Below are 576716 nucleotides of genomic sequence, written 5' to 3' on the forward strand. Positions count from 1 at the left end.
ATTTAACGCTGCTAAATTCGAATTAAACTCAGTGTAGACCAGGCCTCAGAGTCCAGCACTGACGGGAGTTTATACTGAAACCTTTTTATAGGTGCCACTTCTGAGTTTGCTTCTGTGGGGCACACAACCTGTATTGGGACTATACAGGATACCTATACTATACGACACCTCCAGCAGCTGCCACTAAGGCAGTGCACCCCCGCAATCCCCACCCTAATGCTGCTGTGGCTGCAAAAGCCACACTCCTCTCCTTTAATTGCCACCCTTGTGTTTAAGTCCTAGGCCCTTTGAGGCTTTCTTCAGCTTCATTTGACCTTAAAATTATTTTAAATTTGTATTTCGTGTTTATTCGTACGATGTGTAAAGATTTCTAAGATAGGAAAAAGTGAGTTGTTATGATTTTATTTTGGCATCCCTTTTAACCAGTTTAATTTCCTGTAGTCAGTCACTCTGACATTTGATCCCTAACCAGATCCCTCAGTCTGTGTATTAACATGGGAAACCACGGCACTCCAAGTTTCAGTGCTGACATTTAAGAATTTGTTGTGTCTAGTTCTTGATTGTGCAGTCTAAAAGAGATCCTTAGATGGCAATATTGATAAATCTTCAAGTTCTGGCTTTGAAAAGTTATAATTATGCAAAACTACTAAAGGAGAGAGTTCCACAAACTGCCATGAACATCATAATCCCATTTGCATTGACAATAATTATCAAGATACATTTTACAAAGGAAAATCCAATGTCTGGAGCCAACAAGTTACCAAAAAAGAGCATCCTGCTTCAATAGTTAATTAAATCAGCTATTCCAAAAGATTTGTATCTGACATACATTCTTAGGGTTATCTCATGTATGAATCTCTGTAGGTATCTTGTTTTATTCTCCTGATGGGCTCCAAACATCTGATGGGGGAAGACCTTAAAAGTTTGTGTTCTTTATTCACTGGTACTTTTATCAGAACATTACATGAAGATTAGAACACAGATAGATTACTGAGGATAAAGAAATAGAATGTCCATCACAGAGGGATTTAATGACTCTGGGGACTGGTACTATGATATAGGTACAGCCTTTTGCCATTAGGTAATTGGTTAGAATCCAGCCCATGTTGCTAGTGACTGGAAGTCATTACTAGATGATGTATTTTTAGTGGCCTATGTGAAATGAGTTGGTGATCTCAGTCCAGTTCCTAGCTAGGCAGTAGTCTGTATCACACAAATAACCCTTTCCTGCTTTTTGCAGACCCTTTCCTACTTTTAACATCCCTATTTTACAGATGGAAAAAATGAGGCACAGAAAGGTTAGCAAGTTAGTGCAGAGACCAAGAATATGACCCATAAGTGCTGGCTCACAATTCCTTCCTCCAGAAACCACACCCTCAAATTTTCCCTTTTCCTTTCTCCAAAACATGTCTGTCCATTAACCATGCCCCCTCCATCACCAGATCAAGAGTGTAATTCCCGCAGCTGATCACATAAAAGCTCTTCAAATGTGTTATTCTGAAATGAATGAAGGATGCTACCTGTCTTGAAAATTGGAGATGGTCCTGATTTTGGAACATTTTGCACTCTTTTCGTAAAAGGGAAGTTCCAATAAATAATGGAATGGAATGGAAGGTGGGGGTGGAGGGAAGGCAAATATTTAGATTTCATCTCCTAGCATTTAAAATCTTGTTTGTCTGATCCTCAGCTGGTGTAAATAAATACAGCTCTTTTGAGGACAATGGATCGATTTATGCCAGATAACTATCTAGCTCCTGAATAGGTGGGTGGACTACGCTCTCCTTTTCACCTCAAGTTCTCGTAAGCCCTTTTGTAACGAGTAATCTTTTTATTTTTGCTGTATGTTTTCAAAAGGATGACAACTAATATGCTTGAATCAGTAACTTTAAAATAGAGGCTGAAAATGAATATTTTAATGTGTCTTTCACACTTTGAGCCAATTCATAATGTGCATGATGTCTTGGAATACTTTGATAAGCATGTGTCTGATTATAAAAAAACCTATGTCTGATTTGTGAAGCATAGTAATCCATCAGACAGCCACCCACTCCATAATTTCCTATAGAAATATGTACAAGTGCACTACTTATGTATGGGACACAGTCATAGATTTGTCATGGGTTGATTAGTAAATACAGAGTGACAGTGCTAAAGCACATATTCCATCAGCATGGAACTGTGGAAAGAAGAATTATTTATTATTATTCTAAGATGTTATTTGTGCCTGGCACAACCAGTGATAGACTTGTTCCCTTTTTTCTCTTATGATTATCAGTCAATAAAAGAAAAACAAGCCTGCTTGTTCTGTATTAACTGGCAAATCTATCATGACACTTTAAGTATACCATGACATGTCCATATTGGGGCATTCAGTTGCCTTGCCATATAATTAAATACACAAATGAAACTGTCCTGTAATTTTTAAATCCTAGAAATTAAGCATTCCCCGAGGGGAGAATTGGGTGTGCTACTAGAATTCTAATCTATTCTGTTTTCATTACACCATATAAGTAGGCATATAAATTGAATTATGATGGGTTGAAGACTGGTAAGTATTTCTAAGGAGCCAATGGCTCTGAGTGTATCAAATAATTTTAGAAGACAGAAAAAATATTGCACTTTTCTATTAAATATTCAACAGGTGGTCCAAAATGCTGCTAGTAGGGTGAATGCTAAACGATTCACCCCATGCAGGGTGTTATCAGCTTGTTATATTGCCCTCATTTTAAAGATGGGTACACTGAGGCAGAGAAGTGACTTGTAAGTAGCTACACAGTGAGCCACCAGTGAAGACTTGAGCAGTACTGACAGGGTCCTAAGCCTCGCTCCCATCCTTATTCCTTTAGGTTGTACTGTCTCTCAAGCAGATATACTGTCTAGCAGACAGCGGAAGAGAAGAGCAGCACTGAGAAGAGAATCTCTGAGGACAGGAATGTTGGCAGCAGGCCCAGTTACTCAATGTGCACTCAGTGCACTTGCACAAGGCCCCATCTTGGGCCAGGAAAGGGGCGGGGCATCATAGGGGGCGAGGGGCAGAGGAGGGCTCCTTCTGCCTCGTGTGGCAAAGCCCACAGGCTGGAGCAGGGAACCAGACCAGACCTATGGGACAGGAGCCTGTGGGTGATTGCAGCCAGGCAGGCTCACTTTCCAACACCTCAGGGGCCCCCACCCTGTGGGGCAGGACCTTACTGTCTCCCATCCCCCCAGGGGCAAGGAAGGTGTGCAGAGGCCCAATTTCCATTGTGCATAGGGCCCCAAAATTCTTTAATCTGGGCGCTGGCTGGCAGGAGGCCTGTGGAAAGAAGGGCCGATGGAAGGGTGGAGTTACTGTGATGCAGTGATGGTAAGCTTAAAGCACAGGATACAGTAGATGTCCAAAAGCATCTAGATTGGTTATAGAATCAAAAGGAAAACAAATAGACATAACTAATTTGAAAACAGCAGGCTCTGTAAAACTCATAAGATCGGGATTCCTGGTCCTCTACAAGACAGGAATTCAATCATCTTTCCTAAGAGCTACTTCCTATGGGATTCCTTAATCACTTTTGAACTCCCCAGTGTGGGGCCAAACTGCAATAGGAACCTCTCCCAGCATGCTTTCCAGGTAGCTGGCCCTTTAAATTTGGGAGCAACAAGCAGCTGTAGTCCTAAAATGACCATTATATGTTTGACTGCTGAAGGCGAACACCTCTTTTCCTTCCGGAGGTAAGTATCTTTTTTTTTTTCTCCTTTTCTAATTCTTGAAGAGATGGTTTGTCCCCAGAGTTACCTGCCACCACCTTGTTAGCAACTAGGTTTTAAACCTTAGACATCAGTTAATCAAAGTTTCCCCTCCCCCTGAATTCAGAAGAAAGGTACAACTTCATTGCTCTAAGGTCTAACAGCTGTTCTGAGTTTTTCCATGCTTTATTTTTCAAGGAATTTATTTCAGAATTAGAAATAACTGGTGATATTAGTAGGGAGGCTGCAGAAAACAAAGCAGAAGAAAGGCCATGCTACATCATCCCCTCTGTTGATGCAGAGGCTGGTGGATCTCACATATAAGCTCAAATTTCCAGGGGGAACACAAAGGGAGAGAGAGACTAGACTGGGGATTAAAGTGAATCTTAATTCAGGAGCATCACTGAAGGTTAAAACCCAGGGAGCTCTTTTTCAGCCAGCAGGTTGTTGAATCTGAAATTGAAAATAAAAATCTCCTTTTTTCCCCCTTTTGAACTTTGGTTTAAAAAACATCAGAACACCTTTTTTTTCCATTGATTGTTTCTGTCCACAGCCCAGTGACTCCAGGCTCCCAAACTTGGGTTTTCTCTCACCCCATTAAAACAAGTGTGTCCTGAGCCCCTCAACTTCAACAACCTAAGCAAAATGGAAGGCTTTAAGGATTTCATCCAGAGACGTTTCTAGGGTGCTTTTCTCAAATTTAAATCTATGAAATCTCACCCACCCATGTGGAAAAGACCCATAGCCTCTGAAATTATATAAAACAAGGTAAGTATTGAGTAGAGTAGGCCAGAAAATGATTTTTTTCTCAATGGAAAATTTGGAATTTTTGGTGAAAATTTAAAAATAAAAGAGTGCCTTATGGGTACCCATGCTTCATGCTCTCCTTTGGCTCTATAGGCTGGGATTCCTGGTCACACTACATCTCCCATGATGCACCATAGTCTCCCTCTTGGTGAGGGGTACATCATGGAAAGTCATATGGCTGCAGTGCATTATGGGAGATGAAGTCTGGCACAGGAGCCTGATCCATAGAGAAGAATGGGAGCATGAAGCAACTGAACCGCAACTCCTGTGAGGCACTGCAGTGGCATATCAGGAAAAAAAATATTTCCGGTTCTGGGTATTCATTTCTTTGACAACAAATAAAAATTTTCTGTGGCCACTTTTTGTGAAAACTTTGTTTAGTTACAAACCTTACCTTCCATCAAAAACCTGTTTTGATAGAAAATTTACATGAGCCCTATTCTGTGTCTTCAACATGACTTGTGTGCCATTGCACTCCAATGGATGCAAATGTATTCCTGGTTTTGGATGTCTCAAAGGACTACCTGTTGCCCAAACCATTATGCATTAGCCCAGGCTAACGTCAGGGTTATCAAAATGGAATTTTATCTGTCCATGCCCCAACATAGTAGATCTAAGTCATGTCTTTCATATGACATATGGTGGGGATGGGATGGGGTGCTTGTGGATCACATGAGAAAGCGAATAGATTCCACTTTGGGTTTACCTCATGATTCAATGTAATTAATACCTCTGGCCTCAAACATTTTTTCTCTGTATTTGTCAGCTTTTATGATGGACTTCATGTTACTTTAATGGTGGTGAATGTAGCTGGCTGAACACCCCTTGAGACTGAAGCCCCCACTTTGCTACCAGGACACTTACAGCTCAGGTAATGGCAGTGTAAACTCCCTTCCTGATGCCATAGAAAATGAATGTACCTCAAACCAGTATTGGAGAATCCAACTATTTATTTACCTACAGGAATAGCCCCAGTAATGGACTAGTTGGAATTGTAAGAAAGCAGTTCTGGCTCGATGCTCCCTTAGTCCTTCAGGTTCTGGTAAGATTGCCGACCGGATGTGTTGTAACAGATCGCTTTCAAGGGTATAGAAAAGAAAAACGTTGTTATGGAAGGGCTTTGTCTAGGATGCTTTGCCATGAAGCTAGAAGGTCGGAAATTGCTGTTGAAACTCCTTTCAGCGGATCCCCACAGCAGGAATTTTGACTCTGGCCCATCTCTAATTGAGAACCCATGTAAAACACATACCTTGTACTTTCCACAGAGCAGATGGTGCAACAGGCTTTACTGACTGCAGTCAGTAAAATAACAGATTGTCTAGAAAAGTTTGTTCACTCTTGGCAGACAATTGAATCTAGAGTGCAGCATGTTGCTTAAGCTTATTATACATTTCAGCAAAAGTGGGCAGCCAGTGAAATTTTTGTCATTGGCTTTACTGAAAGCTCCTTAAACTAAAAGAGAGAGAGGTGTTGGAAGTTGATTCATGTTAAATGATTTGGCCACCTGTTGGGTATATATGTGTGTACCCCCTTTGGAGAAGACTTGTGGTATTGTGAGTAGAAAAGACATTTTTGTATGTTTGGGTTTAATTTACTTGCCAGACTTTTTTTTTTTAAAGTATACTGGAAACCTCTTACGCCTAGTGTGTCATATTTCAAAAGTTTTTAAAACCATGCTTTGTTTCCAATATTGCATACGAGAAAACTGAGCTTTTAAATGTATTAAAAGTTGGGTCATGTATATTAATTCTCTGTCACAATAGCAATTTTGATTCTTGGAAGGATAGCTAGTTAAGTACAATTAAGTCTTTAGCCATGTCTATGCTGGCATGTTTAGCTTTTTAAAAGCTTTCTGTAAAGATCTACAATGGCAAGAAGCGAGTTGCTGTGCGCAACAAGTTGTATTGATCCTACATAACCTAGGAAGTGTGCTAATACTCTTGAGCACCATCTACTGTCACATTATCTGTTAAGTAACTCTTATGGAGGCACTTGGGAAAGAGAGTGAGCCTGGTAGTTTGGTCTCCCTAATTCTAGGTGAATGCCCTAAGTTCAAGACCCTGCTGCAGTGACTATGTATTTATATATAAAAAGTGGAAAAGCTTCAACAGGAGAGACTGAGAGAGCCCCACGCCAGAATACTCCCTAGTCCGGTAGCTAACCAACTCTCTTGCAATGTAGGTGATTGTAGCCAGCCGGGGCACTCACCACCGCAGTGCCTCCTGCTGATCAGTCTGGGAATTAGCTCATCCACCTCAGGAATGCCCTCCTCTGGCCGGTTCCTCCCCTGCCCTTACCTGTCCCTCTGCAGTCCTTTTATCTCCACCAGTTCAGGCCCTGCTGCATCCCTCCCAGACCACAGTGCCCGTTATGTTGGGGTGCTTGTCCCCCACACTCTGGGTCTCCCCTCCCAAGGGAACCCCAACCCCCTATATCCACCTTGCCTCAGTGGCTACTGCCAGTCGTCATCGAGCCCCTTCTCTCAGGGGCAAACTGCAGTCTGAAATGGCCACTCATCACTGGCAAGGGGGTTGGACCTGCTGCCTTTTCTTGCCCTCACTGCCTCCCTGCAGCCCTAGTACCTCCTCAAGCCTTCACTCAGGTGGCGCTGCAAATAGTCAATCAGCCTAGGCTCTGGTTCAGAGCAGGGTGTGAAACAAAGTCTCTCAGTTCCAACCTGCACTCAGGTGGGGCTGCAAACAAATTCAGTTAACTCAGGCTTTCCTTCAGCTAGCCTGAGGGAGGGGGAGACTGCCACCCACCACTTGGGTGACAGGGGGGATGCAGGCCCTCCCACTCAACTGCGTCCTAGCCCAGGGCCCTAAGGGTGGCGGAGGGGTCTGCCACCACGTCAGCGGGTTTCCAAGCCGCAACACGCTGACTCACCCACTGCCAGCCTTGCAGCCAGACAGTGGTCTACTACCCCATGGCCACTTGCACTCACCCTGCTCAAGGGTACCTGCTGGTCCGGTGAGGTAAGGTGATCGGCAGGGGCCTCAGTTGCCAGCAGAAGCTCTGCCGGGGTTGGGCCAGCCGGTGATCCAGGCCAGTCGTCTGTCTCCTGCGGGGTCGGGTCATCTGGGTGGTCCGGGCCAGTTATCTGCTTCCTGTGGGGTCAGGTCATCCAGGAGTCTGGGTGGTCCGGGCCACTCGTCTGCTTCCCCCGGGGTCAGGTCAGTCCAGGGTCCATGTGGTCTGAGCCAGTCATCTGCACTCTGCGGGCCCGCTGCCACCTCCCAGCACGAGTGCTCAGGGGACGTGTCTGTCCCATCCAGTAGCTGGGCCCCTACTGAGCTTCCAGGTCCCACCTTTATACTTCTGGCCCCACCCCTTGGCTTCTGGGGGCAGAGGTAGGAGGTAAGGCTCCACCCACGAGGGTGTGGAGCCACCCTCTTCCTCTGTGTTTGGGGAGGGTCAGTCCACCTCACTACAGTAACCCATGTTCAAATTCCTTCTCACATAAAGAGCAGGGGGGAACTGAACACTGGTTTCCTAAGACCGTAACCATGGAGCTAAAGATTATAAGGAAGGGCCTTCTCCTCCTCTAGTCATTCTTTACTTCTATCAAAGTGCCTGAAAGTTTAGACTTGACTTTTTTTGACTTTTCCATTTGCCAAAAAATATTTAAAAAAATCTAAATTTAAAAAATTGTTTTTGGTTCAACCCAAAGTAAAAATTGTTTACAATTTTTTTGGACTTGCTGGCAAACCAAAAAAGCCATTATTAGCAAAGCTTGAGTCGACTCCCTGGTTAAAGTTGTGTCAGAAGTTTTCAGATTAATAGGAACTTTAAACCTTTATTTTGTAAAAATTTCATTGAAATGACAAAAACCAAAACACAGAATACAAACTTTGAGCGTGACTTGAATTTTCATTGTGGGCTGATGAAAAATGAATTGATAGAGTGAGAATAATGTGAGTTAAAAAATTTGATGACAAATCTGCAGTGAGGCAAACACCATTAGGAAAGAAAATGGAGAGTGATTGACTGACCCCCTCCCCCAACTCTATAGCCTAGGGGGAAGTTACCTGAGCTGGGAAAGAGGGGACTAGGACTTCACATCTTAACTCTTCTCATTGCTGTCTACATTTCCATGCAATTTACCACCCTTATTTTTGACTGAGGCCATGAACCTCAAGCTAGAAGACGGTCAGGAAAGAGCTGCCGAAAACTTCCCTCTACCATCCTCCATTTTTAATGTAAATTAGCAGAGAGCTTATGCAAAGTCACTTCCATCACCGAACTCAGGTCTCTAAAATGACAAACTCCAATCTTATCCACCGCACCCCACTGCCATTTTGAGACACCTGTTGAAAAACAAAAATTACAGGTGCATTCAGGAGGCTTGTTTTTTTTTGTTTGTTAAAGATAGCACAAGGAGAAAGGGTTAGGCTAGAGCACATATTGAAATGCAGTTCGAACAAAGTTTTGTCCTTTCTGTACCGGGTAAGCAAGCCATATTAGAAACCTTTCTTGATCTGGAAGCATAATGAAATAAAATCTAAATATGGTGCTGTGGCAGAGGTTCCTGATCAAGTGTATTATCACTTGTATGGCAGTAGTGCCTAGAAACCCCAGTCAGGGGCCAGGACCCCATTGCTCTCTAGGCACTGTATAAACACTGAACAAAAAATGGTCCCTGGCCCCCAGAGCCTTAGCTGTCTGGACTATTGAGGCTGCTACAGCTCGTTGCAGGAACAACTAGCCTGAGCACCTGGAGATCCAAATTCTAGTCCCATCGCAGGTTTCGCCATGTAAACAGATTTGTTTCTAAGCAGGAATGTTTGTTTATGGAGGAGTGTGATTAATCTGTGTTGGGTCTGCTTGTATAGAAAATGTCACACTCATCCCAGCATGTTGTGACATCTTCCTACACCAGAGGAATATGTAAACTGTTTCATAGTTAAAAGTTAAAATAAAAGTTTACAAGCTCAGTTGAAACAATATTTTTTTAAAAATTGGTTCAAAGGACTTTCAAAGAAATTTGCATGTTCACAGTTTATCTGATCTCCCCCCACTCAACCCATTGAACACTGAGCGCTATAAGGACACTCGTTTAGAGTCATCCCTCCCCTGCTCTCTTTCTGGCTACCACAGGTTTAGTTTCTTGGACACAACTGCTGGGGTGCGACAAATAGCCTTATTTATAAATAGCCGGTTTCTGACATATATTTTGTGGGTGCTCAGATTCGGAGATAATCTGGGCTATATAAGTACTTTAAATAGCTAGAGGTGCTCTCTGCAGGACTCACATGCATATCTTTATGCTTGCTGAGAAGCCCGTTAAAGTAGGTTAAACTGCTTTAATGCACAGGGCCTGATCTCTTGATAGCCCCTAGGCTATTCAGTCAGACAGTCATAGGACTTTTCATATCATATCCGACCAGTGGTTTCTACAGTCTTGTACCCTGCCGCCAACAGTGGCTTAATACTAGATAATTTAGAGGATAGTGCAAGAAACCCTACAGTAGGCATTTATGGGATAACTGCCCCCAGAGAAAATTCCCTCCTAACCCCCAACAATTACAGGTTGGCTTGTGCCCTGAAGCTTGAGGGTTGCTATGTAGCTTTCAAAACTCTTGTTCATTTTTAATATATTATTTTAACTCTGGATATTCTTGTTATCCATATAAATGTCTATTTTTAAAAATTCTGCTGAGATCGTAGCCTCATTTAGTGGCAGTGAGTTCCACAGGCTAATTGTGCATTTTGTCATCTGAGACCAGGCTTCTTTTCAGTCATGTCAGTTTGGAAAGTAGAAGCTATCTAAGTGCCTTTTATGTCTTAAGTAACTTTGTGTTATAAGTTCTTTGCTGCCACTTCTTCATAGCCTATTATCATCAGTCTGTACCGTTCAGTCCCCCGATTTCCTAAGGCGGTATTGGACAAACCATGGATAACTTTTCAAAGTCCTGCAGGAAGCTACACCGATGTATGCTTCTATTGTTTGTCTGTTAGAGATGAACTCAAAGAGAAAGCCCCTTGATAAGAACTTTACAAAACTTAGCTGAACTTTGCAGCTGGACCTCAGCTCTGCTGAATATGCTAATACTAATGAGCATTCCCATCCCTGGATTCAATCAAACTGCATATAAAAATGACCTAAGTTGCCTGTAAACAAGAAATTAGAATGATCCAGCTTCATGTAATGAAGACAAATGGGAAGTTCTGCAGCCTGCTGAGATAAATGTTCTGAACCTGGGTGGATTCATAAGGTGGAAACATTATGAAGTCTAAACAAGCTGATTGATATAGTCAAGATATTATTAGGATTTTTTTTAAAGGTACAGTGAGCACACGTCCCAATTTTGTTTTGTTTTCAAAGATTCCAGTGTTTTGAGATATATTCTCTACACTCAAAATAGGGAATACCACTGGAACTGGTATCATCTGTAGAAAAACCGAAGAAAGATTTGAAATGATAGTGACTATAAAACTAAAACTTTTTTAGGATTGCCTAAGTATATAAGAAAAATATCAGATATAGGTCTAGGAAAATAGCAGCAGCAGCAAATTATTCCTAGTTATTCCTAAGAGAAATTTCCAGGTTCATTATGCGTCAAATATTATTTTAATTGATTTTAGTACCTTTGTAAAAAAAAAAAACAATCTGGAGTGCTGTTGAAAAATTACATACCCTCAAAAAATGATGTTGGCAGTGCCTTTTTCTTTGCTTTTCTTCATTTTTTGCTCCAAGTTGTGTATCTCTTCTAAATCGCAGATACTAGTCTTGGATTTTATTTGGTTTTACCTGAATCTGGTCTTTGCCTATTCATCCAGTGCTGTCTCAGCTGGTTCCTTCCACTTGAAGAGAAGAGGAAGCTCTGTCTGCCCACTGGCCCTCACAACCCTTTCAGGCTTGTAACTTGACCTCAGATGGACCAAAAAATCAAAAGGAACAATGGCCTAGTGGTTAGGGCACTATGGAGACCTGAAGTCAAGGCCCTGCTCTGCTACAGACTTCATGTATGACCTTGGAAAAGTCACTTAGATTCTCTGTGCCTCAGTGTCCCCATTTGTAAAATGTGGATAATAGCACTTCCTTAGAGGTGAATTGTGAGGATAAATACACTAAACATTGTGAGGTGCTCAGATACTATAGTAATATGGGGTCATATAAGTGCCTGAGATAGGGACTCTTTGCCCAAGGAAAGGATCCACTGGTACATAACTTCAGTCTGAAGCTGACAACATTTATCTTGAATATGTCAACAGGCAATAGAATGGAGTGCCTCTTCTTTTTCCTCCCCTGCTCCCTTTCTCTTTGTTCTATCAGTGTTTGGTTGAGAAATTGACTTGATAATACAGAAGGCTTTATAAATAATCTAAGAACATTTTAATCTTTGCACAGTTAACATTTCAGTCACTTAAGAAAAGGGTTAAATGAAAAGATGGCTTTGTAATTGGCCATTTTTCTCTGAACACCTAGATAAAGGGCAGAAGGTCAACATTGTGTGTAGTTATTGAGAAGTTAAGCCTTAGACTGTGAAATAGAATGCCAAGTCATAGCTCTGGCTTTGGGGAGCAAAGTAACATAAAAATAATTCTTAAACCATGACACATACCAAGGAGTGTTTAGTTAGTTCTTTGTAAGCTAACAGCCCAGCTTGATATATTCAATGAAATGGACACCTGCTAGGTTTTACTTTGGTACCGAGTCTCCGCGTAGTAATTCAAAGTTTCCAGTAACACAGGACACCACAGAGTGCTACAGATGGCGGAGTGGGGATAAGAAGTGACCTGCAAAAGGTGAGAAAAAACTATCTGGGATTTTCTGATTTGAAAATAAAGTGACACTCCTCAACTTACACTACATAAAAGAATGTGATGGCACCAACTGAGTGGTAGTGATATCTGTGCTAGACAAAGTATGCAGTCTCAGGCTCTTAATGTGGGCCTGAGCCATCCACACCTCTTGGGCTGCTGCTGCCCTGTTCCCTTAGAGAGATACTTTCATAGTATATCATCCAGGATGCGGATCTTGTGACTGTCATCCGTCACCATGGAGGAATGTAACATACTTTATCTGGGGGTTATGTCTTAAATTAATCTGGAAATGGAAGTTAGTGCAGAATGGGCCAGCCCGTGTGTTAAGCAAAGGGTCTCTCCATTAGCACGGTGCTCTGTAATGGCTGCTTGTGGGCTAAATTGGTAGAATTTAAAATATTGGTACTAGCCCTAAATGCCCTAGGACCTTCGTATATAAGGATATGTCTACACTTCCAGTTGTGCCATATTTTGGAGCAAATTCCCATCAGAAAGGGTAGGTATGTATTTGGGAAGTTAACTCCTCCTGCTGCTCACTCTGCCACACTGTTTTTAGTGCGCTAGTTTGTTCAGTGCTAGTGTGGGTATGTTCTACCCATGCTGGAAATTACACCTTCAGCTTGAAGTGTTAGACGTACCCTAAAAAGTTTCTTTCATCCGCTTCCATGCTGCATGGTTGTGGTCAGCAGAGATGCTAGAACTGGAGTCCCATTAATATAAAAGAGGGGACTACTGGCAGGGTGTCTTCATATAGGGCCCATTCCCAGCCTTTGGAATTTGCTCCCGTGATGGTCCAAAATAATTTGTGTTTTCTGACCAATAGAGAACACCCAGCTCTTCCACTTTGGCTTCGAGGGAGGAGGGAGATTTGTGGGATTTATGAGGGGGTCTGTTGGAAAGGGTTTAATCTTCATGTTATCCAAAGTGTTATTGAGAGGGTGTGTTAACTTAATGGGGATGTTCTCTATTTAAAGGTTTCACACTTCAACCTCCCTGGACACTCAATTACAGACCTAAAAGTCACAATTCTTCAACAAAAAAATGTCAAAAACAGACTACAACGAGAAACTGTAGAGCTGGAATTAATTTGCAAACTTTTGAATAAAGACTGGGAGTGGATGGGTCATTACACAAACTAAAAACTATTTCCCCAGGCTAATTTTTCCCCCTTCTTGTCAACTGTTTGAAATGGGCCATCCTGATTATCACTACAAAAGTTTTTTTTTCTCCTACTAATAATAGCCCACCTTAACTGATTTGTCTCGTTAGAGTAGGTATGGCAACCCCCATCTTTTCATGTTCTGTATGTATGTGTGTGTGTGTGTGTGTGTGTGTGTATATCTATCTATCTATCTATCTTATTTTTATATATATATATATATATATATATATATATATATATATATATATATATATATATATCTTCCTACTGTATTTTGCACTCCATGAATCTGATGAAGTGGGTTATAGCCTACAAAAGCTCATGCCCAAATAAATTTGTTAGTCTCTGAGGTGCCACAAGTACTCCTGTTCTTTTCTCTATTTAAAGATTGTCAGAGGTACCCAGAGCCTTGGGAAGTGGGACACACTTTTCAATAGCTCTTTTGAAACAAACAATAAAATGTATACATTTCTTTAAAAATGGAACTTCCCATGTTAGCTAATTATTGTGAAAGCATTATGCCTCTAGGGACTTGAAGTCAATGGGAGTCTTTCCATTGATATCAATGGAAATTAAACTAAGCCCTTAGAGCATGCCTTGTGAGTACTTCCCAGCCTGTCATTTCTCCTGGCCTCTTCAATCTTTGCAAATAAGTGAGAATGCTCAACGGAAATGTGATATCCCACTCCTGTCTTCTTCAAAAAGTCCTTTTCATCACAGGAATGACATTCACAATATTGACACCCCCCAAAATACCAATCAACCGACAAAAAAAAATAAATCTTGAAACTCATCAACCTTAACAAAATAAAGTCCTGAAAAGGGAGAAGTGCCAAAGACTCCAGGAAGTCCACTAAGAGCTTTGCTATTGACTTTATATGAAGGATGCTCAGATACTATAGCGATTGGTAGCAGAATAAAAACCCTGAGAGAGACAGATGAATGAATAAACAGATGATTCTGGCTTCACTGCAGAATCAACCATGAGGAAATGCTGAAGACTCTTAGAGAGAGAGAGAGAGACACTTCAGTATACACACTTCAACAGTGACAAAAAGAATATGGAAAGATACTGGTTAAGTATATGCATAAATGTTCTGGTTTTTTTTCCAGATTTGCTCACTTATGAAAGCTCTCGCCCTCCTTCCCCTCGTTAAAAGGATTACAGGTCTGTCTCTTCTTACGCGGGGGTTCTGTTCCACAGTTAGCGCGTAAAGCGAAAACCGCGTATAGCCAAAACCCCATTGAATTCAATGGCGGGCGAAATCACCCGCACTACAGGTATAGTATTAAAACTGTTGTTTTTCTCTTTTTTTGTTTGTTTTTTGTTTTTGCCGACCGCGTAAAGTTGAAATCGCGCATATTAAATGCGCATAAGATGCGACAGACCTGTATGTGGTTTCTATACAGTAGATTTCAGAGTAGCTGGCCTCAAGACAATTAATCAGTAGAATTTTTATTATCAAGGTTGTTTACACATAAAGGAGCCAACACATCTGTATCTGCAGATGGTCCATAGATAGTTCCCTAGTGGAGAATATCTCATAATTGTGCCAAAATATCATTCTTGAGATTGAGCTGAGGTTTCTGAATTATAAAATGAATGCTTTGCTGGGGGGTTGGGGTAGAAGTGAATGTATCAGGGAAAAAAAGGAAGTTGCTATGTCAGTTAGTAATTTGAAAATTCTGGATGTGTGGACCTAAAATGCCTCTCTCATTGGCTCTAGATGGTACTGAAGAACAGTTTTGTTTTGGATTAGCGATAAAGGGGCTATCCATCCAGTGATTCTGATTGCATGTTAAACAGTTCTTGCAAGTCATGTTTTCAGTCCACTCTGTGTTACTTTTCCCTCAAATTGCACAAAAATGCCCTCTAAGTCAGAAATGTTTCAGCTACAAAAACTGAAAGGCTTAACCAACTTAGTTGAACATAACAAATTAAACTGTCATCACAAATAAAAAAAGGGGCCACAAATTATTACAAAAGTGGAAACAATATTTGTATACAGAGGTGTGTCACAAAGAGGATCCCCAAAGGGCCATTTTGAAGATGGAAACTGGGTATGGCTGGGGCATTGGTGCTGTGCCCTCATCCATGATAAGGAAATAAAGTACAGCAGCAGCCATTTTCTAGAAGACTCTATGCTCCTGATTGACAAGGGATATACTGTAGCTAGTTCTTCATCTTCACCTGCACTCGATGGAGGGTAGCTCCACACTCTCTCTCCTACTAATGACTCTCTTACTACCTGATCCCCATGTGAGACTGATCTTATCCTGAAACTCAGAGCCACCTCCTGATCTCTATTGCACCGGTTTTTCATTATTGTAGCTCTATGGCTTTCAGTGGAGTTACGCTTGATTTACACTAGTGTGACAGCTGTATCAAGCCCGCAGTGTCAGAAACATTGAATCTGTGTGTATATAGCAGCCAGGGAAGTGTATGAGATCTGCTTAAGACCTGCTGTATTACAAGGTAAATAATCTTTGTCTGGAAATGATAATTCTTACCTGCAATACTTTTATTTTTTATTTATTTTTATTAAAGCCTAACTTTAAGGTGCAGAATAGCTTGAGGGAATTTGCTTTTATTAGCAAGGGATACAAGTGAACTACCAGAAAAACATGAACCTCACAGAAAAATGTTAAAATTGGAGTAGTGGCCCACTTGTTGTTTCAAAGCAAGAGGCTGGTGCAGGGAATAATTAATCAGGGCAGTCCACACCGGACAAAAATGCCATAACAAAAATTGGCAGCTGCTCAACTTAGGCTGAGGATGGTGGTTGACATGGACTAGAGTGATAGCTTTATGTAAACAAGGTGATAGTGCAGTCCAAGAAAGTGTAGGCTGACTTCTGATATCTCTGTTTATTTGCATTAGCTTCTCCCATGTTTGCTTAGTTTAGTGCCTTAAAGTGCAGCAGAAAATTCAAATTGAAACTGGGTCCTGAACTGATAATCACACTGCAAATCCACTTGAGATTGCAAGTGGCTCATTAATTTGCAGAAAATAAAGAGCAAGGGAGGGTAAGTGATCCCCACCAGAAAATAACATAACCAGTTCTGCTTGTTTTTTAAAAAAAAGATGCTGTGGGTATACTTAACTTCCTGAGGGGCTGCTGAACCGGAGCAGCCCATCCCTACTGGACCTTCACTCCTCTCCCACCTGGAAAGTGGGGAGGTATCTCCCACCTGCATGGCATCATCTTTCCTCTTTCTGGACCCAGCAGAGAGCTTTCTGCAAGTCCAAGGGTGGTGCACATTATCGTCCCTGCACCCAATGCAGAGTTCCCCATGGAAACTTAATACAGCCTAGGGTGAGACACATAACACTCCCATGAGTCAAGACGGGCTTTAGGAACTTCAGTGGTCACAATTAACCCCAACCCACCACACTTGTGCAGTTTGTCCGGCCTGGGGGTGGGGGAGGCACTCAGCCCAGGAGCCATGGCATTCTGAAACAAGCAGAACTAGAGCCCACCTGATAAACTGCTTGAGAGTACTGCCAGCCTGAGCCCTTTGAGGAAGGAAGATGGACCAGTTTTGTTTTTTGTTGAAAGACCCAAGACTAACTCTTGGCCTTCAACCAAGCAGAAGGGTGGGAAGCAAGACTTCCTGCAGAGCCTGAAAGACTGCCTCCCCTGCTTTGTGTGAGGAAGGGGACCTGGCTCCTCCTGGGCCTTGGGGCTATTTTCCTTTTGGTTTGAACTCTATTACCTGTGTGTGTGCATGCACACCCGCTGCCCCTGAAAGGCATGGAGTTGCTAAGAAGTATAGCCACAGTGTTATATCTCATAGCCCAAGACCAGACCACAGGACAGAGGTCACCCAGGAATGATGTATGTGGTAAGCAAGGCACCTACCTTCACTCCAAGATATAACCGTCAACACAGTCATACTATATGTTATCCTTCTGCCCACATGATGGAAATTGACAGCTGCAAAGCCCTGTGGCATTTTGCTTTAATGAGCTGCTTGTTTGCATATACATTTTCCTCTTCTGTTTCAAGTGTGCTCATTTACCTCCTTTTTTGATTCTTGTTCTTGGTACCCAGTCTATTAACAGGGAATATTTGAACTCAGAGGATTCCTTAGCATGGCTAACCAGTGCCCAGCTCTATATTTTCATCCATACTTGTTCAGTAGTTCTCAAATACAAATATTATAAATGACAAAACATGTCCTGTGAGGATCCCAAAGTACTTTACAAACATGAATTAACTGAGCTTCACAGCTCCCCTGTGAGGAAGTAAGTAGTATTATATCCATCGCTCATATGAGTAACCTGCACATAAGGAAGTGACTTAAATGCTATAGATTTGTTTACCTCAGCTTCTGCCCTCTCATGTACATGCACTACTTAATTTCACTTACCACTTACACCCACCCTTCATTTTTTGACCAACTTACACAAATTGTAGTTTTTTCCATTGCTTGTCACTTCTCACGTTGGCCTATTTAAAAGGCTGACCTGATGAGGGTTTTGCACCCTCATTACAAAATTTTTCCCTTTGTAGCACCTCGTTCTAAATGTCTCAAGCAGCTTGACTTCTGCAGCATCCCTTGGGAAGGGTATTCTGCTATCAAATACATTTTAAACCTGATATTTAGGCAAATTTTCCTTTGCTCAATTTCATCCCATTACCCCAAGTTATAGTCCCCTTGGACAAATACCATAAGCAATTTCTCTCCTTGATGCTTAGATACTTCTTGTGCACAGCTACCACATTCCCCTCTGGTCATCCTTTAACCAAGCTTAACATATTTAGCTCTTTTAATCTTTCCTCATAAATCAGTCCCTCCAGGCTCTTCATCATTTTTTGTTGCTCTTCTCTGAATTCCCTCCAACTTGACTTATTAAACTTGGGCCATTTGGTTGCCTCATTTTCATTCCAACTTAGTTCAGTGAGATTTTCAAGCAACAAGAAGATATCAAATTTGTACCTTGAGAATATCCTGATAATGAAGGATAGATGGAAATTCTAAATTACAGCCAACAAGAATAGCTAGAATTAGCAGATAGGGAAAGTCCTCTGTAGCTTATTGCCATGTAGGTCTGATGGAGCTGTAAGTTACTTTACTGATATTCATGGGTAATGCCCACTGATGCTCAGGAGAGTGATGCAGGTGAGTAATGACGAGAGAACAGACCCCTTAGTACACAAGCTGATAGGTAAGTAGGCTCTGTATGCTGAGATGACGCTGTGTGAAATATCCAGCTGGAAAGAAATTAGATTTCCCCCATGTGCTACCACCACCTGCCTACCAGTTGAGAAGTGCTAGTGATGTAAAATACAGCTCTAGAAAGCTACTGAAGTTATGCTGGACAAACATGGGAAATGTTTAAGAAAATGAAATAGCCTAGGAGTGTTAAAAGGAGAGAAAGTGTTTCACTTTAATGCAATTCTGCGATGGAATATTTAATGACCAAATTAGAGTCTATTTTTTCTGAAAGCCTGAGTTCGGAGTGAGTTGCTATAAATATTACCCTTTTGAAGCATCGTGAAAGAGAGAGAGTGAGAGAGCAGGCCTCAAAATGGCTGAACCCTTTAATCACATCTTCCAACATTTGTTTAAAATTCACTGTTTTCACAAACGTTCCTAGACTAAAGTATTCACAGACAGGGAACATAAAAAGAGCCCAAATACAGACAAAGCCAATTCATTTAGGAATCTGACCATACATTCAATTCTCTCTCCCCGGAATATTTGCCCCATTCTGTTAAGAAGATGTAATGTAAAACCTGGTCCAAAGCCCACTGAAGTTAATAGGGTCCTTCCATTGACTTAATCAGACATTAGATCCGACCAAGGTCTGAGTTGTTCCTAGATTTGTTGCTAAATTGCTGTAAAAGTCTCAACCCCTCATTTATCTCAGTTTGCCCTTCTGTGAAATGAATGTACGAACACCTTCTTCACACTGGTTTTGAGAGGCTTACTTTACTTAATGTTTGTAAATTTCTTTGCGGCCCTGGGGGTAACAGTGCAAATTATTTACAATAGGACTGTGCTCTTGCATCTCACTGATCTTCCCAGCCCATAATTTGTGCATATCCGAACAGCGTTTTTTTCCAGCACTCTAGCCAAGATTGAATGGCGTCATAGGTGCTCAACAAATACTGAATAAAAATAATAATCTTCAGCATTTTTATTTCTCCTTTTTGTGTATATTTAGATAAGAACATATACAACAAAAGCAAAACTTTGCATATCGAATTTTCAAACATTTCCATCCGATATTATAAGAACATTTTCAACAAGTTTGCATTTACTTAATTATAGTCCAGGGAAATCACTTCAGCAGCAAAAGGCAAATTTTCAACTTGATGCCCTGTATCATGCCTTAATGAGGGCTAGCCTTAGAATGTTTTCGGAATATGTTGTCTTGTGAAATTAAGTATTTATAAACTCTCAGTAGTAATAATGCTGCAGCTCAACTCTCTATTCCAAGCTCAATTTTTTTGTACAAATGGCTTGAAAGGAATAGCTGGTGTAACATTTTCAAAGCTGTGAAAAAACTATGGATAGATAGAACCTTGACAACTTTAGGCTGAAGGACCCCCTAGAACCACCAGCAGGAGCTGATGTTTAAAGAGCTGCCACTGCCCCAGACAGGGCCAGCTCCAGGCACCAGCCGACCAAACACATGCTTGGGCGACTCCTTAGAAGGGGCAGCCAATGTTGAGGTGGCGGGGGGCGCTTGCGGTGGTTGTTTTTTGTTTTTTGTTTTTGTTCGGCAGGGCAGTGCGGGGGGTGTTTCGGCGCTGGGGGGAGCAGGGGATTCGGTGGCGCAGCCCGGCGCCCCGGGGGTTTGGCCGGTCCGGCGAGGCGCTTGCGGGGGGGGAGGCGCGAGTTGCGGCGCTCGGGGGTTTGGGCAGCCTGGCGAGGTGCTTGGGGGGAGGGGGGCGGGGGTTTTGGCAGCCCGGCGTGGTGTGGCACTGGGGGGGGGGGGGTTCGACGGCCCGGTGCAGCACTGTGCTCGGGTGGGGGTGTTACGGCAGGGTGGCACTCTTCTTTTTTTGCCTGGAGCGGCAAAAAAGTTAGAGTCGGCCCTGGCCCCAGAGCTCTTAGTTGGCCTCCCCCCGTTCAATCTTGACTGCATCTGGGGGACGGGTTAGCCCCTTTATAAAGGACCTTTTGGCACCAGCAACAACAGTACCATCGCTATCAGGAGCCATGGCCAGGAAGCACAGGCATGGGATTCAGGAGACGTGGGTTCTATTGTCAGTTCTACCACTGGGTTGCTGTGTGACCCTGGGCATGTCATTTCACTGTTCCCGTGCCTCAGTTTCCCCATTTGTAAAATGGAGATGAACCTTACCTGTCTTCATAAAGCGCTTTGAGATCTGCAGATGAAAAGTGCTATATAGGAGCTACGTAGTAGTATTATGGTGTGGCTTGCCCCCCTCTAGCTTTGTGTACAGTGTGGATTCCACCCATCGTCTCCCAGCTCCCTTTTCTATAAAGGGGAGACTCTCCTGGGATTGGGCAAAATTAAGACTGGGTTTTTCTTACACTCTTATTTGGGTTGGACTCACCTTTCCAACCTGAGTGGCATAACTGGGTTTGACACCTACCTTATGTATGGGAATGAAAGACTGATACTTGAAGGAAGGGGGTGAGTACTTTGTGGTACATTATTATTCTGTATAATTTCTATTACTGTGGTGCAAAGGAGCCCTAGTTATGGACCAGAACCCCCTTGTACTAGGTGGGATGTGCTGGAGGTCTCTGGCAAAGCCCTCTGTGTGGGCAATCTTTTTACCGTTCGTCTGCAGGTGAGATGAGGGTGAAATATGGGTCATGCTCAGATTCCCAGACTCAGAGGCCAGGAAGTGGAAAAAGTTGGTTGGGTTGTTGTTCAGTGGTTTCTTCCTGTTCTGCTTTGGGGTGAGAAACTCGATTGTGTGAATGGGGGTTGGAGGGAGAGGGAGAACTGCCCTTCTGTTTTAGTTTTTGTTATATTTTTAGTGGGAGTGGTTAATGTGGCCGAGGTGGGGCAATGCTATTGCATGCTGGGTATATGGATACCGGAAGGGGATTTGGCTGTGAGAATTTGAGACTCTCAATTCCTGTAGTATTGAGCAAAACAGGAAAAAGTTTGGTGTAAACTAAAATGAAGAGGTTTAGTATGGTATCCATTGGTTTTGCATTGTTACCCATAACCTTTAAAGAGCTATCAGTGGATAAGGATCCCAGTCATTGGTTCATGCTATGTAATACAAAACTGGTGATTAGCAAATTATCAATGATTGATATTTAACAAAGCATAAGGATCCTGACTTTGCATTCCTAACAGTTGGCTGGATGATGCTTCAGGGAGTATTTTTACCTTATTGGTTTTGGTAGGGCATTGAATACAACATGAACCTAAGTGGAATTGTAGAAGAGGAGGAATGTCTGTGCTATTCATCCAACCTGAAACAGAGGCGGTCAATACTCAATACAGTGTATCCTTGTACCTGTGTCCTGGGATGGAATTAAATATGGAACTAGTGCTGGTGTACAGATCACCCACTTCTCCGCACAGTGTAAGGGACAGGGGCGTAGGTGGTGTGGTCTAGTGGTCACAGCTGGGCTGATGTCTATACGTTGAGGTAGTAGTCAATGAACAGGGATCAGAGTAATCACTATGCCATGATCATTAGACAAGAGTCAGGCCAGGGTTGGAGACTGGAGAAAGATGACGTCTGGAGTCACAGCAAGCCAGAAGTCTGTGTGGTTGCTCAGACAATATCTTGGGGGCACCCTCCAGGTTTAAATAGTGCACTTGGCCAATCAGAGGGTTACAGGACGCTGTTGCTCTGAACCCTTCAGGTGGTTCTTCCTGTGGCATCTAATCTCCACAGTGCTTCTTAGATGTGGTTCTGCATGGCCTCCTGGTGGCAATGTGGGAACATCAGCTGTCCCAGGCGCCTGGGTTCTAGTTCCATGGGGCCTTACACAAAGACGGCATGGGTTGTTGGGGTTCCTCAGTGTGGGGTGGCCTTGACAACACCAAGGCAAAGAGTGCTCAGTGACTGTAATAATCAAGTCACTGACAGTGTAGTGTCAATGACCATGCTTTTGGGCAGTTCATGGGTACCACATTACTATCCTACATGGTTTCTGGCTCAGCTTGTACAGCTTGGCTACATTGTTGAGCTAGTTTTTGGGAGGTTGGACAATCGGAAATTTACCCATATCATGGACGTATGAGATTTGAAGTTGGGGCACACCTCTCTTGTTCAGAAGGTCCATCCTCAAAAGTTAATTGGAACAGAGTGTTGCTGTGGGGCTCAGAGGGAGAATATTCTTTCTCTTGCAAATCATGCTAACTATGCTTTGATACACATTTATTAGGGTCTTTTGTCCTTTTAATAGGTTTCAGAGTAGCAGCCGTGTTAGTCTGTATCCGCAAAAAGAACAGGAGTACTTGTGGCACCTTAGAGACTAACAAATTTATTAGAGCATAAGCTTTCGTGGTTGGGCTGTAGTCCACGAAAGCTTATGCTCTAAGAAATTTGTTAGTCTCTAAGGTGCCACAAGTACTCCTGTTCTTTTTGTCCTTCTAATAGTTACCCTTACATGCCCTCTTCCCTGGCTTTATCCATTGCCTTCTGAATGACCATCTTCAGTTGAAACAGGAGGAAGGATGGCTAAAAACTGGAATTGGAATTCTGTGCTGAAACTGGCAGAGACAAAGATATGTTGCATTCTTATGCCACAGGAAGCAAAGAATGATTTATTTTACCTCCACCGTAGAGTCAGCTAAGTCTCAAGACTTCAAGAGGTAAATTTTAACCTATAAATAGAGCTGGGCAGGAAATCATTTTCCTGATCCCCAAACATTTTTGAGATTTCAATTTTTTTTCCTATCCTGAATCAGGACTCTTCCCCCCCCCCCCACGCCCCCAAAAAGTTAAAAAACCACAAAAATTTTTGCAAACTAAAAATTTGGAAAAAAAATCAGTTCAGTTCAATCAAAACTTTTTGTTTGTATAATTTCAAAATGTTTCATTTTGATTTTGACAATTTTTAATTTTATATTTTTTTTACTATAATTAGCTTGAATTTTTAAACAGAATAGTTTCAACTGGAAAACCAGAATTGTTTGTTTTGGAAATGTCAAAATATTTAATTTCAACTATTTCAAATCTTTTTTCTCAAAAATTTTTTTTTTAGTTGAGAAATTTATCTTAAACGACCCTTCGCTCTAAAAAGCTTTGGTTTCAACAAATCAGCATTTTCTGACCTCCCCCCCCAAAAAAGTTAGGACAGTTTCTCCAGCTTTACCTAAAAAATCCTAAATGACTTGGGACTGCCCTACTTGAAAAGCTACCTTTTCCCCCATGCCTTCCTACCACAGGTATGGTCTGCAGAAGTGCTTGCTTTGGAGCCCTCTCAATTTAAGAGAGATGTTAGTGCCAGAGCATTCCCCAGGGGAAATGTATTTTTCCTCTCTCTTGGTCCAAAATAACTTAAATTTGTTGCCCTTAGGGGATGCTGCAGAGTCCATCTCTTCCCCCAGGCTTTTAGGAGGCAGGGGTGCACTGAGAGCTGGTCTTTGTAGGTAGGGTTGGTATTTTGTTTTTTTCATACCAGCTGGTAATTTTCTGGTGGTGTGAAATCGGTTGGATTTCACTCTTGTTGGTATCAGAATGAATGTGATTGTATGTTTAAAGGCCTCTGTTGATCTGTATAGGCACTTTTTAATGTATTATATGACCCAGAATTAGAGCTAATTGGGAAATGTTTTTTTGTGTTGAAAAAGTTCAACCATTTTTTTTTTCATTTTTGTTGACATTTGTTTACTATTTTTGGAGGGATTTAATCAAAACACAGAGTATTTTCAAAAAGTGTTTGGTTTTCTGCAGCTAGTCGGTTGGACTGCAAAATTTCTGCAAAATCGCACCTCACTGACTGAAATGTTTCAGTTTTTCATTTAATCCTACCCCCCCAAAATTTGTTGGCTAAAGACAGTTTTCATTGAAAATACATTTCAAAAGAGAGGTTTCTACCAGCTATGCATTAAATAGATTTTAAAAATAAGCAATTGACATTAATGACTTGACCTGTCTTACTGAATTTTGCAGATTAGTAAATAAGAGAATAGTCATCATTTAAAACCCCACAAGGATAATGCAACACTTCGTTCTTCTACTTGATCAGTTGAATTTTAATTATTTATAGAACTACTTCTATTGCATTCTAGTAAATATTCGGAGATTTTGGGAGACCACGGAAGTCTTAGTAAAAACTGTCACGTGGTAATATATGTGACAGATGTTAGTCACATGGCTTAATGCACTACTGGAAAGTGCTTAGGCCTTGTCTACACTGGCTAGTTTCTGCGCAGTAAAGCAGCTTTCTGTGCTGTAACTCTCAAGGTGTACACACTGCCAAGCCGCTTAGTGCACAGAAATTGCGCAGTTGCAAAAAACCCCACCCTGATGAGAGGCATACAGCTTTCTGCGCCGGGGCTACAGCTCCGTGGTGCCAGTGAAGACGCCATGGTCAATTACAGAACTGCGATTGGCCTCTGGGAGGTGTCCCAGAATGCCTGTTCTCACCTCTCTGGTCATCGGTTTGAACTCTACTGCCCTGCCCTCAGGTGACCAGCCATGAGCCCCACCCCTTAAATTCCTTGGGAATTTTGAAAGTTCCCTTCCTGTTTGCTCAGTGACACGTGCAGTGGTCTCAGCACATCTTTCAAGGTGACCAGGCCTGCTCCATGCACCAGGCAATCCCCTGCTTGGAGCAACGCCGAGCTGCTGGAGCTCACTGGCATTTGGGGAGAGGAAACTGTCCAGTCCCAGCTACACTCTAGCCATAGGAATTATGATACCTACAGACAGATTTCACAATGCGTGATAGAAAGGGGCCATGACCGGGGGACACTGCAGTGCAGGGTCAAAGTGAAGGAGCTGTGGAACACCTACCACAAGGCACGGGAGGCAAGCCGCAGCTCTAGTGCTGTGCCACGAGCTGCCGGTTCTACAAAGAGCTGGACGCAATTCTCGGTAGCAACTCCACCTCCACTGCGAAAGCCACTGTGGATACTTCAGTGGAAGCGTGCCAGTCAAGAGTGGACCGAGCGAGGAGGAAGAAATCTTGGACAAGGATGTGGAGGGGGACCCAGAGGCAGAGGACGACTTAGAGGCCAGAAATGCATGCAGCCAGGAGCTCTTCTCTATCCCAGAGGAGGCTAGCCAGTCACAGCTGTCGGAGCTTGGCAAAGCGCAAACAGGAGAGGAGGCCCCTGGTAAGTGGCTTTGATTTTGGGAATCGCTAAAGCAAGTTGTTGGGGGCAGGAGGATGGCAGAAAGAAGGTTTGTCTGTGTGATGTGCGTACCACCACATGACTAGGCTGAGCGGCGGAACAGAGTGTGATTGACTCCCTCATTTCACAGGAATCTGCCTCAGAGATCTCCACGAAACTCTTATGGAGATACTGGGCAATCCACTGCCACAGGTTCTTTGGCAGAGCTCTTTGTTTCTTGCCCCATTAAGGGTAACTTTCCCACGCCACTCTGCTGTCACTGGGGTGGGGACCATTGCTGCACACAGGCGAGCCGCATAAAGGCCAGGGCAGAAGCCGCAGTCTTGGAGAAGACCCTCCCTTGATTCCCTGCTCACCTTCAGCAGCGAGAGATCTTCCACAGTAATGATTATTAGCCCCCCCCCACAGTGTTGGCTCTCCCCAAGAGCCACATGCCCAGTGTACAGTACAGTCCTGGAACACTGATTTCCCCTACCCCTGTGGTTACTCCCCATTTTGTGGGTCTTGTGGCTCATGTGTGCTTGCCTGGGGTCAGCCAGTTAGTGACAGGTATGTGAATAGTGGCTGTGTTTAAATCACTGAATCAGTGGTCTGTGTATTGTAAACAATGTTGCTTCTGTAAAATGTTGCATTCACAGATATGACTTTGGGAGCCCAGCCTCCCTCTTTGTTATCGCCGGCTGAATGGCTGAGCAGAATTAGAAAACAACCACGAAGAACTAAAGAGGACTTTCTGTGTGATGTCATGATGTACTCCGGGGTTGAAAAACAGGAATTGAAGGAGTGGCGGGACAGTGAGAAGAGGGACCGAAAGGAGGCGGTGGGGTGCCAGAACAAAGCCATGGAGCGGCTCTTAAACATTATGGAGCGCAAATCGGACACGCTCCAGGCGATACTAGCACTGCAAACCGAGCAGCTCCACGTCCGCCCTCCCCTGCAGCCGCTGTTGCAAAACTCTTTCCCATGTGCCCCCCAGACACTGCCAACACACTCTTATCAACCTCCTGGCTCCAGTCTGTACCCGCTGCATTCCACTCCTGCCCCGTCACAGTCCAGCCCTGCAGACTCCCAGTACCATCTGCTCTCAACACCCGTCCCTCTGCTGTTTAGCCCTGCTGAAGTACAGTACCTGCTGCACTGTACTCCAAAGGACAAGGTTGCATATGATACCTGGACATACACAAATCTTTAACCATCCTGTGACCCCACCTCCTCCTGGGATCCCACATCCCCCACAGTGCTGATGTGGTTTTTTTTGTTTGTCTCTCTCCTACGGTTGATGTTTTTTTTAATAAAATAATTCTTTTGGTTTGAAAGCAATCTTTATTCCATTAATTGAAAGCAAACAGAGTGCTGCAAAGCCACAGGTAATTTTCTTAAACCTTCACAGTGCATCGTCTGCACCAATCACAATCACCTCCTAGCATTACAAGCAGGAATATGTGTCCCATCTATTTATTGTTCCTCCGCAGTTAGGGAAGCCCATTTGTGCAAAGCCACCCACAAAGTCATGCACGTTACCCAGAGTCATGGTCTTTTGGAGCAGGATGCGATTAATGGCCCTGCACTCTTCCATCAACAGAAGTCCAACGGTCAACTTTCCCACTCTGAACTGGTTAGCGATCGATCGGTAGCAATCTGGAGTAACCAGCTTCCATAGTGTGATCGCCACGCGCTTCTCAAATAGCAGGGCAGCTCTCATTCTCGTTGGGCTGGGGCGAGCTCATCACACAGTCCCATGAATGTGGCTTTCCTCATCCAAAAGTTTTGCAGCCACTGCTCGTCATCCCAGACATGGATGACAATGTGATCCCACCACTCAGTGCTTGTTTCCCAAGCCCAAAAGCTACGTTCCACTGTCACGGAGGTGCTGACCAATGCCACGAGCAATCAATGTCGCACTCCTCTTGCCTTTGTAGTTTAAGGAATAACTCCACTGCCACTCCTGACATGATAGTGAGAGCGAGCAGCATATTGGTTAGCAGTGTGGGATCCATTCCTGCAGACCAAAAAGGCAGAATGCGCAGTACACAAACCATTGAAAGATGGGCGCCAAATGCAGACAGAAGCACAGGGATTGCTGGGATGCAAAGCAATGCATCACAGGGCTTTGGGACAGGCCCCAGGATGCCCCGCAATCCCCTCTGCCTTCCCACAACTCTTAGCGGCAGAAGAGGAAGAGATGCTCTGTGGGATAGCTGTTGAGAGTGCACCGTTCCGAATACCGATGCAAGTGTGAACACGCTATTGCGCAGTCAGCTAACAGTGGGAACACACAACAGCAGTTTCCCTTCAGCACTCTCTGAGCGGCGATGTAATTGCCAGTGATCTAACTCTGCCAGTGTAGACATACCCTTAGGTACAACAGTGTTGAGGACAATATAAGAATCTATATCAAATAGAATAGAATTAATGAAATGAGAACACTCTACCACACTCTGCTATTCAATCTTTGCTGTGACGTGGGGAGAGACATCTGTTTTTGTGTATTTGAATTATAGGGCATGAAGATTAGTGATGTGCAAATGAGCAAGGTTCTACTATAAATAATTTTTACTTTCATCTGCTGCTATCATCTTATAATGCCAACATTCATTTACATTTATAATGTTCAAATGGTGTATTAAAAATAAGTTAGAAATTAACTCATCTAAGTTTATTTGCTAAAATGCATGTCCTACTTGTAATACTGAGAATGATTTTACTTTGGAGAGCTCAGATGCCACTTCTTCAGCAGTTTCCATCAGATAATATTCACCGTCTATGGCTTTATTTAAATTATAGTGATTAATGCATATCCATGCTTTGTTTGGCTTTTCAGTTAGAGCCACAGAACTATTAAGTCTCTTTGTAAATTGTTCCACCTATTCTCAGCTTTAACTTATTATCAGTTTCATCTTTTGCTTCATTGCTTAAGTCAAATGTTTTTTTTCCTGGTGAATGGATCATCAGTAAGGCTGCGAGTCTGTCATGGAGGTCATGGAAGTCGCGGATTCTGGGACTTTCTGGGACTTCCATGACTTCTGCAGCGGCTGGTGCAGCTGGCCCGGAGGCTGCCCGAGCAGCTTGGACAGTCCCTGGGCCAGATGCACCGGCCGCTGCTGGGGCAGTTTCAGGGTGCCCCCCCAGCAGCAGTGGGGGTCCCGGGCCACCACCCCCTCACTTCCCCAACAGCAGGGGAGGTCCTGGCCTGTCCCCCCACATCCCAGCAGCAGTGGGGTTCCGGGCCACTCACCGCCCTCCCCCCTTCCCCCCAGAGCTCCCAAGATTTAGTGAGGGGTATATAGTACAAGTCATGGACAGGTCACAGGCTGTGAATATTTTTTAACTGCCCGTGACCTGTCCATGACTTTTACTAAAAATACCCATGACTGAAACGTAGCCTTAATCATCAGGGTTATTGCTTTGTCCATCAGAATATGGTCTTTTCCTAGCAAGCATCTTTGATCTTGGAACATTTCTGATAATTGCCCCCAGTATTCTCTCTGTATGTATGCTCTCTCCTTCTCCCTCTTGCCATGATGGTGTTATTTATAGCAAACATCTTTTTCACTAATTTCTTTGCTAGGTAAGTTTCTAATCCTAACACAAATAGTATGTCTGCATTTAGTAACTGGAAAATTATTAAGAGCCAGATTCTACTACCATTAATCAAGTTGAGTAGTACCTTACTCCTTGTGTAGTCCCATTAAAACCGGTGATACTATTCATTGGAGTAAAATGCTACTCAACGTAAGAGTGGCAACATGTGGCCCTTAATAATTATTAGTTTTTAAACATATAATAAAGTTGGCATTATACTATTTTTTATACCCAAACTATGAAACAAGTTATACTTTAGCTTTCTGTAGCCTTTCCTTAGCTATACTATTTTCTTTGAATTCCAATGCATTGTACTCTGGTAACTAGTTTAAAGGAAACAATTTTAACACAAACATTTTTTGATATCTTCCATTTGAAATCAGTTTGTTTCTTTAGTCCTTGTACTTCCAAGGAGCTCCGCCTCACTGCTTTGCTGTTCTGTTTGATCCCTCTTTGGGTTAACAACTCTTGGATGGGTGGTAGGGGCAGAGGGGCACGGATCAGAGTTAATGTTTCACTCTCTGTCAGTACTTGGCCCGGGCTAGGGAAGCTAATGATCCAACCAGCAGACCAAATGTGGTGATGAATCCTGGTCACATGCCACCTGAGGCATGTTGCTCATAGGCTAAGAAGAAGAAACAACTTTCATGATATTTATCATGAGTCTCACAGTATTTTGTGTTTCTCTTTACAGCTGGGCAAATAGTTGATCAGTTTGGCCAGAAAACTGACAAATCAGACAGAAAAAAAAAGCTTTGTTTCTGAAAATGTTTGGATTTTTTTGAGCAAATTGGAAAAGCCTAATCCATTCCAGAAAACCATGTGTATTCATCAATCCTCTTGGAGCCCAGTGGTTAGGGCACTTGCCTGGGATGTAGGGGACCCCACTCTAGAGCAGAGACTTGAGCTCAGATCTTCTGCCTCTGAGGTGGGTTGCTCTCAATAGCTTTTACTGAAGTTGTGCTACTTCTTTTCATAATTACTTAACTATTCATTGGAGGAGGAGCTAGAACCCAGGTGTCCCCTCTGCCAAGTGAGTGCTCTAACCCCCAGGCTATTGGCACTACTGCTCTGGGCCTGCATCTCTCCTGTTGAAGCTGTTCCACTTTTTATAACTATATAAATATTCATTTGGCCAAGGAGAATTAGAACAATTTGTTAGGCTGGTGACTGAGGCTTTCATTTGGGGAGTAGGAGATGTGGATTAAAATCACTCCTTTGAATCAGGCAGAGAGAAGATTTCAATCCACATCTCCTACCAGCCAGGTGAGGAACTTAATCAGCATGCTACAGAGTTATGCGCTCTCTCTCTCTCTCTCTCTCTCTCTCTCTCTCTCTGTGTTTACAACATGGAACAGCTTCAGCAGAAGCACCTGAGAGAAGACTAATCTATAGCCTGGTGGCTAGGCCCCCTTACCTAATAAACAGACAATTTGAGTTTAAGTCCTTGCTCCAGAGTGGGGATTCAAACATGAGTTTCCTACATCCCAGCCAAAAAACTTCTTCCCAGCCAAAACTAATGGGATCAAATTCGGGAATACTTTCAGGTTGACTGAAATGGCTCTTTCAATGAATAAACTATTCAGCCAAAAATTTCTCCCAGCTCTATTTTTCTTAGCTGCTCAGCTTCTGGAGCCATGTGATTACATGAGAATCTCAGTTCTCATTTAAAAGTAGTAGAAAGTTCCTAGCCCTGATTGTGGTGAAGAAAAGCATGAAAAAGTAAACTGTAAAGGATCAGAAACTAGAAGGCCAATAAAAGAACCCAACACTTATTAATTACATAACTCTCATGTTTTTGGGGGGCTAACTCATGATTCCCCCCCCAAATACTTGAGATTGGCAATAACATGCTTCATAATATCGAGGAATTCTGGGAGAGGGAATGTCAAAATGGAAGCTTTAAGGCAGCGGTTTAAAATGTGCTTCCTTTAGTGTTTGAGTGATTTGATGTTAGCTTTTAAATGATCCCAACTAAGCTTGAAGGTCACATTTCATTGAAACAAATAGGGAGAAGAAGAGGTGTGTTTCTTGCTACTGCTATTCATTAGAGGCAGGTTTTTCTACAAGGCTATTTTTAAAAGGTAGCCGTGTGATAGCTTACATTTTGAAGGCTATTCTTGCAATGGAAAAAAAAACTAGAAACACAATTATGTGAAACACCATTAAAAAGCTAATTTAGGAATTTCAGATTGTACACAACTTACCTGGGAGGAACAACTCGTGACTGTGTGCTAATGCTCATTTTTCAAAGCCCTGCCTGGTCCAAATTAATCCCCGTTGTTAACTCTGTTGAAGCCAATGGGTTCCACTAGAGATAAATTTGTCCCAATTTTAACACTGATATTCTTGGTATAGAGACAGTTCTCTAGCAGGATGTTAGCAAATGACCTGATGAAAAATTAAACAAGTTTGCCTGTCGCCACAGGAAATGTTGCTGCCAGGAATTTAAAACAATAAGCCATGGCATATGCCTTCCTACACCCGTGCCCTCGTATGGCAGTTCGGTCAATTTGTAATTTTAAAACTAAATAACTAGGGTCATGCCTGGACTAGGAAAAGAGATCATGTTTTAAATTGTGTTAGCTAACACATTGTAACAGGATTCTAAACAGGATTTTGCACCTAGTCTATACAGGCCAAATCACAGTTTAAAATGCATTAGCTAGATGGATCACAACAAGGTAAAATATTTTTAAATATGCCTTGTCTTGTCTTGTTTGATACCATGTTAGTTTCAATGCGTTAGCTTACATGTTTTAAACCGAGTCTATATATCCCCAATCTAGACGTGACCTAAATGGCCACAGAATATGCTACTGGTGTTGTTACAACATGATAAATAGGTTTGGGATGATGGCTAAAAATGTAGAATTCTTTTTATGTTCTCAGAAATTCAGGAATGAAGGGTGCCACATCTTTAAATTATCTGCAGAAAATTAATTAAAAATAACAACTGGCAAACTCCTTGTAATCCAGTGAAGCATGTTTTACTGGACAAGTTGCTAATTTGTTTTCTTTTGGGTTTCCCCTCCTCTGCATTTTGACAACTAACCATTAACATATTGCGTATTAATCTCAAAATAGGCAACAGCCGGCTGAAAACCAAGAGAGACAAAATTAAATTGTTATCCAATTTAGTTTCTGCTGTGTCTTCGAGTTTAAACTGGCATCAGTTGAAAAATTCCTTTTTTTTTTTTTTAAAGAAAAAGGCACATTTCTAATTAACTAATCTACACCCTTGGTGTTTTCAGATCTACATCTGTTTGGTAGTGGCAAAAATAAATTCTTGCAACTTTTTATTCCTGTGAGCCCCGTAGAGCCAAGCTGGTAAGAGGGAGCAAGTTGTGTGCCAGATTACTTTGAATGTATACATAATTCATATTTGATATAGGGTAGAATTAATTCTAAGAATTATATCATCTTTAAAAGCAGACTGACCAAGCTTTAGGTTGTCACTTCCAGCCAAAAGTATTAACAAGTAAAATCATGATTATTGATTAAGAATAAAGAGCAGATAGCATTTGGTGTTGGGGAGGTTTATCTGGATGATAAAACCCATAGGTGGATATTTAAACATGACCTATTTTTCTAGTCCAGGCACTACCATAGTTATTTAGTCTTTAAAATTACAAAATCGATGAGCTGCCGTATGAGGGACATGAGCATAGGCAAGCATATGCCATGGCTTATTGTTTTTAATTCCCGGCAGCAAAATTTCCTGTGGCGACTGGCAGACTTGTTTAATTTTTCATTAGGTCATTTGCTGACATCCTGCTAGAGAGCTGTGGATTGTGTTGATCTGCCTTTACAATAACTTTCAAAACTGTGTAGAAAAAAAGAGAAACAAAATGGTTTGTCCAAAGCAAGAAATAAATCCAAATTGGCAATAGAAATGGCAATAACCTCCATAGACAGGACACCTGTGTAAATTCCCATGTGGGCGATGCATGGTATTGTAAGGGGCAGGCTAACACCTGTCAGATCCAAAGGATCTATAACTGAGAGAACACAAACCCCTGAAGAAAGAGGGAGGACACCTGAGAAGCCAAATGGGTCAGAGTGGAGAAAGGTGTATACTTGAGATTTCTTTGCTATTATTATATGAATTAACTTTTGCTGATTGTGGCTCTGAGCAAGCTCCCATTGAAATCAGTGTGTGTGTGGGGGGGTATTTCTATAAGACTACAGTGGCAATTGGATCTGGCCCTATAATACATGATAGATATATTATGGAGACTGTTTATTTTGTTTTATTCTGGTTTTTCTCTTCATAATCAATCTTGTTTTTAATGAGGCCATTTAAGGCTTGACTTGTGTTGAGGTAAAGACCCTGCAATAAGTCCTTGAATGGGTTACAACCTTCTGACCCCTTAAGGCAGCGAGGGAGAAAACAGCCTGGAGGAATTAACTGAAGCAACTCCCTAAGTAGTGCCGCCCTTAGTACCATGCCTAATACTGGCTGCAATAAGTAAGGGTCAAGTGACCACAAGCACTGGCAGGAGCTCAGTTTTACCAGCTGTGCAATCCCAATGAAGAAGATTGCACTGATTTAACTGGGGTTCACTATATGCAGATTTTGAATGGTGATTGCACAGGTGAATAAGAAGATATAATTCAGTCTATAGAACCTCTATTTTAAGTGGTGATGTACAAGAAGGAAAGAGCTTAGATTGAATTTCAGGATCTAGGTTGAATCTGCAGGGATGGCCATTAGAAGAGGACATGTTTCTCTTGGCAAAATGAACACATTTTGATCTGGATGGCACTGTAAGAGAATAAAAATGGAACCTTACAATGCCATTTTCAAAGGGTCACTGTTCAGAGTAGAACCACACTTGAAGGATTAACTGCTTCTTTTAAACTCTTGATGCGTAGCAGCAGGGAGCCCTTTGCTTCTATATCAGATGCATTTTTGCATTGACATTTAACACTGGGAAATCTGACTCAAGATTTCAGACTGAAGGAGGTTAATAATAGGTCTCAGGATCAGTGTCCTTGTACACCACATTTACTTACTGCATAGTGACATTGTAATATGGATGTATTTAAAAATCACTCACATAAGCAGATTCCAACTTGCACCATTTCTTTCATGCAAACAGCACTTTCACCTCACACTAATTAGCACTAATTAATGTATCCAAAGTAATGCAGCATATATTCAGCCAATGCACAGGATAAAGCAGCCAAACACAAATACTGTAGTTTTAAATCCTTCATATCATTATGAGTGTCAAAATATTACCAGGAGAAAACCGATTCCTAAATTGTAACATATGTTTTTCTAAATGATGTCAAGGGTGCAGTTGCTTTGCTCTGAGTACTCCCACAATCCTGCAGGAATTCTGTTTCATGAAATTGTCTCTCTGAAATGCCCATGTAAATTTAATTGACAGCCAGCTCAGAAAAGACTTTTATCACATGATTCCTTTCTTCCCCGCTTTTAGTGGGTTCACAAGGTTGCAGACCTGTATGTGGTGTCTTCCTGCTTAGAGAGGTGTCTACAGGCACTGTGCAGCCAATCAGCTTGAAGCTGTGGTTCTGCCTACCAGGGAAAGGTAAGAGAGTGTATATTAGTGCTTTCCAGTAATAAATAATAGTTAGCATTTATAAAGCACTTTATGGAACCAAACTGTAAGGTAAATTGGTTGGTGAGATTTTATTAACTGCATGAGCATCCTTCTCAGGCTGATTCAAATTGAGTGGCACCAGTTTAAGCCTTTGCTGAATTAGACCTCAAAACACTCTACAAACATTATATTTTAAGATTAGAAAAAAGTGAAATGTCTCAGATATATGATAAGCCTTCTAGATGGGCTTCCTATTGCATACACTCATGGCATCTCAGATGGAGGGGTGCTTGGATGTCTGGACCATCCTAAGGTAAAATTATGAGAAGATGGCAGGCAGGATTTACCATGAGTTTGGGATAGACTTGTGGAGTGATTTGCGTGGGAGATGAAGGCATTCAGAGCTCTTCAAAGGGGCTCTGATCCGCTCAGGATCAGACCTCCTATATAATTTAAAGCTGAAGGCTGATGCTGAGAGGTGGATGGGTTGGAGCTAACAGGGATGGGGGAATGAGGTAAAAGACAGAGACAAGTAGTTTAATGAACTTTAATAATCTGACAATAGAGAGAAAAAGGAGTGAATCTCTCCTTACACAAACTTTTAAAAACACAGCTACTGAATGTCTCCTTGAGGGAAAACGGGGACTGTTTCACAAGCAGGGAGAAAAACACTTTCCCCTCCTACCTGGTGCAATCAATAAGCATTCTGAGGAACATGGTTTTATATATATATAAATGAGCTATAGTTACAAACAGCATGCATCAATTCACGTAGACAGAAAACTAAGCTGGGACATCAGATCTATGAATCTGATGTCCCAGCTTAGTTTTCTGACTGCATGAACTGATACATGCTGTTTGTAACTATAGCACTAAACCAACCTGCATGGTTAACACTATTGTATAGCTGAACCTGCTGTCTGAAGGCTACTCTTTTTTCATGTAACAAGCCCTCAGTCTCATTTGACATCTAGGAAGAAGTCTTATGATATTTTAGTTTTCTCAGAGTAAGTAATTTCTTTCAGGGTCATTTGGCAGACCCTTTTAAAACTGAATACCCTTTTATTTATTTCTTGCAGTGTAAACACTGCAACTATTTGAAGGAGTGGACCCAGTGTACATTGGTCCTAAAAGTGTTACTTCAAAATTGCAAATAAATCTTCCTTTTTTTTGCATGCTAGAGATAGTGAAACATCTGTAAACACTGACCATATGCGTCAATTTGTTTTACAAATCAGTAGGATTACATGTCATATAACTTAAAATACAGTAGTACTAGTTATAGTCGGATATATTGGAATTTGGTACAGAGGGCAGTTAATACTTTTATACAGTATGTGTACAATAAGGACTTTGCTAGGCCTTAAAATGTTAGAACCAGATAAGAGAAGAACCAATATGCAGCTAATAAAATAGGGCTCAATGCTGTGAGGTGTGCTGACCCCTCACCTCTTATTCACTTCAGAACTGCTGCCTGTCAGCCTCTTGCAGAAACAAGTCCTTAGTTGTCATAAGTGCATTGTACAGAAAGCGTGTGTTAGAAGTGCAGAGCCTTTTGCTGATGTCCTTAAGAGCAGGTGCAGCTGTAGGATACTATTTTGTGACTAATGCATGTGTGTTGCGCTGTTAAAATGTCTTGTATTAATGCAGTAAAACATACTTACCAATGGAATCTGTTTAAGATGTCCTTTAAAAACAAACAAACAAACAAAACTCCACATATATGTATATATGTCTTGCTGGTGAGAGATGCTATATTGACAGCTGTGGAAATTGAACTTTTCTATTTCCCCACAGAACAGGGACAGCACAGGTCGTAGTAGTGCAAACTTTCCCTGTTCCCCACATTGCCTCACTTCTGTGCTGGTGTCTTACTCAAGTTCATCCTTCGCCCCCCCGTTCTCTCCCCCATTCAATCTTTGACCTCTCTGATGAGACTTCCAAATTATGGTGGTGGCAACTTGACTGTTAGCTGAAGGTGTCAGTCCTCTTCCTAATGTCACAAAGACCGATGAACAGGCTGGTGTCACACCTGACCTCATTTAAATAAATGAGGCCTAGAAATGAAAGGGTCCTTACATTCTCCCGTCATCAATCCTGTACTACCATAGTTTTTTGCACAGTCTGTTTCTTTTATTCTAAACTATGTAAATTTAAGAGTTGGTAGCTCTGCCTATATTTAAATTTGCCATTATAAGACTGTTTTCAGTTGCTTATAACTTTGCCACACTGCAACCATTTGGGCTGAAATTTCTGACGCCAGGTATGTGCCTCATGAGGAACTTGTTTTTGAAACTTTCAGCAAAAACATGTCAAGCATTTCTGAAAATGAGGTTAGGGAAAATACTGTTTATTCCATGTTTAATTTTTTTTTTTTTTTTTACAATTGTTTAGTTGAGAAGATCTAGCACTTCCATGTTTTGGAACTGGGACTTGACCTTTGGCTGGGGAATTGCCTTGGTGCCTTTTGCTGTTTCTTGGTAAAACCACCCACATTTGACCAAGTTGTAAGCCTCTAAAAATTGCAGGTCACACATGCTTGTTAGAGTTTGGCAGCTAAATTCTCAGATTCTTCAGTGAATTCAAATCAGTGAACCTCTCTGCTTCCACCTTAAAATGACTGATTGACTTCAATATTGATGTTCCTCAATGGAACTATTTGTATGAGTTACTGATTGCCATTGTGAATAAGGGGTCCATAATCCAGCCCTTCGAGTTTAGCAATCTCAGCCCAATTAATGTGCATCTCCAGAGGGCATGTCTGGGGTGTCAGGCTATCTGCATACCATCCCTTGTCTTTCCTGTGCCAGGTTGCAATTTGTCTTTGAGTAGACAAAATCATCTATGCAATGATCTATGCGTTGTTTACCTCTAAAATTTCTGTGTTATTCACAGTGGCTAGTCCAAAACCTGCTCCATTTTTAAAACAAATTGACAGCCTGATAGCTTTCCCTGAAACATTGAGAACTGAATCCCCCGCAGCCTAGAATTAGTATGTAGCCTCTGGATGGCCTATGGCTCTAAAGAGATACTTGCTGTATACAATGCATGAATTCACTAATATTCTTTTAGTGTTAATTTTTTTATAGATATGAACCTAAACTGAATCTTTGCTATACTTGAGCTTTCATTTATGGTGCCTTAGAAGTTACAGAGGGAATTGAGGTGACCACGGCATTTTGATTGTGGAAGCTGTCTGTATTCTTTTGGTGATAATTTACTACACCATGCAGAGTGTGACGATGCGTATTTTCAAGCAAAGAAGTTTGAAACAAGTGGTTTCTCTATAAAAAAGAGGACAACGAATGTTGACTTTTTTAATACCACCCTGTCATCATTGCCTCTTTTAGTCATCTATTGTGTCTTTGAAGTGTTATCTCCTGAAACTGTTACTTCTGCCCGCGAGGACAAGAAAAGTGCAAATAAATAAGGTTCAAACAGATTTTGTTTTTAAAGGCACAGTTTGGAAAACTTGGATTATTAAGCTAAATTTTATTTATATATATAAAAGAAAGAGTGAGGTGTTTTTGAAAATGGTCAGATTGTAAATATGGCCCAAAGCCTGCAGGTCACACGCATGCTATTCAGCGACACCAGCTCAGACCATGCACAATTATCGTAGACCACCACTAGCTAACACTAGATCTGTTCCATCCGTGACTGTCTGTCTGATCTAGTTGGAGAGAGACAGAAAAGACCTATGAAGTCTTCTTGCCCAAGACCCTCTCTCAGGGAAGGGTTGTGTTGTTTTGTTCACTCACTATATCATGAAAATAAGAAACTAACATTGGGATTGAGGGCACCTATATACAAAAATCTAATACAAAATTTGGAAACAAGAAGGCCAGGTACCTATCTTTCCTCAATCAATTCACCTGCAAATTGCGTCCCTTTCCACCTACTTCTGTTTGTCCTTTGTACTTTTAAGTCCTGATGCTGTCAATGGGGCGCTGCAAGCACCTCTGCTGTTATCTTTCTTTGTAATAATAGACTGCATTGGCAGCTCAGTTGGAGAAGCTAGCCCCTGGGCAGGCTCCAATAGTGGCCAGGAAAAAGATCAAATCATGCCTAGTGCAGTCAATGGAAGCCCCAGTAGCCCCTCCCATCTTCATTTGCTTCAAATTGGTTCAAAAATCACAAATTTTATAGTCCTCTCTTTGGAGACCTGAAAGTAAAATCTCTGTGGAATCAAGGAGCATATGTGTTAGCTGGCTGGGAAATGGGGTGTTGGACAGCTACGAATGTGAGAGGGGTTCAGGGCTCCCTGGAAACAGGAGGTTTAGGAATGAAGAAATCAGGTAAATAGCTAATTGGGATTAATTGTCTGGGTGACTGATTAGCACAAATAATCTAGCCCTGTAATTACCCCAGTGGGTGGTCAAGCAAACAGTTGATATTATTGGCTATATAGGTACTATAGAAAGAATAAATCTCTTGAGAGCGAGGCTAATTATAAGTAAGGATACGATTTAGTCATGGAGGTCAGGGAAGAAACGGATTTGTCCTTCTTCCCCTCCTCCCCCCCCCAATGGCTGGGGCTGGAGCAGTGCGCCCCCTCCCCTGCCCAGTGGCTTCGGCTGGGGCAGGTAGCCTGTAGCTTTGGCCAGGGTGGGGGTTGTGCATTCCTCCTGCCCATAGCTTAGGCTGGGGCTGTGCGACCCCCACCCCCATGGCTGTAGTCAGGGCAGGAGCTGTGTGGACCCCACCCCCAGCCCTTCGTCTGGGGCTGGAGCTGGGGCTGTGTGATGCTGGGGCTGGGGTTAGAGCCAGGGCTACATGCCCTTCTGGCTGTGGGGGCTGTGCACCCTGCCCCCTGCTGCTTTGGCCGGGGGTGGGGCTTTGGCTGGAGCTGGAGCTGTGCCCCGTTCCATGGCAGTGAGGCTCTGGCTGACCGCAGTGGGGCGCCAGCTGTCACCCCCCCGCTCCCCTTTTATTTTCAGTAAAAGTCACAGACAGGTCACAGGCTGCCGTGAATTTCTGTTTATTGCCTCCGAATTGTCTGTGACTTTTACTAAAAATAACCGACAAAATCTCACCCTTTTATATAAGCAACGAAGTGCGCAAAAGCCTCTGAGTGCTCAGAATACCTGAGAACCTGAGTCTGTTGTAATAGATCTAGTTGAGCTCTCCTGACTTCTGTGAGGGCATCCAAATGCTGCCTCTTGCGTGCCCTTAGCTTGCTGGGACGGCGCAGAGTTTAGGCACTGACCCTGGGTTTGGGACCTCGTGTCTGACATCCCTCTTGGCAATGGGGATGTCGTGATCCAACTGCCTAGGCCCTAAAACTAGTGCTGTCCCCCTCAAGCCTCCTCAGCAGCTCTTGTATGTTTCCTAGCATCTCACTGAATGTGTGGGCCTTCTGCTTTACTGTTTACCTCTTCAGGTGTATGCGATAGTGAAGACAAATAGATACCCAGACTTTGCATAGGTTTCTAAAATGCAATTTACTATTCATTTAGCATGAGAAATGCACAGATTTAGACAAAATAATAACACAATTCTATGCACTTTCCCTGCCTCAGTTTCCTCCCAACTCTGGACAATTCTTTGGGCATAGGACAAAGTCCTCTAAGAAGTCCAGGGTCCTTCCTCTGTCCAGGATTCTTCCTCTGCCCTCCTACACATGACTTCTCCATCCAGCAGAACTGGAACCTTTAGATCCACAGAACAATTGGCTGCAACTTGAGCTAAGAGAGGAAATGAAAGCGAAGGTAGGTAGTCACCCAGCTAGTGAGTGGGCCAGCTAGTACAGGAGGATGAGCGTACACTGCCAGGGGGTTTACAGATATTTGCTGAGAGCAGAGGGATGTTAAGACTCAGGAATCCTGGTAGTGAGGGTAGTGTTCTCTACCTTCTGCCCCCAGCCCCTTCAGCCTGTCCGTGTCCTGGTCTACTCCCTCCACAATCTTCTCATCCCAATCCCTGCATCTTGATTACATGTCCAGGACCCCACTGGCTCCTCATCCAAATCCCCGTTTCCCCCTCCACCCCCTTCAGCGCCATGTCCCACTCTCCTCCCCTCAGCCAGCTCACCCATCCCTCACCTCCTCATCCCAATCTCCCCAAGTGTCCTTTAAGTTCTGCATCCCCGTTTTCCCACCCAGTCTCCCCAGTCAGCACCCCTCTGGGCTTGACTACTCACTCCTACATTCCAGCCAGGCTGCTGCCTCTTTCCTTCTCCATGCTGTCTGGGCCCCCAGCAGCAGGAGCATTGAGAGCACATAAGAGATGGTCTTGCTGCTGTCGGCTCCAGTGACCGGCACCACAGCAGCCCCTGGCTGTCAGAAGCAGCAGTTGCTGGGAAAGTGCGACTCACAGCCCTGCAGTCCCAGAATGGCGCATGCCGAGTGTAGACAGAATCTTTGAAGAATTTAGCAGTGAAACCCTAACAAGTCTTTGCTGAGCATGTACAAACTGAGATTTTCAGAGGCTTATAACTTGGCCAGATTTCCCACCAGGATGGCAAAAGGCCCATCTCCATCCCTGATTCCAAGCTGACCCCCACCAATTTTCAAGTCCCTGCTCCAGAGCATGGAGGCTCTAGACCTTCTCAACAACATGATTGTGAAGAATTTTTTAACATGGGCAAAACAACATCCTTTCCCTTTGAAGCATTCTGAGAAATGGTTGAACTGTTTTGGCTAACATTTTCCAAAAACATTTTGCCTGAGGCAAACTCCCAGTGTGGGTAATTTCAGTCCAAATGCATAAAGTTTGGCAAATTTATAAGTAAATGGGTCTTATAATGGAAAGTGTTGGGCAACTGTAAGTAAAGGTGTCATCACCTGTGCCACCTATAATATGAAGTAAAATTTTGGTTAAGAATTCATTTAAAATCGAAGACGCTGATTCAGCTAGCTAGGCCCGTTAAGAAAATCATTTAAGCATGTGCTTAACTTTAGACACATTTTCAGGTATCAATGACTTCAGTGGAATGCAAGCACAAGGTAAATCATGCACTTCTAAAGGCTTTGCTGTTTAGGGATGGATTTAAGAACATAAATGCTTTACTGAATTCAAGATCAAAAGATTAAGCTTTCATCAGCTAAATGTATGTAATAATAAATATTATACATTGGTATGAGCCCGAGTGAATTAGTAAATTTGAAGAGTGTTGAATATTATCTAAGCTGCAGGAAAAGAAATATAAAGAAATATAAAGTCAGACTTTTGAGAAATCTGATCAGTTATTATTTCTTATATGTTATTTATTTCTCATAACATAGCATCATATGCAGAGGTTATTGCAATGTATGGGCCCAAGCTTGCAGTGTTTACTTCTGTGAGTAAGAGCAAATAGAGAAAATGATCTTGAGGTTAAGGCATTAGCTGGGCATTTAGGAAAATGGGTTCAATTTCTGTCTCCTCCAGTGACTTTCTGTGTGATATTGGGCTATCTCTAGTAGAAAACAGAATCTTCAAAAAAAGAAGAACAGGAGTACTTGTGTCTTCGGAAGTGGGCTGTAGTCCACGAAAGCTTATGCTCTAATAAATTTGTTAGTCTCTAAGGTGCCACAAGTATTCCTGTTCTTCTTTTTGCGGATACAGACTAACACGGCTGCTACTCTGAAAAGAATCTTCAAAGAAAGATTTTGTTGAAAACATAGAAAGTTTCAACCGGCTGTAGGCCTGACACTGAATTGGTCAGTGTCCCGATTTCTCTTCTGTAAAATAAGATTCTTCCTCCTCCTTTTTTGTCTAGTTAGGCTGTAGATTCTTCAGGGCAGAGACTATCTTTGTGCCTGTACAGTGCCAAAGCGAGGCCCAGACCTTGGTGGGGATTTCTGGGTGCTACAGTAGTACAATACCTAATAATAAAAAATTAATAATGTCATATGTTGAACAATAATGCATTATGATCACATGTTAAAGGGAGCAATAATATAGAATTCTCATGCTGTCAGCATGGAAAGTAAATTGTTTTCTCAGAAAGGAAACTGATATGTGCAAGACCTTGAAGGCTTCAACCTAATGCCTTTTTAACAGACAGCATGTTGAAGGTGATGTACAATCACTACAAACACAGAGCTTAGTCCATCATTATTAATTCTTCTACATGCTGTTACCTAAAATTTGCCTTTCAGTACTCCCTCATTTCAATATTGGAATAGCTTGTTTAATACAGAGGCTTCCCCTGAAGGATTTAATATCTGACTATGCTTTTAAAACTGATTGCAACTAAAGTAGAAATAGAAAAATAATGAGACTGATCCCCCAGAGTCTCTGAACCATAGAGGCCAGATCTAAAATCATAGTAATTAATAAAGACAGAAGAGAGCCAAATATCCATTAATCCCTTGAGTATTAGTTCAGCAGTTGCGTATTGTTTGCCCTACCCTATATATTTACCTAACTGCCTTTCAAAACTTAAACTAGCTGCTTCCACTGCAGCAAACTGTTCTACACAGTAGGGAAAAAAATGAGGAGTACTTGTGGGCACCTTAGAGACTAACACATTTATTTGGGCATAAGCTTTCGTGGGCTAAAAGCTTATGCCCAAATAAATTTGTTAGACTCTAAGGTGCCACAAGTACTCCTGTTCTTTTTGCTGATATAGACTAACACAACTACCACTCTGAAATCTGCACAGTAGGTCAACTGATCTATGTAGAAAGCAATTCTGCTTAAATTCCTTTAAGGTCTGACCCTTGTTTCAGTTCATGTCTCCTGCTTCCCCTATTTGACACAAGTTCAAATAGCCAATAGACCAGACATGGCTAGCAAACGCTAAGATGTTAATGAAGAAGGGAATCACTCCCTCACCTGTGGCTGAATGGCTGGTTAGCAGCAGCTGGGATAAAAAGCTGCAAGGCAGGCAGAGCAGGTTTGCTACTGGAGAAGCTGAGAACCATTGTAAAAGAGCTCTATAGCATTGGACTGAGAAAAGCTCCTGAGAGAGAGAGAGACAGACAATTTCTTGGTAGAAGGGTTCAGGGAAGGCTACTATACAGCAGATGCCTGCAAAGGACACAGGTAGGAAGCAGCCCAAAGTGGGCAGCAGGAGACTTAATCACCCAGTCTTTGACTGCCAATCAGAGGGCACTGGGGCTGGGAACCAGGTGGGGCTGGGTCCCCCTACCAGCACCCATCCCAAAGTGGGGGAAGAGACTGCTGAAGCCCAGATTTGGGGGGGTGGTCCTAGCATTTTTCTGACCTTGCACAAAAACACATTGGACTTTATTTTTGTCCGTGTTTTGACTTACGTTTGTTCCTTCCCTGGTGAAGACGGGAGAAGGAGAGTTTGGGCCCTGTAACTAGCTACTGGAGGCCATCACAGGGCTCTTAGCACCTTAGGGTGGGACCCCTTTACTACTCCGAAAGGGCACAAACTCAAATGACTCATCCAAAGGGCTGGAGCTGTAAAGAGATTCCAAGCTCCACAGGCCATGCTTCTGAACTGGGACAAAAAGGGAAACCGAGGTGAGGCTATTGTTATCAAGGGCTTGGCCACGAGGGGGCACACTGAAGGGCGAGAGGCTTGACCACATGGATCTGTGGGTTTAAACTAGGCTAGAGTGCGCCCAAGTGCAGTTCAGGCTCCAATTGAGAAGACCAGGTGCAGAGTTGATCCAAAAAAGGGTTTTGTTTTTGTTCCCCTCCCCTCTCCTGGTGAAAAACTTTAAGTTTCTGGCAAATAATAGAAAACAGAAGTAATTCTGCCCCAAACCAAAATACTCTAAATAAGACATGCTGCTGCATTGTCTTATGGGAGATGAAGCCTGGGTGCCTCATGCACCCACTCTCCTCTGTAGGCCGAGCTCCATGGTCAGACTATCTCTCCCTTAATACAGCACATTCTCCCCTCTTGGTGAGGGGAGGTGGTACATCGTGGCAGTCACATGGTGCATAATGGAAGATGAAGTCCAAGTGGGGAGCCCAGCACATAGAAGAGAATGGATGCCTTATGCTCCCAATCTATAATTGCATGAGGCACTGTGGCAGTATTTCAGAATCAAAATATTTAAGTTGTTTGCTGAAATAATCCAGTTTGCAATCTAAAACCAAAACCTTCAGTTTTCAGATGTTCAGCTTTTTTCAATTTGAAATATTGAGGGTTTTTTGGCAGAAAGCGTAGTTTTTGCTTAAAATTTTGTTTAGTTGAAAATCCAATTTCCTGATTAAAATAGTTTTGATGGACAATTTGCTATCAGCTCTAATAGATAGCATTCTACCTGTTTGCACCATAGATCATGCAGAATTAGCCCCATTATTTTGCTTGTGATGTACACATCACGTGCAGCAGATATACTGCCATGATCAAATCAAAATTTGTGAGTGCCATCTCCATTTGATAGTCATTTTACTCTGTGTTCAATACCTCTCTCTTTATATTCTAATATTTTGTTTGCTTTTTTTTTTTTTTTGGTGCTTCTAAGTATTGTTCCAAAAAGAGTCTGAATTTTGTCCCACACTGATCCTTCTCTTGATTTGTTTTTAAGTATCTGATTTGATAGACTTATCAATCATCCTTCTGCTTCAAAAGCAGATGCTTCTGCTATTTGAACTAAAGAATAATCTACTAAGTTAAAGTTAAAGGTGGACAAATACTGCAAGTCAGAGCTGGTTTAAAGTTTTCAAAATTTGATAATATTGCAGAATGAAAAACTGAGTAAAATGTTGACAAAATGTTTGGGTTTTTCCCCCACCTTCCCTCCCCCCCCCCAAGCTGCCTCAACTGCAAATAATCTGTTTATAATCACATGATTTAAAATGAATTTGTTTTGCCATGTTTGCATGCATTTTGTGTCCTCCTTTCCTTGAATATCCAGTGAACAAGATTACTGGCAGGAATGGTAACAAAAACAGCAATTTTTAAACAAATATTGGAAAATATTTGCAGACAGTGAATATTGAATTCCCTAAATGTGACTAGTATTTACACTGGAAATATGGTTCTAATGGCCATGCACATCCAGTTAGGGAAGACAAACATACTGTGTTATCTTTGTGTCCAATCAAAACTAACTAATACACCTAGAATACTCACTATGAACTGCTCATGCAAAATCTCTTGAACAAGAAGTAGGGTTACCATATTTTGTGCCTCCGAAAGGAGGACACTCCACGGGGCCCCCGCACCGGCCCCGGCCAAAGAGGCCCCGGCCGAGCCCTCCCTCCCTCCCGATTTTCCCGGACATGCCCGGCTTTTGGGGATTTCCCCCCGGACGGGGATTTGAGCCCCCAAAAGCCGGACATGTCCGGGAAAATCCAGACGTATGGTAACCCTAACAAGAAGTAATCAGTGAATTAATTTTGAATAACACATAAATTAAAGCAAACTTATAATGTCTTATGGGACAGTTCAGAAAGGTTTAAATCAATTATGAGTAAATTACATGCTCCACATTATTTGCTTTGCTCTAGGTATTGCACACACTCAAGCAGGCCTGACATTCCATCCAGCAGAGAGTAGTTAATACACATACACATTAGCCTCTACATTACAAAGCTAACATCTGTCAGGGCTCCTAGTCTGCCCATGCTATTCTGAATTTGATTTCCCTTTTCTATTATGCAGTGCTGATTGTCTAATATATCTCACTGTCTGTACAGCACAATATGTCCTTTTGTAGGATCTACAGCCTTTGTCCCTTATTGCATGTTTTTTTTCGTGGTCACTGACCCATGAAATGACCTCTCTATTAGATGTACTAATGTTTATAGTCACACTCTTCTTGTTACCTTTTAAGTGTTTCCCCTAATGCTATTCAGTTTATTCCTCCAGGACATTTAATTGGCCACCAAATCCCTATTTCATTTCTGCTGACCTTTTGCATTTTATCATTTGTGTGGGATATCCTATTGAGGTCTTTCTTAACATAGAGGTAAATTAGGTAATTATTATTGGTATTCCAATAGGATGCTAGACACTACTGTGTGTGACACTTCCTGTCCCAAGGAGGTTACAGTCTAAATAGATAAAACAAGCCAAAGGGTGGGAGGGAAGTTGGAGTCTTCAGCAAGGTGAAGTGACTTGCCTAAGGTCACATAGCAGGTCAGGGGCCAAACTGGGAAGAGAACCCAGATTTCCTGGTTCCTAGTTCAGTGCACTATGTATTAAACTACACATCTCAAATTCTCTTGGCTACTCTCTGTATTGTTGCCTCAGAAATTCTATCTGCTTTATTGTGACGTGATTTTGATTTGACGTGTTCCAGTCGGGTATATCTAGTCTCTCTAATCAATATTTTCCTTTCTGATGGAGTCAGCCTTTCCGATCTGTATTTCCTTAGTAGTCCCTGGATCCTTCTGTCTGTTCTGTATGACTTTATTATATACATAGTGTGACGTTGCACTCTATATGTTTATGGAAATATGCTTATAAGTGTAAATATAACACAACTGGAATATGGTTTATGCTAAATATGCCATGTGACATATCTTTGTAAAGGTTATAATCTACTAAATACATGCATACAAATAGGATGAATATATCATTTTTATATCTGAAGTTATGAGCATTGGCTCTATACTTATATTTGAAGTGTTTGCTGTAGGAAACACATAAGGGAGGTTTGGCCAATATATTGTGAAGGGGCTATTCAAGTAAATTGGGAGTACTTAACTAACAATGGACTTTGGGAGATGCAAGTTCACATCTGAGCTTTCCTGGGAACATTCAAACTAACATGTAAACCATGGCATTGGCCTACAAAAAGCTGAATCATTCATCGAGATGTGACTTGCTCAGGTGGCTACAGACTCCATCTTATTCTTCCGTGCAAAATCACAGCAGCAAAGGGGTTTCTGCCCACAAGAGAGAATATAAAAGGCCCTGGAAGCCCCTCCATTTTGTCTTCAGCTGGCTCAAGAGATGGCCTCTCCACCCCAAAGAGATGCCCAAAAGAAACTGCAACAAAGGACTGTAACTGCAGGGGTGGGAGTGATTGCTGGACCCAGGCCATAAACTACAACATTGGTCTGAAAAGGATTGTACCTGAGATAACATCTAGGGTGAGAAGTTAGTATTTGTAACTAGATCCTTAGTGTATTAAGTTAGCCGTGCCTATTTTGATTTATTTTACTTAGTAACTTACCTTGGTCTGTCTGTTATTACTTGAAACCACTTAAATCCTACTTTTTATACTTAATAAAATCACTTTTGTTTATTAATTAACCCAGAGTAAGTGATTAATACCTGGGGGAACAAACAGCTGTGCATATCTCTCTATCAGTGTTGTTAGAGGGTGGACAATTTATGGATTTGCCCTGTATAAGCTGTATACAGAGTAAAACGGATTTATTTGGGGTTTGGATCCCATTGGGAGCTGGGTGTCTGGGTGCTGGGGACAGGAGCACTTCTTAAGCTGTTTTCAGTTAAGTCTCCAGCTTTGGGGGTGTAGTTCAGACCCTGGGTCTGTGTTGCAGCCGGCTTGCATGTCTGCCTCAATAAAGCAAGGTTCTGGAGTCCCAAACTGGCAGAGAAAATGGGCTCAGAGGTAGTCTATGCACATCAGGTGACAGTCCTAAGGGGGTCTCTGTGACCCAGCCCATCAGAGTATATATTTTGAGTTCTCAGATTATTCCCCAGATATAAATACCTCCATCCCAGCCTCTACGAATTTGTGCTGAAGTTTGAATAGCCCTGATGTCTTCAGTAATTCTGACTTTGTTACCGGTTCTGGCTTATCCTATTTCCGTCAAGCCTTTCTTTAAAAAAATAAAAAATTAAAAAAAAAAATCCTTCTGTTTCGTGGCATCAATCCCCTCCTCCCATGTGACCACTGAAGCAAGAAATTCATTTACATTTTCTGTTATCTCTGCCTCTGCTGTCACTGAATTGCCTTTATCTCTGAGCCCTTACTGACTCTTTCAGTTGACCTCTTTCATCTTCTATACTTGAAATAACATCTTATTATCCCTCATTGTGCACAGTGCAGTCTTCGTTCTGTTCTTTGCTTTAGCTCTATCTGTATTGCATTCACCTTCACTTCTCTGTAAATGTTCCCATCCACCTCCTACAAGGTACCCTGGCATTTTTTTCCTTGCGGAGGGCTTTTTTTTTTTTTTTTTTGCCCTTAACGTTGATTCATTTTTGCATTTCCTTGTTCCTCCAATTTGGCAGTTTTCTACTGCTGACTGAATTCATTACAAAGTTAACAGTAGAAAAGCAGATGGCAGACACAATGCCATGAAATATATGTTTGAACACTTTGCATTTTCTTATCGCTTCTATCAGATCCTTTCCAGAGGTTCTGTCATTCTTTCAAAATGTATTCTGTTAAAAATTCAAAGTCCTTTCTGAATAAAGGCCTCTTTTGGTATAGAGCAGCTACTCATTACAAACCTAATTAGGCCAGGCTCACTATTTGTTAGATGCTCACTTTCACATCTAGTCACATCAGCTGTATTGCAGAGAAGAACCAAGCTGAATACTTCCTTTTTCCATACTGTGTAAGGAAGCAACCTCCAACCAGAACTATACAACTGTTGCTCTACATATATAATAAAAAATTTCTTTCTCCTCCAGTTTCAGTATCATCTGCAAATGTGGCTATATCGTGCTTGGAGTGTCACTGCTAGATAGTGATCGTATGTAGTATGCCTGGAATTTTCAAAGGCTGGCACCCAAATCCCATTGATTTTCAACATGGGTGCCTTAATCCTTGTGACCCCTTTGAAAATCTGAGCCTATATGTGTAATAGTTCACAATATATTAGTGCCAGGGAACTTTAAAGCCCTCTTCTGTTTGTGGCCCATTCATAGCTATCTTTCTACTATGAAATATTTCCATCTAAACTGTGGTTAACTTGAAGCATAGTGGGAAAATTATAATCAGTGGGAACTAAATCAATGGATTACAGACCGTTTATAAAATCCATCAAAGCTGAAGAGCAGGTAGATAATTTTTTTACAGAGTCACAAAGGATATAGAAATAGAGATGGGGAACTACCTCCACATTTGCAGATGGTTCTAAAAATGTAGAAAAATAATCAAATATTTAATATCAGGAAAACCTATTCTGACAGTGAGATGTTTTTGTGTGTGGAATAGGCTGCCAATGGAAGTGGTGGAAATACCATCACCTGTGAAACTAGTCTAGACAGAAAGCTAGTAAACACATAATAGGGAAGAGTCCTATACTGGCATGAAGCTGGACTAGTTGATCTAAAGGGCCCCCTTGTTATCATGTTCATCACCTTCACTTCTTACGTCTATTTTGATGGAAATAATGCTCCTTGATTTTATTTATATTTCTTCTTTCCATCTCTTCCACCTGCCCTTTTTTCTATAGAATCAGAAACCCCCACATCTATCCCTAGTGGAGTGCCATTAATTTCAACCAATGAAATTTGGAGACCTCTGGGAAGAAGGGAGTATTCTGCATAACTGCCCTACTTTTAAACCAATGGCTGTTAGTAACTTTTAGAAACCTTCTTCTCTTAAAGAAATACATTTGGAAAACATGTCAAAGTATTAGCCAATCAATGCCAGTGATGTAAAAATGGGTTGTTCTTCCTCATCCTTGGTTTACGCAGGCAGGTTAGAAATTAAGGGGTATTTTGAGAATACACTCGAAGGTTGGGCTGCTCTCAATAGCAGTCGTAAACAGTAGCATGTAAATACATGTGAGATGGTCTCTTGTGTAATATACTGTACCTTTCAGATGCAAATAAAGAGAGACTATATACTTCATTGTGTTTTTTTTTTATTCTAGGATGGTAAGCCTTTTATCTGAAAATCCCGCTGTCCTCAGCTGCTTGTTATAATTCTGTTGAAACATAAAAGAAGTTTTTTGTTTTTATTTTTGTTTTTTTAGTCATCATGGCTGGGATTTTTGCTGCTTTAAACTACTTGGTGGACTCTAATCTCATCAGAAAATAAGAGAGTCTTAAACAGATTGTGAATATTGGCTTTCTAGTTAATTTTTTTTTTTAAACCAGAGATTTGTTTTTTTGGCAAACCTTCTCTTCTGTTTTATGATGATTACACAGGGCTTCTGTAGTTCCGCTACATCAGATAGAGGCTTTTGTGTTATTGTTGAAGCTAAACCTTTCCCTGTTGGCCAGACCCAGACTCCCCCTTCCAGTTCCTTTAGGGATTTTAGGCTATTACCTTGGCTCCTGGGTAAATCTAGTCTTTTGGGGAGAGATTCATTAAGTGGAAAGACTTTCCCCCCTCAAGTTCTTCAAGGGCTATTGAAACATCAAGATTGATACCCCCCTTCTCACTGTCCACCCTGCTTCTGATTGTGCTGCAGCCTCATCAGCTTGTTCACAGTGGAGTGTGAGGTTTGTTTGTTTTTATCAGCAGCCGAACAGCTGCTTTTCTTTGATTTTTATTTATTTATTAGAGGTGGATTTAGTGCTGGTGAAAGATAGTCTTGTAATTAAGGCCCTCGGTAGCGCTGGGTTCAGTTCCCAACTGTGCCACAGATTGCCTGGAGGAATTTGGGCAAACACCCTATCTCTCTGTGCCTCACTTTTCCCATCTGTAAAATGAGGATGTTGTTACTTCCTTTCTCCCACCATTTTTGCATGTCTGTTTGCCAGCTGTTCAGACGCAAACAGTTCAGCACAAGGGAGATCCGATCTTAGCTGGTCTCTGTATGTCCTGCTGCAATAAAAACTATACTGTAGACTGCAACAGAGAGTTCTGTGGCACCTTATAGACTAACAGATGTATTGGAGCATAAGCTTTTGTGGGTGAATACCCACTTTGTCAGACGCATGTCATGCATCTGACGAAGTGGGTATTCACCCACGAAAGCTTATGCTCCAATACATCTGTTAGTCTATAAGGTGCCACAGAACTCTGTTGCTTTTTACAGATTCAGACTAACACGGCTACCCAGTAGTCTACTATACTGTAGACTGGAATCTTGCTTTCCAAAACAGCAAGGTTAGCAGGGGTAGCGGCAATGCAAACTTCCACACAATGTGCCGTATATTTTCTTTTTGAAGGGGTGAGAATCTGGTTCAGTTTCCGTATCCATTCGTTCGTTGACATCCTCCCAGGGTGAGGACTGGCAATTTCAAGGGAGGTGGGTCCACCTTCAGCCATGTCCCACTTAGCTCTCCTCCCCAGGTGGAGAAAATGAAGAATATCACACAGCAGGTAAATTAAGTGGCTAAAATCAGTCCTTCTGGGGTATAGATAAAATAGAAGCTGGTGGAGAGTCAAAGGGGACAGGGCAGACTCCATGTAGGAAGCCCTTGGAGTTGCTGCTTGGTAGAGAGCAAAAAACTCAAAGGGGCAGGAGAGCTGAATGAGCTGCTCTACATGTGGGGGGGGGGGCTCTCCCTAGTTCCCAGGCAGAGAGCCTGGGGATTGCAAGCCTGCAGGAAGCAGGAGCCAGCTAGGAAGGCTGGAGAGAGAGGGGGGGGAAGTCTAAGCAGGTAATGGGACTAAGAGCATGAAAGGTTGAGAGCCAGCTAGGAAGGCTGGGTGGGAGTTCTTGTTTCCTTTGAAACTTCGTTAATAAATCCAGACCCCATGGAGGAGTGTTACTTGTCCCACAAAAGCCTATGTTGAAGCTATTGGAGGGCCAAACAGGAGGAAATTGCGGCAGTGGCTAGTGAAAGCCAGAGAAGGTAGGTGGTGCTGTGACAGGCTTCAGTGCTGAGGGTGCCAACAAAGATGGTGGGTTGTGGTGACTTTTATGATGTAAACCTCTATCTTCTCTTATGTACTTCTGTGACACCCAATATTGTAGTATCTGAGCAAATCATAATCTTTACTGTGTTTATCCTCCCAACACATGTGTGTGATAGGGCAGTGTTGTTATCCCCATTTTACAGATGGGGAACTGAGGTAGAGAGAGACTAAGGGCTTGTCTACATGAATAATTAGTTGATGGCAAGCAGAGGGGTGAATCTGCCAAGGAATAACTATCCACATGGACTCTTCTGAGGAACATTAGCTGTTTAATTCACTTTGATCTAGTCCTCTTTGAAATGGGACTAGATCAAAATGCAATAATGAACTGCTAATGTGCCTCAGCAGAGTCCACACAAACAGTTTGGTCTGCTTCAGGCCAGTATGGAGTAGATTCAAACCCCGTCTTGCCACGAACTCACTGTTTGTGTAGACGGGCTTTGTGACCTGCCCATGGTAACACAGGAAGTCTGTGTTGCAGCAGAAAATTGAACTTGGGGTCTCCTAAGTACTAGACCCTACCATTGGCTTTGTCTCCAATCTCTTCCTGGAGGAACTGAATTGGGACTGACTAACTGCTTTTGAAAGAAAATGAAAAAGTGGCATTTTGTAAATTAATTAGTGATACCTATCCCAAATATCTATAATCTTAATCCAGCATTGTGTAAAATGCAGTTTGATGGATTGCAAGCAGAATTTAATCTTTAATGAGTTTCTTCTCTGTGTTCATGGAGCACAATGAAATGTAATTATTTTTTATTATCATTGGTTAAGACAGAATAAAATGTCCCCCCCCCCCCAAAAGGTGCTGGGGGCAGAGGGGGCGGGGGAGAGGAATCATTTGTGGACAGGTAGTTGAAAAGGAAAAATGAGGAATAATAGTGAGTCTTATCACGTTGATTATTTTACATCTAAAAGAATTTAAACGAACACATCCACCAAAAATGGTAAAGGGGAAAAAACAGTTAGTGAAGAATTAGTTTTACTGCATTCATCTCTGCCCATTTTCTCTCTGACCATCCAGTTGACTTTTAACATCTAAAATGCTTGTCATAGTTATAAATAGTGTTAATAGCTGTAACAATGCATTATTATTCCAAGAAGTGTGAAGGTGCAATGAGCTATTGGATTTGGAAATACACTTTGCTTTGACTAAAATTTTCCTCTGCTTTCCCCTAATGCCACAGGCAGAGGCAGAGTAATCCATCCTTCTAGATGAGCGTGTTGATGTCTTTCATGGGTCACCTACAGACAAGACATTTGCTAGAGGCATTTCCAGTCCCAGCTTCTGGGATTGACCATGATTCCTGTGCACCACTCTAGTTCCATGCCGTCCTGATGGACAGAGAATGGATCTTGCCACTAGAACTGGACAAATATTACAAAAATGTATAACCGAGTCCTGTTTGTTTACGACCCCCTTATGCTTTTGCCTCAGAACTTCCATTCACTTTTTGTGAATATTTGTGCCAGGGGAGATTTTGTTTGTAAGAAGGTTTGCAGGAAGCGTGTGTGTGACCCTCACTTGTGCAAAAATATATTCACAGGCAGATATTTGTGCAAATAATTATTTTGAAGGGTATTCACACCAGAAGTGCTCGCTAAGCCATTTTGAAAGCTCTGTGTGGATTTGGGAGCAAAAATAATGCCTAGTGACTTAGGCGAGCAGCCATACAGCACGAATTGTGAATGATGCATAGAGATGACTCAGTATAAGCATCATGGTGAATAGTTCACGAACCAGTCCATAGGCTGAAATGTTTGCCATTTTCAAAAGCTTTTGAATAGCAAATGTATTTGTAAAAGTCTAAGGCTGTTTTAGAATAACATGAACAGGAAGAAAGGCTAAATTTATTGAATTTCACTGCAATTTTCAGCTCTCCTGAGCATCCAAACTCTGCAGTTCCCACATAACAGCACATTGCTGTGCCATTAAAGGGAATTGGGGATTGTGGGGAAGGATAAGCATATGCCCTTCCAATTTTGAAGTTCCAGTGGAATTTGGTTCAGATTTATAAAGGTATTTAGGCAGCTAAAGATGCTGATAGGTGTTTTGAAAATCATACTAGGCACGTAGGTGCCACATCGGATTCGAGTTAGGTGCCTAAATACCTTTACAAATCTGGCCCTGTGTTACTTTTCACAACCAAGGGAGAAACTGTAGCACACTATTTCCTTTTGGGCTCCAAAGACAAAAACCCAAATTCAGAACTGGTGTAAGCATGTGCAACTCACTTGATGTCAATGGTGGGGTAGCCTCTTACACCAGATCCAGATATAGCCCATAATGACTCAGGCTGTATCTATGCTATGCTTGATAGACTAACATGCAGCTTAATATCAGAGGGGTAGCTGTGTTAGTCTGGATCTGTAAAAAGCAACAAAGAGTCCTGTGGCACCTTATAGACTAACAGATGTATTGGAGCACCAGCTTTCGTTGGTGAACACCCACTTTGTCAGAACCATGCAGCTTAATGGTGCAATTGTATGTGGAAAGACTTCTTCACGACTGACAAGAAGATATAGAAAAAATTGTTTGCAACGTGTCCAGTGATTTATACTGTGCATCCAGCTGAAGGGAAAGGAAGGCAGATAGAATCTGGTCCTCTCCATAAGGATACCTGCTACAAGTCTGTTCTGTTACTAAAATCCTCAGTGGATCAAAAATGTGTGTGTGGGGGGGGGACGGGGAGGGAGAGACTAACACACTTTCACTAATAAGTTTAACAATTAAATTTCCCTTTATCCCTGGCTCTGGGATTCAGGGATTTTGCTGAAATATTTTTTCATGCATTAAACATTACTAGAAGCACTGAATATTCTTGAGAATGTTCTCTCCCTCCCTCTGCTTTCTGGATTACAGTATTGCTAAAAGAGGAAGTAAAATTCGATGTCTATTTCTCTGCCTTTTGCATCTAATGGGTGTAGAATCCTTTCTTTTCTTTAACAGCTAATAGCAATTTGGCTGTTTTGTTGCTGATATGACAAGCAACATGCCAGCGATTTGATTGTTGATGTCAAGTTAAGGCCTTTTTACTACCCACACTTGACTGACTTCAGTCCAGATCTCCTGACGCAATCTATCAGTCTGATGCTAAATTGGATGCTAATGAAGAGGGTTGGTGTCAGTGCATAGTTTTCAGTCACTTTCACCACTTACTAATCTGATGTTTTATAGCTAGAGTTGTTTAAGAAAAAATGAAAAGAATGAGCAGCTAAAGGAATGTTGCTGAAGTGAAAGGAATACTTGAGAGAATGTGTTAAGAAAAAGTGACAGGTTTCAGAGTAGCAGCCGTGTTAGTCTGTATCCGCAAAAAGAAGAACAGGAGTACTTGTGGCACCTTAGAGACTAACAAATTTATTAGAGCATAAGCTTTCATGGACTACAGCCCACTTCTTCGGATATATGCATCCGAAGAAGTGGGCTGTAGTCCACGAAAGCTTATGCTCTAATAAATTTGTTAGTCTCTAAGGTGCCACAAGTACTCCTGTTCTTCTTTTTGTTAAGAAAAAGAAAATTGATCTTGTAGCTAAAGATTCTCCAATTCCCATCTCATCTTTATTAAAGCAGCTGGCATGTAGCAGGTTGTGAAGATGGATCAGCAATCTCTCTCTCTCTCTCTCTCTCTCTCTCTCTCTCTCTCATATATATATATAATGCTGATCCATCAGCATATATATGGTGTGTGACTGTTTGGGTGTCAATTTATCAGATTAATTTTCTTTGGTTTTGTATGGGTAATCAGAAGACCAACTGTTTCATTCGTATTTGTTCTGCTTTGCTCCCAGTCACCAGGCGACAGTGTTCTGAGGCCTCAAGGCACTACTGTCCATCCTCCGAACAGCACAGGATGTGTTTGAAATAGAGCCCCCAAAGTGTGTGGATCACAGAACTGTCCATGCTAGGCAAGTTGCATATTAAAAACCAACAACTTGGCACTTAGATATCACTTTCCATCCAAGAACCTTGCAGTGTTTCACAAAGCCGGGTGAGTATCTTCAGCCCCCATTTGACATACGGGGAGAAGCGAGGCACAGAAACACTGACTTGCCCAAGGAGGTACAGTGAGTCCATGTCAGAGCTGGGAAAAGAGCCCAGTTTGCATCGTATGTCACTTATATTTCTTAAAGAGCATTTTCTAGCTGACGTGCTTGGTGTTATCAAAGTGGGCGCTGAGGGGCCTCTCTACCTCTCAAAAATGGCTGGTGGTACAAATACAAGCATGCAGAGACATCTTTAAAAAGCCTCTGTGTGGGCAGTTTGGGATGTGTGAAACCTATGACTAAAACTGGAATGTTTCTGAACTTGTCTGAGGTACAACAGGAATACTTCTGATCACTCATATTAGCTATTAGATTGTTAGAAGAAAGAGCCCTTATAAATTTCAGGATTCATGTTGTGTACATTTATATTTCAAATGTTCTACAAAGTTCATATTGTTTTCTGGCTAAGATTTGTAATGTCAACATGCATGGAACCACATGCTACCTGTAACGGCAAAAACACATTGCGTGTAACCTGCTAAACAGTAGGCGCTCTCTGCTTGTATGAATTTGCTGCCATGACTGGGTCCTGAGGATCCCCCTCACTGGTTTACTGCTATAGGGGACCTGGGGGCCTCATTTAAAAACCCTGCCCACAGGTCCTATGCAGCACTCATACAGCCTAAGACACTTGAGAGGCACCCCCTTCTACATCTTGCCTGTATCGCATTAAATTCAGCCTGCAGTGGAAAGCGCTATCGCAGAGTGCAGAACTTTCCTTCCCTTGCTGGCTCAGTCCATTAGAACCATTGTACTTCAAGGCTTATAATGAGATTTAATAATAATTCCGTGTTAGCAGCCTGAGCCAGCCATTGGGTTTCCACTACATATTCATAGACTCTAATAGATGCTTCAAATGAACTGACCTATAAAAGTCACTAATAGTTTTAGATACACTTACCACTAGTGATAATGACCATGTAAGTGTTAAAAAAAAACCTCCTACACAATAGCCCTGCTGTTAATAAAGTGACAACGTATATTTAAAAATGCTCAGCATTGCACTAGAAAGCAATCCAGCTCCTATTAAGTTGGCACAGAAAGAATAGTGCTGTTAAGTGTCTGCAGAGCACATGATGAAGATGGATAGGACAGCATCGTAGCAAAGATGCTGCTTTTAAGAACCATCTGTGTTTTTATTGATTAGAGTGAAATTCAAGTAATGAAAATGTTGCTGATAAATGTTGTGCGTACGTGGGCAATTGCATGAAGTCATTAGATTTTTTTTTTATATAGTAACTCATGGGAATAGAGAGAGGAAAATCCTACAGTAAGCATCTGCCTTATTTTGATTACACAAATATTTTATTACTTTTAAATCCATATTTGAGGGAAAGCTGCTGAAATGATGTCCTAATTTTTTGCCAATAAAAGGTGACAAATCTGAGGAACTGTCCCTGATTGAGGTGTATTTAGAGGAAGTTTTGGAATAAATTGATAAACTAAAGAGTAATAAGTCACCAGGACCAGATGGTATTCACCCAAGAGTTCTGAAGGAACTCAAATGTGAAATTGCAGAACAACTAACTGTAGTCTGTAACCTATCATTTAAATCCATTTCTGTATCAAATGACTGGAGGATAGCTAATGTGATACCAATTCTTAAAAAGGGCTCCAGAGGTGATCCCGGAAATTACAGGCAGGTAAGCCTGACTTCAGTACCGGGCAAACTGGTTGGAACGATAGTAAAGAACAAAAATTGTCAGACACATAGGTGAACATAATTTGTTGGGGAAGAGTCAACATGTTTTTTTGTAAAGGGAAATCGTCTAACCAATCTACTTAGAATTCTTTGAGAGGGTCAACAAGCATGTGGACCGAGGGATCCAGTGGATATAGTGTATTTAGATTTTCAGAAAGCCTTTGACAAGGTCCCTCACCAAAAGGTTCTTAAGCAAAGTAAGCTGTCATGGGATAAAAGGGAAGGTCCTCTTATGGCAGGGGAGGGCAAACTACAGCCCGTGGGCCACATCCAGCCCATGGGACTGTCCTGCCTGGCCCCCGAGCTCCTGGCCCGGAAGGCTAACCCCCAGCCCCTCCCCTGCTGTCCCCCCTTCCCTGCAGCCTCAGCTCGCCCCACCGCTGGCGCAATGCTCTGGGTGTCAGGGCTATGAGCTCATGGGGCAGCGCAGCTGCAGAGTGCGGCCTTACCCGGTGCTCTGTGCTGCGTGGTGGTGGCGGCAGCAGTGTGGCCTGGCTCCAGCCGGGCGGCGCAGCTGTAGCGCTGTCAGCCACTGGTGCGCCAGGCAGCACAGTAAGGGGGCAGGGAGCAGGGGGGGTTGGATAGAGAGCAGGGGAGTTCGGGGTGGTGGTCAGGGGACGGGGATGTGGATGGTGATGGGGGAAACAGGGTTGAATGGGGGCAAGGGTTTTGGGGGGCAGTCAGGAAGGAGGGGGGGGTGGATGGGGCATCAGGGGACAGTCAGAGGCAGGGGTTCCAGGGGCATCAGGGGACAGGGAGAAGGGGTGGTTGGATGGGGCCGTCAGGAATGAGAGGAGGCGTTGGATGGTCGGCAGAGGTCCGGGGGCAGTTAGGGGACAGGGAACAGGGGGGGTTGGGGTGGCAGATAGGAGGTGGGGGCTGGGCCACAACCCCCTCCCCTAACTGGCCCTCCGTACAAGTTACGAAACCCGATGCGGCACTCAGGCCAAAAAGTTTGCCCGCCTCTGTCTTATGGACTGGTAACTGGTTAAAAGATAGGAAACAAAGAGTAGGAATAAATGGTCAGTTTTCAGAATGGGAAGAGGTAAAATCATGACTGGTGTGGAGAAAATAAATAAGAAAGTGTTATTTACTCCTTTGCATAACACAAGAACTAGGGGTCACCAAATGAAATTAATAGGCAGCAGATTTAAAACCAAAAAAAGGAAGTATTTTTTTTTCACACAACGCACAATCAACCTGTGAACTCCTTGCCAGAGGATGTTGTGAAGGCCAAGACTATAACAGGGTTCAGAAAAGAACTAGATAAATTCATGGAGGATAGGTCCATCAATGGCTATTAGCCAGGATGGACAGGGATAGTGTTCCTAGCCTTTGTTTGCCAGAAGCTGGGAATGGGCGATGGGATGGATCACTTGATGGTTATTGTTCTGTTCATTCCCTCTGGGGCACCTGGCATTGGCCACTATCGAAAGACAGGATACTGGGCAAGATGGACCTTTTGTCTGACCCAGTATGGCTGTTCTTATGCTCTTATGAGGGAAAGCTGCTGAAATGATGTTCTAACTTTTTGCCAATAAATGCATATTGGGTGTGTGTGGATAGGAAGAAAGGAATAGATCCCTTACCTGAAGTCAATGGAGATATGCCAATTTAAACCAGTTAAATATCTCTTCCAAAAAATACAGTGACTTGAACTTTTTACATTGCTGCTTAATAGAGCTGGTCAATTTTTTTCCCAACAGAGAGAGAGAGTGTGTGTGTGTGTTTATGTGTGTGTATATATGTATGTATTTTTTGTCAAAGATTTCAACAGGACATCACTGAAACATTTTGTTTGGTTTTGACCTTATAAAAATGTTTTTTCAATGTTATAATTTCAACTATTTTATCATAGCATACCATAGTTGAATATTCTACATAAAAGTTGAAGCAAAAATCAAAATCAGATGTTTTGATCTTTATCAAAATAAAATATTTTGTTTTGCAAAAATTCTGACATTGACTTTTTATTCCAATTTGGAACAAAACCAGATTTCCAAATGTTGGAATTTCCCATGGGACAAATTCCATTTTTCAACCAACTATATTACTTAATATGTTTATAATGCTCTGGTCAGGAACTTTACACCACTTCTTGGTTTCCCCTTTGGGAGCATCTCCAGGTTTGTGGGTGGGTGTTATAAATTAGAAATTGTTTTAGTAAGTGCTATAAATCCCAGGAAAGTGCTGTTTTTACTGACATACCAAGATGTTTTAAAAAATACCCTATAATTTTCCTCTACTAAGATTATCAATAAATAATATTTTAAACTGTTCTAGCACATCTCACCTAAGGAGCTCAAAGCAATTTGTATAGTTAATTAAACCTGAGAGCAATCCTATGAAGTTCAACTGTGGCCACTTCAGTGGCCACACTTTTTTATTTTTCTTGATTAGATAAAACTTACCTAGATGACTGTGCAGGAGTCTTTAGAATCTTTTTGTGAAAGATTAGTCATCTCATGATACTGCTACTTAGTGATCCCATTACAGTTATTGGGCCAAATTACAATTTTTGAGGAATTGGAATTTATCTTAATGAGAGATCCACATAACCTTTATATCCTCACTAGGAGGTGAGGACACATCTGGAGAGTAGAGAAAAAAACCTGAATGTAGTTATGGCCCATTTGAGCCTCATGCTCTGCCAGTCTCTTTCTTGCTATTAAAATTCACTTGTTGTAACTAGCAACAAAGAGTCCTGTGGCACCTTATAGACTAACAGATGTATTGGAGCATAAGCTTTCATGGGTGAATACCCACAAAGTGAATACCCTTCAAAGTGGTTTTTCACCCACAAAAGCTCATGCTCCAATACATCTGTTAGTCTGTAAGGTGCCACAGGACTCTTTGTTGCTTTTTACAGATCCAGACTAACATGGCTACCTCTCTGATACTTGTAGTAACTGTTACTAGTGTCTGCCATGTGCTGATGTAGTCCGTCACAGACCTTTTGGGGGGGGGAATGTATGTTTTATTTTGTCCTCTTCCTTTATTCTCAGTAATGGGGGGAATTGATGTGAAAACATATCAATGTTAACACTTTTTTTTTTTTTGAAAGTTCGTGTACTGTAATAGGGACTTAACTACCTCATCTCTAAAATCCCGCAGTTCAGGGTAATACTTTACATAGCTGTGGGTAAACACAGTTACCTCAAAAGATTGATAAATTACAAATCATTTTGTAGTCTTACATTTGCAGCAAGATTAAAATGTATTGTTAAAGATGTAAGGTCATTCTTGTTTCAAAAATTTTAAATTGCTGCTTTGCACCTATGCCCTTGCAGAGTCCAGGAGTTATCTTGCTACTGAGTTACAGCCCAGACTATATTTTCTGGGACTGGGTGTGGCTGGAACGTGTCTCTGTAGGGATATTCCACGCAGAAGGCAGTCAGTCAGAAAGGGCAGCTTGGGATTTATCTTCAATTATATAATAATTTCAGCACACTTATTAGCTGAATTATTCTACAAGAAAAATTAGACTTCTATTGCCTATGGTATGAAGTGCTATTTACAAATTGGATTTATGCACTTACGTCAATTCAGCTTATGTCAATTCAGCTAGTTATGTGGTAGACACCTGTAGAGCTAACTTTTTTACAGAGAGCTTTCTCAGAACTTGATTTAATTAAAACAGCAAATACACGTCTAGCATCAATTTTATTACTTTTCTCTCTACTGAGCATTCAGAATGGAGGCTGCCCACTCACAGGTTTTCACTGTATTCTTTAGTCCTACACACACACTCACTCTCTCTCTCTCTCTCTCTCTCTCTCTCTCTCGGTAACCTAGGCTTTTGTAACCAATACTCAGGCTCCCCATACTTTACCCTACTGTTGAATCCCTGTATTAGGCCCCAGTGAATTGCTGGTGACTGCTTGCCAGTATTGTGAACATTATCAACTATCATGGTCCGAGGGCTGCTCCAGACCCCATATTGAAAGATCAGCCTATGCTACCAGTGTGTGTTAGAATATGTACAGCTGAATGGCAGGGAGCATGTGCTAACTGATGAGTACTCCAGGACTTAGGGCCCACTCCAGTGAAGTGCTGTCTCCTGGGGGTGATACAGAGCACTTTTGCTTTCCATTTACTCTAATGGGAACTGAGGGTGTTCAACATCTCTTAGGCAATTAGGGCAGTTGACCAAAAGCTCTAGGTGACCCAGTGATAATTCATTACATATCTGTCCAATTCCTCAGGACTGTCTTTCTAATGCGTTTTGTCTTTGTTCACATAAATAATTGCATCATTGTTGGTGAAGGCCTGAATTTCAGTTAGAAATGTAGTGTTCTTGGTAATTCATTATCGTTGTTGGTTTTCGCACTCTAGTAATACTGTTGTAGAAGGGTTTTATAGATTGACATAGAAGTTTTATAAAACGGCAAGGATAGAGCAAATTACCTGTATAGGATTTTGTCATGAAAATATGATTCATTAGGATGTAGACTTCATTACTAAACAATTACCAACAACTCTTTTATGTATTTACAAAGGGTTAAATTTTCTGCTTGTATAACTTGGCAAAGCTCTATTGAAGTCAATGGAGCATGGAAACATTGCACAGTAGAAACTGGCCCAAAGACACTAGATTTAAAGCAAGAGAATGAAGAATAGGAGTGGGAAAATGTAGAACTGTAGTGTGAGACCACAGCAATGTGTAATAGAGTTCTTTGTACGTTTCTGCAATTGTAGAGATGAATTACTAAGCACAAAACCAATTGTATTGGCTCATTATTGCTTCATTATGATACATATAGCAAGCATTACCTTTTTCAAAAAAAGAGCTTGTATGTTTACACTAGATATAATGCAGGACAGATCCTCATCTAGTGTAAATTGTTATAACATCACTGAAGTCAATGATAATGGAACCCTGACAATTTATGCCAGCTGAGGATCTAATACATCTATTAGTCTATAAGGTGTCACAGGACTCTTTGTTGCTTTTCACAAATTGCACTGTTTTCTTAACAGACTGAAACCCAGAGTTTAACTTGCTATGATAATCTTATAGGGTTTTTTTTAGTACCTTTCTTCAAATGTTAGGATCTTTTGGATCCTTAGGGAACAAATTGTATAAAGATCTTTTCATGCACTATTGAACAGACAGGCTATGTGGCCACTCTTGAGAAGCACAAACAGCTATGCAACATAAAATTTGGAACAGAGAGCAAAGCGGGGGGGGGTTTGGGTAGGCAGAAGAGATGAGAACTATTCAAATGAGAATTTAGCCAGGATGCTGGACACTGCTACCTTTACAACAATTCTCCTGGGATCTTTAATGACCACAAGTGGTCAGGATCTTGGTTTTCTGTCTCTTAAAAACCACACCTCTAGCACCAGTGCCCTTTAGCACCACAGGGATTATTTTCTTTATGATCATTGATCCAAGACCAGTTCTTGGAAATGTTGGCTGTTTTTGAAAGCCTGTGTACTGGTCTGTCAACTCTAAGCAGCTTTGCATCACTCATACATGTAGCCACCTGATTTTTTTTTTAGCATTGACTGCTGGAGCTGGAGATTAATCCTGTACACTGCTTGAAAACTGGCACTCCATTTGTTTTCACATGATATAAAGGCATTAATTTTCTAGGTTTAGGAATTCTCAAAACAGTGGCTGCTACAATCATGTCAGGTTTGAAAAGCAGGTGCGGAAAATCATGGGGATAATCAGAATGACACGTTATTAAGGTCTAATATGTCTGTCTGACAGTTATGGAAGAATTCTTTGTACCATTGGGGAAGGTTGGTGGTTCAATTTTGCAGTAAACCTTTTCTTTCCCCAGTGCTGATGTTTCATCAAACATCAGACCTTAAAACTGTCACTGGTTGCTCAGTCTAATAGTGTTATTCTTGACATTGATTTAGGACTGAATATACAATATCCCAGAATTTGGACAAGTCCAAATTTCAGTCCCTTTACCGAGAGATGTTGATTCATCGCTGACTCAGAGGGAAGAATATCACATGTTCATTAACACTAGAGTTGGGCAAAACTTTTGTGGTGTGTAGTTTTTTGCCAAAAAATGCAATGTTGGCAAACCTTCATCTCAAAACTGTTTGCAAATTTGTGAATGAATGACTGTGAATGGTCCCTGGGCTAGGGAAAGAGTGAGAATGACTTCACCTTGTAGCTAGGACACTCACTTAGGATGTGAGAGACCCAAGTTCAGGTCCCTTTTCTAATGCCTATTTAATGATTTATGCAAACTTGAACAGCTTCAGCAGAAGAGATTGAGAGCAACCCATAACCTATTCTATTCCATAGCCCAGGGCTATGGCACTGGCCTGCTGTGTGTGAGATGCTAGTTCAAATCGCCGAGTGGGGAATTGAACCTGTCTCTCACCTGCCAGGTTAGTACCCTAACCACTGGGCTAAAAGTTATAAGGGAGTTCCTGCCCTTCCCCTCGGTTCTGTGAATCTAGTCCTCCTTAGCGTTTGTTAAAATGCCTGAAATTGAAACAAAAATTCAAGTCTTGGCAAACAAAACGATTCACTTGACCTCACTAAAAAGGTTTTCCAGCTTTTCAATTTGCCAAATATTTTGAAAAATTCCATTTTAGGCTCAGTCTGAAATGACTTTAATTGCCAGTGAACTGAAAAGCCCAGTGCTTGTCCAGCTATAAATAACATCCCTGTTTTTGTAGCATCTGGGGATTCTTTGAAAGTCTCCCATCCCAGGGCCAAGATCACAGCAAAAGATGATTTCTACTTACTGGCAGAAATCTGGCGTGCAGTAACTCAGGAATCCAGTGAAACCATTTGTTGAAATATAGGTGTGAGAAAATATATTGCTTTTCTGGGCAAAGTCATCCGCTTTTAAAGTCAATCACGTTTAATGCATACAGCACTGCACTGAAGAGGAAACTATTAATTGCTGAACATTATGGGCCCGACGCTCAGCTGGTGTAGACTGGGCTGCTTCACATATATTGCCAGCTGAGGATATGCCCATAATATAGTTCCACAATAGACCTTCATAGTGCTGCTTAAAAAGTCTGACCTCTATGCTTAAAATTTGCCCTTTGGATTCCAAGGCCTGTTCATGAAAATGGTAATTAAAAAAAATATCCGGTAGAGACATTTTTTTCTGTCAGCAATTCTGTCCTCTGCCAGATAACTGCACCATTTGTCTTCCCAATCATAGCCAGCCCTTCTTCACGGGCGACAACTGCTATTGTCTCGGTGGAGTTGCATCCCTCAGTTTGACAGCGTCTATAGCAGCGGCACTTCTTTTCTGCATTCTATTTTTGGTCCCAGGATGCAAAGTCATTTCACCCAAGTCATCTCCTGTCATAACTAGTTCACTAGAAAGTCATGCTCAGAAATGTATTTGCCCCTCCAGAATGACTCTGTCTTTAAGATTTTCATTCAAAGCCAACCCAGTGGCCTTGGCAATTGTTGATGTTGTTTTTCAGTGTTTCCTGAAAATTTTTACACCTGACACTAACCAGCAGTGTAGTCACAGCCACAGACTCAGCTGAACTACCATATGAATGATGATGCATTCACTCATGCTCATGGTGAACCATTTGCAGATATTTTCCCAAATGAACATTAGCAGCATGACACTGCTTTTTCCTCTACAAAAGTAATGTAAGTTATGCTGGTGTGTTCTAAATCACTGAAGTAAAATCTATCCCTGTCTTGTTTCACCTTGACCAAGTCATTGAACTGCTCTGTGCCTCAGTTTCCCCATCTTTAATACAGGGAAAGTCATACTTACCTCTGTCCCTCACAGGAGAGTTGTGAAACTTAATTAACATTTCTAAAGTGGTCGGACTCCCTTGTGTGTGTTGTAGTCATTATCAATTCTTGCCACATTCATACCTAGATGCCCCGCTCAGACCCCATTGTGCTGTGCACACACACACATAAGAAGAAGACGGTCCCTGTCACAAAGAGTTTACAATCTGAGTATGAGATGGTATAAAACTGTGTTTTTGTTTTTCATATCCTCCTATCCCATCCACTTCTGCATCTGTAAATGTATTCATTTTAGCCAAATAAGTAAAGGAAAATAGTTCTGAAAAATGACCATGTTGCATATACTGTACCTGCTTTGATGATGGTGCCAATAATGAAAACCCCAAGTATTAAAACATCATGAATCAGACTGCCAAAAAATCATGACATTAAAAAAAAAATTGAGGTTCTATTTATTAAGCTGATTTTTTTTTTAACCTTTAGGGTGCACTTTGGGTCATAATCTCAAACTTTTCTCTGCAACCATGTGGGCTAGAAACGTACTTTTAAAAAAAAAGTTGAATTCTCACATGACTCCTGGAGCAGGGGCTTTAAGAAATGCACCAAATGTCATGAAATTTATAGTTAATATCATGAGTGGGCAGCACACATTAGAAATGCTGACAGACCGATCAATTGCATGGGCAGAGAGAAGCCCGTGTGCTCTCCTCCCTCCCTCCCTTTGACTCTTCTGGGAAACCTTTGGTTCACTTGTTATATTTAGTCATCTTGTTTTCCTTCCTTCTATATAGACTACCCCCAATCACGTTTCTACTTAGTATTAGTCAGATGGGGGAGGGGCACCTCTACCTAAGACATTCCTGGCCCTCGCTTGCCTTTCCCATATGGGGTTGGGAGGCCAGTGGGTCCTTGATGGGCGTGGTAGAGGTTCTTGTAGGGGGTGTGTGTGTGTTTTAACTATATTTGTATTACACGAGTGCCTAGAGGCCACAAGCAATATTGGGAAGGCCCATTGTGTTGTACAGGCCGTTAGGGCAAGATTTTTCAAAAGTGCTCAGCAGCTCCTCTTGTTCCCAGTGGGAGCTGGTGGGTGAAAATCTGGCTACTTCAGTGAGGCCCTGGATGGGTTTTAGAAACACCATACAGCTGGAGATCAAGGGAAGAGTTCAATTCAGGTCAAGAGGAGCCAGGAAATGAGCCAGCTGAGGCTAACTATTGACCCCCTTATAAAGAGGCTTGTTTGCAGAGAGCACCCATTCAAAGCGGGGCAAGAAGGGAATTCTTCCTGAGAGCCTCAATGAAAGGGTGAAGACTACCAAGCCACAGGATGTGGAAAGAGGTAATGCCTGAAGCTGGAGGAGCTAGTTTAGCCTAGTTTACAGGCAATTTGTTTGGTTTCTTAGCAGGGGGGCTGGCTGGAGGAAGCCACCCTCTTCCATTCTTTAGTTTGCTGTCTCTGGACTGGGCTGCAGAAAGCCCCACTGTACTTTATTCCACGGGGTTCTTGGAGGGGGAAAGACTTTTCCAGTTTGACCAGAAGGCCAAGTTACCATATTTGCTATGTTGGAGAAACATTGAGGCTGCACCTAACATAGAGGTAAAGAGCACTTACCCACGGGTGTTTACATGGGAGATGTTCTTGAAAATCTGACCACTTAAGTGCCTAAATGGGAGCTGTTGGGTTTTGAGCTCTTTTGAAAATCTAGCCTACAGTAAAAGGCAGGCTCTGCTCCACTGAGTCTACAGTCTTCCAAACCAGGCAGGAGAGATGGGGGTTTTCCACTTTCTGCTCCTCTTTAGAGAGAGAACATGAATCCTTGCAGGTGCAAGAACCAAGGGAGTTCATTGATCAGTTATGAAGTATAGATTCTAACATCATTGTGGTCTAGGGATGTAGAGGTGCTGGCAGGATTTGCTTGTTACCTAACCTTCTGCTAAGTAATTTCCCCCCCGTCTCCAAAGGGGAATTTGTCCCCACCCAGCAAAGCGCTGGTAATAAATTTAGATAAAGTCCCAAGGGCAACATAACCAAGAATCTGCTGCCCCTCCTGGGCTCAGCTCTGTTCTTTCCCACTCTCTTGCAGAGCGCTGCCTCTCAGGGCTTTTCCCCTTTAGGAGTCTCCCTTCTTCAAAGGCCAGTTATATAAGCCAGCCTTCCTCCTGCAGCCCTTCCCATACCACCTGGCTGGGAATTACCCTCCTCCAGAGCCAACTGCCCTTCTGCAACTCCCCTCCCTCAACTGCACTCTGAGTCATTTGCAGGCACTCCCTTACCCCTTCCAAGTTGGGTCTAATAATTAAACAGGGACATCTGCTCCTTAGGTGATCAAGATCAGCTGGGGAGGAAGGTAGAGCTGATCTGTTGCAGGAGAGGCTGAGCCTGCCTCCCCTTGATGGCACAACCAGCCTCTGACATGGCATTTGCTAACTCCTAGGTGTTTGACTTTGCAATCTTTATGTTGTTTTAACAAAGTTTTTTAATGTAATTGTATGTGTAAAGTTTCTCCTGCTTTAAAACCGACCCTTGCTTTTGAATTCACTCGCTGTTGTATCTGCAACAACCATCTGCTGAAGTGGCACTCGGGTGACTTCTCCTCACAGGGGATAGGACAAAATGATGACTAGAGGCTGGATCACATGATAAAATGCTCTGAGAATTGACAAGCCAAGTCTGTAATTAAATAGCACTTTCATTGACATTAATGTCCTAAGTTTGCTGGCGTATAGCGAGAATTTTTTAAAAAATTCATTAATATGGTAGAACTGTAGGACTAGGAGATGGAAAAGACCTTGTCAAGTCATCCATTCCATCTCCATGCCAATGTGTGACTCTGTTCCCTTCGGCACATTTTACTAGTGCTTTGTCCTCTGCACATCTGCCTGGTACTTGAACACCTGAAGTTATTTTACTAAAATTACCTGTATACATTGCATAAATGTGTGTGTTTTTTTTTTTTTGTACATGGCTATGTGATGTTAGTGTTTAGTTCTGTTTCCAGGAGCTATTTTACTCTTCCTCTTTTCCCTCCCACCCAAATGTCTGGCTCTAGTGCTTAGATCATTAGAATCCAGGAGACCTGGATACTCACAGCCTATTTAAGGTCCGCTGCTGTCCTGATGTGTGAATGTAGGCATGATACTTCCAGAGACTTTGAATGTAACCATAGGACTGCGAAGGTTCCTTATAACTTGGGAGAGCCTGAACTCCTTTGGAAAGCCGTGTCTTCCTTTTAGATACAGCCCAGTACTGAGGATGCAGTCAGTGACCAGCAACAACCAGACAATAATAATGTGCTCAAGTAAAAGGAGGATGTTTCTAATTGTGAGCCTTGCAAACTCCCCCTGAAAACTAAGCTGTCGATGCTATGAATCAGAGCATCAGCAGAGTGTAATACAAATTCATCCTAGGCTACCTCTTGGCGTACACATTGTCTAGAAATTCTGCTGTTTTGTAGCACCTGTGTAGTCCTGTTCTAAAATGGCTAGCGATGGGCAGCCTCTAAGCACGTACAACAGATCGGGCCCTGCTTGCAACTTAGGCAGGTGAACATCTATCTCCCCTGGTTTGTGAATCGTGGTGTAGCTTCAGTGCCTAAAGGATGGCAGCATTGCATGTGTTTGGAGGCAGAAAGTTGGTCATTAAGGGTATGTCTATACTGCAATTAGACCCCTGTGACTGGCCCATGCCACCTGTCTCAGGCTCGTGGGGCTCAGGGTAAAAGGCTGTTTAACTGCAGGGTAGACACTCTGGCTCTAGGACCGGCAAGGTGGAAGGGTCCCAGAGGTCTGGCTGCCTGAATGTCTACACTGCAATCAGGGCCGGCATCAGCCCAGCAAGCAGGTGCTTGGGGCGGCCAAGGGGAAGGGGCGGCACGTCGGGCTCTTCGGGGGTGGGTCCCTCTCGGAGGGAAGGACCTACCGCCGAATTGCCGCCGAAGAAGAAAGCGGCGCAGTGGAGCTGCCGCCGATCACGGCTTTTTTTTTTTTTTTTTTTTTTCCCCTGCCGCTTGGGGCAGCAAAAACTCTGGAGCCAGCCCTGACTGCAGTTAAACAGTCCCTTAGCCTGAGCTCCACAAGCCCAAGTCAGCTGGCACTGGCAAGCCCTGGGTGCCTAATTGCTGTGCAGACGTACCCTCTGAGAAACTTTTATCCTGAAAACTTGGGTGTCTAAACTCACTTAATGCCTACAGGGTTCAGTGGGAGTTTTGTGGATTGCAATGGAGCCTAAAACTGGGATTTAGGTACTTGTCTGTGGTTTAGGTGCTGAAGACCTTTGTGGATCTGGGTCTTCGCCTCTTTGTGTTTTCAGTTCCCCATTTGTAAATGGGGAGTAATAATAGTACTTCCCTACCTCACAGGGGTGTTGTGAGGATAAGCACACTAAAGAGTGTAAGTACCATAGCTAAATGGACTAGCTACCTTGATCTAAAAGTGCTTTATAAACTGTGAGCAATGACGTTCACATTGCACTTGTGAGGTATTTTACAGATGGTTAAAGAGAGGCACAGAGAGATGAAATGACTTAATCAAGGTCAAAGAGCAAATCACTTGCAAAACTGACTAGGACTTAGAAGTTTTGATTCCTTAGTTCTGTGCCTGAACCACTAAACAATACATCAGGAAGACAAGGACATCTGATAAACTACTGCTGTTTAACTAGGTATCTATGAACACTCACATGATTATACTATCTGGATGCTCACAGCATCAATAAAGTTGAAAATTGCTCTTCAAAACATCCATGCTAAGTAGTAGCTGTAGTAGCAGGCAAATGCTAGGAGTGACTCAAATCTTTGGTTGGTTAATATTAATCATATATTTCTTCTTTTCTGGGGGCACTGATGTAATAGTGGTTAAAATGCAATTTAAGCTTTTCCCTTATGGGAAACTTCATTGTTGCTATGACTTTAAGCCAACGTTTAGACTATCAACACACTTAATTATGGATTATAATCAAGCCTTTTGCTTTTCTGCCACATCAGTGCAATTTTTCCATATCTATACCAATTTTTTTCCAGTGAGGGAATTTACACACTTATGCCCGTGCTCTCTGTCATAAAGCAGAAATAATTGCTTTTACTGCAGAGGTGGCAGCTTCATATTTAAACAAAGCGGTATTGTCATTTAATGAACTAGTCTCATTACTGTGATTTCACCTATCTCTGGACATCTAATATTTGTGAGTAAACTAGTCTTCTCATTTGCAAATATTTTTCATTAGGTTCTCAGAATTCTCCTTCCCATCATTTGGCATGGTCACTTTAAATTTCTGCAGGAGAAAATGAAACAGTAGAATAAATGGGAGTGCAAATTTATAGAGACAATGTTATATGATCCTGTTAACTCTCTGCTACTGAGTTAGTGCTATCTTGTATTTTCAACCCATAGATTTGGCATTCCTTTCTGGAAGACTCTGTGGCTGAGTGCATAAGACCTGGGTCTCCTATATTAGAGGCTTGGGTTCTATTCCCAGCTTTCTACAATATGACCTTATTATGCAACTTCTCAATCAACATATTTGTAAAATGGGAAACGTTTTGTCTGCCTTCTAGGGTTGAGATACAAAGCCTTGCTCAATAGTAAGGGCTTTAAAGGGTACAGGTGAAACTAGAACTTCTGATGTACTGATTCCTAGGTCAGTGCAGTTTCCCTAGGCTTTCAGGGTAATTCTTTCCCCTTCTGCCTTCCTATGCAGAACAATGCCCTGGCTTCACATTGCCGCAGAACAGGCAGTTGGGGTCCGATGAGAATCTGGCAAAACAGAGACACTTAATCTCTGTTGTTGCCATGTGACACTCTTCAATGAGTGGCATTTTCTTTCTAGTATCAGATGTCATGAATATGTAATCCAGTTTTCTCTTTAAGAGTATTAGGTAGAGAAACAAACGCTAACCATGTTAGTTAAATAAAGGTGATCTATTGATGCTAAGAAACATTCAGCTTGGATTCTCTCATAGTAAAAACATATTTTGTTTGCAAAACAGATACTCTGGCTCGGGGTAAAGGTCTGTTCTGATATAAGATGCTCTGCCCATGTTGCTTTTTACATGAATCTTTTTTCTTACGGAAAAGTTACTAATGCAGCTTTGTCTATTTTTTAAATCATATTTATAATTCATTTGCCTTTTAATAATGTTCTTTCCCTCTTCAATTGAGATGCTAAGGTTAGAAAGCATACATTTCAAAAAATTGGTGTTCCTTACCTCCGTTGCTAATAACGCTTTTGATTATTATTATTGTGACAGATTGAGAATATGTCTGTGCCAATTGTGAATTCCTTTTTTGCTAGGTGACCCCTGTTTTGTTTCAGGGACTCTGCTCTGTATTGTAACCTTCATTTTTGAGTGTCCCCTTGCTAGGGAGTTGCAACCTTCTTTGTGGATTTGATCATCCATGTTGGAATTGAGACTTGAGAACTAGCGGAGAGACTGTGTTGAGAAGTTCTGGCAGAGCCATCAGTGTTGAATGACTCTTCCCAATGATACAGCAGGGTTTTCTGCTGGCAGGTCTTTGACTTTGAATGTCTGTCTCTCTGAAAGCCAACCGGGTGTGGGGCATGTGTAAGGAAATACCCCCTCCCGTGCCCCCCCTCCACCCAGCTGCAGGAGATGGACAGAAAAGGTGACAGTCTGTCTTTTAAAAGTGGAGTGCTTCTCTGAGCATGAGGCCTATCTATTGCCACATGCCAGAAGAACAGGTTGCCAAAGGATGATGATCATACCTGGTAGTTGCAGGAGGAGTGAGATCAGACTGAGGGGGTGGGTGTTCAGGATTTTGTTGTTGTTCAAAGAGCTGTAACTCGGTAGCGCTAGTGTCTGTGGTTAAGAAATTCCTTAGCTATGCCTGTATTCCTTGCTTGCCTGCCACGTTGTTCCTGAAGGGTTTAATCAAGAAACTAGAACTCCTGTAGCCAGGGGAATTCCTGGGGAATGTGTCTAAGCAAGGGGCGGGAGAGGGGACTTGGGAGGTCTGAGGCACCTGTTCTGAGATCTGGGTGGCTGGACTGTGAGGTCCCACTGACCAAGAAGGGCATCAGACATAAGGTCTGCACCTGGGAGACTGCCTGAGAGACCCAGAGCTCTAGAAACCGTGACCAGTCGCTACCTGGACCTAGGGAGCTTACAGGCACAGTTGCCAACTTTCACGCGATAAATAAGCACTGTGACTTTTACAATAAGCCAAAAATCAAGCTAATCTCATTTCAAAACAAGGCCAAAACAAATCCCTAAGAACCCTAACACTCTGACTAGATCCACCCTCCTCCTCTTCCCCCCCCCCCCCCAGCAGTCTGGGACTGCGCGCTGTGGTGGGCCCGCTGTGCACCCCGACTCACTTTCCCCCACACCCGCTTGCCCCTGCTTGCCAGGAGCTGATCCAAAAAAAAAAAAAAAAGCTACAAGCCAAAAACTAGCCAGCAAGCAACTCTCAAGCCAAAAACAAGCCCAATTTCTGCGTTCTCCCCCCCCCCCCCCCCCCGTGGGTTTGGCATGTCTGCTTACAGGCACACAGGGCCTAGGATTTGAGTTCGTGTACTACAGACTGCTATCTATCCAGATGAAAGGACAGTGCCAAGCTGTGACAACTGAATTCTTGGCAACATGAATATTGAAGTTTAGTTTATACTAATCTTTTAGACACAGCATTGCATGATAACCTTTTTGTTTTTATGCTTATTTACTTGTATGTAACTTAAAATGATAAAGCTTTGAATCATACCTGTTGGTGATCCTGACAGATCTGTAAAACTTCTGGCAAAGTGTAGAAATACAAACTGTATTGAAATTGAGAAGCTTATTAAAAGTCCAGTGTTCTAGATACGGGGAGTGGCGGGAATCTAACTTACTCTTTTACCATTTATGCCATAGGTGCCGACTTCCCCTCTTTCCCACCGGTGCTCGACCCTTCCTTTGCCCCCAGCCCCGCCCCCACTCCACCCCTTCCATGAGGCCCAGCCCCGCCCCAACTCTGCCCCCTCCCTGCCAATATTCCAACTCCTTCCCAAAATCTCCTCTCCAGCCCCACCTCCTCCCCTGAGCGCGCCACGTTTCCGCTCCTCCCCCATCTCCCAGAGCGTGCTAACGCTACCAAACAGCTGTTTGGCGGTGGCCGGGCGGGAAGCGCTGGGAGGTCGGTGGAGGAGAAGGGATGCGGCGTGCTCAGGTGGGGAGGAGGAGATGGGGGGGGGGGGGGGGGGAGGGGAGCTTGGCTAATTTTTCCCTGTGGGTGCTCCAGCCCCGGAGCACCCACGGAGTCGGCGCCTATGATTTATGCTGCTTATTTACTACATATGTTTCACACCTGGGGCAATGAAACTAAATTGTCTCTTGTTTAGAGTTGCTGTCTCTTTCTGATTCTCATGCAGAATGCTGCAATGCTTGGGTTCCAAATAAAGCAAGGAATAGTGAAATACAAACCAAACCTTGTGTTTCTGGATTTTTTTTTTTTTGTTCAAAATTCATGAAACATTTTTACTAACAGGTTTCTGCAACCATATATATATATATATATATATATATATATATATATATATATATATATATATATATATATATATATATATATATATATATATATTTTTAAGAGGAGACTTAATCCTGGGCCAGTGCTATATGACAGCATTGCTTTTAAATAACACTCTGACAAATGTAAGTCTCGTTCATCCTAGGTACAGCTGGATGGAAAACGGGGGTTTGGAAATCTTAGCAAAAACTATCATCACAGTTTCTTTCCCCCCCTTTCCATTGAAATGTTTAGGCAGAAATTTTCCCACCAGCTCTAAACTCAGGATCTCTAATTTCTTTATAAACATTAAACAAACCTCAAAGCAGTCCTGTGGTTTAGAAACCAGGAGGGTCCCTATTACTTGGGGGCGGGGGGAAATCACATGTATCCCAAAAGCTGGTTCTGATTGGTTAACCGAGGACACCCTGGGCCAGATCCTTAGCTGGTGTAAATCAGTGTAGCTCTATTGATTTCAATGAATTGACACCTCTTTACAGCAGCCTGGCCCAGTATTTTGTTCAACTGTGCATTAGAACGTAAAAAATATTCAACACTGCACAAATGCATCCTCGCCAAGCTGTCAGTGGAACCGTGCCCATGGTATCCAAGCTGCAGAGCTTTGTGGTTTGCTGCTCCTGTTCAGTTTGTCCCAGCAGACATGGTCTTTGCATACAGACCTAGTGGAGAAGATGCTTGAGAGAAGGGATCACTGCTCAGACCATGCTGACAGGAGAATTATTGTAGTTAATGAAAGCACAAGCCCCCTGTGTTTTTCCTTGACCACAGCTGATGGATAATTAGCAAATCTTCCTGCTGGTCCATCTGTTGACTGTGTTTCTTGATAATTTACTTCCAAAACACATCGCTCAAGCATTTTGCACTCCAGCCCTAAAATCAGCAGGAGTGGCAGAGAATATCTCCTCACCTCCCTTTATAAATTCTCTCTCCTGGGGATGTGAACAGTGCGTGACCATATGAAATCTCTGTGCATTCCCGTGCCTGGGAACAGACACTGTAACAAATTGACAAGATCCCTTTCTGGTCTCTAGCACGCAGTTGCCACAGGTCTTTGGGCTTCTCCAGTCTGAAGAATCCGTTCCCAGAGGCTTCCTGGAATAAAGGGTGTTTTAAAATAATATGTTGACTGTCTCTTACCTTCCTAAAGCAGAAACAGGGTGGGGTAGGGGTGGGGTCCCTGCTCACTTTCTGAATCACTTGTTTCCCTAATTTTAACTTTATTCCCTCCCTTTCTCTAGTTTGCTGTAGTTGTGCTCACAATCACAGCATGCTCCTTAAAGTTGCTCTCAGTATTCCTTACTATACTTGCTTGGATGCTGAGTCACCTCTGTACTTCTGTCCTCGAGACCTTGGTTTTCTTGTGTGGTGGAATGGATCGTTTCTACATATGAGGTTCTATATGTGCTGGGAGTAGACTTGTCAAGGTACTGTCAGAAGTTGTCCAGTTAGCTTAATATGACGGAGCTGTTTCCTCCTAGAGTTAAGATTGTGTTCTGTTTGGCACTTAAAGCAGCCTGACTGCTTTATAACACAAACACACCATACCTGTCCCAGGTTTTCAGCACATAATCTCTGAATAGGGCTTGAATTTTCTGGGGAGTTTGAAGAAAAAAAAAACAGTTTAACAAGTTCCAATCAATTAAAGATTGCCCCCCCCCCCCCCAAAAAAAAACCTTATTCACCCAGACCTGAGTAAGCTTGGCTGTCCAGAACTGTGCAAAATGGACTGTAGGGGGAAAGTTTGGTCTGCTTATGGATGGGGAATTTGGGAAAGAGGGTGCTGGAAGGCTTCCCTATGTGGCGGAGTTTATGTTGTGTGTTATTCAGTGATACGGTGGGTGTGCATGTCTGTCTGTCTCTCTAACTGGATGAGTAGAGGGTATGTACCATTAGATGTCTTAACGCAAAACTAAGGAAGTGAAAAAGTTACATAGATAACATACCTAACTTAACTCTCACAACATAGTTTGTTTATTGATAAAGATAAAGCTGTCCGTGTCTATGCAGTACATATAACTTGTTCCTCAATCCAAGAACAGTATCCTTGAGTTGAAATATGTTGTGTCCCTTTACTGATCTCTGATACGGGTAAAGGCTCCCAAGTTTAGCTTCACAATATTGAGAATTTGTATTGGAGAAAGACCAAAACCCTGGATGCAGGTGGCCTCAAACTAAGGGAGCTCAGATTTGATCTGAATGCTGCAGATGGCCCTTCTCTGTAATGGCCAAACTAAATCCCTGGCACGGGACACGCCCAGTCTTTGTGAAAATTCACATCTGGATCTGTAGTTTGGAATATGCACTCATCTCTAATTTTAGATTGTTGATCTTGTAGCTTTTAAAAGAACTTGAATTCCAGGTAACTGCATATACTTGAAGGTGACTAATTTTTTTGAACTGACTGTAGAATGGATTAGTTCATAAATGAATTTCTTTGTGATTATAAAATTGACATAAAAGGACCCCCTCTAAAATAACCTCCAGATGAGGGTGACGTTCCCTGCTTTAGGATAGTCCGCAAGCTGAGTTAATGCAGGCCAGTATTTAGTCTGATGCTGTGAGGTGAGAAGCTACAAGGCGGGGTGTGTGTTTGAATGTGATCCTGAACAAAGAATCCCTCTGATGCTTACAATACCTGAGTCTTCTCTCTTCTCTATGGTGAGGGACAGTTGATTTCCAAAAAGAGGTTTATGGCTAGACTGAATAACAGACTCCAGTGCAGAGAGGGGTTGTGGAAGGGACAAAGCACAGCTTCTGTGGAAGGCCAGCACATTAAGGGCACAGTCTGGACTGTGACAGGATTTTCAAGCTGTTGCCAATATCCAGAACAATACTAATTAGCTATTCATGACTTCTGTATCTAGGGAGTAAAGAGGTGACTGTATTCTACACTCAGAAGAAGAAATTAGCTATGCATCCCATGGGCATCACCAGAAAGTTAGCTGAATTTGGAAAGCTAATCCTGTAGTTCTAGTCAAGCTGTGCGAATGCTTTGAGTGTTTTAATAAATGTAAATTAAATTAATGTTAAATCACCTCGCATCTCTCTGGCTGTGGAAAAATGTGCAGTAAATATAAATAATCAAACGGGGGAAACAGTAACACTAGAGCAATTTAGCTGTGGGATCATGTGTATGAATTCCCCCCTCAAACTCTCCTCTTGAAATTGGGAGCATTACAACAGCTCAATTGTACTTGAAGAAAATTAGTTTAAAAAAAATGCAAGCATTTAATAAATGTAAAATAGCAACATTATCAGGCTTCTCTTTCTGCTTTGTCTCACAACATTCAGGCTCTTAACATTTCGGTAGCTTGACCATAAAAAGCTTCATAAATTAGTTTTCTAAAAATAACCCAAACAGTACCCTGCATTTTTATCTGGACATACTGGGCCATACATGGGCCCAAACTGCTAATGCTGTGAAAAGCAAATATTGTTCCTTCCTGTAATGTTGCATTATTAATAGGGGTTGGGGCTTTTTTTTTAAGTGCAGGAAGTTCTGATGGGTTCAGCTTTGCAACAAGGGTTTTAATCTCAGCCCCCCAAGCTCTTAGTGCATCATGCAAGTAGACATAAAACAGATGAATTATGAATTGACTGTACTTATGCCTCCAAAGCCTGGGAGAACAGAAATGGTGGTAGTATTTAACGATATTGATCTTGATTCCCTAGAGCCTGGTGTCTGGGTAGAGGATGCTTTCTGGACACTGTTGATGATCTATGCTCTATCAAAGGCAGAAAGCTGTTAGCTTTTTATCAGGGCTGGTCCTTGCTTTCAGGTCTCTTTTACAAAGCAGGACAGAAGATGCATAAAATGATTCTTCTTTCTCTTTAGTGAAATGGCATCTAGATGCCCTAATAGGAATGACACTCATTTGCTTTGTTGAATGAGGTGCAAAATTTAAGACCAAACTCGCTAGAGGGAATTTTTCAAAGAAAGTACAGTATTCCTATGTTCTGCTTTTGTTAGGGGAGGGAATTACTGGGGTGTGTAAATGCTATTGCAGCTCAAGGGCAGCAGTAATTGAGGCAATGGCATTGAAAAACCGCTTCATTGAGGAGATTTATTGTAGGTAGTTCTTGCTCTGAGGTTTAAAGAAAAAAAATTCTGAAAGGGGAAAAAGCCTGGGATGGAAATTGCTTGAGTCACTGCTCAGGATTGATTTTTTTTTTTTTTTTTTTTTTTTAGTGCAAAGTGGTAAAAGGATACATCCGGTGAAGTATCTATTCACATTACTCAAGGGGAAGGAGTATTGTCTAGAAATTGGAGAACAGAACTGGAAGCTGGTAGTCTTGGTTTGTATTCCTAGCTCTGCTAATGATTTGCGTGTAATCTTGAATCAAATTGTTTAGGGCCCAGTTTTACAATCAATAGAAACAGGATTGGGCCCTTGACCCGTGTATACTTCTGTTTTACTATCTGAAAATTACTATCCTTCTTTTCCTCAGAGGGATGTTGTTGAGACCTAATTAACGAATGCTGCCAAAGCACTTTGAAATATTCACATGGAAGGAGGTACAGTAGAGGGTTTGACTGGCCTATATGGCTTCATGGAAACTTTTCAGGAGGCCCCAGGATTTGGCAGCTTTGCAACCCCAATCTTGACACTGGAAGATAAACCACAGGTTTCACTGAACTGTTAATCTGAGTCCTATGCTAGCAAGAGGTTCCTGGCTAACAGAGACACTGGAGAAGAGTGTGGTCAGGAGGAAAACTAGGGGTGGTCCTTGTTGCTTTTTTAAATGTTGTTTACTATGATATTATACATTACAAAGTGGAATTTCAGCTGGTGGGCCTGATCTGGTTACACCAGTGTACATTATTTTTGTTGGCACCCCCTGCTGTTTGCATCCCCCCCCGGCTGCCCTTTTCAATTGAAGTCTGGGAAAGCTCATATCCCTTCTTAAAAATAACCCACGTGGCATTCCATGTGGATTTCCCAAATTGTGCCAAATCTGCCAAAAGAATAACTCTCTAGTTAACTTCATGCTCCTTTTGAAAGGAGCTGGAAATATTCCTTTGGGATTGTCTGGGTACCTGTGAAAGTTACAACTCTTTAGACCGATCATAGAACCTTTCTGAATCATTTCAAAGGACGAGAGACAAAATGCAATTATGGGCTCTATTGTCTCTCTAAATCTAGCCTCAGGGGCAGCCTAGGAGCGCACATGCACTTCCCTGTTCTCCCTTTGCTCCTGGTGGGGGAAGTATTCTGCTACAAGTCCTGACCTGTGAGTTCTCCCACATTGGTTCCGTGGTGCTGGTTGGGGACAGAGACAAGTTCCTACCTCCTCCCTCTACAGGGGAAATATGAGCCATACAGCCCCTGTTTTCCTCCCCATGCCTGCAGTGGAGATTAGGGGAATTTTGTGCAGGGGGTCTGTGGTACAAATATTAATGAATAGACTACAAAAGAAGCAAGGAAAATAGATCATGAAATGCACTTTAGTCATGAATTTGGCAAATACAATTCAATCTTAATTATTCAAACGCCCAATTCGGCCACTGTCATGTGGAGTAAGGTAATCTTGGGTGTAAGTAAGGAATCTAGGACTGAGTTAGTGCTTTGTAGCACCGTGGTACAAATAATGGTCTGGTGGGTACTTGCTCTTACAATATGTTGTTGTGTGGATACGTGCTATGACACTGGTGTTAAATTGTTACTGAAAAGTGTGAGTGGTAGCCATGTGAATTAGTGTGGGGTGTGCTAAGTAAAAATGTAGTAGTTATAAAACTGGGTAGCTACAATAGACCACTTTGTGCTAACAGTGAATAGAGCACTGGAGTGAGACTCAGAAGACCTGGGTTCTAACCCCAGTTCTGCTACTAGCCTGCTGGGTGACTTTGGGAAGTAGTCCCCTCTCTGTGCCTCAGTTTCCTTATCTGATGATGGGGAATAATGACACTGACCTTCTTTGTAGATCACTGTGAGATTTACTGATGAAATCGCTGTGTAAGACCTAGGAGGAGGAAGAGTTGTTAATACAGAGCAATGATCTCAGATTGAGGCCTGCAGGCAGTATTGCAATGGAAATAATTAAAACGATCCCACTTCCATCAGGCAGTCAGGAGAGAAAACTATGGTGATATCCTCTCAAATGTTGGTTACATAGATTTTAGCAATTCTAGATGGGTCTGCTGCTGATTTCCATGGGCTTCGGCTTGGGCTCTGTGTGACTAATACACAAACACTATTGGTGTCCTGTGCCAGTTTATGCAGAACAATGGCTATAAAGGCAAATGAATGAAATCATCGCCTCATCGGACAGTTCTGACCCCTCAGCTCTTAGGCACGCAGCCTGAGAAAAGCTGGAATGGGCAAACCCACATTCACAGACAGCTGCTTTTGTCATAAACTCTTAAAATGCTTCCCAGCTAACTCACTCAGAAAATCTACTGCCAGCCAGCTGTCAAATCCAGAATAGACCCAGTTCAAATCCAAACACCCCCACCCCTTCTTTTTCCAAACTGCTGTCCTGAGTCACATTTCAGGATTATGCAAATTCTGCTCTCCTCACTTCCTATTCTCTCTCTGCTGCTACAAATACACATAATTATTCTCCTGTGTAGCAGCATATGTCTGTGTGTTTCCCCCCTAGTACAGTAGCAGTAATGTGCCCATTTATCAGGCCAGGCAGCCATTTATTGTTTCGTGTATTACTCATCAGTTGAACAATATTGGATTTGAAAAGCTTCACAGATTCAATGAAAATATTTTAAAATGTTTATTATTTGTATTACCGTAGCCCCTAGAATCCACAGCTGAGATCAGGGTCCCATTGTGCTAGGCTCTGTACAATCACACAGTAAGAGATAATGGTCCCAGCTCCAAAGTGCTTGCAGTGTAAAGGTTAGGAGAGGAGAGAGGCAAAGGGTATGTCCACTCTGCAAAGAAAACCCCAAGGCACCAAGTCTCAGGGGATGTCTACACAGGGATTAAAAAACCCATGGCTGGCGTGGATCAGCTGACTTTGGCTCACGGGGCTTGGACTGCAGGGCTGAAAAATCATTGTGTAGACATTTGGGCTTGGGCAGGAGCCCAAGCTCTGGAACCCTGTGAGGGTGAAAAGTACCAGAGCTTTTTTTTTTTAGCCCAACAGCCCAAGCCCCATGAGCCTGAGTCAATTGACCCAGGTTCTGAGACTCGGTGCTGCAGGTTTTCCTGTGCAGTGTAGACATACCCAAAGGGATTTGCTGAAGGTCATGCACCCATAAAGCTGGTAGAAAAATTTCTGACTGAACGGTTTGTCCTGGAAAAAATGTCGTCGTTTAGACTAAACTGCAATATTTCACTTGAATGCACTGATTTTGACACAACTTTCAAAGGAAATGTACTGAAATGAATTGTTTTGACTATCATTTTTTGTTTAGTTTTGACTTGTATTATTATAATGTTTTGACATTATCAAAATGAAACCTTTTGATGTTTCCAAATCAAAACGTTTTGGGATTTCTGTTCTGTGAGAATTTTTTGTTTTTGACTTTTGTTCTTAATTGGAACATACAGAACTTTTGAAGTGTTGGAATTTCCCGTGGGGTGGAAATTCTGTTTTCCGACCAGCTCTACACACCAGTTCATTGGTAGGCCTAGGAATAAGAACCCATGTCTTTTGCATCCCGGACCACTGCCCTGTCTACTGGATCACACTGTCTTTAAGATTTAGATTTAAAACAATTCTGTTTTCTTACTACCTCTGACTTGCTGCTGTGTCAGTCGCTGTATTTTGGGGGCCAGACTATGATCACAGGTGTGCAAAAGGGGGCACAATAGTTCAAGGACCCACTGCCTTTCAGTCCTCAGTGCAGTGGATCAGCACAATGGAATTCCTTGTGCTTAGGGAGGGCAAAGATTCTGTATGGCTAGTGCTGCTGATAGAAGTTACTAAGGGGTGAGGAGAGTTGGGGCAGGTGGTTAGTGTGGAGCAGAGAGGAGCACTTTACCTACCTCACGGGTGTTGCAGCAGCCCTGTTCCACTAGCACTCTGTAGTGCGCCGTGTGGCATGGTACCTGGAGCTCCTACTGTGGTGGTGCATCCTCTCACCTCCTCAAATGCCAGGCTGTGCCTTGGTCACGGTCAAGCCCTGAGTGTTTTATTTGTATAGCGCTGTGATACCCACAGAAGGTTTGGGATGGTTATTATTAATAGGCACTGCAGTTGAGATTTTTAAAGTAACTAGAGGATTTAAACACATGATTCCCATTGAAATTAATGGGGGTAATGTGGCTAAATGCTAGCCAGCTTTGAAAATCTCAACCTATCTGCTACACTGTATTTACCATGACAGAGAAAACTGTGTGGAGATTTTCCAGGTTCCAGAGTTCATAGAATCCACTCCATGTGACTGGCAATGTAACTTTGTTCCCCGCAGAGCCAACATTGCTATGGCAGAGTGAGCTGCCAGCAACAGCACTAGCAGCTATGTTGTGACTGCAGATTCACTGCTGCTGTTGAGGAAAGGGATGAGGCAAGCTTGATTTTTTTTCAGATCCCAGGTTGATTTCTGTACTGCTGACAACTAGAGAACCATCTCTTAACCTGAACGCTGCGGTGGAAGCTAATGAGGCAGCACTGGTGCCATATGTTCAATGACACACTGGCCGCCTTTTGGCTCTTGGTCGGGGACCATCCCAGCTTACCGCTGCAGTTGTGCTCATTGGAGGCATTCGAGCTTATTCTGTTTATATGAGTGGGAGCTGCTGGGAGGGTTTTCTCCTTGAGGGCCCCATGATTTTGGAATTCACTTTTCATCCCAGACTGAAATACTGCTGCTGGGGATCCGGAGTTTTGAAGGTCTCGTTTTGTAATTCTTTGCTTGCTGATCGAGTGGTGAGGGAGTTGCTGCTGGTTTGGTTTATTATGAATTACATATTGCGTGAATGGCAAGGGGCCTAGAGTCTGGAATAGGCTGGATGTTTAAATTGAATAAAATAAATATTGGGCCCCACTATGACATATTTTTTTTCAGCCTAAGTATAACCACACTTTAAAGGATTGTGTGACATGAGGGCAAGTAGAAAATTTCCCCTTTCAGAAAATGGGACAGTACTTTTCTGTCTATTTATATTTTTTGTACAGGTTGGGGCCAGATACGTTCCTTTGATCATGAATTGCAGCTCGTCTGTTACCAGCACTATTTCATACTTCATCTTCTTTTTTCCTTTTGATCTTTCTCTGTTACTCTTACAACTTGTGCTACGTGAGGGGAATAAGTAAATTTGAGACCTGCATTGGCACTAGAAAGGTAGATCTCTCCAGTTAGTAAATTACTTTAGTTGGATGTCTTGGAAGCTTGTCCAGGTCCCAGAGTTTAGTGGTTCTGCTGGATAGTAAAACTAAAAAGTTTGTCTGGCATGAATCTGACACCATCTGCATAGAATTTCTGTTGCACTTGGCTTGCCATGATTTGGTGTGTTATAGAGCAAGTCAGTCTCACTAACATTCAGTTTCTAGGCCTTCAGGAGTAAACCGTAGAGATTATTGGAAAATTCAATGATTTTTCATTCTGATCTCCAGGACTTTAGTGTTCCAATTTATAGTTGATTATAGTCTAAATTTCAGCCCATAAGGGCTAAATGTTCCCCTCCTCCCCAATGGAAAAAACCCACAGGAGAGGGAAAATATATAGGACAACCTAAAGAAATCACCTGTGCAGAGAAATCAACTAAATTTCTTCTGAAGGCAGAAGAGCTTGCAGCTGCCCGGAGGGGGAAGGAGTTCTGTCCTAGAAATCCCACACTGTTTGCTAATCCGTAGGCACATTGGGACCCAACATCATGGATCACAAGATACCCATGCAGTGTCCCTGCCACATCAGAGATTTTTTTTTTTCTAGGCTTCCCCTCTTATTGGCAGCATGGCTTACCCAAGAGTAGAGCTGGTCAGGAATTCTCCAACAAAACCCTGTTTTATTGGAAAATGCAGATTTCTCAAACTGAGATGTTTTGCAAAAATATATCTGGTTTGACGAGCTGCAGGCAGGGTTCCAACAGAAACCTGCCTGGTTTGCTCCTAGCTCAGCTGGTGGGCTGCTGGGGACCCCTGGGGGTCTGCTCTGCGGCAGGGAGTCTGGAAGCCTTGAGAACTCTAGGAGCAGGGAGCCCTGGCTCCCAAGGCTCCTGGCTCAGCCGTGGCCCCCACAGCTTTTAGGCTTCCAGCGTCACAATTTTTGGAGCCTGTTAGCTAGTGCTGTCCTCTCCTCCACATCACCCAATTGGGACATGGCAGGAATTTGTTGAGGGTGCGGGGGGACATGTTCAGATTCAGTAGGGCCCTATAGGTCGATTTAGCTAAATCTAACTCGGCAAGCAAACCAACCATATATTTTAACAAGTCTGAGACCCTCACATATATAGATTAGCGATGCCAACTCTTACGATTTTATCACAAGTCTTGCAATATTTGGAGTTTCTATTGAAGCTCCAATTCCTGAAATCATATGATGTGAGAATCTCCGCTTTCATTTTTTTAAAGGAAACTTTCTAACCCTCATGGTTACAGAGGAAAAGCTTGAAAATGTGACCAAGTTCATGTCAAAGGCTCAAACTAGAAAGTGTTTTTTATTTTTATAATATATATATATATATATACAAATTTGAAGCCAATCTCCTGATTTTTGGGGACTGACTTATTTGTGAGAATATGAGATTGGCAGTACTGAAACGATGTATGAGACTGTGCCCTGTCTTGACTTGGGAAAAGCATCCCATTAGAAAATGTGTTAACCACCATGTTATAACTAGCGTCATGTTAAATGCAATTTTGTTCTGAGTGTAGATGTGCTAGTTGATTGTGGTTAAAGCCAACTGCAACCAGCTAGCAGGGTTTTAAGCTCCCTGTTAACCCTGGGTTCTAAATTGAGTTTAGCATTGTATGAGTTAGAAAATGTGTCAATTAACACATTTTCGAATATGATGTAGACATGGCCCTTGATTAGAGCAGGATGACTGGATAGCTCAGGGAGTTAATAATAGGATGCTCAGCATCTCATCTTTAAGACCCTGCATCAACTTTGACCCCAGGTGAGTAGTGAACAAAAGTCATTACAATCTGTCATCTGCTTGCTGGCTTATATTAAACAAAATGGTGGGATGTGAGTGCCATTTTTTGTTTTTGTTTTACTGATGAAACAAGTCAGTGGCTGAGCCAGGGAGACCTCTTAGGTCTCCTTATTCCCAGTCTTGCACTTTGGTCACAAGATTAAACTTCCCCTTGAATTTTCATCTATATTGTTTATTTCTAGAACTGTTTACAAATCGCTCTTAAATTAAGGTGTATGTGGACTGTAAATTATGATTTTACATTATTTATATAGTAGCTTCAACATTTTGTACCATCTTAAACTGATTACAAGTACCTAGGTGGAGGGATTTCGTACAACTCCGTTTCTATCAATGGGGGTCGGGTCATTGTGCAAGCATGTACCAGCTTCATCTGTCTGAAGCAGCACTAAGGTACACCCCTGGCTTGAACTGGTTTCCATCATATACAGGGTTTAAGAACATAAGAATGGCTCTACTGGGTCAGATCAAAGGTCCATCTAGCCCAGTATCCTGTCTACTGGCAGTGGCCAGTGCAAGATGCCCCAGAAGGAATGAACAGAACAGCTAATCATCAAGTGATCCATCCCATGTTGCTCATTCCCAGCTTCTGGCAAACAGAGGCTAGAGACACCATTCCTGCCCATAGGCGCCAACTCTGGGGTGGAGCACCCATGGGGAAAAATTGGTGGGTGCTTAGCACCCACCGGCAGCTCCCCCAGCTCGCCTCCGCTCTGCCTCCTCCCCTGGGCGCACCACCGCATCCTGCTTCTCTCTCCCCTCCACCCCCCCCAGCGCTTGTGCCGTGAAATAGCTGATTCGCACAGCAAGCGCTGGGAGGGGGAATGCGGCGTTCTTGGGGAAGAGGCTGAGGCGGGGATTTGGGGAAGGGGTCCAATAGGGGCAGGGAGGGGGTGGAGTTGGGGCGGGGACTTTGGGAAAGGGGTTGGAATGGGGGCGGGGCAGAGGCGGGGAAAGGGTGGAGTCGGGCGGGGCAGGGGCGGGGGTGAGCGAGCACCCACTGGTGGCGGGGAAAGTTGGGGCCTATGTTCCTGCCCATCCTGGCTAATAGCCATTGATGGACCTATCCTCCATGAATTTATCTAGTTCTTTTTTGAACCTTGGTATGGTCCTGGCCTTCACAACATCCTCTGGCAAGGAGTTCCACAGGTTGACTGTGCGCTGTGTGAAGAAATACTTTTATTTGCTTTAAATCTGCTGCCTATTAATTTTCACTTGGTGACCCCTAGTTCTTGTGTTATGAGAAGTAGTAAACAACATTTCCTTATCTACTTTCTCTATACCAGTCATGATTTTATAGACCTCAATCATATCTCCCCTTAGCAGTCTCTTTTCCAATTATTCATTTTATGCCTTGTGTAACCCAGTTTGGTTCAATGGCTCTGAGCAGCCCCACTATAAAAATTGTTCTTCTTAGAGTGCTTGCTCATAGCTATTCCAGTTAGGTGTGTGCATGCTGCGTGCACGGCCATCGGAAAGCTGTTCCCTAGCAGCATCTGTTGGGTTGGCTGTGGAGCCCTCTGGAGTGGTACCTGCATGGCGCTCAATATATACCCCTGCTGAGCTGGCGCCCTCTCAGTTCCTTCTTACTGCCTGTGAGAGTTGTTGGAACTGTGGCGTCTTGCTCTGCAAGTTCTCCACGTTCCCTAGTTCTATAGATAGTTGTTGTTAGTTTGGTTTGTAGTTCTTGTTTTGGGTTTTAGTTAGTGTTAGTCGTGGTGGGGGGTTATCCTCCACCCTGACTTTTCTTCTCAGGGGCTCCATGCCCAAGTCCCCAGGATTCAAGGCCTGCAGGTCCTACTCTAAGCCCATGCCAACGGGTGACCCCCATGACTCTTGCCTAAAGTTTCTGGGGGAGGCTCATCAAGCCGAAAAGTGCAGGATCTGCAAGGGGTTTAGTCCTCTGACTAAAAAGGAGCAGGACTTTCGCTTGAAGCAGCTCCTTATGGAGGTGGCACTTAGTCCCCAGCCTCCTTCGGTGCGGCAGGACCCGGCAATGAGCTCTTCGTTACTGGTGTTCCTGGCCCAGGTACCGAGCCAAGAAATCTGCAGAGCGGCGACTTGGTCCTTGGTGCATACCTTCGCCTTGCACTATGCCATCGTCCAGCACGCCAGGGACGACGCAGCCTTCGGTAGAGTGGTACTGCAGTCAGCACTTCTTCACTCCGACCCCACCGCCTAGGTAAGGCTTGGGAATCCCCTAATGGGAATCGATATGAGCGAGCACTCGAAGAAAAAAAAAAAGGTTACTCACCTTTGTAACTGTTCTTCGAGATGTGTTGCTCATTCCAAACCGGCCCCCCTTCCCCTCTGTTGGAGTAGCTGGCAAGAAGGAACTGAGGGGGCGCTGGGTCGGCAGGGGCAGGGCCGGCACAACCCATTAGGTGACCTAGGCGGTCGCCTAGGGCGCTACAATTTAGGGGGCAGCAACCGCGGCGGTATTTCGGCGGCTCCACAGCTGACCCAACGGCTGCCACTAGGGGTTGAACTTGCCATCTCTTTATCACCCATGCTTCTGCACCACACAGCATTGTGGGTTGCACCATAGTCTATACTGTCTCAGTGGCATCCACTTGTCACAGGCTACCTCTGAGAGACTGTTCCACACCCTTCCAAACACTCCACAATCTGGACTGTATCTCATGTTCAAGCTCACTGTCCTAGAATCATAGACTTTAAGGTCAGAAGGGACCATTATGATCATCTAGTCTGACCTCCTGCACAACGCAGGGGACTGAATCTCACCCACCCACTCCTGTATCAAACCTGTGTCTGAGCCATTGAAGTCTTCAAATCATGGTTTAAAGACTTCAAGATGCAGAGAATCTTCCAGCAAGTGACCCATGCCCCATGCTGCAGAGGAAGGCGAAAAACCCCAAGGGTCTCTGCCAATCTGCCTTGGAGGAAAATTTCCTTCCTGACCCCAAATACGGTGATCAGCTAAACCCTGAGCATGTGAGCAAGACTCACCAGCCAGACACCCAGGAAAGAATTCTCTGTAGTAACTCAGATCCCACCCCATCTAACATCCCATCACAGGCCATTGGGCATATTTACCGCTAATAGTCAAAGACCAATTAATTGCCAAAATTAGGCTATCCCATCATACCATCCCCTCCATAAACTTATCAAGCTTAGTCTTGAAGGGAGAGGGATACCTCAGTGATTTGAGCATTGGCCTGCTAAACCCAGGGTTGTGAGTTCAGTCCTTGAGGGGGCCATTTAGGGATCTGGCACAAAAATCTGTCTGGGGATTGGTCCTGCTTTGAGCAGGGGGTTGGACAAGATGACCTCCTGAAGTCCCTTTCAACCCTGATAGTCTATGATTCTATGTCTTTTTTTTTCCCCCACTACCCCCCCTGGAAGGCTGTTCTAGAACTTCACTCTTCTGATAGTTAGAAACCTTCATCTAATTTCAAGTCTAAACTTCCTGATGGCCAGTTTATATCCATTTGTTCTTGTATCCACATTGGTACTGAGCTTAAATAATTCCTCTCCCTCCCTGGTATTTATTCCTCTGATGTATTTGTAGCGTGCAATCATCTCTCCCTTCAGCTTTCTTTTGGTTAGGCTAAACAAGCCAAGCTCTTTGAGTCTCCTTTCATAAGACAGGTTTTTCATTCCTTGGATCATCCTAGTAGCCCTTCTCTGTACCTGTTCCAGTTTGAATTCATCCTTCTTAAACATGGGAGACCAGAACTGAACACAGTATTCCAGATGAGGTCTCACCAGTGCCTTGTATAATGTATAATAACACCTCCTTATCTCTACTGGAAACACCTCGCCTGATGCATCCCAAGACCGCATTAGCTTTTTTCACGGCCATATCACATTTGCGGCTCATAGTCCTCCTGTGATCAACCAATACTCCGAGGTCCTTCTCCTCCTCTGTTACTTCCAACTGATGCGTCCCCAGCTTATGACAATAATTCTTGTTATTAATACCTAAATGCATGACCTTGCACTTTTTACTACTATTAAATTTCATCCTAGTATGATATCCCGGTCCTTCTCTGTATTGGCAATACCTCCCAGCTTTGTATCATCCACAAACTTTATTAGCACATTCCCACTTTTTGTGCCAAGGTCAGTAATGCCGTGACCCAACTGCCAACGTACTTGAACAGGTCCGTCTGGTTTAGTCTCACTCCATTAATCTGTGCAATTTCCCTATAGCACCTCTACTGATCCCCAAAATGTCAGTCTTAGTCATGCACATTTTCATCCCATGCCAGCTTAGCTGGTCATACCATTGGTTTACAATTTCCTCTAGGGCTTCTTTTGAGGATGCCCTTATTGTTATGTCATCTGCTTATAGCTGCTGCTTACCTTTTCCCATTAGGACCTTCCTGCTGACATGGCACATCAATATAATAAACAGCAGTGAATTTAGGGCTCACCCCTGGTGCAGTCCAACTTTCACTTCAAAAGGACTTACCATTCCCAAACATGTTTGGAGCACTGATTAGGTGAGCTGTACAGAGCATTCACCGTAGTCATTAAATCCTCAAATATGTCATTTCCTCAGCACTGATGTGAACATCTTGTTGTTGTTTGTTGTATGCCTTTTCTAGGTCTATAAATGCCCAGAAGCTATCCTGCTAGTACTCTTAGATCACTGTCAGACTTCATTTTACCACTGATAGGCTCACTGTTGCATAGAACACTTATCAAGCCATTTGTTTAATGTGGCTGTTAAGAGGATGCAATGCTCCCCAGGGGAATCCAGGGTGGTGTGGCACATCACCACCATCTGCCCTTAGCGTTAAGCAGTCTCAGCTGTGTCTGTGGTGGATCAGCTCCCTGAAACCACCAGCCCCTGGCAGTACAAGCACTGCCTTCCAGCCCCCGAATACTCAGCGCATTCCCTGCAGTGTCCAGCTCCTATCCATGGAACACTCTCACAGAATTATCAGGCCTGCTGTTCCCAGAGCACGAGATATATTTTATAATGAAAGAAGAAAAAGTAAATTATCAAAGAAAAAAGATTCAAGTGATCGTAAGAATATTACAAAACAAATGGTTACATACACAACAAAATCATAATACACTTTCTAGAGACTAAACTGGACTAACAGGTTAACCTGTCTAAAGAAATTTTATCTCATCCAAAGTTGTTCTCCAGCATTTTCTGCCAAGCTTGGTTGAGAGCTCACTGTCATGAACCACATTTGCTGTCCCTTTACTGCCCAGGAGAGGTAGAGCAATCCTCTGAATTGCAACTGAATATAAGGTTCTCTCCTCTCACTATTTTTCTCTTGGTTAGTTTCTTTCTGAAGTTCTTATCCTTCATTTACGTTCAATTCATACTGGTGATAGGAGAACCCTTGTGAGTGAGACAATACTCAATTGACATGTAAACTGATATGTCTGACCGAAAACTTGTTTTTCACTTTGCTGGTGACCAACCCCCAGACACAGACTTTCAGAATATATTTTTATATATATAGGAGTTCTATATAACTCTTTACACAACATTGATACATGCATTGCACAATGATATTGATGGCCAGTGCAACACCAGCTTCTGTCTGAGACCTCACATGACATTCTTTGGTGAACCAGAATGTACATACCAGACCCCAGAAATTTCTGTAACCTCTAAGCACAGGGCAATGCTAGCATAATTATTTTTTTGGGGAGGGGGCAAAGGGATGGCAAAGACCATTATTGGGACAGCAAGGATTTTGCGATACATACTTTATAGAATGGGGATAAATAATGTTGGTAACAATTTATTTACCTTCTTGAAACTGGCTACGTCTGCTTTTGTGAGCAGCAGCAAGTCTGTCAACACTGTCTTCAGATCAAGACTCTGACCACTTCTTATTTTTTTATTCCAATAGCCATGTGAGCCAATTCTCTTAGTTTGTCACTTGTCATATAGTTCCTCACTCAGGTAATCTTTCACCTATTGAGGACATGAGAATGTTCTTTCACAGTTTGAAAGCACTTTTTGGAGGAATACACACACCAATCACACAACGTATGCAGTTTGTGGGAGGCATGTTTGTATTTTAAACCCCCCCCCCCTAAAAAAAAAAGGCAGCTGCAGCAAACTCTCAGTCTTGGACTTCTGCTCTTCTTCATACCATTCAATTACTTTTGGCAAGTGTTTTACCTCAGTCTCCACTCAGTCTATATCGCATCCGTAGTGTTCTGCAAGTGGTTTTAATTTTAGAAAGTTATGAAAGTTCTCATACTTTGGGTTAAGGGAATTGACACCAGCAAGAAGAGATTTATTTTCAGAAAATCTTTTTCAAAGTTCTCCAGTTATTTGATCAAGCACTAGAAAAAGCGTGTTTCCTGAAGTCTCCTTTATCTCAAAGGGGCTGTTCTTCAATTGACACTTCAGTCAAAATGTATTCCTTTTTAGGAAACTTTTGTACACAACTATGTGATCAACAGATTTCAGTTGGCTTTAAATCTCTTTGGAAGCTATGGTAATGACTTTACTCCTTATTTTATCAAACGCCTCTTCCAAATCACTCATGTTCAGAAATTCACTGATTAGGGCATTCACAGATAAGCATGCCCGAGACAAGCATTACTCAGCTGCTTGTAAGCAGTCAGATATAACTTTAAGCAGTTGAAGAATTTTTGTGACTTCTTTGCATGTTCAAAGTCTAATACTCCACTAAGATCTCGTCCATCCATTGCCCTATCAACTCTTGACATATCTCGAGATGGAACAACGAGTGTCACAAGAATGGATAAAATTGTCTTTTTCACAGAATTTCAAGCAGAAACTTGGCATGGCCATCAAATGTCAGAGCTGCTTCAATTTCAAGACCATTTTTTTTAATGACTATGAATTTAGTGTGTATAGCTGATCCAGAGGGAAGTGTACAATTTCTGCAGGATAGTGAAAAAATTCAGTGCCCGTTTCTTTCCTTTTGCATACATCAGTAATAACTTATGTTTGAGCCTGTGACTGAAACAATGAATGGACAATGCTTGAGGTACTTCTTTCAGTAAAGAGCTTGCACGCCATTATGATTTTCCTTCATAACATTGGCACCATCATAGTTTTGGGCAATACAGTTCTGTATATCAGTAACACACTGTGACAATGTGTTCTTCACATACTGAAGGAGAGACTTTTTTGCATCAAGCAACTCGGCGGGATGGAAACCAAGAAAGCTTTTGTATATAGTGCTATTCAAATATTGCAACACAACTGACACTTGTTCTACCTTGCTAATGTGCTTAGTTTTATCAACCATTATAGAGAAAACATTAGCCGTTTTGACTTCTTGGCTTGTGCATTCAAGTGCCATTTCTGACTTAATGTGAATGATTTCATTTTGTATTGACGAATGGGTGTATTTTGCATTGCATGGTCCACATTCAGTTTTCTTTCACCATGTTGTTGTATTTGGCTATTAGAGTCAGGAGCTCCAGGAAGTTGCCCTTGTCACTGCTTGCATTCTCTTCTTTTTCATCTTTGAGCAATCCTCCAAACTGCAGCAAGTTGCAGGACATCTGTCACAACTTCAATATACATGTGGTTCTCTTTCACTAAAGCAAAATATGCATCAGTAATGTGCCACTGCCATGAAAGACTGTCACCCTTTGAATATCCTCGAATGACACCCACGCTACTTGAGACCTCTTGTGTTTCTGTTTTCATGCTGTCAGAATTCTGCATCCTTGGCCATAGCTTTTTCCCCCCAGTTTGTTGAAGCCATTATCAAATAGACAGACAGATTTTTCTACAGCGATGGATGCGGAAAAAAATCTGCATCGGAAGCTGTAAGCTGCATTCATTATTTCACTATATTCAACCCATGGATAGAAACCAAACCACTCTCTTTTGAAACTTTTCTGCAGTCATTCCTGTATTTTGTTTGAGGACAAGACCTTAGCTGTGGTGGTTTTGCGCCGTCAGATACAATTTGCACGATATCACTTAGTCGCGGTGGAATCTTACTCCCTGGGCTTATTTTATTATACTGTATTGTCCAGTCACTTCCTACCATCTCTTCATCTGATGCTGAATGTTCAACTTCTGATTCTTCTATGATACAATCATCTTTGTCTAAGGTACAAAGCTCAGGTGAGGCCCCTCTTGCAGGCCACTGTTTTCAAGTAGTCTAGGCCAGACGTCCCAGGCTACCTTCCCCTTCCTGGCCAAGTTCATGCAACAGGAAAGTGTGTGTTGGAGCAGGGGTGCGGGAGAGCGCCAGCCCATAGTCAAAGCCTGCAGGGGGAAATTGTCTGGAAGAGGAAAAGAGAGATGCCCTACACCCCGCTGCATATGAACTTGCCCAACCTCATCCCTGGCTGGGAAGTTAGGGGGTTTGGCCTGGCTGACAGCAGTCTACCTCCCAGCTACCTTTGCTGGGAGGGAGACAGATAAGTCTGAGGTGATGCTGTTGTGTTGGGGATGTATTGAAAAGATATGCCACAAATTCAATCCTGATGGAATGTGTCTGCCTTTTGTTTAGCATTCAGACTGGGAGTCTTGTTAGATCCTGCTTTTAGCTGCTTTTAAATGATCAGTTAGCAGCTGTAAGCAAGGCTACTTTTCCCAGCTGCACTCAGTCAGAAGGCTGAGATCCTTCCCTTTGATTCCATCCATCAGAGTGCAGTTATAAATATACAGGCTAACCCAGGGATTCTCAAACTCTTTGAACTGTTTACCACACTTCAGTACAGAGGTTGTTCTGTGTATTGGTTACCTTCAGGTTTTCAGTCCTGCAGGCTACCTTCCCTTTCTTTTATGATTGTGTAATATCACTGTGGTGATGGTGGCAGCAGCAATTGCCTACCTATAAAAGTAATATTAGGGACGTGTTTAATGGATTTGGAGTTGCAATTTAAAAGTTTTATAAACAAGAGAGAGAAACCAGCACCACATGATCAGTCAACTCTGGACTGAAAACAAGTGCACAGCAGACCACCTCTTGTCCTAAAACACACAGTCTGGGAAACTCTGTGCTATCCAGGTCATTGCAATACTTAGCACTTTAGATTCTATTTTCATCTTCCAAAGGCTGTGAATACATTAAATCATATCTTCCAGATTACTTATTCTAGACTTTCTGTGCCTTTAAAGATAATGAGTCATAACTTGCCCTTTCTTCTATGTCTTTCCACTTCACAGCTGTCTTATTTTGCTGTAATAATAATTTGCAAAAAACATTTCTTGCCCTTTAATGATTATTGATATGTAGAATGCCAGGTCTCTGCAGTGTAATAAGGACATGACGAACAGATAGTTCACCAAAAGAGCAGGCGCTCAGGTCTAGCAGGGTAGCAAGAAGAACACCTGCCATCTGTGAAGATGAATTGGATTTCTGAAAATAGTACAGCAGTCGAATTGAGAGCCTTGTCTAATGTGAATTTATATTCCTGGAAAAGCCACACAATATTACATTCGCTGGCTGTTCAATTGATTTAGCTGAACTTTTGCAAGTGTTATCAGTCTGGGCCTCTTAGAGGAAATCTTTTGTGCAGACTGAACTTTTCATTTATGTTTAGAGACAAGCTGATAAACATCACCAGACAATTTTTGTTCTGTTTGTGCAACCAGGGGGATTAAAGCAAATAAGTGGCTAACAAAGATCATACTTGGCAGAATTTTACTTCTAGGAAGCAGACTTTTAGCTGGTGGATCTAAAGTATATTTAAATTACATTTAACAAAAACATGTAAAGAAACAAAACCAGTGTATGAAGGCCATTCTTTGTCTCTTCGATTCCTAGTTAAGCTACTGTATCATGATCTTGGGTAGAAGTGACATAACATGGGATCACAGAGTTGCAATGAGAGGCAGATTGGAAGACGGGGGTTGCATAGGTGTAAGTGATGGAAGAATATGAGGATAGTGGATGCACAGGTATCATCCAGGGCCAAATTTTCTTGGCAGAGTCATTATGACTGATGGTAAAGCGTGAAGCAGAAAGAACCCAGCTTTCCTTTCAATTTGCAGTCTGAGTTTTGTAGGGCCGGCAGGCTAAAAACAAACCAAAAAACATTGTTATTGTAAACCTGAGCTCTGAAAATAGAGGCAATAAAAAGCAAACCTTTTATTGCCCTTTTTAGGCACTTTTCAGAGCTGAACCATGCTTCCAAGTCCAACAATAAAACAAGGCAAATTATGAAACTGTCTGAAAGAAGCAGGTCCCTAAGTAATACTTGCCAGGTTGAATCAAATAAAGACCAACTGCTGTTAGATTTATACCTTTACCTATTTGCAGTGGTGGATATCTTGTCACTTCACCTGTAACAAACTATAATATAAGCCTCCCAATGCAATCACCTTCTATTTAGTTTCAGAGCTTTTGTTTGTTTCATTCCAGGAGACCAGTTGATTTTATTTGCTTCCTGTTTGTTTTAGATTGTATGTTGGGATTTAATATCCGATATCAAAAAAGCAATGATTTAAGATGGAGGCTATAGAAGGAATAAATGAAGAGCTATTTGAGAGGCATGCTGTCCTCAGAATATACCTTGAATTCATACTATGTACATCAAAAATCCTGAAAAATTGCCTTTTTTTTTCTTCCTTTTCTTTCCACATTCTAATGGCATGTAATGAATGGCCCTTGGCTATCACTGAGCTTTAACATTAGAGAGGTTCATGATGATGTAGCTGGTATTCATGTTAAGATAATCTATGCATGTACAATAGATGAAGCAGGAACTCCAGATAAGACTCCTGTGTTTTCTGACTTATTTGGATGCAAAGTTGTTAGCATTTAATCATGTTACACTGCAAACTGAACTGGGGAAATAAGTCACCATAGGGTGTATGTAATTAGTGCCTAATGCTAATGGAGAACAAAACCATTCTTTTTAGGTGAGCTTTTAGAAATGGGTGCTTGTACCTGTTTTGTGCACACTCATTACCCTTCTGCAGTGATACTTAAGCAACGTATAATTAGCCTAATGCTTTGATTCCTGTTAAAAATTTCAATTGACTTTTTAAAAAGTTGTGGAATATTGATGGAGTTACAACCTAGTACTGTAACTGAAAGAGTCAGAACATACTTTGTTGCACTGGTCGTTTCCTCATACTTCCATCTCAGCTTTATTTTCGTGAATGTCTGAAACTCCATCTTAAAATCAACGGTGCTGAATATTCCTTGCAATATGATTTTTGGCATGCGGGATATAATGTTAAATGTAGAAACCCACTAACCAAACAAAGAATGTGATGCAGACTTAAAAGTGAATAACATAATGTGATGTATATTTTTACTAATATAATCTAATAAAATAAACAGACATACTTTTTAAAAGTAAAAGAGAATGTCTGCCTGCTAACTAGGACTGGCCAAAACAAGGAAGATATTTCACAAGCGTATCCTTGAAAATGTCTTCTGTGCATGTGTTGTTTTGGTAGCTTCAACCACTCTACTGTTAACTTGTGTGGATCAGCCTGTAGGATTAGGACCCAAGTGGCTCCTTGCCCCTGCATCTTCACCCAGGGCTCCATCTGCATGGATCAGCAGGTCCCTCGTATGTAAATATCGTGCAGGAAGTTTTCAAAGGTGGGTCCATCAATTTAGGCATCTCGTGGTTTGGCTTTTCAGAGGTGCTGAGCACCTCCAGGTCCTATTGACCTCAGTACAAATTGCAGATGCTCAGTGCCTGAAAACTGGGTCATTTTATTTAGATGCCTACATACGTTTTGAGGTACCTAACTTTAGGCAGCCACGTTAGTAAATTTTGGCCCATATAAACACACTCTGGTGAAGGTTTAAGTATATATAACCATGACTTCAAATATTTATAGTTAGTGCCTTTTCTCTAGGAAAAAAATGGACCATCAGGTTGCATTGCAGATTGCTCTTGAAGGCAGAGACTGTTTTCCTTTGTGTTTGTACAGTGGCTGCACACTGGAGCCTTGGTCTTGAGTGGGGCTTTATTATTATTTATTTGGGTGTCTTTAGGGGCTAACACAAAACAAACAAGAATCCGTGCTAACTTGGTCTAGGTGAAGTCTGTATATATGCATAATGAAAAGATTGTCCTTGCCTCAAAGAGATTCCATCTAAGGGTACATCTATACTTACTTCCTGGTCCGGATGTAAGTGATTGATCTTCTGGGATCGATTTATCGCGTCTTGTCTAGACGCGATAAATTGATCCCGGATCGATCCCGGAAGTGCTTGCCGTCGACGCCGGTACTCCAGCTCAGCGAGAGGAGTACGCGGCATCGATGGGGGAGCCTGCCTGCCGCGTCTGGACCCGCGGTAAGTTCGGACTAAGGTACTTTGAATTCAGCTACGTTATTAACGTAGCTGAATTTGCGTACCTTAGTCCGAAGTGGGGGGTTAGTGTGGACCAGGCCTAAGATCCCAGTCCTGCAGAGATGTATGCATGTGCTTAACATCGCACATGTGAAGAGCTTAATTGAAGTCAACGGGACTGTTCATCTGCATAATGCCTAGGCAGAAGCCTACATTTCTGCAGCACTGGGACCTGTGTAAGCTTTTTGGGTTCAACCACTATATAAACAAATAACCTGCATCTCCATCCACCACTGAATAGTAGCTTCCTTTCTGGGGTAGACGGCAGAACAATGATAGTGTGGAGAATGAAGCATTGTGGCTGGGCCTAAAGATGAGACCGACGCTCCTTGCTGCAAGACTTGATGCTTGGTTAGATCACACAGATTGCCTTTGCATACCATGTAAATTAGGGAGTAATTTCATGAAAGTCACTGGAGTTACATGGCAGTAAAACTAATGTGAGAGGAGAGTCAGGCCTATAGTCTTGCGGTCAGACACCTTTGGTAGCCTGCTTTGTAGATGAAATACCAGGCATATTTGTGTTCCAACTACTATCTATTCCTATCTGCTGCCTATTAACCGGTACAATCAATAATAGATTATGGTTGCTCCTAAGCATGTACAGTACTACTAGTACATACAAGCATATTCTGAAGCCCTTTCTTTCCCATGACATTCATAGAACTTCTAGTTTAAAAGCCAGGTCTGTACCTATAGTATAGTTTGAAAGCATGACATGTTTGCAGTTTGTCTGAAGATTTTTGGTGTTATAATTGGGTTTTCTTTTTTAAATTTTAGAAACTGGCATTTTCTAAAAGTGAGGCTTTACATTTATTGTCTCTCATTAGTGCTATTATATTAGTGCTGTTGCAGCTTCAAGTATCAAGAAAGCTGCCTTTGAATGACTGATTTTGGTTGACAATTAGTAGGGCCATCAGGAAAGGGGGAAGAGAATATTTGGAGGCTACTCATTTTACTCATTTCCTTCTCCTGCACCCCACATCAAAGCAAGAGACAGGGCTTAACACTTGGTCTGTGGGGAGGGAGTGTAGAAAGGGGAGCAGCGGTGAGACACATCCTGAAGGAGTCTTCAGTTGATGGGTGAGTATTAACTGTTAGCCATATGGACTAAGCTTGTCACTGCTTCCCCAGTAGGAGGGAACTTATATTGTGCAAAACTCTATCTGCATGAACCTGGAGACTTCATCCTGCTCTATCCCTGAGAGGGTTGGCTGGCACAGAGTGAATGGGGAAGATGAAGAAGCAACAGAAGTTGGTGAGCAAAGAGCAAGGTTGGGGAAGACCAGAGAATAAGTAAGGAAAATGGTGTGGTAGCAGGAGAGTTCTATGATTGGGGAAGAGAATGAGTGAATGGGAGGGGGCAGGTAAATGGGGAAGGAGGTAGGGGAACAGAATACTATTGAGTGAGTGGGATTGAAGGGGATGGAGAAGAAGAGGCAGTGGAGGAGGGAAAAATTAGGGGTTAGGGAATAAACCAGAGGGATCAGATTGAGAGGTGTGAGAGAGATCATGCGGCGGGAGGGAGTGAACACAGGTAAATAAACTGAAGAAACGGAGAGAGCAGGAAAACTGGACAGAAAATAGTGAAGGGTAAAACAGAAGAAACGAGAAACTGAAGACAGACCGTGAGAAAAGGATAAAAGGTAAAATTTTTAAAATCACCTAAAACCCCTTAGTGACGTAGGGGCATGAGTCCTGTTTTCAAAAGTGATTTAGGCACTTAAGTCTGTTTTATGGAAAGTCAATGGGGTTTAGGCTCCTAAGTGCCTGTGTTACTTTTGAAAATGGGGCTTGTTTTCAAAAGCACCTAAGGGCTGGTCTACATTTTTCAGAGCTGCAGGGGCACAGCTGCATCGGTGCACTGCTCTAGCATTTAGAGAAGGCGCTACCTACAGCCGAAGGGAGAGCTTCTCCAGTCAGTATAGGTACTCTCCTCTCAGATAGGTGAAATTCTGTCTATGCCAGGAGTTAGACTGGTATAACTGCATGGCTCAGGGGTGGATTTTCCAGGGCTGAGTGATTTAGGAGTCTTTTATCTCAAGTGCCTTTAAGAGAAAGAAGAATGATTTGATCCCAGATTAAAAAGTGGACTTAAATATGGTAACATATTAGAGAAAAATGAGACAAAGGGTTTGTCTTCACTGTGCCACAGTGTGAACTACAGGGATGTGAATTGTTGCCCACTAACTGTCCTGTTTGGATGGTGCTGGTGCAAACGTAAAGGTACCTAGTTCATGCTAACGTAGTCCTATTGGAAAGAGACTACTTCAATGTGCAAAAAGTACCTTATGGGCTACGTCTACACTACCCCCCTGAATCGGCAGGTAGAAATCGATCTCTCGGGGATCGAATTATCGCGTCTCGTCGGGATGCCACATTCGATCCCCAAATTGACGCTTGTACTCCACCAGGGGAGGTAGGAGTAAGCGCCGTCGACGGGGAGTGTGGAGGTCGATTTGCCACCGTCCTCACAGCGGGGTAAGTTGGCTCCGATACGTTGAATTCAGCTACGCTACTGGCGTAGCTGAATTTGCGTATCTTAAATCCCTCCCCCACCCTGTAGTGAGGACGTAGCCTTAGTTCATGCCAGCAGCATCCACATGGGCAGTTAGCATGCAGCACTTTGGTGTGCTCTGCAGTTTACAGCACTGTCCCCACCCACTCCCCAAAACAACTTCCTTACCCTCTATGGGCCACTCCTTCAACCTGGTTATTCCACAAATATAGTAAGTGACAGGGTGAGAATTTTAGGGGAATATCTATCAATTAATGGGAGCGCAGGACTGAACATCAGAGCATACCTACTGGGCTAACTGTTTCATGAATATACAGGAGTGTGAAGTTGTTTGTTCATCAAGATAACAGGGTAAAACAGTGGCAAAGTCTGGATTTTGGCACCCTGACTCCCATTTCCCTACTTCACAATACTGCTTTTCATAGATAGAATGTGGAAAAACAAAGCCGGTGAAATCCTGTACAAGACATTTGGGAATAGTAGGATTGCTGGGGTGGGACATTTTAGCATAGTCTCTACCATTTTAGATTAAGGAAGTTTTGAAAGATGTGAGACTGTTGAAAATGCTTCATGGGGACAAAATCTGTTGTACTGTGTAGGAGCTCTGAGAACTGCGTTGGTGGTTTGTTAGTCTCTGAAGTCGGGAGCAATATTGTGAGGAAGGTTGAAAGAGTTGAATCTTTAATGCACCAAAGTGCTAGAATAGAGATCTATATGGGCTATTCTTTGGCTTTAATGAAAAGATGTCAAGGCTTTGCCAACGTGAAAAGAACAGCCACACGCTGTGGAGATTACTTTCTCTGTGTTGTATCCTCCTCCTCTAAAATGTGTTTCTCTGGCCAAAGGAACATTTCCCCCCCTGCTCCAAGTGAGTGTGGCAGAGACTTTTACTGCGCAAAGAAAGCAGAAGGCATAACTGGAATCTGAGATTCATTAATTTAGGGATGATGTGATTATATCATTTGTTCTGACATATTTTTCTTTAATAATCCACTGTAATCTCATTGTTTACCATTTCTAGCTTTGCTGTCTTGCCCTTTAGTCCAGGCAGCCACTCTTTTTAATTAATAAGTCTTTCTGCTTTTGTAACCTTTAAGGCGCATGTGTTATCACTTAGGTATATTGTGGTTAATAGCCTGTTTCCAAATGAAGTGTATAAATACACTGATGCATGGGAAATACATTTCCTTCTGAAGCTTTTTAAAATCATTCCCTCTGCAGATGATTGCTTGGATGGGGTTAGAAGTGCACCCTGACTTCACCGTTTAGGAACACACAATCAAATTGCCAAGTCTATTTATGTTTTTAAAGGTCCTCTGATAATTTATTTTTTTAACATATGGTGTGGGAATTAATTCCATAGCTCCTGTGATATTTGAATTTCCCATCCCCTGTCAGCACTTAAACCTCTCAAAAATAATTTTTGACCATCCTGAAGATCTTTATTGGGGATTTTGACATTTAAAATGATATTTTCCACTTTAATTTTCTATATGAATTAATAAATACACACACACACACACCATGTTGTGTGTGTCAGTTAAGGCTGGCCTATACACAGACCCACACAAGCAAGGAAATGAAAAGTTAAGGCATCCTAATGTGACTGCTTCCATCTTGACCAACACACTGGAAATTGAACTGGAGACCTCCAAAACTACAAGCATAAGCTGCTCTAGTTTGAGCTGAAGAGTGAAGACTCTAGCTGGGGCTGCCACACTTATACCCTCTGTGGATTGACTAGAGAAGGAGACCTGTCACATCCACTCAATGGTGGGTTACATGAACAGTACATAGCCTCTACCCAGCTACCCACCGCGCTACTAGAACTACTACTACACATAGACAATGCACCAGTGCCTTAACCCTGCTCTGATCAACCGGCCAGCCTTCCAGCGCTCCCTCCCGTAAACTCCCCACTATCACCACACAGAAAAGACATAACCCCTATTCTCAGCTTTTCTGGAAAGCTGCACTCACTCGTGTTTGTATTCGCTCCCAAACTGTTGGAAAAAGCTTCCATATTATGCCAGAGAAGAGAAGTATCTGATATAAACTCTGTTCTCTGCTGGCTAACCACAGTGCCTAACTACAGATTATGATGAATCATGGGGTTTCTTTTTGTTAATTACCAAAATATGCATGGAAAGGCCTCAACGCTCTCCCCGAGCAAGTACCTTTACTATTTTAAAAGAGGGGGTGACATTTACGATTACAATTTTCTACATTTATAATCTTAAAGAAATGCATGTATCTTTTGGTTTCATTTTCCTTTCACTTTGCTTAGCTTGATACTACAAACCATATTAAGAAACTATAAACAAAGCTAGATGTTATCAAATGACGGTAAAGTGTCTAGTTTTGTGATGAACAAATCCAGACAGGTTGTACATAAACAATTGTAACTTTTAATTTTGGGAAAATTATGATCTTTAGGAGAAATGATAAGAATCTCCAAGGAAGTGTATGGGGAACCTATGGAACAGATCCGAATATACCCAGTAGGCTCTGGTCAGGGTTGTCCTTTATTTTATTTTTTTCAGCAGTCATCTTAAGTTTATTTATTTTTAATCCCCCCAAATCTGTTTTTCTGTGTATCACCTAAAGTTTATCTGACAAAAGCGAGCTGCTGCTACTCCACCCCTTTCTTTATACTTTCTTTGTTTTACCTTTTATAAAGTCCTATTTTAATCTGAGTTTAAGGAAACTAAAATACGCTTCCTTCTTTATGGTAGATCTCTCTTGCTTCTGGCAGGTCGGAGTGCAGATCCTTAGTTTTTGTTTTGTTTGTGGCTATCAGTCTGCCAGCTGAATTTCCCCTTTCATCTTGCCCTCTCATTGGGATGTGATAGTTTTTTCTGCCACATGTAGCAGTTGTGAGTGTTAAGGCACAGAACTGAGAGCAAGATGATTTGAGTTCTTCTCCTGACTTTGCCACTGAGTTGCCGTGTGAGTTTGGGCAAGTTAGTTCATTTCTCTCCTCTTGAATGACTGAATCCCCTTCTATTTAGTAGGTAAAATATTATTATAGATGTAATGATTGTAAAGTACTTTGAGATCCTGGGATAGAAGACCGTATGGAAATGGAGAGTTGTTCTTGTTCTCCTTATGTGGTGGTTTTTTTGTTTTTGTTTTGATTGTTCACATACAAAATTTTCAGTTGAAGTTATTGCACCAAGGCTATAGGATTTGAGCTTCTCCTTCGTGTTACAAGAGGACTTCTAGTTTGCTAGGAGCTGCTCCCACCTCTCAGGAATTGATTGGCTTATATAGAATACGGTGAATTATATAGAATACGGCTATATTCAGACCTGGTGTAAGCAGGTTCTGTAACTAGTGACATGCTTACATCAGATGTCAGTTTAGCCTATTACCTCAGCCTTGCATTCCAGGATTTCTGTGGCTGCCTGTATTCTGAGTGCCTCCAGACTGACAGGTTTTTTTTCTCCCCTCCTCTCCCTCTCCTGAGACACACTTTCTCCTCCCCGCATGTATGGTCTCCATTATGGCATGCAGTCTGGGTGTGCCACAGGTCTGGATCAAAAATAAGGCTATTCTTGTTTCTGCATGTTAGGCATTTTCAGATCCTTAGACACAATCAGGAATCTAGCACAAAATATATTCTCCAACAGCTTTATTGTTCTTATGAGTGTAGCTGCTTCTCTCTATCACTTTTGATGGCAGAGCAGGGCTTCCTTGACATATCGTGCTCTGAGTCCTGCCTGGTACCAACCCACCATGCAAAGGGTATGTTGAAGAGCCAGTAGAGTTGTTGGAGGGGGAGGAAAAAAAAAACAACCCTAGAGGAAAAGTGAGGAGCACTAAGGTCTATTGGCCTAAAACCTACAGGGAACATTGAACTCTAATTTTGGTTCTACTACAGATGCCTGTGGGCTTGCCAATATGGTGATCTAGTGTGTGGCAAGCTGGGATGTAACTCTACAGTGTACTAGCCTGCTGTGCACTAAATGACTACGTGGGCCCTGCTACCGTTCACTGAACTTCCTGTAGTGCATGGTAGCAGGTCCATAGAGCCAGTTAATGTATGGCAAATTTACACCCCAGCTTGCAGCACAATAAATCGCCATATAGAAAAGCCCAGGGTGTGGCCTTTGGCAGTCAATTTATTCAGCCGCCATGTTGACTCCATTTCTTTCCCTGTAAAAGAAGGATGGCAATGCTTACCTTATAGCTGTGAAAACAGGCCAGGGCTACACTATAAACTCACATCGGTATAACTACATTGCTCAGGGGTGTGAAAAATCTGCTCTGCAGTTATCCTGATCTAACCCTCTGTGTAGACAAAGCTATGTCGATGGAAGAGGGGGGTTAACTACTACACTGATGGGAGAAGCTCTCCTAACGGCATAGTAACATCTTCACTGCAGCGCTACAGTGGGGCAGATGTGCCGCTGCAGCATTTTAGGTGTACTGCCATCAGTAGTTTGTTTGTAAAACACTTTGAAGATCTTAAATGCTCTCTAACATTTGTACTGTATTAACGCTTAGAAGCCCCCCAGGTCAGAGTCAAATTGTGCTAGATTTTGTACAAATATATAGTAAATGACAATCCCTGCCTCAGAGTTTACAGTTTAAGTGCTAAAATATTAAAACCCTAATTTAATAAACCTAATTACATCCCCGGTAGAGTAATAAATTTCAGGCAGGAAAGAAAAATGTCCAAAGCTGTAGATAGGGGAAGAGACTTATTCTGTGTAGCTAGATCCTACAGAATAGAATAATTTCTAGCTATCTTAATCCTTTCAGAAGGAGGTGGATTTAAAAATGGTGATAAGATGTTCTTTCCAAGTGTCCCACATCCATGGTTAAATTCAGACTTGCTAAAATAAATCTCCACATCCACAAGACATCTGAATTACTTGAATGAAGGATGAGCACATTGTGCAATTTTCTGGGCAGCATGTCAGTATAAAGGACATTCTGAAATGAAAAAGTCTTCAAAATTTCAATGACAATTCTTTCAACAAAAAGGTTAACATAGATTTATTAATTTTTTTTTATTATCCCTTTATGGGAAGGACAGCTAGTAGGGAATGAGGGAAATTGTTTTAGAATTTAGCCAAATGAATAGGATATGGAACAACTTAGCCCTGGAGTATTAGGGGGAAGGGAAGAGGAAAGAAAACACCTGTACAGAGCTGAGTAAATAATTCACTGTATGAACTAAGCCTCTCTCTCTCTCTCTCTTCACAAACTGTCTGTGGGAAGCTTATGCTTTTCTTAAATATGTTCTGAAATTAATTTGCCAGTTGTTCTTGGTTTCTAGAGTATGTGTCAATTGAGCTGTGGTAGTTAGTTTTAACTGTTGGGCACATGGTATTATCTCCATTCCCTGACTGGACTCAGTGTCACTTAGGGTGACCAGATGTCCCGATTTTATAGGGACAGTCCTGATTTTTGGGTCTTTTTCTTATATAGGCTCCTATTACCCCCCCCACCCATCCCGATTTTTCACACTTGCTGTCTGGTCACTCTAGTGTCACTCTTAGAATCAGACTTGGCTGCTGAATACTTCCAGGGGCGCTGGAACAATGTTTATAGTGGGGGTGCTGAGATCCATCGAACCAAACTGTAAATCCTGTGTATAGAATGGAAACCACTTCAAGCCAGGGGGTGCTGCAGCACCCCTAGTTCCAGCACCTATGAGTACTTGCCAATAAACGACCAAAAATTGCCTTCTGCAACTATTTTCCGATGTGGGAGCTCTCTTGGGCAGGGCTTGTCTTCCTGTTTATGGATACAATACTGAGTGCAATGGGGCCCTGATTTTTGATTGGGATCCTTAAGTGCTACCACATTACAAATAAGAAAAATAATTTTAACCTAAAACTTGCTCTTTTCATGAACATCCCTGCCATTAAACTTCTTCAGTAGACTACTCATGGGAAGCCTACATAAAGGATTGAACATGCCTATAAAAAATTCAGTGTTTTTATTCAAATAAATACATGCAGAAGTGTTGTTGTTGGTTTTTTTTTTTAAGGTACAGTACTAGAGCATTTCTGTTCAGTTACCTTTGTACCCTTCCATCAGACTTCCTTTTGGAGCACTGGAATAGGGAATTATTGTATACATTTTATTGACATATATTCATTGAAATATTCATGTTCCTAGGATACTTTCAGCCTTTCTATCCTCTGAGCCGTAGTAAAGATTTTGTAGTTTGTGTCCTTGCAGGATTATTTTAGGGGAGCTGAATGGGTTCCAGATTCCACAGGGAGCTAGTAATATGAGGTTAATTTGGCACTTGATGCTTGTGGCACAATAGGCATACTACTAAGCATGGGGTATCTGGATTTTGTTTGCTATAATGGGGCATACCTGCTACACTCCTGTACTGCAGAACATGTTAATGGCACCAGTGTTGCCACTGCTGTGAGAAAGGTTGGTCTGCTGGGATGCGTGAGAACAGAGGCCTGGTTCTGCCACAGATATCCTGTGAGACTTTGGGCAAATCAGTAATCCCTGTACCTCAGTTCTTCATCTGTAGAATGGGGGTAACGATCCTTCCTTAGTCTATTTAGACTGTAAAGTCGTTGGTAGAGGGACTGCTTCTTACTGTGTGTTTGTACAGCACCTAGCACAATAGGGTATTGATTTTTAGTTGGAGGCGTTTAGGTGCTACTGTAATACAAATAATAAAAATTATATTTACTACGTCTGCCTCTCCTTCTGTAACTCTAGCATGTCATTAGACTTTTGGTACTCAATAAAATTCTGGTTTGACAATATGATAGCTGTGACCTTTGCAAGCGAAGTCTGCTCTCTTTGCCTTTGATCTTTATCCTACCACATGTATTCCTGCAAGTACTATAAACTGTCAAAAACAGCTGTACTTTCATTTTGATTGTTTCCAGCTCCCTTTCACATTTAGTGACTTTTGTATTCTGGTTAACTTCCAGAAGAGATCATCCCAAAGGTGGCTGTAACTCAGAGCAATTCAATCTGTCTAGGGAAGGCGGTTTTCAAGTGTCCACTCATGACATTGCACACTGTAACAGATAAAATGCAAACGAATCATGTCACATAGTGCTTTAATGATTCATTACCTGTATAGTGTATTTTTGCAATGATTTTGATGAATGCAACACTTGAAATGTGAATGCAGCAGTATGTCTTGAGGGAGCTCCAAAGTAGAAAGGAAACTGGCACTTGTAGAGGGCATATTATTTACAGTGAGAATGTAATTACTCAACTTTATAAAGTGCTGGGGGAAAATATACAGTATTCTAAGTCTGTAAAAGAGGCCTGGACAAAATGCACTCAGATCCCTAAAATTATGGCTATTTGAGGAATACACTACTCCCTTCACATGGACTCTATCTACTTCTATGGCCCCCATCATAATTGTGTCTGCATGCCTCAAACATTTGTGAAGTTCCCTCAGAACACCCCTCTGAGGTAGGGAAGTGTTCTTATCCCCATTTTATAGATGGGGAACTGAGGCACAGAAACACTAAGTGACTTGCCCAAAATCACACAGGAGTCTGTTGTACAAAAATAGATTTCCTGAATCTCATGCAGTGTCTTAGCAGCAAAACATCCTTCCTCGAGACTGTAGAGGAATTTTGGAAAAATGGCACAGAAGAGGTTTGAATGATTTTTAGATGAATGCATTATCACAACCTATTTTACAGGAATACGTGTTAAAAATAATAAAATGCGACTGTGCTGTATTTTTACTCTTGCAGTAGTAAACTGTAAAAACAAACAGCAGGTGACAATTGACCATTTCCCCCCCCCCCTTCATTTTCTCTCTATTGTATAAAATCAACTCTCTGTGTTAAAGGTTTTGATGAAAAAACAGTGCAACTTAATTTTAGTTGAATCTATTGTATTTTTGATCTTGCTAAATGCTGACAATTATTCCTCACCTTGTGGCTGAAGATGCATTTCTCCACCTCCCTGTTACAAGCTGCTAGGATAATTATTGCTGTGGATTGGTGTGGGGGAGAATAGGGGGAAATGTTCCTTCACTTGACAGATGGCTTATGAAATTCTGGGAGGTCTTAACCATGAAAAACATTTTGTGGTAAGACAGGTTGATGTGACAGATATCTGAACACATGGCTACATTTCATCACCTACAGTGAAACTAGAAGCTGGATTTGCAAGCCAGCACTCTACAAGAACTTTTCTCCTTATCTTAAGAACTCCCACTTGAATGGGGGAACTGTGTCTCAATGCTACTGCAAGGTAATGCTACTGCATTGGACATAAGCTCCTTGACACCAAGCTACTCTCTAATCCCTCATCCTGGCTCCTGGCTCAGAGAACTTTCTGATGTGGCCTCTTCATAATATTTCACAGACAAACTTCAGTCCCACAATCCTGCTGGGGCCAGATGTTCTTGAGCTCCTTAATTTTAGCTGCACTTTTTGAATTGGAAACAATCAATCAGTAAGCAAAGGCAGTGTAAACTTATTTAATTCTACAGCTGAAAAATGAGATGGTGACATCAAGTCTTGCCCACTGGTTATTTATTATCATAATAAGAAATGGTTTGAGCTCCAAAGAGATTTTTTTTTTTAAAGATAAGCTTCTTTCTGTTCTATCACAAGCTCTTAATGAAATTTCAGCTTTAATTTCACAGTATGCCTTTATCTCTTGTTTGTGCATTTCAGTTTGGAGGAAAAAATCTTTCCAATAGGTTTTATTATTTCCTGAGGTTTATTAATGGGGAGAACATTCTTCATTAATCACCAGAAAGAAAAGCAAGTCGTGTTGTTGTTGCTCTTGCATCTGATATTACTCTCTCTACTTTGTAAGATGCCTTGATGATTCTAACCAGATAGCTTTTTGTGATATCAGTAATTTTCCATTTTGCTTATTAAAACTGAAGCCCTCATAATTGAGTATTGCTTTGAGAATGAATTAATGTCCCATTTATTGAGCTCTTGTGTTTGGTAATAAAGGAGAACTTTCACAGTGGACATTGAGATACAATAATATTTAATTGGGAGCTCTGCTGTGGGCCTTGACTCTGCAGTTCTGATGCAGGCATAACTTGATTTGAAGTCAATGGGGAAATTCCCTGTATAAAGACAGCAGAACTAAGGCCTAGGTAGGAATGCAGCAGTTAGACCTGAAAGGTCAGGACAGAGTTCCCCATTAGAGGATGTACTGAATAGTAATATGATGCTCTTAATCTCCACCCATGTACTTCCTCCTCCCTATAATTCATATTTGGAGCAGAGTAAGCCAAGTATTATTATTTTTTTTTAAATCTATCATACAAATTGCAGCACTGTATTTTGATGTATTGAATCTAATTTTTGCAAACTATACTTTTTTTTTTTTTTTTTTTGCAAATTTCATTAAATTTCTCTGCTAAACTTCACTTTTTTTTTGCCAGCTTTTGTCATGGATCTCTAGAGCAGGATTCTTCTTTGAAATCTATAATGAGTTGGGTTTTAAAATCAGTGACCCAGTAGAATACATAGGTACATTTTGCTGGTGAAAAATTTGGATATTTGCTTGAAATGTAAATCCTAGAATAGTTCAGGCAGAAAATTTGCCTTTGTTTTATTTTAAAAAAGGAAAACACAAACCCCAAGCCCTTTGCAACTCATCAATTTTTACTATATGTTCAGATGTTCGATATGTATTTGATTTTCATAAATCTCAGTTGCTAACCATTGCTAAAGCTCCCTTTTCCACAGCAATTCTAGATATTTGCCATATAACCTACATACGTTTTGTTAGAAAACCAGACCTGGCATATGAAATGGAGAAACCTAAATTGTTATACAGGCTCATTGAATTAAAGAGTTAATCACCATGGTCTTGATTCAAAGCTACAGATACTGTCACTGACCTCAACGAGCTTTGGATCTGCTCCCAAGGGCCCCAGTGCTGATTTCGGTGGTGGCAGAATGGCTCATCAGAGGTGGAACCCTTACCATGTTCTTGCAGAATGCCTAACACAGCAGGGACAGGGGTCTTAGGTGAGACATCTACATGCACATGTACTACAAATAAATAGTAGTAGTAATTGCAGTAAGGAGGTTGGTTTTCATGGCACTCCAAAGGTGTCTCTTGGGTTTCACAGTCCTGGGCACCCAAGCAATTTGGCCACATTTAAGGAAGGCTTTCCTCGTTTTTATCTGCTGTTCTCTGTAGTTTAGCTGCAATATGAAAAGTATTAAATATTAAAAAAAATTATCCACCCATTTCTGTAATCGCATAAAGTCAAAGCGGACCCCCTTGATGCCAATTGAATGGCAAGCAGTGAAGTCGGAGAGCATGTTCTATTGTTTAGCTTTGAAATGGGGACATGACGTGGCTTGGCTGACAGCAGATACTTTCTGTGCTAAGTGTCTGAGATTTTAATAGTTACCTTGCATTAGTGCCTGGAGGCCTCAACCCGGTCAAGTTCTCATTCTGCTAGGTGCTGTACAAACAAAGTCTACAGCATTGTTGAGCCCAAGCAGTCAAACACCAGGTTCCAAAGGATCATGATGTCTTTAAAATATATATATGTTGGGGTTTTCTTTGAGGATTTTTGTTTTCTGGCTTTTGAGCCTTTAGTGTTCACATTTCCAATTTCAGAGTAGCAGCCGTGTTAGTCTGTATCCGCAAAAAGAACAGGAGTACTTGTGGCACCTTAGAGACTAACAAATTTATTAGAGCATAAGCTTTTGTGGACTACAGCCCACTTCTTGGGCTTATGCTCTAATAAATTTGTTAGTCTCAAGGTGCCACAAGTACTCCTGTTCTTTTTGCACATTTCCAATCTTTTCTTCAAAATCATGAGGGATAGAAACTTACTGTTTCTTTAAAATGAAAATTGAGATTCTTATGTATTCTCATTGTTTCAGGAGCTGGGGCTCGAAGAAAAGACACTAAATAGTGGGAGACATGATTAAATCACAAGAGTTGCAGTAATGGGTCTGTAATCTACAAATCTGTCTATAGAATCTAGCCCTAGGCGTGCATCACAGAAGTGTCTGAGTTAAGGGAAAGTTGCTGTGTTTAGGTCAGAATAACCCCATGCGCCAATGTCATGAGCCTGGTGCAGCTTATGCATTGGTGTCCCCCATTAAGGTACAGTCCATGATATTGGTCAGACTTGGGCTCTTTGTTGCCAGTGGTTAGAAATGCAGCATGGGTTAGAAACCTGTGCAGTGAGCATTTTATGTTGGTTAGAGAGAGAGGTGAATAGCGAGGGGGGTGGGGGAAAATTGTTGATCCAGCAGCCACATTGGTACCAGCTTTTATTTGCCTTTTCTGTAAACATCCATGTAGCCAGTTTTGTTTACATGAACATTTGGAGTGGCGGTTACTCTTATTCCTGCATGAATGTGTAAATTCCTGTGAGATTGAGTATATTCATGCTGGAAGCTTTCACCCACCCATCCTAAATATTCTGGCTTTTTGTGTTTTTGGGGCGAGGGTGTCAGGAAGCAGGAGGAGAATAGGAGTGTGAGGAATCCAGTGACTTTCCAAGAAACCAAATAAGTACAACAGAGAGATCAATTGGTGTGAGCAGCTGTGAAGAGGGCAGGGGGCGATGCTCAGGTAACCCAAATGTTTCTTGTCTGGAGATATTTAGAACAAGTTTCAGCCCCACAACATGGACAAAAGTGTCTCCACTGTGACAGATATTGAGGCTGGGTGTTTGGCTGGACTGCCTGATGGAATATCCATTATGCATGGCACGTGAACATACAGTCCTGTTAACATATTGGTGCTAACCAGCAGGAGGCTGAGGTTCCCAGGCTGGGAGAAATAGGGAACAAGCAAGCACAACTGCAAATGCAGGAGGAAGAGGGCTTGTGGCAGCAGCAAGGTGGACATGGACTGATCATTGAGGATGTTCACGTATTTGACTGGTAGGTGATTAAAGGCAGGGATGTACTTGCCAGGAGCAGGCCACGAATGGGAGAAAGCAGAAACGCGTAGGGGGTGAGCAACTCCTGCAGAGGGGTGGAAAGGTGCTGGCAGTGGGTTTTAGGCAACCTATAGCTAAATGCCAGCAGCAGGTGGAGGAAAATACAGAGTATCTATAGGAATAGTGAATAACAACTCAAACTCAGCCCCAGAAAACCCAAAATCCCCTGGCCAGAGCCCGAGAACTCAGGGAATTAAATGAGCCAACTAAAGGCTTGGTTTACATTTCATACTCCCAAGCAACATAATTATACCAACATAAGTTAGTAAAGTTCGCACTCCTGAGCAACAAAGTTATACCAACCTCACCCCCCTGTGTAGACAGTGCTATGTCAATGGGAGGGCTTCTCTTGTTGACATAGCTGCTGCCTCTTGTTGATATTGAATACCTATGCTGACCAGAGAAGCTCTCCTGTTGGGAGCCCACCAGTTTTTAAATCTGGGGGTGTTCACGTGGTTCTCCAAAAAAGGAAAGGAGAAGACTTAATTGTCCTTCATAATAGTCATGCTGTGCCTCTTTGGAGGAACTATTTAAAAGGTTATCCAATCAGGGAAGAGAAACCACACCATGTGACTTGAGTGACACTCAATTACACAGCTCACATAGCAAATTCGAAGTACTGAAGACTCAAAGCCCTGCTTGAGGTTATGGAATAGGCAATTTGCAAAAAATGGGACATAGTTAGTTTGCCATGAGGAGTTTGACAAGCTGTAATGTAAATCATTAGTGACCACTGTGGCCAATTAATGAGCACCATTGACAACCTCTGAAAGAAGTCTCTTCTAGTTTTCCCCTACCAAAGAAAGGCATTATAATGTAGGCTAGAGGCCTTAAGGGACTAGGGGGTCAGAAGCTGATAAGTACTCTCTTGAGGATCAAACACAACCCCCAACCTAGAGGGAAATACAGTTTTGAAGGTGTTTATGCTGGTTTTAGATTTTTTACATGGAAAAAAGACCTACTTTGCTTTATAGTTACTGTTCAAAAGAAATCTACAGTAAAGTATACAAAACAAAAGCTAATCAGAAAAAGAGCTGGATGAGAGGCTGCAAATTCAATTGGGTAATAAGCAAGGGTATGTCTACACTATGAGAGTAGTTCGATTTTACTTAAATCGAATATGTGGAATCGATATTACAAAGTTGAACGTGTGTATCCACGCTAAGGACAGTAATTCGACTTTGTGAGCCCACACTAACGGGGCAAGCGTCGACATTGGAAGCAGTGCACTGTGGGCAGCTATCACACAGTTCCCGCAGTCCCTGCTGCCCATTGGAATTCTGGGTCGAGCCCCTAATGCCTGCTGGGGAAAAAAATGTGTCGAGGGTGGTTTTGGGTAACTGTCGTCATCCAACCGTCACTCCCGCCCTCCCTCCTTGAAAGCGCTGGCGGGCAATCAGTTCATGCACTTTTCTGGTGAGTGACAGCGCGGACGCCACAGCACCGCGAGCATGGAGCCCGCTGCGATCATCGCTGCAGTTATGGCCGTTGTCAACACCTCAAACCTTATCATCCACCTTTTCCAGAGGCAGATGCTGAGAAATCGGGCGAGGAGGCTACGGCAGTGCGGTGAGGACATGAAGTCTGAGAGTGGCACAGATCTGTCACAAAGCACGGGACCCCGCGCCGTGAACATCATGGTGGCAATGGGTCATGTTGATGCTGTGGAATGGTGATTCTGGGCCCAGGAAACAAGCACGGACTGGTGGGACCGCATAGTGCTGCAGGTCTGGGATGAATCACAGTGGCTGCGAAACTTTCAGATGCGGAAGGGAACTTTCCTGGAACTTTGTGAGTTGCTGTCCCCTGCCCTGAAGCACAAGGACACCCGGATGCAAGCAGCCCTGACTGTCCAGAAGCAAGTGGCCATAGCCCTCTGGAAGCTTGCAACGCCAGACAGCTACCAGTCAGTCGCGAACCACTTTGGTGTCGGCAAATCTACCGTGGGGGTTGCTGTGATGCAAGTAGCCAACGCAATCGTTGAGCTACTGCTGTCAAAGGTAGTGACCCTGGGAAACGTGCAGGTCATCATAGATGGCTTCGCCGCGATGGGATTCCCAAACTGCGGTGGGGCTATAGATGGAACTCACATCCCTATCCTGGGACCGGCCCACCAGGCCAGCCAGTACATTAACCGAAAGGGCTACTTTTCAATGGTGCTGCAAGCACTGGTGGACCATAGGGGACGTTTTACAAACATCAACGTCGGATGGCCGGGCAAGGTTCATGACGCTCGTGTTTTCAGGAACTCTGGTCTGTTTAGATGGCTGCAGGAAGGTATTTACTTCCCGGACCAGAAAATAACTGTCGGGGATGTAGAGATGCCTATAGTGATCCTCGGGGACCCAGCCTACCCGCTAATGCCCTGGCTCATGAAGCCCTATACAGGCGCCCTGGACACTGAAAAAGAACTCTTCAACTACCGTCTGAGCAAGTGCAGAATGGTGGTGGACATCTCAATGGGAGATGGAGAAGCTTACTGACTCACTCTGATCTCCGCGAAACCAATATCCCCATTGTTATTGCAGCTTGCTGTGTGCTCCACAATCTCTGTGAGAGCAAGGGGGAGACCTTTATGGCGGGGTAGGAGGTTGAGGCGAATAGCCTGGCTGCTGATTACACCCAGCCAGACAGCCGTGTGATTAGAAGAGCCCAGCGGGACGCGCTGTGCATCCGGGAGGCTTTGAAAGCTAGGTTCCTCAGTGAGCAGGGTAACCTGTGACTATTAAGTTTGTTTAAAGAGAAGCTGAACCTGCCCCCGTTTCTTTACCCACTTAATGTTGACTATCCTCTCCAGCTACATACCCTGTTCACCCCGTCCCCCCTTCCAACACAGGTTTAAAAATAAAGTAAATGGAACTTTGTTAATGAACACCGTTTTCTTTATTACGGATTTCGCGGTAAAGTGTTGAAACTGGGACGCAGACTGTGGTGGGGAGCGGGCGTAGTGATGGAAAGAACGCTTCTAAACTCGAGGAATGACAGGCTCCTGCTCCTAGAGCGGTCCGCAGTGGTGGATTGGTTGTTTCAAGGGAGCCTGCCACCCCTCCTTTTCGGGACTCTGTGTGTGGGGGCTATGTGACTTTGTGGCGGGGGAGGACGGTTACAGATCCCCTGCTGCGTGGCTCTGTGATCGAGGATAAGGACTGCTGCATAAGATCTCTAAACGCCCTCCCCTGCCACAAAGTCACATAGCCCCCCCCCCCCCCCCGCCACAGAACATGAAAACCACCTCCCAGACTGACCAGGGTGCCTAGTGACTGCAATGTGTGTGTGACCTTCTGCTGAATCTGTCCCCGTGTCTGTACCCTGGTAAAGGTGACTGTCCTCTCCAATTACCAACCCCCTTCCCCCCCTTCAAACACACTCTCTCCTAAAAGAACATGATGGAAACAGTAATTAACAGAAACAATCTTTTATTAGCAACTACACAGTTAGGGGATGAAACTGGGATGGGGGCTTGGGTGAGGTGGGAAGGAAAGGACTTATCAAATTTTTGGGAATGAGAGCCTTCTGGTATTTGAGCAGTCTGCAGGGGTGGAGTGACAGTTTTCACGGCCCCTGCCGCCCCTCCTTCTTGGGACTTTGGGTGAGGGGACTATGGGACTTTGTGGCGGGAGAGGGCGGTTAGAGAGAGACTGCAGCGGGGCTCTGTCCTCCTGCCTCCGGTCCTGAAGAACATCCACAAGGCGCCGGAGCGTGTCCATTTGCTCCCTCATTAGTCCAAGCAGCGTTTGAGTCGCCTGCTGGTCTTCCTGCCACCACCTCTCCTCTCGTTCGCTGTGTGCTCGCTGGTATTGCGACATGTTCTCCCTCCACTGGGTCTGCTGGGCCGCCTCGGCTCGGGAGCAACCCATAAGTTCTGAGAACATGTCGTCCCGTGTCCTTTTCTTTCTCCGTCTAATCTGCGCCAGCCTCTGGGAGGGGGATGCCAGGGTAGGTCGGGAGACAGTCACAGCTGTGGGATGGGAAAAAGGGAGTGAATTCCTCACAAAGATGATTTTTTGTGAACAATGAACATAGTATTTCTCTGTGAACAAGACCATGAACAGCACCTATCACATGTGCACTCAGGACAAGGTCGAATTTTCGGCCTTCGCATTCAGTGCCTGGGGTCTTTCAGTGGAGATCAGACAAGCGGGGCAGGACAGCGGAATTCGGGTAGCAGGCTGACATGGTAAGCCATAGACTTTTGGCTGCTTAAAATTTAAATTCTAGCAGTGCCCTCCTTTCACGTTCAAAGCAATGCTCCTAGCGTTGGCCAGTTCCTGCTGCCGGCAATCCGGCAAGCATGAACTCTGCCCCTGTCCCACCCCCTCGCGGCTGTCCCCGGGAAAGATCCCTGTATGCTGCCCCTCTCCTGCCTCCACCGCGTGGCTGTAAATCGCCGGTGACAGTTCTGTAAAGGAACAGGCAAGCAGTCCCAATAATAACATTCCCCTAATTCTAAGCAGGTCACCATGAGCGACATCACTCTGCTGAGGATTACTGAGACCGAGAAAGAATGCATGCTGCGTGAAAGCCAGCAAAAACCAGGGCCGTATGCTGCCATGCTCTGCAAGGCAATGATCCCAGGGTACTTGATGATAGCCTGGCGCGGAAAAGTTTCCTACCATGGAGGACACAATAAGGCCGCTCTCCCCAGGAACCTCATGCAAAGGCTTTCCAATTACCTCCAGGAGAGCTTCGTGGAGATGTCCCATGAGGATTTCAGCTCTATCCCCGGACATCTAGACCTTATTTTCCAGTAGCTGCACTGCCAAGGACTAAAAAGTAGAGTGCCTAGGGCAAACTAATCATGATAAAGCGGACATTGTTAGATTCTTTTGCAGTAGTTGTACTGCCAAGGACTAAAACGTTAAGCGCCTAGGGCAAACTAATCATGGAAAAACCCATTGTTAATATTCCTGTTCTGTTCAAAATAAATGTTTACATGTTTAAAACACTTACCGACTGATCCTTCCCCTGATTCAGGGTCCGGGTTAACGCCAGGGGATGGTTGGTAGGGGATCTCTGTGAGGGTGATGAAGAGATCCTGGCTGTTGGGGAAATCAGCGTTGTAAGCGCTGTCAACTGCCTCGTCCTCCTCATCACCTTCCTCATCTTCCCCATCCGCTAACATCTCCGAGGAAGCGGCCGTTGACAATATCCCATCCTCAGAGCCCACGGTCAGTGGTGGGGTAGTAGTGGCGGCCGCACCTAGAATGGAATGCAGTGCCTCGTAGAAACGGCATGTCTGGGGCTGGGATCCGGAGTGTCCATTTAACTCTTTGGTCTTCTGGTACACTTGTCTCGCTCCTTGATTTTCACGCGGCACTGCGTTGCATCCCGGCTGTATTCTCTCTCTGTCATGGCTTTTGAGATCTTCTCGTAGATCTTTGCATTCTGTCTTTTCGATCGCAGCTCCGAAAGCACGGACTCATTGCCCCACACAGCGATCAGATCCAAGACTTCCCGATCAGTCCATGCTGGGGCCCTCTTTCTATTCTGAGATCGCATGGTCACCTCTTCTGGAGAACTCTGCATCGTTGCCAGTGCTGCTGATCTCGCCACGATGTCCAAAAAGGAAATGAGATTCAAACTGCCCAGATAGGAAAAGGAATTCAAATTTTCCCGGGGCTTTTCCTGTGTGGCTGGTCAGAGCATCTGAGCTCGGATTGCTGTCCAGAGCGTCAACAGAGTGGTGCACTGTGGGATAGCTCCCGGAGCTATTAGCATTGATTTCCATCCACACCTACCCTAATTCAACATGGCCATGTCGAATTTAGCGCTACTTCCCTCGTTGAGGAGGAGAACAGAAATCGAATTTCAGAGACCTCTATGTCGAACTAAATAGCTTCGTTGTGTGGACGGGTGCAGGGTTAATTCGATTTAACGCTGCTAAATTCGACATAACCTCCTAGGGTAGACCATGCCCAAGTATTCCTATACATTACCCAGATCAGTCTTATACAGTTGCTCTCAAAATCTGGAGCATAGACCTGAGCAATTCCTGGTGGTTCTCAGAGCTGCTGCTTCTCTCTGTGTTCAAACATTGTCACTGCCTGCTTGTTCATAACCTAGTCTGAGTCTCTCCACAGTCCTAGACACAAACTCCTCTCTGAGGACAGTGTGGCTGTTTTGTGTCTGCTTTTGTTGGATGTTTCTTTGAACTGTGAACAAATTTGTGGAGGAATAGCAAACATGAGTACGATAGAATCAAACTGTAATGTGATGAGATTAGAACAGTGCAGACTGGAAAACTAAGATTTTAGGTAAAAGTCTATGTTTGGAGAATGAGAGAGAAATAAATTTGTAGTATGGGGGAGGTAACTAAACAGTCACACCTATCCTATTAAGGCGAGTTTGTCATCTTAACAGAGCCCTCTTACTTTTTTATGTAATCAAGCCAAAGGGGAAGGATAGAATCCTCATTGGGAAGCTGGGAGGACAAGTCCCTGAGAAGATCTATGTTTTGAAAAGTGTGCCACCATATTGCTATCTCTAATACAATATAGTAATGAACCCTAGTGAGTTTCCAGTATTGCATCTTAGCTTGTTTTGAAAAAGGTTTTTTTTTAAAAATGGACTCCATCTGCCTGACAGTAAAAGGTTATGGTAAGGTTCTTGGAAAATAGATTATTTTTCCCTCTCTTAGTTTTCAGTTTTTGCAGTTTACTACCAAAACTACATTACATATAAACACTAATGATGAAGAGATTGCACATGATTAATGTTAAATGCCACCTTTGTTTCATATAGCATAAAACTGTTGATTTATCAAAACACGGAGTTAAAATTTTGGTCCTGAGACTTAAGAATGACTATTTTATTTTCTTGGAAGTGGATCTGAAAGCTGAAATTCCTTTCATCTCTCTGTCCTGCAGTATCTTTCCTTTCTAGTGGAAATAAAAGGAACTCTCAATTAAAATGCCCAACTTTGATGCTTTTGTTTATTTATGATTTTAGGGATAATGACTTGGTAGAGGCAGTTAGGCTTTACCAGTATAATTAATTTGTAAATCAGTAGCACTACACTGTTTTCAGCAGGATACTTTAAGAAGCATTGTAAGACATTTCACTTGCTCTACAAATACAGTATTTATTTAAAATCCCTAATGTTGACCATATCATATTGAATGTAAATATTCCTTGATTTTTGCACTATCCTGAAAACACTGGGGTTTGGGAAATAAAGCCACAACACACACATGTGTCTGACAAAGTGGGTATTCACCCACGAAAGCTTATGCTCCAATACATCTGTTAGCCTATAAGGTGCCACAGGACTCTCTGTTGCTTTTAACACACACAATGACTCTAATGAATTATCAGTAGCAATGCTCCCTCATTGTCCTGGCCACACAAAAAGACAGATATGGTGCTATGTGCGTGGTTTAATTAGGCCACAGATTTACTAACTTACTTGGGAATACCCAGCAATAAAGCATACAGAGCAGGCCATCAGTCTTTCCTTAATTGTTTCCACCAATGTGGGAGGATTGCAGTCAGACCTGGGCCTTCCCAACTTGGTCCCAGCCAGCCTGTTGCTGGGATCCCGCCACCCTCCCTTCATGTGCGGTGAAGGAGGCTGGAAGAAGGCGGCGGGGGGGGGGGGGGGGTCTTCCCCACTATACCAGACATTAGGGGTGCCAACCAGCTTCCTCAGGAGATGCCTTCCTTTAAGTAGCTGTACAGCTCTGCGTTTTCAGGGAACCGGATCCCTTATGGAACAAGTATCTACACAGGACACCTGCCACAAAGAGGTACCAGCTCCTAGTCAGTGGTCAAAGAAGATTAAGTCTGGAGCGTATAAACATGTACACGTGTTGTGCCTGGTATGTCAATGTTCCCACCTGAGCAGGGCTTCTGGTTCCCTCTTGCTCCGCTCTGGGTTTGCACCCTTGTGCCTTCCCCTCAGAACCCAGGGCAGCAGGGTCCCTTAAAGGGACAACAACCCCTTTTGTTCTTGCCACCCAGACAAAGACACACTGCATCCAGTTGTGGTGAGCAAATTCTGTTTTTAAATTCTTTAGTGTAATAAACATTTTATCAGTTCCCATTTAAAGCCATTTCACACATTTTGAAATCATTAATGTTGGCCACATCATTTCGAATCTAAATATTGTGTCATTTTGCACTATGCTGAAAACACTGGGGTTCAGTTAATAGTAAGGCCACATACAATAATGACTTTGTTGAATTATCAGTAACAATGCTCTATCATTTGGCTTTTAAATTCTTCAGCTTTCATAAATGCAAATACACTTGTACTACAGAACCTAAGATAAAGGGAATAGGGACTGCTTTATCTTCCTAACACTTACCACAGGGGTCGGCAGCCTTTCAGAAGTGATGTGCCAAGTCTTCATTTATTCACTCTAATTTAAGATTTCGCTTGCCAGTAATACATTTTAACATTTTTAGAAGGTCTCTTTCTATAAGTCTATAATATATAACTAAACTATTGTTGTATGTAAATAAGGTTTTTAAAATGTTTAAGAAGCTTCATTTAAAATAAAATGCAGAGCCCCCCAGACCGGTGGCCAAGACCCGGGCAGTGTGGGTGCCACTGAAAATCAGCTCGCGTGCCGCCTTTTGCACGCGTGACATAGGTTGCCTACCCCGATAACATAATGGAATCTGGCTGGAGCATCTAGCTGCTACTGAAATACAAATAATAAACTAAGAAGTAAATGTAAAATATTAACAAATTAAAATTGATCCTTTTATTTTTGAGATGTTGTATACAGGTAGGAAAGCTATAGGAAGGATCAGTGTTATCGGAAGGAACACATAATTGCAATAACTCCTCGTATTCTCTTTAAAATATAGCTTTCAGCTTTTACTACAGCATGTTGCCTGGTAGGTCGTATTGCTGCAACATAGCACATAGCTCATTGTGTTAGTATTTATTTTATACTGTATTCTACCTATTCTAAAGCATTTATATAGCATTGTAAATTTCTGATGCTTTATGGAGAGAAGGCACATTCCATACCGCCAGGAGTGTGCAAGCTACATTAGACAAGAGACACCAGGTAGGCCAATGGTGTGGGAGAGGCAGGGGAGAAAAAGGGAAGAGGAACAGTTTCCATTTGGCATATGTGGTGTTGAAAGGCATGAAACCCACTGTAGATCTCCCCATGTTAGAATCCAGTATTACAGTCAAGTCTTAGTCAAGCATTTGATAAAGTAGTAAATACATTTTGTTAGGAGCGGTCTTTTTGGGATGAGGTGTTGGATTTGTTTTGGTGGGGCGGTGTATGCGGGACGTAGAGTTTTTTGGGGTGGAGGTTTGTTTTTGAAGAGATGGATCTGTTTCCTGGCCACAGCTGCATGCTATGGGTCAGTTGCAGATGGTTAACATCCCCATTTTATGACAGCAGTCAGTGTCCACTGACTTTTACTAAATATTGTTAAATCTTTCCTTTTGGGGGAGGAACAGGAAATTTAAATAAACCAAACCTATTAACTGAAAATAACAATCATTAACAAATTCAGCCAATTAACAAAACTTGCCCAGATACTTATTACTGACAGCATCCAACGTCCCCTCCACCCTAGATATCTAGGGTGGAGGGGACGTTGGACGCTGTCAGTAATAAGTATCTCTGACCCTCGATGGCTTTCTGAGCACATGGCTTCTTTCTTATCTTCAAAATGGTTCTGCCTGCAGTCTGCTGAGGTGGATCTGCCTGTGCTTGTTGCTCTTGGTGGCGTGTTTCATTATCAGGGACTGGATGCGTGGGCATGTGTTACTTTTATCCGCACAGGGACACTATCTGTAACATTCTGGATGCTGTCAAGAAATGGAGCCAGTGTCCCCTGATGGTTTAATTTCAGTGTCTTCCTCTTGTGATGCAGAGCTTATCCACATTCAGTCTGGTTTAGGGTGACCAGATGAGAGATGTGAAATATCTGGGTGGGGGGAGGGGAGGAAGCTGTCGGCAGAGCAAAATAAAAACAAAAAACTCCAAGAGCTGGCAGTGGAGGGGGAAAAAAAAAAGAAAGAAAAGCCGGAGCATAGGAAAAATTGGTGGGGGCTCAGCACCCACCGGCAGCTCCACGCCCCGCCCCCCCGCCCACACCAGCTCATCTCCGCTCCGCCTCCATCTCCCCTGAGTTGTCTGCTGCATCCTGCTTCTCCCCCCTCCTCCAGCACTTGCACCGCCATACAGCTGACTAGCGCAAGTCTGGGGGGGGGGGGGTGAGGAGGAGGAATGCGGCGTGCTTGGGGAAGAGGCAGGGCCAGGGCGGGGATTTGGGAAGGGATCCAATGGGGGAGGAAGGGGACGGAGTTAGGGTGGGGGTGGGCGTGAACCCCCTCTGACTGTGGGGCGGAGCACAAAATATCAGGACAATTCGTGTTTCAACCGAACATCGGTTGGGACGCGGGACAAACAAGTAAATATCGGGACAGTCCCGATAAAATTGGGACGTCTGGTCACCCTAGTCTGGTTGACTGAATGGTCATGTCCTTAGGCTTGGTTAGAGACTTTGAATTGGTTCCCCATGACTTCACCTTTGTGGCCATTAAAAACACAGCACTGACGTGGCGTGGTAACTGGAAACCCCAATATTTCTGGTCTCCGGGACAGATTGTCCTTTTGTCCTTTCGTTGGTGCAGTTTTGGGGGGTGGGGGTGGGGGTGGAGAGCAGGCAGGGGTACAGATCGTCTCACTCTGATCCTATACATGCTGTGTACAGGATCGAGACCACTCTAGTCACTGTCTTCCCAGGAGCGCAGGGACTGCTCCTTCTCTTCATCCCTTGGTGTGCACATCACCCCCAAACTGGTGGGAAGGGCCCAAGTCCTTAGTACCTCCCTCATCCTTGGTGCAATGATGAATTTGGGGTTGTGTATATTTTCAGTGGCCCCTACTAAAGGCTCTGCTTGGTAGATGCTAGCGAATACATAAGAACTATAATACTGTAGTGTGTGTTAGTCTAAGGAGGGTAAATGGTGAGCTTCAAATGGTGCCCACTACCTGAGATATAGGGCTTTCCTATGAGTAAGTGAGGCCATGTGAGGGCGTCCGTGAATTTTGTGAGTATGTGCAAGCCTGCTGAAGACCGTATTGGCTACAATGTTATAGTGAAATCCTGAGTTTTCATATCTGAGGTGACTCCTGTGTTTTGAGGAGTTTGTGTTGTGATGTGAAAATCTGTTCTCATGTGAGACTGTTGAGAGGCTTTCTTCTCCGTTTGGGAATGGTGCTCCTAATTCCCCTGGGTGGGCTGAAACCCACCATTTCTGCACAGCTCACATGGCTCATTCAAGCCCCGAGTGCCTATTACAGCAGTGTGGAGAATGGCAGTTTTGTTTTGTGGCAACTTTTCAAGGTTTCGAAATTTTGTTTTCATTCCAGTGCAGATGTTTTTGCAAAATGGAATCTGTCAAATGTCTGTTTTCAGACCAAAACCTCATCCTTCCTGAGTTGAAACACTTTTTTAGATCATGTTCATCTGTCTGTCTCACTCTCACTGTGTGGCTAGTGGGTAGAGCACTGGCCAGGGATGTGGGAAACAACCCAGGTTCCAATCCCTGCTCTGCCTGATCCAGAGCGATCTGGGATAAAAAACTCTGCTCTGGATCAGGCAGATCAGAGACTGGAACCTGGGCCGTTTCCCGCCTCCCAGGCAGGATAAGTTTCTGCAAAATGTTGAGGGTTTGAGATTTCATCAAAAATGTTCATACTAGTTCTGTCTGCAGTGTACTTGTAGCTGTGTTTGTCCCAGGATATTAGAGAGACAAGGTGGATGGTGATATATTGGACCAACTTCTGTTGGTGAGAGAGACAAGATTTTGAGTCACATGTAGCTTTTCTTCCCCTAGCACCACCAGAAAAAGTTTTGTTGAAAAACTCAAATCCGCTCTAGTACTGTCTAGTTGGACCACTGGTCTGATCCAGTGCGGCAGTGCCCATGTCTCTGAGGGTGGAAGAGCGGCTTTAAAGCAGCCTTACGTTTGAATTTCCTTTTCTTTTCGCTTATTTTCATACAAATTACAGATGAATGGTGTACATCGGATTTGACTACCCATGGGAAAGGAAGATGACTTTTTTTTAATCTGCAGACTGGGATGGAAATAAAAACCTTCCAAGCTACTGTAGCCTGTTGGAAACATTAAAGCAAATTTTATTACAGGGATTATTTTACATTACACTCACTTATTGAACCCTAAAGACATCTTTTTAAAAACTACTGTATATAAAGACAAAAGCAGCGTGAAATATTTTTTGTTTTTTTTGGTCTTCCTGGCTATCATTTCAGAAAGACCACATGATTCATTATATGAAGTCAGAATATTTAGCAAACAATAAGACAGGAGTAAATCCAAACCTAGATAAATAAATTATAGGACACTCGCACATATTGAATTTAAACATCAATTGGCATGTTAGTGATTTTTCAGTGTATTAACAAAAATGAGAAAAACACTGTAACCCTAGAATTGTAATTAGAGAACCTAAAATTTGACTGTAGATTATTCAAATATGTTATTTTATTGTCTATTTACTAGTGTTTTGTATTGTACTATTTATGAATGAAAAGTATTGGAGATTTATACAATAGTGTTTGCAAGGCTTATGAAGGAGTTACTCCATGTTAATTGTGTTTTGAGTTACTCTAACTTTCATGTACCAGCTTGGTGGTTAAATAGAATTGAATAATTGGCTTCAAAATCTGTTTGAAGTGTACTTTAATATGCCACTTACTAACCTCACAATTTTCTTTATGTGGAGACACCTCAAAAATTACAGCCATAATAAAAACTTAATTATTTAGAACAGCCACTCCAATAAGCTTAAGTACACTTTGAGATCAACAGGCCAAGCTGTTGGACTCCTGTTTCTTTAGTGCAATCAGTACCAAGTATAAAGGATGAATAAATGTGACACAGGGCCTGCACTTTTTACTAATTTCTTTTGTCCTATTTTATACAATAGTATTTAATTACTAGAAGTCAGACACACATCATTTTAATGAAACATTAAATGATAGAGAATTTGTAAAATAAGTTAGAGACAAGGAATAAAGACTCCAGAGTATGAACAACATAATACACATTTAAGAAGGGCAGAAGTCCATTTTCAAAAGGATAGGATGGGATTAGTCACTTCCATACTAAAGTGATTTTGTGCCCCATGTTATTACATAGGAAAGGGCATAAACAAAAGCCCCCCCCTTTCCCCCCCTTTCTTTTTTGAACCAAAGCTGACATGTTGTGGACCTGATCCTTAGAAGTGCTTAGGGTTGCCAACTTTCCAATCACACAAAACCGAACACCCTAGCCCTGCCCCTTCCCTGAGGCCCTGCCCCCCACTCACTACATTCTCCCTCCCTCGGTTGCTCACTCTCCTCCCTTCCTTGCTCCCTCACTTGGGTTGGGGTGGGGTGAGAGCTCTAATTGGGGGGGTGTGGGCTCTGGGTTGGGGCCAGAAATGAGGGGTTCAGGGTCTGGGGCAGGAGGGGTCTGGGGCAGGGGATTGGTCTGTGGGAAGGAATGCGGGCTCTGGAGTGGGACCACGGATGGGGATTTGGGGTGCAGGAGGGGGCTCCAGGCTGGGGGGTGGGGCAGAGGGGTTGAAGGTGTGGGAGGGGGCTCTGGGCTGGGGCAGGGGGTTGGGGTGCAGCAGGGGTGAGGGCTCCATCTGTGGGTGCAGGGTTTGGAGTGGGGCTGAGGATGAGGGCATTGGGGTGCAGAAGTGGGCTCCGGGTTTGGGAGGGGGCTCAGGGATGGGGCAGGGGGTTGGGGTGCAGGCTTACCTCTGGTGGCTCCCGATCTGCGGTGCAGCGCGGGGGGGCTAAGGCAGGCTTCCTGCGTGTCCTGAGTCCACGCTGCACCCCAGAAGTGGCCAGCACTGCAGGTTCGGATCCTCAGTGGAGGCGTGGCAGGTAGCTCTGCGCACTGCTCTGTCCCGCGGGCACAGCCGCTGCAGCTGCCATTGGCTGCGGTTCCTGGCCAATGGGAGTGTGGAGCTGGTGCTCGGGGTGTGGGTAGCGCATGGAGCCCCCGTGGCCCCCTGCCTAGGAGCCGGACCTGCTGGCCGCTTCTGGGGTGCAGCACAGAGCCAGGACAGGTAGAGACAAGCCTGCCTTAGCTCTACAGAACTGCCGACCAGCGGTGCTGACCAGAGCCGCCAGGTTCCCTTTTCGACTGGATGTTCTGGTCAAAAAACAGACATCTGGTCACCCTAGAAGAGCTGAGTGAATCAGGCTCTTAAGGTAAAAGTAAATGTAGAATTTGGTGTAATTTATTTAGTTTTTGCTGTAATCATTTTACACAAGCTAAACGTAGAGAACTGTTGGAGCACAGCCTTATTTGATGGCTGATATATTACAGATATTGTTTACCTAGTCATTGCTTTTCGAAAACTTCAGAATACAAAAGATAGGGACTGTGTGTGGGGGTGGGGGGGAGGGAATTTACCTGTGTGTTTTGTTTTAGATTAAGGCTGAACTAATATTCGTTTTAGTCAAGATCCAATATTCAAGTACAATATATAGGCTATACGCTGTTTGTTTGTTTTTTTTACTGACGATAGATGAACTATTGTTCCTCTGTTATGATATGGATTTATCCACATGTGTAAATTTGTAGGCAATATGAAAACTTCAGCCAGTGAGTATCTACCTAATATCAATCTGTTCTGTACAGAGATTTAAAAAAAAAAGCACATCAATTACAATGTGTACACATACCAGAAATAAAGCATAAAACTGCTCATTAATAACACAATTCCCAAAGGGAAAAAACCCTTACAAAATACAGTAAGTCACACAAACCAGTATCTAATACAAATTCCTTCATGAACATAAGCTTTTTACAAAGATCTCTATGGTGGCAATAACCTCACAATAAAAGTAGGTAGTTTTTAAAAAAAAACACTTAGGAAGAGTTTGCTTTTCTTGTTTTGAAGGAGATTGTTTGAATGACTATGTACAGGAAACAATTCTGTTGATTGTAAAGTTGCCGAGTTGCAGAAAATATTCATTTATTTTAATGGAGAATATCCTCTGTGGGCCTGATTTTCTGTGTTGTAAGTCCGGAGTTACTCCACTGAAGTGAATGGAGTTACACTGGTGTAAAATAGTGCTCAAGATCAGAATCTAGCCCAGAGAATTCATTTTATGTTATGCAAGGTTAAAATCAATCAGCTGAAGTTTGGAAACAGCTATTGGTATCTAACGCATTGTTTCAGTATTATTGAAGTTGAGACCTGAATGGACAAAACTCAAGACTTGTAAAGGGACACCAACAATGTGAAAACTATTAATTTAAGAAAAGTGAGTTCTAAGGCTCACTCACTCCTGAGTCCCTTTGCCAGCTTTTGTGATTTTTACGATCACATTCTTCTGTTCTCTAACTGTCTCACTCTCATTGCTGCATGATAGATCCACACAAATGAATGGGGAAATTGACTCCACAGGAGAAACCGAGAAACTGACTACGTACAAAGGCCTGGCCTACCCTAAAAAGTTAGGTTGACCTAGCTAAGTCGCTCAGGGGTCTGAAAAATCTGCATCCTTGAGCAATGTAGTTAAGCCGACCTAACCCACAATGTAGACAGTGCTAGGTCGACGGAATAATTCTTCCATCAACCTAGCTACTGCCTCTCAGGAAGGCGGATTAACTATTGCGGACAGGAGATCTCCTCCCGTCGGTGCCGGTAGTGTCTACTCTGAAGCACTACAGGGGCACAGCTGCAGCGCCGCAGTAGTATTTCAAGTTTAGAGAAGCCCAAAGTGCAGTCAACTCTAAAGTAAACAAACTGGAAAAAATAGTGAAATAATTTTTCTCTCGTCTTTCATTGATAGTAAGCACAAATGCTTCTTGTAGTAATATAGTAGTTAAAATATTACGGAGAAGTTTGATTTCTAAGTTGACTTTAAAGTCTGACATTCCAACCTTAATTCAGCCTGTTGTGCTGAGTTAGACATCACACAGTGAACGATGAATAACAGAGTGTGCTGGTCTAAGAACCCTGCATTCTCAGGGGAGCAGCAGGCCTGATCCTTGGAAGTGCTAAGTGCCTCTATTACTATTCCTGTTTGTAACAAATGGTTCCCAAACTTCTGTAGACTTGATCCTGTGGTACCTTACGTATGTGTGTCAGGTCCATGGACCTGCGATGCTGTGATGGTGGGGGAAAGGAATAAGTAGCAAAAAAACTTGTGCAAGGAGACTCTGTGTATTGTAGATATAACCTCGGGGGGGGGGGGGGAGAAAGGGTGTCTTTGCAAGGGAAGGCAGCTAGGGAAAAAAAGGAGGTACATTGCCCATGGAGGCATGGCCAGAATCAGTGTTACTTTTGGCTATATGATTTTTCTGGCCCTTACTAGCAAGTTGGGAAAGAGGGTTCCATCTCACAGCTCCACTGTGTGTGTTCTCCCTTCCATGCAAGCTCAGCCCCTTTGCTCAGGCTAAGTACTATTTTTGCAAAAACCAATGCTGTATTTGTACCAGTATCTGAAAACGCTCTCTAATACCTCTTTGATGGAGCTCTTATTGTCCCAACTTCAACTAAAGTGCTTTGAATGCTGCTGCTACGGTATAATGAAACGCTATTTTTAGAAAACTAAAAGCTCCCTGGTTTAAAGTGAATTGAGAATTTAAAAAATATTGACTCCCTTTACTTGGAGTGCTACATTTCCCACCATGTGCAATACCACAGTACGACTTTAAAGGCTCTAGTATGGCTCTACAAACTGAATCACGTGCAGGGAAAAGGGGGGCATCTGAATACCGTTCACAGACGGGATGCTGCAGGCATTCTGCGGGGAGCAGGAGCAAGTCCAATGCCTGCAAGGGTGCTGAAGGGGAAGCATGCTTACCTGTGGCACTTGCTACACCTTTTCATTAGGTATAGTATGCCCTTCCCCCAGTGATGTTTTGTATTGACTGGTTGGCGTGCAATGAGGTGGGACATAGAGATGTCCCTGTCCTACTCAGGCAGGCCTCCTCTGAGAACTGGACTGCTGCAGGCAAGATTGGCTGGCTTATGCTCTCCAGCACTGATGCCTCTCTGTGCTTTTCCCTATCTAATGCACTTCTGCAAGGCAGCCATAATTTGGCCCAAAGTGTCCAGTAATAATGTATCCCTTAGCTGTTCAGTAGAAAAAAGAAAAATGCACTCAATACAAAGAAGTTTTAACAGAAGACTTCATGTTACTCAGTAGACATGGAAAGTGTTCCTGCTATTGATGATGCTCTCAAATATGTGTGACTAAGTCATAGTCAGATCATTTGGTGTTGGTCGAAATAATATTAGCTCTGCTGAATTAGTTTGGCACTAATGTGGCTGCGTTGAGTACTATGATTCCAGAGGAATTCCTCTGTTTGGTTGTAGTCACCAGGTGCTCTGTATAAAATGAAGTCTTGCTGCATGACTTCATTTCACAGGAACGGTTGATATAAAACAGGGGTGACCAAACTGTGGTTCGCGGGCCACATGTGACTCTTTTACAGTTAAAATGCAGTTCACGGAGCCCTCCTTCCCCTGTTCTCCACCTACCAGACCGGGGGGAGGGGAGGGGAGGGGAGGGGAGTGGAGCTCAGGGCTTCTGCCCTGAGGCAAGGTGGTAAGGCTAGGGGCTTCTGCCCTGTGGAGAGGGGGGATCCTCGGGGCTCCAGCCCCATGGGAAGCATCTGCTGGGGCTCAAGGCTTCAGCCTTGCTCCTGCTGAAGCCCCAAGCCGCAGCAGGTGCGCCCGGCTCTCGAACTTCTGAAGGTTATTGTATGTGGCTCGGAGGGTTAGTAAATGTGGCCACCCCTGATATAAAATGTACTGTATGTCTTCAAGTTAAATCCCTACCATAAAATATAGTCAGGCTATTGCAACACGCGGCGACTCGGTATCCCATTGCTGTTCTGGCTTGCAAAGCAATCCTCCCATTCCTGAGGGGGATAAATTATGATACCAATCAATTGCTGAATAACTATCAGCCTGAGGGAATTGGATTATTGCCTTGTAAAACAGAGGGGTAGTGGTGTTATTGCTATTGTAATCGGAGGGATTTTTTTTTCGTTTCCAATCAGGTTCAGGAAGGGGAGAGGTTGTCCTTTTTTTTTAAATTGTTTTTAAATGTTTGTACCCTCCTCTGGAGGGCAAGTACAGGAGGCCACTTGTTGTGCTCAGGAATTTGATGATATCATGCCAGTCTCATTGCTGTGAATAAAATGACCAGAATCAGGGACTGAAATGACTACTACCCTGCACTCTAATTGGATGAGGGGTCCCTTTGTATTGTGAAGTGTGATGTTGTGGGAACAGTGACTGAGAATGTCAGCATCTACCCTATTGTGACATAATGTTCACCAGAGAACTTTGGAATAACTCACATTCAGTATTCTGACACAGATTAGGCTCAAATGGCAATTGATGGATGGGGAGGCAAAGAAAGTTGATCTGCCAAAGGTTTGTCTTGTTGTCCTTGTCTACCTTGGCTTGGATCTTGCAAGAGCAACTTGCATTTCGCTGTATTGAGCTTTCCATCAAATACGATGTCTCCTTTCAAAATAATAATCTTGACCTAGAATTAAAATATTGCTTACAGACGGTTTTCTGAACTCTTTCAACATTGTTTTTGTAAGTTGATAGGAGGTGATTGTCAGATGTCTTGACCAAACTCCATCTGGCGGTGTCATCTTTGTTTGTTTGTTTGTCTGTCATTCACTTGGATAGTTCGCTCTTGAAAGCTGCTCGCTGCATTCTAAACTTACCTCTCCCATCTTGAGGCACATCATTATAATTTTCTGAAAAATATAAAAATGTTTGCCTGTAAGTGTCAAGAAGACAGTGTAATGGGAAATAGCTTAACTGTAAACCTATATTGTCTCATTGTTTATTTTAAAACAATCCCTTCTAAGTAGAGCTGAACAAATAATTGATATTTTTAGTTTGGTGGTTGAACCAAAAAATCTGGGGGAGAGAGAGTTTGTTTTGAACCAAAACTGAAATGAAAAACTGGAGGGGGGGGAAATGTTGAGGTTGATTTCAAAATGACATTTTCAAAACTATTTGATTAGTTCAGGTACCATAGAAATGAACTTTTCAGTCAATTTACTGTTTGCCCTTTTTTTTTTTTTTTTTTGCACAGCTCTTCTAAGGACCCTGATCTTGCAAATACTTTAGCACATGCTTAACTTATTCATTTAAGTAGTCCTATTGATGAGTTTGACTTATTAGCTGTGTAAGAGCTTGCTTGGTTGGAGTCTAAAACAGACACTAAAATTCGTTTCCTTCCCAAATTTCTCCTCCTTTATTGTGGATGCCAATTGTCAATACTGATTGTCTTGTTGCCCAAGAACATGGCAAGGGACAGTATCCTTTTGTTGTTGCTGAAGAGCATGACATATTTGTCTTGAAACGCGAAGGAAAAAACACATGTAGAGTGAATTAATAGCAAGTTGAATAAAAAAAATCACTTTTTAAATAAAATTGGATTTTCTTTATACATTACACTTTCTTAATTTTGTAGAAAGTTTAGCCCTTAACACATGTCAATCTATGAAATAATTTTAAATTAAATACCCGAAATAATATTAAGTGGTAAAATTTGGTAGTAAATTTTAAACAACGTCAAATCACAGAACTGGAGGAAGCTACTGACTAAGCATCTGGAACCAGAGGTTGACAGCTAAACCAGCTTTTGACAGCAGTATCCTCTTCTGTAGGTGCAGAGAGAATTTCAGTTTATTAAACTAGTTCAGTTCAAAGACTACTTCATTCAAAATTAAGAAACCAGGTGGGAGTTGCAAAAGCAGGAAAGCTTGTTCTCCTCTTCCAGTGTATGAATAAAAGTTTAGGTGTGAAAGGATGAGATCTAAAATCTTGAAGGCGATAGTGACCATAAATAATTTACTAACTAAGAATAGTAAATTATTGGTTTAATAAATCAGTTAATTTTAAATGCAAAACACGTTGTGATAAACTTTTTCTTTTCTATCCAGAACACTTAAGGTAGCTTTATTGAATTTTAAAAAAGTAAAATGCTGCTTTTTGCATTCTTAATTGAACTTAAATGTCAATCCAAACACAGCCTGACACACATCATAAGTAAAAGATTAGCCATCTAGTAAATAGAAAATGCTGAATGATGCATTTCTTAATATAATAAAAATGTAAAATTAAGAATCTGAATGAATGTAAGTCAAGCTGTATAATTGATTAAATACATGTGTATAGATGCACTGTTTCCTCCTGGTTAGCAAAAAGAAGCACCAAACCAGTGTAAAGGTTACATTTAATTGCAAGTCCATGTTTTAATAGTTACTAACCAATGAGGATCAACTTTGTTTAGGAAAATAATTAAAAAGTACAAATGCAATTCATAATTAAAATGGCTTATTTAAATAACTCTTCCTGCTTGCTGATTTTAAATCATGATGAAAATCAGTGATTTAAACCATTTTGATTTAAATCAATCCACCTTGGCTACTACAGTTGATCTAGTAAGTATTAATGCTTGTAGAAAATACAAAGTACTATGCACTTGTTCCTCCTGTGAGTTAACATCACTCATTGCTATTAGGGGGCAGGGATAGCTCAGTGGTTTGAGCATTGACCTGCTAAACCCAGGGCTGTGAATTCAATCCTTGAGGGGGCCATTTAGGGAACTGGGGTAAAAATCTGTCTGGGGATTGGTCCTGCTTTGAGCAGGGGGTTGGACTAGATGACCTCCTGAGGTCCCTTCCAACCCTGATAGTCTATGATTCTATGATTGGAGCCACTGGGATTATATAAGTGCTAAATAAATCTTATTCTTATTGATGTTGTTAATACCTTATGCATAGGGCACTGAATAGGAAACTAGTGTCCAATCCAGATACTCTGACACTGACTCATTTTGTGACCTTGAGAAATCACTTCATATTTCTAAACAGCTATTAGGATAGTTTACATAAGCACTGAGAGGGTTATTCAGTCTGACAATAACAAATGCTATAAATGTGCTAGGTCAGTGGGTCTCAAACTTTTCTACTGGTGACCCCTTTCACTGGCTGCAAACCGGGGTTTGGGGTGGAGGCTGACAGCTCATGACCCGCCCCAGTAATGACCTTGCAACCCCCTGAGGGGTCCTGACTCCCAGTTTGAGAACCCCTGTTCTAGGTGTTATCAAGTATACAGCCTTTGCAAATGACTATGGGCCTGATCCTGAGAGGTGCTGAGCATTTGCAAGTCAATGTTGTTGATTATTTACTACAGACATAAAGTAAGAGGAACAGTCTGCCCCAAAGAGCTAAATGGATAAAGAATAAAAAAAGGTAGAGGAGAAAGAGGTGAAGTGACTTGATCCAGGTCATACAATACATCAGTAGCAGAGCTTGGAGAAGAACCTGGACCTCCTGATTCCCAGCCCAGGGCCCTAGCTATTAGTCCATGCTGCCTAGGGGTTGTGAGTGATCAGTTCCTCTTAGGATGTGGCCAATGTCAAACATTGCTCAGAACAATGACATAGTATAACTATCTAGTCTAGATCAATACATAGGAAAATAATGTAGGTTGCATTTTGGGATAGCCCAAGCTTAAAAATCTTCCAAGGAGCAAAATACACTTTATGGTAGTTTGCCATAGTGTATGTAGGCTGAGGCACAATATACATTGTTCTAACCGTAATAATACTCATTTACTTAATAACATAAGAATGGCCATACTGGGTCACACCAATGGTCGAGCTAGCCTAGGATCCTGTCTTCTGACAGTGGCCGGTGCCAGATGCTTTCGAGGGAATGAACAGAACAGGGCAATTATTGAATGGTCCCAGTTTCTGGCGGTCAGATGTTTAGGGATACCCAGAGCAAGTGGTTGCATCCCTGACCATTCCAGCTAATAGCCATCGATGAACCTATCCTCCGTGGACTTATCTAATTCTTTTTATGAACCCAACTATATTTTTTGGCCTTCATAACATCCCCTGGCAATGGGTTCCACAGGTTGACTGTGTTCTGTGAAGAAGTACTTCCTTATGGTTGTTTTAAACTTACTGACTGTTAATTTCATTGAGTGACCACTGGTTATTGTGGTGTTCACTTTCTCTACACCATTCATGAATTTATAGACTTTTATCATATCATCTCTTAGTCGTCTCTCTTCTAAAATGAACAGTCCTAGTCTTCTTAATGACAGGTTTTAGAGTAGCAGCCGTGTTAGTCTGTATCCGCAAAAAGAACAGGAGTACTTGTGGCACCTTAGAGACTAACAAATTTATTAGAGCATAAGCTTTCGTGGACTACAGCCCACTTCTTCGGTCTTCTTAATCTCTCCTCATATAGAAACTGTTCCATACCCCATAATAATTTTTGTTGCCATTCTCTGTACTTTTTCTTCTTTGAGATGGGGCAACCAGAACTGTGCGCAGTATCCAAGGTGTGGGCGCACCATGGATTTATATAGTGGCATTATTATATTGTCTGTCTTATTATCTATCCCTTTCCTAATGGTTCCTAATGTTCTTTAGATTTTTGGACTTCTGCTGCACTTGGAGCGGATGTTTTCAGAGAATTATCCACGATGACGCCCAACATCTTTCTTGAGTGGTAACAGCTAATTTAGACCCTTTATTTTGTATATATAGTTGGGATTATGTTTTCTAATGTGCATCACTTTGCATTTATCAACATTGAATTTCACTGCCCCTTTTATTGCCCAGTCACCCAGTTTTGTGAAATCCCTTTGTAACTCAGGCAAATCCAAAGCAGAGTGCAATAGCTTGAGTAGCTTTGTATCCTCTGCAAACTTTTCCACCTCACTGTTTTCCCCTTTTCCCAGATGATTTATGAATATATTGAACAGCACTGGTCCCAGTACAGATTTTTGGGGACCCTGCTATTTACCTCTCTCCACTGTGAAAACTGATCATTTATTTTTACCCTTTGTTTCCTGTCTTTTAACCAGTCACTGATCTATGAGAAAACCTTTCCTCTTATCCCATGACTGCTTATTTTGTTTGAGCCTTCAGTGAGGCACCTTGTCAAAGGCTTTATGAAAGTCCACATACACTATACCCGGAGGATCACCCTTCTCAACATGCTTGTTGACATGCAACCTCAAAAATTGGAATAGATCGGTGAAGCATAATTTCTTTTTACAAAATCTGTGTTGATTCTTCTCCAACAAAGTGTTCATCTACGTGTGTTATAATTCTGTTCTTTACTATAGTTTCAACCAATCTCCCTGGTACTGAAGTTAGGTTTACCAGTCTGTATTTACCAGGATAGCCTCTGGAGTGTTTTTTAAAAAAAATTGGCATCACACCAGTTATTTGTATTTGGTACAGAGGCTGATTTAAGTGATAGGATACATACCACAGTTAGTAGTGCTGTAATTTCATATTCCATCAGAGCTCTTGGGTGACCACAATCTGGTCCTAGTATCTTATTTCTGTTTAATTTATCAATTTGTTCACAAACCTCCTCTATTGACGCCTTATCTGGGACAGTTCCTCAGATTTGTCACCTAAAAAGAATGGCACAGATGTGGGAATCTCCTTCCCATCCTCTGCAGTGAAAACTGATGTAGAGTTTAGCTTCTCCACAATAACCTTGTGTTCCTTGAGTGCTCCTGTAGCACCTCGATCATCCAATGGCCACAGTTGCCAACTTTCACACGGTAAATAAGCATCCCAACGTTCACAAAAAGCTAAAAATCAAGCTAATCTTATTTCAAAACAAGCCAATCCCTAAGAACCCCAACACTCTGTGACTAGATCCTCCTGGCGTGCAGTCTGGGACTGTGGTGGGCCCGCTGTGCACCCTGACTCTCTTCTCACCCCCCCCTTGCCCCTGCTTGCTGGGAGCTGATAAAAAAAAAAAACAAGCTACAAGCCCCGAAAGCTACAATCCCAAAACTAACCAACAACTCACAAGCCAAGTAAGCCAAAACCAAGCCCAATTTCTGCATGTTTATTTTTTTCTTTTCCCCGTGGGTTTGGCATTTCTGCCAGTGGCCCCCACTGATGGTTTGGCGTGCTTCCTGCTTTTGATGTACTTAAAAAAAAATGTTGTTAGTTTTAGTGTCTTTTGCTAGCTGCTCTTTAAATTGTTTTGGCCTGACTGATTACACTTTTACATTTGACCTGCTAGAGTTTATGCTCCTTTCTATTTTCCTCAGGAGGATTTGACTTCCGATTTTTAAAGGATGTCTTTTTTTTACTCTGCCTCTTTTACTCTGTTTAGCCATGGTTGGTCATCTTACTGTTTTTGGTTTTTTTTTGTTGGTTTTGGGGGGTATACATTTAGTCTGAGCCTCTATTATGGTATTTTAAAATAGTTACTCTGCAGCTTGGAGGCATTTCACTCTTGTTACTAAACCTTTTAATTTCCATTTAACTAGCTTCCTCGTCTTTGTGTAGTTCCCCTTTTTGAAGATAAATGCTACCCTGGTGGAATTCTCTGGTATTTTCCCCCCTTACAAGGAGGTTAAATTTAATTACATTATGGTCACTATTACTGAGTGGTTCAGGTATATTCACCCCTTGGACTAGATCCTGTGTGCCCCTTAGGCAATCCCACCAGTCAGTGCTTGTTTCTCAGGCCCAGAACCAGCACTCCACCATCAGCAGCTGCTCCGTGAATGCCAACAATCACCTTGAAAAGAATTGTTTCTTTCTATGTTCCATAGCAAGCTACCATTCCCCACTGCTCCTTTGGCAGCTCTGCAACTACTGCAGGATCAGGCACATTGTGCTTGCAGCGCTCATCATTATAACACAAAGTTGGGCAGGATCCATGCTTCTTGCAGAGATAGTGGACGTGCGGGTTTGTGGGGCTTTTGAAAAGAGGCATGAAACATTATGGGGTGCAGATAACATTATGAGATGGAGAAAACTGCATCATGGGACACTGAAATCATGTTCCCAGTCACCCCTGCATGCACAGGTGCCGGCTGTTGAGGATCTGGCCCTCTGTATAGTTTAATCACTTATGGTTGGCTCTTAATGGGTCTGGTCATGTTTGTTAACTCCTACGGTTAAAAATAGCTTTTGTATGAAGAATATTTTGTATCTGTATCAGCAGCTTCTACTTATTATGAGATCAATTGTTACTTTGTCACAAGCCCAGTGTAGGGGCAGTGCAGCCATAGACTAGGCTAGGAAACAGATTATGACTTGGTCACAACTTGCCTGTCCCCTATCTCCTGCTTGGAAAGGGGATGTACCCTGCACCAGCCCTGTAGCTGCCACAGCTTATTTCCCTGGTGCAGCCACACTGGTTGGCATATTTGGGAGTGCAGGGCAGGTGTGTGCAGGGTAGCTGGCAGAGGGAAGTAAACTAACCCCCCCACATAGGCATGCAGGGAGGTCACTGATCTGGTCCTACGTGGCTCATAATATTTGGCTCCTAAATAAATTGCGTTTACTTCAAGCTCCCATGCTAATAGCTTGAGTAACACATTGACTTCTTCATTAGGAGGTAATTAGATTATGTTAGTACTTCCTTATGCTGCATAATTGAATCTATTGAGTCTACTGCAAGTGCTTTTTTAATATGCAGAAGATTCACGGAATCCAAATGAACTATGTAAAGCATTTGTTTACAGTAGGTAATACTTAAAGCTCTGGTCATCTCTGAACATATGCATATATAACACCCTTTACTATTAATGGAAATTACGGACGCACATGAAGGGAGCGGCTAATTCCCTTCAGTCACTAAATTTGACTGGGAGAATAGACAGCTTTTTACATTGATATTTCATTGTGTTTTTAAATGTGGAGAGCTGATCCTGCAGTCCTCCATGTGCAGGAAACTCCCACTGGTAACAGCATGAGTTGCACAGCATAACGGGTACATCTTTAATATGGTAGACCACATTTTGTCCTGGCGTTGGCTAAGGATAAGTCAATTGTAAAAGAGAAAATAGGTTGCCTGTAGTTTTGGAAATGGCTATATCTGCACCAATTAAATACATTCCAGGTCTCTCTGCTGGGAAAAAAATGAAACCACACAGAATGCAGTTTTCTATATTTACTTAATGAAAGGGCAAATTTTGCAGCCTTGTCATTCAATTAGTAGCAGTGAGAAGTCAATGGGACTACCAGCATGAATAGGTTACTCATAGTGAATGTGGGTTGCAAAATTGGGTCCTAAATTTTTGAAAGGCAAGTAGCTATAAATTAATTTTAACTGGTATTCATCTGATAGTCCCTCATCTGGTTTGCAGCTGAGAGTTTTAGAAAGGAAATATATGCAAGTTCAGACTTCCCTTTCAGAACTTCTGAGACTTTTTAAAGAAATGTGAAGTATGCAAACTTTAACAGAGATGTATTGAACAGGGAAACAGATGAAGGAGACTTACGGACATGAAAGATAATGCTGGAGTATTTTGCTGAAAAACCTAAAAATCGTGTGTGTGTGTGTGTGTGTTGGCTCACTGAGTATATATTATCAGTTTTTTAATGACCAGAAATTCTCCTCCTTCCCCCATTAAAGTATATTATCAAGGGGGGGAAAAGTTTTAAAAATATTTCGGTTGAGATTTTTGAATCACATTTTCACATTTGGATGGATCTGGATTAGAAATTTAATAGGAACTGGACACCCAAATCTCTTAGATGGCTTTGAAAATCACATCCTTAAAGTGCTGCCCAAAGCAAGGAAATTCATTTAGGCTGAAACATCTGTCCTTAATTCATCCAGCTGTGTATGTCGAGAAATCATCATGCATTTTAATGTATAGTGGTCATAAAATAACTAACATGGCCATTTAATTCACAGGGGTCACAAGGAAAACTGGCTTGATCAGGTGGGGACATTTGAATGTATAGTTCTGACAACCTTAATTTAACGTGGTTGGTTTGTCAAACCTTGACAGAACTAGTATGCCGAACTGAATAGAGATAATATGTAATGAAGCCAGACCTCTTGCTCAGCTAAAGAAGGTTGTAGTTAATGTTTCATGTCTTCACAAAAAAGTCTTGATACAAGGGAATTATCAAAGTCAGAATTGGGCTATTTTAAATTATTCATATTTCTGAAATGTAGTGAGATGACTCTCTGTAGGGTAGTTGAGTGGATCATTGTAATATGTATGGGACTTGGAGCGTGTTTTTTTTTTTTTTTTTCCCTCCTCTGGGTCTTTAGTGTCTGGATCAGACAAGTTGTTCTGGAACTGAGCCAGAGGTGGTCTGGAATTTAAACTGCACAGGGCATCAAAACTACTTACAAACTATCAAAGTGATCAAAATCTACAAGCACCATAATAAGAAAAGAGGAGATTTTGGTGGATGAATCAAGGAAAAACTCTCTTCAGTAATTGAATGCCCTCACCTGCAGCTAGCACTAGAAAGAAGAGATTAAGGTGGTTGGATTGCACAGTTTCTTATCTCAGCTCCAAACAGTCAGGATTACTTGTGCAGTCCCAAAGGGGAACAGCTTTTCTATCAAATTCCTGAAGTTTAGTGGCACTAGAAGACGCCTCTCACAAGTATGAATATCGAGAGGCCATTTCAAAGAACTACTATGCCTGAGGCAGTGTGGTCTGCTAGGTAGGGCACTAGACTGAGACTCGGACTTGGTTTCCATTCTTGACTGCCACCAAATTGTTGTGTAAACTGAGTCAGGCCACTTCACCTCTATTTTCCCTCCCACTGTTTCTTAGCTATTTAGATTAAGCTCATCAGGTCAGGGATTGTGGCCCAGAGTCTCAAAGCTATTTAGGTACCTAACTTCCCACTGGTTTCAAAGCACCCTTGAGGATACGTGTCTCTCTTATGCGTTTGCACAATGTCTAGCACAATGTGTCCCAATCTCATTGCATATAATAGAAAATTGCAATAATGATCTTTTAGACCATTCTACACTGGTGATGAAGACTGGATTTTCTGAATGTCTCTAACTTCAGATCATCCCAAACCCCCAAAGCCTGTGTCACAGATTTTGTAAATGTATTTCCACATAAGGACTTTAAAATATATACAGTATATAAAATATACAGGTGTTCTTCATATTTGCAGAACTATTTTATACTAGTGTATATCTAAAAACTAAATTGGAAAGCAACACACTGAAGAGTAGGGAAGACATTAAAAGAACATCCTGTCCCAGGTAAAATTCAAATATGGGTGGGAGAAAAGGCCCTCTTTCATACTCTCAGCTTGAATTTAATGGATTCTTATTCATTGAGATGCTACTTTGCTGTTGACTCAAAGCCAAGCTCAAAAGTTAGCCAGTAAAATCTAACATGTGATGCAATCTGTTGCTTCATGATGTATTGCCAGTCCCTGGTTACATATCCTCTCAGCACTTTGTTCTTTGCAGAGTAGAATTTTTGATATAGCTTTTATATCAACTTTGTAGTAGAGATGGATTTTAGAAGTGTGGTACAGGGCAACGATAAGAGATTTGGTGACAGCGTAGCTGTGAGGAGAGAGGAAAGAAAGGCCTTCAAAGTTGTGAGGTTGAATGGCTAGAGGATAGTGGAGTTATGACTGGTGTTGGGGGAGGAAAAGTGGCAACAGAATAGGAGAGATGGAAGTTTAGTTTTAGCCCTGCATGGTTTCAGGAAGTGGTACCATACCCTGGGGAGATGTTGGAAAGTGAGTAGGAGAGGTGCACTTGGATACATGGGGAAGGATAGATGAAATAAACTACGTGTTGAGTGTTAATGCAATAGGAGAAGGAAAGGAAGGAGAGAGGGAAGAAGGAAAACAGGGTTTTCTGAGGTGACCCCAGTTGTAGTTGCTCTCTTTACAAAGAGTGCTCTTTGACTCCAGCAATGGAGCTGTGTTTATTTTAAAAACTGTTTCAGGGCCGCATCTTAGTATTGATTTGACCATGTATAAAACTCCCTTTGGCTGGACTAGGATCTATGCATATGAATCGATGCATGGCATGGCCCGGCCCCTGGTGAGAAGCTCTTTTTGAGTCACAATAGAAGTAGACACAAAAGAAAAACAAGTTTTGTTGCAATATTTCACTTATTCAGCAGCATCTGGTTGAGGTGCTTTACTGAGTCTGGCTTGGTGTGAATGATGATTTATGAAGTATGGAGATTTTGTTTTGAATGATTATAGCTGCCAGCTGGTTGTTGTTCCATGTTTGTTCTTGTTATTAGCAATTAACTTGTGTATCCGTTTTTCACATCAGGAGTATTTATTTGTTGCAACTACACTGGGATGGCTGACTGTTTCAGGTGAGATGAGTTACAGAAAGGAAGTAAAAATTCAGAATGAATAATTCAACACTCTCTACAAATATTACACACACGTGAGTGCGCACGCACACCCACTGTTATGAAGAATCCTGGTGTGCTATGTCTGAGTTTTTATATATATATATAAAAGAGAGCAAAACCCCACTAACCCAGATTTCTGTGCATGCAGAATATTAGAGATGGGATTTGGCAGGTGGTGCTGAGAGCAGAATTTCCCCCTGTTTTCAGACTGATAGACTTTCTATAGTCTGACTATATATAATCACTGCATACTCCCATTGACATCAGTTGCTATTATGCAGCAGCTGCATAACCAGCAACTCTGTGGGATGAAGTGGGGGGACATATGTTTGTTTCCTATGTTAAAAACATATTGTGGGGAACAAAACAATCAAAAAGATTTTATAAGGTTTTGATGTGCAGCTGCTAATCCACATTCTCTCACAGGTCTGCAGACCTGATATGGATGCCATGTGGGCAGGGCCAGAAAAAACTGAAGTGGCTGGGAATCTGCTGGAAACTCTATTCCACAACCCCACAGATCCCTAGCTAAATGAATAGGGATCAATATGATCATCTAGTCTGACCTCCTGCATAAGACAAACGATAGAACTTCACATAGTGATTCTTGTATCAGCCCCATAGCATCTAGTTGAGCTAAATCATATCTGTGTGAGAACATCTTGATTTAAAGCTGAACATGTCAGAGAATCCACCATGCCCATAAGTAAATTGTTCAAATGGTTAATTACCCTCGTAAAAACAACCACCACCTCATTTCTAATCTGAAATTGTATAGCATCAGCTTCCAGCCACTGTCTTGTCATACAGTTGTCTGCTACTTTAAACAGACCTAAAAACATCAAGAAACCTTCATCCCAAGTATACACCTATAGACTGTGATGAAGTCATCGCTTAACCGTCTCTTGGATAAACGAAAGAGCTGATTTGAGTTCAAGACTCTTAATATAAAGCAAATTTTCCAAAATTCATAACTTTTGTTGCTGTTTTCTGAACCATTTTCAATTTGACAGCATTCTGTTTGTAGTGTGGACACCAGAACTGGACATAGGAGTAGTCCAATAATAGTCTCACTAATGTCATAAATCGTGGTAATAACACCTCCCTACAACTACTTGATATTCTCCTCCTTATGCTTCCCAGGATCACTTTTGCCCTCTTAGCCATCGTGTTGCAATGGGTGCTCATGTTGAGTTGAGGAGTGTCTCTTTAAATAGTTTGTGAGCCCTCTAATGCCCTCACTGTCTTTCATGTTCCAGAACTCTGCCAGAGCAGAGTGTGTGTGTGTGTGTGTATGTGTGTGTGTGTGTGTGTGTAACTAGCCCTTGCATATTGTATATAGTTAATGAGCATGGTTACAGTATTTGGATCACACTGTATCTCTGTCTCTTTGTATTATGTTTGTACATGATTGTTGTGTGCCTTTTGCTCTTTATGCAATGATCATAATTACCCCCTGCATGTGTACTTAATAGGGTTTGACTGTTGGCTCCACAGCCCAGACCTCTACCACTTGAACTAAATGAATAACTGTTAGCCAGCAACAGTAACATTAGTAAGCTGTTCTTTTTTGTGGACCATCCACTTGAGGGCATGCAAAACACTGAATGATGGGGGGGTGTATGTGTGTGTGTGGGTGTTCCTAATTCCCACTGTTAAATAGTGATTTTTCCATTGCTTATAATTTAGCAAAATCCGAGTGGCCTTTTACAGGGACAGCAAAAGGCAACCTCTGTGATCCTAGGACTATCAGCCTATCTGATAGAGATGAAAGTTTGCCCAGTGTTTAGTGTGTTACTGGGAAATTGGGAGACCTGCATGCAAGTCTCTGCTCCACCACAGAGTTCCTGTGTGACCTTGGGCAAGTCACTTAACCTCTCTGGTCCAGATCCTCAATCATATTGAGACCCTAACTCATTGATTTCAGTGGGAATTAGGTGTTCAAATACCTTAGAAGCTCTATTTGTCTGTTCTTCCATGCTCCATCTGTAAAGTGAGAATAAATAGCACTTTCCTATATCACGAGAGTGTTGTGAGGTGCTCCAACAACAGTAATGGGGGGTATATCAGTACCTAATAGATAGCTTTAAAGTTCCTGCTCCAAACTCTGTTGGTGCTAAAGCTGGAATAAAAAAGTAAGGAAAATAATTAACATTTGCAAAATCACCTGTTTCTTACTAACCTTGTTCTATAAAATGGCTGAACCATTTTTGGTCAAATTTTCCCAAAAAATCCAACCTGAAGCACTGACCAAACCTTCAAAATTTCAGTCCGACTGGGTAAAATTTGCCCAAGTTACATAAAGGAATTTATAATAGAAAGGGGTTGGGAACAGGTGTCACTACTGCTCCAGCTATAACAATACGTCATATAGCACTTTTCACCTACAAAAAACTATGGCTTACATCATCTCTAGGTATGTGTTTAGTATGATTAATGGACTTTGCCATAAACTGAGCAATACCTTACTCTGGAGTAGTCTTCTTGAACCCAGACTAAGAGGTCCCACCAGCCTTAGTGTGGTAGCAGAATTTGGCCTTAAGTGATTTTGTTTCAAACATCACCACAATTAGGTTGTATTTGCAGCTGAAGACTTGTCAGTGATTTTATTTTGGCTCACTTGTTCACAGAAAATAGTACAGTTCATTTAGTCACAACATATTACTGCTGCAGAGTTTGAGAGAGATTATTCAGCAGTCACATATTTTCTCATGCAATTTATTTGAAATGATGCCGTGAAAATACCGATAGACAAGCATTGTTCTAGGTGATTTCAGTCTTGTTGATGAGCATTTTTGTTGATCTAATTCAAATTTATCTTCATCTGCTGGAGACATTTTCAGCGACGGCAAAGGCCTGACAGTTTCAAAACAAAATCTCCTCAAGATGGGCTTATTTTCTGTTAAAATTGGGCTGAGATGTACTATTACGATTCAAAGTGCAAAAATGGACCATATTCAACAAGTTTCCTTGTGACTCGCAACATCTTTGTTGAGAGATGAAAAGCTGAAGAAACAACGGAAAAGAACTCGCGTGCTCGGAGTCTGCTCAAAATGATTAAAACTGATGAGAGACCAGGTGGGTGAAGTACAGTAATATCTTTTATGGGACCAACTTCTGTTGGTGAAAGAGACAAGCTTTCAAGCTTACCCAGAGCTCTTCTTCAGAAGTTGGTCCCATAAAAGATGGTATCTCACCCACCTGGTGTTACTCAGATCCTGGGACAAACATCAGCTCTGATGACATTGCATAAAGCTGATATTACTAAGGCACGCTTAATAGAAATGTTTAGTGATTATTTAATTTGTTTAGTTTTTGATGAATCACAGATGTAATTACTACTTTAAATTGCCCTACATTATAGTAATGAATTTAAACAGCAATAAAGCATGACTGTATTTTGGGTTTGTTTCTGCTCTCCCTTGCAGCACCACTCTATAGTGCAAGGAGTAATTACTCCAATGCAAGCAAGAATAGAATCTGGCTCAGTACTGTGCTTGAATGTTCCATTAGTACACATCTCAAATTACTTGTGAACAACCTTGTGTGCCAACCCCTTGAGACCTTTGTTAAAGAAACATTGTTTCCATTTCTGCAGATGGACCAGGGTCCTTTTCAGGAGAATGCCCTAAGGGCTTGATCTTGTAGGGTGCTGAGCATAATAGATCAGACCCAGCAAAACCCTTAACCACATGAATAGTTGTATTGATTAATTAATTTCTCATGCATAAAGGTAAGTGTGTGTGTTTAAGTTACATATGTGCATAAGTGCTTTATTGGATCAAGGCCAAATGCACAGCACTTTGCAAGATCAAGCCCTAAAACATGGCTGAAAAGGTGTTCTATTATAATATGGCTCTTTGTTTAAATATTGGTTTTTAATTTTAAATTTATTTTCCCAATTTATGCAATATATCTTTCTACTATGATACACAGTTGATTACAGAAAGCTACATCATCTTGTTGATAAATGTATTGCTCGCTGCCTATTATTTTAAATGAACGTTGATTATATTTTGTAAATATATTTAACTCTTTCCCCCTCAACCTTAGTTGGCCTCAACTTTTTCTGCAATTCCACTGCAAACATTCCATCTGCTTCTTTCAGTCAGCAGCCTTGCTGGTGTGTGTTCCCAACTCAGCGCCAATTTCTACTTTTCATTCTCATTTAAAAGATCTCTCGAGTAGGGTGTTCAGACAGAAAGTGTGAAGAATAGGGACAGGGGCATGGGGGGGGTAATAGGCGCCTGTATAAGACAATACCCTGAATATTGGGACTGTCCCTATAAAATCGGGCTATCTGGTGACCCTAATCTCAGGAGCTGGGTCACACAGTAACACATAGGATTTAAGTTGTCTAATTAGAAATGGAAAGCGAAAAGTGCTAGAAAAATTACTGCAGAAGTGGATGCTGAGGGCAAGCTGTCAGAATTAATTAAATCATCAGCACTGGTGTATTCCCTCAAGTAACTTCTCTTTCTTCAATGGAGTTACTCAGGGTTTAACACTTAGGTTAGAAAAATGAGACTGTGTCCATAGGGATATAAGATCAACTAGTTTTCTTTCGTGATTTTTGAGCTTTGACAAGGTGGGTCAATGACAGTTTGGTTGGGCTTCAGTTGGGGCTAGCTGATTTAAAAAAAACCCAAACCCACTTGAGCCCCCCTAACTTATGAGTCTTTCTGTTACTCTGATCTCTTCCTGCATTTGATAGGGCAGAAGAGCCGAGAGAAACTTTTCTGTCAACACTTTTTTTTTGGGGGGGGGGGGGGGGGGAAAGGCTTTGACACCTAAACATTTTGCGAATGTGTCAGTTTTGCTGAATGAAAATAAATCCAAGATTAAACATTTTCAAAATGTGAAACACGTTGATTTTTTTCAGTTCCGAAGGATTTTTGTTTAGACTGTGTGTCAGTGTCACAATTGGCCCTTACTTTGGCTGGGTCATCCAAACATTGTCATCATAATCGAGAAGCTGTAAGTAGAGCTGGTCAGGAATGAGGGGCTTTTTCCTGTGAAATATTTTCACTTTGTTGAAAAAAATTAAAAACTCAATAACTGTAAATCTTTGCCTGAAAATTTGTTTAGCTGTGAACACAATTTTACATCAAAAACAGTTTTGATGGGGAAAAAATTCAACTCTCTCTAGTTATGACTGCATCTCTCTCTCGGGTGTGTGGGTGCGCACGCGCACATTTTTAACAAGTTTATTTACTGCTTGGGAGAAGCTTAGAACTGATGGTCCTGGAGACGGAAGTACTCCGTTCGTAAATTGGGTACACACTGGCAGCAGCAGGGCAAACACCTTCACGCAACTACACCAATGTCAGGAGGGGTCCCCTTTAGAGGTGAGAAGTTGGTACAGTCTCTGTATTCATTCAGTCCTTGGCTTCTCTTGAGAATGTGAGCAAGGGTGTCCCCTATAACAGCGGACATCGCTAAGGTTGCCCGCTGGCTTAGCACTGGCCATCTAATCCTATGCCAACAGTAAGTTTTTGGTCACTGCTAATTTAGGTTCAATTTGATTCAGCAATTTGAGGCTACACAATCCAATGTAAATTTTGGGAGCAATCCAGTGCCTTAGTATTTCTCTTTGATGCTCTCGATGTGCTCCCGCTCAATAGCACTTCAGAGGCAGCTACTCTGATTTCCAGTTGAGTCTGTATTTACAAAGGCTAAATTGGGAGTGATTGTCAATGCCTGATTTTAGCTTTTTAAATGCAAAATGAAATTGAAATCAGCCAACCAGGACATCTTTGAAGTGCTATTGAGATCAATGGCCAAACTGAAAGAGGTATGTGGGTCTTTTCTTTGAAGTTCAGTTGTTGCACTCAGCTGTACTTGAAGTGGCTGGGCTTGATTTCAAGTTTTACTGTGACATTTAAGCAGCAAAATTTGGAGTTTCAAACAGCTTCCAATTTTGTTATTCTATGTGAAGTAGAACTTCAAAGAGACATATGTGCCTCTAAAGAACTATTTAGTGTCTGGGTCCTAGCAAGATGGGTAGGAAAAAGTGCTAGCAACCAAACTACACTGGCTGTAAGATGCACTGGGTGCTGCAACTCTTGGTATGTTTCAGACAATAATTAGAAGGTAAATGGCTTTTATCTAATGGAGATAGTGAGACATTTGGTGATGAGGTTAGTAATGACAGACACCTCGTTCCTGTGTGGGTAATTAAACATGGATATGACATTACAAAAAAGACCCAACTGCAATCCAGCTGTAGACTCAATTGGACTTGACTCTGATTTCACATTAATCATAACTCCAATTAATACAATAGCTACTTGTGATTCATACCAGTGTATCCAAGCTCACACTCAGGCCATAAGACACCTGCTGGAAATACTCTATAAAGTGCAAGTGTGGGTGGTGGTCAAACTTGATTTCCACTATATTTATTATTTTCCCCCCAGTCTGCATAGGCAGGAACAGACTTTAATTGTCCTTTTAAAATATCTGAGTTGCTATTTTCTGACAATACTTCACAAGCAGATGGCCACATTGGTATTTAGTTTAATCACAGAAGGCTTTTAACGCAAAGTAACAAATGGACCTGGCTGTGAGTGAAATGCTGCTGAATGCAGCAGTCCCAGTTTGATGGAGAGGCAAAGAGAGGGGTAAAATGAAATACCATGCAGTTCACAGAACAAACCCCTGCAGCTATTGCCCATTAGCCTTATGCTTCACAAGGCACTCCAGGCACACTGTTTTATTTTTTTAATACTTTATACAGGAAAAATATTGTCCACGCTTGCATTATATATATTAAAGAAAAAAAGAAGTCAAGATTTTAAATAAATAAACTCCGTAACACTTTAGAAATACTGGCTTTGCTTTCTCTGACATTAGAAACTCCAGTTGCAAGAAAACAAGCTTATGTTACATTAAGGGTGGTGAACATGCAGAGTTGAATTTGCACTGCTTTTTAAGACACTTGAACTTGTAAAAAAGAATCCCACGAGGTTGCAGCTTATTAGGTCTAGTGATTAAATATACCAAACCTCCTCCCATGCATTTCTATGCCCAGGACAGTTTTACAAGTTATTTTTTATAAATTTCGTCTTTCATATTTGCAGGCCTCTTTAATATTAAGAGCCTGATTTTTCACTTACTCTAATTTTATGCCTGTTAATGCCAATGGGACAGATTTAGTCCCTCCCTCCGATCCCCACCTTACTTGTTTTGAGACATACCAGTGAATTTTAACTGTGCTCTGCCCTGGTTGGGTGCAAAATTCAGGTCTTGTAACCAGTTAGGCACACAATTGTTTTTCTGTGTGCATTGGCCTTCCCCAACAGCAACCCTAATGCCCAAGTTTTCCCTCCCTACTCTAAGTTTGTATAGGCATAGAATATCAGGGTTGGAAGGGGCTTCAGGATATCTAGTCCAACCCCCTGCTCAAAGCAGGACCAATCCCCAAATGGCCCCCTCAAGGATTGAACTCACAACCCTGGGTTTAGCAGGCCAATGCTCAAACCACTGAGCTATGAGTGCAGTGCAGTTTCTCAAATAGTGGGCGAGTCTGACCCAAGGGGCTCCAATCCCCTGTATGTCAGCTATCTCAAAGGGTTTACCGGGATAGGTCTCCTGGAAGCCATGGGCGGGTTGAATATGCCTATAACTTATTGTGCTAGGCATATTACTTACACCATTCTCTAAGTACATATTGCTGTCCAGATGCTTGCAATGATCTCCTGATCAAACTCATCTCTGCTAGAGAGAAATAGATACCATACACCTGGTCTTAGTGGGAGATTGAATCGCTGCTGCCCAGCAGGGAAAACTCTAGGCAGATCTGAATTCTGTCCAACAAAAACAGTCCATAAAGGTCCAGTAGAGTCAGATGAAAGACTCAAAGCAGCTGGCCACCAGCAGACAACGGGTTCCTATTTCAAGGAACAGAACAGAGTTGTTACAGCCAGACCCACCTAAAAATCCACGAATCTTGTGGACAGCAAGAACTGGATAATAATCAAAACATTGCTTTCTATGGCCTTTCTTTTTGCCTGTAAATGAAGCAGGAGAATAAGACACAAAATGAACAATTTACATGGAAGAATTTGTACATCAGTGAAGCAGCACCTGCTGTACACATTCTAGGACTGGCTGGTTTTGCACCAGTGTGGGAGAGCCTCAACATATTGCTTTAATCTCATGTGCTAATAGCAGCTAGTGAATAGTTAAAATTCTTTTAATTATGTTAATACAAATGACAGTTTAAAAGTGCATTTCTTCTCATAGGTATTATTGTGGTTTCAGGCACTAGGGTGGCAAAGATGCTCAGCACCTTGCAGGATTGAACCTATAGGCCCCAATCCTGCAATGTTTGTGCATAGTTAGAAACTCCCACTCCTTTCTCCCCTCCCCCTCCCTTTGACCTCAGTGGCACTTTGTGCAAGTGGCGGGGCTCTGCCGATGTGCAACAAGTTTCAGGATCAGGGCTTTGGAGCAGATCAAAGTTATTTCCCTAGGAACCATCTTAGAATAATTTTGCGCTAGTTTATTTTACATTGTGCAGTCTCTTGCAAAGATATTAGATTCCTTGTAAGAATAGCAGTTTGCATTCCAAATGCATTATTTTTGCATAATGGATTTTAAGAGACCAGGATGAACATACAGTGAAATGTCAGAAAAGGCAAACCAAACACATTTGGTACTAGGCATTGACTTTAAATCACATTAATTCTTCAGCTTCTCTTGCATCAAACCCACCAAACTGACTTAGTTTTCTAATTTATTTTTACATTTGGCCATTCAGGTGGCTTTGGTTTACTTCAGTGTGTGTCTGGGGTGTGTGGGTATGTGTAAATAGCACAGCTAATTTATTACAAAGTAAATCAGCTTCTGATCAATTATTTTACACCTTACAATTGCTTAGTTTTATTGCCCTTATTTAATGTGGGGATTCAGTGTATGCACAAGTTGAGGTTTTCTTTAGTCTATTTTTATTCTGATTTAGAATAAAATGGCTCAAATTCTGCGCATTTTGGTCATATGGGTAGGTCCCATGCATGGGATTACATTAATTTTTCTATGGACCTCCATGCAAACAGGTGAAAGAGGTCCCCCTCATTCCATTGTGCCACTTCTCAACTATTTCCTCCCCCTCTTCCATGTCTCTTCTTCCATTCCTTAGCTCCCCTATTAGCCATTCCCTCTCTGCACCTACCACCCCACACATGGCTGCCACCACTAGCACAAAGGGAGCCAGTGCCCTCATGTGAAACGTGTCAGTCATGCACCTCACCCTCTGCCTTTAAGACGGCCAGGGTACCTTGCTGACAATAGAGTATCATCTTTAGCCTACTATGAGGACTACAGCCTGCCAAGACATAGTGAAGTACCATAAATCTGAGTTCTGACAGGTCCACCTTCCTGACTGGAAGAAGTATAGCGGTGGCAACCAGCAGTCTAAATTGCTGTGAGCAGAAACTACAGCTATGTTGTTGTATGGAACCAGATTGAAGCTTAGGTACACCAAAATTTCAGAGCAGACCATTGAAAATTTACATTTTATGGAATTGATCTCATTTTGGGCCAGATTCTATGTGCTCTTTGCTCTACCGCACACCAGCAGAGAGAACATTCAGGAGTCTTTACACCAGCAATCCCTGGGATCTGCTCACTGCTGCTTCCTTGATGGTGGCAGATGCTGGGAATGGAATGAAAGCACAGTGTTAGCCTCAGCCTCGTTCTGCACCATCCCACTGGGTAGGGCCAGCATGCTAAACTGGTCCATCTGGATCAGATAATGCACAGCACAGCACAACTCCAGATAGACCGCCTGCCTAGGAGCAAGGCAGTGTCGCTCACGTGCTCCTCCCGGGTTGGTGCACCCCTGCACCACCCCCTGACCCTCATACAGGGGTGTGGCATAAGTACCACAATCTGACCTAATTTTCAACAGATTTTTACTAAATATTCACAGGGACATGAGAGTACAGTTTGTCAATACTCATACATTTTTGATTCTGCCCTTCAAATTACAGATCTCACTGCATTACATGTGTGGCCTGTATGTTGTTGCACAGTAGTAACAGTTTACCTGCTGCTGGTTGAAGTCTGATCTGTGTATTTTTCAAAGAGATTGCTTGTGTGGTAAATCCCTGACTCCCACTAAAAGCAATAATAAGTAGCATAGGCAAGTCTTGCTAATGTACATCAGTGCTGATCTGAAGGAACCACCTTGAGGTGTGAAAGAGTAGTTTAGTCTCAGTCAGTCGTTGACCTCTTTTCTGAGGCTGATGCCACGTGTGATGGTGTTGGCTTGTGTTGTGGATGTACGTCCACCAGGCCCTGGATTCAGACCACAAAGGCCACTGAACGCCCCTCAGATGGTTTCCATACTAAAGAAAAAATCTCTGTTAGTTGGCCTGTACAATCCACTCACTGTTTGAGTTAAAATAACGGTGCTGCATCAGAGTTCCTGTTTCTGAGATTTATGGTTTTCTTTCCTCTCCCTGCACAAAACTGCAACCCTATTACAGAGCAGGCAGCAGAACATGTAATGGATTCCAGACTCCTTTGGTTATAATAATATTATGACTATACATGGCCCTCTTTGTCTCAAGCAAATACCTAAGTGGTCTGCTATGACAAACAGTTTAAACATTTCTGGCCACCTCTACCCTTTATAGAGTGCACCATGCTTTTGAGAAGGAAACTGGACAGATTTGTCCCTTTAAATACCTCAGTTTTTTAGTTGCAGGATATGAAAACCACTAACTGAAATATTAAGAATAAGATTTACACAGTATTTGAATTGGGGCAGGAAATAAATGGTTCTGTGCAGAGAAAGTAGTAACTTGCACATCATGCAGAAGGATCCCAGTCCACTTTATGATTTTGGGACAATTTCTTAGACTCTAAGGTCTCTGGGACAGTTGCTGTCTCAAGGGGGCAGAGCGACTCTCTGAACTCCTGGGTATGCATAGATTTTAGGACCAGACAGGGCCCATTAGGATCACTTAGTCTGACCTCCTTCATAACACAAGCCATAGAATTTCACCCAGTGTTTGTGATTTCAAGCCAATAATTGCTGGTCAAGCTCTGGCAATCTTCTAGAAAGACATCCAGTCTTGAGTTAAAGCATACTTACTGCATTCTGTATGACTAGCCAGCTCAGCTGGCCAGAACAGGTGGGGGAAATGGCAACAGAAGGAGCAATCTGTCTGCCTCCTCCCCACTGATCCCTGCCCACAGGGTGACAGGTACCTTAGAGGAGTAGGAAAGGAGAGACTCAGGCTAGGTCTACACTACCCGCCTGAATCGGCGGGTAGAAATCGACCTCTCGGGGATCGATTTATCGCGTCCCGTTGGGACGCGACAATCGATCCCCGAATCGACGCTCTTACTCCACCAGCGGAGGTGGGAGTAAGCGCCGTCGACAGAAAGCCGCAGAAGTCGATTTTGCCGCTGTCCTCACAGCGGGGTAAATCGGCTGCGATACGTCGAATTCAGCTACGCTATTCATGTAGCTGAATTTGCGTATCTTAAATCGACTCCCCCCTGTAGTGTAGATGTACCCTAAGGTACTGGGGTAGCTGTTTTCTCCACTCACTTACTCTGGTGTATCCTGGTACCTAGTGAAGCACGGGGCCTGCAATTCTGCCTGGTCCTTATGTAAGTCACGCATGGAGAAGAAGATGGCTCCTTGCATCCTCACATCCCCTCTCTCCCCACAACTGCATAATTGCCAACCAGTAGTTAGCAGATAGCCATCACTTTCCCCACAACCATATTGCATCCACCTCTGGGATGGGCAGTCATTTAATTGCACCCGTAACTGTGTAGTACAAGAGCTGAATAATCCCATCCAATGGAAGTTGCAAGGGAAATAGAGGACACACACTAATTAAAGGGTAACATTTCAGAGCAACCGCAGGGGACAGTTGTTTGCACCCAATTTTCCTTTCACATCAATGTAACGCGCCGGCTTCAATAGGGTTACTCTGGATTGACACCAATTAACAATCTGAGAGGAGACTCCGAACCCCAATAACATCAGCCAGAGCAGCAGGCCCAGATTTGTAGGTGGTGTCGGGCAATTTACAACAATAGTCGTCTGAGCTGGAGTAGAAAAACATTCCAAGTTCTCGTTTCATATAATGAATATTTCATGAGACATTTCAACAAACAAAGTATCAACCAAGATAAATGGGCTTCATGGAGTAATTCCTCAGCAAATCAGTAAAGCTAATGGGCTCAATTGTCTGCTGGTGTAACTCCTGTGGACTTTTGTGGAGTTACGGCAGCAGAGAATTTGCCCCAATGTTTCTTAATTTAGAGGTAGTTTTTAATTTTTTTCTTTTATCTTTGTAATTATTCTTTTCAAAGATGAAGGCACAATTCTACCAAATAAGTGCATCCTAAAACTGACAAAAGGAGATGTTTAGGAACAGCTGGATTCTGAATTCCTTTGCTTATCCAAAACGCCTGTTTGGGTGCATGAAGAATGTTGGAACAGACTCCAGGTGAGCTACCATAAGTTGCCTTTCTTTTATCCACAGAAAAGAAATTGCACACTGATCTAATTATTGAGGGAAAATGTAATACACCTTGCATGCATGACCCTTTGTCAGCCTCATGATTGTTCTTGGTGTACTTGCATATTGTAAATTTTTGTGTTGCAAGACCAGAAAACAGTTTGTATTTTAAACTAATTGCAGCACACTGAGGCTGTCGGGTCATGCACCATCAAAGCTCAGGAGCTGGACACAATATAGAAAGCAAGACAGATGAAACATTTTGGGGGGATAATATGAAGTAAGAATTACTATACTCTGGGGAAATTTTCTTTTTACAATTTCAGCAACGCTTTAGTTTATATTTATATGCGTTACTTTGTGTGTGTGCGTGTGTGTGTGCGTGTGTGTTTCTGTGCACACAAATTGGGCTATGCCACATATCAATAAATCTCTTAACATTTCAATATGAGGTTTTATTATTGAGTTGAAACAGAGCTTAATTATATACAGAAACTATGTTAGCCAGTAAGACACTGCCAATTCTTAAAAAAAAAACCACCTCAGTTTGCTAAGTAGAGGGAGACTGATTCATTAACCAGCAAGGAAACTTCGATATGTCTGAGACACTTAAGCGTCTATGTAAAATTAAAAGCTTTATGGCTGGAATCACAGCATTGCTGAAATACCTCAAGGTCCTGGAATCTGCCCTTGGAGCAATGAAAATTTAAATATAAAGTGGGAAGTGTGTCAATAATTTGATAAAGGGACATCTAAAAAATTACGATATTGAACCTGCACCTCGCTTTGTTCATTAATAGCATAATAATTAAATTGGAGAAGACTTGAGGTCATTCCCCAAATATGGGCTGTATCAGAGATAGGGTGACCAGATAGCAAATGTGAAAAATCGGGACAGGGTGTGGGGGGTAATAGGTGCCTGTATAAGAAAAAGTCCCAAAAAAATCAGGACATCTGGTCACCCTATTCAGAGATGACACTTATACGATACTTGATCTGAGCCACTATTATATCATGCAGTGTCTTACCTGCTGAAATAGGAGGGGAAAATAAGGATCAACTAAAGGAAGCACCTACTTTTTTCTTTCAACTAAAGACATTAGGAGAAAAGGGAATAGCTTTGTGTGGGGATGGAGGAAAACATAGAAAGACAGGGGGAACACTGAGTGGGACCCACCACTGCCTGTCTCCCACAGGAGACTGAGCATGTGGGATATGCTCACCTGATCCTAACGTATGATCCCCGTTTAATGCTTCAGGAGAAGAGGGAGGAAAAAAAGGTAAATCATTGAAAGTTATCTATAAAAGTTTAACAAGTGAAGACAGGAGTTCTTTTTATTAGTAATGTTACAGTAAAACTGCCAACCATGTTACTGAGCCTTATACATTTAAAAAAACGAACAGCTATGCAGTCACGGTATTAAGAGTTTTATATTTACATAGTACTATGGTTGGCTAATTACTATGCAACTGAGTAATTACTGTGCACCTTAGGGCCCTAGTCTGTTTTGGGACTACCACTGAAGAAAGTGAGAATTCAGTGTGCAGGAAGGCTGCCGAATTTGGAATATTAATCCTTATAAATACAGTAAAAAGATTTGAGACCAAGATATATTTAAAAAAAAAGAAAAAACAACAACCCAAATAAAGACCGCTGGCATTGAGTCTCATTATATTTACTTTATATCCCCAGAGAATTTTCTTTTACTCAGTTGTCATGAAATCAAATATGGGAATTCAGTTGCAGAAATTTAACATCTACACTGTGATGTGATGTTTATTGTTTGTTTTTCATAGGAGACGGTGTATAATTTAAAGGGCTGTGATTTGTATATGCCTAGAGAAGCAGACACATCCTGGAGCTTTTGTGGAAATCCTCACTAAGAATGGATACAGCAACTGCAGTATGTAAACTATTGCTTTTAAGTTTCAGCTTTCATAACAAAGAAATTGTGGCACTTGAAACATTCTCTTTTACGTTGTCCTGGTTGATTTATTATCATCAAAGATTTCTAAACAACATTGGTTTGAGCGGTTTCTTTCTTTTTTCAAAAGTGTCACTCACTGTATCCCTTCCGTTCCCAAAATGAACCCATTTTCCCCAGAGAACCTCTTGCACCCCACCCCCCCAACTTTGCACACCACTGTCCTAGGAGGTCTGACCCACGGAAGGGGTTCCTCCAGAGATTGTTCCAAAGCTGATGTCATAGCACTGCTCCTGTGGATCTGTGACAGCTGCATAGTGAAAACAGGAGTAAAATGGTGTTTAAAAGCCCCTTTTTGCCATAAAGTCAACAAATCCAACACTAGATACATATAGGACATAGATCTGCTGAGTAAGAAGATGCCATATTTGTCTGGTTTTGGTTTTGGACAGAAGTTGAAATTTCTGTTCTCTACTCTTGCCAAGATACAGTTTCCCCATTATATCGGAGTGCTACAGTCCTATTGACCCAACCTTGTAGAAGAGAGGCTAGATGCGATGCCAATTCACAGTAGCTGAGGATCTGATGTTATAGAATTTCTCTAGCCACACAATAGCAGCAGTAAAAGGAATGTATTTATCCCTCTTCACCCCATTCAGAGGAATGAATTTCAAAGTGTAATTGGGACTAACTATAATTATTTATTTCCAGTATCACCTGTAATGTGGTAGGTACTTTCTTAACAAAAGAGAGAGCAGGAGTAATTATAATCTCATGGGAAACAAAGACAGAAGGAGTATATCATATCAATCGTTAGGGTACTGAGATTTATTTTAACATGTGAACTGAATTTAAAGGTCTACTTACTAAGCACATAATCCGCCCCACTTGCTTTGTTCCCTTTAAAAAAAATACCTCAGGAAAATACATTTAAAAGACTGTTAATCACTTTCATCGTTCTTTGTGATTTTAAGATGTTGCATTAAGTTTCCAACAGCAACTTCATTTCAGTCACTTTTCTATTTCTCTAGGTAATTGTGTAGGTAAATAATGCATTACTCTTTGTCATAAGCTAGATACCATAAAACAATCAACAGCACAGGAACCTTAACTTTAGCATTTCTCAAGTGGGATTTATACCGTGTAACCTGAACATTTAATTACTGGAGCATTTTGTATAAGCTTACACAGGAATCACTTTTCCCAGCACTGAAATGGAACAAGCAGCTGTTTAATTGCACACAACAATTTAGAACAACAAGCTAAGAACACAACGCTATCGAATTGAAACTGCAGGCAAAATACAAAACACTCAGCATAGGTGGAATAAAGTCTCATATTGGCTGCTCTTCATTTTATTTTTTCTAGTAGTATACAAATGATGATGAAAGTCTGCTTGTTTACAAATATCAGGGTTCTATTCCCCCTGATTTTTAAACCAAGCCTGCCTTTGTGAAAAGAGAGTGTATCTGACATGCATTTTCAACCATTCTTTCAAAGAAAGCATTACACGTCAATGGTTAGCAGGGCCGGCTCCAGGGTTTTGGCCGCCCCAAGCAGCCAAAAAAAAAGCCGCGATCGCGATCTGCGGCGGCAATTCGGCGGGAGGTCCTTCGCCCCAAGCGGGAGTGAGGGACCGTCCGCCAAATTGCCGCAGAATAGCTGGACGTGCCGCCCCTCTGCGGAGCGGCCGCCCCAAGCACCTGCTTGCCAGGCTAGTGCGTGGAGCTGGCCCTGATGGTTAGAAGCTGTTAAATGCTATGCTAGCCACAGCTTCTTTAGGTTACAGTGATAAAGTTGTTGGAAGACAGAATAGGCATAAAGGGTTTTGTGGTGGGTTGAAAGGGTCCAACCAATAAAGTTGGACACCGGATTTGGATTTTGGATGCCTAAAACTTCAGGGATGTCTGGCGCTGGAGTTTTCATGCAGCCCATTATAAAGATAGATGGGAGCAAGAAAAGTGAGTTGGCAGAGATGCATGTGAAACAAGTCATAATGAGATTCAATATTTATAGCCAAGCACAACTAAGCTTCTCTCTCAAGTAGTAGCACAAAGGCTCTTTAACTGAAAGAGTAAGGCCTTGTCTAAACTACAAAATTAAGTTGACTTAGGTTAGATCGACCTACAGCCACAGCAGTAATTACTGCATTCTTTCATGTCCACGCTGCCCTCCTTCTATTGCTGGTGTGCATCCTCAGCAGGAGTGCTTGCACCGACTTAAGTGTGGGGGCTGAGAGCCCAGGCTGTTAGTCTGGCATGGGGCTCACAGCTGGAGCCTCTGGGGCTGACAGCCAGAGCTCACAGCTGAACACCCCCCCACACACACACGGGGCTCCAGCTGTGAGCAATGTAAGTAACGCAGTATCTAGACGGACACTCTTGCCCTAACTACATTGACCTAAGCACTATACCTCTCACGGAAGTGGTATTATTAGGTCGGTGTAGTGGGCATCTTACATCAGTGGGAGCTACAGTGTAGCGTAGATGCTTACAGAGTTAGGTCAACATAAGCTGTCTTACATTGACCTAACTCTGTAGTGTAGACCAGGCCTAAAACTCATTGAGATACATAAGTAGAATCTGTACTGAATGAATCCAGCTCTGACTACAGTTCCAAGTGTGCCTGCTTCTACTGTTCCTAACTCCTGGTCAGAAATGAAGGTGAATGTGGATTATTAAAAAACTGTGCTCTAGGATTCCTTTTATTAAATGTCAGGCAAAAGTAGTAATCATAGGACTAGTACTTCATTATTTGTATTGTGGTAGCACCCAAAGGCCTCACTCGGGGTCAGGCCCCATTGTGTTAGTTACTGTACACACACTGTCCCTGTTTGTTTGAAAAAATTAGTGCTTATCCCTCTATTTTGAAACATTTGTGAAATACATTAGTGGTTCATAATCCCCACTGCCAAAACCGTCCACTGTGCCTTGAGGTACAACTCCCTGATCCATTGGGGAGAACCAACTTCCTTTTTTGCCATTTCACCCACTCTACTCAGAGTTCTTAATTGGCTTTCTCGTTCTCCACATCAAGTTAAAACCACACACGTGCACTATCAAGATCCACCCCCATTCTGCCTCTACAGCACAGTCTTCAGTTTCTCCTGTTTGTGCCATATGCTGTGCCTGCTCCTGAGGTCTGTCTCCCACTTGTGTCAGTGTGTCCTCTTCACTTAGAACAGCTTTCCTGTGCTATTGTATCAATATCACTCCTCCCCCCCAACACTTGTTTCTAGAGCTGGCTGGAAAAGAAGTCTCTTCCCCCTCCCAAAAAATTAGCATTTTTGACTTTTCATCCCAATTTGGGACCATGTTTTCAAAAATATGAAGTTGTCCCTAATTGGGATGAAAATTCAAAAATGCTCAATTTATTTATTTGGAAGGGATTTCCAGAAACATTCTGTTTTGAGAGAACTGAAATGGAATTTTCCAGTTTGCTGGCTTTCACCCCCCACAAACCCACCCCAGGGACTTCTACATGTTTCCCAAGATACACAAACAAAGGACCCCAGGCCCATCATTTATGGCAACAGAACTACTGAGGGAATATCATAGAGACCATTCTCAAACCACTCAGAACACAATCTGCTTCCTCCAGAAACTCTTCAACATTAAAACCTGCCTCAAAATACCATCCTTTCCACCAAGGATGTCCTCTCCCTATACACCAACATCCCTCACCATGAAGGCATTGCAGTCTGACACTGACAGCACTCAGATAAACACATCCTCACCCATAACAACTTTACATTTAAACACTTTCTCTAAACCACAGGAATTAGGATGGCTGCCCAATATGCCAACCTCTTCATGGGCCATCCCAAGGAATAATTGCTGGAAAACTACACCACTGCACAAAGCCATGGCCAAAGATACTGACCTGGAGGGTCCTCCCCGAATTGTCTGCTTTTGATTAGTACATTAATTGCAGGGGATTGAAACCCACTGAGGCATCTCGTGACTGAAATATGTGGCCATGCTCTAGTGTGCTCTTTGAGCAGCACCTTAGCATCACACGCCCAACTCATCTTCTGGCTCCCCATTGTTTCACTATGTATGAGCACACAGCATCACAAATTTCCCTGGCCTGCTGGGAACCACAAGCTGTGTGCTCATGGGTGGGGTCAGGTTGCTACTATAGGCGTTGGACAGCAGTTCTGTACTGTGCCCACTTGCTGTGGAAGTATTTCCCTTTAGCCTCATCTACGTTATGCAAAGCACCGCATGTTACAATAAGCCAAAGTGCTTTGGCCACACTGGCATCCCGAGCATGGGCGGCATGTAATGGAGGCTGGGGGAGGCTAAGGCTCCCCAAACCTCCTGCCCCGATGGGGGGAGGGGCAGTGGCAGATTACCGAATGGGCCCCACCACAGAAACATCATATATAGTCATGTCATTTCCGGGGAATAAAGTCCTCTGTTTTGTCCTGCAGTACAGCCCTGAACACCCTGGTGTCATGGACCTTTCCCACGTATTCTGCATTCGTGTTTATTAACTGACTGCTTATGGTCCACTAAGCCTTGAAGAACAGTGAATACTAAACTTCACAGTTTACTTATTCACTGGCCCCTTTCAGTAGGCAAAGTATAGGTACATGTGTTCTGTCAATGTCACCCGCAGAGTTTGGAAAACCCATCCTCTGAAATCTTACTATAATTTCAGGGAGTTGTGTTATGACAACTATCCAGAGGTAGGTCAGAGTACTGATAGCCTGGCCAACCTGTGCAACCACCATTCCCACAGTTGACTTCTCAGCCCTGAACTGGTTGGCGACTGACTGGTACGGTCAGGAGTTGCCAGCTTCCAAAGGGCAATAGCCACCTGCTTCTGCACTGGTATGGGTTTCTGAAAACAAGTGGGGGGGGGGGCATGGCTGGGCTCTGGGGAGTGATGGGGTGTGGGTATCTGGGCAAGGGGGCACCCTGTGGCTGGGCTCTGGGGGGGGGAGGGGTTGTGCTGGACTGGGGGGAGGCAGAGAAACAGGTACTGGGTTGTCATAGGGGTTTCTTTAACTCTCTATTTCTGGGGGAATTTTTGTGTGTCTGCATTGTTATACACATACTTACTGACAGGTATTTTGAAATAAATTACCAAAATAATTGAAACTGGTGTTTGTTATTTTGACAAATGTTGCAGAATTTTTATTTTTTGGTGCAGAATGCCCCCAAGAGTAATATATATGTCAAAACAAGACACCAGAAAGTGCTAGGCTTAGCTACGTGACATTTGAAGTTCAATGAATGAACAGTGCATATTTTCACATATGTAATGTAAAATAACACAGAAACATACAATGTTTATTTCAGTACTAAACAACATATTGAAACAGTAAGGTTGTTGGCGTTGCTTATGCATTTCACTTAAAACTGGACATCGGGGCTTGTCAAATGGCTCCCAGACACAGAAGCCAAAAACCAGACTGTTCAGGTAAACCCAGATGAGTGGCAACCCTAGGACACTGCCCTGACATGTTAGCACTAATGACACACGCTGAAAGGGAGTGTGGATGAAGACATGGCATATACCTCTGCCCAGCACAGGATAGGTGGACACTCAGTGTGGGTACAGGCAGGTTCTAGCAGTATACTGACAAGTAACTGGGTCCACTTGCAAATGTAGTTGTACCCCTAGTTGTCACCTACCAACCCTCACTCGAACCTATAAGGGTATCACCAAACAAATGCAGCCCATTCTTGATGGGGACCACATTTTGAAAGAAATCTTTCCCCAGCCCCCATCTTCTGGCCATCAAACAGCCTCCCTACCACGCGAAGCTTACCATCAGAAGCAAGCTCCCCAAAGACCACCATACACCAGCTCAAAGCATCTGCCAGAACAACAGATGCAAAGCCTGCAGGCATATCTCCATTGTTACAATAATCAATATCCTCACCCCTACAATACACCTTTCAAGATCCATGTTTCCTATATATCCCCATCATAACATGTGTTGTACCTCATCCAGTGCATCAAATGCCCCAACAACAACTATGTGGGTGAAACCAAACAATCGCTGTACTCATGAATTAACCTATGCAGAAAAATGATAAAAGACAAAAATGCCCTGTCACCTGTGGGTGAACACTTTTTCACAAAGCAATCACTCTATATCTGATCAGTCCTCACCCTCAAAGGAAACGTGAATAATACACCTCTATCCCGATATAACACGAATTCAGATATAATGCAGTAAAGCACCGCTCCCGGGGGGGGGGGGGTGCGCACTCCGGCGAATCAAAACAAGTTCAATATAATGCGGTAAGATTTTTTGGCTCCCAAGGACAGCGTTATATCGAGGTAGAGGTGTACCTTCAAAAGATGACCCTTAGGAACTTATTTCATAACTCTGCTAGATACTAAAAATCCTGGTTTCAACAGAGACACTGTTTTTTTGGCTCTTTACAACAATTTGTAACCTACTCCTCCTCCTTTGTCCTATGACTGTAGTGGTGTTAATTGCCCACTTCATTTCAAGGGGTTTCTTGCAATATGTGTTAACCCCTTATGCTTAACAATCTGTTCCATCCTGTATTCAGCTGTGACTCTCTGGTTGCCATTTCCAGACCTGACTCTGTGAAGCATGAAAGCTTGTCTCTTCCACCAATTTCCCCCACAATTTTTATCTCCCCCACCTTGTCTCTCTCATATCCTGGGACCAACACACTACAAAGAACCTTTGAGGCAGGCTGCTGAAGCCTAACTACCCTGGCTCCCAGCCTTAAAAGTTCTGATTTTTTTTGTGATAAGGGCATTTTCCAGCAGAAAATTCTCGACCAGCTCTACACATGTCTTTCAGTTAACTGTTCGCACCAACCCTGTTCCAATGCCTGACCATGAACTCTTCACAGGAAGCAAAACAAACCCCAAAATGATCATTAATTTTTGCAACCCTTGATAGTTAACTTTTGTAACTCCCCTCCACTACCACTGTCAGAATGTTGTCTACATTCACTGTGCTATCCTTTTAGATTATAAACTCTTTGAGTTGGGGCCCTTCCTTCTTATATTTCTGTAGAGTACCCTATCTGCCCATGACACCATACAAATAATAGATAATTTAAAAACATTAAGTGCTATAGAACTGTTGGTATTAAAACACATTTTGATATACATTTATACAACATAGCAGAAATAATAATAATAAAAAAAACCCTAGACTATCACTTTTCCTTTTTAAATCCGTACAATCATTTTCTCCCCACTGTAACATACAGCTATATTTCTGTGGCTAAGCAGATAAGACATTAAGCTAGTTTTCACATTGTTTCTGTGTCTCAGTGGAGAGTATGGATTTCTCACACCTCTAATTAAAACTGTTTTCCACTTCTTAGTGTTTACATTGAACACTTGGAGTTAATGTGTTGTTTTTTAAACTGAAAACAGATTAATTGCTATACATGGCAAAACCTTTGGTACATTTAGAATTTTATTTGCATGCTAGATTAATAATTAACTCTTCAGTGGACACTGTCGAAGCAAAGATTGTAACCTTGTTTATATTTAGTTTGGCAGAATTCATTATTTTTTTTAGAATGTTGATAGATAATATCAATGTTTATTTTTAAGGTTTTTTTATTTTTATTGATTTAAATTTTAACAGTATGCAGAAATTATGGGAAGGTCAGACAATGTAGGGTATCAGACAATAATTATTTAATGACAGTAGATATTGAGATTCAAAAAGTTAAAGTTTTATCACTGTTAAAACACAAATTGTCAACATCACATGTCAAACTATACAAAGTAAATATTCTTAAATCAAACTAAGTTCTCAAGCAGCATTTTTCTTACTTGGCTGATCTGTATATTTCGATTATCAGTGGAAATATATTTTTGTTGGTTTGTGTGTGTGTGTGTGTGTGTGTGTGTGTGTGTACAGTGAAATTGACATTTAATGACATTTACCGATAAAAATCTAATCCTTCCAAACCTATTGATATTCACACAGTACTGTAAATTTACTTACCTCCAGCACACATTTCTCTAGAGACCATCATATTTTTATCATAATTTTCTATGAAGCTGATGCATTTCTTCTGAGGGGTGGTTCTATAATGCAGTTCATACTGTAAAATTTATATGGTTCGGATCCTCTGCTGATAACTTCAATGGAGCTATGCCAATATATACCAGCTGAGGGTCTGGCGCATAATTGATAATGATGTTCCAAAAAGACAGCTGACTGTTTATACCACAAAAGAATATGGTGCAAAAGTATCTTAACTTACCAGGCTGATGAACTCTGAAAAGACATCAATGGTGGGTTTAAAGCATCTCCTTTCAAAGTATGTACTGCCTGTGACATTTGAGGCTGAGGCTGAGACTGAGGCTGAGTCTGTACTTGGCTTGGATTCTGAGCAGGGTTAATCCATCGGCTCTGTGCCTGTGTCATCCACTTTCCCTGGATTCCCCACCTTGCCAGGTAAAACTTGCAAATGTCGTAGTTCATTGATGAGTAATATAAAAGGTCCAGTACCAGCAAGATCACAACAAAAAAGCCATAGATCCACACTCCTAACAACGCACTGTAATTGCTGGGGAGGAAGGGGGGAGGAGGGAAAGAAAACAACAAAGGAAATGATTTAACAGATCATTCACTGTCATCAGTCTATTTATCAGGGGGGTTTGTTTGCTGGTTTGTTTGTTTGTTTGAAAAATAATCAGGATTTTCATCTAAGAGGAGCAGGTATTTTTGGTAGAGTAGTGTTAAGAGAGTAGTTACCCAAAATGTTGCATTTCACTAGTACAAAGTACATCAAAACTCAACATTACAAAGACCAGTGATTTTATAATACAATTCATTCAACAAGTATAGAGGTGAAAACACAGAGTAGGCTTAGGAGGAAATTTTGGCATAGCTATAACATATATATGAGTAAGATCAGGATGGTTACCACCCTGCCATTGACTTATAACAAAAGTGCCACAAAAAGCTTAATTGAATAAAGACAGAACAGAATGAGTAAAGATATCAACTAAAGTGAGAGAGCATAGTAGGGAGATAAAAGCAAAGGAGAGTGGAAAACACTGTTGAGACAGCAAGTTTAGCTGTTTTTTTTTTTTTTTTTTTTTAAACTGATTGTTAGGTCTATTGGCATTTGGTATGTGAGACTGGGGATTGGGGAAGAATTAGGCTAGAACAAACGTGCAGGTTTTGAGGAGGAATTTAAAGTGGGAGAATGGAGGCTGCTAGGTGTATGGGGGAGGAAGGTTGTTCCTGACAAAAGGGCTGATGTGATGAAAAAACGCAGGGCAGAGAGTGGGAAAAGAAAAGGAAGCAAAAGGGGAAGTAGATAGAGATGCAGAGTCTTGAAAACCACCTAAAGAATTGCAATATGCCCCCCAAGTAATGCTTTAGGCATACATCATTGACTGGAATTCCAAATGATCTAAACCTGCCATTCACCCACCAGCACCCCGTTGAAAGCAGTGAAAGCAATGAATGTATTCAGCTACAGCTGGTGAGAGAAACTTTGACAGAATCACATTCCGACAATGTGCAGTTCTGCTGAAATTTAAGTGTTCTGTCAAATTGGGTTGATTTCCCCCAAATGTTGTGATGGAAGAAAAACCAGGAAAAATGCTAACTATGTTGACATGTCCCATTCTGACAGTTTGAGAAGACACTATTTGGAATTTGTGTTTTGAAATGACTGTTTTGAATCGTTAAATACTTTGTATTAATGACATATAATGCAAAACAAAAAAGTTGAAGTTGAAACAAAATGTTTTGTTTCCAGAATTTTTCCTTCCTTGAGAATTTCGAAATGTTTGGTTTTCAATCTGATTTGGGACAAAGCCAAATTTCAAAAAAATCTCAAAAATCCTTCACAAAAATGGTATGCCATCTTCAACCCAGCTCTGTATTCAGTGATTTACTTCATTAAGCTATTCTGTGTTGAACGGGGTGGAGTCTGTAAGCAGTTCAAGGCAGGGTCTGACTTCTTTTTATATGTTTGTAAAGCTGGGAGAGGGGAGGGGGGAAAATCTATTGCACTATGGTCCTGACCCATCTCCCACTGAAGTCAATGGGAGTCTCTCAAGGGGAATTTTGCCTCTGTTAGGGTTCAGGCTCTTAAATGAAAAAAAAATCTAAAGACTAAGTAGTGGTGTGATTCAAAGTCCAAAAACATGTGCTTGTGAACCAATGTAGCATGTTATAGCTACCTGAGATTTACTGTGCTAGCCTGCAAACACAATGCTTTTTTCCTGTATTTCTGTCAACGCTTCCAGCAAAGTTATCACATAATAAAAGTGCATTATCAGTTTTGTACATTTCTATGTTATTCTACACACACACACACACACAATGCTGTCCAGTGTGTCACACAGATTATGGCTGGACACCACAATTTGCCTTAAAAGGCAATCAAAAAATGAAAGCATTTTGAAGGCAGATTTTGTTATCCAGGAAATAGGGGACAAAAGATTCAAGAACATGCACATATAACTTTAATTTTGTTTTAAATCAAAATTTCAGGTACAATTCTGAGTTCCTGTCACATCAAGATTTAAAGGGCCCAATTCACCTCTCATTTATCATGGATTTACACTAGTGTAACTTTAGTGACTTCAGTGAAGTAACACTGGATTAAAGTTGGTGCTAAAGAGAGGAGGAACAGGCCCCTTAACGGGTCCGATGAGCGTGTAGCTTTAAAATTACAAATAAACACTGGCTGTTTAAGTCTGGGATTTCTAATAGTGTTTAGTATTAAATCTTCAGTGGGAATAGAGGCAGAGCAATGCTGAGTGTTTTTGAAAATCCCATCTGATCCTCTAAGAGGCCTGTTCCTGTGAAAACTTGTGCATGTGCTTAACTTTATGAACTACAAGTAGTCCCTGGTAATTTTTGTAAGTCTTTGCAGGACTGGAGCCTAAAATATAACCTGAGAGGTTTGGGCAAAGATTTTCAATGCTCCTGATTTTTCAGTTGATATACTCTTGTTTACACTGGTAAAACTCTGGAGTCACTCCATTAGAAAATGAAAGGGGAGACAGGCGTGAAGGATTCAGGATGAGCTCCACAAGGAGAAATCTTGTTCATTGGAATCACTGAATCTCACTGAAGTCACCAGGGCCCACTTCTGGGAACAGAATTTGGGCCACAGGGGGAAGGAAAATGTATTTTTGTTTCCCATAAAGTTAGAAATCGTGTCACTTATATGCTAGCAAGAACTTGGAGGCAGGAACATTACCTTTTCTTCTAGTTTAGGGTTACCATATTTCAGCAAGCAAAAAAGAGGACGGGAGGAGCCCCGCCCTAGCCCTGCCCCCCGTCCTGCCCCCTGTCCTGCCCTAGCCCCGCCCCTGCCCCTCCCACATCCCACCCCCCTCAGAACCCCCAACCCTCCCCCCGCTTCTTGTCCCCTGACTGACCCCTGCTGGGACCCCTGCCCCTAACTGCCCCCCAGGACTCCACCCCCTACCTAAGCCTCCCTGCCTCTTGTCCCCTGACTGCCCCCTCCTGAGACCCTCCCCCCATCCTAACTGGCCCCCTAGGACCCTACCCCCTACCTGTCCCTTGACTGCCCCAACCCTTATCCACACCCCCAGACAGACCCCTGGTACTCCAACGCCCCATCCAACCACTCCCCACCCCCTGACAGCCCCCCCCAGAACTCCCGACCATCTAAACCCCTCTGCTCCCTGTCCCATTGACTGCTCCGATCCCTCTCCCCACTCCTGCCCCCTGACAGCCCCCCCCAGAACTCCCAACCCTCCCCTCGCTCCTTGTCCCCTGACTGCCCCCTCCTGGGACCCCTGCTCCTAACTGCCCTCCAGAACCCCACCCCCTACCTAAGCCTCCCTGTTCCTTGTCCCCTAACTACCCCCTCCTGAGACCCCCCCACCCTAACTGCCCCCCCGGACCCTACCCCTACCTGTACCCTGACTGCCCAAAACCTTATCCACCCTCCCTAGAAAGCCCCCCCCCGAACTCCCGACCCCCCCCGCTCCCTGTCTCTTGACTGCCCACTCCAGAACCTCCCTGCCGCTTCTCTGACCCCCTGGCCCCCTTACTCTGCCGCTCGGACCAGCGTGCGGGGGAGGAGGAGCAGGGGGAGGAGCTCCAGACTGCCGGTGCGAACGGCCGGCTGGTGATCTGCGAATGCAGGGAGGGAGGGAGTGCTCTCAGCTGCAGGGGAGCGGAGGGGGAAGTGAAGGAGGGGCTCTCTCTGGCTGTCGGAGCCCCATGTAAATGGCACCATCCGGCCGGCTGCCCTGTTAGCCGCACGCGCTCTGCATGGGGAGGGGAGGGGGGGAAGTCCGGACATTTACAAATTCCCCCCGGACGCTATTTTTAACTCTAAAAGCCGGACATGTCCGGGGGAATCCGGACGAATGGTAACCCTATTCTAGTTGTTTCATATGGACATTTTTATGGTTCTGTTTAGGCATTTGTTTTGTCCATTAAAAATCGCTTAGTGAAAAATTAGGTCTATTTTGAGCACTGCAATTTAAAGCAACAATTTATTAATCATGCTGTATGTGGGTTCTCCATCTGTTCCTTGTAAATAACAGCTGTTTCTGACAAGTACAAAAATGAAACTGCATTATTTTAATTAAGATATAGTGGGACAACAGCATTGTTGAAGAAGCCTTGTGCAAATCACAGGCAATTAATAAATTATATGGGTCGTTCACAGGGAGAAACTCCATACATTGGTATGGTTTGTTACACATTATGATGGTGCAAAATATTAACTTTAATACACATAATATTGAAATTAAAGCTTTTACATGCAGCAAGAAAAAATAATACTATGAAAAAATGTGCAAGACTATGTACTGTGCATTGTTGGGAGACAATGAGGTGTAGCAAACAGCCCAGTGAACTGGGAGTCAGAACAGCTCAGTTTCATTCTCAGTTCAGGAGATTGTTTTTTCCTTGGAGGGTTTGTCTACCTGGCCCCATAGTGCACACTACAGGCATGTGAATTGCAGCATGCACCGAAGGGTTCAGGTTAACATAATCCTATTTGAAACAGAACTACATTAATTCGAACTAGGTACCTTCTAGTTTGTGCTAGCAGGGTCTGCACCAGGCAGTTAGAGTATAACATTCAGTGTGCACTGCAGCCCCCATCCCTGTAGTGTGCACTGTGAAGCCAGGTGGACAAGCTCTAAGTTTCATATTTCTAGTTAGTTTCACTACTCTCTAGTTCTCCTGTGCTTTCACATGGATGCATTATCTGGGTTGCAAGGAAATATTTTAATTTCCGTTAACATTTACATCAATAGTCACATCCAGGTTTACAAGTTTCAGAGTAGTAGCCGTGTTAGTCTGTATCCGCAAAAAGAAGAACAGGAGTACTTGTGGCACCTTTTTGTTAGTCTCTAAGGTGCCACAAGTCCTCCTGTTCTTCTTTTATCCAGGTTTACAGTGGATTTCAAATCTCAAGATTCAGGGTTATTTCGATTCAATCCATTACAGAAATTCCCTAAGTCAAGCAGTTCTGATGAGTGTTATTGTTCAGGTTTGAAATCATGTTCTCTACCCTTGTTCCCCTGTGTCTTCCTAAGAAGTGCAAAGGTTTTCATTTTGAAGGTTCCTATTCAGGCCCATCACTAATTTTAATAATACAATACCTAAATCTGGAGCATAAATTACCTGAGAGTGTTCTTTTAACCTACTAACTAGAAGCAGGTTAACTCATTGGCCTATTAGGAAAGCTCAATGACCCAATACTTTGGCTTTCATTCTAATACAGCATAGGCTTGATCCAAAGTCCATTTGAAGTCAATGAAAAGACCAAGGCTATGGCTACACTAGAGAGACTACAGCTGCACTGATGCAGCTGCGCCGCTGTAAGCTCTCTAGTATAGCCTCTCTAAGCCAGCGGGAGAGAGCTCTCCATTGACTTAATTAATCCGCCGTCAACGAGTGCTGATAGCTATGTCAGCAGGAGAATCTGTCCCGCCGACATAGCGCTGTCCATGCTGGTGCTTAGGTCGGTGTAACTTCTGTCGCTCAGGGGAGTGGCTTACTCACACCCCTCAGTGACATAAGCTATACTGACATATAGCCTCAGAGGGTAGGTCTACATTGCAATTAAACACCCGTGGCTGGCCCGTGCCAGTTGACTCGGTCTCGCAGGGCTCGGGCTAAGGGGCTGTTTAACTGTGGTGTGGATGTTCAGGTGGGAGGGTCCCAGAGCGTCTACACCACAGTTAAGCAGCCTATTAGCCCGAGCCCTGTGAGCCCGAGTCAGCTGGCATGGGAGGTGTCTAATTGCAGTGTAGACATATCATGAGTAACTTCAGTGGACTTTGAATCAGGACCTGTGAGAGTGGGAAATACTTTTCTCACTCATCTCCACCCCTTCCAGTTGCAGAAGCCTACTGAGATTTTTACACTGGACCCTAGATACAAAAGGGACAGTCACTTTTGTTGTTCCTCCTTCCAAGATAATTTTGCACCAGATCCCTAGACTCTTCAGTCACCTAGCAAGCAGGATTGGACCAGAGCATTTAAAAAAAAATCAGAATCAGTAGCTTCTATTTGGTGTACATCGGGGAATCTACAATTTTGTTTTTTTTAAAAAACACTTGCAAACAGCTCGATGCAGCTGTATAATTTATATGTAGGCAAACAGCCAGGGAGAGTGTTGTTTTCTGGACAGGACTGATAATTACAGTAGTAATGCATTTCAGATTCTTTCTCTCAACCATACACAGATGGCTGATGATGGTTAGATACCTGTATAACTGAGGACGAGTGACTCTTTTGACATGTGTACTTCTTATGTATGATCTTTCCTAATTATATTTATCATATATGTTATAGAAAGAAAGGTCCCCAGAGCTACCTTTACGTTTTCTAGAGAGCCCATCAGTGTGGTATCTAAAGGCTAAATCCATAAAGTGACTTAGGCACCTAACTGCCACTGTAGGCTCCTGAGTCCAACATTTGGGCACCACTGAGATCCTCAAAACCTCTCTTCTGCTGGTGGGCATAATCAAAACTGCCTAAGTCCTAATGGTGCTGAGCTGCTTGGCACCCCAGCTCACACCTAAGCCCTGGCAGGATTCTCACCCTAGGAGTTCCCCCACCTATCTCACCTATGGGGACAGGCCTGCTCAGAGCCCCACACAAATGACAGCCGGGGTGACCAGCTCAGGAATTTTGTGTGTGTGCGTGCATCCCAGAATACCCAGTAGCCCAGTGGTTAGGATCACCTGGACTGTGGGAGAGCTGTTTTCAAATCCCCACTTTGCCTGATTTGGAGAAGAGTCTTGGAAACCAGGTCTCCCTCTCCACACCCCCTTCAGGAGAGTGCTCTAACCCCCAGGGTATTCTGCCATGGATCTCTCTCAATCTCTTCTGTTGAAGATGTTCTGCTTTGTATAAATAATTAAATAGAGAGAGATTGACATTATAGACTGGTGAGATACCCCCAAAAGTGTCAGTCACTTGGGATATGGGAGATCCTAATTAAGTCCCTGCTCCAAATTCAGCAGAGTGGAGATTTAGAAACAGGTCTCCCACATCCCAGGTAAGTGCCTCATCACTGAGCTATTGGCTACAAAGCGTAGATGGTCTCTCTCACTCTCTGTCTCTCTTGTCTCCCCACCACTCATTTTTCATGAGAAAGGGCTGACCTGGCTTAGGTGTCTAACTCCAGGAGAGGGTTAATTGTTGTGAATCCCAAGTGGAGGTAGATGCCTAACTATTTTTGGGTCCAGGGCTTAAGCTCAGTTGATATGTATACAGTCTCTATTAGCTAGAGATCTTGAGGGCCATCTAACAGCTTTAAATAACTGTTTCAGAAAATTGGAGATGCTAGCTTAAGAGAAGAGGTTTGCTCAGAGCTTGAGGGACAAGGACCACAGCAAATAGGAGGATATAGGACAATCACAGGGGACATTACTAAAACCTGGTGAACTATGAGTTTTGGTTAATCAGAGTTGTATGAAATTACAGGGTACAGGCATGCCCATAGGTAAAAATCACTCAAACATTTCCATTTTAAAGGCCTAGTTTCAGATGTCCACAGCTTTGTCAATCTCTCATATCTTTTCAAAGAAATTTTGTATTGTATATGTTCAGCCCAAAACCATTATTTTTTTTAAAGAACAAAGACAGCGGGAATAATCTTTTGGAAACTTCACATATGTGATGTATTTCAGAAAACCACATAACCAAACCAAGTCCATCATTTAATTGTCAAAAGTGTGTCCCTTTTGGCTGATGCTGACACAGCATCCCAAATGTATCCCTCTTCACTTGAACAGAAACTTTTGGGGAAAAGAATTCAGCTGGTCTTTTGAAAACCTCACAGAATTCTTGCAGTATGTTAAAAGAGAAGTAAAACTTTTCATAAACGTATGGAGCATAATTAAGTACATTTTCAGCACTACAGGGGCAAGCTAATATAGAACCTCTGCATTCTCTCATTGAAGTTAACGAGTGCTTTGCTAGACATTTTGCTACTTTAGCCTGTTTTCTCAGTTCTGCTGAGTTAAAATACTATTCATACAGCTTGGTAACAGTTATAACTCTCATATGGGTATGTGGGTTATAGTCGACTACAATCTAACATCACCTCAAAAGTTCTCTATATTGAAAGAATCACAGAGCACTAATTGGATGTCCTTAGCAAAAGTCTTAACTTTTTTTTTAAACACATGGAAAAGAGTTCCAATGGTGTGAGTGATCTAAACTGTAATGTAACCAGATTAGAGACCAGCACTCATCTGTCTAACAATTCTCAAGTTGCTCTTCTGCAGACTAATCAAAACAGATGCAAGCTAGAACATTAGTTGCAACAGTGTGTAATCTGTAGTTATCATGCCCTTCTAGTCCACAGGAACAGAACAGACACATTCAGGTCTTATGTAAGCACGTGTACAGCTCATTCCATCAAGTTTTAATCTAGCGTATGTAGTCTACCTAAAAGGTCATGTACATAATGTACATTTTGAAACTAATTCACCATTTAAATGGTTGAGTTAATGAATAATGCAAAGCTGCTCCTTCAAGGACCTGAACCAAAGTTCACTGAAGTCAAAAGGAATTTTCCCATTGTCTTCAAGAGGCTTTGGATGAAGCCTCAAGAGAGCAGAGATATTTATTAGGGCCAGAGTCTGCCACTTACTCATGTTGGGTAATACCTTACTCCATGAACAGTGCCACATTCATAATATATTGGATGAGGTACTATGTCCACTAATGTATCCTTCCAAGCTAATTTTCTCAGGTAGGAGTAGATTAAGTTCAGGATCATTTATATTGATCACAGGGGTTTCCCCCCAGTCAGTTTGAGAAAGGAATTCTTGTATTACTTGTTAGACTCTGGATGCAAGTTTTAAGGTCACTGCTTTATAAAACTCTCACTCTAGTTTTCCCATTCATTCCATATAATATAGAGATAAAAGGACTAGATTCAGACCAAAATTAAGTTCAAACCCTCTCAAAGCTTTGAAATAGTAGAATACGAAGGCTGGGATTTGTAAAAGAGCCTAAGGGAACAAGGTGCCCAGCTCCCAGTAAAAATCATACCTCATTTTCTTAGGCTCTTTTGAAAATCACAGCCTGGGCCTACTTTCCCAACAAAGCCTACATTGTTTGTTACTTTTACTGCATTTTTCTTATTATCCTCAAGGTACTGTATGCAAAAACAAGAAAGCAAAACATGATGGGGTGGGGAGGAGGAATTAGATCTGTCTTCCCATGTGTTTTTATGGCCACTATCACTGTAGTATCTGAGCACATCACATACATTAATGTTATTTATCCTCACTAAATCCTATCTGAAGTAGCAAAGTGCTATAATTTTCATATTACACGTGGGGAAACTGAGGCACGGATAAACCAAATGACTTGCCCAAGGACGTCACAAAGGAAGTTTGCTGAATTGAAACCCACTCTCCTGGGTCTGAGTCTAGTCTCTTAACTACCCACACCACCACCCTGCTGCACATTTAATAAGTGGAGTCCCAAAACTTTGGACTAAAGAATGTTCCTTTTTAGCTATAACCCTGTGGCATTATTGTAACTGAACCATTGTCACTGTTTTTAACCAATAATTAGGGTTTATATGCATACAATATAGCTGAATAAGGGTAATAAAATATATTTAGGTATAATTTTTTCTGGTATCTCGTTCTCACAATTACACAGGGCCATTTGCAGTAACATCAATCCAAATCTGGCCACATATATAACGCCACTGATGTTAGCATTGAAGCCAACAGGACTATTTGTGGTGTAAATTATTACTCAGGATGAAAAAGGCTCCCAGAATCTGGCTGCAAGTAATAACCCACAACCTAAGAAGCATTTAAACAATAGGCTCGGAAGGAGATGCTGGATATATACGATGTGTGCCCTTTGTATGGGTATATGTACATGCACACATTTATATTTTATGATTTTGATCTCTGATCTTACAGTGAGACCAGAGGAAATGTATGTATTGAACACAGTACAATACATACCAAGAATCACTAATCTTAGCTCTCATTAATCCCTTGCAATAAGCGTACACTCTACTTAACGTCTAATCTTACAGACCCTATGTAGGCAAAACTTCCATTCACTTCTGTTTGCAGAAGGGTTGCAGGATCCTACAAACAGTTATGGCTGCTTTATCAGGACACCTCCCAGGGAGCTGATTTAGCCTAATGACAGTAGCCTAGATTATCCCCTTGATTGCGTAAAGTGGTGGGAACTAAAGTGGTGGCAATTCTGTTATAATGCCTCAAAACTGTCAGAGGAAAGAGAGCTGAGCAGACTGGCATCATTACCTCTTTCACTGAACCTCTGTGCTGCAAAGCTTCTCAGTGCTGCAAAAAAAACCCCACGCAGTCAGGGTTTGTGGCTAGGAGAAGTGAATAGAGAAACTGCCCAGTCAGAAGTGTGAAGCCAGGGAACAGACACGTTATAAGTACTGAACTCCGACAAACCTGTGGAATTTCATATGAAATTCCCAGAAGACAAAGGTCCAAATTCTCTCCTGGGTATAAACTGGCACAGCACCACTGATTTCACTGGAGCTGCGCCAATTTACTCCAAGCACAGAATTTGGCCCTTAATGTTTTAACATTAGAGCTGGGTGACATTGTTTCAGCAAACAGATTTTTTTTTTGCATCAAAAATGCATTTTCTGATACTCCAAAACTATTCATGTATTTGAGCTGAATTTGACTAATAGTTTCAGCTGGGAAAAAAATTTCAAAGTCAAAAAAATTTGTTTCAAAATGTTTTCTTTTGACTTTTCATTTTGAAACAGTGTTTCAAATTCAAATTTGGCCAATTTTTTTAAAAGGGTGAAAACACCTGAAAAAGGCTGAATTGAAATGAAAAACTGAAAAAATGTTTGTTTAGAGTTGACTGAAGCATCTTGATCAACTTCAAGCAAATCGAAAAAAAGAAAAATTTCACTTTGAGTCAACTTGAAATGTTTCTTTTTCGATCTTTTGATTTGATGAAAATGTTTGAAAACATTGGTTTTGGTTCAAATCAAACCAGATTTTTTTCTGTTCCACCCCTGAACTGAAAAAATCCATTATTCGCTGTGCTCTAATTAACACTTTGGGACTTTCTGCTCAGCACTGGGGAGAGCGTTAATTGGTGACTAGGGAGGAGTATAAAAATATTGCTCGACCATGCAGGGATGTAATCAGGAAAGCCAAAGCACAAATGGAGTTGCAGCTAGCAAGGGATGTGAAGGGTAAGAAGAAGGTTTTCTACAGGTATTTTACCAAGAAGAAGGTGGTCAGGGAAAGTGTGGAACCTTTACTAAATGGGGGCGGCGACCTAGAGACAGATGATGTGGAAAAAGCTGAAGTACTCAATGTTTTTTTTTTTTGCCTTGGTCTTCACAGACAAGGTCAGGTCCCAGACTGCTGCACTGGGCAGCACAGTATGGGGAGGAGGTGAGCAGCCCTTGGTAGTGAAAGAACAGGTTAAGGATTATTTAGAAAAACTGGACATGCACTAGTCCATGGGGCCGGACGCAATGCTGAGGGAGCTGGCTGATGTGATTGCAGAGCCATTCACCATTATCTTTGAAAACTCCTGGCGATTGGGGGAGGTCCTGGACGATTGGAAAAAGGCAAATATAGTGCCCATCTTTTAAAAAGGGAAGAAGGAGAATCCAGGGAACTACAGACCGGTCAGCCTCACCTCAGTCCCCTGAAAAATCATGGAGCAAGTCCTCAAGGAATCCATTTTGAAGCACTTGGAGGAGAGGAAGGTAATCAGGAACAGTTAACATGGATTCACCAAGGGCAAGTCATGCCTGACCAATTTGATTGCCTTCTATGATGAGATAACTGACTCTGTGGATATGGGGAAAGCAGTGGACATGATATACCTTGACTTTAGCAAAGCTTTTGATACGGTCTCCCACAGTATTCTTGCCAACAAGTTAAAAAGTATGGATTGGATGAATGGACTATAAGGTGGATAGAAAGCTGTCTAGATCGTCGGGCTAAACGGGTAGTGATCAATGGCTCGATGTCTAGTTGGCAGCCAGTATCAAGCGGAGTACCTCAGGGGTCGGTCCTGGGGCCGGTTTTGTTCAACCTCTTAATTAATGATGTGGATGATGGGATGGATTGCACCCTCCGCAAGTTTGCGATGACACTAAGCTGGGGAGAGAGGTAGATGCACTGGAGGGCAGGGATAGGGTCCAGAGTGACTTAGACAAATTGGAGGACTGGGCCAAAAGAAATCTGATGAGATTCAACAAGGACAAGTGCGGAGTCCTGCACTTAGTGCATGGGATTCTTCAATCCTGCTACAGGCTGGGGACCGACTGGCTAAGCGGCAGTTTTATAGAAAAGGACCTGGGGATTACAGTGGACGAGAAGCTGGATATGAGTCAACAGTGTGCCCTTGTTGCCAAGAAGGCTAATGGCATATTGGGCTGCATTAGGAGGAGCATTGCCAGCAGATCGAGGGAAGTGATAATTCCCCTCTATATTCACATCACTGCTGAGGCCACATCTGGAGTAATGTGTCCAGTTTTGGGCCCCCCACTACAGAAAGGATGTGGACAAATTGGAAAGAGTCCAGCGGTGGGCAACAAAAATGATTAGGGGAATGGGACATGACTTATGAGAGGCTGAGGGAACTGGGCTTATTTAGTCTGCAGAAGAGAAGAGTGAGGGGGGATTTGATAGCAGCCTTCAACTACCTGAAGGGGGTTCCAAAGAGGATGGAACTAGGCTGTTCTCAATGGTGGCAGATGACAGAACAAGGAGCAATGGTCTCAAGTTGCAGTAGGGAAGGTTTAAGTTGCACATTAGGAAAAAATATTTGACTAGGAGGGTGGTAAAGTACTGGAATGGGTACCTAGGGCGGTGGTGGAATCTCTATCCTTAGAGGTTTTTAAGGCCCGGCTTGACAAAGCCCTGGCTTGGATGATTTAGTTGAGGTTGGTCCTGCGAGCAGGGAGTTGGACTAGATGACATCCTGAGGTCTCTTCCAACCCTAATCTTCTATGATTCTATGGTAAGAATGTTACACAGGAGCTGTGCTGCCATTGGCTCTCTAAGCCATGTTGCTAAGAGAAGGGTGACCCAGAAATAATATGGGGGTTAGGGGTCTGGCTCTCCATGCTGATACCCTGAGGTCTCTGGGATTTCCCTATAGATCTTGTGATATCTTCATGGTCAGAGGACAGAAACTCCCTTCCCCTTTCATAGACTTGCAAACTCCTTCACCTGAGAGGGTGATGTGCAGGAAACTCCTTGGAACGCCATACAATGAAATTTACAGATTTTTCCAGATCAGATTTTCCCTCCTACAGATTTCTCCATGGGAGAGAATGGTAATAACTTCCTCTGTTTAGCTGGGTCAGTATGAGTAGTGCCATGAGTTTAAAAACTGTTTTCTGAGCTCTGATTCTTTTAATAGCAAAGCTGCTAAATGATATGAAAGGAAGAAGAAATAAAGATGAAATACAGTGGGTATCAATTTTTTCAAAACTGTACAGTATTTTATCTTAAGCTTTTTCAAATGGCATTATCTCTTAACTGGGATAATGAATACTCCATAGGGATGTCTCAGTTATGACACTCTCTCGTATATGCTGTACATCTTAATTTCTGCAGATGGGAATCTTGACCAGGTAAATAGGTGGCCAGATACTCACAGCTAGTGCAAATCATAGTTGAGGATCTGATCTAAAAGCAGAATTTTCCAAATGCAGAAACTATTTAAACGATGGAATAAACTGCTGCCACATCTCGCAATTCTTTTCTTACCGATTTATATTAATGGATATTACAAACTATATGTCTGTGCCATCAAAAGTTTTAACCAGATATATAGCCCAATATTCTCCACCTACCAAAATGTATTAATCTTTATGGTAACAGAACAAATGTAAATGAACCTGACTGACATTATAGGATGTAACATTAGAAGAGTGATATAAGCTTCTGGATTGCCATGAGAAGAGCTCCAATTCATTATATTTGTATTAGTTTCTTCCACAATTGTACTATAAAATAAGATGTGCCTTTAGATGGTACTAAGAATGGAGAAGGGGGAAAATAAAGCAAAAAAGATTTCTCCAATTTTATCTTTTAAAACCACAATCCTCAGCTGTAAATTCACTGATCTTCATGCCCTCATTCTCCACAGTTACTGAGGACACAATGTTTTATGAAAGCCTTCTTTCACTGATGTGTGCAATTATGTCTACACAAACAATCCTTTTCATAGCTGGCTTTCATTTAATAGAGGACACTGGTGACAGGGTAGTTTAATTGTAAATTGGGCTCTATCTATATTAGCGTCCAAAGAAATGTTAACCAGAACAGTGTTTAATCTTACTAGCAAAGTCCTAACACAGTTCCCTATGGGTATGTCTACACTACAGCTGAGATCCTCTCAGGGCTTGTCTATACTCAAAACGCTACAGCGGCACAGCTGCACCTATAGCGCTTCAGTGTAGACACTACCTATGCCGATGGGAGAACCATTCTCCTAAAGAGGTGGCAGCGAGGTCGACCGAAGAATTCTTCCATCAACCTAGTGCTGTTTACACCGGGGGTTCGGTTGTTATACTATGTCTCCCAGGGATGTAGATTTTTCACACCCCTGAGCAATGTAGTTATACCGATGTAAAACCCTGATATATACCAGGCCTCAGTCTAGCTAGACAGACAGCAGTATGGATGTTATGGCTCAGGCTGTCAAGCCCACCTGACCGCCTTGACTGCTACTTTTAGCTTACTAGCTGCTAGCCTGTCTACCTGGGCTGGGAGGCTCACTCTCAGCTGCGGTGTAGACATATCCTATGCTACTCCCCCTCCCCCTTCACAATGGGCCTGTTCAAAAGCTCATTTAAGTTATAAGAAAGACTCCTATTGAAGTTAGTGGGCTTTGGGTCAGGCTCTCTATATAGACTGGAGGGCAAAGCTGCAGGGAAAAGCACTGAAGTTTCATATGGCTGGAGGAAGCAGCGATGCAGGATTCTCCTTCCCCTTCTACATAGTGGTCAGTATTCTTTCCACAAAAAATGTACATGGCTGAAGCAGGAGTGGTGGGGATTGGGAGGAAAAGCTGGAGAATTACTGCAATAAAGCAAGATGTTTCCTTTTTTTCCTACTAGGATTAATGCCACATAAAAAAGAAAAATGTGGGAGGGGTGGGAGGAGATTCATTAATGCCGTTTAACTACCCCTCCATGATCTGACCGCATGGGTGGGAATTGACTTTGTTAGTTTTGCCTGGGAGAACCCATCTGAGTGCCTAACCAGGAAATCTCAAGATTGTGGCCAGAGTTGCTCATAGATCTGTAGCTTCCACTCCTTTTCCTGACCCTGGCCAATCCCTTCACATTCCTGAAAGTTCAGTAGGTTTCAAGGAGGGGAAGACTTGCTCAGCTGCAGCACTGCTAAAGTCATGGTCCTGGGACTTCTATTTTTTAAATTCTTCTTCTACTGTGCATGATTTAACACACATAGGGTACAATTCACCCCTGTGCAGATGGGCAGCACAAAACTTATGCACCACTGAGTCCCAGTCCAAACCTGAAAATAGGACTTCAGTGGTACATGGCCCTTTTGCTGGTTCTTGGCACTGGAGTGAATTTCACCCATAAGGAATATGGAAGTAACACGTTCCCAGGCAAAGCTGAATTATTTGTTAATTATTATTGTTAGATATATAAATAGTGGTGCTTATCAAAGGCTCTAGGCTTCTATAAGTAACAAAAACAAAATTAGATTGCCAACGGGGACCCCAAATTACCCTCTCTCCCATATGCTACCAATTTCTCTCTTTAGAGCACTGTTCATAAATAACAGGCTAAAGAACATTTCAGCTAAACTGCTAAATTGCCTAAGTAATTCAAAATAAACTAAACAAATTTGAAGTCGGCGACAAGAATAATTAACCCATGAATGAACCGCACACAATGCTTTGCAAGTTTTTCTCTAAAGGTGTAACAAACTTGGTGGTAGTGAACAGTTTTTGGTGTATTGCTTTTGTAAAAATATAAGGCTAGATTCTGTCATGCATCCAAGGCCTGGTCTATGGACAGTTTTTATACTGGTATAGTTGTTTTGGTTAGAGATGTGATTTTTTTTTTTAACTAAGGCTAGGTCTACACTACCCACCTGAATCGGCGGGTAGAAATCGACCTCTCGGGGATCGATTTATCGCGTTCCTTGGGGACGCGACAATCGATCCCCGAATCGGCGCTCTTACTCCACCAGCGGAGGTGGGAGTAAGCGCCACCGACAGAAAGCCGCAGAAGTCGATTTTGCCGCCGTCCTCATAGCGGGGTAAGTCGGCTGCGATACGTCGAATTCAGCTACGCTATTCACGTAGCTGAATTTGCGTATCTTAAATCGACTCCCCCCTGTAGTGTAGATGTACCCTGACATCTAGCGTGGATGCTCTTATACCAGTATTAAGGTGCCTTATACTGGCATAGTTTATTCCTCTTCCCATTTGGGAATAAGCTATACTGAAGCTATGGCTACACTGGCGCTTTACACCCCGCTGAGTGCAGCAAGTTACGGCACTGTAAAGCGTCAGTGTAAACAGTGCCCCAGCGCTGGGAGCCGCGCGCCCAGCACTGTAAGCTAATCCCCTCGTGGAGGTGAAGGACCTGCAGCGCTGAGAGAGCTCTCTCCCAGCACTGGCGCGCCACCACACTCGCACTTCAAAGTGTTCCCGTGGCAGCGCTTTGGAGTTTCGAGTGTAGCCACGGCCTGAGATAAAGTACCTTAAATACTGATATAACTGAGACCACACTAGAGATATTGTACTGTTTTAATTATACAGACAAAGTCAGTGGTACAACTGTTGTATGTAGACAAGACCCTCTCAGTACAGTAGTGTGAGGGGGCTATTAAGGAGGCATAACTAGCTCTCTGATTCTGCTGGCCCGGGCACCACTGAGACTTAAAATAGCCTAATTTATGACAGGAGAATATAATCTCAAAGGGACCTACAGCACTGCCCCTGCTCCCATAGAAGTCAACGGCAAAACTCCCATTGACTTCAATGGTGCATGATCAAGACCTAAGAATCATACACTAGCTGAAAACTGGTGCAATGATGCTCCCTACCACTCCTTCTGAAACGGAAACCTTCCCTCCTCTGACATTGCCCCTAAACCAGGATGAGGGGGGCACTTGTCTCAGGAGCTGGCTCTGCTGGGTTTACCTCAGTTGAGAGCTCCACCCTCCATCAGGAGAATTCAATCATGGCGAGAATGCTTGAGTAGTGCAAAGGAGCCAGTCTGGACCTGAGAATCTTGCTCCCACTGCATAGGCAGTCCATAATTCAGGATCTACTTACTACCTTGTCAGTTTTTCTGCAAAAGTTCTTATATTCTATCTTTAACAATAGGCCACAGAGCTGCTTTTAAAAAGAGAATGTGAAAAAGGATCTCAAGCAGCAGACAAGGTGATTAAACAACCAAGTGCATTTTGCCGATCAAGCTCAGTGATTGCAAGTCATTAATATGCAAAACATGCACAAATTCAAAATAGCAATTATCCATGCAAAACATTTGGGATGATCTGAAAAATGTCAACTTGCCTTTCTCTTGCTATCACTTGTTGGGGTTTTCAGATACACATTTAAACACGGTTTTGTCCAATTTTGAGGGGAGAAACAGCCTATATGCTTATAAAATTTACATACATGCGCTTAGGAATTTATATAATGGGCATCGAAGCTATAGAAGCAAAGGTAAACATCCCCTTTATAGGAATGAAATGTGTATGTACAATTATTCTAATTGCTTCCATCATTAAATATATCTTACATTATGTGATTAGACTTGGAATAATTTGGTAAAGAGTACTTTATAACTCATTTACTTACTTATGCATATATCCATCTGCATTCCCCGTTAGGTTCATCTGCATAACAGTCTGAAATTCTGTCTCATTGCAGCAGTATTTAAATACTGTGTTGTTATGGTGACAGCAGAAGATGTAAGATTTATTGTCAGAAAGGCGTGGGCAGTGAAAACCAAAGTGGTAGCGGCCTTTGTAGTCTGTATATGGCTCACAGACACGAAAATGTGCAGACAATGCTGTAAAACAAAGATTGATATTGTATTTGTGAGTCATATGTGTTAGTTGCATGTCACATCCATTTTCATTTTTCTGTTAATCTTAAACAATATTTCTCCTGGCTTCTGAGAAACAGTAATCATGTATTTCAGGAGTTTCAACCTCATAATATTTGATATGACTACTGACAGCATGAAAAGCATTTTTGTGATATTTTCCATTTTGAGTTACTATGTTTCTGACTTTTTAAAATTTTAATTCATTTATGTTTTAAACAGAAGAGAAGAAATGCTGTCCAGAACTACCACAATCTTGGACAGCAGGGAACACTAAAATATTTAAGTACATATCTTCAACTATGAAGTTTTAAAACTATGGGATATCAGCAAAGATCTAGAAAAGCTAGTTTAAGATTTTTCTGGGATGATTTTATTATCCCAGAAAAACATACAGGCAAACTGAAATAAGCGTCCAAGGCACATGATTTACAGTGGCTGTTATTAATGTGTCAGAAACATCTGCTCTACTGTAAAGGTCATTATTTTGATAGGCATTGATCTGCCAAAAATAATAATTAAAAGATATTACCATGCTAACAGAGCTGAACAACTGTGAATATACAAATATCTAGAACAAGAGCAATGGAAACACAATTACTATTCAGATCTTAATTTTTTTTTTTAAATTAAATTCTCATGTAAAGCATGTACTATGTCTCTTAAACCATTTTCCAGGTTTTTGTTACACTGGTTTTGCTGGCCAATTCTCTTGAAAGAAAGAAATCATCTCTGTATATTTCCCCAGAATGTGGGCTCTAGGCTAATTGTTGTGTGGTGGTTAGTATGCCTTGTAGGAGTTTGAGGTCTGTAGCTAACCCCCAGCTCTCACACATTGGCACTACTTTAATTTATTTAGGGTTTATATTATGGTAGTGCCTTGAAGCCACATCTCAGATTACACACACAGTCTCTGCCCTTGAAGACCTTACAGTCTAAATATAGACCACAGACAAAATGTGGGAGAAATTATGTATTTTTATTCTGATTTTACAGAACTGAGACAGACACACTAGGGACTGCTGTACACACAAAGTTGCACCAATCAATTAAGGTGTTATTTTAAACTGATTGAGTTAACTGGTGCAACTTCGTGCATGGACACTCATATTTTTATATTTGTTTGAAAATTGGGATAACGATTCTGACCTTTTCTGTTAAATCGCTTTGAGATCTTCTGTTCAAAAGCTCTATATAAGAGGTAGGTGGTGGTCTCATCATTACTTATTATTATTGTGTCAGTTTACCAATATAGAGTGTACACACAAAAGTTTGCACCGGTTTAACTAAACTGGTGTATATTTGGCTGTAGACAATGCCTGAGTAAATTAGGTGCCAATAAAAATTTAAGAGAAATGAGTGCATTTCAATCCTGGCATTACTCCTTTGCTATGATCTACTGCGAGGAAGAATATGCCATTTTGGGATTAAGATCACAGCCGAGCCGTGGAACTCCGAGGTTCTGAGGAGAGCTGGTCGAAAACCAGAATTTCCATCCATTTTCTATCAAAATTCTGATATTTTGACATCTATTTTTATCCTGAATCAGGGTGAATATCTGAAATATCAAAACTTTTCATGGAATTAAAAGCTCAGGAAAATTTCACTACCATCCCTAACTTCATCAATGAGTTTCAACCCATTATTTTGTAACTAAAGCATCGGTCAGTTGAATTAAATCAAACTATATGCTTAGGAGTTAAAGCGGACAGGGGAGATATTCTTTGTAGCATGCATGCATGGCTCCCTTTATTGTGAGTTATTTGTACAGCCACCTCAAACTAGTGAATACCAATAAGTCCTAAATTTTGTATCTTCTTGCTCTCCATCACAGTCTTAGTAGTCCCAGTTCAATCATATTGGTCAAAGGGTTGCCACTAGGGCTGGCCGATACGAATTCCATTTTAGTGAAAAATGTCAAGGTTTCTAAATTTGTTTTCATTCTACATCAGAATGAAACCAAGATCTTTCAAAATTTTCATAAGAATAACATGAGAGTCCCTGTCCCCCCTCAGAAGAGCCACTAGCACAGGGCGTGAGTGTCAGAAACCAAGTTGGGGATGGTCAGGCCTAGTGGTCAGAGCTGTGGCAATTGGGATTAGTAGTTGGAGCCAGGGGGTCAGAGCTGGAATCAAGAATCAGAGCAGGAGTGAGGCTGGAGCAGGCTAAGGCTTGTGGAGTCTGTTAGCACTATCAGGTGGGGAAGAGTCCCTAGCCATGAAGTGATGTTGAGCAAACAGATCTGCTGTTTCCCCTTTGAGAGTTATATACCTGCCCTGAGAGTCACCTGACTGGCTCTGGGCTTGTGGACTGGCTGGAGCCTAACACAGGAATGATTCATCACCCTGTGTGGCTTAATCAGGCTCTAGTTTGGGGATGACTCATCACCTCCCATTAGGGCATTCATCTGGGATACGGGAAAACCAGGTTCAAGGCCCTGCTCTGCCCGGACTAACCACTAGGCCAAATCAGGCAGAGGAGAGCCTTCAACCTGGGCCGTAGGAGAGTGCTCTAAGCAGTGAGTTACTGGCTATTCTGTGGTGGGTCACTCTCTTCCATCCTGGAGCTGAGGAACCTTTTGTTTCAGCAAAAAAGTTTCAGTTTTGACGAACTGGCATTTTGTGACAAAAAAATGTTTGTTAAAAAATTCCTGACCAGCCCTAGTTGCAATGTTCCTACTCTGCTACCACCTTTTCTAGCAGAGCTCTAGCCTGCCTGTTCTTACCGTAGGCCCTCCTTTTCATTCTTATTTCCACCTATTCAGACACCTTTCTGCCTGCTGGCAGGGAGCTGCATCTCCTTTCCTAGGCCAGCCAACCCAGCTGAAGCTGCTCAGTCTAGGTCTGGTTCTTCTACCAACCCCATCATCTTGTTATCTGACCTATCCAGCTGTTTCTCTACCCCCCACTGTTGCTGCTTCCCTGTCTGCCTGGCTCTCCAAAACCATGTCCCCAGAACTGTGCACTGTACACTTGGGACTTGTCAGTTCATTGTCATCCCAGTCTTTGTTATCCGTGCCTTGTGGTTGTGATCAGAAACTATGCCCTTAATGATTATTAGATATGATCTTCAAATATCCTTGTTTGTCTATATTCTACTTTTTAATAGATCATGGTGCTTGAAATAAGGCACCATCTTACGTAGAAATCTTTCTATTAGGGCTCTTCAAGTATGAAATTAATATAATTGCAGTAAAAAGCAGCATCCTGTAGTTCTTTCATTCAAATTATGCAAAGCCAGTAGTCTCCCTTTACAGAATCTGGGGCATACAGGCCATACATTGTATATATATCTGAGTTGATTACATAGATAAACACAAGTTGCCCTGTAATTACTTTGGATATCAACAAAGTTACTATGGACCTTTGTTACTGTGATGCTGCTACAAAATTAACATGTCTCCATTGTTTTAGGCAACTTGCCTTTTATGTGAAAGGAGGCCAAGAAAACACTCTCAGTTGTGTTAATGCTTTGTAAAGGCTGGGGATAGAATTTTCAAAGGTACTTGGCACTGGTTAACACCATCCCCAATGGTTAAAACTCTCACTGACTTCAGTGTTTTTGATAATCCTACCTGGGGTACATAAATTAAAGCTGCCATTATCATTTTAAACACCCATCCTGCAGCATATCACCATGCCCTATGTGCTAATGAGAAATGTCAAAAAATAATAAAGGATCTATGACAGGATAAGGTACTCATGCATAAACAAATAAAATAAAATGCTAGAAAATGCCTGGTATTTATCAATGATTTATGTAATATGCAGAAATCCTATGTAAACAGGATAAAATCAAAGACTTATTTCTTTACAGACAGCATGTCCCCTCCCTCCAAAGAGACAGTATCAGGGCTGAAAAGGCTAAACATATTAAATTCAGACCTAACAGGTTTGTTTTGGTTTGAGGCTAGATGTTTGTGTGACATATAAAATCTATCCTCAAACCAAAACAAAGCTGAACCATTTTTATGAACAGTCAAGGTATAACATTAATATTGCAAAGTAAAATTCTCAAAAGCCAGTAAATATGAACATTATGGCGGAGGTACAAACTTAACTCTATCCCCTGTGCATATGCATATGAAATAGTCTTTATTAATATGACATGCTGTTTCTGAGATAGATGATAATATATTTTTTCCTACAATGTAGGTCGACACGTGTATTTGGGATAACTTATGATCATGTAATTAAAGGTTATCAGCATGCCTGAACAATGTGCAGAGTAAAGGTTCTAAATTCAACCCTATTTTGCCCACACTTCCTGCCTTTAGATTATTTATTTGACTCTGCCACTATCTGTGTAAACTTGAGTAAGTCACTCAACTTCTTTGTGCCTCAGTTTCTCCATCTCTAAAATAGGGATAATGCTCATCTAACTTCATAAAGCACATTAAGAAATATAAATGAAAATCATTATATAAGAGCTAGTTGTTATTATTCATCCTCAATCAATCCATTCCAAGTTTCAAATGTATTTGCTGTATTCCTCATGACAGAAGTGCAGTTAGAGTATTTTAAAATGGGATGGATGTCGTTTTACTCCGTTACAGAACTAGGAAAAAAATTGATGGGATTCTGCTTAAACTTCCCCAGAGTAAATCACCTTCAGACAAAATTACAAACATGAAAAATTTCAGAAAACTGGCGAGTTTCTGAAAGTTATGAGCCTGTGAAAAGTACTTCTTTTAATTGGAACTCCTTTGTAAACTTAACTATAGCAGCGGAAGAATATGAACAGGCAAAGTGTGAGGATAACATGATCCGTACACATAGACACACATCCTCTTTTGTCCAATGTGAAAATACATATGATACAACCTTACTTTCTAGGTCTGTAGTAGGTGGATCATTTGGCAGAATTGTTTGATTTATATGGTTTCAGAATTAAAATAGTAAAGAAAATGATTATTAAAGTTGAGTGTCAAATGTTGAATCTGTTTATCTTGTCTGTGTCCCATTAGTGTTACTTTCCTAAATGAAATAGTATTGCTCTTCTTGTTTTAGCTTCCTGTCACCAAATGCACAGCTAAGGGGGAGGGATAGCTCAGTCGTTTGAGCATTGGCCTACTAAACCCAGGATTGTGAGCTCAATCCTTGAGGGGGCCACTTAGGGATCTGGGGCAAAAATTGGGGATTGGTCCTGCTTTGAGCAGTGGGTTGGACTAGATGACCTCCTGGGGTCCCTTCCAACCCTGATATTCTATGATTCTATGTTTAAGTTGCACAGTGCTTTTGTTTCAACTCTTAGTGTTACTTATGGTACCGTTAGTTTTGTAGGCACTTGGGTTTGATGAAGTTTTAACCCATTCATCCCCTCGCCCAGCTCACATAAAAATAAATTTCTGGAAGAAACATTACCTGCTGACAAGAGCAATAAGAACACAACCATCAGCACATTCAAGGACTGTTGACCACAACTTGTCATCGTTTTGTTTTCATTGATCCATTAGAGAATTACCTGTTTAATAAGATGCAATATCATAGTTAGGTGTCAATATCATCTCACCTTTATTTGCTTAAATCTGTACTTGCAACACGGCTTTGCAACAGAGAAAATGGTTTAGAGCAGTAGCTCCAACCTTTTTACGCCCAAGATCAATTTTTGAATCTAAGGGCAACCCAGGATCTACCCCGCCCCTTCCCTGAGGCCCCGCCCCTTCCCCAAAGCCCTGCCCCACTCACTCGATCCCCACTTCTCTCTGTCGCTTGCTCTCCCCCACCCTCATTCACTCTCACTTGGGCTGGGATAGGGGCTGGCGTTGGGGAGGGGATGCGGGCTCTGGGCTGGGACCGAGGGGTTTGCAGTGTGGGAAGGGGCTCTGGGCTGAGCCTGGGGCAGGGCGGGGCTCCGGGCTGGGTACAGGGGTGCTGGCTCTGGAAGGAGGATCAGGGCTTGGGGTGCAGGAGGGGGTTTGGGGTGCTGACTCAGGGAGGGGGCACAGGGTGGGCCTTGCGGTGTGGGAGGGGGTTCAGGGTGCAGGAGGAGGTACGGGGTGCTGGCTCCGTGATGGGGCTCAGGGATGGGGTGCGGCCTCGCGCTGAGCAGCACTTACCTCTGGCGGCTCCCAGTCGGCAGCAGGTGCAGCGAGGCTAAGGCAGGCTCCCTGCCTACCCCGGCACCACATTGCTCCCAAAAGGGGCCAACGCACCCCTGCGGCCCTGGAGGGAAGGAGGGGCAGAGGGCACGTGGCTCCATGCATTGTCCCTCTCTGCAAGCACCGCCCCACAGCTCTCCTGGCCAATGGGAGCTGCGGGGGCGGTGCTTGCAGGCAGGAGCAGCGCGCAGAGGGAGACCTCGGCTCCCCCGCCCCCGGGGCCACAGGGCTGCACTAGCCACTTCCGGGAGTGGCATGGGGCCGGGGTAGGCAGGGAGTTTGCCTTAGTGGCAGCCACACTACACTGCTAGAGATCGCGATCGACTGGGAGATCCTCTAGAATCAACCAGTCGATCAGGATCGACCAGTTGGTGACCACTGGTTTAGAGTAATACAATGCGAAAACAAAACTGTCTTATTCCCACTACAACCGTTGCATGGAAAAACACATTTCCCATAAGAAAATTTAAAATATGCTATCCTTTTATTTAGCTACATTAAACTGTGTGAGTTATGTATACCCTTTATATTCTACAGCACTAAGTAAAGGTGAGCAAAAGGGAGTGCTTGGTTGGCTATTCACACCAAACTTTGTAATATAAGAGACCATGCCTCAGGCAGTGGAATACTGTCAGCAAATTGGGCTGTTTTAGTATCTCTGGAAGAACTACGGGAGTTAAAATGAGTTAAAATAAATAGGGCTGTCAATTAGTTGCAGTTAACTCAAAAAATTAATCGTGATTAATCGCACTGTTAAACAATAGAATACAAATTGAAATTTATTAAATATTTTTGGATGTTTTTCTACACTTTCAAATATATTGATTTCTGTTACAACACAGAATACAAAGTGTACGGTGCTCACTTTATATTTTTTTTATTACAAATATTTGCACTGTAAAAATGATAAAAGAAAAAGTATTTTTCAATTCACCTCATGCAAGCACTTCAGTGCAATCTCTGTATTGTGAAAGTGTAACTTACAAATGTAGATTTTTTTTGTTACATAACTGCACTCAAAGACAAAACAATGTAAAACTTTAAAGCCTACAAGTCCACTCAGTCCTACTTCTTGTTCAGCTAATCACTAAGACAAACAAGTTTGTTTACATTTACGGGAGATACTGCTGCCTGCTTCTTATTTACAGTGTCACCTGAAAGTGAGAACAGGAGTTTGCATAGCACTTTTGTAGCCGGTGTTGCAAGGTATTTACATGGCAGATATGCTAAACATTTTTATGCCCCTTCATGCTTTGGTCACTATTCAGAGGACATGCTTCCATGCTGATGATGCTCATTAAAAAAATAGTGCATTCATTAAATTTGTGACTGAACTCCTTGGGGGAGAATTGTATGTCTCCTGTTCTGTTTTACCCACATTCTGCCATATATTTCATGTTGTAGCAGTCTCAGATGATGACCCAGCACATGCTGTTCATTTTAAGAACACTTTCACAGCAGATTTGACAAAGCACAAAGAAGGTACCAATGTGAGATTTCTAAAAATAGCTACAGCACTCAACCCAAGGGTTAAGAATCTGAAGTGCCTTCCAAAATCTGATCAGGATGGGGTACGGAGCATGCTCTCAGAAGTCTTAAAAAAGCAGCACTCCAATGCGGAAACTACAGAACCCGAACCACCAAAAAAATGACAATCAACTGCTGGTGGCATCTGACTCAGATGATAAAAATGAACATACGTCAGTCTGCTCTGCTTTGGATCGTTATCGAGCAAAACTCGTCATCAGCATCGATGCATGTCCTTTGGAATGGTGATTGAGGCATGAAGGGACATATGAGGCATGAAGGGACATATGAATCTTTAGCGCATCTGTCACGTAAATATCTTGCGATGCCAGCTACAACAGTGCCATACGAACTCCTGTTCTCACTTTCAGGTGACCCTGTAAACAAGAAGTGGGCAACATTATCTCCTGCATATTGTAACCAAACTTGTTTGACTGAGCGATTGGCTGAAGTAGGACTGAGTGGACTTGTAGGCTCTAAAGTTTTACATTGTTTTATTTTTGAATGCAGTTTTTTTTGTACATAATTCTACATTGGTAAGTTCAACTTTCATGATAAAGAGATTCACTACAGTACTTGTATTAGATGAATATATTTCTTTTGGTTTTTACTGTGAAAATATTTTAAATCAAAAATAAATATAAAGTGAACACTGTACACTTTGTATTCTGTGTTGTAATTGAAATCAATAAATTTGAAAATATAGAAAATATCCAAAAATATTTAAATAAATGGTATTCTATTATTGTTTAAGAGTGTGATTAATCGTGCGATTAATCATGATTAATTTTTTTAATTCCTTGACAGCCCTAAAAATAAATCAATCATTTTTATATTTAAATACTTATAAGCAACACCTAGGTTCATCCCATTAGAACAGTGGTTCTTAACCTTTTTTCATTTGCGGACCCCTAAAAAATTTTGAATGAAGGTACAGACCCCGTTGGAAATTATAGACATAGTCTACGGACCCCCAGAGGTCCACGGAGTACAGGTTGAAAACCAATACATTAGAAGATGCAGTAGTTCACAAAGTGGGTTAGACAACAGAGCTAGTCGGAAAAATTTTAACGAAATATTTTTTGATCAGAATTTGCCGATTTGTGGAAATTGAAATGTCCATTGACTCTGATGGAGCTCTGCTTGATTGCCTGCAAGCTCGTTCACCTACCCAGTTCCTTGGCCGTCCACCTGGCAGCTGCCATAAAAAGGCTGCTTTAATTTATGTCTAAGGCTGGTCCAGCCCAGCCCAGACCCAAGATTGGGGGAGTGAAAAGTTATCTTAAATCCATGTTTGTTCTACCCCATCAATTGTGCTGAGCATTCTTTAAAAAGAACAGGAGTACTTGTGGCACCTTAGAGACTAACAAATTTATTTGAGCATAAGCTTTCGTGGGCTAAAGCTTATGCTCAAATAAATGTGTTAGTCTCTAAGGTGCCACAAGTACTCCTATTCTTTCTGTGGATACAGACTAACACGGCTGCAACTCTGAAACCTGAGCATTCTTTGACTGTCATTGAGGATCTGCCTCAAAGTGAATTTTGCCATTTATGTCAATGGGAGTAGACCCTATGCCTGGTACCTAGAGTGCTGCAGTACACCCTCTCCTGTCTTCTGTGGCAGTATATCTAAAGTTTGTACTACATTAGCTGTGACACCAAAGGGCATGAAGAGAAGAAATTCTTTTATTGCTTATTCACCAATGTTAGTAGCCTGGATAATAAACAATAGGAACTGGAATTGCTCAGTTGTGAGCATAAATTTTATCTAGCGGGTATTACTGGAACATGATGGGATGATTGGCATGACTAGAATGTTAAAAATCAATGGGTTAAATCTATTTTGGAAGGATGGAGTGGAGAAACGGAGAGAGGGGAGTGCCATACTATGTCAAAAAAAATTACTACTTATCACCGACAACTCAGAAGCAAATGTTCTTGAATGCGGATAGATCAATGTTCTAATAGATAAAGCACAAGATGGGGAACTAGTTGGTGTCTTCTACAGACCACCAAATCTCTCTCACACATGGTCACATGCAAAAGGGGACTTCAACTTGGGTGATCTAAGGTGGAGGTCTCATGCTGCCAGTATTAAAAAAACAACTTTGGAATTTGGAATACTTATATATGACAATTTCCTAACTCAAAAAGGGTTACATCTAACATGGTGGGATTTTATATTGGACCTCATCTTGACAGATAAAGAGGAACTGGTCACAAAACTAAAATTAGAGGTAACTTAGATACAAGTGATTTATGATTTGATTATGTTTGTTATGTGCAAATAGAATAAAATCCAAACCAATTTTATATATAAGTTAGGAAATTGTCCTAACTATGAGTTAGGAAATTGTCATATATAATTGTTTGAAATTGCTTTCAAAGGGCCAATTTTACTAACCTGAAATCAATTATAAGTCAAATCTGTTGGGAGAAAGAATTTAACCAGAAAAATGCAAACAATAACTGGGTACTTATTAAGAACATTTTACTATATACCCCAAAAGCCACAAATGAGAATGAAGGCCAGATTGTTTAATAAACCAGCCTGGCTTAGAGGGGAAGTAAAAGCAGCTATAAAAATGCAAAAATATTAGAAGAAAGGGGAAGTTAATAGTAACAAATATAACACAGGAATTGTAGAAAATTGATTAAGGAAGTAAAAAGACTTAAGGAGAGTTAAGGAAAATCAGGAGTTTTTAAAGTATATCAGGAACAAAAGGAATCCTAACAAATGGATTTGATCCATTACAAGATTGAAATGGTAGAACTGTCAATAATAATTCAAATGAGGCAGAAGTGTTCAATAAATATTTCTGTTCTGTATTTGGGAAAAAGCCAGATGATGTAGCCATATCATTCTTATCCATTCCAACAGTAACTAAGGATGATGTTAAACACCACTTACAAAAGCTAGACATTTTTAAAATTAGCAGGACCAGATAACTTGTATCCAAGAGTTTTAAAAGAGCTAATCAAGAGTTCTGTGGAATATTAACGTTGATTTTCAGTAAGTGTTGGAACACAGGGAAAGTTCCAGAGGACTGGAAAAAGTCTCATGTGCCAAGGGTAAGCAGAATGACCTGGGTAATTATAGGCCTTTCAGTCTGACATCAATCACAGGCAAGATAACAGAGTGGCTGATTCGGGACTCTATTATCAAAGAAAAAGGAGGGTAATAAAACTAAAGCCAATCAACATGGGTTTATGGAAAATAAACCCTGTCAAACTAACTTGATTTTATCATGAGATTACAAATTTGGTTGATAAAGGTAACAGTGTTAATGTGATATACTTACAATGCTGTAAGGTATTTGACTTGCTAATTCATGACATTTTGATTAAGAAACTAGAATGATACAAAATCAACTTATGGCACACATTAAATGGACAGATCTCCAGATGTAACCAAACAAGGCACCATCATTGAGCAGGTGTGTTTTTAGTGGAGTCCAAAGGGGACCTGTTTTTGTTGCTATTCTATTTAACATTTTTATCAATGACCTAGAAGAAATAAAATCACAACTGATAAATTTTACAGATGACATAAAGATTGAGGGAGTGGTAAATAATGAAGAGGGCATGTCACTGCTACAGAGGGATTTGGATTGTTTGGTAAACTGGGCACAAGCAAACTATATGCATTTCAACAAGATCAAATGTAAAGTCATAAATCTAGGAAAAAAGAATGTAGGCCATACTTACAGGATGGGAGACTCTATGCTGGGAAGCAGTAACTCAAAGAGATTTGCAGGTATGGGTGGATAATCAGCTGAACATGAGCTCTAGTGCAATGTTGTGGCCAAAATGGCTAATGCGATCCTTGGATGTATGAACAGGGGAATATCAAGCAGGTATGTGGCACTGGTGTGACTGCTATTGGAATAGTATGTCCATTTCTTGTGTCCACAATTCAAGAAGAATGTTGATAGATTGCAGAGAAGAGAAGAGCCATGACAATGATTAAAAGATTGGGAAACATGGCTTATATTAAAAGATTGAGGGAGCTGTTGTATTAGTTTAGATCAGTGATCACCAACCTGTAGATCGCGATCGACTGGTAGATCCTGGAGCCTCTGCCTGTCGATCACAATCTCCGGCAGCTAAAAGTCCGGTGGTGCAGCGGGGCTAAGGCAGGCTCCCTGCCTGCCCCAGCCCCAGCCCCATGCTGCTCCTGAAAGTAGCCAGCACGCCTCCACGGTCCCTTGCGGGGGCAGGGGTATCAGTGCTCTGCTCCTGCCTGCAAGCACCACCCCTGCAGCTCCCATTGGCCGCAGTTCCCCATTCCCGGCCAATGGGAGCTGCGGGGGCAGTGCCTGTAGGCAGGAGCAGCACGCAGAGCCATATGCCCCCACCCAGGGGCCGCTGGGGTGTGTTGGCTGTTTCCGGGAGTGGCGTGGGGCCGGGACAGCCAGGGAGCCTGCCTTAGCCCCGCTGCGCTGTTGCCCAGCAACTGCCTGAGGTAAGTGCTGCCCAGCAGGAGCCCGCACCACAACCCCTAACCCTGAGCCACCTCCTGGACCCAGCACACCCCCGCACCCCAACACTGTGCCCCAGCCCGGAGCCCCCTCCTGCACCCAAACTCCCTCCCAGAGCTTGCATCCCTCACCTCCTCCTTCACTCCAACCCCCTGCTTGAGGCTCAGCCTGGAGCCCCTTCCCGCACTCCGAACCCCTCGTCCCCAACCCAGAGCCAACACTCCCTCCCCAACCCCTGCCCCAACCTGGTGAAAGTGAGTGAGGGTGGGGGAGAACGAGCAACAGAGGGAGGGGGGATAGAGTGAGTGGGGCAGGGTTTTGGGGAAGGGGCGGGGTAGATCCTGGGTTGCACTTACATTCAAAAAGTGATGTTCTGTGTAAAAAGGTTGGAGACCACTGAATTAATAGAATATATGGGCCAAAGATTTTAATATAATCCAGTCACTGTCTGACATTTAACAGTGTATACCAAACCCCAGACCTTAAGAGACCTCAGCATGCTTAGTACCATGGCATACACCTCATTAAACATCCTTTTCACTTTTTATTAAAGATAAAGAAAAGAAGGAAAAACTGTTAGATTTGAGATGTAAAATATTACATAAGTCTTTTGTTTTAACAACATCCCTTGACCCCTTTCCTTTTAGCTGGAGAGAGTTTTCAGAACCACCCCCCCTCTTTTTAAGACAGTTTCTTAGATGGTATCAAAGACAGCAATAACTGTCCTTTTGGGGAAAAGAGGGCCACTTAGGGATCTGGGACAAAATCAGTACTTGGTCCTGCTAGTGAAGGCAGGGGGTTGGACTTGATGACTTTTCAGGGTCCCTTCCAGTTCTAGGAGATAGGTATATCTCCATATAAAAAAAAAGTTTGTCATGATAAGCTGGAGCCGTTATTGTTAAAGTCTGATCCCATTTCATCTCAGGTGGTGTTTGGGTAGGAGTGGTGATGTCAGCTGGATCCCTGTCTCTGGCCTGCTCTGGTCAGGACATCCCTCAGGATCAGGAGGACTAAGGCTTGGGGTCCCAAGAAATGGTGGGGTGGTAGCGATGATGGCGAAGCTCGCTCCAGTAGCCTCCATCCTGTTCTTTTTTCTCCCCCTCCCCCAAAGGCTCTTTCTTTAAGGACCCACAAAAAGCACAGTGGGTGGAATAGCCCATCCCCTCATTATTTTGCCCATCTATTAGGTCTAGTTGCCGACACACCTATTTTGGTTCACTGATTTCTGGACCCATATTTTGTGTTTACCAAGCATGATCTTAACACATTCCTTGAGTTATATCAGTAGCCTTTGTGTTTAGACTAATTCAGTCTTTGTCTCCTTTTTGTGCCTTTTCCCATCAACATGTGTTATTATAGTTATTGTGACATTTTATGAACTTTCACATACTTTTTACAGCTGAGCTCACAATTAAAGTAAATTGATAGGCCCAATTATTAGTCTTCTCATCCTAAGAAAGCTTAAGAAAGAGAAGGTTAAAGGGTGCCTTGATCAAAGTAGCTACAAAGAAAACAGAAATTTGAGAATAGAGGGCTTTTCAGACTAGCTGAGAAAGGTAAAACAAGACCCAGTGGCTTGAAGTTGAATTTAAACCAATTCAGACTAGAAACATTTTTAACAGTGAGGGTAATTAATCACTGGAATAATTTACCAAACGTTTTGATGGATTCTCCATCACTGGGAATTATTAAATCAAAATTGTATGTTTTTTTCCTGAAAGAGACGTTCTAGTTCAAACTGTAATCAATTCAGGGAAGTCTTATCGCCTGTGTTATACAAGTCAAGCAAGATGATTACAATAGTCTCTTCTGGATTTGTAATCTATCAATCTATGAATCAATATTGCCAGCTCTTGCAATTGTATCATTGTGACACTCTATACCTCAAAGTAGCACCCTGGAACCCCACATTCACCACTGTGATATGATACAGTTTGTACAAAGTATACCTTGTGAGGTATCATTTTAAAAGTCTTGATCAATTGAACATTAATATCCTGTTGGATTGTATGTGCTATCATTATGTGTGAAGTTATGAAGTATTGCTATATGTGTTACTGAAATATGTTGTGAGTTTGGGAAACACCCACAGCTAGCCTTTCAGTTGCAACAAAGGAGAGCCAGACAGGCGTTGATGGCCCATCAAAAAGAATCCACTCTCCCAGAGAGTGCACGTCAGCAATGGAGACTGCTTGGTCTCCATGTCACAGCGGGGATCTTTCTAGCAGCTGGAAGAAAGTATAAAAAGAGAGACAGTTCATTATCACTTGATCTCACTCCCCCCTCAATACCTGAAAGATCATCTGGACTACAAAGACTTGGAACAAGGGAGATTGGTCCCCGGCTGGAAGGGTGTTCAGTCTGAGCATTGAGAACTGTAAGTTGCCTGTAACATCCAGCGGGGTCAGAGACTATTTGATTCAAATCTTGCTTAGTCTGTTAAAGTTAGAATTTAGACTGCAAATTTATTTTTGTTTCTTAGGTAACCAACTTTAATCTCCTCTACTTATAATCATTTAAAATCTATCTATCTTTCTGAAGTTAATACATTTGTTTTATATTTAACCTAAAACAGTGTGGTTTTGGTTGAAGTGCTTGGGGAAATCTTAGCTCCGGTTAACAAGGGCACATCTACTACCCTATTGTCAGAATGGTGAACTTATTAATGAGCTTACACTGTCCAAGGGAACCTTGAGCAGTACGAGACGGTGTATTTCTGGGGTCCAAGGCTGCCTCTCTGTATGATTCATAAGTGGCTCAAGGAGCAGTCATGTAATACAGCTGGTGTGGGGCTCCACATGTTGATGGCTGAGTGATCACTGTGTCTGGAGGAGTGTTGCTGCTTGTCACTGGCATAGCTTTGTGAGAGACAACCCAGGCAAGAGAGTTAAGGATACACAGTGGTCCCACAGTTCCAGGTTGTACCTGGGGATCCCCAGCACAATCATAAGTCTTAATTGTTCCCTTAAGCCCCTGCTCCTCAAATCAGAAACCAGAAGACAAGTAAAAAGAAACCCAAATGTATCACTTCTTAAAAATTTCATAATTTCTAGGCCAAGAGCATGATATATTTAAGCCTGACTCATGACTTTTGAACACTTGGGTACTGCATTAGTACTAGATACTGGTGTCTGGATGCCACAGTGATAGGTGTGTGAAAAATGCCAAAGATAGATAAACAGATGCTAGTAGTATAGACTAGTACTATACATCGAAGACCAAGCATATGAAGGAATCAGGGTTTTTTGTTTAGAAAAACTGGGAACTGCATCTATTATATAACCCCTGATTGCAAAATAAAGGGAACATTCCTGACCTCTTCTTGCTTCTCCCTTTGTGCCTGCTGTTCTCTAGTGCTGGGTGAAACAGTCAGATTAAGTGCTGTGTAGCTCAGGGTGCTCCCTGAGCTATTTGGACAGGGCAGCAGGTAGAATAAGTGAAACACGAAGAGGTGAAATGTTTCCTAAGCTTTGGCCACAAAAGTGAAGTTGGAGATAGGAATGTTATAATTTGCAAGGCCGTAGCTGGAGAATTTTTTTATTATTAATAGTTAGACTGGACAGGGGGATTTAAAATGAGTTTGGAGTATTAAGCTTGGAGGGATGAGGAAAGCATTGTTTTATCAGTGTCAATAGCATGTGGCAAGTCCAGTGGGTGGGGCACAGGACTGGGTGGGAGCCAAGAGACCAGGGGTTCTCTTCCAAGCCCGGCCAATCAATGACCTTCTGCATAGCTTTGGGCAAGATGTTTCTCCCCTCTGTGGTTCAGGTTACGGAAATAATGGTACTCGCTCATCTTTGTAAAGTGGTTGAGAACCTTTGATGAAAAAGTATATTATTATTTTCATTAGTGAAAATGCAACCCAGAGAGATTGGGGAAAAAAGAGAATTCCAGAGGAGGGTCCTGTGATGATGTTGCTAATGAGCAGAGCAGCTATATAAGGGAGAAATAATGGGAAGACAGCTTTTCATTTTCACTGGCTGAGAGCTTCTGGTTGCACTGTAATCTGAACTCATTCTATAGCCTCTCTGAACCCTGGATCCCATAGTGTTTGATATTGTCAGCTCACTGTTCTGTGTTTTATTGTTTAATTGATGGAATTTGTTAGCAGGCTTTAGTCAAATGAGTTGGTGCATTTTGGCTCTCACTGTGCTATTGTGTACACAACTTTGGTTGCCTATGCACCCTGTCTGCCTGCTTATCTAGGAGTCTTTCCTTGTGAGTCATTGGAAAGAAAGAGATCGCCAAAAGAAAGAACTGCTTCATGTGACAAGCAGTCTTGATGTAAAAACACATAAGCATCTCAGAGTACAGGAAGGAAAGATACTGCATCTTTAAACACAGTTAGGTAAATATAAGTTATATTTTATAATTATATATAAAAAAAAAAAAAAACTAAGAGCAAGACAAACCTGAAGATTGAGTAGAAGAATTTACAAAATATAACAACAGTGTCAAACAAGTTCAAGTCACCGCCACGGCTGGATATTTTATTCATCTTAAAAGCATATTATATGACAGTGTATGGATAGCACTTTAACATTGATTTGCACTTTACTGTTGGCTATTATTTGTACTGTTACTATCCAGTGGCTCTATTAGGGATGAGGGTCTTATTGTGCCTGGCCTGCTCATGTGGTAGTGGGAGTAGGAGTAATAATAAATAAAATAAAATATAATAAACAACAACAACAATAATAAATATAGTCCCTGCCCCAAAGAGATTACAGTTTTAGGCCTTATTTACAGAGATCTTCTAGTGTTGTAATTGATATAAAAGTGCTTAGATTTGCATAGCTTATGCTGGTTCTCCCGACCACTGTAAGTATAGCTACACCTACAGTAGGGCTTTTACAAGCATAAGTGGTGCCAGTAAAAAATACCCCATACCTCTAACTGACATAGCTATGCCGGTAATACTAGTGATATACTAACTCTAGTGGCTTAATACCAACATAACTTGCATCGACCAAAATTTGTAATGCAGACATGGCCTTAATCTTATAAATAACTCTCTCATTTCCTTTTACTATTTAATACATCTTCATATAGTTTATTTTAGGATCTGCTACAAACATTGTCCTTGGTGTGCAATCTAAGGTGTAATTGATCTGGAGTAAGTGACTGGTCCTTTGGGACTAGGAGTAACCTGAATATTGCTGTGATTCTTGGTCATAAGGGCCATCAGCCACAGAGATACACTCATCTGGGCAGAAAGACAATCTGGAGTTCCAAAGGGACTGGCTGTGATTCCATTTAAGGCTGTTAAGGTGCCTTAGGAGTTTGTACTTGGTGCAGTTGGTTGGTGAAATCTGCATTTAGAACGCATGACCAATTTGGGGTTTGTACCCCGTTTTTTTAATAGTCTCCCCTGAGGTTGGTACTTGCTCTCTTGTGTCACCGTTGGGAACGTCACAGTCACATCCATAAGTAATAAAGTTGTTGTTGTCAATAATAATGGCTAGAGACAGCTGTTAAAGTAGACTGCCACAGGAAGGGGAGCTTTGAGGGAGCACTGCAAGCTCATGCCAGGGACAGGAAAGGAAGATCCCCTCAGCATATAGCAGAAGTGGGGAAGCTACCTTTCCTCTCAGACCCTCCTTTTGTGCTAGCCCCCATTATTGATCAATATGTCAGATCTCTAAAGAAGGTAACCTGGCTTTTGACTGGCTAAGCAGCTGCAATATTCTTAAAGAATATAAAAAGCTGATTTTAAGAAACTGACCAGCTGGAGTCCTCGAGTCTGCTTCCCTGCAGCCACACCAGCTTATAGGTTTTTAAATTGAAAAGCTAAATTTGGAGCAGAGTGAACTCTCTCAACATCAACTCCTTATTAAAAATTAAGAGTTACAATTCTGCATGACCGAGGGAAGCGCTACTGAAACCTTTGTCCACCAGTCTCGAGCTGAAAACCTCGGGGGGAGGGAGGGAGAAAGGCAGAGTTAGAGGAGTCAGAGAACAGCAGGTGTGGAGGATGTAGAACAGCAGGACATGAGGGAGGGAGAGCAGCTTAGCTCCACTCTATATGTCTGTGTTTTAGGAAATAAAGGACTACGTAAAACAAAGCTATGCTGCTGATGGCATCACAGGCCTGAGGCTTTGTTCCTGAGCCTTTCAATGAACAGTCATTTATAAAGTCTCTTCTTTTGTGTATAACTCAGAATTCTTGAAAAATACCACATAGACCAATGGGTAAATGAGATTGTATCTATTTAATAAGACTAGTAATTCCTAGCACAACATTTTGAAGATATATTGGTCCCAGTCTTGCAATTGGCTGTGCACAGGCAGATTCCTGCATCCTGGTGGAGCCCTAGTATCTTCAAAGGGTCTCTACACAGGTGCAAGGAGTCTGGTAACAAAGATAGTTGCAGGACTGAGACCACTATCAGTTTAAAAATTATATTCTTTATTTAGTGTGCTTGTATATGCATGTTCATACATATGCCCACACTATATATGCTCTTATTTATTATTATTTGTATTACAGTAACGGTAATCATGTAGTCATGGATCAGGACCCCTGATGTACTAGATACTTTACAAAAACATAACAAAGTAATGGTCCTTACCCAAAAACTTAATTATATATGATCATTATATTTATACAGACTACCAATAATCTGTATCTATCTATATATTTCAACATTATGCTAGTGCATGAAAACCAAAGTTTTTTAAATTTTTTAAAAAAATATTGCCCAATCTGAATTAAGTACAAAAACCCCTATATAAATAATGAAAAGTAAATCAAGTCCAGACCCTGCAAAGACCTATTCACATGCTCATCGTTCATCAGTAGTCCCACTGCATTCAATTTTTGTGTGTAACCCAGGAACTGATCTGAGGTGCCCATAGTTTAAAACTAGTCTTCCTATGTTAACATGCCCTGTGTTACGTATGGTAGAAAGTAAACAAGAACCATAATCCATCCTAAAATGCGAAGTTATGACCAGAAAGCAACTGACTGATGAGTTGCAAATCTAGGAGTGTGACTGTCCTTGAACTGACAATAGTGTTTTATGCTGGGAAAGAAAATATTATTTCTGAAAACACTGCTGTGCTTTTCTCCAAGCCAATATTTTGTTTCTAGTTATAAATCTACATCCTCCTAAACCCGAACTCACATTAGTATGCACTGACTGTAAGCACCTTATGGCTTGCAGATGGAAAGTGCACTATGAGTCATGCATAAAATAAACATGACCCAACCATGTATTTTATTCAGCTCCATTGCTTTATGCTATAGAAGTTTCCTCTCTATGGAGAAGTGCACCAATTTCCATATATTTTATAAAGGAGCTTAAATTTTGTGTTTTGATTATCACCTTAGATGTCAAATAATAAAGATGAAGGGTGAAATCCTGGCTCTTTTGAAGTCAATGGGAGTTTTGCCATTGTAGTCAATGGGGCCAGGATTTTACACTAAGTGTTCATATCTGTAGTAATAAACCACAACTACTCTTCTTTGGCTTGATATAGGTGATATATCCATTAATACAACCTTTCGAAAGTGGCACTCTTAAAATCACCACCTTTACATCCTCCTGTTATAATATTTAGCACATATGTAACACTTGAGATCTTCAAGTAATTGTACAAACACAAATTCATAGCATGTGAAGTAGAGGAGTATTGTACCCCTTATGTGGGGAAACAGAAATATTACTAATAATTTGTATTGCAGTAGGGCCTAGAGGTCCCAAGTGAGATCAGGGCCTCATTGTGCCTCTGCCCTGAGCAATTTACAATCTAAATAGACAAGGCAAACAAAGGGTAGCAAAGAGGAAGTATTATCCCCATTTTACAGAGAGATTAAGACGGCTGTCCAATTTACATAGGAAGTCTGTGACAGACCTGGGAGTTAGACCAAGATCTCTCAGGCCAAGTCCAGAGTCTTAAGTAAAACACTGTCCTTCTGTTTAAAAGAAACATTCTACTCTGAAAAGTGACTATATAAAAATGAACAACAGACCTGCTTCCTGTGTGTATACAGTTATATAGACTTACGTTAGTGCCTAAAATAATATTTTTATTATATATCTGCAGAACCAAAATACGAGAGAGAGCACATGTAGGTAACTTAGGATATGCCTACACTGCAATTAGATACCCATCTGTCCCAGGCCAGCTGACTTGAGCTCGTGGGGCTCAGGCCCAGGGACTTGCGGTGTAGACGTTCGGGCTTGAGCTCTGGGACCCTATCACCTTGCAGGGTCCTAGAGCACAGGCTCCAGCCCGAGCCTGGATGATTACACTGAAGTTAAACAGCCCCTTAACCTGACCCCTGTGAGCCTGAGTAGCTGGCATGGCTCAGCCGTGGGTTTTTAATTGCAGTGTAGACTACCCATAGTGGTGGACAGTACCCTGTCTGCACTATATGTAAAATCGCAAATTAAAGGTGACTATTCATTTATCATAACCGGATTGTATAGTGCTTTCCAAGCAAGTAAAATGTCAAAGAGGGAGATTTAAAAAGGGTGCCTAATGTCCATTAAGTTTCGGTGGGAGTTAGGTAACTGATCGCCATTTGTGTCTTTGAAAATATTCACCAAGGTCCCTGCCCCAAAGCGCTTAAATGTAAATGGGGAAAAATAGCCTAGGCTGGGTCTAAATCAATACATCTGTTTCTTGCTTTATTACAAAGTTTTGATGAGTGATGCTAGCCACACTTTAACACAGAAGCACAGATATTCCCATTTACAAATAGATATTTCTAACAGGATCCTCACTTGGCTTTGAAACACAAAGACAACAATGAACAAGGACATCACTCAGATATGTTAAAGAAATTAAACAAGGCGAACAGTGCTTTAAGTAATGCTTTGATTTAAAAAAATAATGCTTTGTTTTTTGAAACTTGAATTGAGTAAGAAAACTTCCTATTCTTTGTTGTTAATACCACACAATATATATTACCTAACTGAGGGCCTCTTACTGAACCTCTTACTCTCAGTGGTGAACAGTTACTCTCAAATGCCCTTAACTATCCAAATCCTTTTATTTTTTAAACAGATCTAACTTATTTTATTTTTATGTCAATTTTATGATCACGTACAAGAAAAAATATTAAGCAAAAAAGAAAGCTAAAATTAACTGGTGAAGACAGAGAAAGAATAAACAGTAATGCTAACAAATGACAATAAATTTGTTTTCACTAATCCTGTCAATATCACCCCTTGCCTCAAGGGGCCACATGTGTGTGCAGATTATAGATTTTAAGTACAAGCTTATTTCAACCCTAATATCTCAGTGGATTTTCAAGCTCTGTTACCATCTACAATATCTGCGGTCATGAAATTCTTTGACCTTATATCAAACAAAAACGTAATCCTTTTGGCAGCTATCACAGATGCCCATTCTCTGATGATTCTCTTTTAATTAACCATAAGGTTTTTCATGCCCACTATACAGTAGATCAATAAGTAAGTGCAGAGTCCCATACTCCAGACACTAAACTGTGTCTTAGTGAAGTAAATTACAAATTGTACTAAATTATGAGTTCAAAGATGGTTGAACTGGATTTAGTGACGTGTGAGACTTTTTGAATCAAGACTAGATCAAAGAGCATTAATGAAATGTTAGTGCAGGTCAGCAGGGTCCCCACAGACAGTCAGTCCAAACAGGCAGGTTAGTGTGGGGTAAATTCACACCCCAGCTTGTTACAAACTAAATGCTCATGTAGACAAGCCCTTAGTCTGCCAAATCTAACCCTTGGCCTGCATGTGGCTCTTCAATTTCTCTCCTTTTCCCTTTCATCTCTAAGCTTACTGATTGTGTTGTCTGGTGTTCCTCTCCTCCAATTCCATTCAACACCTTCTCCAATCTAGTTTCTGCCTCTTGCATTCCATGAAAGGGTTCTTGTTGATGTCTTGTCCTTCTTTGGTTTCTGTGACTCAGTCCTCTCCTGGTTCTCCTCCCTCTCTGATTGTTCCTTACTTGTTTCTCAGGGTGACCAGCTAGCAAGTGTGAAAAATTGGGACGGGGGTGAGGGGTGATAGGTGCCCTATATAAGACAAAGCCCTGAATATCAAGACTGTCCCTATAAAATCGGGACATCTGGCCACCCTAGTTTGCATGCTCTTTTCTGTGTTTTTCACAGCTCTGTCATTGGATTTTTCACATGCTTTAATATGTGTTTTTGCAATTACGATGATGGCAGAGGTAGTGGAGTGTAGGGTGTAGCACGCTCATATTCATACAATGTTGCATCATTGTGAAAAAATATCATCTCATGCTGATGAAACATCACAAGGTAGAGCAGGGAAAGTAAGCTTTGCAGACTTTCAGTGTATTAGCCGTCGAGAGCTTTTAGAAAAGCTGAACATTTTTATTATTGAAGCCCTGATCGTTCTGATGATCTTTAGGTTATTTTTCATAATGAGATCACTTATGTTTGAGGTCTCTGTCTGATAAGATTGTACAGTTGCCTGAAAGGGTGAGGAAGAGAACTCCAAGTGTAGGCTGCATAGCATTTTCATTATGAATTAGGTATAATGAGTACAGCACAGTGAGATCTGTTCCTTTTCCGTTTTTGTCCTCATAGTTTTCTGCTAGCAATTTAGCTCCAAGGGTTATATCCTTCTCAGCCTGCCTAATGGGGTTTGAGAAGTCAATACATCCTTAGTATTGTAGCCACTATGGAATTAATTTATGCTGTAGCTGAAATACAACCTTTTAACGTGATGTCAAAGAACCTTTGTAACTACAAAAATATGTTGTTGTTGTTTTAAACTCACAGCAAAACACAATGGTTTTAGAGTCCCTTAAGGGGCCAGGTTTTCAGCTAGTGTAGATCAACATAGCTCCATGAACATTAATAGAGCAACACCAATTTACATCAGCTGACGATCTGGCCCAAGAAATCCTATGGCTTATACCATCACAGGTTTAAAGTAATGTGTTCTTGATTAATAATCTTATCCAGTTCTCATTTAAATCCATGAAAAAACTTCCAGTGATTTTAATGAAAATTTGATCAGGCCCTATGCATTTTTATAGGCCAACTAGCTACTCCCTGTATCCTGATATAAATTCTGAATTTTCAGACTCTTCTCTGCACTAGGTCACTGTGACCAAGAGTGTTGTACTTGCCTCAAATCCTAAGAGATGGAAAAGACCTTTTTGTTTGTTTTGTGGCAGTTTGTTATTCTTGATTATTTACATAAATCAATCAGGCCATGTAGATTTTGCTCTAATTTTCAGGAAAAAAATTCTCTTCCAGTCTGAGACCAAGGGACAAATCCAATCTTGTTCACACGGTTCACCAGGAGTAATTCTGGTCAAGTAAATGAAGTAACACAGATGTAAAACCAGTGTGAATGAGATCAGAATGAGACTTCAAGAATGGAAATTGTCACTAAAAATGGTGAAATTTTAAGAAAGTTTTAAATAATGTGTTCTGATTAATTGGGAACAGAAAGTAACAATGCGATTCTGGACAGGAACTGCCATACATCAGATCCACCCAGTTCAGTACCCGGAATCAGCTGCTTTAGAGGAAGATGCAAGAAATCCTAAAGTGAACATCCATGGAATAAACTTTCTATAGGAGAAATTCCTTCCTAGTCCTGTCTGGTAGGGGATAGCTTAAGCCCCAAAGCAGGAAGATTTTTATTCCTTACAAGCTTTTCAGTTATTGTAACTGTGGATGTCTCATTATCCATAAATGACTGATCCTTTTTTTAATCCTACTAATCTCTTGTCCTCATTGGTAGACTGTGGAACTCACTGCCACAATTTAATCGTGCATAGTGTAAAAACTATTTCCTTTTATCACTTTTAAATTTGCTGCCTTTCAGTTTGATTGAATGTTCCCTTGCTCTTGTATTATGAGAGAGGGCAAACAGAAGTGCCTGATCTACCTTCTTCAGACCATTCATTATTTGTATGCCATTATTGTGTCCCCTCTTATCTGTCTCATCTGTAAACTAACAGTCACAGTCTTTTCAATGTTTTTTCTTGTGGAAATTTTCCTGTCTAATTATTTTTGTCACCTGTCTCTGAATCTCTTCTATTTCTGACATAATCTTAACTATAGGCAGCTGCAATGATCAGTTTTGCAAATATTTATTTCAAGGGACTATCTGTGTGAAAGATGACAGCTCGAAGAAACAAACATTTGAAGAGGCAAGAAAATGTTTTGAAAACTGTTTTGATGAAACTAATAAAATAACTCATTTAAAAAATAGCACTCTCCCTTCAAAGACATAAGTTCACAAAGTCACAGAAAGTTTAGAAGCATCCCAATGAAAAGACAGAATCCTGTACTAAAGCCCCTGGATAACCGCAAGGAAATTAACAGGAGTTGTTGTTCTTAATATTATGTCTTTTATGAAAAGTCTCAGACTGGCAGCTATTTGATCTTCTAGATACTTTTGGCTTTATACCTTTTTTGCTACTGCTGTCCATACATCAACTGTGTAATGAAAATGCTAAGACAAATAACAAAGGTTAGTTTTGCAATATCATCCTGTGTGTTAATGCAAATACACTATGAAAGGATAATATTTTCTAGAGGTGTTTTTAAATAGTTGTATTTTCAAAGCAAGTGATGCAATTCCTAATACCCTTTCCATTAGGAGGTATTTAATAACAATTGTGAATGGCTTTCTAACTTATGCAACACCTCAAATCTCTTTCCCATTCCAAAAGGAAAATCTCTTTCCCATTCCAAAAGGAAAAGCCACCTTAAATGCAGATCTGGTTAAGACAGAGCTTATTTTAAGCATATCATTCTGAGGAAAACATTTCTCAATTCAATCAGGGACTACAGCTTGAAATTGCAATACTACGAGCACCAAGTTCCACTTAATCCTTCACAGAAAGGTTAGTAATCAGGTTCGGCATCTGCACTACCATTGCCTTCCAATCTCATAAACCTTGTCACAAAGGACCTATTCAAATGAAAACTATTATGAAGTGTGTTCAGACAAACTAATAATCTCTTTTTCAAGGAAAGTAAGAGTTAATCAGAACTTGAACTCAAACCTGGTACACAGAAGGGCGTGGGGGGGGGGTCACATGTCCTGTCAGATTTCTGATGGATTGTTTGGGTTTTTTTGTGGGAAGAGGGTTCAAAATACATGCCCCCAACTATCAGTTATGAGTCACCTCTGACCGTGTGCAGTGTGTTTTTCCAGAGGGCATATCTGCTTGATAATTACAAATGCAAAAGATAAAAGTTGCAAAAAGTATGAAGGTAAGAATTACTGCTGCATGGTAAAGAACTATCCTACTCAGAATGGGTCATATGGCAAGCCAGAAGGCATTGCTCACGCAAGCAATGCAAAGATATGGGCTGAAAGAGACTGGCTAGGAATGAAGAAGGATGTAGCCATTCATATTCATAAACCAAGTGATGATCAGAAAAATACAAAAGAAGAACTGATGCCAAAGTGGCAATCTCTTCTGACTCTTCTTTAACTGCCTGCTAAATATCTGCTCTTCAAAACTAATAAGAGTGCTTAACAAGAGACCTGTGGGAATGTCAGCACAATGATCTGCAACAAAGCAGTTAATAAGGCAGTGTCTGTGGGCTGGTCTACACTAGAAAATTCCATAAAGCTAGCTACTGCCACACAGGTAGGTGAATTACCTACACCCTGGGGAGAACTTCTCCTGTTGTCATAGTTAGGCTATGTACACACTACAGCTTAGTAACTTATGTCACTCAAGGGTGTGAAAAAACCATCCCCCCAAGTGACATAAAAGTTTCACCAACATAAGCGCTGGTGTGGATAGCACTATGTTGGCGGGAGAGCTTCTCTCTCTGACATAGCTACCAGCTCTCAGGGAGATGGATTAACTAAACTGATGGGAGAGCTCTCTCCTAACAGCATAGAGCGTCTTCACCAGCTGTGTCCCTGCAGCACTGTGCATGTAGACAAGCCCTTAGAGTCTACACTGAAGTGGTACAGCTGCATTGCTGCAGCTGTGCCGCTGTAGTGTTTCAAGGATAGACCAGCCCTATACTTCAGCACTATAATAGGACTGGAAGACACCTCGAGAGATCATCTAGTCCAGTCCCCTGCACTCATGGCAGGACTATGTTATATAAACCATCTCTGACAGGTGTTTGTCTAACCTGCTCTTAAAAATCTCCAGTGATGGAGATTCCGCAGCCTACCTAGGCAATTTATTCCAGTGCTTAATCACCCTGCCATAGAGTTTTTCCTAATGTCCATCCTAAACCTCCCTTGCTTCAATTTAAGCCCATTGCTTCTTGTCCTACCCTCAGAGATTAACAAGAACAATTTTTCTTTCTCCTCCTTGTAATAACCTTTCATATACTTGAAAACTGTTATCATGTCCCCTCTCAGTCTTCTCTTTTCCAGACTAAACAAACCCAATTTTTTCAATCTTCTCTCATAGGTCGTGTTTTCTAGACCTTTAATCATTTTTGTTGCTCTTCTCTGGACTTTCTCCAATTTGTCCACATCTTTCCTGAAATGTGGCGCCCAGAACTGGACACAATACTCCAGTTGAGGGCTAATTAGTGTGGAGTAGAGCAGAAGAATTACTTCTTGTGTCTTACTTACAACACTCCTGCTAATACATCCCAGAATGATGTTTGCTTTTTTTGCAAAAGTGTCACACTGATGTTGACTCATATTTAGCTTGTGGTCCACTATGACCCCCAGATCCCTTTCCGCAGTACTCCTTCCTAGGCAGTCATTTCCCATTTTGTATGTGTACAACTGATTATTCCTTCCTAAGTGGAGTATTTTGCATTTGTCCTTATTGAATTTCATCCTATTTACTTCATACCATTTCTCCAGTTTATCCAGATCATTTTGAATTTGAATCATAACCTTGAAAACACTTGCAACCCCTCCCACCTTGGTATTGTCCGCAAACTTTATAAGTGTTATCTCTATGCCATTATCTAAATCATTGATGAAGATATTGAACAGAACCGGACCCAGAACTGATCCCTGTGGGAGCCCACTCATTATGCTCTTCCAGAATAACTGTGAACCACTGATAACTACTCTCTGGGAATGGTTTTCCACCTGTTATGCACCCACCTTATAGTAGTCCCATCTAGGTTGCATTTCCCTAGTTTATTTATGAGAAAGTCATGTGAGACAGTATCAAAAGCTTTACTAAAGTCAAGATATATCACATCGACCACTTCCCCCTCTCCACAAGGCTTGTTACCTTGTCAAAGAAAGCTATGAGGTTGGTTTGACACGATTTGTTCTTGACAAATCCATGCTGTTACTTATCACCTTATTATCTTCTAGATGTTTGCAAATTGATTGCTTAATTATTTGCTCCATTATCTTTCCGGGTACAGAAGTTAAGCTGACTGGTCTATAATTCCCCGGGTTGTCCTTATTTCCCTTTTTATAGATTGGCACTATATTTGCCCTTTTCCAGTCATCTGGAATTTCTCCCGTCTTCCATGACTTTTCAAAGATAATCGCTAATGGTTCAGATATCATCTCAGTCAGCTTCTTGAGTATTCTAGGATGCATTTCATCAGGCCCCAGTGACTTGAAGACATCTAACTTGTCTAAGTAATTTTTAACTTGTTCTTTTCCTATTTTAGCCTCTGATCCTACCTCATTTTCACTGACATTCACTATGTTAGACATCCAATCACCACCAACCTTCTTGGTGAAAACCAAAACAAAGAAGTCATTAAGCACCACTGCCATTTCCATGTTTTCTGTTATTATATTTCCCCCCTCATTGAGTACCAGCCTACCCTGTCCTTGGTCTTCCTCTTGCTTGTAGAATGTTTTCTTGTTACCTTCTATGTCTCTAGCTAGTTTGATCTTGTTTTGTGCCTTGGCCTTTCTAATTTTGTCCCTACATACTTGTGTTACACTGCTCTACAGCCAAAATGCTTCTGAAATAAATGTAGTCAAACTTTACTAATTCTGGGTCACTGAGAACGAAAATTATGCTTAAAATTGTTGACTGGCTCTAGTTTTCAAGATATGCTATTGGGTCAGTATATACGATCCTTGACTTGGGAATGGTGGAGGATAAGTGAGTTATAAAGGGAAGGGATCTCAATTTAAACCAGAAATGACTAAAATACATCTTTGACTGGATCTATGAATAAATCTATGACTGGGTTTGGACAGTATTTGCTTTTTAGGCAAAACAATGAATGATGCAATCTGAAGCTGGTATTGCGTCATACATGATATGAATTGCATCCTGTTATTCCTAGAAGTCATGGATGATGCAATCATAACGAAGCTTACATCACTCTGCTGAACAAATTGCCCTATATCAGCTCTAGAAATCATACAGTGTCATGCTCTCTTATTTGTCAGTGTTTGATTTTGCAAAGGGATACATTTCTGTTTAGCCAAAGTGAGCAAAGATGCCTCGTACTTCTGTGAACAGTGCAGATAACTTCTGCTATGTTTGTGGTGAAGTGACTTTTGCATCACAAAAGCACAGTATAACCACTATGGTTAAGAAAGCCTATCACCTTTATTTTGGCTGCAAAATTGGAGATCAGGACAAAAGGTGGGCCCCACACATATGCTGCAACACTTGTGCAACAAATCTTCGCCAGTGGTTAAACAGGAAAAAGAAATCTATGCCTTTTGCAGTGCCAATGATTTGGAGAGAGCCAACAGATCATACCAGCAATTGTTACTTCTGCATGGTGCCTCCAGTTGGGAAAGGTGTGTCAAAGAAGAAAAAGTGGACTGTGCATTATCCAAACATTCCATCAGCTATACGCCCAGTACCCCACGGAGAAGGACTGCCGGTTCCTGATGCACCAGAATACTTCTCACTTGAGTCAGACGAGGGAGAGGATGAAACTTCTGGTCCTGAACCATCAATGTCACAGGACCCACATTTTCTCCCATCCTCCTCCTCTGAACCTCACCTCATAACACAAGGTGAACTGAATGACCTTGTCAGGGTTTTGGAACTACCCAAGAGTAAGGCAGAGCTGTTGGGCTCCAGACTACAGCAGTGGAATCTCCTGGCAGGTAATGCTAGGGTTTCCATGTTCCATGACCGTCAAAAGGATCTTGTCCCATTCTTCTTCATGGAAGGTGATCTTGTAGCCTGCAACAACATCGATGGTGTGATGGCAGCCCTCAACATCATTCACAATCCAGATGAGTGGAGACTATTCATTGATTCATCAAAGATGAGTCTTAAAGCTGTTTTACTGCATAAAGGCAATGTTTTGCCATCAATTCCAGTTGATCATGCAGTCCATATGAAGGAAACCTATGACAACATGAAACAACTTTTGAGGTGCATAAACTATGACCAACATCAGTGGCAGCTTTGTGGCGATTTGAAGGTTGTTGCTCTCTTGCTTGGTCTGCAGACTGGATACACAAAGTACTGCTGTTTTCTCTGCGAATGGGATAGTCCGGCAAGAGATTCCCACTACATCAAGAAAGATTGGCCACTCCGACAGTCATTGGAGCCTGGGAGGGAAAGTGTTCAGCATCCACGACTTGTTGAATCAAGGAAGATTTTGTTACCACCCTTACACATCAAGCTGGGTCTGATGAAGAACTTTGTCAAGGCCATTGACAAAACACAAGCAGCTTTCAAGTACCTCCGTGGAAAATTTCCAAGGTTAAGTGAAGCTAAGATAAAGGAAGGTGTCTTTGTTGGTCCTCAGATTCGTGAACTTCTTCGAGATGATGGATTTGACCATGCACTGCGTGGCAAGGAAAAGACGGCATAGAAAGCCTTCCAGTTAGTGGCAATAAATTTTCTCGGAAACAACAAGGCAGACAACTACAGGTTGTTGGTGGAAAACCTCCTCAAGGCATACAAAAGCCTTGGTTGCAACATGTCACTAAAGATACAGTTTTTTGCACTCTCATCTAGATTTTTTGCCACCGAACTGCGGAGCAGTGAGCGACGAGCACGGCGAGCGATTTCACCAGGACATTGCAACAATGGAGAAATGCTATCAGGGCAAATGGAGCCCATCAATGCTTGCAGACTATTGCTGGACAGTGACAAGAGATGCTCCATTTAGTGAATACAGGAGACAAGCCAAGAAACGCCGAGTAGACACTGAATAGGACTAAACTATGTACATAATAGTTTTTTGCCTTTTGTTTCATAATACATTTTATTTATATAACCCTTTTGCTGATTTTTAAAGTGTTACATAAACAGGACAGGTGAAATATCATCATGTAAAGCAACCATAAACACATGAAAAGACCTAGGTTTACAATTTATGATTAAAACTCTACCATCTACACAATATACATAGACATAAAATGTAAAAACTTAAATATCTTAGAAACAGTAGCCAATCAGTTGTTTTAATTGTCATATTTGAATTCAGCACATCAAAATACATAATAAATAGCACATTTTATCTCTGAAGCAGACGACTTCTCAAAAATTGTAGACCAGTGTTATTTGTTTATATTCATCCTTTGTAATTTGACCTAGTTTCCGCTTTTTGTAGGACTTTTTTTTTTTATTTTTAGATCATTGAAGATCTTGAATTTAGTCATATTCAATATGTTGACGTACGAGTGGGTATCAGAGCAACTGGCAGAGATGAGCACCACCAGGGGTGGGAATACTATGAGAAGATAAGCGCAATAGAACACCCCCTACAAGGTTTGGGACAACAGTTGGTCTGGATTAGGGAGGAAACTCACCCAGTTTACTGTGAGTTGGAATGAATTCTCAGAACCTCCACTTCAGCATTCTCCACTCAGCCTGCTGAACTACTAATAGCCAGGAAGTGCCTAGCAGTCTAGTCGCTAGGAAGAAGCAGGAAAACAATGACTAGATAGAACAGGGGAATGAGGAGCTAGATGGGGACATAAATCTGGGTTCCCACATATCCCCATAACATGGAATCTCACCTCCATCTCTTCGACTACGTGGGCTGCTGTTCCTGTTTAGGGAGGAAGTGGCCAGTTCAGCAGGAATAGATGCCCAGACCCAAAATAGTGCACAAGTGGAGATTTAGTTTGTTTTGGTTTTTGCACTGATAATGCAATGTAAAATTTCTAAAGTCATAGAGTTTTATTACAAGAAATTACACAATTATGTCAAAAAGCATTTCCATTACATTGTATCTATCAGCCTGTCAACACCAGACCACAGCACCTAATTAGCATGCTGCTTTTATCTACCTTAAGTCACATTTCAGGCTGCCTTTCTAGTCACAGCATGGAAAACATTCCTAGGCAGGTTCATTGTGTCTCACCGAGAAACACTCGATGCACTTTAAAAGAAAATATTTATATTGTTCCTCAGGGCTGTCCCTAGCCATTTGGGTGCCCTACGCAGCCCCCCCGGGCCTCCCTCCCCCACGGTCTGGGAGGCAGGAGCTGTGGGGTCCCCTTTTGGGGGCCCCACAGGCCCAGAGGATTAGCAGGGGGCCGGGAGCAGCCCGCTCTGCTTCCCTCGCCCCCGCCCCAGCCGTGTCGCTTGGGGGAGGGGGTTTGGGGGAAGGGATCCCCCACTCACCGGCAGGAAGCGGAGCAGCCCGGCCCCAGCCCGCTCTACTCCGCCAACTGCCAGCCACAGCGCTCCACTTCCCGCTGCCGGTGAGAGCTGGGGGTGGTCCTTTCTCCAACCCGAGCGACATGGCTGGGGCTGGGTTAAGGGAAGCGGAGTGGGCCGGGGCCGCGTCTCTCCGCTTCCCGCTGCCGGTGAGTGCAGGGAGAGATCCTATCCCCGAACTCCCCGGTGGCGGGAAGCGGAACACCACGGCTGGGAGCTGGCGGAGTAGAGCGGACTGGGGCCAGGTTGCTCTGCTTCCCGCCGCTGCCGGTGAGTGCGGGGTCGCTGGGGGAAGAGGTGGAATGGGGGCGGGCTGGGGGCGGAGCAGGGGGGAATGTTAAGAGGCAGGGATGAGGGAATTGTCCGGGGCCCCACACCCCGCTAGGGACGGCCCTGCCCCTTGCAGGGGGGGCCGGCCAAGGGATAGGACTGGTCGCTGCGGCTGGAGCTGCCGCATATGCAGCATGCAGCTGCCTAGGGCACCACGAAATTTGCTGCAATTTGGTGCCCAAAATTTCATGGTGCCCTATGCAGCTGCGTATGCCTAAGGACGGCCCTGTTGTTCCTCAGATTGCATATATGCTACATATTTTTATTATTCAAAGCTGTCCTGCAAGCTTGTTTGTGTGAAATGAAGTTTAATTCTTGTAAACAAAGGCTCTGGTATTTTGCACATCAACCATGCTGTTCTATCATAGCAATAAAATATCAGTTCACTCCTCACTCGCCCATACGAACATAAAACCATCCAAGACTAAAAAGCAGAATAATTCAACTCTTTGTAAACTTCCTCACTATACAAAAGATAATTGGATAATTAATGAAGGTTGTTTTTCATGACACCCTTTCTTCCCGCCCCCAAGAGCATTACAAAAAATTGACTTCTGCTACATTATTATCTACTCTGCTGCTCCACACCTGGTTCCCGCCTCCGTTTGAAAGTGAGAGTTTGAAAGCATGTGCCCAGAGCAGTTCTGAATTGTTAAGCCTGCCCCCTTGCAGACGGTGCTAACAGCCTCAGGGGCAGCTGCTTATTTGTCTAGCTATGCATAGGTTGATGTTGGCCCAGTTGCTTCAACATTCCACTCTTAATCAAAAACGTCTCCTTTGTTTTCAAGCATGGTCCACAAAATACAACCGGGAAATATGATAATCATGACATTAGTGATGAAAGTCATTGTGGGTAAACAGATGTCTTCATTGTGCTTTCAGTTTCCCCAAATCACAGTCCTTTCACCATCCTGCACTGCCTGTGTGTGCAGCCAAATCTGCATCCTGCAGGGTCAGTGGAATAAGGAGGAGTGAAAGTGGATTTTCTAAAGGAAATGAGTCAATAAGGAGCACAAGTCTCATTTAAAGTCAAAATTATATCTTGCATGTAGGCCCCTTTGGAAATCCCACTGTTTAAGCCAAGTATGAAAAAATAGGGGATTTTACAGATGTAGTAATCAAACAACTAATCAGATTTTGCTGAAAGATGGCATGAAAATGATTTTTTTTAAAGGGGTCACTTTTTTTCTTTTTTTTTTTAAATAGAAGTATCTGGAGTGGCAAGTCCTGGCTTTCCTGGAGGAGCACTGGCATATTTCATAGCAAGTGTATTTTCAGCACTCACTTTCCAGGCCCTTCACAGACAATCCCCATTCCTCCTATCTTTCATTCATCACCAAGCTGTTGGTGCTCATCTCCAATTGTCCATGACGCCAACCAGCATCGCCCAATCATTAAATTTTCAAGCAAGCACCTTTGTGCTTTCTCCCATGGTGCCCCAGAGGCCTGGGAGATAATCCTGTAAATATCTCATGATCCACCTTCAAATTCCTCCTCAAAACTCTCCTTTGCAGGGATGCCTACAAAAACTTGACAACAGTTAGGTTACTGGTATGCAGTCCACTGTCTATCATGCTGACCAGTATTGTCGCATTATTTCCCTGTACTTCCCCATCTGTCTGTGTCAATTTGTTCTCTCTTGTCTGCTAATTAGATTGCAAGCTCTTTTTGTGCTGTGTTTGTATGATGCCTAGTATAGTGGCATCCTATGATAATACAACAAATAATAATTGATTGAATGGGGATGGTCTTGAATCATTAAAAAAACCTTTTTGTCCAAAACATTCATTGGACATTACATTAAGAAGGTGTTAACAAAAAGCAAACAAAAAGACCAAAAAAAAAAAAAAAGAATTTTATAGTCTGACTTAAAATCCCTTCTTCTCTCCTTTGTTCAGCTTTCACTCTCTGGACTACTGCAATATTGTTGATTCACTAGTTCTTTATCATCTGGGGATATTTTAAACTAGACAAGACCTGAATTCGTAATGTAAACAAGCAGAAAACAATAACTTTTTTTTTTTTTTAAAAAGGGGGCACAAGATCAACTTTAAGTTAAAAAAATGTTTCTAAGCTAAGGCTAAGAGGGGAAAATAGCCTCCCAAAGAAATGTGTGTGTCAAAATGATTAGCCACATAAAAAGAGTTTATAATGGAAATTGCATTTTAGGTTTAAATATAGAGGTTAGTCCACTCCCTCTAGTCCCATTGACTTCAGTGGGGTTTGAATTTGGCCCTGTACTATATGATCAAGCATAAACCTATGTAAATACAGCTATGTTTTTATATCTCTAAAGTACCAAATGAACACTTCAATGATGTGATACTTCAAATGTTACCAAACACTATCCGAAATTAATATTTGTAGGACAAAGATTTTCAAACCTGAGAGTCTGAAGATAGGCACTTAAATACATATTTAGGAGCTTTAATAATTGTTTTCAATAACCTGGATGAAAATTATTCTAAATAATTCAGATTTGTCACAGTTTATATTCTGTGCATATTTCTGATTTGGGGCTGAAGACTGGAAGAGGGGTTAAAGCAGGAAGAATCAGGTTAGTTTCTTTCAACCAGGATTCCTCAGACATTATATATATGAGAGATGCACCATGCATCCTTAGCAAAATAAGAGTCATTCAGAACTTTGGGGACCCCTGAACCTTGGCTGACCAGAGGGCAATTAGGACCCAACCAAATTCATGGTCCATTCTGATCAATTTCACTGTCATAGAATTTTTAAAATGGTAAATTTCATGATTTCAGCTATTTAAATCTGAAATTTCACGGAGCTGTAATTTTAGGGGATCTGACTCATAAAGGAGTTGTGGGGGGGGGTTGCAAGGTTATTGTAGGGGGGGTTGCGGTACTGCTATCCTTACTTCTGCGCTGCTGCTGGCAGCGGTGCTGCCTTCAGAGCTCGGTAGCTGGAGAACGGCAGCTGCTGGCCGGGAGCCCAGCTCTGAAGGCAGTCTGGCCACCAGCAGCAGCGCAGAATTAAGGATGGCATGGTATGGTATTGCCACCCTTACTTTTGCACTGCTGCTGGCAGGGCACTGCCTTCAGAGCTGGGTGCCTGGCTAACAGTCGATGTTCTCCAGCCACCCAGCGCTGAAAGCAGTTCAGAAGTAAGGGTGGCAATATTGTGACCCTCCCTGCAACTCCGTTTTGGGTCAGGACCCCCAGTTTGAGAAATGCTGGTCTCCCCTGTGAAATCTGTATACTATAGGGTAAAAGCACACAAAAGACCGGATTTCATGGTCCATGATGCATTTTTCATGGCTATGAATTTGGTAGGGTCCTATTTATAATATTATACATGTTACTGCAGTGCAATACAATCTAAAATATTATGTGAGTTTGTGTAGAAATTTCACTAATTCTGATGTCTGAATTAAACTAGAAGGTATGCCATATTGTCTCAAACTATTGTATGTTAGAAACCAGCATTAAGCTCCTTTAGAAGGTTTGACAATCCACTTAAAAAACCTTGCAATAGTCTTTCATTAGCATCACCTATGGTGTATGTTTAAGCAGAGTAACAGAGTAACACAATATAAATGGAAAAAATAAATAGTACAAATCAGGTCATATGAGAGGTTATTCAGAAAAATGACACAGAGAGGGAAACACTCAGCCCAACTGCTGAGCAATCCTTTCAGCAATGAAATGCAGAAGTGAAAGCTATTGAATACAAGAAACAAGTGTAGGTAAAATATTCTCAGAATCCAACTGAGAGAACGACTATTTTAGCGTAATGAAAGCACTTTTAGATTTAGTATGTAGGAAAATGTTTATAGTTAATTAAATTTAGCATCTGTCAGAGCTCACTCATTACTGATGACTTAATAGCCAGGTTAGTGGAAACTATAGTCAATACGTTGATCGTCTGTGAACGGAAAACTGAGCATACTACCTAGTTTGAACAATCTTTTTTTTTTTTTAAATAAGAGCCAGTATGCAAAATGAAAATTTAGGGCCTGGTCCAACTCCTGTTGAAGTCAATGGATCAGGACTTAAATACATAAGCATAAATAAATTAAGATTAGCAATATCATACCTTTGCATGGCACTTTTCATCTTAAAACATCCCTCAGCAATAATGAATTTTATAAACTTAGTCTGCTATACAAACGACACCAAGGGATCAATTCATTCACCACTGAAACACAGCCAATTATGAGTAAAACATGGCAGCAGTTTACCAGTACACAGCAACACTACACAAAAGTGAAGGACGACAACCAGTTCAAGCTTAAAGGGGAATTTACACAGGCATAATGTCATTAATTGTTTTAAAATTTGGGCACAGCACTGGGATTAGAACCAGATTTTTACAAACATGCCCTGAGATCTTTAGTGACTTCAAGTGATCAAGATTTTCGTTTTACTTCTCGTCTGAAAGACAGCACTGTAACTTGAAGTTAGATGCTAGGACATTGCATAGAAAGAAAGAGTACTTCTGGTATAAAGGGCTAGAACCTTCCTTTGAGATTTAGAACTGCTCTGTGAGTCACATTGACTGGCAAATCAGGCTGGTCCTATTTGTTCCAAATGAGGAGCACAAAAGGGTTTCGGTGTCTGTCTGGGGCAGAAGGAACAAGGGACAGGATCAGAGATATCCTGTAAGGAAAATCCCTAGGTATGGACATCCCAAGCTCAGACAAAAGTTTAGTCTGAGTTCTTAGGTTTTGTTTGCATTTACTTAAGTTAACGCTAAAGGCAAACCCCAGGAAAGGGGCATGTTTGGGCCAGATTCTATGCTCTTATATTGTGTTATGAGCAAGATGGAAATGCCGCCTGTTATCCAGAAACCCCCATCAGCACAAGTAACACAGCACAACCTCGAATTGAAGAATTGGTTCACTATTGCTAAAAGGGAAAAAATGTCAAATGAATCACCATCATCACTTTCCGCAGCACAAAGGTGTTGCTTACATGTGTGGTCACCAGTGTGTTGCGAGTGGACCCAAATTGCTGGGTACTATGTGCTTCCAATCCCAATGGGTCTGGGTAGAGTCACACAGACATACTCTCCCCTAATCTGAGCTCCTCTTCGGTGGGTTTGTGGTTTGTCAGTGTTTCAGGCTGGGTAGAGTGCCCCCTGCCTCTTGTTCCCACATTCCTTGTATGGCAATGGTTGGCCCCCTGCACACATCAGGACCCTACTATAAAATACGGTTTTACTGTTCAGTCACTGTACGTTTGAATACATGAACACTATATACACCTCTACCCCGATATAACGCTGTCCTTGGGAGTAAAAAAATCTTACCGCGTTATAGGTGAAATCGCGTTATATCGAACTTGCTTTGATCCACCGGAGTGCGCAGCCCTCCCCCCCCATAGCGCTGCTTTACCGCGTTATATCCGAATTCATGTTATATTGAGTCATGTTATATCGGGGTAGAGGTGTATTTGCATACACTGCAGGTTTCCCAACAGCAGCTTGGAATAAGACCTCCCTTTGCCAATCGGCACCACAAGAACTCTTATGTCCTTCAAAATGTGGAAGGCCTGAAATGTCAGAGAGGTTTTGTAGCACAGCTACTGATGGCACCGCCCCCAAGTAGTTCTGCAATGTTTAGAAAACAAAAAACAGGTTTGAATTTTTAACTTACCTTTGTCTCTGCACTTCTTTCACTGTGCTTAACCAAGCTGTGTCCAGGGAGCTTCTGTGGTCTGAAGCATCCCTTTCACAATATACTGAAGTTCAGTTTGGAAAAGTAACATTTTATGTCCTTGAAATTCCACATGGATGTTTTCTGTGCTCCTGCAATGGGCTATGTGAGACAATAACCCTCTGTGTCTTGTCCTGTTCCAGGCCCCTCAATCTCTACTGGCTGCAGCTCCTCCCCAGCTCACCCACATGGCAGCAGAAGCCTGAGCCAATGTTCCTTCACAGGCCGTTCCAACGGGAAGCGTTGCTGTGATGAACTTATGGTTGAAGTTCTGGAGAGGGCCAACAACCAGGTCCAGTACTGAAGACAGTGGAATTATAGCTAGAGGAAAGGCATGGTGAGAGGCAAAAGGAGAGCCTCAGACTGGCTGCACTGCTTGAGGACAGGGTTTCACCGTGGGAACAGGAATGACAGCTAAGCGGGGAAGGACAGAGCTCAGCAGAAAGAACTGTTTGAATAGCTGATATCATTAATAGCTTCAAGAATACCTGCTCCTGCTGCATTACCTGGACCATGGTCTGAGTCCCCTCCGCAGTACCCTATGATGCAGCTCAGAAGCAGTTTGGAAGACTCTTGGCCCATTCAATCGGGCTCCATGAGCAACTATGTCCCATGCAGGCCTCCATATTGACCCTCTCCCCTGTGGATTCCTCCATCCCCTCCCCCATGGGCAAGTGCACAGCAAATGGGGAAGGAAGGTAAAGGATAATGGGGGACCAGAGGACATGCAATACTGGGGCATTTCTGTCTTGGACATGGTTTCATTGTTTGCACTTGTTCATGCACTTTGTTTGTTGTTGTTACTGGTGAGTAGGTGATGTAATGGCAGCTGGTCTGCCTGGCAATGGGTGAATATTGTACTTTTTCTAATAGACGTTTACACATAAAGCTTTTCATTTCATCAAGACAGTTTATTACTATCACTGCATCACATCATACAATGTGTATCTGAGATAATAAAGGTAAATACACGCTCAGGGACCATTAGGAATTAGCATGCAAATACTGTGATTCACTGTCCCATACCATTTCATAAGTGACCATATCATTCATAAGTATGTTGCATGGCAATCAACTCCCCACTCCTGCCCAAGCACAATAAATGAGCCCCACCCCCACCGGCACATTCATAAAGGCACTATTCCCCTCTCCCACACCTTCCATTGGGCCATGCAAGTCCATAGCATGAGAGCACAAAGCATCCCTGACTTTTGTTGCCAAGGTGCATCCAGCTCCAGCAGTAGGAGGTGCACTTTCTGGCTGAGTGTACTGGTTCCCTGGCCCCTCGCTGCCATTCAGGGGGAAATGGCTCACCTCTGGCTTCACAGAGATTGTGAAGAGCACAACAACCCACATAATGTGCACAGCGTTGATGACACTGGGATCCAAATGGGTCTGTAGATCCAAATGAGCCTGTCCATGAATGTAGACGCCCTAACAGCAAAAAATGCTGGCATCATGAACTTTTCCAGTGCAGTCCATGCTGACATTCATAAGTCGACGTCTGTGGTCCATGAGGGCCTGCATAACAATGGGGTAGTTCCCTTTGGGGTTCGTGTACTTATGTGCTCCTTGAGGAGGGAAATCTACGGGCATCTGAGTCCCATCAATGGCCCCATCACAGTTTGGAAACCACATTCCCTCTAAGACAGAAATTACCTCAGGAATATCATTTATGCTGGCCACCTTGGGGTAAAGCAGATGCCTGATTGCCTCAGAAACCTCTGCCTCCACTTTACCCACAGTTGATTTTCCAACTGCAAGTTGGTTGGCAACAGATCTGTAGCAATCTGGGGTGGCCAGCTTCCAGATGGTTATAGCAACCCGCTTCTGGACTGGCAAAGCTGCCCCATGTGTGTGTCTTTACATTGGAGGGTCAGGGCAAGCTGTCCACCAAGCTCCTGAAATGTAGATTTCTTCAGGTGAAAGAGCTGGACCCATTGATAGTTGTTCCAGGCCAGTATGACAATGTGGTCCCACCAGTCTGTCTTCCAGAAGCACTAGTCTATGTAGGGGGCATCAGCAGCTGTACCGAGTGTCATGAGCAGCATCAGCCAGTTCAGCTGTGCCATGTCTGTGTCCTCTTCTTCCTCTGTCATTAGCTCTGTCAGGTGCCTTTGGTGGGTCAGAAAATGCTACCGAAATATCCACCAGCATCTCATGGAAGCTCTGCCCATTTCCTGGCATAGGAGTGAAGGCACAAGCAAGAGGAGTTCTTCAAATGGCACCTCTTCCATGTTTCTGGCTGAGGTTGCTGGGAGCACACAGACCAAAATGACTATTTGGCAGGCTGTTCAAACTTTCTGCAACATGCAGGATGAACAGTAAAGTGCACCACAGAGCAGCATGGCCAAAGGGCCTTGAGCCGCCATGTTTCAGGAGGGCGCTAGGGAGTCTGGGATATAGTTGCTTTGATTCGGATCTGAGTGCTGCAGTGTGGACCCAGGTTCAAGTCCAGATTAGAAAATTCTTAATGTAGGGTAGATAAGCAGTATAGATGCTCAAGCCCTTGGTTCTCTAACCCAGGATCAGCTGCTTCAAGTCCCACTAATCCTGGGCTTACATTGCAGTGTAGACATACCCATAGAGGCTGTTTCTGAAAATCAGGCCCTGGTTTTGCTAGAGTATTCTTTGGATGGCTCAAATGTGGATTATGAATAAACACTATTTTCATTTAATGTAACTGTGAAATGTATTTTGTTGTTTTTAGGATTTAAGTTTACAGAAAAAAATACTGCATAGATACACAAAGGAAAGAAATAAAGCCATAATCCATTAGATGAGGTGGACCTGCAGAATGACACTGATGACTAGAAGTTAAGCAATCCCACAAGAAGCAGTGTTTATTCCAGTCTCATGTCAAGGACCGGTTATCTAGTGACTAAAGCAATTTATTATATTTGCCCTATGGACCATTCTAAATTGATTAGGTTTTGTGCACTTGTGTTACTTCCAATCTTCCACTGCATCCTATAGAGATATAATTTAGGAAGAGGATGTTTGCAGCAGTCATAAAACCCAAACAAACTTCTTCTTTGATTAGATATAGAGGCCAGTGTCACATATGAAAAGTTTTGGATCAAAAATTTTCAGACTAAGATAAACAGTTGGGTTTTTGATGTTATCACTGAAAGGCAGTTCTAAAACTATAAAATGAGCACACCTTGTTATCTTAGCTGCAAATTGCTTTTGATTTTCAAAGAAATACACAAATGTTTTCAGAAGGTAACATGTATGGCCTAATCTTTCAAGGTGCTGGACACTCTGAGCTCACTGCCATGGGAGTTGATAGTGTTCAGCGACTTACAGGTAGAGAAGGCGCGCGTGGAGATGTGTGTGTGTTTCTGTTACGTATAATAGATTTAGAAAACAAAAAACTGGAGGCAGGCTATGGTCTCTGTGGCTTCCGGGTTCATAGTGATACTACTAATGGTAGATGGAAATTTCCTTCCTGTGAATATGTTACTATGAGAAAGAAATAGCAAGAGAGACAGTACAACAAAGATAATAAATGGACTAAGGCGCATTCTGCCAAGAATAGCCCAGAAGTGTGGGAAGCCAATGATAAAGACTGAAGAAGAGGCAGGTGAAGAGTTATTACTGCCAATCCTCTTCCTCATACATTTCTTATTGTTATATTTAGATGACTGGGCAACAGAGCATCTTCCTGACTCCTGCACAACTTTTATGCAGAGAAGACCCAACAAGGGATTTCTTCACAGCAGCACTTCTCTTTCAGAGAGCAGGGGCCCAATCCTGCTTCCATTCAAATCAATGGGAATTGTTCCACTTACTTCAAAGAAGCAGGATCCAGTTCTTGGATGGTACTTGACTACAAAAGTTCCCCAGACACACTAATCAGTGGCATCTCTGAATCTACCCACTTCCACTCAGAATTAAAACTGCATTTATTTCTTAGCCATAAAGTGGATTTTTTTTAATACAGCTCACTATGTGATGCTCATGCAATGTAAATCTCATTAATAAAATATAGTAGGGGGCTGATTTTCCTGTCTCTTACTTCATTGACTCCATTGACTACAATGCAAGGTGAGAATCAAATCCCACATATATGCAAAAAGGGGAAGGGGATGGGGGGGGGGGGTGAGTTAGACCAATAGGCTTAGATTCTTGGCTGCTGGTGAGGTGCTCACAGCACAAATGATGCTTGGATGCCTGTGTGCCAGGCTGTTATGCTAGCTTTAGAGCAGCCTGAAGGCTGTTCTAAATTGCACAAGTTGTTAATGGTACCAAGGGGCTGTTATAACATCAGGAGAGCACTGGGACATAGGGAAGACTCAACCATGGTGCCTGTCCTCCAGTCATACCTCCTATACAAGGTTAAGGGAGGGATGGCAGCATAGGAACCAATGCACTGGCATTACACTACCAGGGAATGTACCTACACTGTACTGATCTTTCCACACTTGACTACACTGGCTTTTGGACCATGTTGTACCAGCTGTGTAACACAAATCAGCCCAGCATAGTGGATAATCTGGGACATGGAGTCATAACTTTACAATTTCTGACTTTTGTGCATGTAAAATCTCCCCACATAGTTGGTTACAAAGTTATTGTTTATTTTCTGGCTGGAATCCAAACTTCTAAATTGCTGCCAACTAACAACATTTTTAAATATGAAATATCACCAATGGCTTAATCAAGGAAATGCTGAAGTACAGCCATGCTTTAAAGAAGGATCACAATGAATTATTCTTGAGCTCCACGTAATCACAGTGGATAATGAGTATGATTATACTGAACTTACCCAATAAATATGACTCCATCCTTGGGATCAGCTGCAGATGATTTTCTCTCAAGTCTATTCAATTCTAGCCAAGTCCGTCAATGAGCTGAACCCTCTGAGAGGCCATATTGTCCTCTCTGTTACACCACTGGAGTCCTGTTGACTAGCGCTGCACTAGCCTGACTGAGAAGGGAATTTTGCTCAAGATGTTGGTGACATTATATTTAATGGGGAAGGTTTTACTATTTTCACAAGTATGGATTATCACTGAAGATGGCTCAGTACTCGCGCAATACAGATAGAATAGTCCCAGTTCTACTCTCAGACGCATGGTTTGTCCATGAATTTGGAGAATGCAGTTTACCCATCTCTCTAAAATTCTGATGTGTACCCATAAGCAGTGCAAACAGTATGACAGGGTCCTTCATTTTTATTAGTGTGCTGGATAGCTATCTCATGAATACTTTTTAATTAATTTCTGAAAATAACTTTTAATTGTTGGTCTTGGGGGCAAACCATTCATAATGTTTTGTCTGGCTGACATGCCCAAGTTTCTCTTCTGAGGCTGGTATTTAAAACAACTATTCATACGAGGTTGGAAGTGAATATTTAAAGATATTGGGCCTGAATGTCAGAGATGAAGACCGTGCTAAATTCTAGTTGAAGCCAATGTTTGCTGTGGGTATTTGGCAGCTCAGACCCTTTTGTTTATTGTCTATAGCTGTTGCAGGACTGGGATGAAGGAAGAATTGTCTGACTCTGAAAGATGACATAATGGCTACAGATCATATGGCTACAAGAGGGAATGATAAAGTAACTGGTTTTACTATAAAGTGTAAAGATCCACCTGGTACTGAACCATTTTGTTGAGACAGTGCCCACAGACACTTTCTGGGGCTTGAGACATCCATTCTGATCTGAGGGAGCCTGTGACAAAATGCCTGATGGAGATACAAAGAGCTTTCCAATATGCAAACTGTTCAACTTGGTTAACCCCCCATATGTGTGTAGCTAAACTTTGCGATCTGCTTAGTGCTATTTCTTGTAACAACATGCTGAGTTAGTATTATTCCAACTACTCATGCCCACTGAAGTTCAATGGAAAGCTTTCCTGTGACAGTCTGTACCCTTATATTCACCCCTTGTACAAGACCATGGTAAACTTTATACAAAGTATGCCTTGTGAGGTATCATTTGAAAACTCATTATTTTTTTTCTAAGCATAATTTGCTAATCATTATTGTCCTGGTAAAATGTGTGTGGCAACACTATGTGCAAAATTATAAGATTCTACTGTATAACATTACTGAGACATGTTCCAAATTTAGAAAAGCAGGCACAAACCAGTTTCTCAAAGATAAAAGGCAAACTGATGCCTCAGCCAGGGGTCAACAAAATCAAATGAACTATCATCTGGTTAAGTGGCCATTCTTTGGCAGGAAAAAGAGTGTGAGTGAGAAATCTACATTTTGGCAAAGAAACAGCTGGAGGATCCCATTGCCCCAAACCTTCTGTCTCCTGAACTTCAGCTAGAGGTGATTTTCAAAGAAAAAGAGAACTATAAGAAAGGGGAGCAGATACTCCCAAAAGATCTCTTCCTTCATCTCTACTCGTGGCACAACAACACTTGAAGGAAAAAGGAAATATAATTGGGCTGGGGAGAGATACTGGCAGAAAGGAATTCATCCAGTAAGACTGCTAGAACATGTGGTGAGAGAGACCTTTGCTTTGAATTCACTCTAGCTTGTTAAGTTAGGTATTAGTTGCGTTTTACCTTTTATTTACTTGTAACCAATTATGACTTTTATGCCTCATTACTTGTAATCACTTAAAATCTATCTTTCTGTAGTTAAATAAACTTGTTTTATTGTTTTATCTCAGCCAGTGTGCTTGGATTGAAATGTTTGGACAACTCCATTTGCGCTAAAGATGGTGCATAACATTTTCTATTAATAAAACGATGGACTTTATATAAGCTTGTATTGTCCAGGAGAGGGCTGGGCAGTACAAGACACATGTTTCTCAGAAAGCCTGGGACTGGGAATTTCCTGGTGTTGATCTGCAGTGTAATTCAAGAATAGCTGATTGTAGCATTCTTGAAAAATAGCTGGAAATAATTTACATACTGAAGACTGTGTGTGAGCAGGCCAGGAGTGGTTGCTCTCATAGTGAAGGAGTGTAAAAGGCACCCAGGTTGGAGAACTGAGGGAACACAGCTGTTCAAAAGTCCAGATTGTACCCTGGGGAATGTCATACTCCCATTGTCTTAAACAGGCTATCAGAGACTGGCCTGGTTCCATGCTGAATAGGCACCAGTCTGTTGCAAGGGACGGTGTGTCTTGGAGACTGGTGACTAGACTCTTCCAAACGCAGAGGTCTTAGAAGCACCACTAGTTTTCAGTGCCAGACACCCTAGCCCACAGCAGTGAAAGCAAGTCACTGTGGGCAGGTCCGCTAAGTTTTGCCAGTCTAAGAAGGTCAGCATACAAACTAAGAGAATCACTGTACAGGCAGTCTGAGCCACAACCTGTGCAGTTAAGCATGGTGATGATGGGCCTCTCCTTTCTTCTTAATCAAGGAAATATTGATGCAGTTTTGAGTACAATAACTCAAAACATTGGCTGCTATTGATTAAGGGGAAAAGAAGTGTAGGCTGAGCAGTTTGTGTCTACTGCCTCCTGTAGCTAAAAAAGCATAAGAATCAGTTTGACCATCAGAACTGACAATGAGGGAGAAGATAGGACAGTTAGAAGAGAGGGAAAAAAGACATAGGGTAGTTTTCTTTCACTGTTTTGGCTCTTTATGGGTATTTCCAAAGAACGGAGAGAACAGACATTAGCTCAATCATCTCTTCACAAAAACCTTGCCTTAGAATTTGGTATTTACTGGACAAAATAAGTGATTCTTGAGGAGTCTTTGGTGGCTTTGCATGACCTCTTGACACATCTGTCTCTCTGACAACTCCTAATCTCTTCTAGAATTATACATGTAATAATTCAAGAGAAGATTCTACTATGCTACTTATAGATATTGGGCAGCTTAGATACTACATTAGCAGAGAATGGCATAAATCTGTCTTCTGAACTCATTTGAACTGGCCAAAGGCTTTTTCCACAGGCATATGTGAATTGTTCAAGAAAGGCTGTGCTATTTACACTGGGCTATTGTACATTAGTTCTTGTTAACTTTTGTCCTTTTCTTCTTGTGTGTAGTTAAGAATGTTGGCTCTTTAGGGAAGGTAATGTACCATGCTATGTTAATGCTAGTTAATACTAATAGTTTGCTTACATTTATTTTGGTCATTATCAATAAACAAATCCAACCATTTCCCCTATTTTTTTCTGCCACTTTGAACCATATTCATCTTCTTGTGTGTTGCCTTTTTGTTTTTCATTAAATTTTAAAGGAACTCCTGAGAATAGTCGCTTCTGAAGTCTGAAGGATATTTTCCAGATGCTGAAGTAAAGGCTATAGAGTAAGGCTAACTGCTTGCCACATTTCTGAATTTCTGTCTCTGTCTGACAGATCAGTTAACTTGCTAGAATCACAGCTACTTGTTTTGTTTAATTATGTAACTGTCACACATCCACATCTTAGCTGGGATGTGCTCCTCCAACCAGGAGCAGATGAATTCTGTACAACTGTTGAGACCATGCAGGGCATAGCAATCTTGACGAATTCATTCTGCCAAGTCTGCAAAGGCCAAATATGTAGTCCTGACTTTGTTTTCAGGGTTTTTGAAAATGTGATCCTTTTGTTCATTGCAGGGCCAGCTCCAGGCACCAGCCGACCAAGCACGTGCTTGGGGCGGCACCTTGTAAGGGGCGGCGCTCGGGGTATTTTTTGTTGTTGGTGGTTTTGGTTCAGCGGGGCGGTGCTCGGGGGGGTTGTTTTTGGTTCGGCGGGGCGGCTCTGCGGGGGGGTAGTTTTTGGTTCGGCGGGGTGGCGCTGGGTTTGGTTTTGTTTTTGGTTCGGCGGGGCAGCACTGGGAGGGGTGGTTTTGTTTTTGTTTCGGCGGGGTGGCGCTGGGGGGGGGGGGGGGTTGCTATGGCGGGGTGTTTTTTTTTTTTTTTTTTGCTTGGGGCGGCAAAGAAGTTAGAGCCGGCCCTGGTTCAGTGTCTCTGAAGCAGTGAGATATTCTGATTTCCTCTTTCTCTCTCAGATCTGATCCACTTTGACATATATGATTTGGCTTTTATTTTTTCAGGCTTCTGGAAATCAGTTGAATATTACCTGGCTCATCCATTTCTGTATAACTTTTCTTTTTTAATTCCTGTTTTCTATGTGTGCTATTTATATTTGTCTCTGTATTTTTAAAAAACTTTCTTGTCATAAATTTATTTAGGGCGAAACTGTGATCGCCTTAGTCATGCAAGCAGTCCTGTTCAGTGCAATGGGACTACTTTTGTGAGTAAGGCAATCACAACTGGTATTCAATAAACATTCATTTTGCTTTTGGTAAATCTCAACAATTTCCTTCTACATTTTTCTTTGCTTTTCACTGAGCCCCCAACCACTGAACTACCTCTTCAGTTTTTGGCTTGAACAATAACAATGTGCTGAAGAAAGCAACAGAGAGTCCTGTGGCACCTTTAAGACTAACAGATGTATTGGAGCATAAGCTTTCGTGGGTGAATACCCATGTTCTGAAGAGATATATTTAAGCAGAGTTTCTTTTTTATAATTCTGCAAACCATCAAGAGTCTCAGTGTGACTGGTGGGTTTGGAGGGTGTACAACTTGAGATATTTTAAAGAACTCTGATTTTCAGAGTCCACTATCCAGAAATCAGAAAATTTGGGGGGGTGGGCGGGTCTCGAGTTTGGTATCCACAGTCACTAGATATTTGGAAAATCTTGGTACTTCGTTCCTTAAAGAAAAAAGAATATAGCACAAGGGAGAACTGATCAAGATCTCCATACACAAAAGTTCAGGCTCTTAGGAAGAATGAAATGAGAGAGCCAGGGGCATAGCTTTGTTTTACTTTGGCTTGTACCAATATGTGAAAATATGTTCTTTGTTTTACATTACCTTATTTTGGCAGCTGCACAGTGACGAAAGGCAGAAATAAAACTTGCAACAGATGAGAGATCATTTTCAAAGTCAATTTTTCAGCAGTAAACCTTTCATAGGAAACAATCCTGTCTCAAGCTAAAAGACTTAACAATGTACCAGAGGGCATTTGTACCCTGTGCGGGGGTTCTGTTGTATATGAAAGCCAAAAGAACATAGCTGGACTTATCACCAAATAGCTCACATTTTGAAGTATAAACGTTGTTCCAGGGGGTCTATCAAGAGCTTAATTCAGCTCTGAAGTGCAGTAGTTTCTTAATGACATTTCTCACTCTTACTAAATCAAATTGGATGATGTGTTGCGGGCAGGGAAAAGAGCTGTACTTGGAAATGCCACTTCCCCATCTCACCCCCCCCCCAATCCAAAAACACAGAAAATAAAGATTCTGCTGTGGATAGGTGGTCTGTGCTGACTTATGTCCTTATTGAACACTTTGCCATTAATATGCATATTATAAGGTCATAAATATTGTATTTTGACATTCAGAGACCATATAATATAGACATACACTAGCCCCAATGGGAATCTTGAGTGCGCAGGAAATGCAGGATTGGGTCCATACTATAAACTCATGCAATTAGACCTCTGGAGAGCAAGCAGATTAATTTTTATGGATGTTACTTTATCCTTTGAGAATGTCTGTGTTTTTTGTGTGAAAGAGAAAGTTCAGTAAATGTTAGTGCTCATAAAAGTGATTTTTTTTTGTTTCTTTATAAAAAAAACCCTCTTCCATTGCACCTCAGCCCCGAACTGCAACAAGCCTGCTATTCACAGCATGGCATGTCTCAAACAGTGACTAGCAATCATGCCAAATCATTGTGGTTTTGGGATACAGAAAAAACGTGACTATTATTCTTTATTAGTAGTATTACTGCATTGTCTAGATGCCCTAGCAGAGATTGGGGCCAGATTCTGCTACACACAGTAAGAGTCTGTACCCTGAAGAGCTTTATATGCTAAACAGACAAGAGAGAAAATGGGTGAACAGGGAAAAAGAGACACAGAGTGGTAAAGTGACATGCCAAAAGTCACACAGCAGGTCAGTAATTGAGCCATGAATAAAACTCAGGTCTACTAACTCTCAATCCTGTGTCTTAATCACTGGACCACGCTACCTCTCCAGCACTGAGAAACAAGTTGATACCAGCAGACTTATTTTTCACTTGTGACCGAGATTCAAGGAGTACTTAGCTAGTGTATAAACACACAGCCTTCTAATGGAAGTTTGTATTCCAGTGTTCAGGAAAAAGTAGTACATCATATCTAACCTACTTGGGTATAATGGATACTTTTTAAATGAATAAAGTGTATTTGAAAACAATATAAAAGTATAATGATCCTATGGATTTAGCCTTTACAAAAAATTATATATGCAGATATTTATGTACCTGAATTCCAACACCTTCAGCAATAATTAATATTTTACAGTGATTACGTACTGGAAAATAACTAAAATAATATAGGTTTTATGTATATTCTCTCACTGACTTCTTTAGCAAAGGTGATTCTTTTACAAGTCAAAAAAAAGTTTTTGGTGCAAACTCTACCACGGTTGTGAAAATTAAGATGAAATATAGTTTCTCATCATCGGTACTAAAAAAGATTATGTAGTTAGAATTTAACTATGTTTTGCTGAGCATGTGCAATATTGAATAGAATCTAGCTCATTTTTCTCTACTTGTATTAGCTCTGCAGCACTAAATAGTAAGAACTTGGGTGAAAGGGGGTAAATAGTTAAGAACCATGATTCAGTAATACATAGGGAGCAAATATGCTGAGTAAGAAGGTGCCATGTGTATTATTTTCTTTCTCTTTTTCTACAAAATGATTCAGGGCATTGCTATAAAGTCATTTCACTAGGGCCAGTAATGCTGATATGATCATAACGTCTCAAGAAACGATTTAAGTCAGGTGTCTTGTTGCTAAATTGTTGGAGATAATGAAATTCAAAATCAATGGGCCTTGATTCAGCAAAACACTTAAGCACATGCTTAACTTTAAGCATAAAAGTCCCATAGAAGTCAGTAGACAACTCATATGCTTAAAGTTAAGCATGTGCTTAAGTACTTCCATGAATCAATGCCAGAGTCCAGCCTTCCAGGGTATCTTCAGCATTTGAAAGGCAGAAGGAGTTTATTTTATTCCTGCTGTAGGTTACTGACTTAAAAGGAAAAGTGTCAGTAGAAAAGAAAAGAAAAGAATCATACTTCTGACTGAACATTGTTTTCCTATTATTGTTACCAGTAGCATCTAAAATGACTAACTGAAATAGATTAGAGACAAAACAATGTTTTGTTGTTTGTCTCCCCTCCCTCCTCCCCCTCCCCCCGTTAACTGGGCATTGTGCAATACTTTCTATATGTTCAGTTCCACTGTTTCCCCTGTAGAATCAGTTAGTTTCCCTTCTTGATCCTGCTAGTTCTTTCACAAAGCAACCAGGGAGGGGGAAAAAAAACCTTTTTAAAGTAATAGAAAGTGATTGTTGGGGGGGGGGGGCACAAAAATTGGTAGGAGGCATGTCCCAATATAATACCTGAAACTACTTGTAACTTTTTTTAAATTGACTATATTTCAAGTTGATTCACAGATTCCAAGACCAGAAAGGACCACTGTGATCATCCAGTCTCACTTCCTGTATAACACAGGCCATTGAATTTCCCCAAAATAATTCCTAGAGCATATATTTTAGAAAAAGATCTTGATTTAAAAATTTAATCTAATCTTAATTTAAAAATTGACAGTGATGAAGAATCTACCATGACCCTTGTTCCAATGGTTAATTACCCCCACTGTTAAACAGTTACACTTATTTCCAGCCTGAATTTGTCTACCAGCTATTGGACAGTGTTTTACCTTTCTTTGCTAGATTGAAGACCAAATATCAAATATTTATTCCCCATGTAGGTACTTATAGATTGTAATCAAGTTACCACTTAACCATCTCTCTGTTAAGATAAACACAGTGTCCCTTTAATTTTTTTCAAGTAACGTGCTTGAGTCTTTCCTAGATTATTCATGACAGTACAGCAGACAATCCAAAGTATTGTTCTAGTTTATAACATTGTGTCTGTTTTACTATTGTGTTTTTGGCCAATCACTTATTATTTTTTATACTCTATAATATAAAAAATGTTCCTATAAACAAAAGAACAACTACTGAAGAGTCTACATTTTTAATTTAATTTGATTTGATAGAAAACCAACCATCAGTAATTAGAGAGACACAGTGTAATAGTTTAAAAGTTTAAAATGTAGTGAGCTAGAGCCTCAGCTGATGTACGTCGTCCGAGTTCCATTCACTTCCTTGACGAGACACCAATTTAACTAGTTGACATCTGGTGCAATTGTGATTTATTTTTAAAAAAATAGATGAAGGTTAGAAAGGGATTAGTTTAGATTATCTCTATGTCTGCTCGTTTTCTGTGATGATATATGCTATCTTTACCAGTTGTACAAAAGAGATGTCATGTACTGAAGTTTTCTAAAATAAATATTAATTAATGTTTTACATTTCAACCGTCTTTTGACCAATTATATCAAATCACTTCACAAAGATTAGCATCATTGTTCTCCGTTTTATAGGTGGTGATACTGAGGTACAAAGAGGTTCAGTGACTTGTCCAAGGTCATACAGTGAGTCAATAGCAAGGTCACACAATGAGTGGTGCCTGATTCCCAGCTTTCTGCCCTTAACAACTGAACTACAGGATTTATAAGATGAAAACACTGAAAGGACAGGTCATGGGATGATAGTACTCCTAAATACATGGCAAAACAAAATGACAAACTTATGAAGTATGAACAGTCCTCAAAAGTATTTTGAACAAGTAACCATATTTTCATTTGAACCAATATATTTTTTAAAACATCAGGACACCCTGCAGTATGTTTGCTTCTTACACATCTCCCTCCCCTCCCAAAATATATCACTCACTGTGAAGCAGATGGGAAGGGGGGGAGGGCAAAGAAGGGGTACTTTTTGTTTTTTTTCTAACTGGGATAACAATTGGATCCCCACAGCCTTCCATTTCTCTTCGGAAACATAGGAACCCAAATTGGATAGAAAGATAGCCTGAAGAATCTTACTGTCATGGAAACAAGTCACCATTAATGAGCTTTCTAATAAGTGATTAACACCTGAATGCCATACATAATTATTGATTGGGAATCCAAATGTACACAGAGCAACCGCAGTGCCAGAAGTCTGGATAATGAGCAAACAAACAAGTTATCTCACAGTTTCTTCTTTCCATCACTTTACTGAGTAGTGCTAGTTACATACAATACGGGCTTCCTTTCACATCAGAAGCCACAGAAAGTTTCCTAATTCGGAGCTGACAAACTGCTATGTGGAAAAAGAGCTTCTCACACTACTGCTGAATTGCTCCTCTTCCCCCATCGACCTTATTCCACTCAATAGTTACACTTCCCAGGAGTCAAGATGACTCTCTCACCTACCTCAGAGGTTTGTGGTGAGGCTGCCATGAATCAGGACAGGGAGCTTGCTTCTTGTTAGCAGGGAATTAGAAGACATTAACAAAACTCCATCCCCCCATATAACTAACCTAACACATTTTCACGCCAGAGCCACTTTTCGCAACACTTGTTTGCTGAACCAAAGAAGAAAACAAGTCAGTGGCTGCCAGAAAGACCAAGCTTGTCCCAATGCGAAAGCAGCTCTGTGCCACTGGCACTGCCAAGGTAAAACTCGCACTGGAAGAGACAGCCAGAGGTGCTGCAGGGAGATGCCTGACATGACTTCTCCGGACGGAGGGGAGGGGACGGTACCTTTCAGTGCAAGAGAGACACGCTGGTGCGCAGGAGCTATCGCCACCAAACTCAATCTCCTTCCCTAGCTCTCCTCTGCCCTCTTCGACTCCCTCAGCCCCCTTCTGCCCTCGCTGGCTCGCCTCCCCCCAATTTCTTCGCTTCCCCTACTTGTTTCCTCTTCATTTCCCCCTCCTCTTACGCCTTCCTTCCTCTGCCCTCCGCAGCGTCCCTTTCCACTCTCCCCCTCTTCCCCTTCTCCACCTAGCTCTTCCTCTTCCCAGCCCCTTTCTTCTTACTCCCCTCCACACCCCCATGACAGATTTGGTGCGGGGCCACCCCGCCCAGGCTTCCCGTGTCCCAAGCGCCCAGACGCTGCCTGCAAACTTCACTGGCGCTACAGCGGGCTCCAAACGCATCCCTACAAGCTCCCGAGCAAACCCCAAGGTGCAGCCTGCGCCGCCAGCCCGGGGAGCCTCGCCTCCTGCTGCGCCCCTTGGCTAGAGCCACCGTGATCCCGCCTCGCCTCTAACCCTGGCCCGTTCCCAGGTGGCTAACCTGATCTTTTCGATGCCCAGCCGGAGCCATAGGAGGGTTTGCGCTGACTGGAGGACCGGCCTTTTGGGGTTATTCCGCAGGGCTGTGCTCAGGACGGGCGGGAGTGTTTAATCCACCAGGCTGAGTTTTAGGGAGCAGCCCACAGGCGGCACGGTGCCTGCTGCACTGGATTGCTCTGAGGAGTCAGTGCAGGGATGGGGCTAGATCGGGGGGGAGGGGGAGGCGCTAAGCGAATTGAGTTAGTTTTGGGGGTCCCTGCTGGGACGAGGCATAGGGGAGTACTGCACGCAGGAATGGGGGCATTAGGGAGTACTGCACATATGGGGTACTGGGGGCCCTGCGGGGATGGGGAAGAGGAGAGAACTGCACACAGGGATGGGGCATTAGGGAGTATTGCATACAGGGATGGGGCACTAAGGGGTATTGAATACAGGAGAGGGGCATAGGGGAGTACTGCACACAGGGATGGGGCATTAGGGAGTATTGCATACAGGGATGGGGCACTAGGGGGTATTGAATACAGGAGAGGGGCATTAGGGGAGAACTGCACACACGGGGCACCGGGCACGCCCCAGCTGGGACGAGGTTTATAGCCCAGCGCCTGGCTGGGGTTGAAGGTGGGAGCCCTGCCTGGCTAGGGCGAGCCCTGGCGCGCTGCACCGACACGGGCACTCACCTAAGCAGAGCCGGGCAGATTCCTCCGGGGAAGAGCCAGCCAGCCAGCGGCGCTGGGATCCTCTCGAGCCCGGCGGCGGCTCCCCGAAGCCCGCTAGAAACGGGGACTCCAGCCGGGCGGCTCACAGAGCGGATCCCATCTCCCCCTCCTGCCTTGGGACCCACCAGCAGGCGGGGAAAGGCAGCTCTGGCTGCCGCTGGCGGGCGGGGAAGGGGGGAAGGGAGCGGAGGGGAGCGCCGCCGCGCCGGGCTGCCTCTCCCCTCGGACCCGGCCTCGCTGCCCTGCCCAGGCGCTCCGCAGACTTCACTGCCCCTCCGGGTAATTCCGCCGCGGCCGCCGCCAGTGGCTCCCGGCGCAGGGGGGCGGGCCAGGGGAGCCGCGGGTCAGGGGCAGGAGCCTGCAACCAGCCAGGTTTCCCGTGCGCTTCCCCCGCTTTTCTCAAGGCAGCAGCGCTCCCCGAAGGCTGGGGCGAGTTCCGCTGGGACCCGAAAAGCCACGAGCCCAGCAGCCCCAGGTAACTCCCTGCTGCCCGAGCACACCAGGGCGAGAGCTTGGATTACTCCACATTTACCGCTTGGTTCCCTGGCCAGCAAGTCCTAGGCTGCAGGGAGTCACTCCCCCTCTACCCCCCCACTCCCCCCGCTTCTCCAGGCTGTTCTTCGGTGCAACTGCATCTGCTGCTTTACAAAAAAAGAAATGTCCCTACGAGCCTGATACTTACTTCAAACAATTCCTACACGATGTGGTGATTTGCTTGTCATTCTTCATCATAAAGGCTCTGTGTTAAAGGCTGTGTCATAAAAGTTAATTACACTGAGGAGGGAAATACTATGAAACATGCCAAAATAAAAGGAGGCGGGGGGGGGGGGGGAGTTCAGCGTCTATTATGATGCAAAGTTTTGATCCGGATTTAACAGAATAATATACTCCGCTTTTAGTATAATAACTATTATCCAAATAATGATCAGTTGACAATGCGGAATAATCTTGTCACAACATCGCTTAGAACGCGTGTCATTTCCCCCCTTCTATAGCCGCGCTCCCTATTTGTTACGATGGTTTTTCAGGGTACTTCCAGTTTAAGAGCGTTATTTGATAAATGGTATTTTGGGAGTTATGCACATTCTAGAGCATTTAGTAACCCTGTGAGAAGCAATCCTCTTTTGAGGATGTTTCAAGACTTGCTAAATCTCCAGGCGTTACATTTTTGAACATCGTTACTGATTTAAGGACATTTATCACATACATTTTTATTTTCAAGATGAAGGTTTTAAGGTTTAATACATCTATTGGCATCAGCAAGGAATTTATTTACTTCAGATTAAAAAAAAACATCTAGCTTACAGCTCTAAGGAAAATATTTCTTTATCAAGACAAAGCCACACATGATCCAGTTTAGTCTGAATGAATTGTACACTGAGCTAGATTCTAGCGCATTGCTCGTCAATAAAGCGATTCAGTTACAAATAAATACTATCTGTGAGAGTTGTGCCCTATCTATCTTCGTGCATATATCTAGAAAGATACCCCTGGGTTGGAACAAAATTAATTGCCAATGAAGACATGGTTACTATGGTAAGCGTGTGTTTGTGTATGGTACAACCAAGCCCCAATTAGTGTTGAAACTGAGCACAGCAAGTGCAAATACTATTTGCTACGAGGATGTGTTAAGACACTTGAATAGCATCTCCTAGGAACAGTGACGCAAGTAGTAGTGTCTGGTACCACTGCTGGCAATCAGTAGCTTTTGCTTAGTAACAATACAATAGTTTGATTCCTGCATCTTACTACAAATTAAGATAGCTAAGGTTAGACAAGTCTAAAGTACTCTTACTTTATTGATTTCCCAGAGTTTAAATAGGCTCTGGGGCAAAAAAGCATCTTGCAAGAGGTAAAAGTCTGATTTTTAATGATGTTTTTCCACGGACACATACACACAAAACCACTGAAGATTTCATCGTTCCTAATTTAAATGTGTATTTAAGCAGAGCTACATAGGTAATCTCGGTATCTAGTCTGAAATAGGAGACTCCTATTTCTCTGAAAGAGAAAAGCAAATGCTTTGTAAAAGCAACATCATCATGGGGTGATTCTCTCTCTCTCTCTCTCTCTCTCTCACACACACACACACACACACACACACACATACACAAAAGAATAGGGCAGTATTAATAGGGAAGAAGCAGTGCAGTGATTTATGAGCTGTTTTCTCAATTGCTCTTGCTCCCTTCTTCAAGCACTCCCACCCCAATCACACTGTGATCTGAAAAGCATTCAGAAGAGACTGACCTCAGTGCAAGGCACCCTTAAATCTACCAAAGGTCTCTGCATGTAATTTAAATTCTTAATAATACCTCTATCTCTTCTACCTTTTACTATGTAAACTGTGCTCCTGCAAAACAGGAATAGACACTGTTGTGAAAGTGATGACTCATGCTAGCCAGATGTATATTATTTATTGTTTGGGAATGGAGCTACATTTAAATTAGGCTGCTTAATAATACACTTTTGTATGTTCAAAACTGCTTCAGTTCAATTATAATATAGAGGAAATTAAGTACCATTTCTTAATCCCAATTTCTCTCTTTGCAATATTTTACCTAACTCTTGTGTGTGAAAGTATGGCTTCCTAGCTTTCAACTCCACTATTTGAATATAACACATTCCAGCTGGTGAAATACACTTCATTTATAATATGCACAGGCATTGGACATGGGAAGGAGTAATTACAAATGTATTTAGCAAATCAGATACAAATACAAACAGTGAGTTCTATATTTTAGATCAGCAAGTCTATTCAGAAATTTAAAAGCTACAGCAGACAGTTTGAATTACTAATTTTTTAGGATTTTAAAAAGAGATGAAGGTGTTGTGCCATCCTGCCCCTATTCTACATAACAGGGTCTTTCATTACATGATCACATGCAACGAGACGATATTATACTCTTGGGGACAATTCTTTTACAAACATGAGTTAAAACTGCAGGATGGTGGGTGGGTAAATGTTAATATTCCATACACTTACTGTAGCAGATTTTCAGATTATACACAAAAATTGGCATATTAGGCTATCAATTTAGTATTACATAATGATTCCGTACGTTCACTGATTCCCCAAACTTCTAAACCCAAAGAACAAAATAATGACTAAAAAAAACTAATAGCTGAAGGGAAAGCAGCAATGAGCTATTCCATTCTGTATTTTTTCCATTTTATTTTGTCAGTAGGCATACACAGGCATCCTTGATGTAGGTTCTCCCTTGACAACCTCTATCCAATGAAGAGGAATGTGTCAAGGAAACTCTCACCAGCCTGAGTCAAAGATTCAGGAGTAATGCCAGGTGTCTCGTAATGAGGCAATAAGGCTTAAACCACTCATTTATTCTGTTATTGTTCTTTCAGTTAAGCCAAGACCCCTCACTCATCCATCGGGTTGTTGCAACTGACCAATATGGATCAGAGGGGGAACTAGAGCAGCTAGTTTCCTCCAGGCAGCACAAGATGACAGAGGCCTGAATCCACAAAGGGACACAGACAACTCGAAAATCACAGGAACACCAACATGATTCACAAAGCCTGAATTAGGTGCCCAGCCTCTCTATACATTCCACAGGGGGAGAGAGAAGCACCTAAGAATTCAATCCACAAAAGCCAGAATGCTAGGCAGGGGGCTGCCTAAACTAGCCAGTAGGAGATGCTGATGAGAGGGGTATGTCCTAAGTCCTGCCCTTCTCACAGTGTGGGCACTTAACTCTGGGCAGCTGGAAGGCTCCTGTCTCTGCTAGTAATCCACAGCCAGGAACCCCTCTCCTGGGGTCAGATGGCTTAGGCACCTAAGTCATTTCTTGTGAGAATAAGTTAGGCACCTGCCTCACGCCACACAAAACAGTATAAAATGGTGGAGCACCAAGGAGACCTAAACCCACAATGCTATTGGGATGAAGCTATTACCATTTGCTCAGCTATTCAGGAGTGGAGCCCATTTACACCTGGACCCACTGAGCATCCTACCATGGTTTCAGGATGCTCTTTCTTTCCATGCTGTGCCCATGCATGTCAGATTGGAGCACCCCCATGGTACTCACACACTCCACCCAGCTGCCATTCAGAAGATGGGACAGGCAGAAGGGTAACCATTTTTAAGCAAGCAAACAAAATATACTGGTTATTCCTTTGTAGGAAAGAGTGGGCTCGGCTATAACACTTAACATTTACAACCTGTTAAAATTTATCGTATAAATATCATATGATAGGCTCTTTATCACTTAGTGACTAAATACAATCAATACTAAGCCACTTTCTGGCCTTTCAGACACCCTCCTCCCCAGATGCCTGGTAGAAAAAATGGGCCCCTTTGTTGTGTGGGTAAAGTTAATCTATCTGGGCTGTGGTGGACCCACGTGAGGGAAGAGAGTCTGAGAGTCAAGGGGCATGTCACAGGCCTCAGTACCATGACAGCTGAAATGGAGCTGCCACAAAGAGTCAATTAGGAGTAAAGATACCCTGAAATGGTTCCCCATGACAGTCTGTCAAACACCCGGGGAGAACCCAGCCTTTGGAACCACATGCTCTGTGTCTCCTCAGCCTCTCCCCCAGCTCAACGGAGGGCCCCCGCTCCTACATGGGGAGAAGTCACAAACTCTCCTGGCCTCATCAATACCAAGTAATCTTGCCTGAGGAGAGGTTGGCTCTACAGAATCCAGGCAGACCTCTGCGGTTAGAGACCCTAGCCAGATCACACAGCTGTGACAGGCTCTGTGCCAGAGATGTAGCAAGAGCCAAAATTTGGCCCTACATGTGAAATGCTTAAGAACAAAAATATAATTAAAATGAGATGCAGAAGATATTACATGTGTAAGGAATGGGAGAAAGACTTTAATTTGAAGCAAGAAAATGCAAGCAAATACAGTGAAGGTCCAATACATTGAAAAATTAAATAGAGTAGTCTGCATTTCCTGTCTAAATGTCAATTTATGTAATTAGACAATGAGGTCACTAAAAATTTACCCTGTAGTTTCAATTAGTTAAGGTATTCTTCACTTTCTGTTCTAAACTGTTGTGAGGAGTCCTGCATTGTTAAACAGTTGCTACATTTCAGTTCAGAGGTGGCTGAACTTCAGTGATGGGTCAAATCATTACAGATGATGTATTTTGTAAAATATATAAGGTTTTCAGATCCTTATGGATGGAAAGAGCTAGATCTCTGTAAAATTACTATATTTTACTGGGAAATAATAAACTGGAATGGGGAGGATATCTAATTGGGACTATTTTCTTGTGGTTAGATCGTGAATCTAGGAATTAGTTCTTTTTCCAGATCTTCCCTCTGTATGACCTTGGGAAATCTGCCGAACTTGTTTGTTTCAGTTCACCCATCTGTAACATGGGTGTAATAATAATATGTCTCCCAGATGTGCTGTGAGACATATTATTTGAGAAGATTTCTGAGATCTCCAAATGCAAGGTACTATAGAAATGCAAAGTATTTTAATTACATTATTGTATCTTGTATATTACAGGCCAGATCCTGGCTCACACTACATTCCCATTGTGCTGCTCCAGAGGTGCAAAGAGAACAGAAAGCTGCCCTAATGAGGCATAAAGGGCTTCCCTGGAATGGGGATTCCTGGCTGCTGTATATGTCTTCTTCCACAGGGAGGGGGTAGAAGATATTCAAGGGTTCATCTAGGAGTGGGAAGGGCTATGGGTAGATGAAGTGCACTCTGGGGATTCCCAGCTGGTGCAATGGCCCCTAGGGGGTCATTACAAACCAGTGGAATTTAAAGAATCCCTGCTCGGTGCTGAACCTTACAACCGGCGTTGGGCTCCCCTATCCCATTCAGAGCTCTACCACAGCTGAGGATCTGGCCCAATATTCTTAGGGGGAGAATATGGTCTGCTGTTAGTAAGTAAAGGTTTTATTTTGATGGCTGCTCCAGATGAGATTTTCCTTAATCTGCTGTGCAATTCATTCAAATAATCTCTTTGTAGGCACATTACATTAATCCCTGCTATTGTGTGCATGGGGGATGGGAGAGAGAGAGAGAGAGAGAGAGAGAGAGAGAGAACCCCGAAAAAGGAAGAGTGTCAAATACATTGATCCATGGAAAAGGTTGGATGTGACTCTTTCTGCAATAATAAAGATTTATGTTGTTAAATTTTTAACATTTCGTTGGAAATTCCCTGCAGTTGATTTAAATGAGAAACATGCAGCATACCAAACTGTAGTGCTGTGTCAGCTAAGGGATTTCTCTGATGTATGGTAATAAACTGCAAAAAGCTAGGTCAAGATTTTTAAACATCATCTGAACCCATAGATTGAAGCATATTCTATAATCACTTATGTTTTCCTTTATATTTAGTCTCCATGGAATCTGTCAGCACAGAGCAGATACACAAAATACATTATAAAATATTGTAAATAGATTTTTTCTATAATATTGTACAGTCAAAGATTTTCTCCTCCCATCCTTGTGCTAGGGATTTGCATACAATAACTAACTCCCATTACTATTAGTGGGAGTACTTGTATAAATCCCCTGTGCCTTGATGAGAAATTAGACCCAGAGCAGTGTGCCATCCTCTTGCTTAATTTTTTATTGGTGAACTGGAAGAGACTCTTGGCAACTTGCTAAACTTCTACACCAGATAGAAAGGGAAATCACGGATGGGAATTAAAGAGAGGAAAGTGTTTTAAATGTAGGTATGGAAAGAAAACCCAATGAGGAGGTAACTGGGGGTGATAGCTTAGTTGTTTAAGCATGTTTGAAGTACTTGGCCTTTCTGGATCCATAGGTTCAAACTCAACCACTTCTTCTCTTTGGGCTAGACAATTCTGTTGGCTTTGCTGTATGAGGGTGTTATGGATGAGATCCAGGGCTGGCTCCAGGGTTTTGGCCGCGCCAAGCAGTCACAAAAAAAAAAAAAAAGCCGCGATCGCGATCTGCAGCGGCAATTCAGCGGAAGGTCCTTCGCTCCTAGCGGGAGTGAGGGACCGTCTGCCGAATTGCCACCGAATAGCTGGACCTGCCGCCCCTGTCTGGAGTGGCCGCCCCAAGCACCAGCTTGCCAAGTTGGTGCCTGGAGCCGGCCCTGATGAGATCTTTATAAATTGAGATCCCTGTCTGTTCAACATGGACATAGTAAGATCTCATGGTGCCCTATGATAGAAGGGTGGTTGCATTTCACTGATGCTTTATGAATAGGGGTGGGTTCCTTTGGGATGAAATGTATTAAAAGAGTATGATATGTAATAACTAATATTATTTAAATTTCTCCCTCTTCACCATGAAAATAGAGAGCCAATCTGCATGCTGTTTCATTGAGAAGATCTAGATCTGAATGCTGCATTCTGTTTCCTTCATGGAGTAAGATCTCCACATTATCCTTGAATTAACAATGAATGTAATATTGATTATATAATCTAAGATTGTCTCACACAGCAAAGGCTGACTTGTTCACCATATCCAATATTTCCACAATAAAGACCATCCCCACTGTACTGTGGTACTGGGGTTTTCCCAGAGGAAATCTCTGGCTAACGGGGTTCTGAGAACCACATTCCCACCATGAAGTTGTGGAAGAGAGTTTGGAAATACGTTACTGCATATGAGGAAATCAACCTGTCACCTCTTGTGCTTCCTGGGGAGATGTTGACAAATATGCTGCTGCCACCTTTAATGCCATGTATTTGAATGCAATGGGCAACTGGAACCATATTGGGGACATTGGAAAAGTTCTTTATAAGCAAAATATTCATATTGCTGCTATACAACAAACAGTTTTCTGACAAAGTTTATCTATTACAGGCATTGACTGCTTGAGAAAGGAATGCAGTGAAAGAGCTGGTGATGATCTGATGTTTATTGTCAGGGAGACACTCAGATATGAAAAAGATATGGAAATGTATGAGATGAACAAGCATACTGAATTAGACGGTATCACTGTCAAGTTCAGGGGTGAGAAGTTAAGAGCGGTCAATGTCTATCATCCTGATGAGAGCCCAACTGATAAAGAGAATCTTGTGATAGCATTAGGAAACTGTAGCCGAATCTATGGAGATTTTAATGCTTAAAGTTAAGTTTGATGGAACAGAACAATCGATGTGAATGAAACATTGCTAGGGACCATCCCTGATAATGATTTAGTTGTCCTGAATGCTGGCACTATGATTTATACATTAAGATTATATAGCACACAGTCAACATTAGATGCAACTTTGGTGAGCAGTAGCATGCCCATGAGCTGCACATGGAATGTATTGGAGGTGTTGGAAGTGATCTTTGCCCTGTACTCACCTATTGAATAGGAAGATAATGAGCTCTCAATTGATAAACAGGAAGTGGAACTTTCATAAGGTTGACTGGTTCTATTGCACAGACACACTTGAGAATATTATTTATCAAACACCTATGAAATATAACAGAGGAATATCTCAATGTTTTTGAATCTGCTGTGCAGAAATTGGCAAAAAAGAGCATCCCAAAGGCAAGAAGAAGAAATGGGTTGCACTTTGGAAGGATACTGGCATAAAAAGTCTTATTAAGGAATGGAATCAGGTTTGATTGGAGGCTGAACAGAACTCTGGAGATGAATAGGCCAGCCAAAAACGCAGCAGTCTCAAAGGAGGTCACTGTGGAAAATAACAATGTAGATTAAGTTATTGGGAAGAGAATTATAAAAGGCTGGATCCTCAGAGAGAGGAAAAGATTTATGGATGATACTAAAGTGAATTGAAAATAAACTAAGGCTTACATTTTTTAAAGAAATATATCAATCTCCTGAAAAGTGGAGGTATAGCGGCATTAGATGACAAAAAGTCTGTGAATATTCTGGTTGAACTTTATGCCAAGACTATCAAGCTCAAGTATAATGATGATAGGGTGACCAGATGTCCCGATTTTATAGGGACAGTCCTGATTTTTGGGTCTTTTTCTTACATAGGCTCTTATTACCCCCCATCCCGTCCTGATTTTTCACACTTGCTGTCTGGTCACCCTAAATGATGAGGACAAAGCCATTGCAAAATGCGCACGATGGAGTATTAAGGAGGAAAGACAAAGAGAATTTTAAAATCTGCACACAGATCTAAATGAGTACTTTGGCTTTATTCAGTGTTTTTGTAGCCATGTTGGCCCAGGATATTAGAGAGACAAGGAAATACTGAAATATGTGCTAATGACTTATGCTAAACAACCTGTTCCACCTTGTATTTATCTGTTACTCTGAGTACGTTTCTCAGACCTGAAAAAGAGTTCTGTGTAAGTTTGAAAGATTGTCTCTTTCACTAATGGAAGTTGGCCCAATAAAAGATATCATCTCATCCATTGTGTCTCCCTACTTCGGGTGTGGAAAGATCTTTGTTATACATGAATTAGAAGATGAAATAGAGAAGCTCAAACCAAGCAGATCCCCTAGACTGAACCTCATCTCTGGTTGTATAATAAAGCACTTTGGGAAGAAGGCTAAAGCCAGATTACTGGACATCATAAACAAATTGTGGATAAAAGAGAAGGTACTTAATAGGTGGAAGTTAGAAGTTATTGTTTCTCTTCTTAAGACTAGCAAAAACCTCTCTTTTCTGGGTAACTATCAGCCTGCCAGTTACCTTTGCACAATAATGGAAAGAATTGTACAAGCAAGGCTTCTTTTAAAACGGTAGCTTTTAAAAGAAGCGAAAAGAGAACCTACCCAAAATGGCACACAAGTCCTTGCACTCCATTATGGACCTATTGGTGTCCTTCTGTCAGCCCATTCTCCACAGATTCCAACAGAAGCTACCACAGTCATCAGTAAGAATCTTTTTTTGGATGTCAGTGTCGCATTTGATTGAGGTTGACATGATAAGCTCTTAGTGAAACGCAGTGAGGTGGGAATCTGTGTAAGAAGTATCTTTAGATAAAAGACTCCATATGATACAGGACAATAACACTAAGACTAAATGGTACTTTTTCCAAAAACAAGGCCTCTTAGGGTGGGAGTTCCTGAGGATTCAATTTTAAGTCCCCTTCTTTTCCTGCTGTACTCCTCTGGACGGCCAGGTGGCTTTAAATCATCAGTATACATGTATGCAGACGATATTGCACTTCACATCACAGGTCATGAAATAGCTTTATTGGTGAATAAATTGAATGAGTACTTGGAAATTGTAACTACATGGGCAAATGAACAAATTCCAGCTGAATCCAGCAAAAATAAAGTCCATCTATTTTACCATAAATCAAAGGCATTTCAACTACAGTTTGAAATTGACAGTGAATCAAGAAGATGATGTTGTTGAGAGGAACGCAGTATATTCTGGAATGACCTTGGGAACAGAATTCAGATTTGGACCACAAGTCAGGAAGATGACAGCCAACATAAAGAAGAAATTGAATCTTCTATGATGTTCTGCCAGTACCAAAGGGGGTTCACATGTTAGGACACTGAAAACAACATACTGCCCGATAGCTTGTCCAATATTTGAATATGCCTTACTTGTCTGGTCACAAACTCTTCTTCCTTCCCGCTTCCCAGGGTTGGCACCTTTTATAACCGTCTTCCAAAACTAAAGACCGTACACCTGGGTGTTATGTAAATTGATCTCTCTAAGCTCCACTAATATCCAGTCCATGTACTGAGTCTTTGGCCTCCTCCTTGGTTGTCTTCCATCCATGATCATTGCAAGGGCCATCCTACCAATATAACTCTTGGGTCTCTGCTAGACACGTCCATACCAACATAGCCTAGGTTCCCTCAACTTTTCTTCAATTGGGATAACCTCCATTAGGCCCCTTGCAACCTCACTTTGTTTCCTATCATGGATTGTCGAACCATTTGATCATCTCAACATCTTCATTTCCGTAGTGGAGAACATACTGTTTTCTTTTCTTGTGGTTGACCAAGTCTCTGTTCCATTCATTAGGATGGATAGAATTACAGTTTTATACTCTCTGCCTTTTAATTTTATTGGCATCTTTTTATCACAGAGAATTGGGGTCAGCTCCTGCCATGTGCACCAAGGAGCTTTTGTACGATGCTAGGCATCACTCAGGAGGGCACCATTGTCAGCAACCATTGATCCTAGATATTTAAATTCTTTCACTCATCTAAGATTTCTGCCTGTAATATCCTTTATGGTGAGTCCTCCCCTCCCTCCATTATCTAAACCTTAGTCTTACCAACATTCATTTTAACTCCTGCCTGCTCAAAACCGTGTTGCCACTGTTCAAAGTTGGTTTGCAGACTCACAATCTTCTGCACATATCACTAAGTCATCATCAAACAGCCAACTCCAAGGTGGCTCCTTTTGTGTAACCTCAATCATCACATCCACGACAATCACAAACCAAAAAGGGCTCAGTGCTGACCCCTGATGCAGGCCAACATCTACTGGAAATTCTCTGCTGTAGCCCCAAATGGTTTTGATTATGGTAGTGTTTCCATCACATATATCCTAGGTAAGAGAGACATAAACCCCACCAACCTAAATCTCTTGGTACATGATCGGAAGCATGTGACGTCATTGAGCAATAATTAGCACACGGTGTAATATCTCCTTTAGGTTTAAAAATGGGCACTACAAAGCTTTTACACCATTCATCCTGCATTCTTAATAATATCATTGAACAGGCTCATAAAATACTCGAATGCTTAGAGTACCCTTCCTTCTCAATTTATTTCAGCACATCCATTGGTACTTCATCAGGCCCAGGTGCTTTCTTCCTTTTCATTTTCCTAAGTTCCTCTGCAACCTCTTCCTCCTGTATGAAATCTATCACACCCAGGTTCAGCTTCCATGTTCTTAGTTCCTTCCTTGGGTTCTCCTCATTCATCACGCCTTCAAAAAGATCACTCCAGACTGTTGGTTTATTTACCATTCATTTGCATTATACCATGTTCATTTCTAATATAAGCAAACTTGTTAATACCCCTTGATTTAGTGAGTCTGCAGACGGTCTTTTCTCCCTCATATCCACCTAGTTTGTTATATAGCTCATCACAGGCCAATTTTTTAGTGGTAGAAATACTTTTTTTTGTCCTCTGTATATGCCATCTTATCACTGGCTCACTGGCCTGTCATTTTTTAAAGGTTATCTTTTTCTTGTCAACATTCTTTAACTTGAGGATTCTATCACCAAGTCTCCCTTTGTATCCTTTTTGGCACTGATTTCAGCATTCCTATGGCTTCATGTGCTGTTTCCAGCAATGTTAACTATAGTTTGTACCAGTTATCCTCCACTCATCCCTGTGTGTAGTCAGGAAGTTTATGCATTACATCTTGTTTAAACATCTTTCCATTCACATCTTTACATTTCCACCACTTAGATGTTTCCAGTGCCCAGGGGTTCAGACGTTTGAGGTCTCTGCATTTCTGAAGTCCATAAGAAATAGTCTGTGCTGGCTCACAGTGCACCTGCCATTTAACTACAATTGATTATTTGTGACCTATTACTTTGTCTTATTAACAAGAAATCAATTTTGGACTCATTTTCTTCACTGGCATAAGTTATGAGGTGTCTTTCCCTCTTCTGAAAGTGTGTGTTTGCAAGCACTACATTCAGTGCCAAACTGGTCTGTAGGATCGTATTCAATCAGAGTTTCTGATTCCAATACTGTGCCTTCCATGGACTGTTTCATATTCAGCCTTTGCAGTTCCAATGTGTGCATTTAGATCTTCACCGATAATTATTTTCTTATTAACATAAGAATGGTCAGACCAATGGTCCATCTAGTATCCTGTCTTCTGACAGTGGCCAGTGCCGGATGCTTCAGAGGGAATGAACAGAATAGAACAATTATCGAGTAATCATATCCCATTGAGCAGTATGTTTCCAATAAGGCACAGCAATTAACTGAAAAACTCCTCTTTTACCTTTCAACCCACTCCTTACTGTGTCTGGTCACATAGTGCTCCTAGTAATCTTGCTAGGATCATCACTGTGCAGTCATCTGCAGTTCACCTGATAACTGGAGCTATAAGATCCACTCCAATAGCAATCTGTGAACACAAGTCTGATGTTCAACCTCTTGAGAATCATAGAAGAGAACAGCTAATTCATTTTGGAAATTGTCTTTGTTCCCTACATGAATGTCATCACTGCTCAGTAACTGGAAAACAAAATCAAGGCTGAAATGATCATCTTATGTTGGAAGGTGTGTAAAGGCTACTGAATAAACTCAAGAACTTGATGATGTTAGGAGGTAGTGTGTCTCAAGAAGTTTGTATGTCCAATAATTCATCCACATTAACCTATTTGCGTTAGTGTCTCCCCCTTTAGCAACTTTGCTCAAAGGAACACACAGACTTGGCCACAGTAAGGAAGATTGTAGAAAAAGCCACCCAAACACAACAGTATCAGTCACAAGGCAAACAGATTCTTGTCTGCACTGATGATGCATTAGACAAATCCTTCAAGAATGGTGGTCATGGTGTAGTATCTCCATTAGGCCACTGGATGGAGACAAGAAAGAGCACTAGTTCAGAGGATATCAACTCAAACTTTATGGCCAAACTGAAAGTGAATCTCACTGCACTGCAAGAAATAAACAGAGCAGGAACAGAAGCAGATATTTGTTGACTCATAGGTGGCGATCCTCAGTTGTTTTTGAAAAAAACAGAACACTATTAACAATACATAAGGAGGCTCAGAGGATTGGGAAAAGAGGGAATAAATTGACTTTTCAATGGATTCCATCACATGTTGTATACAGGAGTGAGGTAGCTGATGACCTGGCCAAAATTGGAAGATTGAAACTCAGATTGGAATGACAACAGTTGAAGATACTGATGCCTTATCAGGGGAAATATTAGCTGAAATAAATAGTCAATAGATGAAAGATCCTCTGATTGATGTCAAAGCATCTTGAAAAATAATATCCACTATTATGAGATTGCACATGGGGCACACTGCAGGAATGAAAATCAACAGAGATGGGACCAAGATATATTCACTTTGTGAGATGTGTCAGGTTTTAACACCTGCCCATACTTTTGAATGTAATATTGTAAGGAAAGTAGTTTTTCAATTTGGATGCCTTGGATCAAACCCTTATAAAGAATCCTATACAAGTTGCCAAATTCATTCTCAAACTTCATGATGTGATACGATTATCTCAGGACAAGACAACAATCCCCCCATCCCCCCATTCTCCATTCTAAGAACACATCAGATTTTTTCTGAAAAGCAGGTCAGATGAAGAGATATCAGAATTGGAAATGGGGAAGGAGACAGAAGAAGTATGGACCAGAATCAGTAGGTACACAGGCTTCAGGGTTGGCGCAGAATAGAAGAAAGAAAGGGAGGTTTCAGAAGCTCGGAGAGAGTAGCGTGAGAAGGAAAAAAGGGAATTTGCAGAGGTATAGAGAGAATGAAGCAGTGAGGAAGAAAAATGTCTGGGGTGTTGTTCAGGAAAAAATGTCAGGACCAAAGTGGCAAGAGGAGAGGAGAAGTTTAAAGCCAGGGACTGAAAGAATCTGCACAAAGAGTGGGAAGATTTAGGGATCTACTGGAACCAGAATCACAGAGGGAGACTGTGAACTCTTTGGGGAAAAGAGCATACAGCATGTAGCACAGTGAGGCCCGGATCACTGCTTCATGTCCCCAGATGCCACTCGACCACAAATAAAGAATAAATCACAGAAACTGAAAAATAACAGAGATGGATTTGCAGGGGGAGAGAGTGAAATAGAGACTGGAATTGGCCAGGGAGAGAGGTAGTAGCAGATTCAGGCAGATATTTAGACTAGAGCTGTGGGAACAATTTATTCAATTTATTCAATATAACCTTTTTTTCTACTGGTGAATTAGCCATGATGAGATTTGGATTATTCAAAATTATTAAAGGGTTATTAATAAAGGGTTTATTACTCACCAGCCACTCATGGTGACTATTGATATCACTACTTGCTATTTATGCAGCCTGATAAACTGCTTGTGGTGACCGTTACTAGGGGTATGTGGTATTGATGCAGTAATTTTGGCTACTCAAGTCACATGACCATGTTTTTGTCCCCTATGCCACAGAGCTTTCAAGATGGCCATGCAAACACATCCTGAGTTCTCATGCAAGCACAAATTCATGACACTCTCTTGATGTAAATGTAAATAAAAAGGAGTCACAAACACTGTCAGAACCAATTCATATTTTTAAGACGAATGATCACAAATACTTCCCACCTCTCCACCCAAAATACTTGTCCAACTTTAGTAAGGACCAGAATCGGGTAGGAAAAGCATTGCAGAGCATTAAACAAGATCATATAATATCCTTTCAATTTCTCATCCCCAGTTTTAAACCAATCCAATTTTTGCAGCCTCTTTACAAACATATTTTCAGACTACTACTGTAGACATTCACAAGAATAATGTTTAATCAGTTATTGTTACTGCTTTAATTATAATAGCAATATTCTCCTAAATGAGTTGTGTATATCAGGCACTATCTATATCTCTTTCATAAGATTTCTACCTCCTGTTTATCTGCAATACTTTTAAGAATCTCGTAAACACAATTTCTACTGATTCTGTCCTCCTCTGCTAAGGAAACATTTTGCTGTATTTCTACTGCATTCAAAGCCAGCATGACCCTCTTCAGAGCATTTATTTGCCTGTCCACCAGCCCAGTCAGAGAAGCGAGCAGGAACATGCAGTGCTCTGGGAATAGTGTTTATGTGTTAACTTCTGCGGCGGAACAATAGGAGATGTCACACATTATTTCGTGGTCATTCTGCGTTGCTGAAACTTGCCCAGAGTATGAGCAGATTTGGTGGAGCTGCTGTAGCCTATCATAATTTGCATCAGCCAATGGGGATTTAGGAAGATTTTTTATGAGTACATTCAAATAGTGAGCAAGATGTGCTACATGGTTACCGACACTCTTTACAGTATTGGCTCAGTTATCAGAAACCATATCCAACTGCCATAGTCCTTGGAGCATGTGCATTTACTTACAGCCTTATTTAGGCAAAAGTCCCACTAAAGTCAATGGGAATTTGCCTGAGTTCAGACTTCATGATCAAGCCCTTAGATCTGAAGACAGATCCTGTTGAAAACCCCTTGCTTATGTGAGTTTCCCATTGAAATTAATGAAGTGCATTGTTCAAGGTCACACAGGAAGTCTGGGGCAGAGCCAGGAAATTAACCCAAACCACAGAGTCATAGTCCAATTCTTTAACTAAAAGACCATTCCCTTCTGCCTCCTTGTTACAAAGTTCAGAAATACTTAGAAAACACCACTATGCTGAGAAGTAGTGAAAAAATGATAGCCATTGGAAAAATAACCCCCAGGAAATCTGTTGTTCAGGAATTTGTCCATACACCACTACTGAGATGTAAAGTTCTGCTCTTGGACAATAACACTTACCTGGATAGGTCTAAACTACCCGGTAGTTCGGCGGCAAGCAAATCGAACTTCTGGGTTTGACTTATCGTGTCTTGTCTGGACAAGATAAGTCGAACCCGGAAGTGCTCGCCGTCGACTGCGGTACTCCAGCTTGGCGAGAGGAGTACCGCGAAGTCGACGGGAGAGCCTGCCTGCCGCGTCTGGACCGAGGTAGGTTCGAACTAAGGTACTTAGTTGCGTACCTTAGTTCGGATTGGGGGGTTAGTGTAGACCTGCCCCCTGTCTCATTATGAGGTATTATTAAAGGGAGACACTCAGATTAAAAATAAATAAATAAATACAATAAATACAATAATGACAGATTGTCAGGAGTGCAGAACCTCTGCTTACTGCACCTCAGAGTGGTGAGAAATAAAGGTGGTGTTGCATTACCTTTACACCTCCCCTGATACATAGTTTAGAGCAGCCTAGGGACTGCTCTAAACTATATGCAGCTGCCTAGTTCTAACAATGTCCCAAGGTGCTCTCTACCAGCCAGGGATCCTGTAGTGTACTATGCTCTGGTCATGCCCAAGTCCCCTTTTCACCTTCAGCACATCCCCTAATTTGGGGGTAGCCAGGGGCAGGTGATGCTCCTTTGCAACGGGAATCCAGGTAGTCGTTTAAACCAGCTTTCCACATATTTTTATGTTGCCAGACTAGCACAAGGGAAAATGGGGAAAGGGTCAGGATCTGGCCCCATGTATTTATAAAATAAATGAGTTTCCTTACCCAGGTAGCAAACACCACCTTAGTTCATTAAACCAGAACACATTTTAGAAATCTAATTTACTTTTCCCTGTATATGTTCTTTGATTACCGTGTGTGCTTCTTTCCATTTGGAATGAAAATAGAATACTTAGTTTCCAGTCACTTTCAATTTCAGGTTCTCCTGAACTTGCATACCTATGCAATGCTTGACTTGCAAATACTGCAGGGAAATGTTTGTTAAAATATCTGTTTCCACTGGATTTTTTTTTTAAATCAGAAATATTTCTGTTGGTTTTAGATAATGTGAAAGCTTATTTTTATAAAACCTTAATTTGGGGCTAGATTTGATGGGACATTGCTCCTTTAATATTTGTAAAGTGCTTTGAGATCCTCAGATGAAAGGCACTATGTAAATGCAGAAGATTGTTATTAATTTATAATATTCCTCACTTTACTTTTAAGATCATACATATTTGATATAGTTAGAGTGGGAAAATGTCTGTAATGGAATGCAATAACATTACTTCGCACACTTGTGCACGCCATGAAAGCCTTATTTTTCTTCAGTGAAAAATATTGTCTTTCAATTCTGCTAATAGGCTCATTTTCCAGCTCCCCTAATACGCTGCTTTAGTTATTTAGCCTCTTGTGTGCATGTGTGTGCGTGCACATGCATGTGGCATAGGAACAGATACAGTAAATTTACTTTCTCTGTAAAGTGCCTTCTTAAAGATTGAGTCCTTTGTTATCAGAGGTTGACAGTTTGATTTCTTTATAATAATAAAGAATATAAATGACCTTTGTATAGTGAATTTCATCTAAAGACTTCAAAGTATTTACATTCATTAGATGCTACCCTACACTTCTGAGGTACTATTCATTGTTGAATTTTACAGAAGGACATTATTGGTTTTATCACCATAGTATGGATGGCAGGAGCTGGAAACCCCAATCAAGATCAGGGACCCAGAGTGCTACACACAGTGTAAACAAAAGGCAATCCCACCCCAAAGAATTTATGAACTAATTTAAGACAAAATGCAATGAGCAGGTGCAGTAAACATTAGGAAGGAATGGGGAAGGAGGATGAAGGAAACAATAATAAAAATGTGAATATACAAAAGTTAATATGTGATTAACTAGGTAGTTTTAGAGTGATTCTATTAAACAAATTCTAAAATAAAAAACAAATAAAATAACCCACCAGCAATCTGCCTGGTCTAAGCGTAAACTTAGGCAAAGTGACTTATTGTAAACTACACAGCAAATCAATGGTAGAACTGGAGAAAGAACCCAATCATAAGCAGAGCTGGTCAAAAATGTTCAAATTTCTGATTTGTTTGGCTTTTTTGACCACCTTATAGGAGTGATTGAAATGTTTTGACTGTTCCTGCATTTTCCAAACAGCTGTAGTTCTAAACTAACTGTTACCCACCATCTTACCATATCTTCAGTTATGAGACAAGGCTGGGGGAATCAGAGAGAAGATAAAGTACATCCCCATTAGCCAGGACAGCGGTAACTTTTTTGAAAACGAGTAAAGGCCAGATTCTGCCCTCATTACTCCTGTGCCCCCCCACTGAAGTTGCTGAAGTCTATGGCGTTACTGAGGTCTGAATGAGGGCAGAATGCAGGGCTGTGATCATAATTGCACATGAAAATTACAGAAGTCGTCCCACCAGGATCAGCTTTCCACTCAATGCTGTGAACAGCACCTCAACACAGCCAAGGGCGTGTCTATCACAGGGTGTGACTGGAATTCATTTAGATGTACCCAAGCTGGCTATAATCTAGCTAGGGTCCCAGAGCATGGAAGCCATGGCAGTGCAGGCTTCAGCACGGGCTATACAAGCCCTCCTGGAACCATGGGTAATTACTCTGGTGGCTGGCTTGTGCTGAAGCCCATGTCACCATGGCTTCACTGCTCCAGGACCTGAGCTAGCTAGATTAAATCTAGCTTGGGTGTGTCTACACACATTCTTATCACACCCCATGATTGCTGTATAGTCATACCCCTAGATTCACACCTCAGTGTAACTATTTCTTCTGGAGTCTGAATATGCTATGGAGCACATTGTAGGGAAATGCATCTTGAGGTGTCACAAGAGGTTAGTGATGCACTTCAGTCATTAGGGTCTGATTCTGATCTCATGCTGGTTAAGGCACTGAAGTTACACCTGGGGTAAGCAAGATTTATATCTTGCCCTTAGTCATTCTGCTGAGGGCTTGGCTACACTTGCGAGTTACCACGCAATAAAGAAGCTCCGGACGCACTAGCTCACTACCCATCCACTCTGGCAAGGCACATAGAGCGCTCTGACTCCGCGGCTACAGCGCTGCTGGTACTCCACCTTGGTGAATGGAATAACGTTTGCTGTGCCCCCGCTGGAGCGCCGTGGTGCCAGTGTGAACGAGGTGTTGCATTACTGCGCTCTGATCAGCCTTCGGAAACAACCCATAATCCCCTTATGTCAAGTGGCCACTCTTCTCATTATTTTGAACTTGCTGTAGGAATGCGGATATGCCGTTTGAAAGCTCCGTTTCTGACAGCCGGTTGCTTATCTGCTCTGAGACAAAGCAACCGTTAGTGTGGAATGCTGTGTGTGTGAGAGAGAGAGGTGGGGGGAGGGGGATGGGAAGGGAGCCCTATTGCTGTCTGAATTTACAAGACATCATGCTGACATGCTCTCAGCCCCCCCCCAAAACCCCACTCTCTTTCCCCCACATACACACAACACACTCCCTGTCACACTCCACCCCACCCCCACCTCCATTTGAAAAGCACATTGCAGTCACTTGCATGTTGGGATAGCTGCCCATAATGCACCGCACCCAATGCCGCTGCAAGCACCGCACATATGGCCATGCCAGTGCGCTTGCAGCTGTCAGTGTGGACAGACTGCAGCGCTTTCCTTACTGGGCTCTCCGAAGGCTGGTTTAACTCAAAGCGCTCTACATCTGCAAGTGTAGCCGTGCCCTTAGATTACTAATTATAGTGGTAGTTTCTGTGACAGACACACTGAGAAATGGACTTAAACCACCAACTCATTTCATATTGACTGCCAAACTAGAGATGTACCAACACCTCAGAAGTGGAAGTATGCTGGAACAATGTTTATAGTGAGGGTGCTGATGATGGAAACCATGTATTTGGGGTGTTATTACTACTTCAAGCCAGTGGATGTGGCAGCACGCCCACCATCCCTAGTTCCAGTACCACTGCTCCTGAGCCATCCAGTCCCCTCAGCTTCAGGAGGTGTTTTTCCTCTCACTTATCCCAGTGTAGCCCCACTGCTTTCAATGGAGTTAATTGTGATTTACACTGGCATAAGTGAGATAAAAATTAGGCCCACTGTCTTGACTTCTGTCACCACATGATGGCTCTATTCTTTTGGCAACTGAATTCTCTCCTATCTTATAAATGGCTATGCAAATTGTACCTGTAGTATAATTGATATAAAATCCTATCAAATCAGGGTACTGGTGTTTTACACCCACTCCACACAGTACAAGGCGAAAGGGAGTGGAGAATCTAAGCTTAAATATTTTTGAATGATGTCCTAGGGCCAACTCCTTAGGTAGTGTAAACCAGTGTTGTTCTGTTGACTTCAGTGGAGCTAAACTGATTTATACCACCTGAGGATCCGGTCTTTTGTTTTGGGGGAAATACTATATACCTCAAATCCTTGCTTAAAAAATTGCCCCTGCTTCCACTGAAGTCAATGAGAAAATTGCCATTGATGTCAATGGGAGCAGGATAAGGCCCTAGGGATCTGAGTTTCAGAGGTTCTGAGTGAAGGATGCTTTGAAAATTAGGTCCTAAGTACCTAGGTCACTATGGGCAGGTCTTCACTACGGGGGGGGAGGGGTCGATTTAAGATACGCAAATTCAGCTATGCGAATAGGTAGCTGAATTTGACGTATCGCAGCCGACTTACCCCGCTGTAGGGACGGCGGCAAAATCGACCTCTGCGGCTTCCCGTCGACGGCGCTTACTCCCACCTCCGCTGGTGGAGTAAGAGCATCGATTCGGGGATCGATTGTCGCATCCCGACGAGACGCGATAAATCGATCCCCGAGAGGTCGATTTCTACCCGCCGATTCAGGCGGGTAGTGTAGACCTAGCCTATTGTCTTGCATCTTGTATAATCATTTGCTCCCATGCAAAGTGGATCTACAAAGCAGAATGGTAGCATTTCACACCCACTTTGAAAAAAGTGAAAACGCTACACACAGTGCAGGGCAAGGGTGAATGAGGCCCTAAAAGTTTTAAGAGCAATATTAACAGACACTTAATACTGCTGTCAGTTGAGCTCACGCATGGCCTCTTTTTAAAGAACACAGCATTGTAGAATGTTTGCATGATAAGATGTTTCATTATTTAGACAGCATGCTATTATGGTCGAAAGCAGCAAAATAGTAAATGACTGCGTTATGTTAGCTGTTCTTTGACAATAGCTCACCCAATAAGCAAGATAAGGAATAAGGCTATAGAGATAAAGTGAAAAGAATATGCTGCTTGCCACAAATTCAAAATACTGAATGTGTCGTGATAAATGATAATTAAATCTGCTTGGGCATATTTAAACCATATGGTGTGACAGTACATAGATCATGAAGCAAAAGGAAACTCCAAGCCTTCTATTTCCTGAGAATTGTTATTTTCCCAGCAGGGTACACCATCCTCCTCCTATCTTACTGCATTTGTAAATTAGAACCAATATTTTTAAATGCTCTTTTCATACTAAATAATGATGGATGCTTTAATTTTGGGAAAAGTTGCTGTAGTAGATTATATAATGGTATTACTAGTATTTTTTCTCTCTCCTAAACTATGTCCCCCTTTCTTTCTCAAGATGGGTCTGCTGATTGCATTTCTACAGCTACCAGTCCACCGTAAGCTTTTACTATTTATTAGAAAATACATTCTTAAGGTTTGTATTACTCCAATTTTTATGGCTACACACAAAAATGGAAAGCTATTATGGAGCAATATCAACTGAAACATTATTTTAAGTTGCAAACACGCTTACAATTTTTGCTCTGTAACCATCATGGAAACCTGTGGGATGAAGATGAAAAATACTCGGCTAGAACAGATTAATAGTCCATCTAGTCTGATGTCTTATCTCTGACAATGGTTCACCCGAGATGCTTCAAATATAGGCAGACCAAGTTCCTGATCTTAGTTTTTTGCTACGTAGTTGGAATTGGGATCACAGTGGAGATGAACTTCTGAACTCCAGGAGCCACTATAGTCTATCTATATATCTAAGGAACATATATGTTGCTAATCACCATAGGATCTAGGGCAGGGGTTCTCAAACTGGGGGTCGGGACCCCTAAGGGGGTCGCGAGGTTATTACAGGGGGGGTTGCAAGCTGTCAACCTCCACCTCAAACCCTGCTTTGCCTCCAGCATTTATAATGGGTTAAATATATATAAAAAAGTGTTTTTAATTTATAATGAGGGGGAGGGGCCGCACTCAGAGGCTTGCTATGTGAAAGGGGTCACCAGTACAAAAGTTTAAGAACCACTGATCTAGCGGCTTTGGTAGCAGCTAATGGCTGATTTATGTGGAAGCAAAACTGCCCAGGTGTCTGATTCCTTCCTTCCTTCCAATGAAAAAATGTCGCTAACAAAACTGATTTGCCAGTATGACATCCCAGGATGCTCTGAACGGAGTTTAAATGTTGAGTGTGCTGGCAAGGAGAAACAATGTCAGTGACAGAGAAAGAATAATATGGGGTTTTGTCCTGAAGCTACACAAAGGTCAAAGTCTTGGATTTCAGAACCTCTAGAGCACATGTGTCAAACTCAAGGCCCGCGGGCCACATCCGGCCCGCCATACAATTATATCCGGCCCGCGAAATCGTTTTATATATCTGTTTTTAATGGCCCTGTGATATGACGCCCCAATAACACACACTACAAATCCCATGATGCAGTGCAATTGCCGCCAACGGCAAGCCGCGGTTCAAGTTCGCGGTCTGTTGATGTATACAACGCTAATATCAAATCAAAGCTAGACCCCAACAATGGCCAAGAGAAAAATTGATTCTGAAAACCGAGGCTTTCAAAGCCGGTGGGAGAATGAGTATATGTTTACTGAAATTGCAGGTAAACCAGTGTGTCTCCTTTGCGGGAGTAATATCGCTGTAATGAAGGAGTATAACCTAAGACGGCACTACGAGACGAAACATGAGAACAAATTCAAAAACCTGAGCGCAGGACAGAAGCTACAAAAGGTAGAGGAGTTGAAGAAGAATTTGACATCCCAGCAGACGTTTTTCACCAAAGCAAAATCACAAAGTGAAGCTGCTGTGAAAGCAAGTTTCATTGTGGCCGAAGAGATCGCCAAATCAGGACGGCCGTTTACCGAGGGGGAATTCGTAAAGAATTGTATGATGAAAGTGTGCGACGTCCTTTGTCCAGATAAAACGCGAGCGTTTGCAAATGTAAGCCTCAGCAGAAACACTGTTGCTAATCGGGTTTGTGAGATGGCGACTGATTTGAAAACACAGTTGATTGAAAGAGCAAAAGATTTTGTTGCATACTCCCTTGCCGTGGATGAAACTACTGACGCGACTGACACTGCACAGCTGGCGATATTTATCCGTGGTGTGGATTCCAATTTGTGCGTAACAGAGGAAATACTGGACATTAAATCGATGCACGGGACAACGAAAGGAGAAGACATCTTTGGAAATGTATTTCAAAGTGTAACCGACATGAAACTGCCATGGGAAAAACTCGTTGGACTTACAACAGATGGCGCACCTGCTATGTGTGGTGAAAAAAATGGACTGGTGGGAAGGATGCGCTCAAAGATGCGGGAGGAGAACTGTGCCGGTGAGTTGACAGTGTATCACTGCATCATACACCAGGAATCGCTGAGTGCTAAAGTCCTAAAAATGGATCATGTGATGAACACTGTAACACAAACCGTCAACTTTATCAGAGCCCACGGTTTAAATCACCGCCAATTCCAGTCTTTTCTGCGGGAAATAGATAGCGAGTTTGGCGATATGCCATATCATACGGAGGTCCGGTGGCTAAGTCGGGGAAAAGTTCTCAAAAGACACTTTGAGCTGCGAGAGGAAATCTGCCAGTTCATGGACAGTAAGGGGAAAGACTGCACAGTTCTGCGGGATGAAAAGTGGAAATGTGAGTTGGCGTTCCTGGCTGACATAACGTCGCATCTTAGCGCTTTAAACCTTCAACTCCAGGGACGGGAGCACATAATAACCGATATGCATGATGCAGTGAAGGCATTTCAAGTGAAGCTGCGCTTATGGGAGACACAAATGCACCAATGCAACTTGTCTCACTTTCCCTGTTGCCAAGTAATACGGAACGAAGAAAGTGCCACAGTTTTCCCAAATGCCACCTTTGCTGAAAAACTCAGCGCGCTGCGCACTGAGTTCGCACGGCGCTTCAGTGACTTTGAGGCACAGAAAAGTAACTTCGAGCTGCTTCGCAACCCATTTGCAGTCGATGTGGAAACCGCACCTGTAGAAATGCAGATGGAGCTGATAGAACTGCAATGTAACGGGACACTGAAGGCAAAGTACGACACTGCGGGGCCAGCACAGTTCACTCGCTTCATTCCTGAAGCGATGCCGCAGCTCCGCCAACATGCGGCTCGAATCCTGTCCATGTTTGGCAGCACATATCTGTGCGAGCAGCTGTTCTCTGTGATGAAAATTAACAAAACGTCACACAGGAGTCGCCTCACTGATGAACACCTGCAATCGATCCTGAGAATCTTCACAACACAGAACCTAACCCCAAACATAAACCAACTTGTTGCAAAGAAAAGACTCCAAGTATCAGGCTCTGACTAAATAGGACAAGAAAATGGAATGTTATGATTTGTTATGATTATACTTTTGCTTTAAATTCAATTTTTTATTTATATTTTCAGATTTTTTAATATTCCAGCATGTACAGATTTTGAATGTATTGTATTGACAGGATATTTTTTTATGAAGAGCAAAATATTTTAAGTTGAAATGTATTTATTTTGGAATGATATCCTGTATTTTGGTTCATATTAATGGTTAAAAAACATAAATATTTAGTCTGTTAAATAAATGGTTATACTGTTCGGCCCGCGAGTTTTGAGTTTTGGCCCCCTGTGCAATTGAGTTTGACACCCCTGCTCTAGAGTCTCATCCCTGGAAGGATTCTTGTGCGGAATGTGAGCTAGAGGTATAAAATCAGGGTATGTCTACACTGCAATTAGACACCTGAGGCTGGACAGTGCCAGCTAACTCAGGCTTCTGGGGATCAGGCTAAGGGGCTGCTTAACTGAGGTGTAGATGTTCGGGCTTTACAGCCCCTTAACCCAGGGGTGGGCATACTACGGCCCGTGGACCTCATCCGGCCTGCCAGCCATTTTAAGCCGGCTCTCGAGCTCCTGTTGGGGAGAGAGGTCTGGGGCTTTCCCCGCTCTGGTGCTCCAGCCGGGGAGCAGGGTTGGGGGCCGCTCCACATGGCTCCAGGAAGCATCGTCATGTCCCCCCTCCGGCTACTACACATAGGGGCAGCCAGGGGACTCCACTATGCACGCTGCCCTAGGCCCCAAGTGCCACCCCTGCAGCTCCCATTGGCCAGGAACTGCAACCAATGGGAGCTTCAGGGTAGAGCTTGCAGACGGGGCAGTGTGCAGAGCCACCTGGCTGTGCCTCTGCATAGGAGCCAGAGGGGGCATGCTGCTGCTTCCAGGAGCCACTTGAGGTAAGCGCTGCCCAGAGCCTGCACCCCTGAGCCTCTCCCCATGCCCCAACCCCCTGCACCAGCCCTGATCCCCCTCCCACCCTCCGAACCCCTCTGTCCCAGCCTGGAGCACCCTCCTGCAGCCAAATCTCTCATCCCCAGCCCCACCCCAGAGCCCGCACCTCCAGCGGGAGCCCTCCCCCCCACACCCCAATCCCTTGCCCTGATCCCCCGCCCACCCTCTGAACCCCTTGGTCCCAGCCCAGAGCACCCTCCTAAACCCCAAACTCCTTATCCCCAGCCCCACCCCAGAGCCCTCACCCCCACCCTCACTCCACCCTCACTCCACCTCCCCTACTCCAGCCCAGCACCCCCTCCCACACCCTGAACTCCTCATTTCTGGCCCCACTCTAGAGCATGCACCCCCAACAAGAGCTCTCACCCTCTGTCACACCCCAACCCCAATTTCGTGAGCATTCATGGCCCGCCATATAATTTCTATTCCCAGATGTGGCCTTTAGGCAAAAAAGTTTGCCCACCCCTGCCTTAACCCGAGCCCGAGTCAGCTGGCACTGGCCAGCCTCAGATATCTAACTGGAGTGTAGACAGACCCTTAGAGACTTGTGCTGAGCAGGTGAGGCGTCACACTGGATGAATTGTGCGCTCCCTTCTAGTCAAGAGAGATAAAGCAACACAAATGGCTGGATTTACCCCGGCTGGTGTGGGAGGTGTATACACATTTCACCCACCTGCCGCCAAAGAAGGCTACTGCATGTGGCAAGAGTGCCAGTGGTGTTTGTACTAGTGCCCTTCCCAAGGATCTGGCTGGAAGAGGGCAACTTTAAAAAGACAGCCAACGGAGCCCCACTGGTGGGACTGCCATGGGGATACGTTGAACTTATGCATCCCGCAGGCATACTGGCCGTGCCACCTTTCTGATCAATATGCATTGTTGTGGTCCGTTATTCCGGATGACCGTCCCCAATGTTTTGGTTGGCTTATGTTCTATAACTTCATCTCCCTGTAAGATCATTGGGCCCAATATAAGTAGAAATGTTTTGGAGTGGAAGATGTTTGTTAGTTGGGCCAATTTAATCATTTGCTTCATTTCTGAGTGAAGGGCAGGTGCTGATGGATGCACTAGGAACTGTCAGATAGAAAGACATAGTGAGTCAAACACAGAGATTCTAATATTCTGGAACTGAACACTGAACTACAATTTACATGTTTTTACCAGCTTAAATTTATTGTAGACCATAATACTGTATTAAAACTCCTAACAGTAAATGAGATTCCCTGAAATTATCTAAACATTTTCATTCTACATGACTGATCTATTGAATACTGAAAAAGAGTATAGGATTATAACTTTTGACAATACTGTGACTCTTTATATGTTTTGATAGACTTTCCTATTTATTTGGAAATGTAGGATCAGATTGTTGATTGTATTGTTGACATTTTCTTTTCTATCAGTGTCAAAGCTCTGAAAATATATAGAGGCAACAGATAATAAAAGGTGTTCACTTCCTGGTAGCATAATTTAAAAAAACCCAAACAAGAAACTCAGCTAGACAGCCCTACCAGACAAGCTCTCCAAAATACAGTACATCATCTCCACTGCCACTTTGCTGGAGTAAATCAGACCAGCTGGCGATCTGACCCATTAACTCTAATTGCCTAAATGAAGTGTCACTATACAAAACCACTTTCTAGACTCATCTAAAGGATACACATATGCCTCATTTTGTCCTACGGATATCTCCATGGGATGCTGAGTGCATATTTTATCCAGACTTATACCATTATAATTATGCGATGGTGAGTCCCTTCCATAGGTTTGCATTCCCTCACATTTTTTACTGCATAGTCAGTCAGTATTATAACCATATAAATGTTAGGACTTTTTCAAATAAAATATGTTACTATTTGAATTACAGTAGCTCAGTGGTTCTCAACCAGGGGTATATGTACCCCTGGGGGTACGCAGAGGTCTTCCAGGGGGTACATCAATTCATCTAGCTATTTGCCTAGCTTTATAACAGGTGTGACAAAGCTCCTCCTCTATCTTGGTGGGTCCTGCGCTTATTGGTGGATTTTCTTGCCTCAGAGACTCACCATGTGGGTTTGGGAACAGCGCAGAGACCTTCCCCTCTGGAAGAACCCACAGTCCAGGTCAATTGGGAGGTTTGGGGGGAACCGGGCCCGCCTTCTACTCCAGATTCCAGCCCAGGGCCCTGTGGACTGCAGCTGTCTATAGTGCCTCCTGTAACAGCTGCATGACAGCTACAACTCCCTGGGCTACTTCCCCATGGCCTCCTCCAAACACCTTCCTTATTCTCACCACAGGACCTTCCTCCTGGTGTCTGATAACGCTTGTGCTCCTCAGTCCTCCAGCAGCACACCCTCTCACTCTCAGCTCCTTGAGCCTCTTGCTCCCAGCTCCTCATACTCGCACCACAAACTGAAGTGAGCTCCTTTTAAAATCCAGATGCCCTGATTAGCCTGCCTTAATTGATTCTAGCAGCTTCTTCTTAATTGGCTCCAGGTGTCCTAATTAGCCTGCCTGCTTTAACTGGTTCTAGCAGGTTCCTGATTACTCTAGTGCAGCCCCTGCTCTGGTCACTCAGGGAACAGAAAACTACTCATCCAGTGACCAGTATATTTGCCCTCTACCAGACTCCTGTACCCCACTGGTCTGGGTCTGTCACACAGGCTACATAAAAAGCACTAGTGAAGTCAGTACAAACTAAAATTTCATACAGACAATGACTTGTTTATACACTGAAATGTAAATACAATATATTCCAATTGGTTTATTTTATAATTACACCTCTGCCCCGATATAAAGCTGTCCTCGGGAGCCAAAAAATCTTACCGCGTTATAGGTGAAACTGCATTATATCGAACTTGCTTTGATCCGCCGGAGTGTGCAGTCCTGTCCCCCCCGCGGAGCACTGCTTTACCACGTTATATCAGAATTCGTGTTATATCGGGTCGCGTTATATCGGGGTAGAGGTGTATGTGGTAAAAATGAGAAAGTAAGCAATTTTTCAGTAACATTGTGATGTGACACTTTTGTGTTTTTATGTCTGATTTTGTAAGCAAGAAGTTTTTAAGTGAAGTGAAACTTGGGGGTAAGTGAAACAAATCAGATTCCTGAAAGGGATACAGTGGCCTGGAAAGGTTGAGAGCCACTGCAGTAGCTTCTAAAGGCCTGTGGTGTTTAGATGCTGCATATGATTATTAGAACTGGGAGCACAGGCTGTTGGGAGTCTGAAAGGACAGGAAACAGGAAGGAGGGGGGAGGAGTTGAGGAGGCTGAGTGAGAGTTACAGAGTGTGCAGTTACAGCTTGGTAAAGAGATTTCCACTGTAAATAAAGTTCTGTTCAAGTTTGTTAATACCTTGCCTGGGTGATGCAACATTTTGGCAACGAGGATGGATCTTCTGCCTCTGAACCACCTGCACCCTTTCTGCAAAACCCACGTGAGCCTCCAATTGCTTTTACTGTCTGGATCCATATGTTTGAGCTTAGGCCTGGTCCACACTAACCCCCCACTTTGAACTAAGATACGCAACTTCAGCTACGTGAAAAGTAGCTGAAGTCCAAGTACCTTAGTTTGAACTTACCGCGGGTCCAGACGCGGCAGGCAGGCTCCCCCGTCGACTCCGCGTACTCCTCTCACAGAGCAGGAGTACCGGCGTCGACGGCGAGCACTTCCGGGATCGATCTGGGATCGATTTATCGCATCTAGACAAGACGCGATAAATCGAACCCAGAACATCGATTGCTTACCAGCAAACCCGGAGGTAAGTATAGACGTACCCCTATCTGCTTGCAATCAGTGCTACAGAGATTTCTGAAGTAAGAAAGCGTGCTCTGCTAATCCACTGCCTTGGAGCAGAAGGGCAGTGTATATTTTACACGTTTCCCCTTGCAGATGATAAATATGAGACTGCACGCACTGCATTAAATAACTTTTTTGTGCCAAAAGTGAATGTAGTAGCTAATTGCTACAGATTTCGCCAGCGTGAGCAGAAACCAGGGGAGACTATAATGCAGTATATTGCTTCCCTGAGAAGTCTGATTGTAACTTGTGACTTTGGGAATATGGCAGATGAGATGATTAGAGACTAGGGTGACCAGACAGCAAATGTGAAAAATCGGGACAGGAGGTGGGGGGTAATAGGAGCCTATATAAGAAAAAGACCCAAAATCGGGACTGTCCCTATAAAATCGGGACATCTGGTCACCCTATTAGAGACCAGCTCATTGAGAAAACAACCATGCTTCGCGTAAGAGAATGCTTACTTCTGGAACCACAACTTACACTAGAAAAAGCAATAACCATTGCTACTCAGATTGAGTCAGCTACAGCTGAAACCAAAATAATGAGCAAGGGTACAGGAAGCAGTGCCGGCTCTGGCTTTTTGGCCACCCCAAGCAGGGCGGCCAGAACGACAAAGCAAAAAAAAAAAAACCTGCGGCGCGGCCGGAGTGCGGGTGCAGGGGGACCGGCTGGGGGGGCGGGAGGGGGAGGGAGCGGGCGGGAGAGAGAGAGAAGGGGGCGACTAGGGCTACAGCAGGGGCGCTGCCACGCAACCCCTCCTGCTGCGCCGCCTCCTGCCGCCTGCCGTGAGGGCTCCGCTCCAGTCAGTGGGGAGGGAAGGAAGAGGACTGCCCTGCAGGGTGCTCTGGTTCTCCATGCCACCGCCCCCTACAGGGCGGCTGGAGCGGAACAAGAACAACAACAACAAAAAAAGCGGCCGTGCTGCCCTAGGATTGGGCAGAATGCCGCCTCCAACAATCTGCCGCCCCGAGCACCAGCTTGCTCAGCTGGTGCCTGGAGCCGGCCCTGACAGGAGGCCCAGTCCAGGCTGTGACTCCTTTGCAGAAAAGTTCACTATCACTGCAGACAAACAATTGCAAAAGGAAAACTAATGAAAAGCCACTGAATCAGCAAATGCAAAATACGGTAAAAGCATGCTTTCGCTGTGGATCCCCACAACATCTTGCAAGCTACACAGGATGTCCAGCAGAAGTAGCTCAGTGCAATCATTGCAAAAAGATTGGGCATTTTGCTAAAGTATGTCGCAGTAGCCAGTTTAATCAACAGGTGCATGCAGTTACAATACCAGATGTTACTGTGCTGAGTGTGGACAAAATCACTACTGCACATATTCCAGAACAGATAAAGTGCACTGTAAATGTTTCTGCCATACCCTCAGGCAAATCACACTCTATTCAGCTAATGTTGGACACTGGCTCAGCAGTATCTATACTACCTGATTCCATCTATTTGCGTTACTTTAAGGATGTGCCTCTTACTGAACCCAAACTTCACTTGGTGTGCTATTTGAAAAACCATATTCCAGTACATGGCTGCCTGCCAGCAATAGTTATTTTTGGTGATCACTGTGTAACTGTGGAGTTCTACATTGTCCACAAAGGCACTGCTATCCTTGGCAGAGATTTATTAGCTGCTTTAAATCTCAGGGTAATTAATGGACGAATTGATCTTCCTCAGCAAAGCACTCTTGCGGTACACACACCAGTTTCAGCTGGGACCCAACTCCAGGTTGAGGAGAAACTCGGCTGTGCTTATGGGTTTCTGCATAAAGTTAAAATTTGGAATAATGTGATGCCTGTACGACAGAACTTACGGCGCTTACCATTTTCAGGCAGGGAAGCTGTTTCAGAGGAACTTAGAAAACTTGTTCAAAAGGACATTATTGAAGAGATTAACTCCTCGGAATGGGTTTCACCTATAGTAGTGACGTAGAAGAAGGGTGGAGACATTTGCCTTTGTGTGGACTTAAGGGAGCCTAATAAAGCTATTGTGATTGACAGCCATCCTCTTCCTCACATAGAAGACTTGTTCAAAAGGACATTATTGAAGAGATTAACTCCTCGGAATGGGTTTCACCTATAGTAGTGACGCAGAAGAAGGGTGGAGACATTTGCCTTTGTGTGGACTTAAGGGAGCCTAATAAAGCTATTGTGATTGACAGCCATCCTCTTCCTCACATAGAAGAAGTATTTGCAGAACTCCATGGAGCAAAGATGTTTTCTACTCTTGATTTGCAGAGCGCATACCACCAGGTTATGTTGCATGAAGATAGCAGAGACCTCACAGCATTTATTACACCTGAGGGACTATTTCATTTTAAACATGTTCCATATGGTCTCGCATCAGCCCCAAGTGCCTTCCAAAAAATGATGTCATTGATTCTGAAGAATCAACATGGAGTTCAGTGCTATTTGGATGATATTATTGTGTTTGGAAATACTACTGAGGAGCATGACAATAACCTGCAGTCTGTACTAAACTGCATCAGCAAAGCAGGCCTCAAGCTCAATAGGTCCAAATGCAAATTTAGACAAACTGAACTCTCCTTTCTGGGGCATACAATTTCACAGGCTGGACTAAAACCTGATCCAGATCATATCCTGGCAATTTCAAATGCTCCTCCTCCAACAGAATTGCAAACTTTACGTTCCTTCTTGGGTCTTACCTCCTGGTATGCAAAATTCATTCCCAATTATGCTTCTGTCATTGAACCGTTACGAGAATTACTACGGAGAAGTTCAACCTTAGTGTGGACAACGGATGCACAAGTTAGTTTCAAAAGGGTGAAAGACTTGATTGTACATAGTCCAGTACTTGCACTATTCAGTCCCGCATTGCCCACAATTGTAACTACTGATGCTTCTGATTATGGACTTGGGGCTGTCCTCACACAACTTCATGAGGACAACACTGAGAGGACTGTTGCATTTGCTTCAAGGACACTAAGTAATGCTGAGAGAAAATATTCTACAGTTGAAAAAGAAGCACTTGCTTGTGTCTGGGCTACTGAAAAATGGAGAACTTACCTGTGGGGCCGCACGTTCAAGTTGCGCACAGACCACAGCCCTTTGACGACGTTGCTCACCACGAAAGGACTGGGAAGAGCAGGATATCGTATTGCTAGATGGTCTGCAAGACTACTCGCTTTCAATTATGAACTGGAATATAAGCCTGGAAACGAAAATATGGTAGCTGATTGCCTTTCTCACCTGCCTTTGCCTTCACCAGATGGTCCACCAGAGGATGAGGATGTAGTAGTTGCGCTTATTACAAGCACTCTTACTGCAGTTACAAGAGAACAATTTCAAGCTGCTTGTTCAGTGTGTTCAATTCAAGAAAAACTACTGGAATTTCTGATAAAGAGATGGCCCAGTAACCCTAAAAACCTTGACCCAGTTTTGCTGCCTTATTTTAGAGTTTGGGATGAACTTTCTTTGCTCGATGGCTGTGTGCTACGAGGTACACACTGGCTACTTGTGCCAGCAGAATTACAGTCAAAACTCATACACCTGACACATGATACTCATCAAGGAATTGTCAGAACCAAACAACGACTACGGGATCTGTATTGGTGGCCAAGGATGGACTCTCAAACTGAAGCACTCATAAAATCTTGTGTCACTTGCCAAATGCATGATAAGACAGCAGTGATATGTAACCCTCCATTACAGCCTGCTCCTCTTCCTGAATCTGCATGGGAAAAAGTGGCAATTGACTTTGTAGGACCCTTTGACACTGCTCCAATTGACTGTCGTTATGCCATCACTTTAATAGACTATTTCAGCAAATGGCCTGAGGTAGGGTTTACATCGCAAATTTCTTCTGCTACAGTAATTAAGTTTCTCTCTTCAATTTTCAGCCTGGAAGGTAACCCCAAAGAACTGGTTTCAGATAATGGTAGTCAATTTACTTCCCTGGAGTTTGAAACTTTTCTAGCAGAGAGGAACATTTTACACAGGAGGTCATCCCTATATTACCCTCAAGCCAATGGAGAAATCGAACGGTTTAACAGAAGTTTGAAAGAGAGTTTGCAAACAGCTAAACTGGAAGGGCGATTGTGGATACCCTTCACTACTGATTTCTTGCAAGCATACCGGGCTACACGACATGCCACAATGCAAAGATCACCCGCAGAGTTACTGCATGGGAAACAGCTGAATACTAAACTGAACATTGCTGGATTGTTAAAGGCACGACCTGATGCCCCACACAAGGACGATGTGAGAAAGTTGAACAGAACCAAGCAAAGTCTAAGGCTTTCACAGACAAATGGCGGGATGCTAAGGACCCAAAGCCTGAGTGTGGTTCCTTTGTTAGAATACGAAAACCTGGAATCTTACGCAAAGGGGACCATAAATTTACAGCTCCTCTTAAAATCATACAGAAGACGGGCCCTTACACCTATCGACTTTCTGATGGGCGGGTATGGAATGATTTTTATCTTGCACCTGCCTATGCACCAAGAGGAGATTATGCCAACACCCAGTCTGCAATGGATGACTTCACAGTAGAACCAACACAACAAGACATTGCACTGGAACCGGGGCTTGAGAGACGGCCTGTCAGACTCAGAAGACCACCTGCCTGGACTAAAGACTATGTTATGTAGTATCTACAGTGTTTTCAGTGTAATATTCCTGCCAACAGTATAGTGTCTTCTTTCATATTTGTTCCTGGGGTTAGAACAACAATGTTTATTTTAATTTGGAAAGTTTCTTAAGAGAGGAGGGAATGTGGTGTTTAGATGCTGCATGTGATTATTAGAACTGGGAGCACTGGCTGTTGGGAGTCTGAAAGGACAGGAAACAGGAAGGAGGGGGCGAGGAGTTGAGGAGACTGAGTGAGAGTTACAGAGTGTGCAGTTACAGCTTGGTAAAGAGATTTCCACTGTAAATAAAGTTCTGTTCAAGTTTGTTAATACCTTGCGTGGGTGATACAACAAGACCCCACTGGATTAAGCTCTGTACATGTACATTTTAAGGGCTTGTCTACACTACTGGGGTTACAGCGGTATGACAATGGTGCCACAGCTTTGTTGCTGTAACCCTGTAGCATAGTCACAGAGTATAGCAAGGGCAGAGATTTTTCCCCTCGCTGTAGGAACTCCACCTTTCCATGCAGCAGGAGCTAGGTTGACAGAAACATTATTACAGTGATGTAGCTCTGTCTACACCAGAGGTTAGGTTGGCTTGGCGACAGTGCACGAAGGTGTGAATTTTGCACGCCCCTGAGCGATTTAGCTATGTCAATCTAAATGTTTAGCATAGACCAGGCCTAAGACACTATCCCTGCCCTGAAGCACTGACAGGGCATGTAGAAAAGGCAGGCAAAGGGAGTGTTTTCATCTTCATTTTATAGATGGGGCCAAAGTCACACAGGAAATCCACAGCAGAGCTGGGAACTGAAACTACGTCTCCTGAATCCCATTCTAGTGCCTGAATCACAAGGCCAACCTCCCCGAATAAGCAGTTATACTCTCATTATTCTCCCAGCTCTAGTCATGGCAAAGTTACTAAGCCAAGGAAGGCTCTTCTCCTGTGCCCATCAGTACCATACTCTCTGCAGAACAGAGTCAGATTCTCCATTCCCATAGGAGCATAGTGAGCTGCTTCATTACTATTTATTATTTGTATGATGGTAGCACCTAGGAGCCCCAGTCCTGGCCCAGGACCCCATTGTGCTAGGTGCTGAACAAACGTAGAACAAGACAGCCCATGCCCCAAAGAGCTCACAGTCTAAGCTTCACTGGCATTGCCAGTAGCTGAAGGGCTCCTCATTGTTAACAAAATCAGAAGTGTTCAGCTGTGATTAGTGTAAGACTTTGTGCACTCACTATACGTATATATTTATGGACTTTCAGACATTGTAAACTACCTACGAGGAGCTTTCCTGTGTGAATAGACAGATGAAACCACCCCTGTGTTCCTGTGCTCAGAAAATGAAACAGCTTTGTTTGGAAGAGATTTATCACACCGGAAAGACAGCTTTTCTGCTTTTAGGAATCCTGAGCTCTCAGAGAGATTTTGAATGTTTCTTTGTAATTACATTTCCTTTTCTTTTCCTTCAGTCTCAAAGATGATTATTGGGGGGGGGGGGAATAAAGAGTATTGTTGAGATCATTTCCACCCCTCAGATAAACAGATATTCAAGTAAAATACAATATATTTGACATTTTGACTGAGGTTTTACTAAAACTTACTAATAGTAACCCACCTGTATTATGGACAAAGGAGAAATATTTTTGAAGGATCAAAACAGCTGACAACCATTTTAATTATTTGTGTTGTAATTTTGACATAAACCGTAAGAGGTTACGATCTTACACCTTTCCACTCTTTAAGGTATCTTGAAGAACAGAGGGAGGGTGAGGGAAAAGATTCTAAATCAAGAGCAGAAGATTTACTGGAATATTTACATTCCGCTTTAATTAAAAAAATGATCTGGCTATAGGTCATCCCATTGGGATTCTAAATCCAAGAAGCCATCGAGACAAAACCCAGACATTTTGCTGTGCACAGGGATTTTGTGTAAATACTATTGTCTGATCCTTTTAAAAAATGTGTGCAAAGCCAATATTCTTCAATCACACACAGAAGGTCAGATTCTGCCGCCCTTATTTGTACCAAGTAGTACCTTCCCCCCCAAATACTCCTATCAAAATCAATGGGCAAGATTGCCACCCTTACTCATGTTAAGTAGCATCTTCCTCTGTAAGTAATTCTGCTTACTTCAATGGAGTAAAGGTGGCAGAATCTGGCCTTGAGGCATGAGACAGGATGGTACCTGTGACAAAGCAAATCTGAGTTACTGCAATAGGAGACACAGTTCAGTACAGCAAGGCTCATTCGGATGCTCTGTTGGGGAGAGGAGGAGATTTGTCTCTTTAAAATGATTAATAAGCAAGTGACACACATCAGTTTTATTGAAAATGTTTTCTGACAACACACTCTAGGAAGTTTGTTACCCACAGAGAGCTAAAAGCTCGTAGACTTAAAAGCTAGAAGGGATCACTAGATCATCTAGTCTGACCTCCTGTACATCACAGGCCACCTACGCCACCCGCACACTATACCACCTAATAGAAATGAGACCAAAATAAATGATACTAGATTAGACTATTATGTGCCACAGGCAGAGAACAGGAGGGACTGAGGTGCATCATTGCCTGGGCTCCCTCCCCCCCCCCCCCACACACAATGGCAGGGAAATGATTGAGATGCACCCAGATAATCCTGGCAGGTGCCCCATCCCACACACTGCAGAGGAAGCTGAAAACCCCCTAAGGTCACTGCCAATCAGACCTGGGGAAAAATTCCTTCATGACCCCACATATGGCAATCAGTTAGACCCTGAGCATGTCAGCAAGAACCAGACAGTCAACCACCTGAGACAGAGAATACTTGGTGCTACCTCAAAGCCCTGGCCCACCCCATCCAGTGTCCCATCTTCAACTGTGGCCATTCCTGATGCTTCAGAGGAAGGAGACAAAAAACCCTCCCAGAATTCAATGGTCAACAGCATCTAAAGCAGTGGAACCAGAAAAACCTTTCCAGGTCCCAGCTACAGCAAGGACTGGCCATCCAGGATTACTCCCTTAGGAGTTTGAAAAGCTAAGCATGCTGAAGAACAGAGAAAAGAGAGTGGGCCGGCTAGTCACCTCCAAATAGCAATGAGGTGAGAGCTGGTTGTTCTCTGACAACACAGAAGGGGCTATATAAGGCTGTGGGGTCTCTGGGATTATTGGAGGGAACTGTATTTTCTTACGTGGCCTGTTGTTTTTATGGTGAAACTTGTAACTTCTGTTAAAATCTCATTATTCACTCACTTCAGAATATAAAGTTATTTGACAATCGTATATCACATTTCAATCTGGCTAACCTAGTGAGGAAGGCTTTAAACTAGGTTCGACGGGGACAGGTGAGCAAAGCCCACAGGTAAGTGGGGAACATGGAGACCTGGGAGATAGGTTGGAAACGAGAGGGAATGTGGGCTATATTGGCAGAGAGAAAGGAGGGTCAGGACAAAACTGGGAGGAAAGATCAAACCAGTATCTTAGATGCCTATATACAAATGCAAGAAGTATGGGTAATAAGCAGGAAGAACTGGAAGTGCTAATAAATAAATACAACTGTGACATTGTTGGCATCACTGAAACTTGGTGGGATAATACACATGATTGCAATGTTGGTGTGGATGGGTACAGCTTGCTCAGGAAGGATAGACAAGGGAAAAAGGGAGCAGGTGTTGCCTTATATATTAAAAATGTACACACTTGGACTGAGGTAGAGATGGACATAGGAGACAGAAGTGTTGAGAGTCTCTGGGTTAGGCTAAAAGGGGTAAAAAACAAGGGAGATGTCATGCTAGGAGTCTACTACAGGCCACCTAACCAGATGGAAGAGGTGGATGAGGCTTTTAACAACTAACAAAATCATCCAAAGCCCAAGATTTGGTGGTGATGGGGGACTTCAACTATCTGGATATATGTTGGGAAAATAACACAGCGGGGCACAGACTATCCAACAAATTCTTGGACTGCATTGCAGACAACTTTTTATTTCAGAAGGTTGAAAAAGCTACTGGGGGGAAGCTGTTCTAGACTTGATTTTAACAAATAGGGAGGAACTCGTTGAGAATTTGAAAGTAGAAGGCTGCTTGGGTGAAAGTGATCATGAAATCATAGAGTTTGCAAGTCTAAGGAAGGGTAGAAGGGAGAACAGCAAAATAGAGACAATGGATTTCAGGAAGGCGGATTTTGGTAAGCTCAGAGAGCTGATAGGTAAAGTCCCATGGGAATCAAGACTGAGGGGAAAAACAACTGAAGAGAGTTGGCAGTTTTTCAAAGGGACACTATGAAGGGCCCAAAAGCAAGCTATTCCGCTGGTTAGGAAAGATAGAAAATGTGGCAAAAGACCACCTTGGCTTAACCACAAGATCTTGCATGATCTAAAAAATAAAAAGGAGTCATATAAAAAATGGAAACTAGGACAGATTACAAAGGATGAATATATGCAAACAACACAGGAATGCAGGGGCAAGATTAGAAAGGCAAAGGCACAAAATGAGCTCAAACTAGCTACAGGAATAAAGGGAAACAAGAAGACTTTTTATCAATACATTAGAAGCAAGAGGAAGACCAAAGCCAGAGTAGGCCCACTGCTTAGTGAAGAGGGAGAAACAGTAACAGGAAACTTGGAAATGGCAGAGATGCTTAATGACTTCTTTGTTTCGGTCTTCACCGAGAAGTCTGAAGGAATGCCTAACATAGTGAATGCTAATGGGAAGGGGGTAGGTTTAGCCGATAAAATAAAAAAAGAACAAGTTAAAAATCACTTAGAAAAGTTAGATGCCTGCAAGTCACCAGGGCCTGATGAAATGCATCCTAGAATACTCAAGGAGCTAATAGAGGAGGTATCTGAGCCTCTAGCTATTATCTTTGGAAAATCATGGGAGACGGGAGAGATTCCAGAAGACTGGAAAAGGGCAAATATAGTGCCCATCTATAAAAAGGGAAATAAAAACAACCCAGGAAACTACAGACCAGTTAGTTTAACTTCTGTGCCAGGGAAGATAATGGAGCAAGTAATTAAGGAAATCATCTGCAAACACTTGGAAGGTGGTAAGGTGATAGGGAACAGCCAGCATGGATTTGTAAAGAAAAAATCATGTCAAACCAATCTGATAGCTTTCTTTGATAGGATAACGAGTCTTGTGGATAAGGGAGAAGCTGTGGATGTGGTATACCTAGACTTTAGTAAGGCATTTGATACGGTCTCGTATGATATTCTTATCGATAAACTAGGCAAATACAATTTAGATGGGGCTACTATAAGGTGGGTGCATAACTGGCTGGATAACCGTACTCAGAGAGTTGTTATTAATGGTTCCCAATCCTGCTGGAAAGGCATAACGAGTGGGGTTCCGCAGGGATCTGTTTTGGGACCGGCTCTGTTCAATATCTTCATTAACAACTTAGATATTGGCATAGAAAGTACGCTTATTAAGTTTGCGGATGATACCAAACTGGGAGAGATTGCAACTGCTTTGGGGACAGGGTCATAATTCAAAATGATCTGGACAAATTGGAGAAATGGTCTGAGTTAAACAGGATGAAGTTTAACAAAGACAAATGCAAAGTGCTCCACTTAGGAAGAAAAAATCAGTTTCACACATACAGAATGGGAAGAGACTGTCTAGGAAGGAGTACGGCAGAAAGGGATCTAGGGGTTATAGTGGACCACAAGCTAAATATGAGTCAACAGTGTGATACTGTTGCAAAAAAAGCAAACATGATTCTGGGATGTATTAACAGGTGTATTGTGAGCAAGACACGAGAAGTCATTCTTCTGCTCTACTCTGCTCTGGTTAGGCCTCAGCTGGAGTATTGTGTCCAGTTCTGGGCACCGCATTTCAAGAAAGATGTGGAGAAATTGGAAAGGGTCCAGAGAAGAGCAACAAGAATGATTAAAGGTCTTGAGAACATGACCTATGAAGGAAGGCTGAAAGAATTGGGTTTGTTTAGTTTGGAAAAGAGAAGACTGAGAGGGGACATGATAGCAGTTTTCAGGTATTTAAAAGGGTGTCATAAGGAGGAGGGAGAAAACTTGTTCACCTTAACCTCTAAGGATAGAACAAGAAGCAATGGGCTTAAACTGCAGCAAGGGAGGTCTAGGTCGGACATTAGGAAAAAGTTCCTAACTGTCAGGGTGGTTAAACACTGGAATAAATTGCCTAGGGAGGTTGTGGAATCTCCATCTCTGGAGATATTTAAGAGTAGGTTAGATAAAAGTTCCTAACTGTCAGGGATGGTCTAGACGGTATTTGGTCCTGCCATGCGGGCAGGGGACTGGACTCGATGACCTCTCGAGGTCCCTTCCAGTCCTAGAATCTATGAATCTATGAATCTGTTGTTTTAGATGAATATGGCCCTGTCTACACAGAGCAGCTATAAGTGACACAGTGCAATTGAAAACCCAGTGGTCCACGCACTTGGCTCACACCATTGCTAAACGCAATGGGGGCTGAACTCATGTTAGCAATGGCAAGAGATTTTTAGAAGATTTCAGTAATGTAGGTAGGGCCTTACAGACAGTCTGGGTGCTTGAGTCTTATCCTTTTTCTAAAAAAATGTTCTCTCTGGGAGCTAAACAAGAATATTCTCCTCTTGATGTGCATGTGTAATTACACATTACCTCAGACTGAGCTGTCCTCAGATCTAGTAAGCAAATCAAGGTCAGACCTAGTCAGTGCTTGGATGGGAGACCTCTAGGGAATACCCAACTACTGTGGAAAATGTGTTAATGATTCAGCAGGTGACAGTTTTCCCTTTGAATCAGTTTTAAACAATGACTCAGCAGGCTATTAAGGGACAATGGGCAACAAGAAGTGCTGTCTTTTGCATGAGATAGAAAATCAAGGCCCTAGTCACTTGTGGTCACCATTAAGAATATCCTTGGCCTTTTTTTTTTCTTTTTTCAGCCTAATTAATTTTGGTATCCTCACCAAATCTCATGTTCACCTAAGCTCCACATGTCCAGTTGTGGTTTAACTGGATAACCGTCCCCTCAGCCTGTTATAATCTGTTGTCCAATACATGGGTTCTCAACACCCAAGGTGGTCATGAATAGCTCCAGGGGGATCATGGTTACCCTCCCTTTTTATGGCCAGAGGCGAGAGGGGTCCTGAATTTATTTCTGTTGTAAGGTGAGGTCACATTACAGAGAAGGTTGAGATCCATTGGTCTTGTGCTGCAGTGTGGTGTTAAACAGTTGCTGCACTCCATTCCTAGTGGTGAGTGAGTTAATTCCTACATCGAATCACTTGCAATGTGCTTTAGGATCCTTTAGGATCCAAATCACAAATGTATGTTAAAATTGTTTATTTAAGACTTTTTTCTTAAATTACTTTTGGACAAACCATCTATGACAGTGGAAGATTCAATATATATGAACCATGCCCTCAAAAATAATTAGGTAACATTTTGAGAAATGACCCTCTTACTATTTGCATGGACATAGCACAGTGAGTACTAAAAACCTGCTCTTTTCTCATACAGCGGTACTCCAGAGTTCAAATTAAAAATTCAGAATAATAATCAATCCGAGAGTTTTCTTGCTTGAAATAGAATAATGTTCTAAATCTTTATACACTTGGCAAAAGAAGAATAGAGAAACTGTGTGTCTGCGTGTGCATGACAAGTAAAGGCTGTTAATTGTTATTCATTTTAAGAACTTCATTCCCAAAGATTCCATTAAATCCCTCACATAAAACCACATTTATGCATCTGGTTCCTCTCTTTTAGGCAAGTGCAAAATTCTATCATCGTGATCCCATTTTATTGTATACAAAACGAACATGATTACTAACTTATACAGGAAATCTAACAGAATTAGAGAATATAACAACATAAGAGTAAATGAGTTTCTCATGGTTCCATTTGCTACTCTCCAAAGGAACAAAAAATTATTAGCCACTTATTGTAGTGTTCCTGTTTTGCTGAGGGTGTCTTGTAAATATTAGTACCTCATTTGGTATTAATTACATTATACCAATCCTATTAAATTTGTTTGGTATTACTGTGTGGATGCCTTTTCTGTCTTTGTGAAGATTCTGTGTGAGTGGAGGGTTCCAAAGATCTGTTCTGAATTAGTTTTTCTTTAATGTACATTTTGCTTTCACATTCCTGCAGTGACAACTGAGACACAATTTCCTATGGATTAAATGACTGTCTGAAAGAACCAATCATTGTTCATTAGACTTGCATACAGTGAGTCTCTTTAAACATGCAGATACCAGGATGATAAATGCTGTATATAGAGAGATTAGATTAGATACAAGCAGAGATGGGAGAACATGTGGCAATGAAAAAAACCAAACCCATTTTTGTTTTTGAAATTTAAGTCACAGAACCAAACCTTAAATAAAAGAAAATCTCTCATCCACCTCCCTCAAAAACAACAAAATATAAGCCCAATCAAAATGTTTCGGGACTCATGTTCTCCAAGATAATGTGAAGAACCCTATATGCCATCACAAAGCATCTTACTTTTTTTTACTCATGAGCTCCGCAGCGTTATATAGTGAGTAGCAGCAGCAATAAGCAACATGGCAAATGTTGTAATGAACAAAGAGCAGGACTGAAACTGCAGGAGAAGTGTTAGGGGCACAAAGTAGGGCTCGTGTGTGAGGAAGAAAATGAGGAGGGAGAGAAGATGTTAAAAAGCAAAAGAAAAGGGCAGGGAGTAGATGTGTGTGCCCAGAAGCAGCCGGATATGTGCCACATAGAAGCTTGAGTGTAAAGAAAATGACTTTGGAGTGAGAAGCAACTGAGGAGAGAAAGAACTGGAGGCTGACAGAATGAAAACAAAATTGCAGGGGGACAGGCTTTTCTGAAACAGAGAGACCATTCTAGAAGGCAATGGTATGTGAGTGAGTGAGTGAGTGAGTGAGAAAGAGACAGACAGACAGACAGACAGACACTCACTGGCAGAGTGTCCCCTGTTCTTTACAAACTATTATCACCTCAGTCCTGACAAACTGACTACACCAAACACAGGGCTTACAGGATATTTATCCATAAGGAGTAACATGTAAGAACATAAGAATGACTGCACTGAGTCAGACTAAAGGTCCATCTAGCCCAATATCCTGTCTTCTGACAGTGGCCAATGCCAGGTGCCCCAGAGGGAATGAACAGAACAGGTAATCATCAAGTGATTCATCCCCTGACGCCCATTCCCAGCTTGTGGCAAACAGAGGCTAGGGATACCATCCCTGCCGATCCTGGCTAATAGCCATTGATGGACCTAGCCTCCATAAATTTATTTAGCTCTTTTTTGAACCCTGTTATAGTCTTGGCCTTCACAACATCCTCTGGCAAGGAGTTCCACAGGTTGACTCTGCGTTGTGTGAAAAAAATACTTCCTTTTGTTTTAAACCTGCTACCTATTAATTTCATTTGGTGACCCCTACTTCTTGTGTTATGAGAAGGAGTAAACAACACTTCCTTATTTACTTTCTCCACACCAGTCATGATTTTGTAGACCTCTATCCTATCCCCCCCCCCTTAGTCATCTTTTTTCCAAGCTGAAAAGTCCCAGTCTTATTAATCTCTCCTCATATGGCAGCTGTTCCATACCCCTAATCATTTGTGTTGCCCTTTTCTGAACCTTTTCCAATTCCAATATATCTTTTTTTGAGACAGGGCAACCACATCTGCATGCAGTAGTCAAGATGTGGGTGTACCATGGATTTATATAGAGGCAATATGATATTTTCTATCTTATTATCTATCCCTTTCTTAATGATTTCCAACATTCTGTTTGCTTTTTTGACTGCCACTGCACATTGAGTGGATGTTTTCAGAGAACTATCCACAATGACTTCAAGATCTTTCTTGAGTGGTAACAGCTAATTTAAATCCCATCATTTTATATGTATAGTTGGGATTATGTTTCCCAATGTGCATTACTTTGCATTTATCGACGCTGAATTTCATCTGCCATTTTGTTGCCCAGTCACCCAGTTTTGAGAGATCCTTTTGCAGATCTTCGAAGTTTGCCTGGGACTTAGCTATCTTGAGTAATTTTGTATCATCTGCAAATTTTGCCACCTCACTGTTTACCACTTTTTCCAGATAGTTCTGAATAGACATTTATGAATATATTGAATAGGATGGGCCCAGTACAGACCACTTGGAGACACCACTATTTACCTCTCTCCATTCTGAAAACTGATCATTTATTCCTACCCTTTGTTTCCTATTTTTTAACCAGTTACCACTCCAGGGAAGGACCTTCCCTCTTATCTCATGACAGCTTACTTTGCTTAAGAGCCTTTGGTGAAGGATCTTATCAAAGGCTTTCTGAAAATCTAAATACACTATATCCACTGGATCCACCTTGTCCACATGCTTGTTGACCCCCTCAAAGAATTCTAGTAGATTGGTGAAGCATGATTTCCCTTTACAAAAACCATGTTGACTATTCCCCAACAAATTATGTTCATCTATGTGTCTGACAATTTTGTTCTTTATTATCATTTCAACCAGTTTTCCTGGTACTGAAGTCAGGCTTACCTGCCTGTAATTGTCGGGGTCACCTCTGGAGCCCTTTTTAAAAATTGGCATCATATTAGCTATCCTCCAGTCATTTGGTACAGAAGCTGATTTAAATGATAGGTTACAAACTACAGTTAGTAGTTGTGCAATTTCACATTTGAGTTCCTTCAGAACTCTTGGGTGAATACCATCAGGTCCTGGTGACTTATTACTGTTTAGTTTATCAATTTGTCCCAAAATGACACCTCAATCTGGGACAGTTCCTTAGATTTGTCACCTAAAAAGAATGGCTCGGGTTTTGGAATCCCCCTCACATCCTCAACAGTGAAGACTGATGCAAAGAATTCATTTAGTTTCTCCACAATGGCCTTATTGTCCAAAGACCATTGAGTGCTCCTTTAGCATCTCGATTGTCCAGTGGCCCACTGTTTGTTTAGCAGGCTTCCTGCTTCTGATGTACTTCCTTTTTTTTTGCTATTACTTTTTGAGTCTTTGGATAGCTGTTCTTCAAATTCTTTTTTGGTCTTTCTAATTATACAGGAACCTAGAGAAAGCTTGTAACTTGTCAAGACTCAATCATTGTGAGATGTATGTGTGGGTAATATTTAAAGAATAATGTCTTTTTATTAAAAGTTACTTTATGGACTTGGAGTAGAAATCAGTCACTGGGAGGATAAAATGGCTCAGTGATGATCTCCTCAAGCAGGAGGGACTTGACACGCACCCCTCCCATGTCAACTGGAAACGTAATGCAAGATTCCACTGTCTCTACTCTTGCCACATCCCAGAACAGTTAATGGAAAACCATCAAGGACAACTGCGAATGATTGAAACCACTTGAAGGTGAAAAGGAGCATTATAGCAGGCAGGAGATCCTTCTGGCTATGAAAGACTGTCTCAAAAGATTGTCGCAGTGTAACAAAATGTAGAGAAAGGCACTCTGCAGCCATTTGCTGAGGAAACCACTTAAGGAGAGGAATGGGGCTCTCATGAACATTTGGATCCTAGTTCTTGTGAAAGAAGACAGCTCTGCAAGAGACTGAACTTGGGGGTGGGATGGGGGGGAGCCTACTTTATTAGATAGGAAAGGTAAGTATTGATAAACGTAGACCTAGGTTCACATTTTATGATTTTGTTGTGTGTTGTAAGCAGTTGTTCCCATCACTTTCTCTCACTTCTAGTTACCTCTTTATTCTTTCTTAAATAAACCTGCTTTCATTTTATTAAAGTGCTCACAAGTGCTGCATGGTTTACAGGTTTAAGGCAAAACTGGTAAACTGGGGTACACTGCAGCTTTGGGGGCAGAGGATCTGAAATGTCTGAGTAGCCAGTGGCAGGGACTGGATATCTCAGGGGAACGATTCAAAGGGATTCAGACTGGGATGCACCTATTGATAACCTGCCAGGCGAAGTTAGGGCTGACACAGCTCGAGTGTCTGAAAGATTGGTGATGCTAGGGAGCTGATACCCAGCTATCACAAAACTCTCTCTCGCTTTAGGCAGCGTGTAACAAGGTGTCTTACAGTCCTGGAGCCCAGCAGGGGGGATTCAGAGGCGATATTATCAACTCAAAGCGGCTATAAATCTAAGATTTAAATAAAAATCTTTGTCACAAGTTTAAGGTCACATACTTTATTAGAAAAAATGTATACTGTTGACTTGACTGAGGAAGCAAAGATCATTTTAGAATATCATGAATCTTTATTGAACAGTTCATTTTCAGTCACTATGAAGATTGTGAATGCGTTTATAGCTTTGCTTTATTATGTTCTTTTTCCAGTAGAAAATCTCCAGGAATCGGTCTCTCTTTTTTTTTTTTAAAAAGGTGTAAAAGACTTAAGTAAGTTGTCTGAAAGGGAGATAGTATGTTTTATTATCATATGCAGAGCCAGTAGCTCTGCCTATTACTAGGATTCTCCGACACTTCCCATTTTAAGAGCCTGTTTTCAGTTGCTTATAACTGCCAAATTTTAACCATTTTGAGCTGCAATTTTCTACAAAGGAGGTCTGCCTTAGGCTGCAATTTTGTTTTTTAACGTTTCAGCCAAAACAGTCTAACCATTTCTGAAAATGGGATTAAGGAAAAATATATTGTTTTGCCAAGTTAAAAAAAATTCTTACAGCTGGAGCTTTGAGAAGTTCTAGCACCTCTTTGCCTTGGACTAGGGATTTGAAATTTGTCAGGGATATGCCCTTTGTTGGTCCCATGAATATTTGCCCAAGTTTTGCCACTTTATAAACTTTGGAGGAAAAAATCTCAGTTTACCTGCACGCTCAAGAGAGTCTTGTTACAACTTCACAGTGAAAATCTTGAAAGATTCCTTCTATACTGAGCATGGTCCAGCCCAGGGGTGCAGGGGCTAAGCAGAACTTTCCCTGTGATAGATGTGCTTGGCAGAACAGTGACCCTGTCTCTCCTGTTCTCTGAATGATCCCCTTTATAGGGGCACAGGCAGTATGGAAGAGAAAATGGCCTGACTTGAATGCAGAAGGTACAAGAGCCAGTAGGATGAAGGTGGGGAGCAGAAAATTGAGACAAAGAGCCCGGGGAGGGATGGAGACTGGGACTGGAAGCTGTTGGAAGGGGGAAGGAGAAAGAGAGACTGGGAATGGCTTGGCAAAGAGCCAGGATGAGAGTGGGGAAGGAGCCTGAGATTGGATGAAGAATGTGGTGCGAGCAGCGGCACCGGAGGCAGCAAACAGGGCGGCTAACAGGGGAGTTTGAGAGGGAGTTTGCAGGGGGAGGTAAGGCGGGAGGTAGGAGGGCGCGGTGTGTGCTCTGAGTCCACAGGTGCAGTGGGCAGAGACCGCAGCAGCCATGAGCCAAGCAGCAGCAGCAGACAGAATGCAGATGGCTGCATGCGGAAGCTGTGGTATGTATATGGTCCTAGCAGGGGAGCCGGAACACAGGTATGTGTGTATGAAGTGTCGCCTGATAGTGTTACTGGAGGAAAAGATTAAGGGGCTGCAGATGCAGGTAGATACCCTGGTGGAGTTTAGGCGGGGGTTTGAGAAGCTGATGGAGGACAGGCAAGGGGGGGCTGAAGGAGAATGCCCTATGGTGGAGGTAGAGGCAGAGGGAGAGGATGGTGAGAGGGGAATGGAAGGGGGAGAACATGGGAGGTGGGAGCATGTGACTGTGAGAAGCAGGCCAAGGAAAAGAAGGGCCAGTGAGGGGGGAATAGAACTCAGGAATAGGTTCGAGTGTTTGGATACCGAGCTGGAGGGGCAGCAGGTGGCGACTGAAGGTGGAAGGGTGAGGAAGAAGAGAAGAGCTGCTAGTCCAAGAGAGAGGGGGGAGGACTTGATGGAGACAGCACCAATTCTGGGCCCCGTGAGGATTCAGGAAGGCATAAGGGAAGATAGGAATAGGCACAGGTCAGGACTAGAGGGATCGGAGACTAGATTACTAGATCGCACTGTTGCCAGGCGACGGCAGGTGTATGTAATTGGAGACTCTTTACTGAGGAGATTGGATAGGCCTGTGACCAGGGCGGACCCGGAGAACAGAAGGGTGTGCTGTCTACCGGGCGCAAAGATACGCGATGTGGACCTGCGATTGAAAAGGATCCTACAAGGAGCAGGTAAGAACCCCCTGATAATCCTTCATGTAGGAACGAATGATACGGCTAGGTTCTCGTTAGAGAGGATCAAGGGAGATTATGCCAGGCTGGGGAAGACGCTCAAGGAGATAGAGGCTCAGATTATCTTTAGTGGGATTCTGCCCGTTCCGAGGGAAGGGCAGCAAAGGGCTGATAGGATTGTGAGAATAAATAGTTGGCTAAGGGAGTGGTGCTATAAGGAGGGCTTTGGGATGTATGGCCACTGGGAGGCTTTCGGGGACAGACACCTGTTCTCGCGGGATGGGCTTCACCTGAGTAGGGAAGGAAATAGACTTTTGGGAGGGAGGCTGGCTCATCTTATCAAAAGAGCTTTAAACTAGCAAGTTTGGGGAGACGGTTGGGAGATGCACAGTTAATCTCCACGCCAGATTCCAGTATGGAGAAGGTGAGTAAAATGAGAGGAGAGATAGCTGTGGAGATGAGATTGGACATAGGAAGGACAGGAGGGACGGACACTAGGAGGCCCGCAACATATAGTGCTGCTAATGGGAGACGGGCTAAACGACATACATTAGGGTGTCTATACACCAATGCCAGAAGCCTAGGTAATAAAATGGAGGAATTGGAACTCCTGGTCCAAGAGCTGAAACCAGATATCGTAGGAATAACGGAAACGTGGTGGAATGACAGTCACGACTGGAACACAGGTATGGAGGGGTATGTGCTGTTTAGGAAAGACCGGAACAGAGGTAAAGGTGGGGGGGTGGCATTGTATGTCAATAGTGAAATAAACTGTAAAGAAATAATAGTGGATGGATTAGACAACTCAGAGTCCGTCTGGGCAATACTTACAATGGGTAATAGGACTTCTAGAGCCTCTCCGGGGATAGTGCTTGGAGTGTGCTATAGACCGCCGGGATCGACCCAGGATATGGATAAGGAACTATTTAATGTGCTTAGAGAAGTAATTAGCAATAGAAACTGTGTAATTATGGGGGACTTTAATTTCCCGGAAATAGATTGGGGAACAAACGCTAGTAGCAATAATAGGGCTCAGATGTTCCTAGATGTGCTTGATGATCAATTCCTCCATCAAGTGGTAGCTGAACCGACGAGGGGGGAGGCCATTTTAGATTTGATTCTGGTAAGTAGTGAGGACCTCGTTGAGGAAGTGGTAGTAGGGGACAATTTGGGCTCCAGTGATCATGAGCTAATTCGGTTTAAAATACAGGGAAGGAGTAACAGAATTAAGTCAAAGACTAGGGTTTATAATTTTAAAAAGGCCAATTTTAACAAATTAAGGGGACTGGTAAGGGAAGTGGATTGGGCAAACGTATTAATGGATTTAAAGGCAGAAGAAGCCTGGGATTACTTTAAGTTAAAGATGCATGAGCTGTCGGAGGCCTGTATTCCCAAAAAGGGAAAAAGATTACCAAGCAAGAGATTTAGACCGAGCTGGATGAGCGACCGACTCAAAGGGGCGATTAGGAAAAAACAGAAAGCGTACAAAGAGTGGAAGAGGGGAGGGATCAGTAAGGAAATGTACCAAAGTGAAGTCAGAGAATGTAGAGATAGAGTGAGAAAGGCCAAAGGCCGTGTAGAATTGGACCTAGCGAGGGGAATTAAAAGCAATAGTAAGAGGTTTTACAGCCACATAAACAGGAAGAAAGCAAAGAAAGAAGAAGTGGGACCGCTGAAGACTATTGCCGGAGAGGAGATTAAAGACAATCTAGGCATGGCGCAATATCTCAATGAATATTTTGCGTCGGTGTTTAATGAGGCCAATGAAGGGATTAGGGATACTAGCACCATTACAGAGGGGCGTTCGGGATGGGGGATTACCGTATCAGAGGTAGAAACAAAACTTGAACGCCTTAATGGGGCTAAGTCGGGAGGACCGGACGATCTTCATCCGAGAATATTGAAGGAATTGGCGCGGGAAATAGCGGGCCCGTTAGCGATAATATTTAATGAATCTGTAAACTCGGGGGTGGTCCCGTTAGACTGGAGAATAGCTAATGTGGTTCCTATTTTCAAAAAAGGGAAAAAAAGTGATCCGGGTAACTACAGGCCTGTTAGTTTAACATCTGTAGTGTGCAAGGTGTTAGAGAAAATTTTGAAGGAGAAATTAGTTGAGGACCTGGAGGGTAGTGGCAATTGCGATAATTTACAACATGGTTTTACGAAGGGCAGATCGTGCCAAACGAATCTGATCTCCTTCTTTGAGAAGGTAACGGATTTATTAGATAAGGGAAATGCGGTGGACCTAATATACCTGGATTTCAGTAAAGCGTTTGATACTGTACCCCATGAGGAATTATTGGTTAAACTAAAAAACATGGGGATCGATCTGAAAATCCAGAGATGGATAAGGAATTGGTTAATGGGGAGAATGCAGCGGGTCGTATTGAAGGGTGAACTGTCAGGTTGGAGGGAGGTTACCAGTGGAGTTCCCCAAGGTTCGGTTTTGGGACCCATTTTATTTAATCTATTTATAACTGACCTCGGAACCGATTGCAGGAGTAGGCTGGTAAAGTTTGCGGATGATACGAAGGTGGGAGGCGTTGTAAATTCGGAAGAGGATAGGGATATCCTGCAGGGAGACTTGAATGAGCTTGTGAATTGGAGTGTCAGAAATAGGATGAAATTTAATAGTGAAAAGTGTAAGGTGATGCATTTGGGGATGACCAATAACAATTTTAGTTACAAGATGGGGACGCATTGGTTAGAAGTAACGGAAGAGGAGAAGGACCTAGGGGTCCTTGTAGACCGCAGGATGACTATGAGTCGACAGTGTGACGTGGCGGTGAAAAAAGCCAATGCTGTCTTGGGATGCATTAGGCGAGGTATATCTAGTAGGGATAAGGAGGTCCTGCTTCCGTTGTACAAGGCGCTGGTGAGACCTCATTTGGAGTACTGTGTGCAGTTCTGGTCTCCCATGTTTAAAAAAGATGAACTCAAACTGGAACGGGTGCAGAGAAGGGCCACTAGGATGATCAGAGGAATGGAAAACCTGTCGTATGAAAGGAGACTAGAGGAGCTTGGGTTGTTTAGTCTGACCAAGCGAAGGCTGAGGGGTGATATGATTGCTATCTTTAAATATATTAGAGGGATTAATACAAGGGAGGGAGATGAATTATTCCAGCTTAGTACTAACGTGGATACGAGAACGAATGGATATAAACTGGCCGTGGGGAAGTTCAGGCTTGAAATTAGACGAAGGTTTCTGACCGTTAGAGGGGTGAAATATTGGAACGGCCTTCCGAGGGAAACGGTGGGGGCGAGGGACTTGTCTGGCTTTAAGATTAAGTTAGATAAGTTTATGGAGGGAATGGTTTAATGGTAAAACATAGTTGTCAAGAAAAACCAAGCAATGGTAGGTAAATAGCATAATGGCTAAAAGGGGTCAGGATGGAGACTCTTGCCTATATGCTCGGGGTCTTACTGATCGCCATATTTGGGGTCGGGAAGGAATTTTCCTCCAGGGCAGATTGGCTGAGCCTCTGGAGGTTTTTCGCCTTCCTCCGCAGCATGGGGCAGGGATCTCTAGCAGGAGGGTCTCTGCCGATTGAAGTCACTAATAACAGGATTGGGGACTTCAGCAGCAGAGTCCAGGGAAGGGGCGGGGATGGTTTTATGGCCTGCAGCGTGCAGGGGGTCAGACCAGATGATCATAATGGTCCCTTCTGACCTTAAAGTCTATGAGTCTATGAGTCTATGAGTCTATGAGGGAGATTGGAACTGGGAGCCAGAGAAGTGGAGACTGGGACTAGTATGAGGAGTCAGGCGTGAAGTGGAGACAGGTCTAGGACAGGGACAAGTTATTAGAGACAGCAGAAGGGGTCAAATTTAGACCTCAGCAGAAGCCAGACTCTCCTCTAGAGCCTGGAGTGGAAGTTAGGATTCTCAAGTCTCATAATTTCTCTGCTGACAACAAACATCCATGAAACTGGCACAGTGTATCTCTCAGTCCCCTCTAGTGCTGGTCCCCAGAGAGGATGACAAACTTCTATTGCTAGTTGTTACTCCTGTAGCTCCGGTGTCAGAGGTCGGGGGTCTGGATCAAAAAATTCCAACCCTGCTGATGACCATGTGAGCATCAATATGATGCCATGTGATAGAATTCCTGTTTTCTTCATTTGCTTTTTTTTTTTTTTTAAAGGCATTTACACCCAATAAAACCACATTATAAAGATTACAAAATAAAGCACTCAAAAGTTAGGAAACACCAAAATTAAAATTATCTGACTGCATCCTGCCTTGCAGGAATATGGACTCCATTTTCAAGATAAGTCTTTTCCCCCTCTGAATGCTATGATCCTGTATTTCTTTAGCTTTGGCTATTCTGTTTGTCAAGCACACTTGTATCCATTTGAATATTTTACTGGGGCTATATTTATCAAAGTGATTTTGAAGAAAGCACTCACCACAATCCTCAGGCCCTGTCAAAGTTTTCATTCTACGATCTTGTCAAAGAACTCTGAGATGCATACATTCACATTATACTGCAAATACATATATTGAGCCAGATTTTAGTAGATGTAAACTGGCATGCCTCCATGGCGCATTCAATGGAGCTATGGCAGATTTACACCAGTGTTACACCTTGCGCATGTGTTATAACTTTTTTCCCCTTCAAAAAGTTATTGTTGTTTTTGAGTTTCAGCTACAATAAAACAGATATCTACAAATGAAGGCAAATTGCCAGAAAGGTCAAAAACTCAAGCATACTAATGAGAAGGCATGTGATCAAGTTTAGTGGACATTAGTAAGTAATATAATAAGCCATATATTATTAAAAAGTGTTTTTATACCTCATTAAATGTTCACCATCCTTTAGCATTATGAAGTAAGGAATGCAATTCTTACTTACTCTTCTTTAATACACTGGTCAGCATGTATGTGTGTCACTGCTCTCTACTGGTTAGAATCAGAATGGGATCAACTGTGTGAGTTATAGGCCTTGGTACGAACAGCTAATAGACATTCTTCTCTAGCTTCGATATTAGAAGCGTCTGCATATAGAACAAGAAGAATCATAAAGTCTAAAGCCAGAAGGGATCACCTAGATCTTCTAGTCTGACTTGCTGCATAACACAAGCCATAGAACTTCCCCAAAATAATTCCTGTTTGAACTACTAAAGTGTATCTTTTAGAAAAACATCCAATCTTTATTTTAAAATTCCCCACGATGCAGAACCCATAGTAAGTTATGTCAATGGTTAATTACCCTCACTGTTAAAAATGTGCACTTCATTTCCAGTCTAAATTTGTTTAGCTTCAATTTCCAGTGTTAGATCTTATTATATTTTTCTTTGCTACATTGGGAAGAGACCATTTTCAAATTTCTATTCCCCATGTAGGTACTTATAGACTGTGATCAAGTCACCCCATAACCATCTCTTTGTTAAGCTAAATAGACTGAGATCTCTGAGTCTATCGCTATAAAGCAGGTTGGCTAGTTCTTTAATTATTCTTATGGCTCCTCTCTGAACTCTCTCCAATTTACCAACTTCCTTCTTGAACTGCAGACACAGTATTCCAGCAGCAGTCCCACCAGTGCCAAGTACATAGGTCATAGCCTCCTTACTTTTAGTCGAGATCTGTTAACAGGCTCCCTTCTCCACCCTTTGGACCACCACAAACAGGCCGGATGCTTATGAGTTTTTTAGCACCCATATGTTATTTATTGGGTGACCTCCACCAATCCTCCAGTACAGCTTTGTGCAACAGCATACAGTTGGAAGTAAATTCCCCCCTTAATCCACCATCCTGAGAGCCTGTATCCCCCTGATCCCTGCCAGCCTCCCCACTTTTGCACTTCCTTCCTGTTCTTTATCTGTTCCCAGTTGATTGATTTCATAAGCTCATCAGCCTCCTGTCTAATTAAGCCATTGAACATTTATCCCTGCCCCCAGTTAAATCCATTCCAGGGGGGTAATAGCTGGTAACATGGTGACCAGAGTGCTGGGTCAGCTGTAGATTCCCAGCACTCTGTCACAACATCCAAGAATCACAGTAGCCCTTTTTGCCACAGCATCACACTGGGAGCTCATGTTCAGCTGATTATCCACCATGACCCCTAAATCTTTTTAAGAGTCACTGCTTCCCAGGATAGTTCCCCTTTCTGTAAGTATAGCCTGGATTCTTTATTCCTAGATGCATACATTTACAACTGGTCATAGTAAAGTACAGAATCTGCTTGTGCCCTGCTCACCAAGAGATCCAGATTACTCTCCATCAGGGACCTATCCTCTTCATTATTTACCACTCCCCTAATCTTTGTGTCATCTGCAAACTTTGCTCAGCAATCACTTTATGTTTCCTTCTTGGTCATCATAAAAATGATTAACAGTGTAGGGTTAGGAACTGATCCCGGCTAGATCCCCCATTCTCTTGATGATTCCCTAATTACGATTACATTTTTATATCTGTCAGCCCGCCAGTATTTAATTCATTTAATGTTAATTTTGTATTATTCCAGTTTTTTAATTAAAATGTCATGCAGCACCAAATCAAATGTCTTACAGAAGTCTAAGTATATTACATTAACACTGTTACATTTACCAACCAAATTTATAATCTCATCATAAAAAAAAAAAGATATCAAGCTAATTTGGCAGGATCTATTTTCCATAAATCCATGTTGATTGGATTTTATTACCCTCCTGTAATTCTTTTATTAATTAAGTCCAACATCAGCCACTTTACTATTTTACCCAGGAACAATATCAGTTCTATTCCCATACCAGTGACGTTCTGAGTGGCCATGGCATGCAGCAATAATATCAATGAGGAATTTGTAGGTAGCTACAGGTTTAAATCCCTCATATTTTTGAAGGCTAAAATTTTCAGACATGCCTGGGGGAGATAGGTACCCAAATTCCAATGGATTTCACTGGAATTTGGGTATCTAATTCTCTTGGGCCTTTGACAATCCCAGCCAAAATGAGTATGACCCTTAAAAAATTGTATACATACTGAATTCCTGGCAAGAAAACAAACAACTCACTAATGTACAAACATATGCCACAGAATTAATCTTTGGGATTAGGATTTCCAAGAGGACAAACATTTGGGTCTACAATCCTAGAACTAATCTTATTATTTAATCAGGACAAACTCCTGGACAGCCTAAATCATAAATTCCTAGAAGGACAAATATTCTATATATGATGGAATTCCTAACAGAACTGCTTGGCTATACAGTACATGGCCATTTGTCATGATGGAATTCAATATTTCTTGTTCGTGTGTCCATAAATCATGTACTATACAGCCAGACACATCTGTTAGGAATATAATTACTGATGAGAGGAACCCATACAATTTTTTGTAGGACAAAATTTACGGTGATATCCTGTTTGGAATAAATTAATAAGATTAATTTCAAAACAAACCCTGGACGACAAATATGTGGGTTAAATCCCACTGCAAGGAAAACGGGTAGGCCATTCCAGAAAAATTTTCCAGTCAAATTCATAACAAGACCAAAAATTCACACTGATGCGTAACATTGCAGTTGTACAATTATGCTGGCCATTCAGCAGATTATGCCAGAAGAGTTCCAGATTAAAATAAATCAATATAATATAGATCTTGTCTGCACACACAAGGTTTCACAATTTTTTTTTTTATATGGACTTAGGGTATATCTACATAGCAGGTGAGGGAGTGAATGGCAGCTTGTGTAGACATTACCCATGATAGCTGTACTCTAGGTAGCTTGCTAAAAACAGAAGTGAGGACATGGGCAGTGGGTGAAACTTCCCCTGTGGGAGGCTAGCTCCTTGTCCCAACTCTTCCGCCCACAGTTCCGCCCACACTTCACCCCTGCTCTGCCCCAGGCCCTGCTCCCGCCCATTGCTGACTCGCCACTCACCTCTTCACCCCCCACTGTGAGTTTCCCCCCTCTGCTCACCTCCTCCCCCGCCTGCTTTCTGCTCACTCACCTGCTGCTTGCCTCCCCACCAGACCTCCCCACCCGCCCAACCCTACTACAGCCGCCCCTTGCTTATTATACTGACCGCCCATGAGTGAGGACACCACGACGTGGGCTTCAGCACCTCTGCACAAGTGATCACAGACTCAGGGGGGTCAGACTGGCTTGTACAGCCAGTGCTGAAGCCCATACCTCAGTGTCTTCACTTTTATTTTTAGCGAGCTACCTACAGTACAGCTAGCAGGGCATGTCTACACAAGCTGCAGTGCAGATGAACCCTTAGTTCAACTGAGGCAAATCCCTGTGTCAACATATTTGAATAGGTTTACAGCTGGTTTATACTGAGTTAGCTTAATTTGAAATCTCAATCAATGTGTCTCCATTATAAGTCAATTTAAGTAGGTACGTGCAGCTGTTTGCAACAGCTTAACTAAATATATTTAAACACTGATTTTAGTAAAACCTGTGTGTGTAGACGATGACTTAAAAAGGAAACGTACATATAGGAGATAGGTGAGAGTTACTTCTTGGAAGGCACAGTTCAGTTTCATGTGACAGAGCTGAATTCGTCTTATTGTGCAAATCTATGAAGGCATGAGTGACAGGCGTGTTGGAGTCTCTCTCTTATTAACCTAGTACTGATCAATCATCCTTTAACTGTCTTAATTTATCCAACTGGTTCTTTTTTTTCCCCTCTCTCTTTCTGATTTACAGTACAAGTGTACTCTATTCACTGATTCCTACAATGATCCTTTTTCTTACACCCCTATAGAAAAGTAGTACTCCAGTATACCACCTTGTGTGAATCATCTTAACCTATCAGACACTTGCAAACCACCAGTTTTTATTGTCAGAACATTTCCTTTAGAAATCCTAATGCATTAAAGAGAAAAAAAAGGTAATAAAAAGAACAGAGTTCTGTAGTGTGCTTGAATACCTTATCTGCCTGTTCAAGTCATGCTCAGGGAGTGGTTTTGTTGTCCTATTCCCAGCTGAAGATTTAGGCCATGCAATGGGAAACAGGTTGCTGATTCTGATCTGCTTTTAATTCTGCACCCGAGCTGCTAGTCTTCATTTTCTTTCACATCTGAACAGATAGAGAGGAAAATATCAAACAGAAAAGGTGAATCCTACAGCTCTAATACTGTAGAGGGGTGGTTCTTAGTATATACTTCCATGTATTAGTTATTATATATTTTATAAAATTGTATATTTTATTTTAGTTCAAATGCTTGAGTGCAGATGCAAAAAAAAAAAAGGCACAAGCACAGAAGATGTTCAAAACACAGAATTTTTATCTGGGTTAAATATTCATTTGCTTGAGTGCATTTCAATGAGTTGCCATAACTATTCATTGGAATGTATGGGAAGCAATGGGAGCTGCTGGATGCTCAACACCTCTGGAAATTAGGCCATTTATTCAAGTGCCTATTTATGGGCTTAGGGACCTAACTCTAAGCGTTCCTTTCTTAAAATCTAAGGGCATGTCTACACTTGCCATTTGAAACGGAAAAAGTCCCTCTTTTGAGCAAAAACCGTGGGAGCGTCTACACTTGCCAATGACTTTTTATGCAAAAAGAAAACCACCTCCACGAGAGGAGTACGGCTCTTACTGGTGATACTTTGGCGGTGATGTGCTCCTTTATCGTCTGGCCAGGTGACAGTGCCTGCATCACGGAGCAAACGATCCCCTGCTTGGAGCAATGCTGAGCTACCGGAGCTGATCAGTGTTTGGGGAGAGGAGGCTGTGCAGGGACCCAGGATGCCCCGCGATCACCTCCCTCCCTTCCCACATAGGGTGTCCAGATATCCCGATTTTATAGGGACAGTCCCGATTTTTGGGTCTTTTTCTTATATAGGCTCTTATTTAGGCTCCCCCATCTCCATTTTTCACATTTGCTGTCTGGTCACCCTATTCCCACAAGATCCATTGTCAAACTGGAGGGAGCTGCACGGTGGGATAGCTGCCCTAGAGAGCTGCTCTCATCGGTGATGGGAGTGCTGCAAATGTAAACACTCTCTGACACCCGTAGAAGTGAGTACACAAACCAGCGCTTTTCTTTCACCAATTCACTATCACCGGTGAAACTGACTGTGCAAAAACTCTGCAAGTGTAGACATACCCTTAGCTGCTAGACTGTAAGCGTCTTGGGCAGGGACCATGGGTGAAATACTAAATGCTGGCCCCATTGAAGTCAATGGAAGTTTTGCCACTGACTTCAATGGAACCAGGATTTCACCTTCTATCGCCTCTATGTTTTCACAGTGCTTGGCATGCCATCAGCAAATCATAATCACACATCTATATATGAGGGATTATTCACTTGCTGAGAGCAGGGCTAGAGGATGAGGTAATGTATGTATTTATTTCCCATTTTAAAAGAAATGCTATGTCATCATTATAACATGACCAAGGAAGGAAACATCATCAGCTGGCAAATGCATTTATATATATAAGTGTCCTTTGTTGGAAATATTTAGTGCTTAAAAATACCCTAACTATATTGACGGTGCACCACACCATCCAATTTGCAGAATTAGAAATGAAGCAGGAGATTGTGTCTAGGGAGTGTCTGATATATATTCCCCTAGAAAATTTTCCACTGGGTTCCTTCCCTTGGGATTTCTTTAACAGCAAATTACCTGATACTTTGCACAATCTAGTGTATTTCACAGGCAAAACATTTGCTTTTCAGAAATATTTTTATGAGCCCAGAGATAAATCATCCTTGGGAAGAATGATTAAATAATCTCCAGAAAAGGGGTTGCTCTCCAGTCAAGGCACAGAAATCTCCCCTAACCCCCAACCACACCTCCCTTCAAATTACAGTGGAATTTTAACAAGATACTCTCAGGAGCCCCTTCCAGCATATCGCCGCAAAAGGCATCTCATTACCAATCCCCTGTGCTAAGCAGTTCTACGCCAAAGGGAGGTGTTCTAATAAAAGGTGATTAAAACGGTGTTTAGCTGCAAGCCAAGGCTTAGTGCTCTATTGCTGCACATTAATGGATCCACACCGGATGACCTAAAGGCACTAGTCAAGGACTTATATTTTGACAGGGTGGGAACAATTTAATTATTGTACATGTGTTACAAAAACTGTAATTTTCATGCGCACAATAACAGAGCACATTGAGTTTGTCTTTAAAACTAAATAAAGAGATAAAGGCCAGTCTCCGGTGGAAAAAAGTAGTATAGTCACTATCAAAACACTCAGAGAAAGAGACGCAGACAGAAGAGCAGTACCAAAAAAAGAGAGGGGGGGATGGGGAATTTATATGAACATTTTACAAGGACTAGCAGCAGAAATATAAGAACAAATGGTTCGGAGAGACAGAAATACTAACCCCATTGAAGTCAATGGCAAAACTCCAATTGATTTTGATGGGGCCAGAATTTCACGTGGAGACGTTAGCAACAGTCCAGTGTCTTGTAACCATACACTGTACCAACCAGTTTTGTTCTCTACCTTAATCATCATAAAAATATGCTTATTCCTGGAAATCTATTTCTCTTCCTTCCCACCTTCTGGCATATTGAAGGGACTTTGCTGAAAGGGTTACCCTGCACACTGAAGTTCTACTCAGAAGCTGTAACATACATGTATTATTGGATACTAACTAGAGATGAGTGAACATCTACAGATATACAACCAAATTTTCAGAAGTGTTCTAAGTCCAAGTCTAGCAGAGCAATTTTAAGTTCACATTAAAGCCAATGGAGCTACCCAAGTGCTTAAAGTTAAGCACGTAATTAAATACTTTGCTGGGTTGAAGCCTAAATTTGGAGGCCCAAATTGACACCTTTGGGTCTGATTTCCAGAGATTCTGAGGACCTGCTTCTCCCAAAAGCATGTCTGCTTATCCCAGCCAGACCCAGGATGTGCTGAGTTGTATGAAAACATGTGACATGCAAACAAAGATGATATCAAAATATTTTGAACTTAGACATCAGTTCAGATTTTATTTGAGGGTACTTAGTCTTCAAAACATGGCTGAATATACATATAATATAGCAAAATAAACATAAAGGGACATTCAATATCTCTGCTTTTAAATGGGGAGGCCAGTAGTCCTAGGGCTAACTGTGGTTAATGACTTCTACAAACTCAAAATCTTATAACAACTGGACTTATCTAATCAGAGAGCATGAGCAATATGGCATATTTATGGAAGTTAACCAGAAAAGACTAGGCAAGAAAACACTTTAAGAACGGGACTATTTTACAGGCTTAAGTTTGAACCGGATTCTGCAGTCTATGGAGCATGTACCTCTCATTGAAATTAGTGGAAGTGCTGCAGGAATGGGTTTTGTGATGCTGCAGGAACAAGGAACAAGGATGCTGCAGGAATGGGTTTTGTGATGCTCATTGAAGGTTTTTCAGAGGAATATAAGAATTAGTTATTAAGGGTGAAATCCTTACCCCATTGAAGTCAAAAGGCTTAGGATTTTACCCTACATTTCTTTTCTGCTACACAAAAGGCAAGACCTTCAGCAGGGCTGGTCCTAGACCAAATGGTGCTCCAGGCAGAGTGTCTTCAGCGCCCTCCTCACTCCATTTGTTAAACTTTTGAATACTTTATTTTTATTGTATTTGTAGCCCATATCACAACTTTGATGCACAATTTGCATGCATGATTTATCCCTGTCATACAAGACAATAAATTTGCACACAAGGATCTGTAAATCTGTATTTATTCATGCCATATATAAGCAAATAAAAATGGTTTGCTCTAGGCTTATAGAAAGTTTTTAATTTTAAGAATAACTGAAATGTCACTAACAACAAAAACAGCACCCCAAGCCCGGCACCCCAGAGTCACCTGCCCCTAAATTCAGCCCTGGCCTTCAACTGGCATAATGTGGTGTAACGCCTGACTTCAGCAAAGAGTGGGGCCCAGATTTCATAGTCTTGAACCTAATTCAACAGCCATTAAGTGAAAATATACAATCTCATTTTAATGAAATCAGTACTAACTGATTAACTACATTCTTTGATTGAGGGAGTCAGGTAAGCATCCAAATTATACCTATGCGAATCAGGGTACTCTATATAACTAAATTCTAAAATACTACGCAATTCATTAGAACTAGTAAATTATTTAAAAATTTTGGACCTGATCTGGAAAACCTTACTCATAAGACTAAATTACTGGACTGCTTATCTTCCCCATTTCTCACCCCCTTCAGTTCCAGAGAGTTCACTGTGTGCAACAGTAATGTGCATTTATTATAATTTACCCTTTTAGATAATAAAAACTAATCAGTTCATCTCCAGCAAGAGTTATGGATCCAAAAATCAGAAAAATGAACTAATTTTGATTGACTCTTGCTAGTTAGTGTCTTTGTTATATTGGCATAATTGTTATTAAGGGACTGGACCATAATTAGAAAAACAATTACTTTTATTAGGAGGAATTAATTAAAACTACAGGAGCAGAAGAAACCAGTTCGGATAAGTTTTCACAGAACTCCACCCACACAATTCTCTACAAGGAATATTAACTTATATACATTACATCAGCAGAACAAATCACCATTGGTTGATCATTGATCCTGAGGGCAGAACATTGTTGCTTAGCAACTTCTCAGAGCTGACTTTTACAATTAACCCTTTTGGGAATATCACATACAGCAACATCTGATTTTGTTTTTTTTTAAATAAGCAAGGCAACAAAAACAAAAGTACACAACCCTTCCCCCTCCTTGCCCTCACCTCAGAAAATAGAAGGATACAATTATATTCCTAGCTCTCATCCACACACAGAGAAATTAATTGGAGTAGCGATTCTGGGATAGCTCCCCCAAGTGGATGCTCGATTTTGTCCAATTTACCTTAATCCGTTTTGGAAGTAGATTAAGTCACACTGAAAAAAATTCTCTCTGATTCCAAAATAAGAGTATCCACATGGGGACCTAGTCCAAAACAATTATTGTGCTTTAAAGTCATGCCCTCCCTTAATCCAAATTAATTTTCAAATGTAGACAAGCCCCTAGTTCATCTGGGTTCCTGCGCAGTACACCTGTCCAAGACAGAGTGATCTTTCTCAAGCACTTTAAATTGAGCTAATTTCTGCACTATTTGGAGGAGCAGGTGTACAAGGATTGTGGGGTCGGGGTGAAAATGGGTTAAAGTTCACAGAGAAAGGCTATATTGTAAATGTAGAACCCACTCTTACAGGTGGGGTCAAGCTACACTGCCACAAGAGTAGCCCAGGGAGTTACAGTTCCCTCCCTGATTTCTGTTCTCTTGCTTCACAGGGGAAGTAATCTGCTGCTGGGTTATACCAGCAGCAGAATAATTCTTCTCCTCTATGCCAGCTCAGCTCTGCTGGGACCAGAGCCAATGTTCCGCCTATTTGTGCACCTTCCCATTTGTCTGTGATTCACATGTGGGTAGTTCTCCCAGGGGAACGAGAGGTGCAAGGCAACCCATTACTCCCCTATGTGGTGTCTTAAGGCAGGTCACAATCCTGCCCTCATTTTGAGTTAATGGCCAATTTTCCAATCCATAAATTCTTATATAAAAATTCAGGTTCAATCTGTTCTCCTCCTTGAGCAGCACCTGCAGATTTTGACCCAAAGGCTCTTTCCGCATAAAGTGTGTAGGTGGGAGCGATCTTGGAAATGTTTGGATACATTTGGAGTTCTGATTCACTTCTCTTAATGCATAAACATGAACTGAATTATTCATCCGTTTCCACCCTTCCCCCTTTGAAAAAAAAAAAAGAAAGAAAAAGTGAAAGCAAAAATCAGACGGCTGCTCTTTTATAATAAAGAGAAGTAACTTCCTCTCTCAGTGTATTTGCAATATTGCCACTTACGAACTATAAAAACCAAATGTTCACATAAAATAAAGTAAAACTTACATATAGAGATGTTAATATGCTGTACTCTACATATGGATTCTGAAACGAAACTGGTAATGACATCTCTAAAGAACAGCTTGCTTGTTTTTTGAGCAATCAAGAAAAACTACACTGTTCTTTGCCATTCAAAATTCAGTGAGACAAAGTTGATGAGGTAATATCTTTATTAGACCAACTTTTGTTGATGGAAGGGACAAGCTTTCAGACTTAAATAGAGCTCTTCTTCCAAGATTCGTAGATAAAGATAATTATTTTGGTGACTTCTGTAAGACTTTTAATTATAGCATCACGCAGCACCAAGTCAAAGAGCTAGAATAATATTAAACTAATATGGGGCACATTAAATGGATCCCAAACTGGCTAACTGATAGGTCTCCAAATATAACTGTCAAGGGAATTGTCATTGAACGGTTCTGTTTCCTGTGGGAACAGGATTGGTTCTTGACCCTTAATTAACATCTTTATAAATGACCTGAAAGAAAACATTAAATCACAACTGATAAAGTTTGCAGATGACACAAAAATCGAATGAATGGTAAATAACGAAAAGGACAGGTCACTGATTAAGAGGGATCTTGGTAAACTGGGCACAAGCAAACAATATGCATTTGTATATGACTAAATGTAAATGTATACCTCTGGAAACAAAGAATCTAGGCCACACTTATAAGATGGAGGACTCTAGAGTCAAGCAGTGACTCTGAAAAAGATTTGGGGGTTGTGATGCATAATCAGCTGAACATGAGCTCACAGTGTGATACTCTGGCCAAATAAGCTCATGAGATCCTGAGATGCATAAAAAGGGAATTTTTAATTTAATTTAGTTTTAATTTAAAACAAAATGATCACAATTATGGCAATGAGGCTATTAATGCTATACTAAACTTACCTTTTAATTAGCATACAGCCATTCTGTGGTTACATTTCAGTCTTAAAATATGTAGAATATAGTTAATTCAAAATAGCCTACTTCTTACCTTAGAACAGCTATGATATTAGTTTCTTTGTGGGAGGGAGTTTGGGTGTAGGAAGGGGCTCCAGGCTTGGGCAGAGTGTTGGGGTGCAGGAGAGGGTGAGGGGTGCGGGCTCTGGGAGGGAGTTTGGTGCAGGAGGGGATTCTGACCTGGGGCAAGGGGTTGGGATGCAGAAGGGGGTGGCCAATGGGAGCTGCGGGGTTGGTGCTAGGGGCAGGGACAGTGCACAGAGCCGCCCCCACCCACTGGGGCTGCAGAGATGTGCCAGCAGCTGTCCACTTCCGGGAGCGGCATGGGGCCATGGCATGCAGGCAGCCTGCCTGAGCCCTGCTGTGCCACCAGCCGGGAGCCGCCTGTGGAAAGTGCCTCCTGGCTGGAGCCTGCACCTCGCACCCCCTCTTGCACCCCAATCTCCTGCCACAGGTCAGAATCCCCTCCTGCACCAAACTCCCTCCCAGAGCCCACACCCCTCACCCTCTCCTGCACCCCAACACTCTGCCATAGTCTAGAGCCCCTTCCTGCACCCAAAGTCCCTCCCAGAAAGAAACTAATATAACAGCTGTTATAAGATAAGAAGTAAGCTATTTTGAATTAACTTAACTATATTCTACATATTTTAAGACTGAAATGTAACCACAGAACGGCTTTATGTTAATTAAAAGGCAAGTTTAGTATAACGTTAATAGCCTCGATACCATAATTGTGATCATTTTATTTTAAATTAGGAAAAAGACTTGTATACAGGCCCCCACAAAGTCTAATAGCCCTGGGCCCACAGGAGACTTAATCTGGCCCTGGGAACAAATATTTAATAATGGGATCTTCAGTTTCGCAGAGAAAGGTACAACACCATCCAATGGCTGGTAGCTGATGCTAGACAAATTTGGACTGGAAATAAGGCGTAAATTTTTAACAGGAGGACTAATTAACCATTGGAACAATTTAGCAAGGGTCGCAGTGGATTCTCATTATTGACAATTTTTAAATCAAAACTGAATGTTTTTCTAAAAGATAGGAATTATTTGGGAGAAGTTCTATGGCCTGGGTTGTACAGGAGGTCAGACTGAATGATCCCAATGGTCCCTTCTGACCTTGGAATCCAAGAATCTATGAAACCTATCTTGTCTCTGTCATATCCTGGGACCAACAGGACTACAACAACAAAATTGAAGCATGCTATAAGGCTTGAGGACATAAAGGCTGGATATTCAAGTTTGATCAATACATTCTAGGTTGCATTTGCGGAAAAGATATTAGTGTTAATACAACATTCCCTACAGCTGCTCTTAGGGAAGGGGGGGGGACCAATTCACTCATGGTGTAACTCTTTTGGCTTCATGAATTTGGTCCATTGTGCTTGTTTGATTATGATAACTCTACAAATGTCCTAGTGGATAAAATTACCATAAATATAATGAAAAATTATTTTGAAAACACTTTCCATAAAGGAGCTATAGAAATGGAAGGATTTCAATATACTTGACAAACATCAACTTACAACACTCCTGTAACTTAGCTCCCAGGAGAAACAATGTAAGAATCCCATAGGAATAGTGTGCATTTATATATTGGATTTATATTTCATTTAGTACATGAATTTATACTACAGTAGGTCACACAAAATATGTTAAATATATAAAAATACAGCTAATCTGAATGTTCTTAGAGATCATTCTACAAACACTCCACACACATGTTAGCTTGTTAAGGTTACATAGTGCTCATTGAACAACCATGGAAATGCAGCAGCTGTTTAACAACACACAGCAACACTACCCAACAATTTAGGGCCTCAACAGAATAAGATATCCATTCAAAACTACCTGGAGAATGCAAGTGAGAGGAATTCCACATTGGGATGTGGCCAGAACATTAGGAAAAAGATATGGGTTCTCAAATGATGCGGACAGTCTTGGTTTTACATGTTAGCAGAAAAAAAAAGAAATTCACAATATAGATCAACTGCATGTAACGAGTAGGATATAGACTAGAAGTATGAGGCCAGCCTTGCATTGACCCCTAATGATGCTAAGGGGAACATCTCCAACAATCTTAAATTCCTCACTTATGTACTTTATATTTCTTCAGTAAATCTATTTGGGTTTTTCAGGCACCTTCCATGGTGAGATTTTATTATCAATCAAAAATAAATTGACCAGGAATGTGCAATTTCTATGTGTGGGAGTTAGAGAGTTATTTCTATCTTCCATTGCCCCTCAGTGCGAAAATGAGTGGGTGGAAGATGTGGGAATCTCAGGCAGCACAGTGTGCTGCATTATGTATTCAGAATACTTGCTTTTAGTTTCTAGTCAGCGTAGTGGAGAGAGAAATCCCCATAAGGTTTTGGGTGACAAATGCTAGCCTCAAACCATGTTGAAATAAATGAATCTATGTTTAATTTTTCAACTATTATTAGTTTAGCTGTCTTCTAAATATACTGCAAGTAGCAAGGAAAACTCGGTCACTTACACACGTCTATGTAGCTACTTATATGATCTCCCCTCAGCATAGTATCTATACAACTGGAGCTGTGCGAAACTTTACAAAAGAACCTGGAAGGAGTTATTCTGAATTTTGTTATTATACCAGAAAATTGAGTTAGAGGTTCAATGAGGTTCGTGAAACTTTCAGCCAAAATGAGCTGAATTTCATGGGATCCTGGGATCATGCTCTGGCTTTGGGTGGAGGCCGGGTGGAGGCCAGGTGAAACTCGCAGGGGATTCATATGGTTTTACTGGAAATCAGGCAAAATTTGGCAGTTTCAGCTGAGTTTTGTTTTGAATTTCTGAGTTTGTTCAATCTCAAAATGAAACTAAAGAGCATGAACATGCATGGACTGAAAAAGGAAACAATGTTTGTATTAATGACTCCTGGATTAGGCACTGCTCAATGTATATGTACTAGTAATTTACAATTTGAATATGCCTACAACAAACAACATCAGGTTTTTGCAACAGTGACCATTAAAATTGTGGAAGATTTTGCCATATTTAAAGTAGGTTCCTAGGCATGAGGAATCCGCTGAAGCCCAGTCTTCAGATAGGATGTACTGTGTTCTGAATGATCTGGAGAGAAGCAGAATTGATGAAGTATGGGAGCCATAAGCCCTGTACTGCTTAGAGATCCTCCTTTAGCTCACGTAGCAGTCACCTCTGCTTTCATAAGGAGGAGGACCCAAGTTCTGTACCTGCTGTCACCATGATTTTATTGTCAAGTGGGAGACAGCTACATGTCCACAAATTTGTTATATCAAAGCTCACGAGACATGTTGAAATATGCCTTGGGCCACCCTGGCCTTGATTCTTGGTAGAACGCTGATGGAATTACAAGTACAGAACAAAGGCAGTATATGGCTCTACAGTACATCTATTTCCTGAAAATTTGACAGCTCTTTCCCTATAAGGAAGGTTTGGTATTTTGAAGTATGACTTTTCAAGAAACATTTGTGTAGTAAGGCACAAAAATTTGAAGTGTGTATTTGCTACTGAGCTTTCTTCAAGTTAACTGGAGTGATGGATAGCTGACAGGAATCCATTCATATGTTGGAGGATACCTCATTGTTTGCCAGCACAGGAAGCATGTCTTGTACCTTTAAGCATCACTTGTAGTTTTCTACTGCACAGTGGCCTGCAATCTCATCCAATTGATTTTAATCAAAAATACTCAAAACTTCTCTAAAGGAGTTCTCTTCATCCGGGCTAATCAGATTAGGCAGCGTGTAATTAACTATCAACTCCTACTAAACCAGAAGATTGAAAGGCATCTCTCAAGCATTAAGCCTTTGGAGATGAAGAATTATTTGTTTACATTTTTAGTGAGTGGGAGGCAAAGATTCAGGGAGATGTAATATCCTATTGAGTAGAAAAATGAAAACCAAAACACATACTGTTAAAATTCAAACCAAAGGGTCTGGACTGCTTGGGGAAGAGGTTTGTGGACTGAGAGCCTTTCATCTCTAGGCTGCTTAAACTAATTGGCTTTCTTTCCCTTCATTCTGAACAGAGACACCAAGCATTTAATTTCCTATGTAGACCAAAGTACCCCTCTCACTAGAGATGGTCCTTTGGGGTCAGGTTTGAAGTACGTTGGCGGGGCAGCATGGGAGCAGCTCATACTGCTAGTACCTGTGCCTTATGTAACTATTTTATGAATGACAGGCTTCAATCTGCAGGGCTGTCAATTTGTCACCTTTCTTAAGCAATAATGTCCTGATCCAGTGTCCACTGAAGTCAGTGAGAGTCTTTCCATTGATATCAATGGTTGTTAGGACAGACCCAGTCCATGCAAATTAACGAAGCGAAGAATGAGTAGAATCCAGGAAATGTAGAGTTTAGGCTTTCCCCTCCGACCTTCGCTTGCTCTATGTTACTCACCACATGAGCTGCAATACTGAGGCACAAGAGGACAAGTAAAAAAATTGACTGGAGAGTGCCTTAATGCACTTCTTCGCTCTTAGCAGTTTGTGTCTCATATTTCATGCTTTAATGCAGTGTTTAAAATTTAATTTAAAAAAAAATCAGTAACAGAAAAATTAAATGATGTATTATTAATAATATCATACAGTGATATAGTACCTTTCAACCCAAAGGATCCCAAAACACCTTCCAACATAAATCTCAGATCTCCCTATTCCTTGCATGCAGGGGAATTTAGGTTGTTGTAAACTCCATGCTTAGTGCTGTAGATTACTGTCTTTCAGCTACAGGAGATGGGGACCGACAGAGGCTCTACCACCAAGATAACCCTTTCAAAGTTAGAGAGCAGAGGCCTTACCAAGTGGCTCAACAAGAAGATGGAGCTCGCTTAGAAGATAGCAAATGGGGACCCAGAAATGGTTCCTGAAGGACGTATGCATTTTGAGTGGGTGTGGTTACTGGAGTGTATACAGGGGAATTCACCAGCATTACTATACTGCTATAATTAGGTCACTGTGGACATTCTTACAGTGGCCTTTTGGGGTTGGGCGAGGGTTAGATTATACTGATAGTAATGCTGGTAAATTTCCCTGTATAGGCAAGACCTAGGATCCAAAGACAAATCACAGACTTCTTTAAAGCTGAGGGGTGTGCCAAACAGTTTCCTTTGGGCTCAACAGAAGAAAAAAAAAGCAAATCAAGCCCCTTTATGTAGTAAACATAGCTGAAGAAAATGGTAAGGACTTTCCAGGTCATGTGGGCCGAGGGGTTTGCCTGGTTGCAAATGCAGGGATTAGAATGTTGGTTTGCAGCCTATGGCCATGAGAAGTGGGAAAGCCAGCAGAAAGAGTTGTATACATGACCCTAGGAGGAAGCAAAGAGACAGAGCTTTTGGGGCACAGAGCTCACTGGGGTGGCAGACTTGGGGATTTCTGTGCAAGGAAACTGCCTGCTGCTGTTTGTTTCTATTGTGTTCAGGGAAACAGGACCCTGTGTACATTCTTTGTAAATAAACAAGTTCACATTGATCATGTACCTGATTCATACCATCAGTTCCTCGTTCTAAAGAAAACAACCCTGCAAGGCAATGAATTTTGACTAACTGTTTGGCCCCAAAGGGGCAAAACAAGCCATTCTCCTAGGAGATACCAAGGTCAGAGAAAATCTCACATCCTGTTAGGGGAAACTGAAAGGCTGTTGATAAGTAGAATGTGAAACTTTTACAGGGGGTAACCTGAAACTTGAAACCTGAAATACACGTATGAACTCAAAACTAAGGAGACCTGAACAATAAGCCACTGTGAACAAAACCTGCTCTTCATATACTCAAAATCCACAAGTATTGAAAATGGTAGACCTCTCACAGATCTGGTTAATAATATTATATATAATCCACTCCACTCCAATCCTACAATATATTGACATGCTGGAGTGACCAGGGCTCTGGACAGGGACTCAAGGGACTGGTTCTATTCCCAGATCTCTAGCTGACGTGCTGTGTCACCGTGGTCAGGTCATTGCACTTGTGCCTCTGCTTCCCTTCCCATCCCCCATCTGCCTTGTGTACTTACGGTTTTATTTTCATTTTACAAAAAGGCCCTTTAACGCCACCCTGTAACAGTGCCCTAAAATGGGTGTCAACTACGTTTGCGCTCACTTTAGGACCTTGTCTACTGACAAATGGTGTACTGCTTTAACTATACCAATACAGTTAATGCAGCGCAACTCTCCTAGTGCTGATGCAGTTATACCGCTAGAAAGTTGCTTTATACCAGTAAAGCTGTTCCCATACAGGAAGGGGATTGATCTCTACCAGAATAAAGTCACCTTCATACAGGTATAACTAAGTAAATGTTGTACCCCTATAACAATTTCAACTAAAAGAACATTACACTCCTCTCTGAAGTAGATATGCCAGTCCCCAAGCTGTGTGCTGACCAGCCCAAAGGAGCTTTACATTGCCAGAACGGTGTGCAGGGGCCTCATTGTAAATGAGAATAAAGCCTCATCCCCTTTGTAAGCTCTCTGAGGCAGGAACTCTCTCTTACCAACCTACATTACCCCGGCATGGCTTTCTTCTTTGTTTCTGATCCTAAACTGTTGGGTAGTGTTGCTTTTCTGTTATGCCATGCCCATACGCCAGGGGTGGCCAAACTTACTGGCCCTCTGAGCCGCATACGACAAGCTTTAGAAGTTCGAGAGCCGACGCACTTCTGCCGGGGGCCAGGACTTCAGCCCCACAGGAGGTGCTTGATGGGGCTCGGGGCTTCAGCCCCGCTCCTGCTGAAGCCAGGAGCCCTGGCAGGTGTGCCCGGCAGAACTGAAGCCCCAAGACCCCCTCCCCACTGGGCAGAAGCCCCTACCCCACCACCCTGCTGCAAGGCAGAGGTCCCGTGCTCCCCCCCCAGTCTGGTAGGTGGAGAATGGGGGCAATGGGGGGAGCTCTGTGAGCCGCACTTTAACGGTAAAAGAGTCACATGTGGCGTGCGAGCCACAGTTTGGCCACCCCTGGTATATGCTCTCCCCTCTGCCCCAAAAACTGTTTGCATTTTGGTGGTGGGAAGAAGCAATTCTAATTAGTGTACCTACCGTTTATACAGGGCTTTGGGATTCATCAGCTGAAGGCATTATATGAATGTTATGAATACTATTAACTGGAAAAACATCCCAATCACTCTCATATACATGAAAATTACATCCTTAGATAAATGTAAATAAGTACAGTAGATGAGATGTGAGCATAAGAATAGAAAGATCACAGAATTCATAGCAGGCTAGATTTTTTTTTTTTAGAGTATTCCCCTATCGCTTCGGCTGGGAAATGAAGTGTTAGATAGAGAGGCTTGATCATCTTTTCCTTTAAAGACAGCTTATTGATTCATTCTACAGAGAGAATACAACACTATACTGTCCACTTACCCAAAGGACCCTTAGCAGAGCAATAACTGATTTCTTGTGTTATTTAAACCATTTCATTTTATCTGTTTTTGCATTGCATGCTACAACTTTTTCTAAATGCAGAACTTAAAAGAAAATGTAAGAATTTATATCTAGCTTCTGGCCTTTTTCGACAATTGAAAAGTATCCTTTTCTAAAATAAACAAACAAAAAGTAATGGAAGATGGGAGACATTCCAGAAGACTGGAAAAGGGAAAATATAGTGCCCATCTATAAAAAGGGAAATAAGGACAACCCAGGGAATTACAGACCAGTCAGCTTAACTTTTGTATCCGGAAAGATAATGGAGCAAATAATTATGCAATCAATTTGCAAACATCTAGAAGATAATAAGGTGATAAAAAATAGTCAGCATGGATTTGTCAAGAACAAATTGTGTCAAACCAATCTGATAACTTTCTTTGACTGGGTAACAAGCCTTGTGGATAGGGGGGAAGCGGTAGATGTGATATATCGACTTTAGTAACACTTTTGATACTGTATCACATGACCTTCTCATAAACAAACTAGGGAAATACAACCTAGATGGAGCTACCTAGAGGGTGCATAACTGGTTGGAAAAACATTCCCAGAGAGTAGTTATCAGTGGTTCACAGTCATGCTGGAAGGGTCCCACAGGGTTCTGTTGTTCAATATCTTCATCAATGATTTAGGTAATGGCATAAAGAGTACACTTATAGAGTTTGTGGACAATACCAAGCTGGGAGGGGTTGCAAGTGCTTTGGAGGATAGGATTAAAATTCAAAATGATCTGGACAAACTGGAGAAATGGTATGAAGTAAATAGGATGAAATTCAATAAGGACAAATGGAAAGTACTCCACTTAGGAAGAAAGAATCAGTTGCACACATACAAAATGGGAAATGACTGCCTAGGAAGGAGTACTGCGGAAAGGGATCGGGGGGTCATAGTGGATCACAAGCTAAATATGAGTCAACAGTGTAACGCTGTTGCAAAAAAAGCAAACATCATTCTGGGATGTATTAGCAGGAGTGTTGTAAGCAAGACACTAGAAGTAATTCTTCCGCTCTACTCCGCACTGATTAGCCTCAACTGGAGTATTGTGTCCAGTTCTGGGCACCACATTTCAGGAAAGATGTAGACAAATTGAAGACAGTCCAGAGAACAACAACAAAAATGATTAAAGGTCTAGAAAACATGATCTATGAGGGAAGATTGAAAAAATTGGGTTTGTTTAGTCTGGAGAAGAGAAGACTGAGAGGGGACATAACAGTTTTCAAGTACATAAAAGGTTGTTATAAGGAGGAGGAAGACAAATTGTTCTTCTTAACCTCTGAAGATAGGACAAGAAGCAATGGGCTTAAATTGCAGCAAGGGAGGTTTAGGTTGGACATTAGGAAAAACTTTGTAACTGTCAGAGTGGTTAAGCACTGGAATAAATTGCCTAAGGAGGTTGTCATCATTGGGGATTTTTAAGAGCAGGTTGGACAAACACCTGTCAAGGATGGTCTAGATAATACTTAGTCCTGCCTTGAGTGCAGGGGACTGGACTAGATGACCTCTCAGGTCCCTTCCAGTTCTATGATTCTATGAAACAACAGCTTTGTCATCAAAATTAGTTGTCACTGGATCAGTTGCCATTGGAGTATTTTAGATCAGAGGATTTGTAAAGATAATAACTAATAAAATATAGACTGTATGCAGCATTTCACGTGTTCTACGCACATAGACACTGATCCATACCACAGTCCTGGTAGGTAGATGGTTCAGTATTATTTCCATTTTACAGATGGGGAAACCGACACAGAAAGATTAAAATTACTTGTCCCAAACCACACATCAAATCAATGGCAGAGCTAGGACCAGAATTTAGGTCTGCTCAATTACAACACTGCCTTTATCATCTGCCAAAATTATATTTAAATTGAAGCATATAATGCCTCTGGATTAAGCATATGAATGCAGGACAAGCTAGCAGATGGCTGTTCCATGGCTTATGTGAAATTGATTGGGCAGGAGTTCAGAGGAAGGGCAGAAGTCAGGGAAAAATAAGAGTGGAGATGAGAGGGGATACGGACAGGAGATGGGGAGAAGGCATTGAAGCAGCAGGGGACAGGAAGAGGCTGGGGTGAGGGGAAGCAAGAAGGGTCTGTAGCCACTAGGAACATTGCCCTGCAGAATCTGGAACGGAGTCTCAATATTCCTTTGCTGTCTTACAAATAGCTGTGAAATCCACTGGCAACGTGTGTGTTTCCATCCCCATCAGATGACTGGTTTACATAAAAGATAGCTTTCTGCTGCTCCCAGTAACCATGTTAGCTCAAGTGGTAGAGGACTCTGCTGTTGATCTAAAGATCCAAACCCTGATGATGACCCATCTGGGGGTCAATATGAGGAAATGCATGAGAGTCCCTTCCTGCCCCCCAATTTTTAAGTTTAAAAAAAAATTTAAATTACATAAAACAGCCTCATTAAAAGAATGTGAAAGTATAAAGTCAGCACTTTAAGTTAGGGAATACTAGAATAAAAGTTGCCCGTTGTTTCTAGGTCACCTGCCTCATTAGTTGTGGAAGTTGAATGGAGTATGGTGAATGAGGAAGAAAAGAAAGGATAGTCTTGTGGTTAAGGCCATTGAATACCACCCTGGAGAATTGGATTCAATCCCTGCCTCTGCCACAGAATTGCTAAGTGATGCTGGGCAAGTCACTTAAAGCAAACCTTTCACAGGTGTGTTCCTCATTTTCTGGGTACCCAACTTGAGCCACGTGAGGTGCATTTGCAGAAGAGCTCAGCACTCACAGCTGCAACTGAAAAAGCACAGGAGGAAATTAATTTTGTATTAGTGCAGGGTTTGGATGGTGTGCAGTCAATAATGCAGATAGCCATACATTGAATGAAGAGGATAAAAAAACCTGGATACCTACACATTCAATGAGCACTGTCCGTCCTGTGCACTGAATGATCCCATTGAAAAATACTATATGATCATGTGATTAAAGACTGTATCATAATATATACACACTAGAGGGGCAAATTAAGGTGACACATGAAACCTTAATTATTGTATTTACTAACTTTCAAGTACTTGACTTTCCAACTGTAACATTCTTTTAACATAATATATAACATTAATAATGATGTAATATATAATAAACACACACACACACACAGCTGATCAGTAGTTTTCATCATATGAATTATGATCCAAATGTGAATCACAAGTGGGTAGATGTTGGGTTACAATTAACTAGTTGAGAAATTAACAAAAGAAGAAGAAAATCCCACGAAAGCCTGTCAGTACAATTCTTCCCTGCCATCCTCCCCCCATCTCTACGCTATACTTTGCTCTGAGCAAAGACACAATTTCAAGAAGCCTTTGACTCTGCAGCCCAGAGGTTGTGCACTCAGTTAAAGCAATACCTTCCCTTGGGCAGAAAGCAATGTGAGGCATGGATTGTGAGAGGAGAGAGAAACATCTAGCATTCCCCCCGCAGCTCATATGCAACGCCCTCAGACACACAGGTTCGGAAGGGCCCTCGAGAGGTCATTGTGACATTCCCCAGGGTACAACCTGGATTGCTGAACTGCCATGTCCCCTTAGCTCTCCAGCCTGAGATGCCCTTTACACCGCTTTACCTAATGAACAGCAAACCTCTCCAGGTTCTGATCACTCACAGCTACCAGCATACAAAGTCATTCTTGGCTGAATGCATAAATGCTATGCCCAGCCATCCTTGAATAGACACAGGGCGACACCCACATATTTCCTCAGTCCCAGTCTTGCTCCCCAGAATGTGCATCTTGAACTGTTCAGTAGCCCACTGGATGGTACAAACTCACAATTTTAGTCTGTCATTCCAACAAAAGGTAATGAATATGCACCAGCCCTGTTGACCTGAGTAGAAATTTCCCAAACACTTCAATCAAACATACTCGTTTAGATAAAACAGTAAAACAAATTTATTAACTAGCAAAAGATAGATTTTAAGAGGATTACAAGTGATAAGGCATAAAAGTCAGAGTTGGTTACAAAAGAAGTAAAAAGATAAACACACAAGCTAATTCCTAAACTTTACCAAGGCTAATAAGTTTAAAAGCAAAAAAGTTTCTCTCCCTTAAAACCTTTCAGCAGTTTGCACTGGCTGGAAAATCTCCAGGTCAGGGCATCTGCCCCCCCAGTTCAATGATGCACCTTTGTCTTTCAAGCAATCTTGCTACCATGAGTAGAGATGGGAGAGGAGAGGCGATAAAGAGATCACTCTCTCTCCTTTTTATACCCTCCTCTGAGGATTACCTCCCACCAGGTTGTAGACAAAACAGTCCCCGGTGTATGAGAGATTCAAAATGTCTTTCAGATTAATTGTAAATTTCTTTATTTACAGTTTCCCCTGCTCGTGAATGATTGCTTCAGCAGTTAGTAGTTTTGTAACACCGGTGGTCAGTTCTTTGTTGTCTCTGAGGAGCTAGTCTATTGGCGTTCCCCAGAAACATAACATATTTCAGTAACAAATACAGAGGAAAAATCTCATTGCGCCATATACATCGATACACACATTTTAATAGGACAATGATGTTCAGTAGATTATGCGAGGTATCATTTGACAACTCAAGACATACTTTATACAAAATATATCATAACCATATAAAAGTGGTAAACATGGGATACAGGGTGTCATATTGGGTACAGGGTGTCACAGTGATCTACGTCCAGACCCCAGCGCTGAGGCAGGAGCAAGTGTACCTTGACCATCCCTGACAGGTGTTTGTCTAACTTGTTCTTAGAAACCTCCAGTGATGGAGATTCCACAACCTCCCTTGGAAGCCTATTCCAGAGCTTAACTGATCTTAGAGTTAGAAAGATTTTCCTACTAAATCTCCCTTGCTGCAGATTAAACTGATTACTTCTTATCCTATCATCAGTGGACAACACTGTCCTTTTTATAACAGCCTGTCACATATTTGAAGAATGTCATCAAGTTCCCCCTCAGTTTTCTTTTCTTAAAACTAAACATGCCCAATTTTTTTTTGACATTTCCTCATATGTCAGTTTTCCCAAACCTTTTATCATTTTTGTTGCTCTCCTCTGGACTCTCCCATTTGTTCACACCTTTTCTGAACTGTGGCACCCCAAATTGGACACAGGACTCTACCTGAGGACTCAGTGGTAAGATGTTTTCTGACCTTAATCCCAATTTTACAATCCTTTGAGGTTGTTAAGGATTATGGGATTGAAGTCATGGCAAGAAACTGCAGCTGCTCATTTAATCTGAGTGTAAAAAATGATTTAGTAGGTAGTGACTGAGAGCCACACAAAGGGACAATTCTGCCTTCCCTTATACATATGGTTCTAATGGTGGCAAAACCAAAATCAGTCTTAAATGTTTATTTTAATATTAAAGTACTATAAAATGTAGAAAATAATATAAACTATAATAAAAAATTGAAGAGGTTGGGTACACATCATAAACTGCCCCCAAAGCAGCCCTGAATAAGTTATTTACTTCTTTTACAAGCATCCAGTATTCAGCTCAATTTCCTTTACTATGCACTTAAAAACTCTCCCAAATCAAGCTAATTTCTAAAAAGCATATTTTTGCTGTACATTTTTATTGTTTTTTTCACAAAACATTTTAAACTCACATCCTGTGTCTCAAAATGCTATGTGTTAAACTACAGTAATGCAAATAATAAAATAATAATGATAAATACACACTCAAAGCCAGAGTTTGAAAAGGCTCCCTGTAGACATATTTTGACTACATGCACGTTCTTCAAAACACAAGGCTATCCGATTAACAATGACTAGGTCTACTGACCTAACAGATGACACTGTGTTCCATTGTTTCACTTTATGCTTATTTCTGGATGGAGCATCTCACTGGGAATTCAGTAATACTTGATCTTTTGGCACTGGAACATCATATAGACATCATTGCCAGAAAGGCTATTCCAAAAAAGTGGCAATTGGAAATAATTTCAGCACAGGGGGTTGCATTGCCCACCAAGCTCAGGTCATATGGGAGAACTACAGATAGACACAGGTTCTATAGCAGATGTTTCATTACCAGCATCTCTCTAATTAAATTTTAGTAGCGGTCAAAAGTTTTTATTGCATCATAGACTCCGTTCCAAGTCACGGAATACCACCTCTAATGAGGGAATTAATTTTAATCCACACCCATTATAAATGGCTGTCTTCACTGTTACTATCTTGGATTCTTAATCTGTATTTGACAAGCACATATTGACATACATGTCTCAGAAGAAAGAAACTTAAAAAGACAGAGATCAGAGATAGTATATGGAGTAGCAGAGAAAGGATTGGACAACATTTTGATGGGATATTGAACCTTTTACCAACAGGTTAATGACCAAGATTCATAAAAAGCAACAAAGAGTCCTGTGGCACCTTATAGACTAACAGACGTATTGGAGCATAAGCTTTCGTGGGTGAATACCCACTTCGTCAGACGCATGTGGTGGAAATTTCCAGAGGTAGGTATAAATATGCAGGCCAGAATCAGTCTGGATATACAAGATTCATAGTAACCTGACCAAGAACCACATGTCTTTTGTATTTTAATTTTTATTGATCATGAAACCTGCCAGATTGACAGTCCTGGAAACAAAAGCCCTCTTTTATCCATAGGACAGGTACAGTACAGACAGTAGCAGTCTGTGTGCTCCCACACTGCCCTGTGAATATGCCAAACCTAGTAAGATCACTTCCAACGGTGAAAGAATAGTTCATTTGCCATGCCCAGTTTGTCCTTGGCCAATGCACTGAGACTGCTAAGTAGGGTGCCAATAAATGCTACTCACATTGATTGGTTTTGTGACAGACACACACATGATATAGAATCACATTTCCAAATGCTGCCAATCAATGGTTAAAGTGGTCTGAAAAATGAGGTGTCTAATCATCCCACATCTCCCCCTAGCCTAGCAATTCTGGTCCCCTCACCCCCCCAGCCTCTTCTCTGCTCTTCCTGCAGTTCCTGGTGCTTCTTACTGCCCTTACATTTTCCCAGGCCTGGGGTGGGCCCTGCAGCAGGGTCACTTTCTCCCTCTCCAGGGCAGGGAGAGGCAGCTCCAGGGGTTCTATGTCATATCCCCCTCTGCTCTTTCCCTGAGCATATGTTACAGTGAGGGTGGGAGAAGGAGCAGAGGAACCAACCATGCAAGCTCCCTTTGCCTCCTCCCCTCCTCTGAGAATAGTGTTGGCTGCTGAGGGAAGGCCAAGACAGCTCAGCCTGCTTAAGATAAACATCCCTGATAGGTTGCCCTACCCCAGTAGGCAGATGCATGTGGAAAGCAGCCAGTCAAAGGGGGTTTTCTCCCAGTTTTTATTAAAAATGTGCTGGTTGGGGGGGGGGGGGTGAAGGGGAGGGCTGTTTTGGGTTCTTTTGTTCTTTAGAAATTTTACTTCCTGTATCTGTCACCCAGGGTAGTTTAAGTACTGCTGCCAATTAGTTCTTTCAACCCTATAACATTTGCTGCTCATTGCTTAGCCAAAACCAACTGCTTTCCTAAGTTCATCTTCTCCTTCTCTCCTTTTCACTTGCTTGTGCAACACCATAAATTTTGAGCAATGGTTTTATTATTATAAGCATTTATACAGCCCCATTCACTTGTAGGCTGTGAGGCCCTAACCCAAAGCCTACAGAAAATAATAGGAAGACTCCCTTTGACAACAAGGGGATTTGGATCAGGTCCCATTTTACAGGAGACAGCAATAGAGCAGTTCAAATGCACAGAGAATTATATGAAATTCTCTTTTGTAAAGAGAAAAACTAAACTGTGAGGGGGAAATCATTTCCATGATTCAGCCTTTGGTGGCGGTATAGAAACACAGTCTGGGGAGCCAGGCTGTTTTATTGACTAAGTAAATCAATAAGAATACCTGCATTGGTTAAGAACTCTGACCTTTGGCTGCAGTTGCCTATGCTGAAATAGGGATATGGGAAACAGAAGGGCATTGGCAAGCATCTGCTGAGTCTGAGAGCAAAATACTACAGGCAGTTTTAAACAATACTAGATTTGCACTTTGGTAAATATTCTGTTCCAACGTGGCGTTCATCTGTCACCTTCTGAGAACTAGTTTGGCAGTATGAAACAAATAAAAATTGTCACGGGGAATGACATTTTGTATTGATTTCAAAGCTTGCTTATAGGAGAACAGGCACTTATGGAAACATTCATATGACTTCCCTGGGCTAACTAGTGGTAGATAATACAATCAATTTAAATTAATTCTAGAGAACATATGCAAAGCTGTTTGTAGTGCTGGTGTCTATATTAAAATCCTGTTACCTGTTTATAGGGTTTGTTATGTGTGTATATCTCAGTGTTTCTCCTAAGATTAGACTATGGTGTGGACACTTAGGGGGAGATTCTCTGCCCCACGCCACACCCTGGGAGTGGAGCCCCAGCCAGCACTACTCTGCATCACTACCTTCCATCACATGGGGCAGGAAGCAATGGGGAAGAAGAGTCACCAAAGTGCGGTCCCAAAGTGCTGTAAGCCACAGCAGGGATGAGGGACTGGGCATGAGAAACAGGGATTTGAAACTAGCTCATCTATAGCTAGCTCCCAGACAGTCCTCACTCTCTGGTTTGTTCAGCATAAACGTGGGGAAGCCCAGAATCTGGCTTCAGTTGTCTGAAACTGTATCCATTGGTTCTTTTGGGAATGTCACAGATGCGTAGCAGCTCCCAATGGTGCTCTACTGGGACCTTATCACCAAAAAGAAAAATCCCTATACCGATTGGGCCAAATTGATTCCAGGTGGAGCTTCATTGAAGTCGATAGACCTAAAACAAGAATAAATTTGACCCATTATTGACCAGATCCTGGTGCCCTATTAAGTCTGCTTTACACTGCACTGGCAGCACAAAGCCCTAAATGGCAGCTGAGGATGTGTAGATGAATCCTCCAGTGGCACAGAGCTGGCTATGCCTAAATTTAGTCACCCAAGTCCATATTTAGGCACTTAAATAAGTCACCAGATTTTTCAGAGGTGCTGACCATTTGCAGGACCCAGTAAATGCTAAATATTAAGGCAGTTCAGTGGTAGGAGCAAGAATAGAGATCAGAAGTGTTAGGCTCCTCTCATTCCTCTAGTCCAGTGGTTCCCAAACTTGTTCTGCCACTTGTGCAGGGAAAGCTCCTGGTGTGCCGGGCCGGCTTGTTTACCTGCCACATCCGCAGGTTCGGCCGATTGCGGCTCCCAGTGGCTGCGGGAAGCAGCGGCCAGTATGTCCCTTGGCCCGCGCCGCTTCCCACAGCCCCCATTGGCCTGGAACAGCGAACCGCGGCCAGTGGGAGCCACAATCGGCCGAACCTGCGGATGTGGCAGGTAAACAAACCGGCCCAGCCCACAAGGGGCTTTCCCTGAACAAGCGGCAGAACAAGTTTGGGAACCACTGCTCTAGTCCATGTGGTTTTTAGGCAGATATCACTGACTACAACTTCTTCCCTTTATGGGATTTAGGAAATCTGCAACCTGCAGTTACTACCTTAGGTACTCATTTTTACCATATGTGCCTTTGGAACTCTGTTGCATGCAGCTGCTCTAAAGCGTAGTTTAAGGAAGCATACATTGGAGTTGATGCTACCATGTGAAATTCCTAAATTTGCATAGATCAAGATGCTCATTTACATAGCTCATTTACATAAGATGCTGCCTTCCTAAATTCTTTAAAGGCTGCTCAGGGTTTTAAATTCCCTGATGCTATAAAGTGCCCATTAACACTGTTTATAAGTAATAATTCCACCAATAAACCCCACAAAAATAGTCCAAATTAGTACTCCAAGTTAATAGTCTTCAAAAAGATAAATAAGATAACACAATTTTGGACATTCTAAGCTATTTAGGAATTATGAGTCAAAAGTTAAAATATTCAAGAGGTGAGCAAATATCATTTTATGAGCTCTAATATCTCCCATATTCTTTGAGTAATGTGCCTCATACTTTCCAGAAGAAAAAATGTGCCCTGGCATAAGACCACATAGGAAATTTCATGTTTACTAGTTAAAGTTTTGGAAAACGTGCAGAGAGGAGTGTGCACGCATTTGCAAATATGTTGAAAATTAGGCTTATAATAGAAGCCTATCTTCTGTGTGGAAGTGTGTGTATTGCCCATTCTAAACTGGCGATTGAAAAAGTTTTCACCATTTCAAATATCTGAATCCTTTAATTGAGGTAAATTAGCTATTTTAGCGACTATTGGCAACAATTCTTCAAAAAGCCTTTTTCTAGCTCTTAGAAAAGCATTTGAGAGGAAAAGACCTCTATAGCTCTAAGAGCAAAAAAACTAAAAGCTCTTCTAAGTTCGGGAAGACAAAAAGTGCATAATACCATTGTCTATGCAAGGAAAGTTGGTTTCAGGTGAAAGTAAATGGACTATCTTATGGTAAAAGGTTTCCAATATAGCATGCAAACTTGTCCATGGTATGATCTATTAGAATTCCCCCTTTTTATCTTATTCATAGAATCATAGAATATCAGGGTTGGAAGAGACCTCAGGAGGTCATCTAGTCCAACCCCCTGCTCAAAGCAGGACCAATCCCCAATTAAATCATCCCAGCCAGGGCTTTGTCAAGCCTGACCTTAAAAACCTCTAAGGAAGGAGATTCCACCACCTCCCTAGGTAACCCATTCCAATGCCTCACCACCCTCCTAGTGAAAAAGCTTTTCCTAATATCCAACCTAAACCTCCCCCACTGCAATTTGAGACCATTACTGCTTGTTCTGTCATCTGTTACCACTGAGAACAGTCTAGATCCATCCTCTTTGAAACCCCCTTTCAGGTAGTTGAAAGCAGCTATCAAATCCCCCCTCATTCTTCTCTTCTGCAGACTAAATAATCCCAGTTCCTTCAGCCTCTCCTCATAAGTCATGTGCTCCAGCCCCCTAATCATTTTTGTTGCCCTTTGTTGGACTCTTTGCAATTTTTCCACATCCTTCTTGTAATGTGGGGCCCAAAACTGGACACAGTACTCCAGATGAGGACTCACCAATGCCAAATAGAGGGGAATGATCACGTCCCTCGATCTGCTGACAATGCCCCTACTTATACAGCCCCAAATGCTGTTAGTCTTCTTGGCAACAAGGGCACACTGTTGACTCATATCCAGCTTCTCATCCACTGTAACCCCTAGGTCCTTTTCTGCAGAACTGCTGCCTAGCCACTCGGTCCCTAGTCTGTTGCAGTGCATGGGATTCTTCTGTCCTGAGTGCAGGACTCTGCACTTGTCCTTGTTGAACCTCATCAGATTTCTTTTGGCCCAATCCTCTAATTTGTCTAGGTCCCTCTGTATCCTATCCCTACCCTCCAGCGTATCTACCACTCCTCCCAGTTTAGAGTCATCTGCAAACTTGCTGGGGGTGCAATCCATGCCATCCTCCAGTTCATCAATGAAGATATTGAACAAAACTGGCCCCAGAACCGACCCTTGGGGCACGCCACTTGATATCGGCTGCCAACTAGACATGGAACCATTGATCACTACCCATTGAGCCCAATGATCTACCCAGCTTTCTATCTACCTTATTGTCCATTCATCCAGCCCATACTTCTTTAACTTGCTGGCAAGAATACTGTGGGAGACAGTATCAAAAGCTTTTCTAAAGTCAAGGAATAACACGTCCACTGCTTTCCCCTCATCCATAGAGCCAGTTATCTCCTCATAGAAGGCAATTAGGTTAGTCAGGCATGACTTGCCCTTGGTGCCCTATGCCACTTTCCTCTCCTCGAAATGCTTCAAAATTGATTCCTTGAGGACCTGCTCCATGATTTTTCCAGGACTGAACATATTAGAAATCATTTCCACTTTTCATATGTAGCCCAAATAATTTGATCCAGGATGAATCCATGAAGAATCTAGTATTGGGATTCTGTATGTCACCCATGCTAGAGCTGTGACACAGTTGCTCCAACACATTCTTCTTTGTAACTACACAATTGCTGCCTGGGATTCAAAGATTAAGATGCATGACGTTTTCACGGCATGATCCTCAAGCTAGGAGGTTCTTAAATCACTAACTATCCGAACTGTTTTCTTTGTACTCACATACATCCCCTGTAAAGTAAGATCAGCCAGGGAAAAACTGCCTCCAGATGTGAAACAAGAATAGTGCAACTCCAGCTAGGCCTGAGAATTTATTCACTAGGTATGTAAATGAAATGACATAGAAGCAGGATGTATCACATCCTACATCACTTATGCTGCCAGGGCCTATGCAACCATGATAAAATGTGTTAGGCCCATGAAATAAGACTTGGCTCTTAGGAGGCACACAGCCTGTACTGTTTAGAAAGCCTGCAGCAAGCACCTCCCTATAGTGCAAGAACAAGTACCAGGCAAACTAGTCTCAACACTGTGGGGGAAAAGAAAAAAAAAGCACGTAAAAAAGCAATGCTGATGATAGAATTTCAAAAAAAGTCCAAAGTTCCTTTTGTACTTATTAAAAACGTCCAAACCTATGGCGGTCCCCACTAAGATCAGTGGCTCTCAGTTCCCTCATAATGCTGTTCCTGTATTAGGCCCAGTAACAAACTTTTACACGTTCAACCTCCAGTGCCACCAATTGTTTTTTTTTATAGGTAGAGACATGGGTCTGAAAACCTGGTTCAGCATCTTTGGTGGATGTCAGGCCCATGCCCGTCTCCCTCTAGCACCTTTTGGGGATATCTCTTTTCCCATCCACCAGCCTCAGGAAAAAATCAGAATGGCTTCTGTTGGCCATCTTCAGAACAGAGAAGGCTCAGCCAAGCAGGAAAGCTGAAGAAATACTATGTGAAGACAACCAAGTAATGAAACCCGACTCATCTCAAAGTTCATAAGTGCACTGTGAAAAGCAGCAGTGACTATAGTTAAACTGTGCCCAACCTCAGCTAAGTTTTCATGGACATGAAAGTGGTGTGTTCATTTTCATGGAAGCTGTGCAAGATCAAAAACGGTCAAATTTAGTGCAATACTGTTGTAGTAGGAATAGGGCCTGAAACACAAGCCCTTGTATCAGAGGCCTAAAGCCTGGGCTAAAGTAGAGGTCAAAGCTTTGCTAATATAAAGCAAAATCAGGATGTGAGCTAGAGGCAGGTCTGGCTCACAGAATCTGGCAAGAACAGGGCTGATATTGTAGAAAACCACACATTCCTAAGAGGTGCTAGGCACAGAACACTCATGCAAGCACATTCCAGAAGGGTGGTACCAGAACACCTCGATACCAGCACATTCCCTAAAGATAACAGGAACCCACTGGCCCATCCTAAAGATAAGGTCAGGATGACAGTGTGATGGATAGAGATGTACAAGATGATCGGTGGTAATCGGCTATGTCAGAGGGTGACAACCAACTATGTCAGAGGGGCAGTACATAACTTGTTTGTATTGGGGTATAAAAATGTATTTCAGAGGTAGTGTCTTTGGCTGGCCTGGGGGATAATGGAAAGTCTCTGAGCTAGTCCATTGCAACGGGCATACATGTGTTAGTGTACCTGTAACCATTGAGCCAGGACATTAGGATCGTGCTTTGTTAACAACAAACCTGACCAATTGCCTTCACTACGAACCAAGCCTGTGGATTTATTGGGCCGTTTGATTGGACTCTGCTGTATGGGATATCTGGCCAGAGTCAGTACAGCATGCAGAAAGAACACACACACGCTGCCAAACAACTGACCACAACTGTGAACCCTCTAACTCATGCTGTTATTTCCACGAGTAGTTCTTCTGGCATCAATGGGAATAGTCGAGTGAGTAAATGCTCAGCAGTGGGAGTAAAAAGAGTCACAATCAGGCTCAGATTATTTTTAATTTCACAATGAATACTTCACCACAGCTCCAATTATGGATCATTTAACTGGCTAGGAATGTGCTACATTTAAACAAGAAGCTAGAGACTCTTTATTGGGTTTACAAGCAGGCTGGGACAGTTTATAGTGCAGCTTTCACTTCATTTTCTCTTTTCTTTTTTAAATGTTGTATGCTTATGAATCAGTGCTATGAGAAAACTTTCCATAAGTCCCTTTCCAAGGCATGCTTCAATTTGATCCAAATGCAACCATGAAATTCCCAGCTAGATACAATAACAGAGTACTTCAATAATAGTCTGCCAGCCGTTAACCACTAATGAACATTCAAGGGACTGGGACTCTTATTGATGAGCCACTAAACACTTTTACATCACTACTGTGCAGTCTCCATTAGGGTATTACAACACTACAGTAGCTACAGTGGCACAGCTAGGACACTGCAGCTAGGACACTGTAGCACCATAGTGTAGACACTGCCTACATCAATAGGAGGGATTTTTCCATGGATGTATTTAATTCACCTCTCCAAGAAGCAGTAGCTAGATCAATGGAAGAATTTTTCCATTGACCTAGCTGCGTGTACCGTGGGGGCTAGGTTGACCTAACAATGTTGCAAAGGGGTGTGACACTTTTCAGCTAGATCAATCTAACTTTTAGGTGCAGACCAGGCATCAGTGAAAAGGGCCTACGCCTGTCTGCCTTTGAAAATGTATTTTGTATACCTGGGTTGACTGACGGAAACTGAAATAGACCATGAGCTTGTCTATATTAGAAAAGTTGCGCCAGTTTAACTAAAACAATTAAAATTTATCTAAAAAATGCAAACCCTTAATGCAGCCACACTTAAAGTACTTTAACCCTTGCTTAAATTGGTTTATTTTATGTTGGTAAGTTACTGAATTAAGTTAAAACTCTTGTTTAGAAATTGTTATAATGCGAGATATTAATGGCTTGCCATTAGAGGACACTGATGTATAAATGCCCAAAGTGAAAAGAGTTAAGATGCCAGGTATTAACTGCACCCCAAGGGTTGAGGTAGAGAATGAGTGGGTAATTCACTACACTAGATCCTAGTTAAAAGAACTGAGGACTTTTCTACAGTTGTGCTGTGTGTGTGTGTTTGAGTTCTAGAGTTGGAGTGTCTTCACAGGGGAGTTATACCGGTATAACTATAGTAGCTTAAATTCACCCTGTCTGACCTCATATTGGTGTAACCTTCCTAGGCAGACAAGCCTTGCATGAGTTAACTGTCAGGTAGTCAGGGCTTTGGGGCACCTTTTGTAAAGGCTTCACAAAAGGAGGATTAATGCTTTAACTGGTCAAAAATTTTCCATTGAAAAGACTTTTGCTTATTTTTGTCTTTTTGGAGATAAAATAGAGACTGTAAGGGTGTAGGATAGCTCAGGGGAAGGAATGAGCAAAAAAATAAATATATTTGGTAGCCAGAACCTCTGTTAGGGACAATTTCTCATGCCTATCCCTTTTCCTAGGCTTTGGATAGGAAGTTGCTCATACATAGTGCTCAGGTCTGAGTTTAAGACAAGTCTGTATTTCATGCAAAATGAATTATAAAAGATACAGTTGATTCAGGGAAGAAACTAACTTTAAACTGGCTTCTCAAAACAAGAAAACAGCTTTTTCTGGTACGCCAGAGATCAATAAGGGACCAATCTCTCCTCCGTTATTTGCATTTGGAGAAGCCAGAATCATTAGTTTGGAAAAGAGAAGACTGAGAGGGGACATGATAACAGTTTTCAAGTACATAAAAGGTTGTTACAAGGAGGAGCGTGAAAATTTGTTCTTCTTAACCTCTGAGAATAGGACAAGAAGCAATGGGCTTAAAGTGTAGCAAGGGAAGATTAGGCTGGACATTAGGAAAACTACTTAACAGTGCGGGTGGTTAAGCCCTGGAATAAAGTGCCTAGAGAGGAATCTCCATCACTGGAGATTTTTAAGAGCAGGTTGGACAAATACCTGTCAGGGATGGTCTAGATCAGAGGTTCTCAAGCTGTGGTCCATGGACCACCAGTGGTCCACAAGCTCCATTCAGGTGGTCCACGGAGTTCCCTTTAAGGTGCGCGCCTGGCAGCTACACACAAGACAATGAAGGACCACCCACCTTATTAGGGGAGCTGCACAGGCATGGCTCCACTAATTAGGTGCCTGGACCCTGGAGAAGATGCACACGTAAGGTGAGGTGGTGGCCTTGGGGGGAATAGGAGGTAGGTGGGAGGGGAAAGTGGGGTGAGAAGAGGGGGTGGGGGGAATTTGGGATGTGCAGGGCTGTGGCAGCCAGAGAAAGAGGCGACTTTCCTCAGCTCCAGGGCTGCGGCTGCCAGGGAGAGACCTCCCTCCTTCCCAGCCCCAGCTCTGGGGCTGCTGTGGCGGAGGAGAGAGTGGGAGACCCACCTCCTTCTCAGCACCAGCTCGGCAGCTGCCATGGAGGGAGAGAGAGGGCACATCAGTCACATTAGAAAGGTAAGACTACTGATATTAAAATATGATTTGTGTGCTTTTATTTGTAGAACAAAAAAAGTTTATTATTATTAAGGGTTTTTTTATATAGCACTTTTATCCAAAGCGCTTTACAATAGTTAGCTAATGGTACAAACAACATTTGGAAAGATCATTAAGTGGTCTGCCGAGACCCTCAGCAATTTTCAAGTGGTCCACACACACAAAAAAAGTTTGAGAACCACTGGTCTAGATAATACTTAGTCCTGCCATGAGTGCAGGGACCCGAACTAGATGACCTCTTGAGGGCCCTTCGAGTCCTATGATTCTATGATTTGATGCCTTCCATCTGTCTTTGATCCCTGACTTTTGAGTGTCTTGAAGATTTTAAATGGAAATTGCTGTGAAACAATGTTTTGTATCACTATTGTGATGCTGTGACAGAATATATCCCTATATTCACACCTTCCATACTATTCTATTAATCTTTTGTATAAAGTGTGCCTTACAAGATATCATTTGAAAACTCAGTTTGCTGGTCACTATTGTCCTGGTAAAATGTGTGTGATAATGTTGTATGTGAAGTGATCAGATTCCTCTGTGTGAGGTTATTAGCACATGTTCCAAACCCCACAGTCCTGCCCAAACAGAAGTTGGCAAACAGGTCTGTTCTAAACAAAGAAATGTGTGCTCCGCTTAATTTGCATTTAAGCAGTAAACAGAGTCATCAAGCAGGAAGGGAAGACAAAGGAAGTTCAGACAGATGAAAAAGCGAGCAGGGAATATCCTTCCACATAGACTTTTTGGCACCTGGTTTCCAGCTAGAAATATTTTTCAAGAGCGGGACTGAAACTATAAAAAGGAGGGACAAATACCCCAAGGGACTCCCTTCTTTCTCCCCCTGCCAATAGCATTCACTGCACCCAAAGAGATGAAGCAAACAGTCATTGCACTCTAGGAAAGGGGTCCTGATCTGAGAGTTTGGTCAGCAATCTGCTGGAGTTTGTGGTGAGAAACTTTGTTTGAATCTAATATAGTTTAAGTTAGGCATTAGTAAGCATTTTATCTTTATTTTTCTTGTAACCATTACTGACTTTTATGCCTCATTACTTGTACTCACTTAAAATCTCTCTTTGCAGTTAATACATTTGTGTTATAAATAAATAAATTAATGGAGATAGCCCATCTCCTAGAACTGGAAGGGACCTTGCAAGGTCATTGAATCCAGCCCCCTGCCTTCACTAGCAGGACCAAGTACTGATTTTGCCCCAGATTCCCCCCTCAAGGATTGAACTTACAACCCTGGGTTTAGCAGGCCAATGTTCAAACCACTGAGCTATCCCTCCCCCCTTATTGTTTTATCTATTCCAGTGTGCTCAAACTGAAGTGTCTGGGTAACTCCATTTGGGGCAATAAGATGTATGCATATTATTCCCTTAAAGGAATAATGGACTCAGTATATTTGCACTGTCCAGGAGATGGGTGGGCAGTACAGGATATGTGTTTGTGGGACAAAATCTGAGACAGGGAGTGTGTTGGGATCCCCTGTGGTAATTTTTAAGGCTGGTAAGAGCCAAGATGTGGCTAGCTGGCTGCAGTTTGTACACAGACATAAATGGGAGTGATTTACATGCTGGAGGCTGTTTGTGAGCAGCAAGGCATTGTAAAGGGCACCCCAGGTTATAGGGCAGGGGTGACACAGCTACTTACTGGTCTGGATTGTACCCTGGTATGTCACAAATGCCATATTATGATTGCACTGAGGAGCATTGGTGGGAGATTTCTACTATTTCCAAAACATTAGATTGCTTAGTTATGATATAGGTTCTAAAATGACCTAAGAAACTCTGGAAAATAAGTTTTTTTCCCCACTCTCTTTGCTTTTGCAGTTAGCTGGTTACTTTTGCTAATGATCACATAATCAGTTACATAGAAATTAAGTGTAACTTTAGTGCCCTCGTGACCAAGATGGAGTCTGCTCTGCAGGCAGCTCTGGCCAAGAGACGGTGCGCGCAGGAATGCAGCAGGAAAAATCCCTTCCACGCAGGGGCAGCTGTTCCAAACCCCCCAGAGTGAACATACCCACACCCACAGGAAAAGTACAATGGATATAAGAAAGGGAGATATTTATTTACACAGGGATGAGAGGAGAAAAACAACAAGGGGGAGTATAAGGGGTGCGGAAAAACAGGGTTGCATCCAAGCCAAGGCCCCACAGGCCCAGTGGTAGCACAGCCTGAAAGGGCAGACACTGAGCAATGTGTCTGCACACAGAGTTCAGGAGTCCTGAGCAAAGTTCCAGTCCAGTGGTGAGTCTTGGGTGCTCCCGGTCATCTTTGGCACCAGTGAACTTTCCCCAACAAACCCCTCCAGTGCCCTCTTCTGCCGCTCTCTGCAAAGCCACACAGAGCGACCACCTCCCCACTTAACTAACCAGCAGCCTCCCTCCTTATTCCCAGTGCAGAGTCACAAGCCCCAGTACTCTCAGTCCCATGCAGCTCTGGGCAGCAGTGATACTGGGTCCAGCTCTGGCCTGTCCTTCTCGGGCATTTCCTCCCTGGCACAGAGCTCCTCCTGGCTCCTGTCCTGGGGTGTCCCTGATCGGCCCTGTCCTTCCCAGGTGTCAGACAGGTTCTCTGCTGCTTCACTTTGTGAGGGCCTGCGGGCTGCAGCCCTTCTCTCCCCAGAGCTCCAGAGCCACCCCCCCCCCGAGTTTCCCTCCTTTCTCTCACTGCTCCCCCTCCCTCCTAGGAAAAAGATTTAAAGGGGCCATGTTCGCTATACCCCAAAGGGGTTACATAAGGTTGACCAAATATGTCTGTGTTAGGGATCTTGCTTAAAAATGGGATTTAGGTGCCTTTGAATATGGGATTTAGGCACTGGAAAATTTTACATCTTGTCATTAACACTGAAATCCTTGCACCATTTAAGTTAAGGGGAGTTTTGCCATTGTCTTCAATGGGGTGAAGATTTCCCACAGTCATCTAGGCTCAGCAATATCAGTTGCTTTTGAATGATCTGAAGTGCTCTAAAACACTTTGATCTTCAAATTTTCGATGACTTATTTTTATACAATTCCCTTAGCCAGATTTTGTAGTGCTTATTACATGTTGGGGTAATTCTCCATTTAGTAATCCACCCCGAACAGGACAAGCTTTAGTATGGAGAGAATATCTGGAATACAGTGCTGACAGAATTACAAATTCTCCTGTTTCCATCAATGTAATATTGAAATCAGTCAGATAAAGGTTGACTATCAGGCATTATTTGATATTTTTCTCTTGTGCCACCAATTACCAGTGTTTTACCCACTTGGAAGCCTGCGTGTATATTATTAAATACATAGGGCCAGATCCTCAGCTGATGTAAACTGGAATAGCCCAACTGAAGTCAGTGCTGATTTACACCAGATGAGGATCTATCCCGTACTACTTATCTGAAAAATACTGCAGTTATATTCATACACTAAGAATGTTACTTGGCATTTTTTTCTTCCTTCTAATAACGTAGTTGTACAATCTACAAAATATATGTAATCTGGGAATCATAGTTTTCTTTTTATGTCCTATAACAGTGGTTTTCAATCTTTTTCCAACCCTAAACATTTTTGATTGGAGGTGCAGCCCCCTTTGAAAATCTTAAACATATTCTGGGGATTCTGCAGACCACTGATTGAAAACCACTGTCCTATAAAAAAAAAAAAAAGAGTGTGAAGAGTGTGAAAGAGAAAGACAAGAGAGACACCTGCCCCACAATAGCCAACAACCAGGTGTTAGGGGTACTCATCTGATTCAGTGCAGGGACTTGAAGCCAAGTCTCCCATGGCATGGGTGAAACCCCTAGTCGTGGGCTATTGGCTATCTTGGGATGTGTAGGCTGGGGGAAGGTGTGAACATTTTCGAAAGGTCTCCGTTTTGTGCTAATGCCAAACAAAAATATGTCAAAGCCTCCAAAAATGTGGAGAAATGGATTTCTTGTTTTCTGGCCTCCATAATAAAAACTTACCTTCATCACTGGGGATTGGTCGACACACACTTGATGTGCTGCTTTAACTATACCAGTTTAGAAATGTGGACAAAGTTATACCAGTATAATGGCGCCTCTCTGGTAAAACTTACTTCAGATCTAAGCTATGCCAAGAAAAGTACCACTATACTCTCCGAAGGGGAGAACAGAAGGTCCAAACCCCCAAAATAAGCAGTTAATCCAACTGTTTGCATACTATGTTATTTTACTGTAAGAGTATATTGAGCAAGATCTTTTATGAAAGCTTGTAATGCACTGATCTTAATAGTCATTATGCGATTCTTATACAGACTATGGTTATGAATTTATATATTTGTGTATATAGAAATCTGTGCTCAGAATCCATGGCACCACATCACGTCCACCTCTCAACAAGCCGGTAAGGTAGTCAAGCCGGGGGGGCACCTTCCAAACCAGTTTACCCAAAACCAGCTTCAAAGACCCATCCATTGTCTAGTCCAGTAAAAGACAATGATGGATCATTACAGTTAACAAAAAGAACATACCAGCTATCAAGTCAAGAGAGAATTTCCCCAATCTGAATAACCATGAGTCACTATTGATGGGGGGAGGGGAGGGAAGGAGAAAAGGAAAAAAAAGAAAAAAGCCTTTGAAAAGCAGATTTAGAACTGAAGTTTTTAATCCATAACTTGAGAGACAAACTCGAGGCAGGAGGATGTCTGTGAAAGCTGGATTCTTCCTATAGCGCGGGTGTACACTGGGAAACTATTTTAAGGCAATAGGTAACTGGTATTAGAAAAGGGATTTTATTTAATTTGAAAGTGTAGAAGCCTGAGGTTACATCTTTATATTTATTTTCTGTTTAACTTTTATAGGTTTGTTTCCCTGACTATTTCATCTTTGAATCTGTGTTTTTTCCTCTTATATAAATCTTGTGTTTATTTTCAGCTGAAGTAAGTCTCCGGTATGCAAACTGTATGGAGCATGTGCGCCAAAATGAGCTGATAACTGGAAGGCTGGTTGCACAGCTTCACCCCTGCGTTTGAGCCCTGGTCTACACTATGAGTTTAGGTCGAATTTAGCAGTGTTCGATCGATTTAGCCCTGCACCCGTCCACACGACGAAGCCATTTTTGTCAACTTAAAGGGCTCTTAAAATCTATTTCTGTACTCCTCCCCGATGAGGGGATTAGCGCTGAAATCGACATCGCCGGGTCAAATTTGGGGTAGTGTGGATGAAATTTGACGGTATTGGCCTCCAGGAGCTATCCCAGAATGCTCCATTGTGACCGCTCTAGACAGTACTTTGAATTCAGATGCACTAGCTAGGTACACAGGAAAAGCCCCGGAAACTTTTGAATTTCATTTCCTGTTTGGGCAGTGTGGCGAACTCAGCAGCACAGGTGACCATGCAGTCCTCCCAGAACGTTTCTACACTCCCCCTATCATCTCCATCCCTGAGGTTATCACAGATTAGAAGGTGAAAAAAATGCACTCGTGATGACATGTTTTCCGAGCTCATGCAGTCCTCCCGCACCGATAGGGCACAGTGTAATGCATGGAGGCATTCAGTGGCAGAGGCCAGGAAAGAATTGCTGTGTTTGCTTAATAGCAAAAGTATCATCCCTCGCTAGCAATTCTCCCCGAGCCAGGTCGCTGTGTCACATGCACTCTGCGCTGTGTCAGCCTGGGGCAGGGGCATGACCACTTTGTGAGCAGGAAGGTCATAGATATAGACATTGCATTAGGTAGCTTCTGTAGCAAGAGAAAACATTCCTGTGCATTCGGCAAAATCTGTGGCAAAAAAAGAGAAGCCCCGTAGTGTAGTGGTTATCATGTTCACCTAACTCACAAAACGTCCCTGGTTTGAAACCGGGCAGAAACAGGTCACTGTTCCTTTTTCTGAGTCCCCTCCTGCATTTTTAGTCTTAGAATAGACCGCGCTGTGAAATTTTACTTTGAATTATATTAATTAAGAGTTAAATAACATGGAAGCTCTCTCTAAGTTATAGTCCCAGGTTCCTTACCCTTTCAGCTGCTCTGATAAATTAACATTTTTGTTAGGGGCAGGGGAAAATTTTCATGAAGCCTTTTATAGGGATTAAATGCTATCGAGGACTCTGAAATAATCTTAATGTGGCCCATAGAGTGCAATCCTTCATTCTGGATTTGTCATTCCACAAGTTGAACTGCTCCTTACTACTGTCCAGGCTTCAGGAGCCATGGGAGCAAGGGGCAGGCTGGGGTAGGTGCGACCGCATGGTAATGCTGGCTGGGAAAGCAGCCTGAGGCAGAAGCCTCCAGCTCACATGATATTCCAGGTAGGACTGAATCTCCATGAGAAGAAACTTAAAGAAGAGAATGACCTAGAGTCACTCCCATTCGGTGCTCTAAGAGGAAGATAGCCGTGTCTGTCCAGGCACCCCTGATTGATTTCACCGAGGTCTGCCAGCTAAGCGGGGCTGAGCGGGACCCCATCTGGCAGGAGCTGGCAGACAGAGCCCCAGACTGGCAGGGGGCCAGTCCGTCGGCCCCACTCAGCCCGCTGCCTGCCTGGGATTCTGATCATCCAGGCAGGCAGTGGGCTGAGTGGGTCCGGCAGATGGGACCCCGGAAAAAAGGCGTGAAACGATTGTCTGCCGTTGTTTTCACGGAAGGAGGGAGGGAGGCCTGACAACATGTACCCAAAACTACCCGTGACAACGTTTTTGCCCCATAAGGCATTGGGAGCTTAACCCAGAATTCCAATGGGCAGCGGAGACTGCAGGAACTGTGGGATAGCTATCCACAGTGCACCGCTCTAGAAGTTGATGCTAGCCGTGGTAGTGAGGACGCACTCCACTGACTTAATGCGCTTAGTGTGGACGTACACAATAGACTGTATAAAATCGAATTCTAAAAAATTGACTTCTATAAAATCGACCTAATTTCGTACTGTAGACATACCCTGAGTGTTTGGTGATTAAGAACTTGGGGAGGATGGATTTGGGGAGGCTTGGGACTGAAAGGACTGTTGGTATCACCCTGCAAAGAGTAACTGGGCTCGTGAGACCTATTGCGTGTGCACTTGTTACTGGTGTCAGGGATCTGAACCATAAGTACATAGCACAAGGCCCCCAAGGCTACAGGGCAGGTGATGACAGAACCCTTAGTGGTCTGAGTAGACCCCAAAATGTCACAACTGGTATAACTGTATCCAAATTAGGGGGTGCATTGCTTTCATTATATCAGTTTCTAAACCAATGTAATTACAAACAGCACAAAAATTTCTGTGTAGACCAGCCCTAAAACAAAATAGGACTTGCAATATATATGGGTAGCAGATCTGTTCAGTAAGATGGGGCCAGTTTCACAATCACTTTTCAGACTAAAATTGTTATAAGTACTGCTCAGCCTGCTTCTATTTTCAGATATGAAATTCTCTCATTTTCCCATATTGCATAGCACTTCTATGGTTTCTAGTTTACATCTCTCCTTGACAGGTAGAACTTAAATCAAAAGGACTGAATACTTATTTACTTCCAATAGGAAGCTCAGTAGTGAAGTATGTTTGCTTTTAAAGTTGTGTCTGTCACTGACAATTATTGAAAAACAATTACTGAAAAACAAACCAAGAAAGTGTTGCCTGGCCCAGTTATTTTTCAAAACAAGTGTCTCCAACCAAGCAGTAATTAATTCACTATATCAACTCAAATGTTAATGGGTAAAAAAAGGCATTTTAAGTTAGCAGAAAGACTGTTCATGGAGATATCTTGTTGTTTACCAAAACAGTATGCTAAGCAGCCCTGCATAGTGTTAGCACATTTTCCATTTCCCTGTTTATAAATCTGAGATGCTTTCACTTCATACTGTTTTTAATGGCTACCTGTTTCTTTGCCTTCATATTTGCATATTTGTAATCATGCTATCTGTAGCATACAATAAAGACCATGATTTATGCTACCTAACTATACTTCCCAATGAAAAACTATAGATTTTGCTATCAATAACAAAAAAGTTGTTGTTTGGGCACTTTACAAGGGTAAATGGTAAATTAGCTTCCTTTTGATGTATGTGGATAACTTGCAGTAATGGGAATGATACCCGCGCCTGTCAAAAGGCCCATGCACACTCCATTACTATTACTACATTGATTTATTAAGGACTTGATCCTGCACCATCAAAATTAATGGAAGTTTTAACATTAACTTCAGTGGTATCAGGATCAATCCTCTATAGCAGTGAAATAAACGTATATGACAGAGGTTCAATTTACATAGATCTGAAGTATTTGCACACTGTATGAAATGTGCCTATGGCCCCAATTCAGCAAATGAACTTAACTTGACGCATGTGAGAAGTCTCATTAAAAATCTATGGAACATTGAGCCCGTGGGGCTCAGGCTTCGGCTCTAGGCACGGGCCCCAGCAAGTCTAAGCCAGCCCTGCTGACTCCATTAAAGTGGGGTCCCGACCCACTTTGGGGTCTTGACCCACAGTTTGAGAACCGCTGGTCTAGCTCAACTTCCACTCATTGGATCTTGTTATACCTTTGTCAGCTAGATTAAAGATCCCATTAGCAAGTATTTGTTCCCCATGTACATACTCAAGGACTGTGATCAAGTCACCCCTTAACCTTTTCTTTGTTAAGCCAAATAGATTGAGCTCCTTGAGTCTATCACTGTAAGGCATGTTGTTGTTTTTAAATCCACTTTTTAAAAAAATAGACCTGAGACTGCCACAAAATTTCAAGTCTGCTGTACTGGACTGCAATAGATGCAAACTGGATGGCCTGCCCCAAGAATTTAAATCTTACATTTTGCCTCTGTCATCAGGATGAATATACCATGCCTATCTGCTTTCCTTTATTATATACTAGCTATTCAACTAGTTAAATACAAAACAGAAATATATATACCAGGAAAAGAAAACACTTATAAAACCTGATAACAAGCACGAACATATCACAGATACCTCATCTGGGAAAGCTTTTCCACTAAAATACTTTGTAAGAAAGAATGACAAAGTAACAAACTAATGGTGAGCAGAACTTACCTGTATTTCCTTTTCTCTTCCTTTTTGATCCATTTCTATAGGGAAGGCATTCTTCACTTTATTTTACACTTAGGATTCCTAATGTGCTGGAATTCCCTTTCATGATTTTCTAGAATCCACATGATCCTAGGAGTTTGGACTTATGAGATGATGTAAATACAATGTAAAAACTGCTACCTAATATGTCTCATCCATGTCAGGGCACTAATGATACTGTGAGGTATGACCCTGAGCAGATCAGAAGTGACTGCAGGACTCTGGGAGTACAGGTGAAGGAGTTGGGAGCACAGGTGATGGTCTTTTCAATCCTTTTGGTCAAGGGTAGGGGCCCAGGCACAGACAGATGCATCCTGGAGGTGAATGCCTGGCTGCGAGGATGGTGTTGCCAGGAGGGCTTCGGCTTCCTTGACCATGTTCCAGGAAGAAGGACTGCTAAGCAGAGATGGTGGCCACCTATCGAGGAAGGGGAAGAGCATATTTGGATTGTTAGACAGACTGGCTAACCTAGTGAGGAGGGCTTTAAATTAGGTTCGATGGGGGCAAGTGACAAAAGCCCACAGGTAAGTAAAAAACATGGAGACCTGAGAGAAGAGTCGGCATCTGGGGGGAACATGGGCTATTATAGCAGGGATAAGGGAAAGACAAGAGAGAACATAGAGGGGAAATCAAATCAGTATCTTAGATGTCTGCATACTAATGCGAGAAGTATGGGGAATAAGCAGGAAGAACTTGAAATTATAGTTAATAAACACAACTATGACAGTTGGTGTCACAGATTTGGTGGGATAATATGCATGACTGGAATATTGGTATAGAAGGGTACCGCTTGCTCAGGAAGGACAGGCAGGGAAAAAAGGGAGGAGATGTTGCCATATATATTAAAAATATATACAGATGGACTGAAGTTGAGCTGGAAATAGGAGACAGACTTGTTGAAAGTCTCTGAGTACGGATAAAAGGGGTAAAAAACAAGGATGATGTCATGGTAGGAGTCTACTACAGACCACCTAATCAGGAAGAAGAGATGGATAAGGCTTTTTTAAAACAACTAACAAAATCAACCAAAGCACAGGACTTGGTGGTGATGAGGAACTTCAACTACCCAGACATCTGTTAGGAAAATAACACAGCGGGGCACAGATTATCCAACAAGTTCTTGGAATGCACTGGAGACAATTTATTATTTCAGAAGGTGGAGAAAGCTACTAGAGGAGAGGCTGTTCTAGATTTGATTTTGACAAACAGGGAGGAACTGGTTGATAATTTAAAAGTGGAAGGCAGCTTGGATGAAAGTGATCATGAAATGATAGAGTTCATGATTCTAAGGAATGGTAGGAGGGAAAACAGCACAATAAAGATAATGGATTTCAAAAAAGCAGACGTTAGCAAACTCAGGGAGTTGGTAGGTAAGATCCCATGGGAAACAAGTCTAAAAGGAAAAACAGCTCAAAGGCAGTTTTTCAAAGAGACATTATTAAGGGCACAAAAGCAAACTATCCTATGCGTAGGAAAGATAGGAAGTATGGCAAGTGACCTACCCTGGCTAAGTCAGGTGACCTACCCTGGCTAAGTCAGGAGATCTTCAATGATCTGAAACAAAAAAAGAGTCCTACAAAAAATGGAAACTAATTCAAATTACAAAGGATAAATATAAATAAATAACACAAGTATGTAGGGAAAAAATTAGAAAGGCCAAGGTACAAAACAAGATTAAACTAGCTAGAGACATAAAGGGTAACAAAAGAAAACATTCTAGGAATATATTAGAAGCAAGAGGAAGACCAAGGACAGGGTAGGTCTGTTACCTAGGGGGGGGAAACAACAGAAAATGTGGAAATGCTAAATGACTTTTTTGTTTCGGTTTTCACCAAAAACGTTAGTAGCAATTGGCCATCTACCATAGTTAATGCCAGTGAAAATGTCAAGTAGGATCAGAGGCTAAAATAGGGAATGAACAAGTTAAAAATTACTTAGACAAGTTAGATGTCTTCAAGTCACCAGGGCCTGATGAAATACATCTTAGAATACCCAAGGAGCTGATTGAAGAGATATCTGAACCATTAATAATTATCTTCAAAAAGTCATGGAAGACAGGAGTGATTCTAGAGGACTGGAAAGAGGGCAAATATAATGCTGATCTATTAACAAAATAACAACAAAAAAGGTAAATAAGGACAACCTAGGAAATTACATACCAGTCAGCTTAACTTCAGTACCTGGAAAGATAATGGAGCAAATAATTAAACAATCAATTTGCAAACACCTAGAAAAGGTGATAAGTAACAGTCACCATGGATTTGTCAAGAGCAAATCGTGTCCACCAACCTATTAGCTTTCTTTGACAGGGTAAAAAGCCTGGTGGATGGTTGGGAAGCAGTAGATGTGGTATATCTTGACTTTAGTAAGGCTTTTGATACTGTCTCGCATGACCGTCTCATAAACAAACTAGGGAAATACAACCTAGATGGAGTTACTATAATGTGGGTGCATAACTGGTTGGAAAACCATTCCTAGAGAGTAGTTATCTGTGGTTCACAGTGAAGCTGGAAGGGCATAATGAGTGGGGTCCTGAAAGGATCAGTTCTGGGTCCGGTTCTGTTCAATGTCTTCATCCATTATTTAGATAACGGCAGAGAAAGTACATGTATAAAGTTTGCAGACGATTCCAAGCTGGGAGAGATTGCAACTGGAGGGATAGCTCAGTGATTTGAGCATTGGCCTGCTAAACCCAGGGTTGTGAGTTCAATCCTTGAGGGGGCCATTTAGGGATCTGGGGAAAAAAATCTGTCTGGGGATTGATCCTGCTTTGAGCAAGGGGTTGGACTAGATGACCTCCTAAGGTCCCTTCCAACCCCGATATTCTATGATTCTATGATACTTCAGACGATAGGATTAAAATTCGAAATGGTCTGAAGTAAATAGGATGAAATTCAATAAGGAAAAATGCAAAATACTTCACTTAGGAAGGAACAATTAGCTGCACACATACCAAATGGGAAATGACTGCCTAGGAAGGAGTACTGCAGAAAATGTCATAGTGGATCACAAGCTAAATGAGAGCCAACAGTATAACATTGTTGCAAAAAAAGAAAACATCATTCTGGGAGGTATTAGCCAGAGTGTTGTAAGCAAGACACAGGAAGTAATTCTTCTGCTCTACTCTGTGCTGATTAGGCTCAACTGGAGTACTGGGTTCAGTTCTGGGTGCCACATTTCAGGAAAAATGTCGACAAATTGGAGAAAATTCAGAGAAGAGGAACAAAAATGATTGAAGACCTAGAAAATGTGACCTTATGAGAGGAAAAAAATAAAAAAAATTGGGTTTATTCTATGATATTGCACAAATGTAAAATCTGTGGTAATATGAAATTTGTAATTAGAATAGAAACTAGATTCTAGCTTGCACTAGATTCATATTGCGACTGCTCCTGATCTGCAGTCAGCAATGAGTGCTGGTAACAAGTAGTTTTTTATTGAGAGGTGGGGATCTAAAATATCAAGCCCCCTCTCTAAGTGGAATCAGTTGAGGGGCTGTGGAATGTCTCCCAATGATGAACCCTTTTCAGGGAATGGAACAGAGACATTTGTCACCGGATGTGAGTGGAACCAAGTGAGGATCGTGGAATGGAGCCAACTGGCCTGGATGCAAGAGATGCCCTGCGCATGAGCAGAGTCAGGGGTAAAACTAGTAGAAAAAACAGTAAAGAGTTTTCATGAAACATTTCAAAATCATTTCTGTTCTGCCAGTTTTGAAAGGAAACTATTTATCACTGATTAAACATATTTTCTCCACCCCCAAAGTTTTTTAAAAATGTGTTTCCCTCTTTTTCATCCCCCCACCCCCCGATTTCCTCTTTTTTGCATCCCTGAAAAAGGGGGAAATAAAAGAAAAACTAAAAACCAAACCAGGAAAAATTTCATTTTCAGGTATTATAGAAAATTTGGGGATTTTTAAAAAATGTTTTTTTTTTTTTTTTTTTTTTAAAAAGGGTGAAAAAATTCAATGAGAACATTTTATTTAAAATATTATGACCAGTTCTAGTTAATATATTCAGAATTCATGATCAGAAGACTAGGATGATTCATTGACGAAAGGTGTTCATTATATGGCATAATGGATCCATGTGAGAATTTTGTGGTCTGTGCACTGCCAATGAACAGAAAAAGGTTGCATTCAGATAAATTACATATTGAAATTTATGTGCTTTGTTACATCACTGGTGACACACTCTCACTCTTGTGCACTGATTCTAAGTATCCTGTCTTTAGGCATCCCCTAGTGATGAAACACACGTTCTGCTGAGCTATAAGAACAAAAACATGCATATGTGTAATCTGGTAACAGTACAGTCAATGCTTTCAATGATCACAATGAATTGGTATGAGACAGCATGCAAAGAATAGCACACTACATTGCACTAGCTACAGAATGCAATGCAAGCTACCACTGTGCTATAGTGATTCTGCTGATTTATCTGGTTCATTAACTAGCCTATTTTGCTGACACTGTGCCTCTCATCTACACTTTGGTTCCTAGTGGAAAGAGAGGTTATTAATAATCTAGGCAATGAAATATAGCCATTTGTGACACTTGTTGACACCAGGTCAGGAATTATTTATCCTAGTTCTGATTAGCACCACAGGGCAAATACTGAATTAAGATGCCTGGTATTTTTCACTTTTTTCTAGCTCATGATCAAACAACTTTTAATCATGTTCTGGTATAGTTTCAGTAGGTTACCTGCCTTTTCTTATATTCTTTACAGCTCACTGATACAGACTGGCATAAATGAGAAGCTGACCTGCCAAAAACAAACTCCTAAGTATTAGTCTTGCTGATGGCCATCTATTATTTATTGAGCAGCAAAGATTTGTGCACCCTGCAAAATACAGAGACAGGCATGTCTCCTGCTATCCCCTGGGGGTTACAGTCTAAGACCGACAAGTACCAATATAAGACACACCAGCTGGCTCTACGAAGGTCTAAGATGAAAGATGGTGAATGATTTAAAAATATATTTTAGATGTATACTGACAGATTAGCTACAAGAAGAACAGGAGTATTTGTGGCACCTTGGAGACTAACAAATTTATTAGAGCATAAGCTTTCATGGACTACAGCCCACTTCTTCGGATGCATACAGAGTGGAATAAATATTGAAGAGATATATATACACACATACAGAGAACATAAACAGGTTAGAGTTAGTATGGCACCCCCATTTTTTTCATGTTCTCTGTGTATATATATATCTTCCTGCTGTATTTTCCACTGCATTCATCTGATGAAGTGGGCTTTAGCCCACGAAAGCTTATGCTCTAATAAATTTGTTAGTCTCTAAGGTGCCACAAGTACTCCTGTTCTTTTTGCGGATACAGACTAACACGGCTGCTACTCTGAAACCTGTCATTATGCAAGATTAGCTACGTGGTCTATTGTAAGTAGGCTTCAAAGGAAGGGGAGGAGCTGGATAAGAAGGAAGCAAAAATAACCCCAACAACAAAAGAAAGCTACTGTGGTTGAAAATTTGAAGTATTCTGAGGGAGGAAGAGAGAAAGAAGGGTTTGACTGTAGTGAATTTGATTAGCAATATCCATGATGACATTAAACTATACTTGCAGTGCACAATGTAACTGAGTTACACTGATTGTTAAATAAAGCCATAGACTTGCTGGAATAATAAATCTTTCATCAGGAGATTTCAAAGCACTTTACAAAGGTGGTAAGTGTCATCATCCCCATTGTAGATGGGGAAACTGAGGAACAGTGAGAAGTGACTTGCCCAAGGTCACCCAGCAGGCCAGTGACAAAACCAGGAATTGAAGCCAGATCTTCTGAGTCCCAGTCCAATGCCCTATACACTAGGCAACACTGCCTCCTTATAAGTACATGTCTCTATAAAATGCCCATTGTGCAAGGAAAGACCTATTGGGACAAGAGAATGAACTTAAGGAGAATACTATTAAGAAGTGCGTGGAATAAATAATTTAATATATTTGACTTGCAGCAGGCTTGAGAGGCATGTCTTTTTTTTGATGCATTGAATGCCGATGGAATTCATTAAACATACGCATGGAATGACTGATCCAATGTCCATTGGAGTCAATGGGAATTGTCCCATTAATTTCAATCAGCTTTGGATCAGGCTCAGAGAGGCCAAATTCTCCTTTTAGTTACATTGGTGCACTGAAGTACCCAAGAGGAAAATCTGGCTTAACAGATCCCTAAAAATGTTACTCATTTTACTGGTATCAAATGAACCATCATCAGAAAACAGGAGAAGTAGTAAGGACAGTTGAGACTCTTACTGGAAATTTGGTCAGAGACAGTGAAGCTGCTTGTTGATGAACCTATACTCTTCCAAGACAGGAGTCTTAAAAACACCCGAATCGGGAATAACAAATATGCCTAATGATAAATCATACTGCAAAGTTCCTATTTCTGAGCTGGTAACTATGCATAGGGATTTTACAATACCTAAATGCCACAGTTGTTTCACTTAAAAACTAGTTAAACCATGTCATGTTGTGTGATGTATCATGCTGCAAGGTACATGATTCACGACAAAAGCATTTTGCAAAAAGTCTTTCTCAGCATGGAGTAAATCATGTCTTGGGCTATTCCCAGCTCTTCACCAGGTCAAGCAAAGCCAAGAGCAAAGGAAAACTTAAAATATATCACCCTCAACACCTGAAATAACTATTCATAAATAAGCACTGTATTATAATATAATGAATTGTGAAAATTGAGTTTTCTTTTGAGGGCTAATGAATATCTCATATACTATAAATCTGGCTACCATTCCATCTGTCCAAAATGAAATAAGCAATAATTATATTTGTATTAAAAGTACTGAAGCTGTAAAAGGAATTTTAGCTAGTTAATGAACGGGGGGCGGAGGGGAGACAGCATGCTGTAAGGTAGATGGGGACTAATTGTTTCCTATGCTAACCAATATGCTACAGTAGGCTAGATGGTATTTAACATCCAATCTCTATCACGTTCAATACTAAATATTTGCATTTATAGAATTATTTTCACCTCCAACACTGACCAGCCCTTTCCCTCCTTTAAATAATAGTTTAGCACCCGCATGCCAAGCTATGGAAAATTATCTTGCAGCTGTGGCATTTGGCTCCAAAACAGATTTCACTGACAGCTGTGTTTATGGTATTAAAACTGTATCTTGGTCTGTCACTTTGTTAGGTTGCTGATGGACTGTAGCTATCAGTGTCTCACCATCTTTCAATGATATACCTTTGCTTGGGCAAAACGTGTGTGTCATTTGAGGAATAAATTCCTATGACATACTTGCCCTGTCTTATGCTATAAAATATTACCCTGTGTTTGCTCAGAGAGAGAGAGAGCACACACAGACTAACACCGTGAGGGCAGTGAATTGTTGAAAAGGGAGGGTGATTTCAGCTTTTGATTTGCCTTATTTACTGGTTTCAAGTTATACTGAAGGATTCTGCTTCATTTTATAATTATTCCAACATAACTAAAATGCATAGTTTTAAATTATATCAAGCCTAGAACACACAGCTAGTTGCTTTCTTAGCCTGTGGCAAAGATTTTTCAAAAACAAGTAGTGATTTTGGGTGCCAAACTGTAGACAACATGAAGAGACCTGGTTTTCAAAGGTCCTAAGTGCTGCTCAACCTTTGAAAAATGGGACACCTTTAAGGTGTCCCAAGTTTGGCACTCAAAATCCCAAGTTATTTTTTAAAATCTTGGCCTGTGCATATAAATCCAAATAAATAAACGTGCTACCAAATTGGAGTAAACTCCTCTCATTCTTTGGTGCGTAAATTTAAAACATAAAAACAACAACACTATAGTAAAATTCTAACTGCTACATAGGATCATAATTTTTGTGAGTGTATGCATGTAAGCAAAACATTTCTTTTTGAACATAGTCTTTGATAATTCAGTGACCGCACTGCTTTTAATCATTATCCCATTCAAGATATTTTTTGGTGATTGTTTCCTCCCTTCTGTATTTGAATCTTAAAAAAATAATTGTGTCCTGAAACACAGATGTTGCATGAAAAGTGGTTAAAGTGTGAATGAGTGTGCAATTAGTTATGTTACATCAATACTTCTGCTAACCAAGAACAAGGCTAGTGATACGAAGGGTGTACTGAATCTTCTGAAAAATCCATACAGAGCATGTTGTATCATTATAGCAACAAATGAGACTCCTTTCTTGTGTGTCTGCTGTGTTCCTTTGGATTTTCAGATTAAGTAAGAGAGAAGATGGACTTTATTATGACTAAATTGAATTTTTACCAGAGACAAGTCAGTTTTCCCATGCACTTATGCTGTAGGTGCAATTAGATGTTCTTTATTTGAGAAAGAATAATGAAAGCACACAATCTGGAAGACCAGAAAATGTAGATGGATGAGTAGATTTTTCACAATTCATGTTCTCCTAAATTCATATTTTTTTACTCATAGAGGCCCTGATCCTCCAATGAGATATCTGTGGGTCCATCCATGCAACTACACAGACCTCACTGTAGAACTGGTGCCTAAATCTGTAGTTATTAATACAGCCCAGATGCTTGATCAAAAGTGGTCCAAGCTGCTTGCTATTTTCTGTTAGATTAATTTATAGTGTCAGGTAGGGCGATAGTCCATATCTCACAATCACCATCACCACCAATAGCACTAGCTAGCATCCTTGTTGGCAGTCACAGAAGAAGCACTAGGATGGTCAAAGCTAGTCTCCATTCACCATTACTGGTCAGGAGTGAGGAAAATTGGGGGAAAGGGCAGAGAAGTTTGCCTGCCATGGCCTGCACTATTATGTGGATATTAATAGACATCACCAATACACTATGTGTCAACTGAGAATGGTCTATACAGAACATGTCTCACAAAACCACAGAAGCAAATGAATGAAATGTTTTGACCTCTAGCAGTACAGACCCATGTCTCACCAACAGAGCCACCACATCACACACAATACCCAACTCTGCTATATAGGGATGCTGGCCCTTAATCACTCCTGTCCTCTAGTTCAGCGGTGCACAAACTTGTCCAGTCGCAACTCCCCCCCCTTACCATTAACAAAATCTGTCCGTCCCCGCCCCCACTCCATTACTGCACAGCTAAAGCTTCCTCGGCAGCAGGCTGCCTTTGCCTTGCAGCCAGGCTACACCACTAGGGCAGGGCCATACCCACCTCTCTGCCCTCCCCCCCTTGGGTTTTCAGGGTGGGGAAAGGCGCATGTGATGGTCTCTCTGGTGGAGCCAGCTCTGGGGGCAGAGGCTGCCAGGAGCAGAAATCGGCACAGCATACTGCCCCACAGGCTGGGTGGCCTGCTGAAGTGAGTTAGGGGGATGGAGGTGGCACTCCCTCCCTCATCCCTGCCACCGGGGCTGGCCCGAGCTCCTAGCTTTGCCACTTTCCCCCCCTCTCCCCCCGAACATTTCTCCCTGCCCCTCTGGGGGGTGCACCCTAAAGTCTGCACACCACTGCTCTAGTTCATGACCACCACAAACAGCTCAGACTTCCTCTCCCATCTTTTCTGCACATTCTGAGGTGAGGGGGTGGAATCACTCCCTCCTTTGTAGGGAAGCCGATACTGGAAGACCAATTGTAACTCAAATCAATTAGCAGATTTACATGAAAATCCAAGCTTTCCTCAGAAATTGTGCTGAAATTTTGAGGCAAATAAAACAGTGTTTTTCATACAAAAGCTAGAGGTTGAACTCCTGCTTTAAGTTCAAATAGAACCCAACTGTAATGATGTTGTCACAAATGATAGCTGGTCTGGAATTTTCTGTCACCATTATTTTCCAATGGAAAATGTCTTTCTTGCAAAAATCAAAATTTTCCACGGAAATTTTCAACTTTGATACAAAAGTTTCAATTTTCCAGTAGAAAATAATCAAAATAATGACTCTCTGGGTGCCTGCTTGCAAAGTTCATCAAGGCCCTTTCTGCTTAAGAGTTTTCCAGGAAGGCTGGCAGCAAGCCAACAAATTCTGTTTGGATTCTCTCAATGACATTTTTCAGGAAATCCCTTCCAACAGAAATTTTCACTTTTTACCTTTACTCCTGATTTTGGGGGTGGGGGGTTCTTAAAAATAAACCCATGACATTTTTCTGGCAACAGATTTCTGTAGTTGCAACAGCTCTGCCATAGAAGAGCACCGTTCATCATTCAGCACTGTGCATACAGCACATGTCACAAGTATTACAAATTCATACTTAAGACTACAAATAAAAATAGAAACTCAATTATATTCCATAAATCAAAAATATGGGGATGTTTTGATGAATAATAATATGTTACCTTCTACCATAATCTACCTCAAACTTCATGTTACTGTTCAAACATGCTTGTAACAATTATACTGTCTTCTTGTTCCTCCTTTGTGATCACATATTTAAAACCTATTATACTTCATCATCACATTGAGACCTTTTATTATAGTGAACTTTGCTATTGTCTCATGTAACATCTCCACCACCAATATGTTGTACCTACAGTGTGTGATTAGTTTTTTCATACTCTGTTATATAATGAACCTAATAAATCTATTCTGCTCTATTTAAATAGCAGAAAACACTAGCTGCAAAAGAAATGGTCCCATTCATTTCCTAGATATTTTTAAGACTAATACATCCAGATAGTTTCAGTATAAGACTCCAGACTAATTAAGTAGTAAGATATTGAATACGTATTGGTGGACACTGGAATTTTGTAGTTTTATCCCCCTCTGTCTAAATTTCTATAGTATTGGAGATTATTCCGTGCACTAATAAAGAATGGAATTCTTCTGCACAAGCCTTTGGCAACAAGAGTTACATATATATAGCAGAGCTGGCTATAGAGATTAGTGCCATGTTGGCACTTTATCCTATCTGGGCCTTGTGAAATTCCAGAACTTCTTGATTTTCTCTAGCTCTGTTTTCCTTCAGCCACCATCTTACTGGCCAGTGTGCATGTGGTGGCAAGGGGAGGGCCACACTGTTATGGCTGCTAAGGGACAATTTAGGTTTCCATCTGCTCTGCTGAAGCAGAAGGATGAGTACTATTTTACCAGTGGAAACTAGCCTCCATGAATGTCCATCTAGAAAGGTTTACAAAAGAAAAAATCTATATGTGGGTGAGAGAATACACCAAAATAGCTTCATTCCTGTCTAAAGTGACTAGAAGCATTCACAACAGACACAGGAACAGGAAAAAGGGAATGCGTTCAAGTCCTCAGAAACATAACTGGAGAGGCTCCCTTCTTGCTGTATGATAAGGTATCTCTGAGATAAGCAACTGCATTTCAGAAGTTAGAAGACCTTTTCATCCACACCAGTAGCATAAGAAAGAATATAGGCTGCTGAGGATGAAATACATGTTCATTCAATGTTATACATAGTGGGCATGCTAAATCTAGAGGGCAAAAATCAGACCAGGCATAATACCTTTTTGGAGAATACAATTTTAATCAGCACATCTTGACTGGTGAGATTTGGTTCTATTAGGCAAATATTTACAATTATGGAAGTTATTTAAAGAGTCAACATTAATTTATTGTGCACTTCAGTATTAATGCAGCATGTCACATAAAATAGACAGGACTAAATAGGCAATAAAAATGAATAATATGGATATCAATCATCAGAATGTATCATATACTCTATGCCACAGTCACTAGGATGTTCTCAAACTTACTCCCCCTGGGACCCTCAAAACCCAGTCAGTCCCATAATCCTTTGCAGTTACAACAGACAACAAACTTGTGGAGTGTGCAGATGCATGTGTGCACGAGAGAGAGATGTCTAAAGGTGGATTCTCCTAGGTGGAGTGGGGTGTAGTGCTGAGGGTGTAGCTTACTACTTATTGCGGGGTCAGAGGGATGGAGAATACTTCCTCCTTTGACCTCTCTTCCTCCTTCTCATGCTGTTCTTTGCCAACAGAGGTGGTACTAAAGCATGGTGAGGGGATGGCCAAGCACTGTGAATAGCAGGGGCCTTGGGATCAAGGGTAGATGGCACTTCATACGTTTAAGCATCACTTCCTTGGATCAGAGTATTGTACAAGCTGTGAAAAGGGCGGGAGAAGAGACAACATGGATGCGGCAGAGGCAAAGCTGCATCTATAGAAGAGAACACAATGTTTCCCTTCCCTCCTTTTAGCTTGCTAGTGGTCACCAGATTTTGGAAACTGCATCGTGTCCCCTCCCACCAACCTGTCTAAAGGTCCCAATACCTCAAATGTAGACAAAGATATTTGATTACTTGAAGAAAAGATAGAATGTTGGCTTACCTTTATTTTTTCCCACCCTCTTCAATTTTTTCTTTAGGATTCATCATATCCAGAGGGGAAGAATCCTTTTATAAGAAATATGATCAAAATTATGTTGAAGGTGCATATCTAAGTGAAGAAGTTTGCCTCTATAGCTGAGACGGTGGATTGTTTCAGTCAGCTATAACGGTCTTTATGATATTGTGCCAGAGCCTCAGTGCAAGTATGGCTGCAGTACATCACTCCAGCAGCACAAAGCAACCACAGCATCAATTTAACTAGCCAGCAGAGAAAACCCATAATATTGGGGAATCCCAGGGTGGCGTAAGGACACCATTGCAACTCCTGTGCCACTTCTCTCTTAGACCTGATGTTCCAGGTGTGACCTGGACATCTCAAGTCCCAATGATGCCTGGCTGTTGGAACGGTATGTTGCATTAGACATAAGTTAGAACACTCCTCAGGTTGCCCAAAATTATGCCAGGGGACAGCTTGGTGCCCAACTCACCACAGACGGGAAGGTGTATATGTAGCAAAAAGCTCAGGATTGAGTCATCATCTTTTGGGTTGAAATGTCTCCGACAGGAAATGAAATTATTTGATCCTTTTTACAACAATCCATTCAGCCATTTTTTTAAATGATCAGAATGAATGAGATGGCATTACGGGGCAGGGTGGGGCAGGGGAATAAGTTTAGACAATTAAGTAGTTTTGCATCTACCATACCGTGACCGTGTTGCAGCTAAAGAGAATGTAATCAAATGACCCAGATGGAACCCCCCCCCGACACATACACACACACACACCCCTATTAGCTCCACATTAACATTCGGAATGTCATCTCTTATGACTCATCCATGGTTTCGTTTTTCTCTTCACTCTTTATTGCAATCTTCCTCCTTTTCCCGTTGCCCCAAACAATAATTTTTAACAGACTCAGGAAGGATCTTGATATGGTTCTTTTGCTCATTGCATTATTTTGTACTTTAAATTACTTCCTTTGCATGACGTAAGCATGGCAACTCTTCAAGACAACGGGTTTTGGGAAGGTCAGCCAGGGATGATATTAATGTTGCTCAGATACGGTCTAACCGTAAGAATTATTTTGCTTTTATCTCATCTTGCCTGACCTCAAGCTCATATTGCTGAGCCAGATCCCCAGCTGGCATAGCTCCATTGAGGCCAACCTGATTTACCCCAGATGAAGATCTGGCCCCATATTGACTAATCACTACATACATCAGCCAGGTTGCAAAGGTTAGTTGTTTTCTGAGGAGGCAGCTCTGCTGTTTCTGGCCTGCAGCAACAGATATGTGGTCTTTGTGAAGTACTGTAGCAGCTAAAAAACAACCATATCTCAGTCCATTTGCTAATGAAGTACAGAGATAAGGGTCACTTTTTCCTTTACTTGATACAGCAATACACAGGGAAGTGAATTATTGAAATGAAGTGCAGAACCCCGTCACAGAATGTTATTGAAACGGATGTACTGCCCTGTCACTCTTGAAATCTTAATGCAACTAATAAAAGGCTAACCATAGACAGGGGTACATTTGACTGATATGGGGCTTCTATTTTGATGTAAACTTAGATAGGGGAAGAGTTTGCTTAATGGGACAATTCTGACCTGGTTATTGAACATTAATCAGGGAAAGATCATATAAGTTTATGGAAGGAAACCATATTACAATGTACACTAGGGAGCAAGATTACACTTCAACTACTTCATCATCATTACAGTAATGCCAAGAGGCTCCAGCAGAGTTCAGGGCACCATCGGGTGGGCATTGTGCAAAATACATAGGATGAGGCAGTTCCTGTCCCCCAATAGCTTATAACCTGTATAGACCAGTCAGACAGTGGGGAGGAAATGAAGCATTATCCACTTTTTAAGGGTGGAGGACTGAGGTACCAAGAGATTAAATGGACTTGCCCAAGATCACACAGGAAGTCTGTTGCTGAGCCAGGAATTGAACCCAGATCCCATAGTCCCAGTTGAGTGCCCTAACCATAGGTCCATCCTTCCTTAGCCTTTCATTATGTATTTTATTGGTGGGCTTTAGCATGAATACATTTCTTCCTCCCATATTTTTTCCTCTTTCAGATATTTATACTGAGTTACATCCCCTCATTTTTTGTTTAAGTTAAACAAGTTTAGTTCCTACAAACTTCTCAAAATCATTCTCTCAGGGCACATAACTTTAGCTGGACCTTTGCAGTGCAAAGTAATAATGTAACCTCTCATGCAGGGACAGAGATTCCTCTCTGTGATATTTGCCTGTGAGAAAGGAACAATGGACTTTTTCTACTCGTGCAGTGTCATTGCTCTGAAAACTTCTGTTCAGTTTCTTATCAGTACTTACTCAGAGCCTCTTTCTTCACATCTAGTGTCTAGAGTCTCATAGTTCATATCTGTCCTGTGTATTCTTCTCTGGTACAAATCAAAGTCAAGGCCATCATCACGGTTCCAGACATGAGGGAATTTTTATACAATCTACAGACATGCTACTTTGTTATGATCCTGTCAGCTATCAAGGCTTGGACAACAAAGTACTTTAACATGGGACACTTGCAAAAGACAGGTAGGCACTGCATGAGGTTGTATTGCCCTAGAATCAAGTGAGAATAGGGGCAGTATAACTTGCACATAGAATAAAGGATTCAGTGGTCTAGCCTGGTGATGAACTACAGCTGGTTTCACCCTATGTTTTATGTCAGCCCTGTAGCTTAATGACACAGTTTAGATTCTGTGCATAGCAATTTGGCTAAGATGGGAAAGCTTCTCTCACAAGAAGTCACCACTTAGTAACCCCATTAGGCCCAATTCAATTAAGCATATAAGCACATATGTAACATTAAGCACTTGCTTAACTCCATCCTACTTAGCTTATCACTTAAACATGTACTTGACTTTAATCAGCTTCCAGTTACACACATGCTTAAATGCTGTGCTGAAGTGGGGGCCTTGTGACCAAGTAAATTAGTGTCGAGATATAGAGAGAAAAACTTGGAAGCCAAAACATAATTATCCATTGCAAGCCAGAAAAAACTTCTCTGTTTGATTTCCAGCTATTCACCCCAACCGGAGTTGTTATCTCCAGAGCCCCTTTGGGTACAAACACCACCTATGTTCTTTGGAAAACACAGTCTGCTCACAAACATTACTCTCCTGCAGCAGAAATCCCTAGTGCAATCTGGACCCATAGGTATTGCCTTCCAATCAATTTCCCTCCTCCAACATTAGTTTTTCATCATGTAGGTCAGTATTATAGGCCCAGTCTTCTCTAGTCACACACTCCCTTGACATTTTATTAGGTGCAGCTCTATCCTCAGCAAGCAGGGCCGGCTCCAGGCACCAGCCTGTCAAGCAGGTGCTTGGGGCGGCTGCTCCGGAGAGGGGCGGCACATCCAGGTATTTGATGGCAATTCAGCGGACGGTCCCTCACTCCGCCTGGGAGCGAAGGACCTCCCGCTGAATTGCCGCTGCAGATCGCGATCGTGGCTTTTTTTGTTTTTTGTTTGTTTGTTTGTTTTGGCTGCTTGGGGTGGCCAAAACCCTGGAGCCGGCCCTGCCAGCAAGTAAAGATCCTCTTTCAATACTTCTGCCCCTGATCCTGGAATCCAGTGGCATCCATCCTTACAAAAGGCCAGATCCTAAAAGTTACTTATTCTAGTGATCTGAAAGAGTACTGTGAAGATCAAAAGCTTGTCCCTTCCAACAACACAACTGTGTCCAATGAAAGATATTACCGCACCTACTGTCTCTCTCTCATATCCTGGGACCAACACGGCTACGCCACCACAGCAAAAAACTAATCTTCCTAAGGTAGTTGCAGGTGTTGCGCACCTCTCAGGATTTGACCCAAAGTTTACAAGACACAATACTCTTCCATCAACAGAATGTAATGCAATACGGTCCTTTTATAGTGTAAAGGGGACTTCAGCTGCCCTTCAAGGTCCCTTTACATTGTCACAGTGGTATAAAGGGATTTATCGTAAATCAGAATTGGGCCCACCACTTCAAAATAAAACAGATTCTTTAGTAATTATAAATAATAACTTCCCATATTAAGAAAAGCATTTAAGTGCATGCTTAATTTTAAGCATATTGAATTCACTGGGACTTACGGATACATTTAAAGTTATGCACATGTTTAAATGCCCTTCCTGAACAGAGATGATTTCCTGAATCAGGGCCAAGTTCTCCTGTTAACTGCTGACAAAACCATTTAAAATTATTTAAACAAAAACCCTATATCATCACTCACATATGAATTTATAGTTTGTTGTCAGCTGTCCCTTAAGATAATTGTTTAAGCATCCAGACATATGCAAAATTCTCACTGACATTGATGGGAAATATTTGCAAAGAACTGACCACCATTTCAGTGTATTATTCCAGTACATTATTTGTGACCTGGATGATATACTGGCATAATGCACTGAAATGGTGGTTTCTTACTCTTAGTCTTTGCAAAAAGTTCCCATTGATACCAATGAGAACTTTGTAAAAAAAGCTTGGGTTCAATATGGGTCTAGGAGCTACTTAATCATAATGTTTGCCTCCAGTAAACAAACATTTATAATGCTTTTAGAGAGTGCATTTAGTTTATTACTGTAGATGCTATTTACACAAACAGTGGGTAGATAAAAATCCCACAGTACCGTACGCATCTTGTTAAGAACTTTTAACAATAAACGATGACCGGACTGAAAAAGGGTCAAATAAACAGTTATAATAGCAGTACCTCAAACATGCTGCATTAGACATTAAAACCAGATGTTTCCCTCATATTTTAAACTGCTACTTTATTGTGTGTTGTTGCCTTGTAATATTTTAGAAACAATTTGCTTGGGGTTTTATACATAACACATTGCAGATGTGCTAACACTAAGCGTGCAGAGTAAAAATTGTGAATAAACCCCAGTCATCTGTCAGCTTTCATTATGTAGTTCTACAGCATTTGTCATCTTCTAATGAAACGTGGCTACATTTGAGTAATTTCAAATACAGAATTAGATACTTTACATTTTAAACATAGTATTTTTAGGGAACATCAGCAACTTTCTGACTTTCAGATTTTCAAAATAAAGACGACTGATGAATGATGCAGTTAGTGGAGATGAGCAATCTGGGACCAGCTGAGGGGTTTTCAAACAATCTATTTGGGGGAACAGATTCAGACCCACTATGGATTCTTCTCTGCTCTGTGTTGATTGTCAGACACAGATGGGATGCTCCCCTGCATATTTTTTTTTTTCATAAAACAGAAGAAAAATCCCCTCCCCCCAACATTTTTCTTTTACTTTTTGTTTTTTGCTTGAAGTTGAAAAGCTGTAACCCCTTTCCCCCCAAAGTGGTGGAAAAATTGTGGTTATTCTGTTTTTGGTTATACATATTGTGTTTTTGGTTAAGAATGGATATTTTCCACAGAAATTTGTTTGCTCATAAGAACATGAGAATGGCCATCTCCTCTGACAGTGGCCAATGCGAGGTACTTCAAAATAAATACACAGAACAACACAATTATCAAGTGATCCATCCCCTGTCACCCAGACCCGGAATCTGGCAGTCAAAGGCTTATGGACACCCAGAACATGAGGTTGCATCCCTGATCATCTTGGCTAATAGTAATTGATGGACGTATTCTCCATGAAATTATGCAATGCTCTTTTTGAACCCAGTTATACTTTTGGCCTTCACATCTCCTGGCAATGAATTTCATAGGTTGACTGTGCGTTGTGTGAAGTACTTCCTTTTGTTTGTTTTAAACCTGCTGCCCATTCATTTCATTGGGTGACCTCCGGCTCATGTTAACGGAAAGGGTAAATAACATTTCCTTATTCACTTTCTCCACACCAGTCATTATTTTATAGACCTCTATCATATCCCCACTTAGGGATCTTTTCCATGCTGAACAGCCCCAGTCTTTTTTAATCTCTCCTCATATGGGAACTGTTCCCTACTCTTAATCATTTTTGTTGCACTTCTCTGTACCTTTTCCATTTCTAATATATATTTTTTGAGATAGGAAGACCAGAACTCCATGCAATATTCAAGGTGTGGGCATACAATGGATTTATATAGTGGCATTATGATATTTATTGACCATCTATTATTCCTTTCAGAATGGTTCCTAACATTGTCAGCTTTTGACTGCCGCTACACATTGAGCAGATGTTTCCAGAGAACTATCCACAAGGACTCTAAGGTCTCTTTCTTGCACGGTAACAGCTAATTTAGACCCCATCCTTTTGTATGTACAGTTGGAAGTATGTTTTCCAATATGTATTAGTTTGCATTCATCAGCATTGAATTTCATCTGCTATTTTGTTGCCAGTCATCCAGTTTTGTGAGATCTTCACAGTCTGTTATGGAGTTAATTTTGTATCATTGCAAATTTTGCCACCTTTGTTTTCCCCAATTATTTATGAATATGTTTTACAGCAATGTTCCCAGTACAGACCCCTGAGGGACACCACTATTTATCTCTCTCCATTCTGAAAACTGACCACTTATTCCTATCCTTTGTTTCCTGTTTTTTAACCAGTTACTGATCATGAGAGGACCTTTCCTCTCATCCCATGACTACTTACTTTGCTTAAGAGCGGTTGGTGATGAACCTTGTCATAGGCTATCCGAAAGTCCAAGTATAGTATATCTACTGGATCACCCTTGTCCACATACTTGCTGACATGTTCAAAGAATTCGAACAGATTGGTGAGGCATGATTTCCCTTTACAAAAGCCATGTTGACTCTTCCCCCAATAAATCATGTTCATCTGTTTGTCTGATAATTCTGTTCTTTACTACAGTTTCAACCAATTTATCTGGTACTGAAGTCAGGCTTACCAGCCTGTAATTGCTGAGATCGCACTGGAGCCTTTTATTAAAAAAAATTGGCATCACATTAGCTATCCTCCAGTCATTTGGTACAGAGGCGGATTTAAGTGATAGGTTACATACCACAGTTAGCAGTTTTTCAATTTCATATTTGAGTTCCTCTGGAACTGTTGGGTGAATCCCATCTGGTCCTGGTGACTTATTACTGTTTAATTTATCAGTTTGTTCTGAAACCTCCTCTACTGACACTTCCAAAAAACACTTTTTCAGTTGAAAAAACTCTGATGGAAAAATAAGAACTAGCTCTCATTATTATCCTGTGCACATCACATGATATCTGGGCACTTAAAGTGACAATTATGCATTATTTTTACAGTGAGGTCTAGGGACACAATCAGGGATTCAGGCCCCATGGTGACAGGTACTGTACAGACAGGAGTGAAAGTAACATTAAGCACTTTCTGATATGGGGCCTTGGGCAGAAGGGGCAGGGCCTTGGGCAGAAGGGGTGGGGATGGGAGTCAGCCTCCCCTAGCCAGCCTATCCACTCTGCCTGGCCCACGCCGCCCAGGGTTCCAGCAGCGATTTAAAGGCCCCGGGCCCTTTTAAATCACCAGCCCCGGGGCAGCTGCCCCTTTTGCCCCCCCAATTGGTGGCCTGGGGGGCAAGGAAAGGGGCATTAGAGCACTGCTGCTGCAGTGCTTTAACGTCGCTGCCCCTTTTGTCTTCCCCCGCCCCCATCGGTGGCCCTGAGGGAGACAACGTTAAAGTGCTGCCACAGTATCGCTTTAATGTCAGCTGCATATGGGCCAGTACAGGCGGCCACTTCTTACCAGTACGCTCTACTGGCCCACGTTCACCCCTGTGTACAGACATGGTAAAAAGACAATCCTTGCCCCAAATAGCTTACAACCTTGCAACAAGCTTGCCACCCTTACTCATGGCAGCAATCACTGACTCATGTCAGTTGCCCATGGAAGTAAGTGCTCACCAACGTGAGTAGGGTTGCAGTCTAGCTCTTGGTTAGTAACGTAATGGGCAGCTGATATTGATAAATGGGTTCAGGAGGGAGAGGGTTGAAGGGAGGATAAGGTAAAATATTATAATATTTTGGCAAAAAAAAAATTAGCCTTGTGCACAATTTAGCATGCCACCTACCTAGCTATTAATTTAATATCATCATCATGAGTTATTTTACTCTGTTAGGTCTGCATTTTATTTTATTATATTGTGAAACCTAGTAAATTAATTCAATGTGAAAACAGTATAGTGTGGTAAAAGAGAAATTCATATTCAATCTCATCTACTATACGACCACACCGTTTTATATGTGGTAAAATTCAACCTGTCCAAATTATGAGGCGGCAAATATCAATGCTTCAAAAGAATAAATGTTGTATGAAATTCAGCATTTCTATGTATGTATGTCTGATAGTAATCAATTTCTGATGAGGACATTTCTTGGTACTAGCAACACTGGACTGATATCATTTGAGGTCAATGAGAATTGACCTCACTGTGATTTGGATTGGGTCCGACCTTTAAATTGAATCCATCCATGCTAGTGAATCATTTTAGAAACATATGCCTGAATTCTAAAACATTCATTTACACCAAGTTTACAAACACTTTGTGGATACTAATGTATTGGAATGATCAGTAATTACAAATCTGAAGAATAAAACTTTGGGGTGAAATTTCCAAAAGTGCCTAAGTGACTTAGGAGCATGAATGCTGTTTTCAAAAGTGACTTAGTCATTTAGGCATATATGTTGCAATGAAAGTTACTAAATCATTTTTGAAGATGGGACTCAGGCCCTCAAATCACTAAGGAACTTTGGAAATTTTACCTTTTAGTTTTGCAATTCAGAATATATATCCATTGCTTTTGGGAAGGATGGGTCATTTTTCAAAGAGCTATTTAAATATTTTAAAAATTTACAAGCTCAAGAAATTGTCAAGTAGTCTACAATATGTTAGTTTCATGTAGAGAAACTGTACTAATATCATCAGAACCAAAACAAATATGTACTCTGACATGAAGTGGCTTTAAAGTATGCACCTTTCTCCAGTTATGGATAGGCTATCACATAGCCACTCCCATTCTTTATTATGTCTTTATACTGACCACATAAAGGCTGCATTCTGCTCTCAGTTGTATTTATGCAACCCCATTGATCTTAGTGGAGTCACGCGGAGAGCAGAATCTGTCCCTATCCTACCGTATTTTAAAACTAATCTGTTATATATTTTTAAAATGACTAATGTGGATTACACTGGTCTACAATTGTTGAGAAGTCGTCTGCTTCAGAGATAAAATGTGCTATTTATTATGTATTTTGATGTGCTGAATTCAAATTTGACAATTAAAACAACTGATTGTCTACTGTTTCTAAGATATTTAAGTTTTTACATTTTATGTCTATGTATATTGTGTAGATAGTAGAGTTTTAATCAGAAATTGTAAACCTAGGTCTTTTCATGTGTTTATAGTTGCTTTACATGATAATATTTCACCTGTGCTGTTTATGTAACACTTTAAAAATCAGCAAAAGGGTTATATAAATAAAATTTATTATGAAACAAAAGGCAAAAAACTATTCTGTACATAGTTTAGTCCTATTCAGTGTCTACTCGGTGCTTCTTGGCTTGTCTCTTGTATTCATTAAATGGAGCATCTCTTGTCACTGTCCAGCAATAGTCTTCAAGCATGGATGGGATCAATTTGCCCTGATAGCGTTTCTCCATTGTTGCAATGTCCTGGTGAAATCGCTCGCCGTGCTCGTCGCTCACTGCTCCGCAGTTCGGTGGAAAAAAATCTAGATGAGAGTGCAGAAAGTGTATCTTTAGTGACATGTTGCAACCAAGGCTTTTGTATGCCTTGAGGAGGTTTTCCACCAACAACCTGTAGTTGTCTGCCTTGTTGTTTCCTAGAAAATTTATTGCCACTAACTGGAAGGCTTTCCATGCCGTCTTTTCCTTGCCACGCAGTGCATGGTCAAATGCATCATCTCGAAGAAGTTCACGAATCTGAGGAACAACAAAGACACCTTCCTTTATCTTAGCTTCGCTTAACCTTGGAAATTTTCCACGGAGGTACTTGAAAGCTGCTTATGTTTTGTCAATGGCCTTGACAAAGTTCTTCATCAGACCCAGCTTGATGTGTAAGGGTGGTAACAAAATCTTCCTTGATTCAAGTGGTGGATGCTGAACACTTTTCCTCCCAGGCTCCAATGACTGTCGGAGTGGCCAATCTTTCTTGATGTAGTGGGAATCTCTTGCACGACTATCCCATTTGCAGAGAAAACAGCAGTACTTTGTGTATCCAGTCTGCAGACCAAGCAAGAGAGCAACAACCTTCAAATCGCCACAAAGCTGCCACTGATGTTGGTCATAGTTTATGAACCTCAAAAGTTGTTTCATGTTGTCATAGGTTTCCTTCATATGGACTGCATGACCAACTGGAACTGATGGCAAAACATTGCCATTATGCAGTAAAACAGCTTTAAGACTCGTCTTCGATGAATCAATGAACAGTCTCCACTCATCTGGATCTTGAACGATGTTGTGGGCTGCCATCACACCATCGATGTTGTTGCAGGGTACAAGATCACCTTCCATGAAGAAGAATGGGACAAGATCCTTTTGACGGTCACAAACATGGAAACCCTAACATCACCTGCCAGGAGATTCCACTGCTGTAGTCTGGAGCCCAACAGCTCTGCCTTACTCTTGGGTAGTTCCAAATCCTGACAAGGTCATTCAGTTCACCTTGTGTTATGAGGTGTGGTTCAGAGGAGGAGGATGGGAGAAAATGTGGGTCCTGTGACATTGATGGTTCAGGACCAGAAGTTTCATCCTCTTCCTCTTCCTCGTCTGACTCAAGTGAGAATGATTCTGGTGCATCAGGAACCCGGCAGTCCTTCTCCGTGGGGTACTGGGCGTATAGCTGATGGAATGTTTGGATAATGCACAGTCCACTTTTTCTTCTTCGACACACCTTTCCCAACTGGAGGCACCATGCAGAAGTAACAATTGCAGGTATGATCTGTTGGCTCTCTCCAAATCATTGGCACTGCAAAAGGCATAGATTTCCTTTTCCTGTTCAACCAGTGGCGAAGATTTGTTGCACAAGTGTTGCAGCATATGTGTGGGGCCCACCTCTTGTCCTTATCTCCAATTTTGCAGCCAAAATAAAGGTGATCGGCTTTCTTAACCATAGTGGTTATACTGCGCTTTTGTGATGCAAAAGTCACTTCACCACAAACATAGCAGAAGTTATCTGCACTGTTCACACAAGTATGAGGCATCTCTGCTCACTTTGGCTAAACAGAAATGTGTCCCTTTGCAAAATCAAACACTGACAAATAAGAGAGCACGACACTGTAAGATTTCTAGAGCTGATATAGGGCAATTTGTTCAGCAGAGTGATGTAAGCTTCGTTATGATTGCATCATCCATGACTTCTAGGAATAACATGATGCAATTCATATCATGTATGACGCAATACCAGCTTCAGATTGCATCATTCATTGTTTTGCCTAAAAAGCAAGTACTGTCCAAACCCAGTCATAGATTTATTCATAGATCCAGTCAAAGATGTATTTTAGTCATTTCTGGTTTAAATTGAGATCCCTTCCCTTTATAACTCACTTATCCTCCGCCATTCCCAAGTCAAGAGTCGTATATACTGACCCAATAGAATATCTTGAAAACTAGAGCCAGTCTACAATTTTAAGCATCATTTTCGTTCTCAGTGATCCAGAATTAGTAAAGTTTGACTACATTTATTTCAGAAGCATTTTGGCTGTAGAGTAGTGTTATATTTAGGGATACACAAACAATCAGCTAAAACAGACTTCCTGAATTTTTTTTCCAAACTACAAATAGTATGTGTATCAGACTTGTCAAGGCTGCTTCCCCACTCTGAACTTTAAGGTACAAATGTGGGGGCCTGCATGAAAACTTCTAAGCTTAACTACCAGCTTAGGTCTGGTCCGCTGCCACCATCCCAAAGCTAATTCCCTTCCCTGGATAGCCTTGAGAGACCTTCACCAATTCCCTGGTGAATACAGATCCAAACCCCTTGGATCTTAAAACAAGGAGAAATTAACCATTCCCCTCCTTCCTCCCACCAACTGCTGGTGGATCAAGATCCAAACCCCTTGGATCTTAAAACAAGGAAAAATCAATCAGGGTCTTAAAAAGAAGGCTTTTAATTAAAGAAAAAATGGTAAAAATCATCTCTGTAAAATCAGTATGGAAAATAACTTTACAAGGTAATCAAACTTAAAGAGCTCAGAGGACCTCCCTCTAGCCTCAGGTTCAAAGTATAGCAAACAAAGATAAACACTCTAGTAAAAGGTACATTTACAAGTTGAGAAAACAAAGTAAAACTAAGATGCCTTGCGTGGCTTTTTACTTACAAGTTTGAAATATGAGAGACTTGTTTAGAAAGATGGGGAGAACCTGGATTGATGTCTGGTCCCTCTCAGTCTCAAGAGCGAACGACTCCCAAACAAAGAGCACAAACAAAAGCCTCCCCCCCCCAGATTTGAAAGTATCTTGTCCCCTTATTGGTCCTTTGGGTCAGATGCCCGCCAGGTTACCTGAGCTTCTTAACCCTTTACAGGGAAAAGGATTTTGGAGTCTCTGGCCAGGAGGGATTTTATAGTACTGTACACAGGACAGCTGTTACACCCTTCCCTTTATAGTTATGAAAAGACTCTTTGAGGGTAACCTTTTGATTTAGTTTATTTCTTTCTGATGCACTTTTGTATTTCTTGATGGTGGCCAGGATGCTGGTGGGCATGAGAAATTACGAAGCAGCAGCAGCAGCCGCTGTGCAACACACATTTTCTCTCTCTTCCACATTAAATCCAAAATCAGAACAAGGGGGACTGCTATTCATATTCACCAACCCCCAACCTCCCTTCCTCCATCCATCACACAATGAGCCATGAAGAACTTTCAGCCTAAATTACCTCAAGTAGTTGAAAAATGATCTGTTTGTCTCCATACACCAAAAGAGACCTCTTCCTAATCATCAACACAGATCTACTGGATATTATTAGAATGTAAAATCTTCCTTTCTTTCCTCTCAGGTCACTCCACCAACTTTTATAAGTGCAAAAAGTTCCCAGCTCATATAACAAATCATGGAGGCTCACCAACATAAGCATTTCAGATAAACAAAAATAACAAGACTTTCTACGAATAAATGATGATAAAGAGGGGATACCAATAAACCTCTGGGAAACCATGAAAACACTCCTAAGAGGCAAAATAATTGCTCTTTCTTCAGACAGAAAGAAGCAATAGAGAGAAAAGATAACTGTCTGGAAAAGAACATTGCACTATTAGAGATACAACATGGGGAAAAATCAATCAGATAGAGTCCTATAATTTCTAGAACCCATCAGACTGGAATTAAGTAGCCTACTAAATGAAAAAAATTAGATCATCAATATAGATAAGCAAAAGAAAACAATTACAAACACTGGAAATGGAGGAATGTGAATGTCATTAAATCTCTCAAAGAAAACATTTCTGAACAGATCTGGAGGCAGACTTCAATAAAACCTCCGAGAACAAATTCAAAACCACTACAGGGAAAACTTGCATAAAATTCTAGACATAGATTAGCTTTCCTTGACCTAACAAACAACCACCTCCACAGTTCTTCCAATAGAAAAAGGTTTAGTCCAATATGCCTCATATAGGACCATCCACCCACACATCTATCTCTATAACTCCTCAGAAAAGTAACTGTTCATTATCTAATACAGCCTATCATCTATTTCCCACACTCATGCGAGGCCTCATGCAGAAAAGACAAGACCCAGAAACCTTAAGAAGGATTAAAAAAAAAGATGTAATTGTATTTTATGAATTTGAATAGATAAAATGAAGGTTTTCTCACAAATTTAAGAATTTGTAGATAATCCCCTCATCCTAGCATTGGATGTAGAGAAAGCTGTTGAAAGAATGAAATGGATATATGGGTTTTCAGGTATTACTGCATGTGGGGTATTGAGATGCATTCACATCCTGGTTTAAAGGTCTATGTTCAGCTTGTTCCTCAGAAATTTGGGTGAAAGACTTAACAGTCCGGAATTGGGTTGGTACATAGAAGACCCTTTACTGAGTAGGGAACTTGGTTAACGTTTCTACAACTACACATCTTCACTAGCCAAAACCCATCACATAGTGTGGGACTTGTAATAGTGGTTGCACTCATGCTCCCAGGCCTTTGAGAGGAGAGTCTATTTCACGGATTCCTGTTGAAATCCCATCTACAAAGCCTGTTTTGTTGAACTTGACGGTGGGACCATATTTTAACCCACAATATTTCCATCTTAGCCAAAGATGACATTACAGGAAATTTCTTGAGACCCCTCTTCTCACAAGATCTTCCAGCCAATATATAGAGTAGAGGGGTTTGGATGATTTTGGATAAGCATTTATCCAAATCAAAATTCTGAGTGCAACATTAAACCAATCCATTGAACTATCTTCTATACCAGGCGTGGCCAAACCGCGGCTTGTGAGCCACAGGCAGCTCTCTTACAGTTAAATTGTGGCTTGCGGAGCCCCCTCTGTGTCCCACCTCATTCTCTGCCTAACAGACTGGGCAGAGGGGAGCTTATGCCCTGTGGCAGGGTGATGGGACTAAGGGCTTCTGCCTTGCTGGGAGTGGGGGGGTCTAAGGGTTTTAGCCTTGCACCCCACAGGCGCTGCCCCATAGGGCAGGCTGTGCATGTCTTGTGGCTCTCAAACCTGTGAAGATTCTCATATGCATCTTGGAGGGTCAGTAAGTTTGGCCACCCCCCCCCCATTTTATACCATAGCAGACACTGCATTTAGTCGCACTCCCTAGCTTGTACATTAGAACTCTGGTTCCAGCTCCTGCCTGCCCTGTGCACTAAATCATGAGTCTCTTCATCACTTGATAACCTCCCTCTCACAAAGAGTCAGCCATAATCTGAAGATTGCAGACAAGGGGCAACTGGAGGCGTAATGGCGGGGAGGATGGTAGTGGGGACAGAATGTCAGGAATATGGAGTTTGGGGACCAAATCACAGGTGGATAAGGAGGTGGATAGGACTTTATTTATCACCTAAGGTATGTCTACACCCTCAGGTCCCAGAGTCCAGGCTCCAATCCAAGCCCAATCGTCTACACTGCAATCTTATAGCCCCACAGCCCAAGCCGCATCAGCCTGAGTCAGCTGACAAGGGCCAGCCACAGGTGTTTAACTGCAGTGTAGACATATTCTTAGGGCCCGAGAAAACTTAGGGCTAGTATTGAATTCACCAAACTGTGTGCAAATTGATTGAAGCATTTTTGGAGGTGGTCATTTTCAAAAGGAAATAGCTATTTGAATGGTGGTCTCAGCCAAAATTCTTAATTGACATTTTGAGTGTAATTATTTAAATATTGCACCTAGTTACCATTCAAAACATATTATAGATGTGACCTCGTAAAAAATCTTTTCATTTATTTAATTAAATAATGCAGCATTTGCAATATTCCCTAGATATAACCTCTACTAAATATAGGGAATGCTGAAACTACCTAGGAGATGTTATTCATTTATCAAAAGTGAAACTGGAACGTGTTTAAAAGGTAACCACTGTAGGTTTCAAGAAGGCAGACCTGTATAAGAAAGTACTTTAATGAGAAAAATAAAGTGGATTGGCCTTAAATCAGGCATTTCAGAAGTCTCATTAATTCACTGGAAGATTGCTGGAGACTATAATTCGGTTCACTGCAAAACAAATAGATAAGGTTACTTCGTATCCATAGTATTTCCTTGTATTACTTACACTTGGTCCTATACTTACCATTAAAAAGGCCTTGTATGTTACAAATACAGAAGCTAGCTAACTTCAGTTTTTTATTTCTCAAGCTAATGGACACATTTTTAAACTAATTCAAAGTTACTCTTGCAATACTGGAATGCGGACTTAAAACAAACAAAAACAAACAAACACTTGCTAAAAATGTACAGTGTCTTTTCTTCAGATTTTTTTTAAGAAAAGCAATTTGTGAAAGCTAAATACTAGAAGATTGCTTGAGCCTGTTTATTTAAGAAGGTCTGAGGTGCTACTATTGTATTATATTGGTTTTACTGTGGTGGACAGGAAAATTTTGAAATTAAATCAGAGGGGGAAAAAAGAGTGAGAATTGGGAGGTTGGAACAAGTGCTTTTTGTAGGCCAGACTCCACCTACAGACCTTACCCAAAGGAGCAGAACTCCACATAGGACTTAGCAGTTCTCTTCACATTCACTTCTCCTATATGAAGTAGCACAGGTATAACCGAGTGCAGAATTTCACTTTGAAGTGTGTGCTCCCCTTGATGCAAATGCAGAGGTATATTTGGACTATATTTGGGTAGATTAAACTGAAATACATAAAAAGTTTGCCTCTCTTTAAGAAGTTGTTCCTCCCAGAAAACCAGCAATGTGAACCATGTATGCTTGCCAAACTGGAGTCACAAAACTAGAGCGGGTCAAAAATTCTCAGTGGAATCTTTTTTGATAGAAAATCGGGTTTTGACTAAAACATTTTCATGGGAAGTGTCTCCTTTCCTTGAAAACTTTCAGTTTTTCCATCATAAAACCCCAAAATTCAGCTGCCCAAAAGTTTCAGTTTGATGAAAAGCTGAAATTTTGTATTGGGGAGAAAAAAAGCTTCTTTTCCAACCAGCTCTGCATATGACACTGTCTGCCACTTCTCCCTTTAGGTCAGTTCATAGCATGCTCTGGGAGTTTGCAGGGCACCTCAGACGCAGTCTACATTTCCTTTCTGAATTTTGCACCAGAAACAATTAGGTGTGTGCTAAAGTTCTTATTGCTTTTTGACTTGCTATTGGATTGGTGACTCCTCCAAAACCCATGATTGCAAGTTTCTTACTTTCCCTCCTAGCAAATATGATTAATGTTAATGAGAAATAAGGACACATAATGGGGAAGATTATACATAACTCCGCATGTTGACTTTTCTTGGAAAGAATTTGGAGATCATAAATTTTGGAACACTATACCTGCAGTAAGTGTCAGATCTATTTCAGGATCTCCTGCAGCGTTAGCCAAAATAATCCATGCTAAACTGAAAGGAGGGGCCCTGCTCCAATTCTATTTCAATCCAGCCAACATTTCTAAGTATGCCTTTTAACTACACACTATAGACCAATACCATACATGCTATCCTTCATGTATAGCACTCCGTGTCAACCAGTAAATGCCATCTGTAATTTATTAAAATGACCAAATCCCTCAAAAAGCTGTATTTTTCAGTTAAAAAAATATGGTGATTAACCTTTTCTAAATTACTAATTTATGAGTTTGTGTGTCTTGAAGGCACACCTCTTTCCCCCTCTCTTTGAGAAGACCTTCTTTGGAAAACAGTATAATAATTATGCTAACGCACCCACAGAACCCCACCCCCTGCAAAGCCTATAAACTAGATTCTCATAAGAGTAAATCTATGTTTGTTAAACAGTGGAATGTCTTTTCATTAGTCAGTTAGCCTGGTCTCTTGAGGAAACAAGAAAGATAGTGTTGCTGTTTTCGTATTTTGCTTATGGGAGTTCTCCATTTTAACACTTCCAAAGCAAAGATACATAGAGAATTCTGGTGCTGGACTCTTGGGTATATTAAACCCCATTGTGTTTTTCCCACGTCACATTAAACCACGCTGTATAACAATCATATTGAGGAGAGTGAGGAGAGACAAAAATCAGACATTGAGTGAATCAACGCTTTGGGAATGGGCTCAAGAGGGTGACGAATGGATTGCAGCGATTCTAGAGTTGTCAGCTGAGGAACCACTCCTGTTGCTTCATCTATATCCAGTGATATAGAAATACCCAGACAAATAGAAAGAGTGCTGTATCAGTCACTTTCTGTGACATCCAGGGAATACATCCAACATTTAAGACTGATTTCTTTAGTCTTTAGGCTGGGGTTTTCAAAAGCGTTGGCATTGGCCTAACTCTGCTCCCATTGAAATCAATGGGACTTCTATCACCAACTTCAAAAGGGGCAGAATAAGGCCAACATTGAGCAGTTCTGAACGCCCAAACTTTTTGTAATTTCCTTTCATTATAACATCTCTATATAACTCTAATATTCTAAAATTTGGGCAGTATAATTTTTTTCAGGTTGGGACTGGTGCTAAGAGTATGTGGAAATTGTATAACAACGCTCTACCAGAACCCTTGATTAAACAATGGAGAAATGTGCTATTTGTAGACTTTAAACATTAGATATTAAAATGTAACTTCACATGGTGGCTTGATGGGGAGGAAGAACATTCATGTTTATTTTCTTATGGCTACAAGCACAGAGATTTATTGACAAAATGCCTACACATTAATTTCTGTGAAAGATTTTGCATAAATTAGGATATTGACATTGTTTATTTGTAGTAGAACTTCGGGCCTAGACAATGTGTCTTTATGTAGATACGGCACCTGTTTCCCGATCTCAATTATTATTCACATACTGCATTTCAGATTTATCAAGTGGAAAAAAGCTATTAAAACTCTTAAAGTAAAAATGACTGTAATTATCTCTGCCTTATTGTATCCTTGATACCAGACGTCTTGCTGGTTATGTTTTAGTCTTTTGTCCCAATAATTCTTAATTCAGAACTAGCACAGTGCCACGACTAAAGTGCAGAGCACATTCAGATAATATCCGTGATGAAATCATGACTCCCTGAGGTAAATGGGAGTTTTGCCTTTTACTTTAAGTGGGTCAGGGATTTCACTCCTAAAGTTTAATTGAAAATTGTGTTCAAAGTTGAACTGGACTCAGTTTAACTAGACTCAGATGTTTCGCTTGTGTCTATTAATATCAATTTATACAAAATCACTCCTTTTCTCATATCAGGAGATAGCACTAAATTTAACTGGAACTACAATTTGTCACACTGAATTGTTTTTTATTTATATACAAATGATTTCTTTTTTCTCCATCACATACACCTACCTACAGTGTATATCGATAACTACAGTATCCCTCATACCAAAATTAACTACATTTGGGCTCATGCTGGGCACTGTCAAATGTCACTGGTGATGGTTTTGCCTTGTATATTATGCTCCCATCATGACAGAAGCAAATTTCATTTTTATTATAAGTGGAGCTGGTTGGGAATTTTTCAACAAAACCTTTTTTCCCCCCATTAGAAAATGTGAGTTTGTCAAAACAAAGACTATTCACGGGAAAGGGTTGGTTTTGACAAGTTTCCCAATTTAAAAAAAATGTAGGATACAATTTTGTAATTGTTGACACCAGACATTTTAACATTTTTTTAAGTGAAAAGTTTTTTTGTTTGTTGGTTGACTGGTTTTCAATTCTAGTTATATATATATATATATATATATATATATATATATATATATATATATATATATATATATATATATATATATATATATATATATACACATACATACACACACACACACTTAAAAAGGTAAAAATAAAAAGGTCAAAATCAAAATGAAACATTTAGATATTATTGAAGCAAAGCATTTTGATTGACCCAATCTGAATTGGTTTTCAAATTATCAGTTTGTGAACATTTTTAGAGACTTTGACTTTTTGTCCTATTTTGGGATGGAAAACATTTTTGAACTCTCCAGCTCCCAGGATAAAAAAGCCATTTCCGGCCAGCTGCAATTACAAGACCTTGTGGTAAACAGATTGCCCATAATCATACACAGTACTTTGACTTGCGAGATCTCTCACGCAGTGCATATGTTTAGGAAAGGATATCTACATTTCTTATCACTGCCAGTTTAAAAAGGAGGGAAAGGGCTGAAGGGAGGGGGGGGGGGGAAATCAGCCCCCTTTCCTCCAGCTGAGTACCAAAATTACATCATTCTTGCAAAAGGAATGTCTGAGGGCAGAAGGTTCAGTTAAGAAGGAATAGGAGAGAAAATAGCATTTGCAGCCTATTTTACATGCTTTGGAGTTCAGTGCATCATCATGCAACAGGAAAACAACATCACTATGAATCCCTGATGGGATGCACGTAATATTCCACATTTACCTAGCATGTTTAATCCCAGAGGATCTGAAGGCTTTTTACCTACTATATGCATACGACACCATTTAATTGCAGCGACATCTGGAGTGGAGAGCAACAACCAGTGTGGAAAGGCTAGCTCCACCCCACGCAGGACCCTGGCTACCTACTCCATGCTGCCACAGCTTCACAGCAATTGTTACTACCAATTGCCATGTAGACATATCCTTAGCTACTCCATTTCCCACTAAAATTGTTAACCAAGGTGTATTAGAACGTGGAATTACACAATAGTAGCAACTTTTCTCAAAAGAATAATTATAATAATGGTATTTGAATATCATTCACAAGGTTTAGAGGTGTCTGAGAATCTCACCTGAAAGGAACAGGGCCGCTTCAGGAGTGTTGTATGGTAAACTACACGGATAATTTATGTTGTCATCTGCTATTAACAGACATTGATCAGTAAGCTATATCCCTCTGTCATCTGCAACACTGTGACCTAGCAATTATCCGGGGTTTTCAACCTTCTGAGTAGTTTGTGCTGGTACTGGAAACGTGCTAATCAGAAACAAAAAGTGACTGGCTTTTTAATGCATTGTGATTCTTAGATGGACCTAATGTTGAACGTCCTAATTTTTAAGCACTCAAAGTTCAGCATAAAACTTTTTTCCCCAAGGTACACAATTGCTTAAATACCCAGTGTCCCCTAGGTTGCGATCTATTCAAAAACAGATATCTTTGGGTGTTGAACAGACAGTTATTTCATGCCCTGCTGGAGTTTAATTTGTATAGCCTCTCTCCAGGTCAACGAAGACCAAGTATTTTATATATATATAGTGTACCAAAGGTAGATTACTTAATGGAATAAAAGCGGTTTGTTGTGGGATATACTGGAGTGAGAATGGCTGAGTAATTCTGTACTGGAATAATATATGCCAATTACATAGGGCTATTGTTAGATAACAATATAAGCAACTGCTTGAAATGTGAGCTAAGACTATGGTTGTCTTTCTGGTTAACACTGCAATGGACTTGTGATTGAGACAGCTTATCACTGCACCTTAGCTCACTTGGAAATGAGCAGGTACCGACAAATACAATACTCACATGGACCACCCGCCCCAACACCTGCCATTCTACACTTGGAACTTCAAGAACACTGAGGGCCACCCTATTTTGGTGGTATTTGTGGGAGTTTGTACAAACTCTGTACTACACTGCTGGATGGCAGTGAAACAGACTACGAGAAAGGCTGAAGAGCACCAGATTGACATTTTCAATTCTTGTCATCTTCATCAGCTGCTCCATATCAAGTGGGAGAACAAGATCCAAAATGAGGATATTTGAAGCCAAACCTGACAACTGCCTCCATCCGCACTGGTTCAATTTCAGTGGCTTTCTTGGTATGGCCAACCATCCTAATAATATGCCAGTGATGGACAGAGACTGAATATCCATCCAGATCACCTTATGGACCTAGCTAGAGGTCAACCTACATGGCACTGAATCTGCAAGGAGGCTATGTCTCTTTGGGATTTGATGATGAAGTTTATACCTCCAGGATACAACATTACAACAGGAGAAAGTCATCTCTATTTAACAATGTGATGTCCTTTCTTAAAGCACCATTTATGCAGATATTAGTTTGGCACATGACATCAAAAATAAACTCCTGGAAAAGCTCTGTACAACATATATATCCCCTTTCATTGTGTGGGTAATGGAAAAAGTAATGAGTGGTAAAATCCTTAAAAGTTTCTGTGGTTAATCTAATATAGGGTCAGGGCAGGAACTGAGGCAAAGATATCCTCTGTAGGTTGGGTTACTTTCCACCCTACACTAAGCACAGTTAACTTCTCTTTTCAGAGGAGAACTCGGTCCTGCCTTCTAGACAGGAAACATCACCAACGAAAGGACTACAGCAGGGGTTGGCAACGTTCGGCACGTGGCTCGCCAGGGTAAGCACCCTAGCGGGCCGGGCCAGTTTATTTACCTGCTGATGTGGCAGGTTTGGCCGATCGCGGCCCCCACTCGCTGCGGTTCGCTGTCCCGGGCCACTGGGGGCGGCGGGAAGCGGTGCAGGCCGAGGGATGTACTGGCCGCAGCTTCCCGCCGCCCCCATTGGCCCGGGATGGCGAACCGCGGCCAGTGGGGGCCACGATCGGCCGAACCTGCTGCGTCAGCAGGTAAATAAACTGGCCCGGCCCACTAGGGTGCTTACCCTGGTGAGCCGCATGCCAAACGTTGCCGACCCCTGGACTACAGTATTACAAAATCCTTCCATAGAATAGAGAAGCAGAGAGACAGGATAAGTGGCAAGGGTCAACATTTGGCACCCATCTATTGATCTAACTTAAATTCTTTGAAGTCTTTGTGTAGTAACATTGTCTGTCTCTGCAATTGAGACCACGTGTGGTAAACAGTTGGTGTCAGGATAGAACTTTGAGAAAGGACCTAGCAAGCAGCAGGGGTAGAGTTGGTTTGAAAGAAACAAAACAAAAAACCAAGGAAACTGTTTTCATTGACACTTTTTCCTGGTTATCATTACAAACATTTTTCAACAAAAATGTCCCAAATAGCTTTAGAGTTGGCTGGAAGAAAGAAAAATAATATTAATAAATTTTACAATAAAATGATCCCATTTTTGATCAGCTCTACCCATAATATTACTAATCCACTCATCATGGGACACACTAACAAAGCATGCATGCTGCTGAAGCCTTGAAGCTTCCATTTGGAGAAGGAATAAAGAGACTTTACCGTGTTAATACATCTTTAAAAAGGTAGCCAGCATGTTTATTTTACTGTTTCTGCACTGATAAGATTTCAGGTTCCACCACAGTTCTAACACCAGGCTTCCCACAATGTGGGTTTATAACATGACCATTTAACCAAAAATAAGACATTCCTTCTAACTGGTTTGGCTAATCCCTAGTTACTGAAAAGCAATTCTGAAAAGAAAGATGTTTATCTGGACCGTTCATACTGGCTCATTCTCAGAGTTTTCCATCGGGGGAGATGATGCAATGGCCAAAACAGGTATATACCAAAATTATTAAAACTGGATCCTTATAGGAGCCACCACATGGGACTGTAATATAATGTAATATAATGCCAATGTTTCCTGAAACTTGGCACCCTATTAGCAGGGGTTAATCCTTTAAAAATAGTGTTGGTGGCCTCTGCTGACTTGCTGAGGCAGGTGACTCTTTATTCCACCTGGATACAAGAGAGGACGGAGTGGCTCTGTAAAGAGGATCTAAATTGTGGTTGAACAATCCTGAAGGAGGAACCCCTCAAGCAGCCAAACTGGGCTGGGGGAGAGAAAGGTTTGAGTTGAGCTTTGTTACCCTATGGTTTTGTTATTATTAAAGCCAAACCCCCAGGAAAGGGGGTGAGTGTGGACTTTACATACTGCATGGACTGTGCTTACAGAGAATGTTGGGGAAAGCATTTGTACATAAATGGTGTCAGGAGTCATATTCCTCTGCAATATGAGAATTAAAAGGGAGCAAACTAGACACAGCCAAAAAAGGAACAGCAGAGTCACATGTTCTAGAGGCTTGTTAACAAGGTGAGAGCAGACACAGCCATGGTGGTCAGTGAATGCCAGGCTCTTTGTCCAAGGTAGGACTGGGTGATGACCACATAGCCTGCTTGGTCACCTTCAAGTAGGAAGTTAGTACTGCTCGGTGGGGGAAGGAGTCCTGGGCAATCTGTTTGAGCTCATTTTTTGACAGGAGAGGTACCAGCTGCATATGGGGCCCTGCATGAGCTGGTTGCCACTAGCTACCAGTTGCCATCCTGGGTTGCTTAGGATCTTAGAGGAAATTCCAGGCATTAATACCAGGGTGAGCCCCCTTTTCCACAGGTTATTGCTGAGCAGTGTGAGCATCTCTACCCCCTGACAGATCAACTAGGCTTTATAGTTTGAAAACGTTGGCCTGTGTGACTTAAGGGCATCAGAGTGCAGCTGGGATTAGTCCCTTCGCAATGTCTCTGGCTTAGTCCACAAGTCTATAGACCCCTGCCTCTCATGCTCTTGAGCTGCGCCTCCTCCTTGTGGTGAGAAGTAGCGCCAGCTGCTCAAAGAAGAACCAGCTCATCTGCAGCAGAGAGCTTCTGGTATCCCTAACACCATCAGCATTACCCTGGATGGCTCTTTTCCCTGCAGTTTTGAACGGATGTAGCATCTTCCCTAATAGCAAGGGAAATAGCCCTTGTTTTTTTCCCGAACCCAAGAGCTAAGCTTTGTGTCTGAGAGGAGTGTTAAAAACCTGTGATCATGAGATTAAAAAACACGGAAAAAGCTATCAGCCCCCTAGAGATCACTTTGCATTAGGTTACATTTTCAAGGGTATTTTTTGCAATGAAAAAGGCCTTGCAGTTTCCTTTAAAAAATATTAAAGCTTGAACTCCCCTTCTAGGTCTCCCAGATTAGGAGGGGACGGAATCATGGGTGCTGCAAATTTGCACGAAGGCCAGCTTTCATCCTAGGACTCACGGCTACACTATCAAGCATGTCTCTCTCACGCACTTATTTCTCTTGGGAAAGAAATCTCAGACACATGAATCTTCAGCAGCCCTTAACTATATTAGCATTATGCTTGAGGGATTATTGGCAGTATATTGACTGAAAAAATACTGCTTGTCTGTACTCTTAAGTTTACGTATTAGGCAAGGTCAGATAATTTGTTTAGTTTTTGAAGCAATTCAGTTTAAATAGAACAGGATGTTTCTCTTCTGCACTGTAATAACAAACCACAATATAATTCGCTGTGGGTTCCATTGTATTTCAGAAATCTGCTAAATATTAACTGTAGCAAAATACTCAAGAAGCCAAGTCTGATATACGAAGATTAAAATAGACAAGAACAGCTAAACCCTACCAGAATCTAAGATGAGCCTTGATAAGCTATTAGCATCATTATCTGCCCATTACTGCAAATCCCACACTCAATCCCCGGTAACAAATGTTGAAAATCCCAAAAAAGTAAAACTAAGCAAAAATAATATCCAAAGCCAAGAACTTTTTCTTGTATTTAACTGATATATTTCTCTTGTTGAAAAAAATGTATATTAAAAGTGTTTTATAAAATTATTGTGCTAAAACACAAACAAAACAAAAAACACAACTTTGAACCACTGCACCATGGAACAACCTAAACCTTTACCTGAACCTAACAGATCAAACAGAGCAATTACCTACGCTTCACTTTCACACAAACTTTGGCCATTTTGGTCAGATAATTTGAGAAATCTGAACCAATTCTCAGAATTCCCTAGAATTCTGCATTAATATTATATTATTAATTATTATTAGTTGGCTGACATTTGCTTCTTTGTTAAAGATACATCTAGAAGTGGTATCATCTGGTGACCATCCATAAGTTATCTAAAGCTCATATTTTAAAAGCTTTTTTCAAGTGTTAAAAGTGGGTGGGTGGAGGGAGAAAAAAAATCTGAATAAACTTATGACTTTCTGTAGCCCTTTCCTTTCTCTAGCAAAATTGTAATGACTCCCTGTCCTGTTTATCTACAACAGTAAACATTTGGTTTAGCCAAAGACATTAGACAGAAAAACATTTACAGAAGGCTGAAATGTTAAAATAAGAAATACTAACTGGTAAATTTTTTCCCTATCTGAGAAGACACCATGGTAAATGACTTTTCACTTTCTGCTGGCGACATATCTATATTGTCCTGTATGTGGACATAACTCAACCTCTCATTTTTCTCTCCTGTATAGAGAGATTATTGCTTGTCTGCCTTTTCAGAAAATTTCAGTTTAGTCTGACTTTAAAAAGATGAACCGTAAAAATTTAATTTTTTTTAATTAAGTTAAAACCCTGTATCATTGACAGACTGTAGGCATACACTACACATTATGGGTGAGATTTTCAAAAGGCAACTGTGTGGGAGCCCAGTTAGGCCAATGCGGAGTGTTCTAGAAAGCCCTGACAATGAATACACTGACTCTATTGAAAGAGGTTTAGAGAGAGTTGCTGAGGCCAGGGACCCTCCATTCATTTTCCGATCTATTCTACACGAAGGCCTCACATTAGTCCAAACCATCCTTTTTGCCTACGAAGGACTGGACATACTCTCTTCTGAGCTATGGTATTCCTGGATTGGATGGAGAAAAGTGTTCCACACCTTCACTATCAGCTAAGTGCTAAGCCTTCTGCCTCTAAGCTACTGCAAGGCTCTGTCAGCTCTCATGAAGCTCGTGGCCCAAACTGATCTTTCATGTGACTGGCTTATGTTTACATTTTAAGACAGGATATTTTGAGGGAATGTAGTTTTTGTGGAAGATGCCTGCTGCCTGCCCAGGAGAACTAAGTCTCCTCTTTATCCACAGACCATGAGCTGCAGAAACGTGAGCTCTACATCCCCATGCCCAGCAATGTGTTTCAACAATGATGTGGAAGGATCACTTATCAGGGAAATAAGGGAATTCACACTGCAAGTTGTTAAAATCTTTGGCTTCTCTAATGAGACTACCATTGAGTGTGATACTGTTTGGGAGGGATATGGACATCTCATCTGTCCACTGGGAAATGGATTGAGACAACCAGTGTATTTCACTTGTTATGAGACAATAGGCTCTTTTGGTTAGTACTTCAAAACAAAAATGAAGATGAAGTATTTCCATCATTATGAATCATCTAGAGGAGGAAAGACAGGAGAGAGGAAATGGTCTTTTAAAATAATTCACTGCTATAGTTGCTGTCCCCCCACGCCAATAGTTGCAGCTCACTTTTTAATGAAAGCCAAAAACAATTCTCCAATAGATTTATTTTTCCTGCACTCCCTATGCTTCTTAAGGCATTCCTGGTGCCTCAAACTTTTATAGAAAGACAGTGAATTCTAAACTCAGTCTTACTGGGTAAATGGAAGATTAATTGCTTTTAAACTATTTAGTTTTAACCCGTATTTATGTATACTTTTACTACTCTACATACATACTGTTACAGTTTCAGGATTTAAAACAGTGGGCCAGATTCACTAGTACGCTCTGGCTATTTTTGTGGTGCTTTGGTGACAGAAAGCAGCTGTAAACCATAGCTACACAAAGCAGCCAGGGCATGCCAGTAAATCTGATCCTGACAGTTTACCTTATGGACTTAATAAATGGAGGATGGAGAGAAAAGTTCTAAGACTGAAACAAAGAAAGCAACAGATTCTAACCATATTTTGCCTCAAAGTCTAGTCTACTATCTTGGTAAGTGATATAGACACTAAACTAAAGAGCTGTTTTATACAGACACACACACTTCTTAAAAGTGTTGTATAAACTCATTAAAAACTGTTCCTGTGTTTGTGCCTCACATAGAAGCAGCTTTCCAAAAAAGCATAAAGATGTCACATAGACAAGATTACTTTACAGGTATATAGGATGTCAGCTTTGTTTCAAGAATCTCCAGTCCTTTACAAACATTTACCCACAACTTTCATGAATGTCTCCCTTATTTATATAGCTGGCCAAAAAAAGCCAAAGTAAGAGAAGAGATTCTTGAGCAGTCTGACCCTACCCAACAAATTCGCAGTTGTGTCCATGGCCAAAGAGGAAAACACTAGTGTCCTATGACAGGTTTCAGAGTAGCAGCCGTGCTAGTCTGTATCTGTAAAAAGAACAGGAGTACTTGTGGCACCTTAGAGACTAACACATTTATTAGAGCATAAGCTTTCGTGGACTATGCTCTAATAAATGTGTTAGTCTCTAAGGTGCCACAAGTACTCCTGTTCTTTTTCCTAGTGTCCTAGCAATCCAGAATTGCAGATGTAGACTCACCCTTTACTTTTGCACTGGACAATCGGCTGAAGAGAGATTCCAAATCAAATTACAATCCTGCTAGTGGGAAAAGATGCTGTTGTCTGGTAATCATTGCATCCCTCAACACTTTTTGGAACTGTTATATTTCAGAATCAGGAAGAGAAACGCCTTTACAACATCACAGCAGAAAATTGGGCCTAGAGTGATTATATATGGTCAGAATGTATACAGCAAATGAGAAGCGTGGTGTTTTGTCATATAGAATGGAAACATTTGATACTGTAGTTGTCACTAAAGTCAGATGTTAGTCACTGAGTATCTCTGCTATGCTTGGTAGGTAAGTCAGTGAGACGCATTCTACCCCTCACACACACTAATTAGGCGAAACCCCACTAAAATCAGGCACAGCCCCCTTGATATAACTAGTGTGAGAGAAGAATCAGGCCAAAGTATGATTATTTTCTACCTGCGGACACATGGCAAAAATCTGTCATGTGCCATTTGATCAGGGTGTGGTCCTGACTTGATTAATGAGATGGGAAAGGATGTTGTTTTCAGTGATGTACCCAACCATTTTTCTTCAAAGTTACCATTGCTAATTTGATTGAGTTTAAAATTGCTAATAATGGTTAAAGTACTGTGGCTCTTTAAAATTCCCTAAACTCTTCAAATATTTTATGTGCGGGAAATAAAATACACTTGATTGTTTACCCTAGAGTTTTATAATAAAAGAAGAATGACAGAAGTGCATTGGATGACTGTTTCAGAGCACTTATCCTGTGGGCACTTGATGCTGTAAATGCTTAGTACTTTCTCTGACTTTTTTAAAACTATATACAGTGTCTTTGTTGACTTCACTCCTTACCTAACATGTCTCCCCCACCCCCCAAAGCTTCCTGAAGGTTTGGGAAAATGGGGATTAGGGAGCTGAAGTAGCAAATAAGAGCATACAACAGATGACATTTGATCTAGAACAAGTTTGTAGGATTAGGCAGATGGGTGAAAGATTTACAGGGAAGAGGGAATTTAGCTTGTTCCTTTTAATTGGTAAAATAGGTAATAAATAACACAGATTTGTGAAAAGTTAATCCTGAAGCAATTTGCTTCTATGTAAAAAAGGCCTTGAGATGGGCTTGAGGGCTAGTTTAATATACAACTTTAAACGTCAACTCTTAGTGTTCCATCTACGACTACTTTCCCCTTTGCAATAATTTATTACCTGCTTTAATAGAACGAATATCATGAAGACTTGACATTAATCCAAGCCTTTTCATTGGAATTCTCGCTCTCAAAATCATGTTATTCCATGAAGAAGAATTTCAACCTCAAGTAATTAGCCACTTACAAATACAAGGGGCCAGAGCCTCAGCTTCGGCGGACGACCATTCAATTCCAAGGATGACAAGAGGATGCAAAATTGCTCTTCGTGCTCCCCTAACCTTTAGCCACTCTGTGTCAACTATCATAGACCCCCAACAGGTGATTTCAGTAGCTGGGGATTGTCAGTACATAGGAGATCTCAGGCCATACTCCTTCAACCCCAGCTATGCTGTTAGACAGGACAAGCTTTATACAGAAGCTGCTTTATGCCACATGAGGAATCCACCTCATAGTGTCGGATCATCTGGCTTAGGGTTCCGTTGCTTTAATAGCTGCTGCAGCGCCACACAGGATTTCTGGTGTAGTCCCCACAGGGCCGGCTCTAGGTTTTTTGCTGCCCCAAGCAAAATAATTTTTGGCTGCCCCCCATCCCAGCCCTGGGCTCTCCCTTTCTCCCCCCCCCCCAACTGCACCCTCCTGCCACCCCAGTCCTGGGTCACTGGTAACTCGCTCCCAGGGCGGGTCATTCAGCAGGAATTTTGGATGTGCACAGAACACAGACAGGATTGGTTCCCATATGGTTACAGAACTGCAGTAAAGTGGAACAATTTTCAGCTTGTGTGATTGGAGGATATCTGGATGCATATTATAAGACTGTCCTACATAAATGAAAAGTTGAAGTGCCTTTATTATTCTTTTGTTCCATTCTTTGTTTCTATGGGGAATTTGCCAATGCACTATCATTGTCTTCCTTTTAAACAAATAAAACAAACTTTAAAAAAAAAAAGCAATGGCTGTTGAAAATAGCAATTCCAGTCCTAATAACCACTGGGAAGCATTTCTTGCTCAATTTATTCTACTTTTTCTACAGCAAGTTACAGTGGATCAGTATATTTGATTTGGGAGAAATGAAGTAACAGCTGCCCAAATTGAGCTTGAGGACTCCTGAATTTTGAGGGTGTTCAAATCTGGAAGGCAAACTAAATCTGGAAAAGAAAAGTCAATTTCTGCTTCCATGGCTCAGAAGTGTAAATCCTCCTACGTGCCTGGTACTGTATCTAAAGCTGCCCAGTCTAGTAGAGACTCCCCTCCCTTACTTTTCATTTTAAATTCTAGTGGGATCCACGTACCTCCCTTGCTAGGCTTCAGATAGAGAGGTGCACTGTCCATTTAGTCCACCCAATTCTTTCTTTAGGGGAGAGCCCAGAGCTGGGGCGGCAGGGGGGGGTGGGGGCGGGGGGGGGGGGAAGAGCCCAGGGCTGGGGCGGCAGGGGGGGGTGGGGGCGGGGGGGGGGGGAAGAGCCCAGGGCTGGGGCGGCAGGAGGTGCGGGTGGGGGCCAGAGCTGGGGCGGTAAGGGGTGTGGGAAGGGGAGAGTCCAGGGCTGGGGCAATACAGGGGGGCTGGGGCAATACAGGGGTGCGGGGGAGAGCCCAGGGCTGGGGTGGGGGATGGCAAAAAACCTAGAGCTGGCTCTGTCCCCACCATTCACAGCAAGCTGCAGGTTTCAGTTCCATACTCCTTCCCCCTCCCTTTCCTATTGCTAGTGGCTGAGGGAATGCTGGGAAATGTAGTTCTTTCCCTGCTCCAGGGCTGGCTCTATAGGCAGGGAGCTAACCAAGGAACTACAGCTCCCAGGGCCCCCTGTTGGTTCTTAGCTCCCATGCTGGATTCTTGCGCCCCTGCAAATGTGCCGCCCCAAGCAACTGCTTGCTTTGCTGGTACCTAGAGCCGGCCCTGAGTCCCCACATTTATTTTTAAGACCACTTCTAGACTGATCTTTTGGACATTTGAGACAATGCCCAATGAACCCTGCCTGAAACTTCTCAGCTTATCAGACCCAGACCACCTTTCTGCATCCAGATTGCTTATGTTTGGCAGCTTGTTGAAAGGATATACAATTTGATTGTAGGAATACGTCTGCAATACAATCACTTCATTGCTCCAGAATCCAAGCATTTGCAAGTAACTTCTCAATTTTTCAGATTTGCAAAAAGCTTGGAGGTTTTTATCCTAGGCCTTTTTATTAATCCAAAAGGAAAGTTGAGCTTGATGCTGTTAATTGTTTGAAGTACAGCATGTAGGTTGTGATACATTGGCATGTTGCCTTCCTGCATAATTTTGTGGAGAGGTACATAAAGCTGCCCTCATCACTCTGACTCTTGAGTCCTTAATCACCACTATTCAGGGTAAAACAAATACTCCAAGTACAAGGACTGGAGTCAACTGCCATACATTTTTAACATGAGGATGGACTGTCTGCTGTCTGTAAGAAATTCTACCACAACGAGACCTAAAATCCTGGCTACCAAAGCTCTCCGAAGCAGATGTCCTTCACATTTCCAGAGGACAGGCATCTACTGTACACCAGGTCCCAGAGTAGCATCAGAGCCATTCTACAGCTGCTGATGCATTGCAGTTGCCAATTGTTCTGACACTCCACACCCTTGCCTTTCTCTCTGGAGAGCAAATGGCTGTGGGTTGAAATTCAGTAGCTGTGGTGCTTTGATGAGCCAAGCCTTACCCCGCTCTGACCTAAAGCTGCCGGAGGACTTGGGGGTAAACTGAGCTCAGACACCTGGCACTAGTTCCACAATTTTTAAGAACTGAATCAGACCAATGGTCCATCTTGTCCAGTATCCTGCCTCCAACAGCAGCCAACACTAGATGTTTCAGAAGAAGATGCAAAGCCCCCTACATAGGGCAATTATGCTATAAGGTGCCCCTGGTGGAGTTTAATCCTTCCTCCAAGCTGTTAGTTGTATCCTGACACACAAGTGTTTGTATCCATTACAAAGTTTTATACCAGCTCATGTAGCTGCAGAGATTCTTATTTTTCAGAAGAATGTTTAATTTTTTATTGAATGGTGCTAATTTACTGCTCTCACCTCCCGAGTGGTGGCACGAGTTGACCTGTCTGGGGCCCTTTGCAGCTGTACTAGAGGGTATGATTTGACCTATGTATGTTTGACTTGCATGTCTTTCCTCCTGCATTTCTAATTAACTGGTGCCTCTCCAACATCAAGGCTTCCTCAAAATAATTAACAGTTTAATTCCTGTTCTCAATACCAATATTACTAAGGGCCTCATTCAAAGCCCACTGAAGTCAATGTGGCTTACAACTCTTTCACAGCCTGTTCCCTGTATTATAGGCAATAAATTAAACCATTGGAATTACAGATAAACTGGCAGTTTTCCAATAAACTGGTGCTTCCAAAATAGCAATGTTTGTTTTAATAAGCACTGATAATGGTTCAGCTATTTAATCCCTAATTTCATGCATCGTCAACAGATGTAATTCCTGTGCACCTTTATTTTCATCAACTACTTGTTTACCACTCAGCAACATCAATATCACTAAGCTTCTGAACCAGAAATCCATTCCTTGTGAGTAGACTCCAGCCCCCATGTGGAGCCCCATTGGTTCCTTATTTTTCCCTTTCAATGGATTTACACTGAGGAAGTTTGATATGCAAGGAAAAATGTTTTTTTTTCCTAGCTGCCAGACCTCCAATCCCACACCGGAAATGAAGCACTGCTCTTTCTGACCCATGCAACCTTCACAAAAAACATCTGCAGGTTATTTAACAGTTATGTTGCTGATAAGCAAGCCCAAAATGAATCCAGCCCACTTTGGTACTGCTCCCCTGGTATTGCAATGACAACAAGTGGGGGGGAAAAAAACAGTGAAAATGAACAGGAGTACTTGTGGCACCTTAGAGACTAACAAATTTATTAGAACATAAGCTTTCGTGGATGCATCCGAAGAAGTGGGCTGTAGTCCACGAAAGCTTATGCTCTAATAAATTTGTTAGTCTCTAAGGTGCCACAAGTACTCCTGTTCTTTTTGCGGATACAGACTAACACGGCTGCTACTCTGAAACCTGTCAGTGAAAATGAAATTCTGTCGAGAATATAAGCACTGTAGGTATTACTTGGATCACATACATGGAGCAGGTCTGTTGAGTAAGCACGTGTTTCTATAAAGTTACCTTTCTGAACATATGCAGGCTTTAACGGCCAGACTCTAGCTGCTTGGCACCACTCCTAGTTTAACTGGTTGGTTTATGGATAGGAAAGCCTATCACCTTTCTTTTGGCTGCAAAATTGGAGATCAGGACAAGAGGTGGGCCCCACACATATGCTGCAACACTTGTGCAAAAATCTTCACCACTGGTTGAACAGGAAAAGGAAATCTATGCCTTTTGCAGTGCCAATGATTAGGAGAGAGCCAACAGATCATACCAGCAATTGTTACTTCTGCATGGTGCCTCCAGTTGGGAAAGGTGTGTCGAAGAAGAAAAAGTGGACTGTGCATTATCCAAACATTCCATCAGCTGTACGCCCAGTACTCCACGGAGAAGGACTGCCGGTTTCTGATGCACCAGAATCATTCTCACTTGAGTCAGACGAGGAAGAGGAAGAGGATGAAACTTCTGGTCCTGAACCATCAATGTCACAGGACCCACATTTTCTCCCATCCTCCTCCTCTGAACCGCACCTCATAACACAAGGTGAACTGAATGACCTTGTCGGGGATTTGGAACTACCCAAGAGTAAGGCAGAGCTGTTGGGCTCCAGACTACAGCAGTGGAATCTCCTGGCAGGTGATGTTAGGGTTTCCATGTTCCATGACCCTCAAAAGGATCTTGTCCCATTCTTCTTCATGTAAGGTGATCTTGTAGCCTACAACAACATCGATGGTGTGATGGCAGCCCTCAGCATCGTTCACAATCCAGATGAGTGGAGACTGTTCATTGATTCATCGAAGACGAGTCTTAAAGCTGTTTTACTGCATAATGGCAATGTTTTGCCATCAATTCCAGTTGGTCATGCAGTCCATATGAAGGAAACATATGACAACATGAAACAACTTTTGAGGTGCATAAACTATGACCAACATAAGTGGCAGCCTTGTGGCGATTTGAAGGTTGTTGCTTTCTTGCTTGGTCTGCAGACTGAATACACAAAGTACTGCTGTTTTCTCTGCGAATGGGATAGTCGTGCAAGAGATTCCCACTACATCAAGAAAGACTGGCCACTCCGACAGTCATTGGAGCCTGGGAGGAAAAGTGTTCAGCATCCACCACTTGTTGAATCAAGGAAGATTTTGTTACCACCCTTACACATCAAGCTGGGTCTGATAAAGAACTTTGTCAAGGCCATTGAGAAAACACAAGCAGCTTTCAAGTACCTCCGTGGAAAATTTCCAAGGTTAAGTGAAGCTAAGATAAAGGAAAGTGTCTTTGTTGGTCCTCAGATTCGTGAACTTCTTCGAGATGATGCATTTGACCATGCACTGCGTGGCAAGGAAAAGACGGCATGGAAAGCCTTCCAGTTAGTGGCAATAAATTTTCTCAGAAACAACAAGGCAGACAACTACAGGTTGTTGGTGGAAAACCTCCTCAAGGCATACAAAAGCCTTGGTTGCAACATGTCACTAAAGATACATTTTTTGCACTCTCATCTAGATTTTTTTCCACCGAACTGCGGAGCAGTGAGTGACGAGCACGGCAAGCGATTTCACCAGGACATTGCAACAATGGAGAAACACTATCAGGGCAAATGGAGCCCATCAATGCTTGCAGACTATTGCTGGACAGTGACAAGAGATGCTCCATTTAATGAATACAAGAGACAAGCCAAGAAGTGCTGAGTAGACATTGAATAGGACTAAACTATGTACATAATAGTTTTTTGCCTTTTGTTTCATAATACATTTTATTTATATAACCCTTTTGCTGATTTTTAAAGTGTTACATAAACAGGACAGGTGAAATATTATCATGTAAAGCAACCATAAACACATCAAAAGACCTAAATTTACAATTTCTGATTAAAACTCTACTATCTACACAATATACATAGACATAAAATGTAAAAACTTAAATATCTTAGAAACAGTAGCCAATCAGTTGTTTTAATTGTCATATTTGAATTCAGCACATCAAAATACATAATAAATAGCACATTTTATCTCTGAAGCAGACGACTTCTCAAAAATTGTAGACCAGTGTTATTGTTAATGTTTTACAGCATTCATTGATTTCGGTGTATTTGTATAAGAATATGTATTCTTAAGTATTATTTATTTATACTGCACATATTTATTTATACTGCACATTTATTTATACTGCTACATATTGTAACAATATGTAGCAACTGCTATTTTAAATCTTAACTCTTTGGTTTTAAAGTTTACCAACAGCATTTGACAACACCAGGTACACATTCCCCTTCAAAATTTTCTTTAGTTCATCTTGTTACTTTGGACAATGCCACTTTAAAATTCATACAAATATAAATGGCTTCTAAAAATCTGTCAACTTCTATTTTTATTGCTTTTCCAAAAGTTTGTTGTGAACATTTGGTTTTAAAAAACTGCTTCTGCGTTCATATCACGTTTAGCTTAAGCAAATTTTTAATAGCCAAGATATAACCAAGGCTCAAATAGTAAATATTTAATCAGGGAAATGCTTCTTCCTATCTGTTCTCTCATTGTATAGATTAAACTAATTGGTTTAATGTATTTAAACAAGGATAAGTTTTGGTTTTAAATAACCCGCTGAAAATATTTTAGGGCCTTTGAATAGAAAATATACAATATTAATCAAAATATAATGGCACCATTATGTCCCACTATTCTCCCGGAGATAACTGGAATTAGGAACTACATACAAATGTCAGCATTGTTGTACTGAACAGCACAATAACATACAAATCAAATATGGAAATGACAAGGTCATCTGGTTCTAGTGTTCTGGAAAGCGTTACAGGACTGGGTGATGTATTTGGGTATATGACTGCTATGTCTTTGTTTCTGTGTACTGCATCTTTAAATTTTTAAAGTCTGCCGAGACAGGAGGTTGTACATTCAATTCAGTGCAGACTGTGTGAGAAAGTACACACAGAGCGTTCTCCCTCTTACCAACTTTAGATTAAGAGAACCACAAAACAAGGGGAACAAAGTTAAACTGTTTGCACGTGGAGAAACAAAATAGTTTCCCACAATATAAAGTGAATCTGTTTTAAGTGACAATAAAAAAACACTGACAAGAAATGTGGACAGAATTATTCTCAATATCTTTGGGGTCACTTCAGGGAAGTTTATTAAAACATAAGATTGCCCCGTAAAGACAGTCTCTTGTATAGGTTTCACTGTATTTTCCAGTGCTTTACCAAAGTATTTCAGAAATATTTCAGAAATAAAATTCACATTGACTCAGTTGACAGGAGTTCTCTCACTGATCTTATTACAGTATATTATGTACAGAAAGCGGAATGTGATTTGATATTTATTTTACACACACAAACTTACTGAACTCTTTAATAAGCTAAAACCCGCATTTCGAAGATCTAAATATCCTTTCAATTCCTAACATCTGATCTCTATTAAAGGAGACTTTCCCATCTAGGACAGTGAATATCAAAGTGACTCTAAGGCAGACATCTCACAGTTGACCTAGCAGGCAGGGCTAAAGAATCATTTAATTGGAGGGACTCTAAATATTTATAGTTAAGAGCAATTTTGTAGTAAAGTCTACACTGTATATCTCAATTAAAGGCACGGTTAGAAAAGTGGTTTAATTTCTGATTACCACTTGTTCCCTTTTCTGTTACTAATTGAGGGATATTAATATCCCACACTCTAAGGTCCAGAATGTGGCTTAAGTCACATTCACACCACACCGGCAGATGTACAAGAAAGATTGTGCCTCAGGGGCTGCTTCTTGTGCAGGGTGGGAGAGTGCAACTTCTCTCCATACTACTCTATAGACCAGAGCAGGAAAGAGGTTGGGGTGAGGTGCTAAACTAAAGTCCTGTCCCCTCCTTTTTCAACAGTTTTTTCCCCCTCAAGGGTGAGCGGAGATAAGGAGCACAACAGGTGGAGACTTCTTACTTGCTCCTCCACTTCCAAGTGGCCATGCAAGGATGTTTTATGATCTGTGTGTAAGACAAGTATTTGTACCTGGAAGAACTGGCAGAACTCACCAAAGGTTTGCACCCCCATGTTTCATGTTGCGTTTCCAATTAAAGAGAAATTCAGCTGAATTCCACTTAAAGCATAAATTCCTCTCTGCACTGATGGGGATGAAAGCGGTTGCTGAAAACATGGCCCAGGTTTGCTTGAAAGGTTCATAACTAAGTCAAAGACGTGATGTACTTTCCTTACAAAAGGTTTTACTTTATGTTGGTTTCACATTTGTACTTAAGAGAGGAAGAAGGGGTATCAATCTGGAATCCTCCAACAAATGTACTTGAAGGATCATATATTGGAAAATGTCCGTGATGTATTGTCAGTACAGAAAATACCTGCCTATCTTATTAACAGACTCAGTCGTGAGTGCAAAAGCACAAGATGCAAAATGGAAAGTTTCTGCAAACAAGACGAGAACTAACTTGCAGTAGATTGTCATGTTATCGCTTTCTAGTTACTGAAAGGGAACACTGTGATACAAGTTGTACTTGTGAAGAATCTCTGTACCAACACTGTAATAGGAGCCCTTTTATGGGTAAGCAGAGTTTTTATATGCAAACTGATATGGGTCAAGCAAGGGACATAAACAGACAAAAGGAATGAAAACAGCTTGTAGCTCTACTGAGAGCACTAACTGTGAAACCGTTGGAACATTACATTAGTGGGTACTTGTATGGGAGATTTTTCCACACAAGTCAATTACCTACTTTCACCTATTGTACCTTTGGTACAATGTAGATAAAGCAATAGATACACATTTGCCAATCTCATTCTCACAGGGTGAAATCCTGGCCCTATGGAAGATAATGAAAGCTTTGCCATTGACTTCAGTGCAGCCAGGATTTCACCCACAGTTTTAAGGGAAAATACAAAATTGGCTTCAGCTAAACCAGTGAATCTTCCACTACCATCACAAGCTGCTTTAGCTGGAATAGCATGGCCATCTTCACATTGGGCCTATTTCTCAGGTTATTGATCAAAAACATATATCAGTTGAAGTCAATGGGCAAAATTCTGCTCCTGCCTTCGATAGCTGCATTATATATACGTATATGTGTAGGCACGTAGAACCTACAAAATTATTTATTGATTTGTAGTGGAGTAGTGCCCAGAGGCCACATTCCTGGATCAGGTTCCCTTCATGCTAGCTACTATAACATACAAATAACGCAGAGATAGATTATAAACTCTTTGGGGGAGAGGCTAGCGATTTGTTCTTGTTTTGATTTTTACATTTTACCCCATCCCTATGAGATGTGGAAGCTGCCTTAGTAATGTAAGATATCGTGTGGGCAAGTGGTGGGATGCGAAGCAGAGGAAGCCTTCCCACCTTAGAGCCTTGATTACAAGCCAGGTGCCTGAACACAAGGATTGTACTCTCCTAGCACCCTGAAGGGCAGCCCAATGGAGGTGGGGATGATACAAAATTGGCTTCAGCTAAACCAGTGAATCTTCCACTACCATCACAGGCTGGCCTTTCTTCCGTCAGCTGCACTGCCTGGACACAGAGAAGGGAGCACTCTGGGATCACACAGCACCTTTTTATTGGATAACCTCTCTGTGGGCATAACCTCTCTGTGCACCTGGGATCTCTGGCCCCAATTCAGCACATGCTTAGTTTTACTCACATATTTAAGTCCCATTTGTGACACCCTGACACCCCATAATTCACCACTGTCATGTAATTAAGATGTGTCTTATACAAAGTAGGCTTTGGGAGATGTCATACTAAAACTCTTAATCTGCTAGACAGTAATATTTCGTTGGATTGTATGTGCTATCATTGTATGTGAAGTTATGAAGTTTGTCTACGTATGTGTTATTGAAATATGTCCTGAGGTTGAAAACACCCACCAGCAGCCTTTCAGGTACGACAGTAAAAAGGCCAAACAATATTAACGGCTTATTGAAGAAATGCACAAAATCACAAAGATTACCCCAGGAACTGTGTACAATAGAAGCCTTTCAGAGATAGCACTACACCAGGGTGGGCATACTATGGCCCGCAGGCCGCATCTGGCCTACCAGCCATTTTAAGCCAGCCCTCGAGCTCCAGACGGAGAGAGGAGTCTGGGACTTACCCCACTCCAGCACTCCAGACTGGGAGCAGGGTCGGGGGCTGCTCCACACGGCTCCAGGAAGCAGCGGCATGGCCCCCATCCTGGCCCCAAGACCACCCCTGAAGCTCTCATTGGCCAGGAACCACAACCAACGGAAGCTGCAGGAGTGGTACCTGCGGACGTGGCAGGATGCAGAGCCGCCTGGCTGTGCCTCTGCATAGGAGCCAGAGAAGGGACATGCCGCTGCTTCCGGGAGCTGCTTGAGGTAAGCGCGCCCCCGAGCCTCTCCCCACGTCCCAACCCCCTCCCCCAGCCCTGATCCCCCTCCTGCCCTCCGAACCCCTTGATCCAAACCCAAAGCACCCTCCTGCACCCCAAACCTCAGCCCAGCCCCCCCAGAACACGCATCCCCAGCCAGAGCCCTCCCCCCAACACACCCCAATCCCCTGCCCCAGCTCTGATCCCCCTCCCGACCTCTGAACCCCTCAGTCCCAGCCTAGAGCACTCTCCCAAACTCATCCCCAGCCGCATCCCAGAGCCCGTACCCCCAGCTGGAGCCTGGCCCCCTGCCCCTACTCCCTTGCCCACACCCCCAGCCCAGAGCCCCCTCCAGCACCCTGAATGCCTCATTTCTGGCCCCACCCTAGAGCCTGCACCCCCAACCAGAGCTCTTACCCCAACCCCAATTTTGTGATCATTCATGACCCGCATACAATTTCTATTCCCAGATGAGGTCCTTGGGGCAAAAAGTTTGCCCACCGCTGCACTACACAATGGGAACTGTTTGATCCAAGTCACAGCAAAAGAGTTTTCCAGCAAGTGGGGAGAAGATATAAAGGGGGGAAATGACATCATGGGGGAGTCCTCACTTTCCCTACAGCAACACACCTGGAAACACCTGAGGAACAAAGACTGAACTGTGTGAAGTGATGGTCCCAGGCTAGAAGGATTTTTAGCCTGTGTATGAAAACTTGGGAAAGCCAAGGCAACTTGTGCCTTAAGAATCTGCCAGCCTGTTTATCACACAGGGTGAGAAGTTGGTAATTTATATTCTACCTATCTAGTGTGTTAAGCTCAGTTTGCCTTTTTTCTTTCTTTACTAACGTAATCTGCTTTGATCTGTTTGCTATCACTTATAATCACTTAAAAGTCTATCTTTTGTAGTCAATAAACTTGTTTTGTCTCTAAAACCAGTGTAGAACTCATGCTTGGGGCAGAAAGATGTTTCATCTCTTGCTCCACATTGAGGGAGAGGGCAAATTTGATGAGCTTACGCTGTATAGTTCTCTGTGCAGTGCAAGACGATACAATTTTGGGTTTACACTCCAGAGAGGGTGTGCACTTGGGTGCTGGGCAATTCCTTAGCTGAGCTCTCCCATGCAGAGCTGATCTCAGCATCTGTGTGAATATAGCTGCAGCTGGGTGTCTCTCTACCTGTGTGTGTGCTGGAAGGGGGCTTGATAGCTTGTCACAGCAGCACAGAGTAAGGGGAACCCAGGCTGGTGGGACAGGCGGGCTCAGTGGTATCCCAGTTCCAAGTGGCACCCCACGGGGAACCCGCGACACCATAGACTTAAAGTTAAGCATGTGATTGAAGTGCTTTGCTGAACCAGGGCCTTAGGGAGGAATTGTAGTACCATCACACAAATTCACACTTTACACTGAGGATGAGGCCAGATATATAGTCTCAAGAAATATGGCCCTGAACCAAACGTTTTGAAGTCAGTAGGAGTCTTTCCACTATTTATTTCATTGTGCTTTGGCTTAGTCCCCACATACATTAAATAAAAATATTTTTATTCAACATCATTTACCTCTTCCTTTTACAAAAGCACTCTGATAATAAGTCATGATGTTGTAACAGCAGAAACAGGAACATTTCCCCCCATTAATTTGCACTAGTAACACTCACTAATGTCAATGTTTTATAGTTTGAGACAACTGAGTAGCTGCACATTTAGTTTTAGACTAAGTAATCTGAAATGTTCTGCATGTCAGGGAATTTGTTATATTCATTTGTTTTCTACAAAAACTAGAACATCATCAGGAATAGATATAAACCTCTCTAGACTGGATGAATTACTGTTTTCTGATCTTCAGTTTCTAATCCAGTCTGCTTTTGTGCACAACCATTCTAATTGACTGTTAATTTACACATTCAAACAAGCTATTAATGATTGCAATGTAATTTCTAATTTTGTCACACCAGCTGAGTGCCTAATCCACTGTTATGAGTAAATCTGTTGAGATGATTTATGAATACAAAGACAATACATTTTCTTTTCACTCATCTAGTGTTAATCTCAGTTTCCTCCCAATACATTAGCAGTACACCTCTACCTCGATAGAACGTGACCCAATATAACAAGAATTTGGATATAATGTGGTAAAACAGTGCTCCGGAGGGGCAGGGCTGAGCACTCCGGTGGATCAAAGCAAGTTCAATACAACGCGGTTTCACCTATAACGCGGTAAGATTTTTTGGCTCCGGAGGACAGCATTATATTGAGGTAGAGGTGTAGTTAAATTTTATCCACATATAACCTAGAACTTGCAGTCAAATGAAAACTGCATTTTATAGCACTTCAGCTAGTTACAGTTAAAAGTCCTAGATAACCATCCATCTGTCTTCATAGGAATTTAAGACTGAATAGTTGTTGCTTACAGTGATCATTTCTGTTTATAAATTCAAAATTCATTTTACGTAAAACTAATCAACATAAATTTATGGTGGAATTAGCTTAACAGAATGGAAATCATAGTTCCTGCTACAAGGGCACTAGAAATCTTTTGTGAATAATTATCTAGGCATTTTTCATTGCATTCTTCTCTTCCAATTGCTTTTCATGCAAATAGGCTTAAGACAGAAGAAATGAGTAAATGTACCCTAGTGTCAAAGATGTTAATTTTGCAGAAAATAAGTCAACCACCCAATGAACTCAAATGTCTATGTGAGCATCAAGGACCATATGAGCTTATCAGTTACACCAATGTACAAGAAGTAACTTCTGATTTATACCAGTGTAACTGAGCACAATCTGCCCCACAGCATTAAGGGTTAATTGAGGAGCTGGTTTACTAAGATCTCCAAGTCCCAGGTTCTTCTAGATTTCCCAAAAGACATGATGGCGTCACTTCACTCACACCAAAGACTGTAGAGAGAACAAACAATTCCAGAAGCCTTGATGTGGCCTCATCACTTATAATCAGAGGTCAGACTAGGGCGGGAGGGAATGCTGCTGGTACGCTCCCAAGCTCCACCTACAGAAATAAATTCCATCTCTGTGAGTTATCAAGATGAGATGCTACTCATAGGAGATTGTGAAGATGTTCAAAACCTGACAAGAATGTTCTCTGAGCTCCTTCAGCTTGGGCCTCCCTTGGTGGAACTTAAATATACCCATGGGCTCTGCTACACTCCTTGGGTTTAGCTCCTTCTGGCTTGGTGTCCTCTCCAATGCCACCCAATCATGGCACCACAGTGAGATGTCACTCATGGTAAGTTGTGGTCTTCCCACTCCATTCTTAGGCCTTTTTTCAGGGGAAATTTTTTACCAGTCATACTGATAGAACCTCTGTTGTGGACACTATTATGCTGATATAAGAATGCCTGGTTTCATTTACGCTTATGGCATTTGCAAAAGGGTTTAAGCTAAACCAACCCCCCCCACCCCCCCGCTATTAGAATAAGTGCATCCACACTTGCACTATATTGGTTTGAATTGACACTTGAGAGCATAATGGAAAAAAATCTTTCCCATTGTCCCAGGGTGGACTGGGCCCTGTAAGAGGGAACTTCTCTAGTCCACCTGTGTCTCATTCACTGCTGAGATGGGGCCCGATAGGGATCGGAGTGAAAGAGGAAGCTGAAGGAACAGCAGAGAGTGAGAAGGGCTCCTGAAGGGAAGACACTGATACAGGGGAGTTTGAAAGCCAGAGCCAGAAGGCTTAGCTCCACCCTGATACAGTTTGGGAGGGGCGGTTGAATCAGAGGAGGGAAGGCTGAGCCCTTGGGAAGAAGGAGCTGGGCCAGGCCCAGTTTAAAACAGGTGTAAAGACTGTGGGTTTGCTTTGGACCACCAAGGATGATACACCATTGAGTTCCATTTATTGCAGACTTTGTTGCCAACCCGAGTAGAACTGGTGAAAGGCGATTCAAAGGGTCCAGGGAGAAGAAGAGCCCAAACTCCAGAAGAAGGGCCATGGATTCCCTTAGTCAAGAGGGAAGGGTTTGGGGCCGAGAAGACCACTGGAGACTGTGTGAAAAATTAAATAAACTAGACCCCACACAGAAGGGATAATTTTGTCTGAAATGCTGTGGACTGTGCTGTTCTTAAGGGGCCATGTGTCATGTTGCACTCTATATGATTTTATGAAAATATGCTAATGAGTGTGAATATAATGTAACTGGAATATGCTTCATGCAAAAGGTCTCTTGTAAGGTATCATTACAAAACTTATAATCTACCGAGTGTGGTCATCCTATTTGTATGTATGTATCATTCTTGTATCTGAAACTAGAAATATGAAATACAACCCTGAGGGCCTATTGTAATTATGCAAAGTGTGGGCCATTAATGGTGGTTTGGAATCTTGATGGCTCCCATTAACCAGGACAATTGACTGTAGATGGCTTTGTTTACTTGTAAGTCTTCCTGTATACCTATGTGCTGGCAAGTGGGTAATGAAGTCTTACAGTGACATGTGATCATGTCACCTGAACTGGAATCCATCTTTAACCTGGTGCTTTCCATTTAGAAGGAGGGGTGGGAACCCAGAAAGGGACAAAGGATTCCAGCCTTGTGCAAAAGATATATACGGGAGTGAAACAGAACAAAGGGGCTGCAGTCATGAGAAATCCCCTAGGTACCACCTGAGCTGGAACAAGGGTTGTACCTGGGGAAAGGATTGTGCCCAGACTAGGAAGGCATCCAGGCTGTGAAAGAAAATGGGCTCAGAGGTAGTCCAAGCACATCAGGTGGCAGTCCCAAGGGGGTTTCTGTGATCCAACCCATCACACCATGAAGGAGAAAATAGAGGCAGGGCAGTGCAGAGTGACCTTGGCCATGAGAGGCTGCTAAGACAGTAGCCAACCCTGTTACTCCTAAAGAGACGAAGTCTAGAATAGTTCATGTTCACATTTAAATTTTTCATCACTGGCATCCAAGTTAACACTTCACTAAGATGAATAAGGCAGTTGATACCTCTCAGAGCCAATGTCCCAGGTTCTCTGCAGACTCATCTAGACACCTCTGCATCAATTACACTAAGTTCACATGTTTGAGGTTCTTTGCTACCATAACAACTAGAGACTTATTGGAACAAAAAGTGTAAGAGCTGAGATTCTGGAGAACAAAATAGGTTCAGCGAAGTGCCAATATGGCATCTGAGCACAAAGAGAGAGTTTACAAGCCCTGCTTACATGAGAAATCCTCCACCCTGAACTTGGCATAAAAGCTTCTTGTTAGCTATTTCACTTTAAAATTAATAATAATGCCAGTGCCTTAAAACTGGGAACATCTTCCTCTTTGACTTTGTACAGATCTGAACAACAACAGTAATGCTTTAAGCAATAATGAATTCAATGCTAAAAACAACCAGCCCCAGATGGCAATGAAACATTAAGGTTGCATAATTAAACACTTGTAAGTCAGAAATGTGAACATTAGGGATGAATGCACAACTTATATAGAAATCAGTAGCAATACACAATGTACTTGTTTTATGTATTAGCATTTTTAAAATAGTCTTCTACTATTAAGGCTTCCTACATTTGGGATATTTTAGGGTTTAAAATATATTCTCCAAAGGGAAATACTTTTAAAGGTTCTGTTTCCCATTTCTTCAGTGGTATAGTACACAGTATCTTCAGGGCAGGTCTGCACTACCGCTTAAGTTGAACTAACTTACGTCACTCAGGTGTGTGAAAAAGGCAAGTTACAGCAACCTAAGCACTGTCCACACTGGTGCTATGTCGGCAGGAGACACTCTCCTACCGACATAGCTTCTGCCTCTCGCAGAGATGGAGTATTTATGCCAATGGGAGAGCGCTCTCCCATCAGCATAGAGTGCCTTCATCAGACATGCTACAACGGTGCAGTTGCATCAGTGCAGCTGTAATGATATAGCGCTTCTAGTGTAGACCTGCCATCAGTGAAAAATATTCTTATAAAAATAGTTAATGCTAGACTGCCTGCACAGAGACATTGGACAAAGTAAGGTTCTCACTCACCTACTCATTGTATGGCTCGTGTGAGGGCTACTTAGATCATCGCTCCTGGCACTTGGGGGAGCACAAGTGCTGTGTGACAGATCTTTCTACTTGGGGTTGAGTGTAAGAGGAATAGGAAAGGAGGGGTGAGGTGTAGGTGGAGCCTTGGCATCAGGCAATGGCCATGGCTGGCTGTATTGGGAGAGTGGAAAGGGAGTCCTTCCTCTACGCTGCTGCTCTCCTATGAAAGGGATTTCCCAAGTACTCCCTCCCAGTGCAACAGAGAAGACCCAAGTCAAACTGTGCCTCTCTGAGGTCTAGTCTACATCTAAAACTTAGATTGATGTAGCTGTAACACTCAGGGTTAGGTTAGTTAGGTCCACCTGACTCCCACTCTAGACTCCGCTAGGTCAATGGAAGACTTCTTCTATCAACCTAGCTACCAACTCTCAAGGGGGTGGATTTACTACAGCTGTAGTAACTACTGCTGTAGTGCTTGTAGTATAGACATGCCCTTAGGTAAATTGCCTTCCAGTGCTCTGCTTGAGAAAAGAGATGGTGCATGTGTGCATTAAGATTGTTGTGCAAATAACAGGATCCTGCCCTCAGTTACTTCAGAAGCAGGAGGTGCAGCTGTGAATCCAAGTCATGCAGTCTGTCTGTCTCCCCCATGCCTCCTTTACTGCTGACTTTCAGGGGTCACTTAGCTCACATATAATCAAACTGTTTATTCTGCTTTATATTTCATCTGCCACCATCAGTAAAATCCCTGCAGAACTTAATCTCTGGTAGATGGTCATAAATGGCATAGTAATGATCTGTAACAGCATTTCATAGGAGGATAAAAATTAGAGGCGAAAAAGACTCACCAGGTCACCTCTTACACAATTCTGGAGCTATATAAATGAGTGTAAAATAATAAATGTAATCATCTTGTCCCTCCCACTGCTAGCTCATTCCTCCTCCCTATATTATATGCATACATAGAGAAATCACAGTTGTCAACTAGCAACACATATATGACAGCAAGCAGGCAATGCTCAAGCTTTGCCTCTAGTTCTAGAAATGCAACAACAGACCCACTATTCAGAGTGTTAAAGGAACAGTTTTGCTATCACAGCCAATAAAAAGGGGGAATTGATAACCCCTAGTGCAATGAAGGACACCCAAACAAGGCACAATACCTTGCCCAGCATCACCTGGTAAGACAGAACTAGCTCTTAGGCTTGGTGCAAAGTATCAGGGGATCACAGAAGTCCAAATTAATATCTAGGTGTCATTCTGTAACAATCCATGGCTGCGTACATGTACAGATAGAATGGCTATCAGCTTACTGCAGAGCTGGATTCAAGGGCTGGATGACAGCATCAGTACATTGGTATGGTCAACAGTTGTGAGTCCAAATATCATACAGGCTGAATAGGCAGTTGCCTAGAAAGAAGAAAAACGTACCGTAACTGTGTGGGCCTCTGCAGCAAGTGGAGGAGGACGTTTATTTGCTGCCCTAGGTAGGCCAAACTCCTTGGAGCTGGTCTACAGCAGGAGTAGAAGTAGATATTAGGCTTTAAACCAGAGGCCCTTAATGAGTAAGCTAAAGCAGCAACTTCATAGCTCATCCACTAGATTGATCTGATACGACACTTCAGCAGGCAGGATTTATTTTCACCCTATCTGGCCACTATCAGAAACAGGACACCGGTCTAGCTGGACCACTAGTCTGGATCCAGTATGGCATGCCTACATCCCTTCTCACCCCTCACTAGACAGAGGATAGATAGTCAGAAGTTATGTTCACAGCATACACACAGAGAAGTTAGATAAAATATAAAAACTCTTGCTGGAAGGTTGCAGCATAACACTGTTTTATTCCTTAGAATTCAGAATGATAACACATAAGAACTGCAAAACAGAGAGAGAGAGAGAGAGAGAGAGAGAACAGGTGTCTTCCTAAGATGAGCGACTGTAAGGCACAATTCCCCCAAACTTGCGGTAAGCTGTTTTTTTTCCAGACTGGCTGCCTGTTGATTGACTCAGATCACATGCCTTGAGCCTGGAAGCAGATCCAGGAAACCCCTAACATTTAAAGAGATAGCTTTTCATTTTTAACCAGTTTCCAACACACCACAATCCTATAAATACATACACATGGAGATCCACAACAACTAATAAACAGTGTGATGGCATACAGCTGTGAAATTAGATCATTATGGCTCAGCATGAACATGTCCTGTTGACAACCTTGTATTTGTTGTCTTCACTAGAACACTCAATAAGCAAGATTTGAATAAATTGTTTTTTTTTTAAATGTTAGCCTTTCAAATGTCACAAGAGTGTGAGACCACAAGTGCTGCTGAAATATAGCTCTGCAGGAGGCTAAAATGATTCAAGAAAAATGTTTGCTTGCCATGGAAACCTATATAAAAACAAAACAAAACACATTTGTTCCATGGCAGAAAGTTGCAGAGAAGACCACGAGACAGAGATTTCATGTAAATAAGGTTCTTCCTTTCCTTTTCCCTTTGTTCACAACACTGGGTTTAACTGAAATTTGCACTTAAATAGTCCTGAAGCACATTTTAAAAAACCTAGAGCAATGCCCTGAAAAGGAATAACTCTTGTGCATGACCCCTGGATGGTCCTGACAGAACATCTTTTAAAAAGGTGGGTAAGTGATGACAGGTAAACAGGGTGCCAACAATTTCTCTCATGTTTGTACAGGTGCATCTACTGAACTGGTGTGCCATAGACCTTCCTTGAAATGAGTTCAGAGAAGAGACAAACATCCAGGGATCTTCTGGCTACCTTGACATCTGAACACCAAGACATTGGTTGGGGAGAGGACACTTTTGGACTTTTTGTGCCATCTTCCTTCTCTCTCCCACCCCCCTTCCTCCATGTTCAGCTGCTGCCGCTGCTGCTAGATCTAGAAGGATGAATTCCTATCACCACCTCAGTTCTGCCTCTCTGATCTTGCCACTGAACATGCAATATTCACCTAATGGCCACTTGCCTGTACGTTCCGCCTAGAGGTAGTTAAAAAATTTTCAAAGATTTTTAACCAAAAAAAGAAGAAAAGAAAAAAGGACAATTTTTTTCATAAACATTTCCATCATATTTTCACCAGCTCTAACTCACCCTTCATCTTTCATATTGTGATGCATGAGGTAGCCATATACAGTGATGAGGACACATCCACAGCTCCACCAAATGCCACATTAATTCACTGCACTCCTGCTACCCAAACCAATCCTGTGTCCGAGCTTACACTTGTGCCCCAGATCCTGTATCTGAACTTGTGCTGTCAACACTACTCCCATTGAAACCTCACCTGCCCAATCATCGGTAGTGAGTGAGGAAGTGACTGTTTAGCATTTCCAAGTGCCATTGGGAACTGACAATATTGACTCCCACCCACTCATCTCCCTGGGGATGAAAGGAGTAGCATTCTGTGGAGACTGCTCTCTCTGTCCTCTTCACAGTGTGACCCACAATGCACTGCATCATAAGGACAGGACAACTCCCACATTATATATTTTTAACAAGGAAATTTCCTATTTTAGTAAGTGTTGTGTGTATGTGTTCACCCCATACTTATAACTAACACTAGAAGATTTCTGTAGGAAAAAAAAATCTATTCTTTTTGAAGTAGGATTTTCCTTTTCATGGTACTTGGAAAAGCTTGTGTAAGGTCAATGACAAGAGATTGAGGGAGACATTTCATATATTTCTTTTTCAATTAAATGTCCTCCTACCTTATTGACATTTTAAAAGGTGGCAATTCTTAAAAAGGGACAATAATTGCAATGCAACGCATTGAAATTCATCCTGCAGTAGGTGAAATTGTTCTACTATGAAATATGGTTCTTTATTGAGCTTTCTGTTTTGTACACTATCAGATGCAAGTAGTAGAGGTTTCAGGCATGAACTCATTGATATTAACAGCCCTTTAAACTTCTATTCGGGTCATCTGTGTTGAATTATTTAGCAGCTTCACAAATTAAGTACCGAACCACTCTCCTTTAACACAACATGGTTCCTTGTTGGGGTGAAGCTACTGGACCCGCCAAGTACTACACCTAGGTGGAATAATTACAAGTTTAGATGTCCCCTCTCTTTTTTTAAGGTAGGCAGACAGACATTGAAGAAGCCTGAAATCAATAGTCCCTTTTGATACAGAAATTTAGCATAGCTATATTCAGAAACATGACCTTCAGTGGTGCTCATTTTCTCTTCAGAGAACTACATTGTTAGTCATTTTCAATGAATTTTTAAAAAGTTAGGAAGTGGGGGGGAATGTCCTTGATATGTCATCCCTCAGCTGATTTAATTCCGCATGGTTAGATAAGATTGTATTTAATAAAAGGAAAAAGGATGGAATTTCAGAATCACCACATTTCCAGTTTTAAAGAGAGAAAGAGAGAGATGTCAGTGAAGAAGTGGTATCATAAAGCAACTGAGAGTTTAAAGCTGTGATCCTGAAAATGAAAAAAAAAAAAAGTCAGACATATTAAAAGGAGAGGGTATATTTACCTTTAATTATAATTCTGAAAAATAATGTTGAAAACCCTGTAAAAGATTGCTTTGGGCAACAATTATGGAGCCTAATCCAAAATCCACTGTCATCAATGTGAGTCTTTCCATTTACCTCAATGGGCTTTGGATCAGGGCCATAGTTACCTTTTGTGGAAATTAAAATAGCCAAGACCCAATAACCCATTTTTAGGCCCTTAATTTACTGGCTTACTTCAGAGGTGCTGAGCACCCACAGTTGTCATGGTGCTGTTGGTGTTTGCCTAGCTGAAAATTAACCCATGAGGGCTCAGTGCTGCAAGGTGCCCAGCTTTGTTGCCCCAGTCCAGCAAGGCACTTAAGGATATGCTTAACTCTTCACTTACACTGCTCATATGCTTAAAGTTAAGCACTTGATAAAATGCTTTTCTGGACAAGGATCATAGTGTTCAGCACTTTGCAAAAGCGAGTCCTTCCTTAAATCTAGATTTAGGTACTGAAGTAAGGACTTGATCCTGCATGGTGCTGATGTAAGCATTTTGGTAGATTGTAGCTCAGCACTTTCTGCATGATCAAATCCTTACTTAGCAGCCAAAATATGGATATAAGTGCCTAACTTTAGCCACCCAAGATTGCACATTTTGGCCTCTTTAAAAGCACATTTGTGTACTTGAATCTTTTAAAGTTAATCCAATAGAACTGTATTAACTACAAATTGTCATTATACATTAACATCTCGGTGAATAATACGAAGGTCAGAAAGGTTGAATAGCAACAGGCTAATGCTGATGTCAAACTATTCAAATTCCCAAGCAAAAGTAGCCAATTGAGTGGGCTCTTTGAAGATTCTCCTGCATGAAGCTTCCTGGCTTGTCTACACTTAAAAAGCTACAATGGGAGTGTATCACTTCAGTATAGACACTACCTATTCTCCTGTTGGCACAGATAATCTGCCTCCCAAGAGGCGGTTGCTAGGTCGAAGGAAAAGTTCTTACATCGACCTAGTGCTGTCTACAAGGGGACTTAGGTCAGCTTAACTACATCGTTCAGGGGTGTGGATTTTTCATACCCCTGACTGATGTAGTTAAGCCAATCTAATTTTCTAGCGTAGATGAGGCCTTAGTCTCCCATCACATAGAAAAAAGGGGGGCATACAAACATGTAGGTGTTTCAATAATTGTCTGTACGTTCAATTATACTAAGGCTGTTATTTAATAACAGAAAAACAAATTTAGAGTTGAGACTATCCTGAGGCATTCCTCCTTGTTAGGGAGCCCTCAATTTTAAAAAGAAGGGATGAAGTGACTGGTCAGGAAGTCTGTTAAATGGGAAGAATAACGCAGAATTCCTCCATTATAAAGAAACAAGGAAATATCTGAATAAGTTTCTCTCTCTCACTTAAAACTCAAACAAATTAGGTACTAACTCAGTGTTGAAAGGTGGAGTTTAATTCCAGAAGTTTACTGGTATTTACCATTTCCCTTTTTCCTCTCTCTTTCTTTTCTTTTTTTTTTTTTTTTTTTTTTTTTTTTTGGGTAAAAGTTAATTACGGTATGTGCTTTTGATAAATATCTATTAGATAAAACTTGGAAAAAATAGTTGCTTTTTTTTTTACATGAGTTTTCTTATTACAAGATATCATGCTGAAAGCACTGGATTCTGAATTCCTCTATATACCCTTAAAACAGGTCAATATAGGCTTCTCCACACAGTCCTGTCAATGTGCTTCAGCACTGAATTAGAGAGACTAATTGAAGGAGGGAGAGATTATTTCATTTTCCTTGGGCAATTCAATCTTTGGTCTCTCAGTCAAGAACAGTGCCAAGTTGTGCTGATGGTTTGTGTGATCTGGATCCTTGTCTACTAGAAACTGGACTGAAGACAAGTCAAAGAGGTCACCAAGCAGCCAGACATTAATAATTCTTCAGTCGCTATAAACCCTTAATGGATTTCAACAGTGTTCTCTATATATTTCCGGAGAGCTACCTCTGATTAACAACCAGCCAACTTTCTACTTATTGTAAACCATTCCAACTGTTAAAATAAAATACATGCAGTATGACCAAAGTGAAGGGCAAACCTCAAAATGGTCTGCTTGAGTAAGTACCCCAAAGCTTAGATATTTATTTAGATGTAATCTGAATTTCTCCAAATAATTTTAGTTTAAAAATATGACTAAGTCTCAAGTACAAATTTTCATCAGAAATCTTTTTGTCCCAGTCTTCTCAGATTTATCCCAGTAGCCTTTCTTGCTGCTTTTTCTATCCGTCTTAAAGTTTTATACTGTGGCCCATCTCCACAGCGTACGAGCACTTTCCACATTTATTAGATCAGCAATAGTAAAATTCCTAGTGGAGTTCAGGGTCTGTCTCTTCTCTTTTTTCAGATTCTGATTGGGATATGATATTTTTAGAGATACAGGTTTGTTGTTGTGTCATTCTGTTTATGTTGGGAAAGCTTTCTCAAAGAGGAAGGTCTTCCAATGTAATCTAAAAATCATCAGGTAATCTCTTCTGGATCCGTCATCTAAGAATATGCTTATACCTAGCTGTCGCATTCTTCACTCTAGGCTTTGTGATCTGCATTGTTCTAGAGAAGTACAACTTTCTAGTTGTTTCACAAATAGCAACGTGGGTTCCAATCTAAATGGGATTTGATCTATCCCCTTTTTATGCTCCTAGTTAGAGCCAGGAACTGCGCATGAAACAGAAAAATACCAAATTGAAAATGCAAAGTTAACAAAACTTTTTCAAACTTCAAGAGTTTGGGGTTCAGTTCCAATTCTAAATTCACTTTTTTTTAATCTTATTTTATCTGAAACAGTTCAGCTTACTTATAAAACTGATTTGAACCATATGAATATCAAATAGTCAGTATTCCAAAATCTCATAAGAAATTAGTTTATTAACTGCTTCGTAAAGTATTAGACATCCACAGTGGCATTTATTATTGAAAATTGTGCAGGATAAGATATATGCAAATATTAATGGAAGATTCATCAATCAATTTGCACAAAGTGTTCCGCTTACCATCAAGATCCCTCTTTGGTTGTTCTAAATGTACTTTTAGATTAATATCAAACTTACCCATGGCATTTCTTAGCTATGTGCAAAAGTTACCAGGAAGTCACCAGGAAGCATCCAGATAAGGTCTACAGCTAAATTGGTCCTTCTCAGCTTCAACATCTTTCCAATTCTATCAGCAGTATGGGATTCCCGCCCCCTCCCCCGCCTTACCCCCGCCTCCACCTTTCTATTACGTTAATTTTGGACTTTCATATTTTCTTCTCTTTTTGTCTCTGATCCTGCAAACCCACATGTATAACCTTAAGCACATAAGTAGTTCCATTAAAGTCAATAGAAGTTTTGTTTAGTAAGTATTTACCAGGCCCGCCGATGGGGGGAGGGCAAAGAGGGCAAATGCCCAGGGGCCTGGGCAATTTAAAAGGGCCCAGGGGCCCAAGCCCTTGTAGGGTTGCCAGGCATCTGGTTTTCGACCGGAACACCTGGTCAAAAAGGGATTCTGGTGACTCCGGTTGACACCGCTGACCGGACCATTAAAAGTGCAGTCGGCAGTGAGGGGGGATGAGGAGGGGTCCTGCAGCAGCTCTCTCTGTGAAGCTTGGGGGCGGTGCAAGCCCTGGCAGGCAAGGGGTGGATCCCAGCAGAGGTGCTGGGAAAGGCATTCGGCTACAGGCTGGGGCCGGCAGAGTTAACCTCGGGCAGCAGCCTCTGCAGGGGCCAGGGGCTCCCTGTGGAGTGGGCATTGTGGCCTTCAGGAAGTGCCTTCAGCCCCCTCCCTACCCAGCCCACTGCTCCCTGGATGGCAGGAGCAGAGAGAGGAGCCGGCCTGGCTCCCCAGGGGCTGCTTGCAGCTGGCGGCAGGGAAGGGGGCCAGGGCAAGCCTCTGCCACCTGTCCCAGGCCCCATAGCCTGCTCCCTGGGGGCTGCTGTGCTGGGCTCCTCTTGTGACCATGCGGCCAGCAGGTAAGGGACTGTGGGCTGGACAGTCTCCTCCCGGGGATGAATGGGCTGTGTGGAAGCATGGGGCTAAAGTTGGGCTGCTCTCCCTGGGAATGGGTCTGGGCAGAGTTGGGCAGCAGCTGGGTGTGGAGGCGCCAGCCAGCGGTTGGGCTGGCGGGGAGGAAGGGGGTGGATGAAGGCGAGTGGCTGGGGGGCGGTCACTGAAAACAGCAGGGGGAGGAGGAGGGAGCCTGCAGCAGCACTCTCTCTAGAGCTGCTGTGATTTGGGCTACGCTGAGGGAGCAGTGAGCCAGGGGCAGCAGTGGGGTGTGTGGGTCACTTGCAGGGAATTCTGCCCCCTCCTTCCCCCCGCATTCCAGAGAACGGGAAAAAATTTTGTCCTCGGTGAGCTGGCCAAGCCAAGTGTCCAGGATTCATGGAAGATAGAGCAGCCTCTGAGGCCTGGGAAATGCCAGGGCAGCACTGGTGCAGCTACTATTTAAGGGGCCGCCTGACATCAGCGCCTCCCAGAGCCTCTGCAAACTGAACCAGCCAGAGCCGCCCAGAGCCCGCACCCCAACCTCCTTCCCCAGCTCAGAGCCCCTCACACACCCAAACTCCCTCCTGGAGCCTACACCTGCACCCCTCCCGCACCCAAACTCCTTCCTGAAGTCCGCACTCCCACACACACTGCGAACGCCTTGGCCTTAGCCCAGAGCCCCCTCATGCACCCCAAGCCCCTCATCCTCAGCCCCACACCAGAGTGCACAATCCCAGTCAGAGCCCTCACGCCGTCCTGTTTCATTGTATTGATAGAGCAACACGACATCTTCGTTATATAATCAAGGAACATTAAAACTGCTCTAATTAATATAGCTGTGTGGAAGATGGGAGTTCTATTTCAATGAAGGATTTAGAGATTTCAGAATTAGTTTTTGTACTGAATCAGAACCAACCCTGAATATGAAGCATGGCACAAAGGGATTGCTGTAGCAGGTCACATTAGTGATCCATGTAGCCCGGTATCCTGTCAACAAAAGTGATCAATACCGGAACTTTCCTCTGAAGCATCAAGGAATCTCTCAGTGAGATTTTGTAATGGCCATCCCATAAGGAAAGTGACTTCCTTACCTCTTTAGATAGAATGTGGTTTATGCCCTGAAGCATGAAGATTTGTATGAACATTTTAAATCCTTAATCTTGTGATTGTGCATGTTCTCATTACCCATATAAATGTCCAATCCTTATTTGAATAGGGTAAATGACAGTGTCCCAGCTTCACACATTGAGTTGCTGACATTATAAAACAGTTTATATTAGAAAGACAAACAAGTTTTGTTCTAAATGTATTGCTAATATTTTACATTTATGTAAATAGAATTCATTTAATGAAGATATGAAAATTGTCAAATATCAATTGTCAAATATTCACGCTTCATTTTTTGTAGAATTGGGGCATATACAGGCATACCTCTTTAGATAAATAGTTTGGATTAGAATTTTTAACTGTTTCAACCCTAAAGTTCAAATCAAATTCCATGACCCACACTCAGCACACCTTGGCTAATATAAACTTTGCTCTTTATTTTTGAATTTCCTTTATTTTGTAGGATTTATATTAGAATTGGGGGAATAAAGTAAAGAACGTTGTGAATAGTTCATCCAAAACTCAAAGTAAAAAATTTGTCAAATGTATTACTCAGTGAATACTGAAAAAAGTGTTGTCAAGGGTGGGGGGAAAAAATCCTGTCAAATAATTTAAGGGACAAAAATGCCACTGCTGGTTCTATAAAATGCTTAGAAAATATTTGACCAGGTCTAGTTTACATGCTGGAATTTGAGAGGAATATTAAAAAAGACCTACTCTTGCAAACCTTCTGAATCCAAGTAACTTTACTCATTTGAACACTCTTACTGAAGTCAACAAGACTACTTGTGCAATTCAAGTTGCAATATATTACATATAAGTAAAATCAGGACCAAAAGTTATTTTATTAGATTACCAGCAAAGGCACCTGAAAAGGTGTGCACACGTCTTGTTTGCCTTACTCAATACCCTACTAAATCAGAAGGGTCAGTTCTGCCTTTGGATGCACATACGTGCCTCCCATTAAATATTAATAGAAGTACCACACTTTCACTTGCAGGAACAATTGGACCCCTAATATGAAACAACAATGAACATATACATATAAGCAAAATTCCAAATGTGTCTGTGATGCTTAAACATGTTTCTAGCTTGTCTGCCTTCAGATATAGCATGCATATTACAAAATGAAAAGATCTAATTTATTCTGGATGATAATAGGATTGTGCCCATATACTGTAGTGAAAATACAACAGTTGAAGCATATCATTTCACTGGTTTTGGTAGTATTGTATACATTGAACATTTCATGACAAAAGATAAAGATCACCTATGCACACCAAGAGAGTAACTTACATTAAGGGGTCATACTTCAATTAGTGTAATTATATACAAACGCCTCTACGTTCAGGTTTCCACTAGTAAGATTTTTGTCTGAAACTTCATTTTGATTCCTCCCTTCTCCCTCCCACCCCTCGCCAAAAAGTATATATGGCTCATTTATACTCAATGATCTCAAAGCAGCTGAGAAAATATGGTTTAGGGGTTTTGTACAGTATTGTGCAGGATTAAGCAGACTCAAGCAGACATTGATAGGGTATTACTGCAAAGTATGCTATAAACATAAGAAGAATTTATCCCCACTCTGAAGAGTTTACAAGGGTAGTGGGAAGGATAGACCACAGATGGCATGTTTTGCTAGTTTGTCTCTCTCTTTATATGTTTATATTTTTGTTTTATTTATATCATAAAATAGTTTTAGTGTTTTGCTGGTGGGGGCACTCTGTGGGGCTGACGTGGAGGGAGGGGAAGAAGGGACTGAGAGAATAAAACAGGAGAATTAGTGAAAGGAGGAGAGAAGAGAGGTGAGCAAGAACCAGTCTGATTCAAGGAGAGTGAGGTTTGGTAGCAGAAATGTTGCAATGATAGGAGAGACGATAGGTGAAAATGAAACAGCATCTAATACCAACAGAACAAAAAAGAAAAAGATATCCAGGGTAAAATCCTGACCACATTAAAATCAATGGCAAAATTCCTATTAAGTCCAGTGGAGCTAAGATTTTACCTGTAGAGTCCATGTTCAGAGTTGAGTGAATATAACATTGGCTGTCTGTGAAAGTCCATCTGGGCCCAGTGCCAGAGGTGGGTACATTTGAGTTGATGAGAATGGGAACACTGCTGACCCTCTAACTCTGGGCAGGTCCCTCTAACTCAGAGCTTTCAATTAAAAGTTGATTGGTTTTACTTTAAAAGAGTTCTATATTTAGGCAGAGAGCTAACCAAATATTAAATTGGCCATTCTAGAGCTAGTAAAGATCTGGACTAGCTAACATGAGGAGGAAAGTGCTTGTTTTCATAGGCTATGATTGTTGTCAAACTGCTGACTCTTACAGCTTGGAAAATCCCCACAACTCTAAATAAAATGTGCTGCAGTCCATCAATTACAAATGTTTAGGTTCAAAAGGTACTATTTTAAGGACAACTAAGGCATACTAGCATTTCCCATAGCACCATTTTACAGAACTATATAGACCGACTATGTTTACTGAAGTAGGGAATAGAACAAGTCAAACAAAGTATACAGAACACGGCATTAACGGTGTGAAGTAGCTACCTTATTGGATTATGGCAATAGATATCGTTAGCTATACAATAGCATTCTTTAATGCTAAGAGCACAGAACTGGGAGTCAAGAACTTCTGATGCTGATCATAGCATTGCTGAATAGGCCTTATCCAATGCCATTTGGAATTAGTAGAAGGAATATCAACAGACTTCAAAGAGCACTGGATCAGGCCCTTTACATGCTACTCCCCTGGACTTCAGTGCAATTCCGATAGAAGTGCATGTATGCAGTGGGCCCCTTAATTCTGATATGGTTTAACAGCAAGCAATGTGAAAAAGGGAGAAATACTCATTTATTTGATGTACAATTTTGATTTGCCCAGAAATGTCCAATTAATCCTCCTGTATAACCATTACTTAACATCACCCACTACATAGAGATTTTAAAAGTGGTTGTCCAAAATTTTTCTTCTACCAAGAAGTATTTGTTGCACAAATGGAACTTTAATCATATACCAGAAATTCAGGATTCAGACTGAGCTGAAGTGGCAGTTTGGTGAGGATATTGATTGGATCACATTAAATGTAACTTGAATGTGCCCAACTTATTGTATTATATCATTGAAAATGTGCATCTTAACGATATGCCAAACATTCTTTCTGAAGTTGTATTACTCTAATTTATTCAAATATTTACTAATAACTTTTATATATTTTTAATAAATTGTGACCAACTGCATGTTATCTCCTCCTCCCATCAAGAAGGCCAGGGCTTTATAAACCAGTGAGCAAGAGACCAGGGAGCTTTGCGACCAGGGCTGCTAACAGGGAGTTTCGCAAGGGAGTTTGGAAGGGGGCAAGGTTCACTTGCCATCCTTTTAAACCTGTAAACTAAACTACATTCAAAACTTTTTGATTTAAACAAAACCCTTTCATTAATCTAGGTAGCTGTAGGAGACAATGCAGGAAGAAGCCCAGCAGCAGAGTGGGGGTTATCCAGTTTATTGCGCTGAATGCAGCATGTATGATTACCTGCCCTGTGGGCTTTTGGTGCAAGGAGCTCCTGACCCTCAGAGACCGCGTTCGGGCTTTGGAGGCCAAGATGGCGGAACTGGAGGAGCTAAGGGAGGCAGAGAGGTATGTTGATGAGGCTTTCTGGGACACTGTAGATTTGTCCCACCTCCGGTCAGACAGCCCCTGTGCTGTTGAGGAGGACGAAAGTCCCAGGGAAGTAGAGCAGTCAACGGGAGCAGAGGGAAACCTTCCCATAGTTTGGACCCTCCTTCCAGATGGTGTTGGGGTATCCTCTCGCACTGAGGTTACCTCTCCAGGGGAGGGAACTCCAGTCACTAGGAAAAGGCAGGTGTTAGTAATGGGAGATTCGATCATTAGAAACATAGATAGCTGGGTTTGTGATGACTGGGAGAACTGTATGGTGACTTGCCTGCCTGGTGTGTAGATTGCGGATCTCTCGAGGCATCTAGATAGACTTATGTGTAGTGCTGGGGTGGAGCCAGTGGTTGTGGTACATGTAGATACCAATGACATAGGGAAGGGTAGGAGAGACGTCCTGGACGCCAAATTTAGGCTTCTAGGGAAGAGACTGAAATCCAAGTCATCTATGGTGGCATTCTCAGAAACGCTTCCAGTTCCATGTGCAGGGCCAGGTAGGCAGGCAGAGCTTCAGAGTCTCAATGCATAGATGAGACGATGGTGTGTGTGTAGGGGGAGGGTTAGATTTATTAGGAACTGGGAAAACTTTTGGGATAGGGGGAGCCTATACAGGAGGAATGAGCTCCATCTAAACCAAAGTGGAACCAGACTGCTGGCACTTAACATTAAAAAGGTTGCAGAGCAGTTTTTAAACTAAGAGATGGGTGAAAGCCGACTGCTGCAGAGGAGCACGTGGATTGGACAGAGACTTTTCTTAGAGGAGAGTCTATTGATAGAGATTCTCTAGGTTTTAGTTAGGAGGAGAGGATGGAAGAGGATAAAGTAGGGGCCAGATCAGACGAGAGACATTCACATAAAAAAGAATCCAATACATCAGAAAAGGGCAGACAAATAAACAGTGACAAGTTTTTAAAGTGCTTGTACACAAATGCTAGAAGTCTAAATAATAATATGGGTGAACTAGAGTGCCTTGTGTTAAAGGAGGATATTGATAAATAGGCATCACAGAAACCTGGTGGTGTGAGGACAATCAATGGGACACAATCATTCCAAAATATATCGGAAGAACAGAACAGGTCGTGCGGGGAGGGGGAGGAGAGAGGGGAAGTGGCACTATATGTGAAAGAAAATGTAGAATCAAATGAAGTAAAAATCTTAAGTGAATCCATATGTTCCATAGAATCTCTATGGATAGTAATTTCATGCTCTAATAAGAATATAACATTAAGGATCTATTATCAACAACCTGACCAGGACAGTGATAGTGATGATGAAATGCTAAGGGAGATTAGAGAGGCTATCAAAATAAAGAACTCAATAATAGTGGGGGATTTCAATTACCCCCATATTGACTGGGAACATGTCACCTCAGAACGAAATGCAGAGACAAAATTTCTCGATACTTTAAATGACTGCTTCTTGGAGCAGCTGGTACAGGAACCCACAAGGGGAGAGGCAATTCTCGATTTAGTCCCGAGTGGAGCGCAGGATCTGGTCCAAGAGTTAACTATAACAGGACCGCTTGGAAATAGTGACCATAATATAATAACTTTTAACATTCCTATGGTGGGAAGAACACCTCAGTAGCCCAGCACTGTGACATTTAACTTGAGAAAGGGGAACTATGCAAAAATGAGGGGGTTAGTTAAACGGAAATTAAAAGGTACAGTGACTAGAGTGAAATCCCTGCACACTGCATGGACACTTTTCAAAGACACCATAATAAAGACCCAACTTAAATGTATACCCCAAATTAAAAAACACAATAAAGGAACTAAAAAAAGAGCCACCATGGCTTAACAACCATGTAAAAGAAGCAGTGGGAGATAAAAAGGCATCTTTTAAAAAGTGGAAGTCAAATCCTAGTGAGGTAAATAGAAAGGAGCATAAACGCTGCCAAATTAAGTGTAAAAATGTAATAAGAAAAGCCAAGAAGGAATTTGAAGAACAGCTAGCCAAAAACTCAAAAGGTAATAATAAAATGTTTTTTAAGTACATCAGAAGTAGGAAGCCTGCTAAACAACCAGTGGGGCCCCTGGACGATCGAGATACAAAAGGAGCACTTAAAGACGATGAAGTCATTGTGGAGAAACTAAATGAATTCTTTGCTTCAGGCTTCATGGCTGAGGATGTTAGGGAGATTCCCAGACCTGAGCCGTTTTTTGTAGGTGACAAATCTGAGGAATTGTCACAGATTGAGGTGTCACTAGAGGATGTTTTGGAATTAATTGATAAACTTAACAGTAACAAGTCACCAGGACCAGATGGCATTCACCCAAGAGTTCTGAAAGAACTCAAATGAGAAATTGCGGAACTATTAACTATGGTTTGTAACCGGTCCTTTAAATCGGCTTCTGTACCCAATGACTGGAAAATAGCTAATGTAACACCAATATTTAAAAAGGGCTCAAGAGGTCTAACATCAGTACCCGGCAAATTAGTTGAAACAATAGTAAAGAATAAAATTGTCAGACACATAGAAAAACAAATGGTTGGGCAAAAGTCAACATGGTTTCTGTAAAGGGAAATCATGTCTTACTAATCTATGAGAGGTTTCAGAGTATCAGCCATGTTAGTCTGTATCCGCAAAAAGAACAGGAGTACTTGTGGCACCTTAGAGACTAACAAATTTATTTGGGCATAAGCTTTCGTGGGCTACAGCCCACTTCTTCGGATGCATCTAGTGGAAAAATACAGTAGGAAGATTATATATATATTATATATAGACACACACACACACACACACACACACACACACACACAGAGAACATGAAACAATGGGTGTTACCATACACACTATAAGGAGAGTGATCAGTTAAGGTGAGCTTTTATCAGCAGGAGAGAAAAAACTGTTTGTAGTGGTAATGAAAATGGCCCATTTCCAGCAATTGACAAGGAGATATGAGGAACTGTAAGGGGGGGGGAGGGAAGATAAGCATGGGGAAATAGTTTTACTTTGTGTTCTTTGAAGGGGTCAACAAACATGTGGACAAGGGGGATCCAGTGGACATAGTGTTCTTAGATTTCCAGAAAGCCTTTGACAAGGTCCCTCACCAAAGGCTCTTATGTAAATTAAGCTGTCATGGGATAAGAGGGAAGATCCTTTCATGGATTGAGAATTGGTTAAAAGACAGGGAACAAAGGGTAGGAATAAATGGTAAATTTACAGAATGGAGAGGGGTAACTAGTTGTGTTCCCCAAGGGTCAGTCCTAGGACCAATTCTATTCAACTTATTCATAAATGATCTGGAGAAAGGGGTAAAAAGTGAGGTGGCAAAGTTTGCAGGGGATACTAAACTGCTCAAGATAGTTAAGACCAAAGCAGACTGTGAAGAACTTCAAAAAGATCTCACAAAACTAAGTGATTGGGCAACAAAATGGCAAATAAAATTTAATGTGGATAAATGTAAAGTAATGCACATTGGGAAAAATAACCCCAACTATACATACAATAATTTAGCTACAACTAATCAGGAAAGAGATCTTGGAGTCATCATGGATAGTTCTCTGAAGACGTCCATGCAACGTGCAGCGACAGTCAAAAAAGTAAACAGGATGTTAGGAATCATTAAAAAGGGGATAGAGAATAAGACGGAGAATATCTTATTACCCTTATATAAATCCGTGGTATGCCCACATCTTGAATACTGCGTACAGATGTGGTCTCCTCATCTCAAAAAAGATATACTGGCATTAGAAAAGGTTCAGAAAAGGGCAACTAAAATGATTAGGGGTTTGGAATGGGTCCCATATGAGGAGAGATTAAAGAGGCTAGGACTTTTTAGCTTGGAAAAGAGGAGACTAAGGGGGGATATGATAGAGGTATATAAAATCATGAGTGATGTGGAGTAAGTGAATAAGGAAAAGCTATTTACTTGTTCCCATAATATAAGAACTAGGGGGCCACCAAATGAAATTAATGGGCACCAGGTTTAAAATAAATAAAAGGAAGTTCTTCTTTACACCGCGCACAGTCAACTTGTGGAACGCCTTGCTTGAGGAGGTTGTGAAGGCTAGGACTATAACAAGGATTAAAAGAGAACTGGATAAATTCATGGAGGTTAAGTCCATTAATGGCTACTAGCCAGGATGGGTAAGGAATGGTGTCCCTAGCCTCTGTTTGTCAGAGGGTGGTGATGGATGGCAGGAGAGAGATCACTTGATCATTGCCTGTTAGGTTCACTCCCTCTGGGGCACCTGGCATCGGCCACTGTCAGTAGACAGGATACTGGGCTAGATGGACCTTTGGTTTGACCCAGCATGGCCGTTCTTATGTTCTTATCTTATGTTGCATGTAGCTTTAAATTTTATATTTGTGTGTGTGTTGTTATTTGTTGTGTGCTCCAGGTACACTTATGTGCATCAAAAATAAATATAAAGACTTAAGAAAACGGTAGATTCACTACTATTTTCCAACAGGAACTCAGCACCTGTCATTTGTGCCTTTGAAAATCTCCCTGATTCTCATTTACACTATTCTGGCACTGTAGGGTCCATCCAGTTGCATGTACATTCACTTTAAGTCTACTCTTCACTGCCACAACAGCGTAAATGGGTCTTAGATTTAATGAGAATCTGGCCCACTAAATCTTAAGTATAGCAACACCTGGGACGTTTCTAAAACAGACATAGTATTAAAAGGCCTGATACTCCATTTTTGTAAACATTGGCCAGTCTTCTCATAATCCTGTCCTAACTATTCTGATATTTTTCTATTCCATAAATCCAATCATTCAACATTACACTAACAAAATAAACTTTTAAACGGTAAGACTATTTCCTTTTGGGTACTGTGAGATCTCCAGAGGTCACCGTCTGTCTTTTTTAATAGTCCTTACAGTATGTACTGTAATTCATACCAGGCTTTCTTGAGGTTCTGAATTTAAAAGGGGACAGTATGGTTACATTTCAAGCAGCTAGGTCATGTCAGCTTTAAGAGTACCAAGTCATTAATGTGGAAGTTAAATGAGCGTTAATTGTCTTATAGCCATTATTTATAAACTGCAGGTTGTTTGCTGCCTTTCCCTCCAGAATAATTGCCATTATAATGATTCTGTGATCCTTAAGGGAATAATAATTTCTCATTTACTAACCGAACCAAAGAAAAAAACAAAACAAAAAAACCCCCCACCACCCTTTAAAGGTTGTTTTTAAAGAAAGTTGCAGCTTAAAGCAATGAGATAGGAGTTGTACACTAAAATCCAAAGGGTTTTTAAATGGGTTTGATTGGATTTTAATGATCATTTATATAGGTCTAATCATCATGAAATTGTACATATACAACATTTTTAAAGTCTGTGAGCATATGTTGCAATAGTTACCGGTACCTTGTTGGAATTCTTAAAAGCTCTCCCCATTAGTTCTTCATCTCACATAATGTTCTAATAAAACAACTATGTCACAGTCCCATGTCACATTTCTTTTAGGTCTGTTCTGCTTTACCAGTTTGCAACTCCCCCACAACACAGTTGTTAGGCTGTAGTGTAACATCCCATATCAGCTAAAGAAATTGGTTTTGAGAGAGTTAGCCTGTGAACATACAGCAATTATATTCTCACTATTAATTTACCCGAGTCCCAGAGCAGAGTGAATGTAAATGAACTGAGCGGTGCTGGGTTATTCCAATTCATTCAACAAGACAAGACTTTTTCTTATCCCAGTTATCAGAAATGTCTAATACGATTTATCACTGACTGACGCAAAACAATGCATCTTTCATTGCAAAGTTTGTTTAACTCATCTACATAAATGTTTTGGCAAGACTTAGCAAGTCTATAAATATTTGTGTGTCTTCAAAACACTTTACAAATCAATCTTTCTAGCACTCTGTCAAGATGGAAAGTATTTAATAGAGGGAGAAGCTGTGGCGCAGACTCGGTGACCTACCAGTTAGTGGTTCAGCTACCACCGTCATGGTATAAGAGCCTAGATAGAACAGAGTTCAAGATGAGAGACAGACAAATAACGGCTTTTTCAGTTCACTGGCAATTGTGAAAAAAAAAATTAAAAATGTGTTAGGTGTCGAATGGAATATTTCATTTTGATTTAGAGCAATTTTTTAAAGTAAACAAAGGGAATTTCAAATTGAAGCTCACTTAGAATCAAAACATTTTATAAGTGTCAAAACAAAATGTTTTGATTTTTCAGGATTTCTTTTTGGCCAAAACAATTCGGTGAAATCAACAGGACTATGCAAAACATTCTGGTGTCAATAAATCTGCATTTTTTGTGAAAAAAAATTTTGATCAAAATTTCACCCAGCTCTATTCAAGACCACACAACAAGTCATTGGGAGATCTGTGACTATAATTTACAGTAGGTTGATCACATGGTTTCCTTTTGGTTTGGATTTAATCCCTCTCACGTGTCTCTCTTGTTCATTTCCCCAGGAGTACCCTGTACATGCTACTCTGCCATTCAGTCTACTCCCCTACTAAAGCTGATTCCCCACTCTGGCACTTCAAGTGCAGAAGGTGGGGGCCTGCAAGGATTCTAAAAATTAATACTGGCCACTGCAGACTTGTATTAAACTCCCAAGGTTACAACTTTTTTCTGACCTTGGATGGATAGATTCTGCCACCACCCAAGTGCAAAAAACCCCTTTTGGAACCCTGGAAGGCCCACTTGGGAAATCCTTCCTGTGGGGTACCCTCAAGCCCTTTCACACCCCCCTCTGGGGAAGAGCTGAGAAAGAAAAGAAAGGAAATCAGCTGTTGCCACCAGGTAATTAAACAACATGTGCACAAATCTCTTAGGAACACAAAAATCCAATCCCATTTTTTAAAAAGGTAAATGTTATTAAAAACAAAAAAAGAAAATACATCTGGAACTTAGGCTTTTTGCTAGGTTTAAAAAAAAACTATTACAAGGATTAAGCATCAAGATAGCTTCTTGAGGTTCAGCTTAAAGGTTACAAGCAAAACAAAAGCACCTGGCTTTAGCACAGAGGAGTCCACAAGCCATAAAGAAATAAAAGAGATAAACCTAATCGCATCTTCCTAGACATTTCCTGATCTACTTACATATCTGGGGTTTCAAATGAGTAGTTTCTAGGTATGATCTGATGATTTTCCATACCTGGCCCAAAGCTTTTTACAGCACAGTTCAAGCCCTGTCTCTGCTCGGTCTCCTCTCCCCGGAGAGCAACAGACAGACAAAGGGGAAGTTTTTCTCTCAATTTCAAAAAGTTCTAGCCTGCCTATTGGCTCTTTTGGTCAGGTGCCCACACCCTTCCTTTTACCTATGGACTTTTTAACCCTTTACAGTTAAAGCAAGTAGAGAACAGCTACTAACAGGGGTTTTATAGCGAACTGGCTGGCTGGGTATCCATAAAAGGGAGTACCCCCCCCTCCCCCTTCATTTATCACATCCCCTGTAAGTATTTCCCGGACATCTTGTTCCTCCCTTACACATACTGCCTGGTTCCCCTTTCCCTCTTGATATTTGTTTCCTACTGGTGGCTCCTGCAATTCGCAAGCAGATCTCACGCAGGCCTCTCATCTTCCTCTTATGTAGCAGTGACCTCCAAGGGAGGCAGATGACTAGTTCCACCTCACCTCCAGCTGCTTTTACAGGTGGAAGAGCAAGTAAAGTTGCTGTGTGCTGCAACTGGCTTCCTAAGTGTACTTCTTTACAGGGAGCTCTTATTAGAGGCATCAATGTTCCTCTTCTTAATTAAAGCTATGTAAACCATCAAAAAAACCAGAACAGAGTGTTACAGCCTATATTCTGCCACTTCCCTGCAGGCCACACTTAAAGATCTACTCTTCTTGCATTCCTTTTTGTGGTGGGCTCCTTCAAACCCCAAGAAAATTAATTGTTTTCAAAATACTGCTGCCAAGTTTCTTGCTCATTCTAAATTCACATGCCAAACTTTCCAAACCTGAAGAAGTTAGACTCCAAAAATTTATATTTAGACACCTGTAAGGCAGGTCTCTCTTTCAAGATACTGAGCAACCTCAAGTCCCATCAAAATCAACAGGAGCCGCAGGTGCTTCAAAGGCATCGGTTTATATCTACTTAGTTGTCCAAGTATGAATTTTGGAACCTAAGTTCAGCCACCAGGAGAGATAGGGCTGGGGATGTTGTCAGCCTGAGGGTCAGATACGGATTCCTTTACTCACACTGACTTGTACCTTACTGCACAAAATTGGTCTTGGTAACTTGGTATCTATATTTAATGATATAGAACTTGGTGTTGCCTATTACAGACACTGGCAAAATTTATTTTTGCTTAAGAACTACAAAATCACATTGAGAGCCTTAGAAGAAGAGAGGTGACATGCAAGAGCAAGTTCATATTAGAAAGTACAGCAGTTCCTATTTCTTAGATCTCCCATTTCCACTTCTGGAAAGTACAGTATGACCAATAAGGTCAATTAAACTGCAGTGATAACATTCAGGACTCATCCTTCTGGATACCAAGCTTTTTCAAAGCTCAAGATTACTTTGTCTCTTCTTGGGGATAGTCTGACCCTTGGATTTATTGGATAAGAAGTTACTTTAAGTACCTATGAAATGTTAAAGACAGGAGACAGTGATCTAGCCCAACATGTCTTCCAGTTTTGGTTTAACCTAGTATCCTTATTCCTATTGTTTCATCACACTTTTTAAAATCTTATCTATCTTCAGAAGAAATTCTAGGTGAATATTAGGGCTTGTCTACCAGGTGTCTTACACGCCTGCTCATGCAGGCTAAGTTCTAATGTGCACAAGCATATCACATACTAACTGGCATGTGTGGACCCTGGTGATGTGCACTCAAAGTTCCCCAGTGCTCATTAATATAATCCTGTTTCAAGCAATACTATGTTATCATGCACCAGTGAACTTTTAGTGAGTGCCAGCCAGTTAGTGCATGACACAGGAGTATGCAGTAGAACTTACTCCCCTGCTTGCATGGACCAGGTTGACAAGCCCTTACACCCACCCACCCTTTGGTTACATGGAATAATTTACCAGGGAAGGCAGGTATTTGTTACCCTTTCCTTCAAGTAGCCCTGTCTTAGTTCCCTATTTACTCCTCGTGTTATTTTGGATTTTTTTTTTAAAACCCTTGACCAGTGTAAAACTGTGGCTGTATTAAAGTTATCAGAGATATGTTTTGAAAGTGGAGAACTCTGAATTACTGGATGTGATGTATGCCAATTGTATCTTTTGTCTTGTTTTCTCTGTTCTGCACCTTTAAATGGGGAGCATGCTGCAGCAGAAGCAACTGTAAAATTGTGTGTTGTGCACTACAGGGGACACGTATACACAAACAGTGAACACTCTCTCTCTCTCTCTCTCATGGAGACTTAGATTAAAGGAACAACAAATGTAAAGGCCACTCTGAATCAGGTAATTTTGTTGATCCATGTGTATGGAGAAGTGACATTAAGACATCAGGGGCCTACGCATTGTGAGCTGAGACTGCACCTTACTGCACCATTGTCTCTCCCTCTCCCTCAGACACGCAGTTTATAAAGAAACACTATTAAGCACCTGGGCAACCACAGAGAACTCAGATTTAGATTAAAATATCTTCTATGACATAGTGGAGATCGACTATGCACAGGAAGCAGCTGTTGTCAGAATTGCCCCTCAGTTTTTAATATATTCTGGAAACAGGACAGTAACAAAAGAAGAGCTATTCAAACACTGTTCTCTGGCCTGGAGAACCTGATTATGTCTTACATCTAGATCCCTTGCACACAAAAAGAGAGACACAAACTCTCTTTTAAAAACACCTTTCTTTATAGCTGCTGACTACAACTACCACAATTCCTCAGTCACCTGACTTTTCCCAGCACGCTTTTCTGACAGCTGACCCTTCAATTATGGTAGAGACAAAGAGCTGCAGCCCTACAGTGGCCTTTTGATAGCTGGCCTCTGTTTACTGCATCTCTTGTCTCTGTAAGCTAACCACATCCTCACACCCTCCCTCTGGGATGTCTCCTGTTAGTCAGTGCTGAGGCATGTGTGATGTTGTGCAGTCTATATGGTTTTATAAAAATATGATAATTAGTGAATATAATGTAACTGGGATATGCTTCATGCAAAAGGTTTCCTGTAAGGTATCATTACAAAGTTTATAATCTACTGAGTGTGATCATCCTATTTGTATAAATGTACCACTCTTATTTCATATTTCTAGTTTCAGATATAACTCTGAGGGCCTATTGTAATTATGCAAAGTGTGAGCAATTAATGGTGGTTTGGAATCTTGATGACTCCCATTAACCAGGACCATTATCCGCAGATGGCTGTGTTCTACCTGTGAGTCTTCCTATATATGTGTGTGCTGGCAAGTGGGTAATGAAGTCTTGCAGTGACATGCGATCCTGTCACCTGAACTGGAATCCATCTTTAACCTGGTGCTTTTCCAGTGAGGGGGAGTGGAAACCCAGAGGGACAAAGGGTTCCCGCCTTATGCAAAAGATATATAAAGGGGTAGAACAGAACAAAGGGGAGAGTGGAGCCATCATGAAGAATCCCCTAGCTACCACCGGAGCTGGAACAAGAGCTGTTTGGTTAGACATAGATTTGTGCATTTTATTTTATTTTGCTTGGTGACAGATTTATTTGGGTTTAGACCCCATTGGGAGTCGGGCATCTGAGTGTTAAAGACAAGCACACTTCTGTGAACTGCTTTCAAGTAAACATGCAGCTTTGGTGCAAGTAATTCAGACCCTGGGTCTGTGTTGGAGCAGACGGGAGTATCTGGCTCAGCAAGACAGGGTGCTGGGGTCCTGAGCTGGCAGGGAAAACAGGAACAGGAGTAGTCTTGGCACATCAGGTGGCAGCTCCTAAGAGGGTTTCTGTGATCCAACCCATCACAGCATGTTAGTAGGGGGAAGTGTGGGAATTGTACTTAGCCACAACATGAGTACAACACAGGCTGTGGCTATGAAGAGGGCTTCACCTTCCAGTGGTGTTGTGACACTGCACCCCATATTCTTCACAGTGATATTATGATATGATTATGACATAATCATAATGTATTTTATGCAAGTCATGTGAGATGTCATTGGGAAGGTTATGATTTGCTGAATATGATTATCCTATTTGTATGCATGTATCATTTTTGTATCTGAAGTTATGAATATTGACTATGTACCTGTATTTCAAATGTAGTTACACATGGGTAATGCCCACTAGACAAGATGTTTTCATTCTAGATAGTGAGTGGGGAAGGGCCATTAGGGAAAAAACAATAGGCCTTAGGAGAAGCTTATCTCCCACCTGGCGAGCCTTCCTGTGAATGCTCCAAACAGCCTGTGAACGATGCTACTATGACTCTATAACATGTGATGAGACCACTTGTCTCTAGACTCCATCTTGGGATGTCACTGTTTTTCCACAGACTGGTCTGGGAACCAAGCTTTGGGAACAAAGGGTTCCCACCCTATGCAAAAGTTATGTAAGGCAGGGAGTGACATCATGTGGGGTTCTTTGCTCCCAATACAAGAAGACTCCTGGAAACACCTGAGGAACACAAACTGAACTGGGGGAAGTGCTGGACCCAGAATAAAGGGATTTTTAGTGAATGAACACATGGGGGTTCCAAGTTGTAAAGCGAGTGTAGCTTGCCCCTCAAGAATCTGCAGCCTGCTTGTATCATCTCTTAGGATGAGAATCTGCTATTCATATCCAATCTATTCAGTATATTAAGTTTAGTTTGAGTTGTTTTTGTTTATTTGCTAGATAAGCTGCTTTGATCTGTTTGCTATCACTAATAATCACTTAAAAATCTATCTTTTGTAGTTAATAAACTTGTTTTTGCTTTATCTAAACCAGTGTGTGGGAATCATAACTCGGGGCAAAAAAGACTGTTGCATATTCCTCTCCATATTGAGGAAGGGGGCTAATTTTATGAGCTTACAGTTCCCTAGTCTCCATATTAGAGATAACTGGAAAGCAGACATTTCTCATGATAGTTTTCCCTCTATTTTACATCTAATTATTCCCCCAGCTATCTCTACTCTGTGCCTATGTATTTTGGGTTTATACTCCAGTGGGGGTGCATGCCTGAGGAGCTGGGAGCAGCTTCCCATGCAGGGACTGGTCAGAGAGCCTGCTTGTAACTTCAGCTGGGTGTGTATGCAGGCTGGAAGGCGTTGTAGCTAGTCACAGCAGTACAGTGTTAGAGGGAGCCCAGGCTGGTGGGTCAGGGGGCTCCGTGGTACCCCAGTTACAGGTGGCACCCCAGGGGGAACCTGTCACACTGGGCTTAGCCACAGCACGAGTACAACACGGGCTGTGGCTATGAAGAGGGCTTCAGCTTCCAGTGGTGTCAAACACACGTACTAAATTGACATTTAAAAAAATATCCAACCTTTCCTTTATGAGCTATACCTGTAGATCATCCCAAATCCAGAATGTGCTAAAAAGACTTAATAAATGCATAACTAAGGCTCTGATCCAGCAAAGCACTACAGCAAGTGCTTAACTTTAAGCACAAAAGTAATCCTACTGAAGTCAAACATGTGCAGGATTAGGGAGTAGGCAGGCTTTCAATGATAGCAAATAAGATAAGAGGCAGCATGGTATTTAGAATTATCTGACAAATGAGGAAGGCTGCACATTGCATAGCCAGGTGTATTTCACATTGTTAAGACTTTGTTTCAAGGGCTCATGGGCTTCTTGCTAAAGTTACAATGGTAGCAGCATCTACTATCATAGCTGATAAATTCAGTATCTTTAGGGCAATTATAAATGAATACCAAATACATGGATAATGACAGAATCTGAAAATGTCACCATAGTATTGAATCACTGACCTATGTAAATTATACTTCCAATTTTAAAATACTATCCTTTAGATTTATGTTTCATTACAACGGCAAAACCCTTACTGCAGTAATTGGTAGAGACAATTCAAGACACTCCATAAAGTCTTAGGAAGGTATAGTTATGTCGAGTAGATACAGTGCAGTTCATGGAAATAAATAAAAATGTCATCAGTCCTCACACCAGATGGACCTCAAAGTGCTTGACGGTGAGACCTATCTCCATGCCTAAGCATTATGACTAGTCTCCATATTAGAGATAACTGGAAAGCAGACATTTCTCAGGATAGTTCCCCCCTATTTTATATCTAATTATTCCCCCAGCTATCTCTACTCTATGCCTATTTATTTCTTTTAAGCTAAAACATCCAATAACCACCACAAGGGAGTCTTGCCCAATACACATGACAAAAATCACGTACCTAATAAAGCTATAACAATGCCGGGTGCAGAGCTTAGTATTGTAAATAAAATTACCCCAGCTAGATACACCAAGGGAAAGCTACTCCCATCCCATGGTTTGGAGAGGGAAAAATGCCTACTAAGCCTCAACATTACATTCTGTAAGTTTCTGATAGTAAAACATGGACCTGACCTATCATGCTAGGGGACAGAGCCCATCAACTAGCAGGTTCCCATGGAACTGAAACTTTGTGTCGTGGTCCCACTTCCATAATCTGGGTCCAAGCTCTAAAGGCAACATGCACTTGTCACCTGACAAGGGCCAATATTTATTACTGTTACAGATACAACCCCGAACACCAGGCAGAAGATAAAGAGTGGGAAGAAGAGGCATTTCCTTGCTGGCTGACAGGGCTAGCCTTCCCTTTCTGACATTTCCAGAGGAAGTGATGGCAAGCCACTCCTAAGAACTGGCAAGGTCATTACCTACTGGTCACAGAAGAGAGCCAGGGAGACAGCAATTTGCATTTACACATAGACCATTTGGACTAAAAAACACGCTTTAATTGTTTTTCTTAATTGCTTTAGTAAATTATATACAGAGGGGGAAAGTACTGGATTGGCAGACATGGAAACTGAAGCCCTTGCAAGAGGAAGGATGATCCTGTAGTTAAAGCACTGAATTGTGACTCCGAAATTCTGGGTCGAAATCAATAGACTGAATCTGATTCGATATTCTGCTCTGCCACAGATGTCCTGCGTGATCATGGGCAAGTCATAATATTTCCACACCTCTGCTCCCCATCCGTACTTCCTTTCTCCTGCCACTTGTCTATCTTGCCAATATAGATTGTAAGCTTTTGGGGGCAGAGACAGCACCTAGCACAAACAGAGCTCACAACTAATGCTGGTTGAGAAAGCTAGGCACTACCACAATAGAACTATAATAGGGGGCAAGTTAGTCCCTCATTTCCATATCCAGTTGTGTTCCTTATAGTCTCAGCAAGGAGGACAAGTGACAATTGTATTGCCCATTTAGATATGACTATATGCCTACAGTCCAAAAATGTATACGTACAAATCAGAATGCACCTCATCTTTACTTACAAGAGTCTTATAAATTCTGTATATTGAACTTTCTAATGTAGTCTTTTAGCATAATGACTGTTCATACATTAAATTCACAAACAAAATAGCTTATATAGGAGTTGGAAGAATCCACTTGCACTTCAAGGGGTCCCTTGCCAGCAATCAACAGAAGGTTCAGTAGAGGGGAGGGAACATTCAGCATTCGCATTACAAGAACAGAAATAATCCTGGATTCCCAAAATGCTTTAATAAAATGATCTCCTCTTTCACAGGGAAATGTGGATCAAAATTAATCCTCTTGCCTTAAAAAAATATCCCTTTTAAAGATTAGGTAAAGAATCCTTTTAGACAGTAATTAATATTTGGAAATGTTCATGTATCACAGGATAAGCAAACTCCAGAGCATTAGAGAATTGTGGCTTTTTTCAGTCCAACAAAAATCAGACCTTTCCTATTAGAATAGCCATGTTAATCTATAGTTAATGCAGAATTTAATTTTGCCCTTTGCAAAAAGCGGTCCATTAAAAAAACTGCAAAAGCTTAAAACTCAATGCTCTGCTATGGTTTAAGTGAGAGTGTTTGAGATAAGTATTTCCTCTTAGCTTTTTTGCACATTAATGGAGACTAGGAAGTTATGCTCCTGCTCAATACAATAAACATAACCCTTTGGAGACTATGGATGTAGATCTGTCTGGCTCAACATTCATTTCCTGGAAGGGTAGAATATACAGTAGTAGTGTTTCAAGAGGCAAGCCTCTTCAGCAATTAATTTCTGATAAATAGATCTGCCTTCTTTTGTAAACCCTAACATTTCAGCAACCAAGAACTACATGTAGGAGTTATTGCTTCTTTCAGAGGCTGCTGATTTCTCAATTCCCAAACTGTAATTCTGGTGGCTTTCCAAAAAGTGCTTCCTGGAAACAAATTATCTGTAGTGACTTAAATAAATACACGTGGCGTTATCACTGTTTAGTTTAAATTTTTTTATTATGGTAAAAGAACAAGGGCAGAGACAGTTGCTGTTTTTCAGAGACACATTATCCTGTGGGAAAAGGCAGATGGTTTCCTGAGAGAGCAATCCAGATTCATTACTGAACTGCTTTAAATAAAAAAATCTAGGTGTCTTGATTTAACACTAGAACCTTTCAGACATGTTTCTAAAACATATGAGACTATATTAAAACATAGGAGAGCTTTTAAAATCTACAAATTAATAATTCTTGAAGTATAACCATTTGAGTTCTATTTAGTTTTAATGTGGATTTCAAAATTCTATCAATAGGATTTCCTCTGGCATTCAACATTAACTAGATTACATTTTAAAGGGCTATTAACACATTGAAAGGCAAAATGGGTAGCCCACTGTTTAAAGGTGAGGAATGTCTGTGCCTTTAAATCAAAATGAATTCCCTTCCAAAGTGATATTTCATTGTACAGATGCGGTAAAAGTAGTATAAATAACATTACCTGTTAGCAAGTCAGTTGTCACCATAGATGGAGCTGAAGAGAAATAACAATGGATTTCAAAGTGACAGCCTATTGATCAACTTAATCCATGCTCTGTGTACATTCAGATCAGCTGCAGCTCTGAATGAGGGAGAGAATCTCTTCACTTGAGAGCTGATTCCCCTGGATGCCAATTTTGTAACACATTCCAAATGAAATAAAGAGGGCTATTCCTCCTCCCCCCACACCAATAGTAGAAGATGAAATGTTATCTAAAGCCACCTGCCTCAATTCAAAGCAGTTTGGGTGTTAAAAACAATGCAGGTTTAATTTATGATACCCAGCACTTTGTAATCTGCCATCAGAGTATCAGATCACAGCTTTTTCTAACCATGAGCTCTCTGACTGTTTTTCTTCTTGGGTTGCCTAGAAAGGTTTATATTTAGCACATGACCCTTTACAACACAGGAATTATAGGAGAGATTTCTGAAGATTTTAACATTCAGAATTTCAGCCTATCATTTTTCTTCACACATCTCTGAGCCCAGTTGTGAATTCTTTCTAGTGATATTTGGGGGAGAGGGTATAAGCATGGGGAGTTTCGTGCTCCTTTTGCTTCTCTCACTTTCTGTCTCTTATGAGAGGGGCAGGTAGAAATGCCAATTTTACCACAGCAGAATGGGTGGAAAAGGCAATTATACCCATGAAACATAGCAAGCAGAGTGATGTCTCTTCAGGTGCATACAACCTGTAGTTCATTTCACAGCAATTGGAGGATTCTATACTACATGCAATTTTATAAGCCAGTGTTGATGGCAACAGAGTTGCTTGTTTGCTTTTTAACTAGGACATGGGTCAAAGCTCACTGGTTCAGGAACATTTTTATGATTTCTCCAACTGGGAATTCCAAAAACAGAAGAGTTTTCTCTGAAGTTTGCAAGTAAGTCAAGTGAGCATTTGAGGCATAAACTCTAAACATGCTTAATGAAAGACTTGATATGCTGAACACTCACATTTAAGATACATAGCACATTTCAAAGAAATATGAGCTGGGATTGTCTGTATTTAAAAAACCCACAACCTCCCCAGTGGTTGGTCTGGATTCAAACATGCTGATGCACACAAGATGTGGGGCCAGATACCCAATTCTCCTCCCACATTGGGAGTTACTCAATTGATTTAAGAAAATAAGTGTAATTAATCATGATCTAAGTACTGCTATGGGAAGTTTTCTGATAGTAGACCACTCTTTGATGTAGCAAACAAAGGCTTAATAAGACCTAATGGCAGAAAGTTGAAGCTAGACAAATTCAGACTAGAAATATGAAGGATTTTTTTTTTAAGTGCAGTGAGTAAAATTAACGATTGGAACAACTTTACTTAAAGCCCTGGTAGATTCGCCATCAATTTGAAGTCTTTAAATCAACACTGAATGTCTTTCTAAAATATATGCTATATCTCAAGTAGAAGTTTTGGACTAGATGCGGGAATTAATGACATTCATTCTACGATCTGTGTTATGTAGCTGGTCGGATGTCCATAATAGCCTCTTCTGGCCTTTTTTAAAAAGAAAGTGTTACACCTTTATAAAACCAAGATCAGTGAGAGGTGAATCAGCCAGATTCTGAAACCAGCCAGAGCTGTTGTGCAGTAGGAAGAAGAGGAATACTCCATTCTTTGAGGCATGCAGGGCTTCCACCACCACCCTCCCTCAGAGGTGCTGCCAGAGGAAGGCAGTTTTAATCAGATCCACAGGAACCTTGCTGGCAGCTGCGGTGGCAGGGTGTTTCCCTACTCAATAGTTCCTCTTCGTGGCTGCCATTGACAGCAACCTTCAGGCCACTGGATGAAGGGCTGGTTGCTGCCACTTATCTCCTGTGTGTAACTGTTACCACGGAGACTCTGTGCCAGAGTAAACCTTGGATCAATCTTGGGCTATAATTAAGTCAATCATTTTCATCCCCTTTTACCTTAGGGCCCTTGCTACCATGCACCTCATTGCCCATGCTGCTGCTCAAACAATGCCTATAAAACTTTCCCTTCCATAAAACAGCTCTTACTCACTGGGGGGGCAGTCTGGTTTTTGAATGGGAGGCTTGGGAGATTGTGTATTTCCTTCCCATTTAGAGGCAATACAGCAGCTTAGATGTATGAATGCGGAACGATTTTCCAATCAAGTTTCCAACCCTGAAGTTGTTCAATACTTAGCAGAAAAATTAAATCCAGCAGCAACATTTGCCTCCATTCCTATTCACTCCATTCCTCTGTCTGCTTACTCTGTTCCTCCAGTTCCGCTCTTCTCTCCCCACAACTCCATAGCCAGGGAATGCCTGCTCAGATTCTCACTCTGTCCATTCTGCTTTCGTGTGCAGCATGCCACCCCACGTAGAAACTTGGTTCCCTTTTCAAGCCACCAAACCACTTTCTCAGTGACTTGAAATACTGCCTTAAAATCTGCTTGCTATTCCAAGCCTAAATGAATACATGAAGCCTTTTTGTGATACTGTATATATTAAGGATGCCACAGTTGGGCTGCTGGTGTGTGTGTGTGTGGGAAGTATTTCTGAATCTGTCTGCGGCTAAATGAGGCGGCAAGCAGGCTCTGAAACTCAAATCTTAATGGAGGGCCCATATCAAATGAACACACCCATGTCATTCAAACAAAACCCATCCAGGCTGAAAAATGGAGGTTATCAAGACAGCCACAATGCTGGTAATTCACTAATTTCTGTGGCCATCCCACTTATAACAACAGCACAGAATCTGTCGCTCTTTTTGTCCCTACACTGTTAGAGCTGTTAAAGACCCAGATTGTGGGTGGTGGTGGAGCTCATAAAAACTAAAGAATATACAGTGGGCGGTACTGCAGATACCTGTCTAATTCCAGCCCAAACAGTCTGCCACTCATTTATGGGATAGGTTAGCATGCTGATTAGTGACTGAAGCTAAAAGGGAGGAAAGGAAGAGTAGTTGCTCTGACTTAAACCACTAAACTATCTATGTCAGAAGGCAAATTCTTAGCGCCAGTAGACAATCGGCTCTTTCCTAAGGCTACGTCTACACTATGGGGGCGGATCGATTTCAGATACGCAAATTCAGCTATGGGAATAGCATAGCTGAATTAGACGTATCTGATCCGACTTACCCCGCTGTGAGGACGGCGGCAAATCGACCTCCACGGCTCCCCCATCGACGGCGCTTACTTCTACCTAGCTGGTGGAGTACGCGCGTCAATTCGGGGATCGATTATCACGTCCCGATGAGATGCGATAAATCGATCCCCGAGAGATCGATTTCTACCCGCCAATCCAGGCGGGTAGTGAAGACAAGCCCTGAGAGAGAATGGAGCAGATGTATATCAGATTACATAGGTACATTAAAATCTAATGACTGACACTCTGCTTGCCACCCAGTGTGTATAATGATATCTCCATCACCACCATGTTCTTCTCTTCCTCCATACGATGTTAGTAGTTTTTGTTTGTTTTTATTTAAAATATCAAAGGCCTGATTCACCACTGTGTTACTCGAGTTTCTTTTAGTAGATGTAACGATTAGTTTCAATAAAATTAAAAGGGGATAACAGTGGGGTAATGCAGTAGTGAATCTGATCCTTAAGGGTGGGTACAGAACATCGATCCAATACAGGGAGATATATAAAGGGGGGAGGGATAGCTCAGTGGTTTGAGCATTGGCCTGCTAAACCCAGGGTTGTGAGTTCAATCCTTGAGGGGGCCACTTGGGGATCTGGGGCAAAATCAGTACTTGGTCCTGCTAGTGAAGGCAGGGGGCTGGACTTGATGACCTTTCAAGGTCCCTTCCAGTTCTAAGAAATAGGATATCTCCATTGAATAAAATAAAATAAAAGGGCCTGTGTCATCTGCATATAAGACTGTAGTTATATGTAACTCATGTTACAACAGTGCGGGGGGTCTTTGTCTCCAGGTTTATCAGCCTGCCACTGCTTGCAGTGAAGAGACTATCATTCAGTTTGGGCCGTAGAGACTAATGCTTTTTGTATTAAAGGTCCTGGATTCAGACCCCTCCATTGGCTCAATCAGAACAAGTTATACTTGTCACAATGCTCACATTGGCGGGTCAATTTATTGCCTGAAGAAAAGGGGTGACATATTTAAAAGTCTCTCTCACTATGTTTCTATCACATGCAGATGCAAGTCACTGGAAAGATGTTCTCCCAAACAGAGTGGTGGATCACATCACATAGAACTCCGATGTGTACATCTCCCTAATTTAATTAGCAAACCATTTTAATTTTCCCCTTTTCGTTTCAGTAGGTTTTCTCCTTTACCCTTTGGGAAGAACACTCAGATCTGATAAGTTAATACTCATGGCTCACCTTTGCCATGAAGCCTATAAATTGCTGCCAGTGACCATGGCTAGATAGGTGGCAAACTGACTGTCTCTCTTGTCCTTTCTTCCTTTTCCAAAATCCAATGCTTCTGCCATAACTCCTCACCCTACTGCTACCCTCTCCACAGTTAAAAAGCACCAGCAAAACTACTATCAAAACTGTCAATCATGACCATGTTCATGTATATTAACACTCTATTCTTCTCCCCCTTTTGACTGGAAACTTTCCAGTGGAGGGATTGCTTCTCCATCTGATTTGGGGCACACCCAGCATAATGGTGGCTTGCTCCTGATTAGAGCCTTTTGATAACTAGTCACTGGGACAGCTTACTGGAGGATGTAGTAAATTTTCCATCACCTGGAATCTTTACATTGACACTGGATGTCTTTCTAAAAGATATTCTGTAGTTCAGCCATAGGTTCTTGATCTTGATGGCTTGATTAATGAATTACCAGATCAAATTCTATGGCTTGTGTTACACAGGAGGTCAGATTAGATTTCTGGTCTTAAAAAAAAAAAAAAAAAAAAAAAAGCAATGGATCTGTTTACACGGACTACAATTTACTCCAACAGAGTAATTTTTTTCATACAGCAAACATGGCTTGCACCTGAAGTGCAACCTAGGCCAAGTTCCTAGATGTATTGTGCATTTCAGTCTCTGCCTATCCATAACAGAAGACTACATTGTTATTCCTGGCTTGGTTTTTTAAAAACACTGCTCCGCGTCTTGGCCCATACCCAGAAAAGGAAGCAAGAGTCTAAGGAGGCAGTTTGATTATGCTGGGTTGCATTAGATAGATGATTGTAAACGGTGGATCTGTCGTATTAAAGAAAGGGAATACTCATGCTGACTAATGTGCTGTCAAGTGCAACCTGTCATCTTCCAACTATAAAGGAATTATTCACAGTTATTACTGAAGAAAGAATATCAACTATCTTTCTGCAAAAATGTTTAACCTCCAATGCCACAATTTATTACAAGGGATGTTTACAGCTTGATTAGATACTGTCTCTGTGGGTTCCCAATGAACATTATATGCTAGAGTAATTCTTTTCCTCAGAGGTCAGAGAGAGGTCAGTTTTATGGCAGGTGGGTGGGAAGGAGTCTCACTTTTTATGGATGGCACGAGCAGCTGGACATTATATATTGTCCTTTTTAAAGAAAAGGTCTTGGAAGTCATTTCAGAGAAAAATGGATTTACAGCTTTTCCACAGTCATTACTCCTGACAGTAGATCCTGCAGGCTCTGTTCAAACTGGAAAGTAGTTGCGTGCTATTCATTTTCAACATGGGAGTGAAACAACAGCACCTACCTCAGGATTTCCCCTCAATTTATCTTCCATGGTTTGTTTCTAAGGATGTGTGCACCAGATGAGAAAGCATTTCCATTTCTAGACAAAACAAATTTCAGACCCTCTATTCAAACCCTTTATGATGGTTCTCAAATATTTAGATAAGATATTACCCCTTCTTCCAATTTCCTCTCTCTAAATTATTAAAGCATTGACCCATATTTATTCCTGAGATTTTGCACATCATTGTGCGTCAGCCAGGAGTAATGCCTGGTTTAATTTTCACTGGAAACAATGGCAACTGGAAGTGACAAACCACACTCCCCTGGTGAGAATATACATTTAGTGTTGAAGATAACATGGCAATCTGCTATTATTAAATGTGACATCAAACATCTGAATTCTTAAAGGTGTGTTCTCCTCACATTCGAAGAATGGTTTTATGATTAAGGCACTGGGTTGGATCTCAGGAGATCTGGGTTCATTTTCTAGATCATTTACAGACTTCCTGTGAGCCCTTCTGGAAGGCACTTCATTTTTCTGTGTCCCAGTTTCCCTTCCATAAAAAAGGGATTCCATCCCCTTTCTCCACAGGGATATTATCTGCTCTGTCCTATCTGTCTTGACTATTTGGAGTGCGAGCTTTTCAGAGCTTTTCAGGGATCTCTCTTACTATTTGTTTATAGGTATCTGACACAAATGGGCCTCTGATTTCAGTTGGGAGTCTACTGGAGATAGTAGAAGAGGAATAATTAACAACATGACCAGTGGGAGTCTAGACCTTTGTGATCCAAATCCAGATCCAGTGTAAGGAGGTGTAACTCCACCAATGTTAATGAAGTTCCTCCCATTTACTCCAGGTCTGAATTTGGCTCTCTGTTTAACAAAAAGGTAGAAGGGTTTCCACATGGTCAAAGAATAGAGTATTTCCTCTGCAGTGGTGCTAGAGTGAGTGTAAATTCACAGACAATATGAATTTTTAAATGCATTTCATTCCGAGCAGCCTCCTCTGAGCACATAAAGGAAACTTACAAATGTGAAAAATTGCCTCAGTGCCATATAGGACTAAGATGCTTTCTTTAGTAGAACTATAAGACAAAATACCTCCTTCTCTGAAAATAGAAACAATATGCCTTTCCTCTAAGCATAATTTTCTGTCAAAGTACATATATCAGTGGAGTATTATCTGTTTTAATATGTTATTCCTATATATTTAATCACTTACATTTCAAAGAACTCTGTAAATCAGGAGCTGACTAGGTTAACGTAACCTAGAGCAGGATCAAAGTACTCAAAGAAACCTTTAGCCAGACAGCTTTTGTCCAGCCTGTATGAAAACAAGGCTCAGTTGGTCTTGCTATTTGAGCAAATAACACTGGTCTACAATTTTTGAGAAGTCGTCTGCTTCAGAGAAAAAATATGATATTTATTATGTATTTTGATGTGCTGAATTCAAAAATGACAATTAAAACAACTGATTGGCTACTGTTTCTAAGATATTTAAGTTTTTACATTTTATGTCTATCTACACAATATAGATAGAGTTTTAATCAGAAATTGTAAACCTAGGTCTTTTCATGTGTTTATGGTTGCTTTACATGATAATATTTCACCTGTCCTGTTTATGTAACACTTTAAAAATCAGCAAAAGGGTTATATAAATAAAATTTATTATGAAACAAAAGGCAAAAAACTATTATGTACATAGTTTAGTCCTATTCAGTGTCTACTCGGCGCTTCTTGGCTTGTCTCTTGTATTCATTAAATGGAGCATCTCTTGTCACTGTCCAGCAATAGTCTGCAAGCATTGATGGGCTCCATTTGCCCTGATAGCGTTTCTCCATTGTTGCAATGTCCTGGTGAAATTGCTCGCCGTGCTCGTCGCTCACTGCTCCGCAGTTCGGTGGAAAAAAAATCTAGATGAGAGTGCAAAAAATGTATCTTTAGTGACATGTTGCAATCAAGGCTTTTGTATGCCTTGAGGAGGTTTTCCACCAACAACCTGTAGTTGTCTTACTTGTTGTTTCCGAGAAAATTTATTGCAACTAACTGGAAGGCTTTCCATGCTGTCTTTTCCTTGCCACGCAGTGCATGGTCAAATGCATCATCTCGAAGAAGTTCACAAATCTGAGGACCAACAAAGACACCTTCCTTTATCTTAGCGTCACTTAATCTTGGAAATTTTCCACGGAGGTACTTGAAAGCTGCTTGTGTTTTGTCAATGGTCTTGACAAAGTTCTTCATCAGACCCAGCTTGATGTGTAACAAAATCTTCCTTGATTCAACAAATGGTGGATGCTGAACACTTTTCCTCCCAGGCTCCAATGACTGTCGGAGTGGCGAATCTTTCTTGATGTAGTGGTAATCTCTTGCACGACTCTCCCATTCGCAGAGAAAACAGCAGTACTTTGTGTATCCAGTCTGCAGACCAAGCAAGAGAGCAACAACCTTCAAATCGCCACAAAGCTGCCACTGATGTTGGTCATAGTTTATACACCTCAAAAGTTGTTTCATGTTGTCATAGGTTTCCTTCATATGGACTGCATGACCAACTGGAATTGATGGCAAAACATTGCCATTATGCAGTAAAACAGCTTTAAGACTCGTCTTCGATGAATCCATGAACAGTCTCCACTCATCTGGATCGTGAACGTTGAGGGCTGCCATCACACCTTCGATGTTGTTGCAGGGTACAAGATCACCTTCCATGAAGAAGAATGGGACGAGATCCTTTTGACGGTCACAGAACATGGAAACCCTAACATCACCTGCCAGGAGATTCCACTGCTGTAGTCTGGAGCCCAACAGCTCTGCCTTACTCTTGGGTAGTTCCAAATCCCTGACAAGGTCATTCAGTTCACCTTGTGTTATGAGGTGTGCTTCAGACGAGGAGGATGGGAGAAAATGTGGGTCCTGTGACATTGATGGTTCAGGACCAGAAGTTTCATCCTCTTCCTCTTCCTCGTCTGACTCAAGTGAGAATGATTCTGGTGCATCAGGAACCGGTAGTCCTTCTCCGTGGGGTACTGGGAGTATAGCTGATGGAATGTTTGGATAATGCACAGTCCACTTTTTCTTCTTTGACACACCTTTCCCAACTGGAGGCACCATGCAGAAGTAACAATTGCTGGTATGATCTGTTGGCTCTCTCCAAATCATTGGCACTGCAAAAGGCATAGATTTCCTTTTCCTGTTCAATCACTGGCGAAGATTTGTTGCAGAAGTGTTGCAGCATATGTGTGGGGCCCACCTCTTGTCCTGATCTCCAATTTTGCAGCCAAAAGAAAGGTGATAAGCTTTCTTAACCATAGTGGTTATACTGCGCTTTTGTGATGCAAAAGTCACTTCACCACAAACATAGCAGAAGTTATCTGCACTGTTCACACAAATACGAGGCATCTCTGCTCACTTTGGCTAAACAGAAATGTGTCCCTTTGCAAAATCAAACACTGACAAATAAAAGAGCATGACACTGTATGATTTCTAGAGCTGATATAGGGCAATTTGTTCAGCAGAGTGATGTAAGCTTTGTTATGATTGCATCATCCATGACTTCTAGGAATAACATGATGCAATTCATATCATGTATGACGCAATACCAGCTTCAGATTGCATCATTCATCGTTTTGCCTAAAAAGCAAGTACTGTCCAAACCCAGTCATAGATTTATTCATAGATCCAGTCAAAGATGTATTTTAGTCATTTCTGGTTTAAATTGAGATCCCTTCCCTTTATAACTCACTTATCCTCCACCATTCCCAAGTCAAGGGTCGTATATACTGACCCAATAGCATATCTTGAAAACTAGAGCCAATCAACAATTTTAAGCATCATTTTCATTCTCAGTGACCCAGAATTAGTAAAGTTTGACTACATTTATTTCAGAAGCATTTTGGCTGTAGATGGTTTGGATGGTTTACAAATTTAGCACATGATATCAACCCCACAACTAATTACTATCAACACCCTACATGTAGCAGTGTACAGAGTTGCAGGATGATAGCATTACAGCTGTGCACCACCCAGCTGTTTTGTGTGCTATAGAGTAAGTCCTCCAGGAAATGTAGAGATGCCATACTTCCTCTAGTCTTTGGTTTTCTGGGACAGCCTGGGGGCAGAAGCCAGCAATGCCAATCTCACTGATTTTTCACCAATTGGGCTAGTGTTAAAAGGCCTCAATGACCAAAAAAAAAAAAAGGGGGGAATTGGTGACAGATGACTTTTGGGGTTACAAAAAGTATCTTGTGGTGAAATTTTCATGATTCAGATGGCCCCTGTCTCTTTGCTGCCACCTGGTGCCCTCTTGAATGAGCTGCCACCAAGACACATGTGCAGATGAACCAAATCCACTTCTCACAGCTAGCAGAAGCCATGCAGCATTGGTAACGGTAAAGCATGGCTTCCTATTGGCCAGAGGACGTATCCAATTGGGTGGGGAGGCAGCCCATGGGAAGGCGGGGGAGAGTATAAAGTATGTGTGAGTAAGCAGCAGCAGCTACCAGCACATCGTCTTTGTAGAGTGCACAGACGCAGCAACTCCTAGCGCCTGTTGTATCCCGTCAGCGCCTTTTCTACCCTCTCCACAGAACTATTGACAATGCCCTGGGACCTCCCTGCTCCCCTGTGCCTGGCTGATGGTATCTTGGACCCCGGGCTGCCCCATGAGGGGATGGCAGCAGCCAACTTTGGCAAGATCCAGAGAGACATCTTTGTGGAGATCAAGCAGAGTGATGGTCAGAGGTTGAGCAGCAGCAGCCCCTGGCTTCAACTCCTTCTCTGTGATATTGGGGCCTGAAGCCCAGATGTTTCCACCGCGTTGCCAACCTGCATGAGTTTTGGACTACTTTTCACGTGCTGTGATGAAAACTCAAGCTTTGAGGTTGGCAAAATTGGCAGAAACAAAGCAGCCAAGGACAGGGCAGTCATAGGCTGAAGCTACACAGGATAATAGGGAGCTTGTTACCTGATTTCTATACGTAGTGCCTGGTCATAATAAAGGGTTTATTTTGACACTACTCTGCTGGTCGCCTTTGGTGCTAGCTCTCCCATTCTTCTTCTATCTAAAAGGTATTTCTTAAGATAATTGATATCTAAGCACTCAACATATGTGGCACAGAGTCCCACTGCCATGAGAAAGTGTTAATTTCACCACTGTCCATGACAGCCAGTCGACAATGTCACACAATATGGAATTCTATACTAACATGTAGCATTTCCTGTCCTTTCTTCCACCATTCATTCACTTTTTCCCAGTTATGTGATGCTAGTCTATACTAGGAATCAGACCCGGCCTCTCCCAATTTGATGAATACCCAAGGTCACTTTCTTAAAGCAGGTGTGTCCTTTGAACGCTGTCCCACGAGGCCATTGGCTGATCTTTCGTTGAGACTCCTCATGGGATGGAATTGCCAATGCATGGCACTCTCTCCCACTATCCTGTGCCCCCATGCCTCATACCCTGGCATTAGTTATTTCCATCACTATTTTTCTCTCTCCATTTCCCCCTGTCCTTTTCTGTCCATCTAATATTTTTTTCATTTATTGTTCTCTTTCTTTTAAGATTATTTCTGGTTCCTTTTGCGCTGGCAGCACCTTGCCGATTGTCCACCTCCTCCACATCCCACACTTGACCAAAAGGCTACATGAAGTTCTGAGAGTGTCCATCGCTCACTTTCTTGAGTTAGGATGTATGCGCTTTCGCAGCTGAATTGAGTGTTGCAGGAACAGGGAGAGAAGCTGCAGCCTTACAGCTATACGTATAACCTGTTCCCATGGCTGGCTGCATTAGAGTTCTCTGTGGAAGCAACAAAGGTGGCTCGTGCCTTACTTGCAGTTATAGAAGCACATTTTCAGTGGTAGTAGGGTAGATGCAGCTTTCTTCATCTCCCTCCTCTCAGATGTATGTTCCCAGAATTTGGAAAGATTGGACAAAGGAAGATCCACTTAATTGGCTTAATTCGCCTTCTAGTTACACCAGTGTAAATATGAGGCAACTCTCTTAGCATTGACTGAATCTGGACTAGCTCTTACTAGGATAAATAAGAGCAGAATTTGGTCCAAAGAATTTTCCTTTGTTCCTTTCACAGGCTCAAATTTCCAAAGAGGCACACACTAAAGTTTGTTGCATTTCTGTGTGCATCTCATTTCAGCTGTGCAAATCCATCAATATGCAAGTATAAGAGGGCAAGTTGTTTATGTCCGTTTTTCAGTAACACATGATATTTATGAAAGGGGACAGAAGCTAATATTTTGCATTCATACAGTGCCTTCTGAGATATGAAAACGCCTTACAAACGCTAATGAATTAAGCCTCACAACCCTCTTGTGAGATAAACATGGCAATTATTATTTCCCTATCTCTAAGATGGGGATAAAGGAGTCACAGACACATAAGTGACCTGCACAAGGTGATACCACAAGTTTGTGACAGGCAAGAACAAAACTTCAGGTCTCCCCATTCCCATCCTGTGCCTTAACCACAAAATTATACTCCTTCCCACCTACCACCCTGTTCATATTTTCAGTATAGTTTGGATACATGTTATATAGGGACATTTTTGGTTAATTATCAGACAATCATATCCTTCATACTTTGCTATACTTGACGTACATGCTGAATATCTAAAAGTTGCTAATATGTGCTTCAGATAACTATAGTGTGTCTGACACTTCCCTAAAAGTAGTAACAAGACCTTACTACTTTTAGGGAAGTGTCAGACACACTATAGTTATCTGAAGCACATATTAGCAACTTCTATCACAAAATACAGGCTGTTAATATGGCTAATTTGGATGACATGATGACATTAAGATTCAATGGGAAGGTGGCACCAATGACAGCTTAAAATCCAAGAACGGCATTAGTATGGCAGCATTTCCAATTCAAGTGCGTGTCGACAGGTGGCAAACAGGAGAGAGCTCAATACATGTAAAAAAAGAAAAAAGATTCTAAACATTTTGAAATGTTCCTAAGCTTTTCCTTCAGGTTGACATGTTAGGATTTTATATAATGCTATTGCAACAGGGACACAGTGCATCACTTGACACGTTCATTTTTATGACACCATTAAGTGGCAGTACAGCAGCTCATGTTAAAACTCTGTCATACAGAGTTACATAGAATATGATCCTTGGAAAGCAATCATTTTCAATGTAAATCAGATTAGCTGGCAAACATTTGACCCAGAAGGCCATGGAAACATTCACTGTGTATGATTAGAGCAATGCACAATCTAGCAGTGATTTCACAAAGCTTGCTGAATGTCCATTATGTCTGACAGCTGGAGGCCAGACACTAGAAAAAGATAGCCAATTAGAAGCAGGGCTTGCCATCTCACTGTAAACCTCACTTGTATAGTTCCTGCACATTACTAAAGGCAAGACCTGAACTGGGAGCCTGATGGCCTGAAGGCGTCAGCCCTGTCAAGTGTCCCAGAAGGAAGCTACCCGCTAGTCAAGCCAGTAGGAGCTGTGCTAAGCTTGACTGAGTTAGAAGCTGTTCTTTGCAACAAAGATTGCAGAGCAGTTAAATGAAGTTCAATGCGTCTTCATTTTAGCTGTAGAGCTCAGTTCCTTCCTATACTGTAATGCCCATAACACACCCTATGTGCCTGCTCCTAATTTATGTTCACCAGCTGCCCAATTAACAACCTGTGAAAGCTACATAGCCCCAGTGCCTTTGTTCCTAGGCCACTGCAGTGTATTCATTAGCCTTTTATGTTACAATATCTGGAAGTTCCCACTATAGTATACATACCAATATTCTAGCATAAAAATATTTCCCCATACTATCAGTGTTTTCCTGTTCTCTGAAACAGCCTATTATTCCAACGCCCTTTCAAGATACTGAAATTGAATCCTGCTATATTTAAAATGTGTGGTTTGCCACAAATACAGATGACCATCCTGAATGCTCAGTGTCAGAGCTATCACCTGGCAAAGCCTGAATATGAGAATCTGGCTATTAAAAAAGTCTGACACAGACCCAGGATAAGGGACAACAGTAAAAAAAGGAAGCCTACGTTTACCTTGACTAATTTTCTTATGGTGTTTTAAATTTGACATCACCTATGTTCCAAGATTCTGCATTTGTGAGGTATATAATTTGGAAAAACAAAAAACCAACTGTGAAATAATCTGTATGTGAGATAAATGTGGCTCTTGTGATAGGGTACAGTTGTTTGGGGGTTATGGCTGTTGAGAGCCACCTAATCCTAACAGAGCTTTAAACAACTGATTACCCCTTACCAACATTAACTACACTTGTCTGGGATTTCTCCAGCTATAATATTTCTATAACTAAGAACCAATCAAGGTCTAATAACTTGCCTACAGGACTACATGTAACACTGACAGACACCGGTTGTCGGGATCAAACCGGGGACCTCTAGAGCTGAGTGCATGAGCCTCTATGGCATAAACTAAAAGCCAACTGCCTGTTAGTTAAGGCTGTAGAGCAGACTCATTCTTCTCTCTCAGTGGTCTCAGTGCTACTATGTGGGACAGAACAGCACACCAAGGAGGTGTGTGGGTTACATACACTCTATACTTCTGTCCAGTGTGGACCAGCTTTGCTCACAAATATTCTATTTTCTGGTTTCAGAGTAACAGCCGTGTTAGTCTGTATCCGCAAAAAGAAGAACAGGAGTACTTGTGGCACCTTAGAGACTAACAAATTTATTAGAGCATAAGCTTTCGTGGACTACAGCCCACTTCTTCGGATGCATATAGAATGGAACATATATTGAGGAGATATATATACACACATACAGAGAGCATAAACAGGTGGGAGTTGTCTTACCAACTCTGAGAGGCCAATTAATTAAGAGAAAAAAAACTTTTGAAGTGATAATCAAGCTAGCCTGGGCTTATCACTTCAAAAGTTTTTTTTCTCTTAATTAATTGGCCTCTCAGAGTTGGTAAGACAACTCCCACCTGTTCATGCTCTCTGTATGTGTGTATATATATCTCCTCAATATATGTTCCATTCTATATGCATCCGAAGAAGTGGGCTGTAGTCCACGAAAGCTTATGCTCTAATAAATTTGTTAGTCTCTAAGGTGCCACAAGTACTCCTGTTATTCTATTTTCTAGGTTTTAGACAGATACATTTCATTCACAGTTGTGTTCTTGCCTGCATCATTGCCAATGATGGCTGTAGTAACAACTTGCCATATAAAGTAGAACTTTATCAAAGGATTTTGGAAAAGCTGGATTAAGTGTGTTGTGTACGCTGCTATTGTCAGTTTCATCTGTCAAACAAACAATCAAGATCAATTGGGAAGGGATGTTCTTTTTTTCTAGTCTCTAAGCATCTAGCCAGTACCCTGACTTCAGGTCAATTTTCTTTATTTCATATTCATACGTACGCTGCTGAATGTTTTAGCCAGGTATACAGGTACCACAGTTCTGAATTATTTAATGGTATATTTGTTAAGCTGATATTAACTTTAAGATGCATTACACCATTTACAAAAGTTGCACTTGACCTGAGCCATTTAACAGGTTGCACAGAAAAACATATACATACAAATCTCACTGGTCTGAAAAGGCCTAGGTTTGTTAACTTTCCAGATATGCTGCTGCAGGACCCATTTGTTTTGCCTGGCCTTTGACGAGAGGTAAGGGAAATTGAAAAATTGGCCAGAAGTTTGGGATGTATTACTTGTATTTAGAACTACTGCTGGATAGAAGGGGTAAGCCAATTTAAAACTACAAAAACAAATACTAATTTCAATAACTGGTAGGGCATTCAGAGCTTATGCCTGGACACTTTTTAGTCTTCTAAACTGAAAAGAAACAGTGTGTAATATATTTTTTCTGATAATTTAAAACACTTAAAAGCACCCCCATGCAAGTTCCTATACAGACAGTATGTACACACTCATGTGTGCCCAAGGAAATTTCCAGAAGATCTAGGAGCAGGGCTGGCTCCAGCTTTTTTGCTGCCCCAAGCGGCGAAAAAAAAAAAAGGAAAACCTGATTGAGCTGCTGCTGAATTGCCGCCGAAGACTGAAGCGGAGCGATTGAGTTGCTGAAATGCCGTCGAAGAGGAAGAGAGGGACTGAGGGACCCTCTGCTGAATTGCCCCTGCAGACCCGGACGTGCCGCTCCAATAACGGACGGAGTTATTGCCCTTTCTATTGGCCCTTTCTATTGGCCGCCCCAGGCACCTGCTTCCTTTGCTGGTGCCTGGAGCTGGCCCTGTCTAGTAGAGGTGGTCAATGTTTTCTGAAATTTGATTTTTCAAAGTTTTTTTAATCAAAATGATGATTTGACTAAAAATGACACTTTCCATTTTTAAAGCTAGCTGCACCAAGTTAAGAATTATTATTATTTGTATTACCACAGCACCTATGACCCCTAGTCATGGACTTCCATTGTGCTAGACACCGGACAAACACATAATAAAATGACAGTCCCTACCCCAATGGGCTTACAGTTTAGTTTATCCCTAAATTTTGGCAGAGGGGCAAACTAGCTCAGATAAAAGAAACATCCCTCTCAACCTTCACCTGACATTTTAACCCACTTTTAAATTGTCCACTTCCCCATATGTAAAGAAAATAAATCTGCTCACACTTTTGGTTGGGAAACATATAATTAGAAGTTTATTCTTTTTTAAAGGGTGATTCAGGGTGTTGCCTTGTTTGAGTGCCCTATTTTATGCAAGCACTAAAGTAAAGTATTACATTTGCATTAAGAGTTCAGATTAGCAGCAGATATTTATATTTAAATGTTGAACAGTAGATTTACACAAGCTATTAATGTATACAATTTATTTAGGGCAAAAAAATCTGAATAGGGAAATCCAAATTTTAAGCATTTCAAGGCTCCTGGTTATATATTCCAAATTTACATTGACTTTGCAATAAGTCACTTCCTTCAGTCTCTTCTTTTTGCCATTAGGGCACTAGGGGAATTTCAACTAATTCCTGCTAATGCAAAGTTTGGTGCATGAAGATGAAATATAGGAGGACTTTCAGCATGATCACTCATCTGAAATAATGCTCAGAGTCATTTTTTGTTCCATGGAGGATTCTTCTAACAAGGCATTTATTATTGGTATTATGTGTTCCTTTCATTTTTTGTACTTATCTAATCTTTCCTCAAACACATGTAATGATTGTACCATCATTTTGCTCAGTGACTTTTTCTCCTCTCTTCTTGTACTTTTAATGAGAAAGCTTGTATCTTGTATCAAAAGTACTATTTAAGCTGCAAATTACTTCTTGTCTGACCACTAAGGTCTACTGTAAACAAACATTTCTCCTTACTTTGCACTATTGCTTTTTATTGTAGTGTTATTTGACTGTATTTCATAACCAATAAGATCAATAAAATAAAAACCACAAAACTCCACTTTTTTGACTATACAAATTAAGCTTGCAAGTTCTTTTCTCATAAGTCATCCTCTAGTCTCTATTATCTGACCTACTTTTTTCCCTTTAAACCAGTACACATTTTACTCTGGCTTAGCTGAAACAAACATAGGTGGGGAAACACACTGGCTAAGCGTAAGTCCAAATAAGATGCTGACTGGAGGGGTGAAGCAACCAGTGGAACTGAAGGAGATTGATAAAGTATATCCACACTTTCCAAAAGAGATCAATGCTTTAGGCTCAGCTTTCCCTCTCACGATCTAGAAGTATATTGATTTTTCCTGACCAACTGTTTGGCACTCCCAGATAATAGCAATGGTTTGTGTTACTTGGTTTCATCTGTAGTTAAGATATTGTGCCCTGTCATTGACCTAGCCACATCAATGAAGCTAATGATACTTGTGTCAGCCCTAGGTGGGCTAATGCACATAACTCTTCTTGGGACAACACTTGGTAGCTTCATCTGACTTTACAATGACTTGAATGAGCCTTGGTTCAGGCCCTTAGTGCAAAATGAAACAGCACGCCAGCTTAGAGGAGGTTGGCAGAAACACATTATGATTGCACCATCCTTCAATCTGTCTGGTGTTGGTTTCAATCCATAAAAAGTTCTTGGTGGTTTGGAATTGCACTTCTTTAGACCACTTCTCTCTCTCTCATATATGCAAACATATAGGCACAAATAAAATGCCTACCTAGTGACTAAGGACTGTGCATATAGGCACTTTTTCTTACATTAGATACACACTAATGACTGGAGGGTGATGTTTTCTGTCAGAGTATGATTGTGTTAGCCTTCAGAGCACGGAGCAAGACTTATCTTATTGGGCAAGGTTTTGCTGAATACATGCACCGTCATTCTTTCCCTGTCTGTTTTCTTAATTTCCTCCTCATCTTTCTGATTTACAAACGGATCTATTTTTAATCTGTTACATTCCCAGATGTCTTAGCAGTGGATACACTATAAGTCACTGAATAAATCAGTCAAATAAATACACCACACATTTCCCTGTACTGAATTCTCATTATTCCTGCTGACATATAGAGCACCAGGGTCTGTGACTGCCTGCAATGTTTGCTGGCTGTCCTGACTTGAAAGGCTGTGAGCCTTTCTGAATAAATAGAGTCCCAAGTTTACTTACTGTTATGAATTAAAACACTTCTAAGCACGCTGAACTGTTCCACTGGGTTAATTCTCTGTACAATAGGTATGTACATCTTAGAACATCACTAGCTACATTAAAGTTAGCCTTGCACTGGGAGAAAGTATGATTTAATTCTCTCTTTTTATCTATTATAAAAAACAAAGAACTACACTAAAAATGCCCATGAAGCACTCAAAAGTCAGGAAATGCAAAGGCTGACGTCACCCTGGCAACCATCATCCCTCTGCACCCTCCCCCCACCATGTCTATGCATTTCAGTACAGTTTTTACTTACAGAATTACAAACTATTTCTCAAATACCACCATACTTTCTTCTCGACCAACCTCAGCTGTGTGGAATGTCTTGATTCCCCTTTCCAATACTGCAGCATGATGACAATATGTGAAATACCCCACCCAGTTAGCAGGCTTTGATCCTGCTGGGAAAGTGTTGTGGTTTCTACTGACTCACTGGGTACGTCTACACTGTGATAAAAGACCCCCGACGTAGCTGCGGCTGGCCTGGCTCACCTGACTGGGGCTTGTAGGGCTCAGTATGTGGGGAGCTATAAAATTGAAGTGTAGACATTTGGCCTTGGGCTATAGCCCAGACTCTGAGACCCGGGGGGTAGGAAAGGGTCTAAGAGCCCTGGCTCCATCCCAAGCCCGAATGTCTTAAATGCAATTTTTAGCCCCAGAGCTGAGACTCTGAGACTTTGTGCCACAGATTTTTTTTATCGCGGTGTAGATGTATCCACTGAGGCAAGTGATTTGTTCCTGCATTTTCATGGAGACAGGATAAAGCTTCTCCTGATAGCGGGGGGGTGTGCACGGTCTATAGAGAATTGAAATCCCTTTTGGGGCCACTGTTTTACAATTGGTGCAACAGGCCCAATCTTGGACTGAACATTTTTCATTCAGCAGCCAGAGCCTGATCCTGTGCACGGTGAAGTCAATAGCAAAGCTCCCATTGACTTCACTGGGAATTGACCTTGCAGCCGCAAACATAGGCCTACCTAATTTGAGCTAAAGAGCCTGTGCTTTTGGTGCTGAATGGTCTTGGTTCTATCCCTGCTCAGGATCTCTTGTTTTGGGGAGACGGGGGGGTGTCACATACATCGATCAAATACAATATCGACCCAGAGGTAATAAATCAAAGAGAACAAAACTTCCAAAAAGAGAAATGCAGTTTTACAGAGCTGGGTTATAGAATCATAGACATTATAAATGGAAGTGCTCTACCAAGTCATCAAAAATCCATCCTCCTGCTTTGTTCCCTACAGCACATTTTCCAAGCTATTTGTAAATATCACAGCTAGCTAATATTCCCATGTAGAAATAGGTCCTATGCATCCATTACTGAATTAGATATAACATTTGACTATTTCATTAAAGGTTCAGTTGGATCAAATATTTTGACTAATGTTTCATTATTACTGTTTTAAAACCACTATCTACAGGGTATATCTGGATACAGCCAGACTCCACCTGTTTATTGCTAGCAGTAATTACAGATGAATCAACATTACTGCCAGTTAATATTCTCAGACTGATGAGTTGCCTGGAAGTAGGAACCCCATTCTTTCTCCACCTTTAGAACCCTGATAGAAGTTCTCTTATTTTTGCTCTCAGAATCTTTTGGGGGGTGCAGTGGATGTGTGTGTAAACATGATGTCGGCTAAGAGAAGTGGAACTTACCTGTCATTCCTTCTCTTTCTCCTTCTAATTGCTGCAGCATTCTGGCTTTGTGCTCTTGAACTCAGAATAGAGATCAAACATCTTCCCCCTTCTGTTTTCTTTTCCACTTGTACTCTTTAGCCTATTAGACAACCTTAGGAAACAATAGAGGCTTCGGGCTGATTAGGAAGTTTTTTTCCTGAGAAAGCCACTCAACATATCCAAGTGAAAAGAGAACATTAAGTTATGTACTTTGGCATTTTCTCTCTAAAACCAGAGCTTGTTTGTCTGAGAGAAAAAAGCAGTAACTTCCTTCCTTTCAGAGTAACTCAGAGACAACATTTACAAAGCAAACAGTCACTTGGTGAGGGCAGAGGTAAATGCAGCTGGCACTAATTGAAAGGTACACAGGTGGATAATCAGGAAGCTGAAGCTACAAGATTCATTTGTCTAACACTGTCTGACAGGATAGGAAGAGCTCTGGCACAGCAACTGTGATAGAAATAGTTATTTGAAGAACAAGGACTAAAGCCTACTTTGGAGACCAAAGTTCTTTATACCTTTCAGCAAGCTCACCAGAGTAATTGCTAGCTGCTTGGTATGGTTACACTTTTTCTTTAGAAGATGGAAGGGAACTATTTGAAGTGAAAATCTAGGTTGGCAGAGTTCCTTGTTTGTTTGTTTGTTTGTTTGCTTGGGGGAAGGGTTAGTTGCTGTCCTTGGGAGTCACTTTGCACAATAACCCTCTAACACAGTGTAACTAGATAACAAACACCGCTGGCTCCAGGCACTAGTTTACCAAGCAGGTGTTTGGGGCGGCCACTCCGGAGAGGGGCGGCAGGTCCAGCTATTCGGCAGCAATTCGGCGGACGGTCCCTCACTCCGGCTTGGAGTGAAGGACCTCCCGCTGAATTGCCGCCGCAGATCGCGATCGCAGCTTTTTTTTTATTTTATTTTTTTGGCTGCTTGGGGCGGCCAAAACCCTGGAGCCGGCCCTGATAACAAAGGTTCTGAGGTCATGCACTGGAACAAGGTGTATATAGGCAGGAGCTGGGGGGGGGGGGGGAAATCAGATCACTTGGTGAATAAATAGTTTCTGGGACACAAAACTGTAACCACGTGCAACAAAAATGTATGCAACTTATTTGCAAATGCTATGGGACATTGACGATCCCATGTTGATATATAAGAAAAAAACAGAAATGACACCCTCAGCTATAGCTATTTGCACTCATTTTTATATAAAGGCAACACATAAAAATGCCCTTTAAAGATGGGTAAATTAAATACAATGCAGCAAGAAGTATCTCTTATCTTCAGCCACAATCCTGCAAACACTTGCCTAATGTTACTACTGAGAGTATCCCCATTGGGTGGGTGTGTATTATGATGTAGGTACTGGACTCTAGGACAATATTTGTTCTTAACAACTGATCTTCATGTTTGCTTTTAAGGATCCCAGGCAAATATAAAGTGGCCTTTCATCATAATCAACAGTCACAGGATACATGCATATGGAGAGAAGGAATAATTTTTTTACCAGTTTTCTTTTAAACAGACAAACATGGCAGCTGTTTTAAAGCAGTTCAGCAGTCTAAAATGTTAGAACTAAAGTCGATAGAAAGTGTAAGAGGAGTGGCCAAAAGTTCAGGATAAATTACATTCATAATATTATTTTGCACATGATTATCACCTCCATGTCGCAGATTAATATGCATATAAATTAACTAAAAAGTTTTGCGTTGTATAAAATGCACTTTTTGTTGAGCTAATTCTAACAGATGACAGGTTTACATTTACTCACAGGAAACAAAAAAGGAAGTTAATCCGTGATACAATTTTTAAAGAGAAATAAGAAATGTGACAAAGTATTGTCACCTAAACAATTTTTAGAAGTGACTTTGCAGGATGTAGTTGCATAGAAAGAAGAAAGACTCCCATGTGACAGATGATAATCATTTTCATCTAATGTGCTCCTGGAAGGTACTCAGCTGGGCATGGTTTAAAGGTATAAATAGAATGGGAGATAAATTCATATAAGACACAAGAGAAACTACTAATAGAGGCAGACCAAAAATTGGTAATGCTATGAATGTAGCTGTTAGCCAGAAGACTACAGAGAAACAGGGATTTCATTTAAAATAAATGCAAGGCCTCCGTTCATACAAAAAAGCTAAAAGCAGCTAGCATGTTCTCACTGTGGTAAAGAATACCACATACCTGATGTATGCTATTATAAAAAAGCAAAATGACAAAAATGTCAGGAAATTGGGCAGCTTAGCTGGATATGAAGGAAAAAAGAGCGGAAGAAATAAATGGACATCAAACAAGGATAAAAATGAAAGTACCTCTAAAATATTCCAATTAAAATGAATAATCTCAAGTGAGAATGAGAAACTTTGCTGAAAAAGGGGATTTGAAAGTGAATGGTGAATTGCCTGTTTATACTATAAAGGCTGCAAAGAAAAAGAACATTCAAAACTTATAACTGAACTCTTGAAACAAAGAAGCATTTACTGGCTAGGAAACTGGGCAGACGTGCAGCAGTATCCTAACTGGCTGAATAAATGCACAAGAAAAGATTTAAATCAGAAATAAATGTAAAAAGGAAAGATTTACCATTTCAAGATCCACGTGACAAACTAAAACTTTCACAGGCAACCTGTGATCTTTGCAGAGCAGATCTTTGAAAGAGCAGATTTGCTGTTATAAGTAGATCATGGATTAGGAAATGCCAGTGAGGCAGAAATTGTATTTTTCCTGTATTTAAATTGGCAGAAAGTAAAATCTGTGTGTATGAAAAATGACCCTGAAGATCTACTATTCAAATATACGTGTTTGATAATAAATTGGGCACTATATGCAGGTTACCTTGAAACAGGACTGGCTCTAGGATTTTTGCCACCCCAAGCAAAAATTTTTTTGGCCGCCCCCTTTTTTTTGTGCCCCCCTGCCCCCGGCCCCACCCCAACTCCCCCCGTTCTGAACCCCTTCCCCAAATCCCCAGCCCCGCCTCCTCCCCCCGGCGTGCCGCATTCCCCCCTCCCATTGCTTCCTGCAGGCCCCCCCATGACCTCTCGCTCTAGCTCACCTCCGCTCCGCCTGCTCCCCCGGGCGCACCGCCGCTTCACTTCTCCCCCCTCCCTCTCAGGCGAGGGATGGGGGAGAAGCGGAGCAGCGGCGCATTCAGGGGAGCAGGCGGAGCAGAGGTGAGCTAGGGTGGGGGGCGCAGGAAGTAATGGGGGGGTAGAGGAACCACTCCCCGCTCCAGCTCATCTCCGCTCCACCACCACCGCCTCCCCCGAGCGCCACCCCCCCCCCCCCCGGTTGGCTTCTCCTCCGTCCCTCCCAGCCTTGCTGCGCAAAACAGCTGTTTCGCGCGCGGCAAGCCTGGGAGGGATGGGGGAGAAGCAGAACAGTGGCGGTGTGCTCAGGGGAGCAGACGGAGGCGGATCGGAGGCGAGCTGAGGTGGCGGGGGCACTTTTTCCCCATGCCCCGGAGTCATGGGCCTATGATGGCCGGCGCCAGAATGCCGCCCCTAGAAATGTGTCACCCCAAGCACCTGCTTGTTTTGCTGGTGCCTGGAGCCAGCCCTGCCTTGAAAGTAAAAGAAAGTTATTTCAAACCAGGTTTCAAACCAGGTTCTGTGCCTTGTATTCTGTGGGATAAAACTGAAAAGAGAAGTCTGGAAAATGTGGATGTTAGTGAAAACACTGTTAATTATTCCAGAAGAGACACAAAAGTTGTACTAGTCCAAATTCCAAAAGATTCCATACCACATGAGTGCATGGGCCGTTTGGAATTGGACTAGTCACCGCATGAGATTGTTGGTTCCATACACTCAAGTGACTGTTTCCCAGCTCCTGAAAGATACAAAAAGCCACAGTCTGACAATTGTCCAAATCAGCCAATTACCTGTGACAGTCAAGCCTCTCCACTGGAATAGATAACTCAAATGTTATGTTAAATAGATGGTGATCATGCAAACATGAAATTGCTCAGGAAATAAGATCTGAGGTGAAATCCTGGCTCCCTGATGTCCGTGACAAAACTCCCAATTACTTTAATAGAGCCAGGATTTCACCCTTTACTTTTACAGTAGAAGGATGCCTTCTGAGGTGGGATCAGCACTCACTGTTTCAGAAAAGTACTGACAAATGAATAAAGTAACTTAATGGAAAACATCTATTGTTTCATATGAAAACATTATTCTGAAAGGGTACTTTGGGGGAAAGCTGCTTGCATATTTGTTGCAGATAAAATTCATTGTGATTTAGTCCTTTTTCTTTTCATAAGCTTTATTTTGACTTAGGCAAATGTATCAGTAATTGGTAAACATTTGCCATATACAGCCTTTGGGATGACCAATTTTTAACCTATGGATTTTCTGTGAATTGTTCACACTGACTATTCATGTTTTGCCCAATTTTGGGTCTCATTGCAAAAGGATTCAAAGATCAAAATGAGAATCTACACAGCATGTCAAACAGTATTTAGAAATAAGGTGGCATGATGTGTCCTACCAACTAGAACAAATGGACCTAACCATTCAGAGCAGTTTCTATCTAGCAAGAGTCAAATAATGTGTTCTTGGTATTTTGGATTGGGTTGTGCTTCCAAAAAAGCAGGTGCTTCATACATTAAAATCAATAGGATTTTGTCCATGACAGCCAGTATGAGCTCTGTAAAGAAATGAGTAACAATAAAAGAAAACTTTTTGAAAAGTGGAAGACACTAAATGCAGAAAAGATAAGACAGACACAAATCCTTGGGCATAAGCAGTGTGTTGCCAATGTTGTTTGTAGGGCTCAATCAAGTAGGCAATGCTCTTAGGCAGCCTCTGAGAATCCTTACTAGATCAGGCCCAGCCTAGTTTGAGATTCCCAGTGGGCATAGGACAGTGGCAGGCAAACTTCTTGGCCTGAGGGCCACATTGGGTTTCTAAAATTGTATGGAGGGCCAGTGAGGGGAGGCTGTGCCTCCCCAAACAGCCAGGTGTGGCCAAGCCCCTGCCCCCTATCCGACCCTCCCTGCTTCTCGCCCCTTGATGGGCCCCCCCGGGACCTCTGCCTCATCCATGCCCACCTGCTCCCTGTCTCCTGAGCGCCCCCGGACCTCCCGCCCCTGACTGCCCCCCACTGCCCCATCCAACCCCCCCCTCTCCTTCCTGACTGCCCCACCCATGGGCCGGATGTGGCCGTCCGGCCATAGTTTGCCCACCTCTGGGGTAGGAGGTAGAGACAGAGCAGCTTGGCAGCATCAGGCTTTAGACAGCTTTGTGCATGCCCACTGGAGAACTTGGGGACTTTAAGCACCTACATGGTTAGGCAGCAACTGAGCAAAGGTTTTGAAGATCAAAAGTTTGGATTTAGGTGCTAAAAGCAGCATTTCTGTGCCTAATCTCTTTGTGGATCTAGCCCTCAATCACTAATGAGACAAAGATTAACGCATGTGCTTAAGTTTACACACAGTACATAGTCTCATGGACTTCCTAGGACTACTTGCAGTGTATAAAGTTAAGCATGCATGTAAATCTTTACAGTATCAGGATCCCAGTTTCTATCACCCACAGCTGTGTGTTAGACAGCTGCTCAGACACTACACAGCCAATAACCAACTCACTTCTATGTAAAGTACTCCAGAATACCATGTAAGCAAGACACTATATAAAACCAAAGGTTTACTCTGTATTATAACATACTAACAATGACAAAATTACCATATGGGGATGGATACTGAATAAAAATCTCAAGGCAGCTGATCCAAATGATCATCTGCTAAACATTTTCACTATGTTTGCTTTTATTGAAAAAAGCTGAATACAGTTGAAAACAACTTTAAGATGCTTGATCTACTGTTCAAGTATATACTGCTGCTGCAATAAAGGACACAGAATATAATTGGGGAGAAAGTAAGTGGAAGACAGGAAAAAAATTGTTCTTAAGATTTCCCCACTTCATATTTATTTATGCTATGTTAGAAGCTGACCAGACTCCTACAACTGACATTTTATTGACTAAAAGGGTTCTGCTTTTGTAAAAATAATATCTGCTATGTCAGCTGTAAAATCCACTACAACAACCAAAACTACTTTCCTAGATGTAGCTAAAGTCTCACCAGGCTGTTTACAATGTTTAATAAGACACTGGATTAATGAAAAGAGGAGAAAAAAATCAGAATAGCTGCTAACCATGGGCAACACTGACTTATCTGACCTGCCAATTGTCTAAATGAATTCAGACTGAGTATTCTTGTTAACCAATGTCATTGGGCCACATTCTCAGCCCCTGTTCTGGTGCCTGCACGAAGCAGTCAGATGGCGGACCTAAAGGGGCAGGTGGAGAGTCTCCTGCCATAGAAGAATCCATTGTAACCTGCTTCTCTGCATCTATGCCGCAGACATGTTGGAAGCAGGGTGGTAGCACATAGCACTCTGGCCAATCCTCAGACAGTGGAGCAATCCATATGGGATCATTGCTACCAATGTAATTTAGAGCAACCCCAGGATCAAAGGTATGTGGAAAGATGGCTTAGAATGTTTGCCTCCCACTTGTCTGCAGTGAGTTCAGTGCAGCTGAAAGTTTGGCTTGGTATTTTCGAGATGGATGGTATTATGCAAGTTCATTAATATTTTTCATCAGCTTTCAGACCCACTGGTATACGGTGAAGAGGAATAAGGAAAGGATAGGATAAAACTGCTTCTTAAATATAGAGAAGGGTGTAAGCAGCATTCATAGCTGAATTCTAAATACTCAAGCTTTATGTGTGGGGGTATTCAAAACCTGGGAGTTTCATTCTGACCTATTTCCATTTAAATGTGGTGAAATTATTTCTATTTTTAAATGGCCATTTTTTTCTTCTTTCCCAACCTATTCTAAATTACACACAGTCTGATCTGCACTAGGAGCAGTGAGAGGCTTGAGCGTGCTCAGTGAGGATGGACTCTTCAGAGATTAAGCTGTTAAAATCAAAATAGTCTCTACTGAGCATGTGCAAACTGATTCTTCAAAAGCTTAAGACTTGACCATATTTGGGCAAATTTTGACAGAGATGTCAAAAGAAACACCCCTGACACAACGGCCATCCTCCTTCAAAATGTCAAGTACTGGCTCCAAATAATGAGAGTGCTAGAGCTTCTCAAAGAAAAAGTTGCCAGAAATATTTAAGATGGGCAAAACAATTGACTTTTCCCTCACCTTGTTCTTGGAAACAGCGGCACTATTTTGGCTGAAATTTTCCCGCAAAAATTTAACACGAGGCAGACACCAGGCCCATCACAGCATAAATGGTTGAAGTTTTGTGACGTGATAAGCAATTGAAAATAGGTTCTTATAATGGGAAGTGTCTGCACTGCTACCCATCCCGCTTTTAATAAAGCAATTGACGTATTTTACTATAATTAGATCAGCACTAGACAACATAGTTTTGATTTTTTTTCCTTTAAGCACAACACACAAGTATTTGATTTTGTAATAGAGAGCTATCTACCTAGCATACCCTTTTCCCTGGACTTTTCATTTTCTACCCTTCTTGCAATACACACGCACATTATTATTCTGTCAGGGATTAGATGAGCTCTCAGTTAATGAATCCAGGGTCTGCTGAAAGTGATTTGATTCCCACTCTCTGCGTACCAGCTATTATGTTTAACTATGTATTTTTTTAAACATAAAAAGACCTTTTGTGGGCCACTCTCTTTTAGTATCCCTGGTTCTCTCTTAATCTGGCAGCTAACACAGATCCCATCATCCTAGTTTCTAGCAAGTTGTTGCTTAGGGAACATAAATTATCTATCCATAAAACAGCAATTTTCTATCCAGGCATTACTAGCACAGTTATGACCATGGTATCTGAAAATCTTACACATTCTAAAAACTACACAGGAAGGATTTAACTCATGTTTAGGTTGGAATGTAAAGCCTGAGCTAGCTATGCGTTTCATAATGCTTAGTCTATTTATTCTTTTGGGTATAGTATTTTCTTTAATTTCATCTAAGACAGGGGTTCTCAAACGGGGGTCGGGACCCCTGATGGGGTCTTGAGATTATTAGTTGGGGGGTCACGAGCTGTCAGCCTCCACCCCAACCCCTGCTTTGCCTCTAGCATTTATAACGATGTTAGACATATTAAAAAGTGTTTTTATTTTACAAGGGGAGGAGTCACCTTCAGAGGCTTGCCATGTGAAAGGAGTCACCAGTACAAAGGTTTGAGAACCACTGATCTAAGAGAACATCCTGAATAGCCTTTGTGGTTTAGGATCTCTGAAATTGGTGGTCTTAGGTACTTGTTTCGGGGCCAAGCACTGGTGGATATTCCTGATCTTTGACTTCCAAAGGGTAAGTCGAGGAGTGATGTACTCAAAGGAGGACATTTCAGGGGTTATCCCCATAAGGAGCAGTGACAAAACAGACATAGACCAATGTGGACAATGGGAGAACGGTCTCACCTAAGAAGCATGAGGGCTAGTTATAAACCCAAGTTATTGCAAGGCTGGGCACCAGAATTTCAAGAAGCATCCTAGTACTATAGCTCTTGGGACGGATTATTAATTATTATTATTTATATTACTATAGTGCCCAGTAGCCTCCATCATCATGTAGTACCCCATTGCACTAGGCACTGTGAAGACTCAAGTTCAATGAAGAGAGACTTCATTCCAGAAGCTGAACTCCAAGGGTAGGTCTACACTTACTTCCTGGTTCGGCGGCAGGCAATCGATCTTCTGGGATCGATTTATCACGTCTTGTCTAGACGCGATAAATTGATCCCGGATCGATCCCGGAAGTACTCGCCGTCGACGCCGGTACTCTAGCTCGGCGAGGAGTACGTGGCATCGACGGGGGAGCCTACCTGCTGCGTCAGGACCCGCGGTAAGTTCGGACTAAGGTACTTCGAATTCAGCTACGTTATTAACGTAGCTGAATTTGCGTACCTTAGTCCGAAGTGGGGGGTTAGTGTGGACCAGGCCCAAGAGGGAGCATGTCTGTCATAGGTTATTAATCTCATGATAACGAAGTATAAAATTCTAATTGCACTACAGCGCATAAGACATAATAACTCTGAACAAAGCAGCTGCTTTAGATGACTGCCTTTATGATTTTTATAAGTCACAAATAGACTTTCCAACATTACTTTGTCATCTGACCCAAATGACTTCCCTATGACATTTGAATACTCTTTAAAATGGCACTGATCTCAATAAAGGAAATTAAGCCAAAACGAGGGAAGGGGAGGGGGAAGTGTGCCTCAATTACAAACACAACTCACTGACACTTCACAAGGATTTTTTTTTAAATAATACAGCGTTAACATTTCAGAAGAGAGACCATCCTACAGATTAGATCTAGATTATACTTCAAATGAAGCCAAGTCAATTAAAAGAACCACAGGAGAGTGCTGCATCATATCCATCTCTCTCAAAGTCAATAATCAGTCTCTTACACCTATTATCACTTCATCCCTCAATGCACAGAGCAGAACTGTGTCACCATTTTGCAGCTCTGCACAGAATATAGCCTTGGCTCTTAACAGTGGAAGACGTAATGGTACCACAAGAGTCACAGCCACAGACTAATGATGTCATGACAGTGATGGAAGGCCTCTGACCTGGTTGCTACACGTATCTGTAGGAGAAATTTCTCCTCTGGCTGCTAGGAGCTGCTGCCTCCATTTTCCCCTGCTTCACTCTCTACAGCTTGAGGAGGATCTGAGAGATAGGGAGAAGAGGAAGCAGAGCAGGTGACTACCAGCAGTAGCTTCACATTCATGCCTCACTTCCCATCCTACCTCAGCAACACAGCATCAGCTGCCCCAATCATCATGATGGAGGAAAAGTAACACCACTCTGGTTACTGTGTAAACTTGTGAAAGTCACTTTGGCTAAGGCCCAGATCCTCAAGGTGCCAAACTCCCACTGATAAGACAGTGGAGTATTTTGTCTTCTTGAGTGATACCCCAGACATTCTACATTCAACATTCTAAAACATGGGTCTAGAATGGTACTCTCCAACTTCACCTGTGTTCTGAGGCTTAATTCATTGTAGAATAATAGAAATGTAGGATTGAAAGGGACCTTGATAGGTCATCTAATCCAGTCTCCTGCACTGATGCAGGACTAAGTATTATCTCAACCATCCCTGAGAGGTGTTTGTCTAACCTGCTCTTAAAAACCTCTAATGATTCCACAACCTCCATAGGTAATTTGTTCCAGTACTTAACTATCCTTACAGTTAGGAACTTTTTCCTAATGTCTAACCTAAATCTCCCATGCTGCAATTTAAGGCCATTACTTCTTGTACCATCCTGAGTGGTTAAGGAGAACCATTTATCATTCTCCTCTTTACAACACCCTTTTAGGCACTTGAAGACTTATGTCCCCCCTCAGTCTTCTCTTCTCCAGACTACACAAACCCATTTTTTTCAATCTTTCCTCATAGGTCATGTTTTCTAGTCCTTTAATCATTTTTGTTGCTCTCCTCTGGACTTTCTCCAATTTGTCCACACCTTTCCTGAAGTGTGGTGTCCAGAACTGGACACAGTACTCCAGTTGAGGCCTTATCAGTGCTGAGTAGAGTGGAAGAATTATTTCTTGTGTCTTGTTTACAACACTCCTTCTAATACCACCCAGAATTATATTCAGGTTTTTTTGCAACAGTACTACATTGTTGACTCTCATTTAGTTTGTGATTCTCTCTAACCCCCAGATCTTTTTCTGCAGTACTCCTTCCTAGGCAGTCATTTCCCATTTTGTATTTGTGCAATTGATTATTCCTTTGTAAGTGTAGTACTTTGCATTTGTCCTTATCGAATTTCATCCTATTTAATTCAGACCATTTCTCCTGTTTGTCAACATCATTTTGAATTTTAATCCTGTCCTCCAAAGCTCTTGCACCCCTCCCAGCTTGTTTCCATCAGCAAACTGTATAAGTGGTCTCTCTATGCCATTATCCACATAATTTATGAAGATATTGAATAGAACTGGACTCAGGACAGATCCCTGTGGGACCCCACTTAATATACCCTTCCAGCTCGACTGTGAGCTCTCTGAGTCTGGTTTTCCAGCTAGATGTGCATCCACTTTATAGTAGGTTCATCTAGGCTATATTTCTCCAGTTTGTTTATGAAAAAGCCATGTGAGACAATAGCAAAAGTCTTAGTAAAGTTGAGATATATGACATCTATCACTTCCCCCCATCCACAAGGCTTGTTATCCTTTCAAAGAAGGATATTAGGTTGGTTTGACATGATTTGTTCTTGACAAATCCATGTTCCTGGGTACTTACCTTATTTTCTTCTTGGTGATTACAAATTGATTCTTTGATTATTTACTCCATTATTTTTCTGGGTGCTGAAGTTAAGATGGCTGGTCTATAATTCCCTGGGTTGTCCCGATTCTCCTTTTTTATAGATAGGTACTATATTTGCCCTTTTCCAGCCCAGTTCAGTCAAATATCTCTCCCATCCTCTATGAATTCTCAAAGATAATTGTCAATGGCTCAGCGATCTCTTCAGCCAGTTCCTTAAGTATTCTAGGATGTATTTCATTGGGTCCTGCCAACTTGAAGACATGTAATTTGTCTAAGTAATTCTTAACTTGTACTTTTCCTATTTTAGCCTGAGATCCTATCCCATTTACACTGATATTCTCTAGGGTAGTTGTTCAATTATTGCTAACTTTTTTGGTGAGAAAAAAGGCATTTAAAACTAGGGCTGTCAATTAAACCCAGTTAACTCACACGATTAACAAAAAAAATTAATCAAGATTAAAAACATTAATCGCAATTAATCGCCCTATTAAACAGAATTCCAATTGAAATTTATTAAATATTGTGGATATTTTTCTACATTTTCAAATATATTGACTTCAACTACAACACAGAATACAAAATTTTTATCACAAATATTTGCACTGTAAAATGATAAACAAAAGAAGTCATAGATTTCAATTCACCTCATACAAGTACTGTAATGCAATCTCTTTATTGTGAAAGTGCAACTTACAGATGTAGATTTTTTTTTGTTACATAACTGCACTCAAAAACAAAACAGTGTCAAACTTTAGAGCCTGAAAGTCCACTCAGTCCAACTTCTCATTCAGCCAATCGCTAAGAGAAACAAGTTTGTTTATATTTACAGGAGATAATGCTGCCCACTTCTTAATTACATCACCTGAAAGTGATAACAGGCATTCACATGGTACTGTTGTAGCCATAGGCGACAACTCCATGGGTCTCTGGGGCTGGAGCACCCACAGGGAAAAATTAGTGGGAGCTGTGCACCCACCGGCCGCCAAGCTCCCCTCCCCTCCCTGCCTCACCACACCTCCGCCTCCTCCCCTGAACACGCTGCATCCCCACTTCTCCCCCTAGCTCCCAGCGATTGCTGCCGCAAAACAAGCTCCGGGAGGCAGGGGGAGGAGCGGGAACGCAGCACACTCAGGGGAGGAGGCAGGGCCAGGACGGGGATTTTGGGAAGGAGTCCAATGGGGCAGGGAGGGGGCGGAGTTGGGGTGGGGACTTTGGGGAAGGGATTGGAATGGGAGCAGGGCAGGGGCAGGAGGGGGCAGGGCAGGAGGGGTGGGGCAAGTGGAGTCGGGGTGGGGCTGGGGGCAGAAGGGGGTCGAGCACCTACTGGCGCCAGCAAAAGTTGGCGCCTATGGTTGTAGCTGGCGTTGCAAGATATTTACGCACCAGATGTGCTAAAAATTCATATGCCTCTTCATGCTTCGGCCATCGTTCCAGAGGACATGCTTCCATGTTGATGACGCTCGTTAAAAAAAACTGTGTTAATTAAATTTGTGACTGAACTCCTTGGGGGAGAATTGTATGTCTCCTGTTCTGTTTTACCTGCATTCTGCCATATATTTCATGTTATAGCAGTCTTGGATGATGACTCAGCACATGTTGTTCATTTTAAGAACACTTTCACAGCGCATTTGACAAAACGCAAAGAAGATACCAATGTGAAATTTCTAAAGATAGCTACAGCACTCGACCCAAGATTTAAGAATCTGAAGTGCCTTCAAAATCTGAGAGGGATGAGGTGTGGAGTATGCTTTAAGAAGTCTTAAAAGAGCAACACTCTAATGCGGAAACTACAGACCCTGAAACATCAAAAAAGAAAATCAATCTTCTGCTGGTGGCATCTGACTGAGATGATGAAAATGAACATGCCTCATTCCGCACTGCTTTGGATTGTTATTGAGCAGAACCCGTCATCAGCATGCACGCATGTCCTCTGGAATGGTGGTTGAAGCATCAAGGGACATATGAATCTTTAGTGCATCTGGCATGTAAATATCTTGCAATGCCAGATATAACAGTGCCGTGCAAACACCTGTTCTCACTTGCAGGTGACAGAGTAAACAAGAAGCGGGCAGCATTATCTTCTGCGAATGTAAACAAACTTGTTTGTCTGAGCAATTGGCTGAACAAGAAATAGGACTGATTGGACTTGTAGGCTCTACAGTTTGACATTGTTTTATTTTTTTAATGCAGGGATTTTATGTACATAATTTTACATTTGTAAGTTCATCTTTCATGATAAAGAGATTGCACTACAGTATTTGTATGAGGTGAATTGAAAAATACTATTTCTTTTGTTTTTTACAGTGCAAATATTTGTAATAAAAATATAAAGTGAGCACTGTACACTTTGTGTTCTGTGTTATAATTGAAATCAATATATTTGAAAATGTAGAAAACATCCAAATATATTTAAATAAATGGTATCCTATTATTGTTTAACAGCGTGATTAATCACGATTAATTTTTTTAATCGCTCGACAGCCCTACATTTACCACTTTGGCCATTGCTGCACTTTCTGTTATTGTCTTTCCATCCCCATTGAGTAATGGGCCTACCCTGTCCCTGGTTTTCCTCTTACTTCCCATGTATTTGCATAATTCTTTCTTGTTACCCTTTATATTCCTAGCTAGTTTAATCTCATTTTGTGCCTTGGGCTTTCTAATTTTGTCCCTGCATGCTTGTGGGGGTTTTTTATATTCACCTTTTGTAATTTGACCTAGTTTCCACATCTTGTATGACTCTTTTTAGTTTCATGTCATTGAAGATCTCTTGGTTAAACCAGGGTGGCCTCTTACCATACTTCCTACCTTTTAATATTCATAAATCACTTCAAGACACTAATATTAAAAGCGTTATATGGGAACAAACCTCTGAATTTTCAGGGAGCAGAGAGATATTTTAATACCTGTTATGGTTTTAATGTTAGGTCACCCTTGTTTTAGCCCCCTAAAATTCACCTCTGGAATTCTAGCACAGAGGACTCTGCCAAGGTTCTCTTCAATAATTTTGAAATATTTTTGTTGCTTTTATAAATTAATGATGCCTTGGAAGCATAAAACTGTTAAAAACAGAAGAGCAACCCCAAGACATTGTCTACAGGGATTTTAGTAGACTGCTGAAGAAGAACATCAGAGATTACGCAGGAAACAAAGATGATAAACATAAAAAAGTCTATGGGAAACTTACTGAACTACAGTACCTCTCTTATTCCCTTGGTGTTTCATACAAAATTGTGATAAACAACTTGAAATATGCAGCCAGTCTTCCTTTAAAAGTCATGTTTGTGACAGTTCTCTCCAGAAGAGATTTTAGGGAAGTCTGCCAAATTTCCAAGAGTCCTGTGGAACCTGCCTGCTAGGCTCTTAAGAAAGTAAACTGAGAAGAGGATTTTGTTCTTCCCATGAAACATAAAGAAGAAACATGGCACACCTAAAACTCACAATGTTGTCCTGGTCTAGGACTGGGACTTCTAAGTGCTATTGCAATATAAATAAATAATTAATAACCTCTTGTCCCTGACCACCCATAAACTATTTTCATTAATATATTTATTGAGCACGGATAGTCCAACTCTCTATATTTTAATTTCCTTGTGAATATGAATATGAGGAGAAAAACAAAAATATTAACTAAAAACAACCTGGCAACCAAAGCTAGAGCAGCTCTTGTTAAGAGGGCAAAACAGTTTTAATTTTATTCAGGAGAGTCAGTAAATAGTTTGCAGACCTAAATTACGGCTAATGACCCATATGCTTCTCTAGCATTAGGCTAAAATCCAATATTTATATTTTCATGAACTTACAGCATTGATCTAGATGAAATCAAAGCAGCTGGAAACAGTCTGGAATGTAAACAGCTGATGCTCCTGGGAAATTACATCAGCGTTTGTAGCCACCCCCAGAGAAATGCCAATTAAAATCACCTTATTTTTAGCCAGGGGTGGGAGGGAAGAGACTGTTTTCCTAATTTTCTCCTAATGTACTGCAACAGTTTATACTGTCAATGTCCATTTCTCTCCTTTCCTAAGGACACTGTCATCCCACACTAAATCAATAAACAACTGCAGACTGGTGGAGTCAGGAGACTGCTGGCCATGCTTATCTTCCATGGACCCAAATTTGTTACCAGGCTACACAGGCTTTACAGAAGGAATTTTGTTCAATTACTCTTGGCAGAGGTGCAAGAGGAGAAAACCCCACTGAATCCATTTCCCACTTTCTTCTTACCTTCAGTTAATTATATGTGATCTTTTGTAGCAAACCTGGCTGAGGAGAATAGTAATACCTACCTCTTACTTGGCACCTTCGCCCTTATATTTCAAAACACTTTACAAAGGAGGCAAGTATCATTATCCATTTTACACAGAGGATACTTCTACACTGTACATCACTGGTAGCAGAGTCTGGGGTGTATGTAATTACATGCCACAGTGAAACGCAGACTGTGCCCACACTGCGGTGTGTAGCTACACATGTCAGTGAAAGGCTCTGGCAGGCGGGAAGCAGCGGGGAAAGGCTCCAGCAGCTCCATGTTGCTGGAGCCTTTCCCAGCTGCCGGTGTTTTTCCCTGTAGTAGGGCACTACACTGCTAAAATAGTGTAGACAGGGAGGCACTGCTTGGATGTGTAGGGTACATATCCATAGCACTCAGCATGTCTTTACTCTATGCACCAAAACCAGGCCTTAGAATCTACACTGCTATTTATACCCATGCTAGGGGTGTGTGTCATGTATGTACCATAAGGGGTGTGCAGTGTAGAGGTAACCAGAGAGGTCCCAGAGCAGGCCAATGTCAGGAACAGAACCCAGGTCTCCTAAGCCCAGTCAAGTATATTATGTGACGTTCTGAAACTTGGGGGAACACTCAGCACCCCCATGTTCATCCTTATAATATGATTGTCTGGTATCTAATGCAAGGTTTGTCATGTCAGGTGTCTTTGGAAGGCTCATGATGTACTGAGCATTGTTGTTATGGTCATGTTATAGTAATCGTTATAGGTTATAATTTCATGTATATAGTTATGAGGCTGAAAATGTGTCGTCATGGCTTAAAGCAAGCCCAGGCAAAAACTCTCCAGAAGCAGAGGGGCAATTCACACATCATCAGGGCATGTATGGGACAAACCCAGTCCAGCCTCACAGGAACAAAGGACATTGGCCTAGGCAACAACAAAGGATCTGTTGGACTCTCAAGTGAGTCACCTCCCTTCCTTTGGTCGGTTTGGGACTGAGATGAGGTAATGCTCACCTGACTCTGAAGGGGGGCGGGGGCAAAGCCAAGAGGGAAGAAAAGACATGATAAAAGGGAGAGGTGTTTGCCATGCTCTTCCTCTCTCTTCCATCTACATCTACAGACACCACACCAAGCAACTGAAGTGCTGATCAAAGGGGAAAGCCTGGCTGAAGGGAAACCAGCCAGCCTGTGGTGAGAAGCATCTAAGTTTATAAGGGCATTGAAAGTGTTAAGATCAGCTTAGAATAAGTTTTGCTTTTATTTCATTTGACCAAATCTGCCTTATGTTTTGACTTATCATCACTTAAAATCTATCTTTCATAATTAATCAATTTGTTTGTTTGTTCTACCTGAAGCAGTGCATTTGGTCTGAAGTGTGTCAGAGACTCCCCTTGGGATAACAACCCTGGTACATATCAATTTCTTTGTTAAATTGATGAACTCATAAGCTTGCAGCGTCCAGCAGGCATAACTGGACACTGCAAGACGGAGGTTCCTATGGTTGTGTCTGGGACCGGAGACATTGACACTAACCAATCAGTTGCAAGCTGCTGGGAGCAGCTTACATGCCAGAGGCGGTGTGTGAACAGCCCAGGAGTGGGAGTTCTCACAGCGGAGCAGGGTAAGGCTGGCTCCCAGAGTCAAGAATTGGAGTGACCTAACAGATCACCAGTCCAGATAACACCAGAGGGGAATGTCACAACTTCATATCTGAGATGGCAGGAGACCTATGCAAAAAGAAGTAACAACCACTGTGGATCTACATTCTCAGTATAGAGTTAACAATTAAATATTTTTGTGGGGTTTAGATAATTGTTTCCTGTCTCCTTCTGAGATTCAGAGTTTGCAGCACCCATTAGCCTCCTCTACAGTAGGCTATTTTTCTTGAAAACTACCCACTATTGTTAATAATGGTGCAGCTCCAATGATGGTAGCAATGGTGGGAGCATGAGTCTATTCAAGGCACCAGTGGTCACTGGAATATTAATCACCATATCATGTTGTCCTGCTCTGAGCAGGTTTAGCTGACATGGTATGTAAGAACACTAGGGGCTACCTAGATCCATTTATATGTACACCAGTGCTCCTACCATTGTTACCAGCAGCACAACTGCACCTCACATTGGTAAGAAACTGGAGAATTTTTTCCTCTTTGAGTGACAGCCTAGACTCTTGCTCCAAATCAAGGATTCAATATGCTTAGGAAAATTAAAGCACAGCACCCTGCAGCTGACTGAAGGAACGGTGTGTCTGAGAACTTGAACAGTGCTAGAGTCCTAGGTACACAGCTGAGTTAAGCTGCATTTTCTTTTTGCCAGGAGCCCTGTTCGAGTATGTGTATATTGGTAAATAAGTTAGTATGGCTACTGTAACAAAGCTATATCATATGTCTCCCAATATGGAAATCAATGGAGTCTAAACTTTCCCAGTAGCTCAGAAACTGTGAAACATTAAAGCAACACTTCTTGAATACATCATTTTTTTTAAACACACATTTCCTTATCAATATTACTAAGAAAAATCTGAACATATAAAATCTAATTTTCTTTCATTTAGTATCATTTAATTTATACAATATTATTGGTTTGGATATTGAAAATAATGTGTTTTCAGGCATAATACAATGCTGCAGAATTTAAGTTGCAAAGAATGTAGGTGTCATTGTGCAGGGCAACTGCATCAGCGTTCCCCGCTTGCGGTTCACCAAGGGCACCCACTTAAACATTCCCGGCTTCAAGTTGTCACTTCTCTTGAGCCGAGAGCCATGTCTGTCTCCCTACTGACTGGGAGTTTTCAAGTCTGCACATTTCCCTGCCTTATACTGTGATATTCCTAATAAGCCAGACTGCCTTAACAGGCAGCACTTGTACTTTGCTTTCTCTCCAGAAGCTATGAATAGCATAATGGCCTGCAGATACAAGTTACCACAAAGCACTTTCTAAGCGAGCACATTTATTCTTAAGGTAAAATCATTACAGAAAAAAACATATTGAAGACAATAAAAGAACCTACATGACAGGTCAACCCAACTCCAACCTCAGGTTCTGGTAGGTGTTAGTCCTTCATTATTAACTTGTAACCATGGGGGAAATCAACTGTAGGTTTTGGTCTCATATTCAGAACCAGGACCACCATAAATAGTTCAGTCTTTTCTTGATATAACTTGGGCTTTTGATCTTGGCCTACCAAAAGTGATCAGCAGACAATAGCACACTCTTCAGAGCACGGCTTCAAAAGGCTGGGATTTTGCCTTACTAGAGGTGGGGAATTTGCATTCATCTCCCCCCGAGAGATTCCCCAGGAAAACCACTTAACACTTTTTGTTCTAAAATTCTGTTGTTGTTTGGCACATTGTTCACTATAGACCTTTGAACCCCAACTCTCACATCTGTCAGATCTGCCCACTCGAGAGGTTATATACAATCCCAGCCCACAAAAATACATAAACCATTCATTTAATAATATGGTCCCTTTCATTCAATAAGGTCTCCCAATGATATTGCAGGAAATTGCCATATCTGTTACCGTAGGATTCCTTTTGCTGGTATATTTTTGTCATTTGTTTTCATTTTAGACTTTCAGTGGATTTTACAAAAATCATGGAAATATTTTCATTTGTTTTAGGTTTTGTAAAAGCTACAAAACCCTAACTAGGGACCTAATTTGATATCAGGTATGAAATTTTGGCCCAATTGAAGTCAATGAGAGTTTTGACTAATGAAGAGAACCTCAAATATTTTGGATGCTACCATAAATGACATAATATAAAATAAATAATAGGAGCAAAAAAAATAATAATAATGGAGCAAATAATCAAACAATTCGTAAGCATGGTCCAGTGGATAGAGAACTGGACTGGGACTTATCAGACCTGAGATCTGTTTATGACTCTGCTGTATTACTCAGTCTGGGCAAGTCACTTCTCTGTTTCTTCTCCCACCTTTTGTGTGCCTTCTTTAGACTGAGCTCTTCAGGGCTGAGATTGTCTCTTGCCATGTGTTTGTCCAATGCCCAGCACACTGGATTAGGGCACTCTAGGCGCTACCATAAATAATAATGAATTTTCCTACATGGCTTTTGTCATGATGGCCTTTGTCATATAAGCCCTCTCCCTGCATCTAAAGGCAATGTTTTAACAATATGTTTTATGGAACTTTATCAGAAATTAACTCTGTAAATTTTGTTTGTTAATTCATGTCATTATGGTTCAGCCAAGCAGCTTCCCATCAAACACTGCACCCGCTGAACACACAGCACTGCAACTGACAGATGGTGGCTGCTCAAGCACTTGGGAATTGTAACTGGTGTTAATTCCCAACAGAAACACGTCCACATTTCATTTTTGCACCCATAAAAGTTGAATGATTGATTGTGTCAGATTCTTGCAATGCTATTCACAGCTTTAGTCCCATTGTAATTTCTTCTTACAACGGATTGCTTTTTCTCAAGCTTGCTTATTTCTGCAAAATGCCCCTGTTGCCAATGACTAACTACGGTGAGTGGATAGAACTGCACTTGCAGGGCCTTCTGCTAGTGCATTGCTGAATCTCACACCTCTGACAGGAGTAATCTTGGGGAGTGCTTTAGGATATGTGACAGAGGCATAGAAGAGGCACTCAGAGTCAATGCATTTAAGCTGTGCACCATTTCCAATTAACCTAACTGAATTCTTTAAAGGGTTCTAGATTAAGGATGGATACATATAAACAGGGGCAGCTGAACCTTTCATTCCATTGACAATTGATTTTTCCATTAAGGTGATATCTTGACATGGCTTTCAAGGACTAGTAAAAGAGAACACTTTAGAAAATGTAAAGGGAGGATTGCATTTCTAGCATATATATAAATAACAGTAAGTCAGTCTGCCCCATATAGACTGTAGACAGTCTGTATCTTAAAGGGGAGACTTAGGAGAATATTAATTTTACCTTCATTCTAATGCTATGTATAATATAACCAGAGCAATGATATGCTTCCAGATACTATTTCACTGGGTCAAGCAAATGAGCTAGTGTAAGAGAGCAGTCGCTGGGAATGATCCTCCTTTTACTCAAGCTGGTGTAAATCAGGAGTAACTGACATTGGCAAAATACTATTCAATGATGTGGAATTACTCCTGATTTATATCTCTGTAATCAAGAGGATAATAGGGCACCAATAGTGGCAGTAGGGCCAGATCCCTTACTGTTCTAGGAGTGGGTTTAGCCAGGGCATTTTTCTACGGTAGTGATCCTGCTGCCAGAACAGCCTGTTTGGATTGTTAGCAGTTGGGTGTGAGTTAGCCCTGAGGCTGATTTAATTTATATCAAGTATCACTACAGTCCTTGGACAGAATTTCAAGAGGGAAAAAAAGTGTTTTACAGCCAACTTTGCAACCCCCCTACCTCTCCAGTTCTGTGCTGAGAATAGCTTCATTCAACCTTTTCAGATAGAGCTGGAGAGGGGTGCGGAACACAAGACATTATGGGAGATTGAAGAGAAGGCAGCAACCCCAAAGGCAGCCAAAAGTCTATTCAGGAAAACAGCTGTGCGGTGTCAGTCAGAAAAACCCCAAGGGTAGTAGAGGCAGGAGATTTTCAGTTGCTGAGGGTGCAGATATCATGGGATAATGAAATGTTTATTTCTAGTTATGTTGGCTAGTTGCTTATACAAGTGATCTTAGAACAAACAAGAAAACACTTAAGTAAAATGCCACTTCAGAAAGATGACAAAACAATAGCATGCTAAGCTAGAAATACCAATTAACTGAGATGAAAAGAGTATGTCATAAGGAGGAAAAGTTAATTTGGGCTGTTGTATTGCTGAAAGTAATTGTTTAACAATTACTGATTTTCAGTTGAAAAACCTCCTAGCATTGTTTGTCTTATCTAGTCTTTCTTTTTGCAAACAAAACAAAAGAAATATATAAACTAGACAAACACTTGGATCAAAGTTTGGCCCAAAGCTTCTCCAAAGTTGTAGGAGTTTAGGGAGCCAGAGATAGGTTTGGGGCCTGTTACTAATTTAAATCACTATATGTGAGATTTAGAATCTTAGAAACGTTGGGGTGGAAGGGACCTTTAGTCCATCCCCCTATGCTGAGGCAGAATTAAGTATACTCATATCATCTCTGACAGGTGTTTGTGCAATCTCTGTCATAGGAGATTTTAAATAACAGGTTGGACAATCTCCCTAAATGACCTGTTCTATTACTTAACTGTCGTCATTGTTAGAAAGTTTTTCCTATTATCAACCTAAATCACCCTTGCTACAAACTAACCCGATTACTTCTTGTTCTACCCTCAGTGGATATGGAGAACCCATGATCACCCTCCTCTTTATAACAACCTTTTAGATATCGGAAGAGTCTTATGTCCCCCCTCAGCCTTCTTTTCTCTAGATTAAATATGCTCAAATCTTTTCTCATAGTCCTGTTTTCTAAACCTCTTATTTTTGTCATTCCCCACTGGATTCTCCAATTTTTTCACAACTTCTTAAAGTGTGGTACACAAAACTGGACACAGCACTTTAGGTGAGGCCTCACCAGAGCAGAACAATGACTTCTCATTTGTTTTATGTTGTTTGTAGACTTGGTCAAAAAAACCCACAACTGATAAAGTGTAATAAAAATATACTATAGTCTCATTTTCAATGGAAATTTACCCTTTCCAACCAATTGTAACTAGGCCCAATAGGCTGAAAATCTGTTCACTTGTAATTATGATGTATATTTTGTAATCCAGACAGATCAGATTGGGAGTGTTGGAAACTCTGGAAGCAAGGAAGAAAACCACTTTTTAAATCAGCCATCTAGAAAATGACCCTCAACATATTTTATGAACGTAGTGTTATATTGTAAAGAACTACTGCATTTCTCCCCCCTTTAGAATTGTATGCATTGCCCCTCATACTTTAAAATGTTAACGTTTATTTATTTCAGTTCTAATGTCAACTACGTGCAAACATTTGGACTTTAGAGGAGAGATGGCCTAATGATTTGAACCCAGGATTTGAACCCAGTTCTAATCACAGCTATAACTCAGGCTATCACCATGGCTTTGGGCAAATCACTTAAGAAAACAGCAGCAAGGAGAAGTTATCTTTAAACTGAGGATAATACCTGTCTCTAAGGGATGCTGTGAAGATTAGTTAAGAGTTTGTAGCATACTTTGAAGATAAGCTTCTATATAAAGTGTGGGTGATTATTTTAAAAGCATGCAGGTGGGGGCTTATTTATGACATAGTTGATTTAAAACATATATAATGGATGGCAATGCTTGATCAAGGATGGTTTTTAATCTCCTCTAGTTTCAGTTAGAGATCACACAGTTTTCTGACAGTGTTTGCTTTTGCAATACTGAAGTCTCTAAGCAGAGGGGGGGGGAACCTAGAAAAGGATACGCAGAAACACTAAGACACCATCACAGACAATATTCTGCTTTATCATTTATTTGCCTTTTATAGAACTCTCTGAGCCAAATTCACTAAAGGAACAGTTTAAATTCTTCAGATTTAGATATTCCTGGTGATTATTGAATACATTACCTTCCTTACACAGCTCGTCTCTTTCCTCCTAGCTAGAATCATTATTATTGTTATTTAAGTGCTGATGACATACTTTAGTGTTACACAAACCACACTGCCCCAAGCAGCTGGAATCTAAATAGCCAGACAACACAAATCATGTACAAAATGCAACAAGACACCTGCCCAATCAGGAAACCAAAACAGAGCGGTAAAATGACCTTGTCTCAACACCACAGTGGGAATCCATGTCCGTGTCAGATTTAAACGTAAGGCAGTGCAAAAGGTCTCATAGTGAAATTACAAATATTTTAAATATGTGCTTGTAGTGGGGTTATCAGTTCAGTCAGCATCCCTAGTGGTTACGGCCTCCTGCCCCACTCTCTCTTTTCATCCCATGTGTTCAGGACCACTGAACAGGATTCAGATGGGTCAGCTTCATTGTCAGTAAACCCCTGATCTGCCCATTCCAGAGCTAGGCATAGGGGAATCTGGAATGGATAGGGGGACCTAGGCCCTCCTACTTCACCATGTCCCAGCCCAGGGCCCTGGAAAAGTGTGACAGCTCAGGCTGGCCTATGTTTGGCTCATCTCTTGTTCACCTTCCCCTGGGCCACTTCCTACCCCACCCAATGCCTTGGTTTGGGGCAGGGCTGCTGTTCGATTTGCTACAAACCCCAGAGTCTCGGGCTGATACAGGCAACCCTCTGGTGCCCATTCATGTGGTTCTTGCGATATCTGGAGTGATGTTTCAAAGGAGGAGGGGGAAACACTTAGAGACGGACCCCCTTAGTGAGAGCCTCTCCTCCTGTCCCAGGGCAGTGCTCCTCCTGGAAATGGCTTCTCTCCTCCCCATGCCTGGGCTACTGGAGCTCTTTTTGTACTGCTCCTTTACCCAGGAGGATGTTTGGGAGTGGTTGAGGGATAGAGCTTTCCTGGCCCAGTATTGCTCCACAGGGGCAGCAGGTTTGTAGAAATTTTGGTAGTGCCCAGAACCCACCCCCAAGCTCCACCCCCCTCCCCCCCCCAAAACTCTGCCCCCACCTGCATAAGGCTCTGGGAGGGAGTTTGAGTGGGGGAGGGGGTCTGGGGTGCATGCTCTGGGATGGAGTTTGGGTGCTGGGTGCAGCTCCGGGCTGTGGCAGGGGGTGAGGGTGCAGGCGGGGGGTGAGGGGTGCAGACTCTGGGAGGGAGTTTGGAGGCAGGAGGGTGTGTGTGGGAAAGGGGTGGGGGTGCAGGCTCTGGGACAGAGTTTGGGTGCTGTCTCTGGGCTGGGGGTGGGGGTGCAGGCTCGGGGAAGGAGTTTGGAGGCTGGAGGGGGTGCGGAGGGAGGGGGTGCAGGCTCTAGGAGAGAGTTTGCCGGCCGAAGGGGGAGGTGCAGGCTCGGGGGGAGGGGTGTGGCACTTACCTGGGGCTCCTAGGCAGGGCAGGCTGGGAGTCTCCATGTGCTGCTACTCCCAGGCACTGCCCCCGCAGCTTGCCATTGGCCGCAGGGGCACTTGGGGTGGGACACAGACCCACCCCGCCCAGGGGCTGCAGGAAGGGGCCGGCAGCCACATGGAGCGAGCAGGCAGGAAGCCGCTCAGCTCTGCTGCGCTGCTGGTGGTGAATGGGGGGCCCAGGCTGTTTTAAATGGCTCGGGGAACACATGGGGCGGGGGCGTCTGGCGGCAGAAGGTGGTGCTGAGGAAGAGATTCAGCATCAGACAGTGCTGGAGCCAGCCCATGGTGCCTGGGCACCAGGAATATTCCTGGTGCCCAGGCACCACGGGCCCATAGAACTCGCCACCCATGTTTTGCTCCATCCTTTCCCCTGCCCCTTAGGGAGGGGTTTGTAAACCCTACAACAGAACTGTTTAGCAATTTTTTGTTATGAAACCTGTAATGCTATGGGAGAGTCTAACCTGCATAATACAGGACATAGAATTTCACCCAATGATTCATGCATCGAGCCCATAATGTCTGGATGAAGGTCTAGTATGACACATTTTATTTAACTGAAGGCATAGATCAGCAGAAATAAGAGAAATCCTGCAGTTACTTTAGTTGTGAAACAGTGTTTTGCAGAAGTTGGGCCCTACCGTAGTAAAGTTGATTCCCCATCAGATTGTGAGCAAATCTTTTTCTTAGTTGAGAGTTGCTGCCAACAAGATGTACCCATGCAAGCAAAGGGGAAAAAAAGCTACTTAACCAAAAACTGCCTTATACTTCAGAAGAGAAAAGATTACCAACATTTTCACTTGAAAATAAACCATTTTTCAAGCTGAACAGCATGAAATGACACCCGTTCCTGCAAAAGATGTCAAACTAAGTTAGGCTAATTTCTGAGCAGACATGGATTTCCAGTGATAACATGTGGAAGTTTGCATTTGTGCACAGGCCTGATGTGAAAACCCCATTCAATGACATTTCCATCAAAAGCTAGATGTTGCCAGTGTAGAATTTGGAAATATTTCACAAACATTTTCTATGATATGAAACAGACCTAACCAGAACTCTGGAGTTCCTGGCTTCTATCGCCATGCTCAAACCACACCTTTCTTATGCCTCTGATTTATGTAAACCTCACAGTAAGAACCTTTTAGTTTTCATTTCATCTTCAATGTTGCTCACAGATCTTCAGGAATGTGCAAAGTCTTATCACACATCCTATCTCAAAGTGAGCACATTCATTTTGAATTAGATATCATTTATATAAAAACCGCCTCTCAAACTTTGGTCCAAAGTAATCAGAGGAAGGAAAGCTAGCCAACAAAATAGAAACTTCACTATGTTCCATAAAATGAATAGCTGGGGAACAGATGTCATGACGAAAGTGATAGGTTAACCTGAGATATAGAACTAAAGGACACCAGTAGGGAGTCCAATCAAGTCTCAATCAATGCTCAGATCTTGCACAGCCTGACAAATCTTTCTTGCTATTTCTGGCTGCAGACAGTATCATCTCTCTGGGATTGCAGGTGGCAATTATGGGCGAGCCTGTCAGGCATTTTTCACTTTTTGTCACTGTCCAGCTTATCAAACTGTTCATGATTTACCGTTGAGGGGAGAATGGAGTTTGTTATCTAAGATTTGTACATTTTGGAATCCTGGTTGTGCAATTATTGTCACATTGTTTTGATGTGTGTGTGTGTGTGTGTGTGTGTGTGTGCTCATCTTGATTTCTGCAAAAGACAGGAGGGGTATGTTCATTAGGGACACATTTACTAATGGGCACTGGCAAGGTTTTTATTTGTCACTTAAATGAACTCGTTGTTCCAAATCCCAATTGTCACAAGACACTCTGATCAGAAAATTTAGCTATTTTCCCTTCTCTCTCCCTTTCTCTCTCTCTCAGCATGGGGGAAGCTATGGCTGTATTACTGGGTAAAAATAAGAAAAATTAACTCACGTACAGATTTTAAACTATTTCTAAAGTAGAACCTAAAACCTGAACATGGTCATAATGACACAGAGCTTAGAATAGGGAAAAAAAAACCTATTAGATCAAGTCCAGCTGTCTACCAATGCAGGATAGTACGAGGCCTCTTCTGAGGCTGTAAATCAGATAGGCAGATCCACATGCAAAGGGAAAATTTTGCCCTATAACTTCATTAATTCCAAAGCAACATTGTGGTACCAATGTAAAGTTCTACCTCTGGATTAGAACACAATTCCCATCTACACCAAGCCTGGGAACAAATCGTAATTCTGCAGGCTCCATAACAGGATACTGAACTGAAGAATCAGACTCAAAACGTATTTTCTTTTCCCAGAGGCACACAAACAAGCTTTCCAAGATCATCCCCACAGAGCCACAAGGAAAAATGCCATCTGACGTGTGTTATGATTTAATGCCAAAGAATGCCAGCTGTTTTGCAAACATAAATGAAGACATTGCTTGCTATTCTGGGTAGAGGTATATAATCTTCATATACAACTATGAGCATCTTTATGGCAGTGTGCAGATTTTCAGAATAATTCTCACATTGGGTCAAGAGTGTCATTTCAACATTTCCTTCAGCAAAAAGTTTTATGGAGGTGAAAAATAAACAGATGCCATCCTGGAATGTCTAGCAAGACTACATTTAGCCCACGTGAAATATCAATCAGCCTTTTGCACAGAAACACACCTTTTTTAATTGGTAAAAACTAACTTTCATTCTAGAGAAAAAAAGCGAAGAGTTTTAAGGCTAAACAGTTAGATGTTTTATTTATTAAAGATTTTCAGGAAGCAGAATTTTCCCCTCCAACTTTTGCACATCTCTCTAGGGTGACCAGATGTCCCGTTTTTAAAGGGATGGTCCCGTTTTTGGGAACTTTTTCTTATATAGGCGTCTATTATCCCCCACCCCCATCCCGTTTTTTCACAGTTGCAATCTGGTCACCCTACGATCTGTCCATCCTGACAATTATAAATATGTACAGGCCTCTAAACCTCCTGCAGGGGAGTGAGAGAGGTGAAAAGTCAGTCACAAATCTGACAGATAGTCAAAAAGTATTACTTAAGCAAGTCAGACATATACATGTCACCACCCCTTAATTTTATGTTTGTAACTGCTCAAGGCATAGTGAATTCTGATTTATCTGATGTAACTGTTGAAACATAACATAACATAACTGAAGGGTAGGCTTCTTCCCCTTTTAATTTCCTTTAGCTAGAGGTACAACAAGTTTATGAGATTACCATTATGCACATTTATTTATATACCACAACATCAAAGTCAAGAGAGGTAGAATAATACTGCTCTACAGCCAAAATGCTTCTGAAATAAATGTAGTCAAACTTTACTAATTCTGGGTCACTGAGAACAAAAATGATGCTTAAAATTGTTGATTGGCTCTAGTTTTCAAGATATGCTGTTGGGTCAGTATATACGACCCTTGACTTGGGAATGGCGGAGGATAAGTGAGTTATAAAGGGAAGGGATCTCAATTTAAACCAGAAATGACTAAAATACATCTTTGACTGGATCTATGAATAAATCTATGACTGGGTTTGGACAGTACTTGCTTTTTAGGCAAAACAATGAATGATGCAATCTGAAGCTGGTATTGCGTCATACATGATATGAATTGCATCATTATTCCTAGAAGTCATGGATGATGCAATCATAACGAAGCTTACATCACTCTGCTGAACAAATTGCCCTATATCAGCTCTAGAAATCATACAGTGTCGTGCTCTCTTATTTGTCAGTGTTTGATTTTGCAAAGGGACACATTTCTGTTTAGCCAAAGTGAGCAGAGATGCCTCCTACTTCTGTGAACAGTGCAGATAACTTCTGCTATGTGTGTGGTGAAGTGACTTTTGCATCACAAAAGCGCAGTATAACCACTATGGTTAAGAAAGCCTATCACTTTTCTTTTGGCTGCAAAATTGAAGATCAGGACAAGAGGTGGGCCCCACACATATGCTGCAACACTTGTGCAACAAATCTTTGCCAGTGGTTGAACAGGAAAAGGAAATCTATGCCTTTTGCAGTACCAATGATTTGGCGAGACCCAACAGATCATACCAGCAATTGTTACTTCTGCATGGTGCCTCCAGTTGGGAAAGGTGTGTCAAAGAAGAAAAAGTGGACTGTGCATTATCCAAACATTCCATCAGCTATACGCCCAGTACCCCATGGAGAAGGACTGCCGGTTCCTGATGCACCAGAATCACTCTCACTTGAGTCAGACGAGGAAGAGGAAGAGGATGAAACTTCTGGTCCTGAACCATCAGTGTCACAGGACCCACATTTTCTCCCATCCTCCTCCTCTGAACCACACCTCATAACACAAGGTGAACTGAATGACCTTGTCAGGGATTTGGAACTACCCAAGAGTAAGGCAGAGCTGTTGGGCTCCAGACTACAGGAGCGGAATCTCCTGGCAGGTGATGTTAGGCTTTCCATATTCCATGACCGTCAAAAGGATCTTGTCCCATTCTTCTTCATGGAAGGTGATCTTGTAGCCTGCAACAATATCGATGGTGTGATGGCAGCCCTCAACATCGTTCACAATCCAGATGAGTGGAGACTGTTCATGGATTCATCGAAGATGAGTCTTAAAGCTGTTTTACTGCATAATGGCAATGTTTTGCCATCAATTCCAGTTGGTCATGCAGTCCATATGAAGGAAACCTATGACAACATGAAAAAACTTTTGAGGTGCATAAACTATGACCAACATCAGTGGTCATCAGCTTTGTGGCGATTTGAAGGTTGTTGCTCTCTTGCTTGGTGTGCAGACTGGATACACAAAGTACTGCTGTTTTCTCTGCGAATGGGAGAGTCGTGCAAGAGATTCCCACTACATCAAGAAAGATTGGCCACTCCGACAGTCATTAGAACCTGGGAGGAAAAGTGTTCAGCATCCACCACTTGTTGAATCAAGGAAGATTTTGTTACCACCCTTACACATCAAGCTGGGTCTGATGAAGAACTTTGTCAAGGCCATTGACAAAACACAAGCAGCTTTCAAGTACCTCCGTGGAAAATTTCCAAGGTTAAGTGAAGCTAAGATAAAGGAAGGTGTCTTTGTTGGTCCTCAGATTCGTGAACTTCTTCGAGATGATGCATTTGACCATGCACTGCGTGGCAAGGAAAAGGCAGCATGGAAAGCCTTCCAGTTAGTGGCAATAAATTTTCTCGGAAACAACAAGGCAGACAACTACAGGTTGTTGGTGGAAAACCTCCTCAAGGCACACAAAAGCCTTGGTTGCAACGTGTGACTAAAGATACATTTTTTGCACTCTCATCTAGATTTTTTTCCACCGAACTGCGGAGCAGTGAGCGACGAGCACGGCGAGCGATTTCACCAGGACATTGCAACAATGGAGAAACGCTATCAGGGCAAATGGAGCCCATCAATGCTTGCAGATTATTGCTGGACAGTGACAAGAGATGCTCCATTTAATGAATACAAGAGACAAGCCAAGAAGCGCCAAGTAGACACTGAATAGGACTAAACTATGTATATAATAGTTTTTTGCCTTTTGTTTCATAATACATTTTATTTATATAACCCTTTTGCTGATTTTTAAAGTGTTACATAACCAAGGCAGATGAAATATTATCATGTAAAGCAACCATAAACACATGAAAAGACCTAGGTTTACAATTTATGATTAAAACTCTACTATCTACACAATATACATAGACATAAAATGTAAAAACTTAAATATCTTAGAAACAGTAGCCAATCAGTTGTTTTACTTGTCATATTTGAATTCAGCACATCAAAATACATAATAAATAGCACATTTTATCTCTGAAGCAGACGACTTCTCAAAAATTGTAGACCAGTGTAATACACACAAGGAAAAACATCTAGTACACACACACACCAAAAAGAAGCCAATGGACTGTACAGATATATACATATGTGCAAGCATATTTGGGGTACCAAATTCTAAACCTAACTCCCTAATTCTAGGAAAGAAAGAATCTCTCTTCATGCTTACGCAAAAGAGCTGCTCAGACCACATTGCTCATCCCTCCACTGGATTTGTCTTGAGTTCCACTTCAAGTTCAAGCTTCTCTTCCTTTACTTCAAAGCTTTAGACAACTCCTTTGCTACCTACACTTGTTTTAGCATCTGATCATATCCTCCATCCCCTTCCTTTTTCTGCTAGTGAACCTACACCACTACTCCATTGGTTTCCTTTTTTATTCATGCCTTGTTCTGTACGGCTCTCTACAAATACATGGAACTTCCTTTTTATCCTAATGTACTAGGCTTTCTCCTCTGCCACATTTGTCTCTCATCTGAAAAATCCTCTTCTGCACAGCCCACCAATACCAGCCCACCTTGGTAAAAAATTGCCATGCCAATCTTACCCTCCCTCCACAACTATCTCTAAATAAAGACCATCCTCTAATTCTCCCAGTGCGATCTTCTGTTGTCTACACAGACTGTAAAACTGCTTTGGGCAGAGTCTGTGTGTTTTCCTTTTCTTATACAGCACTGTAATCACTTCACAAATAAAAAACAATACTAAAATGCCTCACATACCATGATCCCCACACTGGGTTTTATGCTTCCTAGATTTTCCTTTGAGTGGTCACTGGTAAATGTCTCCATTTTGTGGTTTTCAGGAGTTTCCTGATTGCTGTGTTTCCACTTCTCCTTTTCCTACATCACTTACATTACTGTAGACCAGATGTGCCCCATTCCAAGTGATTTAGTCTTCAGCTGAGCTTAAACACAGTTTCCTTTGGCTGACAGTTAACCCAAACTGCCTGAAGCTGGTAGTTCATATCTCCTTCCAGAGTAGAACCCCAAGGATACCCAAAGCGGTATCCCCTACCATTTCTTCAGAAATCCCTTTTATGTCTTCATTTAGAAGTCCCAAGTTTCTTTAATTTTGTCACAGTCTCTTTCATACAGCTGCACTCCATGTGTGCTACAGAGACTCATGCAAGTAGAGTCAACTGAATTGATTTGATTATGAACACTACCCCCATTGTCCCTTCTGAGCAAAAAGTACATGTGACGGGTTGGATCAGAGAACCCCCTTTGGAACTGCCACCTGATGTGCCTAGACTACCTCTCAGCCCATTTTCCCTGCCAGCTTGGGACTTCAGTACCTTGCCTTGTTTGAGCCAGACACACTTGCCTGCTGCAAACACAGATCCAAGTCTGAACCATGTCCCCCACAAGCTGCAGGCTTAACTGAAAACAGCTTAAGAAGTGCTCCTGTCTCCAGAACTCAGACACCCAGCTCCCAATGGGGTCCAAACCCCAAATAAATCTGTTTTACTCTATATAAAGCTTATCCAGGGTAAACTCATAAATTGTTCACCCTCTATAACACTGATAGAGAGCTATGCACAGCTGTTCCCTCCCCTCAGGTATTAATACTTACTCTGGGTTAATTAATAAGTAAAAAGTGGTTTTATTAAATACAAAAAGTAGGGTTTAAGTGGTTCCAAATAATAACAGACAGAACAAAGTAAATGACCAAAAAAAATAAAATAAAAACACGCAAGTCTAAGCCTAATACACTAGGAAACTAAATGAAGGTACATCTCACCCTCAGAGATGTTCCAATAAGCTGCTTTGACAGATTAGCCTCCTTCTAATCTGGGTCCAGCAATTACTCACACTCCTGTAGCAGTTATTGGCCTTTGTTCCAATTTCTTTCAGGTATCCTTTGGGGTGGATAGGCTATCTTTTGAGCCAGCTGAAGACCAAATGGCAGCGTTTCCCAGGGGCTTATATAGTCTCTGTCCTGTGGGTGGAAACCCCTCTCTCCCCCATGTAGAATTACAGCTACAAGATGGAGTTTTGGAGTCACATGGGCAAGTCACATGTCCATGCATGACTTAGTTCTTTACAGGCCGACCCCATGTTGCCCGAACATTCCCAGGAAAAACACAGATGTGGACTAGCGTCTATCAAGGTCCAAGTACTCCCAATTACTTGAATAACCCCTTCACACTATGTTGACCAAATCTGCCTTAGGTGCTTTCTACAGCAAACACTTTAAATACAAGCATAGAGCCAACGCTCATAACTTCAGATATAAAAATGATACATGCATACGAATAGGATGAATACATTCAGTAGAACATAACCTTTGCAAAGATATGTTGCATGGCTTATGTAGCATAAAACATATTCCAATTATGTCATATTTACATTCATAAGCATATTTCTATAAAGCATTGTGGGGTGCAACGTCACAGTACCCAGCCTCAATATGAAGACTGTCTAACCTAGTCCACAGCTCGTCTCCAAATGTTTAGTTAAAAACCAAGACAAAATCAAATTAGAACTGGAAACAACTCAAAGGAGAGCTGCACACCTCCTTGTGACTAGGTCTGGGGATTAGCCCTCACCTCCTCTGGTGCCCGCTTCCATCAATTGCTTGCACTGTGCTCTCTCTCTCTCTCTCTCTCTCCAGGACTCAGGGTGCGCCCTCTTTGTTACTCAGCCCGCTGGCCACATCATGATGCAGTCTTCCCCTTCCAGGGTAACGAACACCCAGCAGTCAAGCAGTCCATACACCATTTTAGGAAGTCTTCTGTTCAAACTACAGGTCCTGTGCCGGTTGCTGATAGGAGAACATGGGCCTGCCCGCTACTCTGGGTTCCAGCCCAGGAATCCTTTGACTAGCAATCCAGGTCTACTCAGTTTTAGTCCCTAGTACTGTTTCCCTGGGCTCCTTCCCACCCCACCTCTCAATCTCCTTGCCTATCTCTGGGTTTGCCCCAGAGTTTCCTTCACTCCCTGTGGCTACGACATCCCTCTCAGTCTCTTGCCATGTTCTCTAGTCCAGGACAGGGCCAGGGTTTACTCTCCCCCTGGATTTCCTTGTTGACTTTGGCCAACTGCCTTCCCTCTAGGAAGTGACTGCAGATTTCATCCCTGCCTTCTGTTCCTGGCTTTATACTCTCTCTCTGGATTTCCTTCTCCCAGTTGGACTTCATCTTCCATTAGGCCCTATCAATCCCTGGTTCCTCTCCAGGTGTTGCATCTAACGTTAGTTGGCCCACATTAACCCACTCAAGGCTTGTGTGGGGTGGACAGCCCATCAGGAGCTATTATATCCCTCAGCTTGACTTATCAAGTTAACCCCACCATGTTGCTGGGTAGTGATTGAGCAAGAAAGCCATTTGCACGTTGAGGTGAGCAATGGAGAAGTGTCAAGAAGAAAGCTGGCTAGAACATGCAAATACCTTCCCACAGGAAAACAAATGAACAGAGTTTTTTGGGGAAAAAAATTGTCCTGAATTGTCCTGAACAAAACATCAAAAATGTTAATTCTTTTGTGGGAGGGTTTTCAAGAGAAACGTCATTGTGGGAGAAACAAAATGGATTTTTTTAGTTTCCTAGCAACCATCCTGGATGGTTCTTATCAATTTCACTCTCTGGGCTGGTGAAGCAGAGAGCCTGAGTGCTCAGCCTCCCCACAGCACCTCTCCCCCACCTCCAGGGCCAGAGAGGCAGAGTCTGGGCTCTCAGCCTTCCCACCTTCCCCAAATTGTGGCAGAGGCTAAGCAACCTGGATCACTGTCTCTTTGGCCCCAGAGCTGTGCGGAAGGCGACAGAGAATCAGGGAGGTCAGCCTCAGCAACCCTTCAAGAAAGCTTGTGTCAATATCCCTTGAAGAAAAAGAAATAGACAGGAGCCTTGGAGGTGGGCAGTCGGAGAGCCATCATTTCAATTTTTCCCACAGGAAAATTTAAATTTTTCAGTAAAACTGAAGTTTTCCATGGGAAAATGTCAGGTTTGCAAACAAAAAAAAAAATCTCTTGTTTGTGTGAGAATGATTTTATGATTAAACATTTTTTACCAGCTTTAGTCAGGAATCAGGTCAGGGAAATTTAGGGGACAGAGTGATGGGCTCAGAGAAAACAAACGTGATTTGGTTGGACTGAGAAGGAAGTGGGGAAGGATGGAATGCAGAGGAGACTTGTGCAATGTGAGGCAAAGTTCAGAGAGGCATTTAAAACAAGTTTGTCCTTATTGAAAATTAACTAAACTTCCAAAACCCACTAAATGTAATCTAATCATGGAAGACATCAGTTCCTGCTTAATGGCAAATGACAAGTGGAGAAAATGTGTCTTTTAAAGTAATAGCTTTTGTAAATCACTATTTTATTAAAGGCAAAAGAGAGGGGGAAGTAGTGACTCTCCAAAAAGGCACACTGCTGTAGGTGGTATTTAAACATCATATGCCATGCGGCTGAGTAAATACATATATTCAGGGACTGGATCTGAATACAATACAAAAGCTATTTCACACTTCTGTGACCTTTTTGCCTAGAGAGCTCCTATTTCATTTCTCTTTAATCAGATTCATTCACCTTCTGGAAAATTCAGATTGAATTGGGAGAGCCGCAAGAGCCCTAATGCAAGGGGGTTTTACTAAAAGAATTAGCCTTGCATTTTGTATGTGAAGGATCAATATTAAATTAGTTCTTGTGTTGAAGGAATGGTGCTGCTTCTTTGCACCGGGCTATTACATCATGTCATACAAATCAATATCCAACTATCTAGAAAGCCTGTGATAACCAAAAAAGCTACTTGTAAAGAAAAACAATTATTGGTCCTTTTACCTTTCCATCAGACAATTGAAAGAAGGGGACACCATATCGAAGAAAGATATGACATTCAGCTGGGATTACTGGCTTCATTATTGGCTCTATAATTTCAATCCAAGTGAATACCAGTACAACTGTTAGCAGTTATGAAATGAGTTTGGTGGCTCTCCGAGGGACTGACATCACAACTAATGCCAGAGTGTACTAACTGGAACCCTCTCTGGCTTCAACAGCAGAGAACACTATGGAATGATTTGGTGGATAAACAGCTTCTATGCCCAATATTAGGGGTGGTCTCTCCAGATTAGAGTTGAGGCACATCGCCTAAACTATGTGGAGAAACTTGTACTACTAATACCTGTCCTGTACATATACACTAGCTTATTTTCATGTGTCCTCAATTGTGCATTAGTCTTTTAAACATAGTGAAATATTTACTATTAATAACACCTTTTACCGAACCGGACTTTGCTCTAGGCACTTAATCTACCCTGTGCCTCAATTCCCTCTCTGTAAAATAGGGATAATATTTCACTACCACAATCAGGTGGTATGAGGATAAAATCCATCAGTGGTAGGGTTGCCAGGTGTCCGGATTCAACCAGAACATCCGGTTGAAAAGGGACCCTGGTGGCTCCAGTCACCGCCAACCGGGCCATTAAAAGTCTGATCGGCAGTGCTGCGGGTCTAAGGCAGGCTAGTCCCTACCTGTCCTGGCACTGTGCTGTGCCCCAGAAGTGGCCAGCAGCAGGTCTGGCTCCTAGGTTGGGGGGGTGTTGCCACGGGGCTCCGTGCACTGTCCCCGCCCCAAGCACTGACTCCACGCTCCCATTGGTCGGGAACCATGAGAGCAGCGCACAGAGCCTCTTGCCCACCCACTCCCCGCCTAGGAGCCGGATCTGCTGGCCGCTTGCAGGGCACGGTGCCAGGACAGGCAGGGAGCCTGCCTTAGCATCACTGCGCCACTGACCGGGAGCCGCCTGAGGTAAGCCTGCACCCCACCCTGAGCCCCAAACCCCTCCCCCAGCCCGGAGCCCCCACCACCACAACCCAGAGCCCCCTCCTACACCCTAAACCCCTCATCCCTGGCCCCACTCATCCCTTGCTCTGGCCTCATTCCAGAGCCTGCACCCCCAGCCGGAGCTCTCATCCTCTTCTGCACCCCAACCCCCTGCCTCAACCTGCAGCCCTCTCCCACACTGCACAGGTAGGGTGTTTGGTTTTGTGCGATTAGAAAGTTAGCAGTCCTAATTAGTGGTTGTGAGGTGATCAGATATTACAGTGATGAGGACCAGACAAGTACCTAGATAGACATCAACTGACTTACTTCTGATTTAAACCTTATAGGGCCTTATTCTGATTTTATCAACTCTAGTAGCAGCCATTCAAGTGTGAGACACACAAACAATATGTTTGCTTCCCCTGTCGCTCTACTCTAAGCAGTTAACTACAACATGATACTACCCACATTTTTGTTAAGCTGAACTTCCAGGTTTTTATGCTACTCCTTAGGACTGGTGTAATCCACAGGTTTCTCTCTGTGCTGATCCACAGAAGATAGGGGTTGTTAAAACACCAACTAGAGAGTTTTAGCTTAAGCTGTAGCAGTTTATGCTTTTAGCTCTGGAGGCCCCTGGTTCAATCCCAGATGTGTCAGTCAAGAGGGAGGCCATCACACCAGCACCATGCCACGAGCAGATGCCTTCTGTAGTACTGCGCTGGGTGTCACTGTCCAGCATTGTCCAACTCTCAAACCACAAACACTACAGGTATTAAAGGAGACTATGATATAGCACAAAAACAACACTAAGAATATGGGCAGCAGGTGCTCTTGGTAGAAGGGTGGAACTGACAGTGGTTCAGTCCTGCATATATATATTTCACAGATCATAGTTTGTTCCAAAATGGACGTGGAACAGAGCAACCTTTGAATAAGAGCAGAGTACATCCATCAAGTCAGGCAGAGAGAATGTTCAAAATTGAGTGCACAGTTCAAATCACTACACTAGCCAGATGGGATCAAGTAACATTGAAATACACTTACATCAATTACACAGGGCCACACAAAGCACTCAGTTGTCACATTAAAAGCTTTACAAATTTCTTTGCAAGCTATCCCTCCTTGCATTGCCCTAAGTATTTCCTGATCTGAGATAAAGACTTTTTACCTGCCAAAATAGAGTTGAGTTCCTATGTTTCTCTGTAATACATTGAACACCTAAAACAGCAGGGATCTGCACACCTTGGACTGCTTTAGGTGTTTACAAAGTCAGCAGGAGATATTAGTGATGAGAATCGGAGAAGGGTTTTGGATATGGATCCAGATTAGGGTTAAAGTGAGATTTGGGTTAGAAGCCTAATCAGAGCTAAGGTTTGGCCTGTGCTTAATTCTTATGAAATTCCACCATCTTGGGCTACAATAGAGCGAGAATAGATTGTGCTTGTGAGACTTCAGCTATATGAAGTATTGGGACCTGAACTCAGATCAAACCCACTGGGCTGGCTTTTGAACTAGGGACCTGAATCTCAAACCCAAAATTCAAAGATGTATGGATTGGAGATCAGATTCTTAGCAGGTATAAGTGACTTCACTAGAGATATGCTAATGATGAGACCTTCTAGTTTTTGGCACCTCTCTGGCAGAAAGAGAGTCCTTAACTCTGGTCTTGGCAGGTAAAAGAAGGAAATTTTAAACAATTTAGCTGTATTTATTTGGTTTTAGCCGATGCACATTCTGTTGCTGATTAGTGATTTTATACAGGATTTAGTGTTTATTTTAAAAATATTTCAGTTCACCACTATTATTTTTTTTAAAAACCTCCATTTGTTGTGGAGCAAAGAGCGATCAAAGCAGTGGATGTCACAAATAATAAAAGTTACCATCTACAAAGTTTTGGTTAGCAAAAACAATTGGCCCTAATTAGCAAGCTTTATCCATTTGTCATTTGTTCAGCTTTGAAATTTTCCTGGCACCTGACTGATTGGCTTCAAAAACATTTCTCCAAGGAAAACCTTCAAAGCTAACACCTAAACTGTTCTCAGAAGCGTAATAGGATCTGAAAATTCACAGTGAGTCTTAGGTTACTTATTCTCTGAACTGCTTTCAAGTACAGGGCTTGGTAGCAATTGCATGTGAACACACAGGTTGGTTCTTCACTGACACTGGTTTTACATCATTGTCTTTTATGGAATGACTCCTGATTTACAATGGTGTGAAATCAGAATCAGGCCCACTGGATTCAGCACAACACACAAACTGACAGTCTTATATAGCTTTATCAGCCACTCGAATGGCATGCATTAAATGTTACAGAATTACTTCCAAGAGGGGCTTGCTATCATTTTGCTTTATATTTAACATTTTACTAATACAACAGAAATTGGAAGTCAAGCAGCCATATCCCATTCTACCCTTAATTAGGAATATAGGTAGCAATTTGTATGCATGGACAAAGCCATTGCTCCCAGAGCCAACTTGCAGTATCCCCTATATGCCTCAGCCAGAAATGCCATATTTCTAACATTTTTCTTGATCATGAAGGACTCTGAAAAAATGTTCTGTTTCCATAAATACCCCAAAACTGCTTCCCTTGGCTCAGCTAAATGCAATCCAGTGAAATACTATTCCAGTTCAGGGGATTTCATCACAAACTCCCTTTTTTACTCATGTCTCAATGCTGCAACCCTTATACATGCAAAACTTCTGTTAACATGAGACAAAATCATGCACATAACCATATAAGGGTGGCAGAATAGAGCTCTAACATCATTTTATAAATTTGGTTAGAAGAAAGTGCAGCCTCAACTAATTTCATGAGATTACATTCCAAGAACCACATTATGAAATAAGGTAGTGATGACAAACCAAGTCTGAAGGTAGGAACTGGACCAAACCTGGCTTTTAGATATGTTAAAATGGCAAAGAAATTATATCATGCACTAAGGAGGAAAGAGGCAAAAGAAAAAGCCTGATGAATACATGACATATTATAGGGCCAGATCCTCGGCTTATGTAAATCTATGTAGCAACATTGACTTCAATTAGGCTACAACAATTTACTTTAGCTGAAGATTTGGCCCTGTGCTTTTTAGTAAAAGTGTTTTGATTTTGTTTGTCTGTTTCTTCTATCTATCCACAAAATAGAAAGGAAATATTTGCAAGTGAATAATGCATGCATTTTTTAGATTAAAATTTTAGCCTGGGACAAGTGTGTAAAAATCTGAAGTTTGTTCCACATTGAATAATGGCTTTTTAGTCTGTTTTATAATATGAAACAAATAAGTTTGCTGGGGGAAATGGCAAGATCTTGTAGGAAAAAATCTTTTCCACATAAAAATAAATGAAGGAAAAATTGTTTGAAAATAAGAGAATAGCAGAGCTTTTTTAAATCTTTGCTAGAGCTCATCTGTCTTGCTGGTAGCCAATGCCTATTTAAATAAGCCCCAATTGTGTATCTCATCTGAGCTGCAATTTGCACATCAGGGGACTGGGAAGGATTCAAAGAGGCTGTATAACACCTGTGCAGCTCCTCGTTTCTGGGGTCAGATAGCCACCAGCCCAGAGTATAAATTAGAAGAGTCTATGTGTGATTCTAACAGCTAAAGATTGCCAGAGTGCACAGGCAAAGAGAGCACGGCCAGAGAACCTACCAGTGCTCTTATGCAGAGCCTCTGGAGGAAGTTGGCATAGTGCGTTCTACATCTACTGCGAATATTTTTTTCCTGTAGGCAAAGGGAATTCCCAGGTGGAGAGGTAAATTGGAGTAGTTCAAAGCAGCTGCAGCTGGTGGCCATAGCTGACCTAGAATCTGTCTCTAAGTTTCCTTTTTTTTTTCTTAGCCTATTACTGTGGTGATAGTTATATCCATTAGATAATGCTGAACAAAAGCCACTGATACAAATTACCCTAATTGTGCATGGGTGAGAGTTTCAGAATCTGAATATTGTAGCCTGGGCAAAATTATTGCTATGGTTTGTTCATTTAGGGCTTGGTCCAGCATCTCTTACTCAAGTAGAACTTTTATTGACTGGAACCTTAACAACAAACCCATTATGCCACAGATTTATTGTTCATCCCTACAATGTGCTGATAAAAATTCAGCCTTTTCTTCTCTCCTGGAAGGAAATAAAAGATGTTTCTAGGAATTAAATATAAATTGCATGTGGAATTCATTTGTTCATCAAACTCAGCAATTTCTGATTCTGGCAACACTATCTGGAATAATGCACTATTCAAGGTAATCAGAAAGCATTAGCTACCTGGGGCCAGCTGTGGGTTTTTAGAAACTCTACAGAGATAGCAAAACAATTAAAATGCAGAGTAGTTTCTTTTCAGTCTTTAGTCTCCATGAGGAGGTTCATTTAGAAGAATGTGTATTGTAACATCTGAAGTCCTAGGATGCCTTCAAGATACCACATGGATAACAGGTGTATAAATTAATGAATAATTTAGTTTGCAGGCTTTTGGCTATGTATGGTGCAGTATTGCCTCTTATAAATATTTGCTTTAAAGGTCCTAAGCACTATCTAGCAAAGCACTAGGGCCCAGGTCCTTTAAGGTATTTAGGCTCTTAGCTCCCATCAATTAGAGACAGGTGACTAAACCTTTTGTGGATCTGGGTCTGTTTGCCTCACACTCCCAAAGTTTTGTTTCTCACACTTCACCCCCAGTCTCACCAGACTCCTTGTCACAATCTACTCCTTTTCTCGCCCCTAATTCCAGCTTTTAGCCACTCTACATTCAAATCAAATCCTCCATGCTGCCTGGGCATTAGCAGGGGACCATTGAGAGGACAGGAGAGACAGACTTCCAAAATTTAAGATGCTAAAATCAAAGAAGTTTGTGCTGAGCATGCGCAAACTGATTTCTCAAAGGCTGACAACTTGGCCAAAGTTGGGCAGATTTTCATGATGGCAAAAAGTCACATTCCTGACACAAAGGCCACCCACCTACCAAATTTTGAGTCCCTTCTCCAAAGCATTGGGGCAAAAGAACATATCAAAGAAAAGGTTTCAAGAACTCTTTAACATGAGAAAAAAATCTTTACATACCTGTTCAGTAAATGTTGCCCTTCAAGATGTCTTGCACATGCCCATCCCACTTTAGGTGTCTGTTCGCTAGTGCACCAGAGCTGGACAACTTTTTCCTATAGAGGTACCTAGTGTGGCACATGTGCCCTCCACATGCTTGTGTTGCCAGCCAAGAGTATAAAGGGATGGAGGTCCCCTGGCCCTCCTCAGTTCTTCACACCGCAAACCAGTGTTTGAGGTGACTCCAGTGTCAAGGGGAAGGAGTGTGGGTTATGGAATGGACACATCCAGCACATCTGGAAGAACAACTGTTACTGAATAGGTAACTTTTTTCTTCAAGTACTTGCACATGTCCAGTCCACTTTAGGTGACTCACAAGCAGTCCCAGATGGAAGAGGATATCTAAGTCTATCTAAACAAGGACTGCAGCACCACTGTCCCAAACTTAGCATCACCTCTAGAGGCCTGGGCTGTAGCATAATGAGTGGTAAACATATGGACTGAAGCCCAAGTAGCCACCCTGCAGATATCAGCATTGGGAATGTGACCCAGGAAAGCTGCTGAAGCCATTTGATCCCTCAGAGAGGAAAACTATGGGGTAAAAAAAAATCACATCAGTAATGCCATAACATAAATGAATGTAGTGAAGATCTGTGAAGATATCCTCTGAGATTCCCTTCATCCTATCAGCAAAGGATACCAATAGCTGAGGACTAAATTCCTTAGTCCTGTTGAGGTAAAACACCAGTGCCTTGCAGATGTCTAAAGTATGACGTTTTTGCTCTGTGAGACTGGGATTTTGGAAAGAAGGTAGGGAAGTATATAGTCAGATCCATATGAAGATCCAAAAAAAGAAAAGAAATCTGGGGTGAGGTTGCAAACCAATTTTGTCTCTGTCAAAGACCATATAAGAAACATCAACCATCAAAGCTACTAAGCACCAGCTACCAATAGACACAACCTCCCTTCAACAAGATATGAGACAAGAAGCACCTAGCCATAGGTTCAAAAGGAGGGCCCTGTAACACTGAAAGAACCAAATTCAGATCCCAGGATGGAATTAGATCTCTAATAGATGGGAAAGTCTGTCCAAACTTTTAGGAACTGAATAGTTATAGGGTTGGAGAAAAATGTTCTCCCAAATATAGAAGGGTGAAACACTGAGAGGGCAGCTAAATGAACCCTCAGGGAATTGACTGAAACACCTTTCTTTTAGGTGAAGCAGGAGTCCAAGATAGACTGAATGGAAGCTCATGAAGGGGAGCTATCCTTCTGTTGAGAATACACTGAAAACCTCTTCCATTTCATCAAGCAAATGTACTTAGTGGAGGACTTCCTGCTATGAAAAAGAACATTCTGAACTGCAGCAGAATATGTAGCTTCCTGAGTATTTGACAACTGAGCATCCAGGTAGTCAGGTGTGAGCTGGGAGAGTTAACATGCAGAGTCTGGCCATGATCCTGCAAAATTAAGACTGAGATCTGACCAAGGGTTACAGGATCTTGAGTGGAGAGGTTCAAAGAGTGTGAGAGCCAGTGTTGATGAGGCCAGACTGGTAGTATCAAAATTAGAACAGCATGAGCTTGTCTGAGGTTGCCCAGCACTTTCGGTATCCACATGAGTATGGGAGGAAAAGTGTAGAGAAGCTCCCCCTTCTATGGTAGTAGAAAGGCATCAATCCCAGATCCTGGACTGAGACCTATCCTTGAACAGAACTGATGACACTTCCTGTTCTGTCAGCCAGCTAAGAAGTTCATTCTGGCTCAAATCTTGAAAATGGACTTTACTATGTCAAGTCTGGGAGACCATTCATCATCTCTGCTGAGATGGTCAGCCAGACAGTTTGAGATCCGGGGAGATGAGATGCTTAAAGAGAGATTTCATTCTTGATGAAGCAAGTCCAGAGGCTCATCACCTTTTGGCAAAGGGGGTCTGAACTGGCACCTCCCTAATTGTTGAGATAAAACATCACTGCTATGTCACATGATTGGAATGTGGGTGGTTGTGCCTCGTAGTTGGAGCAGGAGTTAGGCCTTATAATTAGAACAGGAGTTGGTAGCCAGGAGTGGGAGCACAGGATCAGGACTAGCATCAATGTGTAGGGAGAGTCTCGAAATTCCCTAGCTGAAACTCAACTGAGAGATAAAGCACCTGAGACTAAGGGCATAACAGGAAAAGTTGAAGCAAAGGGAATGCCGCTGCATATATTGGCAGGAACCATCCACCAGTTCAGAAAAAAAAAGGACCAGTTGGAGGTATGTGAGTCAGCATGTCCATGACAAGAGGGACGGTAAACAGACTTCAACCACCTCTGTAAGATTCTGAGGTGAAGTCTGGAATGGTGAGTCATGTACGTACAAGCTGCCATATGGCCTAGAAGTTTTAGTCAATTCATTTCTGTTGTATTGGGATATACCTTGAATTATTTGCATGGGTTGTAAAATTCTTGAAACCTGGCCTGAGGCAAATAGGCCCTTGTTGACGCTTAGTCAAGAACCATTCCTATAAATTCAATACTCAGTGCTTGTTGTTGTGGCTTAAGAGGCCCAAAGAACAGAAGAGGGACTGACTCTTCTTGATGCCTTCCTCCACTTGCTGCCTGGAATGATCCCAGACTAAACGGTTGTCCAGATCTGAACCCCTGCCTTCCTGAGGTGTGCTGTCACCATTCATTTTGTGTAGATTCAGGGCTGACGGCAGGCCAAAGGGGAGGATTGAACTGATAATGGACACCTGGTACGACAAACCTTAGGAACCTGCTGTATTTATTGAGGTTATGCAAGCCTACATTAAGCATGAAGCCTCTGGTGAGCTTTGGAAAGAGAAAATAGTTGGAATAGTATCCCTTCTCCTGATGTTGAGGGACATTTCTCCTATGGCTCCTAACTGTAATAGAGACTGAATGTTTTGAATCAATAAAGTCTGAGAATGGTCCCTAAAAAGGAACAGGGGTGGGAAGGGGAAATAGAGGTAAATTGCAGAATATATCCCAGTTCCAGGCCCCTAGGAACTGGGACAACCGACTGCCAAAATGTGGGGATATCATAAAGAGTGGTTCGCTTGGCCAAGAAGTCAAAAAGACTGATTGGATAAAGCTGGATGTTTGGAAGTAGCACAAGATGGAGGTGGATGAGTTGGTCTCTTCCTCTGAGGCCTATGTCACCTCTTGGACCAATCTGGCTATCTCTTTGGATAGAAAGACTGTCTTCTGGACCCAAGGGCTGTACTGTCTCCTTTTCAGGGCTGGGGTATAAATGCCCAAGGACTTCAAGGTCACCCTAGAATCCTTTAGAGAATGCAGAGCCTAGTCTTTCTTTCCTGAAAATAAGCTAGGGCCTTCAAAGGGCAAGTCCTTAATGTCATAGTTTCAAGATAACTGTACCTGTATCCTCCTCTGTGATCCACTAAGGGCGTCCACTTTAGGCATCTGGCTGCCAGACATCGCCTCTCAAGGATTTTAAGGCTGCACAGCTCCCTGCCTTACACTGTTAAATCCTCAAGCCAGATGGTCTGAAAGGCCAGCACCTGTATTTTGCTTTCTCTCTGAGGGCTATGACCAGGGTATTGCCCGCAGATATAAGTTACCACACAGTTCCTTCTAAGCAAGCTTCTTTATTCTTAAAGTTAAAGTATGATAGAGTAAAACAAAACAAAAAACAGTAAGAATTCCTAGATGCATGCTAAAAAGCTTAGCAGAGGTCACACGCAACTCCACCTAAGGCTCTGGTTGGTGTTAGTACTTCAAAACCCACAACTGGGTTTTCCCCATGGTTACAAGTTCATATCTGTCTTAGATCCAGAATCAGAAAAAGGTCTGCACAGATAATCCATTTCTTTATACAGCTCAGGCTTTTGATCCTCAAGTTCTGTTACAGACAATGATCCTCTCCTCAGGGTGTAGCTTCAAAAGGCTGGGTTTTTGCATAACCAGAGCTGGGGAATTTGCATTAACTTCTCCCTAGGGATTTCCCTGGAAATCCACTTACTTACTGTCCCAAAAGTCCATGCTTGTCTGGCACATTTTCAATATAGTCTTGTCAACTCCCAGGTCTTACATCCATCACATATCCCCTCTAGAGAGGTTACGTACAATCTCAGCCCATAATAATACATAAACTTAATGCAATAAGGTCTTTCAAGGACATTTCAGGAAATTTTCCTATCTGTCACACTTGATTGTTTGCGGGACTTCAAAAGTCAAACCCGATGACTGCAGCCAAGAAGCACAATGCGTGTGATCGTTGTTGCCATCCCATGAGCAGCCTCATCTAATGTCGCTTATAGAGATGAGCGTGTGACCAGTTGGCCTTCATTCAAATGAGCCTTGAACTCTTCCTTTGCATCATCTGGCATCTTGTCTGTAAATTTAGACAATGAGTCCCAGACAGGATAACAATAGCGGGCCAATCATAAATTGTAAATCTGCAGACAAATACACCTTCTCCCAAATAAGTATAATTTCTTTGAGTCTTTATCTTTAGTAGTAGATTTAAAGTGCCCTTGCCTTGCCTTCTCATTCAGAGCCATCCCCAAAGAACCTGAAGGGAGGGTGCTGCAAGTAAAAATATTCATACCCTTGTCTCTGTTCTTTTGGCAGTAGGTGTCAAAGAAGCAGGAGTCTGGCAAAAGGATTTTTGCAAGCTCTAGAATAGCCTAATTAAGAGACAAGCCACTCTAGCAGGTCCTGCAGAATGTAAAATGTCTACTAATTTGTGAAGATTATTTTTGAGTGGTTCAATCTGTATCCCTAGGGAAGTAGTAACTCTCTTCATCTGCTCCTGGTAGGTTTTGTAGTCATCTGTGATTGGATCTGATGATTCCAACACTGTAGCCTCATCAGGAGATGAGGAATGGAGGCACTAGCATTTTCAGCTGCTCTGGTGGCAGTTGAACCACTACAGCAGGAAGGTAAGAAGCTGAAGAGATAGCCTCCATCTTTGTTGTGTGCCAGTATCAGTACTGGGGATAGTATTGGGTGGAGAACGGTACCTCAATGATGATCTTGTAGCGCAGTGCCACAAAGAAGCAGCCCTGGAATCTAGATGATCTCCCCACAGATTCCAAAAGGGTCACTATTTCAAATGGTACAGGACTGGAGACCAGCCCAAGGCAGTCTCTCTCTGGATCTGCTGCTGTAACGGTGATGGTACTGGTACTTGATGTACACACTGAGCGGCATAGAGTTATGATGAATCAGCATTGGAATGCCAAGGGAATGCAGTAACAGATGGAGAAGATGGTTAGCAGGATCAGGACTGGCAAACAGTAGATGGTACCGGCAGAAGCATCAGGGGTTTTCCTGCAGAAGGTACTATGTGGTTTGATCTGGGGTCCCGAAGTACCAGAACAGAATGGTACCAATACCAAGTCAGTAGCTGATGGTGCTGTGCATGTGGGTACCGAGGCAGATCCCAGCAATGGAAATTTTTGCATCAGTGGTGAGACTGGTACCAACAGATACAGCAGGTCTTTAGTGGCTGCATATGCTTCAGGTGTCACCAGGAGTGATAAAGCCACATTTCAATGGAGGAGAAGTTGATGTTATAAGTCCAGACAACAGTCCTCAGTCTTGACGGTACCACATGAGGTGCCAGAGTCAACGATTCAACAATGCTAGAATGCAGAACCAGGGAGTGCCTCACTGTGGATGCTCTACCCTCTGTACCATCTTCCTCTGAGAGTCTGATGGCGACTTAGCCCTCTAAAAGGAGGACTCCTTCTGGCCAGAAGAAGTCAAGGTACTAGACTTTCTGGTACTTATGGGGTACCCAGGACGGAGAATGGTGTCTTCTCTCCGGTTTCTCTCATGGCAGGGAAGCTGCTAAGTCTGGTGGTTTGCTCCAGGAAGAAGTCAAGTCTGAATTGCTGTGTGCCAAATGGCTGGGTAATGAAAGGGGACGGTTTGCTGCATCAGTCAGAATTGGGGGAAGACAACCTCTCAGCTTCTTTGTTTGCATTTTAAACCCTCTACAAATGGGGCCTTCTCCTAATGTGCCCTTCTCCTAAACACGGTAAGCAGCTGGAGTGGGGATCACTTAGTGGTATTGATTTATTAGAGCCAGAACAGTGCTTGAAGCCCAGGGACTTTGGAATGCCCCAGTACCAAGCCACAGCTCAAAGAGAACAAAGTATGACTGAGTATAAAATAAATCCTAAAAACAAGTACCACTACTAACTATTGTGACTACCCTAACTAACCAGTTACAAGATAATCTAAAGGGAAAAGGGAAGAGTGTAACACGCTCACATGATCTCCGACTACTGACCACAGGTGGTGAGAAGGAACTGAGGGGAGGTTGGGGTGATTCTGCCCCTTGGGTTCGTCAGATATAGATGTGGGGTAAACTACATGTTTGAACAGGTGATCAATGGCAAACCCCTTTGAATTGCACAGAGATGTTAAATGAAGATTAGGAAAGGGATTGTTTTTAGACCTGAGAGAATAGAAAAAAATTGGCAAATAGTCATTTGAATTTGAAAACAAAATTGAATTTGAAAACAAATATGACAGCGTTCACAACCCTTTCATATTCACTCTTCAAATTATTTGAGTGTTTAGCTTTATTAGCATGAATATTCACAAAAAGCAGATTTTAAGCTCAAATGTGCAACTGATTGCCAGAAATATATTTCACATTATATAGTCATTTCAGTTCTAACAATCAAAATTCACACTGTTTTGTCTGACTGTGTAAATAAACTGATCAGGAAACACAAACAATGCCATGTGACTTATATAACTCACCAACATATTATCAGTTTCAAAGTTCAGCTATTCAGAATGAATTACACGTTTTGATGGCATTCATAAATCATTTCAGACACCAAACCTGAGAATTCCATGATCTGCTCATTAATGGAAGCAGGCAAAATTAGACTAATTATTCATTATAAATTATTCACTCAGCTCTACTTGGTAATCTAATGTCAACTGATGTTTATGTGAAAATAGAAGGAAATTACTTTTGTACTGACTAGCTTCAGACAAAAGGGTTGTAATCACATGCGGTTTGTGTTACTTATGACAAGTTCACATCAACAACTGACTGAAGATGACTGAGCACATTCTTATATTCTCTGAAGGTTGGAGGTGATACACCTTTGGTAGGCTGTTGGAGATCCAGGATTCCAGCCATATTATGGCCAACTAAAAGCTGCAATACTTTAAGGGTAGGGTCAACTTGAAGGGACATTCTATCCCCTCCATATCCTTGGGTGAATAGTTACATTTTTATTTTCTGTAAAGTACTAGTGATTTTGTTTACTCTGAACTGAGATTGGGCCGTTACATCTGGGAAGAGCTGCTACCAAGTGTTCTTGAAGGGGAAAAGTTCTCCTCTGACTATGTACAGGCACAGCTTTGTGGTTTGAAGCAATACCAAGAGGACAAGGAACCAACACAGATGTACAGTAAGTAAATAGATTGCTGAACAGTCCAACCCCTGAAGCTACTTAAGCCCATCTTTCACAAGTATCTTTGCATAAAGTAATAACGGAGAAAGAAGGCATAATGAATTATGTTAATGGTGATGGGTTCTTCCAACCCATTTTTAATTACTATTTGGACATGATACTACACAAATGCACTCAGCTTCAGAGTTTTCCCTAAAGCAAATGAAAACCTACTAGAAAAGAACAAACCATGCTGTATGGAATACACAAGCCATCTTAATACATCTCATGTCACCTGTAGGAAAAAAAGGAAGTGGTGGGCAGCAGCAGATGAGGGAAAAATCTTCCAAGGTCAAAATGCATGGCCTCTACTCTGGTTAGAGTGACTGGAAGAAGATAATTTAAAACATTTTACAGTAGACTGATTTCTCCGCTTAATGACTATTTTGCAGCTTGTAGAATCAGCCAGCTTCACTTCTTGCACAGAGGCTAAACAACAGACACACACTATGGTCTGCTATATTTTTAAAAGGCTTTATACATTTTTTCCTCTATTTGTTTTCTCTCCTCTACAGACAGGAAGGGAACCTGGAGGTATTTATAAAAAGGATTGTGCTACACAAATGAATGGGAAGGTGCCTTGCCCAGCCACCAAAACATGTCACTCTGACAATGCATCTAAGCTATTTCTGCAGAAGCCACTTCAAGAGGGGAGGAAATGCTGGAGTAACATTTTGGGGGGAAATAGAAAAACAATTTGAAAGGACATGGAGTGAATACAAACTGTGTTGTCCCAAGTAAAAGGATAGTTTTCATCACCACTGTCCCCATTGTCAGCACAAATCTCATCTCTAACAAAAAAAAAATCCATGTATTAATCTTCTGCTGGCAAGTTTACATTAAACTCAGAAGACTCTTTTTTTTCCAATGGTGGAACCATATATCCAGTGGTATAAGAATGAGACATCTGTGTAGTAAAGTCCATCCCTATTATGCATAAAGAACGTGCATTATGGAATTTGCCAGATTTACATCCATAGCCTCTGACCACAACACATGATTTCTTTCTTCCCATATATCAAATGCCTTGGAACAGAATCATAGAATCAATAGAACTGGAAGGGACCTTGAGAGGTCATCTAGTCCAGTCCCCTGCACTCATGGCAGGACTAAGTATTATCTAGACCATTCCTGACAGGTGTTTGTCTAACCTGCTCTTAAAAATCTCCAATGATGGAGATTCCACAACCTTCCTAGGCAATTTATTCCAGTGCTAAACCACCCTGACAGGAAGTTTTTCCTCAACCTCCTGTGCTGCAATTTAAGCCCATTGCTTCTTGTCCTGTCCTCAGAGGTTAAGAAAAACAATGTTTCTCCCTCCACCTTGTAACAACCTTTTAGATACTTAAAAACTGTTATGTCCCCTCTCGGTCTTCTCTTTTCTAGACTAAACAAACCCAATTTTTTCAATCTTCCCTCATAGGTCATGTTTTCTAGACCTTTACTCATTTTTGTCATTCTTCTCTGGACTCTCTTCAATTTGTCCACATCTTTCCTGAAATGTGGTGCCCAGAACTGGACACAATACTCCAGTTGAGGCCTAATCAGCACAGAGTAGAGCAGAAGAATTACTTCTTGTGTCTTGCTTACAACACTCCTGCTAATACATTCCAGAACGATGTTTGGGTATTTTTTGCAACAGTGTTACACTGTTGACTCATATTTAGCTTATGGTCCACTATGATCCTAAGATCCCTTTCCGCAGTACTCCTTCCTAGGCAGTCATTTCCCATTGAAGATACAGTTCAGGGCCAGATTCTGCCCTCACCCACCGAACGTCACTGTGTTCAGAGCAGCAGTCACATCTGAGCCAATCTTTAGGATTGATTAAAAAAATTCAAAACAACCACCACAACCAAACATGGAGCAGAATAGTAAACACTCTTGATGTGTTTTCTCTCACATTTGTTTTCAACACATTTGGAAGTGTTGTACAAACCAGACCAGATCCTATGCTGTTGTAAATCAGTATAGCTCCACAGATTTACACCCGTTGAGGACCTGGTTCATATTCTTTTAATATTGGTCAAGAACACTCAGAAGTATGCACATTTTGTAGCTTCAATAAGATCTCTGTGTGTTTAACCTTCCAGCAGATAGCAGGGTAGATTTTCAAAGGCACAAGCATTTAACTCTTTGTGCCTTTTAAAATCAACTCCAATACTTCTGTAGAATAAATATTCATGCATATAGAGGTTTTAGGTTCCTTTTTTCTCTATATGCAATTATTTTGTTTATTCTAGTCATTTCTATGGTACTCAGCACTGTAGTATCTATTCTGAGTTACTCAAATTTCATGAGCACTTTGAACTCCATCTCTGATATTAGCACATACCCAAACTATGGTCCTGCTCCTACTATGGAAGTCAATGGAAAAATTTCTGTTTACTTAAGTGGGGACATACTGGTCCTTATATCTGTTTTTTAATGTCCAAAGGAAACAATGTCTTGGTCCTATTGGGATGTTCTGTGAAATACCTGTATCCATGTGGAACTTCAATGACTATAAGTAATAGGGCTATCTACAGGAGTATGAGTCCACAAGTGCAAAGCAACTTGCAGAACTAGGACATAAGTAATAAGATGCATCTTCTTTACTATTACGGTAACTGAAGGGATGCAAAGCTATGTGATTAACCTCTGAACAGATATCCCTGTCTGATTGTATAGGATAGGGTAGTTAAAACTAAATACTTACCTGACCATGGAAGTTGACCTATTACTTGTGTTGTTTATTTCATGAAATTCCTCGCTGTAGCATCTTTCTTCAGCATGTCTGCTGAGCATAATCTGTGTCCTTCAAATTTACTTCAGTTCCACTATGTGACTTTCATGGTTGAACATTTTTACCCACTCTTGTTGTTGGCTGTGAGCAAGAAAATATTATCCATAAACCTGAAGTGGTTCAGTTATGCTCTTTTCTTTTCCCTTTTCCTTCCCTTCCCCTCTCCCCACCTCCCCAGTGCAATGAATGAAAAATTATTAAATATTTTAATTTTTCTGCAATAATTGGACAATCCAAGCCTGATTCTGACCTGATATTTTCTTAACTAGTAAGTTGCTTACTTTATGGACAGTAAAAAAAACAGTAACTCTTAGATACTAAAGAAGGAATGAACACCTCCGAGAGGATAGCACTGTCTAAGTTAATTATATGCATGCCCCTGACCCCTCCCCCCATTACCGGAGCATCTAAGCACCTCACACTCTTTAATCTATTTATTCTTACAATACTCCTGTGCGATAGGGAACTAACATCTCCATTTTGGTGGATAAAAACCACTGAACCATCCTGCTGCTCTAAGCAATACTATGTAATTTAGATATGAGTAGAATCAACTGGCCACAAATATATCATGCATGCTTTACTAAAAGAAAAAGCTGAAGTACATGCAGCTATCAACTGCATCTCATCCTGCTTCAGCTATGCTCTTGTCTTATTAAGATGCTGTTTGGTCCATTTTAGTTAACTCTTGTTCATTTTAATACTGACCACAATACCTTGGGCTCAGTCTTGAGGAGCTGAGTGCCATGGTCTCCCACAGAGGATGATGTGGTGAGGTGGCTTAGCAACAGACAGAGCCAAGTTCTTAATCATCTGTCAGCGGACAAGAGAACCAGCACACATGGTGGGCCTTCCAGAGCGAGATCTGCCATTTTCAGAAATGGAAGGCATTACAGGTCGTCTGAAAGACCTAGAGCAATCCTAACTGGAATTAGGCTTAAATGCACAAGGCTTTTAGACTGAAGAGACTTTTGCAACACAAAATGTCTCATCTTCCTAAAGTCCCTTGATTCCTTGTTGTCCTTATGTTTTCTTCAGAATGATGCAGATTCATGGTGTTTACACTCTGATTAATAACACCTCTATACACTTTGGGAATGCAGGAGAAGTCAGTAGACAGATGGTGGACTGTGATCCAGGCAATGACAAAACAAATAATTAAGAGCCCTGAGCACAAAGATGCAAATACACACTTGTGAGCCTATGAAGATTGTGGTAGAGTGATCATTCAATAGTCAACAACTTTCAGGCTGTTTCTTCACAATCATCCTATTATTTTATTAAAACATTTCAAAATGATGAATTCACATATCTGGTTAAAAAGATCTGCCTATCCCTGTGCTACAAATGGCTTTGAATAGATATTTATGCAGAGCTCACTACAGAGGGAGAACCCAGAGAAAAGCTTTTAATCTCAGTAGCAACTTTACTCTTTCAATTAGTTCCTTACCAAACAGGAAATTAATTTTCAGAGCATGGGTAATTTTATCGGTTATTTGCAAGAAGATTTTTTTTTAAATTACAAATTAATAACTCCCTCTCTGAAGAACCACATAAGCAGAAATTTAGGTTTATTTTTACAGGTGGAATCTGCCAAGAAACTTTCATATTAGAATAGAGTAAGCACTCTGACTTGGGCCAACTGAAAATCCCTATAGGTGAGGGTTTTAAATGATAGCATGAGAAGGTAGGGTTTAGGGTGAGCAACATAAGGAATTGAAAGCATCTCAGACCCATCCAGCAGAGAATGAACTCAGGTCCTCTGGACCTTCTATAGCAGGGGTCATCAACCTTTCAGAAGTGGTGTGCCAAGTCTTAATTTATTCACTCTAATTTAAGGTTTTGCGTGCCAGTAATACATTTTAATGATTTTAGAAGTCTCTTTCTATAAGTCTATAATATATAACTAAATGATTGTTGTATGTAAAGTAAATAAGGTTTTAAAAATGTTTAAGAAGCTTAATTTAAAATTAAATTAAAATGCAGAGCCCCCGGCCCGGTGGCCAGGACCCAGGCAGTGTGAGTGCCACTGAAAATCAGCTTGCGTGCCGCCTTTGGCACACGTGCCATAGGTTGCCTACCCCTGTTCTATAGCTTGAGTTAAAGGAGCCAATCAATTATCTCAGAGGCAGAAGCACACTCAAACATTTACATGGTCCAGTCACTGAATGGGACAAAGTCACATAAATATGTAGCAATATTTACTCTTTTTATAGCAGCAAATGGTGACACTGCACCTTTCAGGAATATTCTATTAATCCTTTCGTACAGAGTTTCAATTTTTTTCCAGCACCATCTCCATTCCTGGAAAAAAGATTCACCCTCAAGATGTTCTGGGGGCAAACACTGAAGTCAGTTGCACTACTTGTGGAGTAAAGTGTTACTTTCCATTGTGCTACATGTGTGACATAGCAGAGCTGTGAAACATAGGCCAGTTTCAGTTCCAAAATACAATGCAAATCTCAGTCAAACCTAGAAGCTGCCCATGTTCTCAACAGAACCTGATTCACTCATAACTAAGCCCAAATTCAGTTGAAAAGTCCAGAAAGCTACGCCCCAGTGCTGATTCATCACATCTGGATGAATTTTCATTATCTAATAGATCTAGAAATTGGGGGCTTTAGGCACTACCCTGTGTAGGAGCCCAGAGAAAGATTCCTTCTCCCTTGCTTCAACAGGGAATAATCTCTTACTGGCCCTGACCAGGAGAGCAGATTACTACCCCCATAACATGCCAGCTTAGCAGTGCTGGAAAGGAAGACTGATGGCAGAGTCTTGGTGGCACTCATTCCTCATTCTGTCCACCCACTTTCAGGAAGTACTGAGTGTGAAACCTTTGCTTTCCCTTACCAATACAGCTAAGCAGGGAGAAGAGGAGAGTATTTATTATTCCCCCTTATGCTCCATGTATAACCACATTAAAACCAGGCACCATCTGGCCCTAAGTGCACTTTTAAATGTGTTCCACTCTGATGTTACTCTCCTTTATTAGGGTCTTTTTTGTAGCATCAAAACATATTACTCAGATTGCACTATGTGTGTTTGTTACTGTTTCAACTGGCCAACTTTCTGGGTGCTGCTCACTAAGAAACACAAATGAAACCTGGCAGTAAACAGTCTTTTGAATAAACCAAATGCAATTTTAAATCAGCCATGCTTTGTCCTTTTTGTCTGGCTGCATAAGAGAAGACTGACAGCAAACACCTGAGCTAAGTCTCTCTTTTGTCTTTGGTGCCAATCAAATTAAATTAAATCTATGATTTTGAAAGCCAGGCAGAGAACTTATTAATGGAGCTGGAGAAAGAAATTGCCTTGTGGGACGTCTATAAGCTTCTAGACCTTGGCTGTGCTGAAAATGGGCTCATCATTACATGAAAATTAGCTATAAATATCAATTAGCTGACTTCTAGAGGGAAGTCAGTCCTAAGGCCGGGGATCCAGACTTCTGTGATATCTACCCAGCAGTCAGCACCACTACATAATTATTTCTACATCCAAGGCACTGTGCAGAATGGACAGGGCATTCATCATAGCTTTCTTCAGTAGTTAGTAAAAGTGACTGAGAGGAATATGTTCCGTGAGACTTTGAGCCATAACAGGTGTGAGCTCAGTATTTTCCATATGGGGAATGTTCCAGGGCATTTATTAGCATATTTTCAATATTTATCGCCTATAGTTCAGTCCCAGACTATCACACAATCACTTTATCTCAGCAGAAGCATCATGGGTGGGAACCACAAAGGTATTTAGGTGCCTAAATCTCAGGTGTAGGTGCCTAAGTCTCTGTTTTGGCTCCACTGCGATTCACAAAACTCCTGCCACATTCTGTTGGTGCCTAAATTCACTCAGTGCTTAAGTTTTTCAGAGTAAGAGTTCCCTTGACACCTATGTTTTGAGGTTCCCTCAGCACCTATGTTCCTGCCTCTGGGCATGAACATGGCTGCCTCCTTCTAGGCACTAGGATGCCAATCTCACATCTAAAGCCCACAGTAATTCATTTACCAAGGGGAAGATAGGCATTCGGCCATGTACGTTGCATGCAGGGGCCAATCGTGTAGGCATGCTCAGAGGCTACCTATGGGATCAGGTCCCATTCAAAATCTGACTGAAGGAGGTGGTGGTGCCTGCCTTGTAACTTTAACCCAATCATTAGAGCACTCACCTGGGGAGGTGGAAGAACCAGATTTAGCTCTCCCCTCTCTGCCAGTGGGGGAGAAGGATTTGTACAGGGGTCTCCCACCTCTCAGGAGAGTTCTTTAGCTACTGGTTAACAGTTATAAGGTGGGCACCACCACCTCCTCCTCCGGTCATTGTGCATGGAATGAAGCAGGCAAACTAACTCATTCCTTCCAGGAGCAGCTTAGGTGCTTAAGCTGCCTCACTCCAACCACCTGGTCCTGTTCAAGGATTGCTAAGCAGAGCCACACACCTCCCTGGAGCCTGGACTTAGCCACCTGTCGCCAAGAGAGGAGTGGGGCTAGGCACTCACACACATCTCTGGTCGGCATCTCGACCGGCTAGCTTAGGCAGCTCCCCACTTCATGTGCTGGCTTTGTGAATCACATTCTCAGGCATCTATCTACCCCATTCATTATACATGGAGCCTAGGCACCTAATTTGGCTTTGTGAAACAGAGTGTTGTTCCTTTGATTTTCTAATGCTTAAAGTTGGACTCTGTGACATTCAGTATTGCAACACTGAAGTCCTTTGGTGGATCCCACCCCACCTAACCAAAATGGCTGCCAGGTTGTGTGATGTCCCCATGTTCTAATGGAATGTGAGCTCACATGAGCTACACCAGAGTGTGTCATTGATTAGCAGGAAAGCAATCATTTATATTATCCACAAAAGGAAGTGTTGCCCAAATCCCTGATAAGTTCTCACAATGCCTCACATGTAAGACATCCAAGATGCCTGGAGACAGGCTCATGATTGAATGAACTTGAGAAGTTGGTCACTTGGTAGATATAGCTGGTGCATAGTATGCAAGTGTGCACTGTGGGGTTAACAATAGTGGCATTTAATCTGAGCATATTGGAAGCCTAATGCAGTTCCCATGGACTTCAGTAGTTACCTCTTCAATGACTTCTATAGCTGTTGGATCAAACTATTAGTAAGTTAGTTTTTACCCCTGGAGTGCAGTTGTTTTTCCATCTTTCTGATGATCTCCTTTCTTGCTAGGGTTTTAATTACTAGTTTGTATTTAGATAAAAAGTTTAATTCTGCTTAAACAGTAGTTCCATAAGAGACACAAATAGGAAAATTCAGAAGAATTGAATTGTGGGATACAGCAAGTAAGCCAAGAGTTATTATAAAAGCCATATTAATGAGCAGGTTCTCATTTGTTTGTCCATCTTTCCTTCAGTAGTTCATTTATTTCTATCTATCTTAAGTATTTATATGATTTCAATGGGAGTAAGCATCTAAAGACCATTGAGGGTTTGGGCCTAAGTATCTCACCCAAGGACATAAAGGAAGGCTGTGGTAGAGGAAAGAGGCAGGTTTCTCAAGTCCTAGACTAGTATTCTAATCACTGGCCTATCCTTCCTCTTTACCTAATACAGACAATAAGTCTTTTGATTTATTTTATTCTCGTGTTCCAATTTTATATGAATGAAGTTTGCTGAGTTGGCAGCTCTGGAGGTCAAAGTGTCCTAGTTATTATCTATCAGACATTACAGGTACAGGCATAGGAATGGGGACTAAGCTTCCAAGCTTCTACACAACACTGTGCCAATATAGCTCATTGCTGACTCAAAAGGAACACCCATTCAATCACTGGTCTCCTTGAGACTGCCAACAAACGTGCCACTTAGTGAGAAGCGTTTGATAATGGACCCTTAGGGGCCTAAATACTGTTGGGGATTTGGGCCTAAATGCCATTGAAATCAATGGGTTACCTGCCTAAATACTTTTGAGGCTCTAGGCCTTAAAATCATATTATAGGTTAAAGTAAAACATTTCACAGAGGGCTCTGAACAAGTCATCTGACTGACTACTTTTGGTCTCAGATCAGTGGCCCATTGTGGTAGGGGCTGTACATGCATATCATAGAAGACATGCCCTCCAACTGATACAATACAACTAGATGAGACAAAGTGTGGGGAAAAGGAAGTACTATTATCCGATTTTACAGATGAGAAACTGAGGCACAGATTAAGTGATTTTCCCAAAGTCATGAAGGACATGTATAGCAGAGCCAAGAATTAAACCCAGGGCTCCAGTATTCCAACCAGGTGTTTTAATCACACAAGCATCCTTCCTTCCCCAAACTCTAAACTACAAATCTCTTCACTTATTAAGAATCCTCTGAGCCATCCAGTCCTCCCCCCACCTTTGTTTTTTGTAAGTAAATAGTGATGATTAATGCAACAAAAACACAAGCACATGCAGAGCCCTCCCTCCCACAAAATATACTCAGATGAATGTGTTTTGCCACCTCAAGTTCACAATTTCTACTGGAATGACCATATTTTACCTTGGTCAAAAATCTCTCGGCTGTGCTTCATTTTCTTGTGCTATAATTATTCAGATTACTCATGTCACAGCTACAGTTGTGTGTGGCTCTTCAGTTAACATCCATTTCCTCAGCAGCAATAACATTTTCTCTCCTGATCCCTCATCCCCAAAGCATGCATTGTTTTTCAACCTGATAGTGTTGAAAGCCCTTCTAGTAAATGGGCTTTCTTCAGTATTCATTTTTGAAAGCAGCTTGCAACAAAAGTCTGCCAAGCAGTGTTCAGGGAGCCACACAGGAGATCATCTGACTATTCATCTCATCTATGACTTACATTAAAGGGCTATGAAAATACAAGTTAGAGGCTTTACTGACTGTAGCTCCATTTACATTTGAACGCTAGAAGAGGCAGAGAGTGGTGGGAAAAATCCATGAAATAGGATTATCAAAGGAAATAATATGTTGGCAAGCCCTATTTTAACTTCTCAAAGCTTTCTCTGGCATCTGTTATTTGTGCTTTTGCTAAACTCTGGTGTGAATCAGAACATGCACTTATAGTTAGGAGTTAGGGCAAGGAAGCAAGCCAGATATTGATATTTGATTGTAAAGTATTCAGTTTACAAGAATTAAGCCACCATAGTTCCACAAAAGTAATTTAAAAGCACATTGCATAATACAATACAATGAAAAGGTTATTGGACTTTTTGGCAGAGCAGAAAACAGCTTGTCACGAATGTATTAAGGATATTAAAAGCAATTTGCTTCTGTCTTTGCTAACACTTCCAACAATCTGTTGCAGATGCCACTCATCTGCAAGCTCACCATTCTATAACAGGACTAAAAGATGTAAGTCAAACATGGAAAAAAAGGAATATCATTATGGACTTTCATATTAGGTTTTAGTTAGAAGTGGGTGAACAATTTATTCAACAAATGTAGTCCTTTTGTGTGTCAGTTATACATGGTGATAAATTTCAGTTTTCTTTTTTAAACATATTTAATAGATATTTTGTGTGAACATATTTTAGGCTATGGATCAATAACGATCTGACCCTAGTATTGCTTTTTGTATTCTCTATTTGTAATTCACTATTCACGCTATGTCACTAAATCATATGATATCAGTTTGGCTACCTAATTTGGATGGTGGAAATGTATAAAAACAGGAAGAGTTGAGTGAGCTCTCTGTGGAGTGAATATTCATGCAAACACATCCAGCTGACAGTTCACAGCACTTTGAAGGCAAATACATATTGGCATGAATAATTTCAATTTTTTTCCTGCAAATTTTCTTACTACAAATCACTTGTATGAATGTTCAGGGAAAGTAAATAAAAGACGTTTCAAATATTAGAACACATTTAGGTTATTAGAATGAATTTTCAAAATGACATTTTTTCAGTTCTCTCAGCTCTAATTTTATTAATTTTTTTTTGTTTTAAGTATTACCAGTCCTCTTTCCAAATGCTATTATACTTGCTAACATAATTTATCACTAGTGCTTTCGATTACATCAGGAAAAAGAGAGTTACCCCTACAAGTCTTAAAACTAAGTATATTTAAGGGATCAATATAGGACTCTACAAACCCAGTTCTAGAATCTTGCAATATTCACTGCCCATAGGTCTGACAAATTACCTGTTTTTCATTGTCTCAATACATTAGTTACTCAAAAGGATTTGGACATAGATAACCCAGTCCACATTCATAAATGGGAAAAGATAGTGTGAAGGAACTATGGAAGTGAAATTTAGGCTACAAGTGGACAGACCCTTTTCCAGTTAAGAGGTACTAAAAATCTATGGGAGAATAATAGCTGTGAATCAGTAAGAAATTCTCTATCACTTTTCAAAATGGCTATTGCAACACTACTGCTGTGAATAGTCTCCGGAACAGTATCTGTGCTAGTATTCAGAACCCTTTTCCTTTCCTCAAACATTCTTGCAAACAAACTTACCTATCCAAATGTTTGTGATGAAGTAAATTAGAAGGGTCAGAAACAGCGGCATAGCTGACTGGCCTACTTTGCAAGAATTTCCACAATTACTTTTTAGCTGCTTTCACCTAATTTTACTGTTAATTTATCCTTGAAGAAAGCCACCTCCAACCCAAGAAGAGCAGCAGCTGCACAGGCAGGTATTCACCCCTCCAGATTCGTTTCCCTCAGTGAGGAGTGAGCTTCAAAAGCCTGACTGAACCATTTAAATGGTAACATTAAGCAGCCCAGGAAATATTTTCTTCATTTCAAAAACCCTAGGAAACTAAATGAAAAAGTTTGTAATGCTAAGGAAGCACAGTTAGTCACAATGATGGGAAATGCAAATTTAAGGTGCCAACAGCAACGTTAATTGGTCTGCGTGGTAAAAGTGTATTTTCTATTCCATTTTTTCATGTTAAATATGAAGCTTATGAATTCTGTTATTCTTTGTCACAGAAGGTATAGCAGAGATAATTCAGTAAGGCCTGTTCCACACTAGAAACGTTATATCAGTATAACTATATCAGCTAGGGATGTGGGGTTTTTTTTAAACCAATATAAACCATAGAGTTGACAGAGTTATATAGGTGATTTATGGTTATTTTGTTTTCTAAACCAGAATAAGATATACCAGTATAAGTATTTTTATACTGGTATACCTCCATCCACACTAGCGTGGACAAATCCTAAGTATATAGAGTGACTGAGTTGATCTTTTTTTGGAAAATTAATATCACAGTCTGCCTTGTAGAGACAGTTTTTTGCATTTAGTGGATATGCCTAGTGCTTGATATATCATTCTGGGAAACTGTTGCGCATATATGTAGATAGATAGATAGATATGAACTTGCACAGCATGTTAAATGCATTGATTCATGGTGAACATCTTTTGAGAATAGTTTTTACCAACTGAAAATTCAAATAGCAATACTGCTTGGCTTTCTACCAAAAAAGAAAAAAAAATGGAGAGCAAAATTGCCATTTCCACTTTTTAAAGTTACATCTGCTCATCGGTACTGAGTTATACCTGAAGTAGATTACTAAATAATGAAGGTAACCATAGGCATTGTGAGCCAGGGGGCTTTCAAGTAACCATTGTATCATGTTGTGCTCTAAGAATGAGATATTTTAGGCAACATATATGCAATATTTAAGATCACCACCTTTTTATGGTTCTGATCCAAGCCCACCAAAGTCAATGAAATCTTTCGAAGACCACTGAAGTCAACATAATCAGGCCCTGTAAGCTCTCAATTCCTGTTAGAGAGCAAGAGGATTATCCAGATGTTTGGAGAAATTAAGCACTCTGAGTAAGGGATAATGGGAAATAGACTTTAAGAACCTGCATTATTATTATGACAGTCACCACAATTTCATTGCATATCAAAATACTTGCTGTGGTTCCTTGAATTGGCTTTGTTATAAACAAAATAGCCACCTATCCATAGTACCAAAATAAGAGTGGTTAGAAGAAAAGTTATGTACGCCTCTTGTCCAGTTTAACCCTGAGAACTAATTGTGAGATACTAATATCTTGGAAGAGACGGAACAGGAAAGAAAGACAAACTCCTGATTCACTGGTAAGTCTTGGTTGCTTCATCCACATGCTTCAGGTAGTAAGTAGATGGTATACACACACAGCCTCTGGACCTGGGCTCACTTCCCTAGTCTGAGACAACATCTGGCAGAAGTGCTCTGATCTCGTCTCACCAATCCTCAACACTGGGGCAAGACTGCTTATAAACTGGCCATCAGGAAGTTTAGACTTGAAATTAGATGAAGGTTTCTAACCATCAGAGGAGTGAAGTTCTGGAACAGCCTTCCAAGGGGAGTAGTGGGGTCAAAAGACATATCTGGCTTCAAGACTAAGCTTGATAAGTTCATGGAGGGGATGGTATGATGGGATAGCCTAATTTTGGCAATTAATTGATCTTTGATTATTAGCGGTAAATATGCCCAATGGCCTGTGATGGGATGTTAGATGGGGTGGGATCTGAGTTACTACAGAGAATTCTTTCCTGGGTGTCTGGCTGGTGAGTCTTGCCCACATGCTTAGGGTTTAGCTGATCGCCATATTTGGGGTCAGGAAGGAATTTTCCTCCAGGGCAGATTGGCAGAGACCCTGGGTTTTTTTTGCCTTCCTCTGCAGCGTGGGGCACGGGTCACTTGCTGGAAGATTCTCTGTACCTTCAAGTCTTTAAACCATGATTTGAGGACTTCAATGGCTCAGACATAGGTTTGATGCAGGAGTGGGTGGGTGAGATTCTGTGGCCTGCGTTGTGCAGGAGGTCAGACTAGATGATCATAACGGTCCCTTCTGACCTTAAAGTCTATGATTCCATAGTGTTTAGCCAGTTAGACTGTGAAGGTATCATGTAGTCCAAGGTTGTTTAACCTTTGAATTGATTAGGCAGAAGCCAAAAAGAGAAGAAAGAGAAAATAGAATGGGGATGAAGAGACACCTGAGGAGGGGAGAGTATGGAACTTAATTCTTACATCCCAGCAGTTGCTCAGGATTCAGCATCTCTCCTCACGTCGGCCCGGTATTCTCATTTGTCTGTTTATAGTCCAGATGCACTGGAAAATTCTATCATAGCCCACAGGCAAAAGTGCTTTCTTTACAGAAAAAGACAACTTTCAGGAGTGTAAGCTTCCTGAAGGTGCTACGATACTCCTCTCCAAAGCATCCAGAAGGGTGTGTAGTCAACAATCAATCTCATCAAAATGGCCAAACACATTCTGATATGCCATTTCTGATTTGGCATGGCCTGGCAACTGGTGTGTTGAAATCACTGCTTATTACCCTATTCTTTACTGTCTCATTGTTACCTTGAGATCTCCCCGGTCTATTTGTTGTCCTGTTATTGACTCAAACTATTAGTTCTCTTGTTGCAGGGATAATTTCTTCATTATGTGTCTGTGTATAATGCCTATCACAGTAGGGCCTTGGTCCCTGGACTGAGACCTCCAGATGCTACTATAATATCAAATATTTTAAAGAATTCCTAGTCCATTTTTATGACAATATGTGATATCATAAGAATCCCTGAGGTCATTATATGGTCAAGACAGTTTTTATATCAGCCATTGGGTGGGGGGGAGAGAGATAGTTCAGTGGTTTGAGCATTGGCCTGCTAAACCCAGGGTTGTGAGTTCAATCCTTGAGGGGGCCATTTAGGGATCTGGGGCAAAATCAGTACTTGGTCCTACTAGTAAAGGCAGGGGGCTGGACTCAATGACCTTTCAAGGTCCCTTCCAGTTCTAGGAGATAGGATATCTCCATTAATTTTAATTTAAGTACACCTCTACCCCAATATAACGCGACCCGATATAACCCGAATTCGGATATAACGCGGTAAAGCAGTGCTCCAGGGGGGCAGGGCTGCACACTCCAGTGGATCAAAGCAAGTTCGATATAACACAGTTTCACCTATAACATGGTAAGATTTTTTGGCTCCCAAGGACAGCGTTATATCAAGGTAGAGGTGTATGTGATCATATAATTAAAGACTCTATCAAAGCATACATATGCAAAGGCACCAAATTAAGGTTGCACAGACAATCTTGATACTGACATTTCCTAACTTGTCAGTACTTTGCATTACAACCTTAACACATTTACTGGAGTTCTTTGTATATAGTTTCCTACATTAAAAAAAAAGGCAAACAAAAAACATTATGTGGAACCATAATGATTCCCACATGGTCCAGCCATGTAAAAATCTTTAGATCCAACACACAGGCCTCTGCTGCTTGAGCTAACAGAGTAACTGATAGTAACAGCAGGTCATCCCAGTCTCCCCTTTCATCCAAGTCCCACTGCCACACCCTCTTCTGTTTCTTTGTCTTAGTTCCCACCTGCCTTCCACCCCTTTATCCTAATCTCCCCTCTCACTTCCCCCTTCCTATCTCCCTCCTGGCCTGGCTCCTCACCCCACTGCATTCCAAACAGATGATTTCTTCCTTGCTGCCTGGGAGCCAGCAGGGGGAGCACTGAAACCATAGGAGAGGCCATCTCATGGCTCTCAGTTCCAGTGCGCAGCACCACCAAAGTACTCAGATAAGCAATTGCGGGGGAAATCTTGTGTAGCCCCTGCAGTTTCAGGATAGAGCATGTTGAGTTGCTCTGTAGGGATGACCCATGCACAGTCCAGTCAGCATGTAGGAATTCAGAAGATGGAGCATGCTTATTGCAAGCAAAATCTTTGGAGAATATCTGCTATATTCTAACAAATCTCTGCTGACCATAGGCAAACTGAGATTTTCAGAAGCTCCAAACTTGGCAAAATTTGTGCAGATTTTCATGGAAATATCAAAAGGCACATCCCTGATGTGAGGGAAATTTCTCTGCCAAATTCCAAGTTCTTGCTCCAAAGCATGGAGATTCTAGAGTACCTCAAAGAAACTTTTGAGCACATAAAAATTTTTTACACTGTATTTTTCCTTAACTTCATTCTGAGACACAGCTGAACCTTTTTGCTGAAACTTTCAAAAAAGACAAAGAAAATATTCGGCCTGAGCCAGACACAGCATAAGAAATTTCAGTCCAAGTAGTTAAAGTCTGGTAAAGTTATAATACTGAAAATAGTCTCTAATGGGAAGTGTCAGGCAAACTTAACTATAAGTGGTTCTATTATTTCCACCAATAACAGTAGAATCCTCACCATTAAAATAACTATTTTTAAAAAGTTACATTTGTACAGTATTTTTGGAGATAATCACAGTTGTTTCTCTATACTTAAAATAGGAGATGCTTGTGGATGTGTGGTAATGGCTAGCAAGTTCTCACTTCAGATTTGACTGTATTTGCTTATTAAACAAACATTTATATAAGCTCTTTCATCCTGAAGGATTTTAAAGTGCTTTGTGCAAAGATTGAGGCTGCCTAAGGGAGTTGAATGCTGAATTCCCATAGAAATCAGTGGGAACAGAGCATCAATCCAATAGGAGGCTTTGAAAATCCTACCCACAGGTTTTATTTCACTCACCACTGACATGCAGCTACCAGCCTATTATGTTTAGGACATACACACAGAAAAGTCAGATAAAATCATGAATGCTCTTGCTGGAATATTGCAACATAACACTACTTTATTTCTTAGAATTCAGAATGATAACACACAAGAACCCAATTTAGAGACAAAGCAGGCTACTCCCTAAAACAGAAATGCACAACTCACCCCATTTTACTCTAGGTTAGCTGGCTGCAAACTGACTGCTGCTACACATCCAGACTGTATGCTTACCTACAGAGGCCCCTAGCCTGCAAGCAGGACCAGGAAAACACCCTGAGCATGGAAAGTGAGAACTTACAATTGCAAGACAGTTCAATACACCATGCAGAGCACACTGGATATTTTGTCCAAAGACACTGAGCAGACCTCTCCTCTCATGACGAGTGTCATGGGACATTTAACCTCTATGTAGAAATTAATACACCAGGGGGAAATGAAAGGCGTAATAGGAAGGGGGAGAGCTGGAGACTAAGTAGTGTTCAAGATGAAAAACTGTTAGAGAAAGGGAACTCCGTAAAAGACAGATCAAAAAGAGCAGCACTTGGCAAATATTAGGTCTGTCCAAATGTTATTTGTCAAACTAATTATTTGATTAAATTTTACTGGCTTTGGTCTAATAATTTATTTGACAAATAATTTTTTTCTAGTATTTGACCAACTCTATTAAAAGTCAAGTTCAGAGAGTGACTAAAGGAATGAAACTAGAGAAGGTGATAAATGGGTCAGCGGAAGAAATGAGACACAATGGAATCACAGGGGAAGTTAACATAGAAATTAAATAAATACAGGAATTGTCATCATCATGGATGAGGCTTGAGGACCATGGTGAGAGAAAGAAAGAAAGAAAGGAAGCAGTGTCGGAGCTGCCCTCCTTCCTAGTTTTAAGAAAGTGATTAAAAGAATTTAGCAACTGTTTAATATAAATATATATAAATCACTATTAGTGTAGAATTATATCATTGTTAGAAAGTCATTGAATCCTTAGGTTTTAGCATCTGGCAAATTAGGATGTCAGATGTTTTCTAACAATAGCAGCTAAACAGTTTATGCTTTCTTAATAAAACTCAGGGCAGAGATGGGCTAAACGCATACAGAAAATTGTAGGTGACTGACTGGAAGATACAACCCAGAAGTTGTGATGTATTTGGAGCTGCTCTGTAATAATTCATGAAGACAGTATGTTGACCTGATTGTTGGGATGTTTGCTGTATGTATATAGTGAGTCAATTTAATGGGGAATGTTGGGGAGAAAAAGCAGAGAGAGAAAAATATTGTGCAAGATAAGCCATCCCTCAGTAAACACTTAAGGGTTGTTAAGAAGACAGTGCCAGGACAGGAAAAGCCCCAAGAAATCAAAACAGACATGGCAGGATTAAGAAAAGAATACTTTCTCTGGGAAGGTGGGGAGGGATTGTTGTTCAGGGGAATTGGACAGACACAAGCACCTGCTGGTTGATGTCTGAACAAGTTACGCCTGCTATACTGGGATCATGCTATTCACCACTTGGTGGCGTCTCCTTGTGGTACATCTGGGGAATTAGCTTGCCACTGTCCATGCCCTGTCCACTCAGCCCGTTGCCTGTCTCACTGGTCAGGAGCTGCAGCGCCTCTCCTTCGTGGCTTAGTCCTCTGGCCAAGTCACAATCATCCTCCCTTTCCAGAGTCTCACCACAGTCTCTCCACACAGTCTCAGGCAGTCTCCATATTCAGTGCACTGACCACACCACTCCTGCAGTGTCTTGTAGGTGAACCTGGGCCCACCCACTACACCAGGTTCCAATGCGGGAACCAAAAAGAGATAGAAGTACCCAGAAGTACAGAGCATTCCACCAAAGGGCAAAGGTTAAGATTTTCAAAAGTGACTAGTGATTCTGGGTATTTAAATTACTGAGTGCCCAATTTGAGATGTATTGAAGTGGTCCAAATTTCAGAAAGTGCTCAAAACTCTCCACTGAAATATAGACCTTGTAAGATGTCTGAAGTTGGGCACCCAAACATTGAGGCACTAGTCACTTTTGAAAAGCTTGGCCATATTGTTCAACTGAATATTCCATCTTGGTGCATAAAGAATCACATAGCGTCAAGGTCTGAGGTCTCATGAACCTTTCACATAGGACACACCAGCCTTATACTAGTAGAGAGCAAAGAGTCCCCCATTTTCCAATGGTATAGAACATTCTATTCTAGGCTTATGAGATATTAAGCTTGAAATTAGTGCCTTCTAGCTTTGCTGAAAAACTAGTCTAGATTCATTTGAGGATTTCTTTTAATTACTGGTACAAATGTATCTCTCCCTTCACATGCACCGTTGGACTCTACAACTATCTTTTTCCTCTCTCCACTCACCTAAAACTAACTTCATCTCAGTCCCTCCCTATACATTCAATATTGTTGGTTTGACAGGTCTCCTGCGCAGCAAAATCTGTGCACTTCTTTATATCACTGACTCCACAGCTTTTTACATTTCATCTGAGATATCTTCTCTTTCTTACTTCTTTCTTTAATCCTCTCCCCCATTATTATATATTTTTAACTTTCACGGCATGCAATCCTATTTTCCATAAACCTTTACAGGATGGAATACAGTTAGAGTTAAATAGTAATAAAAAAAGTGTATGAAAGGTGCTATAGAAAAAAGGTTGGGGTGTCCTGAAATGGGTATCCTGTACAATACTCCATTCACCATTTACATGGACACTCTAAGATCCAGTAACAGCCAGAAATCAGTCTTCAATGTTAATTCACTTTGAAAGGTCATATTATTAAATCAGCTTTAAATGCAGTTCCGTTCTGATAGGGGACTGTGAAAATGGCATCCCCGGTTTCCATTTGCATTGTAACTCAACAGTTCCAGCATATATGCGTTCAATTTACACACACACACACACACACACACACACACACACACACACACACACACACACACACACACACACACCATTTTTACTACCTACCAGTCTTGTAAGCTCCAGTCTTGAATTTGAATTTGAATTTGAAAGTCAAGCTATATTCTTTCCTTCACACACATTGTCATCAGTTATAAAATTCTGCAAACCACATTCTCCCACCAATGACACCTATGCAACCTCCCCATTGTCTTCTTCCTGTGAAACATGCAAATTGCCTACATTTTACTGAAGCTGTATTTTGAAGACAATTCCACTGTGTTCATATACTGCTTTCAGTTATACCTTTGACTGATTGATCATTGATGTTGCTGATTGACTTGGCAGTTTAAACTTAACAATTTGTTAAAGTTAACAATTCTATTGATGGAAGGGATAAAATACAGTTCAATCTCTCAAGATGCATTGGCTCTGCTGAGCAAAGAGTACTCCTAAGGGAATTCTGTGCCAAAAAAAAAATAAAAGTTCTGTGCACAATATTTTAAAATTCTGAAAATTTTATTTGTCAATAAATAAATATGGAAGCTCCAGCATGGCAGTGGGGAGCATAAGCACTGGCTGCACGGAGGTGGGAGATCACCCTGCAGTCCCCCTCCCCCTCCTGGACATGAACTTGGCCGTGAGGTTGCACCCAAACCTGACACAGTGCATGGGACAAGCCTACCCCCAAAATGCCCCAGGGCCCTGTCCCTCCATACCAGGCACTCTAGGTGTGGGCAGGCAGGATCAGCCTTGGAGGATCCAAGTGTGGAAAGGTTTAGTGTGGGTTGAGAAGGTTCTGTGTGGAGCAATCTGGGTACGGGCAGCATTGTGGGAGGTCTGGATGTGAGAGGGATCTGGATGCACAGAGGCTCTTTGGAGGTTTCTGGGTGCAGGAACAATGGGAATCTGCATGGGTGTCCAGGTGAAGCTGGTTGGGGCTCAGAAGGTGGGGTCTGGGTGTGCAGTGATGGGGCTCAGTGGGATGGGGGTCCAGGTGCTGGGGGATTGGGGATTGGTGGGGTGGGGGTCTGGGGTCTGGGGGCTCATTGGGGTGGTCCAGGTGCAGGGTGGGGTGGGACGGGGCTCATTGGAGTGAGGGTTTGAGTGCACAGGGCTCAGAGAGGGGTGGTCTGGGTGCAGGGGTGGAGGGTCAGGATGCAGGGGAGTGGGGATCAATGTCGGTTCTGTGTGCAGGGAGGCTCCGGATGCAGAAGGTGAGCTGTCCTGGGTGGGAGTTTGGTGCGGGGGTGTGTGGGATGGTTCTGGGTGAAGGGGGTGAGGCTCGGTGGGAGGGTCTGGGTATAGGGGGTCCATATGCATGGGGGTTGGCAGATGAGGGAGCAGCTCCCCATACTGTGACCCCCCCCCCCAGCTGAGGACCAATGGGGCAGGAAGTATGTGTGGGAGGGGAGTGCAATGCCAGGGGAGATTTCTGGTGTGGATCTGACATGGCCCCAGCCACTCCTTGCAGGGGAAGAGGAAGTCCCATCCTCCCCCAGCCCAGCTGGGTCTAGTATCTGAGCCCGGCACAGGTAGAAGCCACCAGCCAGGGTGTCCCCAGCCCTCCTCCTGCCCTACTGGTGATTTATCTCTCTGGGTGCCTGAAATGACATGCCTGTGCTGCTGGGGAGGGATGAGTGACTGCTCTTATGGCTTCCCTTTGCTTCACCGTCAGAAATTCATTTTTCTGCAGAGAAGCAAAGAAATCTGCAGGGGGCATGAATTCCCCCAGGAGTAGCTGAGAGGAGGAAAATCAGTAAAAACTTACTTTGGTCATGTAGAGCAGCAGATAAGATTCTGAACATGCACAGAAAGTAGATGGGTTGAGTAGGATGCCATTTTTCATAGTACAATCACACATTTTAAAAAAGCAATGAATTTATGCACAGATTTGGTCATCGAAAGTGTCAGAGGGCATTAGTTTGATTGGCTACAGCCTCTTCAATGTGAGTGTCTTCCTCAAAGTCAGATAGTGGCATCCTTTTCTTCCTTTGAAGGCAGGAAGAAAATTTCTAACATCTATCTGAAAAAGAGATGCTTGAGTGGAAAACTCCAAATTGGACTCTATAGACAAGCGCAGATCCATGTAATAATTCAAGTTATTCAAGCATCTAAAGATTTGTGGTGTAAACTTGGCCCCATTGAAGTTAACAGCAAAACTCCCCTTGACATCAATAGGACCAGGATTTCACCCTCAGAATATCAGTTACAGGAACTATCTGTGCGTATTATAGTAATTCTTTATCTCTGGCTTTTCTGTACTATCCTAATTTAATACATTGATCCTTTTATCTCTCTAAAAAAGCACTCTGGCTACCAGTAGAATCCATTTAGCATCCTCAGAACTTCCTGACATAGTTTAGATAAAACCGCTAATAGTGCTAGCAGGATCCATTTAATTCTAACAAGTTTGTGAGGTGTAAAGCAAATGAAGAAAACATTTTCATTTAAAGAACCGTGTACACATGATTTGAAAGGCTGTGAAAAACAGTTTGCACATTCTAGCATGTTAAAAAAGACTGTCTCCTTTAACTTTCAGTATTGTCAACTTTGTGATAGAGCAGATTCAATCTTGAGACATTCCCTAAGACCCTTTATTAGTTGTTCCAGGGAAATGCAGTTACCAATTAAAGTGAATCCCTTTGTTCAATACACTAGTGCTGTCCCTAGCAAGATACAGGAAACGTTTCCCAATGAATTAGATTCTTGGCTCCTCTCCTAATTTAGGATTAGACTCCAAATGTGATAAATGTCCTTTCTTCCCACTGACTTCAGCAGGAGTAGAGAATGCTCCCTACTTTGCATGACCTGGTTGAAAGAGAACACACCCTACTAAGAATTGGTTAAAATTACATGAAAGTCCAAATCAAATAAAATAATGATTATTACTTGGGAATCCAAGAACTTGCTATTTCATTTAATAAAGATGCTAGTTCTTTTAGTTCAAATGGCCATGTAAAATAAATATATATATGCACATATGTCATTCTTCAGTTAGAATTTGTTACTACTTTTTCCCAAAGAATCCTACATGTCATATATTTTATAGCTGCCCTACAGCATATGAATGTGCAATGGCCAGTGTACTGTCATCTGATTGTAGGCTCAGGGCTTCCGTTTCCTTTGAATTGACACTGGCTAGAGTCAATGCTTTAGAGAGGTCAATACAAGTTCAGGCTTGGGTGAGAAATGTAGTTTTCTCCTCCTTAAATACCCCTGCTGGCGAAATAGGTTCTGTGCTTTGAAAATGCTTCCTTTCTGGGTGTTTTGTTTGTTTATTTTGTTTTGTTTTGTTTCTTTGTTTTTTGTTTGTTTTTGATGAGCAAAGTACATGGTGATATAAAATGAAAATTCAGGGACAAGATTCAGCCATCCCTATTCTGTAGTCTTTGTAGAGGCTGAGATTTGCACCATTAGCGGATTAAATAATCACAATAAAATGTTTGTAGAAGGGAAAGGGAAGATTCCAGTTACTTTGAGAAAATGATACACAGCTTTATTAAAAATGTGACTGATGGAGACAGTAATCTTACAAAAAACAAGCAAAAATTAATTGAGGGAATTCATGCTGACATGGAGGACACCACATCATACTGCTATATGTGGAATCAATATTTGAGTGCAACCTGGGTATTTCATTAGAGCTGGAATGGCACACGACACTTTCAGAGACTTCTCTTCAGTCACATGTAGAGTTGTGAAAAAATCATTTTTTCCTACTGTCATATCAAATATACTATATATATTCATTTCAGATTGATCTGTAATTTTTTTTTAAATATTGGCAAACAAAATAGTAAGAAAAAAAAAGATAAATGTATGTTTTGGGTCAAACAAAATATTTAAATCAACCCCAAAATGGAACATTTCCTTTCATTTTTGAGATTTTAAAAGAGTTTCTAATTTACTTTAAAATAAATTGAACGAAATTTTGAAACCAAAAGTTGTTTCAAATTGAAAAATTGAAACATTTTGTTTAGAAACTGTCAAAATGAAATGTTTAGATTTTTCTGATTTTTTTAAGGTTTTTTTTCCCCCCGATTGAAACAATTCAGCAAATTTGGCAAGAATTCATAATATGTTTTAGTTGACCTGAATCTGTATTTTTTGTCAAAGAAAAAGTTTTGAATGAAAAATTACTCCCATCTGTAGTCACAAGTTCCTTCTCGTGATTGGTTTACAGTGGCATTGTTATCTTGGCTACAAGACATGGTAAGCCAAGACAGAAGAGGAGGTTACTCACCCTGTGCAGTAACTGACGTTCTTCGAGATGAGTGTCCCTGTGGGTGCTCCACTACAGGTGTTGGTACGTCCCTGCGCCTTCGCCCGGAGATTTTTGCAGCAGTACTCATAGCGGCCACGCATGCTCAGAATCTGCCCCCCCGCTGTGACTCTAGGATAATAGAACGCATGCGTGGCCGGTCTCCTCAGTTCCTTCTCTACCACGGAGGCCCCCCAACTCCGAAGTAGAGGGGAGGAGGGTGGGTAGTGGAGCACCCACAGGGACACTCATCTCGAAGAACGTCAGTTACTGCACAGGGTGAGTAACCTCCTCTTCTTCTTCGAGAGATGTCCCTGTGGGTGCTCCACTACAGGTGACTTAAAAGCAGTGTATCTTAAGGAGGTAGGGACTTCGGATCTGGTAGGAACGCCGTCGAGAGTACCGCCCTGCCCAAGCGTATGTCAGATAAAGGGCCTTGAATAAGGGCATAGTGTTTAACAAAAGTATGGTCAGATGACCAGGTGGCTGCTTTACAAATGTCAGCCAAGGGAACTTTGCGTAAGAACGCGATGGAGGCAGCCAGAGATCTAGTGGAGTGTGTTCTAATGCCATCTGGAGGTGCAACCCCTTTCATCTGATAGCACAGTCGGATACACTGGGAGATCCAGTTCGAGAGTCTCTGGGTAGAAATAGGCATGCCCTTGGAGCGCTCTGCAACAGAGACAAAAAGTCTAGAGGAGGTTCTAAAGGGTTTGGTTCTATCCAAATAGAATGACAAGGCTCTGCGAACATCTAGTGTATGCATTGAGGCTTCAAAGGAGTTTGCATGTGGTTTCGGGAAAAAAGTCGGGAGGTGTATGGGTTCATTAATATGGAATGATGAGTGTACCTTTGGAAGAAATTTGGGATGCAATCTGAGGGTAACCTTGTCTTTAAAAAATATCGTATATGGTGGATGAGCCATGAGAGCTGCTATTTCTCCTGCCCGTCTGGCAGAAGTAATTGCCACTAGAAACGCTGTTTTCATGGAGAGATGTAAAAGGGAGCACGTGGCTAGGGGTTCGAAGGGTTGTTGAGTTAGGGCAGACAGTACCAGATGAAGGTTCCAGGGGGTGGTCGGTTGTTTAATGTCTGGATATAAGGTTTGTAGGCCCTTGAGGAAACGCTTCGTAGTAGCGTGAGCAAAGACAGACATATCATCAAATTTGTCGTGGAAAGTCGTAATAGCAGCTAAATGGACCCTGATGGAGCTGAAAGAAAGGCCGGATCGCTTAAGGCCCAAGAGATAGTCCAATATAAACGGAAGAGGTACCGAGGTAGGAGAAAGATGTTTGGCAGAACACCAATGTGTGAATCGTTTCCACTTTTGAAGATAGGTCTTGCGAGTAGATTGCGTTCTGCTATGTAGGAGCACCTCCTGAACTTGTTCGGAGCAATCTAATTCGCGTTGGGAGAACCACGTAGGAACCAGGCCTTGAGGTGAAGCATGGACAGGTTGGGGTGGAGAAAACGACCGTGCTGTTGAGATAGAAGGTTCGGAATAAGCGGCAGGGAGATTGGTGGTTGGACTGACATTCTGGTGAGGAAGGGAAACCATGGTTGTCTGGGCCACGATGGGGCAATGAGGATCACCTTGGCTCGATCCGTTCGTATTTTTATCAGAACCCTGTTGAGAACTGGTATCGGGGGAAACGCATAGAATAGGTTTCGGTGCCATGAGATCATGAATGCGTCCCCCAGGGAATGTTTGCCCAGTCCTGCTCTGGAGCAGAAATTGAGACATTTCTTGTTCTTTGCAGTTGCAAAGAGGTCTATTGTTGGGTAACCCCAGATGCTGAATACCTCGTGAATGGTTTTGTCGTCTATCTCCCACTCGTGGTCCCATGGGAAGCGTCTGCTCAGTTCGTCCGCTGTGGTGTTCATGATCCCGGGAAGATAAGCAGCTGATACCCGGATGTTGTTCACAATGCACCAATTCCAGAGCTTCATAGCCTCTGTGCACAGCGAATGGGAACGAGCTCCGCCCTGCCTGTTTACGTAAAACATGCAAGCAATGTTGTCCGTCATTATGCGTACGTGATGATGTTTGATTAGTGGCAGGAAGTGACGGCACGCGTTGCGAATGGCTCGAAGTTCTAGTACATTTATGTGCAGGGAGGTCTCGGTTGGTGACCATAGTCCCTGTACTGTGTGATGAGACATATGTGCACCCCACCCTGTCATAGATGCATCGGTGGTCAGAATGCGTGATGGAGCCTGTTGAAGAAACGGGACTCCAGAACAAAGGTTGGAGTGGACGGTCCACCAACGTAGCGAGTCTTTGACTGGAGTAGGCAGGGAGAGAGTCTTGTTTAAAGAATGCATATTCGGTTTGTAAACCGTTGCCAGCCACGCTTGGAAGCACCTCATGTGTAGGCGTGCATTCTGGACGACAAAAGTGCACGAGGCCATGTGACCTAGTAGTTGCAGGCAGTCTCGGGCAGTTACCTGAGGGCTGTTGCGAATAGTTGTGGTCAGTTGTTTTATGGAATTGTAGCGATCGGGTGGGAGCGATGCTAGCCCGGTCCGAGAGTCGAGGTCTGCGCCTATGAACTGAAGGTGCTGGGTGGGGCGTAATGTGGATTTGTCTCTGTTTATTTGTAGGCCGAGAGAAAGAAAGCACTCGACTGTGAGTCGTGTGAACCGGAGCGCCTCGTCGAATGTTGAAGCTTTGAGGAGGCAATCGTCGAGGTACGGAAATATTATTACCCCTTGTCTCCTGAGGTGAGCAGTGACTACAGCTAGAAGTTTGGAAAAAGCACGGGGGGCTGTAGATAGTCCGAAGGGGAGTACCCTGTATTGGAAATGTGTGGAACCAAGGGTAAATCGGAGGAAACGTCTGTGGGCCGGATGTATAGTGACGTGGAAATAGGCATCTTGTAGGTCGAGGGCAGAAAACCAGTCGCCCTGCTCCAGCGCTGGGATTATGGTATTGAGGGTCACCATCTTGAACTTTTGCTTTTTGATGAATCCGTTGAGCCACCTGAGATCGAGGATTGGTCGCCATCCTCCATTTTTCTTCTCCGTTAAGAAATAATGGGAGTAAAAACCCTTCCCTCTGTGTCGCTCTGGCACGATTTCTACTGCTCCCAGATGAAGGAGATGTTGCACTTCTTGGAAGAGTAGCTGCTCGTGAGAAGGGTCCCTGAAGAGGGACAGGGAGGGTGGGTGGGTGGGAGGTAAGGAGAGGAAGGGGATGACGTATCCAATTGTAACTACCTCTAAGACCCACTTGTCGGAGGTAATCTTCCTCCATTGTTGGAAAAAAGGTCGTAGGCGGTGTCCAAAGATTGGTGTGCCGGCTGAAGTGAGGGCATTGCTTTCTAAACCCTCGACCAAGTTTTCAAATCTGCCTATTAGCTGGTGGGGGTTGAGGCGCCCCTGTAGAGTTTGGGCGACGTCGCTGGAATCTTGGTCGTGGACGTTGCGGCTGTTGCTGTTCCTGCGGTCTATGGGAAGGTTGTGTAAATGCGGGATAACGTGGCCGGTGGTATGGTTGGTATTGATATTGTCGTCTTCTTGCCGTAGGTGTCTGGAGACCTAAAGACCGGAGGGTTGTTCTGGAGTCTTTCATTGAATGAAGCACTTCATTCGTGTTAGAAGCAAAGAGTTTGTCACCGTCGAAGGGAAGATCTTCAATTGTGTTCTGAACTTCGCGAGGAAAAAAGGAAGAGGAGAGCCATGAGCCCCGTCGCATGACTATCGCTGTAGCGGTAGATCTTGCCGCTGTGTTGGCTACATCGAGGGCTGCTTGGAGAGCGGTGCGTGAAATGGCTTGGCCCTCAGAAACTATAGCTCTGAACTGTTGTTTTCTTTGTTCTGGAATGTCATCAATAAAGTCCATTAACTTATTATAGTTTTTATGGTCGTATTTTGCCAGGACTGCAGTATAATTAGCTATGCGAAATTGGAGGGTGGAGGATGCATAGACCTTGCGACCAAACAGGTCCAGTCGTTTGCTATCCTTGTTAGGTGGGGCAGAACGAGAATACTGTTGTCTAGCCCTCTGGTTCGCAGCGTCTACTACCAATGAGTTTGGTGCTGGGTGGGTAAAAAGGAATTCAGAGTCCTTTGGAGAAATAAAATACTTCTTGTCCGCTTGCTTGCAGGTAGGTAGGCTTGTCGCTGGAGTCTGCCAGATGGACTTAGCGGGTTCTAAAAGGGCTGCGTTAATTGGAAGTGCCACTCTGGAGGAAGAAGGGGGCTGTAGGATGTTCGTTAGCTCATGCTGTTGTTCGGGAACCACTTCCAGGTTAATGTTCAGGTCACTAGCAACTCTCTTAAAGAGGTCCTGGAATTTTGTATATTCATCAGAGGGAGTGGGAGGAAGGGGAAGTAATGCTTCCTCCGGTGCTAACTCCGGGTCTGTTGGACCAGGAGAAGGGCTAGGTTTATCCTGGGAACGTGGCTGTGTTGCCAGGCGTCTCGTGTCACTAGCATATGCATTAGGAGACGGCACTGGATCAGTGTTGCGCCTGGTCGAATGGCCACGGGGCATGTGTTCCCGGGGGTATGATGCCCATGGTGTCCAGTATTGCCATGGTGGCGGGTAGGGCATAGGTGGTGCCATCCAGGGGTTCATCCCCCAAGGGGCAGGGTCCTGAGAGTGGGATGAGGTAGTATTTCCATAGCCCTTATTGCTCTGGGTCCGGGGCTGGGAGTCATGATATGGGGAAAAAACTCCCTGTGGATCTGCTTGCTCCTCACTGGAGGAAAACTGCTCAGATCCTGACTCAGGCATTGAAACAGAATATGCATTCATGAGCGGAGACTGCAAGGTAGGTGATACTAGAAGATCAGCTGTCTGGGTAAAATGAGTGAAAGCAGCTCCTGCGGGAGATGAAAGCTGAGCCGATAGAGGCTGCTGCACAAGAGCATTCCTGCAATCGGGGCTTCTGGCTGTGATCTGTGTGTCAGAATGCCCCGCAGGCGTCGGTGCCGCGGTCGGTGCCGGGCGAGAAATGTCGGGCTGCCTCGGGTGAGGCGTGCTGTGGAATGTCGGCACCGTCTCATTCGCGGTGCCGAACGGTGCCGTCACTGAGGCAGGCAACTGGAAGCCTGATGCCTCGGCACCGGAGCTTCTCGGCGGCGCTGAAGCCTCAGGCGGCTTTTGCGCTGTTCCGGAGGAGCCTGGCTCATGGAAATTGCTGAGGCGAGGGATCACAGGCAGAGAGATCGTCGATCTGCCTGGAGAAACTTTATGCCTCATAGTCTTGCTCGGTGAGGAAAGGTGCCCCTTCTTCATAGACTTCTTGAGCTTTTTTGGGGGGGGGGGGGGCTGTGTCGGGTAGCGGAGCCGGCTTCAATGCCTGGGTCTGACACTGACCCGATAGATTTTTGAAGCAGGAGCAGTTTGAGTTTAAGCTCCCTGTCTTTCCGTGCCCTGGAGCTGAGTTTACAGCAGTGGGCACATTTTGGGGGAATGTGAGCTTCCCCCAAACATTTTATACACTTTGAGTGCCCGTCCGATGACGGGATAGCTTCCTTACAAATAGCACAGCGCTTGAAACCGGTGGAGCCCGGCATAGCCGCGGCTGACAGGAAATTTTTTTTTTTTTTTTTTTTAAGATAAACTGGGTAAGTAACTATTTTAACAGAGAAAACTGACAGAAAACTGGTTTCTAAAGGATAATTAAGGCAATAGTGAAGGATTCTCTAATGAGTCTGCTGAGCTCCGTCTCAGGCCGGGGACGGTTGAGAAGGAACTGAGGAGACCGGCCACGCATGCGTTCTATTATCCTAGAGTCACAGCGGGGGGGCAGATTCTGAGCATGCGTGGCCGCTATGAGTACTGCTGCAAAAATCTCCGGGCGAAGGCGCAGGGACGCACCAACACCTGTAGTGGAGCACCCACAGGGACATCTCTCGAAGAAGAACTGTTGGAGAACAAATGATGGCCAGAGTGAAGAAAGAGGTAAAAACCCTCATAGACTCCACTGAGACAAGTCATGATCAACCAAAAAGCCTCTTTGGTGAATGCCCCCAGGTTTGGGAAAGAAAAGGGCATGCTACAGTGGTTGCATTTCAAAAAATTGCTTCCATATTTAAGGAGATTACCCACTCTGGCGGAATTTTCCGTTTTAAAAAATGTGCACATATTTCTTTGCCATTTCAGCCCCCCACTTGTTTGTTTCACCCACCTGTTACATCTCGTCTTTTAGATTGTATGATCTTTGCAGCATGGACTGTAATTTATTCTATGCTTGTATAGCACTTAGCAAAAAAGGCCTTGTGATCAAGTCTTCATGGCCCCTTTCTACAGGACCCCCGGCCGGTCCTATTACACCCCACCCCAGGAAGGGAACAGAGAAGGTGGGTCCTTCAGTCCTGCCTAGAGAGGCTGCCAATCAGAGCCCAGCAGGCTCAGATAAAAAGAACTGCAGGGGCTGAACAGTTCAGTTCCTGGCTGCCAAAGGGATGAGAAAAGGAGCTCTGTTCTTGCCAAAGGTGAATGTCTGGCTGCATTTACTGTCCATGGGAGAGATACGGTTGCCAACATTGTTTTTCAAAAATAATGGACTATTTTCTTAGCACCCCGTCCCATCCCTCCTCCTGCTATTAATTATTATTATTAATAATAATGATAAATAGTACTCACCTACATTCACCAGGAGTATTTTTGGCTGCCTTTTGCAGCACTCCGCAATTCCTGATCTTGTTGTACAGAGATGAAAAAATAAGGGACATCCCTTTGTAATAAGGGACTGTTGGCAACCTTAGGAGAGAGGACCTGAGAACTTTTACCCTAAGGTAAGGGATGAAGATAAAGGGGTTGGGTTGGAAGAGCCTCAGGAAAGTAGCAGCAACTCACTGAAGCCTGAGTGAAGGGCTGGAGTTAAAGGACCCAGAACTAGGGCTGAAGACCAACAAAAACTATCTATTTTGCTACCCTGGAAGAGGTTCATCTTGCCTGTCTGACCTGGCTAGAGGGCTGACAACATATAGGGGGTGCCAGGAGTAGGAAAAGTCCTGCAGTACTGAAAGCAGCAGCAGGGGGTGCTCAAGAGGTGAGTGCCACCATTAGAGGGCCCAACTTGGTTGTGATGTTTAGCCACTAACACAATATAAATGTTTATTAATAATATTGGTCAGAGAATCCCTGTTGAACTCACAGAATCTTTCAAAATAGGAGACTTTTTTTAAAGTGTGACTGACTATTGTAGATGGCTTTATCTCTAATTCAGGTTTATCTGTATAACTTGTGAAGTAAGAAAAAATTGAAAAATGGATGAATAAATTAAAGATGAGTCATAAATATGCCAAAGTGACAAAATACTAAAAGCAAAGAGGAAATATGTTCAGATCACAAGATCATAGAATCATAGAATCATAGAATATCAGGGTTGGAAGGGACCTCAGGAGGTCATCTTGTCCAACCCCCTGCTCAAAGCAGGACCAATTCCCAATTAAATCATCCCAGCAAGGGCTTTGTTAGAATAGGATTAACACAAACAACAGAGAGAGAACACACAATGAAGGTGGGAATCTATATGAAAACTTTTCAGCATTCTCTGGATATGTATCTGAAATGGTAATTACAAAGTTATTTCAAAAATAAAGTAATTAATCCTAGATCTTAACTGTGTCAGTGTGACCTAACCCGTCACAGTGGCATAGTCGAATGGGATCTGTGCACAGCTGATTGCTTTGAAACACTGATAGTGATTTTAAGTGAGTTTTGAGTGTGGTGGATGGAGAACAGACAAAGTGGTTACCAGTTTGTTATTTTCTGTTTGCTTATTTCGGGTAAGGGAAATAGGGACAGAAAAGTAAGCAAAATAAGTAAGAGTGAAGATCAGAAGAAGCTAGAACTGCATAGGTTGCAAATTGCCCAGGAAGGCTGAACACTGGGTGCTGGGAAAGTCCCTGTTAACTAAGAAGCCCCTGAGCTGAGTGGATCTCAGTTTCAGTGAACTGCAGAGAAGTGTGGCCCAACCTCTGGGTCTGTGCTGAAGCTGACTGCAGTGTCTAACTCAGCAAGACAGGAGTGGAGGGGGTGCCTGTTCTGGCAGAAGGGTTGTCCTCAGTAGTATCCCAGCTCATTGAGTGACAGTCTCAAGGGAAGACAAATGGAAATTGATGCACAATTTGCCCAGGAAAAGGCTGCCATGAAGGCAGAAGAAGCCAAACAAAAGGCTGCCCACCAGCAAACCCTGGACTTAAAAGATAAAGAAATTGAGGCCCAGAGACAAGCACAAATTGAGACTCAGAAGCATGACCTGGCTGTAATGGAGTGGAAGAGATGCACAGAGACATGTATCCTGGAGGTGGAAGTTGGGGTCCTGGTGATGCTGGAGTGGGAACAGACCCCAAGGACTCTGTAGCTGGAAGCAAGCCCAACCTGAGTGAAAGGGATGGGAATTTGCTGGCCAGTGAAAGGGTCTGTCATAGCTGGTAGCTGTGAGCCCACAGCTGGATCAGGGTCACCTTCCCTTTTGGGGGACACAGGAGTGTCTGCTCCAGAGGGGAGCCCAAAGAAGAATTTTAGATATACTGCCTCTGCCATAGACAGTGTCCAAGTCTCTGGCAGTAAGTTCAGGAGGAGGGTGTGACGTTGCTCTCCATATGATTTTATTAAAATATTCTAATGAGTGTGACTATAATGTAACTGGAATATGCTTCATGCACAAGGTCTATTGTAACTTATCATTACAAAGCTTATAATCTACTGAGTTTGGTCATCCTAGTTGTATAAATGTATCATTCTTGTATCTTGTATCTGAAAATAGAAATATAACTCTGAGGTCCTATTGTAATTATGCAAAGTGTGGGCCATTAATGGTGGTTTGGAATTTTGATGGCTCCCATCAACTAGAACAATTGGTTGTAAATGGCTCTGTTTACTTGCAAGCCTTCCTGTGAGTCAGACCAGGAAGAATGAAGGGTTGGGGTCTCACAGGACATGTGACCATGTCACCTGGCATGGGAATCCCTCTTAAACCTGGTGCTTTTAGAAGGAGGGGTGGGGACCCTGAGATACAAAAGATTTTCGCCTTGTGCCAAATCTATATAAGGGGGTGGAACAGAACAAAGGAGATTCCAGTCATGAGAAAGCCCCTAGTTACCACCTGAGCTGGAGCTAACAAGAACTTTACCAGGAGAAAGTATTGGGCCCAGACTCCGAAGGAGTCCAGTCTGTGAAAGAAGCTTATTGGAACATCTCTGAGGGTGAGATTTTAACTGTTATCAGTTTCTTAATATATTAGGCTTAGACTTGCGTATTTTTGTTTTATTTTGCTTGATAACCTACTTTGTTCTGTCTGTTATTACTTGGAACCACTTAAATCCTACTTTCAATACTTAATAAAATCACTTTTTGCTTATTAACCAACCCAGAGTAATCAATACCTGGAGAGCAGACAGCTGTGCATATCTCTCTATCAGTGTTACAGAGGGCGGACAATTTATGAGTTTACCTTATATAAGCTTCATACAGAGTAAAACAGATTTATTTGGAGTTTGGATCCCATTGGGAACTGGGTATCTGGGTGCTGGAGACAGGAATACCAGCTAAGTGGTTTTCAGTTAAAGCCTGCAGCTTTGGGGGACGTGGTTCAGACCTGGGTCTGTGTTTACAGCAGGCTAGCATGTCTGTCTCAACAAGACTGGTTTCTGAAGTCCCAAGCGAGGAAAACGGGCTCAGAGGTAGTCTCAGCACATCAGGTGACAGTCCCAAGGGGGTCTCTGTGACCCAACCTGTCATAGTCAGATCTTCCATTTTTAAGAAAGAGACACAAGATGTAGCCATACATTTTCCTAATGGATATTACCTCCTCTATTGCCATTCAGTAGTTTTCATCCCAAAGTCCTCAGAAAGATCTGAATGATATGGCTAGTTTTTCCATTTCCTGAAATGTCTTCAGATTATTAATAAAAGCAAAAGTCCTGATCCCAGGGTTATTATCCCACTATTGGAAACTTAAACTTAAACTTCAAAATGATTGAATGTGCTCCTTTCACTGGGCATTAGGGTTTTTTTATTTTGTTTTTTTAGATCCAGACCAACTGTAATTATGCATATATGCCTTCCGCAGTCTTCAATGACTTTAGCTGACCCACGACCACTATACAAACTACTATATGGGTGTCTTCCTTAAGGCCCCAATCCTACAAAGACTTATTCATGTCATGTTGACCAGGGGCTGCTAACAGGGAGTTTCACAAGGGAGTTCTCCAGGTGAAGGAGGAGCAATACAGCATCCTTTTGGGGTAAGTGACTGTCTGTAGTGTGTGTTTGTTTGTGTTTGAGGGTTACTTGCTGTGTGCTAAGCTTGTGTTTGTCAGTCTGTTTGTTTGTTTTGGTTGTTTGAAGGACCGTGTGCTGTGGCTGGCAGTTGGAAGGTTTGAAAGCTAGAAGCCTCTGGTAAGTGGCTGAGCCTTCAGCAGTGGGCGGGGCATTCATACAGGCCAGGGCTTTATAAAGCAGCGCACAAGCGACCAGGGGCTGCTAACAGGGAGTTTCACAAGGGAGTTTGGAAGGGGAGCAGGAAGGGGGCGAGGGTCCCTTGCTGGTTCCATCTGTTTTTCTCTTGATTCCCCTTAATACCTATAAAGCAACTACATTCATAACTTTTTGCTTAAACAACCCTTTCAGCTGACAGGGGGCTGCAGACGGGAGTTTGACAGAGGGAGGCTTACGATGGTTAGGAAGACCCGCAACACCTGTGCCAGCACTGCTACTGTCTCCTCCACCTGTGCCTGTAGCCAGACAGAGTGCCTAAGCATGGATGCCTCTACCCAGATCCTGGTGTGGTTTTGCAAAGACTGTAACTTGCAATTTCCATTTACTGATATCCAGGCTGGGGGGACCATCCAATGTGAGAGGTGCCTGCTGGTGGAATCTCTCAGGCAGCAGGTGGGAGAGCTACAGGAGGAGGTGGCTAGGTTGAGGAGCATCCGTATCCACGAGCAATTCCTTGACAGTGTCCATGTGGAGACAGCTGAGGTAGCTGTCCCAGTACACAGGACTGCTGATACACCACTGGTGGAGGAGGAGATGGCTCAGGGTGGACACTGGCAGCTGGTTACTTCTGGCAGCAGGCAGCGCTCCACCCTTGCTCCGAACCCTCCTGCCGTGGTTATAGGTAACCGTTATGCTCTTCTTGATACAGGAAAGAAGGAATCACTCCCTACAGTAAAGGAGGAGAAGCCTCGTACCCCTAAGGCTGGAAAGTCTGCTGCCACCACTGCGAATAGGAAACGTAGGGTAGTGGTGGTCGGAGACTCTCTGCTGAGGGGGACGGAGGCGCCCATCTGTCGCCCTGACATTTCATCTAGGGAGGTATGCTGCCTGCCGGGGGCCCGTATCAGAGACGTTACGGAGGCATTGTCGAGGATTATCCAGCCCTCTGACTACTACCCCATGCTACTCATCCATGTGGGCACAAATGATACTGCGCGGTGTGACACTGAGCGGATCAAGAGTGACTACAGGGCTCTGGGAGTACGGGTGAAGGAGTTTGGAGCGCAGGTGGTATTCTCTTCAATTCTTCCTGTCAAAGGTAGGGGCCCGGGCAGAGACAGATGCATCATGGAGGTGAATGCCTGGCTGCGAAGATGGTGTCGCCAGGAGGGCTTTGGCTTCCTAGACCACGGGATGCTATTTGAGGAAGGACTGCTAGGCAGAGATGGCGTTCACCTTTCGAGGAGAGGAAAGACCCTATTCGGCCACAGACTGGCTAACCTAGTGAGGAGGGTTTTAAACTAGGTTTGACGGGGACAGGTGAGCAAAGCCCACAGGTAAGTGGGGAATATGGAGACCGGGGAGATGGGTCGGAAACAAGAGGGAGTGTGGGCTATATTGGCAGAGAGAAAGGAGAGTCAGGACAAAACTGGGAGGAAAGATCAAACCAGTATCTTAGATGCCTATATACAAATGCGAGAAGTATGGGGAATAAGCAGGAAGAACTGGAAGTGCTAATAAATAAATACAACTATGACATTGTTGGCATCACTGAAACTTGGTGGGATAATACACATGATTGGAATGTTGGTGTGGATGGGTACAGCTTGCTCAGGAAGGATAGACAGGGGAAAAAGGGAGGAGGTGTTGCCTTATATATTAAAAATGTACACACTTGGACTGAGGTAGAGATGGACATAGGAGACGGAAGTGTTGAGAGTCTCTGGGTTAGGCTTAAAGGGGCAAAAAACAAGGGAGATGTCATGCTAGGAGTCTACTACAGGCCACCTAACCAGGGGGAAGAGGTGGATGAGGCTTTTTTCAAGCAACTAACAAAATCATCCAAAGCCCAAGATTTGGTGGTGATGGGGGACTTCAACTATCCGGATATATGTTGGGAAAATAACACAGCGGGGCACAGACTATCCAACAAATTCTTGGACTGCATTGGAGACAACTTTTTATTTCAGAAGGTTGAAAAAGCTACTAGGGGGGAAGCTGTCCTAGACTTGATTTTAACAAATAGGGAGGAACTCGTTGAGAATGTGAAAGTAGAAGGCAGCCTGGGTGAAAGTGATCATGAAATCATAGAGTTTGCAATTCTAACGAAGGGTAGAAGGGAGAACAGCAAAATAGAGACAATGGATTTCAGGAAGGCAGATTTTGGGAAGCTCAGAGAGCTGATAGGTAAGGTCCCATGGGAATCAAGACTGAGGGGAAAAACAACTGAGGAGAGTTGGCAGTTTTTCAAAGGGACACTATTAAGGGCCCAAAAGCAAGCTATTCCGCTGGTTAGGAAAGATAGAAAATGTGGCAAAAGACCACCTTGGCTTAACCATGAGATCTTGCACGATCTAAAAAATAAAAAGGAGTCATATAAAAAATGGAAACTAGGACAGATTACAAAGGAGGAATATAGGCAAACAACACAGGAATGCAGGGGCAAGATTAGAAAGGCAAAGGCCCAAAATGAGCTCAAACTAGCTACGGGAATAAAAGGAAACAAGAAGACTTTTTATCAATACATTAGAAGCAAGAGGAAGACCAAAGACAGGGTAGGCCCACTGCTCAGTGAAGAGGGAGAAACAGTAACAGGAAACTTGGAAATGGCAGAGATGCTTAATGACTTCTTTGTTTCGGTCTTCACCGAGAAGTCTGAAGCAATGCCTAACATAGTGAATGCTAATGGGAAGGGGGTAGGTTTAGCGGATAAAATAAAAAAAGAACAAGTTAAAAATCACTTAGAAAAGTTAGATGCCTGCAAGTCACCCGGGCCTGATGAAATGCACCCTAGAATACTCAAGGAGCTAATAGAGGAGGTATCTGAGCCTCTAGCTATTATCTTTGGAAAGTCATGGGAGACGGGAGAGGTTCAAGAAGACTGGAAAAGGGCAAATATAGTGCCCATCTATAAAAAGGGAAATAAAAACAACCCAGGTAACTACAGACCAGTTAGTTTAACTTCTGTGCCAGGGAAGATAATGGAGCAAGTAATTAAGGAAATCATCTGCAAACACTTGGAAGGTGGTAAGGTGATAGGGAACAGCCAGCATGGATTTGTGAAGAACAAATCATGTCAAACCAATCTGATAGCTTTCTTTGATAGAATAACGAGCCTTGTGGATAAGGGTGAAGCGGTGGATGTGGTATACCTAGACTTTAGTAAGGCATTTGATACGGTCTCACATGATATTCTTATCGATAAACTAGGCAAATACAAATTAGATGGGGCTACTATAAGGTGGGTGCATAACTGGCTGGATAACCGTACTCAGAGAGTTGTTATTAATGGTTCCCAATCCTGCTGGAAAGGCGTAACGAGTGGGGTTCCGCAGGGGTCTGTTTTGGGACCGGCTCTGTTCAATATCTTCATCAACGACTTAGATATTGGCATAGAAAGTACGCTTATTAAGTTTGCGGATGATACCAAACTGGGAGGGATTGCAACTGCTTTGGAGGACAGGGTCATAATTCAAAATGATCTGGACAAATTGGAGAAATGGTCTGAGTTAAACAGGATGAAGTTTAACAAAGACAAATGCAAAGTGCTCCACTTAGGAAGGAAAAATCAATTTCACACATACAGAATGGGAAAAGACTGTCTAGGAAGGAGTACGGCAGAAAGGGATCTAGGGGTTATAGTGGACCACAAGCTAAATATGAGTCAACAGTGTGATGCTGTTGCAAAAAAAGCAAACATGATTCTGGGATGCATTAACAGGTGTGTTGTGAGCAAGACACGAGAAGTCATTCTTCCGCTCTACTCTGCTCTGGTTAGGCCTCAGCTGGAGTATTGTGTCCAGTTCTGGGCGCCGCATTTTAAAAAAGATGTGGAGAAATTGGAAAGGGTCCAAAGAAGAGCAACAAGAATGATTAAAGGTCTTGAGAACATGACCTATGAAGGAAGGCTGAAAGAACTGGGTTTGTTTAGTTTGGAGAAGAGAAGACTGAGAGGGGACATGATAGCAGTTTACAGGTATCTAAAAGGGTGTCATGAGGAGGAGGGAGAGAACTTGTTCACCTTAGCCTCTAAGGATAGAACCAGAAACAATGGGTTTAAACTGCAGCAAGGGAGGTCTAGGTTGGACATTAGGAAAAAGTTCCTAACTGTCAGGGTGGTTAAACACTGGAATAAATTGCCAAGGGAGGTTGTGGAATCTCCGTCTCTGGAGATATTTAAGAGTAGGTTAGATAAATGTCTATCAGGGATGGTCTAGACAGTATTTGGTCCTGCCATGCGGGCAGGGGACTGGACTCGATGACCTCTCGAGGTCCCTTCCAGTCCTATAATCTATGATTCTATGTTCATTTTACTTTGATTAAATCACTCACATGCATAAAGTTAATCATATGACTAAGGCTTCATGCTCCCCTGTGAAATCCTGACCTCCCTTGAAGTCAATGGGAAAACTCACATTGTCTTTAATGAGGCTAGTATTTACCCCTAGTAACTTATGTATATCACTGGGCTGGAGGCACTCATCTGTCAGTTGGTAGAAGGATGCACTAGCTTTCCACTAGCCTCCTCCTCCCCCCACCATATATACTTTAGCTTTAAGAAGACTTTCATTTAAAATGACTAGCTCCCTTCATTGACACAAATATTAAATGAATAATGGAAGAACTAGAACACAATTGCAATGTATCACCATATAGAATAAAATTAGAGAGTGCTAAGAATGGAATGTATTAAAATAAGGATTAACATAACTTTTCAGTTCTCAGGAGATAGCACAGCTTAAAATGTATTTAGAGTTCACCTTCTACTTGGCCACGATGTCCCCTGCACAATAAGTCTAAATAAAAGATAAAATGTATTTAAAATAACTAATTTGCATACAGACAAGGTCGTCTATTAAATGAATCCTTGTGGACTACAGAAGAACAGCAGGTCTACTGATTTATGCCTCAAGGGAAATTTCAATGCAGTTATCTTAATAATGGGGTAACTATGAAGAAAATTTGGGTTGTAAACCTCAAATGCACGTGCATGTATTCTATCTGCAGATATTTGCATAAATATTTGTCCTGTATACTGAAATGGCACAGAGGAGATAAGTTGAATCTTTTGGGATGTAATTACTACAATTGTACCTTCTAACTTCCTACTGTTCAATCTGTGTAACATATTTCATTTCAAAAGCTAGTTATCACCACAAACAAGCTAATGTAAAGGAATGCTGGATTTTCTTTGGGATAATCTTATGATTAGTTTTTAGGAATATTCATTATGGATATATTGGGCAAAATTATGCTCTATTACACCCATGAAGTGTCCCTGAAATCAAGAGAATTTGACCCATGGCATATAAATGGTAATAGAAGTACACAGTGTGAATTTCACTACTCTGAACCAAAAGATTATTTTTAAAAATGCAGCAATATACTACATACAGTTTCAAACTAAATGGGAATAAATGCTAGTAATGAAATTTAGTGGATCTGTTCTCTGAAGAAACTAAAAAGGCAGACATCTTGAATTAGTAAATTTTGAGATAGGCCGAAGCTGCCCACAATATTAATGGCCAGAGGACTGTCTCAGACCTAGTCACAATGATCCAGGCAGTGGTGACTGTGACTTGTAGTCATCATGATTATCATTTGGGAATGTGTCATGAAAAAGCTCCAATAAATACAAAGTGCAGCAGCCAATCCTATATATCAATGCAAGTCTGAGCACATTACCCTGTTGTGTAGTGAGGGGAATCATGTACCCTAAGTAGATAGGTATTAAGCTTTTTTTATATACCACAATCTCATTGTTCTCAGGAGTACATTTCAAAATGCTGCATGTAGCTTTAGCTGGTTATACCCAGTAAGAGCAATGGAAACCCTCAGGGCTAGCCTGAGGTCAGATGGGCTCCTAGCAAATATCAAATTGTGTGCAGTGTCCACCAGGCTGTGAAATCATGAAAACTCCGTATGCCATAAACTGTTTCCATTGAGGGGCTCCTGAAGTCAAAGAATCAACAGGCGATATAAGAGTAGGAAGCATGATGAGACCCCACTGCACTAATCTGAAAACTTACTTCACAAAGTCTCCCTTTGCCCTCCAAGGGCTACCACTCTGCATCAGATGCAAACACCTTAACTGAGCTTGCTTTCCATCCTGAACACAACCAGTGAGTTATCAAACTATACATGAAGACTTTCAAATGAAGCCTACGGGAATTGGCTCACCAGAGCTGGAATCTCTCATCAACAGCTAATTGGACTGCATTTTTATTATTTAGATCAATTTCTTGGTAGTTGATGTGATTTTTTTCTTCCAGCTCACACATACACTTGACAACTACACATGACTTAGGAAATGTACATCTATTTTTTTTTTACCATTTCCACCAGGCATTAGCCTCCTGGGTACTCCAGAGGGCTTATAGTTATGTAGCAATCCAGTGAAATGTACGAATCTGTACTACTTGCAGCAAAAAACTGTGGTTCAACAACAGATGTTGCTTATACAATATTATCCCTCCCCACTTTCACCTGGTCTGACACAACTCACCATCTGCATCTTAAAACACAAGGGAACCTGAGGGATGAAAAAAGGAATAGCTCACTTGCTAACTGGGTCATGAAATATGCATGGTGCAGCCCCGATCTCTCCCTTTGGGTGGTGGGGCAGGGGAGTGGAGGAACTTAGGCTCCTGTGGTCTTCCCTCCCTCCTGGGCCAGGGATATTGCTGGGCCTCTGAGCCTATCCCACTGACTCCTGCTGTCATTGGACAACTGGGCTCAGGACAGACCAACTCAGTGGCTCCCACTTGCAAGGGCACGGGGAGGAAAGAAGGGTTGTTTTTTGTCCACCGCTGGTCTGTTGCCATTTTTGCCTTTGTTCCATCCCCACCCTTTCCCAGGCGCCATGCTGATAGCCAAACTTTTTGGGGTTTGGAAGGGACTTTTCCCCACATGACAAAATTGGCAAAAGCATGTGGGTCTTTTCACTTTCCATTTGGTATCCCAGAGGTCTGATTTAGTGATTACATCACAACTGTTGCAACTCTGGTTAGTTCCACTATGGTGGGTGGGTTAAGAAAGCCTCTGAATGTGAAGTCCCTGTAACCCTATGAGTTGCTTGGGCATGGGCTTTGAGCACAACATTGCACAGCACGGGGCTACACCTCCATGTCTCATGCAATGTAGGGCTCCCCTCATTTCTCCTACATCTTGTGTGGATGAGAGGGCAATGGATTGGGACCCTGGCTTTGTGCCAGAGTCCCTAGGTAGGCCAGGGGGTGTGCAGGGGTCATTACCATCATACCCATCCTCAGGCTTGTAACACCGGGAACTACTGATGCCCAGTTAAATTCCACCCTGGAACAACCCTGCTTGGGAGTTTGGAGAGGCTAATATTCATTGGCTAATAATTTAATAAAATTGCAGCCTCTGCATTTAACCATACTTCATCATCTGGCTCATTGTTTCTGTGTTCACCTCAATTCCCTATTTGCTATTTGATTGACTACAGACAAAAGGATGGGATTTTGGTGGCACTCACAGGGCTTGTTAGGTAACCAGGCAGTTGGAGCACCAACTACATCATGGTCCTCATGTTAAAAAGTTGGTAGGTCAAAATGTAGCAGGTTCTCCTGCTCATCACTACAGTAACAAGAGCGCTATGCTTTCTGCTAATATGTCTCAATATCGAGTTGCAATTTTCATCTCTTTGTGGTTCATTGGCAATATTCAGTACTTATATACAGTAGTTGCTAAAACTGTTAAATCTGAAATAGAAAAGTTAAAACCATTGTTAGAGTCTGTTTCTGTGAGGGAAGGAAAACTTGACACAAATTCACCACAGTTTTGACCCATCAGCAATGTATGCTTTCCTATTCTGTGTGTTTCTGCCCTCCCCACCCTCTTCACATTACTTTTCCTCCTCTATTTACTACTCTACACATTAGTGCAGTCATTGTACTGCCTACCTACAGCAGGATTTGTGTATCAGGAACATTCCACAAATAGCAATTAACTGCCCCAATACAACATGAAGTTGTAATGACCCACCAAGGGAAACAAGAGGGTAACCTCCCATGGAGGTTATGGTAAGAGATTCAGGGTGTATGACTAATAGGTAGCTGTGCAGGGAATTCTTCAACTCTAGCCTGTGGAGCACTCTGCTAGAAGTCAGTCAGTCACTGTGTGTGTGTGTGTGTGTGTGTGTGTGTGTGTGTGTGTGTGTGTGTGTGTGTAAAATCTTCTTATGCCTATAAAGCAACTTAGTTTAAGCATGTATCTGAGTCACTCAAGGGTCTTCCCATTGTGACTATGACTATATATGTTTGCAGTGTTGTTGGTAGCAGGCTATGAGTGAGACAAGGTGGGTGAGTTAATATCTTTTATTGTGCCAACTTCTGTTGGTGAAAAAGACAACTTGAAAAAAAGCTCTGTGGAGCTCAGCATCTTGTCTCTCTCACCAACAGAAGTTGGTCCAATAAAAGATATTGACTCACCTACCTTGTCTCTCTCAGTGACTGTATAGTCATCTAAAATACTTTGTTAAAGATATACTTTGTAAGTAGACTTAAAAAATGAAATATGTAAGAAAATCAATGGGTTAATGCCTGCAATGGATTACAAAATGGAAGTGCGTAAAAAGGCGTGGCCAAGCATGACCTAGAATAAATTGCCCTATTTCACTGCCACCAAAAACATCTGAATTGGATGTCAGTTATGTGAAACACTGTGTATTTAATTAGTGTCCTGGGTGTTCTGGCAGTGGCTTTAACCATTCTTTTGCAAGTTAGTGCATGCTCAATATGAACTGAACAGATCATTACAGCTCTAATTAACATATAGCGTATATAAATGGAGATTATGGCCCTGACAGCTGCCAAATAAGCACAGACTTATCTTGTACATCTCCCAAGCTGCTTTCTTTTCCTCTGAATTCTGCATCAAACAGATTCTCACCACTGCCCATTTCAGCCTCCAACACAGCTGTGCCAAGTTTCCTTGACAATGTCAAACCAAATCACTTCCCAAAATATTTCTTCTCCTTGCTTCTTTAAGCTATCAGCTGTGGTCTGCTACAGTAAGCATGGAGCAGGGGATTCAGGAGACATCCAGACCTAGCTCTTATACTTACTCGCTATGAGACCCTTTTGCCGCTGATCTGCTCTGAGACTTGAATTGTAGTCCTGCTCTGCCAATGACTTGCAGTGTGCCTTAGTCATCACAGCTGTAAAACATGGCTAAAAATCCTTACCCACCCACACCTATGCAAAAACATTGTAAGGGAAGAGTATTATTGATTTATTATTATATACCTATTTTATAACCCAAGCAACTGTACTATATTGAAGTACTTTTTGTTCCTGTTCTTACAAGCCACCAAGCCATATGTTGACTCAACATGCTTTTGGAATCCAAGGGCTTTCAGGGCTCTCTGGATTCAATATATGAACCATGTTCTCTCTCAATAAATCTGCCCACTTAGAATATAAATTTATAAAAAATGGCATTAAGGTGTCAATCTCATGTTCATTGCCATTCAGTGACTTCCTTGGCAAGCATGTTCTCTTCATAGGTAAAGAGATTTTTTCCCCTTAAAAACTAGTCCTGAAAACTCAACCTAGCCACAGAAACAAACTGGGTTCTTTCCATCACATGGACCATCATCAGTAATTGGCATTCTGCAGGCCTAAGAGGAATAAAACACAGTCAAGATTTGTTTTTTGCCACTAAAGTCAGATTATGTCTGAATACACAAAAGGAGCTGATCTGTTGTGCAAGATGCCATTTTTACCTAGTCTCTTCACAGAGCAAACACAACACTTCTAGGATGAATCATTTATTGGTCTTGTCCCAATAGTCACAATCTTGCCCTTGAATTACAGGAGGGACAAAGGACTGTTCAGAGATTGCCTGAGTAAAAAGCAAAGAGACCAGCAATGCTACAGGAAGGAGAATTGCAGAATGTTTGGAAAAAGAAAAATGGACTGTCTGGTTAAGCTAATGTTTGTACCCAGGGTTCTTCTATTTCCACCCCAAAATATGACACTTTTCCTTGTTTTGAATACATACTTCTAAGAGGATGTGTTAAACAGGAAGAGCTGGTCAGAAAACAGGGACATTTTCCATGGAAAGTATTGACTTTTCATCAAATCCCCAAAGCAAAAACTCTTTGGTTTTCAGCTAATTTTTAGCTAAAAATCTTTCTTCAGGTTTTGGTTTTCTGATGAAAAATGTTTAAGGAAAGCAGACACTTTACATGAAAATGTTCATTTTGTCAAAAAGCCAGTCTTCTGTCAAATGATAGTTTCAAGAGAATCAGCCAATAAATCAGCCAATAAATAAAACTCCAGTCCTCCTTTGGGGAATGCATCTTGGGACAGGAGCCCATAGAGAAGGAATCTGGTGTCTTTAAAGAAACTGATGATAAATCACTTTTGAACAAGCTGCTTCTGAGTCAGGGTTTCACACATAATGAAAGCATTCTTTTAACTGTCAGCCCTTGACACAAGGGCTGTGTATTAGTGGCCTGTTTTTTATATGTATTGAGCACCCCCAAATCACATTGTCTTTAAGAAAAACTGCAAAGGGCTCAGCACCTTGTAGGGTATATCTACATAGCCCATGGTGCTGAAACTCCCAGCTCAGACCGACAGACTTGGGCTAGGGCTAGCACTCTAAAAATAGCAGCGTAGACCACGCTTTGAAGTTGATTGAGTTGAAGCTCAGGCTCCGAAGTGAACACTGTCTACCCAGCTATTTTTAAAGCACCGGCGCCAGCCCCACAAGCCCAAATCTGTCAGCCTGAGCTGAGAGGCTCACTGCCATAGGCTGTGTAGACATGCCTTAGGGAAGTAGCGTAGCTAGGACTGGAAATCTGGGTCGGCCCCAACTTTCGGGTGGGTGGGCAATGACACGGGGTGGGAGGGAGGAGGGCAGGAGGAATGGGGGGCCCCCACCTCCCCCCTCATCCCCTCCAGCTGGCCCTTACCGCTCAGCAGGCACCAGAAGACGAGGGTGCCTGGGGCGAACAAGCTATGGGGTGTGCCCGTGGGGCAGAGGGGGGCTCCACTGGGACTCCAGCTCTGCCCATCCCTGCCAACCCCAGCTTGGTGTCCATCCACCCACATCCCTCTGTCCTGCTGGCACCGTGGGCTGCTGCCCTGATCTCCAGTGCCCTGCTCGTGCCTAGCCCAGTCATGTGCCTAAGCATCCGGCCCAGCTCCGCTCCAGCCCCAGCACTAGCCCCGCTGAGACCCGCCTCCATGAGGCACAGTCCCCACCTGGGACGACTCACCCCCTCCCAGCCTGTGGATTCAGGGGGCTCCGGCCCCAGCCACGCTCTGACTCAGATTTGGCGGGCCTGGATGCTATGTGGGTGGGCCACAGCCTACCCATGGCTGAGCCCCTGGTGTAGCGTACATCTTCACAGCAAATGAAGAGTGATTGTAGCACTGGGCAATGGCATGCACTTCAGCACGGGCTAGCACCCCAAGTATGTGCGCAGAGTTCCCAGTGGACATGCACTGGGAGCTTGTGTACTGGAGTGGCTAGCCCATGCTGAAATCCATGCCACCACATCCTCATTACTACTGTTATCTGCACCAGCGAGACTAACGCTACAATGGGTATGCCTACCCGCACAACAGTCACACCTTCATTTGCTGTATAGACATAGCAATGCAAGGCCTGACTTTTAGGGATGTGAACAGATTAACATGTGTCCCATAGGGTGACCAGACAGCAAATGTGAAAAATCGGGACAGGAGGTGGGGGGTAGTAGGAGCCTATAGAAAGAAAAAGACCCAAAAATCGGGACTGTCCCTATAAAATCGGGACATCTGGCCACCCTACGTGTCCAGGCTTTTCACTGGTTTCTCACAAAGGCTCTGAAATGCTTCAAATTGCACTGCAGACATTCGATTATCTGACTGTAGGGAGTCAGCACATCAGGAACCACTCTTTGAATGAACAGGTTTCAGGGTAGCAGCCGTGTTAGTCTGTATCCTCAAAAAGAACAGGAGTACTTGTGGCACCTTAGAGACTAACAAATTTGTTAGTCTCTAAGGTGCCACAAGTACTCCTGTTCTCTTTGAATGAACTGTTTCCTTTATGACATAGCATTTAAGCCAGGATGGAAAGCTTACGCATGATGCTGATTTGTGTCAAATACTTGTTATTTTCAACGTTTTGCTGCTTTCCAAGAAGTTTAATTCTGTGAAGTTGGTGGGGGTGGAGAGTCACTGTAGCCACAGCGCAAATTTCTTCACATCTTTCATACCTCTTGAAAACTGCTCAGGAAATGTTGTTTAAAATCTATCATCCATCCCAACTGAGAAGAAAAGCAATTCTACTCGGTGTTTTCCTTCCCACTTCTGCCATTTCCCTTTGAGCAAAGTGCAAATTACAGCATTCAAAGGTTGAATATAATGAGGTCTTACTCGCTGCTACCTGAAGGACATAATCACTACTTCTTTGTAATAGGAATACCAGTCTTTCACTGACCAGGGTTTTGTTGCTATGGTGACTTATTTTACCATTTACTTTTGTGTTTGCAATATTTCACTGTGTCAAAAAACAAAACAGAACAAAAAATACCCCAACCTCTCCCACCTCCAGAAATGATAGCAGGTTTTGTTTTTTCCCCTCCAATTTGTGGATGGTCTCTAGGAGAGGAACAAAATGTGCTGTATTCCATAATTACCCTTTCACAGAAGAGGAAAAAGCTTTCTCCAGCTAAACAAAACCTGATAAGCATCATCCCCCTCCAGTCATTCAGCTCAAGGACTTGTTAATGTTCAACATTTTTTGACACCAGGAAGCATGATAGGTGCCATGACGCAGGTCTTGCAAGCAACAAAAGATTTATTAATGAGAAGAATGGACCTTTAAATGGTGGGTTTTGTTTTGTTTTGAAAACGCTCTCATTAAGGAGAGATGAACTGAATAATCCAGTTGCTGGACTGTGTGAATAACAGTTATACTCTGAATATAGCCAAATATAACTGATGTTTGTGTGGTTTTGATTTGTTTCCTAGGGGCTGCTGATGTCAGCAACTTGACAGCAGCAGACCAGAGCTAAAGTCATAAGCTAGGAGCTATTAACTTCCTCTAGCTTACTTTGTCTCAGTCTAGAGATTTAAAGGCTTGTTTCCTGCCCCCTTCCTCTCCCCCCCCCCCACACCTCAGTTAGGGGTGTCATATTTTTCTAAAATAAAACTAGCTCAGTACACACAGACCAGTATAAGGCTGCCTTACATCAGAATAGCTTATTCCTCTTCCCATACATAGCTATAGGCCAGTATGAAATTGCTTAACTGTCAACAGTAGAGGACTTTCACTGCCATAACAATACTGCTATAATTAAAGAGGTACCACTTCTGTGTTTAGACAAGGCCGTGAGTGTCCTAAGGATGCACTATCCTGGTTCTCTCTCTGTCATTTCCTCTTTCGTTCACATTGTTAGCAAAAAGGTGACTTCTCAGTATAAATGTAGTTCACAGCAGTATTCAGTATTTCTGTTGTGTTTGATTTTGATGATTAAGGAAGGTCAATGCATTGAAACAGCCTTCCATTTAATGTTCAGAAGTCCAGAATACAACAAATTCAAGCAGGCTTTGTACTGTAAATGAAACGTTTCCAATAACCCTATGAAAAAAATGAAATATCCTTTCCAACCTGCAAACCCTGTAGGGCAGGGGAAGGATGTTGCTATCACTAGAAGCAGAAAATGCATTGGACAGAATAAGATGATCAAATTTGTTTGTAGTCTTACCTCCTAAGATTCAGAGATGAATTCATCTCATGGATCAAAGTCCTGCGCAGCATTTTAGGCTCTGAGCTGAAGTGAGGGGAGCTGAAGAGGAAAGCCTACTTCCCCAGCAAATATTTTTTCTGCTTATCCTTACAAAACCAAAAGATGTGGGTTGATCTCACTTACTCAATTCCTTGCCACTGAAGGGGCCTCAACCATTGGTGCGCTTTGGTCTCGCCTATGCTCTGCCTGAGAATAATTTAGCCTCCTGTGGGTTGTAATACCGTCACCCAATTTCAGTTGTCAGGGTTAGTGTGTGGTTGCTGGGTGGTGGTGGTGGCCTGTGATATACAGGAGATATAGAAGATCTATTGGTCCCTCCTGTCCTTAAATGCTATGACTCTATGACCAGCAGTCACTCTGAAAAGCCCCCCCGGACTGCTGCTTTACTGCGTTATATCCGAATTCGTGTTATATCTGGTCACGTTATATCGGGGTAGAGGTGTATCACAGATCGACTGCAACTTATTGTATCAATTTAAGAACAACACATTTCATAGGAAATCCTGATTCATTATTACCTGCTGGTGGCTCAGTTTAAATTATTTGTTGAGGCAAAGGAGAGAGAGAGAACACAGAAAATGAAAAGCCAGGAGGTATTTTTCCTCGAAAGAGAATGTTGAGATGACTGTTTCTCAAGCAGGCAGAGGCAGCTAAGCAAGGGGAAAGGATTCACTCATCTCATCTCCCTGGAGATAGAAAATTAGAAATGTGGTGCCTATTGGTTTATTTATTTAGTAATCAGAAGCCCAGGGAGAGCCTTAGATTTGCGGGCAAGTAAAGCTTCCTCTCGCTACTAGTAGATCTGATGGACGGACTAATTAAAGGATAGAAGAGCCTTTGGATAAGTTTGATAGGGTCAGGCTTTGGTGTGAGAAAAATGGAGTCTATTTTTTTTTCAAAAATTGGATAAAGTGATAGATAAGGAGGAATAGTTTACTTGGATTTTGAAAGGCTTTAGATACATTGCCTCATAATAGATTAAAGAAAAAATAAATAACTACAGGGTAAGAGGCAAAGTCTTGTGATGGATTTAAAAACAACTGATTAAGTGATAGGAAACAACATCACTGTGAACAGCTGCAATTCAGAGAAGAGAGAGGTTAATAGAGAGCTTGGCCCAAGGGGTATCCAATATTAAGGAAATGGGCATGGAGTTGGGGAAGTGCATTGAAAAGCAGATGTTGTTTCAGTTGACAAGCTATAGAGAATGGTTTAAAAAAAGCTCCATAATTGTTTATAGTATTTAAGATTCAGAAGAGCTTAATGAAAATTGATTAATTCCATCCTTTGGCCTACAGCAATCTCTTGTGGTCTGGTTTTTGGCTTCTTTAGAAATCTTTTATGTTTATATCACAACAGTGGAGGCACTCAAGTGAGCAATTTCCATATTTATAAGGCCATAGTCAGATTCTTAAGAGCCCTCAACTTGAGCAGCCACTTTCTCCACTGGACTGACAGAATCCAATGACTCAGTTCTCCACAGCAATGCACCTGGTGTAGTTATTTCCCCCTTGTTCACAGTGGAACATAAAATGTTACTATTCTGATTTGTTGGTCCTTTTTACATACATTTATACCTGTACAAAATGGGAGTAACTGCAGAAGGTGCAAAACAGTGAAAAACCAGGTCCCAGATTTGTTGGATTTCAGTTTCTTCTGCAAGGCCTGTAAATTTGGGGCTTGAGATTTTTATTGGAGTCATGAGATTTGGTTGTTTTTAGTTGATATTAGTTCAGTTTGCAAAGATATGACCCAGAGGTGTTCCCTCATGACCTCAAGAGAAGGAGCAAGAACAGCTGCACCTGTTGTTCAAAAGGAGAGATTAAGAGAGCAGTCACCTAGGAAGGTTGCTGCTGCTAGTAGAAAGCAGCTCGCTACATCCTACAAATGTGTGCACTTTTGTTTTCGCACTTTGCATGAAATCTTCCACCAATAAGCAGCCAGGAGTGGCCTTCCTTCAATTAGAAAGAGGAGTGGCCATAGCTGTTTTGCCAGCTAGGGCAGAAAATAGTTTTGGTGGTCCCTCTGCACATCAAGTGGCCAAGCAAACAAAAACAAAACAATTGGCCAATCAGTGAAAAAGCTCTAACTACTGAGCAGCACACAGGGCTATAGCATCCACTGGAGGAAGGTGTCCATGGTGGCTCCCTGTTTGCTGCCCCTAGAACCGTGCCTGGCCTGAAGAATGAAGGGACTTTGTTTTTGTTGATACTCTAAAGTAATCCACCCTCTTTCCTACAGTGCAGTTTTTCTTCTGTACCAAAAATGGTCCTTTTTGTTCTTGGAGGAGACTCTTAAAGTGTGTTTGGCCCTATTGCATATGTATATTTAATGTTGGATTCTTTTTTTAAGACTTCTCAGGGAATCCTGTGTATATAAAGTTTATCATGAGAATAGTCTAAAAAGTTGAGATTTATGAGTTCTTGGATTCCCAATTAGAGCTGAAGAGAATGATTGAAGGCATTTCCTTATGAGTGATTATGCAACTGAGTTTAGATGGTCGAAACGAAGATTAAATGCTTATAGGATTTCAATTAGGAGCTCTGCTCCGAGAGTTAATATTGTACAAGAGTAGGCTGAAGATAAGGAGGATAGGGATCTGCCTTTGATGTAAGCAATATGTCTAAAAAGTTAACCATCTCTGTGTTAGTTTCCCAAAGAGACTATTTTTCTATGATTAAGGAAAATAGAAGGGGTGTTTCAAGTTCACGGAACTCATCTCTTCCCTGATGCAACTCTAACCACTCATGCAAGACACTGAATTTGCAGATAAGGGGATAATGGCTTCTGTTTTAGATTGTTTTAAATTGAGGTTTAAAGTTCAGAAAAGGTAACATGTCAGCAGTAACCCTAAAATTTTGGCTTGCAGTTCAGTCCAGATGATCAATAGCAATCAAACAGGGTGTCCTGCTTCTCTATGTCAAACCAAACCAATTTCGCAAGACATTTTGGTAAATAAAATAGATATGTGGTGGAGGGGAGTTCATTTATCCACTTTTTAAATTCCATTTACATCAAGAACACGCATGACACCATGAATAACGGCTGTTAACATCATAGTGATGCACCCTTCATTAGGGATGGAAGAAAACTTGGGTAAATATTTGCTCAAGTACAGATTCTTAATTTGTTTCAGTTGTCTTCCCGTCCCTTGTGTTGGCTTTGTATGAAGAGTCTAGAGATCAACTATATCAGCAGGAAACAATGAGTTTTAAGGAAATATTTGAGAATATTTGTGGAAAGTGAATTCCAAACTTGAACTCAGTCATTACATTAAAAACCTGATTGTAAGTGTTACTGCTATATTCATCAAAGCAGGGAATAGAAACAATGTGTCATTTATGCCTCTCATCAAAACTAACCAATGCTTCTGAGATATCACATCTTCCACAAATCAGTTAGAGAAGCAGGGATTATCTGGCAAAATCATTTGACCCATTTTGAGCTATGAACAAATTATCAAAAATTGCAAGTTATTTGTGGATAAGTTACAAACACAAAAATAGATGCAACAGCTATCTCCTTTTACCAATCTGTGCCTGCCCCCTGGGTTAGCGTAAGCCCTCTCACTGTTTCAATTATGATTAGGGCTGGTCAAATTTTCCATCATATTTTGTCTTTGGCTAAACAATTTTTTTTTTTGGCAGGAAGTGTATGCTTTCATTAAACATTTTTTGCTTTGCATCTGAAAACCAAAACAGTTTCATTCAAACCTTCCTCCCTCATCCCCCCTCCCCCCAATAAAAGGGGGGTTTCAGTTTTCTGTCAAAGTCAAAATTTTCCAGAAAATGTCTATGGAAACTTTTTTATGTTCATCATTTTTTTCCCCACAGAACACCCACTCACCTACGTTCAATCAGCTCTACTTATGGACTTACAAACTACTGTCTCCTTAGGTCTACTTTGCCACTGCACATCTCTCCTTTTCTGTTCAGGTTTGCATCACTCCCTGTCTTTCTGACAGAGCCCTCATGGGAATCCCTCACTTCCTCCAAGTAAAACTGTTCAGTAACAAACTCATCTTCTCTCCCAATATTGTGCCACTTCAACAGTTCCTAAATCCTCCCCAATGGCCATTTTTTATTGCTGTTTATCCTCTTACATTAAGACTCATGCAAAATCCAGTCCTTTTTCCCTGTACATCTCTATTGCCAGCCATTCCTTTCCTATCCCCTGTGCCAAAACTCTGTTCCAGGCACCTCCTCTCTCTTTCATTTGGGCTCCTGAAAACTCCTCTTCTTAGGCCTCCCTTCCTCACAACTTTCCACTTTCTAATCACTTCAACACTATACTTCTGGCTGTGTTTCTCCTGCTTGATTCCCTCCCCTGGTTTCCTTTCACATTCCATATCATATTCTAAGTCCTAGTCTTCACTGTCAAGGCTCTGTATACTGTCACCCCAGCCTACATCTCAGCTATTACTTCCTACTTGTGAGAATGTGCTTGTTTCCTTATCTATAAAGGAAAACATAATAGGCACTAAACAGCTGAAAGACAGCAAGAAACAGCCAAGCAGCTGCAAATTTAAAAATGGCCACTTCAGGGCTGCAGATTCTTGAGTTAGCCAAATTTAAAGGACCAGCCCCAGAAAGGCATGCAGAGAAAAGAGCTCCTATAAAAGGGCAACCCTGAACTGGGTAGAACAAATAGGGAACAGAAAGTACCCAAGGAAGGTGTTGCTTTGGTGTTGTGCCAATCACTAGTGTCACAGTACCCTACACCCTGTCTTGAGCCAACTCCTACTCTTGCCTTAACACATCCATTGTTGCCTTTTTCGTGCTGCCCCACGTATCTAGAACTGTCTCCTTCCTCCAGTGTATTAAGCTACCCCACTAACCTCCTATCCTCTTAAAAACTTTCTATTCTGTTAGCTTGCCTTCCAATGCTAGCCATCAACTATTCTGTCTCTACTCACCTCTAGCCCTCTAATTTAGCTCCCATAAATGACACACAAAGAAGTATTTTTACAAAGAAAAATTGGTTTCCTTTTGCTACTGTAACTCTTAGAAAGTTGAGGTTTTGAAAGGTTACACAGAAGAAAAAGGGGAGGAGGGGAAGCAAGACAAAACCAATTTACTAATCATCATTAATTCTATAGCAGTCAGTGGCAACAGGACAGGACAAGAAACAAAACCAGAAAATTCAGAATTTTTACTTTTTTGTTTTGTTTTCAAAAACTTAAATGAAAACAAGACTTTTAATTAAAACAGAATGAAATGAAAAATTCTCTTTTCATTTCAAACCTTCCCATAGAAAAATAAAAACATTTAATCAAACCCTTTCCCAGTGAGGGGGAAAAAATCTTTGACAAAACACCATTCTTAGGCAGGCAAATTTTGAGGATAAAAAATTTCAAATGGCTTTGGTAAGTGGCATAAATGAAGCAGGGGAAAGTAAAGTGACTTGTCCATGGTCACACAGTAGGTCAGTGGCAGAGTTGAGAATAAAAATCATATTTCAATAAAACCCAGGTCTCCTGACTACTAGACTAGTACCTTATCCACTGTGCAATCCAACTGATGCGAGTGAGAAGGGATTTGGGATCCATGAATGTGCTAATTTCATATTCCATTGTGTTTGTGATCTGTTTAACCAGTGAGTTTAACTGGTTAATAGGCTGAAGTAACAGGGAAGAGTTCTAAACCAGACTTTAATTAGTATAGTCCATTTCATAAACAAACTAGGGAAATGCAACCTAGATGGAGCTACTATAAGGTGGGTGCAAAACTTGTTGGAAAACCATTCCCAGAGAATAGTTATCAGTGGTTCACAGTCATGCTGGAAGGGCATAATGAATGGGGTCCTGCAGTGATCAGTTCTGGGTCCGGTTCTGTTCAACATCTTCATCAATTATTTAGATAATGGCATAGAGAGTACACTTATAAAGGGAGGGGCTGCAAGTGCTTTGTAGGATAGGTTAGGATTAAAATTCAAAATGATCTGGACAAACTGGAGAAATGGTCTGAAGTAAATAGGATGAAATTCAATAAGGACAAATGCAAAGTACTCCATTTAGGAAGGAACAATCTGTTGCACACATACAAAATGGGAAATGACTGCCTAGGAATGACTACTGTGGAAAGGGATCTGGGGGTCATAGTGGACCATAAGCTAAACATGAGTCAACAGTGTAACGCTGTTGCAAAAACAGCAAACATCTTTCTGGGATGTATTAGCAGGAGTGTTGTAAGCAAGACACAAGAAGTAATTCTTCTGCTCTACTCTGTGCTGATTAGGCCTCAACTGGAGTATTGTGTCCAGTTCTGAGCACCACATTTCAGGAAAGATGTGGACAAGAAGTAATTCTTCCGCAATACTCCCTGCTGAATAGGAGTATTGTGTCCAGTTCTGGACATTTCAGGAAGGATGTGGACAAATTAGAGAGGGTCCAGAGAAGAGCGACAAAAATGATTAAATGTCTAGAAAACATGACCTATGAGGGAAGATTGAAAAAATTGGGTTTGTTTAGTCTGGAAAAGAGAAGACAGAGAGGGGACATGATAACAGTTTTCAAATATGTAAAAAGTTGTTACAAGGAGGAGGGAGAAAAATTGTTTTTCTTAACCTCTGAGGATAGGACAAGAAGCAATGGGTTTAAATTGCAGCAAGGGAGGTCTAGGTTGGACATTAGGAAAAACTTCCTGTCAGGGTAGTTAAGCACTGGAATAAATTGCCTCGGGAGGTTGTGGAATTTCCATCATTGGAGATTTTTAAGAGCAGGTTAGACAAACACCTGTCAGGAATGGTCTAGATAATACTTAGTCCTGCCATGAGTGCAGGGCACTGGACTAGATGACCTCTCGAGGTCCCTTCCAGTCCTATGATTCTATGACTCTTTGAAATGGTGGAAGTATTAAAAAAATATTGAGAATAATAATGCAACAGATGTTTAATACAACTCTATTTATTAAACAGCCCAAGGCAACCTGAAGCTAGAACACCAAATAGCTATTAAATATCCAATATGACTATATATAAACTGATGATTCTTCTTTCAAAAATTAGTAAAATCAGCATTTGAACCACTTATATAAAGAACAATATTCTGCAATATAGGTAGTTATCAAAAGCACTCAAATAGTACATTAGGTTTATGATCAGATAGTTCTACAGAAATACTTTTCAAAAGGTAAATAAAATGGCTTCACTCATTGATCTAAAATGTCACTGAATGCTTTATTAATTTTTCTCTTGTGGCTTGTCAGCATCTCCAATTATCCCAAACTAGCCAGGAGGTTGTTTTCTGATGGTGCATTGTCTTAACACATTATGTTTCTGGACTAAGGAAAAAGCATTTGAGAATTGCATGTCACCAGGAGCACTAAGCTCTTGCTCTGTAGTTTAAATTCTTTGTTTCTGTGCCAGCTAAAGAGATTCTAAATTTATAAATAGGCTCTGAGAACTTAGACATGGACAATATTATAAAGGTGTGACACACCAGAGGACCCATAAGAGAATACTGTTTATTTCCTAGCCTAAATCACATGACATGTATCACAAAAGGTTATTGTAGCTCTGGCTCATGGTTGAGTTTAGTATACATTGAGTCCAGTGACTACTGTTATACCATAAATCCCCATCCATAGATGTAGTTTCCTTCTACACACTCAGGGAAACCTCACCCCTAAACAGGCCCCTAGAAGGATATATGTGGTTTCAAGGGCAAAGGGTATCATAGCATATAGGAATTGGTTAGTATCTCTTTAAATAGTATGAGCCCTGTAGTGGCTTTCATTATGTTTCAGAAGCCACCAGAACCCTGCCATAGCTGTGTGTGTATATATGTAGCAAGACCTTGCAAGTTGCAAATCGTTTGTGCACATGGCTATTTGGACTCTACTGAGCCCATGTGTTTTCTTTATATTATGTTTGTTGTGCAAAAGAAAAAGACACATCACTTGGAGCTGGTCAGTTTTTTTTCTCTCCCATGGTAAATTTAAAACAAAAAGCTTATTAAAAACAAAGGCTTATAATTTTTAGATGAAAAGTTTCAATTGAAAATTGAATTACTTTGAATCAGAAATGCCACTGCAATGCTTTGTGGGAGCTGTAGTTCTGGTGCCTCATATCCCCATGTTCCTTTATGGGTCTGTACGAGGAGACTTTGGCAAACCAGTAAAGTGCCTAAAACCACGGTGGCTTATTGTTAAAAAGCAACCTAGTCAGCAAGCTGTAAATTGGCCATTCAGCAATCTCAGCTTGACCAAGGCAGGAGGGGAGGGGGTTTTGGGTGCCATGGAAAGGGCAGCTTGACTCCGCGTCCTTCCTGATAAAATTGTGTTGAAGTTGCTGATACATGCATTTTAAAAGAGCAGGAATGTCTATTGGGGTCTCAAGGCTGCAGACTCTGGAAAAACCCATACCTGGTTAATCAATAATCAGAAGGAACCTCTTGCTTGAAACTGCTTACTTAACAAGGTTTCTTTAAGGGACATGTCATTCTATTACTAATGTATAAATAAGGAGGGAAAGCTTGAGATAGTTGGACTCGTTTGGGGACTCTTTTGGACTCTCCCTCTGGATACATCTTGCGGTCCACCGGCAGACGGAAGATTTGGCCACCAGAAGCCTGCCGCTGTGTCACTCGAAAGCCACACTCCGCTTTGGTAATTATCAAGGGTTGGGGGTGTTTTACTAATCTTGTTGCGGACGTGTGTAAGTGCTTGAGACTAGTAAAGTTTAGCTTTAAGTGAAAGCATTCTTGTGTTGTCCTGTTTGTGCCAGCCATCTATCGGTCGGACGAACATGTCTCCCCTGATTTATTTCCTGACACCTCCTCACACAGAGTAAAGTTACCAAGAGCTTTGGGTTGAAAGAACCCCAGGTAACAGGTCAAGCTTCCCAGTCAGACTACATATCCCAGGATGCATGGCCGTCTCTTGCTTAGAGGCTGCGATGGGTGATGGGAAGTGCAGCATGAGAAACAGTCTGACTGCAGAACCTGGTCCATAGAGAAGAATGGAAATATGAGGCACTTGTACTATAACTCCCATGAAGCTCTGTGGTGGTATATCCACATAGAGATTTTTCGAGGCTTGGACTTACTCAAACTGAAAAGTTTTGGTTGTTTCATGGGTTTTGGTTTCCTGACTAAAAATTTTGATTTTTTTTGTCTGGAAGCAGACACTGTTGTATGAAAAAGATTGTTTTGTTGAAAACAAAACCAATCCAGATATCATTTTTAAACCAGCATTAGTATCACGTATTAGACTAAACATTCCCTTATTATCCATTTTCTTAATCCCTACCCCAGTTCTGCTTGTCTGTGCTAGCAGAACTGGAGGAGAACCACAGACCCAAATTTATAATCCAATTATAGAAGACATCCTCATTAAGTGATGGGACAATGGCTGCCATCCAATACCACCATTACTACCACCAGCATAGCCTGCAAGTTAATCTTTGTTGTTTTTTTTAAAGTTAACAGAAGTCATAACAAAAGCATACAATAAACAAAAACCAAATTAATCTGCCAAATTCTAAACAAAATTAATGAGCCTTATGATGTACCCTGAAGCTACCCAAATAAAGCACAGATGAACCAACAGGACAAGAGAATTCTGAAGTGTGGGTTGTTTCGAAATGACTCTTACAAGCCAAATCAAGTTCTAGACTAGAAAAAAATAGCATCCCAGCTGATCTCAAATACCATAAAAGGGCATAGGGTGAGAGACTGTTTCTCAAATAGTTGGGCCTCAGGCCATTAAAGATAATTGCCAGCAGACTGAATTGCAACTGGAAGCAAATATGGAACTAATGAAGAATTTTGAATACTACCATTACACAGTCAAGATGGTCTGATCCACTCAGGAGTTGGGTCTTCTGTATCAGCCTAAGGAACCTGATAGTCTTTGTTACTATAGTGGAATATTCTACACCGAGAAATTTACAGCATGAAGGACAAGCCAAATCTGCAGGAAGTGCAGTCAGGGGCTCTTGGCCTGCCATAGATCATTACAGGCTATCACTGCTACAGGAGAATTGGGGTTAGGGCTAGATCCAATAAGAAATTGCAAGGTAATTTGGCAGTAGATGGATACAACCTCAGTGACTGATTCAGACACCAACCCAGACCACTCCTATGGATTATCCTCTCAACGAGCATTATTTCCATATTGCTTGGGTTGAGCTACAGCTAGTTGGCCACTATAGTTAGCTGGGAAACCCTTTATAGCCAATTCATCCTCATCCTGTTTATTTGCAGGGCACTGCCAAAGTAATGACATCATAACTACAGGCCACCTAACCAGGTGGAAGAGGTGGATGAGGCTTTTTTTAAGCAACTAACAAAATCATCCAAAGCCAAAGATTTGGTGGTGATGGGGGACTTCAACTATCCGGATATGTGTTGGGAAAATAACACAGCGGGGCACAGACTATCCAACAAATTCTTGGATTGCATTGCAGACAACTTTTTATTTCAGAAGGTTGAAAAAGCTACTAGGGGGGAAGCTGTTCTAGACTTGATTTTAACGAATAGGGAGGAACTCATTGAGAATTTGAAAGTAGAAGGCAGCCTGGGTGAAAGTGATCATGAAATCATAGAGTTTGCAATTCTAACGAAGGGTAGAAGGGAGAACAGCAAAATAGAGACAATGGATTTCAGGAAGATAGATTTTGGTAAGCTCAGAGAGCTGATAGGTAAGGTCCCATGGGAATCAAGACTGAGGGGAAAAACAACTGAGGAGAGTTGGCAGTTTTTCAAAGGGACACTATTAAGGGCCCAAAAGCAAGCTATTCCGCTGGTTAGGAAAGATAGAAAATGTGGCAAAAGACCACCTTGGCTTAACCACGAGATCTTGCATGATCTAAAAAATAAAAAGGAGTCATATAAAAAATGGAAACTAGGACAGATTACAAAGGATGAATATAGGCAAACAACACAGGAATGCAGGGGCAAGATTAGAAAGGCAAAGGCACAAAATGAGCTCAAACTAGCTACAGGAATAAAGGGAAACAAGAAGACTTTTTATCAATACATTAGAAGCAAGAGGAAGACCAAAAACAGGGTAGGCCCACTGCTTAGTGAAGAGGGAGAAACAGTAACAGGAAACTTGGAAATGGCAGAGATGCTTAATGACTTCTTTGTTTCGGTCTTCACCGAGAAGTCTGAAGGAATGCCTAACATAGTGAATCCTAACGGGAAGGGGGTAGGTTTAGCAGATAAAATAAAAAAAGAACAAGTTAAAAATCACTTAGAAAAGTTAGATGCCTGCAAGTCACCAGGGCCTGATGAAATGCATCCTAGAATACTCAAGGAGCTAATAGAGGAGATATCTGAGCCTCTAGCTATTATCTTTGGAAAATCATGGGAGACGGGAGAGATTCCAGAAGACTGGAAAAGGGCAAATATAGTGCCCATCTATAAAAAGGGAAATAAAAACAACCCAGGAAACTACAGACCAGTTAGTTTAACTTCTGTGCCAGGGAAGATAATGGAGCAAGTAATTAAGGAAATCATCTGCAAACACTTGGAAGGTGGTAAGGTGATAGGGAACAGCCAGCATGGATTTGTGAAGAACAAATCATGTCAAACCAATCTGATAGCTTTCTTTGATAGGATAACGAGCCTTGTGGATAAGGGTGAAGCTGTGGATGTGGTATACCTAGACTTTAGTAAGGCATTTGATACGGTCTCGCATGATATTCTTATCGATAAACTAGGCAAATACAATTTAGATGGGGCTACTATAAGGTGGGTGCATAACTGGCTGGATAACCGTACTCAGAGAGTTGTTATTAATGGTTCCCAATCCTGCTGGAAAGGCATAACGAGTGGGGTACCGCAGGGGTCTGTTTTGGGACCGGCTCTGTTCAATATCTTCATCAACGACTTAGATATTGGCATAGAAAGTACGCTTATTAAGTTTGCGGATGATACCAAACTGGGAGGGATTGCAACTGCTTTGGAGGTCAGGGTCATAATTCAAAATGATCTGGACAAATTGGAGAAATGGTCTGAGTTAAACAGGATGAAGTTTAACAAAGACAAATGCAAAGTGCTCCACTTAGGAAGAAAAAATCAGTTTCACACATACAGAATGGGAAGAGACTGTCTAGGAAGGAGTACGGCAGAAAGGGATCTAGGGGTTATAGTGGACCACAAGCTAAATATGAGTCAACAGTGTGATGCTGTTGCAAAAAAAGCAAACATGATTCTGGGATGTATTAACAGGTGTGTTGTGAGCAAGACACGAGAAGTCATTCTTCCACTCTACTCTGCTCTGGTTAGGCCTCAGCTGGAGTATTGTGTCCAGTTCTGGGCACCGCATTTTAAAAAAGATGTGGAGAAATTGGAAAGGGTCCAGAGAAGAGCAACAAGAATGATTAAAGGTCTTGAGAACATGACCTATGAAGGAAGGCTGAAAGAATTGGGTTTGTTTAGTTTGGAAAAGAGAAGACTGAGAGGGGACATGATAGCAGTTTTCAGGTATTTAAAAGGGTGTCATAAGGAGGAGGGAGAAAACTTGTTCACTTTAGCCTCTAAGGGTAGAACAAGAAGCAATGGGTTTAGACTGCAGCAAGGGAGGTCTAGGTTGGACATTAGGAAAAAGTTCCTAACTGTCAGGGTGGTTAAACACTGGAATAAATTGCCTAGGGAGGTTGTGGAATCTCCATCTCCGGAGATATTTTTTAGAGTAGGTTAGATAAATGTCTATCAGGGATGGTCTAGACAGTATTTGGTCCTGCCATGCGGGCAGGGGACTGGACTCGATGACCTCTCGAGGTCCCTTCCAGTCCTAGAACCTATGAATCTATGAATCTATGAATAACCTCTTGTTTCAGTGAAAATGTGAAACAACCTGCATATGAGCATATGTCTGACACTGCAGCTCTACATGTTTCAAACCTCTTCTAGTGGCTTTAACACTGAGCAGAGGGTGTAGCAAGAATCTTGTCTACATACCTTCAAATGGTCCATCAAGGACAGAGTATCTTATAAATCTATTTTAAGATTTGTAGAGAATTAATGTAGATGTCTGAAATCAAGAAAACCTGAGATATTAATTTTGATGTCATTAAGCGGATGGCATGAGATACTGCTTATCCTGACCACAATCAAAGTTGTTATGAATAAAATTAAAAAACCCACATTGCATCAAGAAAAATCCATTTTTCCCTCAGAGCATTCCAATCCATAACCAAACTATTCACATTTTATCTGGGGAATACTAGTTCTAAAAACACTGATGGAAAGACTTTTTATGAGTGTCTCAACTCTATTTGTATTGACTTTTCATTTATATCCATTAACAAGTGGGTTTGTGTGTGCCTTATCAAATTTTACTGTAGTTAAGTACCCCTGTAGAAAATAGGTCAGGAAACTCCTTTTGTGACAACTAGAAAATTAGATTAAGATTGTTTTATTTTTAGGTAGCCAGGAATCTAGTTTAACTATAAAAATTTTAATTGACAATAATTCCATGTTATATCAATCTCCTTGAGTCCAGTGTCAAGAACTTGGTGCTTATAGAGAAACCCATGTCTAAAATAAACATGGTAAAAATATATTTGGTGGAAACATTTGTTGGTGTAATGTTACTACAAATTGGATTACTGTAGAAATTGGACATTTAAATTATATTTCTCCATATAACGTATACAGTATAAGAGCACTGCAAATAATAATAGCATGTAGACTAGGACTATGTCTTCACTGCAAAAAGGGTGGAGTTTGCTTTTTCGTTTGGTTTGTTTTTTTACAGAGTGATAACTAAAACTGGTTAGGTAGGTGAGGTCAGCACTAAAGCCCCTGCCCAGGGTCAACCTCACTGCTACCTTGTGGTAAAACTATAGTGCCTTGTCTGCGCTAAGATTTTACAGCAAGATAACTAATATGCGTTGGTTATCTTGCTATTGAAAAAAAAACCACCTTGTTTTGGCAGTGAAGCTAAAGCCTGAGTATTTTAGAAGCTCTTATTTGGAAGTTTTCCTGTTACACCTTCAGTATGTACCTCCCATGACAGGAGAGTGATTGCAAGGATGAGGTTAATTGAGAGAGCCAAATGAACCTGAAACCAAAAAAATTAAGATCCTCACTGTAACAATGAATGAGCCTCCAAAACATCTCAGAAGTTCTGATTATCACTTCAAAATAAGTATGCTATATCCAAGCCTCACTGGTATGAACCATTAGACTGCAAATCTCTTGAAAACAGAATCTCAGATTTCTTTGTTTCCCCAGCACAGAGCAAAGGACAGTCCCTACCCCAAAGAGCTTAATTTCACCAAATGTGTTGTAGACCTTGTAAATGAACTAGAGCGTTTCCTGTTAAAAAGTCATCCAATCTGGATTTAAAGTCGCCAAGCGATACCCTCGCTTAGGGCATAATTAGCAGGTTTGAAATATCTAGACTCTGGAACCTCTTGTTCCAATCCCAAAAGGGTCAGTTCAGCCCTTCATTCTTTCTCAGGTAGATAAGTTGAGTCTCATACACATCCCACACACTGTTAGGTGCTGTGGAAGAAATCTTGGTAGCAGAGGTTCCATGTTCTCTGTATAAACAAAAAGGGCCTGATTCTCAGAGTCACTGGAATTCCACAACCCCTATGAAGTCAGCACTTAATAAGCTTTCCTTTCCCCAACCCCTTCCATGTTCTTTGCCAAAACTTTCCCCCAGCCACTTGTGTGCCGGTTTCCTTTTGTTCTTCCACCCCAGAGATAACTGCATTTCAGCAGTGCTGTATGTCTATTGTTTTTAAAGTGCTTTGGAATCTCTTGGGATACTGTGTAAATCTTAATTATAACAGACTTTTCAATAACCCCAGTACAATCCTGGCTTTTATTCTGTTACTCAATTACATAAAAGAAATGTAGAAGAAGGTAATTTAATTAACTCTGAGTTCAATTTGCTAAAATTATAGTGCAGTTCTACTCTGAAGAGTGTCTCTGTGAAAATGTTATTGTGTCTCACTGATTTCTAAATCAAAATTTGTTCAGCTTACAAGGAAAAAGATGTCTTTCTAACAACCAGCACTGCAAACTCCCCCTGGAAACTGAAAAGCAAGCTGTGTTCTTCCTGGCTCACCAGTAATAAAAATCCTGTAATTAGAACTTAGTTAATAGTTTTGTTGATGAGAAACTAGCCTAAAGAATAAGAGCAGTGGCACCCCAGCAACAACTGTTCTTTCCCTCCACCATGCTGGCTCTTTCAGTGCAGGTAGCACAGGCAGGTGAGAGTAATGGGACTGCTTATATACCCTCCCTTCCTCTGCCCCCCTTCCCTGTCATTATTCTCCTGCCTAGGCATGCATCTGAGCTCAGAATAGAGCCTATGGCAAGCAGATCTGGGGAGAACAGAATCAAATTGATTGGGGGGAGGGAATTCTGTTTCCTGTTTTACTTTTCTGACCAGAAAACCCACTTTGACTTCAGAACATCAGATGGGTTCAGCTGACAAAGATAGATAAATATAAAACTTTGCTTTTGATGGCTTCTGGCAGCTACTCATGAGGGTTTGAACTCGAGATCTCTAGATTTACCCATAGACTCTACCAATTACGTTGGCACACTTTGCCGGTTGGTTCCAACATTCTGCTGTGCTCAAGGAAACAGTTGCATCCATCAGTATTTCTGGGCTCTCTTCCCAGCTCTAAGAGGTTAATCAAATCAGGGTTTGGAACAGGGACTAGAGACACAATAGCCAAGTGTAGAGAATTGGCATATTCACTCCAAAAGGCAGTATGGATAACTGAATGAGACTTGAGTGTAGCATATTAGAGATGTGGGCACTACCATGGTGGGAAACCATATTCGCACCTCTGCTAACAGTGACCTTATGCAACTTCTCTTATCTGTAAAATGACATGAAAGATAGCTGCCAGCCCCTAGGGTTGGAGTCCGGTAAATAAAGTGAAGTCCACATAATCAAAGAAGTTTTGCCTAGAAATCATGGTCTTCTATACTGCAGCCTTAAACACATATTCCTCTAGGCCAGGGAATGTTTTGCATGAGAAGTCTGTGTGATGTGTCAATGGAGTGCCAGCTGCAGTGTTCCACCTTCAGTCGGGAACTGGAGTGTAAACTGGTGGCATGAGTCAGCAAAAAAAAAAAAAAAAAGTAAAAATCAAAGTTAGTTAACCTAAGCAAATAAATAACTAAATCCACAATTGTGGGGTTCAGCCCAGTCCTATAAGCTTTGGGTGTGGCATTCTCCCCTCCACAAAGTGTCCCCCTCTTTCCCAGAAAGCCATCCGCATGGTCTTTCTTCTGAGTACTTGCACAGGGAGAGAGGAAAGCTAAACCAAAGTTAATCCCCTGTGTAGCAGAGACTAAGCAGTGCCCCTACACCCTGTCATGGGTGGACTGAGAACTCAATATGACCTTTTCAGTATATGTATTTGAAGCATTCTAGCAAGGAGGGAAATCAAGATTTTGTAACATTTATGGAACAGCTGCTGCCCACGTTGCTTAGCATAAATATTAAAGATGATTCCCAGTGTGTGCAGAAAGGCTATCAGATGCCTTTGAGAAAGCCAGTGGTGAGAAATAATTCAGGGGGAACCAAAATGATCTTTTTCGTGGATGTGGTAGACTGAATGGTGAATGAAGCAAAACTCGGAGGAAATCCCCTATGAAGGGAAAGGATTCTTATCTTCCCAGACCTTAATCCTGCCATTAAGAATTTTAAAAAAGGAAAACAACATTTCATAGCAGAAGGAGTGGAAATAAGTTTGTTATATTCAGCCTACTTCATTGGGAAAACAGGTATTTTCTTGGGACCAGAAGGCTGCAAATTGACTGCTGGCAAGAATCTGAGTACAACATACAGAACAAGAAGATGATGATAAATTGGTCCATGCAATTTAAAAGGCTGTTTTCATTTATTAAAGCTTTGTTCACAGAACTGTGGCATATTAGCAATAAAATATTGTGCTTGTTAAGTTGTTTCTTAAAGTGGAATATCAAACTAAATTTTTTTAAATGGCTGGTCTCTGACATCCTCTGGGACTTGTTAGCACAGAGTGTGACTACAACAGACAACAAATACTCACCGTGCAGGCCACTTAATTGTTTTCCTTTCTCTCTCCTTTCCATGGAGTACAAATATTTTGTGGTGAAAAAATAATGTTAGAAAAGAGACCACAGGCTCCCGGAAAGGACATCAAAGATTATGTGAGAGTTATTTTTTCCTCTCCCAGTGAAAAACTGACCCTTTCAATAATCCCTTCACATTTCCTTAGCTTTGTGGATTGTGTTTCCTTTCTCTCTCTCTCTCCTCTATTTTAAATCTACTCTATTGAGGAATAGTACTTCCCTCAGTATAGACCACAGTCCTGCAAGTTGTCCCTTGCCGTTTCAATAAGGGTCTGTGCAGGCATCCACCCATAGATAGCTCATTGCAAATGGGGTTCCAGAGAGTAGCAGAACTGAGTTTCTGTGAGCATTGCCACAAAAACTGAAGAAATGTTTAAACTATTCCATCTTAAGTTATTAAACCTGAAAGAAGATTAAATACCTAAGACTTAAATCCAACAATCCTGCAAACTCTTATGCATTTGATTAGTTCCTTTGCGTTCAGTGGGACTAATTATGTGTGTATGTGATTAGCAGGACTGAGACCTTTTGCTTTTCACCATTTATACAATTTTACTATTTGCATTACATTCAGGTGGGACAATGACAACAGACTAGTGAGTTTCACATTCTGGTTATAATGCATTAGCACAATGCTGAAATGTTTACAATTGCAAGCACTTGTCTTATGCAAAGGCTTTTAAGAGTTTCACAAAAAATATTTCTATTAGGTTTTGTAAAGTTTCCTGTCAAAATCTAAACCTGGGGCCTAAACTATATGTCAGTGTTTCTTTAAAGATCATACCAATGAACCAACACAACCCCCTACCACATGTCAAGCTTTTGTGGATTTTATTATAAAGAGGTAAAAGGATACATGAGATAAAGACAAAACCTTTCCTGCCTCTGGGTATTTTGAAAGGTAATGGCACACTTCTGTGTTTCAATGCACCTTAGGTAACAAAAGCAGGCATATTTTGTGTGTGGGCGGTGTGAGGTCTCTGTCCACTTCCATTGGATCGCATCCACACACACAAAAAAATCATAATGGTTAGCAATGAAACTGACAACTATTTTGACAGTCTTATGAGAGAGGCCAAAGACTAATAAAGGCATGGAGACTAAACTACTCACCTCTGGAGGTGGTCCCTTCACTTTAGAATTGAAGCACATTGCCAAAGTTTTCACAGCTTATGCCCATACTTTTGCTGTCAATCCAGCACTAAAAACTCATCTTCCTTTTAACTCATCATCAATAGAACTCATCTATTTAAAACAAAGGAGGCAGTCCAGTCCAGTAACATTGGTCAGGATAATAGGGTAGCAGGGTGATTCTGTTCACTCACTGTGTGGGGAAGTGCTGATTGATTTCTGATGACACACTGTGGCTGTGTGTCTCTAACTCCACTTTGGCTAAAGGGGAAGTAGAAGAATTCTCTGTCAGAGGGATCTAGGACAGTTTTCATAGGGAAACCCTAGGAAGAGCCAAGCTTGAGGGGGGTAGCTTAGGCCCAGGCTTACATTAATGATGGAGGTACCAGTTAAACCCAAATCTCAGGAAGAGGACCGATTGCACAAATGAAACTACCCCAATTTATACCCGCTGAAGAACTTGGCCACCAACGATAAATTCTGCCCACATCAGCATGGGAATAACACCGGTTTACAGTCAGCACCAACCTAGATTTGCAGATGTTTATTCATAAAATAGAAGGTATTTAAAAAACAAAAAGCAAATACCCAAACACATACTAGTACATCACTTCCTGCAAAAGAAAATTAAAATGGGGTCAAAAGCTAGTCATTTCTGTTTAGCGGTCTCAGCAGTAACTGATGGAAATTAAACAAATTGAGTAGAGATTTCAATAAAACTTAGTTCAAAGGATTACCCAAGCAGTTAAACCAAAGAGGATTTAAAAGATAACTCTTCTGCCCTTATTGGCAGGCCAGTAGGAGAGATTATCAGAGGGTCTTTGAATCCCAACTTCTGTTTTTCCTTAAAAAACATTGCCTAACTACTGTATATTGAAGAATTTGTTCAGGGGTGGATTTATCAAAACGTTCTTTGTAAAATCAGTCCAACATGGGTTCATCAGACTCATCACAAGGGAGCTTACTTGCCAGTTACGGATTTGATGTCACTTGTAAGTTAATCACAGTGATAACTGGAATTTTGTTATTGACCTGCTACATGCTAATTTAAATTATTGCATCAAGGAATTATTCTGTCCAACAACCCTAGAGAAGAGCTCACAATAAATACCACCATACAGCATATTATCAACACTGGATTTGAACATAGGCCTTTATTCATTTAAAAAGCTAGATGTTTTATAATAAGAACTGAGCATGAAATATGTAAACAAAGACCAGCATGCATTTTTCTACCATGGATATTTATTTGTATCAATGTGGCACAGTTTTTATATTACAATTTATATTGTGTATTTTAATTTATAGAGTGGGCATATGTGAAGAAAGGAAGTTGAAAATCTCATCTCAAAATTCTGTGCCAACTGTTGTTACAAACAACAGGTAGGATTATGATAAAGGAAAGAGATTGGAAGAAAAGTGTGTGTGTGTTTTTTAAAAAATTGATGACACTTTGGGTAAAATCCTGCTGCACTGAAGTCAGTGGCAAAACTCCCATTAATCACAATGTGGTCAGGATTTCACCTTGTTTATCTAGTTCAATGGTTTGCAGCCTGTGGTCCTCGGACACCTAGGGGTCCATAGACTATGTCTAAGGGATCTGTGAAAGGTTGTTGTTATCACTGGTGTACAAGCTTTTCCAGCCGCGCCCCCCACCCCACCACCCTACCATTAATGGTATCTGTCTGTGCCCCTACTCCCTTACTGCACAGCCAAGGCTTCCTGAGCAGTGGATAGCTTCTACCTTTGTCAGGCTGCAGCAATAGGGCAGGCATACCACCTGCCCTTCTGCCCCTCCTGTGACATTCCCCAGGGTACAATCTGGACTGTTGAACAGCTGTATCACCTTGATTCTCTAGCCTTGGATGTCTTTTACATTGCTTTGCTCTAAGAGCATCCACTCCTGACCTGCTCACACAGCCTTTAGCAAGTAAAATCACTCCCAGCTGAATGCCTGAATGCCCTCCCAGCCATCCATGAATTACACACAGGGTGACACCCACATATTCCTGGTTCTGGACTTGTTCCCCATAAACGTGCATCTTGGGCTGCTCAGTACCCTCCTAGACAGTGCAAGCTCATAGTAAGTCTGTCATTCCAACACTAGGAAATGATTATGCACCAGCCTTGCCATCCTAAATAGAGATTCCCAAACACTTCAATCCAAACACACTGGTTTAGATAAAACAAATTTCTTAGCTACAAACTGTGATTTTAAGTGAATAAGTGATAAGGCATAAAAGTCATAAAAGGTTACAAAAGAAATAAAAAGATAAAAATGCAAGCTAATTCCTAAACTTTACCAAGGATAATATATTTTAAAGCAAAATCTCCCTCTCACCATAAGCTGAAACCGTTCACAGGGTGGATTTACTTTCAGTCAGGGACCACTGCCCCAGTTCAGTGTTCTTCAGGTATTCATTGATGCCGTGAGCAGAGAGATGGGAGAAGAAGAGGGGTGATGTGGAGGTCAGGCTCTTATTTTTATATCCTCCTGTTCTCTTTGAGAATTACCCCCCACTGGGGTATAGACAAACAGTTCCCTTTGTATATGAGATTTGAGCTATCTCTGGGATGAAATGTAAATTTCTTGTTTACACCTTCTCCCTCACTATCACCTCTTGCAAGCACCCCCTGGCTGAGTGTGTGTGCCTGCACTCTCTCTCTCCAGCCAAGTGACACAGACCCTGTCTGTGTGATAAAAGTAAAGCAAACCCCTTCTGGAGTATAAGTCCAACTGGGGGCTTATTTCAGTACCCTCTGTAAGGTCCTTCAATCTGAAGCCCTATCCTGGAGCTCACTCTTCAATCAGTCCAGCAGGGCCTATCACAGTACCCTGGCCAAACTGTCTCGAGTCCCTTTGGGCTCCCTCAAATTATCCCTGCTCTTTAACAGTCGCAGCCCTGGTGTGGGGCCACATCCCCCAGGGCTCCCTCCTTGGAGACTCTTTGCCTCTCCGGGCCTTTCTGACCCCAGCTTTTCAGCTGGGCCATTAAAAGAGTTCAGTTCTGCCTTCTGGGATTCATCAAAATCCAAGCCACTTTCCCAGTGGCTGGTGAGGGGGACCCAAGCCCACCCTCTACTCTGGATCTACCCAAGGACCCTGTAGATACCAGCTGTGCACCATGTCCCTTAAAATACATCACATTGCTGCTACAATTCCCTGGGCCATTTCTCTGTGGCTACAGCACATTCTGCACCCTTACCTCAGGGCCTTGTCCTGGTGGAGTCCCAGCAGCCAGCCCAGAGCAGCATCCACCCTCCTCCAGCTCTAGCAGGGAACTGAACTTACTCTGGCCCTGCAGCTCTTATACTAGCCTGCTGAGCCCTGATTGGCTGCTTCACACATAGCCACTAGGCAGCTTGGAGGACTTCTCTACTGCCCTCTTCTGGGGCGGGGTGTGGCGGGGTCAAAAGGCCTCCAGCAGGGACCCTTACTTCCTAGTCCACCCCGTCACAGGGCATTATCCAGAACTACAACATATTTCTGTAACAATCATATAGCAAAATCTCATAATTTTACATGCAGTGTTGTTAGACACATTTCAACAGGATAATAATATTCAGCAGATTATGAGTTTTCATATGATGCCTCATAATGCATACTTTGTACAAAATATAACCATATAAAAGTGGTGAACATGGGATACAAGGTGTCACATGAGGTATAAGATGTGACACTTCTCACCTCAGGTTTTCAGGAGGATGAAGGAGTGTGCGGCAGTCTTTGGGGGTGGAGCACTGGGTGTGGAGGCTTCTGGGAGCAGAAATCAGCACAGCACACTGACCCACAGGCTGAGTGGCTCGCTGAGGTGAGTGAGGGGGTGGAGGTGGTGCTCTCTCCCCACCTGTAGGGGAGTGCAACGTCACACCATTGCATGGTGGTTCAATGAAAAGAAGAAAGCTGAGAGTGGCTAGAAAACACCACTTCTGTTTTGCAAAAAAAAAAAATCAAAGTTTTGAAATCTGTTTTTGTTCCAACATAGACTGACCTTTCAAAAAAATTTAGGGGAAAAAAAAACAAGACAGAGACTGACTCCAGAATAGCCCAGTAATTAGGGCTGTCAGTGGGATGTGGGAAATCCAGGCTCAAATTCTAGTCTACCTGATTCAGAGGTCCATGATGGAATTTCTGGTCCAAAGAAACAGCTCCAGCAGGAGAGGGCTAACTTTGTATAACTAATTAAATACTCATTGGCTCAGAGAGATAGCCCAAAGGATGTGGGAAACCCAGGTTCATAGCCCTGCTTCGTTTGATTTGAATAGGGGACATGAACCTGAGTCTCCCACCTTCCAGGTGAGTGTCCTAAACTCAGGCTAGGGTGTCTCTCTCATCTTTCGGCCCTGACCCCCAGGCCTCAAAAACCTTCTTGACAAGGGTTTAGTTGAAACCAATATGTTTCCATGCAAAGTTTTGGTTTGACAAATCAGCATTTTCCAATGGAAAAATATTTTGTAAAAAAATTCTTGACCATCTTTAATTAGCATATTGATGACACATCTCAAAATTCCTGTAGCTACTTTAAGACTGGGTAAGAGAGGTTGGTCTGATTTTTCAGAGGCTCTGTGCACATGTAGATCATACTGACTTGAACTGGAACTATGCTGCTCAGAACTTGCATGAAAATCATGCCCCCAGGGCACCCAGTGTTAACTGTAATAAAAATAGCACCCATTCCCCAACTTGTTTACAGAAATCAACTCCTTTACTGAAAATATACTCAGAAAAAATAAAAGGGCAGTCGTCAAAATAAGTAACATCTTAGATTATGTAAATGTAGAAATATATTTTAACCATTTGTGCTCGTTATGGTTGGTATTTCTTTCAGCTTTGGTAATTAAGATAGTTTGGTTAGTTTCACTTGGATTTACAACAATCCATCACCAGTCAGTTCCACTTTCCAGTTCCTGTAAAATAGCACAATATTTGGTGTCTCAACAATATAGGGGAAGGTTCAACATTAAAGAATCTTCAAACGATGCACTTATATGTAAAAATAAATCTTTAAATCACTTCTATACATAATATTTTATTAAACTTTTTAAAAATATGAACCTAAAATTAGATGACATTGTCCCTTTTACTAGTGCACATGCAACCCTGTTTAATCCTGCTAGATAAAAGAAAAGATATTATAAAGGAGGAAAAAGTTGATCAACTAAATTAAGGGTAAACTTTGAGTGCTTTGTCAATCTGTACAGCTGTGCATATAATGGAATTCAGATGCAAAATGTAATTGTAGATGTTACTTATGGAAAATATTCATGGTTTAACAACCATGCATACACTCAGACTCTCAATCTATAAACAGAAAAGCTTTTTAAAATTTACATTTGGATTATCTGTACTCAGACAGGGATGGACTCTTATTGCATCAATCTTGTACTGGTACTGGCAGTCACAAACAACTGGGGTAAATATTGAAGCAATTGTCATGCTAGCATGAAATCGAAATACAGTTTTCTTAACTGAGTGCCAAGTCAAACCTAATGCACATTACCATGAATGTCACGCAACACTTAATAGAAAAATTGACTTGCAAATCTGGCCTAAGTAAGCTAGGTACAGAATGTGTTGTAGTATACTCAAATACACCATGCATGCAATACAACTAATTTAGTGCTCTAAACAGTGAATGCTAGTTCTGAAAACCACTTAGTTGATTACAACTTCCCAGTTTTGTATCTACTGTATTTAGGAAATAATGAAAATTGGAAATTAATTAGGCAAGCATAAGGATGGTTTTAAGGTCCCCCTACTGTAAGCAGAAAATCCCAGAAGTGCTGAAATTTAGTCTAGCGAATGATATGTAACAATATGGGGCAGGCTTTTGGAGCTCTGATAATAAAATAGTGTTAACTTCTGAGTGTGAGTGCTTTAATTTACTTCCACAAGACACTCTGGTAGCATTCCCATGGGGTTTTAACACTTACTACTGTAAATATCTCAGTTTAATGTGGGTTTTCAAGTCTAGCATAATGGAGAAAAGGGTATAGAATATTTAGAAGTGTCTTGGTTTACTGAGCAGGTCTGGACTTCAAGAAGAGTGTTGAAGATCCACGGGATAGACTATGAAGATCTTATCAGAACCTAGTGTCATTCACAGATCGTGGGTAGCCAGACCTTGGAGAGAGAGATAAAGTCTGCAGTCACAAGACAGGAGCCAAGAGTTAGCTAGGTCCGACATCAAGGCGTCAGAAGCAGAAGACAAACTGGAGATCAGAACCATGAGTCAGGAATCAGAGTCATGATACTGCAGGGGTCGGAGGCAGGAAACACACTGGTGGTCAGGAATCACGAGTCAGATGCCAAGATCTCACGCTGGGCAGCAAGACCAGCGCAGGGTAGAACGCAGTTGTCAGACAGCTTCCTGTTCCTGCTGCTGGATTACGTAGGGCCAGCAAGCCAATCAGTTGTTCTGGGACTCTGCCAGACCTCAGGGGTGGAGCCTCACACTGGGCTTCATGGTCTCAGGCAAGCTATTGTCAGCAGGTTACCAGATGGAGGGCCCAGGGTTTGACCTGTGGGTCATGACACCTAGAAGATAGTTGGCTTTTAAAACTAAAGATCCATGTCTTTTGGTAATACTGCTTCTCTAAAGATGTTGCCTGGTTTAGCTCCTTATTGCAAGTCTGGTGGAAGTCCCCTAGCCACCTGAGAGGGCCTCTGTTAGTCTTTCTGCACCATCCCCTCCATATAGATGCTGCCCTTGGAAAGTTCCATGCAGTGACTAGTGAAGGAGCTTGTCACAGTAGCTGAACCTCATTGGTTGTGCATTAGTTCTTCTGCTGGGGCCTATTTTATCAGATATCCTTTCTCAGCTACCTTACCTTCCTGGCAGGTCAAATTAAAATTATTCTAATTTTTGGAGGTGTATGCCTTTGATGCTTCGTTATTTGTTTTATTAACTGATCTAACATAATGCTGGTCCCTCCCTATTTACTGTTCTTGGGTCAGATTTTGTGCTGTCCTGAATTTAGGGCTAGACACTGATTCTTTTTAAAAAGTGAGATTTGAGTTTCTCTTGTACTTTTCACAGCTACAGGTGTCCCCCAAATTATGGGAGGGTGCTGGTTCTGAACAGGCCATCTGATTTTCAAGTTGTTAGTTTTTTTTTTAACTGAGTCAATGGAGCGCCACTGATTTACAGTAAGTGAGAATCTAGTTTAGTAGCTTTTTTTACAGAATTAAAATTCTCAGGGTTTCAGCTCAACGAATTTAAAAAAAGTAAAACTCAGACAAACTGAAAAACATCAACTTCAAAGCAAGGTCCATCATTCCGCTTTATTCTGGGTCTTCATTCATTTTTTAGACAATGCTTACTTCCTGTGGTGAAGGGATATACCAAATGGCCAATGAAAACAGACAGCAATGTGAGGAAGTTTCCACAATCCCTTCCCAAGCTACATCACTTCTATTCCTAAACAGGGGAATGTGGTCTTTTAATATTCAGGATCAATTTGAACAAAGTATTGAATTTTTAAAGTTTCATCTAAGCCGAGTCTAGTTATTGTGTCTTCACTTCCAGCCCTGTGTGTAGTGTTTTATCAGAAAACAAAAACAAGACTTCATTTCAAACATAAAAGTGGGAACAAAATGTTTATAGACTATGATAGCATGCAATGGGACATCTGTGAGACTAGACTCTCCCCACCCCTTTTATGTCTAATTTTTTCTAATTTTTTTTTCTGGTACAGAACTTTAGATTTTTCTGTCATCTACTTTCCAGTAAGTGAAAGCTTGGAAGTTTGTTTTACTCTATTAAATCTACTCATTGGTATATAGAGTCCGCATTCCATAGAGACATCAGTTCAGCTATGAGTGAATTATTTATAAACCATTTAATAGGAGAATTGCTGTAAAATATTTTAAAATGTAGTTTAGACTCTAAATCAAAGTCAACAGCAAACAAATCTAGGCTTTCCTTAGAGAATCCCATGGAATTTTTCCCATTCTTATTTTAAAATTCTCCCTGTCATATAAAATGTTGTAGCAGGGCTACTGTGGGTTCAGGGCAAAATCTGAAACTGAGGGCTCCCCCCACTTCCAAAAAATTACCATGAAGATGAAAGTTTAAGAAAAGGGGAGGAGATTGGGGAGGGGCATAGGGAAATCAGAAGGCCTACTCCTGAGGGATTGCTGTTCTCTCCGCAGTCCCAGCTCTCCCTGCAATCTGGCTCTACTGCCAGTGGGAGCAGGATCCCCAACCCTGCTGTTACCTCTGGCCTCTCAGCCTGGCAGTCACCTTGGGCCCAGCGTGATAATGGCAGGGATCTGGGCCTGGTTGGGGCAGGCAAGTCACTATCGATGATAGGCACCAAACCTGAATGGTGCTCTGACCCCATGCACCAAGTCACAGTGCCTCTCACTCAAATTTGGCCTGGCCATCCCACCATCATCTTGGGGGGCCTCACAAATGGGGGGCCTGCGGCAAACTGCCTTGTCCCTCTTCTCCCCGGTCCACTCTGTGTTGTAGCAGAATAATCACTTTCTCTCAAGTTCCTTCCAATACGAAAACCCATGCTTTTGCTGGGAGAAAACTAGAGCCATGTTTAAAAAACGAAACCTTTCACAATTAAGGAAATTGATGTGGAAATTTTTTCCCTCAAGTTTCATGAAAAGCTATATATTCTACAATTTATCTCAAATTATGCATCTTTTCCCACAAAAAAAAGAATACTTCATACTTTCATGGTGGGATCTCAACTCACTTTTACAAACATTGAGGCCTAGTCTACACTGGGGAGGCGGGGGGGAATTGATCTAAGTTACGCAACTTCAGCTGCATGAATAAAATAGCTGAAGTTGACATACTTAGACCTACTCACCATGGTGTCTTCACTGTGGTGAGTTGACTGCTGATGCTCCCCCGTCGACTCCGCCTGCGCCTCTCATGGCAGTGGAGTACAGGAGTTGATGGGAGAGTGCTCGGGGATCAATTTATCGCATCTAGACTAGACACGATAAATCGACCCCTGCTGGATCAATCGCTGCCCACCGATCCGGCGGATAGTATAGACATACCCTGAGTTTCCCAAGATTCCTTTGGGGTTAGTATTATAATTAGTATAAAAAGAAAAAAAATCCTCGCTTATGAATGTCTGAAATGTCATGTGATAAAGTGAATTACTTTTCTTAACACCTCATCCCATGTTACTCAATCAAATCAAATGTTTTTATAAGAACAATTACAGGGCTAGGGGAGCCCATGCTAGCTGAGGTTAAAAAGTGCAAGTTTCTATTTTTGTCTAGCAGTTTGAGTGTATTGGAAAGAGATTGAAATCGGGCTACGGCCTCAATCCTGCAAATACTTTAGCATGTGTATAACTTTACACAGGTGAGTTGTCCCACTGAAGTCGCTAGGACTTCTCATGTACAGCAAGTAAAGCATGTGCTTAAACTGTTCCAGGATTGGGACCAAAATATGGTCTTCAAAGTAATATTTTAAATGACCCAACACTTACGCACATGTTTAATTTTATACACATGTATAGTACCATAGAGGCCAATGAGACTACTTGTGCATAAAGTTAAACATGTGTGTACATATTGGCATATCTGGGCTGAAATGTATTGAAGAATTTTAAAAAATGGAGACTGTGGCAGAGCAGGGGTAAAACCCCCTTTAAAGCCCTGCCAAAATGCTGGCTACAGCCTGCTATCTGGCCAGTAGGCCAGGTGTAGAGATGCAGGTACTCAGCAGGGAGCCCAGCTGCAAGCCCTAACGAGGGCTAGCTCAGACGAACATGCTGGGCTAAGTAGTGACAGCTGGGCTGGGGCAGGAGAGAGCTATAAAAGCCCTGGGCAAAAAAAAAAAAAAAACCACAGTGGGGAGGCCCCCCCCTGGGAGGAGACAGGAGGGCAGTATCTCTGTCTCCTCGCCAGCAAGGAAGCCTCAAGAGCCAGGAATCCCTGGGGAGGGTCTGTAGAGCACTAACTGTTGGGGGATCTGGGAACTGCACAAACACTGTAAATAAAGATACTGGTGTGATCCAACAAAAGAAGGAGTGAACACTCTTTATTATACCAGCCTAAACACAGGGTGCAGGCACAAAAGTGGGAGAGCCTGCGCGGACCCTGTGACAGAGACCTACTTTTATGTTGAAAAGCTAGAAGGTTACATCTGGTTTAAATATTGCTGGATGACACAATTTGAGCGTTTTGTCAAATTTTCAAATTATTATATTGTTAAAAAGATTAGAATGTATTTGAGGGTATTTGGTACTTGTTTCAGGAGATAAACTGCTGTAACATCTCTATTAAATATTTCCTCTAATATAGCAAACTCTATTTTGGTGGGTGTAAACACTTAGATCATTTTTAGAAAATTTATATATACATACACGTTTGACTCATCTTTCCTCTCGCTATCCTTTTAACAGTAACACTGAAATATATTAAGCTTAAAAAAGGCCGTTAGCTAACAGTCTCCTGATGTTAAAAAATAAATAACTAAAGCTCTAGTAAACATTTCCACAGGGAGTATCTCCTGTACTATCAAGAACATAATACCAGACGTAACTCAGCATAGCCTTTTTCCTAAACAGATTTACATAACATCAATTATAATAAACCCAGCAGGGCATTATACCCATATATTTCTGTTACTGAAAGCAAACAAAACTAAAATAGGTGCTATGAGGGTGGCAACATTTGATAAATAAATGGATTTCTTTTTTTCTGATAAAATCCAATGAGTTATTTTTAATAATTGGAGTTATACATTTTAATAATGGTTTCACAATCCTAACTGCTACATCAGATCTTCAATATTCCATCATGGGAGCTTGTTTTTTTCTAAACAAAAATTTCATTATATTGTTTCCCCCTTCCCATTATGTTTGGCCTAAAAAAGTATGGTCCCATGTTTATTCCTGTCTGACATGGAATTTTCTTCTCTATTTGGGTGCAAATAGTCATGTCAAAAAGTTGTTAATTATCATTATTAGCTCAACAGTAAATGGCAACAGTTTAACTGGTGCATTGCAGACCTGGCTTCATCCTTGAAAGAAGAGGTGTGCTGCTGCCACCCAGTCTCAGAATACTGTTTGGCCTAGAGCAGTGGTGGGCAACCTGCAGCCTGCGCTGCTTACCGCAGCTCCCATTGGCCAGGAATGGCGAACTGCAGCCACTGGGAGTTGCGGGCGGCCGTGCAAATGTAAACAAACTGTCTGGCGGCCCACCAGCAGATTACCTGGACGGGCCGCGTGTGGGCCACAGGTGGCCCACCACTGAACTAGAAGGAGGTGCACTGGACTGGGACACAGTGGGTTCCGGTCTTAACTCTTCCATTTGTTGCTGATGATATTTCTGTGCACTTCACAACCCTTATTACAGGCCAAGACTTCATGTCCTGACCCAAAGAGGTATGCCACTATTATTTCCTCCTATTGTACAAATAAGGTACCTGAGAGATTGGTAAACATCACTTCATGCAGAGCAAGGAATAGATGTCTGGTCTATACTCTGACAGAGCCTTTCATCAGCACTACATATACATTTTTTAAAGATGGCATATATAGTTATATGCAAATTATTAACAAATGTGCAAATCAGCTTATTAAATCATTTGTATAAATGTCACATGGAGCATCACAAAACTTGGAATCACATATGGAGCATCACTACTGATTAAAAAAATGCAGAGTCTAATGTGAGAGGCATTTCATTTTGGTATGACTGGGTGGGGCTTAGTGGGGCTGGGTGGGTTTTGACAGAATAGCACCACTACTTTCTTCCCAGTCTGACCCATCTCTATTAAACATGGAGAAAATCATCCAGTGAATGAATTAACTTCCAGTATAAAATTTTCATGGCACTGTCCTTCCCAAATTCCCACTGTAAACATACCTGACAGATGTCTGCAGTTTACAAACATTTGTTACTGTTTGAAGCCTCTGTGCTTTGAGAAACACATTGAGAAACTGCCAAAAAAGTATCTTCCTGCATTGTTAACCAACCAAATAGATAATCCTTCAAGTGTGTGTCATATATAATGACAATGTTCCAAACCATTATCACTGAGACCATCTGTAACAACCAATCAGACAAGAAGCTATACCTTCTAGAATGAATCTAGTTCAAAAACAATTTGCATCTCCCCAAACTCCATATGGTAAAGAGATCCACATTATTCATGCGTCTGTAGTGTATGCTTTCTATTTGTTAGAAATACTTTGTTCGTTCTAAATCATGTTGTAGGCATAGAGCTGGGGTAGTCAACAGGACCGCCAGATGCTTTTGAACAGACCCCGAAATCTTTTTATTTACTTATTATTATCATTATTGTTTTCGATGGTGTCTGGATCTTGGCTATACCTTGACCAAGAAATTTGGACCTTGACAAAAAATAATTGACTCTCCCTGGCATAGAGAGTATGGTGCTGGACACTCTGTAAATGCCTGTAATAATAAAAACAGCAGAGTGAGCAAGAAATGCACATTTTGGGGAAGATCTTCCAAACCCATTAATTATATAAGCTGTCCTATTAAAATTAGCGAGATTACTCTCCTATTATTAAGTATTACTCACACCAATAAGGATTTGCAGAAACAGGCCTTTACTGTATAAGGGTTATAAGCCAAAGTATAGGTATGGAAACACATATTAATGGACCAAGACTGAAAGCTTTTCCACTCACTGGGAAGTCCCATTTAAGTCAATGGGAGTCACATACACAGCATTATTAAAAGACACAGCATTATTAAAAGACACTACTTGACTTTTGGCTGGCTGTTACCTATTAAGCCTACAAGTGTTTTACTAGTGACACTGACAGATGCAAGTTGGTGTTTGCAGACAGAAACCAAATTGGTTATAGAAATGGGGACTTTTTTCCTTTAAACACAGAGTATGTTCATAGTATGTCAAGGTTATACATTCAATTTTTCAACAAAACTTAAAGATTAAATTCATAACCACAATTCTTCTCTTCTGGATATTCACCAGAATATAGGTCCACTGATTTCAGTAGAGTTTTATCTGTCTTTACCAGTGGTAAATTTGGCCTATAGTCGAATCTGTGATACACACACAGTGGCGGGGGCAGGAGGGGGGGGGCGGGGTGGACCTACGTTGTGGAAACTCTGGATGTTGTCATTTGTAGAACAGAATATTTCAGCCTCTAAAGCCAGTTCGGGTTGTATTCTTAAAAACGGCACATATATGTAGTATTCCTACAGAGCTCCTTCTTCGGCAGGGAAGGAAGAAAGATGCTTCCTAACATCTCAAACAGGAAGCACTATCGTGTATCATATCAGCCATGAAAGAAATGGAATAAACACATCCTACTGGGTGAGGCCAAACTGACTTGTCTATCAGATGACTTGTCCACTTATATATACAAGGTTTAACTCCTTGACCTGTAGTGTACATATAATATGAGAAGTGAACTGTCAGGCACAACCAACTGGTTTGGGCTTGTGTTATACACAATGCATAAGCAGGAGTTATACTGTAGAGAAAAGGAGTAGAAACTCCACAATAGGATTAGAAATTTGGATACTTATGCCACAGTCTAGAATTAATCAGTTGCACAGCTTGCTATTTGCTAATATCTTCCTGGACAAGATGAAGTCAAAATAAGGTCAAACTAATTAATATTGAACAGGTACATGTAATGGAGTGTCGTCTATATAAGGGAGAAATTATACAACTGATGAGAGGTTGGTTTGCTGCCAGAGTCAGAGCTGTCAGCAGTTAAAATTTGTCTTCATAGGAAGCATTGGAAATAATAATGAATTCTGATTAATAACAGAATGAAGATTTCTGATTTAACCCTGGAATTAGAGCAAGATGAAAGGTTGCTCCAATGCTAAGGTTAACAGCTTGGTTAAGAAGACTGTCTTGTCCAAAAAAAAATTTATTTCCTTTTGAAACCTACAAATTCTACTTACATACTTAGACCCTACCAAAAGTTCCTACGTGAATATTGTTTTCTTGTTCACACTAATACATTTCAATGCAATCTATGGAACTCTCTGTCCAGGATATTATTGAGTTGAACTCCTTACTAAGATTCAAAATAGGATTAGACAATTACTTGTGTGCATTTGCAGTTACATCAGCAAGGACGTATGTCACAAAGATTATCAAGCCTGATGATCCAAAGAAATAAGCTGAGGAAATCTCTCCCCATAGTACAATATTGCACAACTGGACACGTGCATGTGGACTGTGGGAGTGTTTTGCCTTCATCCAAAGTAGAGCTATTTCAGCAAACTTTCTTCTCTAAGGAGAAAAGGGGAAATGGTTTTCCTGAACGTTTTTGTGAAAACTTTCCTCATCATTTTCTAACCAGCTCTACTCTGAAGCTTCAGGAACAAGCCATTGTCAAAGGAAGGTGTGATGGGGCCTATATGCTCCATCTCTGGTTGAACCAGAGAGGGGTTAAACCCTTGCCTGGGTCTAAAAAGAAACTCTAGCTCGGAAACTGAGGCGTCAGGCCTGCAGAAAAAGCTGACAGGTGTTGACTGTGAGGCTGCTGGAAAATAGAGCCAAGAGCTGGGCCTCATAGGCAGGGAAGTCTTAGAAAGCCCAGGCTTCCAACAGAGCAGAGAGGTGCTCCTGGGAAGAAAGAGTGGAGTTTCTTCGCAGATAGGACAGGAACCAAACCTGGGCATAAGACCTGGGGACTCCCCCTTATTCTCTTTCAACTTGCCCCCAGGGAAAGACTAGCATATGGCCACCATGCAGAGAGGGGGGATCTTAATTGCTTCTGTAGGAAAGTTAGTTTCATCCTTTTACTCTTAGGTTCCGGGCCATTTCAATCTATTAAGTTAGAGAACAGAAATTACATCTTATTGTCTATGCTGTGAAGAAGATCCCAACTGAAAGAAATGTGGACGCATTTTTAAGTTGTATCACAAGACAAATGTAAGTAAAGTAAACCACCTAATACCTGAGAAAATGCATACAGGTCATCCAGCCGCAAGCAATTTCCCGCCTCCCAAATCTCATTGTTCTGTGTTACATGAAGGTAGTAAAATGTAAAATGCATATAAGTTTTCACTAAAGAATCTTTAACAATTGCAGGGGAAAGTAGTCATGACACAATGCCACCCACAATTTTAAAAAGGTCTAAGCCCACTCAATCGCACCCATACATGGCCTCCATCTTTCTTCTCAAGTAAGGGTAGCCACTATCCACCTCCAGATAGACCAGTCTTCCTCTCGGAGAATCTGAGAACTTGTGACTCTCTAACATGGATGTGTGACTGTAATCCCTTCTCTTAGTCAAGCCTTTTGATTTGCATATATATAGACTGCCACCGTGAATGCACCCTCAGCAAGTTTGCAGATGACACTAAACTGGGAGGAGTGGTAGATACGCTGGAGGGTAGGGATAGCATACAGAGGGACCTAGACAAATTGGAGGATTGGGCCAAAAGAAATCTGAGGTTCAACAAGGACAAGTACAGAGTCCTGCACTTAGGACGGAGGAATCCCATGCACTGCTATAGACTAGGGACCGAATGGCTAGGCAGCAGTTCTGCAGAAAAGGACCTATGGGTTACAGTGGACAAGAAGCTGGATATGAGTCGACACTGTGCCCTTGTTGCCAAGAAGGCTAACGGCATTCTGGGCTGTATAATTAGGGGCATTGCCAGCAGATCGAGGGATGTGATCATTCCCCTCTATTCGACATTGGTGAGACCTCATCTGGAGTACTGTGTCCAGTTTTGGGCCCCACACTACAAGAAGGATGTGGAAAAATTGGAAAGAGTCCAGCGGAGGGCAACAAAAATGATTAGGGCTAGAGCACATGACTTATGAGGAGAGGCTGAGGGAACTGGGATTATTTAGTCTACAGAAGAGAAGAATGAGGGGGGATTTGATAGCTGCTTTCAACTACCTGAAAGGGAGTTCCAAAGAGGATGAAGCTAGACTTTTCTCAGTGGTACCTGATGACAGAACAAGGAGTAATGGTCTCAAGTTGCAGTGGGGGAGGTTTAGGTTGGATATTAGGAAAAACTTTTTCACTAGGAGGGTGGTGAAGCACTGGAATGGGTTACCTAGGGAGTTGTTGGAATCTCCTTCCTTAGAGGTTTTTAAGGTCAGGCTTGACAAAGCCCTGGCTGGGATGATTTAGTTGGGGATTGGTCCTGCTTTGAGCAGGGGGTTGGACTAGATGACCTCCTGAGGTCCCTTCCAACTTTGATATTCTATGATTCTATGATGTCTGTGGGACTCTGAAGGTCTAATCCTTTAGTCCTTACTCGTGTGATTAGTCTTTAACTTCACTGGCACTACTCACGTGAGTAAGGACTACAGGAATGTGTAAGGGTTTGAAGGATTGCACTAATAGGTCCTGATTCTACAAACTGCTCTCTTGTGAGTAGTCCCATTAGTTTGTATGTTCCTGTGTACTGTATTTAGGAGTGTATACCCACAGAGCTATATTCTGCCCTCAGAGTTTGCCATTCAAATTTTTAATCAAATGAGATTACATGTACTTTACGGAGAACTGTCTGGCCAGAATTTATAAACCATTCCTCTCTCTGTTTGTTCTTCCATAAAGAATAGTATTTAGCATCATTTGACTTAATTACACAAGTGTTCAGACACATTTATTATTAATTTAGGCTATTTATTATTAATTATGTTCTGTAACAAAAGTAGGACTAAAATGGTTTCATTTGTACAGTAATGGTTCATGAGAAACAAAATGTAATTCTAGCATCAATTTCATTTGCAGTGCTTTGAGACTGTCAGAAGAGATTTGGATTTATAACTACTGGAAGCCATTCTTTAAATCTCACAGGCAAACAGATGCACACAGTGTTTGTTTATGGTAGCTCATGTCTTACTGTTATAATCATATAATAAGTATGATAAGTATGAACAGTGCCGTTTACCAGTCAGATTGTTTTCTCTTACCACCGTTTTTTGTTTCATTTTTTTTAACAGTTTTAAAAGGTCGACACTTTGAAGGGAGGGAGATGTGAAGGAGCCAAAGCTTAAAACTACGGTGGATAAACTGCTAGAACTTAATCCTGTCTCAGCAGAGGCATTGAGTCACTAAATGGAAATATTTTTTTCTATCCTTTTTTTTTTTTTTTTTTTTTTTAATTTCTGGAAGTCAGAGGGTACAAGCACTATTCCAGAATCAATAACAGTGAGCACAGCCAGTCTAACAAGTGACAGGTTGTTCTAATTAACCTTGGCGCAGAAGTTATGAGCATGTCAGCTATTATAAAATCACAGCCCGTGATCAGAACTACTTAGATTGCAAGCTCTTTGGGGCAGGGACAGTCTTTTCGTCACATGTGTACAGACATGGTGCCCTGACCCGTGACTGGTGCCTCCAGGCACTACTGCAATACTAATAAAGAAACTACTGATAATGAAAATAAGGTTGGAATTTTTAGCAATTGTTCTGGGCCTCATTGAGACCCCAAATTTCATACAAGGAGGCAACCTTCCTCGCATGGATCTACCACCTGCCAAACACCAGGGGATGCTGTTCTTCACTCCCTTTCCCAGGGCCAAGTAAAAACGCTCTTTTTTGGAGGAGGAACCAAAAGAAGGAAGGATTAGGGGCAGCCCACTGTTGGGAAGGGGGGTGGAACTGCTGGAGATGCACATCTCCTTTCCTTTCCTCTCCCCTCCCCTCCAAGGAGCTCCATAAAGATTCTACAGGAAAGATAATGCAGGCTGGAAATGTGTTGCATTTCTTGTGGTTCCTCTTTGGCGGGGATCTCCCAGTATGGTGGGGAGGCATGAGGGAGTGGTCCCTCCAGCCCCGGAAGCCATGCTATCAGAGGGAGGGGAGAGGGTAGTGGGCTGTAGAGCTAGTGCATTAGGCAGAGGAGACTCTGCTTGGATGGCCCTGCCTTCTTCAGATCTATAGGGCCTGTGTATCACTGAAGGAAGAGTTTTCCTTCTTCTTAGCCCTCCCTTCCATGAATTTTACTGGAGGAGGCACCAGTCCACACTTGTGGTTGTAAGGACATTAGGCTGCATGGCTTAATACCAGACAGTTTATGGAGAACTGAGGGGAAACAATCTAGCAAGTAGGGATAGGCAAATTTCAGATAGGTCCATTGCCTGCCAGTGGTCAAATAATCATTCAGAAATATGGATGCTCAAACATATAAAGTTGGTTGGCAAAATTGGGCTTGCAATCTCATGTGAACACTCTCCTCTGCCAGTAATTCAGTGAGTCATTTATTCAATAGATTTAAGCCTCTCTCTGTTCACAAAATGTCCATGAACAATGTATAATTTTCTCAAGTTTATTTGCTATTCAAAATTATTCACTGCATCATTAATTCTTGGTCTATACAGGTTGTTCTCAAGTGATTCATTATGAATATTCAGTGTTTTTAAATTCCAGCTTTGCTGGTTGTTACGACTGGACAGTTAGAATTCTAGAAATGTACATCTAGAAGGGACTTCAACGGGTCATCTAGCCCATTTTCCTTCCTCCCATCCCTCCCTCCCCCCCCCCCCCCCCCGCCCTCTGTACTGAGGTAACATTAAGTGTACTTTAACATTCACTTATCCTTGTTCCTGTTCCCCAATTGGTTAAGAAATTATACTTAGAATCACTTTCTGGTGTGCATACTCACAATTATGAGTTCATAATTTGCTTCCAGTGAATATTCTCTACTCTAAATTTAAAATTTGCTATTTTTGTGAATATTCCAGCTAGTGAGGTAATTTGCTAGAATATTTACAAAAACAAACACAGAAGGGGTCCTAACACAGCCAAGGCTAAATCATCCTGCCCTATCGAATATTCTCAGAAAATGTTGAGGTATATTCACCCAGCTCTCCTTTTTGAGATTTTTCCAATACATTTACTTGTGATCCTAACCAGAAATAGTGCAAGCACAGCTGCTCCTATATTATTTCAGTTCTTCCAGTCCTGGCTAAAATCCAGGAATGTGGAAAGATACCCATTTCAGAACCCCCCCCCAAAAAAAATTCTATTCTCCTTCAACAACAGGCAGTAGTGTGAGGGGGTTAGAGAGGGGCATGGTTTGTTCTTATTTTACCGTAACTAGTTCCCCACTCCCTACAAAATAATTATTACATATTAGCCTTGATAATCCACAGAACTGGAAATGTCACTAAAGACTCCCCCTCTGAGTCTGAGGCCTAGTGCTAAGGCATCTCCTGCGAGAAATTGTCAAGGTACACAGAACATTCTGACAGGGAGTGTGATAAAAGTCCACTGCTGTTCAGAGAAAGGGTTCCTTTTATAACAAGAAGTGATTTGTTGCCAGCTAGCTCCCAGCACACAATTTCCATCTTGGTAGTTGACACTATATGCAACCAGCACTAATCAAACTGCAAGTTTCTCAAATGAATAATGATCTTAAAACTCTGCACCAGAAAATTCACAGTTCATGCTTGTCACCACTTTCCACATCATTTATTTCTGCAAAAATATATATTTGTTAATGTAATAAACTAAGCAGTGCTTACAATATGATCAGTGCAGAAAACATTATGTTGCATTCCACAAATATAGCTTTCACGTTCATTGCCATTCCTAAACAGTTTTCAAATTTTAGGAAGAGCAAATTTAGTGAACAGCTAAGACTGAAGGTAGCTGGAGGTTGGTAAAAACTTTGGGTTATTTGCATTGGAAAACATAACTTTTCTATATTACAGATATTCTGGAAGATGATTATTTGTTGACATTTCAATGGCGCATAAACACCCCCATCTCCTTTGGGGTCTCTTAGTGCTTTGGTAATAAAAATAGTCGGGGATAGAAACCAAAATGGAAATATTTTTGCAAACAGTTAATTTCTTTTTTCATTGAAAAACTTTGAAATAAATAGAAGGATGGGCAGTATCTTACCATAGTGTAGGATAATGCACTGCACTGTGTAGGCCTAAGCGCTCACCACAGTTCCCCCATTTGCTGTTTGTGGCAGTTCATCAGGTTGAAAGAGCAATCCAATCAGATTCTTTCACTGACCTTGGATACCACTGATAACAAACAAAACCAGAGTGTGGTTCACTTTAAATGAAATAATCTTTATTTTAAAAAAAGAGAAGAAGCCTGGAAAAAATAAAGCACTTAATTATTCTTGTATAGGCAAACATTGTGCAGAGCCTCATTGGAGCAAACTAGGAACCTTAATTACACAGATTATAGGTAACTATTGTTGGACTGGGTCATCTCATCTCAGAATCCATTCCCTCTCCCCACGTTCAAAGCTGCTCCTTGCTTCTCCCAGCCTCTCTATAATTCTCTCCCCTCTCCCTAGTTTGTGCATCTGTCCCTTTTAGGTAGGGCAGGCTCCCTTATATATTGAAGCCAAACTCTTGTCTTTTTCCAGAGGTCCCCATTCTGCTCATGATAGTGGAGGGGAGTACATGGGCCAAAGCATGCAACTTCCTTGTTTATATCATATGAAGTTTTGCCATTCCATTAAAATGAAGCTGGAAACAGGTGCAACTGATTGCCACTCATATCCCTTGTCCTAACATCACCCAAATACTATTACCAATAGGTCAACAGAATGAGGTTTCATTTTACTAAATACTACTTGTAAAAATTTAACAGAAGAAAAATTGACACTTTAGCATCTGGGACCCCATGACTCAATTTTCCTAACAGCCCTGTCTTCATTCTCATATAACTGACAATGTGCAAATATCCAAAAGGGAACTTTGTTAATGGTCACACAAACAGCTGACATCTGCTGTTCCAGAAATGAACCTGATTAATTCAATTTCATATCTCTAAGGAAAATGATATGAACAAAATTATGAGGCACAAACATTTAAAAGGACCCAGTCTTGCATTTCACAAAGCCATTCACATTCACTCCAGTGACAAGGTGTGCATGAGAATACAAGATTGCGAGGAAACCTGGCTTTCACAAAGATTCTTTCACAAGGATGCTTTGAAGAAGCAGACACACAAAACAGATTGAAGGAGGATTAACGTGGAGGTGAGATTACATTGGCAGAGATACAGAGAGAGTAAAAGGGAGAGAGAGAAGCACATGCAGATACCACACTGTCACATGGTATATTGGTTGCTTGGCTTTCTGTGCAAAAATCATATAAATTGGCCCCTGGAAAGAAAAATCCATTTTCCCTATATCTACTGGAGAGACATGTCTATGGTCATCTGACATTAATAAACTGGGTTTGCTAGGCAAATGACCCTGGTTACCCTGCCACTTAATCCAGGAGAAGCTACACCATATCACCTGCAGACATTTCCTAGGAAGGGCGCTGAGAGGTCAAAAAACACGCCAGAGAATCTACATTAAGAGGTCTGGCTCAATAGCAGCAAAGAGATAGTTTTGTTTGTACTGTTTTTTAAAAAAAATATTTTACTTAATGCAGTTCAATAACTGAGAGAAAAAGAGTGGGCCTGGGACCATGGACAGACAAGTCCTTGGTGTGTTTCATGTATTTCTCTTGCTAAAAGTCTAAAATATAGCACAGGAGGGAGATGGAGAGGAGAGACCTCCTTGTTAACCAGGACACAGAGAATCCAGTGTCTTTTATGGACTCTTTTACACATACATTGCCCTTCATTGCAGACACGTATCACATTCTCCTCCTTCCTTTTGTGGATCTGAGTCAATGGACTATTAAAGTGCCATACATTTTATTAAAGAAATATCTTTTTCTAAAGACATATTTACTCTCCCAATCCCATACCAGCAAAAAACAGAAACAAATCCAGAAACACATTCACATAAATGAGGAATACATTGATCAACCATTTTTATATCTGAATTCCACGAACACTGATTTTTCATCCAGGTGCAAATCTAGTTAGACTAAATCATTCCTTTTCCTTATGTTATATCTATTTCGTATAAACTCTTATTCTTCTTTAACCCTACTGTGATGGGGTATTCAGCCCACACAAGCCTGAAGGGGTTAAGGTGGCTAGGTGAACCAATTAACTACCTAGGCTGAACCTGGAGGAGGAACCAGGGAGCAAGGAGGACTAAGTAGTGATGAAGCTCAGATGGAGAAGAATAGGAGGAGCCAATATAGAGTCCAGTAGCTGAGAGTTGAAGCGGTTACAATTCTCAGGATGAGAGAAGGCAAGATAGGAAGTAGCCCAGGGATACAACAATAAAGTTTAGGACTGGGCAGACCTTGACTGATATTTGTAGAGTCCCTGGGCTGGAAACTAGGGTAGAAAGTGGGCCTGGGTTCCCCTACCTGTCACTGGGGAAGTGACGCTGTTAAGGAGGAGTGGGTCCCAAGAGACCCTGACACACAAACCCCACCCCGGAAGGGAACAATTACAGTGACCTGCCGGAGCACCAAGCCATGAAGCAGGAGCTGTCAAGTCCCAAGCAAGCGAGATAGGGAGGGAGGCAGAGTGAGCAATGACAGGAAGTGACATCAGACTGGCAGACCTAATCCCCAGAAGGAGGTGGTGAGTAGAGCACCCCATGACACCTACCCTAAGAAAAATGCAGCTTTAAAAGTACTTTATTAAATCCTCCAATATGATCAGGAATTTCAAGAGCTAACTTTTAAAGCTCAGCTGCATGGTGACTCACTTGAACACTTTACTGCAGAGGTTTTCAAACTGGGGTGGAGGTGGGGAGGCAGCAGCGATGCCAGGCAGTTTGGGCTAGCCCTGCATAGCAGGGCTCGGGGAGTGAGCCTCACTTCCACACCTGACGCACCTCAGCAGGCCACCTCCCGGCAGCCTCCGTGCCCAGCGGCTGGCTCCGCCCCCAGAGATCATCACACACACCTTCCCCCACCATGAGAACCCGTGGGGGGAGGGGCAGGTATTGGCCCTGCCCTAGCAGGTAGAAGCAGCCCACTGCTGAGGTAATTTAAGGTAATTTAATTTAATTTGAGGTAATTTCATTAAAGTTGGGTTAAGGCTATTGAGCATATTTTCCATGTGTCTATTTTTGGCTAGTTTTGGGGGGTGCAATCAAAAATTGTAACTCAAAGGGGCGGAGGAGGGGATCTGCTCAAAAAGTTAAAAAACTCCAGCTTTACTGGCTTCCAAACTAGAGGAATTTTTGAGACAGGTAGTGATGGATGCTAACTATCTGAGATGGGAAACTAGCCTTCAGTATTTTACTGTGGTAACAAGTAAACTGCCTAAGGCATGAAAATACACTTTATACTGAAAACATATTGTTGGAAAAACACTCACTACAACCATTGATGGGCAAAGCAACAGAATAAAATAACCGACCCAAATCTTGTCCTAAACCCCTATATCGAAGCTTTAAGGTCTTGTCAGAAATTACCCACTGTCATGCTACCACTGGTGCAGTTCTGTTGGGGGAAGCTGTGGCAGACAGACAATATCCTGCCATATCCAGGCCAAACCTTATGGAATAAAGATAAAATTAAACCTTATTGAATTAGATTTAAAATCTTTGGGGTCCACTGTATTAAAAATGCAGTTGTGTAAGTGTTATTGTGGGATTGTATGCAACTCCTCGAGGAGGAGGGGGATGCTAAAGTAATTCCTCCAGTTATCAGCCCTGTGAAGGCACCCTCCAAAACAGTACACATATGCTAGTTCAGTTTGGATTATTCCAGGACCAACAGACAAAGAAAAGATTTTTGGATAAATAGCTTGGTTTTAAGCAGGCTCATGACCTTCTTCCTGATCCAGCAAACGGACAGGACTCCTGGTCTACAGAGAGCCTC

At 41.9% G+C, this 576716-nt stretch overlaps 1 protein-coding gene and 1 long non-coding RNA gene across 16 annotated transcripts; one reads left to right on the forward strand and one right to left on the reverse strand.

Annotated features, from left to right (window-relative positions):
* Positions 1–43455: 43455 nt before the first annotated feature.
* LOC135981403 (uncharacterized) lies at positions 43456–156339 on the forward strand. Of its 2 annotated transcripts, XR_010598396.1 has the most exons (4): positions 43456–43846; positions 78643–78749; positions 153713–153849; positions 155659–156339. It is a non-coding gene; the product is annotated as an uncharacterized LOC135981403 (long non-coding RNA). The 2 variants fall into 2 exon arrangements; XR_010598398.1 differs by lacking the exon at positions 78643–78749 and having other exon boundaries at positions 43464–43846; positions 155659–156338.
* SHISAL1 (shisa like 1) lies at positions 124301–439151 on the reverse strand. 14 transcript variants are annotated; one of them, XR_006173947.2, is made up of 8 exons: positions 235772–236353; positions 187705–187804; positions 182092–182305; positions 164018–164323; positions 155085–155114; positions 151422–151722; positions 149305–149382; positions 124301–130950 (listed from the first exon to the last, which is right to left on the reverse strand). XR_006173947.2 is itself a non-coding variant. In XM_065583684.1 (7 exons), exons 3-7 carry the CDS (start codon positions 187769–187771, stop codon positions 151707–151709), a joined length of 633 nt encoding a protein of 210 aa, XP_065439756.1. In that variant the 5' UTR covers positions 187772–187804; positions 292919–293068; positions 438840–439151; the 3' UTR covers positions 149414–151706. The 14 variants fall into 14 exon arrangements, 12 of the variants coding, with proteins under 12 accessions (XP_065439805.1, XP_065439803.1, XP_005296790.1 ...); XM_065583684.1 differs by lacking the exons at positions 124301–130950; positions 149305–149382; positions 235772–236353 and adding exons at positions 292919–293068; positions 438840–439151 and having other exon boundaries at positions 149414–151722; XM_065583677.1 differs by lacking the exons at positions 124301–130950; positions 149305–149382; positions 235772–236353 and adding exons at positions 292919–293068; positions 418973–419237 and having other exon boundaries at positions 149414–151722.
* Positions 439152–576716: the final 137565 nt, after the last annotated feature.

Source organism: Chrysemys picta, chromosome 1 (genome assembly GCF_011386835.1).
Source record: "Chrysemys picta bellii isolate R12L10 chromosome 1, ASM1138683v2, whole genome shotgun sequence".
NCBI lineage: Eukaryota > Metazoa > Chordata > Testudines > Emydidae > Chrysemys > Chrysemys picta.

What these genes read in the sequence shown, in the direction of transcription:
- SHISAL1 (XM_065583684.1), bottom strand. Translation starts at nt 187,771, where the DNA reads ATGACAAGTTGTGGTCAACAGTCCTTGAATGTGCTGATGGTTGTGTTC. An exon ending in CTTATTGCTCTTGTCAGCAG is followed by an intron (nt 182,306 to 187,704) that starts GTAATGTTTCTT and finishes TTTGTTTTACAG; the next exon opens with CATTGTCTGCACATTTTCGT. An exon ending in TTTCAGAGTTCATCAGCCTG is followed by an intron (nt 155,115 to 164,017) that starts GTAAGTTAAGAT and finishes CTTCTCCTGAAG; the next exon opens with CATTAAACGGGGATCATACG.